Consider the following 568,929-nt stretch of genomic DNA (forward strand, 5'->3'; position numbering starts at 1 on the left):
AGCGCGAAATTTGATCGGACTTAAACCAAATATTACGTAAAATTTAGCCCAAACGTAGGTACTTAACTTTTGTTTGTTGACAAATGCAAAATTAAGCGCATACAGTTTCTTGATTAATGTTTTGTTATTGTTAGACAGTTTTATGTAGTTGCGAACAATTTTTTTAATTGGGTAAATTTTGCCGCCCCCTAAAAGCTGCCGCCCGGGGAATTTGCCCCCTGCCCCCACGCTACGCCACTGTTAAGAAACTTGGGTAAGTTTTTCAGCGCAATGTAGTCTGTGTATTCAAGCCTGAATCATATGAAGTTTGCTGCCTCATGAAATAGTACCCTTTTATTCATACTAGGTGGTGTATGCAGTATTTTCTAGAACTAATACCTGCTAAGAATCACAAAGTTTCATAGAAAAGGACACATCAACATATGCATATTATAGCCTTATAGGTTTTATGTCACCATATTTTTATACCCATATAGATAGTTATATGTGCATTTTGTTTTATGATGTAATTTTTCATAAACAAACTAAACTAAGAGATATTAATGACTTACGCGTCACAGATATCAATTTCTCTCAATTGCTAAGACAGTTGATATTTATTCGTCATATCAATGTTAATTACTACAAAGTTTTTTTCTGAGAATTCCATGAATTAGTCATTTATTAGGATTACATGCATTTAGAACCTCGACGTAATGTATCCATTAGTAAAAATATTACATTGTTAAATAAGTAAATAATAATTAAATAACCAGCAAAATGGCCACAGTTTAGAGCGATTACTGTAAAAAATAAGCATTAAAACATCATTTATTACATAAAAGAAGCTGAACAATGCTTTGCGCATCTTTGCGCAAAATGCGCAAAGCAAATCAAAAATATTAGGTAGATACCTATACATTTTGAGTTTAGTATTGATATTCAGAAAGAGTCTATTGTATATTTTGACTTAAATATTATAGTCGTATATTATAGTAACGTCATATTTTAATTTACAAATTCAAAACGTCAAGCTTGTAATTTATACGATATACATATGTCACATGTTAAGAATTTAGAACAATAAATAACAATTGATGTCATGTGAGGACAATCATGTCTTAACCAAATGTTACAGATCTGTTACCTACCACATATTGGTTACTTACTACCTTCTAACAGCGGTTTCACCCTCGTCTTGTGGGAACTACTTCTCGCACATGGGTAAAAATAGCTTGTAGCTTTCCTCGATAATTGAGGTATCTGACTGTGAATTATATTTTTCAAATTATAATTTTTATATTGGTCCTGTAGTTCCAGAGATGCGCAATCAAAGAAACTCTTCTAGGTACTTTGTAATATCAATAAAGTGTTTTTAGTTTTTATTGTGATTATAGCGATTGTAAGATCAGAAAAATACTTTGAAATCAGTAACTTATTTATTATTTTGGTAAAAACATGCTGGCTATCTTTGCCTTGAAATTCGCAAAATCTAGACCATAATATTATTATTTGTCTAATATTATCAGTCCTTCACCTAAATACTGCAATAAAACAAGCGTTTTATCAAGTGTTTATTTACTTTCAATGCTAGAATTTGCGATATCTATATACTTTTAAAATATATTGTTTATAGGAAGCTACACTATTACCGGATAATATTGGCTATATTTTATTCGGTAACGAGTAGTAGTTTCCACTGGACCGAGTGGAACCGAGGAGCATAGCAAGTCTATAGTACTAACATACTAAAGAGGATTATGTTGGTTTGTTTGTAAAGGCTTCGAAACCAATGGGTTGCGAGAAGTAGCTACCTATGGACGCGGTTGGTACCGCGAAAACAGCAATTTTTGTTTGTAGGTAAAGACTCCGAAACCAATCGATTTGAGAACATCTTTCACTGCTAGGAAGCCAATGGGTTGTGATAAGAAGTTACCTACCGCGGAAAACAGCATTTAAAAGACTCGGAAACCAATCGATTTGAAAACATCTTTCACTGCTGGAAAGCTACACAATACATATACGCAATAATTTATCTAAATATAGGAAGTAGTTTCCTCAATACTAAACAATAAACTACATAATGAAATTCGCCTTCAAACAAACGAGCTGAAGTTATGTGACCTCTGTCAATAGATATCTGTGCCTAGGAACCTAGATATAATATAGGAAGCTAGGCCACGACCTAAGCTAAGTGGTAGTCATTGGAATAATATAGCTTTAATATAGGAAGTTGTCTTCACTATTATTATGAAAAGAGATTTGTATGTCCATCCGTAATGAATAGATAAACAAAGATTCTACTGATTTATCTATATACTAGCCAGCGGTTTCACCCGCATCCCGTGGGAACTACTTCCCGTACCGGGATAAAAGTAGCCTATAGCCTTCCTCGATAAATGGGCTATCTAACACTGAAAGAAATTTTCAAATCGGACCAGTAGTTCCTGAGATTAGCGCGTTCAAACAAACAAACAAACTCTTCAGCTTTATAATATTAGTATATGTAGATAGATGTATATTTGAAGTATCTTTCGGTGTTAGCCTATTTATCGCAGAAGATCATATAGGCGTCTTTTTAGAAAAGTGTGCGAAATACTTAGTTTCCTCAGGTAGTACATAATAAGTATTTAGAACTTAATGGCTAACCAGCCGTTTTCCTGCGGTTTCACCCGCATCCTGTAGGTAAGAACTACAAGTCTGATACCATACAGCATATTATTTTAGCTACTCGGGAAAAGAGTAGCTTTAGCTTTACATCTGTGAAATAATCATTCAAATCAGTTCAGTTCGGGTTTACAGAACGCGAGTGAAACCACTAGCAGAACATACCCTAGTGAGTTTTTAAAAGATCATGTTTCAAATATTTCGTTGAATTTACTTTATGGCAACAAATCATAATTTAGCCATTTAGTAAACCCATCAATTATAATTCGTATGGTTCCATTTAAATGAGGTGTTTCAGGCACTAATGGTGTTTTACTAATTTATTAATTTAAATGTTACGTCACATACACACCTAAATTGGGTTTGATTTAAAAATATGAGAGGAAAACACCCGTAAATTCATCATTTATTTCATTTAAGTTAAAATTATTGTGCACACCCACGAAATAAATATCACTTTTCGATATTAAAATTATTTAAAACGAAATAATAGTGTTGGGACACATAACAAAAAACCGTACATTACCGTAAAAAGTTATCGACATGACATTACAACATCACTAGTGTGTACGTGCACTATAAAAATAGCCCATCAACTCAGTCCCTTTGGCCGCTAATTGAATGCTAGCCCTATTACGTGTAATTAGTATGCTTGGTTCAATGGCGGACAATTGCCTCCCTACTCATTATATTTACACGTACCGAGCTGAGTACCGAGAGAGCCGAGTTGTGTAAAATATGAACTAAAGTTGAACTAGTCATTTAGGTCAGTAACTACTGTATGTGTTGGTAAATGAAATGACCTAAAGTTAAATAATGTGTATTTGTTTGTAAATATCTATTTGGTTATTACAAAGTATATAACAAAGTATTATTTTTAAGTCACCTAATGTTACAGTGTTCGGCCTTAAAAATCGAAAGATCTTAGGGGCTCCATTATTTATTGAGAAGTATTGACTCAGGGAACAGAAAGTGTAGAAGCGAGATGGTTGCTTTGCTCAGCTGTGGGATATGTCATATGATATGCTAATAGTAATAAGTAAATAAATAATTGACCTTTTTAAAAATAAACTTTTGATTTATCTTGTTGATGACAAATGAAAACCTTATCAAAACTAGATGCGCTGATCTGAAAACCTAGCTTGGTGGATCTATTGCGTGATTGTCATAGCGATTCGCATGGCGTAAGCAGCGTGTAATTAGAGAGGGTTTGAATACTGTTTTTATCTTGTTGCGTTACGTAATTACTGTTTGTAGCACGCGATTTTGAATGGTGAAAAGTTATTCTTTTAAAACAAGGAGTTTTTTGTACTTACATTGTTCGTACTTATGATGATGTGTCGTACTTATGAATACACAATACTTGAAAAGTATGTCTGCATAAATGGCTTTTAGAGTGTCTTTGACTTTAAATCCGTGTCTGGTAATAACAGCTTAGTTAGACGTCACGGTAATCTAAATTTCTCTATATTTTAATTTTATATCCTATTTCAATATACATCTTTGCTTTATCCATACGTAGCACTTCCTTTCAAAAATCATGCGACCAACTAAAAATACATCCTCACTACAAAGGTCAGTGCCTGACCACAAAAGCGCCATCAAAAGCCTATTCATCATCATATTATTACACAACCTGGCATCCATTCATACACGACCACGGAGCAAAGAAGGACTAGCGGAGATGCTATAATGCAGGTCCGTCAAACGCCTTCTTCTAGGTCCAATACCTACAATGGGCATTACCAAACGATCACTTACTGGTAAATTGACGAGGTGTTCGGGTTCTTTGAGTCATCTGTCAACGATTTTTGATATTACAAGAAATGAGCAGGTTCCAATGAACGTTCCTTAATCCCCGAACAGTCGCATTCTGGCGTCGCGACGCTACTTTCTTAGACAATTTCCGTTATGGCACCTCCGCTTCTCATTTTGTACTCCATGTACAAGACGTACCAAGTCATTCGACCCCATTACTGTAAATTGTACTCAACTATATTTAGAACGGATCTATATGCTCCGAGAGAACTCGTTGTAACCGGATTAGAAGAGGATGTGATGGTAATGTAAGCTGAAGCTGTTTGTGACCTGTCAAGTGGCTAACCTTTGACTTTGAATTTTGTACGTTGTAGGCGGTTGCAGTTGTAGATTTTATACATGAGAAAAGTTCGCTAAATCAACTTTTTATGATGGGATTTTCATGTTTTCCACAATAGCCAAATACGACTTTGAGGACACCTAAAATAAGACCTTTTATTTATAAAAATAGACAATCTGGTTTATAAAATCTTAGTTAATATTATAGTAGGAAGTTGTCTTTGAGTTATCAGCTCATCATGCTATCAGAAAAACATATAACTGATAATTCCTTATAAGATTGCTAGGCAGTGGAATATTTGTAAGATTTTTCCTGAATCTTTACTTACATATTCAAAGCAATGAATAAAGACGATCTGTTACCATCCCATTTTAGTTTTTCAACATTTTGTGTTGACCTGCGAAAAGAAGTCTTCTTTGCAGTTCGCTTGTCCTCTGGTTTGCTTAATCGTTATTTCTGTAGTCATTTATTTCAAACAAGTTGTTCCCTATAAAATGTTAAAACTTTATGAAAGTTCGTTGACTTTTGAACCTTTGCTCTGAAACCATCAAGCGTCAACACAAACATTTCATTATGCAATACGATTCTAAAACCGCATCGCTAATCCGGTGCTATTTCTGTCCTGTTCTTGCGTTTAGTGTACTCTGTAGTAACCTATAGAGGCACGGTTCGTGATTCGCTACGTATAAAGTCCACCATTTTGCTACAAAATGTCAAAGTGTGTTATGCAGCCTGTTAAGCAGTACATACATGGCCTTCTAGGCTGAACTGGGTGATGATATACCAAAAAGAAAAATGTAATATTATAAGAGGAAACATTTCTTTGTTTGCAGCCTAAACGCTCCGAAACTACTGAACTGATTTGAAAATTCTTTTACTGTTGCAAAGTTACATTATCCCCAAGTAACTTATGCAATATATTATGCCGGTAAGGGCAGTAGTTCCCACCGAAACGGCTAGTAGATAACCTATATATGTGTATAGAATACAGGGTCTAGTCAGGTCGTTGACTTTCATGGTTAGCTGCTTATGCAATACCTGTGTTCTAGTTACGTGCAAAGTTAGTGCTGAGTACATTTTCATGCGATTATGAAGTCACTTCGAGGTACGTTTAGATGTTAAGACACTGGGACTTCAGGACCCTTACATATTTGAGAAAAGGCTAGGCAAAGAACAAGTAATGTTGGACCCGTACCTAATGTGCTCCAAAACTACAGAACCGATTTGAAAAATATAACTGTTGGGAAACTAGACTATGCCCGAGTAGCAAACGAATTGGTCCGGTTACGGGAAATAGTTCCCACGGGACGGAAGAACAGTTAGTCGATAGCGAGCCGATTACATGGTTTTCACCCGGAAAAATTCAGTTCCCTAATAATACAAGTAAAATTCCAACCAAAATCTAGAAACACAAAGTCAGATATATCAAACTGATAGACGTATAATAGCCACACCAGTTTTGGGAGTTTAAACTGCAAATGGCTGACGAAAAATCAGCTCAAATCCAGTTTACAAATATCAAATGCAATTTGCCGCTTGCATGCAGTTCGGACGCCTATCCACTAAGGATTGCTAACAAGACAGTTGAAGATTACGATTTATTGCTTCGAAACCAGACTTGTTAGTCCAGTGCTCATTCAAATGCAGATGGTTCCTAAGTGTGTTCAGGAATTCTTTCATACTGTTGATTAACGCAATTTACTATTTGAATCTTAAAATAGGAGATTTAGATATCACTAGCTTCTGCCAGCGGTTTCACCCGCATCCCGTGGGAACTACTTCCCGTACAGTGATAAAAAGCCTATAGCCTATAGCCTTCCTCGATAAATGGGCTATCTAACACTGAAAGAAATTTTCAAATCGGACCAGTAGTTCCTGAGATTAGCGCGTTCAAACAAACAACAAACTCTTCAGCTTTATAATATTAGTATAGATAATAACTTAATACGTCTTATACGTCTTGGCTTACTTTATTTGAACTCAAAATTACTTTTCTACTCAGTTTTCAGAATGTGGTTAAACTATTAAAAGCGTGACGTACTTACGAGTACTTTCTATATTTTAATGGGCAGTCGTAAGAAATGCCGTAATTGAGTCATAATCCCAAACTTCAAGCACGAATATTTAAATGCTTACTCTTATAAACAAAAGCAAAGAAAACAAATTGTATCAGAATGTTGTTTTCACAAACAATGCAATAACAAAGTGCTGTAACAGTTGACTGAGATCAGATCCTCCGTTATATCTTGGAATTCCGCCAGCTCATTGCAGATTGTTGAAAAACTTGTTTTTCTTTTTGTTATGTTGTTTATTTTTCTTTGAAGCGAGATATTGTTGTCGGCATTTGTTGGCTTTGAACTTTACACCGTTAGACGTTGTTTACGGTTTTTTCTGAAGTAATTTTTACTACAATCGAAAAAGTATTTTTGTTTTGATGTTTGCGGGCGCAGTAAAAGATTGCAGTAAATTTCCAATTCAAAATGAGCGAAAACTCCTTTACATAATTAATCAATTATATAGGTATTTTATTGTGGATCCATGTAACATTGTAAAACTGTATTTAAATCATGTTAGTTTTAAGACTTTCTTAAAAAGGGCTCATAAATAAAATTTTCAGAATAAGATATGATAAATACCAAACCATCACCGACATCAATAACATCATAAGCCTCAAGTACTAATACTAATTACCCTCACATCGTCAGTAACAGCGCATAACCAATTAGTTTTCGCCACAAAGTCGCGTGAAGGTTGCGGTAACCAGAATAAACCACCAGCCAGTGGTTACAGGCACCCTCGCTTCGCTAATTTATTGACACGACCGCGTTACGTGTCGCTAGTAATTATTGTTTTACTGCTAACTTAGATATAAAACAGTGTCATAAAACTCAGCCATTATTAAGTACGTATTTTTAATAGCTCCTGAGTATAATAATTTAGATTGAAATTCGATACGATATTTAGCTCAATATAATTTCTCGATAAAATATTGCTATCATTGAATTGATTTGAATTACTTACATTTTAGACGTAGATTGAGACTTGGTTTTAGTTTTAGTCAAGTTAGGTTTTACCTTTGGAAATGACATCAAACCGAAAGACACTGATAAATACCAAAATGTGAATTCGTATCTAAGTTCATAAATCTGGAGATTTATATGTGTATAACTAGATAATTCCTAAAATTGACAATAATCCAAAAATAAAACAACATGCCATTTAAAACAATTTTTCAGCTGCTGAAAGTTAATCCGCTTAACACTATTAAAATTCCAGTTACCACTTAGAAACGTCAGCAACAAACAAGAAATATGTGAAACTATTTTCAGTGATTTATCTACGTTAACTGCCGTATCATCACTCTGACGGAAGATATTACTGATCTCACGTTGTCTTAGGTCCGGTAGACATTGTATTATCTTTGTAATAGTGTTGTTGTTTATATCTATTTTAGATTCATTGATCGGTTCATTTAGATTGTAGAATTTAGAGCCTTTTTCTCAACTATGTTGGGGTCGGCTTCCAGTCTAACTGGATGTAGCTGATTTAGAAATCAGTGCCCTTTTGTGTTATTGTTATTTATATCTATTTTAGTTTCACTCATCGTTTCACTAACATTTTAGAAATCTGTGCCCTTAGATCTTGATACATATTATGATAGATAAGTCTTATATTGTAGGCTAAAGATCTCTGGAAACCATTCCAAAGATAGCCCATTTATTGAGGAAATCTATACTTAGATCATATCCAGATGCGCGGAGTAATTTCGCGGGACATTCGCAGAGGCTAGTACGATAATATAATATGAACAAGGCTCTTGATAACACGGTCAAATTTGATAAATCTATAATATCTAATAGATCACTATTGGTCGTTCCCAATAATCTATCGTTTTGTTGATTTGCTTAGATATAATTGGACAATACATATTTATATGGAGCTAATATCGAAATTAAGTATCTTAAGTAAGAAAATCAACAGATAGCATAATAAAACAGCACTAAAGTGAGTTATCCAATGACAGGTATAAATACTGTCGCAATCGATGACTCGTCAATAGGAAAGTTTTGTTTGTTTGTATGTCAACACGATGACATAAAACGGCTTATCTCATTGATACGATTTCGTTAGTTCGTCATTCTATTGATGCGTAGAAAGTCTATTTGAACGTTTATTTAGTCAACGCTCTGACGAGTGGTATTTGTATGGTTTCACCCGCATCCTGAGGGAATTGCTTTAACTAGATTAAAAGTGCCCTATGTACTTGCCTTCAATCAATCTTTATAGGTATATATAATGTTCATCGCATTACATATTTATTATTTATTTAATTTCTTAAGGAATAAAATGCAAATAAGTGTAATTTTTCTAAGAAAAATTCATTGTAATATGAATATGAAATTGTTTCCGTAGCCATAATAACACTGTTTCTAACTTCTTCATGTCGTCATAATAAATTATGCAGTCATTAACCTCTATGTATAGTAAACACATTTATGAAATGCACACAGACATCATCATCGTCAGCATTTTCATTGTCCCACTGCAGGATACAGGCCTCTTCTCATACAGAGGAAGAATGAGCGCTAAAACTATATTTTGTATCCGTTGCCACGTCACGTCTCTAATGCTTTTCAATTATCATTAAATTTTATTAAATAACTAATTAATCTTCTTCTAATCAGCAATATCGCAAGTAATTGATTTTGTTTGTGAAACTAAAAATTTCAAATGTGCTAATATGCTAGTTCTAAAATCTATGAATTTATTTACTAAGTCCCAGTTTCACCATTTGGCTAACCAAACCAGCTGATTTGACAACTGAAAATGGTTCGTTTATCGTCAAAACAACTTACCGTAATCAGTTAGTTCCTATCTTTCCAATTATCAGATTTTAGACAGATTCCATAATCAGTCTATGCGTTGTTTTGCAATTAAAATTGAATTTTGACATTAGCTTCATATAAATTATGTCAAATATCAATCTGTTATCGAAAACATTAGATAGATCGGTTATAGAAATTGAATTAGTTATGAAGTATCATATCATCGTCAGATCGCAACGATATGTAAACAAAATACTCAACAGTTAATCTATTTTTAGCTCATTCATTGTGTTGTTATGGCCACGACCAATCATCTTATTACTGACACATTTTTAAATTAAGCTATTGAATAATATTAAATTCTTCAAGTTGGTATATCATGCTAATTTTATCCATACTTCTTGGAAATAACCTATAGAATCGGGTTGCACAAACTGGATTGCATGAGCTCGCAATAAATTGACACTCAATTGGGCGAAACCGAATAAAGCTAATATTATATCCGGTTTTATGCCGATCTGTCTAAGTTTTAAACTAATAGCACTTAACTATAGCGCAGGCAATTAAAAACTTCCTCTGCACAAATCATTCCCGTAGTAGTTGAACAAATCTGTATAAATGAAAAATTAAGTTATATAAATAAATATAGTTAGCGATAAATTCCGATTCAAACGAAACTAAAAGGAAAACCGATTCGATACGACATAAACATACGTGTCACAGCACTACGATGCACCGACCCGAGCCGGCCGCAGCCTCTGCGAACCGATTCCAACCGGTTTTGATCCAATCGAGGTGCGCGCCTCACTCACGACCAATCAGCGGCCATTACGCCCAGTCGTTCGCGCTCCGTCGCCTGTCACGTACTCCTTTGTTTCTCTACGACACAATTATTTTCCGCTGCTAAATCGTTGATTATTTCACTGCAAATACTCGTACCGGTGTTATCCTGTGTGTTATAACGCATCGCTGATTGTAAAAGACGTAATTCGCGATCGAAATTGCAATTTCTGCGGGCAGTTCGCTGACCAAATATGTTGGACAAGTAAAAAGGTGCTGCGAACGGTATAAGGACTTACAGCCTTGTGTTGTGGTGTACATAGTGCGAATATAATCGTGACAAATGGTTGTTGAAGCGAGCTGGGGGCCAGCTATGGTGGTTGCACGCGGGCGGGCGTACCGTGTCGGATCTGGTGCATTCATCTTCTTCAACCTGACGAGGCAGGACTATAGCTGACGAGTAAGATGCTCGTGCTCGAGCAGAGACTAAGTGCGCGGCACCTGGGCCGTGGGGTTGTGCTCAGTGCTCGCTTTTTGCACGGCGTGGAGGCCCGAGGCTGGCGAATGAAGTTTTCCTCCTTAAAGCCGAGGTTGAGATCGAAGCTGACCCGGCGACGTATAGGGAACTAGCAAGGAGGCTGAATGCGGCTAATGTTCACGTCAGACCCGCTCGACGACCGAGATTGCTGTAAATATACACTTTTTCCTTGTATTTCGTGTTAGAAACATCTGGGTCGTTTCTATGCTTGTTTTATCGTATTTTTAGGTTGTTTTTCTTGTTAGAACGTCATAAATATGTCAAATCTTGTTACCCAAAGTAATGTTTGTTTTGGTTTCCTTCCATACAGTTACATTGGCCTGATGTCTTGTAAATCTGCCTAAAACTAGATATTTGACAACATAGAAACTGGTTTGGCACTTAGAACCAGATTTAGCATGTCAGGTTTCAGAAATCTGTGTACATATCACAATATCAATGGATAGATATTATGTGTAGGTAGTATACCAGTTTTACCAAGGAGTATTAGGTTGCCTGGGTAACTGGGTTGAGGAGGTCAGATAGGCAGTTGTTCTAGGTGTTACTCAGCTGCATCCAGTTAGACTGGAAGTGACCCCAACATTGTTATATTAAACCAATAGGTATTATAAACAGTAAAGTTTGTCTATAGAAGGTAACCTCTGAAACTATAGTCATTATAATAGACCAAACTAGATATTACCACAATCCTTGAAAAGAGAAAGTACTAAAATCATAGTATTTATGATGAAACTTCTGTACCATTATTGTTAAAACTTCTAAAAGCAATACAATAACTTTAATATTAATTATCATTAGCCTTTTATAGTCACACTCGTCTCATACAGAGAAGGATTTAGCATTAATCACCATACATCCAAAAAGGTCTGTGGTTTCAGATTTTTACACACCAGTTTTAGGTTTTCTTTCAAAATTTTAGTCATTGATAGGCAAGATGTAATTATAACGTACTTTTTACTTCAAAAAGCTACATTAGTACTTACTTGACCTGGAATAGAACCCACAAACTTACTTTTAACCACAAGGCCACCACAACTTCTAAAATAATATAGATAACTATAGAGAATATAGGTAATACTACCTACTAAAAATTCATTGTAATTGTTTGAATGCATTGTTATTTTTGCATAGATTAACAATTACAAAGATTACCATAAAAATATTAAAGTTCAAAATTTTATTCATAATTAAAATCCATGCTTCTTTAGGCTGCTATAGTTATCTTAATAATACTGACATTTTTAACCCCAACTGAACTTCTGTTAGTGGCACTATAGCTCTTAAACGGATTAACTGATTCAGATGCAGTTTTTTATAGTTTACAGTCAGTTTACCCCTTGGATATGTTTCATCTAAATCAGTCCTGCCTATTCCAAGTTATTGTCCGTTTTTCATAAGACATCGTATAAAACCCTTAAACATAATATACATATAGTATGTTAGTATAGCCACTTTGTCTATGTGACCTGCATCATTTGATTTGACCCTGAAGTCAATCAATTTGACCTGCATTCGCTCTGGTATTTTTGGTTCATTAAAGTATACTGTACATGTATATACTCCTACTGCTGTTGAAGGAAGGCATTGGGCGTATTATAATTTTCTAACCATATCTCTTCATGTTCCACCAGCAGCTTCATTGTACATCCCATGGGGATTACTCTGTGTATCTGTATAAAAAGTAGCCTATAACTATCTATACTAATATTATAAAGCTGAAGAGTTTGTTTGTTTGTTTGAATGCTTAATCTCAGGAACTACTGGTCTGATTTGAACAATTCTTTCAGTTGATCCAAAATGATTTATAATAGTTTCAGCCGTTTTTAGTATGAAAGCATAACAAACAAACCTACATTTGCAATTATATTATTACTTTACACTTAAGTAGATATGTTATAAGCCTCTTTCATAACCATGTTCATAGTTTTATTCATATCCTTATCAGAAAGTAGATTATATACTATTATTATCTCTTATTTATTTCCTGAATTACAATATCTATATACTATACTAGCTTTTGCCCGCAACTTCGTTCGCGTGGAATAGTGACTACCAGCAGATTTTTGATTTGACCAATAGATGGCGCTATATGTCCGGAATAATTTTTTTTTGTAATAAAAACTATCCTATGTCCTTTCTCAAGTTTCAAACTATGTCTGTACCAAATTTCACACAAATCGGTTCAGTAGTTTAGGCGTGAAGAAAAACAGACAGACAGACAGACAGACAGAGTTACTTTCGCATTTATAATATTAGTTTGGATCTACTTACTACAATACACTTAACTAAAGGTGATAGGACTTTTACACAAATTTTAATACATATTAAATGAAAAAAAACAATTGCTTTAAATAATGTTTTAATGTAATAAGTAAATCATTATTTATTGTATTTGTATCCATTTTAGCCACATTTTATTTTTAAACTGTGTTTAAACATTCATATCAAGCATGATTGCTTATCTTTACCTTAGTGCCTACTCAAAAGGATTATAAAGTTATTTAATCTACAAAAACAATGTTTATTATAATTGAGGACAATAATTACATTTAGAAATTGCGTAATTTGATAACTGACCTACCTTAATTTTTACTTTGCTGTAATTAACTTTCGCCTGCGGTTTCACCAGTGTCCCATGGGAACTTCCTCCCGGACCGGGATAAAATATAGCCTATGCTACTCGGGAAGAGTGTAGCTTTCCAACAGTGAAAGAATTTTTCTAATCGGTTGAGAAGTTTCGGAGCTTATTATATATTACAATAGCTTTTGCCAGCGGTTTCAACCGCATCCCGAAATAACTGATAATAGACCGTCCCGTAGCCAAATGGTGACAAAATCGTATGACCTCCCTGGTCTAAGCTACCTCCCTCTAATGTTCAGCTTAATCGTCCCACCCGTTCTCGCGTGATGGCGTGACCAAGGGATATAGGGATTCAGTTTTGTATAATAGGTATAAATTAGTATGATGATGATTTAATATTATTAAATAACATATTTTTGTTTGTTGCAGTGTGGCCCCAAGGCTGTAGCAAGCCCAATAGTGGTCAACAAACCAGTTCTACCACACAACGGTAAGTCTTATAATTTCATCTTACTTCTAAAAGATCATCATTTCAGTGAGAAACTACTTACCTCATGAGCCTGGATTTAAAGTATTTCTTATGTATGTATAAGCTTATACTAATGAAAGATTTCATCAAAATCTGCCCAGTAGTTTTGACGGTGACGAAAGTAACTTTTCACTTTTAAAATATATATTGATACGAAATCAGGCATTTCTATGTATAGTCTAGTCAGGGTCCTTTTACTTGTCCCGGCTCATGGACTATCTTTAGGTAGAAATTGTATGTGTCAGACTAGGCTTTCATTTGCGTAATCCTGGGTACCCTTCACAAAATTGGGATAAGGGCAGGAGGATATTGATGTTGTTCAATACCAGAAAACTAATTATTTATTTTGTTACAGCAATTCTTGCCGCCAACAATCAAATGAAGCCGTCTTATTGCCAAGAGTAAGTGTTCTTAAATTATTTACTAGCTTATTTACTAGGTTTCACCTGCATCCCTAAAGAAAAGTCTCTTCCCGTACATAGACAAAAGTAGCCTATATATTATAACGATATAATATAAGCTATATTACTGCCAAGATTCATCAAAATCCATTCACCCATTTTGCGTAAAAGAATAACAAACACACGCAAACTTCTTTTATAGTATTAGTGTGGTGTTTCAAACTCCCATCTAAATCTTAGTACTCAAGTATAACGTTTCAAGGAAAACCAGTTTTTTCAAGATACACATACAAATAAAAGATACTGTTTATACCGGGCTGTGCTTGAAGGCCGCAAACATAAATAAATATAGATTTTGGCAGCCTCTCTTTCTGTGCAGTGTTTGTATTGTTCGGGAATCGAAAGTGGAGAGATTTTGAGGAAATTTGTGTTAGACTAGCTTCTGTCTGCGGTATTAATAGTAAATAAATAAATAAGTATTATACTTGCGTCCCGTGGAATTACTCCATGCAGCAAATCCGACAAATTACTCCGGATAAGCTGATAGTCTTCCTAGATAAATGGGCTTTTATCATATACTGAAAGAAGTTTTCAAATCGGTCTTGTAGTTCCTGAGATAAGTGTGCTGTATGCTGCCTCGCGGTTTCAACCGCGTCCCGTGGGAGCTACTTTCCGTACCAGGATTATCTTATGTCATTCGGCGGTAATCTAGCTTCCCAACAGTGAAAGAATTTATTAAATATTTTCTATAGTTTCGGAGCTTTCAAGGTTCAAGCAAAGTCTTTACCAAACCATTAGAGAAGCATAGATTTTTATTACTTTATTAAAATTTATAAACAAACAATAAGATGTTTCCTCTTTTATTATAATTAGTAAAGAAGATTAATTAATGTAAATAACTTTTGTTTATAGTAACGACGTGAAAGTGAACTCGCCTCCGTGCCACTCGCCCGGAGCCATATTGCCTGACCTACCGCAACCCGCTGAGGACCCGGAGAAGGTGAGAAAACTTTATATTTAGTTACAAAGTTTATTCCTTAACTACCTACAATAATTTCGATACCGTAAAAAGGCATAATCTATTTAATTATGAATTATCTTGTTCCCAGCGGTTTTACCCGCGTCTGTGTAACTAATTGCATTAAAATTGGTTCAGTTTATGAGTTTGTCATTTATAACAATAGCAAGGATTTATGTAAGGGAAAAGTAAACGAAAGAAATAAATCTGTGTATTTATTATAACAGGTTTGTTTTTTATGTTATGTTTTCATTTGCACTCAATTCGCACACTAAAAACACCCTCATAACTAGTAAGCGGTGATGAACAAAGTTCTAGCTTCTGCACGCGTCCCTGATGGTGACAAAACTCATTTGTCCAAAATCCTATGTCCTTCTCCCCGGTCTAAGCTTCTGCCCTCTAATTTTCCTTGAGTTATAAACTGTGTAACTAACACGACTTTTTATGTACGTATAGATTACATAGAAAATTTCCTACTTCTAATATCAGTATATGTTGTCACAGAGCTCCGGCCTATCAAAGGAAGCCACCTCGTCTGAGACGCAGGCGTGGCTCGCGCGTCACCGCTTCGCGCATCACGCCGCCACATTCACCAACTTCTCCGGAGCTGATCTGCTAAGGTAATGCCTGAAAATAATGTTATTTTTGTTGATAAATAAATGTATTGGATTTATTGTCCTTGCGGTATGTTTAATGTCAGTGACTATATACCCCCTCGTATCTAATTCCTCATTTTCAATACCGTTGCTCGGTCATTCCAAAAATCTTCGCTCTTCTCACAATCTTCTTCTTCACTGTCCTTCTCATACTTCTGACACTATCCACTCTTCTTTTCACATTCAAACTATCCTTCTGTGGAATGCGCTGCCCTCAGAAACCAGGAAGTCACCCAGCAAACAATCTTTCAAGAGTGCTGTGCGGAAGTACTTGCTTAAGAAATCGTTGGCAGAATCATCATCATAATAATTTATTCGTATATTATATGTATATATATGTATGTATGTATGTATTTATTGTTATTTGTATTAATATTGTTGTATTTAATTAGTATTTAGTGTTTTATTCTTCATTAAGTTTTCGTTTTATTTTCTAATGCACCTACCATGTTTTTCTCTGCATCACCCTAAGGTTGACTGGAAAGAATGCCTATGGCATTAAGTCCGCCTATGTAATATCTTTGTTGCATAAAGCTTAAATAAATATATCAACAGACAACAAAATGCATTAATAAAAAAACTCAAGAAAAATAGAAATTATAATTCTATTAAAACATTTCATAAGGATAATACTGTTGTAATTTTTATATACTGAAAGAATCAGTTCACAACTTTGGTCCTAACAAATAAAATAAGCATATTTACTAGGCGTTCAAAATCAAAAGCGTTTATTGAAAATAGACTAATTGAATTAGCTCTCTTATTCACGTCAACTATTGCAATAGACAGTACCCTCAATAACGCCCTTCACCATATCCTATTGCTATTTTAATTTTATAAAAATTTGCTCCTATTTAACTATATTAACATTTATGTACAGGTTGTCCCGTGATGATATAATACAAATCTGCGGTTTGGCAGACGGTATTCGTCTATTCAACGCTCTGCATGCCAAGTAAGTTTTATCTACTTATTATTAATTAACTATAATTATATGTATAGCCTTTTCTCAACTATGTTAGGGTCGGCTTTCAGTCTTTCTAGAGCAGCTGAGTACCAGTGCTTTACAAGGAGTGACTGTCAATCTGACCTCCCCATCCCTTAGCACGGGTTGTTAGACCTACGACTGTTGACTACCCGTAGCGTCGATTGAATGCCTTCCGAAACACGAAGAAACTTTGCCTTGGACGGTCACCCATCCAGTGATCTAGCGCGTCGATAGTTGCTTAACCTTATAATCGAAATCAGTTCATAAATAGAGAAGAAACAGGTTGTCATACATAAAACAATCAACATAGATTCTTGTTTATTCTGATAAAAATACTTTTAAAATAAAATGGCTAAATAGATTTGGATAAAGAAACAAATAGTGTATTCTATTTGAGTGACAAGCCACTAGCCAATTTGGTACACTTTCAAACTCACAGAAATAGATTTCGTTACTAGATTATTTATAACAGTCTAAATCTAGACTGTGTTCATTGTGGTGCCAAAATATATTCGCGTTACAATTGTAATTAATTTTATTGTGAATGTTAAGACAGGTCATGTTTGGGGTCACTTATACTAAACTTACTCGGGTCTCGCGGGAAAAATAATAAGGCCCTATAGATAGTCTCACTCGATAATGGGCTATCTAACACTGAAAGATTTATTAAATGGCGTCCACTTAAAAAATATTTCAGTGTTATATGATATAATATTTAGTGTGTTAAAAATGTTTCCCGCAAATAAGTATACAAACGAACTTTTTAGCTTTGTAATCTAATATTCTTTATATAATGATTGATTCTCATGTTGACAGAACCAAGTCGAATATTTTTTAATGATTGGAATGGGATTTTCATGTACAGTACCTATAGTAAAGATAATGTGTAATAATGTCATACATAACAAATGGGTTGCCAAAATATGATGCTTTATTCGCATTTTTCTCAAAATCCATATGAATTTTCATTTACTTATTAACCATTTTGTACACAATTTTGTAATAAAGGAAGAAGACAAGAAATAAAGAATTTACAAGGTAATGCTAATTTCTAAAGAAATCTCTTCCAGCATACCTGCGAAAGGAAAATGAGAATAAAATAAATGTAGACAGTGTGTAAACAGCAATGGAAACAGAAATCCTTCAATAATTTATAATTGTTACAGACGCATAGAACCTCGCCTGACAGTATACGTATGTGCTGCCGGTAGCAACATCTACAGCGCACTATATCTTCACGCGTGTCGAGCCCAGGAGCTACTGCACAAGCTCAACTCGCTGCTGCATGCTTCCAAGGTAATTATACCATCTGGCTTCCGCTTCCCAAGTGTAGAGAGAGGCAACAGGTCCAATTGGGTGCGGTGAAAACCAGTGTGTCGCAAGGAGTGAGAGTCTGTCTGGTCTACTCAACCCAAATACTTGGGCAACCCCTGGGTAAGACTGGTTGTCAGACTTACTGGCTCTGACTTCTGACTACCCGTAACCACTGCCAAGGATGTTCAAATGACAGCCGGGACCTACAGTTTAACGTGTCATCCGAAAGTATATACATACTTAGGGTACTTGTCTGACCTGAAATCGACCCCACGCACTCATACTTGAGAGGTTGGTTCTTTACCCACTAGGCCACCACGACTTTTAAACTTCTTGTATCATTAAAAATTAAAACTTGTAAAGAAAAATTTGTAGGACGTCCACCAACACGGTGGACAGACGATCTTATAATGGTCGCCGGAAGACGCTGGATGCAGGTCGCCTCCAACAGGTCTCTGGTCTCTGTGGAGATCTAAGGGGAGGCCTATGTTCAGCAGTGGACGTCCTATGCCTGTGATGATGATGAAAGAAAAATTATACATGAATAAAAATTACTTAATACACAATTTCTTCCACAGGAATGCGAGTCAGTCCTGGTATCAGGCCCGAACGGCGCTCGCGTCCGTCTGACGGACGAGCTCGTCCGTCACATGCCTGACAACTCGACATACCGTCTGGAGCGGCTGGACGACTGCGGCGCGTTGCTGCTCTGTGCTACTAATAATAATTAAACTAAATATATGTATATAAAGTGGTAAACTACTCGTCAAGTACTGGTAAATATAGGATTTAAAATTTTCACTAAAATTTTGGTACAGGTAGTACTTCGTTCTTAGGTATCACTAAAATACACATGTATAATTATAAAAATTAATGTCACTTTTCGTTGTGATTGTATTACTCAAGAATGGGCTCACCTATACAAACTAAAGGCTTTGGACCGACTATTTAGTAGATGGTTTATTTATGTTACGGGTAGTCAGAAGCCAGTAAGTCTGACACCAGTCTAACCAAGGGGTATGGGGTTGCCCGGGTAACTGGGTTGAGGGGTTAGATAGGGCAGTCGCTCCTTGTAAAGCACTGGTACTCAGCTACATCCAGTTAGACTGGAAGCCGACCCCAACGTAGTTTGGGAAAAAGGCTCGGAGGATGAGGATGAGGTTTATTTATGTATATATATTTATCACCTTTTTTGCAACAAAATGGTGGACTTTATACGTAGTGAAGCGTACCGCTGGCCACTATTTTGATAAATATTTAAAAACTATGTACCAACTAATATGAATTTGTCTTGACGAGTAGTTTAATCAGCCCTACAGTATTCAACCGGCAAAACCAAAAGTCTTACAAAGCTGTTGAGACAAGATTATTTACCAAATAAGTTTTCCTATTTAGGAATTTAAACTTGGACTTGAAATGTGAACAAAATGTGTGTTCAAAAGCATTGTTATATGCTACTGTGTATATAAGTATTTTTACCATAAAATGGTCAATTTTTGTGTATGCCAATGCAAGGCCTTGCAGTGCCGATAAGCATTTAATGTCGGACTCGACATAATATTAAACCCTGAATTGTGGGTTTTCTATGAACTGAGTTTTCTTTTGAAAATTAAACGTGTTGTAAAAACACAAGATTGGACTGTGACTATATATTTAAAAATATGTTGGATATAATATTATCCAATTATAATGAAACAAGCTATTTTTTCAACCATATAGACGTCTATTTACTACAACTTTTATAAGTTAAATGAATAGACATTTATAAAGTAGTTATACTACTCTTTACCCGACTACGGCGAAGCCTAAAGGGTACTGTTTTCAAGGATTTGACAATTCAAAATCATTTGTGTTATCAAGTTTGTAGTCTAGAAATTGGAATGTGAACGAAAGTTTTTTCGAAAAACAGGGGCCATGAAGTATTCTTGTCATTAAAATCACCTCATTCATTAATTTTACTCAAAATATTTTAGTTTTAAATTTCTATATAACTGTATGCTTATATGTGTAGATTGTAAGAGATTTTTGTGCAGTTTTCAAATAAACTGTTTAGTTCTTTAATTGCTATGGTTTAAGTTAATGTATTTTTTTATAATAATGTAAACTAATACTTGAAATTTTTAACAGGCTTTCATATTGTTTTTGTTCTGTAATTCTGTAAAATAGTATTTTATAGTTTCAAATGAAACCTAGTGTGACAAGCAAGAGGTATTGGGTTGTCCGGGTAACTGGGTTGAGGAGGCCAGATAGGGCTCGGGCTCTAGTCGCTCTTTGTAAAACACTGGTACACCGCTGTATCTGGTTAGACTGGAAGCCGACCCCAACATAGTTGGGAAAAGGCTAGGCCTTTTCTTGGCAATAATATGCGTGACTAAATAAATACAATAATATTTTGAATACAATACCCAAGTACAAATGTGACTAAAAATCAATTAGTTTACATTATTATGAAGTTAATTATATATAAAATGGTTAAGTTTTATTCCGTATTATTAAATAATCGTGAAGAATTGATTGTTTTAGAATATCGAAGATAGCCATGGGTTATGTGTTAAAGTTAATAATTGTTTGTTTAGAATGAGCGAGACCTTTGATAAATGAAACATTTTCAAAAATATATCCGAAAGAAGTGATTTGTGATATATTAAAAATGCTATTGACAGCTTATTGTTTTTAATTTGTTCCAAATTATTCAGTTTATTTGGATTATTATTCAATATATTGAAAAAAGGTCTCGCAAAAATATGGATGTCGTGAATATAAAGGCAGCTACACACCATCACTAAGTTAGTTAGCTTTAATTCGGTTGTTATGTAATCACAGATTATAATTGTTATCTAAGATTATTTTACGCCTTGTGGCTTGCATGTTATATTATAAATAAATGATATTTTATTTTCTAAATAAGTTTCAAGTTTTTATATCAAGTAGCGGCAAAAATTACCCTGAAAATGGGTAATTTCTCAATAAAGTGTTTTACCCTGAAATGGGTCTACGATATTTCAATAGTAAAGATACACTATAAATGTTTTATGTACAGTATAAATAGTTATTCACATTGTTAATTGGTGAAAAAACTTTTACCCAACTGCTGAGAAGGGTATATTTTTCTTTACAAAGGTGCCTTAAATAGTGCCTACACGACCTCTGAGGTCCGCGCTGTTGTTTACGGAGTATTATCGATAAATATTTTATAAGATTTTATTACAATATTAATTGATTAGATAATACGTTGCATGATTTAGTTGTAGTCAAATGTATGAAGTATATAGTCAATAAATGTATAAAGACGATTATTGAATTTTTATTTTATGTATACCTAAAACCTGACATTAACCCAAAATTTTGAATGATCGCTGCGTATGCTTTTTGTATGTATGAATTAAAATACGGCTGGGTTATACACAAATTGTGTAAGATGGGCCGATAGGCTGTCTGTGTCGTACGGGCCATCGTGCGGGTTAGACAAGGGGTATAACGTCACCAAGCTGTTTGTTAATGTAAAGGACATTAACGATCTGATTGTTGAGCTTAGCAGCAAAACATTGGGTGTCGCATTGATGACGTTAGCGTCAATAACATTAGTTATGCTCATGGGCGTAGCCACACTGGCAAGCTGGGGCACTTGCCCCACCCGGGGCCCTCAAACAATTTTTTACTAACAACATCAACAATCATATTATCTGTAAGTTATTGCACAAAAAATTGTCGACTGAAAAGAGCGCGATCGAAACAAACAGGACGCTCGAGTCCCCGAACGTGCGCGGTGCGCGCGTCGTTTGAAAGCGAGCCGTATTCCTAAAAGAATAGGTGCTATGGGGCGTAGCGAGGCAAGCCGTCCAGCACCGCGCGGTCGCTCATCCCCGCTCGTGCCCCGCGAAGCGCAGACCAAAACCTCTATGGCTCGTGGGCGATTTGTATTGTTTGTTTGTTTTGTTTTAATTTTAATTTTCATTAAGTATTCATAAATAAAACTATAAAATCTGTCCTGTGAGTGATTTTTATTTTCTGTACCTGATAATATAAACCTCTCAAATTAAGAGATTAATAAGTTTGAGATTAACGGCTCAAGATACAAAAATCGGAGGGCCCCGCCCTCCCCGGGGATAGGTTGACTGCTGCCCCACCCTGATCCCAAAGCTGGCTACGCCCATGTTTATGCTGACGATATGGTGCTGCTGAGCCCAACAGTTAGGGCGCTGAGAGAGCTGCGGAGTTGCTCTGAGCGCTATGCTCAGGAACATGGGCTCACTTATAATGCCAAGAAGAGCCAATTCTTGGTCTTTAAGCCTGTCGGTGGTAAATTTCTGACTGTGCCCCTTCCCATAAAACTTAATGGGAAAGCTTTAGTGCGAGTGGCTAAATTTAAATACTTGGGGCATTACGTCACTGAGGATCTTAATGACCAAGAAAACATTGAGAGGCAACGTAGGGCGCTGGCAGTACGATGTAATATGTTGGCTCGCAGGTTTGCACGGTGTAGGAAACTAGCTAAAATAACTCTTTTAAAGCTTATTGTCAAGTGTTTTACACGTGCAGTCTGTGGACCAACTATACTCAGCTGACTATCAGCGCCTTGCGGGTTCAATATAATAATGGGTTTAGGATGTTGACGGGGCTGCCCCGTTTCTGCAGTGCATCAGGTATGTTCGCCGAGGCACGCGTTGATGGCTTCCACGCCATTGTTAGACAGAAATCTGCCTCTTTGCTCTGGGCCCCGATTCTCCTAAGTTAATAAAGTTAAATGTCAAAATCGAATAGAAATCGAATGATGATGATGATCGCAATAGCAGTTTTAACCATATCGGGCATTCTGCTACTAATAAAAGACCAATCGTATTCGATTGACATTTGATTGGTTTGCGATTGGTCTGCTATTTTGATGATTTTGGTCTATAGGGTAATTTGCTGTACAATCATTTTGCAATCGTAAATCATTTCCAGACAAAATGATTCATTATTGAATGACAGAAAAGGATAAAAACGTTTATTTCAAAGAAAAATAGCGGAATGCCACATACGCTTCAATCGTAATCGAGTCAGGATTGGATCTCAGTCGAATCGAGTCGAACGTCAATCGAATGGCGCTTAAGTAAAATTAGGAGAATCGGGCCCCTGCAGAGTGCGGGCTAGCTCCAACTCCATCCTGAAGACCATAGCGACCATAGCGTGTCGACGTGTTTCCTTCACCTCGTGTTGGACTAGAACTTCTGGCCACAGGACGTGGTGTTCCGTCGCTTCCGCGGACAAGTGCCACAGAACCGCACTGAGTGACATAGTGCGTAGTGATGTGTTACTAACATAGATTTAAGTTTTTATGTACTAACAATGTTTTGTATAGTATAATATGTATGTTATTCTTTAAGGTATATGCAGCCTGAAAATAAAGAGATTTGATTTGATAGCGGAGAGGTACGATTCTCCTCTGATAGGTGATGTTGTTCACAGATGCATCGTGAACAACCACCTTGTATCGAAATAATTTTAAATAGATAGATATTAGGTTTTACTAACATAGGTGATGAGGCGTGTAAATAGCCTCATCGGGGAAAAATAATAAAAAAGTTAATGGATTTAATTGACACAAATTTAAAAGGTTGAATGAAGAAAGCAAAGAGAAATGCGGGATGCGGGAGCGGTGATTTCAAATCTTGAAAATCGAATGCGGGAAAACAATATGGCGGTGAAACCCAAATCGTATTTCAATTAAATCCCTGCTGATGATATTCCTTTAGACACCAATACCCACTACAACTATTTGCAGCAATAAAGCCCACGTACCTTGTGAATCCAGGGACCTCACTTAGAACCAGCGAGATGTGAAGATGCCTCGTTCCAGGGCGCGTGGTCGCGGTAAGGGCTGCCGGCCGGCGAGCTAAATCTAGGTTCATCCACCGGTGGACTGGTTAAAACTCGTGAAATCAGCACTGCACTATAAGTCCACAATGTCTTCTAGCAGCAGGTTCAATTATTACACGAGAATCTTCAGGAAATCACATATAGGGAAATAATGACGCGGAGCGGTGTGTATTCGACACAATGCGAATGGCGGCGGGAGAAGTACTACGTCCGTCCTTGGCGGTGGCCAGACGCAACACTGCTAGCTTGTTGCGGGTATCTTCTAGACATCTTCTAGAACACTCGATACGAACCAATGGGCGCTGCGGTAGCTAGTATTGTCGTTCGGATATCATCACCAGAGACTCAATTGGGTTATTATTAATATGAAAATGATCGAAATAAATTTTTAAGTTGCGGGAAAAATAACTTATGTATTTAATTTATTATTGAATAAATATTTGCATTGAAAAAAAAAAGACATTGACGCTTCACCAATAGGTTTCAGTGTTCTTTGTTGACTAACCCATATGGATGTCACTTATCCGAAATAATGTTTTTTTTTTATACCCACGGATTTCCGTAAATAAGAAAAAATACCTACCCATTTTATTGTTGATTTGGGTCGAGAATCTTCAGCATAATTACGTCCTTGAATTTGACATGAATGCAAATCAACATCTTGTATCATCTTTAGCTTAGGTACGATTTTAATAAAACCAAAGAATAGCTTATAAAATTTATTAAATATTACAAAAGGCACTGTAACTTAATACTGGTCCTATATAATATATAGCGTTTGTGATGGTTAAGATATAACAGTAAGTTTAACAATCAAGTTATTGCTATTAACAGATTAAAAACTGAAGCCATATAAGAAAAATATACAGTTTATGATAAAATAAAGGTTATTTTTACCCAAAAGGGTACGTTTTACCCTTAGTATCCATGCTAAGACCCCAATTGGAATGAAGATATGACCCATAAAGGCTACTCTGACCCAAGTTACGATTAAAATTTACCCCATGAAAGGTATAAAAGTACCCCAGCTAAAACTTTACCCCAGACTCAAAATAATTCAATTGGTAATACCTACAATTCAAATAAACAGAAATGATTGAAAACTATTGTTTTTGTAAGATTTCTTCTCTAACATACAAAAATATACAATTCTGTTTTTGAATTCATGGCAACCCCATGACATTTTATTGATAATGCATTGACTTTAAAAAAATCAAGAATACTTAATCTATTAAAACTGCCACTAAATTATTGTCACAATATGGAATGTTTATACATAAGAGTCTTGTATAAATATGACAGTGCCTAATATTATGCAGTAACCTTTACATTTTGATATCAGTTGTATATTTAGTGTACCAATTTAACCACCTGCGGAAAATAGAATTTGCAAAAACATAGTTTCATTAATATTTATACTCCATTTGAGCATGCACTAATAAACAACCTTGATATTTCATGCATTTTATTTAAAAGATCCAAAAATAAAATATGTGATTACGATATTAATAGTTGCTCAATCTATTAAAATAATAATTGTAAGTGGTAGTTCATTTTTTCAATATAAGAGTATTTGAGTAAAAGTTCTAACAAGAATATTTACTTCTCAAATGTGTTACATATAAAACTTCCCAAATGGAATAATTATTTTTAAGACATCCAGATGTTTCCAATTATGTCAATATACATCCTACTAATATTATAAACGCGAAAGTTTGTATGTATGGATGTTTGTTACTCTTTCACGCAAAACCTACAGAATGGATTTTAATGAAACTTTACAATAATATAGCTTATTCATCAGAATAACACATAGGCTACAATTTGTAAACATATTGTTCGAAATACTAAACCTGCGCAGACGAAGTCGCGGGCACCAGCTAGTAAGTGATATATTCAAACTACTATTTATAGGTAATTCATAATCTCATCATCATCAACTAAGCCATAAGACTGTTGAACTTATGTACAACCTTAAAACTGCAAGTGATTATATTGGTACCTTATATACTTACGATAAGTTGCACCATTTAACTATAACGATAACCGAACCATTTTCAGTTATCAAATCGCCGATGTGACCAATGGGCGGCAAGTATACGGCTGGTTATGGTTTGGTTATCGTTATAGTTAAATGGTGCATCTCACCCTATTGAATAAACTTGTATTAATATATTGTTATTCTAACACGTCTATTTACAAGCTTTTGACCTGAACCAGGTACTTTTAATGTTAATATTACTTAGTTAAAGTATAACAATATTTCATATTTTGTTAGTTTTTCATAAGATATTTTATCAATGTGTGACTCATGTTTCTATCTCTGTTTTACAGTTGCATTGACATAAATTATGAATTTTAAACGCTTAAAAGGTCATAAGAATACGCTTAAATGTAAAATACCAATGACCATATTAAACACTGTAGAGAAAAAAAATATAACTTAAAAAGTGGAATGAATATTAAATGCTTAAATAAACAGAATTTGTTCGCTTAAATAACTTTGTATATGAGTTCAGACTATGTATAAAAAAGTATATATCGTGAGTTCTAAATACGAGAAAAGTATTTAAATATATCTGGAATATGTTTTCAAAGAATGTGTTAAGTAGTTTAGGTTTTTTATACATTTAATTCTTACATTTATAGAAAATTAAGGCCATGATACAGTTTATAGAAATCCAGCCTTTTTACATTATTTTTATTTAAAATTCAGTCATAAGAATCCGACTTACATATGCATGCGTATCAAATATAAGCTTTTTAATATACTGAAAACTAGTGTAATTTAAAATATTTTTATATATTTGTGGCACCTCTCAAAAATAAGTTTTGAGTATGATTTTGAATTATTGTAAGAACTTTTTAAAAGAGGTAACAAAAATATATATTTTAAAATCTTAATATTATAAATAAATTTCATGAAAAGTTATATTTTATATTCTTAATATTTATACATAAAAATCTACAAAATGTAACGTTAGTGGCAATTACATAAAAAGCTACGAATTTATCGATTTTCGTGAAAATTTTATCCAAAAGTTGATATTATCAAAATTGGTCCAGCCATTGCTTATGATTTTATTTGCTGTCGAATATAATAGTAAATGTAAAATCTACATTTGTAGAAGATAAAATTTGTATACATTTAAAATGCGCGTTTGAAGAGTGCCAAAAGTGCATTTTCAAATTACTAAAAGTTACACATAGCAGTCAAATTCATGACATTCATTGAAAATTTTATTTAAAAACTATGAAATCACTTTATATGGAGAACGGCTCAACCAGTCAGAAACTGGTTAACCTTTTGTAGCATTGGTTGCCAAGCTATCGAACTTACGATGATTGAAAAATCACCGCCAAAAATGTATTGGTTGACCAACCTACCAAAATCAGTAAAACAACCTCTAACTTCCACTATTGAAGCACAACCTAATGCTACTTAAAATAGCATAAAAATACACATAAAAATAATAAATAGACGTACCACTACTTAATTTCAGTAATAACATATTTTTTATCCCATTTGGTTGTCGGCAACCAAACGCTGTCACCTGGCATGCAGCAACCAAGCGCTTCGGGGTCACCTGGCATGCAGCAACCAAGTGCTTCGGTTGTGAGGTCAGTGACCCGGTCAGTTGTCGTAGTGTTGTGGGACGGCGTTAGAGGGCGCTAGTTCGACGTAGTTAGCCGGGAGCATGCCGGTGCGGCCCGTGCGTAGTACCTGTCCGGTCATCCAGCCGGAATCGATCGATGTTACGTTGGAAATTAAGTCGCCTTCGCGGAATGATACCTGAAATGTTATAGTGAGCATTTAAATAAGATGTGTAAGTTAACTTGCTGTTTAAGACCGAAAGAAGTGGAAAAGCCTTCTGCGAGCGCCATGTCCCTGTGAGGGATAATAGGATGTCATCATCATCAATAATGAGAGAGCATTTTCGTTTAATTCCCAAACACGCCATTTCACCGAAGACCTGCCAGAAATATATGATAGGAAAAGAAATATTACAAAAGGCATATAAGGCAAAGGCATACAAAAGCCAGCCAAAGTAATGATAGTTATGTTTTAGTCATAAATTAAATTAATTAACATGGCTTTGTTGGTTTAATTTACCTCATCACTGTCGCTCGCCTCGTAGTCGTACATAGCGATGTATACTCGCTGTAAATAGAAAACATAACATTTAAAATAACTGATAATAATCATTAATACAGTTTTTCTTCGAAAATCAACTTATTATTTTAAATTACTATAGAACATTTTGTCGACGTTAACCACAAATTAACACATTCCTTTTTCATCTTTTCTTCTGAAAATTCATGGGACTGTTCAAGGTTCATATTTTACAAGTTCTTGAAGTAGTGTATTTACAAAGCTTTTGACTGGCTGCGTCAGGAACAAACATCCAACGCAAAAATTCGAACTCATTCAACCCTTATTGTACGTTGGGCAAACTAAAAATAACTTCATAATTCACTTTTATGATATTAAAAATCTACAATTATTTTACTTTGAATATGGTAACATGGAAATATGGTAGGAATTGCGACGAAATTAATCATTCTACATTTTGTGACGGCGGCAATATTAGTGCAAATAATTCATCAAATAAAATTAGTCCCCTTTCTCCTATTGAAATACTAACCTGGTTGTGATGGTTGGCGGGCTGTCTAGGCAGTTCATTGGCCAGCGGGTCGAGGTCGGTCACGCGCCCAATGTGACGGCTTTGTTGCTGTTGTTGCTGCTGCACTTGCTGGTGGGAACCTGATGATTATATTAGTTCACTGATGATAACCTGATATTAGTTCACTGATAATTGAGGAATATTAAGTTTTAAAAAGAAAGAGATTATTGTAAGTAAAATAAGTTTAAATAATCTTTTACAACCAAAGTCAGTTTTACAAATGTCGCACTTTCAAGGCAAAATACAGAACCCATTTAAATGAAATTTTGTACTAGTCTTGCTAGAGCCTAAAAACACATAGGCTGCTTTTAATCCAGATGCTGGAAATAGTTTATTTGGGACGTATGTGGAACTGCGGGGATCAATAGTTTCGAGGTAAAATACAGACATAATTATAAAAGATAAATATGCGTATAAGATACATATTGAAAATACTGGAATTTAAGAATCAGAAAGTTAATTCATATTGCATACACTTCATCAGCTATAAATAAGTTCTATAAATACATATTTTAAATAAGAAACTTACGCTTTTATAAGAAACAAATATGTAATTCTTGTCAAAGAAGATTTTAAATGAACACTAAATAGTAAAATCAAAACTGCTTGAACAACAAAACCCAACACCAACAAAACATGTAAATAACACAAAAATAAATGAAGTACATAAAATGAATGAAAAATTGGACCCACAACATAAAAAGCAAATAAATAAAACTCGAGCAAAAATCCAGGTCAGCTTTTTTACAAAATATGATTTTATTTCGATTGAAAGATGAAAATGGTTTTCATTCTGAACTGACCTGAATTATTGCTAATATACCAAATTAGAAATTTTTCACAAAAACGCAAACATAACAAACCTCGTTTCCCATCACTAGTGCTATTATAAATAAGCGTAGCCGACGCCCTTTGAGTATTCGGCGGCGCTCTAGGCCCGTCACTGATCGGATCATAATCCTGAATCCTGCCAATCTTCTGTTGCTGACTTTGTTGTTGCTGTTGCACCGGATAATTCTGATATTGCTGATAATATTGCCCTGATATTCTTGGTACTGGGGATAGTATTCCTCTTTAGGCTTATAGTACTGTTCTTGGTACTGTCTATTGTGCCCTGAAGGTTGGTGAGCAACCTGTTGCTGCATTGGTTGCTGCACTGGCGGCGGGTGGTACGTGGTTGCTGGGGTCTGATAGTGGTTCTTCGGGGGCAGATTTGGGGGCGGTATGTTTGGGGCAGCATTTCTGTTGCGTAGTTGTCGATTTGTTGGTGATAGTTGTCCGATGGCACTTCTAAAGGGGAGGTTGATTAGAAACATATGTATGGGTGTCGGAAAATAACATTAATTGTTCTACTATGTAAAACTATAGATACTGTTAACTTTTTTCTGCATTAATAGTATTAAGTTTGTATGATAAGCGAACTCTTTGGCACTGATTTAAGAAATTCTTTTGTATCCTGATATTATTTTAAAGGACGCCCTAAAAGGATTTTAACTACTTATAAAATTAACCAAGAACATTACAGTAATTCATTAAAACTATAATATTATAGCATGCATATGAATTTTTGAACTTTGTTATCGCTTTTCCCTTAACCCGAATACATTGCTATATCTACCCGTAATTTTTACCATAAGTAAATATAAACTGGTATTTTTATGGGCTCCAATTATACATTTTCTAACTCTTCTTACTAAAAATCCCTTCATGCATTTTGGTCAAACCGACTTCAAAATGAAGGTCGTATATTCTACCCGTATTATTGAAATATGTCATAGTGAACAATGATTGTTATTCAAAACTCTAAACTTCACACAAATCATATGAAAAATATACCATAACTTGAATTAACACAATATTACCATATAGTAGGTAATTTTAAGGATGGCAACAATTTTAGAAGACAGTTACAAAATCACGGGAAACAAATAAAATGAACATAAAATGCTTTAAAACACAAATAAAAACCAAGTTCTGTCTAGATACAGGAAAATAGTTTCATTTTCAGTCAATATTGAGCAGGAAAATTGCCAACTGAACTATAATTAAATTAATGATAGTAGTTGAGGTAAAACCATATTTTTAGACGTGATTTCACTAGTCATGCATTTTCAGGTACATATTTTGAACTTATCAACAGCCTAGGTGCAAAATGGAGTACTGTTGGCTTATATGACTCCTGTCTCTCTGATCTACTTAATCGGGTGAAATAATACATATATTTATTTACGCCTTAGTTAAGTCCACCTTTGTACATTTATTTATTTTTATTTTATTTATTTATTTATTCATCTCAAAGTCACTATGCCTTTACAGACTTAAATCTAATGCGACATAGTACTTACTTACAATTAATATTTCCTAACTATATCTTAACTATATAACACAGTACAAAACAACAACTAATCCTTAGAAACTACACAGTAAGTGGCCCTTGTGAACTCGCTCAGTGTACAGTTAAATATGTCGATGTGCTCAGCCACCGTGTTGAGAGTGCGCAGCGCGCGGGTGAGCGGTGCGCGCTGCAGCAAGTTAGTGCGCGCGCGTGGCACCACCAGCAGCCGCGGCCGGCGCCGCCGCCCCACGTACTCGTCCGGTACACAAAAACCTATCTCTGTTAGAAGACCCGAATTTTTTATGTCACCTCTCAGAACTCTTAACAGGTAAGTCGCCAAAGCCACTTCACGTCTGACTTCCAATCTGTAGTAACCTACCATACCGAGGCAGAATAAGGTGGGGTACAGTAATGGATATCCCGGATATATCTTATACATTTTCATATACATAAAACGTATATATTTGTTATGTATACGCTCAATCATTTTTTTGTACTTTATTTCACTTGGACTCCAGATGGCCGCATTGTATTCCAGATGACTCTTCACAAGAGCCTCGTACAAAGCCCTTAATGCACTGATGTTCGTGAAGTCATTTGCCTGACGCAGCATAAATCCCAGATTCCTGTACGCCTTCTTACAAATATTCACCACGTGTTTGCGAAACTGTAAGTCGCTGGTGAAGTGGATGCCTAGGTCTTTCACCTCCGTGACACGCTGCAGCAGCTCCCCGTTCATGGTGTACTGGTGGTGGTGTTGGTTTCGTGCGCGGGTGAACGAAAGTACCGCGCACTTTGAGACATTGAAGTGCAGCTTATTGCTGCGACTCCATTCAGTGACACTATCCAAGTCGCGCTGCAGCATGTCACGATCCGCAGTACCTTTAATCACTGCTGACAGCTTAAGGTCATCAGCAAACAGTAAAGATGTTGACCTGACTACCGACGCTATATCATTTACCATGATAATAAATAATAAGGGTCCTAGATTACTACCCTGACTGACTCCCGATCTTGTGTAGTAGGGCTCCGAGAAGTGTCCGCCACAGTCGACATACTGACGCCTATCTCGAAGATAACTGGCGAAGAACTTTACAGTATGTAATGTGCAGCCCATACCCGCCAGCTTCGACAAGAGTATGTCGTGGTCGACTGTGTCGAACGCCTTCTTGAAGTCAAGGTAAGCTACGTCAACCTGAAGCCCGGCGTCAACAGCAGGAACCAACTGCGTCATCAGGTGAAGTAAGTTTCCCGCTGTACTGCGTCCAGGACGGAAGCCATGCTGCGCATCAGACAAATGAGCCCCGATCTGTGCATAAAGGATATTGTGAACAGCCATCTCGAATACTTTGGCCGGTGCGCTGAGCACCGCAATAGGTCTGAAGTCACTGACATCCGTGCCACCTCGACCTTTAGGTATAGGTACAACCCTACTCAATTTCCAACGAGTCGGAAAGTGTGCTACCGATAAGCAAATATTGAATATGTGCAGCAAAGGTCCCGTTAATACTATGCGGCAGTCTCTTAAAATGAAAGGCGGTATCCCATCAGGGCCCACTGAGCGCTTAGGCGGCAGACAGGTGAGCGCACGGCGGACGGCCGTGCGCTCGATGCCGGCGAGGTGCGCATACGCGCTGCTCGGCGCTGCGTCCCTGCACGCCGCCTCCGCGCTCAGTTTTAATATGTTTGCATAAAGTACTATAAATAAATAGAAATATATGTATATGTACTCATCATCAGCCTTTTATTATCCTCTACTGGGCACACGCCTCCTCTCACACGGAGAAGGATTGTGCATTAATGACCACGCTTGCTCAATGCGGGTTGGCAATTTCAGACTTTTAATGTCAACAAGAAGTTTTGTCAGATTTGAAGATGACCTGCTGCGAATCGAACAGGCACAGTCATGCATGCAGTAAGACTTCGTGCCACTTTTTCTGTCAATTATTTTGTAATAACTAAAACTTCTACTTTATGTGCATCCATCTAACAGTGGGTAGGAACGATTGACCACCATGAAGTTTGACTAGTAGTGACTTTGGAAAATCATCATCTGACTAGCCTTTTCCCAACTATGTTCAGAAGATGTGACAAAAGAAACCCATATTGTTTCTTTGCAATTTTAACAAGTTTATATGTGTGTCTGGCAACCAATACCCCGTTATTGCGAAATATGTATAAGGTCCCTACAAAAATTAAAATATTAATGCAGTATTCCCTTATTCGTTTTCTATGACAATGTTATTTTTCCGATTAAATGGTCGATATGAGAGTTAGCAACAAATGTTGGTAAACCATCAATGATTTGGGACATGGGACCACATAAAATGGACCATGAGCGATGACAAAATGTACCTTTTGATATGAATAAGACCGCCAAAACAAGTTTTTCAAAATAGTTTAGTTTAATAAGCTGGTAATATATTAACTACAAAATGCAATTGAGGTATCTATACCAGTTAGGGTCCGTTTTACTGGTTACCTATAAAGTGTCAGTTAGTTAGCTGATAATTCATTCTATCTGTCAGATAAAGGCTATTATGATATCTGCCAAATATTGCAGTAAAATATACTTTTTCAAACTTAGATTCACTTCAAAGTTGTAATAATGAATTTACATATGAAATATGCTCAGACGGTCTTATTATTGATCAATGTGAATTGATTTTTAATGCGTGGACTGTATTTTGATAATTATTTATTAATGATCATGAATATTTAATTGCTATGATTCGAATTATCTTACGGATGTAAGTTATCGAATAGTTTTGATTATCCAGCGTTTTTGTAATGAATTTTGCATAGTTTTTGCGTAATTTTATTTCCGCTTTTAATAAAAAATATCCTCTTTAGTATATATGTACTTGATAATTTAGGTAGAATCTCAAATTAAATTAAACGTTATAAAACAATAAATGCAAACTACATTATTATTAATCCCTAATAAGTAATTATTTTTCCAATCAAAATTCAGTCCACCACACAGAACCAACATAACCAAACACACAACATTAACCAACCAGCCAACATTGTGACAAACTTACCAACAATTTCTCCATTCTCATTGATCTGGCGTTGCTTCTCCATCTGAGCCTTCTTCTCCAGTTCTCCATGGTACGCTACGTTGCTGATTATCTTCGTGTTAGCTTTGATTCTTAAGGTTTCTGGGTCGTCGGCAACCTGTAAATAAGATTTGTACTGAATTGAAGTTTAGAGCTGTTTCTTTGCGATTGTGATAGATAGATAAAAGGTTGCAATGGACTGATTTGAGCCACGGCGGCTGTCCTCTAAGGAGATCAGTCAGCTGCCCAGGACATATTATAGTGTACACTCATTTGTGCAGACACTGGAGCACTCTCTGTTCCTTCACTCTCATAGCCCGATGGGACGGCAATCCGACAGAACAGGTGCATGGGTGTATTGATCATCAACGTACAGATTACAGAATGCTTTGTAAAAGTTTCTTAGATCATCATCGTCACCATCATCAGCCCTCCTATTGTCCAAATCAGGGCACAAATGTCTTCTTATACAGAGAAGGAATGAGCGTTTGTCACCACCAAGACAGATTGGCGATTATCAAATACTCAGGTCGACGAGTTCCTAAAAGTCCTAATTAAAGGCATCGATTGATGTTTTATCTCACAAAAGTGGTTCATTCATCTTGTGCATAAATACCTACAGAAGCGTTTAGTAGTGGCAGTGTATGTACATTTACGTACACAAGTATAACTCACTAGCTTTCGTGTAAAATAACATCTGTATTCCTTAATACATACCTGTGTGAATTTCCCTTGCTCTTCTCGAAGTCAGCGTGGTACTTGACGTTGCTCTGTATCTTAGTGTTTTCAGCTATTCTCTTCAGTTCAGGAGTTTCAGCCATCGTCGTGTGCTTCGCTTTCGGGACATGTCTGTAAATACACGGATTTTTATTTTAATACTTAAACTTGCGGATATAGTGAAAGACGATCAAAGAAACGGTGGATGGATTGTGTGAAAGTAGATATGGTTAGAAAGAATGTTACTTATGAGATGACGGCAGATAAAGAATATGAGAGAAGAAAGCCGGCTACGCAGATCGCAAATAAAATTGGGAAAAGACCAGGAGGATGACAGCTGCATTGAGTCAGTGACGACCTCGTGGCTAAGATCATAAGTCGGTCGGTCCGAGGATTTATGTCATGAAGAGTTCCTCCGTTTTCGAAAGGCATATTAAGTGATTGGTGGGTTCCAGCTGCCATTTGAAGATCTAGTAATCAGGGCATTCAGGAACCAGAGATTTTGACAACTGGTTTGAGGAGGTCAGACAAGCTGTCGTTCCATGTAATTTAATGAGCAGTTTTGGAACGTCAACGAAAGGATAGGAGGAAGTTTCTAGCCGCGGAAAGTACGGACAACAGCTGGTAATACATATTTAAGCAAACGCATACTAAAATTCCTTTCTAGATGGACATTTTCTGTTTTTTAGTCCGATCAGTAACACTAATGTGTCCAATTACTAAAGAATTTGCCGTCAAGCGTAAAATTTGCAGTTTTTAGCAAAAACAGTAGTTTCCGCGAAGTAGTAAGTAAAAGTGTGAATAATCGCGACAATCAAACTTTCATTTATTGTGACAGCACGCACTTTGAAGATTTTGTTGATTGATGGTACTTTTTTAACCAAGGGGTATTGAGTTGTCCGGGTAACTGGGTTGAGGAGGTCAGATAGAGCAGTCGCTTCTTGTAAAGCACTGGTACTCAGCTACATCCAGTTAGACTGGAAGCCGACCCCACATAGTTGGGAAAAAGGCTCGGAGGATGATGATGGTACTTTTTACTAGTCCGTGATGGAAATTGTTTTGAGACGACTTCTGAAATAGCTACCGTTTGATCACCTAATTATTTTTTACTTCCACCCGCGGATTGGGTCCCGTGAGAGACTACTTCTATACCTGGATAAGATATAGCCTATGTGACCCTGACAAAGTGTAGCTTCCCAACGTGTAAGAATTATTTTAAATCGGTCCAGTAGTTTCAGTTTAATTTATTTATTGTACTTTTTGCACACATGTTACAAAAACAATGTACAAAGGCGGACTTAACGCTTTAGGTGTTCTTTAGCAGTCAACGTTTAGGATTTATTTTGTATATGCCTACAAGTATTTTCTTAAATCCTCTTTATATTATAAATAATTGGTGACATTTTGCCAACATTAATTAAGCAAAATTCCTACATTTATGGGTGTAACGCTTATAATAGTTGCGTGCAGTAAATGCTATGTGAACGAGGTCAGGCTATGAAATACTTAGTCAACTATATCTTAGTTATTGATGACAAACGCGTTTTGTTAAGTAAAGCAAGCATTATTAATGCAAAATTGTTGACCTTATAACTTGGGTGGGGAAGTGTCAATGTAAGACTTATCGATATTAGCTAGTTGTGTTTAGAAGAAAAAGATTTTATTTTGTAAAAGAATTTGTCAGCTTCAGAGTATCTGTATACCAAATTCCATTTTAATTGATTCAGAAGTTTTGGCGTGCAAACAAAACAGACAGGGCAGGAATTACTTTCGGATATAGAGTAATTTGGGAAATCCAACTTATAGGCTAGTTCTTAATAACTGTTCAAAGATTTAGTAGCTTTAAGAACTACCACTATTTTATAGGTACAAACAGTGCAAAAGCAATATATTTTTATTCGGGTCATAAAATCAAAGTATGTTACTAAATTTCACGGAAATCAATTTAACAGTTAAAGGAAACACAAATCAAACTACATATTACAAAACTATCGATAATCAAACTAATTAGATTCCGCATAAAATCCGAAGTAGGATAAAATCTGCATTGCATAATAAACCTGGTCAGCAGTCAACCAGTCCGTCATTTACATTGAAATCGGTGCAGCCGTTTTGACGTAACATACGTAATAAACGTGTTTGTTTATATGTTACGTCGTTCGAGTTTCGATGTCGATGAAAATGTGGTCACTTCCTTTCGTTTTATAAAAGTAGAATTTTTATCGATATTTATGATTTTTAAATGGTTACAGCTCAACTCTTTCTGGTTCATCAAATAATACTATATTATTATTCGTTTTATTTTGGTTAACGGTTTCATCCGCATCCCGTAGCCACTATTCTACGCACCTGGATAAAAGATTCAAATAGCCTACCTGGATAAATGGGCTAACTAGCCACTCAAAGAATTTTCCAAATCGGACCAGTAGGTCTTGGAATTAATGAGTTAAAACAACTCTTCCGCTTTGCAATACAATTCTTGCGGTTTAACTCAAATTTTAGCAGATTACCGAAGGAAAGGTACAAAATTCCATTCCACTTGCATTACAAAAATCTCGATTTGTTCAGCCGTTTTACCGTGAAAGCGTAACAAACAAACACATTTACGAGTAAAAATGGATTTTAGTAAACATTTTCTTGTACATACGATGATGAATGTCTAGTTCTCATGTAAGGAGATTAGCCAGCTGCGCAGGACATATTATAGTGCACAAGCATTTGCTTGGACACAGGCGCACTCACTATTCCTTCACTCGCATAGCCCGATGGGGCGGCAATCCGACACGACTGGAGAGATCAGGCGCCGGACCGACATTTACGTGCTCTACGATGCACGGGTGTATCAATCACCAACTTCCAGGCTCTGGGCTGCATTGTGACAGTTTCTTAAACCGATTTCGGCCCGGGAATCGAACCCGAGACCTCGTGCTCAGCAGCCGCGCTTGACAGCTAGACCAACGAGGCATTTAGTCCAGTGGCGGCGTAGCATCGGGTGGCACCCGGGCGGACTACCTATTGAGCACTCCCAAATACGACAAAAATAATCACGTAGTAACTAGAATTTTTGGGTTTTAGGACACAATTGAACCCAAACATGCCTTTGTTATTTAAGCCGCGAGCGTAGCGAGCGCGAAATTTTGAGTTTTGACCACAACAGTACTCAAACATGTCTGAAAAAATTACTGCAAAGTGAAGAAGCTGCGAGCGTAGCGAGCGAAATTTTCAGTTTTGAACCCTAGGTACTCAAACAAGTTTGAAAAAAAAGCACTGTAGAGTGAACAAGCTGCGAGCGTAGCGAGCGCAAAAATTTTTTAGTTTTGGGGCACAAAAGTCCTCCGCAGCTTATAAATAGCACCTAAACTGCTTAGAAATATCCACCGTAAAGAGAATTTTCTAATTGTTGGTTTGGGAACTCTCTTTAACTCAGAATTAAGCACATATAAAGAAACCGTGACCGAAGCGAGCGTCAGTTGTTTTGCTACTTCGGGGCTTTAGCTTTTGTTAGATCGAGGACTCAAAAGTAAGCGCAGAAGAAATCAGAAATTAATAAAAACCGCGAGCGAAGCGAGATTTTTTCTAACTTTGAGAAATTAATGTAAGTAATCAGGTAAAAGAAAAAATACAAGAGAGGGGTGACAGTCGGATTGAGAAGGGTGACACCCCTGTCAGTACTGTTGTAGTTTTGTTTAAAATTTGTATAACGCGCAGTAAATGGTAGCGAATCTAGGCTTGACTAGTCCCTTCTGCCAGCACCATCCTGGTCATGCAGATATGTGCCGACCAAGATGGCACCCCGAGACGTGGCACCCGGGCGGACCGCCCCTCCGCCCCCTTACGCCGCTACTGATTTAGTCTACATGCTACTAACATAGCAATAAAAATTCATTGTTTATGATCTTAAAAGTCTTCATATGACATGCGCGTGATTCATACATAGCGCGGTGTAGCAGAACGGCGGTAGTGAGTAATTCAGTAATTGCTATGAGTAACTACATAAATAAACAAACACGGCTTTAAACCGTCAAACTTTGATCATTCAGCCAACCGGAGTATGAGAGGGCTGCGGGATTGTTCGAAAGAGCTACCGCGGCCCTGGTACATAAAGGGCTTAAGATGGAACATGACGGGTTTGAGTCAGTAAGAGTCTGACACTCCCTCACGCTGCTAACCCATAGCAGGTCGTTTGATGATTTCCCATAAAAAGTATCAATCTCTATCGGCGGATTTCAATTACCTATCTATCTGTGTAGCAACGCAACAAATTGCGATAGCTGTCTCATACATTTTCGTTCACATTGTTACGCACACACTATTAAGCGTCAAAGGTGTTTACGCGCACGGTTCTCACTAAGAAGAACAGGCAAGAAACTCCATAGACATTCTTTGTACAGACGCTAGCACATCAAGCTACCACAATCCTTTAGTCTAATAGATCTCAGGGACGGCAATTCGAAACCAACTTGGTCTCTCTCTTCCTTAAATACTTAGAAGTCACAATAACCACAAATAATAGGATAGGTCATCCAAATTCCTATGACGAGCTCCTCAAAATGCGGCAAAGCCAAAAGCCAACTATTCCATAAATAAAACTATTAAAACGTATCCAACCTTGACCTACGCAGTGCGTGCTTTGCATATGCCGATAGGCGGGTATTAACATTTGTATTAGGTAACGGCTAGTTTACATAATTATTGTTGCAACGAAAGTGAAAATGAATGGACACTGTTTTATCGTTTGAATTGATTGTGTATTTTAATGGTTGTCTGGCTGTATGTTCGTCGTGTTATGAATCAGGATCATGTGGGGAAGGGAACACCTTTGGCAGTCGTTAGGGTAATCATTCATAAGCGAGAAAGTCAGACAACCAGCGTTTCTAAGAGGTATCGGGTTACCCGGGTAACTGGTTTGAGTAGGTCAGATAGACAGTCGCTCCTTGTAAAGACTGGTACTCAACTGCATCCGGGTAATAAACTGGAAGCCGACCCAACATAGTTAAGAAAAGGCTAGGCAGATGATGATTGTCTGTATGTCCGTCAGCCACTTCAAATTAACGGGAAGGAGTTGAGCATGAATGTGGATGGATATAGTGGAGGAGGACGACAAAAGAAACGATGATAAGAATGTTACTTATGAGATGATGTTAGTCACAAGAGTAAGAAATAGAAAGAAAGAGCAGGGATGAGAAGTCATGCTAGATTTAATATATAAGGATACTTACGCTTCGCAGTATGGTAGTTTCCGTATCCTTTGTATGTCCTCATGTTGAGAGTCATGCCACATTCCTGGCATTTGAAACAGCCTTTGTGCCATACCTGAAATCAAAACATTGATCGTTGTAACATTTTCAATACACTGTTAATTAAACACCCTTTTATTTGAATTTTAAAGCCTTCGTTTTGCATAAATCCTGTTTCGTACGGTTACACCTGTGTCTCGAGAGAACTACTACTCGCACCAGGATCAAAAGTAGTCTATATCCTTTCTCATGCTCTACTAATTAGGACTAGGTGTGTATATTCCAAAATATAATTTAAATCGGTTCAGTAGTTTTAGCAACTCTGACACCAGGGCCTGCTAGGTGCTTAAAACCTGTGGCCCACTCGATAAGAAGAAGAGTAGTTTTGGCCCGAAAGACGGCCTGTTTTCGGGCTTAAGTTACTTTGCATTTATAATATGTCCATTTCTGCCTGTCTGTGGGAAAACCGTCTCTAAAACCGCGGTGATCAGCTAGTATGAAAATAATTATTACGTCTGTATGTCTAAACGCAATTGTTACACGTTTTTCCTTAACGATATCGTAATTAAGTGAATTGCAAAACATCACGTGTGACATGTAGCATTGAATTATCATAGTAAGCAGTTGGTCAATCACCTAGGATGTAACTGTTGCTACGTATGCAATATCTACTTCTTCTGAGGGAAATTCTTCTTTTAATATGGTTCTCGTCAAACTTTTGTCGTTACGGAACATTGGGAGTGCGAAGAAACCATTATCATGTCTTTGCGGGTCCGAGGTTGCAGGATTATTCGCGCGAGTTACTGCAGCCCTGCTACATAAAGGACTTAAGAAGGAACAAGGTGGGTTTTAGTCAGTAAGAGTCTGACACTCCCTTACACGGCACCCATAGCGGGAGGGTCATTTGATGATTTCCCTCTAAAAAGTCTAGGTGGGTGGTAAGTTTTGGGATAGTTCTGTCTATCTATGGCGCTTTCATGCCAAAACCACAGAACAGATTTAAATGAAATTTTGTACACAGAAAGCCTAAGAGCCTGATAAAGGACATCGGTTACTTTTCACCCGGTTGCGGAAAGTCATTCTCCGGAACCTGGCTAAAATTAGGACCAGCTACTTCCAAACAAATTCCGTGTATTTTTTGGAAACAATACCCACTATCAAATCATTCACATCTAAAATATTGAGCCACAGTCCATCGGGCGTTGCACAAGCATTTTCGCAAACGCTGGCCCACTTCACAGCATATAATACAACAATTAGGTAACAATACATGGTATTTGTAGCCGTCGATTACTTGGATGCAACCGGGAGTTATATTGTTGTGAAGTCAGTTTTTGCTGGGTATTCATGGATTTTTCTCATGTAAGTATCGTAGGAACTTGTACAAAGGGCTGGACAGTTTTGTTTGGTTACTTTAACCTTTCTTTTGTGTACCTAGTAAGCTTACTTTCAAAGGATGATGGGTAAAATTGGCCGGTATATCCAATGAAAACCATTCGCATATCAAATGATAGCTTATACCCTAAGCTTCATTTTTTGTTATGGGCACAACCTTGTAAACCACCGGAGAACGAAGATATAACACCTGATAGCATAGGATAGCCCATGGACTTGAACCACCTCAGTGCGTATGGGAGGGATGTTTAAGTGCATTATTATTGTCAATAATTGTCAGAACGAGTCACAGAAGGTATCTGTGCCCATATTTTCCAAGTTTATTGAAAAAAAGATTATTTAGCAGGTAGTATTTACAACGTATGATGTACGTATTCCGCCGTTCTGGTGAGTCTAACCGGTAAATCCAATAAAAACCAATCGCATATCAAATGATAGCTTATACCCTAAGCTTCATTTTTTGTTATGGGCACAACCTTGTAAACCACCGGAGAACGAAGATATAACACCTGATAGCATAGGATAGCCCATGGACTTGAACCACCTCAGTGCGTATGGGAGGGATGTTTAAGTGCATTATTATTGTCAATAATTGTCAGAACGAGTCACAGAAGGTATCCGTGCCCATATTTTCCAAGTTTATTGAAAAAAAGATTATTTAGCAGGTAGTATTTACAACGTATGGTGTACGTATTCCGCCGTTCTGGTGAGTCTAACCGGTAAATCCAATAAAAACCAATCGCATATCAAATGATAGCTTATACCCTAAGCTTCATTTTTGTTATAGCCAAAACCTTGTAAACCACCGGAGAACGAAGATATGACACTTGATAGCATAGGACAGCCTATGGAGTTGAACCACTTCATTTTGTATGGGAGCGATGTTTAAGTGCATTATTATTGTCAATAATTGTCAGAACGAGTCACAGAAGGTATCTGTGCCCATATTTTCCAAGTTGATTGAAAAAAAAGATTATTTAGCAGGTAGTATTTACAACGTATGATGTACGTATTCCGCCGTTCTGGTGAGTAACCGGTAAATCCAATAAAACCAATCGCATATCAAATGATAGCTTATACCCTAAGCTTCATTTTTGTTATGGGCACAACCTTGTAAACCACCGGAGAACGAAGATATAACACCTGATAGCATAGGATAGCCCATGGACTTGAACCACCTCAGTGCGTATGGGAGGGATGTTTAAGTGCATTATTATTGTCAATAATTGTCAGAACGAGTCACAGAAGGTATCCGTGCCCATATTTTCCAAGTTTATTAAAAAAAGATTATTTAGCAGGTAGTATTTACAACGTATGATGTACGTATTCCGCCGTTCTGGTGAGTCTAACCGGTATATCCAATAAAACCATTCGCATATCAAATAATAGCTTATACCTAAGCTTCATTTTTTGTTATGACCAAAACCTTGTAAACCACCGGAGAACGAAGATATAACACTTGATAGCATAGGACAGCCTATGGACTTGAACCACTTCATTTTGTATGGGAGCGATGTTTAAGTGCATTATATTATTGTCCATATTAGTCAGAACATATCACACGAGGAAATGCTATCTCCAATAATGGAAATACGGTGGTAGAAGTAAAAGTTTTTATGTTTTGTTTTGCTATTAAAACAATTATGCCTAGTTAAGACCGATTTTAATTGATAATCTACCCTAGGCTTATTTAAATAAGTGATAAGTTGACGAAAATACATCATGCAATGGATTTTTCTACTATGGATATTATTTTAACAAAAAAATGGTGCTAAAAGTATAACTCTTTTGTGCCCGACTGTACTTATTTCCGGTCGATTCTTGACATGAACTGTATTATTTCAGTAACTGTAGGGTATAAGCAATAATCTAATTCACATTAGAACTTTATTGGTTATCAGGCCAGGGTTCATACAAAATTGCCCATCATCCTTTAATAGTTGTAAGGAATTAAATAACAAACTGGTAGCTATTGTAGGAAAAGCTGTTCCCTGCGTTTTAACCTGTGTTCCAAGGTAACTACTTACCGCATCTGGGTAAAAGTAACATATGTCCTTTTCAGACTCGGTTTAGTAGTTTTAACGTGAAAGCTTAACAGACAAACAGACAGTGGCATTTATAATACGTATTACGAGGGATTTGTATGTGTTAACCGACCGAGACAGCGGAGATTTGGAAATTATCTTTATCATGTTTAGCACGAAGAATGAGGGTATTATGGAAAGCATTTCATCCATAAGTTGTTATGAAGCATACAATTTAATTGACAAGTCTTCAAAAGACTTAAACAATTTGTCATTCTGATATTTCTCAGTCAAGGTTAGTTCTCGTCTAAAATTCTAGTGTCAGCGTTTTTACCTTTGTTAGTAAGTGCGGCATATTTTGACCCACATTATAGACCAGACAATAGGCTATAACATAATAGAACGGGCGGGATATGCGCGAACGCATGACTCACGGTTCACAATTAGATTTAGTTTATGTTTGGTGTTACGAGCAGTTTTTACAAGAGTACAGAAAGTGTTACTTTTGACGTTAGATAGAGAAATATGGATGATTGCCCTAATAAAAAAATTAGCTTCTTTTCTTCTTACGCACTCTATCTGCATCTCTTTCTATTCTAACTCTCTCATAACGGGCCAGCTGGAAGAGATTTCTAATGAAATAAGCTGTGCCTTTGTACTATCTGTTCTATTTTTCTTCTCTGTATTCTGTGTGTGTGCATAAATTGTTAAATAAATAAATAAATAAAATTAAGATAAGGATAGTGTGCATATTGTGAGAACGGGCTCCCATGCTGCTATAGGTACCTAATTGGAGGAACTAAGATGATGTTACCTGTAAATATCCATCCTCCGAGCCTTTTCTCAACTATGTTGGGGTCGGCTTCCAGTCTAATCTGATGTAGCTGGGTACCAGTGTTTTACAAGGAGCGACTGTCCTATCTGACAACCTCAACCCAATTACCCGGCAACCCAGTAAATAATAGGATACTTTTACCTCGAAAACCTAATTTCTTAATTTTATATTATTATATGGTTTTATGTTTTGTACATAGTATTTTATATAGTATTTTTATTTAGTAAAGTAGTTTGAGTTTGTAAATATAGATTTCCTAAGTATTTGAGTGAGGAATTCCAACAAAATTGTTCAAACGAAAAATGTGTACGCATCGGCACGAGTCCACTGCTATCATTGTGTTTGCGAACAAAGGTTACAATTTCGCGGACATTTTAGAAATGTTTGCACACAATTTGTTATTGTTTGCTAGAGCGTACACCAGAAGAAATGTTTGTATGCTTCACAGTGCTACATTGGTAGAATCTCACTCTTATGATTCCACATAAAAGCTTAGCATAAGACGCTTCTCGTGACCAAAAGGCTGGCTATTACCTCGGATAAAGGATCAGCAAGGCCATCCAACGAGGCAATGCTGTCAGCCTCTTGGGTACACTGCCGTGTGACAGCGATGAGGATCAATTTTTTCGACGCCCTTTATTAGTTTTAAGTTTTTTTATGTATACTTATATAGATTTAGTTTATTTTAAAATATAATGTACAGATTTTGAGGTAAATAAAAATTATAAAATAAGATGTTTTACTCAGATCGGCAAAGGTGTCAATTCGACAAAACCTATTGCTTAACCTTTCGAAATAATAGCCAATTTACAGTTGTTACGTGTACCAAACGAAACAGTTTGTAAAGCAGTTAAAATAATAGCAGAGAAATAAATGGCCCGCTTTGTATAATGAGTGAGTATTTGCAAATAACTCGTAACGCAAACATTGGTGTTTCCGTTACAGGATTTTGTTTGACTAGCTTCGGTGTGTGGTTTTGCTTGTGTTATGCAAAAACCTACCAAATTATAGCAGAATGGAAGCGCTGTAAAACCTAGTGTTCTTGTAAGAAAGTTACTCCTTATGTCATTGGATTTTGTCAGTGAAAGTCTTGTCAAGACTGGGCCATTACCACGATCCGCCGGATTATTTAGATGAACGATTTTTTAACAACTTTGGTGCACTCGAATCAAAAGCAGCCTATACATATAAGCTTCCTTAATAAGTAGGATAACTAACACGCAAAGATTTTTCAAATCGGACCTCTAGCTCCTGAGACGTAAACGTTAAAACAAACTCCTCAGCATTATAATATTAGTATAGCAAGATATTGACTGCCTTATGCAACATAGTCAACGTTTATTTTGACGATGTGAACTGAATTTTAAATAGAAACGCTATTATGTCGTCCATTCCTTATGGCAGACAGATTTCCTGTCGCTGATTGGTTTCTGTTATTTTTGGGCAGATTGGCAAATCTGTTACAGCATGGCGATGTTTTTATTAGACGCTTTCTTCTTCCTGATCCGTTCCTAGTTTTATTTGGGGCAAGCAATAATTTTCTGCTTCCATTTATATGTATAGACCTATTACAGGTTCTTACGAAACGTCAATAGCTAGGTGCACGTTTCCAAGGAGTCTTTGAGATTCGTTTCTGTCAGTCATACTTTACTCACTCCTTAATTTCTCTACCGTGCACACTGGACTAGAATCCCGGATATTTAGAAGGCGAAAATGTAGCCAAAGCCAACATGCTGAAGCCCTTTTGAGGAAAACAATGGTGAATTATTATTTATGTCCTCACTCAGGCAAACCATCTTTCCTTTGGCCTTCCTCTCCCTCTTCACCCATACTTATCGTCAATTCATCATCTACTTTCATGCTTAACACAATCATTATGGCGAATTTAGAAGATGCCATAGCTTAGTCAGCTTATTCTTTGCAAACATTGCAAATAAAAGTTTTATATTTCTATCTTCATTGTATTACTGACAGTTGCAATGCTCATTCCTTCTCTGTATGAGAAGAGGCTTGTGCCCTGCAGTAGGACAATAAAATGACTCATGGTATTATGAACATAACCGAAGATTCTGCAGTAAGTACCTGACCCGCACCAGATTTCTTTGGCCCAGTTAACTCGCCCTACATTTAGGACTAACTAAACACACTTTCCATTTTCCTAGGCTCGTTGTTTATTTTTTAATTATCATGTTTAATGAGGAAGTAGTTATGTAGCTTGGATGTTAGTGGTACATTGATGAATATAAAAAAAAGAATTTACAAAAGTTAAACATAGACAGATACTGACTGTTCAGCTCAGTTTCACCAATATCCCGGGAGTACCCTACCTTATACGAGATAAAAAGAAGCCTATAGCCTTCCTCAATAAAATGGCTTTCTGAAACTGAAGTATTTGGCAAAACCAGTAGGTCCTGAGATTAGAGCATTATACAAAACTATTTAGCTGTGTATAATATTTTATAGTATAGATATGTAATTTCTACCTATGTTAGAACAGCGTACTTTTTATATCAATCTACATAAGCCCTAGATCCCACAAGTTTCTAGTCTATTGTAGTTTTAAACATACGAGAGTCGCGTGCATCTTATCTTAGTAATAAAATCTGACAGGAACTGGTAAATAATTAGTGTTTTTACAGTTTGTATATAAGTAAATAACTTTTCATCGATGTTCTATTCTAAAGGTTTATTAGCATGCAGACCTAGGTTCTTCTAAAGGGCTGAAAAGTTAGCCAGCGGTTGCAACCGCGTCTCTTGGGACTACTCCGCACAGCCGGGTAAAAATAACCTATAGCGTAGCCTTCCTCGATAAATGAGCTATGGAACAATGAAACTATTTTGTCTAAAATCAGTCCAGTAGTCCCAAAGATTAGCAAGTTCCTATAAGCAAACTCTTCATCTTCGAAATATTTCTTTTTTACCATTATACATTAACTAGCTTCCGCCCGCGGCTTCGCCCGCATATAGTTCGGTTATATCGGGTTTCCAAGTGTTTCCAACTCTATCTCTGTACCAAATTTTATTAAAATTAGTTCAGTGGTTTAGACGTGAAAGCGTAACAGACAGACAGACAGAGTTACTTTCGCATTTATGATATTAGTAGGGATATTATTTAAAACCCTATTTTAGCCAACACCAAGAAAGGTAATAAACTAGCCTGAGCTAACAATAGTGCCACTAATAGGTACGGTCAAGTACAGCAGAATTGACCCAGTTTGAACACAATTGTGCAGGATGGTACTCGTTTAGAGATCGTGGATATACTGTATTAGTGTGGTTTAGTGTAATGCTGAGTACTTTTGTAAAAAAGGCTGACTAATATAAAACTGTTTGAGTCGTTCAGATTTGTAATTAGGTAAATAAAAAACGCCTTCAGAAAACACAGATTGGGAATAAATAAAACTCTAGAGCCTAGAGATTTTGATAACGTCAAGTAAATTTCTGTCTGCCGTGCTTTCACTCAAAACTACTCAACTATTCGGTACATAGATGATAAAGCCTAAGAAAAGACAGCATTTTATTTGGATGCTGGAGGTAGATCTTACTGGACGCGGCTTGAACCGAGAGGAACAGCTAGTAATAGAATCAAGAGATCTCACACAGAAATCTATGCTACAATTTTGAAAAAAGAAAAGTTGAGAGCCTCCTCCTTTTAAAGATTTCAGGTAAAAGGAGTACTCTGAAACCCGAAAAATAAGACACAAAGACATTAAAACTAAATAACACAGACATCAAAACTAATTCTCAAATAACAGCACAGCAATAAATAAAATAACTTATTTGACCCAATTTGTGCGCAAGCGTTCAATCGCACAGTTTACTTAGATGTCGAGATACAACTGTCTAACTGTACTGTTGAACGCACCGTATAAGGTTAAGTTAAACTCGGGTTAAGGTGAACCGCTGTTATGATTTCTGCTAGAAGCCCATTTGATTGAAGACTATCTTATTTAATAGTTATCATCAATCTTAGAAACCTATCGAGTTTCCCATTCATTCAGAAGTTAAATCCCTTTTATGTGACATTATCTTCCACCATTAGTTTCACCCATCATCCTCCATTTTCCCAACTATGATGGGGTCGGCTTCCAGTAGTTTCAACCGTGGACTCTATTTCGCGCAATGGCATAAACTAGCCTACATTTCCTCAATAAATGGGCTCGCTGACACTTAAACAATTTCTCAAATCAGACCAGTAGTTCTTGGAATCACAGCTTTATCATTATTTTCCGAGCCTTTTCCCAACTATGTTGGGGTCGGCTACCAGCTTTATAACATCAGTTAAGACGATGGCGCTTCGACCACAAGACATATTGGTCTGAATTGAATTATTAAATCAATAAACACTAAAAATCAATAAAATAACTTATTTGACCCAATTTGTGCGCAAGCGTTCAATCGCACAGTTTACTTAGATGTCAAGATACAACTGTCTAACTGTACTGTTGAACGCACCGTATAAGGTTAACGTAAACTTGGGTTAAGGTGAACTGCTGTTATGATTTCTGTTATAGAAATTGTGTATGGTTTATTTATAAAACTTAGGTCATATGTGGTCTCATAAGATATAAAAAGTAAACTGATTTATTGACTGTCTTTATGTTGGTACTATCGGGTGTTATTAAAAAACTTTCAACATGAATAATTTGCTTATTTATTTGTGCAAATGATATGAAAAACGGTCCAGTATTTTTTGAGTATTTTGAATTTATCGGAAACAAGGATGAGGCGAAATACTTTGTTACCAGTGTATGACGCCGCGTGGGAACTACTTAGTGCACATGGATAAAGAGCCTTTCTAGATAAATGGTTATCAAACACCGAAAAGTTATCGAAATCGGACCAATATTTCCAATAATCAAGTTGATGAAAATATTTTAACCGACTTCCCAAAAGGAGGAAGATCTCAATGTAGATGTTTGTTTATTTTCTCAAATAATTTAAATAAGTAATTCTGTAACTTCAAACACAAAATACACAATTCAAACATTAAAATTACAATCGTCCATTGAATAAGACGTGACCCAAAGAAAGCAATATGGCGGACAAGACAATGCGTACAAACCGCTTGAACGAACTACAGCTGATACTTGACTCTTTTATTTTTAAAGAGAATACAAACTAAATGAACATGTGTGGTTTAACATACTTTGAAAGTTAATCAAGTAATTGGAAGATTTCTTTTTTGATTATGGAGTTTTATGTCGGTTTTATCCGTGGGATCCACTTTTGGAACTGTAGCTGTATATAGCTGTATGTAGCTTTGACTGTGAACAGTATTTTGAAACAAGGTTTTCCCCAAGGAGTTATGTTATTTGCCTACTAATTTTACTATGAATGTCATCATATTCGGTTCAACCTTAAAAACCTCTTCCTTATGTATAAGATTCTGTAAGGGTATTTCATTGCAAAAAAACATATTTTCTCTAATGCACAGCAGATTATTTTTAATTTTGATTGCAAAATGCTATAGGCTGGTTAGAAGCTCATGTCATGCATGAATAGTATTTGGGCATCTGAAGCACCATAGACAGTAGATGCACAGTTACACCATCCCCACACTTTTGTACCCTAAAGCGTAACAATAAATGCGTAATTGAGTGTCAAACTGACGTCTAACAAAAATTATTAGCGTTGTGCAACCGACTCGTAACCTTAAGTTAACAGGTCAGTCATGGTTAACTTGCTACTTTCTATATTGTGACCATCTGGTGTATTTTATTATTAGTAGTTATATATTACTAGCTTCATCTAGCGGTTTCACCCGCGTCCCTAAGGAAGCACCGTCTGCGTAGCCTTTTCTTAACTATGTTGGGGTCGGCTTCCAGTCTAAATGGATGCAGCTGAGCACCAGTCTGCCACATTGTGAGGCTGCCTATCTGAACTCCTCAACCCAGTTACCCGGGAAACCCGATACTCCTTGGTAAGACCGGTTGTCGAAGAAAGTACAGGATAAAAGTGGCATTTATGTATTGTTCTGATATTGTGCAATAATATTACTGCCAAGTTTCATCAAAATTCATTCGGTAGTTTGGAAGAGGAACAAACATCCATATAGAAAAACTTTCACGATTACAATATTAGTAGGATGCTTATATTATAATGCCCAAATTGCAGTACAAAACAATCGTTTGGAAATCCAAAAGGATGGAACGATCAAATGAATCAATCAACCGGATAGGTCCATCTTTTGTATTAGACATCCTGCAATATAATGGAACTATTGTTTAATGTATCAATCATAAATATTGTTTAAAATAAGGAAATATGGACTTAAAGGCGAAATTCCCCACAAGCAATTGTGACGCACATAAATGTATCTTTTGGTCTACTCGCTCGAGCAGTAACAATTTATGTGCGAATATTTCTAAAATGTCCGCGAAATTGCAACCCTTGTGTGCGAACAATTTTGTGGAATCCCGCCATAATAAATAATGACGGTCAAAACCTGTGAGATTGTTTGAAAGAGTTGCCACGGCCCTATAATGAGCTCAAGAAGGAACATGGTGGGTTTTAGTCAGTAATGACACTCCCTCATGCAGCACCCACAGCGGGAGGGTCATATGAAGATTGCACATTAAAACAATATTAGCGACAACCGTTTACTATTGGATAGCTAGTAGACAATCCGTTTGATACCTGGTTAGACAATTCAATATTTAAAAACGGTGGTTGTAACAAAACTGACGTTTATGTCGTCTGTGAACTTTGCCCACTTTGTCGGTGAGCTAGGCGCCACGCGACCCGCTCTGTCTCGCTGTTATGCTTTACTTGCTACTTTCTATATTGTAGTAAACAGCTGTATGCTCGCAAGTCTACTCTTATAAAAGGAATAAGTAAGGTTCAAAATAACTTTTGTTTCTTTAAAACTATGAAAATGTTAGCTACTTTTATTCAGGTGCAGTGGTTGACTACAGTGACTACCCAGCCACTGGCGGATGCTTGTATAAGTCTTCTCTAGTTAATAGCTACCAATCTAAGAAAACTAACGAGTTTACCATTCATTCGGAAGTTGAACCCTCCTTTTAAATCCACTTTCCAAAGAGAAGAAATTCTCAATTCAGACGTTTTTATCAGACCCTAGCTTCCACCAGCCGTTTTACCAGCACCCTGTGGACACTATTTCCGCACTTGGGTAAGTAGCCTAACATAGCTAAGCTTTCATCAATAAATGTACTATCTACCAATGAAAGAACTCCTTAATTCAGACCAGTAGTTCCTAAGATCCAGCTTCATAACATCAGTAAAGAAGATGGCGCATTGACCGCAAGACATACTGCTCTGAATTGAATTATTAAATCAATGAATAGTTTCTGTAGGCGCGTCCGATGCCTGATGACATAGGGGACCACGTTAGTCACACTTGGAAGACACGTCACGCAAATTCCAAAGGGAATTCTAATTAACACGTAGTTGGGAATTTTGTATAATAATAAAATTGTTTACATTATGCCTATGTATGAGTGTGTGTCAGTAAAGTTAGCTATTTGATGCGTAATAATTAGTGATGACACTTTAGGAAATTCGGTAAATAATTAAACTATTTGTGAGTAACAAATTCTAATTAAAGAAGATGTCTTTATTAATGAACTTCTAAACAATTTTATATTCAAGTCAAAAGTTTAGGCATATCAAATGTTAACGAGTTGCGCCACAAAAGTAAGAACAGATCAGTGGCTGTGCCTTTATATTTTGAGGAGTAGTGAATAATAAGAGTAATTTGTAATTAATTTTGGACCGCCAAAAGTGGCGAACCTAGAAGGAGACCTTTGTCCAACAGTGGACTTCTCTCGGCTGAAACGACAACGTCAGGAGCAATTTGAAAAGCATTCCCTTAACTTTTAACTACCGTTTTCTGGGTCAATGTCACAAAACGGCAATACCAAATCAAACCTAGCGCTGATGGGAACAGAATACTCAGTAGGCCTATAGATGTCACCGTAAGATTACAAACATCGTTAGATTACAATCTATCTCGAGAGATTGTAAACTGTCGAATTATTGTGAACCGTAACATCTGATTGCAATTTAACGCATTATTTTTCGCTATATTATAATCTATCGATGAGAAATTGTCAAATTGTCAACTGTCGAAAGCTGTCCCTGATTGGTCAGTCTTTCGTAAGATCGACCAATCACGACCAGCCGTTGTATAGACCAGAGAACAAAGTAACCGTTTTTATATTTTTCATTTTCATTTGAATTGCAGGATAAAATGTTTATTATTTTAAAGTTTTTTATAATTGTCCAATTTAAATTGTTTGAGGACAATATTAAGTACCCTTTTATTTAAGAGGCTTTTTTTAAATATTTGTTTGTGTTTGAAGACAAACTACCTAATTGTTTTGTTTTTTTTTTATAAAAGTTTCTTATAATTTTCCAACTTCAATTTGTGTTTGAAGAATAAATATTTCGTAACAATTTGTTCCCTCCATATGTCAGGAATATTAATTACATAGTCGTACCAGTGGCGAGGCGTCCTTATAAGCCGATTCCCATCGGCTTCCCTTTAGAATTTCAAGAAAGAAGCATAGGTATAAGTTATAATATAGGTATAGGTATAATTAATATAATCATTTAAACCACACAATTTAAATATGTAGGCAACAAAACGCCTACCACCGTAAAAAAATTGTCTATAAATTACTTGAAACATTTTGCTCCTACTAAACAAGCCGCGGCTTCCTCCTCCATACAAAACTACGCTTGCGTGACGTCATCCACGCCGCGCCGCGCGATGTTCGCAAAATAAGGGCGAGCGGTAACCCGGCTCACGGAGCGGCTTCCACCAATCAAAACTCGCGAGTGAACGAGAAAGAACGCGTCAAGAGTAGAGTAGCTATATCTGTCTACGCGCGAGTGACAGCGCTTAGAACTCTCAAATATGTAAACAAACAAATCAGACAAATTCACTCTCATTGTTCTTATTTTGTTTTAGATAATACCATTAACAATTTGTTCTTTGTATTACTTAATTGAATTTATTAGTGTGTGTATCATTTGGAAATAACATACCTAGTTCGTGTGTGTACAATATTTTATGTTAAAGTGTTTTAGTTACATTATGTCAACATAGATAGCGTTGTGCATTTTTATGCAAATCCTGAATCGCGGTGTTAAGATTCTCCGCGATTTAATGACCCTAGTTGGGAATTCATAATTTTCGTATTCACCGAGTATATAAATTTGATTAAGTAGTTGAAGTATCAATACTCCTACTAATCCCGCGATCGCACTGTGACCTGGAACTCAGTACAAGTACAGTGCGTGCGTGTAGTGATAATAGAGAGACCTACGTTGAAATGAGTTATTTTGATACCTAGACAGTTTGCATCAGGTTTCTTTATTAGTGTACATACTTTTAAAACTTAACTAGGATAGCATTAATCGCATTAGACTGTTTTCCACAGATTACTATTTACTTTAGACGTGTTATAAAACTCGGGCACGCCGCTCGGGTGAATTACCTACCAATATTACGTCAATATTAAAATTACTAACGTCCTGACGGATTTATGAAACATATACCTACGATAAATATCAATGGCTAACAGGCCGTTGTAAATTAAATACTTAAAATGTATTGTTTCTAGTGCCAACTTTTCTCAGATTCTAGTAGTTAATATACCTAACTCAAGATAATAAAGTTTTATAGATATTAATAATCTGCCGAATTCCTCGAGAAAACATGTTCAAACTATCAGTCTCTCAGTCAGTGCTAAAAGGTGGACTGAGAAATTACCTCCATTACCTCTCCCCATCCCTGAGTACTCCCCATTTTTTTTGCTGCGGCTTCCTATTTCATTAAACCACCCTTCGCCACTGAGTCGTACTTAATAATAAATACTAGAAGAATTTTTAAAGAGCATTTATTTTATTTAACTGACACCTCTATTTCATTCCTAACTCTACGGGAACTCCATGGGAACAGAACGGCTGGTCATGATTGGTCGATCTTAAAAAGACTGACCAATCAGGGAGAGCTTTCGGACAGTTGACAATTTGACAATTTCTCATCGATAGATTATAATATAGCGAAAAATAATGCGTTAAATTGTAATCAGATGTTACGGTTCACAATAATTCGACAGTTTACAATCTCTCGAGATAGATTGTAATCTAACGATGTTTGTAATCTTACGGTGACATAGATACCGAAGTACCATAATTTCGTCACGGCTATGAGCGTGAGCACAATGACTCTTGACGCTTCAACGCACACAATGTTGACATATGTCCAGTTCCTATAAATAGTCTAGCAGTTCCTGAGATTAGCGTGTTTGAGCTAACAGACTCTTTGGGCCTTACACAAAACTTTAAACCCTGTTTTACACTTGTCTAATAAAATTTTGGCTGCAAAATGAACCATATGTCAACGTCATAATTTGACATTTTTTAGACAAGGCATAAACTGACGTTTAAAAGTTTTTGTGGTAAGACGGTTTAGGCTTTACAAATTTCAGACAGGATTTCCTTGTGAAGGTATTTTATATTTGTAAGGCTTTCCAATTTTGGAAAACGTAAAAGGATTTGCCTGGCCTAAGGCAGTTAAGCCAAGCCACTCTTATATATTTTCTCTAACATGCATGTTTTATCAAGTGCATTTATCGTTCTGCGAAATCTCAATTTAAATATGGACTATAGTTTTCTTAACTACGGGAAAAGACTAGCCTAGATGATAATAAGTTTTCTTAACCATTCTATCCTTTGGACATTTAACATCAACTGTAGCAGTTATAGCGCATATTACCTAATATTTACTAGTTATAGTTCTGGAAAGCTAACCAAAATTGTAACATTTTGTTAATATCTAAGAATAGACGATATCGCTCCCTTAGATAAAGATTAATGGGCATCACTCCTCGCGATTGCAACTGTCCATTGTCATTTATTTGGGGTAGGGGAGTGAGAATTTTGGATATAGAAATGATATATTGGATTGGAAAGAATAAGTTTCTATGGTATATGTAATAATAATATAATAATCGCGTCCGAGGCCGATTTCGGCCACGGATGCTGTTCTCATATAAGGAGATCAGCCAGCTGCGCAGGATATAATTACAGTGCACAAGCATTTGCGCGGACACAGGTGCACTCTCTATTCCTCCACTCTTATAGCCAGTAACAACGGCAACCCGACACCACCGGAGAGAGTTCACAAGCAGGACCGACATTTACGTGCTCTCCGATATACGGGTCCCGGCTTTATTTTATTCGAGTACGGATAGTAGTTTCCACGTTACTTTGGTGAAACAAAGGGAAAGATTAATAGTTGGTGAGTCTCTATCAGTCTGCATAAAGTTTCCTACACTTCGCAAACAAAAATTGAGGACAAAAATGACTCTTGAACGGATTCTTATCAAGAGCACCACACCATGGGAAGGTGCCCCATAACATGTTATCATACACATAAAACTTATCATTCGACCTTGTTAGCTAAGTCCACAGATGTAAGTAAACAATATTTATTTACGAAAGTCACATAGACACGATATTTCATGAATGTTACATTTTCTGCTCTATTAAGTTTGTTGAATTTCTTGTTTATGCGTGTGATATTGAAATATTGCTTTTGTTTTGTGTTGGATTGCTGTTTCGTTGTGAGAAAATCACCTGGTAAGTATTTTCGTGTATGAAATACAGTTTCCTTAGCCGTCTGGATCTGCGGGATTGTTCGAGCGAGTTACCGCGGCCTTGGTATACTAATGGCTCCTGAAGGAACATGGTGGGTTTTAGTCTGTAAGAGTCTGAAACTCCCTCCCGAGAGAGTTCGTCTGATGATTTCTCACTCCAAAAGAACCCTAGGTATAAGTATTTAAGGAACTTTTCCATAAGGGACAAGCTTGTTGTGTTCAACCACGAATAGGTGATACTTTTCCATAAAGTATGTAATAGGGAGAAACCACGAATTGAGTCTATCTGTCTAATCAGCGAGAATTTCTTAACACAGCCACTAATGAATTGAAATGGCTGAACGAATTCTAACGACTTTTTATTTTTATTTACTACAACTAACTATTACGACAGACTCTTAAATAGCAGGCTGTATCAAATGTCAGGCTTTACTAATTTTTAAATACGTTGCTGAATTTTAGAACATTTCTAACGAACGTCTGTGTTGAAGCCTGTCTAACGTAGTTTTAGACTTCGTCGTGTTAGGCAACGAAAAGAAACGAGATGTGTGAATCTATGAATACTCCCTCAAATTACATAATGGCGCTGTAATTTGAGGGAGTATTCATAGATTCATTCTGAAATGCAGTCTATTGATTTTTAGTCCTTCTTGGCAAGTATACGAGGCCCAAGTTCACCGACTACATAAACGTCAGTAAAACACTGTTTACTTTCATGTTCAATTTACAAAGCTGTTTAATTAAAAAATACGTTTACGTTTTCGGTGAATTTGGGTCTTGAAATTGCAACATTTTTGAGCTAACAGCGCTAATCTAAACTTGGTGGGACTATAAAAACTTTCGCGCCCCATTAAAACTGTTACGTCAAAGTCATAACTGTCAAAATGGCGGCTAATTACCGCCATTTGTACCGACACAACGTGCTTGTGTCTATGGTTTGTTAAGGTACGTTTTGGAAGCGAGCTGCAGACTGCATCCACCTGCATGACATGAGGGACAACTGCGAACTAGAAGCGCTCGTGGCTAATTGTGGATTTGCAAAATAACAGATAGATGAGGGTATTGAAACCCGCAGTAAGTCAAAGCTGTGCAGATCGATCGAAGGCACAATACATTTTTGGGTCATTTTACATCTTTACATCTTTTGCAGTCGTAACGAGTAGAGTTTTACGAATGGATATCGGGTTGCCCGTGTAACTAACTGGGTTCAGTGCAGATAGGCAGTCGCTCCATCTGCCACACAGGTACTTGGTTGCATCAGTTTAAACTGGTAGCAAACCCCAACGTAGTTGAAAAAGACTTATCAGATGATGATAAACTGAGGGCGATTGCCTGTGCTGCCGCATTTCATACAGTCTGCAGTTACCTGCAGTCGGCAGTTAGCTTCTAAAACGTACCTTAAAGCTACACTTTCACGCTACATTTGTTTGCAATGTTGCGATAAACGTTTCGTTATCTGGTTACCTAATACCTAGGTATTATTCATTGATACCTTATTATATTATATTGTGAGTTCAGTCGACTGCGTTAACGAGCTATTGATAGGAAATATGATATTTATTTCGTTTGTGTTTCAACAGGGAATTTAGTTGTGCAGATGAAGAAAATTGACACTAACAAAGGATTTTTGGCTTCTAACTAGGTACCCAAAACGACTGATAAAGATATTCAAATGGCAGCCAGGACTCAAATTAACGTACCTTCTGAGAAGAGAGTCTGACAAATACCTGGGATAATAGCGCATAAACATAGGTACATACATACAGGTCAAACAGATAAACTCTTTTTAGTCCGTTAAAAAGAAAGAACATTATGTATAGGAAAGTCACATTGTATAGGTATATAGCTTATTTCAAAGACATCTCTTCTAGCAACCCAGCAATAGGAATTAGGAATTCTCTTGATCATTATTACATAATTGCATTTATAGTAATTATCTGAACAAAACAATTGATTTCGTCAAAAACAGTGTACTAAGTGTAGTGCTAAGTAATACAGAGCAATATTTAGCATAGAATCGATAGATAACCATTTTGGCACTGCAATGATAAATAAGCAATCACGATGTTTGACGCAATCGCGATTTCAAATGATATTAACTAAGGTCTATCTTAGTATATTAATATTAAGATATTTTAAATAGGTAGATAGGTAGGTAAAATATGTAATCGTCATGACTTAGACAAAATTTCAAAATCAAAAGGTAGGGTGTTTTGACTAAGAAAGCAAAAAACTTTCTTTTTTACTTTCTTCCACTTCCATGCCCGTACATAACTTTATCTAGAACTAAGACACATTTGAACCGTATTAAAAAATATCTCTTAGACAAATTTTTTATAACAGGTATTTTTATACATAAAATTTTTCGCGAACATAGACAAAGCCGCGAGTAAGACATAGTCTTATTGAACTGTAATTAAAATACCCGCACTTTCTTATCAAGGAAAGCATTTGAATATTACAACACAACATTGCATGGTACAAAGTCATGAATGGTTACATATTTGCATGTACAATGATACCTTGTTCATGTCCAATTTTGTACTGTGACGTAACAGCATGTAAAAACGAAAGTGAGCGTGCTATGTGAATACGAATTTGGAGCGCATACTCAACTGGTTCCGTGGTGTAGTGGTTATCACATCTGCTTTACACGCAGAAGGCCGCCAGTTCGATCCTGGCCGGAATCAATTTTTTGGGTTTGTTTTCTTAATTTTGTAACAATTATGAGTTTTCTTTTGTTATGTACAATAAAGTTTATGTACATAAAAGTATGCAGATAACTTTTGTTGTAGTATTTTTTCCTTGATAATGAAAGTAATCCAATCAAAATGTGATTTTTATCAGCAAATGGTTTACTTAATACTGCAAATAAGATAAACTGATAAAACCCATTTATATTTTGATCGAAAATATATGTTCATGTGGTTATCATTCTGAAGCACATCATACAGGCTAAGCTACATCATACACTACCGTGAAACTAGGGTGACTTTTACGAAACTAGGGTATTTAAAATAAGATAAAAAAATATTTTGTTTTTATTTCCTCTTTTGTAATTCACAATCTACTAGCTAGGGACTCATTACCAGTGTACATCTCTGGCTAAGAATATGTGTAAAAGGATATATTACACCTTTAACAACTAATTTACCATTAATAATAAACTCTATGACCTAACTATGATGCTATGGTGACTTAACACAATGACTAATTGATTTTAATAAGGAAAATGAATGAAAATACTGCAATGAAACTACAATTAAGGTAAACGTGAAGTGAATCACACGGTTTATGGTGAAAACCAAATTGCCAAATGTTTTTATGAATTAGGTAAGATACTATTAGTACTGTAAAACACTGGTACTTGTAAAGCACTGGTACTCAGCTACATCCGCTTAGACTGGAAGCCGACATCAACATAGTTTGGGAAAAAGGCTCGGAGGATGATGACTATTAGTACTGTAAAAGGTTTACTGCCTGTTTTCACCCATGTTCCACCCTGTCTCATAGATGAAAAGTATATAAGATAATAAGCTCTGTTATTTCTAACTTACAAAACCTATTCAGTTGTTTGCAGGTCAAGAAGTAACAAACATACGTTAACTTTTTCCTTTACAAATCATGATGAATGAGGCTATTGTTTTGTAAATAGGTAATTTTAAAACCACACCCATAACACACTAAAAACAATACTTTTGGAAAGTTGGTTGACAAGTGGACAAAGTAGGAATTTGTTCATCATTGTGATAATTAAATATTACTTTTTAACTTTTGACCAACAGTAGGACAAAACATTGTTTTATGAACTGGATTAAAGAGAAGGTATAATCATCGGCAAGGATATTGAGGCCTGACCTTCACCTGCGCAGAAGTGATCTATTGGTTTATTGCCATAAGTGTACGGTGCGCAAAGCAATCCCCACTCTTCTGCCAAGAGCTCATTATACGTGCTGATAACTATAACAGTCGGAGATGATTATTTAAATAACTACCCGTTCTGGATTATGACATTCTAATAAAAAAAATCTTCAAACTAGATCAATAGTCTAAGAATTTTCTATCAAGGTCCAATACCTACAGTTCAGGCAAGAAATATTTTATTTTAAAACAGAATGAAATTAGCATAATTTAGCTCACAAAACACCTACTTATTTACATTGATGGAACTTGTATGTTAATAAAATTTTGGCAAAAACTCATTTCATTGACTAGTTATGTCAAAACCTGCCTATTCAAATATTTCTGAATTTGAATATCATGAATAATTTTGATCTGTTAAAATACAAAATTAGGATGCTCTATTGAACGCCATCTGCCTTGCTTTATCACAACTATGTTGGGGTCGGCTTCAGATCTAACCAGATGCAGCTGAGTACCAGTGCTTTACAAGGAGCAACTGCCTCTCTGACCTACTCAACCCAGTTATCCAGGCAAACCATGCTCCTAGGTGAGGCTGGTTGTCAATCTTACTAGCTCCCTGTAGTGACTGCCAGAGATGTTCAAATGACTGATAGGACCTACAGTTTATTGTGCCATCCTAAACATGGAAAAACTCATTATGACCAGATGGTTATCAGTCCACAGAACAACCGTGACAGGTGTTGCTTAACCTCGGTTAACCCGGTTTTGAATGGGCCAAAGTTACAAGGTATTTTACCAACATTTTTAAAATTTATAGTATATATGCTTTCATACTATGGTGGACTCTGAAAAATATTAACTTTGTCACATAAATAATGTGCATACATAATTGTACATTATTATAAATGAAGATGTCATATTTATGTAAGTAATTTGACCTAAGGAAATTGTACAAAACGCCAAGTGTTATAAAAGTACAGGTGCATCAAAACAGGTTGTTAAAACCTTAATAAATGTTTTAGTACACACATTTGTTTGTTTCTTGTCTATGTTTGGTAAAAATACCATTTGTGGAATGCCAGCCAGTTACTACAACATGTAAGTACATACTTTTGAACAAAATATGTTAACTTGCTTTGGACTACTTTAGAGTCACCAGGACTTGGATACTGACTTTCTGTGCTCATTTTCAGGGGAACCATTGGTCCTTGGTAGAAAGTTTCCTGATGATTGGTCATTCTATGTGATAGAACTCAAAACTGACCAGTATGTGTAAGAATTTTTATTTTTAGGCTCTGAACTTTGTGCTGTTTTAATCTGCAAAAATACGTTTCACGACATTCAAAACTATCTTTATCTATACAGCAGTACAGTGCACATAATTTCAGTCCTTATCTTTAAAGATAAAGTATTAGGCAAGTGATATCAAAAGATAAAGTTAATGGCAGTCAGTGTAAACAATTCGCGGGAAATTTTATCTCATCACTGAACTAATTGGCAAAGGTATTAGGTCCATTCTTCCAAGAGTTTTCATTTGAATACAATCGATGCAATAATGTGACACAAGGTCATGTATTGCCTAAGACGACTCTAATTAGTTAAAAGGTCGATGCAAGTACAGATGCGGTATTATAAACAGCTCACAATGATATCAGCAGCAATTTATATAATTTAATGAGTCACGCGTCCGGCTGAAATGATGTGCCCGGCACACGACAATAGTTACGAAAAAGTTAAGTCGGTTGATGAAATTTAGAACATTGGAAATTGCATTCTATAGCAGTGTTAAATAGACATTCCTATCGCAATTCTCATAAAAATACAATCAAAACCGTTAACCGGTTTGCAATAGTCTTTAAAAGGAATTCAAGTGAAAATTACCTTGTCCAAACATTTCAATTCCTCAGTCGGATAAACTGTTTTCACACCTTGCGCAAGTTTTATTCATGATGAATGTTTTAACACAAAACACAACAAATATATATACGCACTGGTATTTCACAGAGAAACACGGGTTTTCACGATTCACAAACAAAGTTCAAAACTCGGTATTGTAAGAAAACACTCAAGAGCACGATTTTCGTAGCATCCCCGTACGCGCATGCCAAAAATGACAAATGGCGGCGGTTATGGGTAGCCAACATCACGACAAATTTCTATCAGAAAAAACTGGTAAAATGTTGCTAGCATCAGAAAAGTGACGAATTTAAAATGTTGAATCTTAAATCATTAAGGGTCTACACACCAAAGCCGCTGACCCGGGCACAGCCCGGCGGCACGACTGCCGCGGCATGTGGTGTTCTAGTAATTGTCAAATACTCTATGAAAGCCGGCGGCATGATTGTACAAAATACGGCCGGCGGGTTGGGCCGTTGGCTGTGCCGCCGGCATCAGCGGCTTTGGTGTGTAGACACCTTTACGGATTCACGTGGCTCATTTTACACTATCGTTGCATTTAAATCGCATTTAATGAGGGTTTTCTAAAATGGCGTCCACGAGGTGGCAGCACCGAGTCGTCAGGTCCAGATAACTGTCAAAGTGCTTATCTTTACTATGAATAGTGAACGATTGTAGTGTTTTTATTATTTTATAATTAAAGCACTGCATTATTGTTTTACTATTGCGGTTGAGTAAATAAAAAACTAAATCATATTGTGTTAACAAATTTTTCAACAAGCTTTTCCTTAGTACCAGTGACTTTCGCACCCTCTCTTAGCTCAATTTTAGTTCGGAAACCTTATTCTGACCGTAGTCCATAATAAAATCAATAACACTTCCAATATAACAGAATTTCAATAAACAATAAGTTCGGACCCTACAATTCCATACTATTTGACAGCTGTTTGGACCAGACGCATACGTGGCGCCACCCTGTGGCAGAAAAATTGAGAAGACCCTCATTAAATCCTATGCTATCAGATGTGGAAGCTGGGTCCAAAGTTTGTATTTTACATGCATGGAACAACTTAAAACTAGTAGGATGCCTAATTTGGATTTTGGATACTCTACAATACATAGACCTAATTTCAGGTTCTGTGCACAAATTAAATACATATTTCATCCAAAACTAATGTTATTAACGAAAATAAAAATATAATATACAACGTATAAATAATTAGGAACACAAGCACTTCTCTCTTTGTAACACCATGAGTGCTTCATTGAATAACTGTTTCGACGTCTGTATCATTTCCGTCAAATGATTGTAATCATATTGTTTTTCTTCTTCAATCATTTTAGTTTATCCTCTAGAATTTTCAGTTTTTCTTCTGTTAACTCTAGTTTGAACTTTAAGTCTTCTCTATCAAGGGTTTCTTCCCCTGTTTGGGAATCGGTACCTGTAGGACTGTCACTAGGTTTATCAGGCATCCCGGTCACTGAAGACATCTTCTTTACTAATGTTGAAGACCCATTATTGAAGTCAAAATGCTCCTTTATCATAGATGATTTTGAAATTCTCGAACCTCTTCTAGAGTCCCTGAGACACCTAATTTCTTCCTCCATGCTGGCAACTTTTCGTTCTAAACGTTTCTTCTTTTCTTTCGTTTTCCTGTGTGTAAGTTCTAGCTCTTCCCATTTGTGCCTTTCTTCATCAAGCCTCGTGTTTAGTGTGACAACTAATTCTGATAGCTTTTTATCTCGTTGTCCGTTGCAGTTTTCATAGGAGTAAAGAATATGCTCTGTAGAGAACACTCCTCGTATCTTAGAAGTTGTGCTCTCAATTCTTCAATTTTTGTAGCCTTCTCTGTGGCTTGTTTTCGTAAAGCATCTATTTTGGCGTCAGTATTCTTTATCAGTTTCTGATATTCAACGATTTCTGTGTTCATCTTGTTCATTTTGCAGTGTTTTCTTTTAGGATTTCTTGGTAGTATAGTTCTGAACTTTTGATTTGATTCTGAAAGAAAAGTAAATGTAATGTTATTTTCGCAAGCCTTGCCTATTAATTAATGTCGTCTTTGGGTATAGGTGCAGTCACTTCAAGAAAGAATAATAAGAGATAGAGTGATTCATATAAACTGGAGGACTAATATTCAATGGATAGATTTTAAATTATAGTGATTCTCAATGTCTAACTTTCATGCAAGTCATCTCTATAACAAACAATCAACTTACTCTCTGCTCATTGATCAGCATGTCATCATGACTGCTCTTCTCAACGAAAGTCTGCATCTTCTGTCTAATAGTCGTGGCATCGCATTCCAGATTCCTAATCCTGCATCTAGCACCTTCCAGCCTACGTTTTAGTTCTTGATTCTCTTCTCTAAGGGTTTCCATCTCTTTCATGGCTTGATCGACCTCCTTCTTTCGTTTTGTTCAAGATCTCGAATAAGCTGTGAGGAAAAACGGTGCAGTTTTAGAGTGTCATTCGTTTCTCGTAGCAGAATTTTGGTTTTACCAATGAATGTGCCTATATGTCACCATGTCTTAAAAAAAAGATCTCGGGCGTTTTAAACGTGGACATTCAAATTAGGAGCGACCTCATTAGACTCGCGACAAGAGAAAGACCTAGAACAATATAAATCATCTACTTTCAACATTTACTTTCCTTGGTTCTGAAACTGCTATTGTATGTACTTAGAATCTTAAATGTTCCACCTACCTGAGCCTGATCCTTCTTCTTATTCTCCGAATGTACGTCTGACTTAGATTTTATATTCAACTTGTCCTCTAGCTCGCTAATTTTAGCCTGAAGCAGTACTATCTGTTGAGCCCTTCCCTTCCAGCCAGCCACATCATTCTGCAACTCCTTAATACTCGTGAATTTATCTCCTAACTCCTGCTGAAGTATTCTCGTCGCCATTAAAATATCGTTCTTCAGTTCTAAATTCCTATTCTTGCTTTCATATAGCTTTTATTGACGGAATTTAATTTGTTGTTTAATTCTTTAAGTTCATCCGGGTTTGGGTCTATGTGGTCGTCTTTGCAAACGCATATGTCAAGCTTTTCGTGCTCTTTATTTATGATATCTAGTTGCATTACTTTTCTTTCTAGGGCTGCGTTTTTGTTTTGTAGCTTTCTATTTCGGAGACTAGATGTCGATTTTGTTTGCAGAGATCAGTAATCTTTGCGCTGATAATGCCGGCTGATTTTGATGATATAGCTGGGCCTGTGCCTGAGATTATGTCTCGTATTCTCTGGTTGAGGTCAGCTATAGTTTTGTTCAGCTCTTTTATGTTCTCGTCTTTTAGAAACACGCATTTCCGAAGTTCGTTGTTATCGGCTGTCATTACCTGGAATGATTAGTAATTTTACCTTATTTCTCAAAAGAAATTTAAAGGGGAAACCCCGTGCCATTAAATTGTGTCTTGTGGGTTGCTATCCTGATTTAAAGACTTTGTAAAGTTCTCGAAGTCGTAATCAAAAAGTAATGGATATATTTAAACTTTTACTAAACTACTAAGTACCGTGTAATTTGTGGGGCTAGATAGGTACTCTACCATTGCTCTAAAGTTCATTTAAAAATAAATAAATACATTATGCTTTCGTATATCTCTTGATGAACCTGTGGAATGCATGAAAGAGTTATTTATTCCTATAATTAAAGTAAGATTTATTAAGTCTTACTGTAAGTTGTTCAAGTAAATGGGAATTCAGCTCCGGTGGTACAGACTATCCTCGGGTTCAGCTTTTTCAAGAGAACTAAACATTTTAAGTTTCATCTCATCAATGACGTCAATTTTACTAGATAAATCAGCAGGACTATCTTTTTCTCTTCTTTCATATTCGCTTTTGATCGGTCCTTTGGTTTTGCTTTTTCCGCCATTATTTTATATATTTTGTTCAATTTAAAATGTAAATAAAATATCACCATTGCTTTCACACATGAAAACTGTCATTTTATAAGTTCGACTTTTAAAATACGATGTATTCTACAAATCAACCTTTTTGGTTCTTTTCACCTATTTTGTTTAGAAACTTGCTATATCCGAACGATTGTATTTTGAGTATTAAAGAAGCTTTGCATTAAAATCGTTACTTTATTAGTGCACTTAATCAAAATGAAATGAAATGAAGATTTCGAAGAGCAAAGGAAATCCGCACTGGATGCGAAGCGTGATGCTCTTAAGGCTAAAACACCAGTAGCCATTCATTATAACTACGTGGACGGTATCCTAACGTGCAGCCAATGCTCGCGCACGTTCACACATAAAATAGGGTACTGCAGCCATCAAAGGGCGCATAGAAGAGCTGATCATCCTAGTTCTTCTCTCAATGATAACTGAAAGCAGTCACCATAGCCGAAATCGGCAGGAAGTATATATAATCAAAATGAAACTTGGCAAAACAAAAATAATTTCCTAACAGGGTTGCCCGGTTGGTTATGTACTCAAGGCAGTTATTTATTTCGTGGAACGTATCAAACGCGGTGAGGATGATGCCAACATAATCGTTCTAACTGTCAACGTCATAGAAATCACATCAGCTGTCAAAAACTGACAGCAAAGTCGATTGATTTTGTCGCAGTATTACTGTTTTATTATAATTAAAATTATAAGTGCATTTCAGTGCAAGTTTTGGTAGCTCCCATGGACGTTTAGCGGTGCGGGAGCTGTTGAAACCTTTTATCGGTCCCTAATAGTACTAAGCAGGTAATAAATTGATTTGTCCTTGGTATCTTGCAGACGATACCAGAGAATCCTGTCTTATCATATTATTATGCTAACAAAACATCTTCACGGTACATTTGTGTACTGTTTCAGGTATTACCTAACGCACTTCTATAATACATGTGTTGTCACATGATTTTGTCCAATGAGACACTTCTATGGCTGTGAAATTGTATGCAATTAATATTTTTGTTTTTCTTTTCTACCAGTAGTTTAATATTCTAATTAGTATCTAATATACAACAAAACAGGTCGCGATACACCAAAAGTCGTTAACTGAAATTGATATTGTTGAAACTGACTATTATGAATTTATTTTTTCAATATAATTGATTCTAAAATGTCTTGAGCATACTCCCCTAATTTTTAATATGCATTGTCGTATATCTTAATTATTTTCAAATGAAGATATATCGTTAATTACTATTTTCATTATTTGACCTGGATTCCAAAGGAAGCAATTCAAATTCATTTTATATCCAAACAATATTACTAAAACAATACAATATGGATTATCATATAAACTTAAAAGAGTCAACTAATAAATGAGAATAGGAAGTGCATAGAAATATTACATCATAATGGTTTTACTTTCCTTAAATCCTTTCTAAAGTATACATTCCCAATTTTCTAAATCATATTCAAAATAATGACATTGTTTAATACTAAAATCTACCTTAAGTGCCTGCCATAATTACAAAAACATAGTAACCGGATAGCAGAGAATTACAAATGGTTTTTAGTGCTTTAGGCTTTTGTTTCAAAATGTGCAAAGCAAAGTGTGTTCTTTTCTTTTACACACTCTATCTGCATCTCTTCTTTCTTTCTTTTAACTAACTTCTATTCTAACTCTCCCATAAGGGGCCAGCTGGAAGAGATTTCTTATGAAAATGGCTGTGCCTATGTACTATGTGTTTTATTTTTCTTCTTGTCTGAATTCTGTGTGGATATGTTGATATGAACTATTAAATAAATAAAGCATTACATCATCAATAAAAAGGAAATAAAAGGTGCTACTAACTAAAAGTAACACTGACAATTGACAAATGTTTAAAAAATATTAATTGGAAAAGTCAAACTTCTTCATAATAACATGGGTAATTTTTCTCATCCCACAGCCATGCCGGGCACAAACCTCATAGTGCCCGTAGTACTATGGGGAAAGCACGCCCAACGCACTGCGTGTCCTCAGTCTACCTATCCCGGGACCAGAAGACCCTTGTCACCGGGTGCTATGACGGACAGATATGTATATGGCAAGTTGACCCGATAACTTGAAGATGACGGTGTCTGTTAGTTGGGCATACGGCGCCGGTCACTTGTTTGTCTAGGGCTTCTATTATACAGGTGAGTTTTAATGAGGAATGGTGGTTTTCTATATGGCATCTGAGATTTGAGTTTGAATTTCATTAGCTTATTAGAAATTGTGTACAATTTCAATCTCTAATGTCAAAATTATGAATAGATGGCTAAGAAATCCACTGGATGGTTATCACTTGATTATTCCTATGATATAATTCTGAGGAATTTACGTCCTGCATCAGGATGATAATGTAGCCTCAATGCATCTTAAGTTATGTTACCAAGTTTCATCTCACTCAAACAAATGGGTCTTGGTGTAGTTTTTAGTGAGGATTAGATCATGAATACTGCAAATATTTGTACAGTTTTGAAATAATACCGGGTTTCAATGAAAAGGTTAGGATATCTTTTGGATTAAACCTGTTATCTTAATAGATAGTAGTAGATTTCCTTTATTCTTTTCAAACTTTGATATCAAGATATCAAGAAAAATATGTAACAGTCTCAAAATACTTAATTTTTAATAGTAATATATGAAGAAAAATAAAACAAAAAAGTCTTCTTATTTGTAATAACTAAAGGCAAGCTCTTAGAGGGAATGTATAGATATTTATAATGTAAATATTTTAAAATTATACCTATTTATAAACATTTACAGGACAATAACTTCATAGTATCATCATCGGAGGCTGGTGAGATGTGCACTTGGGATCTAGTTGATGGCAAATGCAGGAGAGTGTTAAACTGTCACAGATTCACACCAATATACAGGTCAGTTATTAATTTTATATAAACCTCAGTTCGCTGTGGTTCTACCAGCTTAAAATGAATATCTAGATAAAATGTAGCCAATATTTTATTTTGATCTGTAACGTGTAGTATTGCCAAGTTTCATCAAAATCCTTTCAGCACAAACACACACTCACAAACTTACGCTTTTAGGATCTACTTACCCTAGACAGCAGGATTAGCAGGAAGTATAATATCCCTGTCGAACAATTGTATTCAGCTGCATCAAATCGGGCTGGAAGCCGACTCCAAAATAGTATATAATACCCCCTACCGACCCCAAAATGTGAAATACATGTTTGGATAATAATATGTAGACTTGTTTTTTACACATGGGCATCCAGTTAGATTCTAAGTCGACCCCAATATAACAAGGAAAAGGCTGGGCAATACATTTTTATTCAACCATGTTACATATTAAGACGACCTTATAAAGGTCGCCGGAAGACGCTGGATGCAGGTCGCCTCCAACAGGTGTCTGTGGAGATCAAAGGGGAGGCCTAAGTTCAGCAGTGGACGTCCTATGGCTGAGATGATGATGATGATGATGTTACATATTTCCCAAAATAAAAGCTTCCGACAACTTCAGAACCTCCTCTTCTTTTTCAAGTTGGTTAAAATATATATTTTTTCATAATTTCAGGCATACCACATGTGCAACAGTGAAGATTTGCGTCTGTTCTGTAACGGGTATTACGCAGAGATTCTGATCATGGACCCGTTCTCTCTAGAGATACTGTTCTCTCTGAGCTCTAAGATGAACCCTGATTGGATATCCGCTTTGCATGTGAGTATAGTTTTTGCAAGAATTAATGAAAGAAGAAAGTTAGAAAGAAAGAAATAATTTATTTTTGATACCTGTGAAAAAGTACGTAGAAAAGACAAAAGTAAATAGTGAAAAAAATACGACATAAAATACACCACTTAATATTCTTCCTCGGATATTTTCTCTATCGTACACTGGTACTCAGCTACATCCGGTTAGACTGGAAGCCGACCCCAACATAGTTGGGAAAGGGCTCGGAAGATTATATTTTCTCTATTGTCCAAAAAACACATGCAAATGCGTCTTTTTTATTATTATTTATATAACAAAAGTTAAAAAAAAAACATTTTTTTTACATTTCAGGTCCTCCGTCCATCTTCAAGAAAAGATGATGTTGTTCTAGCCATATCAATTACTGGGACTGTTAAAGTAAGTATAACTTATAAGTTAAGTATAAAATATTAACTGCCTGAATGCCGCAAATTAAAGAACATAGAAAATCAATTGTGTCTCGCGTGGATCCGTGCACCAGCATACAAGGGGTTAAACTAGATCCTTCCCGCGATTTCATTGCGTGGGCACTTCTTCCCATGCCTGGATACAAAGTTTATTATTTTTCATTTATTTATTCTGAACATATTAATTACATTTTAAATAGTCAATATAAAAATAAAAACATTTAAAAATATAAAAATAGGTTGCCACCGATATCGGGCACAGGGTCCAAGGTACCGGTGGTTAGGGTCCCAGAGACAGAAACCTCCTCACAATACGTGCCGTATCAAGGAGTACTGCCATCTGAATCAGTACACATACATCCCTTGATCCAGCCGCCTAACGAAAGCCATTTTATTATTTAGCCTCCTTAGAGAAGTAGGCTGTAAAAACTGTAAAAATTCTTTAAATTGGGCTCGTATGTATAGTTCCCGAGATAATCGCGTTTTAGCAAAATGTCAAGCAAGTTAAATGTCTGTTTCATTTATAATGACTGAGCGTTTACAGTGACACTCATAAAATTGTTATTGAACATAAATCTCTACAGAAGTACAATAGCTAATAAATATTCAAAGTGATTAAAATATCTTTTGTTATTATATAAATAAGTGTAATAAAAACGTATACTTCTATATACAAGACATATACAACATGTAACTTAATTAACGCACATCCTGAAACTAGTTTGTTCAGAATCGTTTACTGAATCGATTTATATCATTTTTAATATAGGTAATTTTTATCCCAAAATAATTAAAACTACGGAAATTATTGTCATATTAACCCTGTACAGTCAAAACAAATTCAAATAGACCGTAACTCAAAGTAATAAGACTTCGTGTATTGTCGGCTTTTTCCGTAGTTTCGTTATGTTGTGTCGAGTCGAGGCGCGCGGCGCGATATTTGCGTGCGTAGTAGTATGACCAAAAGTTTTCCAAGAATTGGTATAACTAATTTAGTAAATAACAATGCACATACATGTTAAATTAAAAATTCAGTGTGTGTATTATGATTATAACATAATATTCTAATTGGGGTGTTTGAGGGTGTGCGTTAATTACGTTACATGTTGTATAAAATAGCCGTTTTCTCGCAGTTTCACTCGCGTCCCGTGGGGACTACTGCTCGTACCGGAATAAAATATAGCCTATCTTACTCGGGAATAGCCTAGCTATCCAACAGTGAAAGAATTTTTCTAATCGGTTCAGTACTTTCGAGTCTTTCTGAGTACAAAAACATTGTTTCCTCTTTATTATATTAGTATACATAAAACTTAAAGTAAAATCTGGTATTAAACCCGGATAACTAAGTATGTACTTTAGGGGCCGGTGCTTTAACCACTAGGCCAGCAAGACTTTCTTCATAATATTAATCAAAATGTATTTTTTCAGGTATGGTCTCTCCTAGGCCACGAAAACAAGCAATCAGAACCTATCTACGAGAACGAATCGAAACAGATTCGCTGTCTCAACGCTTTGTCACTCAACTGCTGTGCTTACAACCAGAGGACTGTGCTCATCGTCTGCGCCAAGTATTGCCAGATATATGATGCTGGTGAGTTTATTTTATTTATTATTATATGTATACAATATATATACTGTAATTAATAGAGTCAGTCCCCGTGTCTCAACTGCTGTGCTTACTACCAGAGGACTGTGCTTATAGTCTGCGCTAAGTATTGTCAGATATATGATGCTGGTAAGTTTATTATATGCATATTTCTTCCTATATTTCTCTAAAGTATAGAGTATTAGATACTATGTATTTTACTGTAAGCTTGTGAGGTAAAGAGTCAGTCTCCTGTGTCTCAACTGTTGTGCTTACAACCAGAGGACTGTGCTTATAGTCTGCGCTAAGTATTGCCAGATATATGATGCTGGTAAGTATATTTTATTTATTAATATTTAACTGTAAGCTTGTGAGGTAAAGAGTCAGTCTCCTGTCACTCAACTGCTGTGCTTACAACCAGAGGACTGTGCTTATCGTCTGCGCTAAGTATTGCCAGATATATGATGCTGGTGAGTTTTTTCTATTTATTATTGTGTATACATGATTCGGAGGGCACGTTAAACTGTAGGTCCCGGCTGTGACCGAATTTAACATCCTTGGCAGTCGTTACGGGTAGTCAGAAGCCAGTAAGTCTGACACCAGTCTAACCAAGGGGTATCGTGTTGCCCGGTTAACTGGGTTGAGGAGGTCAGATAGGCAGTCGCTCCTTGTAAAATACTGGTACTCAGCTGTATCCGGTTAGACAGGAAACCGACCCCATAGTTGAGAAAAGGGTGGGTATAGAGTCAGTCCCCTGTCACTCAACTGCTGTGCTTACAACCATAGGACTGTGCTCATTGTCTGCGCTAAGTATTGTCAGATCTATGATGCTGGTAAGTTTATTGTACGTATATTACTACTGGCTTCCGCCAGCGATTTCTTCAGCTTTCTGAGGGAAGCACTTCCTCATCCTGATAAGAAGAAGTCCGTATTTTATTCTGTTATGCTAAAACTATAGTACGGCCTAATTTTAATAAAATCTTTACAGCAGTTTGTTCGTGAAACAGTCACGAACTTACCCATCCTCACAAAGTTACAAACTTCAGTCAGTCAGTCCCCTGTGTTTCAACTTTACAACCAGTGAACTGATCAATTTTTTTTATTCGAGTATCGTGTCACCCGGATAAAGTTTATTCATTCAATAGGTAGTCATTTCTTCCATACCTATTCACCAACATTTAACATTCCCGCATATAGAAATTCAAATCTTTATTTCCAGGTGATTTCTCAGTCCTGTGCTCAATACAAGCGCCGTCTGGCGAGCGTTGGATGTCGGGCGACTTCCTCGCGCCGGACAGGGTGCTCGTATGTTCTACTGAAGGCAAAGGATATTTGTATAGGTTGCCTGCCAAGTAAGTTTTGTTTTATGTTGGGGACTTGTGTTGTGAAGGTTTTGTAAGGTCTGCTTGGAGGAAGCTGCGTGTAGAGAGATGGAGAAATATTAACTGACTGGCTTCCGCTGGCTTGGATACGTCAGGCCCCTGGGTAAAAAGTAATTTAAAACCTTTCTAACTATCTTCTGCTAACAGTGTCACCGGTATTCCGTGGGAATTATTTCGTGTACTTTGGTAAAAGTAGTCTATAGTTTTCCGCGATACAGGGCTATCTAGCACTGTAAGAATTTTTCTAATCGGACCAGTAGTTCCTGAGATTTGTGTTTAAACAAACTCTTCCGCTTTTAATATCAGTATAGATAGATTTGTATGCAATGTTATTGGTTAATATTTCTCTGTTTAACTGCAGCTTCGCTCCGCTTCAATGGATAGGAGTATTAAGCTAGGTTAATAGAATAGCCAGGATTAAGTTAATACAAGAAAAAAATTGAATTCATATAATTCTTTTCTATGTCTAAGATCGTGTATCGTATCGTACCTATAGACAACTTGATTTCAGTTTATTTTAAAGCTAACAATTACTTCAATGGACTAGAAAAATATATGGCAATCTTACAGTTAAAGATACGCTAATTAAGCTAGTGTGTGCTATCAGAAGCGATAAAAACTATCTACAATTTTGATTTTAAGTCGATTTTACACGGAGAAGTTTAAGTATCATTTGATAGTCAAGAAAATAATTATCAAAATTTTTGGTAAGGTCTATGACTAGAATAAGCTTGAACAGGGTATTTGTATAATAGATTATGACTTTAATGTGTAGTATTAAATGGCTTGTGAAAATTGATGGTAGCACTGTTGGGATTTAATGTGTGAATGTAAATCAATCGATATTGTATTTATTGTGTCTCGCGGTGCCAGGACCCGGATAGAATATAGCCTATTTACACGTGGATAGTATAGCTTTTAACAGTGAAAGAATTTTTCAAATCGGTTCAGTAGTATTCTAGGTCTATAAAGGTACAAGCGAAACAATGTTTCCTCCTCATAATTCTCTAAACTGATGTGAATTTAAAATGTTACTAAGTTGTCTCACAATAAATTCCGTCATCGTGAAAGGACTAGTTTTCTTTTAAATAATGAAATTCAATATTCAAAACAAATATCTCGTTCAAGCGTATATTCGAAAATGGACCTTATTGTCTAAACGGTTTAGTTTGAATTGGCATGTCATTCGTTCAAGTATCATCATTAGATTCTCATTGGAGCACTATACGCCTATGTTATAGATGTTTATTTGGATTTTAAATGGGTTGTTTATAAAGTTTGTTTTTGGAAAATATTTTTCAAGATTCCATATTAATTTATTTTAAGAAAGACTGACTAGTTTGTGTTTTCATACAAGTACACACGTTGATAAAAATAGCTGATGTCTTTTCTTAGGCACTAGACTATGTGTGTACCCAATTTCATTTTAATTGGTTCAGTGGTTTTGGCGTGAAAGCCGGACAGAGAGACGGTTGGTTTCTCATTTATAATATGAGTAAGGATATGAGCGACAAACGATAAACTCAGAAGTATTTTAGAACCTTAACAATTCTATTGAGTAGTATTGTTAGGAACATTTTGAAAATTCGTTTTCACCAAAGTAAATTGGTAATTTATTTAAGTACCGTGAATTTTAAAGAATATATCCATTATTAAAATTTTCTATGAATATAGTTAATATCAAAATACGAAGTTTATAAACAACCCAAAAAACTTCCGTCCACTTAAAACTGAAAAGTATAACTTTTAAAGCTTTAACCCTAAGCTACACTTAAAGCTATACCATGCGATAATATACCAAGATAAAAATATTTCTTTTATAGCAAACTACGAGGACGGGCTATCAGTAGGTCAGCACATTTGTCTGTTTATACGTATTTTGTATGTAGATAGAGTTATTTTGCTAGCACTTATGTCCGCTTTATTTTGGTTTTGTTTAGTTTTTCTTACTTTTTAGGTTTGATAGAAGTTGAAATGGTTACTGAAGGCTATATCTAATTTCAATAGCATGTATATAGCGCAATAACTATAAAGCATACTTACTTGCTGTTACAACTTAAAACAGCCGTATAAAAGTACTGTATTTCACCCGCTTCCTGTGAAAACTACTTCACGTACTCAGATAAAATGTAGCTTATGTCACCCGGAGGTAGTTGAGCTTCCCAATAAAGATGTTTTAAAAATCTGTTTCTGAGTTCAGGTGCCTTATGGTACAAATAATAATCTTCATAATATTAGTATAGAACCATAGGAGATGTTTTGCTCTTAACAGTATGTCCTAAAATCTATAGCTTCTTATATTTATAGCCTTCAGAACAACAATACCTTAGCGAGTCTTTGAAATATTTTAAGTTTTTTAGATATAACTGAAAAAATAATGTTGTACATAATTAGAGCGTATTATATTAATTTGCCTTTGCACTATCATATATATCCATCGTTTTTGGTTTAGTTTTTATTATTTTTATTTGAATGTATTTTCAAAGAAATTAGGTGCGTAGTACCCGCCACCGCCTTTTAATGAAAAAATATGTAAAACAATTGAATATTATTATTTGTGAGTAAAATACATAGTAATTATGTATCTAAGCTTTTAGCTTAGAAAATTCTGAAATTATTGGCGTTTGTATATAAACCAAAGTATTATTTGTTAATGAAAGTATTGCGTTTTTTATTGATAAATTGATTGTATTTGGTTTTATTTCCATTTTTGTGTCTGGTAAAGAATGAACCCTTTTCAAATCCTTTTTGATACTAGGTACTATGTGATAATTTTAAAATACTTTGTAAGATTCAGAAAATTTTATTATGACTGTTTCACATAATTTAAACCGCCTCCTGAGAGAACAACTTCCAGCACCCGGTTAAAAAGTAACCTAAGATACTCTAAAACAATATAGCTTTCTATTGGTAAAGCAATTTTCAAAAGACCAAACACTTTATATCCCGTTAAAATATCACTTATTAAAATAAGTATAGACATAAAAAATAAGAAAAGCTCATCTTCCCTTTACTTATCTATACAAATATATGGTATACGCATAATTGAGGGTTACATAAAAGAAAAACAAAATGATAAGTCTAGTTCTACTCACTGAAAATTGTACATATATTCTCATGGTATCTAATATCACTACTTCCACCAATTTCAAATATTTTTCCCCGTTTACTCAAAACACCACTAAATACTTAAACTTTATCTTATAATATTAACTAAATAATAAAATCGATGTGTTATAGCTCGGTCCCCGATCACAAAGGATTTCACGGCCCAACCGTGGATCATGACAGTCCAGTACTGTTTGGCATTCTTGCTCATCCGGATAATAAGGTGAGTTAAGATTTTATAGGAAAATATCGTTTAAATTTCCCATCCAAGCATAGTTTATATCTGACCAGTTAATATGCAGATAGACATGTGTTGCTGGGGAGTTTGTTGCGCCATTTCTTCTTCCCAGCGACAACACAGACAAGTGTTGAAGGGTGGGCATTTACTTCCCTCTTTGTAAATTTTGATGTTCGGAAAGTCCTGTTTTGTTGCCAAAATTAAATGAATACAATATTTATACAGATTTTGAATTTAATGGCTCATTTAAGCTGAAATGATGCGGCCCAAAACCTCCTTCACGCATTCAAAATACACAGAAAAATTACCTTGTTATTGGTCATTCTTCAGTTCAGTCGTTTTGATTTGACTCAGACGCAGCACGTGTTCTCAGGAAACCTTTCGAAGGTGTCCTTCAACCGGACAAAACGAAGCCCATATTTTCAAGCTCTATCCAAATAACATTTAAATCGGTGCAGTAGTCTTTACCCGACGGACAGACGAAGTTATTTTCACATATTTTTCCCATTAACAGTATTAGTAATAACTGAATAAATGTATTTCTATCCACAGCTGCTATCCTGTCCCCCGCCATGCGTTTCGTGATAACATCAGTGGGCGGCAAGCAGCGTCGGCTGCTGCTCCGCGGCGACTCCGCCGGCGTGGTCTCCGCCTGGAGTGTAGATGATGCCGCCATGCCCACTCCTCATCATACTCCTTGTGAGTATATAGCTCTAGGCTAGTATATAGTGATAACATCAGTGGGCGGCAAGCAGCGTCGGCTGCTGCTCGCGGCGACTCCGCCGGCGTGGTCTCCGCCTGGAGTGTAGATGATGCCGCCATGCCCACTCCTCATCATACTCCTTGTGAGTATATAGCTCTAGGCTAGTATATAGTGATAACATCAGTGGGCGGCAAGCAGCGTCGGCTGCTGCTCCGCGGCGACTCCGCCGGCGTGGTCTCCGCCTGGAGTGTAGATGATGCCGCCATGCCCACTCCTCATCATACCCTTGTGAGTATATAGCTCTAGGCTAGTATATAGTGATAACATCAGTGGGCGGCAAGCAGCGTCGGCTGCTGCTCGCGGCGACTCCGCCGGCGTGGTCTCCGCCTGGAGTGTAGATGATGCCGCCATGCCCACTCATCATATACTCCTTGTGAGTATATAGCTCTAGGCTAGTATATAGTGATAACATCAGTGGGCGGCAAGCAGCGTCGGCTGCTGCTCCGCGGCGACTCCGCCGGCGTGGTCTCCGCCTGGAGTGTAGATGATGCCGCCATGCCCACTCCTCATCATACTCCTTGTGAGTATATAGCTACTGCATTTAGTCCATTAAGCCGTCAATTGAACAGTCAAATGGGAAGTCAAGGAAGAAAGTGCTCGCCGCGTCGCTGCCGACCGCGGTCGTTCCGGTGTGACTTGGGCCTTAGTGTGTCTCGTCAAACTTAATGGCTGCTCGTTACTTACTTCTGAGCTCATGTATGGGCCTATATATACCCTATTCGTACTGCCACCCGTTTATACCCAAAAGTGGTTTATCAGTGTGTAGACAGTCATTTAACATTATTTGGCAGTCGTAACGGGTAGTCAGAAGCCAGAAAATCTAACACCAGTCTTACCATTGCGTAAAGGGTTCCTCAGGTAACTGGGTTGAGCAGGTCAGATAGGCAGTCACTCCATGTACCAAACTGGTACTCAGTGGCACCCGCTCTGACTGGAAGCCGACCCCAACATAGTTGGGAAAAGTCTAGGCAGATGTAGAGATATAGTCAGTCCCCTGTGTCTCAATTGCTCTGCTTACAACCAGGGATTGTTTTGACTGTTTGCGCTAAGTATTGCTAGATTTATAAAGAATTAAGATTTATGAAAGATCCGACCCCAATTTTTTTTTTAACGACTTCAAAATGTCATCAAATGACCCTCCGCTGTGGGTTAGCAGCGGTGAGGAGTGTCAGACTCGTACTGACTAAACACCGTCGTGTTCCGTCGTAGGCCTTTTATGTACCAGGGCCGCGGTAACTCGTGCGAACAATCCCGCAGCCCCGAGCCGACCCCACCTTATTTGGGAAAAGGATCGGGAGATGATGAGACTCCTGGTCTATTTTCAAGTGAATGATTTTAATGTTGTTTTGTTCTTTTCAGCACATGCTCCTATCGTGATGACGAGTCTGGACATAGCGTGGGAAGATATGAATCCCAGTCCCGTTGGAATACTGGACCAGTTGAATCATCCTGAAGAACAAGGTATGTATATTTTGTTTTGTACCAGTAAGTCTGACACCAGTCTAACCAAGGGGTATTGGGTTGCCCGGGTAACTGGGTTGAGGGGTCAGATAGGCAGCCGCTCCTTGTAAAGCACTGGTACTCTGCTACATCCGGTTACACTCCAAGCCGAGCCCAACATAGTTGAGAAAAGTCTAGGGCCCTGGCAGATGTATAGAGTCAGTCCCCTGTGTTTCAATAGCTCTGCTTACAACCAGAGGACTGTTTTGACTGTCTGCCCTAAATATTGCCAGATTGCATTGGTACCCAGCTACATCCGGTTAGACTGGAAGCCGACCCCAACATAGTTGGGAAAAAGGCTCGGAGAATGATAAAATATATTTTGTATGTTTATTTACAGAAATAAAACTAACAGCCTCCATATACCTTCTGGCTGCGAATCGTCTGGTGGTGGGCAGAGAAGACGGCTCTATAGTCATAGTGAACGCGACACATACGGTGCAGTTGCAACTATTGCATGGAAATCATCAGCAGCTCGATGGTAAGTTGGTACATATAGTGTTTATAACTTCTTCGCTGGTCTAGCTATCGCAAGGCACGAGGTCTCGGGTTCGATTCCCGGGTCCTGCTAAAATCGCTTTGTGGATTTTAGAAACTTGTATCAGCCCGGAGCCTGGAAGTTGGTGATTGATACACCCGTGCATCGGAGAGCACGTAAATGTCGGTCCTGCGCCTGATCTCACTCCGGTGTCGGATTGCCGTCACATCGCGCTATGAGAGTGAAGGAATAGTGAGTGCACCTGTGTCTGCGCAAATGCTCGTGCACTATAATATGTCCTGCGCAGTTGGCTGATCTCCTTACATGAGAACAGCCGCCGTAGCCGACAATCGGCTAGGAGGACATCATAATAATTTGTAAGTAACTTCTACCTCTATACATATATCTTCTGGGCTAATCGTCTAGTGGTGGGCAGAGAAGACGGGTCTATAGTCATAGTGAACGCGACACATACGGTGCAGTTGCAATTGTTGCATGGAAATCATCAGCAACTTGATGGTAAGTTTGTATTTATACCGTCTTACCACAAAAACTTTTAAACGTCAGTTTATGCCTTGTCTAAAAATGACAAATTATGACGTTGACATATGGTTCATTTTGCAGCCAAAATTTTATTAGACAAGTGTAAAACAGGGTTTAAAGTTTTTGTAGTAAGGCCAATAGTGTTTATAACTGCTTTGTTGGTCTAGCTATCGCAAGGCACGAGGTCTCGGGTTCGATTCCCGGGACCTGCCGAAATCGCTTTGTGGATTTTAAAACTTGTATCAGCCCGGAGTCTGGAAGTTGGTGATTAATACACCCGAGCATCGGAGAGCACGTTAATGTCGGTCCTGCGCCTGATCTGTCTCCGGTGGTGTCGGATTGCCGTCCCATCGCGCTATGAGAGTGAAGGAATAGGAGTGCATCTGTCTGTGCAAATGCTTGTGCACTATAATATGTCCTGCGCAGCTGGCTGATCTCCTTAATGAGAACAGCCGCCGTAGCCGACAATCGGCTAGGAGGACATCATATTGTTTGTAAGGAACTTCTACCTCTATACATATACCTGCTGGCTGCGAATCGTCTGGTGGTGGGCAGAGAAGACGGATCCATTGTGATAGTGAACGCGACACATACGGTGCAGTTGCAACTGTTGCATGGCAATCATCAGCAGCTCGATGGTGAGTTTGTATTTATAGTGTTTCTAACTGCTTCGCAAGGCACGAGGTCTCGGGTTCGATTCCCGGGTCCTGCCGAAATCGCTTTGTGGATTTTAGAAACTTGTGTCAGCCCGGAGTCTGGAAGTTGGTGAATAATGCACCCGTGTATCGGAGAGCACGTAAATGTCGGTCCTGCGCCTGATCTCTCTCGGTCGTGTCGGATTGTCGTCCCATCGGGTTATGAGAGTGAAGGAATAGTGAGTGCACCAGTGTCCAAGCAAATGCTCGTGCACTATAATATGTCCTGCGCAGCTGGCTGATCTCCTTAATGAGAACAGCCGCCGTAGCCGACAATCGGCTAGGAGGACATCATATTGTTTGTAAGTAACTTCTAACTCTATATACCTTCTGGCTGCGAATCGTCTGGTGGTGGGCAGAGAAGACGGCTCTATAGTCATAGTGAACGCGACACATACGGTGCAGTTGCAATTGTTGCATGGCAATCATCAGCAGCTAGATGGTGAGTGATTTTGCTTAGAACAACATGACGTGTTTATTTTTATTTTTTTAATAACTAGTGACGCCGTGGTGTCCTAGGAGGTAAAACCAACATTTAAAGTTTGCGTGTGGGTTCACTTATGTGGCTTTTCTTGAGGAAACTTCGCAGGCCGCAGCCCAGCAGTGGGGCGATAAAAGGCTGATGATAAAATAATATGGATAAGACTTCTAGTTTAATTAGGACGTTCAAAAATAACGTAATTAAACGTAATTTGACGTAGCTAAAACAATTTTAATACAATTACTTAGAAAATTGAATCATTATTTTAAGCAGTAATTTATTTGTTTAAGAATAATCAGTTGTATAAAACACCAATTATCAAGATTGTTTACCTTTAGTTAAAGAAAAAGTTTTTACAACAATTATGATCTGACATAGCAGAAATGCACGATTTAAGCATCGGATTTTTGTGTACAAGCTTCAAAAGAGTAGTTTATTATTATTTTTGTAATTTTCTACATAAATTGCACTTCTATATATATAGGCTTAATACTTTGTTGTTACCTATCGACTTTCTACATAATAATAATTATATAAAACTATGTTTATGATATTATGATTGTTTTAGACTGGCCTCCTCACCAGTTGTTGCTCGGTCACATTGGACGAGTCAACTGCTTGCTGTATCCACATCATGTGCACCAAAGGTTTGTCAATTTTGATATCTATTGTCATAGTAATAAGGCTTAAAATCGACTACAAGAACTTCTTTAAACATTTAGTAAATAGGTAGCCATTTCTGAAGTTGGCCATTTGACTCTTCGTGAATTTGTTCATCCAAATCTTGTCAAGAATCTTTGTTTATTCGAAGTTAAATAATATTTCTAGATTATTTGTGTACAAATTAAACCTGTTGGAATAAATGTGCATGGGTTATACACAATATAGCGAATAAAAAATGTTTTATATTTTTCTTTCTTTTATTTAGGAATCAAACGGTCAGATACAAAAACTTAAATTAAACAGGCCCTGTATGTCAAGAAGTAGATAATGACAGAACCTGTGTCATTATCTACTTCTTCATACTTTTCTGTGTCTTGAGCTTAAAACTGTTGAAATTCACGTCTTCTTTAATTTATTTCCGGTTATTGTATTAGTAGAGTTTTGGTGTAAAAGATATTTCATTCACATTTATAATATTAGTTACAATATAAAAGTGATACATACTTAGATGAAAAATTATGTTTGTAAATAATATATTTTTAAATAGTGTTTAGTTCTTAGCTGTCTTATTAAGATAAGTCCTGTAAAGATAGTTCAAAGTGTTCTAAATAAATAAATTATTTTCCCACAGATACGACAAATCCCACCTGGTATCAGGCGGCATAGACTTCGCAGTGTGTCTGTGGGATCTATTCAGCGGTGCGCTGTTACATAGGTTCTGCGTGCACGCGGGAGAGATTACACAGTTGATTGTGCCGCCTCATAATTGTAGTGTGAGTATAATTTATTAACTTTATTTCAGGCATACTAGAGGCCATAGAAAATACAAATACACATGGATCATGCACTAGCCATTTTCTCGCGGGTTCACCCACGTTTCCAGGCAACTACTGCCGCGGTATTGGTGTCCCGTTGATACTACTGCCCGTACCGGTATAAAATATAGCCTACTAGCGACCCGCTCCGACTTCGCACGGGATGACAGTATTTCCCCACTATTTACTGTATGTTATTAGACATATAAACCTTCCTCTTTAATCACTCCATCTATTAAAATAAATTACATGAAAATCCGTTGCGTCGTTTTGAAGAATTAAGCGTAGATACAATGGGACATAGGGACAGAAGACGCGACTTTGTTTTATACTATGTAGTGATGTTACTCGGGAATAGTGTAGCTTTTCAACAGTGAAAGAATGTTTCAAATTCGTTCAGCAGTTTCCCAGCCTTCAGGGTACAAAGAAACAAATGTTTCCTCTATATATTATATTAGTATAGATTAGCTGTTTTCGGTTTCACCCTTGTCCCGTGAGGACTGTTTCCCCACCTGGTATCAGGCGGCATAGACTTCGCAGTGTGTCTGTGGGATCTGTTCAGCGGGCGCTGTTACATAGATTCTGTGTGCACGCGGGGAGATCACACAGTTGATTGTGCCGCCTCATAATTGTAGTGTGAGTATATTTTATTTAGATTTAGATCTTTATTTCAAGCAACAAGGCAAGGTTATTTTTGCAACTAGGGCCCATAAAATACACATAGATAATACACTAGCCGTTTTCCCGCGGTTTCACCCGTGTTTCCGAGGCAACTAGGTACTGCCCGTGCCGGAATAAAATATAGCCTTACTAGCTTCCGCCCGCGACTCCGCCCGCGTCGTTTATATCGCATTTCCAAGAAAACTCTTCAAAAGTCCGGGATAAAACTATCCTATGTTCTTTCTCAAGGTCAACTCTGTCTCTGTACCTAATTTTATTAAAATCAGTTCATTGGTTCAGACGCGAAAGCGTAACAGACAAACAGATAGACAATATTAGTAGGGATGTTACTCGGGAAAAGTAGCTTTTCAAGTTCAGTAGTTTCCCAGCCTTTAGGGTACAAAGAAACAAATGTTTTCCTTTTATTATATTAGTATAGAGTACCTGTTTTCGGTTTCACCCTTGTCCCGTGAGAACTGTTTCCCCTGGTATCAGGCGGCATAGACTTCGCAGTGTGTCTGTGGGATCTATTCAGCGGAGCGCTGTTACATAGATTCTGTGTGCACGCGGGGAGATCACACAGTTGATAGTACCGCCTCATAATTGTAGTGTGAGTACTATTTATTTAGATCTTTATTTTAGGCAACACTGGTAACTGGGTTGAGGAGGTCAGATACGCAGTCGCTCTTTGTAAAATACTGTACTCAGCTGAATCCGGATAGACTGGAAGACGAACCCAACATAGTTGAGAAAAGGCTCGGGAGATGATGATGATTTTAGGCAACACGGCCCAGAGAAAATATAAATACACATGGATAATACACTAGCCATTTTCCCGCGGATACACCCGCGTTCCGTGGCAACTACTGCCCCTACCGGGATAAAATACAGCCTATATTACTCGGGAAGAGTGTAGCTTTTCAACAGTGAAAGAATTTTTAACCACTTCACTTGTCCACGATGTAGACACAATAGTTAAACAATCGGTGTGTACATATGACTCATGGGACAGAGAAGTTATTAAAATCGGTTCAGCAGCTTTAGGATACAAAGAAACAAATGTTTCCTCTTCAATATATTAGTATAGACAAGCCATGAGCCAGCTACATCCGGTTAGACTGGAAGCCGGCCCTGGCACATAAAAGTCCTATGACGGAACACGACGGTTTTAGTCAGTAAGAGTCTGACACTCTGTTACTAGGCCGACCCGTTAGTCTTTTTTAAAAAAGAAAAGACTATCTTCTGCATAAAACCACTTTTATTGTCCACAACACACACACAGGTTTTGTACACAATTTGTCCGTTAAAATGTCCCTCTTACGGCCAGTTTCTTCATCAAAAGTTAAAGTAATATCTAAAGTAAAAGTAACGGTCAAATTCGTTAAATTTGGTAACGCGACAGCGGCGCGGTGGCGTCAGAGTCTAACTGACTAATGTAGATATTATATTCCGTGCTTCATAAAAGTGCAGCCTCAGCATATGGCGAAATGCAATGAATGCGTTGTATGAGGGTGAAGCTGACTTAGGCTTTATCGCCTTGTAATAAAGGTTATAACAGCTCCCCTCTTAAACGAAGCTTTATCTCATCAAGATGAAGCGAAGTTTGTAAATCGAAGATGTGACCGTTAAGGGAGACATTTCAGTCTTAAAAATATTAAGTAATAGTAAAAGTACAATTCTAAATGAAAAAAGACATTCGAAAAGAGACATTTGAGTCTTAAGAATATTAAGTAATAGTAAAAGTACAATTCTAAATGAAAATCAACAAAATAGTAAATTTATAGTTAGCTAACATTATCTTAGAAGTTAAGGTTCCTATTTGACGGAAATCTAACTTTATTAACTTTACAAGTGGGTTTATAATTTATGTGTTGAATAGGCAAAGACTGAATAGACTTATTGTCTTCTTCAGAGGTTGAAGATACTTCCGTCATCTCAATACTATTTGAAATATTAGATTTACGTTTAGATTTTTGATTATAACATTGATTGAAAATTTGAACACAGCATCCAACATTGGAAGATTGTTTGTTCTTAAAATATTTATATAGTTTATAAGCTACGTATAAGAATAAACACATGATTAAAATATAAGTAAAAGTGGAGTAGTAAGGACCATATTTAATAAAATGAGATTCCTTTTCCAAATTATTCAGTTCCTGCTCTAAGTTATCCATCTGATGCGTTGCATATTTGAGAGAATCTAAGTTGATTTTACTCAAAGAGATTGGCGACAAAAGCGGTAAGCTTTTATTAAATATGTCCTTCTTACAACAATCATCTGCTGTTATATCAAACCTTATATCTAAAGGAGACTTAGTAAATAAAGAATAAGAGCTAGTAGGTATTAACTGAACAGTTTTGAATATCCGATACAATTGGGTGATAATTTTACAATTCCTGTACCGGTGATTGAATGATCATCAATATTTTCATCACACTTAATGGTCAATTTATTTGGATTTGATTGAACATATATCCATTTGTTATTTCTTAATTTTGCCAAATATCAATCTGACCATACAATATTTTAGCATTGCATTCTGTAGGTAATGACAATGTTATTTCAGTTAAGATTTTGGATTCACAATTAGGGTTACTTATACAAGAGTATATAGTATTCAATTCACAGATAGAAAGATTGCTACTTATTATTTTACATTTATCAAGAGTGTCCAACATAGCATAATGCATTCTGTCATCACTTAATGCAATGTAAGAGTTAGAAGGTTGAATTAAAGCAAATGTATTATGTGAGTCATCATGAGGTGTAGGTAATGGTATGTTTTATAGGCCATGAACCTATCGGGAGTGATTAAAGGTATTTGTAGTATGAAGATAACCTTGTTATTATAGTAATAAGAACTAAATTCAGAAACATCAATTATAGAATGAATATTTTGGATCGTTAAGGGAACCGGGAAATCTAACCTTTTGCTTATTTGACTACTATGCTTAGTCAATTCTAAATAAAGATTCAAAGGGCTTATAACACTAGGATGTAGTACATTAACCTTAGAAAATAAAATAGAGTTTAGAGTAGTATCTAGTAGATTAGAAATAGCCAGTAAAGAACCCTCTATAATATTAAGAAGGTTGTTTAACTTAGAGGTGTATAATAATAGATTATCGGTCTTCGTAATTTGAGAGAATATTTCATTCATCTGACTAATTTGGGTATTTAATTTCATCTCGTTTTGATTAAGTTTGTAAATAGTAGTGTTAAAATTATTTACAGTGGACTTGATAATATGAATATTATCTCTCATTAAATGAAATAGTTCTGTTTCGCTCTTTTGCATGACTCTATTGCAGCGTCATATTTTCGAGCATCATCTGCATCTAATGTGCCGAAAAGAACTTTAAGATTTCGCCTCCAAATTCCAAAGATCGCTTAACTTTGTTTACTGATTGGTTTGAAATTATATGCGACAATGATTGTAGTTTGATGAAATCGGACTGAATTAAAACTTCGATAGGGCTAGACATATCTTTGCACGTACTTTCTTCTTTGGTAAAATTTTGTCGCACAAATTTAAAGTATCATGTAACAGAGATTCGATTTTATTAAGATAAGGTTCTAAGGAAACTAAATCTACGTGGGTAATTACTTTCCAATGATCAGTGTAGAAGTTAATATTCGTTGTAGGTTCAAAATAAATCCCGGGGCTATGATAGATCGGGATGATGCTTGATTCGGTGCGGCCGAGGCATGAAGTGCCGTGGCAGCATATTATTCTGAATAAATAATAATATAGGAAATAGGTTAGGTTGTGGCAGGTTTAATTTCGTTGGTATGGTATTTAACAGCCCTGCGGCTTACTTGTAGAGTTACATTATGTTTATTATGTACTTTTATTATTTTGTAAGGGCCTTTCCATATAGGGGATAAGGCCTTACGTAACCTATGGTGGTGTTTAAGATAAACCATATCTCCTATTTTATAAGTAATATCGCGAGAGTTGGCATCATAATATTGCTTCGATTTTTCCTTACTATTTAAAATATTTTGAATGGCTTTTCACGACTATAGCGCATTCTGTATTGTAAAGCTCGGATATATTCATTGTATGTGTTACCGGTACTTTCATATAAGGATGTAGGAATAGATGGCTTGTGACCATACAATAACTCGAAGGGAGTAAAGTTAGTGGTACTGTGTGGTGTAGTATTATAAGCTAAGATTGCGGTGAATAGATAACAGTGCCAATCATTCTGGTTTTCGTTGACAAAAGACTTTAGGTATTCTTTCAGAGTGGCATGTGAACGCTCCAGAGCTCCATTAGTTTGGGGATGATACGGAGTGGTGAAAAGGGCCTTGACCTTAAGTATTGTGGTCAGTTGTTTAAATAATTCAGATGTAAAACAAGTACCTAAGTCTGTTAGGATGGTTTTAGGGAAGCCGAAAAGAGACATGAAATGAACAAGGTTCCTAGCTATTTCTTCACTAGTGGCTGTGACCATTGGGAAAGCGCTAGTGAATTTGGTTAAATCATCTTGTAATGTTAAGATGAATTTAAAATTCTGGGAACCTGCATCGGGTAAAGGACCTACGACATCGAGTGCCAACCTTTCGAAGGGTCTGGTAGATGTTGAAGTTATCTCCATCGGGGCTTTATTCGATTTCCTCAAAGGTTTATTAATTTGGCAAAGTTTGCACTTCTTAACGTATTGTTCAATGTCGGACCGCATGCTCTTCCAATAATACGCAGCTTTAATACGCGAATACATTCGTTGTGACCCTGGGTGACCGGCTATCACAGAGTCGTGGTTTTCTTTTAATATTTTAGGAACTTCTACTGGAGTAGGATAGATTAGTTGGTTTTGTATATGTGGATCTTAATATTCGTATTGTGAAAAATATAGGAAATCATGTTATAGATTTTAGTATATGTGAGTTTTGAAAATGGATCTGTAAAATCTGGTAATGCAAGGCTAGTAATATTTTGACTATCGATAAGTAAGTTTCTAAGTTTAATTAGTAAGTTATAAACATCTCTATAATTAGTTTCTTCATAGTGATTAACTTTTGTATATAGAAAATAGTAGGTTTTATTTTTATTGTTAATGCATTTTATTGTTAATGGTTCACGTTCGAATTTAATAAGTCAGCGGAATTATCGAGCTGCGATAGTATTTCCTCAAAATGAGGCATAGAGTAGTCAAAATCTAAAGAGACTGGACAAGCGATTATATTTAACTTGGATGAGTGTAATCCTTGGATACATTCCTCTACGATGGTATTTGAGACTGGAAGTTGGTTCGTGAATTGAGCTTTAAAGTATTGTTCATATGAAAGATTATTTAAATTATTTATGTCAATAGTATTGACAGGGCAACGGGATAGCGCATCGGCGTTGGAATTGAGACGACCTTGTTTGTAAACAATTTCGTAATCATATTCCTCAAGTTTGAGGCGCCAGCGAATGAGTCTGCTACCCGGATCTTTTACGTTAAATAGCCACACGAGGGTCTATGATCGGTGATTATTTTAAATTTATTACCATATAAATACGGCCTGAATGTTTTCACGGCGAATATTATAGCTAGTAACTCCTTTTCCGTGGTTGAGTAATTGCCTTCAGGCTTATTTAGGGTGCGTGACGCGTAAGCGATCGGCTTATCTTTGCCGACGGGACCTTGAGACAATACTGCGCCAACTGCATAATTGCTTGCGTCTGTAGTTACATTGAATGGTTGCGAAAAGTCGGGGTACTGCAGAAGAGGTGCAGTAATTAGTTTTTCTTTTAGAATTTCGAATGCATGTTGTTGTTCTGTATTCCAGTGAAATACAGCATCCTTTTTAATAGAGACGTAAGTGGTTTGGTTAACTTAGAAAAGTTTTCAATAAATCTGCGATAGTAGCCTATAAGGCCCAAGAAAGACTTGATGTTTTGGGGTTTTAGGTACTGGAAATTACGATACAGCGCTGACCTTTTCAGGGTTAGGAGAGACACCCTTATCGGTAATGATATGGCCAAGGTAAGTTACTTCATGCCTTAGGAACTCACATTTGTCCGGCTGGAGTTTTAAGTTGTATTCACGAAATTTTCGAATACTAGTTGTAGTTTCTGTATATGATCTTGTAGGTTCTGACTGTAGACGATACAGTCATCAAGATACACATAGCAATGTAAACCTTGTAGACCCGATAGTACAGTATTCATAAGGCGTTGGAATGTGGCAGGGGCATTTTTCAGCCCGAAAGGCATTCTGGTGAATTCATAGTGGCCGGACATATCAGAATTAGTGCTAATTGTGAAACCTGTTTTGGGCATGTCCTTGGGACAGGTCTTCAATTGATGGAAGCCACTGGCGAGGTCCAGGGTGCTAAAATATTTGGAATGACCTAGTTGGTCTAAAATATCCGTGATGAGAGGCAGTGGATAAGTCTCAGAAACGGTGACGTCATTAAGGCGCCGATAATCAATAACTATCCTCCACTTTTGTTTGCCAGAAGCGTCCATTTTTCGGAACTACCCACACTGGAGCGCTCCAAGGCGAAGTTGAAGGTTGAATAATTTTTGGTCCAGCATTTTACGAATTTGGGAATCGACTTCTTGCTTGTGACATTCCGGGAAGCGATATGATTTGACATTAATAGGGGTGCATCGCCTGTATTAATAGTATGCTCAATAGCATTAGTATATGTTAGGGTTCACCTTCAACGTGGAAAATATCTGTATAGTGGGAGCAACATTCTAAAAGAGCCTCTTTTTCCTCATCATTAAGATGAGAGCAGCGGATGAGATTCAGTACCTTACTTACACGATCACTTTTGAACAAGAGGTAGCATTGATATTATACGAGCTTATAGTTGAATAATCAAGTTCAAGGGCGTTGCCGTCACGTGATAATTTCTTAATTCAATGTCACAGTCTGTAGTATTTAAAATAGTCACATTCGTTTTACCATTAGGTTTAATTGATACCATGCAATTAGCGACATAAACGCCTTCACGTATAATATGATCTAGTACGAGAGCTTCGTTGTTATGATAAAGTTCAGGAGAGTAATTTGATACAGTGCACTCGACAACTACTTCAGATCGAGCTGGAATGTTATATGAAGGTTGAGTATAAATAATAGGAATAGAATGATTATATATAGAAATTGATTTTGAAGAATAATCGATGTTTGTTCTAAAATAACTGCAAAAGTCGCTACCAATTATACCATCATAATTGGGAAGATTTATGTCGTCTTTAGTGACATGAAACTTATATTTATGTATATTTCCAGATAAGTTGAACTCCATTTGAAAGGTACCTAAAGTTTCGACTGGATTTTCTGAACTGTTAATGCCTTTTAATTTTACAGTTTCAGTAGATAAGCTTGGATGGTTTTGTAAACAAGATTCTTTGACAATGCTTATAGTTGATCCCGTATCAATGAGAAAACATAATTTTCCTTGAGCATGATTGGTACATAGGTAAGTATGAGGTAAGGCTACCTTTTGCAAAAGTCATTAATTTCATATATAGGTTTAGGGTTATCACTAGACGTAATAGAACTTAGTTTAATCGACTGAGACGTAGATTTTTGGAACTCATCTCCTTTGGATGAGATGCGGAATCAGAAATCATCTCTTCTGGATGACATGCAGAATTAGAAGAACTCATCTCTTTCGGATGAGGTGTAAAATTAGAAGAACTCATCTCTTTCGGATGAGGTGTAAAATTAGAAGAACTCATCTCTTTCGGATGAGGTGTAAAATTAGAAGAACTCATCTCTTTCGGATGAGGTGTAAAATTAGAAGAACTCATCTCTTTCGGATGAGGTGTAAAATTAGAAGAACTCATCTCTTTCGGATGAGGTGTAAAATTAGAAGAACTCATCTCTTTCGGATGAGGTGTAAAATTAGAAGAACTCATCTCTTTCGGATGAGGTGTAAAATTAGAAGAACTCATCTCTTTCGGATGAGATGTAAAATTAGAAGAACTCATCTCTTTCGGATGAGATGTAAAATTAGAAGGTCTCATCTCCTTTGGATGAGATTTGAAGTTAGCAGAACGAAAGTTAGCGAATTTAGTAGAATTAGTAGGTGTCGTGTCGTTTATAACTTTGTTTGATTTTGGCAGACACGGTACCAAAATCTTACTTAGTTTAAATTATCATCATCATTAATTATAGCATCGCATGTGTGTAAGTGCGTCATTAGAGTTTGCGGGTGCCGAGTTACGGTCACGTTGTGCATTGTCAGCGGCTTGCCGTTGCTTCATATTATATTGAAGCTTGCGACACTCTTTAATTGTATGTCCAATATTTTACAATAATTACAAGTTTTAGGATAATTATTGAAATTAGTACTGGTACTAGAAGACGGTGAATTACTATAAATTTTAGAATCTCGGTCACGCCTTTTATTCTTAAAGCATTCAGATGAACTATGACCCGGTTTATTACAGGTGGAACACTGTTTAGAGGTTTTAGCATTAGATTTGGATAAATTGTATAGTTTTCTTCGTCGATAGCATATTGTATTGCTTCGTTTAGGTGAGACGGGTTTTGCAGCGGACAATAGTCGATATGGAAGGGTTTAACCCTAACATAAAGGTGTTTAAGGCAAGGTCCTCCATGGCTGCTATTCTGCCAGGCAGTTCCTTGTCATTTTACAACTATAGTGTATATCGGACTGTATACGAGTCAATATTGACTCCACCCTTAAAGAAAATTTTGTAACATCCTCATCTAATGATTGCTTACAATGTTGCAGGTCTGATAATAAATGTGTGGCGTGCTTTTCTCCCCGAAAGTGGCCTTTAGAAAGCTCTTAAACTCTGGCCACGATGTAAACGACTTGAGACTACAGGCTACTTGTGCTTTGCCTTCTAACTGTGAAATTATAAATTTACAAAGCACAGTTTGTTGTTCCGGAGTAGCTAATGACATGGCATTCTCGCAGTTTGTGAGAAATGCAGGTAGTGTTCCTGTCACCATTATAGGGTTTTATAAATTTGGTTAAAACGGACAAAGTAATTTTGTCGGACATTTCTTTGGTTTAGGTTTCGACTCTTCTTTGGCGGCCATGAAAGATTATGATATGTTGGGCAAAATTTAGCTTATAGTTAAATATATTAGAATATTATTATTTAGAAATAATGTTAGGATAGATAAAACGATTAAATTCAGTGAAAGTAGAAAAGCGATGTAGTAAGTTATTTAGAATAATAGTATGAAATCCAGAGACACGAATTCAGAGACACTTTGAGTTAGTAAAATGGTATTTCACAATAAACACTCACAGTAACACGATAGTTGCCGCTGGCACCTGCATCATCTGGTGCGCAGTAGGAACTCGGAGTCCGGAGTCTCGTTGCGATTTGGCGTATCAAGGTTGGGCAGTCACTCGATTGATCGACTGCGGAATTTCTCGGGTTTGATGGTTGGTGAGTTAGACCTGGAGCTTATGGTTGTTGCTGATGCCGTCTGCAGCAGACTCTCACTACACAGTGGAGGCTGTCAGTCGTCCCAGTGTCGATGTGGCTGGAGCGGGCTCAAGCTAGAGAGTTGAGGCTGACCGTCGTCCAAGTATCGATGTGGCTGGAGCGGGCTCAGGCTAAAGAGCTGAGGCTGACCGTCGTCCAAGCAGCAACGCAGGCTTGACCTTGGGTCAAGACTTACTGTCGGTCAAATTAACGGGGGCTGTAGGTTAAGGATGCCAGCGTCTGTTTGACTCAACGTCGTAAGACTTCGTCTCTGGCATCCCACTTCTGACACCAATTTGTTACTAGGCCGACCCCGTTAGTCTTTTTAAAAAAGAAAAGACTATCTTCTGCATAAAACCACTTTTATTGTCCACAACACACACACAGGTTTTTGTACACAATTTGTCCGTTAAAATGTCCCTCTTACGGCCAGTTTCTTCATCAAAAGTTAAAGTAATGTCTAAAGTAAAGTAACGGTCAAATTCGTTAAATTTGGTAACGCGACAGCGGCGCGGTGGCGTCCAGAGTCTAACTGACTAATGTAGATATTATATTCCGTGCTTCATAAAAGTGCAGCCTCAGCATATGGCGAAATGCAATGAATGCGTTGTATGAGGGTGAAGCTGACTTAGGCTTTATCGCCTTGTAATAAAGGTTATAACAACTCCTCACCGCTGCTAACCCACAGCGGGAGGGGTCAATTGATGATTTTGACGTCGTTAAAAAAACTAATTTAACCATCTTGCAAGGATCGCAGCGTCATGAAAATTGACAGCTTTATGTATTTCTAGTTCTGTTGACATTACAATATATATGCTAACTTTCGAATTCTCAGATGTCAACTGGCCTCAGTTGTCATCGGAACTTTGATGTCAACCGATAAGTTCAAAACATTGGTATTCTGTATCGCATGAAGTGGATATCGGTGGATATCGTTACACGGTTGCTGACGCCAAAACTACGATGACAATTTGACAGCTCCATTATCCATTATGTCCACTGGGCTTACGGAATCGCAATATAACGTTTATCGATACAGAAACAGCTGTCAAAATGAGTCATGGTGGATATCAGCCTGATGACGTCATCCCATTTGGTAACTGGCGTTAGCGAATAAGAAAATAGCTGTTTGACAATTTACTAATGTACACTTTACCAATTGATGATATCTGCGAGCTGTCAGTGGAGTTAGCGAATAAGGCTACTGATCACCACAATCAGATCCTGATGACCTGATGAATATGGGACCACATGGGAAGTATACCCTACCAACCAATAACATTTTTGCAAATTGGCCCACGTGCCTTTGAGGAATACTTTAAATAATCCGGGATCCTTTTATTATGAAGGTTCCCGACAAATTGAGAACATTTTCCTTTAGGAAAGTCGGTTACAAATTTATTCCTTTTACATTATTTTTGTCAAAACTATCTATGCAACTTTAATTAATATTTATTTTGTTGTTACAGCCCCGAATACAGAAGTGCATCTGCTCAGTCGCATCAGATCACAGTGTTACGTTACTCAGTAAGTTTTACTTATTAAACTTTCTTTGTAATGAAAGCTTGTTATATGCCGACGTGTTATGAAAACTCTGTTGTTCCTTTCTCTCCCACTAGATTTATTAATGGCACTGTTTTGTAAATGTCATGAAAGATATTAAGTGTTAATTCCGCGAGATAATAAATCGAGGCTTATATGCAGGATGTAGTCTATTCTTATGCATATGCAGCAAAGGTTTTATACATATGCATAAAGAGAGTTGGAATGCAACAAAACCAAGGTATACTCGACACGGTGTTTCGCCCGCGGAGCATCCTCAGAAGATGTTGACCCTTCGACCACTCGGGCGCGAATGAGCATATTATGTTTGGTTGCATGGTAACTCTTATATGCATGCCCATGATCACCTTCGCCAGACTACATCTTGCATCCAAGTCTCGATTTGTTATCTCGTGGAATAACCACTTAGATTTGGTTCCTATCATTTAATGTCATTGATTTTTGTAAAGTAACTCCTGAGTCCATAATTTATCATCATGACTGTTTTTCTCTCACCAGGTTTAACAGAACGCAAATGCGTAACCTTAGCCTCCCGTCACCTGTTCCCCGTGGTAGCCATCAAATGGAGACCAGCAGACGACTTCATGGTGGTCGGGTGTAGTGACGGCACGGTGTTCGTGTGGCAGATGGAGACGGGGCACGTGGATAGAGTGCTGCATGGTAAGTGGCAGGTGACACTGGTAGACTCGTGGTGCTACATCAAGTGGAGTGGAGCAGACGACTTCATGGTGGTCGGGTGTAGTGACGGCACGGTGTTCGTGTGGCAGATGGAGACGGGGCACGTGGATAGAGTGCTGCATGGTAAGTGGCAGGTGACACTGGTAGACTCGTGGTGCTACATCAAGTGGAGTGGAGCAGACGACTTCATGGTGGTCGGGTGTAGTGACGGCACGGTGTTCGTGTGGCAGATGGAGACGGGGCACGTGGATAGAGTGCTGCATGGTAAGTGGCAGGTGACACTGGTAGACTCGTGGTGCTACATCAAGTGGAGTGGAGCAGACGACTTCATGGTGGTCGGGTGTAGTGACGGCACGGTGTTCGTGTGGCAGATGGAGACGGGGCACGTGGATAGAGTGCTGCATGGTAAGTGGCAGGTGACACTGGTAGACTCGTGGTGCTACATCAAGTGGAGTGGAGCAGACGACTTCATGGTGGTCGGGTGTAGTGACGGCACGGTGTTCGTGTGGCAGATGGAGACGGGGCACGTGGATAGAGTGCTGCATGGTAAGTGGCAGGTGACACTGGTAGACTCGTGGTGCTACATCAAGTGGAGACCAGTAAACGACTTCAGAGAGAAAATAACAAAGCGAAAATTTAAAAGAAAAAGCAACTTGTTTCACGAATGCCGGCCCCATCGGATATCTTTGCCCAGTGACGAATAAAAACTATTATGACCTTTCTGAACATCCTATCTCTCGGACTTCTCCCAACTATGTTGGGTTGTTGTTAAACGGATGTAGCTGAGTATCAGTGTGCCACAAGGAGAGACTGCCCTATCTGACCTCCTCAACCCAGTTACCCGGGCAACCCGATACCCCTTTTTAACGAGATCAAAATGATCAGATGAGGGGATCAAAGGGAGTGTCAGATTCTTACTGACTAAAACCGTCGTGTTCCGTCGTAGGCCTTTTATGTACCAGAGCCGCGGTAACTCTTTCTAACAACCCGCAGCCCCGGCAGACCTTGGCCCTGCTGGCCCCGCTGGCTGGCCGCTGGGTTAGAATTATTACATTTTTAATCTATTATGACCTTTTGAACAGTAATCAATATTCTTTCATTGTGTTCTGTTCAGGTATGATAGCCGAGGAGGTGCTATCAGCGTGTGATGAGGCGTTAGCTGATGACCTCGGCGGCGGCTCACTGGCGGGGGCTCCAGTGACGGCCTCGCCAACCCTGCTGTGCACTTCTTCAGGTAATACTAGCTGTGACGAGGGTGCTACTTTACGCGGATGGGTAAAAGTAGCCTATATAGTAGCTTATACGATATTTGGATATATAAGCTATATTGCTGTCAAGTTTAATCTCTTACTGTGACTGATCGAATACTGTGCATATGGGTAAAAGTAGCTCACTTATATGGTATTTAGTATATAAGCTGTAATTGCTGTCAAGATTTGTTAAAATCTATTCAGGAACTTTGAGAAAAGAGTAACAAACTTATATATAAGTACTTAGTTTTACTTTATATTATTTTAGTAGGATATTTTTGCCTATTAGACTGGACATTTTCAACCCAATTATAATGCAAGTTTCGTATCTTAGAAAGCAATATTTCGGTAGCTTAGATATGCTTGAAAATATTTCTTCTTTTCTAATATCAATATAATTTTGTTAACAGAGGTCTTCGCCACCGCAACCTGACAGCCATGCGAGCAGCCACACAACGGGGCCTCGCAGCCCTCCAACACAGCGGCCCCGCCGGCAACGCGGGCCCCTAGCCGAGCCTGCCCGCGCCAGGAGGGCCCAGCTCACCGTCCAGGGCTTCCCGCAGCAACCCTGCTGGTGAGTTCCCTCAGGGTGCAACACAACGCGGGCCCCTAGCCGAGCCTGCCCGCGCCAGGAGGGCCCAGCTCACCGTCCAGGGCTTCCGCAGCAACCCTGCTGGTGAGTTCCCTCAGGGTGCAACACAACGCGGGCCCCTAGCCGAGCCTGCCCGCGCCAGGAGGGCCCAGCTCACCGTCCAGGGCTTCCGCAGCAACCCTGCTGGTGAGTTCCCTCAGGGTGCAACACAACGCGGGCCCCTAGCCGAGCCTGCCCGCGCCAGGAGGGCCCAGCTCACCGTCCAGGGCTTCCGCAGCAACCCTGCTGGTGAGTTCCCTCAGGGTGCAACACAACGCGGGCCCCTAGCCGAGCCTGCCCGCGCCAGGAGGGCCCAGCTCACCGTCCAGGGCTTCCGCAGCAACCCTGCTGGTGAGTTCCCTCAGGGTGCAACACAACGCGGGCCCCTAGCCGAGCCTGCCCGCGCCAGGAGGGCCCAGCTCACCGTCCAGGGCTTCCGCAGCAACCCTGCTGGTGAGTTCCCTCAGGGTGCAACACAACGCGGGCCCCTAGCCGAGCCTGCCCGCGCCAGGAGGGCCCAGCTCACCGTCCAGGGCTTCCGCAGCAACCCTGCTGGTGAGTTCCCTCAGGGTGCAACACAACGCGGGCCCCTAGCCGAGCCTGCCCGCGCCAGGAGGGCCCAGCTCACCGTCCAGGGCTTCCGCAGCAACCCTGCTGGTGAGTTCCCTCAGGGTGCAACACAACGCGGGCCCCTAGCCGAGCCTGCCCGCGCCAGGAGGGCCCAGCTCACCGTCCAGGGCTTCCGCAGCAACCCTGCTGGTGAGTTCCCTCAGGGTGCAACACAACGCGGGCCCCTAGCCGAGCCTGCCCGCGCCAGGAGGGCCCAGCTCACCGTCCAGGGCTTCCGCAGCAACCCTGCTGGTGAGTTCCCTCAGGGTGCAACACAACGCGGGCCCCTAGCCGAGCCAGGGCCCAGGAGGGACTCAAAACTGCTGAAAAGACTTTTATACGGTTTTCACCAATAGTGAAAGTAGATTTTCAGTGTTTTAGAATACTATTGGTCAATTTCACCGGTGACTGATAATTTATTTTCGGGCTGCATATGCCCATAAATAAATGCCTTAAAATTAACATACATATTATTTTTATACCAACATTTTTAGTATATAAAAACTTAAATCTGTGTGATAAAGACTCCGATCTCAGGAACTTACCTGACAGTTAAACTATAATCTTTGGTTCCATATCATAGCAATATATAACATAAATTATAATCAGCTTTTCTTTGACAGATAACATTAACTATCGGATAAGTAACTGACATTTTATCAGTCACCAGTAAAACCGGGTCTTGAAGACTTTTATTTATTTATTTATTTATACTACTCTCTCTATAAGTTGATATAGAAATAATTGTCATCTTTTATCTCTTAGATCCGAGAGCCACATCTTATTCTTCGACATTGAGGGTCTGATCGTGGAACTCCTCAGTGAGGAGTATTCCGCCATGAGTCCTGCTAGTTTGGAGGTAAATACATTTTCATTTACAGCTAACTTAGAGCTTGTTTCTAAGTAACATAATATGGGCGATTGACACTAAGGTTGTTTCTGTCTATTCGTGGATGGGTAACCATCTTGTCATAATGAGTTCCTCAGTCTTTCGGAAAGTTCTATAAATTGGAGGGTCCCTGCTGTCATTTGACCATCTTTGACAGTCGTTGCGGGTATTCAGAAGCCAGTAAGTCTGACAAACAGACTTACCAAGGGTATTGGGTTGCCCGGATAACTGGGTTGAGGAGATAGGCAGTCGCTCCTTGTAAAGCACTGGTACTCATCCGGTTAGATTGGAAGCCGACCCCAACATGGTTGGTAAAAGGCAGATGATATTATAGAGAAGAGGTAACAAATAATATAATGCCTTACTCTTGTTACAATTTGCTACAGTTGGCAATGTTTTTCTTAGATTATTTACTTTATAATTTTTCTACATCTTATGTAATATTTCCCATAGGCTGCCGGTTTAATAACGAGCGAGTACATGAAGGTAGCAGCTTTGACGCAGTCGGCCAGCCCTGACGCCACCAAACGAATATCAGGTGATTATAAATATCTACTTTATTTACTAGGTGTTAAGGTTTATTTTGTATGAGACAGTATACTTCTTTCGAATATATAAATGGCAACTTTATTTACTCGGTGTTAAAAGTCATTTTTGATTGGGGTATTTTGTGGAGATCAGTATAAAGTATCTTGGAGTGTAAGACACAAATATCTATTTTATTTCCTTTGTGTTAGGGGTCATTTTGGCATATGATGTAGATGCTTTGTTTAGTGTTATATACAAACATAAACTCTATGTACATGGGGTTAAAGTTCAATTTTGTATAGGATAGTTTATGGAACTGGGAGGGTATTTAATTAATGTTTCGTGGAGATAAATTCATGTCAATATATAAATATCTACCTTATACACTAAAGCTTTGGGGTCATTTTTGCAAAGCCTAATTCGTTCAATACGATTTTCTATGTAAAATCATGCAAATTGGGGTTTTAAAGAGTGATAGGGTTACATTATTTGGGTCTATATTTGAAATACGATGTCAAATATATCACTTAAAGAATTGTCTGCAATAATTATGATTATTAAAAACTAAAATGTACCTACAACATTTTAATATAAAATATTTGTCACCCATGCTTACAAACGGATAGATTTCTTTGGCCGTGTCAAAGATAAGGCTGGAGATATGGAAAGGATATTAAAAGAAAAAGATAAACATGGTGGGTATATAGTAAACATAGATATAATTGTATCAATAGAAGCTGCAGTTGGTACTTCACTTTGTCATTTTGAAAATAATTATAATGGCGTCTAAAATGATTGTCGGCCAAGACGACTGTTCTCGGAAGAGATCAGCCAGCTGCGCAGGACATATTATAGTGCACGAGCATTTGCGCAAGCACTTTAATATGTGTGTGTAGGTGCACTCACTATTCCTTCACTCTCATGGTCCGATGAGACGTATTGGTTTTCTAAGAAATGCAATCTTAGAAGTATCGGTGCACACTAACTTTGTATTTTTTAAATTAAACTTTTACTCCGAAATACTGAAACGTTATTTAACTTTTAGTCTTACTTAGAAGTTTTTCTATTGCAGCAGTTTGTGTAAGCCTGAGAGTAGTATCACTACACATTGAGTGACGTTTCAGTATTCGGCCCTTAATTTCATAACGTAAATTTTGTAGTAAGTATACAATATTCTAACATAAATGTATTTTCCAACAGGTATACTGGCTAAAATGAAGGAGGGTGCTGAAAACATGCAGACTAAGTTACAGGCGAAGGCAGAACAGTTGAAAGGTCATCTTGAGGCTAAAGGTAGGTGCTACGCAGGTGAAGATATAGGTGCAACAATGGTGCTGACATAGGTGAAGAATAGGTGCTACATAGATGCAGAGGTGCTCCACATGGACTAAATAGGTGCAAAAATGGAGCTGATGTAGGTGCGAAAATAGGTGCTACATAAATATAAAGGTGCCCCAAATGAGCTAATTAGATGCGGAGGTGTCAGAATCTTCAACGTGACGTGGTAAGTAAAGAATTTGTTGATTTCATGTAATTTTAAATTCGTATACTATATAAAATTTTAGGACTTTCATTGATTTCCCATCATATTTTGCCATAAAATGATTACTGAAATGTAAATTGATGACTGATATTTACGTAAGACTGTTCAAATATTCATTTCAGGATATTTTTACGGTGGTTTAAAGCGCAAACACATTTTTTTTATAAACTTCAAGTTATGGCATAAATAAAACTGCTACTTTAACTAAAAAGATTCATTGAGAGAGATCAACGTTCGCGACTCATGCCTCGCAAAGTCTGTATACGTTACGCCCTAATAATGTCTGCTTGGAGCGAATTCCTTACCTCAATTTAATCTATCTTATTACGAGAATAAATTAGTCGGCTTTATCTGAACCCTTTAGTTAATTGACGCATAAATTCTATGGCATTTAATATAAACTAAATGATATGAAACGGAATTGATAGGCGGTTTAGATTCTAGCTGTATGGTCGTTGGTAAAGTCAACTCCAAAATAAAAATCATTTAAGTAAACTTGGCTGAAATTCAGCACTTTTGTGCGTCAAAAGAATATAAAACGCCCATCCTTCACCACTTCCTATGTGTAATTGCTGGGAAGAAGTGGCGCAACAAACTCCCCACCAACACATGTCTGTCTGTTAGGTTAGAGGAACCATTAATGATACGATATAATATTCTATGTACAATATGTACTAACGGAATTTTAAAGTTGAGCTTTATTTGAAGTTTTGGGATAGGGAATAAGTAGGTTTATGGGAGTTGAACAAATAGATAAAATAACTTTGAGGTCTATTACTGCCGCAAATGGTAACATCACACCACATATCTACACGTAAAAACCACTTTATTTTGAATTGAGCACCTTATCACACGATATAATGTTGAAAATTGAACAGGAAAATTCATAGTAATTTGTTTTGAGAATACTGTCCTTTGTGTTGTCGGTGAAATAGGGCCTATGCCTTTGGTCCTGCTTCTGATCTCTGTGATGATAACAAATACTGTTTTTCATACGAATCAACGACGCGCAATGCCCTGGGTACAAGCTTTAATATTCTTGTATATTTCATACGTCTTAACAACATTCTTACCACAAAATAGACCTAGGACAATATGTTTCAATCAAACCTACACAAGTTACCTAGGAAACCTACCTATAGTATACTCCTAGGTATGCCTAGGGCTGCCATCTGTCCGGGTTTCCCCGGATTTGTCCTCGTTTGGAGGCCGTCCGGGAGATGACTCCCGGCCACCGTAGGCGTGGGTCTGTGGGCGGTGAGTTCGGGTGGCTCATCGTCCCTCTGTCTTCCTAGACGACAGACCCGTGTCGACGGCGCGCGTTGTTCCACGCGCTCCTCAAAGACGTCAGCAACCCCAGCGGGGCCCAGCAGGGCAAGGCCTGCCGGGGCTGCGGGTTGTTCGAAAGAGATACCGCGGCCCTGGTACATAAAAGGCCTATGACGGAACACGACGATTTTAGTCAGTAAAGTCTGACTCCCTCACCGCTGCTAACCCACAGCGGGAGGGTCATTGATGATTTTACGTCGATAAAAAAGGCCGTCCGGGGAAAACCCGGACACTTTTCATGTAAGGAAGCACCTCATTGAATTTAAGTATATGTTAATAGTAAATGGATTACAAATAAGGTATTATTTTGTTTAAAAAATCGTAGTCGTTCGGGGAAAAATGCGATTTACGCCAAATGTCCGGTTTTAAAATGTTTGTCCGGGTTTGGCGAAATTCGAGATGGCAGCCCTACTCCTAGGCAACCTAGGTATTATAATGCCTAGGCGAGACTCGTCTAGGCGTGGTTACAGCCTTGTATATTGTTAAGACTGGTTCGCCTACGTTAATATGTTGCGGTGCAAGTGGGAACGGAAAGTGGGTGGTTTGGAAAATGACTGTTGGTTTTTGTGATGATTGATTGTATGTATGTGTGCTTGGAGTTGATAAGGTTTTCTTTTGGAGATAATTACTTACTAACAATTGTATTATACTGAAGATTTTATAGATAACTAGCGACCCGCCCCGGCTTCGCACGGGTGCGTGGGCCGTGTCGGATTTAATTAATGTACACATATTCACCTTCTTCTTCAATCACTTTATCTATTGAAAAACTGCATCAACATCCGTTGCGTAGTTTTAAAGATTTAAGCATACATAGCGACAGAGAAAGCGAATTTGTATATTATTTAGTGATGCAAACCGCGTTCGTTTACCTCTGTAAAATGAAAAAGGATCTAAGCACTCAAAACTTTTAGTTTTTTTTTACTTTATTACGTAGTAGTTATTATAAAAGATGCGTCTTACATATACATATATTTATTTATTTTTCAATGTAAAATAAAACATTGAATAAGCCAAAAGAAAATTGAAGTAGATATTCAGTTTAACTTCCACTATGTAAAACACCACGATATTACAACTTTAACCGTAACATGAATTATCACAACTGCAATTTAGCAACTCAATTTTGATTTAAAGGTGTCGGTCAGCTATCTATATGATCATGGAATTATTAGGACATGACTGTACATGTAAATTACTTATCATATTGTAATGCTTATAATATTGCCTATATCACGCCCTTATTTCGAAAATAACTAGGAGGTGTACCCTTATTTCATTACCTGCTTATTTTTTGAAAAGTGTGTCTATGGAGTTTCTTGCCGGTTTTTCTCCATAAGACCCGCTACTTAATTGGAACCGTGCACCTAGTTGACGTTTCATAAGCACCTGTAATAGGTCTTTATGAAATAGAAACTTCTGACTTGAGCTGTTTTCCCCGTAAATTCACTGTCGTCCCGTGCAAACTATTTCCTGTATTCGGATTAATTACAGTCTAAGTTACTCGGAGATGATGTAGTTTCGCAAAAGTGAAGAATTTTTCAAAATGGTTCCGTAAGTAACCCGATACCTATCGGTAAGGCTGGCTGTAAAATTTTATATCTTTTGACTACTCGCAACGACTGCCAAAGACGTTCAAATGACAGCCGGGACCCAACAATTTATTGTGCCTTCTGAAACACAAAAATTGGAGTTTCAATAATATAACAGGCCAAAATAATAATAATAGGTATATAAAGTAATGGCTTCAAATTGTCCACTGCAGTTTTTGCCACTACCATGTCTTGACTCAACTTGCAAGCCAATTTATACAGGCTGCGATATATTTACAGAGGAAGTGCAAATATATACAATATGCTAATTATATATGCGTAATGAGGTCTTGTTTATTCATTCTGCACGGTCGTCAAGGTGATCTACATTCATAAATTATTTCGTCCAAATGATATGGCGGGACACACTGTCGGGTAGAGCGGCGAGCTTGCCAACTTGTTGGGTGTTGGGAGTACTCAATACATATTCAATTTTAATTAGCGTTCCATATGTTATATAGGTGACACATTTAATAAGATGGACAAAATGGACAAAATCTGCACGGTTTCTAAAATTATATTATGTCGGACATACTTTTATAAAACAATTTATCATAATAATATATATTTTTTAATATGTGCGTGAGATATCTGGTTGTTATTCATGGTTTTGAGATTGGTCCAATCAAATTGCACTGTGTATGATAAGCCTGAGTTAATACGTTAGTATTAATAAAACAATCTAGAGATATAAAACATTTTTGCCCATAATACAAATACTGTATTTTTGAGTTCAAAGAGTATATGTGTTGACGCCAGTCAGTATAGTTAGAAGCTTCGAGGAACATTATACATGAATTTCATACTTACAACACTTTTAATAATTACCACATATTTTTGGCTCTACCTTTTCTTGGCTTTATAAGTACCTGTACAGTACATATAAAGTAAATACTTACAATTCCTCGCAACATCAAGCTTATCACCCAACAAGTTCACCAACCATCCCACCCCTACATCACGACCGACAAAAGGCTACGCCCTCACCAAGGCAGTCTAGATATCAAGTAACCAGTTCGCCCTACACCTACAGACGTTATTAACTCTTATTACCTTCCATTAAAGGTCATATTGCCCTGTCAACACCGTCAGGGCTTGGCAAGTTATCCAGAATTCCTTTGTTCGTCGCTCTGGTATTTTGAACGATATATTTAAAGTTCAGGAAGTCGTTTTATGGGGATTAAGTGGTTTTATTGCTTCTGTGTAGTGGAATTAAATTTTTTGGTTGCTACGTTGAGATATCTGGTTAAAGATTGGCAGGAGTTGAATGCTGTAGGCCTTTTGTGTGCTTGGGCTGCGGTAACTCTTAGATAAATCCCGCAGCCCTAGCAAACTTCAGCCCTAAAGGGCCCTGTTGGGGAATGATTTAGGCCTTTAGGCCAAAGATTACTTTGTAAAGCTAATGTCCTATATTATTTATATATTCTTCTTCATTGGGATCGGCTTCCAATCTAACTCAGCTGAATAGCTGAGTACCAGTTTCAACTACGTTGGGATCGGCTTTCAGTCTGATAAGATGCAGCTGAGTGCCAGTGTGCCACATGGAGTGAACATTTATATGAACTTCTCAGCCCAGTTACCTGGGCAACCTGATACCCTATGTAACACAGGTTGTCAGATTTTCTGGCGTCTGTGGACATGTAACGTCTGTTAAAGATATTCAAATGACAGCCGGGATCCTCTTATTTAACATGCCTTAAAAACACGGAGTAATAATCATGACAAAATGGTCACCCATCCACGGTTAACCCTAACATCGTTATACCCATGCAACTGTTATACTTAGTCACCAACTCTTTGCTAGTAATTTATAACAGACAACTTATAATTTATCCACATTAATATACATTATATCTGTCAGATTATGTGTGGAACGTAATTAGTTTCAATAGATTCGTTTAGATTATAATAAACCGGTTTTGGAATAATTATACTTTATACTTAGATACTTGCACAGTTTAATAACGTTCCAATAAAGGAATAGGTGGGAGTATTTAAGTATAATGAACGTACGAGTTTCTGTCCTGGATTCACCCAGATCCTGAAAAGTATTTCCAGCATCTAGATAAAAAGTATACTATATGTGATTCTGAGGTTCCGTAAGAATCCGATATGTAGTTTTTAATAGTATATTATGTAGTTTTGCGTGAAAGAAAAATTTGTACATTCCTGTGTCTATATATTTATGTTTCTAATATCTATTAGTGCGATAGTAAGACTAGGTTTACGTTGCAGTTTTGTCTGCTTCTTGAGATACATACTTACTTCAGATACCCAGATTACCATGTCTTTCCAAATGTTTTACTTAACCTATATCTTTAGCACAAATACCATGTAATTTCTGTAGTTGTTTTGTCTGGTTAGCATGACAGATAGACAGAGAGATAAATTAATAATTTTGCTTTTCGTGTAGCTATATTAACTATTCGTACTTAGTAAGGATTAGTTTCAACAATTTGTAATTTATTTGTATTTGGGATTGAAATATCATGCATACTTTGTTTTGTAAAATTGTGTGAAGAATGACTGGATAGGTGGAGAGTGAGATAAAAGAAAAGATGCATTTATTTTTGAATGATGAGACGAATAAGAAGGGAGTAGATGTTAGTACAGAGAACTGACAGGGAGTTATATATCTGTTTTAATTTATTTAACTTATTTTTTTTACTCTTAGAAGTTAGTCTCTATTTCTAGTTGTAATTTTTCTGTCTTGTTTCAATTATCCCTTAAATTGGTTCTGTAGGGTATATTTTCTTATGTGAATATATGTATGTATTTTTCTTCTATTAAATGTTTTGTAAGGTCAGGGTGAAAAGGAGTCGTAAATCAAAGCACATAAAGTTTGTTTTGTAAAACGTGTTTATTTACACTTTGGCAGTGATGGCATGTTTTATTTACTTGTATTTACAAAGAGAGTTACTATATGAGACCTTAGTTCGTTTGAGCATGTTTTTCCATTGAGCGGTGGTGTTGCAAACCCTTGCCAATTACCTGGCAACACTGACAGTGTAAACACCACCAGTGTTACCAGATACAACCGACAAAGGGTTACCAAAACAGCTGTCAGAAAAATTACCAAATTTTTAGAGTAATTTTAAAACAACGGTTTTGGCGCCGATTATCGATTTACCAGCCGTGGATGCTAAGGCCGTGAGCAGCGTAGGGTGCAGCAATGCCGTAGGGAGCAGCGATGCCGTATGGAGCGGCAGCAATGCCATAGGGAGCGGCAATGCCATAAGGCGCAGCCAAACCAGCACGAGCAGCAACGACACCGCTCACAGCGGCAGCGTGAGACTGGGCGGCAGCGACAGCATTCTGGTTAGCGGCCAAAGAACCCCAGTAGGCGTTCTCTTGTAAATCTCTGTTGGCTTCGGCGACTTGACGGACTGCCTCAGTGTTGAATTGGACGGCGGCTTCCGCAGCCCGAGCCTGGCTTTCGCCGACGGCACGGGCGTGGTCCTGGGCGGCTACCGTGGCGTCGATGGCTGCTGCCTGGGCGTCGCCGGCGTTCACCCGTAGACTAGGGGCTGATGACGCTGGCGGAGGCATAGCCGAGGATGGCGACAAAGGCGATCTGTTGAAAGAAGTATGGATGTGTTGAGATCTTGGTTGGTCTGTGTGTTTTGGATGTGTGAGTGTGTGTAGATGGGAAGGAAGAAAGAAAAGAGTAAAGACATCTTGCTAATATTATTCGTGAAAGGTTTATGGATAGATTATGATGAAACTCATGGCAGTGATATATGTAGCTTATGTGAGAATGACATGTAGGCTTCTTTCAATTTGTATGCGTGAAGTAATTTGTAGTTCCTTATAATTTTCTTTCTTTTTGGGTGGTATTATATACAAGTTTTCCATTTATATTTAGTTACATATCCTGCACACTCTTCTCTATAAGAGACGACTTTTAAAATAGACGTCTAAATTCAATCCTTTTATATTCTTTTCTTTCGCTTTTGCACTTATCATTACTTGTATCAGTCTATCAGATAGCAAAGTTTACATCAATACCGATTTCAATCGATATATTATCCAATAAAAACATAACCGATGAAACAACATCTAATCGAGCAATTTAAAACAAAAATTGTTAATTCCGCTATCAACTGATTACAAGATAGTTAATAATTAGTGCTCAAAACCCGTGAAATATTAGCCTCAAATATCTACACTTACATAGCTTTGTTGCGTTACTATTGAATATGTATGCGGATTAGGAAATAGATTATAGTTATAATAACTCTATATGTACTTCCGTTTTGCGTTATACGTTCAAATAACTGTATAATGTTTTAATAACTGCCTATATTTTTGGTTATAATTGAAAAGGATTATTCTCAAACAAAGTTGGTTAACAACCCCAGCTACGCAGGACATATTATAGTGCACGAGCATTTGCGCAGACACAGGTGCACTTACTATTCCTTCACTCTCATAGCCCGATGGGACGGCAATCCGACACCACCGGAGAGAGATCGGACGCGAGACTGACATACCTCGACATAGTTGGGAAAAGGCTAGGCAGATAGTTATGTTGGATAGCTTATTATTATTTTCAACTTAGTTTTAGTAGTTGTATGTTTAACTTAATTGTTATACAGGGGCTTCTAAATTATTCAGCGTTGCAAACTGACTTCCCGTTTTTGTTAGAACGAATGCCGACGTACTTAAGTTACTTCTTTTCATTACCATATGTGTAATTAAAAACTTAATTGGTATTAGCGAGCAACGTTTGCCCGAAAAATGGTATGACAAAATTCTATTAGCATTGGAGTTGTAGGCGGGCGACTTTTATGAGTGTGGCGTGCGAGTCTAGCGAGATTTTTGTATTTGTAGGAGATATAACAAAAGATCCGTTTAAGGATAAGGAAGTAATTTTAATATACACCTCACAATCTCAGAAAGTACTAGACCGATTGAAATAAAATCTTGCAGAATTAGATAGTTTATTGATCAAGGAACTACTTCTACTTCCCAAGGGATGCGGATGAAATCGCTTGTATAAGAAAGAAAAATTAATAGAAAATATTTGTGAAACAGAGTGAGAGATACTAAATGATCTGAATCTAATAAAATAGGAGAAGATTCTCTGAGATGTTATTATTTAATGAATCTAGGCTAGAACAATATAAAACTAGACTTACAATTTATCAAATCTACATTGGAATGTTGAACAAGCCATTAATAAAACAGTAGGCAACAGTTGTATGTACAAAACGTGTATTTCAATTAGGTACCTGTCAAACGGTTGCAACTAAAATAATTAATAGTTTGAAGTTCGCGAAAATTAGTCAAATAGGCTTTTTGTGATATTTACATTAGTGTCAGTTCCAATGATCATAAAAGGTAGCAACTTTTTGTAACTTTTGTTGCCAGTCTGTAATGTTCCGTTCTGCGCAGCATTATGTTTTGTAACAAACACTTGATGTTAATTCTGAATAATCGTTTCACAGGATCTACGCAACGGTACTTTGGCATTGTGTAAAATTGTTGTTTATTTGGTTATCGAACGTTCCATTTTACGCATGCAAGTGATGTTTCTACGAAGCGCTTTGAATTTTAAACAGTTTCTTGTTTAACTGTAACTGGGTTAAGTAAATCTTGAGTTTTTGTAATAGGAAATGTAGAACATTATTGGCTGAACTGATTTGGAAGGAACTTGGTAGAACTTGAACTTTGGGAACGGACATAGGCTGATGCGTCCATCATCTTCCTAATTTTTTTTCTTTAAAAATTTCTCTGAAATTATACTTAAGTTATTGATTTGAAAAACTTGTCAGGAAGCTACATTATCTCCAATTAATATAAGCAATATTTTATCTGTGTATGGGAAGTAGTTGCACTCCGAACGCGGGTGAACTAGAAACAGCTAGTTCAAAAATATCTTAAACAATTATGTATTTCCTCTATCATTGAACAAGACAACTTACAAAACAGGTTCAAAACCAAACCCTAATTTATTGACTACAGCCTAAAACCTCAATTTACAATTATAATATTGCAACAAACCCTATGCATTTGGAACACGGCTACGCCTTAAATATTTTAGTGAAATGTTTCACAATCCGCCATGTTGGAGTACAATGACAGTGACAGCCGTGACAGCTTTGGATTTTGACATTGTTTTGGCGGGATTTTACGGTTTTGAGTTTGGAAGATGTTGAAAGAAATCTTTGAATATATTTGTTTTGTTTTTTTGAGCAAGCGTGGTGAATAATGCTTTTGGCTTTTCTGTATGAGAAGAAGCCTTTGCCTAGTAGGGACAGTAAATATATTCATTATAAAAATCAAATGAGCCCAGTGCCTGGTTTCCGAGTTTTCTTAAATCCTTCTGAGGGCTCTGACGTGGAATGAACTGATTATTTTAAGTAACTATTTATAAAGCTAATAATGTAGGTGGTTTGTCTGTACATACATATGTTTTGTTTATAATATAACTATCAGAGTATATAGCTATTTGTAAGGCGTGCCTAGTTAAATCGCGGAACCAATTTAGATGTCAAATACTAGACAATAGATTTCCTGGTACTAGAAGTAATTTCCTTAGGATGTTAGGAAATTCGCGTGAAATAGCAACTTTATTATAATTAGTAGAATCTATGCCCCGTTGGTCTAAAATCACGACTGTTTGGCTCTCGGGTTCGATGTCCGGGTCGGGAAAAGTTCTGGGGTTGGTGATTGATACACCCGTGCATCGGAGAGCACGTAAACGTCGGTCTAGCCCTGATCTCTCCCTGGTCGTGTCGGATTGCCGTCCAATCGGGATATGAGAGTGAAGCGATCCTTAGTAGATTGCAATTTATTTTCCTTTGGCTTCAACCTGTCCGAATCTGTCAAATTCTACCAATCGAACATTAACCTTCCACTATTGAGATAAGATTAAAAATCTATTGCAAAATTTTGACAGATTGAGTGCAGTTGTCAGTACATACTAATATATTAACAAGACAATGCATACTGACACCTTTTTCATAACATTCACAATAGTCTTCTTTGCATAGCAATGAGCGACCTTGACACTACGTTTAGTTATGGCACGTGCGTAATGCTGTACTTAAATGGACGTGTTCAAAGCGTTTTGTTATTGCGTAAGCGTTGCAGTTTTAGGTCGCGAAATATGGTTTAGTTTTTTGTAAAATTTCTTCAGGTAGAAGGATAGAAGGTGTGTTTAAGATCAGATGCAATCACTGTAAGAGTGAATTAAAACTCTAAAGGACATGTGAAAGTTTTCGTCTTCTATACGATAGAAAAAGACTCTTTTGGTTTTGGGTTTCTGTATGCAGAAGTGTTACTTCTGCATTTCTTTTATGAGAGGCATGCCCAAGTCTAAGATATGACATTGGCCACATTTTTCCGGGTGCGGGAAGTTGTCTTTCACTATAGTTTCTTATGGAACGGCAGGGAAGTATTAGGAAGCTTGAGAGTACATCTATAAAATTAAGATGAAGTTCATACATCAATCAAAATACCAATTGACATAAAACCTTGTACAAAATCACACCTTGTATTCAAACCACGAATTAATTACAGCCGTATTAGCGACACGTAGCAAAAACAGAACGTAGCACATGAAAATAATTACATGTCGTCTATGGTTCGAAGTTTTTGCCGGCCTTGGTAATGACATTGCGTGGAACGGAATGTGATTGATTTTTTGTTATTACGCGCGTTATTTTAATTTATTATGTTGGGTAAAAATGGAGCATATTTTTCTATTTAAGTATTTATATCTAGTTACTTTTAAGGTGCTCGAGGCTAAGTTAACAGCCGTAAGGGATGATCGATCATAAGGTTAAGCAACGCTTGGCGTGGTCTGTGTATGAGTGACCATCTTGTCATGACGAGTTCCTCCATGTTTTGGCTGTCATTTGAACATCTTTGGCAGTTGTTACGTGAAACCAGAAAGTTTGACAACCTATACCAAGAGGTATGGTGTAGCCCAGGTAACTGGGTTGAGAAGGTCGGATAAGCAGTCGCTCCTTGTAACACACTGGTACTCAGCTGCATTTCGTTATATTGAAACCGACCCCAACATAGTTGGAAAATTAATAGGTAGAAAATACGGGCGGAACTAGTAGACTATATAAAAAGTCAAGTTCGAACTACTAATCAATACAATACTAATGTGTTCACGTGCTTTTGTTCAATAAAAACAATGAAATTGTAGTTTTACACGCAAAGCAATGTCTGTACGTCATATATATTTTTCCCACATCAATCATTGTATTGTGAGACCGATGTATCGATTTGAAGAAATAATCGCGTTTTGATTTAATCGATTTATTTTTTGTGCAATTAATTTAATTATTGTTATGATAGATTACTTGTTACTAGAGGTAAGTGGCAATAATGATATTTTATTTGTTGTGGCAATACGGTCAATTGTCAAAATAATATTTTTATTTAAAAATGCGTCTATCCTATAAGACTTCTGTCAATTTTGAATGGGACATAAATTTCAATTTAAGATCTAGCAGCTCCTGTCTATGGTTTCAACCAATTTTGGGTTTCAAAATAGTCTCTTTATTATTTTTGTATTATACTTAGTTTTAATATTTCCTTTTTATTTGTAAAATGTAGATTTAATGTGCAATGTAAATATATTGTCTAATGTAAATATCTTTGTTAATAAAATCAAAGTATCTGGCCAATTATTACAATCATAACTATGCTTATCTTAAATCACATTTAAATGAAAACATTAAACTATTAACCATTGTCGCGTAACTTAATTCCCGCCATAAAACCAGATGATTGACATTTTATACGCGCCACAGATAAACAGTACTTAGTCATAGACAAGTATTGAGATAATGTGAATGAATGATTATTGTTTTGCAATATAATTGTAATGGTTGGACATTATTTTGAATAGCTTGTTTGTAGTGGCAATGTGGAGGTATTTTGAAATTAGGGCTCAATAAAGGTATGTATATTAAGGTGGAGTGAAGGGTGTGACTAAATAGTACCTAGGTTTGAGTGACAAGCTAAAATATGTAGTGCGTTATCTTTAGTGAGAAAAGTATAGGAATAGGAAGGAAGAAGATTGAGTTATTGAAAAACAATAATGTGAAAATCAAGGTATGAAATTATTTTTCAAAACTATCTGATAACATTTGCCCAACAGTGTGACAGCACAGGCTATTTAAAATAAAGAAAACTAAATAGTATAACAACCATCGTTAAATCCTTCTTTGTGAGAGGAGGCCTGTGCCCATCAGTGGGACGATAAAAGGGACTGATGATGATGAGTGAGTATATTTTACAAATATGACTAAGAAATCAAGAAGAATGTGCAAAAATAGCACACAAGTAGTGACAATTAAGTAATTATTTACTTGTACTCCATACCACAACAAACAAGTTTAAAGGTGTGATATGTAACTGAATATATTCGATATACAACCTTGTCATACAAATTGAAGTAGCTTATTTTATTTTTAATTTATACAAAGTCTTAATAAACACCATATAAAGAATATAGCCACCGTAAGTATGGTTAATTACAAAGATAAATAGCTTGGTTAAGTAATAAATTTAAATTCTAAGCTTTTTCTATTTATATGATAGGCTTTATATAGTTAAATGGATAAGATATGTAAATAGTGACAACTGAACGCATTTTTAAATACTCCTTTGGCAAAATGGATTCGGCGGAAAATTGACAGATGACAATTTTAAGCGCCATTTTTTAATAAAGAATTTTTTAGCATTATTTTGTTAAAATAAATGAAAGGATTATCTTTAGATTATAATTAATAAAAATTGGAAGAATAATTTAAGATAAAAATAAATAAAAATATTATTTTGATTTTCTAAGATGGACTTTTTCCCAAAACGTTCTGTTATCATTATCACTGTTATTCAAAAGAAAAAATGGTAAATAAAAATGAAATTATTACCAGAAATCTCATCGTGCACTTCTTGTTGACTGCAGGATAGCTACTGAATACTGTTGTGGTGTTACACCGGTCTTTTATAGCGAGTACAACCGCGGTATAGTGATATTGAAAGTTTATACAAGTAGTACCTGTTTACTACGAAGGATTAGACTAGGCGGACCAGTGATGCGGGCAAGGTCTCAAAAAATTAAATAAAAAAGCAAGTGACATTTCTGTTGGTGATGACAGTCCTTTTGAATGAGAAGGGTTGATGGATGACGTTTGATTGTTTTGGCGCCATTTATTTTGTCGTTAGGGTTTGTAATTCAGTAGTATAAAGATGCAATTCTTTTTTCTTTTAAGTGAGTTTTCCCTGCTGTCACTTGTGTGTTTCGGGTGGCGCGTTTTATGGTTACTGTCATTTGAACTTCTTTGACAGTCGTTACGGGTGGTCGGAAGCCAAAACATCTCACAATCAGTCTTATTTAGGGTTATCGGGTTGCCCGAGAAACTGGAGTAAGGAGGTTTAAAATAGGTAGTCGCCCTGTTAGTATATTAATATTTAGTGTCACCCGGTTAGACGGTAGCCTATCCCATTATAGTTAAAAAATTGACGTAGTATGCTGATAGGATAAGATTTCCTCTTAATATGATAAAAGGCGAGTGTCATGTAAGACCTAAGAGCAGGCCAATGACGATGTCTTTTTAGGCTTTATATGAAAAACGTCCTATTTCTTACAGTTGCTCCCGCGTATCAAGAAAGTACTTCTATTAGTAGTGTAGTAAATGCGGGGCTACGGGATTATTCGTCGAGTTACCGCATCCCTCGCACGGGTTTCAGTCAGTAAGAGCCTGACACTCTCACGTTGTGCCCACAAACGGATCGTTGGCATATTTGCATAGGGCTGTGTAGGCAAAATATCTTAATGTATCCGAACCGAACCTTATTTATTATTGAAAATAATGCAATTGATGCAATATACTTCATGGACGGAAAGAATTTATTTATAAATGTAGCATAAACTATAAATAAACGGCCAGTGTGCCCTTCATAATGTCTAGATAGGGCTTAATTTTTAACGATTTTTTTCATTTTTAATTGGATTTTTAATGGTTTCTGCATTGCTCGTATGCACTATTTACATTGGTATATACCAATAAAACTTGGTTAAGTGAGAAACCTCCATACCTAGAAGTCATGTTGGAGTCCCGACTCTTTGCACTGATCTCAATCTCAAAATCATTCAAGATTTATTCGAGTAAAAAATCTGAATTACCTTTTGTGCGGATTTCTAAAATTCTATTCTAAATCATTCTATTTGCTGATTTGCTAAGTATTACATATAGAATTTTGACATTAGCCCCGTAAAATAATGTCAAATTCCTTTCTCTAATGAGAAAATTGGCAGATGGATAGGTTTAATCAAACTCTAACAACCTCTGTTAAATGGGACAGAACAGACATGGAGTGGATCTATGTAACTGCTTTTAGTTCCTTCGATCTTATTTATTTATTTATTCAGAGTTACCGACATTTGATTACACCATTACATCACAATAAAAATACGTACAAAAGGGCATACCGTCATATTATTATTTTTAACAGATTAATTTTTCATTACTCCTTACTAGGACAGAGTTCCTTATGGAAAAAATATATAATATTAGTAATAAAATGCGGATTCAGAAAAAATAAAAATAAATGCGATCCTCACGCCTGTCAAAACTGCAGTTATGAAACTTCTGTCCTTGAAAACGCTAACCAATTCCATTAGTCATACTTATCGCAGTGTTCTATATTACTAACTTTGGACATTCCAAATAGTAATTAGTATTCTGCGCACATGGTAAAAATTGGGCGTTGTACCTACAATGTCGTGTCATGATGCAAATGTTGGTGATTTTAAACGATACTCGTAGCAGTTGCAGATTATTTGTTGGTCAGTTTTATTCTAATAGATTTTTACTGATTTTTATCCTTAAAACTATTATAATTGCTGAAGAGTGTATTAATGAATGTTTCTCCCTCTTATGCAAAATTACTGTGTGGATTTTGGCGTTAATGTGGGTTATACATCAGAATAATATGTAAGCTTATTTTTATTAATCTCTGGGAAGTAGTTATTACTTCGAGACGCATGAGAAACCGCGCATGGAAGCAAATTTCTCATAAGTCATCCACACCTGCCATGTTATTTTACAATACAATCTTGTAATTATAAAAAGATATGAAAATCCAAATAAAATTTACTTTTGACATGGCTTTAAAAGCCCGTGTCTCGAGATTACTTCTACTTATTTTGATTCTGCCAATACAATATTATAAAAACTGTCCCTTCTACAAATCAATAAGTCTACATGCCCAGCTGATCGCCTGGGTGGAGTAGGAAGCTTTAATATACCAAATGAGAATAAATACTGTCACTATATGTACTGACATTTGCGCTCAGACAAATAAGAGAGGCGGCTGTTACACCGAAATGTAGCATTTGGAAAATTTTCTGAATTGGTTTGTAGGGTAAAGGGCTGCATAAATTATGTGCCACGTACTTCAATCCGTACGTATCTTAAATCGTTTCTGTAGCCTCTCGAGTACGAGGGCGTCGGTTCGATTCCAGGTAAGGCAAGTTACCAATGCAACTTTTCTAAGTTTGTATGTACTTTCTAAGTATATCTTGGACACCGATGGCTGATTAAAAGGTGAAGGAAAACATCTTGAGGAAACCTGGACTATAAAGTCTGAAATCACCAACCCGCATTTAGGAAGCGAGGTGGTTAATGATCAATCTTTCTCCGTGTGAGAGGAGGCCGCAGCCTAGCAGTGGGACGATAAAACGGCTGCAACAGTAACATAGGTGAGAGACTGCCAATTAGCAAAATTCAAGAGCACTATCTAAACATAAGGAAGCAATTACACCAAAACTATTCAATGTATTAAATAGTAGTCGGTGTACCGATCAATGCCACACGTTACATGTCGGTGTGACATAAGGAAATTCACGCAATTAGTTTTAAGGGCAGCGGTAACACAGCATTTTAAATTGTTACTGCTTCATATTAATGTTAAAACTTGATAGGTATATCATGCTTATATTGATGGAGAAGGAACTTATATCCTTGTTGTAACTGGATTGCGGACTCCCATATAGTCCGTTTGAATCAAGACAAAAATTGTGATATGACTTATTATTTACAAATCTATTAACCGTTAAGGAGTTTCCTAAAGTGCATTTTGTCTTTGTTGTCAAGCTTGATATGTCAATATAACATATTCCGGTGTAAAGATATCGGGTGTAAAGATATCGTCAATACTTCGTGACTTGTGTAGACTTACTTGATACTTATACGTACGATTTGAAATTTTATCCGTTGCGTACTTTAAATCTTCCTCGATTTCTCAGGGTTCCCATCAATAAATCCTGACCTGATGAAAGTGAGACCAAACTGCAAACATACCATTTCATATAGAGAAAGAATTTTTAAGTTCGTGCCGGCGTTTTCGAGAAATGGAGTAGATAAGGTCAAACAAACTAATAAAACGCTCTGATTAAGAAACTCCCTTTTGTTTTGGGAAGTCGGTTGAAAACTGATATCTTTTGTGTAAGACAAAATAGTAACCACCTAAAATCACAAAGAAAAATATCAAAACCAGTTACCCTAATGTCCGCCAATGCTTTATACCTTACCTCGGAAGGTCGGATAGAAAGGCTGATGAAATAGTCAACACCGATTGCGGGAAGTGGGCGCGTACCGGGGCTAAGCGCCGTAGGTAGCTTTGTGCGAGTCGGGCACAAATTCCAACAGTTTGGGATATATTTCATCAGATTGATAACTGAGGTATAGGACATAGAAGTCAGTTTATACAAACCCAAAACCTCTGAAATAAAACTAAAGAATGTGTTTGACTATTCAACCAATTCGAAAAATCCTTCAGAGTTAGATAGCTCATTTATCGAGGAAGGATATAGGCTACTTTTCACCCGGGTGCGAGACATACACGCTAAGTCGAATCTTGCCAAAAGAAGTATATAAGAACTTTAACAAAGAAAGACCAATACATAGGTGGACAATCAGTTTAAATATAGCACTTAAACCAGTATGAGTCTAAATTAAGTTCACTAAACGACCTCAAGGAAGGTACCAAATACAGATTGAACAACTTTCTTCATATAAGCCCAGGTATTTAAAGGTTAAAACATCATATGAAATAACTTAATATTGTAGAGCTGAAGGGTTGATCTGTTTGGTTGCTCGGTAATCTCAGGAACTCCTGGTCCTATCTGAATAATCTATACTAATAAAGAGAAAGCATTCGTTTGTGTCTTTGTTTGTACTCTAAAGCCCCAGAAACTGAACCGATTTGTAAAAATATTTCACTGTCAGAAAGCTAAATTGTCTACATTTTATCCCTTATTATTATTATTTATCCCGGTATGGGCTGTAGTTTCCACAGGACGCGGCTAAAACCGACGACGAAAGCCAGTGAAACGACGACTTTGGTAAAATTATCTCAAGAATTCGACCTTCAAACGTCCTTAATTATCATTACAATGCTTATGCCACATATCCGGCAAGCCAGTGGCATTAAACTCTTTAATAATGTTTACAATATAAAGTCGTCAGCAAAAATGTAATGTAGTACCTATCTAATTTATTCGTTTTCAATCACGCCTTTGTTATCCTAGAACATGAGTGACAAGAGGCAGTTTGAGTGCTATTGGTAAATGCTAAATAACTTGACATCTACCTATACTAATATAACAGGTATATTACAGGCTCCGAAACTACTGAACCGTTTTGGAAAATTCCTTCAATTTTGGGAAAATACACTATCCCCGATTAACATAGGTTTTATTTTATCCAGGTACGAAAATACAGTAAATATAACATAGAAACGAAAGGGATAGCGATTTTTTAGTATATATAGTTATCTATACAATTCTTCTTTCGCGTTTTGTATAACATCCCCATCTAAATGAATGCAGTTGCGTACCAATGAGCCACATAGAGCGACACCCTGATAAGACTAGTTGTCAGACTGATTGACCTCTGACTACTCATAACAACTGCCAAAAATCTACAACAAATGACAGTCGGAACTATGTGCTCTATGAAACACGGATGAACCAATGATGGTCATCCATCTTTGAACCGACCGCAACAAGCTTTACTTTAACTAGTGAATGAGCGAACCACGCGGCTTCTCTTACCTAAATTACCATAATATAATTCAAATCACATACGAACTTACATAAGAGTAGCCCAGTCACCTATTTCTTATTTTTCGTGTAGAGAATAAACAATATATGAGTCAAAGTATCGCTCTAAGTATAACACTTTCATTGTTGACCAATGTTGCAGGCAGGTTAGAAATCAGACGTTCTGTGAAACGTCTGGATATGTATGTATGTACTTATGTAAAATTTTTAAAGTTGATTTTTCTTGGATTATTTCTTCTTTATTATTTATTTACTAGCCGTTTTCCCGCGGTTTTACCCGCGTCCCGTGGTAACTACTGCCCGTATCGGGATAAAATATAGCTTATGTTAGTCGTGGATAATGTACCTTTCGAATGGTGAAAGAATTTTAAAAACGGTCCAGTAGTTTTGAGCCTATTCATTACAACCAAACAAACAAACAAAGTTTTCCTCTTTATAATATTAGTATAGATTATTACTAAGCCATACAAAACCGTTGTAATGGATTGACTGTGGGGCCAATGAGTCTCTAAATAAAATATGTATCTTACTGCAACAGTTGAAAAGATGAATAAATAAATAGAAGAATTTCCTTAATTCTGCAAGGGAGCTTAGTTTTATACTTTTTGGCCCTAAAAATTTAGACAGCCGAATCGAAAAGTATTTTTTGGTGTTGGTTAAAAATTGCATGTGATACTTTAATCCTAGCGAAGAGAAAAAACATACAAAATAAATAAATATGCACACATGTTTTTAACTTTATTAGTGCAGACAGGAAGTTAAACAAAGGCGTTGTCTGAAGCAAAAACTGGTCATAAGTTATGGAATATGACATTTTCTTTGTTATTAATACTGGGCTTTTATTACTAAATTGAAATATTAAATTTTGCGTTATCTGGACTCGTAATTATTAAGATTGAGATCGTAAAAGGGTTTAAATTATGTAGCTATAGTCTTTGTAGAGCAAAACCATGTTATTCCTCAGAATGACTTCTTTATGATGAAAAGTTTTTTTTAATTTCTATTAGTTACGTTTACTAACTTGCATGCCCAGCGCAGTGAGTATGGGCATTCGCCCATCCTTTCAACTAGGGAGACCTTTTTCCAGCAATGGACGTTAAAATCGTTTATTTGTTAGAAATACTTTTTATAAAGGTAGGATCTTAAAAGCTAAGAATTCTATCTGTGTTCAGTTGAGACGTGGTAAAATATCCTATTCATCAAGACTGCATACCAAGGTAACTTTTATCATACTCTCTGGACTATTTACCATCTAGGTTGAGATAGTTCTCAAATGACTCACTTAATATTTGCATATGTGAATAAATAATCAAGTAACAAGGTAACTGGGTTCTGATTGATTGACTTTACAAAGGTGATGGAAAGGCTTTGTCGTCTATTGAGATATAATGATTCTATTTGATAGTTGCTGATATTAGAAATGTGAAGGATATCTTTTACGGTATGGTTATGGCTTGCAATTGTTATGGAGATAGTTACCGTTCTAAAATTTTATGTGGGTACTGGAGTTGTTTCACGGGTAACAGAGAAATTGCCCGAAAAGTATGGAAGACATAATTTTACAAGGAGAGTAGAAGTCTGTTTGAACCCAGGTGGGTCTCTCCTATTAAAATTCATCATCAATTGACCATAGATGATTGTCGTGACTATTATTAGTATCGCTTGCATTTGCAGTTCTGATTGGTCCAATAGAAATAGTAAAAGTAAGAGTTAGATATTGAACTTCAAACTTAGGCTTTCAATATCTGGAGACTGCGAACTTAGTTAAATAACACTTAAAACACTGCATTCTCAACTCTTCAAAAACATAATAACACTACATTTTTCAACCAGCTTAACTATAGCGTTAACAGTTACATAATAAGCAGTTACCATAACCGCCGGAACCTGACGACCTGCCTCAACAAGATTCTTGCTCTTGACATACTCTCATTTGTAGTAGCTATCATATTTAATAAGTGTTATTGGATTCCATGAGACACTTAGGTCGAAGAGTGATGGTATGCTGCACTAGGTATTCCTACAGTCGATCCCAATATTCTATCTATCTCTGGTTTTATCTATGTATATTAGGAATGATCGTTAGACGATCAGAAATTATAATTGGCGAAAGGCACGTTTAATTGGTTGGTCCCGACTGCCAATGCCAATTGAACATCTTTGGCTTACGGGCTGACTTTTCTCAACTGGGTTAACTTTCAGTCTAATCGGGAGTAGGTGAGTACCTGCCAGTGTGCCAAATGGAACGATTGCCTAGCTGACCTCAACCTAACCATTGAAGTTACCATTATACCTTTACCATTATTATTGATTGTTTCGGAAGGCACGTTAAATTGGGTGGGCAGAAAGTCTATCAGCCAGTCTTGCCAAGGGCTATCTTGTTACCTAACTGCTGTAACTGGGTTTAGGGATCAGATAGGGAGTCGCTTCATATGACACACTGGAACTCAGCCGCATCTGGTTAAACTGGGCAAATGCTTGTCAGGCTTCAGACTGCGCGTAACTATTGCCAAAGATGACAAAAATCCTTGATATATTAATATTTATCTTTGATATACTGGGACTAGATTACAACTTAGTAGATAAACAGACTAAGTAAAGATGTATCTGTCAGCTGTAGACAGGTGAACTCGATCGTGCATGAACGCTGCGCGTGAGTTGTTTTGTGCGATTTTATTTGTAAGTTTATAGACCTGACGCCCTTTAGGTTTGTGTAGCGACTTTGAATTATATTAATAAAGTGGAATACATTAAATAGAGTATGGTGATAGATTGGAACACAATAAATGATATAAAATTGGTCCAAAACTCAAGTGCAGTCCAACTTAAATACAGCCTTGTACTTAGTTTGGTTTTATTGTTCCACTAACTTCCACCGTCGTTTCACCCGCTTTCAGATGGTTGCTTCCCGCGCCCGCATTAAAAGCAACCTACAGTTATTTTGTCGTTAAGCTTGTGTGATTCAAGAATTTTGAAACTCCATTCAGGTCTTTGCTCATGAAGAAGCAATAAAACACACACTCAAAACTTTTCCCTAAGTAATATCATATCAGTGTACAATGTCGCCTTTTCCTGACTGTATCAAAATACAATTTCTTTTCTCTTTATAATATGTATTAGTATAGATATATAAACTGACAAATAAATAAAGCTGGATTAAATTAATCTATCTCTTGTACCGAGCTTTCAACTCGGATTTATTGATAGTTTACTTGGAAATAATTGCGCTCGCACCGGTTGTACACAATGGAATACCAGTTTAATAGGGCGTGGACTGGGTTTGTTATCGTTCTAGAAGTTTTGTGGTCAGTGGTTATAAAAGCCTTTTGCTGTGAGGAATTTTATACTTGCCTCCACCCGCTTTTACACTCTCGTCCTAAAGAAACTTCTTCGCACATAAAAGTAACCCTTATGTTATTCTTATGTGTAACATGCATTATCTCCAACCTTCCTCAAAATCTATTTAGTATTTTTCGTGAAATTTTAATGCACACAAAAATACAATGTATAGAAATAATGTAATGGCAGACTTTTAGCTTATTTGCAGAAAGTTTTCAAGTTCAACTGTTTGGAATGATTGCCACAAAACATTTAAATGGTTACAAATGACAGCCGGCACTAACAACTTAATATTTTTAGCATGATAATTAATATTTAGTTATGAAAGTTTAAATAGACAAGGTCAAAAATTTGCATTAGCCAATTTCTAGCCAAATAAAACATATACTTAGTTTAACAGTCTGAAAAAAACTAATTACAATAATCACAACATATTTATTTTAATTAGCATTCTTAAACTTGTCTTTCACACTTTATGAACGCATTTATAATTCTTTAGAAAGATTTCGAAGTTTTATCCTTGACTTAGTAAGTTTGTATTTTGTCCTAATTATTGTAGTGACCGTGACATTTTTGTTTGTAATAGCAAGGATTTGAATTGAAATCCTTGCTATTACCTTTGATAATGAAAAATCCTGAAACCTAGGAAGAAGGACGATTCTAATAAATAGATTTTCTTGTAGTGAATTTTTTATAGTCATATAACTCTTAGAACATCTTTGGCAGTCGTGACGGGTAGTCAGAAGTCAGTAAGTCACCCACCAGTCTCGCCTAGGGGTATTGGGTTGCCCGGGTAACTGGGCTGAGGAAGACAGATAGGCAGTCGCTCCTTGCAAAACACTGGTACTCAGCTGCATGCGGTTAGACTGGAAGCCGACCCCAAGTTGGGGAAAAACTTAACAGATGACACACAGATGATGTCTTGTGGAGAAAAAAGATAAACAAAATAGCATCAGCCTGTACTGAGGCGTGTTTTTCATTACAGATTCAAGTATTTATCGTAATAGATACATGTTTTACATAATAATTGTAATTTATTGACAAATGATGTGGGCTGGGCATAAGGAAATGTTTGCGGACAGTTAACTTACGTCCCCACTCATAGACATTTAATGATTACTTAAGTCACTCCTAAGTGACGGAATGTCATACAAATCCTTCACTAAGGAATGGCTAGTAGTAAGTAACCATTAAATGTCTCTGAGTGGGGAGGTTAAGTTAAGCTTGGCAATTAACTTTAATGGTAACTACGTGTAAAATTCCCTCTAGTTTTTGTAGAGCGTAATGCGGAACTAGATTTTACTGCGGCTTAACCAGCGTCCTGAAAGATCTATTTTGCTGCAGAATAACAACCCAACAAACATTCAAATGTATTAAAATATGTAGCTATTGTTAAAATATAAAATACTAGCGGTATTCCCGCGGTTTCACCAGCGTCCCGTGGTTATTACTGCCCGTACCGGGATAAAATATAGCCTATGTTACTCGTGGATAATGTAGCTGGTGAAAGAATTTAAAAAACGGTCCAGTAGTTTTGAGCCTATTCATTACAACCAAACAAACAAACAAAGTTTTCCTCTTTATAATATTAGTATAGATTTAGCTTTATGAAAAGAAAAAATAAAATTCATTTATTCCAGGTAAGAAACCCATAATAACAAAATACTACATAAAACAATTCAGACTTACATTATTAAATTATATGACATTAAATAGTTATACATATATCACAAAAATAATTAAATTATAATATGAGTATAAATAATAATCTGCCTGCCTCTCTGTCTGACTTTCCCAGCTTTAAGATTTTTTGAGAATCTAGTAAAATATTACTTTGATGTGATAGATGACAATTTCATTGTTACATTTATCCTCAGAAAAAATATAACAGTTGTTTTTCCTATACTTATTAATATTTCTAGATCCATATAGAGATTATTGCATGAACATGTCTTATTCCATTATGTATTAAGATATACAGTTTTAATGATTAATGGCTTCCATATTCGTTTTGTTAGTGATACCTTTTGTTTTTGCCTTTGTTTAAACCTTGTATGTTAGTTTATTACGTGGAGATCGAAATCACTAGCGGAGATGCCAAAACTAAAATTATTTTTTTTTTCAAATAGGCCTATGAAAGCTCTTTCGAAACGACAAACTAGTTGCACATTTCCAAAGATTTGGGGTCATGGAACTCTGGTCTCAAGACATAACGGAAAATCTCCAAAGAAAGTAGCATCGCCAAAATGTATGTGTTCGGGGACGCAGAACGTTACTGTCTTCGCCCTTATACGTTTTATTTGGAATCCTCGATTTTTTGTAAAATCTAAAATAGCCAACGACGGATGTCTCAAGAAGCCTGAACGCCTTGTAAGTTCAGACATAACTCAGCGTTTTGGTCACCCTCCACCGTACGTATTTGACCTAGAAGAAGGCGCCTGACCTACCTGCCTTATAGCATCTCCGCTCATCATTCCTTACTCTGTGGTTTATTAGAAAACTATATCGATGAAATATGGATGTTGTTGTCTTGTTCTTATGAGTTGATTGATCTGCAAGGTTAGTAGGTTTTCTGGGTTACAGTTTAATAATAACAAAGCCTTAACACATTACACATACCCAATTATATACTTCAAAGGCCACTATACATAACACATGCCTCACATGCATCACACGAAAATTTCTAAAATCCTCCACGTTATCATCTAACTTTTCCATCTAAACATCCCTTGCATGCTTGGCTCCGGCCCATGTAAGGTTTAATACTCTCTTAGGAGAGGTTTTATATTTTGTATTCAGTATTTAAAATGTAGAAAAGTATGTTGTAAAACACATCAAAGATATAATAAAATGGCGTCCAGACCGATTGTCAGCCACGGCGGATGTTTTCGAAGGAGATCAGCCAGCTGCGCAGGATATACTTATTTATTTATACTTTTGCACATTGTAAAACGGCAGACTTAACGCCTTAGGCGTTCTCTACCAGTCTACCTTAAGGTAGTACATACTATAGTGCATAAGCATTTGCGCAGACACAGGTATCGTTAAATGTTTCCTAAAATAGATTTTTTATGTCATAATTAAGGAAGCTGTCATATTTATGGTAATATTAATTACATTTAATAAAAACTAAATGTAGGTACATTTTTATATGAAATAAGTTTATATAAAAAGAAAAAGTAAGTCGGGGACAGCAGCTATAAAACACACTTGTTTTCATACCATTCATTCTCATAAAACTGTCAAAAATATATTGTATTGCAGATTAAATTGAAAAACAAGAAAATCTTAAATAAAACACGCTGTATATAAAGATATATAAAGATTATTACTTACCGCATACCGGTAAAGGTCAGCAAGTATTACAATGTGTTAAACGATGGATCTGTAGCATTCTGCATCAGGTATGTCGCGGTGCAAGTTTGAATATATGACATTTTAGGAAATGACCGGGTTTATAAATAGTTTTTTTAAACTGTGGTAAGTATGACGGGAAATCATGAATTTATTAATAGTAGGTAATAAATTTTAATGTGTAATTGAATCGTTTTTAATGGGACACAGCTGCACCAATTATTGTGTGAGATCCTAGAGCCGCCAGATATTACTTAGATATAAATACCACCTGTCATTAAATATGTTGTATGAGTTGTATCTTTTTGAGCGATGAAAAGATATTTCGGTTTTGTTTTTATGGAGGTCGCTTTTTATTAGTTATCTTGGATTTATCTTATTAACGCCTGAAAAACACTTAATTCGGTTTAATAGGTACACCGTTATTACGTGAATAGAAATAATACATATTGACTTGATAGTAAGATATTCAAAACACCCTGTATAGTAGTGATCATGGGAAAACAATATCAATAAACTACATACTACAACGTTGTAGAGTCTAGAGCGCCTACCCTTTCTTGAACAAAATATTGTCGTCGTGCAGTGATATATTTACCGTTGCAATATTATATCAGGCGTTCCTACAAATAAATTGCCTTTGTAGTTTAAGTTCGAATATATTGCATTTTACAAACTTTCCTAATTTCAATGTCAATTTTATGTTTTGTTTGACTGGAGCTGCCTGGAGCTGTCTGCTAACTTTACGAACTACGTGGCTGTCTATTCATAAAAGAATATTTAAGATCGGTTCAGTAGATCTCCATAACCCTAGAGATGGAGTTTCTAATTGTCAACATTTCAAGTACATGATTTTGTATATCACAGACTTACTGAAGGAGATTATTGTGATTCTTATAACTACCAGGATTATAATATCGTTTGATTCTTTGCCTGAATTCAATGCCTTGTGTAAGCGTAGTGCACAATTCTCTTGCATTTTTGTAGGAGCAAAGCATTTTACTAAACTATGTGACAATGATTAGGCCAATGATGATTGTGGTACTATATTAATACTATAAGTTCCCCGTGGTTTCACCTGCATCCCGTTAGAACTGGTCCGCAAAGTCGGATAAGTATTTGTAGACTTCTTTGATACATGGGCTATCTAACACTGAAGAGATTTTCAAATAAAATATTTTTATGATATTTATTAGTATAGAGAATTACGAATTGATAAATAACACTATTTGTTGTCATGATGACACCTGCAGTATTTTTAGCTGATTATTATCTAACAGATAATCATAATTAATTCGTCAAAGGTTGTAGGCAGACAATACTAAGAACCAAAATAAAACAAGGAAGCTAGTCGTTCGAATTATCATGTTTAATTAATCCACCTCCACTCTTACCAGGCCTTGACAAACGTGGGAGCCAGGACTGGTTGCACGGCAGCATACTTGAGGATCGGTTGTCCAACCACGTGACCAACTGCTGGGATAGCTACGTCATATCTGTATACGTTAGGAGTCCGATTTGAGCAACCAATGGCTGAGCAATTAATGCAGGTTTCTCGTTTAAGTTTACAGCGGCTTTGACTGCTGGGGATTCGGTTGCTTCGGCCTTTTCTGCCTCCTTGGCACCTGATGCTGGTTCGGCTTCCTTCGCTGGTTCGGAAGTCTTGACAGCAGCTTCTTGTTCCTTGTTTTCTTCTTTAATCTCAGTTTTGATTTCTTGCCCAGTTACCAGAGTTTGGGTAGAGTAGCTGGTAGCACCTACGTAGGAGAATAGACTACTGGTGGGATCGGAGCCACGATAGGTGCAACGGCACCTACGGCGGCTACATAAGGATAGACGCCATTAACAGCGGATTTAGCAATCAGATTAGCATTGCTAGCAACCGCACCATCGATCTGAGCCTCAGCAGTCTTCAAAGCATCAACTGCCTGCCATTTCTTGTCTTCAGCAGACCAGAAAGCTTCCAAATTCTGCTCATTAGCTACAGTAGAGTCTGTGATCGCTTTCTCGTTGATGTTCTCAGTAGCTTGTTCAGCTAACTCTCTGGCTTTGTCAGCGGCGGCTTGGGCCTGATCCTGGGCTTGTACTTGGGCATCGATGGCCGCTGCCTGGATGTCTCCGGGTGAGATGGTGGGGATGGCTGCCGGTACTGCAACGGTTCTGACGGCTGGGACGATGACTGGTGCGTAGAGGCCTGAGGGCGCGGCCGCTGCGACGGCGAAGAAGGCGGATACAATCTGAAAGAGATGTGGTGGATTTTAGTGGGAGTTGTCATCTGTGTTTTGGCTGCTAAAAGAGGGGTGTTATAAGTTTAGCCGATATGTGTCGTTTTATGTCTCTCTCTGTAGGACCAAATCTCTAATACGGACGAACCGATTGGTATGCAATTTGTGGATGCGTTTAGTGAAGCTTCTCTAGTGGTGGGTTTTAGACATCTTTCTTCAAAATTGTTTCTAAGATCCTTGAAAACATAATATCTCCTTCTGAACTTGATAATTGAAATAATATCGTAAATAAGTAGTTGAAAAAAAAACACTTATTCCGTTCAGCCAGTTAACCATGAAAGTGACAGATTTATAAGACTTTCGCATTTATAATAAGTATTAGTACTAGACTTCTAGTCTAAGCTAGTTCTAGATAAAGCTCTTACAGTTTTACATTATTTATCTCACATGACATTGAAGGTGAACTTTAGTAATTGCATATATCTTGACTTGTTCAATTTAGGCCCACGTTCACCGATAACATAAACGCCAGTTTTTTAAACAAAGGTTTATTATGATTTATTTAAATAAATGATATTCTATTCTATGAATTTTCGGGTTAGGTGACATCTCGACCACATCAAATCTGGTCTGGGACAAGATATTCCCTTTGGTCAGATGTTGGGGCTGGATTCGCCCGAAAAAATTCATGACTGAGCCTGTTGTTCCCAAGGAAAACTACTTGGAATCAAGTGACCCATTGAAGTAGACTTACGGATTTTAATTTTCAAAGTGAACTGTCGATTTAAGAAAAACGGACGTTTATGTTGTCAATGAACTTGGGCCTGGATAATGTATGTATCATGAATATCGAGTTACTCGGAATAGGAACGTTTAAAGCTCGTGCGCACTTAGTATTAGCGCAATGCGAAGACGGTGCTTTACTAGGCGAGTAATATGACTGAACTGAGACAGAAATGTTTTGGTATACATATAAAATAAAATTACAACGTGCCGCGGGATAAAAGCACATTCTTAGGTCTATAAAATCCATAAGATTTGTTATTTATCATTATTTTTAATAAGATTATTTAAGATTAGGCACTTGCGCTGCACTGTATGATAAACTTACAATATTGTTACTATGAAAGCACACATTGTTAAATTTTTTTGCAAATATCACAGAAAATAGATTTATTTGCGTTAATTGAAAATAATCGACTTTTAAAATACTATTTTACTGTTTTTTTTCAAAGTAAACAATTGAAAATATATTCCCAAAAACACTATAATTTTCACTTCACAAAAAATGAAAAGAAAAAACTAACCAGAACTCTCATCTTGTCTATGATAACTTAAGATGGCTACTGATAATCAATGCATTCAAAACATTGCTATTTATATGCACTAAATACATAGCTGCAGTACAAATGACATTTAAATCTAATGTATGAAAAAACCTATGCACATGTAAAGAGAAGGTTCCGTATATTTTTATCTATTTGCGTTTCATTATTTATATGAGTACGTAATGCTTGCAGTACTTAACTTTGTTATCATTAATTACAAAGTTAATTAGCTATGTAGCTGTTCAAAATGTAATCGTATTAATTTTATGAGATATGTATATATGTAATCGTATTAGAAAGAGATTATTCTGTAATGAGAATTTAATGTATTCATTGTACTAATACAAATCACAAGCGACCTATATTTGTCTCAAAAAAACTTGTAGTATGTAGTTACCTATGTACCTATATCACAAAGAGTTACAAAAATCCTAACATTAGGATAAACAAAAGTTATACTTATCAATGATCCTTTAAAAATCACTTTCAAACACCAAACCAAAACCACTTCACAGTAATCCTACTATGTTTTCAACCAAAAAGGTATTTAATAAGCCAAATTACTTTGGCAACACTGACCAGAACTCTCATCTTGACCCTGGGAGCTGCAGATGGCTACTGATGACCAGATCGTCCGTCCATCGGTATTTATACCATACAATATAGATCAGACGGGATACTCGGACACTTAATGTAGGTAAATAAGTAAAAACAGCAATAACCTGTAGTGTATTTTTCGTTAAAACTTGCTCGGGTTCTGTAGACGAAAAAATATTTTTTCGACTATTTTTCTCCTGTGGTTTTACCCGCGTATCTTATAAACCACTTCTTGGATTTAGATAAAATTATCCTATAGCCTTCGTCGATAAATGGGCTATCTAACACTGTAAGAATTTTTCAAATCGGTCCAGTAGTTTCTAAGATAATCGCGTTAAAACAAACTGTTCTTTTCATAATATTAGTATAGTTTTTTTTGTGGTAAATGTCGAAGTCCATCAATATTGATGATTTAAATTTATGTATTTCTAGTCACGGTTTTTATAGGGCATAGTTGTTTGTCCTTAGAAAACATCTTAGTTGCATCTGTTTTGCATATTGGTGCAAGTGGGTGCAATGTCGTTTTGTTGTCATTCAGGTGCTGTGAATGGTAATTTAAACTGTAGTGTACACTTCACTTGGATGCTTTTACTTATTTATTATAATGGTTGAGCCCTGTAGTTGGTCACTTTGTTTGCGGCATCCTAAGAGGTTTTCTTACTGGGTGAGTAAATTTTAAAGTAAGGTTTGAAGTGAAGGAACCATGGGCAATTTTACAGCATAGAGAAACCTAGAAATATTTGTTATTTGATATTAACACTTAAGTAAAAATTCGATACAAGTTCTATTGTCAATTTGAAGAATTATTTGCAAACTTTTTCAGATATAGTTATCGGCACGAATCTGGAGCGCTGACCTTCATCTGCGCAGAAGTGATTTATTAGCAAAGAACCAATCCCGAGTGACGGCTATAACGCCATGCGCTGCGGGCCAATCACCGCTTTAGCCCGCCCCGCGCCTCACTTCATACCAGAAAAGGGACCCAATAAATTACTTCTGCGCAGGTGAAGGTCAGCGCTCAAGATTCGTGCCGATGATTATACAAAGCATCGCATCAGTCTGACAGAGAATCTTAGGTAGGTACTTCAAATACACAAAGTACGCAAATAAATATTATCCTGATTCTGGATACACGCACGAGCACATGTATTAATGAAATTGAGTATTTTGCATGATTATTACCAACCCTAAAAATGTTATTTCAAGCTAAATCATTATTGGGTTATCTTACATGAAACTACATAATATGTGTGGCACAAAACCCAAGTAAAGCCTTTACTTAATTTCGACGGAACCCCAAACCGCTCTGTGAAGCGAGGGCGCTAAGAATGCAGGAAGCTACGATTGACAAGCGGGCGCCATCTTGCTTTTAACTTAATCATTTTCGTGGCTCGTTGCGTCATTATCATTTAGACTATGTACTGGCTCTGTGATTGGGTTTGGTTGAGGTGATTGGGTTTTGGTTGAGTTCAAAGTTTTTTGACTAGAGGCTGTCATTTGAACATCTTTGGCAGTCGTTACGAGTAGTCAGAGGCCAGTAAGTCTGACAGGAGGACAGATAGGCAGATCCATGTGGCACACTGATACTGAACTGCATCAGGTTATACTGGAAGCCGACCCCAACATATATATAGGCTAGGCAGATGATGATGGTAAACTCTGGAAACTGGGTTGAGGTGGTCAGATAGTCAGTTAGCTCCTTGTAAAACACTGGTACTCAGCTACATCCGACAAGACCAGAAGCTAGAACAAGATTAGTTGGGAAAATCTTCGCTGAGAAGTTATCAAATGACCCCTTCTGCTGTGGGTGCAGCGTGAGGAGTGTCAGACTCTTAATACTGACTAAACCCCATCATATTCCTTCTGGAGCCGTTTATGTGCCGGGACGCGGTAACTCCTTCGAACAATCCCGCAGCCCCAGCGTATGTCATTCAATTATAATTATCAAGAAGACTTTTGTGACAAAATAATTGCAGACAGTAATCTCAAACATTTAATTGGTTTAAACTGTTTTTACAGCAACAAAATAAACAATCTGAAATTAAATTAAATCGAATTCCAATGAATCCTGTAGGCGGATTTTAATTAGAGTTCTCTTGTAATTTTTAACTTGCCATTACTATGTATCCTTTGGTCCTATTTAAAGTCTCCAAGAAGACCGGTTTTACGACCATTGGTTCAAAGAATATGCTTTTTTATAGAAAAAGTGAAACAAAACTTGTTTGTTTCAATTTTTCATGGAATTGGAGACGGGTGTTGAATGACTTTTTAAGTCATGAGCAAATTACACTCTTTGCAAAAACGGGCACCAATGCGAAATCTTAGTTTTAAGGACTTTACGTGTATTTCAAAGGGTTTTAATGATTGTAGCATGTTTCTAGCATCAAAGAATTAGCCGAGGATGCGTGAGAGTGTATTCTAAATTTGAATTTTGTACAATTGCTAAGAAATTGGTTAAACCTTGTTTTGGACTAATTGTTAGCAGAAAGTTCGTCGGTGTTTTAAAAATTTTTGAAGTGATTTTCAGAAAAATGATTATGCAGTTTTAATTAATGATTAATGTACTTTTTGTTAGATCAAAACATTTTTGAAAAACTATGCGTATTTGATAAAATTGTCACCTGCTCTAAACGGGCTATACTGATGATTGATGACAATGTTAAGAGTTTCGGTATTTTAGTGTAAAGCGTTGTATTGTTTAGATATTGTACCCACGTGTTTTAAAATATCGCTTTTCATAAATAAACACTATTTAGAAGAGTATCAGTACCTTTGGCGCTACAAAACCAATTTAAAGTAAGCAGTGCCAATCACAACTCGTCTCCTATCGCACTTTGACATTAAAAATACCAAATTTTGTGATAAATGTTAAAATTAACCACGTGAAAAATGATGAGGAGGGTTAAAGCTATCTAAAAGTCAAATTATTGCCGCGTTGAAGCTCTCGATAACTCCATAGGTATCGGGTTACTAAACGATGATTTAGCTGAAAGGGAGTCAAGAATTCAAAATTATTGGCCAAACGTATGGTTCTTAAGAAATGAGCAGATAGCCAATAATTGTTATGATTTAAGCAAGAAAGTGCTGTAGATGCCAGAAAATCTCATTGTAGGCAAGTTTATTTAATAAAATGTCCGTGGGATGAAAACACGCTATTTGAACGCTCAGACTCATAGATCTTCAGAGGTCTACGGAGTTTCCCAAGAGACGAGGTTGTTTAAAATCAGTGATTACGAGACTTTAAGACCTCGTGCTCACAGTCTATGTGCTATTTTCTATATTTTGTAGAATTTCAAGACTTTTAAAATGTCAAAGTCTGATAGGAGACGAGTTGTGATTGGCACTGCTTACTTTAAATTGGTTTTGTCGCAGCTCAAAGTACTGATACTCTTCTAAATAGTGTTTATTTATGAAAAGCGATATTTTAAAACACGTGGGTACAATATCTAAACAATACAACGCTTTACACTAAAATACCGAAACTCTTAACATTGCCATCAACCATCAGTATATCCCATTTAGAGCAGGTGAAAATTTTATCAAATACGCATAGTTTTCAAAAATGTTTTGATCCAACAAAAGTACATTAATCATTAATTAAAACTGCATAATCATTTTTCTGAAAATCACTTGAAAACATTTTAAAACACCGACGAACTTTCTGCTAACAATTAGTCCAAAACAAGGTTTAACCAATTTCTTAGCAATTGTACAAAATTCAAATTTAGAATACACTCTCACGCATCCTCGGCTAACTCTTTTGATGCTAGAAACATACTACAATCATTAAAACCCTTTGAAATACACGTAAAGTCCTTAAAACTAAGATTTCGCATAGGTGCCCGCTTTTTGCAAAAGAGTTTATTTTAAAGTCATGGTTAAGCCCCAGTAACTGGTCAGTCAATTTAGCAAATAGGCTCCATTTTGCTGTTCAATAAGCAGGTAGCTCCCCGAACCTTTGAGACCTGCTGATCATAAACATCGTAATGATGATGACAGATTGATGTAGCAATCACCTGAGTTTTTTGCTATTAGGTTGTTTAAAGGATTTTCTTAAAGAGGAGCATAAAATTAAGTCACGCTTGGCGATGTCGTCGGTGGTCGGTCCACCGTCTTACCATGACAAGTTCCTCCGTGTTTCAGAGGGCACAATAGATTGGTGGCTCTCAATAGACTGTCATTAAAGGCAGTTAGAATCCAGAAAGTCTGACACGACTTACTAGACTTGTATTTTACCAAACTAAAGTTTTCACCAAACAATATCTATCTATCATAGTTTTAACCAGCGTACTTTTCACTCGAAAAAATTGTCGATTGGGATCCTTCCCTTTTACATCGTATTATTGCTTTTAATCCAGTGTTATTTTAATTCAATATTTTCACACAAGCTGTCTTGTTTGTGTACAGACAGACAGATAAAGCTTTGTTTTCTTTATGTACCGACTCATTACCTGCTCTATCTAGTCCGAGTTTAAATGTCAACGGTGCAAAATTGTGGGGTTCCTTCTGCAGAGTATAAATCCATTTTATAGGGTCCACAATTTTTATTGAATGTTATAGTTTATTTTGGTCAAGCTAGCAGATATACCGTCAGTTGTACAAAGCTCCATTAAAGTTAAAGCTTCTTTAAATCTATTGCTGACTTTTTCTTTGTCAACAAGATAAACAGTGTTAGCAATAGGTCAAATTCACGAAAAATATTTTTATCGGTACAGAACCCGCAGCGGAAACACATACAATGTTTGTTTTCAAGACTAATATAGATTGAAAATAAAAATCCAAAGAAATAAAATGTCCCACGCTTGGAAACAAGAGATCTTTCAGCCAGCAGCCAGGTATCGAGTTGTCGTTGACATTCCGATAATTATTAACCTCAATAAAAGTATTGAAAATAATAATTGTAGGTACCTGCAAGTTTCCGTCCTCGTCTTCACCTGCGTCTCGTAAGATCTCCTTCCTATAGTCCTGTCTTATTAGTACCTGTGCGTTGTAGAATTTTTTATGTTTTGATGGTCGATGGGTACTCGTCGTCGGACTTTAATGGTATACTATCAAATTAACCCCTCTGGAGCTAGGTGTGCGTGTGTATGTAAGCTACATTTCTGCCAAGTTTTATCAAAACCAAGAGGGTATCCAGTTGGCCGTGCAACTGGGTTGAAGAGGTCGGATAGGCAATCGCTCCATATGGCACATCGGTACTCAGCTGCATATGGTTAGCCTGGACGCAGACCCCAACATAGTTGGGAAAAAGCTAGGCAAATGATAAGGACAAAAAGAAGAAAGAAATATATTTCAATAACAGCCGCAAAAAATCTGATTCCTACAGAACCCTTTGAAATAAAACCAGGAATGTAATTTTAATGCCTTATGCAAATGATTCAGACTAATTTCTGCCCGAAAAACCGCCGAACAAATACCAAAGGTGTAGTTTTAAGGTCATTTCTAATATTCTACTTATCCGTCCATAAGCTTACTGGAGATAGAATTCTCTACATTAGCTCCATACGAGTAATGTCAAGTTCCTATCTCTAATAAGGATAACCTCGGATAGATAGAATATTGGGACGGCTGCAAGTCGTAAATAATTTAATTGATATTACTCTCAAATACTGTAATTACCTCGTAATGTCAGCTTCCGTGAAGTTTTGTATAATTTTCACATTTACCTAAATGCGTTGTCATTGCATGCGTAGGTGTTTTTAGTTTTAAACACATGGCAAGCTTTGATTGATTTCTTGAAGCTAAGCAGCTTGAAGTTTATTCAGTCGATTTGTGATATTTTTACCTGTTTTCAGCCTTTCTATCCCAGGTTAAATATTTCTAACCCAGCAGGATTTGTATCCTTACTATACTCATAGAAATTTAGTAGTTGTGCTTTAGGTTTTATAATAATACAACATCGTCAACTAAGGAATCTATTGAGCAGTTTTAAGCTTTTCACGATCAAACAGACAGCAAACGTAATCGATCACTTTAATTATTAAGTATTATGTTTCTTGTGCCATTAGCTACATATATGCCTAGTAAAGTGGTTTGATTATGCAAAATAAAAAAATGTACCCTAAAAATGTTCAATCCATATCTTTCTCAAAAACTGCCGACTACCGCAATCCTATAAAGAAAACAATAATGTACCAGTTCACATTTCACTTTTATAAAGCGGAAGGTTTTAAACTGCAAACCAGCCCATCATGTACGCTCACTTTCTGCTGACCTTGACCTTCAGAACGGGTGGTGACCTTTGACCTTCGAGTTTTTGTCAGTGAATCATCTTCATCTTGAATTTGATAGGCAGAAGCTAGTTTGTAGTTCATTTGGACTAGTTAAAAGTGTGGTTATTCTAGAATTCCTTTTGTTTTCTGTAGACAGTATAAAATATCTTTCAGTATAAGATGGCGCCTTTATAAAGAAAGCTATTCAGCTACAGTTTATTTGACTGAGTGGAGTAGGTAAAAATTTTGGTGACAATTATTTTGTTTGAATTTCTTAATGCATCGATGTAATTTATACTACTCCAGATTAACGTAGGAGGGTAAATTATACTTTACTTCTCTTGTAGGAGTGTACTAATGAGTGCTTGATATAAATTGACTCTCATTTTATAAAAAGCCTGAAAAGCTTTGATTTTTGTAAAATAAAACAAAACTATCCTTGAGACTGAAAGTTGGTGGTGTTACACCCCGAGCCTGTTACGTAAAGCCGGCGTCCCCAAAATGCTACTCAGTAGCAGTCGTTGTTACAATTCCACGTCAGAGATGCGTCAGGCAAAATAACAAAAAAGAAGATTAAAAATATAAACACGATGACTTCATCATAAATACAGCTATGTTAGATAATATTATTATTTATACAAAGGTTTTACTCTCGTTTGACCTTGAACTCGGAAGATGCGCGGTTACCGACCTCTAAGAACGAGATGTTCTTGTGACGTTGACTGTATGAATAAATGGTGTTGAAGTGTGTGTTTGTTTGTAAGGCTTTTAATTCTACTAATTTTATAAACGGGAATGTTTATTTACGAATTTTTATACATACCTATAATAAAGAAACACGACAGCAAAGAAAGAATTCACAAAGGTAAAGCTTATATCAAAAGAAATCTCTTCCAGCATACCTGCGAAAGGAAAATGAGAATAAAGAGATGTAGACAGTGTTGTTTCTCTTTCAAGCAATCAATACCTAATGAATTTGATGTTACTTGGCACTGATATAGGCTTTATGTGTCAGGATAACATATAGGATACATTTAATCCGGGATCGATAAGAAGTTCCCCGGAAAGACCGCTAAAATAAATAAGTAGGTATTATTATTAATCTGAAAGTAGGTTGATGACACTTTTCACAAATATAGCTTACACGTCAGAATAACCTAGGTTACTTTTTTGAGACTGCAGGATTTAGTTCCCTCGGGATCCATTTGAAAGCTAGACCTGAAATAAATGTTTTTACAAATTCACTCTTACACTTCGCTTTGTATCACTAATAAATGATTTGATTTACATTATTTTTCTGTACGAGCAACGCTGCGGCATACAGCTAGTGCATACATACACAAGTGATGCTCCAATTTATTTGTGTGTGTGTGATGAGTCAAGATGTAAGCGTGTGTGGGTTATATGTGATTGATGAGCGTAAAGCTGTGATGTAATAATCTTGTACGTCAGTTGATGATGATGTTTGCTTATGCAATAATGTGGTTAGGATTGTTTTGATATAGTATGTTATGAATGGTAACTTGTAGAGCTTGGTAGGTAAATACTAAAATATGATTATAAAAGACAATGAGTTATGCTATAGTAAATGCTGCATGGACAATGGACATCATACCTGTTCATTTAATCCTGCATAGCTATTGCAACATTATCTTATAATTATTTAAATCTGCGCTTGCCATCTTTATTCATTGTATAAAACGGCTATCTTCTTTTAATATTTGCATAGTTGTCTTACAACCCTCAATAATGAGTCCGTTTTGCAATCGTATTTTCCCGTTTCTGAACAACCTGCGCCTGACGATTTTAGCACAGCATGGCACTTTGTATTCTGTTTGCAGAAAATATAAAGTAAGGCGTTTGTAACTTATTAAATTTCTTGTATCATTGCAGTGACAGTGTCGTAGGCGTTTAGACTTTATAACAATACTTGTTGTTTTAATTTAATTTAGCAGGACATATTTTCTTTCTTGTAATTGAATAATGTGGGCTTATGGAATCGTAGATTATTGCGGCCCTATGGAAACATGTATATCCACATTATCTTCTATACTTGATGGATTTTCATGTTCTTGGAATTGGATTGGACTCAGAAGAAATATAAATTCCTGACGTCACATTAAATTAATAAGTTTCGGCTGTCATCTCAACAATTTTGGCAGTCGTTACAGGTAAACAGTAGCCAGAAAGTCTTACCAAGTATAATCGGGATGTCAATGGATTGAGGAGGTCAGATAGGCACTCGGAAAAGAGTTTATGCAATGAGAGTAAAAGTGCATTACCTTGCAGATTATCAAGTAGGTTACTTACGCGTTAAGATACATACAGCATCCTAATGACGAGAACTGGTTTCTTTGTAACCTCATTCAGAGAAAGTTAAGATAGTCTGGTCACAATTGAACTGTAGGTACTAAGTTTGGATTAGATAAAGGTGTTGCAGAAACTTGTCGTGGTGGCCTAATGGCGAAGGCACCAGCTTTTCAAATATGAGTGTGTGTGTTCGACTCCTGGACAGGCAAGTATCAATGTAACTTTTATTTGGAGCGTATGTTGTAGATCAATGACAAACATGACAAACAAGTGAACGAAAACATTTCAAGTAAACCTGAATTGCCAAACCACGTAAGCGTGGTGATTAATGCCCATTCCATTTCTGTATGAGAAGAGACTTGAGGCCTGCAATGGTACATAAAAGGCTTATGATGATGTTTCTCTACTAATATTTATCGTTTGTAAAAATATATAATATGTTAACTAATGATATCCTGTCCCGCTTCTTTCGTCCAAGATTCAGAATTCCAGCTCATAACTCTTTCGAATAATCCTACAACTTAGAGTTAAATGGCCCTTCATTCAAACTAAGGTTTGACATTTAGCTTACCGACCAACAAATGTCAACTAGACCAGTCCTGCCAATTCTAACTAAACCAAATCACCCCAGGGAGAATTGCCCCATAGGAGCAAAACAAGACCACTCAGAAACACATAGCAAATGGTATCTAATGGTGGGTCCACACTATACCAACTTCACACAGATCATCATCATCTCCCGAGCGTTTTCCCAACTATGTTGGGGTCGGCTTCCAGTCTAACTGGAGGCAGCTGAGTACCAGTGTTTTACAAGGAGCGACTGCCTATCTGACTTCCTCAAACCATTTACTTGGACAACCCAATACCCCGGTAAAACTGGTTGTCGGACTTACTGACTTCTGACTACCCGTAACGACTCCCGAAGATGTTGAATGCCAGGACCTACAGTTGTAAAGTGCCCTCCGAAACACAGTCATTGGTGTCCAAGACATACTTTGAAAGTACATACAGACTTAGAAATATTGCATTGGCACTTGCCTGACCTGGAATCGAACCGGCGCCCTCATACTTGAGAGTTTGGTTATTTACCCACTAGGCCACCACTTCACAGAGACTTTCATAGAATTTTGTCTGCGCAACACAACGTACATACAAAACTTGGAGCCAATGATAAGTCTGCACAAATGTCTTGTCATCATATGTCAACTTTTTCTCAAGCTTTAAGTTCATACAGATATTTGTACAAACTTAAATTCATCGTGTGGACCTACCATAATTCCAGTTTGATTGTTGGCGTAACAATTCAAAATGGCGGCTACAATAATATCTAGAATATAGTGAGGTAGACTCGTAGACTAGACTAGAATGTTAGGTAAAGACGTGATCAGATTGTGTTAGAACCTATTTGGGTGGGACCTTTTGTTTTGTGTTCTTAAAGTTGTTTTTACTGTTGCGATGTGGCAACAAGACATATCTAAACTTGGAACTATTGGGTCGATAGCAAAAAATCTTTTCGCGTTAGATAGCAGATTTATCGAGAAAGGCTATTTGAAATGATCCCGAGTGCGTGGAGTAGGTAGGTCCTCGGGACGCGGGTGAAACCACCGACAGAGCTTCCATCAGTGGTGTATAAATGTGACAAATATATATAATTATGACTAGCTACGGCATTTATATTTCGAGCTATTACGCAAACTACTCTTACAACGAGGGTCAGAACCGTGAGCAATACTAGTCTAGTTACTGATATTATAAAGAGGTATAAGCATGTGAAGTTTTAGGAGGTAATATCTGTATCTATTGAACTGACTTTAAAAATATATATTCTCGTTAAAAGCTGCCTTTAAGCAAAAACTTGTGTCATTAAAGTGTCGTTAAAGCTCCTTAGAAGGGAGTGTCATACTCTATATTTTATCGGGAACGCGGGTGGAACCGCGGAGCACAGTTAGTTCAACAATAAAATCTAAGCTTCAATTACACAAGTTATCTACTCTGCACACGTCTCAAGCGACCAGCATTTGCCATTTAGTTTAATTTATAACTATTTAGTTGGCTCACTCGGGTTTCATAACTCAGTAATTGTTGTGAGAAGGAACTCATTTTGTGTTGACTCATTTCTCACTTGTTCGCTATTATTTGTAATGTTTCGGACGGTAAAATGGTGGCTCGTGGCTAATTAACAGCCAGACAGGTAAATCGATCATAAGGTTAAGTATGGATGGGTGACCATTTTGCCATGTAGGTACATTTGGAAGCCACGTTAAATTGGTGGGTCCCGGCTGTCATTTGAATATCTTTGGCAGTCGTTATGGGTAGTCAGAAGCCAGAAAGTCTGACAACCAGATTTATTATGGGGTATCGGGTTGCCCGGGTAACTGGGTTGAGGAGGTCAGATAGTAATTTACTGTATGATACTTTAATACTGGTTTTCTATGTCAATTAAGTTTTATAGTGTAAGTAAACTAATTATTTTACTGAAGCACATTTACACATGTATTCTCAAAGCCTTTCAAATATTCTATTGTTCTAGTAATATTTAACAAAGACCGCATTGCTTATTCACATTGTGTCATTACAAACTAGATACCTACCTAATATAAAGTTGACCTAGAATTCAGAAATTTTTAAGCTTGCATTATGAATGTTTTGACCTTGAGTTTATACGAGTTACATTAGAAATATTGACCTTCGAGTATCCTTTGTCCTTACTCCATTTTTTCTAATAAAAACTAAATTCTTTAGAACGTAAATAATTAATTTAACACGCCAAAATATAGAAGCGGAAGTCCAAAATATCTGAGTAAATAACCTTGAGTGATTCTAGATGAATAAGTTATAGTAAAAACTTGTTACGATTTTAAATTAAGGCGTGGTAACTATAAAAGTATCGAATAGTTATTATTGACTTTAGCTGTCAGGAAGTCATTGTCTTTCATGTTTTATTACAAAGGTATTTTATTACATATACTTCAATTTATTAGTGTTGTGCCAAACTATGTCAAGCTATCGATATTATGCATTAAAAACACGAATAAATCGAGACATTGAGCTTTATCGTGCTAAGGCCGACGATTTAAAATCTGAACTTGACATTTCGAAACGAATAATAGCAGCGATTATCGATTATTTGTTTTAAATAATTGATGTAACTACCGATTCGTGTTCAACGATTTTATTGTTCGAAACCATTCGTGTGTTGTAAATTGTGTTGTTGAGATATAGGAAGCAATTATTATGTAAAGGAAACAAAATATTAAAATTACTATTTCATTTATTCACACATCCTCGCCTCTGTTTAGCCTGTATACTTTTTTTATATATAATTTATTTACAAATTCCAAAACATTGAGTATTATTTTTGGTATCTAAAGTTTATCACAGTTTACCATGCGTGTCCGTGGAGTCCATGAGCGTAGGCGACGGGGGCGGCGTGGGCGACCGCGAGGGGGGCGGCGTGGGCGACGGCCAGGGGCGCGTGCACCACGGGGCGGGGTGGGTCTGGGACAGCGAGGAGCTGGACACAGAGTGGCTACCACCGTACGCGACAGCGGGGCAATACCAACACCGTGGCCGGCGTAACCGTGAGCGCCGTAGGCAACGGGGGCAGCGGCAACCAGACCAGCGTGTCCATGACCAGCCAACTGCTTAGCCAGCACGGGGCGACGCCAGCGGCGGCACCGTCCAACTGAGCCTCAGCGGTCTTCACGGCATCAACGGCTTGCCAAGAGTGGTCCTCAGCGGCGTTGATGGCCTGGCCATGGAGCTCGGAAGCCTGGTCGTGGTATTCGCGGGCGGCGTCGGCGGCGGCGCGGACGTGGTCGGAGGCTTCAACGTGAGCGTCGATGGCAGCACCGGCGATGTCTCCGGGGGAGATGGTGGGGAGAGCGGGGCCGTGGGCGACGGCTACCGGGGCGTGGGCCACGGCCAACGGGGCGGCGTGAGCCACCGCGTAGGGAGCCGCGTGGGCCACTGCGAGCGCGTGGCCCACTGCGAGCCCAGCGTGGCCGACGAGGCCATGGCCGTAGGGTGCTGCCAGCAGGCCGGAGGGCGCGGCTGCGGCGCAGGCGAGGACGGCGGCGACAATCTGCCAAAACAAAACCGATTAAAACATCGATAACACGATCACATCACTAATCACAGACACTGAACCACAGCACTAATGAATTAATATTAAAAGCACCAAAGAGTTTGTAAGTTGGACCCACCAGAACTCTCATCGTGCACTTCTGTATTAGACTGCTCGAAGGCTACTGACTGCTCTGAATTGGTCGCGGCACGTTTTTATACCATTACCAGTTGCTTGAGCTGTGTACGTAAAAAAAGTAAGTGGTCGGTATTCAAGGGCGGGTAGGGTGTATAGGAAGCGCTATACATTTTTGACTGATAGATTCGTACCGAGGAAATGGCCGACAACTTTTTAAAATTGGAACGACATGACTTTGACAGTGCATTCGAATTAATTTGAATATTTTAGTATTCGAATTCCTAGTTTAATAATAGACAAATGTTTAACTTTTTTATATATGAGCTTGATATTATATTTCATTTTATTTTCAGTCTACCTACATTATATTACGTTGTAATATTTAGAACCATATTTGCAATAGAATGTAGGTGAACTTTTAGACGACATTTGATATTGAAGTATAATTTGTTAATATTAATTATAATTTCCATACATATATAAATATCATTATGATAGATTGCTCTTGTAGATTGCACTTGTGATCAGACACGCAATTTACAAATTAATTTAGAATTGCAACGTACCTATCTATAATACATGTTAATTAAACAAAAACTTCTTAATCTTGGATAGATTTTTCTGGAATTTCTCCAAAAGTGTTAAGATATTCTCAAATTAAAAAATGCTTTTCCTCGGTTTCACTCGCGTCCATAAGGCACTACTTCTCACACCCAGATAAAAGTAGCTAATGTTTTTGATGTTTACAGTTTATGGTACTGAAAAGTTTCATAAAGATCCGTTCAGTAACTTATGCGTTTAAGTGATACATCCAATCTTTTTATGACAAACTTTCCCGTTTATAATAATCGTGTGATGAGACTCAAGTATATATAAGCATAATTTACGCTCTTCGTGTGTATGTCTTCAACTAACTAAGTATGCATCTATTCTTTCATAAGTTGCCATGAACATTAATTAACATCATTTTCTCTTAAAATTGGGTCGTTATGTAGAAATATAGCATACAAAGAACTACTCTAAAACTGCTTAGGTATGTCAATATGTACTTAAATGGGTTTATTCACATTTTTTACTTATGAATGGTAAGTACTTAGAACTTAGTAACATAACATATAGATAAAAAGTTAATTATTTGAATGGCAGAAAGTATTAAAGCGAAAACGATAACTCTATTAACCTAGTAATTTCCCATCTACTGACGGGGTTGACTTTGAGTCTAATCAGATGCGGCTGAATACCAGTACTACCAGTGTTTTACAAGGAGCGACTGTCTATCTGATCTCCTCAACCCAGTTACCCGTGCAACCCAATACCCCTTAGTAAGACTGGTTGCCATACTTACTGGGTTCTGACTAAACTTCTACTGGTAATAATGTATTTTTACTTTTCTGCATAAACTTATTTGTTATTAACATTGATTTTAGCTGCATTTTATTTTCAAACTGAATTTTGATCAGCAAGTCACATCACGACCTTATAAAGGTCGCTAGAAGACGCTGGATGCAGGTCGCCTCCAACAGGTATTTGTGGAGATCTAAGGGGAGGCCTATGTTCAGCAGTGGACGTCCTATGGCTGAGATGATGATGATGAAGTCACATCAAGATTGTTGATCTTTAGTCAAATACTTACTCAAAAGTAGTAAAGGTATAATAAGTAGGTACATACATACATCAGTAAATACATATCTAAGGTAAAGTTCACGGAACCACAGTTTCCTCTCTCTCGGTTGGCTAATATCCTGTAATGCTAGGCTAAAACCGGTTGTTTTAATGTATTTAACTATGTACCTTTATTTACCAATGCTTTGGTTTCGCGTAGTTTTGGTCCTTTGACTCGGGTTGGGTAAAAGGACCAAGTAGCGTGTTCTGCTAATATTATAAGTGCGAAAGTTTGTAAGAAGGTTTGTTACTCTTTTACTGCAAAAAGTATTGAATGGATTTTGATGTAACTTGGCAGTAATGTAATTTATATCAGAATAACATATAGGTTTACGTTTACGTTTTATTCATGTAGAAGTAGTAGAAGAGTATTTCCCTGGGGACGCCTTTATATATCGATACCACAGGCGGAAAACGTTATATTGCAATTTCTTTGTCTTTCAAATGAAAGCTTATTAGCACTCAGGAATAGTACATTTCAAATGAAAAAATAACAGATTCAAACGAGATTTTACTACCTTTACAATTTTGGTTTTAATCAATAGACTGTATTGATTTCACCCTAATCCTACAGGATTTACCAAAGCTAAAATATAACTTTTCTCATTAAATGATCTATTTAACTCACAGATTCTTCAAACCAAACCACCATGAGACAAGCAATCTTCAAACTAACGCTTAATAAGTACCATACCTATATCTTCTTCATAACACGGTGTTTACTTCCTTATAGTAAGAAATAACAGTATCATTTGTACGCATCACAGATGAGCGTCACAGCCAGCCAATAAAATATGCTAATCATATGATCTCATACATAGAGATAATACGGATTGTAATAAGCGAACCATCCCTTGTTTGCGATTGGAGATTAAATTTTGACATAAGCTTCAAATATAAATTAGTAGGTAGCTGTTTCCTCGCGTCCCGAGAAAACTACTACCTGGGACCGGGGATAAAATAACCTAGGTTACTCGGGAAGGGTGTAGCTTTCCAACAGTGGAAGAATTTTCAAATTGGTCCAGTAGTATGAGAGTACAAACAAACAAGGAAACAAAAAAATTTCTCTTTATTATAGTACCATGAATTTAGATCATTTCATACAATCAAATCAAACCAGTCCTGAGGTTAGCGAATTCAAACGACCAAACTCAACTTTATACTTTCGCGTTTACAAATAAGTAGGTAATATATCTTTTTATAATATACAAGTTTCATTCTTGTATGCAAAACATTCATGAAAATTTAAAATAGTCTGATTTAACTTCCTGGCTACAGATTAATAGAACAACATTCGCGAAGGAAATAGATATTTCGTAAAACTCAACACCGTTTACTAAAACCTGGATTATATTATACTAGCCGTTTTCCCGCGGTTTCACCCGCGTCCCGTGGTAACTACTGCCCGTACCGGGATAAAATATAGCCTATGTTACTCGTGGATAATGTAGCTTTCGAATGGTGAAAGAATTTTAAAACTGTCCAAAGTTTTGAGCCTATCCATCACAACCAAACAAACAAACAAAGTTTTCCTCTTCCTTTATAATATTAGTATAGATTAAGTTTTTGACTAATCTCTGGGTGTGCAGAACCTTTAAACAACCAATTTTTTACAAATAAAAATTTTCATCCTAAGCGAAGACCGGGAACTGGGTCAAAGTTACAAGTGAAGCTAATAAAAGCGTGTCAAACCCCGCATTATTTTGTGAGTATCGTCATAGGCTACATTTTATCTTGCTACAGACAGTAGGTACCTCAAACCGGGTGAAACCGCATAAAACACCTAGCGACCACTTAAAGTGACTCATCGACAGACATTTTGCATTCATACTATCCATAGAGAACACGTGATATGTTTTAATGTAAGCTGGTCAAGGCAATTCGTACATACGGCCTACATATTTTTTGCGTTCTACAAAATTTTGGAATAATTACTTTCGTCTTGATGTTATATAAATAAGTAATTTGAAGAGTTTAATCTTTGTTATATTGTTTAAAAGTTTTTTTGTTAATTTACCTATACTTTTAGTAATTGTTGAGTAAGTTTTCTGTAGCCATTAAGTCTAACAACTAGTCTTACCTAGGGTGTTGGGTTGCCAGGTAACTGGGTTGAGGATCAGATAGGGCAGTTGCTCCTTATAAAGCGCTGGTACTCAGCTGCATCCGGTTAGACTGAAGCCGACCCCAACGTAGTTGGGAAAATTACCTACTATATTTTTAGGGTTACTTGACAAAGTAACTCTATCCATCTGTCGGGAAGAAGTTCCTAGGGATCCGGGTGGAACGCGGGGCACAGCTAGTACAGTATATAATCGTATAGATTATTTTCTTGAGAAATAGAGCCTCTTTTCAAGCCATAATTTATTAATTTAGTTTTATAAATTACGGAGAATGTTAATATGGAATTTCGTAATATTTTTACTCTTTCTTCTTCTTAATAGGCTCAAAAATAGACAAGAATTAGCTTTCAAAACTATTATGCCTTTCGAATCTCGAGTTAAATCTAGAGTAATGATATAAGTAGCTGTCATGTTATAATAAAATTAATATTCGAATACTTAATCTAAAAAGAAAGTGAGCTCAGCAAAATATGGAAGGGTTCCGTACATATATTATTGTTACTATGACTTTACTGAATAAGAGTTTTAATTTTGCAAATAAATGATGTCTATATCTAATAATAATGTCTTTATTTATAACATTGCCAACCTCAAATAAAATTGGGATAAGGGTAGGTATATGAATGATTGTTTTTGCAAAGAACTTATTAGGTTCATATTTTAGCATATATTTTAGTTTTGCGCGAATTACCGCGGCCCTGGTACTGTAGGCTCAAGAAGGAGCATGGTGGGTTTTAGTCAGCAAGAGTCTGACACTCCCTCACCCACACCCACAGCCAGGACTAGGTCATCTGATGAATTCCCATCTCAAAAAGAAAAGAATTGATATATCTGCAACAAAGGGTTGGTTCTATTAGGGTCCTACGTGGACAAAAAGCTTTGTAATTTGACTACAGAACTCCAATAAGTGCAATACCGATCTATCGATCAAATCATAATTGAATACTTTTAATTTACTATTTTTCTTCCATTTGCAGCCGGTGCGAACTTTCAAAATGTTAAATAAGAAAAAAACTTAATAGATTATAATTACTGAAAGGTCCAGCTTTCAGCGGTTTTATCTGTGTCCCAATTTAAATACATCACACACTCGGATACAAAATAGCCTGTAGCCTCCCCTTTGTTTGAATTAAAACATACATATTTTTTATTATAAGTTCGATATTTAACACCGAAATAATACTTCAAATAGGGCCAGTAGTTCATGAGATTAGGACATTCAAACAAGCTCTTCAACTTTATGATATTATTAGCAAGTAGATATATAAAGTCAAATAATAATGTTATTACGATACTATTTGACTTTATAGTGAAACAAGAAATACCATGACTAACACAAATTGTATGAACTGTAGTATATAGCCCGTAGCTAGCTAAGTAGGTAATATGAGTTCTATTCTTACCATACAATGTATGACAGAAGTCCCAAATATGTCCTTGCTATATCTTAAATGATTTGTGCTGTCCAGACTAAATAGTCAATAATCTAGTTTTAAGTTAAATTGCTGCGCCCTAACAGGGTAATGTATACCTAGGATAAGAATGCATATCTGTTGCACCACTTCTTCTTCCCAGCAAAACCACATAGGAAGCGGTGACGGGCGGGCGTTTTGGGGGCTGTCTTTATAAGACTTTCAAAAGTGCTGATTTTCAGCCTACTTTGAATAAATGACTTTGATTAACAGTATACATTTTGCAATAAATAAATACAATCGGTGGCGCCGAAATTACAGCAGGCGGCCCGGGGACCGCGGCTTGGCAGTCCTGAAGTAGGACATTGCCCTACTTGTAGATGAGTGAAAAGTTTCCAAATCGTAGGGAACTTTTTCCCGTAACAGGATATAGCCTATGTCATCTGGAGATAGTGTGATTTTTTTATTACCTTTCTTCATGTTATCTGTGGAAAAGGTTTTTTTCACAAAATATTAAAAAGTTAAAAAATATATTTATGAAGACACAATTCTTTTAGTTTTCTTTTAAACCTTCTGAATATAGTCTGTGTTGTACCATACAAGTATCTAGTTGGTCCTAGTTGTGAAGTCGAAGGAAACGTGTCATTATCGGTAGCTAGATGTTGTACCTGTCTCACATTATAGGCTCAGTTGTATGCCTGGATTTGGAGCTAGATAGATAGATAGATATTCTTTAATAGGTACATCAATTTTACAATTTTGATCTTAAACTATTTAAAGTAGGTGACATAATGGGCGGTCTTATCGCCAAGAGTGATCTCTTCCAGACAACCTTAGGATGGATTGAGAGCTAGCAATGCTAGCATAGTGTGTAGAAATATCGTAGAAATAATGTTATAGTTATTCATAACTAGTCTTTTCACCCGCGTCTCATAGGAACTACAATATAGCTTACGTTACTCGGGAAGAGTGTAGCTTTCGAACAGTGAAAGAATTTTTCAAATTGCTTCAGTATGTTTTCGGAGCCTTCAGGGTCCAAACATACAAAGAAATGTTTTCTCTTTATTATATTAGTATAGGCACAGATATTAATGGTTAGGTTAATTTTACAACAAAAATTAAGAGTCGGCTATGTTATCTATGTGCGACTAAAAGCTACTGCATTTTATAACATTCTTTCGCGTAGTTTTTCCAACAAAAATGCCGTGACATTGTAACTTAAACTATCAGTTCAGGGTGACTGGGTTTATTCATAGTAAAGTAAATAATCTTTACAGTACACAGATATTTTAAGCCTGAGAAAGCAGACAGTCATGTGTTGCTGGGAGTTTGTTGCGCCACTTCTTCTTCCCAGCAATAACACATAGGAAGTGGTAAAGGGTGGGCGCTTTGGGGCTGTCTTTTGTTTTGACGTTCGAAAGTGTCGGTTTATTAGCCTAATTTAAATAAACGTTTTTGAGCTTGAGTTTATAATTTTATCCTGGTGAGCATTCTCGTGGATGATCATGATTTTTGATAAATTCGCAGTATGCTATGACAAACCGTACTCATGAATCAATCTTTGGGTAAAGACAGCATCAATCAAATCAAAGAAATAGAAAGACTCGTTTATGGACTTTGTTTCATTCGGTACGAACTAGGTACTTATATAATAGATATGCATTGGTTTCAACCGTTTCCCAAAGGTTAGTTCCCGCACCAGAGAAAAATATAACCTATCCCTTCTCAGTCTACGCTAGACTATCTTCGTACTTTTGAATCAGTCCAGAAGTTTTGGCTTAAAAAGCACGAAACAGACAGACAGAGTAAACTTCCCATTTATAAAATTAGTAAGGATTGTTACGCAGAAATTATTTAGACTTCAAAATGGGTTTAACTCAATGCGGAAGCTAAAGAACCGGGTTTGGTGCCCGGTTGGGAAAGGCCCGTGATTCATAGGCGTTTACAGTGTTGCTACATTTTATTTATAAGGTTGGCTACACGGAACTTCCATTATAATAAATGAAACGAGAATAGCTTTATTGACAGTCAGTCCAAAATGTACGTCAATTGGTAATTTACGTAGTCTTTATTAATATTATAATAAGTTATTTATTTTTTCGTATTACGATTTTAAAATCTATTAGTGTTAGGTAGCCTATTTTTTATGAGAAATCTTCAGATGACCTCTCCCGCTGTGGGTGCAGCGTGAGGGAGTGTCAGACTCTTACTGGCTAAAACCCATCATGTTCCTTCTGTAACCCTTTATGTACCAGGGCCGCGGTAACTCGCGCGAACAATCCCACAGCCTAGCCCATTTATCAAGGCAGGCTATAGGTTACTTTTATCGGGATGCAGGCAGTAGTTAGCTCAACAAACGGGTAAAACTACTGACTGGAACTAGAAATAAGTTACGACTAAAATGAAATAAACTTGCGCAGTCTATTATTACAGAAAACGGTTAGGAGAAGTAAATTAAATAAAATAAAATGTATAAAATTACAATAGCCATTTCATTAGCAGTATTTCGTCATTGAAATTAAAACCTAGAAAATATTTTATCCACAAAACTAGTATTTCATAAAATAGGTAGGATTTTAAACACTTTCATATCTGTGTAGATTTTAACGTACCAAAGAGGCTATTGTCTGTTAATTTAAATATTTTATCAACTATCTAGAATCTAGACTAATGCTAGGTTCTATTTCAACAATTCTTTTTAATGTTCTTTATCAAAAACTATGAAAAAATCTCATCTAAACTGCTTCAAAAACACAAACAATATAATTTCGCAAATGCATTAAAAAATAGCAATTCAAAAAAGAACGCACTCAATAAAGAGGTCGAATACTCATGACCATAGATAAGATGACCATAGATAAAGTTAAAACGTAATCCGACCTTCTTACACTTAACCATGAAATTATGAAGGTATGTAATAATTCATTGTGCTTTGTTTAATTATGTGGAATCGTGTAAAATGTCAACTTTTATCTGCTTTAAATTGTAATAGTGTTGGGGCGTGCGAAACTTCGGCGTGGCTCGTGATTCTTGGGGTAGGGCGACCATAAGTATGGTTATTTGTGAAATTATCCTCTGCCACAAAGAATTATATTGCAAAAAAGGAAAATATATTTTAGATTTTTGTTTGTACTCGACACTACTGGGCCCATTTGAAAAATTCTTTCACTGTTGAAGCTGCATTATCACCGGGTGACATCTGCTATATTTTATCTGGATCAGTTACGCGGGTGATATATATCAGAATCTAGCAAAACATTATTATACAACTGTAGCCTTCTTCGATGAATATACCAACAACTGTAAATGGGCTAACTAAATCTGTACGATTTTTCACATTTCTCTAACAGTTCCTGAGATTATAGCTTTCACACTCTTCAGCTTCATAAAATAGCTAAAATAGACACTTCCATTCTTCTTTGATTTCGTCTATCATTCACTCCCTTGTAATTTTAAGTCATATTTCAACCAATCCGTTCATCTCTTCTGTATTTAGCTACATCAAATCTTAATCTCTCAAATACTTCTATCCTGACTTTTCTGCCACAAATTAAAGTCACCCCAACAGTCGGACGAACAAGCTTTGTATATATCAACTATCTTACGACTCTCGCAATCATTACTACTGACCCACTCACAAATAACAATGAAATATATACCTTAATACCATGTTCTTAAAGTCCATTTCTCTCTGTTAGAACATAGAGCGATCTTAACAAAGGAATTTGTACTTTAAATTCAAGTCAACAAGGTAGGTTTTGATTGTCGTGTGTAGGTGCATGTGTGTAGCTCTTAGCGTCAATTCTGTTGGGTTAATATCAGGCTATGCGCTTGAGAAGTCATAGTTTGAGAAAGATACATATACTAATAACTGTACATAATCTTGTAATTTTTATGTGAAGAATTCCTACGGTATTCTGATCGGCTGAACTCTAACTTTCCTGAAATAAATGTTAGTAAACTAAATCATCTATCTATCATCTGTCTAACCTTACAGCTTGATGCAGCTGAGTATGAGTGTGCCAATATGAAGCGACTGCCCATCTAACCCAGTAACCCGAGCAACCGAGCTATAAGCCTTGAGACTGATTTATAGACTTCCTGGCTTCTGACTATCAGTAACGACCGCCAAAGATGTTCAAACGACACCTGGTACCCACTTCTTTAACGTGCCTTCCGAAACACTCAGGAACACTCTAAATGGTCACCCATCCGCGAAAGCGTTGCTTAACTTTAACATCTAAGGCTATCTAATCGTGAGGCTGAAACATACCCACGACCACCAAATAGCAGCAAAACTTAACCTCTAACATGATAACAAGTCCTTGCACACACAAAGTTATAATCAAAGCGTAATTACTTACGAAATATCCACCATGGTCTCTTACAATGTACAGTCAACTTCAGGTCAGTGGTAACAGTTTTATAGGAAAATCGTACTTATTACTATTGAGTTAAGGTGCATGACAGTTACCACTGATGTGCAGTCCACCGTACTATCAACCAATGAAATGTATGTATAACCTGATGCAATATTAAAATGGCCTATGTTTGCCTGAACAATAGTCAAAAGACTGAACAAAGACTTATTTTTGAGCCTGTAATTTGTACAAAGCCTTCATGAGCCTTTTAATTTGTTCTAATTCAAGACACATGCCTCTTCTCAAACAGAGAAGGAATGAGCGTTAATCACCACGTACGCTCAAGGGTTCAGACAGGATTTCAGACTTTAAAGTCCAGGTTTTCTCAACATGTTTTTCTTCCCTTTACTCAGCCATTACAAATTCGTATAACGTACAGTTCAGTCTTCGTAGCTCAGAAAAATTGCGGGGTACTTGCCTGACCTGGAGTCGAATCACACTCATTCTGAGGAGGCTAGTGGTTTAACCACTACGCCGCCACCCACCACGACACATAGGTAGTCCTTTTACAATCAGGTTAACAAATAAACATTCTGACAGACAGTCTGGAACTAGTCATCATCTGCGTAGCCTTTTCCCAACAATGTTAGGGTCGGCTGCCACTCTAACCTAAGTCTAACAAAAGATATTCAAATAACAGTCGGGAGTCTCTAATTTATCGTGTCTTCCGAAACACGAAAGAATTCGTCATGGCAAGAAGGTCTCCCATCCACAGACCAACCTCGCCTAGAGTTGCTTAACCTCAGAATCGATCGAGCTGCGTGGCTTTGGCAAAGCCATGGCTAAGTTGCAAGCTCATTGTTACTGAAAGCACAAGAACTTAATAAGCATAAATAAAACAATTGAATTCCAATGCAATCAACAATAAGTATTAACTGTATCATTCAATTCGACAATGATAAACTATAGCAGAGTTACAAACTATTTTGTAATAGATTAATCAATCTCTATACATGTAACAATTTAAAATAATGGAATTGAAAGTCTTGTTAGATCGTTTGATTGTCTGTGGTTTTGATAACCATAGATGGCTTGAACCAATTTCGATCAGACCCCATGCTATTTTGAATTGACTATAGAAGACAAAAGGGTTCTTTTTATTATTTGTAGGTCAATGTCATGTAATTTAAAGCACACTGCAATCTTTCAGATGCCTCACGCAGGCCAAGAAGTTGATTCATTTGTCAATTTTTACCAGCTTGAACTAACTTCAGAGTGGAACTTATATTTGACGAAAACTGTGTCAAGTAAAACCAGAGTTGATGATCTTAAAGAAGGGATTCCACAGCTGTTTCTTCTGCTTTACTCGCTATAGCAAACTTCAACTAACTGCGAAAATTCTTAAATACCCACAAAACTGCAACCTTTGTTCGCGAACACTTGCTAGCAGTGGACTTGCTCAAACGCACACACATTCTTTTAGTTGGAACACCTTTTGGTGAAATCGCGCACTACCCAGGAAAGTTCTAGACCTAAAATCCCAAATGATCGAAGGTCTATGAAATAAGAACGAGTTTAAATAACGAAATTTAATCCACTTATAGGTCTCAACTCTCGGTACGTAACACTATACTTAAACCTAAAACCAGTAGGTTTACGTAACCTTTGTTAAGCTGTTAGTTCTAGTTCTGTTATATAGGGTGTTAAAATAAGGTTTAGCTATAAACTTTATGATCATATTCTTATAAAGAGAGCTACAGTTTAATCAGCCCTGTATTAGAGTTTTCTCAAATCCGCCTGACGGCCTCTGACGTGGAATTGTAACAACGACTGCTACTGAGTAGCATTCGGGGACGCCTTACGTGCTCTCCTCGGCACGAGGGTAACACCGATGACTTCCAAACTCCAGGTTGCTCTTTTAAAGTTTCTAAAACCCACAAATCAATTTGCTCCTCCCAAGAATGAACACGGGACCCTTGCACAGCAGTCATGCTTGCGGAGATTGTGATTAAAGGTGCAACTTTATCTGATTAAAAGTATGACGTTATTCAAAAACTTAACGATTAAAGATTAAAATTTACATAACCAAAATGAAACATCCTATATACAAGTGAGCGTGAGTCTCTCGTGAACTTAGAGATAAATACGAGGCGGCCTCAGATGTTAGCAATGAGTCTTAAATACACACTTTATGCAGCTCCCGTAAGAATTTGGAAAATTAAGGCATTTTAATGAATAATTAATCCACAAAAGTCGTGGTGGTGGGTAAAGAACCAACCTCTCAGGTATGAGCGGGTTCGATTCCAGGTCAGGCAAGTACCATGAAACTTTTCTGAGTTTGTATGTACTTTCAATGTATATCTTGGACACCAATGTTTCGGAGGGCAAGTTAAATTGTAGGTACCGATTGTTATTGAACATCTTTAGCAGTCGTCACGAGCAGTCAGAAGCCAGTCTGACAACCAGTCTCACCAAGGAGTATTGGATTTTCCGGGTAACTGGGTTGAGGAAGTCAGATAGGCAGTCGCTTCAAATGGCACATTGTTACTCGGCTGCATCCGATTAGACTGGAAGCCGACCCCAACATAGGTAAGGCTAGACAGACGATGATCACTTAGAAACAATCTTGCTACATTGCCTTAATAGTGAAAAGTTTTATACCTGAAAGCCTAGTAGCAGCAAAAGTTTTAAGCAACGAAGTTTTACTTAAATCAATCAAGATTACAGCTTGAAGTTAGTATGTGGTCATAATTAGTGCGGTGTTGCATGTTGTCTCATCATCTAAATATCGAGCTAAAGTTGTAAATAACTTGTCGAGAGATCTAGAGTCGGTAAAGTTGACTTATAATGGCGTCTAGACCGATTGTCAGCCACGGCGGCTGTTCTCTCTAAAGAGATCAGTCAGCTGTGCAGGACTTATTATAGTGCACGAGCATTTGCGCAGACACAGGTGCACTTACTATTCATTCACTCTCATAGCCCGATAGGATGGCAATCCGACACCACTGGAGAGATATCACAATTCACAAGCATACATGTTCTCCGACGCAAGGTTGTATCAAACACCGACTTGTTGCCGTTTTAAAATCTAGAATAACATACATCATAATTTAGGGTCTCCCATTCAGTACCTAAACATTATTTTTAATGGGACGGAACCCTTCGTCCTTGAGGTCGACTAGCACTTAGCTTTTGATTTATTTGTCTTATATTTTGTCCTAGACTAATTAAATATTGCTAATTAGGCAATCATGTACCTACTGCAAGGTAACAAACACATAAAGTGACTTTTGCACAACCCAGACATCGAACTCACTACTTCAATAGCTGACACACGATTATTTCACCAGCATATAATTATTATTTCTAAAAGACAGTCAACATGACATACAAAAGATATAATTACTTTGAAATTAATTAGGTAGAATGATCTAGATAAAATGTCGTGTATAATTACGATGCTAGTTTTAGACGGCGACTTCGCTCAGTTTTGTTAAAAGCTAGTTCGGGTTATTGACTCAGTTTGAAATTACTTACTCGCGGCGTATTTCTGTAACTAATCTGTATGTTACTAGAGATAGTTTGATATAACTTGTGTGGCATTTATGACAAAGGATTCGTGATGACAAATATGATGACCCATCCTCATGTACACCACGTCAAACGATCGACCCGTGTGGCTATAGCACATCCCCAAAAATTATTGTCCATACTTATTGCAAATCAAAACGAACAATTACCTGTTTAGAGTTCATTATACGATGTTTTTATAACCTAACTTTATATACCTACTATACTACTGGACTTTATATAACCTAAAGGCTCTGACATTATTGAACTAATTTGAAAATTCTTTCGCCGTTAGGAAGCTACACTACCTTTGACTTTTAACTATATTTTATCTGACATAAAGTATATTTTATCCTGTTACGAGAAATACTTAGTTTCCACGAAACGCTAGTAAATAAAAACATCAAAGCAAAATGTATTAAACCAGCTATCACTTTGCTAATATCTTAACATCCCAATTAACCGTTCTTCAGATAACACTTGGATATTGTTCTCAGTTTCACATCTCAGGTTATAAAACTAGTTAACAAATTACATTATGAAGTCTAGCATCTATTGTTTGTGACTGGGTCAGGTTAAACGGAAAAAGTTCAAAAGTACCATGAAAAAAATGTTTGTAACCTTAAGACTCCGAAACTACTGAAACCGATTTGAAAAATTCTTTCACTATTGGGAAGCTATAGAGAGCTTTATATATAGGGACTCTTCCCGCGTAAGAATGGTTGTATTTTATTTCGAAACGGAAGAAATTCCCCGGCACGCGGATAAAACCAACAGTCACAAATACTTACTATGTATTTAAAGCAAACGCTACTGTAAGAATTTTGATGGAGCTTGACAGTAATACAGCTTCTGACTAGATATACTAGATTCTAGTATAGTAGTAGTAACTAGAAGATAAGTATTTGTGTGGAATTTCGCGTTTATACATCAGAGTAATATCCTATTTACTTTTATCAGTTTGCGGGAAATACTTCCTTCGGGGCGCGGGTAAAACCTAGGAAACAGCTTGTAATAGTTTATTGTGGTAATTATAATTTTTGAAGAGGTCATAATATTATAGTCTCAATGACAGTATCAAATGATACTTCTTTGTTCACTCAGATGATTGGTTGTGCTATGTTAGGCCATTTGCTTGCTCTATTACGGGTGAGGACACCGTTCATAAGCGATAGCGAGTAGCGTTTTACGTATATTTGCATCAGAAATATGTGCATTTTGTAAATAGTTATGGATAAGATAATATAAACTTTTTCTTCCTAGGAGTTACCAATAGGCTTATTTTTATAATGGTAGATTTATTTTCTTAGTTGTACCCCGCGGTGATACCCACTTCCCGGAGAGCCATTTCCCGCAACCGGGTAAAGGTAGCCTGTTCCTTTTCTAGTTAAACTATCTATGTTCCTTTTGGCGTTAAAGCGACAAACAGACAGCCATACAGAGCTATTTTTAGCAAGGATCATACATCATATAATTTCTTTACTATTTAAAGCTCCGAACTAGATATCCTACCAAATAGCACACATAAAACTAAAACCTATGATTTACAAACAGAACAGATCAATCTCAATAAGCTTCCGCCTGATATTATCTTTACATTTCCTCCCTCCCACCCCAGCATGAGCTCGCCTTTCACCCCGCATTCCTCTATCCATGGTCGGCACAGCCGGACCCAATATACTATCTGACCTTGCAGAGGGACACTGCCTTCTAGAAAACCACTTTAAAACCACCACTGTTAGTACAATCCCATTGAAAAATCAACCTTATGTCTTAGCCTGTAAGGTCTACTGCAAACATTGTGAAAGGCAAAATTAAGTTTGTAATGTCCAGTGTAAAACAAAAGAATGATGCAGTTCTATTCAAATTTTGTTCTGCGATTTTCAACCTTATTTCTTAGTAGTAAGAGTGAAGAGGCAGTTTTAGGGATGTATAGTTAAGTTGGTAGTAATATGGCCAGTTCCAAGTAATGATATATAAGGAAGTAGGGCATACAATGATTGATATAAGATCCGGTGCGCGTACGCATGTTTTGTGCACGTCAGCGGATTAATATGTGCGAAAAGTGAAAGGTTTTTGAAATATAATAGGGGTTTATAAGCTAAGGTGGCTCTTGGCTAAGTAATAGCCTCCCAGGTTGACCGATGACAGGTTAAGCAACGCTTGGCACGGTTGGTCCATGGATGGGGAGAGCATTTTGTTATAATGACAATAGCTCCTTTTTGCAATGGGAAATCATCTGATGACCCCTCCCGCTGTGGGTGCAGCGTGAGGGAGTATCAGACTCTTACTGACTAAAACCCACCATGTTCCTTCTGGAGCCCTTTATGTACCAGGGCCGCGGTAACTCGCGCGAACAATCCCGCAGCCCCGACATGATAATTTGCTCCTAAAATTACGCCTATGCGTAACCTTGTCTTTATTTTGTAGTCGGTTAATTATAGATTTTATTCTAGACAGCAAATCGAAGTTTGATCATATCTTTTCTATGACTACCTACCATTACGTCGATCTAATGAGATCGAACTTTTAAAACTAAATTACTGTACGTAATGTCCTAGTTAAGTATTGCAAATTATCTTTAAATATCATCAATATTTGACATTTGAGTAACCACCTATGGAAGACTAGCTTTTAGGCTTTTACCCACATTTTGGGAGAGCCTGGAAGAAAACTCCTTAAAACCATAGTAACTATTTAGTCATCTGTGTCAACTCACAAAAGTGATTATGGCCCGAGCCGGGAATCGAACCCAAGACCTCGTGCTGAGCAGTCCAAACTCAATTAAAGGAATTGATTTAATGAAAATGAGTATTTTGATGAATACCAAACATTTTAAAATATGAAAATATTTCAAAGGATCTTTGCCAAGAATTTTCAGACCACCATATCATACTTTATACTTAGTCACGCTCAATCTCTTCATATATTTCGAAAAAAAATAACTACATTGCAAAGAAACAGTTCTCATTGCCATATAAAGATATTAATGCGTGCTCACAAAGACAATGACGATATAAAGGCTATCAGAAACATTCAGAACTCACCAAGTGGGTTGTCCATTGCGTCATAGAAGGCAGTAGTCTGTATGTATAGGGCTGGCACGGCACATTAATATTTACTGGTAAATAAAAATAGTTCCTTCATAGTTTTTACAACCGACTTACATTTCTGCCAATTGAATATTGACTTTTACATCCCAGCTTTCATTTTGTAGTCGACACGGCTAGAAAGAACGCTACTTGTGAGATAAAGTCGGACAGAAGAGTATCGAAGAAGAAAAGTTGGTGCGCTGTCCCCAATAAAAATTGGGATAAGGGCAAGAGGGTGAGGTCCCATCTGTCATTTGAACATATTTGGCAGTAGGGTGGTTGAGAGCCAGAAAGTTTTATAACCAATCCTATTAAGGAGTATCGGGTTGCCTATGTAACTAACTGGGTTGAGGAGGTTAGATATTCAGTCGTTCCTTATAGAACAATGGAACTCAGCTGGCACCAGTTAGACTGGAAGCGAACCTCAACATAGTTGGGAAAAGGCTAGACGAAGCTTAAGAATCTTGAGGAAACCTGATCTTTCAAGTCTGCAATCGCGAATCCTCCTTTAACCAAGCATGGTAAACCTGAAAGCTACACAAATTGACGCTTTCGCAAATTCTCTTAAATAAAACAGGTTTTTTTCTAACAACGGGTCACACACACCATAGAAGTACAACTTTTAATGTTAGTATTACAAAACACCCCATTGTAAGAAGTCTGGTCCTACGACAAACAAGATTTGCTTAACCGTTTAGGTACACATCATCAGGTCACGTTTTTGACCGACTTCGCCCCTTAACCGGTATTTTAGAATATCACCATTTTGCAACTAAAGATCACATGGCTAATTTGATGGTTTGTACTAAAATAATATGTCCAAATAGTGCAAATTATAGTTTGTTTCCCGGTGAAACGGTGTGACCAGTATTGATGACGAAATTATTTCAGTCTGTTATGTGGTAAAACGGCCTGAACAATATTGATGAAAAATCGGGAAATAACATTTTTTAAATCATGTGTTCCTCTCAGAACTCTTTCGTCAATATATAAAAGTAACCTCTAGCCTACCTCTACATATAAACTGACTATATAACACTGAAACATATCTATGAAAGATAGACCATTTATTCAGATCTGAAATTAGCGTTTTCAAACAAATAAACTTTTAGCTATGAAATAATGTAATTTATTCAAAGGCCAATTTTAGAAAAGACATCCCCAAAACCTTCACCACTTCCTATATGTTTTTGCTGAGATGAAGAACGGTTATAACAAACTCCCAAAATAACAATTTTTTCAATCGTGGCAACTGGCAACCCTACACCGCCTTCAAATCAAGTGCAAGTTCGCATGATGCAAGAGCGGTGCGCAAGCGCTCCTTATTAACTACTTCTCGTCTAGTCGCTCTGGAACTGTGACGAAACTACCGCCTTTTATTTAGTAGGTACTTTTAATATAATAGATAGGTACTTACTTTGTGCTATTTTTGTTTATGAAAGTACCTAGTGTTATAATTTATTTTATTTCAGTAGTGTTGTATATTTGAAAGTACCTAATGCAATAAAATGTTGTTACTTTAGTTTTCTGTATTTGTTGTTATAGTGACAACGTAAATCTATCGTCTGTGAAAATTTAAACTATCTAGATTGTATATTTCGGTTCATGAAATAGAGTGTGGTTAAACATTTGAAATATAGTTACGGGTAGTCTGGCCAGTAACTCTGACACCAGTCTAACCAAAGGGTATTGGGTTGCCCGGGTAACTGGGTTGGGGGTTCAGATAGGGCAGTCGCTCCTTTAAAGCACTGGTACTCAGCTACATCCGTTTAAACTGGAAGCCGACCCCAACATAGTTGAGGAAAAGGCTCGGAGGATGGATGATGTAGTTTAGTTTTACCCTTTGGTTAAAGAACTCACACAAAAGCTTGTATGTAATAAATAATATATTCAAGTAAACGTTGACATTTAATACCATACTTAGGGACAGTGGCATTCACGTGTATGTAGTTCAAGACATATGATATTTATGAGAACGCAATTATCTCAAAGTGCATGGTTAAACTGGCGGTCAAAAATACCCACTCAAAATGGACTTGGGTTACACTAGGAAGTGACAAACCGGTTTATTATGAAATATCAACGTTAACAACGATTTTGAGATATTAAATCTAAATTTTTGTTCAATGCTTATATAAAATTAATTATTTAATACCTATATAGTATTCTTTTCCTTATCAAGTGAGCTGCAGGTTTAATCACCTGACAAGCCCTAGTGTCAGAGTGTTCTCAAATCCGCCTGACGGCCTCTGACGTGGAATTGTAACAACGACTGCTATTCAGTAGCAGTCCGGGATCGCTGGCTTTACGTGCCCTCTCAAGCACGGAGTGTAACGCCGACAACTTCCAGACTACGGGTTTCTTTGTGAAAGTCTTTGTCTCACAAAGCCATTTCGGCTTGACCCCAGGAATCGAAACCCGATGTACAAAGAAAAAATAGATCCATACAAAATATTAAAACAAACAATTCAAATACCTTAAATAATTACATCAATTTTAAAATTTTCAACGCTCCATCGCTAGTGATGCACCGATGTATCGATATACAAAGGTTATCTATCTGTCGTAATCGATTCGCGTCGAGATAATCGAGACCTACGTAATTGCATGGGAACTAGTCTTACAAGGCTCTTTAATACTAAAATTACTAGATTTTGAAAGGAATAATCGCTGGCTGTATCGATTATTGTATAACTTCTGAAGTATGAATGAGACTGTAGTGAATCGAATGATGACAAACTATTCGAGTTACGATTATGAAATGAGTATTTATTCTTAGGAGTTCATGTTTTAGGATTATTTTATAGAAACTTCCGACCGCATTTGCACCCGCCTCCTGAAAGAACTACTTCTAAAGGTAGCCTATATCTTCTTCCTGTACTATTCCCAATTTTATTTGTTGTGAGCGCAATATGTCTTTCGCTTCCATTTTCCCCTGTCACTCGTCATACTGACACTCATTCCCTTCTTATTCATGTCATCTTTAAGGCATATGTAAAGGGTTGTCTTGATATTATAAGCTTTATTACTGACATCTTATATCAAAATCCATCCAGTAGTTTTAGACTTATAGATATATTCCGTTTTTGTAGTGATTTTGCAATGAATGTGATATGAAATTTGACTAGCCACTGCCACATTTTCTCAAATTAAACATAAACGTGTGATATTCCCAAAATTAAACCACAATGCAAGGCTGTGTAAAGGCGTAGATCCACCAGTGTGCAGCACTATGACGCAAACAAATGTGCCTTCTGGTCTACTCGCTCGCAAAAAATTGCATGTGACCATTTCTAAAACATGCTAGCTGTGGATAACGGGTAGTCAGGAGCCAGTCTAACCAAGGGTACCGGGTTGCCCGGGTAACTGGGTTGAGGAGGTCAGATGACAGTCGCTTCTTGTAAAGCACTAGTACTCAGCTGAATCCGGTTAGACTGGGAGCCGACCCCAACATGGTTGGGAAAAGGCTCGGAGGAAGAATCTAGCTGTGGACAACATTTTCGCGCACATTTGTTCGTGAACAATTTTAGTAGAATCTCCCATTGTTTACAAATACTTTCCTGATGTGAACAAGATTGCTAAAGTTGATTATTATTTTAATTTTTACCTAGCTGAAATAGTCTTAATAGTCTCTTTGTATGTGAAGTGGGACGGGGTATTCTCATGACTTATAGAGGTAATATGTAATCAATGATGTCCACACATGTGATTTAATGGGTTTCATCATTTGGTTAGCCTTTATAAAGAAAGAAAGAAGAAATATTTATTGACACAACACAAGACGTACATACACATAGAATAGAAAGTAAAAATTTACAATAGGATATGCTAAATACATAGATCCAGTTCAGCAATATGCCAGACAGCTAGTGCCTGACGCTGGTTTTCAACCAGACCTATGAGAAGTTGCGGGTGTCAATCGTGTGTGGTGTGTTGATCTTAACTAGGAATAAGTAACTCTTGGCTTATTAATAGCCCAACGCGGCAAGTCTTGCTTAAATTTATGATCATATGGTAAAGTATCCCTTGGCGCGGTCAGTCCGTGGATGGGGTGCTTCTATGTTGTAACGATTTTCTCCGAGTTTCTGAAAGAATTTAATTTTTAATTCCTGACTGTCTATATATTTTGGGAGACGTTACGGTTAGTCAGTGCATGTATAAGAGAGTCTGACAACCAGTCTAATCAAGGTTGCCCGTGTGACTCGGTTGAGAAGGACAGATAAGCAGTCGCTCCATGTGGTAGCATTACTCAGCTGCATCAGATTAGACTGGAAGCCGGCTCCAACATGTTAGAAATGGCAAAGCAAGCAAATAAAATACTTGAAAATTCTTCTCACGTTCATTATTTTCAAATAGCCATGTCAAGACGATAAGAGATTGCAATCATTCTTTTAGTGTAAACTTATGTCGCTAATACGGTAGGCGGTTGAGAAATAAAACTGTTATCTGAATAATGTTTAAAAACTGTACATTTAAACATGGTAGAGGTTCAGTTCGCGTCAATTAAATATGCACGTTGCATTTCTGATCTTAACCTTTTCGCGCAAGCTTGGGATATTATACATCACTAGCCGTTTTCTCTTGGTTTAACTCGCGTCCCGTGGGAACTGCTGCTCGTACCGGGATAAAATATAGATAGATAGATTATTCTTTATTGTACACCAAGAAAATTAACAACACAGGACATCACAACATACAAAAACAGTACAATCGGCGGTCTTATCGCTAAATAGCGATTTCTCAATAGCCTATATTACTCGGGAATAGTATAGCTTTCCTACAGTGAAAGAAATTGAAATCTGGTCAGTAGTCCCAGAGCCTTTAGGGTACCAACTAAGAAACGAAACCAATTCATTGGGTAGGGTAAACTTTGAAAATTTAGGAATTGATTTTTGATTTTAGGAAATGTTACCCTTTTACTTTGCATCAAAATTGATGATAGGCTATTTTTCCAGCCAAGCGAAGTAACAGGCAGAAATCACGTCATATTATTATATACTCTATTTATGGAAGGTGGTATTTAATTAAAGTAATAATGGAGTACAATGTCACCTGCAGTGATTCGAGTGGGTGACTCGTAGGTGTCGACTACTTTCTTAAAGTGCAAGGTCCGGCAATTGGTTGTAGGGATGCAAAAGTTATATCGATACATTTACCATTTTTATTTATTATATGGGTGAATATCGATGTTGCTAATTTCTTTGTGCGTTTATCAATGATATTTTCAATTTAATGAAATAATTATAACTATTGCTTTTCATTGATGGTTGAATGGATATATCAGAAAATCATTACACTAAATATACTTCAGTGGGATTGCAACTTATTTCTTTGCTCTTCTCTTTGAACGATTCATATTAGCTTTCATAATACTTTATTTGATTTTTTTACATATTTTCCTTGTTAGTAGCTAAAAGTTACGAAAATCCTAAACTATTTCCTCAATACCACAAAACCTCTACAGCTGCACGTTATATTCCTAGAAATAACTATCGATATCTTACCCTATCGACAGTGACCCATCACTAATCACCGCCCTGCGATCAGGTGACAACTAGTCATATCACCTGGCTAGTCGCCAGTCGAGTAAACTGGCATGGTCACTCGCCTGCTTTACTATACCTACTTGGAAATTGTAGTATATACTTGTTTTAATATATTATAAATATATTAATAAAAATAAATAAATATTATATCATGTAAACCCCGGTGAGAGAGATAAATACTACTACTATTTCGGGCACCCGGATAAAAGTAGCCTTCCTTGATAAAGAGAGGGTATAACGCTGAAAGGCTTCCAGATAGTTTTCAATATTTCTTTGCATATGAGTAAGGAACCACGGAAGACTTCCCGTACTCGGATAAAAGTAGCTTATCTCCTGACTCTATATGTCAAAAGATTATCTCTGTAGTCGGTTCAACCAATGGAGAGATAACCGCGCATAAACATACATACAAAACATACATACAGATCAAATTGGGAACCGCCATTTTTTCGAAGTCGGTTCAAAAGCGGCAGATAAACAGACAAATGGGCAAAGTTAGTTTCACATTTATATTATTAGTGAATTTTGGACACATATTTGTTAACAATTTCCTCCATTTTCCTCAACTAAGTAAAATATTCAGCACAACATGACAGCCAGTCAGCTGTTCTTATGACGCATGCGCACGCGTAACGTACATGCGTGAAACCTGTTGCGTACGTTAAATGTCAAGGTGTATTACATTGTTAGTACGTTATATTGTGTTATGTACGTTATGGGGACCGTTGTAACACTTGTGACGTAGGGTTGACGTGACGTGTGTACATTTTCTCGGATGGTCTGACCGTTTATTGGTGTAGTTGACAGCTGTCAGTTTTCAAGGGAAAATAGCGCTGTTCGTTTGTACTGACCACGGAGTAAGGAAATTTTGTTCTCCTTGATAGAATAGAGTTGAATTGATGAAGTAGATTAATTGACGAGAAGTCTAATCTTTCGCATTGGTGGTGTCATCTTTGGTAGTTTTTTGGTTTTATTAGTTAAAAATTTACTCTTTTTCCCCAACTAAGTAAAATATCCAGCACCAGCAACATACTTAAACGTGACAGCAGTCAGCTGTTCGTATGACGCACGCGCACGCGTAACGTACATGCGTGAAACCTGTTGCGTACGTTAAATGTCAAGGTGTATTACATATTGTTAGTACGTTATATTGTGTTATGTACGTTATGTACATTATGGGGCTGTTGTGACACTTGTGACGTAGGGTTGACGTGACGTGGGTACATTTTCTCGGATGGTCTGACTGTTTTTGGTACAGTTGACAGCTGTCAGTTTTAAGGAAATTTTGTTCTCCATGGTAGAATAGAGTTCAGAATAGAGTTGAATTGATAAAGTAGATTAATTGACATGAAGTCTAAACTTTCGCATTGGTGGTGTCATCTGTGGTCGTTTTTGGTTTTTGGTTTGTTAAAATTTCCTCCTTTTTCCTCTAAATAAAATATTCAACCCCAGTATCATACAAACGTCACAGCAGTCAGCTGTTCTTATGACGCATGCGCACGCGTAACAGACATACGTGAAAACCTGTTGCGTACGTTAAATGTCAAGATGTATTACATTGTTAGTACGTTATATTGTGTTATGTACGTTGTGGGGCTGTTGTTACGTAGGGTTTGACGTGACGTGATTAAGAGTTCTTGTAATCGGGTTAACTTTCGACGTAACTTCTTTCAGAGGAAGAAATATGGGTAGCAGTTTGACATATTTTCTACACAAAAGCTGTCAAAACGTCAAACATATTCTTCAGATAAAAGTTATCTAGCAATTAAAAATCAGCCCTTAGTCAAATGTGATTCTAGAAAAATTAGTTTTCAGTATTTGGTATTATAATAGCGCCAACAATAATAACTACATCATTTGTGATAACTCCAATTTTCTAACTATCAGTGAAGTCTGTAATAGGATCCCATTTTACCCTTTGGATACAGAACCCTAAAATATGCCCAAATTGTACCGAAAAAGACATTTTTCTTAAAACAACTTTTCACTTTGAAAATTGAACCTGAAAATTCATAGAAAACAGTTGTTTTACGAAAACTGACTTTTATAAGATTGCAGGTCAAAAAAGCCAAAAACTTTTATAGTAATAGTAACTGTCACTACTGTAATTCTTTTCGAAAAATGTTTATTTATTTCTTTTGAAATTAAAAATATGTTAAAATCTGATGCAATAAATGTAATTGCGTAGTTCTAGTCTGCATACCAATTTTTTTGGACTTTGCTCATTCATTGCTCATAGTTATAATTAAATTAAATAATTATATTCGCATTAAACTATTGCGAATATAATGCGTTTAGCTTTGTATTACAATGCCAAATTAAATACTTTCAAAATTATTTGTGACCTCAAAATGTCGAAAGTAGTTTTTTTTCTAATTACATACATACCTACTTATATTCTAGTTTCGTTGTAACAAATGAATGTTTAGTCTCTCTCAAAACGGAAACAGACGTAAAATTTGTTCCAGAATTTTCTATTTTCCTTAAAAAATAAAATTGTTGCATGTCTCTTTTTCATAAACAAATTAATTAAAATTAATTAAGGAAGCTTCTATCAACAGTTTCACCCGCATTCTAAAGGACTACTTAGCGCGCCTGGATAAAAATTTGCCTAGGCTATCATCTAACACTGTAAGAATTTTCCAATTCGTTCCAGTAGTTTCTGGTATTACCCCGTTCAAATCAATCACAGTACCTATCTTATTAGTATAGATGATTTTAAGACGTATCTAACTGCCATACACTAACTTAAAATGTAACTTCAACTCTACCTTTTATACCATATTTATCCAGATGTCTTAGGTACGGTAGACTGCACATCAGTGGTAACTGTCATGCACCTTAACTCAATAGTAATAAGTACGATTTTCCTATAAAACTGTTACCACTGACCTGAAGTTGCCTGTACCATCGGCCATGAAACGAAGCCTAGATATTTCTCAATCATCAACATCCATAATAATGGATTTAGCTCTATTGAGTTAAATATACGCCGTGACATAACGACTATGTAGGCAGACCGCAGAGCTAGACAGGCTAGATTGTATTTAGACAAAACACAGGTTTTTCGACGAAGGCCCAAAACCCATAAAATTTCGTTATTCAAACATTAGTATCCCTGAGCGAAGACATTCTATATTTTTTTGTATATAAGAGCTCCAAAACTACTGAACGTTTAGTGCACAGGTAGTCTAAAGCACTTTTGTGGGAAATCATCACATGAACTTCCGTTGTGGCTACAGAAGGAGATGGGGTCTGACCGTCACTGACTAAAACCCACCATGTTCTTTTTGTAACCCTTTTGTACCAGGATCTCGCTGCTCAGTCAGTCTAAAGACTGACAAAAGACACAGGCTACTTTACTCCGTTGCTGGAAGTTCTCCCGTGGCGCTGATGGAACCTCAGGGAGTAGCTTAATAGACTATATTTTACTAGAACTAGTTCCTGGATTGCACGGGACGTGGTTGAAACCGCGAGGAACAGTTGGTTATAATCATACGTAGACTAGTAGGTATTACTGCTATTTCTTTACTAAAGTGACCGCGCCTAGGGCTAGCCTTCAATGCGCCTTACATCTATCTATTGTTGTGATCAATAGTATATCGAAAGGCGTTGAATCACGACTTTTGAACTAAGCTAATGAACAGCAGACAGATAAGTATTTCATTGTTAAGATTTCGTTACTAATGTAATAAAACAAAAATATAATAAAATAAAACAACTTATGGATTTCGACGAAACTTGGCAGTAATATAACAATTAAAACTGGAATCTTATCATCAAACTTACAATATCAAAACATTTGGTGTTAGATAGCACTTATCGAGGAAGTCTAAGTATAGGCATTTTTATCCGGTTGCGCGAAGTTGTTCCAACGAGATGCGTGTGAAACCGCTAGCGGAAGCTAATATGTCATTGATAGGTACTTTTGGCATTTTTTAACAACTTCCCAAAAGGAGGAGATGCTCAATTCGGATGTTATTTTTTTAGAACCACGTTTTATGTGACCTTCAAATACTCATCTTACACCATAAATTAAAAATAACCCATCGAATTATAACTAAAATTAATATTCTACGGAAGCCCTACTTCCGTATTTATTTATGTTTTGTGCGTGATAATTAAATTAAGGTAAAGTCCATATTATTGAAATGAGTTGTTCCGCACTTAACTAATTTATTCTGACTGTACCTTCCGCAGTTTAATTAGATAAACTAGTGATTGATAACTGATAAGGTTTACGACCTCTTAATTAAAATTCATCAATTATTTTAACCGTCTATGTATGAGCTTCCGCCCTTGGTTTCGCCAAGTTGCGGCGAACTAAGAAATACTCCCTTAAATTCCTATGAGTAATCTGTGTCTATATTCTGGTTGGTTTATTCGCTTGTTTGCGCTAATCTCAGCAACTACTGAGACGGTATAAAAATATATTTCATACATACATACATACACACACATACATACATACATATACATAGCCTATTTATTGAAAAAGGGTACAGGCTATACCTGCTTAAGCTACTTTTATCGGTGTGCATGGAGCAGTTCTTACAGAACCCGATTGAAACAACTGTCGTCAGCATCAATATTTTCTCAAGATTTATGATCTAAACAAACTCAACACTTCTCTATACAATAAAATACAACACGAGTAATACACTATATCCACATAGCCTCCATTAGACATTGCGCCATAGGAATCACGGAGTACCACTTCGAGTCCGAGTTGTGACACTCTAGTCATGTCGACTTATTGCGGAAATGTATAGTACATGTAGATTTTACTTGATATTATATTGTGTATCTAAAATGCCCGTGGTTCACGCCTGTAGTTCGAGATCTATTTGTACTTCTCTTGCAGTTATGTTAAAAATTACTAAAGCGTTTTTAATGGAATTTGGTTCAGAGGTAGACTAGTAGGGCCTGAGAAAAGACATGGCAACTTTTATCCGATTAGCGGCCAAAGCCAAGGCAAAGGCGGGAAGCAGTTCCCCAGGATGCGAGTAGAAATTAGTTACCTGAAAATAAAACGATGAAACCAATGTAACTGTATTAGTTATATGTACAATAAATACTAGCCGTCTTCCCGCGGTTTCACTCGCGTCCCGTGGGAACCACTGCCCTTACCGGGATAAAATAGAGAGCCTATGTTACTCAGGAAGAGTGTAGCTTTCCAACAGTGAAAGAATTTTTAAAATCGATCCAGAAGTTTTATGTTTATCCATTACAAACAAACAAAATATTTTTTCCCCTTTATCATATTGGTATAGCTTAAATATTTTCTAAGCGTGTCTTGAACTCCAATGATTGCTATGAGGGTGAAATTGTGACTGCGTAATAAATCCATCGTTTGGTTGCCATAGTCTTTAAATAATTTATATCAATCCAATTAATCAATTTTCCTCATTTCTCGAATGCATACTATAACAAGGTCGGTATCCGATAGCTCTATTAAACGCTATTAAATTAAATTACTTACATTCTTTAGAGATTACAGCATTGCATATAATATTGCATTGGTATGACCCGCGGTTTCTACGGATATTAGCCTTATCTACCAAATACATCCAGACAAAAATTCCATACTACGTTAAAAACAAAAAGTAAATAACCTGGTCATCTTCTATTTATATGCCTAATCCGTCTTCTAAGTCTGCCATGTGATATGCTGAAAACTGCATCAAAATCGGTCCGGCCAAGCGTGAGATAACTGCGCACTTATTAACACATTTACACACATAGAGGTCAAAGTGAGAGCCTCCTGTTGAAGTCGGTTAAAAAATATTTTATCTTAAGGCAGGATTTATAAAAATCTGTTTGCTCGTTTAAATTAATACGTATAGACACACTAATTACTGAACCTACGTTTAATTTGACACCGTTCTATGGGGCGTGACGGTTAGTATTTAGTTACTTTACCTTTATTGGTAATGTATAATTAATATGCATGTTGCATGTCTAAAAATATAACCTATGCCGATTCAATGAAACTCATTCATCTAGTTTAGGTATTCCCAAGTACTTCTTCAATACTAACTAGATGCAGCTGAACTCTTCAACCTCTGGTAAGACTACTATTTAGACTTTCAGGTTTCTGAAGACCCATAACGACTGTCAACCTCTTTTCTCTAAATAGATCACCCAGCTGCGCAGGACTTCACTCTATTCCTTCACTCTCACAGCCCGATGGGACGGCAATGCGACACCACCGGAGAGAGATCAGGCGCAGGACCGATAATAAAGTGCTCTCCGATGCACGGGTGTATCAAACACCAACTTCCATACTCTGGGCTGCTTTATAAGTTATTAACCAGCATAAGCGTAGGTTGAAGTGGCAACGGGCAGGCCATATTGCTCGCAGAGCAGATGGCCGATGGGGTCGAAAAGTGCTGGAGTGGAGACCACGGTCTAGCAAGCGCAGCGTGGGACGTCCACCAACAAGGTGGACAGACGACGGTTATAAAGGTCGCAGGAAGACGCTGGATGCAGGTCGCCTCCAACAGGTATCTGTGGAGATCTTAAGGGAGGCCTATGTTCAGCAGTGGACGTCCTATGGCTGAGATGATGATGATGAACCAGCATAATGAAGGTTCCAGAAAATTCCAACTAATCGTCGTCTTTCCTTGTTTCAGATGAAGCCACTCAAGCCAAACGCCAGAGACCAAGGGACATGTCGCTGGCAGAGCCACCGCATACCATGGAGATAGCTCAGATCCTGATATCATTGCTGCACGCGTGGGGCTTAGACCCTGACCTTGATAGGGTCTGTGAGTCCAAGCTGGGGTTGTTGAGGCCTATGGTGAGTTGTAATTCAGTTAAGCTGTTATGATACCTCGGGATTAGGCTGTCTGCAGAAGCGGAGAGACTGTGGTACGGAGGAACTGGGAAATATTAACCAACCAGCTTCTGCTACTGAGAAATATTAACAAACTTTCCACTCCCGGATAAAATGGAGCTTATACATACATGTTATTCTGATATATAAGCTACATTACTGCCAAGTTGCATAAAAATTGATCCAGCAGTTTTGACGTAAAAGATTAACAAGCATCCATACCTATATACACACAATCACAACCCTTCGCCTTTATAATATTACTGTGTTATATTAATAGGATTGACTTTATGAGATTGTTTCAGATTTTATACTTTACTATTGGTTTATATTTCTCGTTTCTTAAAAAAACTAGGCTAGAAACTTTCTCAGAATTCTTCGCCAGAAGACACCAAAGATTCATTCCTATTTTCATAATAACATCCCTTATTTAATTAATGAACCATTCCTTGCTGATTAGGGCTGAGCTGTATTATATTTTAAAACTTATGTATACCTATATTTGCAAAACAACATTAAATTCCGTTCGATTCTATTCTTGCTAAAAATCCAATTTTACCATTTCTTCCACAGGTCCCAGTATGCTTCGGCGTGGTATCCCGTCACGGCCACATGGCGGTCCAGCTCCCACATGGCTCGGCAGCTGGTCAGCGGCCTGCGCGTCCGCTCCTGATGACCCTCTGCTCATCACTTCTGATCTACCACCTGAGCTGGTCAGGCAGGAGAAGTTGACTAGGTAAGTGGATGATGATAGATTTGCTTGAAACACTGCAAAGATTTCAGAACAAAAACACTATTATCGAAGTCATATATAAATGTAAAGTCAATATTTTATCTAAAGATAGACAATATCTTCAGAAGCAGAGTTAAACCCAACTTTATGGATTCTCGGAAGATTGCGGGAGTATTTGCGTAGAAATCATGTTAAGGTACCAACGGGTGACGGAAAAGCTTGAGCGGGTAACGATTGCGGGACAAGTACCATTCATCTGCCTAGCCTTTGCCCAACTAAATTAGGATTGGGTAGTCTAACCGTATGCAGCTCAGTACCAATGTTAAATGAACGACTACCGATTCGATCCCTTCAGCCCAGTTACCGAGGCAACAGTATTTTTTGCTTGTTTAATTGACCCATCAATTTTACGTGACTTTGGGAACACGGGGAACTCGTCATGACGAGATGGTCACCTATCCACAGACCAACAGTACTAAGCATTGCTTAACCTGCCATTCTGCATCTTCCAGACTGTACTCCTCAAAACTCCACTGGCAGCTCAGCACAACTCTAACGACCAACCATCTCCTCTCCATCGTGGCTCTCGCCAACACGCTGATGTCCATAATACTTTAGCAATATCATACGATCTAATACCATCTGTCATTTAACATCTTTAGCAATCGTTACGGGTAGTCAGAAGCCAGTAAGTCTGACGCCAGTCTAACCAAGGGGTATCGGGTTGCCCGGGTAACTGGGTTGAGCAGGTCAGATAGGCAGTCGCTCCTTGCAAAGCTCTGGTACTCAGCTGAATCCGGTTAGACTGGAAGCCGACCCCAACATGGTTGGGAGAACGGCTCAGAGGATGATGACCATACAATACAAGTTCTCTGTATTTCAGGCTGTTCTCTTCGAAGCTTCACTGGGAGCTCAGCACTACTCTGACTACCAACCATCTGCTCTCCATCGTGGCGCTCGCCAACACGCTGATGTCTATGAGTAACGCCAGCTTCGTGCCTGAACAGGAGGTCATCAGGAGGCTGCACAGGTGATGATGATTCATTCATACATTAATTTTCTTATTGACTTCAAAGTAGGAGGTTCTGAAACTGCCTCGTTGGTCTAGCAGTCGCAAGTGCGACTGCTGTGCACCAGATCTCGGGTTCGAGTCCCGTGACAGGAGGAAATCACTTGTGTTTTAAACAACTCTCTAAAAGCAGCTCCTATCCTGGAGGTTGGTGATCGAAACACCCGTACATCGGAGAGCACGTATGTAAACTCTCTCCGGTTGTGTCGGATTAAGAGTATAAGAGTGAAGGAATAAGGAATGTACCTATATCTGCGCAAATGCTTGGACACTCCTGTCAGCTGCCTTTCTTCTAAAGAGCACAGTCCCCGTGGCCTACCATGTGTCCATCTGGATACCATTATTAGTTACCAATATTTCGATGTTCCTATCTTCGTTTTTATAAAAAGTTTAGATTATATCAATCTTTTACCACCACACCTATAATCTACCCACCCGGGACGCTCACTCCTCTTGTCCCCAGACCGTCAACCAGGAGTTCCTCATCATGGGCTGCTGATGAGGAGAGGGAGGAGCAACTGGCCGCCCAGCAAGCTCACATCAAGCAGGGCTGGTCACTCCTGGCTACCTTGCACTGTGTTCTACTGCCGGACAAGGTCGTTGCCGCTGGTAAGTTCACAAAACCCTTAATAATTTTGTTAGATGACAGCAGATAAAAGAGTATGGAAGAAGAAAACATGCTACACCACAAATAAAATTGGGATCAGGGTAGACGATGATGAGGTGAACTAGCAAAGCTTTCTGAGTGTCCGGAGTAGCATCTTAGGTATGTAGATGACCTGCCAGAGTTACGCGATTTTTCTGTTACTACGATCCTGGTACATCAAGGGCTCCAGAAGGAACATGGTGGGTTTAAGTCAGTATGAGTCTGACACTCCGTCCCACTGCATCCACAGCTGCTTCAATGACTTGCCACAACAAAATAAGATGGAGGGCAAAATTGCACAAAATAGACAAGTCGATAATAATGTGGGGTTAGTGCCATGAATGCTTGTTAACAATGATGAGGAGAGAGAGGAGCAACTGGCCGCCCAGCAAGCTCACATCAAGCAGGGCTGATCACTCCTGCCTACCTTGCACTGTGTTCTACTGCCAGTCAAGGTGGTTGCCGCTGGTAAGTTTATAAACCCTTACGAAAATTAAGAATTAGATAGGTGAAATAGCAATGATTACTTGCGAGATGACGACAGATAGAAGAGTATGATAATGGATGAAGAAAACATGCTCACAAATAAAATTGGCATTAGGGCAGGAAGATGATGTGGTGAAATAGTAATGCTTTCTGAGTATCTGAATTTGTATCTTAAGTATGTAAGCGACTTGCCGATTCCGTGGGATTTTTCGAAAGAGTTACCTCGGGTCTGGTACATAAAGGGCTCCAGAAGGAACATGGTGGGTTTAAGTCAGTAAAATATATCTCTTAAACCTTACGTAATATAACACAAATTTTACCAGAGCGTTATGCTGAAATATACACACCTATGTATTTAATTTCCGGTGTCCCAACTAACTCCAATATTTTTTGTCTAGGCGCCAAGAGCTTCAAGCGTCCTCAAGTGGAGATGCTCGCTCGTCGCTGGCAGCACCACTGCTTGAAGTCAGAGAGGCGTCGCAGGCGCTTCTACTTGCCGAATTAGGACGGTAAGCTGTATTTAGAATTAGGTGCCATCTTTTGACCTTAAATAACGGATATTTTTCCTATGTTATTAAGTTAATCCAGCCTTTGCCCAACTATGTGAGGGTCGGCTTCAGATCTTAATTGGATGCAGCTGACTACCAGTGTGTCACATAGAGCGACCGCCTACCTGACCTCCTGAATCCATTTCCCGGCCAACCCGTTTATAAGACTGGTTGTCGGACTTCCTAGATTCTGACTACCCAAAACAACTGCCAAAGCTTCTGACTACCCAAAATGTTCAAATGGTAGATACCCGGGACCCAATTTTACGTGCCTTCCGAAACACGAATTCTTATCTGATGGCCACTCCATAAACTTTTTCTAAATAATAAAAATATGATAATATTATAAAGAGAATTCATTTTTGTTTGAAATAAAGGCTTCAAAACTTACTGAACCCATTTGAAAAATGATATCATAATTGGAAAGCTACACTCTTCCCGAGTAACATAGGCTATAATTTATCGCGGTGCGGATAGTAGTTCCCAGGGGACGCGAGTAAAGCCGCTGGAAAACTGCTATTAATTATAAAGTAATTTACCATTATTTAAAACTTTTAGTGTTACTAATTGTTTTCTACAATTTCCCCACAGCCTAGGTCCGAAAGGGCGTAAGACCCTAGTAGACAACTGGGCGCAATTCCTGCCTCTATACACACACACAGAGAGTATAAACCCGCATGCAGCACACAAGGAACCCGCTGAGAAGGTGCAACAAGTTGTAAGTATTATATATTTAAATATTTATATACAGAAGACTAGTAGAATCAACATCAACAGGTAAAGTATCAATATAATGCTTAGTAACCAATATAAAATCAAAATATACTGACTCAAACGCAAAGTCTCAAAACTCACTCTTTTCAAATAGATCCTATAAGACTTCTTCCAAAACTTCAAGTTAGCTGCTAAGATAAACTTTCAAACATTAATAGATTTTGTAAAATTCATAATCATAATTGGGAAACAATTACAATATCATGAAATAGCATTACATAACTCTCAGATGGCTTGTTTTGTGTTCTCCAGAAATCAGAGATATTATTATTATTGTAGTAAGTAATAGAGTATTGAAACCTTGTTTCTAACTTGTCTAAGATGAAATGCTAACTTAAAATCATTCTACCTACAACCCTATTATCTCTCTAACAGCAAGAAGAAGAATTTGAAGAAGAAGAAGAAGAGATTATCCGCAAGCCGTCATCATTAGCTGAACTCAAGCGCAAACAGACTACCGCTGTTGTCCTGCTGGGAGTCATAGGCGCAGAGTTTGGACAGGATATTACTAGCGAAGGTAATTATGACTAGCGAAGTTATCTATATCGGGTGTGTCGTTCATAATCACATTAAATTCTATCACATGTACTTCATGATATTGTATAGCGAATTGTAAAAAATATAACATAATTCATTCAGTGGTTTAGCCACAGGACTCTTTTGTCGTTTTCATAATTTACAACATCATGTGTAAAGCAGAGATAAAGTTAGGAGTATCGAATGTTTTGATCAGTTGACAGCTGTCAGTTATCAAGGGAGAATTTCAGCTGTTTGTAATGACTGACTTCTATATGGTGTTCTAATTTTCGCACATTTTATTCTATTTACTTTGTTTGAAAAATGCATTTTTATATTTACGTATTTTTATTTTTCTTTGTGTTAATCGACATATATTAACCAGTATATTAACGCATTTCATTTAATGTGATTATGAACGACACACCCGATATAAATAAAATAGTACTATAATAATAATGAAGTTTGTATGCTTGAATCTTCTTGAAAAATCTTAGAAAATAATGGTTCTATTTGAAAAGATATTTCGGTGGGGAAGGATATTAGTTCCTACGGGGCCCGGGTGAAACCGCAGGCGAAAAGATAGGTCTTATTATACCTCGTATGTTTGCTAAGCCATTGGAGGGCTCGTGGCTCGTGATTTACGAGGGCTGCCACCATTTACCGAGGGTACCGAAACATATTTTTGTCTTTTCAAGATAATTGCCATTTTTAGCCCCTTTCCTAATTATTATTTTAAAATTCATATCATCGTCACCAGATGTACTATAACGACATCACATTACTACAAAAAATCTAAATATAATTCGATTCTATATATGTTTTGTTCCAGGCGCGGCCGGCAATAAGAGACGGAAAGACGGCGATAGTCGCAAGAGCTCAGTGGTTGAAGGTAACGTTTGTTATACACTTCTTACTGTACATAAAATAGGTTTTAATTTAATATGATTGGATAGTTTTATTACAAACTCTTAATTTCGCATCTGAAAAGAAATGTTTAGAAAACTGACCGAACAACCCACTAGTGTAGAAGCGCCCTTATAGAGTGGAAAATTGTCCCCTATACTTTATGATTCTTATAATATTTGTAAATTTATTGCTAAAAAATATACAAACCTTCATGGCTGATCCTCATTATATTTTTTATCCACTACATTATTTAAAAATCTCTCAGGTTTCACCCTAAGCTCGTCGAACAACTTAGCCCGGCTCACAGCGCTAGCTCTGACCCACTACTCCTCTCCCCGCGTGTCCGCGCCTGCCACACGCCGCTGCGTCGGGCGGCTGTGGACCTGCTGGGTAGGGGTTCACTGTCTGGGAACCGTATTTGGATGTGTCTCATGTATTGCTTGGTAAGTTTTCATAGCCTTTTGTAGGATATAAGTGTTTAAGCTACCTAGCTAGCCTAATTTATAATTATGGTATAACTTGGTAAGTTTTTCATAAGTCTAGATCAGGGTGGAGTCAACCCTCAAAAAAGGTGTGGGTTGAAAATTCAGAAAATAGCTAAAATTCACACTCAATAAATTCAGTTACATAGCAGTAGTATATAAGGTGATTTCATAAGAAAGTTTAAAAGGAGAGTACTTAGGGTATACATACATAAGTATATTTATGCATGCTTATCATCGGAGTGCATTAGTAAGTGTGCATATGAGGTTTGAGATCACAAGTAAATAAGGATTTCACTATTTTAATGCCAGTGTTTTACCAACAGTAATATCTAAAACATTGATAGTACCAGTGTTCCACATAGTCACGATCACTGGATGATGGTTAAATTATTTAGACTCTATTACATAGATAGATAGTGACATACCTATACATTATTTTCTCTCTAGGTCTCCTAGAAATGTGTTGCGATGCTGATAAACTGGTGCCTTCAATGACATACGGCTTGCCGCTCACTCCGCAAGCCGACTCGTGCCGCACCGCCAGGCATGCGCTCACCCTTATCGCTACTGCCAGGTATTATTGGAATTTTATAATATGTTTTGAAGAATCTAGAAATATCTATAATTGTAGATTAGAATGCATGAAAAAATAAAATCAATTATGTTTTTTATATCATTTTTTTAGTTTATTTTAAGCTTCATTTGTTTATGTTAAAAATAAAACATTCAACATAACTTTCACTCAATCAATCAGATATTCGTTCGTATATATCCCATTCCCACATCTATATAAAAAATGTTGAATAACCACAAAAGGAGGTATTATTTGAATTCTTTTTACCTATACTTTATGTACAAAAGTACATATATTGGCGGACTTAATGCCACAGAATTTTGTTTTCAAGTTTTTGTGTGTTGTTATTATTTTGCCACTTTAACCATTTTTTCAAATATTTGAAGTATTCCTTGCATATTGGCGAAGTAACTATTAATGTTATCTGTGATATTGGTAATAAAAAATGCATTTGGATGATTCAAAAAATATGGATTCGCATTCAGCATTTTTTGATCTCTTTTGTTTTCCATACAGACATTTTTGTAATTTTTTATCCACATTCTCTTCCCACTCGATACAAATTAAAAACAATACTTTTATCTACACAGGCCAGCAGCATTCATAACAACAATGGCCCGCGAGGTAGCTCGTTGCGCCGCCGCCGCGCAGTCGGGGCAGCCCTCGCCCGCATACCTCGCGCTGCAGAAGGGACGAGCCGAAGTGCTGAGAGGCATCGAACTGCTCATAGATAGGATGCATAATGAGGTCGCTGAGTTACTTGTAGAGGTACGTATAGAAATTACATAAAAACTGCAAAAATAATATAGTCATCTCCCAAGCCTTTCCCCAACTATATTGGGGTCGGCTTCCAGCCTGACCGGATGCAGCTGAGTACCAGTGTGCCACAAGGATAGTTGCCAGGGTAACCCAATACTTCTTGGTTGGATTGGTGTCAGACTTGACTAAAAATATAAAGCAGTAGTACTTTATTTCACATTTTGGACAGGCCTCCTCTCACACGGAGAAGGACTGAGCGTTAATCACCACGCTTGCTCAATGCGGGTTGGTGATTTCAGACTTTAAAGTCCAGGTTTCCACCTTGAGTCAGTCATTTAGTGTCCAAGGTACCTATACTTAGAAAGTAGTAGTAAGATGTATAAGAAGATCAGCCAGCAGTCGGGGCAGCCCTCCCCGCATACCTCGCGCTGCAGAAGGGACGAGCCGAAGTGCTGAGAGGCATCGAACTGCTCATAGATAGAATGCACAATGAGGTCGCTGAGTTACTTGTAGAGGTACGTACAGGAATTATGTAAAACTGCTAAAAATATATAGTACTAGTAATTTATTTCACATTGTGGACAGGCCTCCTCTCACACTGAGAAAGATTGAACGTTAATCACCACGCTTGCTCAATGTGGGTTGGTGATTTCAAACTTGAAGGTCCAGGTTTCCACCTTGATCAGTCATTGGTCTTGATGTGCAAGGTATACTTAGAAAGTAGTAGTAAGGTATATAAGATCAGCCAGCAGTCGGGTCAGCCCTCCCCGCATACCTCGCGCTGCAGAAGGGACGAGCCGAAGTGCTGAGAGGCATCGAACTGCTCATAGATAGGATGCATAATGAGGTCGCTGAGTTACTTGTAGAGGTACGTACAGAAATAATATAAAAACTGCAAAAATATATAGTATAGTAGCTAATTCCATATTTTAGAACAAAGCTGGGGGTGTCTTTGGGTATATTTAGAAGTTTATACAGAGAGACAGAGAGAGGTTATAGAGAAAGAGAGATATGTTTTACTATTAGAGGTACGTATATTTTTAGCCTTTTATCGTCCCACTGCTGGGCTGCGGCCTCCTCTCACACGAAGAAAGATTGAGCGTTAATCACCACGCTTGCTCAATGCGGGTTGGTGATTTCAGACTTTATAGTCCAGGTTTCCACCTTTAATCAGTCATTTAGTGTCCAAGGTATACTTAGAAAGTAGTAGTAAGGTATATAAGATCAGCCAGCAGTCGGGGCAGCCCTCCCTGCATACCTCGCGCTGCAGAAGGGACGAGCCGAAGTGCTGAGAGGCATCGAACTGCTCATAGATAGGATGCACAATGAGGTTGCTGAGTTACTTGTAGAGGTACGTACAGAAATATGTTGTAGGAGTAGTTTATTTTGGAATATTTTAGCACAAGGCTGGGGGTGTCTTTGAGTATGTTTCTATGGCTCTAGACAGACGGACTGCATTTCAACTGCAATCCAACTGCAAATTTGCGGTTCAACGGCAGTTTGAAGACAGTTGACACGACTGCAATAGAACTGCAAGTTTTAAGTGTCTTTTATTTAAATATAACTGTACATAGTAGATTTTAAAGCAACAATACTTTATTTACTCAAAGAAATGTTATATAATTAACACAAATTGTCTTAAACATAATCCTGTTACAGCCTTTTATCGTCCCCACTGCTGGGCACAGGCCTCCTCTCACACGGATAAGAATCATATAAAATATATTCTCTAGTTTTCTTTTTATGGTAATTTGAACCCTATTCCTTCACAGGTAATGGACATAATCCTGCACTGCGTGGACCAATCTCATTTGAAGAATAAAGGCTTGAACGAAGTATTTCCCGCCATCTGTAGATACAACCAGGTGTCTCATTGTCCCGCTACCAGGAGGATTGCAGGTATACCTTCATATATATGACGAGCCGTTTTCCCGCGATTTCACCCGCGTCCCGTGGGAACGACTGCCCGTTCCTGGATAAAATATAGCCTATGGCACTCGGGAACATTATAGCTAACAATCAGTGAAAGAATTTTGGAAATCCGACCAGCGGTTCCAAAGATTACCCCTATATACAAACTTACAAATTTTACCTCTTTAAAATATTAGGATAGATTGTTATTATCTGCCTAGCCGCTTCGTAAGTATGTTGGGGTCGGCTCCTAACCAGATGCAGCTGAGTACCAGTGTGCCACATGGAGCGACTACCTGTCTGACCTCCTCAATCCAGTTACTTACTGGCTTCTGACTACTCGTAACGACTGCCAAGGATGTTCAATGACAGCCGCGACCTACAGTTTAACGTACCATCCGAAACACAGTCATTGCTGTCTAAGATATACTTAGAAAGTACATGCGAATTTAGAAAAGTTGCATTGGTACGTGCCTGGAATCGAACCCACGCACTCATACTTGAGAGGTTGGTTCTTTACCCACTAGGCCACCACGGCTTTTATAAAAACTAGCTTCTGCCAGCGGTTTCACCCGCATCCCGTGGGAACTTCTGCACGAACCCGGATAAAGCCTATAGCCTTCCTTGATAAATGGGCTATCTAACACTGAAAGAATTTTTCAAATCGGACCAATAGTTCCTGAGATTAGCGCGTTCAAACAAACAAACTCTTCAGCTTTATAATATTAGTATAGATACCTTGTTAAAATCTACGTTTTATCCCACAGTGGGCAGCCACACAGGCCAGCTAGCGATGTACGAGCTCCGAGCCGGACGCTGCCAGTCTCTCGCCGCCCACGCCGGCCCAGTCACCGCCTGCGCCTTCAGCCCTGACGGACGCTACCTCGTGTCGTACGCCACGGCTGATAATCGGCTTTCTTTCTGGCAGAGTACTGCTGGTAAGTGCTTAGTAGTGTAGTTCAGGTCATAATTGTGTAGTCCAGGCCATAATTGTGTAGTCCACTTCATTATCATGTAGTCCACTTTATTATCGTGTAGTCCACTTCATTATCGTGTAGTCCACTTTATTATCGTGTAGTCCACTTCATTATTGTGTAGTCCAATTCATTATTGTTTAGTCCACTTCATTATCGTGTAGTCCACTTCATTATTGTGTAGTCCACTTCATTATCGTGTAGTCCTCTTTATAATTATGTAGTTATCTTTGTCAACTTGTACTTCTCCTCATCATGTATTCCTATTATTATGTGTAGTTTACTTCACTTCATCTTCTGGTTCACATTATCATCCTGTATTCCACCTCAACATTATATAGTCTACCTCATCATTTAGTACTCTTTATCATCGAGTAGTCTTTTTATCATTATGTAGTTCATCTTATGATTGTGTAGACCACCTCAGCATTATATAGTATATTAAAGTCTATTTCATCATTTAGTACTCTTTATTTTGTCTAGTAGTCGTTTTTAATATTTTATAGTCTACCTCATCATCTTGTAGGCCACCTTATAAGCATGTAGTCCACCTTATCACCATGTAGTCTACCTTATACTCATGTAGTCCACCTCATCATCATGTAGTCCTCTCCATAATCCTGTATTACAAATTCTGACCACACATCTCAATTCCAGGTATGTTCGGCCTAGGCGCAGCACAAACTCGTTGTGTGAAATGCTACAGCACGGCTCCAATGGCGGACGTGGCTCGTTTGAACCCGCTCGACTAGCGAGGCTCGTTTGGACTAACTCCAGGACAGTCACTCTCATGCTAGCAGATGGGTCAGAAACGAGATTTAACGTGTAAATATATTTTCATGTCAATTGTATGAAGTTAGAATGTTAACTGTTAGAAGAAGATATAATTGTTGGTTTTTGCTAGTTACTTGTTTCGCATAATATATTGTGTATTGTAAACAATTTAAATTTACTGTTTTTTGTAATTCCGCTAAAAATATGTTTGATTTATATTCTGGTAGTATATACTTCACGCACAATATAACCATTAACTTTTGCAGAATAATAATTATATTTTCATATGAGTTATGCTATCATCATCTTTAAAGAAATACCGTCGTACCACAAAACTTTTAAACGTCAGTTAAACACTTGTCTAAAAATGTCAGATTATGACGTTGAAATAAGGTCCATTTTGCAGCCACACTTTTTTAGACAAGTGTTCGACACATGTTTAAGTTTTGTAGTAAGACCAATATACTCTAAGTTTGTATTTCATAGCCTTACTGTGGGTTGCACCATTTAGCTATAACGATAACCGAACCATTTTCAGTTGGCAAATCGCCGATGTGACCAATGGGCGGCAAGTATACGGCTGGTTATGGTTTGGTTATCGTTATAGTTGAATGGTGCAGATCAATCTTATACTACTGAACTGATTCCAGAAATTATATCACTATTAAAATCCCCATTTAGCCTGAATGCTCGTCTAAAACTAGTTATTAAATTAATGCAATATGTAAGTATTGTTTATCGAAATATCTTTATTAATATAAAAATTAAACTATGTTTAAAACGTATAAAATGTATGTTGTCTAATATAAATATTGTTACCATCCAAAATGTATATTAATGAATAACTTATTTATATTAATGCTTAATATTTTAGTCATAAGCTGGGATTGTAAATGGAGCTTAAATACACTTATCATACATTTGTTTGGACCCTGAAGGCTCCGAAACTACGGAACCGATTTGAAAATTCTTTCACTGTTGAAAGCTACACTCTTCCCGAGTAAAATAAGCTATATTTTACCCCGGTAAGGGCAGTAGTTCCCACGGGACGTGAGTAAAACCGCGGGAAAACGGCCAATATATTAAATCCTCCATAAAAAAACTTTCCGCTTAGAAATGTTCTTGCGATAAATTAATGTTTCATAAATGAGTTCAGAACAATAATATTAAAGCGTAGCTTTCTTAATAAGCTCAGCCTTGTCTATAATTCTGTAATATATTACAATTAATGTATGAATGCTTATTTGTTAATTACTATTATTATATCTAGTTGTCGCAAGCGCGGCTGCTGTGCACGAGGTCTCGGGTTCGATTCCCGCGTCAGGAAAAATCGCTAAGAGGATTAAAGTTGGTGATTGATACACTCGTGCATCGGAGAGCACGTAAATGTCGGTCCTGCGCCTGATCTCTCCGGTGGTGTCGGATTGTCGTCCCATCGGGCTATGAGAGTTAAGGAATAGTGAGTGCGCCTGTGTCTGCGCAAATGCTCGTGCACTATAATATGTCCTGCGCAGTTGGCTGATCTCCTTAAATGAGAACAGCCGCCGTAGCCGAAGTCGGCCTTGGACGTATTGCTATTATTCTTGTGGAACTCGCCCGAGTACCTAAGTGTTGCCAGCACACAGTCATACTTAATGTAAAAAGGTACAATAATGACTTTAAAAGTTATCATATTATTCCAGCGACGAGATAGATAACATACATTTCGTCACTATTAATAAAATTAATATAATTGTGTAACTGTAAATTATTAATTAATGTGTGTAAATGTTAATTAAATAAATTAATGATTAACTACTATAACCCCACGCTGTATTAAAATGTTATAATAAACTGTGTATTTATTCCAAAGTTATGAGAAAAAAATTGTTTGTTCTGCAAAATAAAAGAATGCATTTTTCTTTTTGTTGTAAAATGTGACGTTTGGATATTGTAATGAAGTATTATTTAAATTGATGTTGTTATTTTGTATATTGTAAGGCACTGTAATCAATGTTATATAATAAATAAATATGTTACATTTACTGTTTGTTATTATTGCTGAGCCCATAATCATTAAGCTTAATTAAGTTACGCTGTAACGCGCGCCTTCTTTTCCGTGGTCGAGTCCATGGCCATATAAGGCAATCGCATGATCACCGAGCCGACCAATACGTGGCCGGCCGGCAGAGGGGTGGAGCGAGGGCCTACTCTCACGAGCGGGGACGCTCGCTAAGTCGCCAGTCCGGCGCACGACGCCATGTATTTCGCACGCTGTGTTAGCTCTCGCTACCGTGATTGTGAACTGTCTGACGTGTGATTGTGAACTACCTATGTAACGCTTTTTAATATTACTTTCGGGAAAAATTCAATTAACGCCTAATGTCCGGGTTTTTAACTTTGTCCGGTTTTGGCGAAATTCGAGATGGCAGCCCTAACTAAAGGTAACCAATCTTGATATGAATTTTACATTAATACAGGTCAGAACAAAATAGGTACAGCTTCCAATTGTCACGACGCTACGATCCTTGGAAAATCTAAATTAACCTTAGTGGAGACCACGGACTAGCAAGCGCAGCGTAGGACTACCAAGATGGACAGACGATCTTATAAAGGTCGCCGTCGACGCTGGATGCAGGTCGCCTCCAACAGGTATCTGTGGAGATCTAAGGGGAGGCCTATGTTCAGCAGTGGACGTCCTATGGCTGAGATGATGATGTTGAGCTACCTTAGATGTAATAAAGGCATGTTAAAATGGGTAAAATTAGGTAACTAATCCGGTAAATTCTAAAGAAATACATTAGAAGAACAAACTCCTAATTGTTATTTTATGCTTACGTTTCGAGAGTTTTTTTAATATACGACTAACCATTTTCCCACGGTTTCACCCGTGTGTGTCCCTTGGAAACTACTGCCCGAATCAAGATAAAATATAGCCAATGTTACTCAGCAAGCAAGAGTGTAGCTTTCCAACAGTCAAATAATTTTTCAGATTGGTTCAATCGTTTTGAACTCTTTAGTGTATAAAAAAATGTTTATTCTTTATTACATAAGGTAATGTTAATAAAAACAACATACAAGTTTTTTATTAATAGGAGAATAAACTTTATTATTTATATTTACAATACATATAAAAACTATTCTAGTAAAGCAAAACACCAGCCAAGTGCGAGTCGGACTCGCGCACGAAGGGTTCCGTACCCTTCGTGCGCAAGTCCGACTCGCACTTGGCCGGTTTTTAATTGTTGTGAACAAAAAAACGATTCGTTATACGATCTAAAAATTCGATGACGTTCCGTACCTTGCTTTTGGAGACTTAAAAAAGAAAATCTCAAGTGAATTTTCGGTAAAAGTCGATTTTCCTTACCTGTATCTTAGTTTCTTCCCTCCATACTCACAGCACTAGCGAGTGAGTGAGTGAACTATTCACTATAGTCAGCCAATCAGAGGCGCTCACTCAACGAATTATTCTTATTTTTACTTCAATTGACTTCAATCAAAACAAATTATTCGCAGAATCGTCAGTGAAAACTTACAAATACTTACAATAACTTCATGGTTTTGCAGTTTACTTTACAAAAGTATTCGTATTGGCACGCTAACGAATTTACGGAGTCAAAAGTAAGAGTTCATTATAAACTGACCCACGCTCGTGCCAAGGTTCGAAGAACGTTTTCTCTGGACTAGATACCGAGTGGGGCTTATTTTATATGTTCTGTGATACTTTAGTAGGTACCCACATTACCCAAGATATATATCAAAATCTCTGGTGGATTCCTTTGCAAATATATTAAAGGAATCTAGCTTTTGATACCTACTGTAATTCTGATACCTACTTGACTGCCTTTACCGCTAAAACCGTCGTGTATTAAAACCAGAATAATATTGGTACGTTGGTGCCTCTCTGAAGTGTAAACATGTGTCCTTTCCTCCGTTCTAAAGCGGATGAGGAAGAAATAGAAGGTGATGGGTCAATGGACCTTACGGGCGCTGAGCTGCAAGCTGATGAACAAGATTTTGACATGGACTCTGTCGAAGAAGAAGAAATTGAGGTCTGGACTGATTCTAAACAAAAGAAAATAGATGCTGCACTTCTTACGTTTATAATCAGTTCGTTACAAAACGTTTCAGTAGTAGTAAGCTTACGTGGATTATTAGCAACTCATGAAAATTACGTTATACCAGAATGTGAAGATATAGTCGAAAGAATCCTACCACATATGCACAATGCTTGTTTTAATGAGCTGAAAGCAAGTATACAAGAAGCAAGTTCAGTTTGTCTTTCTATTGAACAATGGAAAAATATCGAAAGGGAAAATATTATATCCATCACTGCCCACTACGTAAACTCTGAATTTGAACTAAAATCTATTTTACTCAAATGCTGTGAATTTTATTTTATGATGCTGAAGAAAGCATAACATTTTTCAAGGAAACGTGTAATGAATGGGACATTTTGGGCAAAATAAATGGTTGTCTCTATAACAGAAATTCAAAATACTCTACTAATATCAAGGAAGCTTTAAATTTGTTGGGCTGGGATGACTATGTCTGTGCCGCTCACAAACTAAACGTAATCCTGAAGAAGTCACTTGAATTATTCAAACCAATTTTGGTAAAAGTGAAGAAAGTAGCCGACCACTTCGTAAATGACTCCACGAGCATGTCGAAGTTGAATTTTATCATCAAACAGACGAGGATGAACCACAAGAAATAATGGATGCTCTCACCCGTGAGGATATAACCTACGAAATGATTGAAACATTTCTAGAACTAGAAGATACCATCGCTGCAGTATTACATGAAAACGAGTTACCTCTGTTTACTGACGAAGATTGGAGTATACTTAACCAATTATTCAGGTTATATGAACCTTTATCGGAAGCAATAAAACAATTAGGTGCAGGAAACAAATATGTGTGCAGTTCAATTATTATACCTACTATCAACGTTTTAAAAATTCATTGCAAGCGATGGATGACAGCCTAAACTTTGAAGATGTACATGAAGAAATAAAATGTTTAATGGAAATATTAAATAAGCAATTTGAAGATATTGAGTCTGACCCCAACTTGGCTATGTGTACTTTATTGGACCCTAGGTACAAAATGTCTAAGTTTAAAGACAGGAATGCTGCTGATGCGGCCAAAACAAATTTGGTGGCTGAGGTAAAAAATCTTGTGAACCTCAACAGTATTTCTGATTCGGGGAAGACAGAATCTGGCGAAGATAATGAAGGAAATGTAATTCCAGAAAAAGGTTTAATCAATGATTCAGAAGACATTTTAGTGGTCGCTCAAACAGAAACAGACCAGTACATCCAAGCTGATTTAACCGATTTAGAGCCAAGCGTATGGTGGCAAAATAATCAGGAAAAATATCCCCACATTGCACAGCTATTTAAGACTAAATGCAGTATTGTGGCTACCTCACTTCTTAGTGAATATTTGTTTTCAGAGAAAAATGGTTTTTAGTCCACAATAGGAAATTATTATCACCGGACATAGCTAAGTATCTGGTATTTTTAAAAGAAAATGTAAAGGATGACAGTGATTATTTTAAATTTATGCCTTAAAGCTGTTTTTGTAACTTAACATTTGTAGCTACTTTTAAGTGCCTTAAGCCTTAAAAAATGTCATACCTACTTGTTAAATTATTCCCTTATTTTTGTTATAAGTACTACTGTTAGTGTGTTAATTAATATTATAATATAAAAAAACTACTAACAGACCTGCCAAAACTCTAATGAATACTATGTTAAAACCGCATCAAAATCGGTCCTGTAGTGTATGGAGCCTGAATTTGATTCCAATTTCTACTCATCATGTGATTGTTATTACCTTAATGTTTTATTTATCTATAAGAATAAAAACTGTAAAGGTACGTTTTGAATGCCAGCTGCCTACTGCACTCGCAGCGATAGTAGAATTTTTTAACGATGTCAAAATCATCAAATGACCCTCCCGCTGTGGGTTAGCAGCGGTGAGGGTGTCAGACTCTTACTGACTAAAACCGTCGTGTTCCGACGTAGGCCTTTATGTACCAGGGCCGCGGTAACTCTTTCGAATAATCCCGCAGCTCAGTAGGAACTCAAAGCTGCCAACTAGTTCACCTGCGGTCGGCAGCTTGCTTTCAAAACGACCCATTATATTTTCTTTAAGTTAAAACGAAATCTATATTCGTTGTCTTTTTGATTTTTTATTCTGTCTTTGTTACTAAGAAGTAAGAACTAAAGTGTATCTAATTTAAAATTAGAATTTGACACAATAAATACTTCCTCTTGTTCTATAAATAAACTTTTATTATTTAAAACATCATACTTCCCAACTATGTTCAGTTCCAGTTTAAGCGCCTGCAGCTTTGTACTATTGTGCCACATGGCGCGACTGCCCATCTGACCTCCACAACCGAGTTGCACGGGCAAACCGATATCCTTTGGTAAGACTGGTTGTCAGACTTTCTGACAAACTCGATAACGACTGCCAAAGATGTTCATATGGCAGCCGGGAAAAATTATCGTACTTTCCGAATCACGGAAGAATTATTGGGTTATTCCCGCTCGGTAACACCCTGTCGTCAACACTGTTGACGATCGGGAAAGTTTCGTTCGTTCACAGTGTTGACGAACGCTGGTTTTATTTTAAAATATGGAAAGACTTGTCATGGATTTTTAAAATGTTTTAATAGATTATGTTAGATCTTTTGAAACACAATTAACTAGAAAATAAAAGTGGCCTTATCATGTGCATAATAACCATTTTACACTAAAATAATAAGTAGCGTTCGTCAACACTGTGAACGAACGAAACTTTTCCCGATCCCACAAAGCGATTTCGGCCCGACCCGGAGTCGAACCCGAGACCTCGAGCACAGCAGCCGCGGTTGCGACCACTAGACCAACGAGGCAAGTGATGATGATTATTACTATATAGACGCCAGCAGGTCGACCAGGGGCCCGATTCTCCTAATTTTACTTAAGCGACATACAATTCACGTTCGACTCGATTCAACTGAGATCTAATCCCGACTCGATTACGATTGAAGCGTATGTGGCATTCCGCTATTTTTCTTTGAAATAAACGTCTTTATCCTTTTCTGTCATTCAATAATGAATCATTTTGTCTGCATATGATTTACGATTGCAAAATCATTGTACAGCAAACTACCGTATAGACCAAAATCACCAAAATAGCAGACCAATCAAATGTCAATCAAATACGATTGGTCTTTTATTAGTAGCAGAATGCCCGATATGGTTAAAACTGCTATTGCGATCATAATGCATATTCGATTTCTATTCGATTTTGACATTATTAACTTAGGAGAATCGCCCCTGCCCGAATCTGTATAATTTTACCAAACGAACATTAGGTAATCTTCTATTGTGATAAGGTTGAAAATCTATTGAAGAAAGACAGATGAAGGTAAGTTGACGTGCTGTCGTCTATACCAGGAAAATAAGAAAGTTGGAATTAAAACCACATTAATCATACAATGAAAAAAAAAAAAATATTTTTCAAGATTTTTATTTGATGATTAAGTACAAAACTTACAATTAGGTTAGGAAAAAATGCTTTTATCTATGAAATCAATTGCATGAAAACTCAGAAATATGCAAAGGTCATGATATTTAAGCTTAACTTACATTTATTTATTACAATATTTTTCTGTTTTCAACAAAAATTGAAATATAAATTTTAACAAAAAAAGAAAATAAAAAAAGAGAACAGACCATTCTCGCTTAACGTCTGGTGTGGTAGTGATTAACATCTTACCTATGAACAATTAAAATTAACAACATTAATTGACAAAGAAAACTAATTTCAAAAAATGCTGACAATATTTTTATACACATAGGTACATACATACATGCCCACAGACTCTTTCGAGAAATCAGTAAGCGATTAGTGGAGTCCACTCGTGACCAAAGGGCTGGCCTATACTTCGGTCAAAGGATATGCATTGCCATCCAGCGTGGCAATGCAGCCAGCCTTTGGGCACGATCCCAGCTGACAGCGATGCGGATGAATATTTTGATACTTAGTTTTAATATTTCCCTATCATAAATTGTATTCTTATTATTTTAATTAAATAAATTTAGTTACATACATACAGGTCGAAACTGATATTTTTTGAAGTCGGTTAAAACAGCTGTTTTGTTTGAGTACAGTTTGATGGCAAAGTAAAAATGGAAATAATCATAGTTTCATCATCCCCGAGCCTTTTCCCAAATATGTTGGGGTCGGCTTCCAGTCTAACCGGATTCAGCTGAGTACCAGTGATTTCAGTGAAGATAATCGTAGTATATTATTATGTAAGAAATAAGTAGGATCTAATTATTCTTTAAATTTTATTATTTTAATTATTATTTAAAATATGATATGATATATTTATCAGTTTAAGTTATATAATATAAAAGCACTTATTGGCTATTGAGATATTTATGAAAATAATATGAGCTTTCTGAATGATGATGATGCATGAAAACAATATTTATTTGTTGTATTTGTACCTAAGTGGCAATTCCATGTGGTATTCAAACCAGTAAAGTTGTCAACCTAGAATTATAATATCATTTCCATCATCTCCCGAGCCTTTTCCCAACTATGTTGGGGTCGGCTTCCATTACAAAATCGGTGGGATTATAAAATCTAATAGTGACCAAATAATTAATATTTTTCGATCATTCGAATAGGAACGGTCCTCAAACAAGACAAGAAAAGAAAAAAGGAAAAGGCCGCGAAAATTACAATAAGAGGGCAAAGGGGACAGGAGCGGCTGAAGGGTGGTGAAGACGCCAACTCAGATCACTTGCCCAGCATCACTGACCCACTCGCCGCTTAGGTTGTCCGATTTTTGTAGGACAGATAATAATCGGGCCGATTTTTGTAGGGCTGTCTGACAAGGTCCTCTTTACGGATTTTATCGCGTTAATATTAATTTCATAAAATAAAATAATTTTGCATGTAATTCTGACATTTATGGTGTAAGCAGTATGTAGCTAAAAACTAAGTAACCAAGTAAACTTTTTATATGGGTTATGGACCTGAATTAAATCATTTTTTATTTTATTTTATATTAATATAATTGAATCCCGACTGTCTTTTTTTCTCCAACTCTCCCATAAAGGGCTTGCTGAAAGAGATTTCATTGTTCTGTTTTGCTTCTTGTCTCATAAACTGTTAAATAAATAAATAAGGATTTTCTGACCAAGTTATTGCAGGAAGTGTGCGTTGCTTTTCCGCCATCTCTTTTCTCCTACAAAAATCGGTCACCGATTGTCGGACGTGAGCGGACAGGCCTACCACGAAGCATTCCTCCTAGCAGAGCTACTAACCCTGCTCTAGCGGCTCCACTCTGGACGGCCAATGAAGGCAAGCCAGAGGCGGGAGACCAGTCCCTCGTCATCGAGGTGCCGACCGGAGGTGAGGAAAGGTATCCTCTCCCTGGAGCACTTGGTATAGCATCAAATGAACCCCACTGTGGGTGCAGCGTTCTTCAATCGTTAGAAAATTGGGGAAATAACTATTTAGTTTATTTAGTAAGGAAATAAATAATTAGTTATATTTTTGACATTCATAAGTGCTTGTAAAGGCCTAAATGAAATAAATGATTTGACTTTGATTTATAGAAATTAAAGTAATATAAAACTCACGAGGCTCTTTTTGGCCTAATTAGTGAAGGGACTGATTCAGAAGGCGGTACTCCTTGAAACAGAGCGAATTGTGAGGAGGTTTCTGTCTCTGGGGCCCTAACCATAGACCTTGGACTCTGTGCCCGATATAGGTCCATTTATTTTTAATATTTAAAATATATGGATATGTGTAATATATGTATTTGGACTTTGTGCAAAGAGAGGAAGAAATAATAATTACCAGCTAATCTAATTATCTAAATCTATGCGTACCTAGCCTATTACTGCTTAACATAAAAAAAAAAATTAATTTAAACGCTACCAAAATAACTAATACTTACGTATTAAAAAATATATTATTTAAAGACTAAAAGTGGCGCTGATAAGCACGGTTTGTTAATATCAATCATTGCCAATCAATAAGGTCGAACAATCTGAACATCTATCTATTTGCATCAACAGCCAAATAAAGCGTAGCCAACGCGCCGCGAGCCGCAAAATAGTCCTTATAGCATGACTAGCTTCCGCCCGCGGCTTCGCCCGCATAGAGTTCGGTTATATAGCGTTTCCAAGAGAATTCTTCAAAGTCCGGTATAAAAACTATCCTATGTTCTTTCTCAAAGTCAAATCTATCTCTGTACCAAATTTTATTAAAATCAGCACAGCAGTGGTTTAGACGTTTACTGATTGCATTTTTGGCATTAGTATCAATCACTAATCACCCCTGATAGATTTATTGGAAATATATTTAATGTACAGAATTGACCTCTCTACAGATTTATTATAAGTATAGATATGTATCACATAATGGCTTCCAGAACGATTGTCGGTCACGGCGACTGTTCTTCATAAGATTAGCCAGCTCCATATATCAGTTACGACCGGAGAGATCAGGCGCAGGACCGACATTAACGTGCTCTCCGATGCACGGTCGTATCAATCACCAACTTCCAAACTACGGGCTGTCGGTCCTGCGCCTGATCTCTTCCGGTCGTGTCGGATTGCCGTCCCGTCGGGCTATGAGAGTGAAGGAATAGTGAGTGCACTTGTCTGCGCAAATGCTCGTGCACTATATGAGAACAGCCGATGTGGCCGAAATCGGCCGTGGACGCCATTATTATATATTTAGGGTGTCCACACAAAACTTGCGATGGGATGCTATTTTGTTCGGCAGCCTTTTGGTACGGTAACCATATTTTCAAGTGTATTTGACGTGTTTTTAGGATTTGTAAGATGGATCACAAAACATTATTGCACTGCTTTAATGTTAAATACATATAAAAGAACAAAACCGGCCAAGTGCGAGTCGGACTCGCGCACGAGGGTTCCGTAGTAAATACATCATCTGTGAAAATTTCAGCTCTCTGACTATCACGGTTCATGATATACAGCCTGGTGACAGACGGACCGACGGGCGGACGGACAGAGGAACGAAAACAATAGGGTTCCGTTTTACCCTTTGGGTACGGTTTGCCGGACAAAATCGCATCGCAAAAATTCATATGGAGCATGAATGCATCGCATCGCAGTTTTGTGTGAGAGCCCTTAACAGTATAAGATATAGCAAAGCTTAAATTATATTACATAAATGCTATATATATTTAAGACTAGGTCTAAAAGGAACTTTTAGGAATAATTCGGTTAAAAGTTGCATTGAAATAACAATATTGTTCTTATTTGCCTAAATTAAAAAAAACAAAAATAAATGCAACAATATTTTTGTAAACCTATGTATTCTCTAAATGAGTATTTAAAATGTACCATATACATATTTTGATAGCCTTTCAAGTGGATACCGGATACCGGAGCAACCCGATTTATTCTATATATACTAGAATACTAGATTAAACATAAGAGAGATAATTATAAAATTAAAATTACTTTCTCATCATGCAATTTCATTGCCATATCACAATTTACTTACAGTTAAAGTAAAAATATAAAATTAAAAATATATACAAAAGTCATGAAAGCTTGTGTTTATTTTTCACGGTTAGTCGTTTTCCAGGTTTTTCACCAGCGTCCTGAGAAAACTGCTGCCCTTACCGGGATGAAAAATAGCCTATGTTTGTACCCTAAATGCTCCGAAACTACTGAACCGACGTCAAAAATTCTTTCACTGTTAGAAAGCTACACTCTTCCCGAGTAACATAGGCTATATTTTATTCCGGTACGGGCAGTAGTTCCGGACGTGGGTGAAACACAGGACAACTAATCGTCATCATCCTCCGACCCTTCTTCCCAACTATGTTGGAGTCGGCTTCCAGTCTAACCGGATGCAGCTGAGTACCAGTGCTTTTCAAGAAGCGACTGCCCTATACTACCTCCTCAACCCAGTTACCCGGGCAATCCATACCCCTTGGTTAGACTGGTGTCAGACTTACTGGGTTTTACTACCCGTAACGACTGACAAAGATGTTCAATGACAGCCGGGACCTACAGTTTAACGTGCCATCCGAAACACAGTCATTGGTGTCTAAGATATATTTAGAAAGTACATACAAACTTAGAAATACTTATACAAGATAGGTTGGTTCTTTGCGTACTAGGCCACCACGACTCCCTCGGTTAATAAGAAAATGTAATATCATCCTCTAAATTATCATCGCTGTCACTATCAATCTGTTCAGGCAACATTTTTTTCTGTCATCCAAAATAACAGATTCTTCATCAGAAGTAACTTCTATGTTCTCTATGTCATAAGCTATCCATTTTTTACAGCAACATCGCTAGTTAAAGACAGCCAGTTACTTGCTAATACTTTCCATAGCTTAACTAGTATATATTGACCTTTATTTGAGTGAAAAGATTTATTCAAATTCACAACTCCATACAACTCAAAATCGAAACCGTATTTTGTATCATTTGCTTCAGCTGAAAACTTTATATATCTCTTTAATAACAAGGTCGTATTCATCAACTATTATTTTGATTTTTATTGTAACCGTATTATTGTTTTGACACCAAAGCAATTTGGGTTTGCTAAGTTCGTCAGTCTTAATATTTTCTGCTTGTAAAATAGGATTATTGTCTAATTTAATTTCTGTTCTGTCTTTCGTTCGTTCTTTCTGTGTCTCTTCTATAGGGGCAGCTAAAGTATTATCATTCCATTCCGTTTCGGGAAGTTCTGTTATGCCTACAACTTCGGCTAAAGGGATAGAAGATAGTTTCCCTTTATCATCAGAAACCAGTTCAAATTCATCGGAATCATCGTCCGATCCTACTAATGGAACTGATCTTATAATATTGTTTGAGGGTTTCATTGAATTATGTTTGTTATTTTCTTCTGAAGTTATTACTGACCTTATTGGAGGTAAAGCCACATTGTTCTGCTCATATTTACTATTAGATGTTATTACTGGTCTTATTGGAGGTAAAGCCACATTTTTCTGCTCCGGTGCGTCATCAATGTCAGAATCAGAATCAGACGATTCTTCTGACTTTCTTTCAAAACCTAAATTGTGTAGCAGCTCAAATTCTTCGTTTTCCTCAGCCAAATTTTTATCAACCATCATCTGGTTTATAATAACATCTTCTGTGGAATACGTGTCTATTAGGACAACGCCATATTTGTGACCTTCAGTAAATTCTGCTTTTCTTTAGTGAAATATTTAGTGTACAATTGTTTGTGTTTATCGAGTGAATCGAAACACGAATCTACAAAGAAGTTGGTGCTAAAGTCCGTCCAACTATCACCGAATGGTTGAATACCTATTAACTTACATTCTATAGCTTGGAATGGTAATCGCGTAATGAGTCTTTCAGTGATCGGCAGTATTTTGTTAACAGAAACCTCACTTGATTCAGCTTGATCAACAAAGAAACATTTGACTTTACCATTTTAACTTCACTGTCTATCCTGGCTCTTTCATAGGTAGCATCACCAGGCAGTTCAGCTATAACGATGTCTCCAACATTCACGTTTTCTACAGGCTCGGGATTTTCATTAACATACTGCTTAATATCATTTACCAAAGTGTTTAAACACGAGTCAAATTTAACTGGCCTCACAAAGAATTTCCATGGGCTCTCAGCATCAACAAAGAACACTGAAGAAAATTGTCCGCTCTCCAAATGTGCCCATCTTGGTTTAGGCAGTATTTTAATAGAACTTGGCACTTCAATGCGAATGGGTTCTTTAATCTCCTCACAAACATAATCACATATTTTACGCAAGTTTTAATATGATCAGGATTTTGCATAGCATGATTATCCAAGAGTTCCTTTCGAAAATCAGAATAGACTACCACTTCTTCTAAGGACGACAAATTCTGACACGCTTCCAGTGTATCTACTAAAATTACGTTACCAACGACCATTGTTATTTGACCCCTCATATAAAGGTCTTCTTTTTCCTCAGTAACTCTTTTAACTGGTACTCAGCTAGCTTGGAGAAAGTTACATCTTTATCCTGAGGTATCAGATTAGCCAGTATAACAGTAACAACGTGGGTTTCTATACCTTTTAATTCATCTGGCAAACAGTAGAGCCAGGTGTCGCGAGCTATTTCGTACCTTTCTTCGTCGATAAGTTTAACTAGTAAAAGAGTAGGTCTGTTGTTTGTGGTTTTAATACTTTAGCGATCTGACAGCGAGCAAACAGATTCTGTTTTAAGGTAACTGCGCAAATGTCTCCGACTTTAGGAACGCCGTACAGCCTCCTGTTCTCTTCTTTACTGAAATACATCCCCATTTTGAACGACAACAAGCTATAAGTTTGTGCGTATTTTACGGTGTTCGTTTTAGTGATACAAGATGTTATTCTAGCAGAATAATATATAGCTGAGTGATAGTGCAGTATTTGGAAGATAATTGTACCTTTTTCGGCATCCAAGCCTTAGGTGTATCGTAATCTTTAAATATAGCATGTCTTTCCATACAGTTCCAAAAATCTGGACATTTACCTAATGACAAAAGTTTTTGCAAATTGGCACAAAGTTTTGAGCTTTCTTCAGATTCTTTTCGGATAAAACAGTTGAGCTAATCTCATTTAATACTGGTGATACATTATTTGTACATCTTTTGATAAAATGAAGAATCTTTGGCAATTGTTCTATATTAGTATCGTCAAGCAATATTTTAATTTTTATCTTGGTATCTTCGTCTTTAAATACGGAAGGATAATTATCAATTAATACAGCAAATCTTTTGCAGAACATAGAATATAGACTGGGCAATGAATAATGAATCAAATAAACCGCGTTCGTTACGTTCAAATGGGTCAAATTCCCGTCAAGGCACACCAAAACAGGGCCAGAAACGGGCTCTTCATAATCTTTCAAGGCTTTATCTAAATTATACAAATCTTGCACCGTCATTGTGCTGTCACAGGAGAACACAACATACTTCAATTTCGTCAAAGTATTTACGAGTAATTTCACTTCGTCGTCAGTTCTACAAACTATCACAGACATCTTCGACCTATCAATGTCCTTCAAAAGTTGATAACTGCCTCTACTTTATTCTCTTGTTTCACAAATTCAACTGAAGTAGGTACTTTAGTATAAGGGACACACTCTTCGAATGCGCTGATGCATATCACGGAATCTGGTGCTTTCCTAGCAAGAGTTGTCATAAAATCACACCATACCCTCGAAACGATTACATACTGAACTTTCCACTCTTTATTAGCTCGACTTTTAACAATATCCATAACCTTAAGAAGGCAAAACTTAAGCTCCTTTGTGTAAACCTTGGATACACGTTCACAATCGTCTACGACAAAAGTGGATAGGTTATGAAGATCGAGACTAAAATCTTCCTGTATCAGACGGACTAGCATAGTAGGAGTGCAGATGAGAATATCGCATCCATTTAGAAGTGAGGTGGTAATATCAAGGTCACTCATGCCAGCGAAGCAAGCGAGAATCTTCGCTCTGTGTAAGAACATTTTGCAAACAGTTTCCACGTTTGTCACAGAGTGAGAGGTCGCGCAAACTATGATGCAGCTCAGACCGAAATTGTTGGGCATGTTCTTGAAATCACTGACTAAGCGGCACACAGCTGGTAAGTAGCCCATAGTACTACCACTGTTATAAGGACCGATAAGGAAGAAACTGTGCCCACGCATTATGGTAGGCCAGGAAACTGTTTGAGGTCTCATAGGCTTCTCGATACCCATATTCTTAAGTACCATATGAATATCGTCGCCAAAGGAATATCCCTCATATTACTAACTGGTTGTATGCGGTTATTTTTCTTAGTATGTACCATTAACACAGGACTGACTAACTTGTCAACGAATATTGAGATACTACCGTCTAAGTTTCTAAACGGGTTAACATTCCATTTATTTACTTCTACATCAAAATTTACTGGTTCCGGTTCAGGATTAACAACTTTTTGATCTATTACGACTGAATTCCTCTTCTAGTGCAGTTAAACTTTCAGCGTCCGACTCTAAATCACATTTGGAACTATCCCTATCAGAAATCGAAGATAGACTGTCATTCATTTTAGCTTTTTTTCTTCGAGATATTTAATTTTACGTCTCAAAGCAGTCAATCCACTATTTGGACTAGCAGTTTTACTGTCACATTTATCATCATTAGGCAAAACATTTTGTGCTTTAATTTTCTTTAAAATATCCAAATTAGTTATTTTCAAGTTTACCTCAGAGTCTGTGTGTGCATACACGTCTGGATTTTTCTTCTTCTGCTTCAATTTCTGGTTTTCTTTCTTCTGCCTTCTTATTGACAGAAGCTTGTAAATCTTCTTCTTTTGAGGTTTTAACATACGTGAAAACTTTTTAAAGGAAGGCCTGCTGGACCAATGGCTATGAGATTGTCTTCTGTAGGTTGCCACCGCTGTTTTTGCCTGATGACGCTGGAACAGATTACAAAGTATTGAAATTCATTTTGAGTCTTTGCCGTTCGCCTGCCGGGGCTGCGGGTTGTTCGAAAGAGATACCGCGGCCCTGGTACATAAAAGGCCTATGACGGAACACGACAGTTTTAGTCAATAAGAGTCTGGCACTCCTCACCGCTGCTAACCCACAGCGGGAGGGTTTGATGGTTCTGCCGATTCTTACTAATAATATGATTGCAATTTTAACCCCGTTCAGACAGAACGGCTCGGAAGGAGAGCAAATTCTTAAGACGTTGTCACGCAAACGTTTGGCTCCGATTGCATCTCACGCAGCCGATCGGAGCCGACTCCGGTCTGTGTGAAAAGAAAGATACGCGCCGATGCTCTCCGAGCCGGTCTGATATAACGGACCCTTAGTCGGGCTCTCACGCCATAGCTGCTAAACCGATTTAAACAATGTATGACGTGTATCACAAATGACTTATGGAACACAGAAGTTATGAATTAAAAGGTTGTATAGAGCTTGAGAAAGGACTTAAAACTAGCGTAATTTTTACCCAGGAAGACAAAAATATTGAAGCATTCTAGATACTGTATGGTGGACTGCACATCAGTGGTAACTGTTATGCACCTTAACTTAATAGTAATAAGTACGATTTTCCTATAAAACTGTTACCACTGACCTGAAGTTGACTGTACCTATTCTGGAATTTTACTGAAATTCAATTTGCAAATAAAGTTATTCTTTTTCTAGCTCACTTTGTAACTCCTTGTAGATGAACAAAATACTCTAGAAAACAGCCTTTTAGATACTTACCAAGCTTGGTCTCATGATTATTGTTGCCATCTTCAAATAAAACCTTGTTTGCAGGTTTTGGATTATCAACTTGGTCATCAAAATCACTTTTGTCCTTGGTACTGTCATCTACCGTCTGTACTTTTCGGTTTTCAATTTTCTGAGATCGCAACCAGTCCAACTTCTTTTCATAGCTACACTAACTACACTAGATGGTCTAGAACTCCTAAAGGTGCTGGCTATTCCAACGGAATCCTCGTCCACATCTTTGCAAAGCTTCAAAGCATTCAGCTTGTTTTTAAGAACAGTTTCCACATTACGGCCATCAGTTATATGAAGTTTTCTAGAAGCTAGACTGGTTTCTATCATCTTAGCTTCCTGTAGTACAAATGTTTGGCTTTTAAGACTTCTAGCCATATATCCTTTGGTACTTTTCGAGATTTATAGCCCTCTTCTAATTGCTTAATTACTTCATGTACGGTTAGGTAATCGAGTCTCGTTATCAAGTTGATTGTCCCGTAATTCCTTGTGGAAAAGACACTCGTCTTCGAATCCAAAGCCAGTGTCGACAATTTCATTGAGTATGTTGACCTCTTTACCGTCTTTAAGAATAACTATCAGCTCTCCATACTTGTGAATATTGTCTTCGAAAATGGATGTTCTGTAACAACAGATTTTAGAAATTATATGTATATAATTTGGCCAGTCCTAGTGGACAAAAACCAATCTCTCGAGTATGAGGGCGCAGGTTCAAGTACCAACGAAACTTTTCTAAGTTTGTATGTACTTTCTAAGTATATCTTAGACACCAATGACTGTGTTTTGGGTGGCACGTTAAACTGTAGGTCCCGCTGTCATTGAACATCCTTGGCAGTCGTTAAGGGTAGTCAGAAGCCAATATAAGTCTAGACACCAGTCTAACCAAGGGGTATTGGATTGCCGGGTAACTGGGCTGAGGGGTCAGATAGGGCAGTCGCTCCTTGTAAAGCATTGGTACTCAGCTGCATCCGGTTGGACTGGAAGCTGACCCTAACATAGTTGGGAAAAAGGCTCGGAGGATGATGATATAACTTGGCCAGTGAACTAATGGCCAAGAGCCCCAACCTACACCTTAAGAGGCTCTCTTTCTTGAAGTTGTGGGCCCTAACAACCTACCTTAGAAGATTCAAATTGGAAAATTGTAATAGGCCACTACATGGATTTCCATTAAGACTACTAAGACGACCCACTGACCCTAGAATCCATTCAGTAGGCACTCAATTACAGATACTTTACTTTTACACAGAAACATGTTAAAAATAAACCATTTCTTTTGCCGCCGATTTTAATTTTACATGAAAAAAATATCAAGACTTTACCTTTAGTTAGTACCTACTGAAAGGGAGTTTACCTACATGTATGGGTGTTATTTTAATTTTCTTTTTCATAGAAAGGATTCATAATATATTTTCAACCGACAAAGTAAGGTACAAAAGAAATAAGTATCAAAACATACTTTTTGTCGATATAGGTTGGAGAAAACCAAACCTCGGCGGCTTCTCGCAATGCTTTCTTCATTGGAATAACTGCTGCTGGCATCCACGTAGAACAAGACTCAGTTTTCACCACGCAATCATCTCCAATAGTTACATTTTGAGGCATAATCCCATAGATTCCGATTTGTTCGAAGAAAAACTTATCTTCCTCCCCTTCTTTGTGAACTACCACCCATATTAAGTAGGGATTAATGTAGTGAAGCACATCCACTTTATACTGATCAAGCCCCATTTTCAATAAAAAGTGTACTTAGCAATAATTTTGAGTCTACTTGAAACTTAACTCTAACTAGTCGGCAAAATATTTCAAAAACATGGTCGGTCGACTTCCGAGAACCGGCGAATGAAATGAAACCAAATTGAATGAACTAAATAATAGTGATGTCTTTAATCGGTGTAAAGCCGGTATTTTACACAGTGACCAACCAGTAACCAGGCAGAGCCGGCTCTAGCAATTTCGAATGTTATCTTGATTCTCCCCTTTCATTAATATTTTTCAGACATTTTACAGAAGTAATTCACAGTTATACGTGTAGAAATCAGTCAGTAATATTTTATATATGGATAACTGCTACTACAAAGGGGAGGCCTATGGTCAGCAGTGGACATCCTATGACTGAGATGATGATGATGATGATGAACTGCTACTACTGCGTAGAATATATCCTGAAATTCTTGTGTAGGCCCGTCGACATACAATGGTTGATGAGGATTATTTTTGTACAATTCATTGAACTCAAAAGACTTGTATCTTAAAAATAAGTAACTTATCAATGAACGCGTTCAATGGTTCAATGCTCTTTCGTTTTCAAAATGTCATCGTCGTACATACAAATGTCAAATATTTGACAAATCGGCAATGATTTCGTGGCTGAAAACAAATCGCGGCCTAAAATATTAATTAAATTGCTGTATTAATGTTAAATTTAGACTAGAATCTGCGAATATAACAGGTAAGAATTGTTATAATATAAAGCATAGCGGCTTGAAAGTACTAATTGTAGATAAAACGAAGAAAGATTGCGTGTATACCATAGTCATTGAAAGACTTAAAAATAATTGGTGATATCTCTGTTTATTATGATGTTTGTTAGTTTCATTGTATATATAATATAAATATCGGAAACTAAAAATCAATTTATATATTTGCGCACATGTGTATGTTGTCGAATGCGTGTTAAAGTCCTATTGGGAGTTCTTTCTGTGAGATCAATTTATTACTTCGTTGGTGGCTGTGTTACAATGAAATAGATTGACTAATTTGTTGTGAAACACTTAAATTTTGTCCGACTGCGCCACGCAAGTAAGAAAGTTTATCTATACGGGTCAACATCACTGCTCAATTGGTAACTTTTATGTTTTCAAGTTAACAAATACAAAGTTCACTAATATAGGTCTATTTAAAACTATGTTGGGGTCAGCTTCCAGTCTCACTGGATGCAGCTGTGTACCAGTGTTCTACAAGGACCGACTGCCTATCTGACCTCCTCAACCTAGTTACCGGGCAACCAGGCCTGGTTAAGTCTAGTCAGACTTACTGGTTATCTACTATAGTATGTATATCTATCTTAGCAATGAAATCATTTATCAGGCACCTACTTTAACACGTTCGCGTAAGCAACGTCTTACAACGTCGTATTGATATAAGTATGAAAAGGCCCAACGTCGTACGACGCCTCTAGATTGTCATATTTATTTTGACGGACCATGTCAGACCTATGTGGTGGCGACAACGTTTATAGACGTCGGACGTGAAATAACGTTGCGCCACATAACACAGATTATAAGACTACGTATAACGGCGGGGCGTTTTAAGACTTGGTTTAATTTTGTATGCGAAAAGGTGCGCCACAGTACCAACATTTAAAAATGAGATTGCTCACGCGAACGTGTTAATACTCAATTGCTACAATTGGCTATGTTTCAAGTAGGTGTTTAATACATAAAACTACTGATAGTATTATTGATTATTTCAAACCAAGTAGGTTTCATTGAATTTTCTAGATTTATTATCCTCTACCTGATTTAACCCTCTACCCTTCTCTGTAACACGCATTGAGCAAGCATGGTGATTAATGCTCAATCCTTCTCCGTGTGAGAGAAGGCCTGTGCCCAGCAGTGGGACGATAAAAGGCTGTAACATGCCTTCTCTGTGTGAGAGGCCTGTGCCCAGCAGTGGGACGAAAATAGATTGATGATGGATATAATGTATAACAATGAAATTTTAAAGACTTTGAAATATATCTAGAACTCATACTAGCAGGATTGAGTTCACTGAATTAGTGGTGGACTCGTCACATCCAAGTGATCAGAGTTTTACATGATTTTTAACCTTTTCAGCTTAAAAGGCCAAGAGGCTAAATATCAATTGCCGTGCCCTGGCGCGCGGCTAAAAATCGACTTACTACTTACTTATTATTGTTTTAAGTTTTAGGGTTCTATACTCAAAGGGTAAAACGGGACCCTATTGTTTTCGCTCCTCTCTCTGCCCGTCCCGTCACAGAATATGGAATGTATTGTATTATAATTATGGAATGTTTCATAAATAATGGTACGGAACCCTTCATGCGCGAGACCGACTTGCACTTGGCCGGTTTTTGTAAATAACTTAATTACTATTAAAGCTTTTATATGAAACTTTTCAGATAAAGATGGGTGTAGCAATAAGCAGATATTCGGAGCTGTCTTCCAATGAGCTACTGACAAGGTTCTGTTCGTCCGAGGTCATCTGCCCTAATGATCCGTTCTGGAACCAGTTGCTCGCCTTTAATATAAATCCACCGAGTAGTGCGTGAGTATTATAAAATTTTTGTTATATGAAATCTATGTAAATCATGTCGTCCAAGCCGTATCCGGCGACGGCGACTCCTAAATGTCTAACCCGGGTCGTTGTTATAATAGGCTCTTATGTGGCTAGCAAAACCGAACTTCGATCTAAAAGTCCGGCTACATGGCGCCCAAAATAACTGACCATCTAGACACACGGCAGTGTGTCCGCCAAGTTCGAGCAAAAAAGCGACACACCGGCCGTGGGTTATATTACACGAACCATTTCGGGCCAAATTCGACCCTATAACTCAAAATCTATTTTATTTACGCTTATCAAATTTCGATTATCTGTCGAGACCCCTCACTTATGTAAAATACAAAATTTCATTAATATACCTATTATAGGTTTTGAGATATTGACGTCAGAAAATCGCTATTTTACTATACACCCACTGACTGACTCACTCATCAAAACCTAGACCACTTCCAATGGTCGTATTGACTTGAAATTTGGCATGGAGGTAGGTCTTTATGTCAAGGTAAAGGAAAAAATCTGAAAATGGCCAAGTGTGAGTCGGTTTCAAAATAATGAAGGTGATACCCGTTTTAAATTTATACCCTAAGGAACTAAAACGAACTAAATTTATCTATATTTATATAATATATCTTCGAATGGTCGTACCGATCTGAAATTCGTTACAAAGGTTTGTATTTAGTCAAAGTAAAGTAAAAATCTGAAAACGGAAAAGCGTGAGTCACTTTCGAAAATAACGAATGTGTAACTTTAATCCACGAACATAATATATGATAACATGTCATGTCAGTCAGTTGGTAAATCTAGTCCATTTAGTTAATCTAGTTCATTTCTTTGTAAGAAGCATAGTGCATATTCAAAAATCTGAAAGATAGTATAAATGAGACATTTCCTTAACTAACTTAATCATAAGAAAAAATAAAATAAACAACCTTACAAAAATAAATGAAATCCCACCCAAAACAAAAATGTGAAAGACTGCCAAGTTCGATAATATGGGAATGCTTCGCCTATAAAAGAAGTGAGATCTGAATAAGTACCAAGTTCCATATACATACCTCAGTTAAAATAGTTACTTTTTAATGATGTTGCCAGCAAGTTTTAAGGCTCGAGCAGACCGGATGCGTATGCGTAACCACGCGCGTAGTCACGCGCGTAGTTACAACGTAACCATGAGTTGTAATGTATGGAAATGTATGAGACAGGCCACACCGCTTGCGTAACGTAGACACGCGCGTCGTTACGCAAGCGGTGTTGTATACCCATACATTACACCATGGTTACGTGAACTACGCGCGTATTACGCAATCCGTCTGCTCGAGCCTAATAGAAAATTAAATACTTGATTCATTACGTTTAGTAGGTTTATAACAAAGTGTGTGAAAACTTGCCGAGTAACATCATTAAAAGTAACTATTTTTAACTGAGGTATGTATATGGAACTTGGTACTTATTCAGATCTCACTTCTTTTATAGGCGAAGCATTCCCATATTATCGAACTTGGCAGTCTTTCACATTTTTGTTTTGGGTGGGTCAGATTTAATTTAACTGTGTAGTTGTAGGAGGGCTTTGGTCGGGTCTTCCGTATTTGGCGCTTGGCGTCTAGATCTTGTAAACGCATGTTCTCGTACAAATCCACATTTTTGTGAACAGTATGACGCCATTCCGGTCTAACGCGAGCGCGCTCCTCCCACCTATCTGGTGGAATGTCATCTATGTAAAACCAGGGGCTCGATTCTCCTAATTTTACTTAAGCGCCATTCGATTCACAATCGACTGAGATCCAATCACGACTCGATTACGATTGAAGCGTATGTGGCATTCCGTTATTTTTCGTTGAAATAAACTTTTATCCTTTTATGACATTCAATAATGAATCATTTTGTCTGCAAATGATTTACGATTGCAATATGATTGAAGAGCAAACTTCGGTATAGACCAAAATCACCAAAATAGCAGACCAATCGCAAACCAATCTTATATTAGTAGCGGACTGCCCGATATGGTTAAAACTGCTATTGCGATGATATTGCGATTCAATTTCTATTCGATTTTGACATTATTAACTTAGGAGAATCGGGCCCCAGCTGTTTACTTATTATAGAATAGTAGGAAGTAAAATTTGTAACAATACAATACTATGTGCTGATGATAATACAAGGAAAAACATATTCGTTTGCAAAACAAACCAATTTATATATATGTGAAATAAATAACTACCATTAACTAAATCTTATCAGATTTCACATCAATCATTAGAACAACGAAAAAATTAAAATTTAACTGCAATCACTAAATGATAAGAATCAGTAACATTGTTTTATTTAAGTGCTGTTAAAATAACTGTTGATATAGAACTTCAAAATAATTGACAAAATGTTATGGGCTTCCAAATTACCTACATTTTAAACCAACATCCCAAAAGGGGTACTCAGTTCATGTATTTTTTAACACTAGGTATCTTTCTCTAAAAGTCTGATGTTTTCATTGATTTCATTATGTATACTGTTATAGTTATCGGCACGAATCTTGAGCTCTGACCTACATCTGCGCAGAAGTGCTTTATTGGCTCCCTTTTGTGGTATGAAGTGAGGCGCGGGGGCGGGCTAAAGCGGTGATTGGCCCGCAGTGCATCGCGTCATATGATTTTTAGTGCGTGCTTAAAGCGAGTTTTTAGGGTTCCGTACCCAAAGGGCAAAACGGGACCCTATTTTCCGTCCGTCTCATGAACCGTTATAGTTAGAGAGTTGAAATTTTCACAGATGATGTATTTTTGTTGCCGCTGTGACAACAAAATTTGTTAATAATAATTTTATTTTATTTTGGGTGGCTCCCATACAACAAACGTGTTTTTTGTCTGTTTTATAAATAATAGTACGGAACCCTTCGTGCATGATTCCGACTCACACTTGGCTGTATTTTTTAAATTCTTGTCTATTAAATAAAACCTTCTTTCCTCAATTCCAGCGATGAACAGTTAATGTTCGATGGCAGCACGGAGGCTTTACTTCAGAAGTTCCTGCAGAACAACCCTCAGACCGGCAACCTTGGATCCCTGGTGCAGGTGTTCATCACCAGGGCTACTGAACTGCTGGCAGCTCCCAATAGTGACAAGTAAGTGGATAGTTTTATAATTAACTAGCTTTCGCCCGCGGTTTTACCCGCTTCCCGTAGCCGGATGGTTACAAAACTATCCTAAAACCTTCTCCCGGGTCTAAGTTACTTCCCTCTAATTTACAGTCAAATCGGTCAAGCCGTTTTCATGTTATGTCGTGACAACGGAAAGCGGGTTTCATTTTTATATATTTAGATGAAAGGAATATTTTTAACCGACTTCAAAAGAAGAAGATTCTCAGTTTGAACTGTATGTGTGTTGTGTATGTTTATGTGCAACCATCCCACTTTTGGGTTAACCGATTTTGATGCGGTTTTCAGTATAGTTGTCGACTTGGAGAAGGTTTTAGGTCGATATTTATAAATTATTGAAGTCGGTCTTATTTCTTTGCAAAATGTTTTTTATCGTGTCCTCTCTTATACGAGAAATCTTATTTAAATTCCTTTCTTTAATGAACTGGTAGGTATATAATAAGAAGTTATATAATAATATTTTATATGTAAATTGTACACTTATTTACTAATTTTGCGAAAACTTACACCCATCTTTTTATGAGAAACCATGTAACTACCCTCCCGCTGTGGGTGCAGCGAGGGAGTGTCAGACTCTTACTGACTTAAACCCACCATTTTCCTTCAAAACTCTAAACTTATTTATTTTTTGAATATGGGTACATGTGGATCTTGTATTATTTAACAAGAGGAGCGTTGACCATATCCTACCATAAGGTTTGCAAAATTAAACTATTAAATGTAAAAGTAGATTTATAAATATACAAAGCAATTTTGATAAAATTACTGTATGCTAAAAATAACAATTTTATAAAATTGCTGTATGATAAAATAACTGAAATTCACGTTTTCTGAGTACCTACTAAATACACTACAAACTAGACTATATAACAAAGTCTTTTCGCATATAATGTAGTAGGTTTTTTCAATAGTAATTTTCGTAACATTTTAGTCCCTTTATGCACCGGGGTCGCGGCAACTCGTATAAGAACTACTCTTTAAAACCTTGGACCTAGCTATTGACGTTACATTTGTATTTTTGAACTGCAGTTTGACGCAAAGAAAAAGAACAAACAAGCATGAATTTGTATAAATGCGAATTTATTCACAGTTAATTGCGCAGTCGCTTAACTAAAATCTTCAATTAACAGCCGTTCCCAATTTTCCTGAACCTGAACCTTTTTGTGCACTGCTTAAAAACTATTCTATCAGACAGAACTTCTAACCAGTCAACCATTTTTATTAAAATATCTTGCAACTTTGGAAAGGATATAATGCCTGAGGCAGGTGCTGCACTACCTGAAAAATATTAAAGATATATTATATACTCCAATATAGACTGAACACCCACGTCTCCGATATCGGTGACCGATTTTTGTAGGAGAAAATAGAACACACACGTCCTACAAAAAGTGTGTGCTAAGTATGAATGTAGAATCTGGATGGAGAGGAAGAGGAAGACCTAAGAAAAGATAGATGGATTGCCTGAAAGATGACATGAATAGGAAGGGAGTGAGTGTCAGTATGACGAGTGACAGGGGAAAATGGAAGAGGATGACATATTGCGCCGACCTTAAATAGAATTGGGAACAGGGCAGGAGAAAGAAGAATGTCCTACAAAATATCGGTCCGATTGTCTGTCCTACACAAAGTTTGACGTGAGCATGAAGCCGGTACGGGCAGTTCCCACGGGACTCGGGTGAAACCGCTTAAAGTCGGCTAGTGGTTAACAAATGTGTAAATATTGTAGAAGTACATATTATGGGTTGTGTTTCGGATGGCACGTTAAACTGTAGGTCCCGGCTGTCATTGAACATCCTTGACAGTCGTTACGGGTAGTCAGAAACCTGCAAGTCTGACGCCAGTCTAACCAAGGGGTGTCAGGTCGCCCGGGAAACTGGGTTGAGGAGGTCATATAGGCAGTCGCTTCTTGTAAAGCACTGGTACTCAGCTGAATCCGGTTAGAATGGAAGCCGACTCCAACATAGTTGGGAAAAGGCTCGGGAGGTGATACATCTTATGGGATGATGATCAATCAAGGAGCATTGCAATATTGCTGTAAAGCACTAATTACAATACCAATAGATTTTACGTTATACTAAAACATTTTCTTTAAAATATTCTTCTATATTCTCACAAAAGTCTATAGAACATGAGTCTTACCAACATTAATTTGTTCTTGGACCTGGTGTCTATTCGGAAAAGTGTCATTCTGCTGCATCGGATATCCTGAAAAGCGAACCAATTATTATCATTTATTTATTTATTACATATTAAGATAATCACATAATTATGCCATAATTATAATAAGTTATGCCATTTTATATACCTAGGTCAAGTTTGCGCTCCCAATTATAGGCAATCACATCATAAACATGTAATCGTTACTTGGACAATTGGACTATTTACTAACTTATACCCTTTCTGACGAAAAAGCAATGTTCAAATTGGATGCCAAACGACGGAGTTATGCGCGAACAAATATATATTTTTTAAATATCCCAATTGAGTGCCTCCCCTTTTGGGAAGTCAGTAAAAGTTCGTAATTTTTATGCCTAGTGACCACTTAATTTAAAATATAACATCAATTCTTACAACACAGAAACAAGAACATAGAAGGAAAACATCTTGAGGAAACCTGGACTATATAGTCTGAAATCACCAACCCGCATTGAGCAAGCGTGGTGATTAATGCTCAATCCTTCTCCGTGTGAGAGGAGGCCGCAGCCCAGCAGTGGGACAACAAAAGGCTGTAACAAAACATCAATTCTTACCATAGATTATTGGCTCTCTATCCGGAATACTGTAATTCTGCACAGGGATATCTGAAAGCAAATCCAATTTTAGTCAGACCGATTTTATATTTAAAAGTTAAGCTCATGCAAGTAGCTTACGTAATTAAGTTACGATAAAGAGAATGCCCAAAAGCCGTCTACTAATGTATCACGTTACAGAACCAAAACAATATAAAAATTTATCATCTTCCGAGCCTTTTCCCAACGATGTTGAGGAGGTCAGATAGGCAGTCGCTCCTTGTAAAGCACTGGTACTCAGCTGCATCCGGTTAGACTGGAAGCCAACCCCAACATAGTTGGGAAAAGGCTCGGAGATGAGATGAGTGAATTTCGCTCTTACCATAGTTTTGTGGTATCCAAGTTTCAGGTGGTGGTGGTGTAGCATTCAATTGTGTAAGCATTTCTGAAAGCAAAACAAATTATGTTAGGAAAAGGTTACATATTAATATTATGAAACAACTATAATCCATTGGAATATAATAGGTAAACGGTTTCTGTGATTCAATAATGCAAACTACTGTATACTATAGACCAATCGCAAACCAATGGAATGTCATTGGTATACGATTGGTCTTATATTAGTAGCAGAATGCTCGCTAAAACTGCTATTGCGATTCAATTTATATTCAATGTTGACATTATTAACTTAGCAGAATCGGGCCCCTGTTCAGTAGTTCCAACTCGCAAGCCAAACAGACAGGTATTAAGAAATAAATGAATTTTGGAAACTAAATATACGTAAGTCTTACCATAGTTTTGTGGTGTCGTTTCTTCGAGTGGTGTAGTGGCATTCAGTTCTGTAAGGATTTCTGAAAGAAAAACACATTTGGCCTTACTACTAAAACTTCAACATCTGTTTACACTTGTCTAAAAAATTCAAATTATGACGTTGAAATAAGGTCCATTTTGGAACCAAATTTTTTTAGACAAGTATTTGACACATGGTTAAGTTTTTGTAGTAAGACCAATTAGAAAAAGGTTTAGAAAAAGGTTACACATAATATGTATGTATATAGCAAAATTATGTTACATATTTTAGCCAGTTAAACGACTTATATGGTAGTATTGTTTCCTGCGGCGATAAAACGTACGCCTATGTCCATTTCAAGCTCTTAACTATCCCTGTACCATATATTGAAATCTGTTCTGTACCCAGTTTTGATGATGAAACCAAATAGACAGACAGATTGGGATTATAAAATAAATGAATATAATATATATAATGAATATAATAAATTGTAACTAAATACTACTAAATAGTTAGGAGTATTGGCTTGCCGGGTAACTGGATTGAGGAGGTCAGATATGGCAGTCGCTCCTTGTAAAGCACCGGTACTCAGCTGAATCCGGTTAGACTGGAAGCCGACACCAACCTAGTTGGGAAAAAGGCTCGGTGGATGCAGTTACTACGTAAGTCTTACCATCGTTTTGTGGTGTTGTATCTTCTTGTGGTGTAGTAACATTCAATTGTATAAGGATTTCTGAAAGCACAACCAATTATGGTTAGAAAAAGGTTACATATTATAATGATACACGTTAAAATTTAGGTCCCGGCTATCATTGAACATCCTTGGCAGTCGTTACGGGTAGTCAGAAGCTAGCAAGTCTGACACCAGTCTAACCAAGGGGTATCGGGTTGCTCGGGTAACTGGGTTGAGGAGGTCAGATGGCAGTCACTTCTTGTAAAGCACTGGTACTCAGCTGACCCCAACATAGTTGTTAGTAGTAACAACATAATTTGTTTAGTGGTCATAGCCGATAAACTAAACAAACAGGGATTATAGAATAAATGAATAAAGAATGGTACCTAAATAGGAACTAACGTAACTAGACTTCTAACGTAAGTCTTACCATAATTTTGTGGCGTTGTCTCTTCAAGTGGAATAGTAGTATTCAATGTTATTGGGATTTCTGGAAGCAAAACCAATGTATTGAGTTTTGACAAAGACAAAGAGATGAATCTAGAATTTTTAAACTTACATAATTTTATGTAACATAATACATTAATAAGATTTATATGTAATATAATTGTATGTATTTTATGTATGTGATTTTGGTTTAGGGCCAAAATGCTCCGTGCCGTTGCTCATGACTTTTATTGTATTTTTAGATTCATACTTATTCATGCAAAAGTTATTTTAAGAAAACTGACGTTTATATTGTCGTTGAATTTGAGCCTAATTCTATAAGAAATACAGTTACTTACCATTTATCCTAGTATCAGCACTCACTAATATAAAACACCAAAATAATATGAAGAAATGCTTCATTTTACCCAACTACGCAACTCAAAATGCGATTTATTTTAGTTGCTACGTAGATATTGTAAGAAATTCAACAACGTTGTGAGCTAAGGTCCAGCCAGAGCAAGTATTTAATACCTACTATATTGGTTGGGGTCTAAAAATATATAAAACGGGAATACGAGTTTTATTTGATACAGGTTTAACAAGATGCCCTTGGTATAGCAGGGTTAATTAGGGTTCCGTACCCAAAGGGTAAAACTGGACTCTATTGTATAATTTCTTATGATATAACATTTGGTAAGGCATATTAAAATAATGTCACTTTAAAAAAAAGTCGTGGTGGCCCAGTGGGTAAAGGACCAACCTCTCAAGTATGAGGGCGCGGGTTCGATCCCAGGTCAGGCAAGTACCAATGCAACTTTTCTAAGTTTCTATGTACTTTCTAAGCATATCTTAGACACCATTGACTGTGTTTCGGATGGCACGTTAAACTGTAGGTCCCGGCTGTCATTGAACATCCTTGGCAGTCGTTACGGGTAGTCAGAAGCCAGTAAGTCTGACACCAGTCTAACCAAGGGGTATCGGGTTGCCCTCGTAACTGGGTTGAGGAAGTCAGATAGGCAGTCGCTTCTTGTAAAGCACTGGTACTCAGCTGAATCCGGTTAGACTGGAAGCCGACCCCAACATGATTGGGAAAAGGCTCGGAGGATGATTAAAATAATGCCACTTTCATTTACTGTTTTGGAATAAGGGCAGGAGGATGATTTCATTTATTGTTTCGATGGAAAAAAGCATTTAAAGCAAAATAAATAAACATCAAGCTTGAAGTGATAAATGTGACGTCACAGTTTATATTTCACACAAATTGCATAAAAATGATATTTTTTGTCAATACAATAAATGTATTAAATTTGACCAGTCGTCAACTGCTATTTCGTCAATTACATATTATCAACATTGCGGTTTTAAAATCTCCAATTATTTCCAGTTTCACCATTTTGATATCCGGACCGTTTTCAGTTGTCAAACCGCTGAGAGTATTTGTGGATATATGAAAGGTGGCGCTTTATTTGTACCTGAAATTACAAAATTAATTAGCAATATCTAGTAGTATTATACATCCCTACTAGTAGTATTATAAATGCGAAAGTAACTCTGTATGTCTGTCTGTCTGTTACGCTTTCACGTCTAAACCACTGAACCGATTTTAATAAAGGACAATGCTCATGAAGTATGAGAAAAACCCAGGCCCGGCGCAAATGAAATGTAACTCAAAATATAGGTAAAATAAGTAATTAAATATTACATAGGGGCATTATCGAAATCAGTGGCTATATGTGTGAAATTGCTATTCGAATTTTAACATCTGCGGTACATTGCTACTCAAGATTTTAGTGGTAACATAATGTATTAGTAAAAGGAACAGCAAACAGATACAGTTGTGGTTTAAGAGTGTACATAATGACATGTTTATAGCAACTTCTCCACTATTCTACCTACTTTTACAAGATAATAGGATGATAGAACTAAAACAGGATATGAATGTACTTTTCATTTTAATAATAACGCTTAAAAGTCATCGATTCTTTATTTCTAACACGACGAGATCCAAAATGTTGCGGGATGCGCGAACTGTTCCTCATGTCCAGCCCACCCTAAGTAATGTAAAACGCTCATGACGCGATGACGTGGGCGCTGCAGCCTGTACTTCGGTATTGATTTATCTTTTTGGAGAAGCTTATTACTTGCCATATTACTTGTTTGTTGTTTCAGATAGCACTTTAATTAAACTATAAGCCCCAGCTGCTCATGTTACTCCTTTAAAAATCAAATAGCAATTTCATACATTTAGCCATTGATTTCGATGATGCCTCCTATGCAGTATTTAATTACTTATTATTACTTATAATTTGAGTTACTTTTCGTTTGCGCCGGGCTTGGGTTTTGAGCATTGTCCTTTGGTACAGAGATAGAGTTGACCTTGAGAAAGAACATAGGATAGTTTTATCCCGTACTTTTGAAGAGTTCTCTTGGAAACGTGATCTAACCGAACTCTACGCGGGCGAAGCCGCGGGAGGAAGCTAGTTTATATATAAACAAATGTAGTGCGAGTCCTTAAGACGCAAAATGATTTTACAGGCAGGTTTTCTTTTTGCTGTTGTGAAGAAGAAAGAAGAAATTCTTACTGTTATTATTTTTCTTCTTAAACGGGCTAATCAGGGCTTTGGTTTTCCTCTGGCTTGTTCGTAAATATGTTCCAATTGCCTCGGCGGTAGAATATTGTTGTGAACTATGAATGGCGGCCTTTTGTACCTGAAATTATAAAAGGTTCCTGAAATCTATTGAAAAAAAATTTTTTGAACTTCTAGCTTCCGGCCGCGGCTTCGCCCGCGTGGTGTGTTGATAAATATGTACTTATGTATGTTTTAATTTAGAGTACCACCTAGCTACAGACCAAATCTCAACCAAATCGGCCCATCAGTTTTGCGTGAAAGAATAACAAACATACATCCATACATTCTCACAAACTTTCACATGTACATATAATATTAGTAGGATAGTAGGATGATTTCAACTGCAAAAATACTGTTTTATTTATTGATATAATCCTATATTACGTTTGGACACAAGATGGTGAACCATCCGCGGACCGACCGCACGGAATGTTGCTAGACCTTGTGATAGGTTGGATCATCAAAATAATTACTAATGTAACTTATGGACACACTCAGACACGCCCAGTTTCTTCATCAAAAGTAAAAGTCAAAGTAATGTCTAAAGTAAAAGTAACGTCAAATTCGTTTTTCAAGGCTAAAGTGACAGCAAAACTAATAGAAAAATTAATTTGACCGTTACTTTTACTTTAGACATTACTGACTTTACTAACTTTACTTTGATGAAGAAACTGGCTGTTAATGGTTACTTAAGCCGTTCCTTAGTGCAGAATGCCTATGAGAGTCTGTCACTAAGGAGTGACTTGAGTAATCATTAAATGTCTCTGAGTGCGGGGATAGAATCTAAAATTAAAATTAAAGAAACTAAGAATTTTGGACATCAATAACTTATTTGTGAAGGATATTTTGATGAAACTTAGAATCATGTGTCTCAAAGTTATATCCACTACATAATTAAAGAAATATGCACTAACCTTTGTTCCTCTTATCAGCAGCGACCAGTAGAAAACACAAGAACAATATATATAAAAGCTTCATTTTTACTAAGTAAGTTAATATCGTATGGAGTGCAACAACTTTGTGGTTAAAGACGAAGTCAGAACAACCATTTAATACTGAGTATACCTAATGATATGCGCTCAATAAAGTAGAACACAGAAGTACAACTTATCCTGCCGGGGCTGCGGGTTGTTCGAAAGAGATACCGCGGCCCTGGTTCATAAAAGGCCTACGACGGAACACGACGGTTTTAGTCAGTAAGAGTCTGACACTCCCTCACCGCTGCTAACCCACAGCGGGAGGGTCATTGATGATTTTAAGGTCGTTAAAAAAAAGAAGTACAACTTATACAGGAATTAATTTTATTCAGTGCGCAAATTTTGACAACTTATAGTTAAATAAGTTTTATAGATACGTATATTTTTATTTTGTTGTGTTTTAGTACCTACAAAAAGAATAGTTATCGATAGCTAAAGATGTTTATTTTGTAACCGATTGTACGGTCACAGTCCTCATGGTAGTTACGGCGGCAACGCGCGTGAGAATAGTTATAGCAGTGGTTCCCAAACTTATTTTGTCTAATGCCCACTTTGAGAATAAATATTTTTAGCGCCCCCATTTTTAGGGTTCCGTACCCAAAGGGTAAAACAGGACCCTATTGTTTTCGCTCCTCTGTCCGTCCGTCCGTCCGTCTGTCACCAGGCGGTATCTCATGAACCGTGATAGTTGAGAGAGTTGAAATTTTCACAGATGATGTATTCAGTGCCGATTTTAACTCTACCAGCGCCTTGGGCAAGATTTCTATGGCGCCCTCCAACTGCAATTCAAACCCATACAAAAACAGAGACATATGTAGTTACCGATTGCGCGAGCGAAGCGAGCGATTTTATAGTTAACAAGTCAATGCAAAATTACGTTAAATGTAGCCCAATCGTACATAAGTTATTGCTGGTTGGTGAATGCAAAACATGGGAACATACCTTCTGATTGCGCGAGCGAAGCGAGCGTCAGAATGTTATATTTTAGAACTCAAAGAAAAATTAATTAAAATGTGGCCCAAACGTACATAACTCTTTGTTGGTGTTGGCACCTATGTATTAAAATTTTGGGACTTAAAGTCATCATCCTCCTCCGAGCCTTTTCCCAATCATGTTGGGGTCGGCTTCCAGTCTAACCGGATTCAGCTGAGTACCAGTGCTTTACAAGAAGCGACTGCCTATCTGACCTCCTCAACCCAGTTACCCGGGCAACCCGATACCCCTTGGTTAGACTGGTGTCAGACTTACTGGCTTCTGACTACCCGTAACGACTGCCAAGGATGTTCAATGACAGCCAGGACCTACAGTTTAACGTGCCATCCGAAACACAGTCAATGGTATCTAAGATATACTTAGAAACACTTAAACTTAAACTTAAAGTAGTACCGTAAATAAGAAAGTTCATATGGAAAATAGAAGTTACTTTCTTATTAATAAAAGGACTTAAAAACGACGCTACCTTTTGCTAGGGTAGACTAAAAAATTTTAAAATAAAAAACTGTAAAGTGAAGCAAACCCGAAAATTTTCGAGTTTTGTATCACTAAAGTCCTAAACATATAAAATAAAAGGCAACTGTGAAGTGATGAAGCCGCGAGCGAAAAGTTTTGAGTAGGACATAAAAGTAGTGTTTGTTCGAGAATTTCTCGAATTTAACGCGGAATTAAATACAAATTAAAAGAAACCGTGACTGGATCGTCAGTCAGCTGTATGTTTGTTTCTTCCGTGCTCCAACTTTGAGCAATCTTTTAATTCATATTAGTTGATGTTCCCAAGTTGTTGTTGAGAGTAAAGAAAATTACAAATGACCCCCAGGCCGCTACACAACGCCCCATTTTCTTTCTGGGTCTCTTACCGCCCCTTGAGACCTGCAGCGCCCACAGGGGGCGTTATCATACTTTGGGAAACACTGAGTTATAGTATCCATATTTTGCTGATTTTAGGGCGGATAAAAAATTAAAATATTTTTTTACTGATGATGCAGATATAAACTACATTTAAATTACAATAGGGTATTACATGCATTTTTGAAATATATCTTAAATAAATTCTTTAGTCTTAATATATCTCTAAAAAATTAAAAATAATTTTTTTTCTCACGTTATGTACGAATATAAATTAATTGTTTTATCATAATTTCAAATTTCGCGCGTATTTCGCGAAAACGCGGCACACAACGGACGCCATGATTGTTTTGGTCATGACGTCATTACGTTAGTGTTAATGTATTGAAAATTTTAATAATGAGTAATTATGCTCCGCATCGTTGGTGTGTTGTTTCTGAATGTGAGAACACTAGTGTAAAACACCAGACAAATTATGGATTCAAGTACCAGTGGATATAAATATGAGAAACACTTGGTTAAAAGTTGTTTACTACCGTAATGATGTCATTAGCATGGCGGCGACATTTCGTAGTGTTCAAAGACAGATAAAAACCTAAAACTTTAAACTACAATAAAAATTATATTTATGTACCTTACGAAGTGAAACTAACATTTCCCGATTTCATCTAGACTAAAATACCCTATTATAATATTAAATATAAAAACATTTAATTTGTATAGATTATTATTAAACTGATCTGGCTGAAAACTGGCTATTCTTAGAACCAGGAACCTAAAGTAGTTCTCTTCTGAATTTTTCAAAATTGGACTAGTACTTCCTGAGATTTCATCCATAGTGAAACCTAAGTTTTCTCAAGTTATTTATCCTCAATACATACTCGCCTTGAATGACAATCATATAAAATAAGCAGCATAACTTCTGATATTATTCTGTTTTATACACTATGGATAATTCCTATAAGTTTTCCTTAATACGGGATTTGTCATCACTCATTCAAAGGGGCGCGAGCCAATTCAACTGTTTAGTCCTTTGTTTGAATATAATTTGTCTCATCGCTATCAAAATTGTTTTGATTCAGATTCGCGGTGGAAAAAGTCCCTTTTAGGTATCCGTACCCAAAGGGTAAAACGGGACCCTATTGTTTTCGCTCCTCTGTCCGTCCGTCTGTCACCAGGCTGTATCTCATGAACCGTGATAGTTAGAGAGTTGAAATTTTCACAGATGATGTATTTCTGTTGCCGCTATAACAACAACAAACAAATACTGAAAACTAGAATAAAATACATATTTTGGGGGCTCCCATACAACAAACGTGATTTTTTGCTCATTTTCTAAATAATGGTACGGAACCCTTCGTGCGCGAGTCCGACTCGCACTTCGCCGGTTATTTTACCGACCGCGTCAGGATCGGTTAAGTTTTGGGATGTGTATTGTGTATGTATTTCTGCTGACATCATATAGAGTTTTTAAGGACATGTATGTAACATGGGGTAGGATTGCCCGCTAAATATCTTGGTTAAGGAGGTCCTATAGGCAGTCGCTTTATGTATGCGGCGATCTGTTAATCAGATACCTTCGGTCTAGGCTAGACAAATGATGTATCATTTAATTCTTAGTAAGTACCTACTCTTAATTGTGAGTGATACCTGGATACCTTTTCCCAACAGGGGCCCGATTCTCCTAAGTTAATAATGTCAAAATCGAATAGAAATCGAATCGCAATATGATCGCAATAGCAGTTTTAACCATATCGGGCATTCTGCTACTAATAAAAGACCAATCGTATTCGATTGACATTTGATTGGTGTGCGATTGGTCTGCTATTTTGGTGATTTTGGTCTAAGTATACGGTAGTTTGCTGTACAATGATTTTGCAATCGTAAATCATTTGCAGACAAAATGATTCATTATTGAATGACAGAAAAGGATAAAACGTTAATTTCAAAGAAAAAATAGCGGAATCCCACATACGCTTCAATCGTAATCGAGTCGGGATTGGATCTCAGTCGAACCGAGTCGAACGTGAATCGTATGTCGCTTAAGTAAAATTAAGAGAATCGGGCCCCTGTGTTGGGGTTGGCTTCCAGTCTAACAGGATGCAGCTGAGTACCAAAGCGACTGCCCACCTGGTCACCTCAGCCCAGTTACTCTACTAGTGTTAGTTTGAACAAAGGATATATTCAAACCCACAATAGTTATATTTTTCAAAAGTCTCGCAACATGGCACGCACGCTATAATAATTTTCGTAGAATATATGCAAGGGTCAATGACATTCAGGTATACTCCCTTTTCCTTTGGTAAGGACTTTGCTGTTTACAAATTCAGTTCTAGCGCGATTCCGTTGAACAATTGGATCACAATTCATACAAAATTGCCCCACGTACTCTAACAAAGTGATGTATTTAAAAAAAGATAAAAATGTTTAAAAAATATGGCATACTCTTTAATTTAATTTTTTTACACCTTCATACGAAAAATGTTCAGGCGCTAGCATAGTTGTCACTATCCGCCTTAATGGAAAGTTCTCATCAATACGAATAATGTAAGACCAAATACGAGGTACTTTACATATTCAGTTGTCGAGTTCCCTCGACCTTCTTTTAAAATTATTTAGTCCTTGTAATAGATGGTGGTTTTATTCGTTAGAAATCCTCGAATTAAACAAACACGAATTAAAATACAATTTGTTTTCAGTTGGGTAGTTGACTAGGACTTGACGGACTGAATAATATTATAAATTATATATTTTTATGATATAACATTTAGTAAGGTATCTTAAAATAATGTCCCTTTCATGCATATCTTGGGATAAGGGCAGGAGGATGCAATAAATAAAATATACATTAGGCTTGAAGTTACAAATGCGACGTCACAATTTATATTTCACACAAATTGCATAAATATTGATATTTTTGTCAGTCCAATAAATGTATTGAATTTGACCAGTCGTCAACTGCAGTTTCACGGATAATGAGCTCTCGGCGGAAGAGTGGGGATCGCTTTGCGCACCGTACACTTATGGCAATGAACCAATAAATCACTTCTGCGCAGGTGAAGGTTCAGGGCTCAATATCCTTGCCGATGATAATATACCTATGCTGTAAAATCATTTTTACTCGTTTTTCTTCTTTCCTTTTTTCTTATAAACTTGCTTTCATTATTAATTTTCTCGTAAACTGATTGATCAAGGTTCCACTGGCTTGTTTGTAAAGATGTTCCATTTGACTCCGCGGCTGAGTATTTGTGTGAACTATGAATGGTGGCGCTTTATTTGTACCTGAAATTACAAAATTAATTAGCAATATCTACTTATCGATTATCGGCCACGGCGCGGCGGCTGTTCACATGTAAGGAGATCAGCCAACTGCGCAGGACATATTATAGTGCACAAGCATTTGCGCAGACACAGGTGCACTCACTATTCCTTCACTCTCATAGCGCAATGGGAAGGCAATCCGACACGACCGGCTGTTATTGAACATCCTTGGCAGTCGCTACGGGTAGTCAGAAGCCAGTAAGTCTGACACCAGTCTAGCCAAGGGGTATTGGGTTGCCGGGAAACTGGGTTGAGGAGGTCAGATGGGCAGTCGCTCCTTGTAAACCACTGGTACTCAGCTGAATGCGGTTAGACTGGAAGCCGGCCCCAACATAAGGAAAAGGCTCGGAGGATGATGAAAAGTAGTGCGAGTCCTTAGGGCCGGCGCCCACTGACGGCGTGACACGGCATGGCACGGCAGGTCGTGGCATCCAGCTGAAAGCCCAGCTACTCTGGCATTCATGACCACCGAAATGCTGTACAAGTTTCAACCTTATTTCAACTAGCTAGCAATCATAATTCCTCGACCCTAAGTGTCCCATACGTCTCGAGGCATGCAGTGGCATCTTGGATACAAATAAAGTATCATAGATTCTAAACTCATTGAAATAAGATTCATAATAACTTAATTAGCATTAAAATCCTTTGCAGGCAGGTTATCTTTTTTGCTGTTGTAAAGAAAAAAAAAAAATACTGTTATTACTTTTCTTCTTAAACCCATTAATCAAGGCTCGATTGGCTGTGTTGTCCCTTTTTGTTATCATTGTAAATCTTTATCATTTTACTCGCCGGTAGAAGTCTATCGAGAATCATGAAAGGCGGCTGTTCCGTTCCTGAAATTATAAAGGGTTTCTGTAATCTATTGGAGAAAATTGCCGGCTTTTCACTATGGGATATTGTATATATTAAAGCTCCCCAATACTTAAAGGTTATAAGAGACACTTAAACTTTGGTGAACACGAAATTCGTATTAAGTGTTACCTAAATGCTATAAGGAGATCCCTAAAGTTAGGTATTTGTTGGTGAAAATGGGCATAAGAATCTTGGAAATCAATAACTTATTTGTGAACGTAAATATAATTTGATGGAACTTAGAATCATATGTCTCAAAAAATATCTCTAAGTTGGCTTGTGGCTAATCCACACAATTATATTAAAAATATTCACTTACCATCATTCTCAATATCAGCGGCAATGCCGACAATCAGTAGAAAACACAAAAACAATAAATATAAGAGCTTCATTTTTAAGTAAGGTTTTAAGTATTGTGTGAAGTTCAAAACGATTTGGTTAAAACGCAGTCGCAGCAAGCATTTTATTTACTTACAACTTCTATTGTTATGAACTTAAGAAAGTAGAAAACAGAAGTACAACTTAGATTTTTATACTAATGGCGTCCACGGCCGATTTCGGCCACGGCGGCTGTTCTCATTTAAGGAGATCAGCCAGCTGCGCAGGACATATTATAGTGCACGAGCATTTGCGCAGACACAGGTGCACTCACTATTCCTTCACTCTCATAGCACGATGGGACGGCAATCCGACGCGACCGGAGAGATCAGGCTTCTATACTAATATAATGAAGATGACACATTATTATTCTAACCTGGGTATATGGGTGAAAGAGGTTAGATAGGCAGTCGCTCCTTGGAGAGCACTGGTACTCAGCTGGATCCGGTTTGACTGGAAACCGACCACAACATAGTTGGGAAAAGGCTCGGCGGGAGATGATGATGATTCTTGTTCTTTATTATACCTATAGTCCAGTCCAGTGAATGAAATTTTTGAATCGTTATATCTCCGAAACAGTGGCTCGTAGGAAAAAAGTAAGACAAAAATATATTAGTTCATAGATAAATTTATAATCTACAATTTTACCGAAGATATTATTATGATAAAACTTACTGTTTTGCTTTCTTTTAAAAAATCTAGGTGACTTGACTTCTGATTTTATTCTGTTTTATACACTATGTATAATTTTTATATTTTTTCTTAAATAGCGATTAATAGGATTTCGCATCCGTCATTCAAAATGAGCAGGAGCCAATTAAACTGTTTAATCATTTGTCATAGAACATTTGTTTCAAATAGGCGGTGCAAAGCCCGTGCGTCGTTTTCTTCTTAGTACCTACTCTTGATTGTGAGAGTGATACTGGATACCTTTTCTAACTGTGTACCAGAGTGTTTGAGTACCAGAGCGGTTGTCCACCTGACCTTGTTCATGAGATACAGCCTGGTGACAGACGGACAGACGGACGGACGGACAGAGGAGCGAAAACAATAGGGTCCCGTTTTAGCCTCTGGGTACGGAACCCTACCAAAAACGGTAGCTCATTAAATCACAAATTAATGTCATGGTATTTATACAGAGCGTGTAAAACCTAATCACATTAAATTAAATACGCTAATATACTGGTTAATATTATGTAGATTGGCATAAAGAAAAAATAAAATAGTTACGAAAAAAAAAAAAGATTTTTCAAACAAAGTAAATAGAATAAAAATGTGTGAGAATTAGAACCCCATATAAGAGTCAAAACATTCGATACTCCTAACTTTGTGCAGTCATTGAAGCGAAAAATACGGTCTAACCTCCGAATTTTTTACTGTGAACCGATTTGCACGAAATTTTGGAATTAGGTTCATCTTACCCTTAACTTCAAAAGTGAATATGATTTGAACTCCGCCACCCTGGGTGGTTGCCCTGCTCTTTGGGGTGAATATTTTTGCAAAATAGCCTCGGATATCGATAGAAAACCTAATTTTAAGCAAAAGTTGTCTTTAAAGTTTAATAACGTATAGTTTAATAATGTATCCTCTTAAAAGGCTCCAAAATATTTGAACCGATTTCTGAAATTCTTTTAGGGTACGAACAAACAAAAATTTCCTCTTTAATATATTGATGTACCTAGGTAAGGGGTATTGGGTTGCCTGCGTAACTGGGTTGAGGAGGTCAGATGGGCAGTCGCTCCTTGTAAAGCACTGGTACTCAGCTACATCTGGTTAGACTGGAAGCCGACCCCAACATAGTTGGGAAAAGGGCTCAGGGCAAAGGAGGATGATCTAGATTATTTGCTTATTTTTGTAATTTCACTTTTATAAAGATCAAGTTTCTGTCGTTAATAAAATATGTTTCATTTTGCTCTTTAAATAAAACAGCTTTAATTTTTTGTATTTTAATGCTATTCATTTTATTTGTGTATTTTCTGATGTTTTGATCAAAACTTGTCTGAATTAAGATTCTCAAATGTTCACTTTTAAGCGTTTTTCTTCGCTTCAGTTGATGCTTTATTCATGTCATATTGGTTTTGTATTTGAGTGTAACTCGCTAAATATGGAGCGGGTACTTGCTGGCCTGAAAATAAATAGATTATATTAATATACAAGATTATAGAAGAACACTTTTGAACGTCAAAATTGACCAAAGACAGCCCCCAAAACGCCCGCACTTCACCACTTCCTATGTGTTTTGCTGGGAAGAAGAAGTGGCGCAACAAACTCCCCAGCAACACATGTCTATCTGTTAGGTTAGGTTAGAAGTACCTTTCAATATACATATATGTATAGAGATATTTGGCTTACCTGGTAAATTAGCATTCGGCTTCCCATTGATTTTGTTTATCATATATTCAACAGGAATTATTGGGCCGCGTGGCACAGCAGCAGCTGAAAAACATAGAATATTATGCCTTTACTCACAAAACCTTTACATAAATTGTATTATTCAAAACTAGCTGTTTCACCCATGTTTCACCCGAGGGTCATATTCTCTGAGCTCGGTATCTCATACTTATATTGTAGAGCTTGCCTCCGATTGTGCGACTATTCCGGAGGTCCGATAAAAATAAAGTCAAAGTCGGCTATTTTAGGCTACGTATATCCGGTTGTGGAAAAGGTTGAACGCCTAAATTCAAAGAAACTTCTGGTCCGATTTGAAAATATCTTGCAGTGCAAAAAAACATTTTTGCGTAGAAGTTTTTATTAGCCTATGCTGTCCCACTGCTGGGCAAAGGCCTTCCCCATAGCCTTCCATTTTTCTCTGTCGATCGCTGTTTGTGGCCAGTCCGAGAGGAAGCTGTCCAAATCTTCTCTCCAGCGTTCCCTTGGTCTCCTTCTCGGTCGCCTTCCATCCTCAGGGATCCACTTTGTGGTGATGTTGGCCCATTTAGAAGTTTAATAGAATATAAATAAAAAACTTACTGCCATCTGCAATCTCTTGCCCATAAGTGCAGCCGAACACAAAGAAAATCAACAAAATATATAAAACTTCATGGTTAACACGACTATATGTGAAGACCACTTGTTCAGGTGTGGCTAAAATATATTAATGCTAGGAATAAATATGGATACGAGTAGCCTTTCTTGCCCTTTAAGACATTTGCGCGTCAGTTGAGATTGGGATACACCGTGCGTAAAGACAGTTTATAATATGTCCTCTCACAGCCATTTGTCTAGAATTCTTGAGATTTCTCATCATCATTATCAGCCTTTTATCGTACCTCTGCAGGGCTGCGGCCTCCTCTCATACAGAGAAGGATTGAGCGTTAATCACCACGCTTGCTCAATACGGGCTGGCAATGGGGTATCTTAGACACCAATGACCGATTAAATGGTGAAGGAAAACATCTCGAGGAAACCTGGACTGTTAAGTCTGGAATCACATGATGACGAGCAAGCGTGGTGATTACCGCTCAATCCTTCTCCGTGTGTGAGGAGGCCGCAGCCCAGCAATGGGACGATAAAAGGCTGATGATGATACCGATAATATAGTAAAATAGCTCGGAATAATATTTAAGTTCATTATTTATAAATTGCAAGAACCTTGTGTGTCCCTACCTTTATACCATTTTGTCTGAGAACCGGTAACTACAGCTATATTAAGAAAAAAATGCCTAGGGCTCTTTTTCCTTTAACTATATATATCTTCGTTCCTCATCGGAATATTACGAGTTTATTTATTAAGACTTACTTTTTCCCGCGACTACACCGCGTCCTGTAGGAACTACTGCCCGTGTCGGGATAAAATATAGCCCATGTTACTCGGGGATAGTTTAGCTTTCCAATAGTGAAAGAATTTTTCAATCAGTTCAATAGTTTTGGAGTCCCATTTCAGTCTAATATTACAAAGGCGAAAATTGTTTATTTTTGTCACTTCTTCTCGTGCTAACGGCTGAACGGATTTAGTGAAAATATAGCATACTAGCTTTTGCCCGCAACTTCGTTCGCGTGGAATAGTGACTACCAGCAGATTTTTGATTTGACCAATAGATGGCGCTATATGTCCATATTTTTTGTAATAAATACTATCCTATGTCCTTTCTCAAGTTTCAAACTATGTCTGTACCAAATTTCACACAAATCGGTTCAGTAGCTTAGGCGTGAAGAAAAGACAGACAGACAGAGTTACTTTCGCATTTATAATATTAGTTTGGATTAATAACTTCCCTGTCCCATGAGTCATTGTGATACACACCGATTGTTTAACTATTGTGTCTGCTTCATGGACGGTGAAGTGGTTTAGTATGCTATATGATTCCCAAGTTGTATAGCCTAAAGTAGATCCCCTGGGGCTAGTTAGGGATAATAAATAAAAACCAAAATTGGTTACTTTACATTTAATTTTAGATTAGTATTTTATATTCTTAGGTAAACATTCAGGTTTTACAACTCTTAACTTGATGGCATCATATCGTTGACGGAAGTATTCCAGTGGTCCTGATAATACAAGCATATGAAACCCTGGTATCCGTTTACCTGAAAATTTAACAAAAATTACTGTAAAGTAGACGAAGTACTTACATGTTTATTTACATAGTTATATACATAGATATTTACAACACAACAAAAACTATCCTAGTAAAACAATTAAAAAACTATATCTAAAAGCGTCAAGAAATTCTCATCCCCATCGCTGTCAACTGGGAGAGTACCCAAGAGGCTGGCAGCATTACCTCGTTGGATGGCCTTGCTGATCCTTTGTCCGAGGTAATAGCCAGCCTTCTGGTCACGAAGCGTCAACCAGCCGCCTAGAGATCTTTAAATAGGGAGTGCGCATTCGGACCCCACGAGCCGAGGGCTTCGACCCCAAACGGTTCGAAAATATAGCTGCCGACAAGGCCACTATATTTTATAACCGCTTGAGGTTCTAGTAGACTATATTCCATTTGAGTAGGTAAATAACTAAAGGTAAACAATATTGATAAGACTACTGATTTTCAATCTCAGTTTCAAAATAAAATGCGGCTACAACTCAATGTAATTAACAATGACTTAGGGTCCGTTCAGATAGACCGGGTCGGAGAGCAGCGCAAATTCTTAACACGTTGAAAATTGAGTACTTAGTATTTGAAGTAAGTAAGGCTTACTATTATATATTAATTGTATTGTTTGTGTACCTAATGTATGGATCTCAGTTATCTGAATAAAGAAGTTTATTATTATTATTTTTGCATGTGCACTGCTTTTGTCATTAAGAATGCTCGAAGGCGCTCGGTGTGAAATTAAAGAGGAGCTGACCGGCTCCGATCGCGTACTTTTCTCGGTCTTGCAGACGTTGCTCTTTCAGTCGATCGGAGCCGATTCCGATTTGTGTGAAAAGAAATTGCGCTCCGATGCTCTCCGAGCCGGTCTGTCTGAACAGACCCTTAGGGTACGAACAAACATAGATTTTCTGTTTATTATATTTGCTAATTTTGGGAATTTTACTTTCATAAAGATCATGTTTCCATCGTAAATAAAGTTTATTTGATTTTGCTCTTTAAATAAAACTGCTACAAAATTGGTTTAAGTATTTTAATGCTGTTCATTTTATTTTTTATCTTATATCATTTTAGTTTCTGATGTTTTGATCAAAACTTGGCTGAATTAAGGTTCTCAGATTTTCACTTGTTGATCGGTTTTTCCTTTCGGCAGCTGCTTTATTCATGTCATATAAGTTTTGTATGTTAATGTAAGTCCCTAAAGATGGAAGAACTACAGGCTTGCCTGAAAAATAATTATTTGAATTATTAGAGGTCGAAATGAGGTGTTATTTATGAGATTGCACTGATTCACGAAGAGGAATAAGGAAGTATCACTAGCATCAGTATCAATATGTAAAATTTACACAATTGAAACCGCAAAATGTCTTTGCCAAACTTACACTTACACCAAAGAGATCGGATTGCAAGTTGAAAAATTCTAATGCAGACTCGCAATTTTATCACATTTATAATGTGCACAACAAAGCTAGTAATAGAAAATAAATTAATAGTTTTCCAGTAAAAACACGCTTTTATAAACATATTATTTATACATATATAAAATGAATCGCAAAATGTGTTGGTAAGCGCATAACTCAACAACGCCTGGACCAATTTGGCTAATTCTTTTTGTTGTGTTTGTTATTGTCAGGAGAAGGTTCTTATGAAAAAAAATAGGGTAAAGTAGAGAGTCAGTTGACGGGAGCGAAGCCGCGGGCAAAAGCTAGTTATTTATACATTTTGTATTACTTTATACAATAACTAAGGGCCGATTTTTCAATCATCAGTAAATTTTTATCTAAGGAATAAATATAGCGATGTGATTAATTTTCTATGCAAAAGCTGTCAGAACGACATATTCTTCAGATCAAAGTTATTTGATGATTGAAAAATCAGCCCTAATCAATCAAGACACTGTTTTAAGATGTAGTTTATTTCGTAGTCTTTTTTGTTTACCTTCAGTTAAGTGCCTACTCAAATGGAGCAGATGTAGATTTTTATACAATATTTTTTACATTACCTGCTAAATTGGCGTCCTCATTGCTATTGTTTATAATATATTCAACAGGAACTAATGGGCGGTTTGGCTCAGCAGCAGCTGGAAAAATATAGAATATTATGCCTTTAATTACCTAAAAACTACACAAAGTATATTATTCAAAATGGTTCCCCAGGTTTTCCCCATTTCCGGTTGTCCAAGTTAGTGATGTAAAATGAAAAAAACGATTTGTTTTTTCACTTCATGAAAAAACATGAAAAAACTTTGCATCGTTGTTTTTTCTAAATTTAGTTTTTCTAGCGTAAGTTTTAGTTCAATTTTCAAAATTTCCCTTTCGTTGAGTTAATATCAATGAATGTTGCCAATATTTTTATGAAATTTTGGTACTGTTTTATCGGAAAAATACCGTAGATTCAAGAATAAACCTAAGACTATCTTGTAATCTTAAGTATTAATCTTTAACGGTAAATGCCCTAATAATTTTAGGGTTATTATGCTCTTGAAAATAACCAGGCCCAGAAAAAACAGTTTTTATCAGGTTTTTTCACATTAGAAAAAACGTTTTTTGCAACACTAGTCCAAGTTCATTAATTCGGTAAGTGAGTGAGTGAGTAAGTGAATCTACTGCTCCGATTGAAAAAATATTTGAATGCTAGATAGCCTATTTTTGGTGAAGTTGAACAGAATTGAAACAAGATTGTAAAAACTTACCTCCATTCGCAATATCTTGCCCATAACTACAGCCGAACACAAAGAAAATCAACAAAATATATAAAACTTCATTGTAAAGACGACTGTGTGTTAAGACAACTTGTTCAGGTGTGGCTAAAAATATATAAATGCTAGGAATAAATATGGATGAGAGTAGCCTTTCTTGTCCTTAACGATATTTGTGCGTCATTTGAGATTGGGACACACCGTGCGAAAGCGCATCCTTAAAAACCGTTTCCTGTAATTTATAATTTACTAGCTTTCGCCCGCGGTTTCACCCGCGTCCCGCCGGATGGTGACAAAACCCTAAAACCTTCACCCAGTTCTAAGTTACCTCCCCTCTAATTTTCAGCCAAATCGGTCAAGCCGTTTTCATGTTATGTCGTGACAACGGAAAGCGGGTTTCATTTATATATATTTAGATTTAAAAGTCTGGAATCGGATAGCAAAATAACTTTCAATCCATTTGAGCCGGCACATCATCTGCCTAGCCTTTACTTCAACTATGTTGGTCAGCTTCCAGTCTTTCCAGCTGAGTACCAGTGTTTTACAAGGAGAGAATATATCTGATCTCCTCAACTAACTTGTAACTGGTTGTCAGACTTAGGGTTATGGCACATTATACCGGCACCGCAACAGCACCGCTCCACACCAGCATTTAACTTGTCATTCAATTTAGAGCATTAAATCGTGTACCTATAGTAGGTATAATATATGTATTTCATAATGTCAATATGAAAAAGCCAACGGCGAGTCAGCGCGCTTGCCGCTACTCGACTCGCAGCCCGCGTGCTGCAAGCGAGCGGACCTTATGGGTACAGCGCGCCGACGGCATGCTCATTACGCGCCGACTCCGAGTCGGCAGCGAAGCAATCAATGTTCAATCATAACTGTCTTTGAGTTTGCGGTGACAGCAAGCTTACACCTCGCGGCCGGCGCGCGGACTGCGAGCTTGCACCTTGCGGACAACGCGTAGATAGCGCGCTGGCAGCTAGCCATAGTCTAAATTCGAGGCGACGCCGTGCTGCAGCTGTGCTGTGCTGTTGCGGTGCCGGTATAATGTGCCATGACCCTTACTGGTTTCTGATCTGTAACGAATGCCAAAGATGTTCAAATGACAGCCAGGCACAACAGTTTATCGTGCCCTCTGAAACACGGTCATTAGTGTCCAAGATATACAAAATACAAACTTAGAAAAACTGCATTGTTATTACTTGTCTGGCATGGAATCAAACCCGCACCCTCATACTTGAGAGATTGGTTCTTTACCCACTAGGCCACCAGGAATTCATTTAACTTTATTATTTACGAATTGGAAGAACCTTGTGTGTTTCTACCTTTATACAATTTGTCTGAGAACCGGTAACTACAGCTATATTAAGAAAGAAAAATGCCTAGGGCTCTTTTTCCTTTACTTATATTTATATTTTCGTTCCTCATTGGAATATTAAGTACTAATTTATTTACGACTAGCCGTTTTTCGCGGTTACCTCGGGACCCAAGAGAAGTCGCGTGCGGAATTTAAGGATAATAAATAAAATAAAATTGGTTACTTTACATTTAATCTTAAATTAGTATTTTATACCCTTAGGTAGATAGTCCGTATTTCCAACTCTTGTCTGGTTTCTGATGGCATTATAACGCTTATGGAGGTATTCCGCTGTTCCTGATGCCACAATCTCATGTAACCCTGTCGTTTGCCTGAAAATTAAACAAAAATACTGTCAGAAGTTTGTCAGTAGGTGTCAAATTATACTCCATTTGTAGGCACTTTTAACTAAAGGTACACAATCTTGATAGCACTGTTTACACAAATACATATATCGGCCAGTTTCTTCATCAAAAGTTAAAGTTAAAGTAATGTCTAAAGTAAAAGTAACGGTCAAATTCGTTTTTCAAGGTTAAAGTGACAGCAAAACTAATAGAAAATTTAATTTGACCGTTACTTTAACTTTAGACATCACTTTGACTTTTACTTTGGCTTTAACCTTTGATGAAGAAACTGGCTGTAAGACAAATAAAATTATGTTTAAAATAATGATTCAATTGATTTGGTGTTATTATTGAATTTGACTGGAAGCCGACCCCAACACAGTTGGGAAAAGGCTCGGAGGAGATGAAATTGAATTTGACTTTTTGTGAAGGTAATGGACATATATTCGTCTAATTTTAAGGCATTTTAGATAGACATAAAACGCATTAAACATTTACGGCCTTACTACAAAAACTTTAACAACTGTTTTACACTTGTCTAATAAAATTTTGGCTGCAAAATGAACCATATGTCAACGTCATAATTTGACATTTTTTAGACAAGGCATAAACTGACGTTTAAAAGTTTTGTGGTAAGACGGTTAAAGTCTTCTATAAAAATAAAGAAGTTTCTTTGAATTATAGTTTTGCCTGAAATCACGATAACCCGTATTTTAGCAGTGGGAGACCCAACTTTGTGACCTCAGATTGCACGTGTTAAGATTGTATCAAAATAAATATTCTACATTAAATACCTAAGCTAGTTTTATTTTTAATTTTAAAACAAAGTCTTTATTTACATAGATATTTACAATACATATTTACAATAAAAATCAAAACTATCCTAGTAAAACAAACAACTAAAAGCGTCAAAAATTCGTCCCCATCGCTGTCAACTGGGAGCGTGCCCAAGAGGCTGGCAGCATTACCTCGTTGGATCGCCATGCTGATTCTTTGTCCGAGGTAATAGCCAGCCTTCTGGTCACGAGAAGCGTCAACCAGCCGCCTTGAGAGATCTTACTACTTTAAATACCTAGTTTAAGATCAAAATGTAACATTGGTGTACCTAATAAAGAATATCTATCTATCTATCTATCTTTAAATAGAATGTGGGCATTCGGACCCCACGACCCGAGGGTTTCAACCCCAAACGGTTCGAAAATATAGTTTCTGACAAGGCCACTATATTTCCGCCGCTTGAGGTTCTCCGCAGCCGCAGCGGCAGCAGCAGCATAGCACGCAGAACTTGGAAGGTGTGATGGCGCAAGAGTATCGACACAGGTTGCGTCCCATACTAAAGGCCTACCCATCTTCCAAGGGAATAACGACATGCCGTCTGGTCTCTTACCGTCGTCGCGTGCCAAGCCGTTTGGTTCTAATACAGCTGGTACCCCGACGGCAACAAAGAGCTCGACGTATAATGTCATTGATGTTTACATGCCGCGCAATACGGCCCGCACTACGGCTGCACGACAGGCCGTGGTGTCCGAGGCTGGTGACAGCCTCACCACAGTGGCAGCGATGAGGGAGCAGCACGGTGCTCCTATACGTATATAAATAAATATTTATATGTATGTATTATAGTGTGTCTGGTAATTAGTAACCGATACTTGAACACGTGAAAGATTGTATCAAAATAAGTTTGTATACAAGGTGTGTCGTACCTGATCACATTAAATCCTGTCGCATATACTTTGTGATATTCTATGGCGGATTGTAAAAAAATAACCTAATTCATTCAGTGGTTTGGCCACAGGAGCCATTTTCGTTTTCATAATTTACTACATCATGTGTAAAGCAGAGATAAAGTTAGGAGTATCGAATGTTTTAATCAGTTGACAGCTGTCAGTTTTCAAGGGAGAATTTCAGTTGTTCGTAATGATGACTGACTTTTATATGGTGTTCTATTTTATTGTAATTTTCGCACATTTTATTCTATTTACTTTGTTTGAATTTTTTTACGAATTTTATTTTTTCTTTTTGCTAATCGACATATATTAACCATTATATTAACGTATTTAATTTAATGTGATTAGGTGCGACACACCCGATATAGTGTGACTGGTAATTAGTAACCGATAATTGAACACGTGATTGTACTCTTGATTACAAAACTACTTTAAATATACATTTTTACGGGTAAAATCACAACAATCAGTAGCAATTAGCTCTCTGAAACTGAACTAATCGCTTTCTCTCGATGAAGCGTTAAGGTATTGTGGTTGAACATTTTATTCATTTTAGGCAATCCATCCACGTCATTATATCATCTACATAAAGGGCAATTACAATGATTTCCGCCTCTTTTATATGTAGTACCTACACATGGTTCAGACGACCACCAGTCTAACCAAGGGGTATCAGGTTGCCAGGTAACTGGGTTGAGGAGGTCAGGCAGGGCAGTCGCTACTTGTAAAGCAGTGGTACTCAGCTGCATCCGGTTAGACTGGAAGCCGACCCCAACATAGGTGGGAAAAAGGTTCGGTCGATGATGATGACATGGTTCAGACGTCATGGTATGGGCATATTGGGCATGTGATGCGGAGGAATGAGAGTCATGTTGTGAGGAAGGTGATGAGCATGAACGTGGACGGATATAGGGAAGACGACGACCGAAGAAACGATGGATGGATTGTGTGAAAGTGGATATGATTAGAAAGAATGTTACTTGTGAGATGACGGCAGATAGAAAAGTAAGGAAGTAGAAAACATGCTACGTCGACCCCAAATAAAATTGGGATAAGGGCAGGAGGATGATGACATGTTTCAGACGATATCCATATTTTCTTTGGGTATAATTTTATTCCCACTATAATTTAGTTACTTAATTTTCAAAAGGTTGTCTATAAAATCTGGTATATTAATACATACATACCTACACCGCTGTGTTGTCGAAGTCTTAACAATTTATCCTTCTTACCAAAACTGACGACAAACATAACGAAAAATAACAAAATATAAATAAACTTCATTATCAATATGTAAACACGACTATCGCTCACAGAATACATTAAGTTTATGCCTCGAATTTACACGTTTATATTATACCTACATATACAAAATAAAACTTAACTTCTGCTATTGATTCAATAAGAACAAAAACACCAAATAAATGCAATTTGGAATGACAGAACAAGTTAGCACTACAGTGTAAATAGTACAAAACACGGTCAAGATAATAAAAGTAAATAAGAGCCCAGACAGATTATTATTAGCCCATGGAGAACAAAATGACTAGCGGAGATGTCATAACGCAAAATCTCCTAAGAAAGTAGCGCGACAACAAACGCGTTGACAAGGAACTCGTTAGTTAAAGTAACTGATCACCATACGTTGCTCGACCTTACAAGCAGGCACCTGATCTTAACTGACCTATATTCCTTGTGGCATCTCCGCTATTTTTCCTTCCTCTATATATGTACTCCGTTGTAAGTATTAAATGTATTCTAAGTATAAAGCAAATAATTGGTCAAAATACCTTATAACATAATATTGTGAGATGTCATCCGCGTAGATTTTAATCGCAGAATTAGCCTAATGCTTTATTTAAATGATGATTCAATCTGTTTATGTTTCTAACCGATCAGTGTTCTCTCTCGTTACAAAATGTGCTGTATAACATTCAAAAGGATAAATGGTGATCTGTAACACAGGGGTAACCTTAAACAGACACCATTCTCTTACAAAAGCAACCTGTATTGTAATGTACTTAACACTGTAATTGAAGAGAAAATAAAGATTTATTTTTTATTTTTTTATTATTAGTGTCCTACTTTGATATACTTACTGCGAAAATAACCAAAACTTCTTGTTTTATGTATGAAGCCATACATAAAAACAAGAAGAAAACATCATTTTATAGCACGTAATTTATCTAAATAAATAAAATAAAATCTTTATTACATTACTAGCTGCTTTCCCGCGGTTTCACTCGCATCCCTGAAGAATTTATATCCATACCAGGATAAAATAGACCCTAAAATGCCTATGTTTCTCGGGAGTAGTGTAGCTTTCCAACAGTGCAATAATATTTCGAATGAGTTCAGTACTTTCGGACCCTCGTACCACAAAACTTTTAAACGTCTGTTGAACACTTTGTCTAAAAATTTACAGATTATGACGTTGAAATAAGGTCCGTTTTGCAGCCACGTTTTTAGACAAGTGTTCAACAAATGTTTAAGTTTTCGTAGTAAGGCTGAATATGTTTTGCAACTATTAAAAATTTAACAAATGAAAAAAAACGAAGGGCAGGTAACAGTTAAGAAAATAAAACCATAAGTATACATTTATTTACGAGAACATAACACATACACAACATTACGAAACAACTAAGGCCGGAGTTCACCGACAACATAAACGTCAGTTTTATTCAAACAACTGTTTACTATAATTCTTACTTTCAGTTTACAAGCTGGATCCGGTTAGACTGGAAGCCGACCTCAACATAGTTGGGAAAAGGCTCGGAGGATGAGGATGATGAGTTTACAAAGTAAACAGTTTGTTTTAGAAAAAAGACGTTTATGTTGTCGGTGAACTAGGCTTAAATTACAAAAAAGAGTATTATAAGAGGGTTGACAAAAGAGATAAGTAGAAATATGTGTCCCACCTACGTAAAACGGCTGGATAACAATGGGAATTGTGAATTACAGCCAGTTTCTTCATCAAAGTTAAAGCCAAAGTAAAAGTCAAAGTAATGTCTAAAGTAAAAGTAACGTTCAAATTCAATTTTTCTATTAGTTTTGCTGTCACTTTAGCCTTGAAAAACGAATTTGACCGTTACTTTTACTTTAGACATTACTTTAACTTTTCCTTTTGATGAAGAAACTGGCCGTTAGTCCGTCTTTTAGATTAGGTACCGTAAAATAATGGTCACGTATTTTTAATTTTCTCTCACAAACCAATGACAGCTAAGATATACCTAACACTATTAAATTTTGTGTTACGTAATTTCTGAGTCGTGGTGGCCTAGTGGGTAAAGGACCAACCTCAAGTACGAGGGCGCGGGTTCGATCCCAGGTCAGGCAAGTACCAATGCAACTTTTCTAAGTTTGTATGTACTTTCTAAGCATATCTTAGACACCATTGGCTGTGTTTCGGATGGCACGTTAAACTGTAGGTCCCGGCTGTCATTGAACATCCTTGGTAGTCGTTACGGGTAGTCAGAAGCCAGTAAGTCTGACACCAGTCTAACCAAGGGTACCGGGTTGCCGGGTTACTGGGTTGAGGAGGTCAGATAGGCAGTCGCTTCTTGTAAAGCACTGGTACTCATCTGAATCCGGTTAGACTGGAAGCCGACCCCAACATGATTGGGAAAAGGCTCGGAGGATGAGGATGTAATTTCTGAGTACAAAGACACAGACGTTTTGTCACGAGCCCACGCCCTCAATCTTTGTTGCGTTGTATCCTAATAATGTATTTAATGTTTTTTAATTATTATTAGCCCATACTGTCCCACTGCTGGGCAAAGGCCTCCACACCTCTCGATCTTTTGAGTCCTCCCACCAATCAGGGTTGTAGGCATCCAGGTCATCATCTCTTCCAGGGACTGCCCGCCTGCGATGGCCATCCTGTGTTACCCACTGGGTGACGATGTTAGCCCATCTGTCAGAATGCATTCGGCTGATGTGCCCAGCCCAGTTCTCAGCTGCTTTTAGTAAAAATACGTATCTAATATTTGTGGCCAATTAAAATCCGGGCTAATTAGAATCACTATTTTTTTACCCTGTCATCACTCCCATTGATTTGTTGATGCTGTTTAACCAGTCGTAAGATTTTTGTTACGATTGTAATAGTAAACGAGTCTGGAAGCCGGGACTTTAGTACCGATTTGGGGTATCAGTGGACGGCGTGATCCTGTAACCAAAGAATAAACAAATGGACAAAAGTATTTTATTATATTAATTATTATTTATTTATATTAATTATTAAAAAATGAATGAAAATATTTTTTAAAGTAGGCTGAAGAAAAGCACTTTTAGAACGTCAAAATTACACGAGACAGTCCCAAAACGCCCATCCTTCACCCTTCCTATGTGTCACTACGTGAACTAATGTGAAAAAATAAAACCGACTCCCAAAAACACTGGAACGCAAAAGCAACTATTTTAGGTGCATCGGCCTAGAAGTCGGTGGCGAAATAAACATACCATGTTTTTTATAATTTTTATTTTATCAATAGCCAGCCAAACGTTTTCATATTCTTTAGCATTATTTCGATTAGTGTGTATTTAAAAATAAAAACATTAACAGGAGCAGATATAAAATTAATTATATCCTTGAACATATTTTTTAGGCAGCCTATTAGCAATACCTTTGTTTGTACAAAAAATGATAAAAATCAATTCTCAATCGGTAAGCAGATCGGTGTAAGTCGTCCTTAATGGGATCCTGTATAGTTATCGGCACTAATATTGAGCCCTGACCTTCACCTGCGCAGAAGCGATTTATTGGTTTATTGCCTTATGTGTACAGTGCGCAAAGCGATCCCCACTCTTCCGCCGAGAGCTCAATATCCGTGCCGGTAACTATACTATTAGACGCCTGATACAAAAAAAAAAACAAAACAGCACATACCTTTTCTACCGGGAGCCGCTTGCGCCATTATAGTGAAAAATGCAAAATTAAACTCAAAACTAATAAAATCTTCATAGTTTTGGAGTTATTCCCAATTTGTCATTAGTACCGATTGGTCACCAACTATTTTTCCATACACCAAATCCCAATTGGTCATTCGAGCAAAATAAATAATTTAATATTTAAATTTTGAGTTCCGATTCGTCACCCGCATAAAATTTCACGTATCAGAGTACCGTCAGAAATAAAAATGTTAGAAGAAATTTTAAATGAAAACTTCGATGTAGGTAAAGGTATAGCTCTCATATAAATATAATAAAATTTACATTAAAACACAGGTGAAGACAACATGGGCATTTTATAAACCCGAAAATGTGACACAACAAAGTACCAGGGGCCCATAACTAGCAAAGAGATTGTATACATAAAAATGATGAATGATGGTGTAAATTGATATGTTTATCTACAATTAGGAAAAAACTTAAAATCCTGACACTCTTGACTGCTATACTCCTGTAAGTTATGCGGTCCTAGTACACAGTGGGCAGTTCCATGGACACTCGTTGATTGGTATATTACTCATCTGATTTATGCGATCCTGGTATTTTGGTTTTGGCCGTGCGGTGTGTGACGCCGTTGAAATCGCGATTTTATTAATAACGTCTTGCCATATTCGGAAAAACATAACCAAAATAAATAAAAACATATTGCAATATTGTAAAGCTTATCTTGTTGACAGTACTTTTACAAAATAAAGTACGGATGACCAATTGGGACTAAGCAAAATAAAATATTTTATTGAATGACCAACTGGGACACGTTTTTATGGATGCCAAATCACTAAAATGACGAATCGGGCATAACTCGTTTTGTATGCGTGTATTTCCCAAAGAATTTTCCTTAAGTCTGTCTTAGACATTGTCCTACAGTTACATTTATATTATTTGCCATATGCAAAATACTGCGTCTTTATTATAATTTTTCCTCCTTCTACATATATTTTTGTATAGCTTTCATCAGCGGTTTCACCCGCGTGTCGTGGTAGGCCTAAGAAGGAACATGGATGGAACGATGGATTTTTAGTCAGTAAAGTCTGACACTCCCTCACCGCTGCTAACCCACAGCGGGAGGGTCATTGAAGTTTTGCAATCGTGTAATCCTTTATGTACCAGGGCTGCGGTAACTCGCGCGAACTATCCCAAAGCCTATTAATGACTAGCCTACACCCGGGTTAAACCTGAAAGCTTATGCGTAGTAAAAGATGTTTAGAACATTATTTTTATTATGTAACACATTTTACTACGTTGTTGGTTTATTAATAAGATTAATTAAGTCCAGTAACGTTAAGCATGGGTTTGTACCACAGATTTTCCTATTAGTAATACCATAGATATGCAGATTTCTATGAGGAAGATGCAGTTACTTGCCTAGTAGGTACTGTTTTTAGAGCTATGGTGTGATGTTTTAAGAAAAACTGGCATTTATGTTGTCAGTGAACTACGGTCTGACTGACAGAGACTGACTGTTACAATACCGAAATTCTATTGGTCTTTTAACAACTTCTTCGCCTCGATCCACTTTGGTTTAGCCTTTTTTACTACGAAAATCGTCAAATGACCTCTCCCGCAGCGGTGAGGGAGTTTCAGACTTTACTGACTAAAACCGTTGGGCCTTTTATGTACCAGGGCCGCGGTATCTCTTTCGAACAATCCCGCAGCCCCGGCAGACTTTGGTTTAGTCTAGGCTCCAGTCAATGGTGTCTAAGATACACTTAAAATGCAACCGATACGGCGTCCTAGTAGGGAACTAACAAAAAACGATTGTAACACTTATTGAATAATTTATTATAAGTTATAAATATTCTTAAAGGCTAGTAGTTATACAGAACTTGGGTCCAAGAAGTTCATAGAAAACAGTTGATATTAGAAAACGGACGTTTACGTTGTCGATGTAAATGGGCCTTAAAGATGTGACAATTAATAGTATAGTAACATCTGCTATAAGTAGTTTATTTAAGAAATAACTATTATATGGTGAAATAGTTTGTGTACTGTACTTCTGCACGAATGTTGATATTATAAAGTACAATTTGTAGGTATGACTGCATGATATGGTTATAAACTGAATGAGCGTGAATGCGGTATGAAAATGAATTAAAATATATGAAAGAACCTGATTTTTATCTGTGTTTTGAAGTAGTGAATTTTATTTTATTCATTCATAATAATCAATATTAATCTATAATAGGGAAATATTAAAACTAGGTATCAAAATATTCATCCGCATCGCTGTCAGCTGGGATCGTGCCCAAAAGGCTGGCTGCATTGCCACGCTGGATGGCAATGCATATCCTTTGACCGAAGTATAGGCCAGCCCTTTGGTCACGAGTGGACTCCACTAATCGCTTACTAATTTCTCGAAATAGTCTGTGGGCACTTGGGCCCCATGGTCCCAGGGTTTCAACCCCAAACGGCTCAAAAATGCAATTGCCGGTGAGGTTTACATATTTGTGCCGCTTGAGGTTTTCCGCGGCCGCAGCAGCTGCACCGACACAGCTCGCCGTACTGGGAAGGTGGGAAGGTGCAAGGGTGTCGACGCAGGTTGCGTCCACACCAAAGACCTTCCCATCTTCCAAGGCATTATAGACATCCCGTCTGGTCTCTTGCCATCGTCGCGTGCCAAGCCTCTGGGTTCTAAAATGGCTGGCACTCCGGCGGTGACAAGAGCACGACGGATAATGTCATTTATGCTGGCGTGTCGTGCCATGCGACCAGCACTTTTGCTACAGGAAAGACCATGGTGCCCAAGGCGGTCCACAGATTCACCACACTGGCAGCGATGCGGAGCCGCAGTGGAGCGCCGAGGCGTAGGCATGTAATTATGTTGGTGGTTAATAAATAATACTGTTAGGTTTTGGACACTCTCGAATCTTGTGGGGTCTTACGAGAATCTGTGAAAAAAAAGATAATTATTACTTGTTTTACACCGCACTTGAAAGAAGGTCACTTGTGAAATAGGTGTGGTTCAGGCAAAAAAGTTATTTAATAATCTAATTTAAATACAACAAATTTTGTGGATTTTATCGCGGTTATATTAATATTATTTAATCCCGACGTTTCGGATCCTTTACAGCATCCATGGTACATCATGTTGTGAATGTCTAATATTCGCGTAAATGTCACAAATCAACTAATCCAGTTTTCTTAAATTAACTGTGTACTATGTATATTTACATTAAATTTTCAAGTAAACAGTTATTTCAAGAAAAACTTACTCGTACGTCTTTGAAAATGTGCTTAATTGAAAACTTACTTTGTTAATTTTAATTTTGAATCAGCTATCACGACGAGTCGGTCTTTTTCTCGTCTTTCGAAGTTTCTTCCTCAGGCGTAGGTGATGTTGGTGGCGGCGAGTCACATTTCGTTATAGCACAGTACTCTCTTATCATTGTTGTCGCCGGTTGTAAAGCATGCTTTTGTATCCCCTTCCCTTGTACTGGAAAAAGTATATAATTTGTCAATTGATTTCGCCAAAATTGTGACAAAACTGCGGTGAATAATGTGAATATGGGCATTGTAATATCGTGGTGGCCTAGTGGGTAAAGAACCAGCCTCTCGAGTATGAGTTCTAAGTATATCTTGGACACCAATGGCTGATAAAAGGTGGAGGAAAACATCTTAAGGAAACCTTCTCCGTGTGAGAGACGGCCTGTGCCCAGCAGTGGGACGATAAAAAAGGCTGTAACAGTATTAAAGAACTTCACTAGGAATTGAAATAGTAAGCTGTCCTAATCTACATATACTAATATTATAAAGCTGAAGAGTTTGTTTGTTTGTTTGAACGCGCTAATCTCAGGAACTACTGGTCCGATTTGAAAATTTCTTTCAGTGTTAGATAGCCCATTTATTGAGGAAGGCTATAGGCTACTTTTGTCCCGGTACGGGAAGAAGTTCCACGGGATGCGGGTGAAACCGCTGGCAGAAGCTTGTTTATCACAAACAGCTTTTTCCTTAATAAAACTGATATGTTATATTGTTAGTGAAAATATAAAAATACAACTCAATTGCATATTTAAACTCTGTCAATTAGCAGCCTTTTTGGCGAGTCGATTGAAAATATTTCCGCAAAAAATAAGAAAAGACTTACCACCATCAACTTGATCCATATTGAAGATTTTTCTTAAAATTGAACACTACACAAAACACACGTCTTTACTCGTAAGTATCAAGCAGTATATTAACACATTTCTGTTGCATATCTTACTTTATATAACTCATTAGGATTTCAACCATTCATATTTTTTACATCTTGTCCTGGGTATTTTATTGTTTACTATTTGTTACGGTAAATAAGGATAGTTTATTACATGGAGTTATCCTTGTATGCTTGACATTGACGTAATATGAATTAACTATGTACGTAAGCAATTAGGTAGGGGCTTTTCAGGGCTTTGTAAATAATTACAAAATATTAGGTAGGTATTAAAACAAGCCGTATAGACTGGAAGACCCCAACATAGTTGGGAAAAGGCTCGGGAGATGATATTCTAAATCTATTCATTAAAAACAAAAAAATACTTTTGGAAAGCTACACTCTTCCTGAGTAACATAAGCTATATTTTATCCCTGTACGGGCAGGAGTTCTCACTTGAACGTGATGCCACGAGAAAACAGCTAGTCTACACTAATACTAAAATGCTGGATAGTTTTTCTGTTTCATTGCACGCGCTAAAATCAACAAATACTGGTCCGATTTAAATAAATATTTCAGTGTTCCATTGAATTTTTTTTTAGGACCGTTATCGGCTGTGTTTTATCCCAGTACGCGGAGTTATTCCAGTGGGTAATGGGTGAAACCGAAACTAGTAATATCGGTATGATATGCATTTAAGCTACATTCAAAATCATTCGTTACTTTTACATAAAAGCGTAACAAGCAAACATACATAGGATGTTCCACCTTCCGCATTTATACTATTAATATATTCATGTATTTCTGATATTTTTCTATACATATTTATGCAATAAGTATAAGTTTAAAACAACTATGGGGTATTCCACTTATTCATCAATATGTTTAGAACCAATTATTACGTCACCATTGGGTTGCCCTATGTTGATAACTGGGTTGGGCTGCGGAAGAATCTGGATTTCCGCGGCCCCGCGGCCACGTGCAAGGAGGACACAAGGGGTTTTAGGCTGCCTGTCCACCGGAGCGGAGCTGAGGCTGCGGAGTGGAGAAACTGAGAAATATTAACCAATAGGATTGAGGAGCGGAGATTTTGTGCAATCCTATTGGTTAATATTTCCCAGTTTCTCCACTCCGCAGTCTAGCTCCGCTCCGGTGGACAGACAGCCTTAGTCGGTGAGAGTCCGGCACACCTTCCGCCTCTCCCAAGCGGAGGAAGTCCATGAGCATTTCTGAGGTCATGAGAAGAAAAAAATGTTGATAACTTTACTGGGTTGAGGAGGTCAGATACTGCAGTTTAACACTAATGTGACTCTATAGTAGTACTGCTTTCGTAAATAATCACAATAAATAATATTGTAATTTTATCGATATTCGGTTTTATAGACCCTAGCACTAGCATTAAAAAAAGGAAGGAAAGAGGGAAAGGTCGTGTGAGGTTCATACAATTCAAGTGTTTTTATGATATTAATAAATAATAGAAATCCGTAATTATAGGCATTTATTTATTTTTCATTTTATTTATTGACTTTAGCAATTACAATATAATACCTCCTCCTATGATATCCTCCTTTTAGGAAGTACCTAAGTTAAAAATACATTTGACAAAAAAAAAACAGTTCATGATTTTAACCCTTTTTGGTTTATTTCTGCTATACAGCTGCATCATACGCGAACTTGTTAGTACTGCATTCTTGAGCCCCGAAAGAACTGAAAAAATAAAATAATAATTAACAAAATATCATCTTAACGTGATCAGATGTTTTGAGATAATTATGGATCGAATACACACTTTTACAATATAATGCATACATAAACACTAACATTGTGAATGTAAAACTTTGCCAAAACCACTGAACGAATTTTAATGAAACTTACGTGTAGTACACAAGTACCTAATACAGCCTTAGCCCTACATACACTACACGTACATACACTCATAACTAGCTGTTTATCTGGATGGGAAAGTAGGTAGCTAAAACCGTTTCGTGTAATTATCAAAATTAAATAAAACATTAAATGTATTCGAGATCTGTTAGAGAACATCAGTCTGACAACCAGACTTACTCAGCGGTATCGGGTTGCCCGGGTAACTGGGTTGAGGAGATCACATAGGCAGTCGCTCCTTGTAAAACACTGATTAAACTAGGCAGATGTTGAGCAAATAATGTTTGGGATCTACATAGAAACGGGCTTTTAGAAAATTTTCAAACTTACCATTACGATTGAATTTAGGGCGGGCTGCTACAAGCGTCATCGCGAGTAACAAAAACGTTATTATAAACCACAACTTCATAATTAATATAGATATTAATTACCACTTTACTTCAATAAAAATATGAATCTAAAGAGTTCTGAGACACAACCTCTAAGGATGCCGATTGAAATATGAATGATCAATATAGCTATTAATAATTATAAAATAATAATGGTTGTATCATCAACACATAGGGCTTAAGGCTGCGTCCACAGTAGACAAAATGTTAGCTGGTGAGTGAGTTTGCGGCGTATTGTTGGCTTAGTACGCCCTTTCGCATATTTGAAATGGCGCAATTTTTACTGTTACGTGTGCCGACTGTCTCATATAGTGGTTTAGTTACTTCTTTTTTATTTATTTAACAATTTACGTAAATACATGAAAGAAGTAGAGGTAACATAAAATAGTACAAAGGTACTGCTTGTCTCTAATGAAATATATTCCAGCAGACCCGTAGTAGAATAAGTTAGAATATAGAGATGCAGACAGACTGTGTAAAAGGACTACTAAGGATATAGTTTTTCTGTTATTTTAACGTATAACGACTGCCAAGGATGTTCAGTGACAGCCGGGACCTGCAGTTTAACGTGCCATCCGAAACACAGTCATTGGTGTCTAAGAGATACTTAGAAAGTACATACAAACTTAGAAAAGTTGTATTGGTTCTTGCCTGAATCGAGCATACACTCATACTTGAGAGGTTGGTTCTGTACCTACCAGGCCACCAAGACATTCTCTGTCACTCAAAATTGTTTTCAAGTTTTATGGTAATGGCGTCCACGGCCGACTTCGGCAACGGCAGCTGTTCTCATGTAAGGAGATCAGCCAGCTGCGCAGGACATATTATAGTGCACAAGTATTTGCGCAAACACAGGTGCACTCACTATTCCTTCACTCTCATAGCCTGATGGGACGGCAATCCGACACCACCGGAAAGAGATCAGGCGATTATGGTATTAATAATACAAATCAGTAATACATAGAAGGCATTTATTTATTTGTCATTACATAAACTACAGGTATAACATCAAAATACAACAATCCCAATTGTTTACCTCCTCCTTTTCCCGCTTAAAGTTCAAAATAACTAATTTTATTTTGATATTTTTTCAGTACATAAATCTTCCTTTCGGTCTAGGTCTTGGTTTATTTACGTTGTATATCGAAATCATGTGATATCCTGGTAGCACTGCGTTCCCGAAACCAGTTATACCTGAAAAATCTAAATAATTGTTAAGTTCCATCCTAATGCGATCAGATAGATGTTTCAAAAACCGGCCAAGTGCAAGTCGGACTCGCGCACGAAGGGTTCCGTACCATTATTTATAAAACGGAGAAAAAATCACATTTGTTGTATGAACCCCAAAATATATATTTTTTCTAGTTTTCAGTATTTGTTGTTATTGCGGCAACAATAATACATCATCTGTGAAAGTTTCAGCTCTCTAACTATCACGGTTCATGAGATACAGCCTGGTGACAGACGGACGGACAGAGGAGCGAAAACAATAGGGTCCCGTTTTACCCTTTTGGTACGGCACCTAAAATTACGTGTTTTGTATTGTACGTACTAACAGTACCTACAATACAAAACACGTAATTATAATATGTATTGTAGGTACTAACAGTACGTACAATACAAAACACGTAATTTTGGGATATAGTATACATATATTACATCCCAAACTATAATAAATATTTTTAAAGTATATGTGGGGTATTATCTCCTGTAATTATCACAATTAAATAAAACATTTACCGTCGTACCACAAAACTTTTAAACGTCTGTTAACCACTGGTCTAAAAATATGTCAAATTATGACGTTGAAATAAGGTCTGTCCGTAATATTTTTAGACAAGTGTTCAACAGTTGTTTAAGTTTTTGTAGTAATACCATAAATGTTTTCGAGATCTTAACGGTTTTTTTAATTTTAAAGTTACAAACTTACCACTAGGATAGTATTGCCTCCGGGCGGGAACAAGCGTAAGCGCGAGTAACAAAACGTTATTATAAAAATATCTTCATGTTAATAGAGATATATTAATTAATAGTTTATTTACTAAGACACGACCTCTAAGGATGCTGATTGAAATATAAGTGAACAATATCATATATATACCTAACTATTAATAATTATTAAATAATTAAAGTTGTTTATAGTGTAACATATAACTCAAATTGTCAACAACATATAGGGCTTAGGCTGCGTTTAAACCAAACTGACTGTCAGCGTCTATGCGGCGTCCACGGCCGATTTCGGCCACGGCGGCTGTTCATATTATAGTGCACGAGCATTTGCTTGGACACAGGTGCTCTCACTATTCCATCACTCTCATAACCCGATGGGACGGCAATCCGACACGACCGGAAGAGAACAGGCGCACGACCGACATTTACGTGCTCTCCGATGCAAGGGTGAATCAATCACCAACTTCCAGACTACGGGCTGCTTTGTGAAAGTTTTGGAAAACCCACAAAGTGATTTCGGCCTGACTCGGGATCATCATCCTCCGAGCCTTTTCCCAATCATGTTGGGGTCGGCTTCCAGTCTAACCGGATTCAGCTGAGTACCAGTGCTTTACAAGAAGCGACTGCCTATCTGACCTCCTCAACCCAGTTACCCAGGCAACCCGATACCCCTTGGTTAGACTGGTGTCAGACTTACTGGCTTCTGACTACCCGTAACGACTGCCTAGGATGTTCAATGACAGCCGGGACCTACAGTTTAACGTGCCATCCGAAACACAGTCATTGGTGTCTAAGAAATGCTTAGAAAGTACATACAAACTTAGAAAAGTTGCATTGGTACTTGCCTGACCTGGGATCGAACCCGCGCCTTCATACTTGAGAGGTTGGTCCTTTATCCTAAACTGCGCAACGTTATCTCACATTCGGTGGCTGATAGTCAGTTTTATTTGAAACCAGCCAGGCAGACTTGTCTGTTGTTGATGGCGTGTCGACAGTTTGGGCTCACTTTGCACAATTTACGAGTGCCGACCGACTCACAGCAAAATAACCAAAATTAACAAGAAAATTGAGTTCGCAGCTAACTTAAATTTTAGTCCGCCACTCAGTCGGCTGTTAATACTTTTGCCTGCTGTGGACACAACCTAATTGGTAAAGGACTGTTAAAACCCCAGAAAAGTGAATCATGCTGTTATTATAGGCAATTTCCCAATGTTTGTTTCCTCTTTCCTGCAAAACTTCCGAATAGAATTTTGATGAAACTTGACAGTAATAAGCTATATTACTGTCAAGTTTAGGTAACATAATATAATTGATGGATTGATTGCCTGAAAGAGGACATGAAGCAGAAGGGAGTGGATGTAAGTATGACGTCTGACAGAGAGGAGTGGAACAAAAGACATGTTGCGTTGACCCCAAATGACTTGGAAACAGGGCAGGAAGATGATGATCTGTAATAATATATATAGGCAAATTTTTATCCGTATGTCAGAAGTAGTTCTATCAGAAAGGGTAAAACCGGTAGAGGAAGCTAATTCATTTATATCTTCATATATGTAAGTGCTGGGGTTTTACTTTGATGCAGGAAAATGCTACAGTTATATTACTATTGGCAATAAAGTAAATCGATTTAGCTATTATTGCATACCTACCTATCTTGTCATAACGAGTTCCTTTTCGATAGGCACGTTAAATGGCTGGATCCCGCCTGTCATTTGAACATCTTTGGCAGTCGTTACGGGTAGTCAGAAGCCAGAAGATTTGACAACCTCTTCTGCCAAGGGAAATATGTTGCCCAGGCAAAGGGTTGAGGAAGTCAGATAAGCAGTGGCTGCATATGGCACACTGGTACTTCGCTACACTCCGTCAGACTGAAAGCCGTCCCCAAATAGATGGGGAAAAAGCTCTACTCCATATGAATTGGCACATATACATATTAAACAAAAACTTCTGCATAAAGTAATGATTCAACTCATTTGGTTACTACCACATAATGTATTTACTTACATCGATTTTAAATGACTTGTAAATAAAAAGTCATCACTCAAATAGAGTATGGACTGATCATTACGTCAAACCTCAAATTTATTTATTTATTTGGAAGACTTAAAGCTAAAACAACTTAATAAAACTTAATCACGAATTTCTATTGTTCACAGTGTGATGCTAGCATGGCAGACCTTCAACGCTCTGTTCGTGATTCGAGCTGTCAGCAAGTACCTGGTCGAAATGGTGCCTGAGTATGAACTGTGCAGGCATTTGGACGTGCAAGCTGAACGGAGGGTCGGCAATGGACCCGTTGAGAGTAGAGAAGGAAATGATAATACGGTAAGAGCTCTTTGCTCTAGGCTACTTCATCCGTTTATAAGAATGGCGTTGTTCATATTGATTTCTGATACTTACGCGAATATTAGACATTGAAATAAAACTACTTTTACGGACACTTACCGCGATAAAATCCGTAAAAGTCGTTTTATTTCAATGGTGTTTTTCAGTGAAGGTTTAGGTGTTAGAATGAATAGCTTTAAACCGTTAAATTAAGTCACATACCAAAGTCTATTACGTTTTAAAGCTCAACATGGTAACATTTGGTGGAAGAACTTGAACTTTATTACAAAACAGTTTTTCATTCGTGACTTTTTCTCCTATCCTGTAGTATTTACTGACTTAAAACTTTTTATTCTATTTCGTCCAACTGCACAGCTGGCTCAGTGGCTATACCAGTAAATGTTAAGAAATATTTGTTAGTAACTTCCTCCATATCTAGTTTCATAATAAAAGCAGTTCAACCGTTTGCTCCTGTCAAAATAACAAGGATGACACATAGTCACAAACTTCCTCCGTTACAAATTAATTACTTGAATTAAATCATCATCATCATCTCAGCCATAGGACGTCCACTGCTGAACATAGGCCTCCCACTTAGATCTCCATAGATACCTGTTGGAGGAGACCTGCATCCAGCGTCTTCCGGAAATTAATTAAATATATAATTATAATTATTTTATAATACTATTGTTATTCCACAGCCATCACAAGAGACCTCCCCATCACCGCTGGCGACCCCACAAGTCCTGAAGCCCCGGAGCCTCCCACGTCCCCTAAATTGACTGGCTCTGAGAGCCGGGTGGAAATGCTCATTGATGCACTCATTGGGCTTATCATTGATGTTCCTGTCACGTGAGTAGCCATTTATTTAAATTACTAGTCGTTTTTCTACAGTTTCACCCGCGGTACCGTGGGTCCGTACGAGGATAAAATATAGCCTATGTTACTCGCAGATGTTGTTTTCTAATGCTTATAGAACTTTTAAAATCGGTCTAGTAGTTTTTGAGAGTATCCATTACAAACAATGTTTCAACAATATTTTTCCTCTTTATGATATTAGTGTTATTTTTGAGAACGAAGGATTCGCCGTTTTCAAAGAATAGAAAGAAAATAATGGGACTTTTCACATTCATGGTTTCACCCACATCCCGCGACAGCTTCTAACACAATATAGTCTAAATCACCCTGTGATAGTGTAGTTACCAAGAGCCTTTTAAACAAAACAAAAGTCTCATGTGAAAGGCTATTTGACTTTATTGTTAGAGTATTAATGATTTAATTCATATAGGTAAATATTTGTTTGTTTCTCAGTGACAACACATACTACCTACACTTGGAATGCATCAACACCATGCTAGTTCTCATGTCGGTGTATATGTTCGCTGGAGTCCACGGACAAACGCGTCTTGTGGACACCTCGCTGATTTACAGGTAAGTTCCCACTTATTTTGCTGTAGGTCCCGGCTGTCATTGAACATCCTTGGCAGTCGTTACGGGTAGATAGAAGCCAGTAAGTCTGACACCAGTCTAATCAAAGGCTATTGGGTTGCCCGGGTAACTGGGTTGAGGGGTCAGATAGGGCAGTCGCTCCTTGTAAAGCGCTGGTACTCAGCTGCATCCGGTTAGACTGGAAGCCGACCCCAACATAGTTGGGAAAGGCTCGGAGGATGATGATAACACATACTACTTCACTTGGAGTGCATCAACACAATGCTAGTTCTGATGTCGGTGTATATGTTCGCTGGAGTCCACGGACAAACGCGTCTTGTGGACACCTCACTCATATACAGGTGAGTTCTCCTTTATTTCACTGTAGGTCCCGGCTGTCATTGAACATCCTTGGCAGTCGTTACGGGTAGTCAGTAAGTGTGACACCAGTCTTACCAAGGGGTATTGGGTTGCCCGGGTAACTGGGTTGAGGAGGTCAGATAGGGCAGTCGCTTCTTGTAAAGCACTGGTTCACTCAGCTGCATCCGGTTAGACTGGAAGCCGACCCCAACATAGTTGGGAAAAGGCTATGCAGATAATCACTCAAGCCCAATTTTTATTGACCATGTATCTAACAAATGCCTTACTTTGAAGAAGCAAAGTTAGCTGACAATAATACTTTTATTAATATTTATTATTTTTAATGTTTATATTTCAGAACGTTATTCCAAGGCCGTTACGGGATGCACGCCCCGCTACTAGTGAAGACTTTACTGAACAATCTATCAAGCATGTTACCTGCTCCTCCGAGCATGTTTGGAGCTCATGCTGCGGGTGGCAGTCTGCTTATTAATTTGGCTTGTAAGTTTATTTACAGTACTTATTTCCCGCACCTGGGTAAAATTTTATCTGTGTTATTGTAATGTGTAAACTAAATTGCACTTAAAAGCGTGGCAGTTTTAGCGTGAAAGAGTTATAAACATTCAATCCACTATCTGGATAAGAAGTAGCTTATATGTTGTACTGATGTAAAGCTAGGATTCTTTTAAAATCCTTCGGTAGTGTAGCTTAAAATCTTTTAACTCCCATGATCTCTTTTGTTGTATGGGAATCCTTTTAAATGTGCGTTTTATTCGAGTTAATAAATACTTACCTTTTTTTAAATATCAACTGTCTTTCTTCACGGTTCATTAAATAAATCCTTGACGGATAAACAGACACAGCGAAGTCTTAGTAATAGTGTCCCGTTTACCCTTTGCGAACGGTACCCTAAAACTTAAAAAGTAAAACCGTCTTCTTTTTGAAGTTGGTTAAAAGGGCCTTTTAGTAATTTTTATATATTTGTTTTCAGCCGGCCTCTGGAACATGATAACCTTCAACACAGCCTCCCGACAAACAATCTACACGCATCCCCTCTAGACAGGCAGGAGTTACAAGAGCGAGTCAAAAGGAGCACCCTGTAGCTAACCAGTCGTGCCTCCTTCTGCTGACGTTGGCTAACCATTGTATGAACGATGATAACTTGTATAGAAATGCTCTGCTGTGCTGTGAGGATACTGCAGGTGGGTTTGATTCCCGGTTAGAGAAATTCTTGCAAGTTATGTTATTTAGAATGCTTGTTGTTTCACCCGCTTTCGGAGAGACTACTTTTCTCATCCGGATAAAAAGCAGCCTATGTTCTCAGGTTCTAAACTATCTGCTCTGTGTACCAAGTTTCATTAAAATCGGTAGGTAATCTGCATAGCAAGTTTACAGACAGAGTTATTTTACTTTTTAATATGAGGAAGGATCTTAGGAGCAAATTTTGTATGGTAAAGCTTGCTCAGTCAGACTTATGACAAAAAAATGAGAGTAAAAACACTTCTTAGTCTGACATAACTCAAAAACACATGTAACTGGTAATTTGCCAATAAATAGATAACGTATTCATGTTTTTACTGATTTTCAGAAACATCGGCCCCGACGCCGCAGCGGGAATCAAACGGTGGACCACAGCTGACTCCTCCTAGAATCGACATGGCTGCCGTGAGTATATCAGGTCTTTCTAATCTCGTAACCTATACGTATAAGCATATGACCTTTTTTAACGACGTCAAAACTCTTCAAATGACCTCTCCGCTGTGGGTTAGCAGCGGTGAGGGATCAGACTCTTACTGAATAAAACCGTCGTGTTCCGTCGTAGGCCTTTATGTACCAGGACCGCGGTAACTCGCGTGAACAATCCCGTAGTATATGACCTAACGAACACTTTTCATCATCAGCCTTTTAATGTCCCACTGCAGGGCAAAACAACTTTTCTGAGTTTGTATGTACTTTATAAGGATATCTTGGACACCAATGACTGTGTTTCGGATGGCACGTGTAACTGTAGGTTTTGGCTGTCATTGAACATCTTTGGCAGTCGTTACGGGTAGTCAGAAGCCAGAAAGTCTGACAACTAGTCTTCACAATGGGTATAGGGTTGTTCGGTTAACTGGTTTGAGGAAATCAAATAGGAGAGCAAGTCCTGAGAAAATATGTATTGATTGTCTGAGAGATAACATGAGGGCGTTGATGTTGGTATAAAAGATGACAGATAGGAATAGAAGCAAAACATATTGATTTCTGACACTTACTTACGCGAATATTAGACATTTAAATAAAACTACTTTTATTTATTCATTTATACTTTATGAACAAAATTGGTACATTGGCGGACTTACTTTTACGGATTTTATCGCGGTTATATTAATATTATTTAATCCCGACGTTTCGGATCCTTCACAGCCGATCCGTGACCATGCATGGATGCTAAAATCCGTAAAAGTAGTTTTATTTGAAAGCGAAAAACATATTGTGCCGACCACAAATAAAATTGGGAACAGGGCCAGAAGAAGATGGTAAGTAGATCTTATTTATTTATTTATTTATTTATTTATCACAAAATACAACTATCATTACAGGAGAACCTAATGCAATAGTGTATTGACAATTTTACAGATACTTAATCTAAACTACTCTACACACTTAAAAATTAAACATTAATTATATTAGAGCAGGTACAGTACACTACTCTTGTGAATTCATTCAGAGTACAATTAAATATATCAATTTGTCCCGATTCCGACATCGCATTGAGCGTGCGCAGTGCACGCGTCAGGGGCGCGCGCTGTAGGAGGTTGGTGCGCGCGCGCGGCACCGCCAGCAGCGCCGGCCGCCGCCGCCGCGCCGTGTATGCGTCCGGGACACATAACTGAATAATTTCTAAAATCCTCGGATTATGTATTTTGCCACGAAGTACTTTAAATAAATAAGTGGTGACAGCTACATCCCTCCTCACCTCAATTTTATAATACCCCACCATTCCTAATACAAAAAGAGTCGGGTACAACAGTGGATAACCTGGATAAACACCATACATTTTTGAATACAGAAATCTGATAAATTTGTTCTGTATGCGCTCGAGCATCAGTTTATATTTGAGTTCATGTGGTGACCAAACGACGGCATTACACTCTAGATGGCTCTTTACAATGGCTTCATACAGTGCTTTAAGGGCGTTTATGTTATTAAATTGGTTACCTAACCGTAATATCATCCCTAAATTTCGGTAAGCTTTTTTACAGACACTTTTGATATGAGTCCTGAAATTCACATCAGCAGTGAAGCGCACACCTAAATCCTTGACATCAGAGACCCGCTGCAGCGGCCTTCCGTCCATGCAATATTGGTGATGACTCGGGTTTCGTGCTCGGCTGAATGATAATACGGAGCATTTGGCCACATTGAAATATAATCTATTTTCTAAACTCCATTTTTCAATTTTGGTTATATCTTGCTGTAATATGTGATGATCCTCTTTCTGCTCTATTTTTAAAATTAATTTTAGGTCATCAGCAAACAATAATGGTGTGGAGTTATAAACCACATTCGGCAAGTCATTGACGGTTAATATGAATAGTAGGGGTCCTAGATTGCTGCCCTGACTTACTCCTGACCTCGTAAAGTAGGGCTCGGAAAGGCTTCCATTGCAATCAACGTACTGACAGCGGTCTCTCAAGTAACTTGCAAAGAATGTCAGAGTGTGCGTAGTGCAGCCTATGGCGGCCAACTTCGAAAGCAGGATATCATTATCTACAGTGTCGAAAGCTTTCCGAAAATCAAAGTAGGCCACGTCCACCTGTAGTCCAGCATCCACCGCTGGCACAACGTGTGTCATAAGATCTAACAAGTTCCCCGTCGTTCCCCTCCCAGGACGAAAGCCGTGCTGCGCGTCCGATAGCAATGCACTTACCTGTGGGTACAGGCTGCTGTGAATCGCTGACTCGAACACCTTAGCTGGAGTGCACAACACTGCCACAGGCCTATAGTCACAGGGTTCAGGCCCACCACTGCCCTTCGGCACCGGTACTACCCGAGTGAGTTTCCAACGATCGGGGAACGTTGCAGATCGAATAAAAACATTGTATAAATGCAATAACGGACCTATCAATATTGCACGGCAGTCTTTAAAAATAAAGGCCGGAATACCATCTGGTCCAGCGGATCGCTTAGCCGGCAAGCGCGCGAGCGCTGCCCGCACGTCGGCGCGGCTCAGCGGCGCGAGATGGGCCCGCGCCGCCCCCGCCGCGCCGGCCGCACGGCCCGCGCTCGCCGCCGCCGCACTCAGCGCGGGAGGTTCCGGGTTATACACGGACTGGAAGTAACGAGCTAATTCATTAGCGCACTCATGATCTGCTAGTACCCGTCCATCTTTAATTAATTTCCGATTATTTGAATTCACCTTTTTTGATCTAATACACTCCCAGAATGCTCTCGGTTCTTTCGCTAAATGCTGTTGTACGCGATCGCGGTACGTGTCATGCGCACGTGCAGTCTCAGTTTTGACTCTCGCCCGATACTTTGCAAACTCCGCGTAGTCCTGAGGTAATTTACTAGTTTTGTATTTTTTATGTAAATTATATTTAATTTTTATTTCATTAATCAGATCAGCTGTATACCATACTGGGTATTTATATCTACTTTTTATTCGACAATTTTTTTTCAGGGGTACACATTTATCAAAAACGTCATTTAGCTTTTCGTAAAATAAGTCCAGAACTAAGTCCCCGTCCTGTGAACAGTACAACTCACTCCAGTCTATTTTACCTAATAAATCATACAATAAACTAAAGTTAGCTTTACTAAAATTCCATCTAGGCACTTTACTATTAGGCGCCGAAAAAGCGTGCGTCGGTAACGAAGCTTGTGTAGGTGATGTAACATCGCGAGGCGTAGGAGAGCAGTGCGCGGGAGGCGCGCGGGGGGGCGTCGGCGGCGACGACGAGCGCCGCGGCCGCGCGGACGGAGCGCGCGCACCGATGTCCACACTGACGGCCAGCGGGGGATGATACGCATCCACGGGCTCCAGGCCCTCGTCCGCTGCACTCACCGACACGTACCCGCTCACACCCAATACCAAGTCCAGCTGTCTATCGTGACAATTAGGTACCGCGTTACACTGAATGAATTCACAAAAGGCTTTGAAATATTCATAATAATTACAAATGTTATTATTGCATGAGTACAGATTGAAATCTCCCAGTATAATTAAACTATTTTTATATTTTAAACATAATTGTTCCAATATGTTAAACAACAATGAATATTCGTTATCGTCTGTATTAGGTGGTATATAAACAGTACAGCAAGCAAATAAAAAACGACTTTTTAGGTACACAGTAGCACAAATGAGTTCGAATTCGAGTTATATAAGTAATTAATAATTTACTATTTGTTACAGCTACACAAGGCTCTATGCGCTACAGCGGGTTGCGAGCACTCAACGCTACTCCTATATTTAATGCTACATTCGTGCAACACGTACAAACGACATATAAGCAATGTGGCGCAGATTGATCAGTTGGTAAGTATTATTAGGTCATTATTACTGGACTAGATTTTATGACAATGCGTATTTTGTTATTTTGAAACTCTAATTCGGTTTGTTTAAATTAAAACTGATGAAATATCTTTTCATTTCGAACATAAGTATTCTTATAAATCGTTTCATTTCAATTACGTTATCCTTCACATATACAATTAAATTAAGGATGCGAAAATATCTCCTATCTGAGTGTCTGTCGCTACTGCGCTTCCACGACAAAACTGTTGAACCAATTTATATCACAGATAATGTATTCTGTCTATAATATATAGAATCTATCTGTTTGTACGTATGTATGTGTAAAATCTGCTCTAGGATTTAGAGCCTGAAAGGAGTTTGGAGCCACAGGGAATAGCAAGTTATAAATATTGTTATAATAATTAAAAGATTGTCTTTTCCACTAAAAATGTGTTCCACTAAACTTGCTGTTTATCCTAATAAAATCGCTTTTTATCCTAATAAAAATCTAACTTCACAATATTCCATATTAAACAAATACCATTTCCTATGTTACAGATAGTGCCGATCCTACAAGTACTATACAACGCGCCGGATAATAACGCTCATCATATATACATGTCGCTAATAGTGCTGCTTATATTGACTGAAGACGATGCGCTTATCAAAATGTTCATACTATTGTAAGTAGAATTTTATTATAAATTATATTTATTTTGAAAATAAGTAGGACATAACACTTTTTAGCGTGAAATACTCGTTTAAGGCGAGATGAAGTCGGTATTTCCTATCTGACTACAATAAAAGAAACACCGAAATACAGACCCAAAATGTCATCATCTTCCTAGCCTGTGTTGGGTTCGACTTCCAGTTTAAACGGATGCAGCTGAGTACCAATGTGCCACATGGAGCTACCGCCTCTCTGACCTCCTCAATCCAGTTCCCTGTTCTCAGGTCCCCTAAGAAAACGAGTAAAAAACTCGCTCAATTCACATGTTTTTATTTATTTGTTTTGGGTTCATCAACAGTTGGCAATACTGTAAAATAAATGTGATGGAACGTCTGTATAAATTATGTCAACAATTGAACAAATAAACATGAAACATAATTGACGAGGCGTGGAGATTAACGCTCAATACTTCTCTATTTGAGAAGATGACTGCGCCAACTTTGTGGGACTATAAAAGGCTGATTTTGATTATACTAATTACTGAAGTTTTGTCCACAGATGTTAAAAATCTAACCTGGTACACAGAGAGAGCAATTTCAGAGATATCTCTAGGCGGTCTGATGGTGCTAGTAATACTACGAGCGTTACAATACAACATGGTGCGAGTCAGAGACAAATATCTGCACACCAACTGCCTAGCCGCCATCGCTAACATGAGCTGTGAGTTGTATATACTGCATCTTTAACTGTTCAGCCATTCAACCTTGAATAACGTCATAGAAAGTCACTCTTGAGTCTAGAGTTTAGAGAGTAATTTTATTCTGACGCTTTTAAAGAGAAACCGCTTGACCGATTTTAGTAAAATTTGGTGTGCATATAGCTAAAACCCAGGGCATGATTTTAAGACACTTTTATCCGGGTGCGCAGAATAGTTTAGTAGTGATTTCTCGATTTCTCTCGGCTAGTAAGAGCTAGAGATATCTCTAGGCGGTCTGATGGTGCTAGTAATATTACGAGCGTTACAATACAACATGGTGCGAGTCAGAGACAAATATCTGCACACCAACTGCCTAGCCGCCATCGCTAACATGAGCTGTGAGCTGTGTATGCTGCATCTTTAACTGTTCAGCCGTTTTAGAGTACACACTTCATAGACAGTTACTCTAGAGGAGTAATTTTATTTTGACGCTTTTAAAGAGAAACGACTGGTCCGATTTGAGTAAATTTGGTACGGATATAGCTAGCACCACGGTCAAGATTTTAAGATACTTTTATCCAGGTGCGCGAAGTGGTTTATTTATATAAAGTTAAGATAAACGAGGAAGATGAAGGATGATTATAAAGGCAGGAGTATGGTAGATTATGATAAATAAATATAAAAAATAATTTTTATATACTATATATTACATATATGTGTATTATTCTCGTTTTCAGGTGAATTCAGGAATCTACATCCGTACGTGGCCCAAAGGTTAATATCGCTGTTTGAGACTTTAACTAAAAGAAGAGCGAGGCTTTGGAACGAGGTTGAAGGTAAAACAATATTTATGATGATATTCTCCAGCGGATTATCGGCCACGGCAGCTGTTCTCATATAAGGAGATCAGCCAGCGGCGCAGGACATATTATAGTGCACGAGCATTTGCGCAGACACAGGTGCACTCACTATTCCTTCACTCTCATAACCCGATGGGACGACAATCCGACACCATAAAACTCAATATCACCAATAATTCAATATTATTATTGTACCTACGCAAAAGAGGGTGTTATGTGTATTTAACTGTGGCGCATTCCCTCTTAAACAGATGAACCAATTATGATATATTTTTAGATGAACTTAGTGTTTTTAAGCAAGTGTCATCAAAACTATAACAGCTAGTAGATCATTAAATATGTTTTATTTATTTTTCAGGTGGTGATTTAAATAACGTGGACTTACCTCATCACACAGAAGAGAAGACAGAAGAAATGGTAAGTTACATAATAGTTTATCATTAATCAATCTATGTTGGGGTCAATGTCCAATGTGCCTATCTGACCTCATCAACAAAGTTAACCGGATAACGACATGCCTTGGTAAGATTGGTTGTCAGCCTTTCTGGCTCCTGACTACCCGTAACGACTGCCAAGAACACCTGTCCAAGCTACTATTACTACCAGTAACTAGTAAGCTACCCGTAACGACCCCAATAATTTAACATGCCTAGTTGGTCACCTTATGATCAGTCAACCCGACTGTTTCTTAGCTACGAGCTCTTTTTCTTTCGCCTTATTGTTAAATAAACATAGAGTGAAACTTATAAAATATCCGTTATTATTTCTGGTGTAATTTTAAGCCAGTTTTATTAACAAAGCTCCTCATTTATTTATTTTTGTTTACAGATGGACCACATATCAGTACTCGACGAAGTCCTAAGGATGCTACTAGAGATAATAAACTCTTGCGTCGCTCATCAACTGACAAATAACTGCAATGTAGTGTACGCGTTGTTACACAAGCGACATCTATTTACTCAGCACACGCATCATCCAGTTGCGCAGAATATTGATATGGTAATATGTCTTTTGTTACTAAAACACTGTTATGTTACCGTCAACCCTGTTATGTTACCATCAACACTAGGCTATGTTACCATCGACACTGTAATGTTACCATCAATACTATATTATTGTTATGTTACTAACAGCACTGTGTTACCAACAACACTAAATTAAATTACTGGCTACATTGTTGTATTTCGGTAATATTATGTTATGTTATGGTAACACTACGTTATTTTACGGTAATGATGCGATGCTACTAGAGATAATAAACTCTTGCGTCGCTCACCAGCTGACGAATAACTGCAATGTGGTCTACGCTTTACTACACAAGCGACATCTATTCACACAGCACACGCATCATCCAGTTGCGCAGAATATTGATATGGTAATATTGTGTGTTTGAAAGCTTTTATTTATTTTACTAACAATACTACGTGATATTACGGCAACATTATATTATGTAAATTTTCTAGCAACTAGGTTTATACTATGTTATGTTGATGTTACCATGAGCTCTTCTTACATTGCGTGCTGGCATTGCTGCACAAGAGATATCCCGATATCAATATAGTAACACTGTCTTTCCTATGTTACCGGCAAACACTACATAATATGTTATGTTACCAAAAATACTGTCGTATTACCAAATACACTATGTAATGTAACGGCAATAACTGCTACGTACAACTAACGTGCTGTTGCCTAATTATTTTTAAGTTTATGAATACTTTGATATACAATAATACTAACATATTTATATTTTTATATTATTGTTTTCAGGTCATAGGTTATTTTTCAACGCGTTTGCAACGCGTGCAGGAAGAGCGGGCGGTGATTTGGGCGTCACCGAGGTATTGCAGTGCATTAAGAAAGGAGCTGAGCAGTGGTCTAGCGATAGACTAAAGGTATGCGATATTTTATCAATGTAAAATTATTTAATGATGCTGATAATCAGCACTTTTGAATTAATAATGAGTGTTAACAGCCTTAGTGACTTCTTCCATGTTTCGGAAGGCACGTTAAACTGGTGGGTGCCAGCTGTCGTTTGAACATCTTTGGCAGTGGTTATGTGAAGCCTGAATATATTAATAAGCTACTATATGGCTCTCCAACTCCTTTAATCTGTGCCCTATGTGGTCCTATATTACATAATGTACCACATGTACAACAATACTTATACAGAATTGACTACTATGTTTCCCAGGACTGGTTGAAGTTAGACAAGCAGCCTATCTCAGCTGTATACGGTTAGGTTATATTGCAAGATAGTATAGAAAAGGTTATAAAATACTAAAATCTTCCACTTACCTTCCAGAAATTCCCCGACCTAAAATTCCGTTACGTCGAAGAAGAAAGACCAGAGGAATTCTTCACTCCCTACGTTTGGAGTCTCGTGAGCTCCTGTGGCGGGGTCTACTGGGCCAGTGAGGGGGCGAGGGCTCTGGGAGACCTCCTCGCCTGCTGATCGACGAACTGTGTAATATATGATGTCGTGGTCAAGACGCTTATGTGCCGATGGGGATGAACGATGAAATATATGTATTGTATTGTAAATTGGTTAATAAATTGTTACTGTAACAGTTACTTGGGTAACATTTTTGGTTAGTTGAGTAACTTACTAAATAAACGCAAAAAGTAAATTATGCTAAATAATTTTTAGTCACAATTTTTTTCTGTATTTTTGCCTATGATGAACTATGTCGACGATACCCGATAGATGTTATTTAACGCCCGCTTTTGGTGCATGGCAACACAAAATCAAAATGGCGGCGCTGTCATGAATATCTAACTAATTTAGTGGTTATACTATTTTACTTCCTTTCCGCTATTGTAATATTTATTCAAAATTTTATTTTATTTTGTTATATGTAATAGTAAAATTATGGTATAGAATTTTCTGAACTTGTAATGTGACAATATGCTAGCTGCTAGATATTTTGAAATGTTTTAGAACTCTATAGAAATTAACTATTGCTTTGTAATAAGTTTATTATCTATACATATGTATTTAATTAAAACAAATCGATGAGCTATAAATATTATACTAGTAAATTTCTACACTGTGAATTACTATTAGAGTGACTATTTATAATTTATTTTATAAATAAGAACTCAGAAATTTACTTAAAAAATACATTTTGAAAACTCACACATTTGCTTTATGGCAACCTCTATAAAATTATTTAATATAAAGCTACAAAAATATAATTAACTTTTGCAGATACTGCAAATTATTGCATTCCTTGGTACATGAAAAACTTGGCTAAAGAATATTATAAATATATTAATTGATCTCTCTCCGGTGGTGTCGGATTGCCGTCCCATCGTGCCATGAGAGTGAAGGAATAGTGAGTGCACCTGTGTCTACGCAAATGCTCGTGCACTATAATATATCCTGCGCAGCTGGCTGATCTCTTTCTACAACAGCCGACATTATTGTTGAGTTCAAAATCAATTCAATTATTTTAGTTTTTAATTACAATATGTCTGAATTCCAATGTTAATCGCGTAGTATTTATAAAATCATAGCATTTGTGTTGTTTTAATCATCTTCATATTGTATACAAATCTTTTTCATTTACATGTTTTTTAATGTATGTACCTACAAAGTTCATTTATTAGATTTTTTGTTTTAGAGTAAAACTCATTAATTTGAAATAACCTGTCTTCCTTAATACAAGATTGTGAAAATTCAAACGAATGTATTTGTATGCTTATCCTTTGTAACCTATTTAGGTTTGTATCCCACACACCCGTAACTTATACCTATGTTCTATGACTTATGTATTTTTATGTTTGCAACACAATTACCATAATAGGAAGTTAGCTAAATATATAAAAAATTAAATAAAAATTAATTTATTTCAGGTAAGAAACCCATAATAACAAAATATTAAAGAAAACGATACAAATAAATATACAGAAAAATTATAAAATGTAATGAACAGAAAAATCTTCTTTACTATATTTTTGATTTTAAACTATTTAACTTATTTAATAAATACTTATCACAAACTTCATTTATTTTAAGTACATTCTCATCAATATAGTGCCTTTAAAGAAGGAACGATTTTATGCTATCGAAAGTAATTCTTCCAATTTCAATATTATTATTCATTCGAAGCTCACAAAATTTTTAAAAGCTGTAGTTCGTAAAATAAACTTGAAAGCTCAGCTATTTTAATTACATCATTAACTGCAATCGCAATAACTGATCCATCGTTGTTTGTCGATAAGAGATTGAATGTAGAGATCGATTATTGAAATCAGCAGTAAATTGGAGACACATTCTTTTGTGGATATTTATTTTCATTATGTTAATTTGTCTTTTAGATTTGTACATAAACGATACTGTTATATTGAAGCAAGTACTGCTCTCGTCAAATATCTTTGCCGCTCTGAAGTCAGCCATTTTACCTTCGCATGTGCAATAGTGTTTTCTTCATACTTTTGACGTTTCGTAGTGTCTTGTAAAAGAAAGATAGCGGAGATGCCATAAGAAAGGTATGTCAGGCGCCTTCTTGTAGGTCAAGCAACGTACGGTATGCGTGATCAGTTACTAGAATTAACGAGACATTCGGGTTCCTTGTCAAATCAAAATCAATTTGTCAAAGACTGGTCTTGATCGGTGACTTTGTTTTGAAAATAATAGGCGGGTTCCATAGAGCGTGCAAGGGCAGAGCTAGTAACGTTCCTCATCCCCGAACACCCGCATTTTGGGGCACTACTTTCTAGGAGATTTTGCGTTATGACATCTCTGCTAGTCATTTTGTTCTCTATTGACGTTTTGTAGCCTACTTCAGGGCGGCAAACTTATATGACGAGTGCAGTGATCTTTACGGTACAATCCGTTAAATATGTTATACCGTAGATTGTATAAACGCAATATAGGTTAAAGAACAATCAATAAATAAATGATATTTAATTATTAAAGTGTTTTATTTAATAGATAGACCCATACACATATCGGGTGTGTCATACCTAATCACAATAAATCCTATCACATATAGTTTATGATATTTTATGGCGAATTGTAAAAAGCAACCTAATCCATTCAGTGGTTTGGCCACAGGTCTTTGTTTTCATAATTTTACAACAACAGCAGAGATAAAATTAGGAGTATTGAATGTTTTGACCAGTTGACCAGTTTGTAATGACTGACTCTTATATGGTGTTCTAATTCTCGCATATTTTTATTCTATTTATCTACTTTATTTGAAAAATCATGTTTTTGCGTATTTTATGTTTTCCTTTGTGCTAATCAACATAATATATATTAACCAGTATATTAAACTATTGGTTGGAGACAAATTTTAGGTGTGTAAGCGGGTGGCACTCAGAGTATTACTTAGCGGATCTAGATAAAACCTTAGCGTTCCTCTCTGGATAAATGAGCTGTCTAACACTGAAATATTTTTTCACATCGGTCCAGTAGTTCCTAAACTATTAAAGAGAGTAATAAAATCTTTTGATTCCTCCAACGTATAAGCGTTTACCTAATATAACAATAGTCATGAATCTGAATCTGTCTGATGTGAAGAATAAAGAAATATGATCAACTTACTGCATTAATAATTTTCGCTTCGCAATCGCTGTCCCACATAGATCAGCAGACTCTAACAATTTGTTTTCTTCTCCAAAGATCTAAAAGTACACGCTTTTTACAACAATTATATAAACAAATTAATTTAACACTGGAATACATAAATGATACGTCTAATGTTCAAGATTCTAAAACAAAATATTTGAATTTTGCCGCCATGCTTCCGAACGGCATAGACAATACCACTTGCTAACTACGCATGCGAAATAATTTTTCAATAATACTTTCCTTGTATTGTCCTTCAAATGACAAACCTTGAATATTTTACAGTGCCGAGATATTTTCCTAACAATTATTATATTTACGTGCAAAATGAAAACAAAAAATAAAATAAAAGTAGGTATAGACAAATCTTTACTTCCTTCCGATTTGAAATCAAATCAATCGACAATAGGAGTGGGTAATATAGCTTTTCACAATATCAAATCGAAACTATATATTGATATTTGATATCGGATTTCGAAACTATATATTTTCTGAAACTATATATTAACAGATACGCGTAATCCGTCTCATGATGTTGTATCATTCCATAAAGCGTATTGTGAGTGAGAACCACCTAGGCATGCGATATTGTAAATATCGTAATACGATGTATCTCTAAGGAGCTAAATTACAAACAACGGTTTTGTCTAGATACTTAGCTGAAGTTTAAACATCACTAATTTCACGTGATGAAAAAGCCTATTACGTAGTTAGAGAAAACATACAATCGTCATCATCAATGAACTGTCCTTCATACTTTTACCAGGCTTAGGACTGGCTGCATTATTGTCTGTTATGAAAAGTTTTATAATAAATTATACCTAAATGTAGGTGCCGAACGATAAAATAATGCAGGCGTATTTAACAGTTCATTTGATGATATATACAAACTTTTTATATTTACACTATTTACATTGTCTTTTTACATTTTCAACTATTTACGTTGTTTGTTCAGCATTTATTTAAATCTGTTTTCATCTAGATTTACGTTCAAAGATACGAGCTGGTTTACTTTTGATGTTGTCAGCCGAGTGCGACGATCATTTATAATTAGTCCCGTTTTGCTAAAGATCCTCTCGCATGGAACTGACGTCGCCATGATGTTTCCATATCTTTTTAATAGTTTCGCCAAGTATGGATATGTAAACTTATGTTTGCGCCACCATTCGAGAGGGCAGTTCCACGTAGTTCCTGTGAAAACTGGCAACAGGTCGTCATTCAAATAGCCATCTATTTCTTTAATGGCTTTTGACACCGGTGTCCCGACATTTTGCTTTTCCCACTATTTCGTTTAAAATTGTCCATGGTGAAAACTTATCAGCATTGTGGTCCTCAGATGCCGAGACGGGTGCCTCTTCTCGCGCTCTCTCCTGCGCTATAATACCACTTACTAAGTCCTGGACTCGTTTCTTAGTATTTATAATTTCATTTTCGTCAGAAAAGACAGCCAGTTTGTATCGAGGATCTAAAAATGTACATACCGAAAATGTTCCACTTCTTTCAAGATTGGAGAATCTGGTTATTAGTCCTGTCCTTAAAGTGTAAATTAGCTCTTTAGATACATCACAGAATTCTTCGTCCAGGAGTTTATCACATGATGATATTAGACACCGTGTCATGACTATGACTGAACTACCAGTCATATACTTTTCGCCGCTCATCGATTCTGTCGCGTCCTCGAACGGTTTCAATATTTTTGTGACTTCGGCAAGTAGCAACCACTCTTCGTTGGTAATAATGGGAAGGTCTTTTCTGATGACTGCAACTGTAGACCTAATGCAATGTTCCAGTTCCACGAAGCGCCGTATCATGTGAAAGCTGGAGTTCCAGCGCGTCGGAACTTCTTGAATCAAACGTTTTGGTACGCAGTTTGGCTGATCATTAGTTTGTGCTTTTAATAATTTCTCTAAGGCGGTACTGTTTTTTAAAAAGCGCACAATTTTTTACTTTATCTAATACGGACTGTAGAGTCTGCTCTCTTGTAATGGCATTCTGTAAAATCAAATTAAGCGTGTGTCCATAGCATCCATAATGCTTCCAACCGATGTTAGTAACCGCTCTTTGAATATTGGCCGCATTATCAGTTACTATAAAATTAATTTTGTTTAATGTTAATTCATATTTACTCATTACATCATTTAACACACTCTGAATGTTTTCACTCGTATGAGAATCTTCGAAATTAGAACAGTCCAGCAAGATGGTCTTTAGCTCGAACTCCTCCGTGATAAAATGACCGGTAACAGCCAAATACGATTCATTGGCTCTTGACGTCCATAAGTCAGCTGTAAGACACAAATGTTCAATGCTACCCAATGTCGTTTTAAAGTTTCTTCGTTTTATTGTACAAGGCAGGAATCATGACGTTAGAAATAGTTTTTCTAGTCGGGAGTTGATAGCCAGGGATCCAGCGCATAACTTTTTTAAAAGCTCGTTCCTCTACTAATGTAAAGGGGTGATAACTATCTATGAATAAGTCTAGTACATCATTGTCGATCTTTCTTTTCAAGTCACCTGATATTTTTTTAGTGGCGCCATATCTTTCTATACCTTGTTGTCTTACGTGACGTGGGGGTGAAACTGTTGGATTCGCTGCTGTTGAAGTTGAGGCGATTGGGTTTGCTAACGTAGTTATTGTAGCCGATGTTGACGGTGTTGCAGATGAATCTGCGGCAATAATCTGACTTGCTGAGGCAGTTTGGAAAGTCGTAATATCTTGCTGCCCGGTAGCAACTCTCGTATATGCATCTAAATGCTTTTTTAAATGTGCCTTTAGATTGCCTGTCGTACCTTTTATAACTATAACTGTCACCACAAACACGACATTTGGCTTTTTGTCCACTAAATTTGTTTTGTCAAAATAGTCCCATAAAATACTCGAATTTATACGAGACATTTTTAAAAATAGTTTTAACACGAGTCACAAAATGTTTCAATATAAGTACCTAACCTACTCTAATTTTTACACTTAAATTTTATTTACACCTTAATACCTACACACATTAATACTCAAGTTAAGAAATTAAACTATTTTAAATACTAAACTAACACAAATTAACAGAAAATCAAATCGTAAGTAAGTAATAATGAGGAACAACAATAATGCGCTCACTCAATAATTGCTAGCACGAAACTAAAAAATAGAATTTTAAAATTTCTTTGCTTTCTAGTTCAAGGCCAGAGGACAACAAGCGTCATGCGCGAAGTTAATAAATCCTTGCAAATTATGTAATGTAATATGCATCATTATTACTTTAAAAGAAAGTTGAAATTCCTTTAACAATCTTGCCAAAATACTAAAACAATTCTTCAAACAGACTTATTGCATTTGACATAAGGTTCAGAATAGTACCTACGGATTATTAAGCTACGTTCTACGTTGGTTTTATTAATCACGCGCCCCCTCTCGGCCGGCTGCTAAGTTATTTCGTCGGTGTAGAGACTAGAGATCGTGTCACATCGTGTATACTCGGTCTTTATTCGGTAAATCGGTTTAATACGATACGTACGACAAGCTCATACTCGCCCTCGGATACGTTTTGGAGCAATATAGTGTTTCGCCCGATATATAGATTCAGATTAAGCCGATATCGGATTTTAGATATTGCACCAATATATAGATTCAATATCTATATACGTTTTGTATCACCCACTCCTAATCGACAAGAATGTGGTGTTGTGAATGTGATAGAAGTGCGTAAACAATGCATTTTGTTCAATAAATAAACATTTATTCGTGAAGGTTTTATTCTGTACAGTATATAAAACTCTGTGAAACAATCTAGTGGTTTGTGTAATATTACTGCGTGCCTAAAATTTAAATTAGTGCAAAAATCGTCAATTTCAGGTAAGTGAAATAATTCCGATGTTTATCGTTTTTTTTCCATATTTTATACAAATAATATTCATATTATTTTATTTATTTCGTTACTATATTATTTTTTTTCGTATTTTATTCAAATAATATGCATTTTGTTTTCTTTTCTCGTCTCTATATTGATAAAAGTCGCATTAGATCTGATATTTAATGAAATTATTCTAATTAACTGCGTTGCGTCAATTGTTTTATTTATATTTTGAATTCTTGAGTGTTTACCTGTTATTATTTTTAATTTTTATGTAGTTCAATTTGGTAGATATTGCGTAGCTCTTGGGTACAATATATTTATCGTGTTAAAAAGCCTAGAATTGAGTAAGTAAATTCTTATTTTTATGAAATTGGTTTATATTTTTTATTTAAAATATTCTAAAATATATCTACGTATATTTTCCTACATTATCCTAGTAGACAGATATATTAAAAATAAAACAAAAGCACATAGGTAATAAAGATTTTGTTTTACAGAAACTATGATTTATTTTGAATGTGGAAGTTATGAAGTAGAAAAAAGAAAGAAAAATCATTTGGTTGGCAAAGAAGAACAAAATAATGGAATATCCCTTTGACCTAATTCATTTTGCCCAAGTACTGTTTATGTGTCCACAAAAATTATAACTAGATAAGAAAACTGTATTCGGATATTTATGTTCAGTTTATTTTTATTTCTATTAAAATAGTAAAAAACAAATTCTTCATCTCTTTTTACTAGTCCGTGCTTCAAGTTATAAAAAATCGTTGAAGATGGTGTATAATTTAAAAAATAAAACTTGCATATTTGTTTGTATATTATGAACAGTACCTACAGACATATAAAATGTGTTGCAAACTGATTATCTTTTCCTTTATTTTATATAACAGCATCATTCGGAGCATTCTAGAATATTGTAGTACAGTTTGGAGTCTTTTTACCAGATACACTCTGATAGAATAGAGCGGGTACAAAAAGACCTGTGTTATTCTCACAAAAGGTGTCATGTTTTAAATTCCTACAGTTCTAAATTAAGTTATTATAGAAAGAAATCTTTAAACGCATATTGAAAAATCTTAGATTTCCTGTGTTTGTACAAATTTATTAATGGTTCTTTAGATTCTCCTGAGCTTCTACAGAAAGCTAATTTTATTGTCCTATGTAACAGCAGCCGTTTAATCTCAATACTACATTATTTCTCCTCATACTCCCACTCGGACGGAGGTTGGATAGGCAGTTTCTCCTTGTAAAACTCGTACTCAGCTACATCCTGTTAGACTGGAAGCCGACCCCAACATAGTTGGGCAAAGGGTCGCTAGCTGATTATGAAGTACAGTCATACATAACATAGCATGAATTATGTTATAATCATTGGCGGTTCCATACGCTGCACTCAGTGCAATCAATAGGAATGTGACCCAAATACTTGATAATTAAGTTAATTAATAATTGCATGACCACGTAATTAAACAATGGGTAAAAGCTAAGTCCCAAAGGTTTGGAGGTGTGGGAATTGAATAAATAATGTATTAGATAGTAATAGAATAGAGTGTGTTCAATAGAAATTAGTTTCTACTTTTAATAGTGTAACTCACTTTAATCATGCGGGGTTGTTCTGTGCTGCCCTTGTTTATTTTCTGAATAGGTGAATGAATATTTCAAGATGCTGACTCTAGAGAGCTCTTCAAGTCCTCAGTACAAGGCATAAGCCTTTTATTGTCCTACTGCAGGGCATAGGCCTCTTTCCATAGGGAGAAGGAATAGGCATTAATGACCAAGCTTGCTCAAAGCGGATTGTTAATTTTAGACTTTAATGTCCAGGTTCTACTATTTAGATGTTTTCCTTAACTTTTACTCAGTCATTGGTGTCCCAATAATACTAAGAGAGTGCAAATAACTAATATAAAAAACCTTAACCTTCCTAGAAGAAATAGAAAATAATTTTCTATTTTAAATACCTAAAAGGATGACATCCTTGCTTCAGATTTTAGATTTCTCCTAACATTATTCAAACTGAAGTAAAAGAAGTTATTATTCGAAAAACATCTCTCAACTTGTAATTCCGGGATCAGCGACAAGCCACTTCGGAATATCGTATTGGATCATCGAAGTAGGTCAAAAGCTAACTAATCTATCAACGATAATGCAAGAATGCAATTATATCTTTGCATTCCGCCTATCTGTTTACTTACTGACTCAATTAACGAACGTAAGGCGGAGTTTACAACAACGTAAATCAAGTATTTTATAGGTATTTTAAGTACCTAAGAAAAGTTCATTTACATAGTGAAATTACAAAGTAAATACATGAGAACCTGAGAATTAAAAGTCCCTGAACACTATTTCGGGATTTTCTGCTGTCTGTACTTTTGTCGCGAAAAAATTATTATCCTGTCAAAACAAATTGCCTACTTTATAGAAAAATCCTGACGAGGTAAATAAGCCCCTAAAATTATGATCCAGCGTGCCCCTTAGCTGTTAGTCAGCGACGCCCTAAGCCGAGGCTCGTACCCCACAGGGCTGCTCTTAGCGCAATCGCTTAGTTTGTTAGCTTTTTGTCCCTGGCTGGAGACCTTAAATTCTAGGCATCCACAGGGCTCAACCGGACAAGGTTGTCAGTCAGCCGGCTCAACAGGTCAACAAGTCAACAGGCTCTTAGGCTGAACTGCGATGCCATTCACAAAAATAAGACGTTATGTAAATAAGTATAAGGACCATTATCCAAATGCTTATGATACCCTGACACGAGAGATGCTGCAGGCTACGACTTAATTCTATTTGCCATTCATATAAATATGCCTTTATTGATTGATGATACAATATAGTATTCATTACTCATTGTCGGTTAAGCGCCACACGACAAAGGTGAGTGCACATTGGTATCTAGTATATTAAATGCAAATAGACTTTTAAATTCCCGGCTAACTGGGTTGAGGAGATCAGACAGGACAAGCGCTCCTTGTAAAACACCAGTACTCAGCTGCATACGGTTAAACTGGAAGCCAACCCCATAATAGTTAAGGAAAGCCTAGGCAGATTAGCCTTTAAATTCAACTATCTATGGTATCTGTTTTACTGCGAAATATTGTCATTAAAAAGGGAATGAAAAATTGCCTGCGTGCTGGTGGTTGGGACATCAAAAAGTGTCAAAGTAACTAAGCCAAAATCTAATCCAGAAAAACAAGCAAAACTTTAATCAGTCCCTCTCGAACATACTTCAAAATTGAGTGTGTTTGAAAGTTAAAAATGCGGAATGTGGAGCCATCAACGGATGAACCTTTGTAGTACAAAGAGTATTGTTTCGCGTCATGCGTACAGCCTTGAATGTGCCCTGATGGCTGTCAGTAGGAGTCCATGGAGAGCAACATGACTAGCGGAGATGCCATAACGGAAAATCACTTAAGAATGTAGCGCGCCAAAATGCGGGTGAGTGGGACGAGGAACGTTACCGTTTTCGCCCTTAAACGCCTTCTTTGGAGCCGACTATTTTTGTAATACCAAAATCATTGACAAGTCTCAAAGAACGAGAACGCCTCGTGAGTTTAACGTAATTGCTCGTTTTGGTCATACGAATTTGACCCAGAAGAAGATGCCTGACCTACCTTTCTCATTGGCATCTCTGCTCATCTATCCTTACTCCGTGGTAGGAGTTAACGAAGGAAGTCGATAATAATCAGGGGAAGGGAATGAATGACGCCGTAGGTAATGAGTAAAACAGTTTGCTCATACATGAACACCTATCTTTGTAGGTATAGTAACTTCTACTCGCGTGGTTTTCGCTATGTTTTAAACATATTTATGAATCAGGTGTCCTTTTTAACCGACTCCAAAAACGGTTTAAGTTTTTAGTTTTATTGATTTTAGAACTAGGTATAGTCTGGTTATGTCATGTATGTGTAAAGGAATTGGGTGTAGGGTAAATATGCCAAATGTCGGCCTCCCCAAACTTCGGCCGTCTGTACATTTTCAGCTTGCATTCATTCAAAAGGTAATTAAGTGTTAGTTTTGCTCCTCGAATTGCAACCTTGGTTTATACTCTATACGTACAAATCGTTACTATCCGATTCTGTCACTTACTCTTCTCATACTGAGCGTCAGTAGCGATTGCGCCGTTGAAACATCAAATTCGCACGTAAAGTAGCTTACTCGAAGTGAATACTCACATTTTGGGGATTGATATTAGAACGATAAAACATTTATTTATTTTGTTTTAAGCTTGATTATCACTAATGGGTTATTTTACTATATTTTAAGATAGTTTTGAGTATATTTTTCAAGGAAAAATAGGAGGCCGCCATTAGGACAACAGTTTTGACTTAAACCGAGTCTCGGCCGTGGCCGACTTAAAGCAAATGCAGTCTATTTTATAAATTCCTATTGTACTAATTCCGTTGGCTTAACAAGAGAATTTGCAAAGCTTATAGGAAAATAGATCTATTTTACGTTTAATAGCCAAATAACGGCCGGGGTGATATTAGTTGAATCTCGAGAAATAAGGTACAAGAAATAGGGGCCGACATTAGAATCGTAAATAATCGTAATGTCGACCAGCCTCTATATTCAAGCGCCACTATACAGGCTGATGAAAAATACTTTTATATTTTTCATTTTCTCAAAATGAAATAATTTATTTATTAGAATTCATTATATCGTAAAGGAGTTAAGTTTAAATGTAGGAGTTGACAGTTTTGTAGGCATGTTTATGGTAGCTTTATAGTTTGGGACTTGCTATCTATTAAACCGTTCTTATTAGCTTAAAAAATATAAATGGTTGGTCGTGAAAACGACTTTTTGTTTAGGGAAACAAAAACATTTTGCTATAAATTAAACAAATACAATTACAAATGTATACTTAGTATTATATTATAATTCTGCTAAAATAAATCATGTTAATAATATTTGTCACTGCCTTAATTTAAAACAGCGTATACCCGGCCGACATTTGGAAAAAACGCGACCGACCTTGGGCCGTGAATGGCCGACTTTAGGGTTTTTCTGTTCTCGACGCATCTAAGCCTTATTACTTTTTTCTTTTCGTAGAAATATCAATCTTATGCCTATAAACATGACATAGATTAATCAAACTATCCAAAACCGCATCAGAAACTATCTTTCGTTGGAAACTGACGGTACTATAGCGAACCGCAATCAGAAAATCGCTAAGGGGCCGACATTTGGCGTATTTACCCTACCTTTGTATTTCTATGATAAGCAGGAATGCAGGTATGTATTTACCCATATATTGTTTCATTAGACTAGCTAGGCTCTTTTTATAAGTCACTGCTGAGTTTTGATTTGAAAGTTCTCATTTTCACATTTTAAATATTAGTCAGTTTTATTTAAGCACCTAGGTACTTATTTGCCAAATAAAGCTTTGCCGCAGTTTCGAAAACAAAGACGATTCTGGGTAAATCTCATTACCTTACCTATATTTAGATAAATACTTAACATTCCGACACGAGGACATTTCAAAAATCAATTAATCTTAGACATTGATGTATGAACCGCTGTGCTGTTTATTTACGACTGAGAGACAACTAAGTTGACGACTTTATTAGTGAGGAGACCGAATGAATGATTTCCTGGGACAAATGTGCTGTTGAGACAAGATTTTTTGTCTTTGCTCTTGCACTGGGCTGTTAAATTGTGGATTTATTGAAATGACTGGGCCGGAATAACCATATTTGATATTAAATAGAGAACCAGTAACCTTCTTAATTATAGGCCGAGGATTCAATCATCAGTTAACACCTATTTGAGGAATAAATACGGGGTCTAACATGTTTGACCTGGCTATTGACAACTTCGCTCCAGTTCTCCATTTTGTTGAATTTGCTCCTCAATAGGTAATTTTAGAGCTTTCAAAAATTCTTACTCTTAATTAGACATATTGTTACTTAAGTAGTCCAAAGAATTGGCATACTGTGTGTACCCATGAATAAGTGTAGTACCCATGCATGAAGGTTTTAGTCAAGAAATACTAAATAAGTACTTACCTACTAAGTTCGGTTGTTACTAAAGCACCGTCCGCCAGTGAACTGTAGGTGCCATAATCGACAATTCAATTATTTATCCATTGACCCGTTTCCGACGGCGCTTCATAAATTCTTCCGACGTCCAACCTCTTATTTGGACGAGAACACAACGTGAATCCTAATTGAAGCCATTTATCACATTACCATTTAAGTTTGTCATCGTTTCCCGCCATATTTTCGTGCAGTGAGTGGCGCGAAATGGGACACGCGAACCGTGCGTTAGAATTTTAAAAATATCGGTTTTAATTTTAGACCAAAGAGTTTTGTTAATGAAGGTTTTATTTGTGAAAGTTTATCGTACTTTTGAACTAGTTTTTGGGTAAAATGCTGTGTTGTTAATGTATTTTTGTTTAGACCGTGACAATTGATTTTGTGTGATATTGTATTGTAATTAGTTTGGAGTGACGTGACGTTTAATGTAGTGTAGGCATGTGATAGTGTTATGTTTCTGACCGATATCGGACTTAATGTTATGTTTTCTCTGTATCGGAGCTTATTTACAACCAAAGGGAATGTGTCGATATATGAAAATGTTAAAAATATTGACTCAGTCAGTGTAAAACTGCATTTCCCTATTAATAAAACATAAAACAATCTGTAGAACCTTTACCTACTACTTCTACTTTAAGCCAGGATTACAACAGTTGAATTGTCCATTGCAATCATTATTCTTCTCTTTGCCAACTTGCATACTTACATTGACTATTACCTACTCTTACTTACGGTGTCGCAAAACAAGAATGAAACAATCCCCAACAAATCATTACAACCTATAATACAAAACCGTAAACATAAAGCACACCACTAATTACTTACCTACATACATACATGTTACCATTATTTTAAAACCATTCGATCAGCTGATAGTCTGATACGTTTGTCTGTCTCCTCGCTCCGGTACAGACCTCCCGACCGTAGCTTCCTGGCATTGTGGCGCGACAAAATTATATGTTTTATTGTTTTTACGGAAACTTGCGATACATAACCTGAGGCAGTTGACATGTTTGCATTACACAGTTTTGTAGGTACCGATTTTTATATGAGCGTAGTCTAGTCTATTTTATATGCTTTCTATTATAGAGTAGATGCTTCTGAATTACCTAAAATCATCATGAACATATCAGCCAATTGCCGTCCACTGCTGAACGTAAAACTTCCCCAAAAACTAGGGCTTGTCCCGAGTATTTACTCGTCAAATCCTCATTCTAACTCTCAGTTAGAGTTTTTGAAAACCTTTGTCATATGAAAATTTATATTCTCTTCTTCTAAAGTACCCTTTTATAGCTTGCTGTTACTGGAGTAACAAATAATAGGTCTTTATAATATTTGAATATTGCATAAAAAGAAATAGGAAGGCCTCTCACATCATAAAATCACTTTAAAAGCCTATAAAAGACGAAGAAATTAACTAGATCTTGGCTCACGTATGTAGGCTATAGAATAATCAGTTACTGTGCCAATAGACTACCGGATGGTTGCCAGAAGCCTCCGAAACAGGCTTCTATTACGCAGTTTAAGCTATTCATGTAGAAATTGGAACTCTTGATACATACAACCTCTTTAGTTAGGAAGTTAATCCTCTATGAAGGCCGATTTGTCATTTTTGGTGCAGTTGACAGTTGTTGTCATATTTCCCTTAAGGCGCTGACAGCATATAATTGGCTTGTCTATACAGTTTCTGATCTGTATTTCTTATTATAAAAACGAATTCCAAGCGAGAGCAATTCCAGATCAACACAAAGCTTCCTATTCGGATGTATCACCAATACATCGATGTATTTAGACTAGGTTTTGGCATTAATCATCTGTCTAGCCTTTTCCCAACTGTGTTGGTGACTTGCAGGCTTAAGTTTTAACACATAATAATAATTATGCAGAAATCAGACTCAATTAATCGACGCACGGAAAGAATATGTTTATTTTCCTTTCCATTACCCAATATCGCCTAAATCTGCTTTCTAATTTCATTCCAAAAATACTCGTACCTAACAAAACTTCCTGTAAACAGAAAACTGCAATCATCATACATCAAGACAGATTTAAAGCTAAATATTTATAAACTTACCCACCTATTACATGTCTATCTGAAATTCTCAGACGTGAAAAAGAAATAAGAAATGAACGAAGGGGGTCGTCGCACCCGTTTTGGCGGATAGCCAGCGATGCACTGCAAACGCGAATCAACCTGCATGGTGCAAGTCTAGCCGTAGACAATAAACATCGGACGTTATTCGACGTTAGGAGCTGCTGATTCTAATTTTGAATTTTAGATTAGTCTTTTATTATTTTTGATGAAGGAAGCTTACCTATATTTTGTTCGAATTTCAAATAGGAAACGTTTCATTTTTGGTCAATATCGAATGTTTCTTCTTTCGTGTCATGACATGTAAATATTGAGACTACACTATGTCAGCCCAATATGCCCCACAGCGAGAGAACGTTTCAATGAGAATGTTTCTTATTTAATCAAGATTCCTTACAACATTTTGATAGGTCAATCATATTTTTGATAATTGGCTTAATATTAAGTCACATTACATAAAGTTCGTAAAATATTTATCATTTTATTTTAATTAATACCTCATCTAATAAAAGACCTTATAAATGTTAGTAAGTGTAATAATTTCGAATTTAACGCTCGTTTTGACATCAGTTCACAAAAGTAATATGTAGTAGAAAATAGCGCCCAAGCAGAGACGAGAAACATTTGGTCAAGTGTAAGTGTAACGTGATATCTATGTTGTATGAGACATTGAACTTACTGTTTCTTTGTAGAAAGAAGGTAACCATTTCTCGACAGTTTACTGTTTATATGAAGTAAGTATGTACTATAATTACCGGGAAGCCATCAAAGAATACATAACATTCAGACACGATTATTATGAAAAAATATACCTATATTTCATTATTTTCAGTAAGGTTCCTCCTATGAAGATTTATATACTCCCCGAAAACTACTAATATAATAAGCGTACTTTTGGATGAAACATTGATGTGTAAAGCAGATAGAGAGATCGATGTGTGAAGACTATTCTTTCGGTAAACACCGGTTTTTATCTTAAGCATTTTGGGGTGTGTTATGATGACGTATTAGATGGAATTATGTTAATTCATTTGGTGAGAGGTCTCAAAAGATCGAGAGGTGCGGAAACAAAATGTGGAGGCCTTTGCCCAGCAGTGGGACACTTCACAATGTACACACAAAAATAATTCAAAGTGTAGGCAACACCCATCCATATCAAAAATGTTTCAATCCACACTCAAGAAACCTAAATAAACAAAAGCGTCTAACTTCAAAAGTTTCTAACAATTTAAACTAATAATATTATTGCATGACGTCAAAAGGTGAGGATTACTCATTAGTTTCGTTTTCAAGCTCCAATATAATTCCCATATGTACACCTGACCTTGGACCAATTTCAACTGTATACTGTATACATATAAAAGTACGTAGGTATAGTAAAACAGTGCTCTTGGCAGTCGTTGCGGTTTAGACTGTACGATTTGTCGTTAGCTCGTCGTCACGATTTCACGTGCTTTCTTATCATGTCAACTTAATCCAGATTATTAAGAACCAAAACGCACCATTTGTGAGAATTAATAGTAAAAATTGCTAGTCGTTACTGTCGGTATTCTCTCGTTCGGAGCTTTTCGTAATTTTGAACATGTTATTGTGATAATGCCTTTGGCCATCAAAGATTTTGGTAAGTGACTGAGCAGAATTAGTTATTATGTATTTGAAAAAGCTGTTAATAAGTATGTCTAAAACTAGAATAACAATAACTGAATGGTCAAAAACAGAGTACCTATCTGTTTATTTACTTTACTTTAAAACTGAAGGATCGCGCCATCCACGAAATTTCGCGGTTTAGGAGAAAAGTGCGTTATTTCTCAAAACATACAAGATAGAAATCTGTTTACCCTTTTCTGAAATACTTGTAAAATCCGTATTTGTCTTCTCTTTTCTAAAATCTGCGTATTGTAAGTTAGCTTTGCGACTAAACAAATACAAGAAAGTCTGGCACACTAAAACGGACTGTGTACGTTTATTTAGCAGCCATTGCCAAAATCTGCGGAAAGTGGCGACGACATATTGAATTAATGCAGTATATTTAAAATTACGATCATTACCTGTTAAGACTTTTTCTCACCTAGAGATACTGGGGTCCTCGGATAACTGGGTTGAGGAGGTCAGATAGTCAGTCGCTCCTTGTAAAACACTGGTACTCAGCTGCATCTCATAAGACTGGAAGCCGATCCCAACATAAAATATGTAGCCGGGAAAAGGCTAGGCAGATGTGTGTCGTAGAACTCGGAATAATTATAGTGCTTTCTTTTCTATCACTGGAAAACCTCACAAATAACTTAACAAGTATCTTGCCTCACAAACAACAAAATCTGCCTCGTATCCACAACATGTTTTTGCGATACCCAGCAATTATTCAATCTTGAGATGCGTTAACCTTCAACACAAAATTCACTTACCAGGCAAGGTTCCTTGAAAACAATTGAACATTAGTCACTGCCACTCAGAAGCCATAAATCGGAAGTCAGAACTCTTGACGGTTGAATTTTAAATGACTGGCGGATGTTGCAGATTCTAAGGTTATTTTCTGCTATTGTTTTATAGTGTTATGGTGTATTCAGGAAATCTTGAATACATTTTGGAAACTCTGCCCTATTAAGTTCTTGGAAAATTGTTTGTTTCAAACAAGTGATTTAGCAAAAGCGAGCTTTTTCAGTATAACGTTCTTCATCTGTCAATTTACGACGAGATTGGTGAAAACTCTCTTTGAAAGTCAACTTCTCAACTCTGAATTATTAAAATCTTACCCAATATAATGAATTATGTTACTTAAATTATATGTATATAGAGCAGGCCGGGCCATGCAGTTTCCCAAGAAAGCGACTAAAACTGCAAGATACCACGCCATGCTCCTATTCACAGATCATTCCGAACATTTCTTTGACAAAACAAAGAAAAAATCCTAAAATTAACTGCCCAAACATTTTCTTCGTTATATTTGGAACTGCTTCCATAAATCAGATTTTATCCCCGAACCGCGCGCATACTGTATCAAACATTCATAGCGTACTATAATTAAACATATGACTTCCCCGAAAAGCATGTATTTTCTAACATCCCACAGGTCAGTTGCCGCTGACTTCTTGTGATCGACTGACGTTGCAGGACTCTTGCAAGTGCTCGGCCAAATTACGGTTATCTGGATTCTTAATTCAAAATTTTTACGCCGCCATATTTATAGTGCGGTGCGAGTGCTATTTTTGGCGCGGTTTACGGTTTTTTTGTAGTCTATGGTTTGTGGAAGAAGTAGTGTTTCGCAGTGTTTTGTTTATGTTGTGATTTTGGCAATGTTTATTTAGGTAGCTAGTGAAATGAGCACTAATGTGAGGTAAATCAAAATGTGCTCTTTGTCCTTGATGTTGAAACTATAAGTAGGTGTATATTCTTAGATGTGTGCAGAGATCTGTAAATAAATTACCGCTTTAAACGATAAATTAACTACAAAAATACGTAGATTTTCCAAAGCGTGTATTTTACAATATGTGATAGTTGTCCTTGTAGTTGCATTCATTTATATTTTGATTCCACAAAGTTCTCTCATACAATAAGACTTGATGTCGACATTTTGTTTGTAAACAATGAAACCTACAATTTTGCGCGAAACCTATTGGTTTCAAAATAACTTCACCTCTTAAGCTTAAGCTCAAAGCCCATTACTTTCTACAATACAGCTCTAAAACTGAATGAACGAAAAGCACAAAAATAGTAAAAGCTACTAAAAGCGTTTCAAAAGGAACGCATGTCATGTCTGCGCGCGAAATTGTGACCAAAGACTATTATACTATGACATCTTAACTCTTCAAAGATACTTGGAGTGAAGGGTCTCTAAATTGGTCGTGTATTTCTTTGACATTTACCCGGAATGGCTCCTTTCTATTTATTTAGAAGAGTACTCACTGTAGAGACTAAACAGTTGGCCGACAGTTGACCCGATGGCTTTAAACGGCTGAATGGTTAGACTGGCATCAGACTTTCTGGCTTCTGACTACCCGTAACGATTGCCAAGGATGTTCAATGACAGCCGGGACCTACAGTTTAACGTGCCATCCGAAACACAGTCATTGGTGTCCAAGATATACCTACTTAGAAAGTACATACATACAAACTTAGAAAAGTTGCATTGGTACTTGCCTGACCTGGAATACTTGAGAGGAGGCTCTTTACCCACTAGGCCACCACGATTACCATTCATCGAATGTCCGTACTACCATTCATCTTTATACGAATTTATGAGCCCGGTTAGACTGGAAGCCGACCCCAACATAGTTGGAAAAAGGCTCGGAGAATGATGATGATGAACTAAGTATCGGCCGACTAAAAGTCTGCAGTGTGGTACCTACTCTTGAGCTTATTTTAAAACCACAGTTGTTGCATGACTAAAGAAGTTAGCAACGGCCATGCTTAGCTGTGACATTAAGTTCTGTTAAGATCAAAGGACTTTGCTGTTGGTATTCTCGAAATAAATAAATAAACTTAAAGGTGCTCTAGCTAGAGAGTTACCTACCTAATAAGACATACAAAAGTCATTACGGGTATTCAGAAGCCAGTAAGTCTGACACCAATCTAACCAAGGAGTATTGGGTTGCCCGGGTAACTGGCTTGAGGGGTCAGATAAGGCAATCGCTCCTTGTAAAACACTGGTACTGAGCTACATCCGGTAAGACTGGAAGCCGACCCCAACATAATTGGGAAAAAGGCTCGGAGGGTGATGACCTAATAAGACACAACAAATGTTATATGTACTACATTTTCTACCATATTCTCTTGTTTTTAATGGATAAACTCAAAACTACCGGACAAAATTCACCAATGAATAGAATAGCCTAAAATCGTGTCAAATTAATCCAGAGGCATAGTTTCTTGACCCCTTTCTGGTAATTAGCGACGCCATTAAGAAAGCCACCAATTCCTAAAAGCATATACCCAAGTTACTTTATCGGGAATCCATTAAGTTGATTGGTCAAAGGGTAGGGTAGGGTGGTAGCCATTGAACCACCAAAAGTTTGGAGATCTCTAGCGCGCTCGTTTTACAGTCTAAGAAAATATTTTTGTCTCAAATGATAGGTTATTTAATAAGCTGCCAAATTGTGTTGAAATAAGTGGAAAACATTTGCTGTTGCCTAATTTATACATGTTTTTAAAACATGAGAAATGGTTCATAGCGTACTCCTAGGGTACACAAAGAACCGGGGTGGTACTAAATGAACCATGTGGTACACAATGAATCACGGTAATATAAAAAACATTATTATTCGTTTTAAAGAAAATAAATACACTATTTATAACTTTTATAATTATTAAGTTTCCGGTTATACATACGTATAAGAACCAACAAATCAGCCTTAAAACTTAATTTTTAACAATAATTATGAACATCTTAAAAGTTACGCACACACTCTTTCCGGGAAAAAGAAAAACATTTTGTACTTGTATATTTATATTAATTAAAATGCTCTTAGCATTATAAAGTCGACGTGTTTTATCACATTCACACTTATGTTTTTATTGTCCAAATCACAAATTGTAACAATCAATATTTCTTTATGCTGTCTTCATGTTGGGCAGTAAATTTACTTGCATCATAATGGGGCTCTAGTCTACAAGACGGATTGTTCCTGTACTTTGTTTGTGACATATCTTCGCACAAACACTTCGTCGCCGTCGGTCGCAATACTGGATAGAGAAGGTTGCAGTTTTGCTGCTTTTCGAATGCTTAATCCCGACAACTGTTTTTCTATACTTCTTTGTGAAGCTTCCGCGGTGTGATACTCTTTTACGTGCTTTCCTCCCTACCGTGTTTCGCCCCATGCTGAAATAGACGAATAATGGTAATTAATTATAGGTACTCACATTAACACTTAGAGGTTAACTGTCTATTAATACTTCCCACCTCATCATATATCATACAAAGCACTAAGATGTGGTACACAATACACAATGAACCGTGGTTCATTGCTTACCCAGGATAAATGGCTCACAGCGTACCCACCTCTTAGGAAATGTTAGGTCATGTTTTATACAAAACCGTTGAGAATTAATTCCAAAAATAGTCTCAGATAAGCCTAATGATCTACATTACACATACGATTCACACATAGTTAAGTAAGAGTTAGATTATTAAAGTAACAATAAAAGAAACTCACCTTTTTGTCGTTTTGCTTGAGTAGAAGACTAAGACGCGGCTCACAGGTGAGTATATCGCGACAGACCCACGGCGAATAGACCAAACTTCTTGACGTGGCAAGGGAGTCTCGACATATTTTTGCGCGAGCTAGCAACGTTAGGTATGGCCGGTAGGTACTATGGTTCATAGTGTACACGCGGTTCATTGGCTACCACCCTACCCTACCTTATCTTTACGGAATCCTCTATGGGTTATCGAAACTTCAGCCTTCATACTTAAGTGTTCTATCTAAATTGCTTTCTCATACGTACGTGGGTAACGTCGTTAACACGTAACTTCTGGAAAAAATGTACTTACCAAGAATCTTATGGTATGACTGGAGACCAACCAAAAATATTTAATAAATGGCGTAATACTCATAAAAGTTTAAAGCTTTATTTTAGGTACCTACTACAAATAAGTAGAGCTTTTTAGTAATAATAACTTAGAAAAAAGCGCGTGATTTAAGATAATACTACAGCAAGGCTTTTCAGCCCTCAGCCGCTCATGTCCCTATTGCCCTCTTGCAGCAATTTTAGCGAGTAAGTAGTTCTCCGAGACCCAGCGGGTAGGCTTCAGTGTTTGCAGTGTTCGGTCTTTCCAAAATCCGTGACTCTATCTACATATACCTAAGTACAGACAGTGGCTTTACTTTCACATTCACAGCTTCTTGAAACATCCTACAAAGACTAAACGACCAAAACTATCCTGCTTTAAGCAAGAAACAAAAAATAATATACATATATATTTCGCAACGCATCTGTCAAATCTGACACATTATGACACGTCCACAAGTCATGTTAGTATTAACAAATAGAAGAGTCTTTGGTATAATCCGTAGCAGCCAATGACGCTATTTCAGTCGTTTCCTCATTCTTATCGAAGAGTTGGACGGGGCCCAAGCTTCGTTGCATCATAGCGACGTAACTGTGACATTATTTTGTGTTTAAAACTGCAAATATGGTGCTTTTGACGTTTATGTTAGGCGAAAATGGAGGCCGTGACAAGAGAATTAAAAAGAGGTTTGTTTTGGGGATGTGATTAACCATACTTATCTCAAAAGTCCTTACCAAATTTCGGTGATTTTAAATATTTTGTCACAAATAAAATAGAATAAAATTAATTAATAATTGCAAAAATTTGTAACTATTACCTACAGTTCCTATCATGGAACAAGAAAAGATTCCTTATCATATTCATATACCTATTTGCAATAGTCTTTGATGCCCTTACGATTTTACATAGCTCTAGCAACATATGCTTTAACTTAAGAAATTATATATTATTAATTTTCCAACCAAATATATTTAGAAAACTCATGCAAAATGCGTCACATTTTCAGAGCATTTCTAGCGAAAATATATTTATGACCTAAAATTGTCATCTCAACTACCCAATTAACTTCAGATTTTGGCGCCAACATTTGACGTTTTCACTCAATATTGGCAAGGGTTATCCTTATTCAGCCAACGATGGCTGTGACACCAATGTCTGTTTTTCGTTACTTCCTTACTGCATCAGAGCAAACTGACAGTTGGAAGCATCCCAAAACGTTTCTATAGAGATGGAGTATTTTTTCTCTTCGTTTTTGTAAATTCGTGCTTCGCATTTCGCTGATGGAATTTTTATTTTGTTTTAAATATAATTGCTAAATGGAAGCTTAATTTTGTCATCAGTATAAAACATTAGGTATCTGAAAACTCTTATTTATTTTTCTTATGACTAAATACACTTAATTAAATAAAGGGACGCGTAGTGGTTAAATAACTCTTTAATAATTAGTTAATATACCATTGAAAACGTTTACAAAATCATACATAAACTTCAGTTTCTACAAATATCCCATTATTAACCTCAAACCTATTTCAAATCTATGATTCATATACATTTTACTAGTCCTTGGAATCATAGACAAAATACATCTTATAAAAAACTCTTTGCTGTGTGAATTCAACTCACTTATTTGCATTAGAACTATCATCAGTTCTCGACATCAAATGTTGACTCTTCCACATATAGATTCTGTGACTCAGTACTCGCTTGCAATCTAAATATAATAATATTTCAGTCGGTATTTTTGTTTTGGAGATTATTCTACAGGATACGGGTGTAGATAAGTTCAAAAGTCTAGAAGTCCTACCTTAGTTGAGTTTGAGTCGTATTGTAATCGCGACGATATGATACTTTGCTACCTAACTACTGAAATAATGTATGTGAAACTCGTCATAGGTTTTTCTTTTTGTAGAATGTTTATTCTAGTTTTGATTTTTAATAAGAATTTGCACCCACTGACAAATTATGAAAAACTTTTCAGACTACTTACTTTCGAATTACTTATTTCCCAATCAAAGTAGATATTATCTTAATTCCTACATTAATGAAATTCGTAAACAGAACATACACAAGTACTTAGTAATTTTCAAAACATCCTTAGTATCCTTATAGTATACGAGTATATCAATATCAACTGTGGACTCTTCGTGAGTCACTGAAAGGGCAACTGTCTACAGGAATCGTAATAATCTCTCCTTAAGACATGCATGTACCAAAATAAAATCAACGCTGCATTTCTCGAGATGTGCATCTATAGTTTTTTACGTCTAATTTCGTCCACGGCACGAGCCAGTATGCGCTCAGTCGAGCCAACGCGCACTTCTTAACTTTCAATTTAATTCATAGATTCACGTCCGCCATATTGGTAAATATGTTTGAATAACCGACCTTTTTGTAAATAAACGCTTATGTTATTAACTGTGTTTGGTATTAAAGTACTAATTTTAGTGGATAATCTTGTATTTTTGATTTTAAGAGCCTATTAGAGTCCTGTATCGGTCAGAAACGGTCGTCGCGATAAGTGAGACTGGTGGTCTATGCTCAGAACTTTGAGTGATATAAATACTCTTTGTAAAAGACAGTGTATAAAAGTGTTTGTGACGTATGATAATTTTAAGGAAGAATGGGGAAGAAGAAGAAGAATAGTGGAAAGAAAGGGGAATCGCTTCTTCAGGTGGATAAGAAGGTACTTACTTTATCATTGACAAAAGATCCTGTGTGACAACCTATTTCACCCTTTCTCGATAGGAATTATAACCAGATAATACAAACGCAAATATTGCTGATTATAAGTTTAAATAAACTTATCCGGAAGTGGTGAAACTGGTAATAAACGCTTGTATAACATAAATAAAGATTAAAATGAATGGTCTGTGTGTGTTTTCTTTTTAACCTCTGTGGCATCCATGTTGGCTAATTTTGGCGGTATTTTGTCGGTAATTGTGAAACTTTTGACATTTACTGAAATAATATTTTCATGTGTGTTTTTAACTAACTATTGTATATTTGGAGGAATTAATATTAAAAGCATGATGCATGTCTTCTTACGAAACTGTGAATCTATTTATACGATATATTTTGATGAAACTTAGAGTAAAGTTGATTTACTTTCTGAGTTTAAGCATTTTTAGATTTATTAAGTAGGATTAAGATGGAGTTTGACTGTAGATCGACGACGAATGAATCTACATACTTTTCACGGAAAACCCTAAAGTTCAAGTTTCTTTAAACTACGATATTTCTAAGAAAGCCGTTTTCGATACGTTTGTAAGTAAGTAGGTATTGGTAATATTTACTATTGCAACACACAGGAAAAGACGTAGCCTTATCAATAAACTGTCTGATAACAAATACAACAAACCATTGAACTTTTAAGTGATTACTGAGATAATAGAATATCGATCTATAACTATTATTTACTTACATAGCTGAAGAGTTTGTTTAAACGCGATAATCTCGGGAAAATCTACTAGATAGGTGTGAAAAGCTATAGGTATAGGCTATTTTCCAGATGCGTAAGGTTGCCTCGGGATGCGACCAAAACTGCAGAAACAAGTCTCATCTCCCGAGCCTTTTCCCAAACTATGTTGGGGTCGGCTTCCAATCTAACCAAATGACGCTGAGTAATATAAGTACACATCATCATATCCAGTATTGTCGTCCACTTCTGAACATAGGCCTCACGAAGTGAGCGCCAACCATTCTGTTCTTGGGCAACCCGTATACATTTACGACTAAAAGTACGATTAGCAGATAAGATAAACTTTGTGCGCTAATCGATAATTTTCTTCATGAAAGTTCTATGTTACAAAATATTACAGCGGATATAATGACTACGTCATATTATAATGTGAATAAATTCCTGTGTGAAAAGCTAGCTCAATCTTACTAATTAAAATAATTATAAACTTTATATGTATGTAAGTATCTTAACGTAAATAACCACGTATGGATTTTATTCCTATTTCGTAAAACTACCGAATGGATAGTAGTAGTTTCGACAGTACAATAAAAACAAAACAAACTCATCGCAACAAATAACGAACTAAGTTCAGAACAAAGCTGCGCTCATAAAACAGTTTTAAACTTTAAATTAGGTCAGACTGTCAGAAATATGGCTGCAACTAGGAAATGTGCTTTAAATTCAACCTGAACTGATTCCTCGTTGGAAGTTAGCCACGAAAAGAGCAGTTAAATGCAGCTAATGCAGTGGAAGTGACTTAAAGTATGTTATTTGCAGTAGATTTTAGGTTATGTGAAATGAGGGTTTTGATATTTTTCTGCCGCCAGGCGGCGCTTCGTATGCGTCAGGTCCAAACAGCGGTCAAATAGTATGGAATTGTAGGGTCCGAACTTATTGTTTATTGAAATTCTGTTATATTGGAAGTGTTATTGATTTTATTATGGACTACGGTCAGAATAAGGTTTCCGAACTAAAAATTGAGCTAAGAGAGAGGGTGCAAAAATCACTGGTACTAAGGAAAAGCTTGTTGAAAATTTGTTAACACAATATGATTTAGTTTTTTTATTTACTCAACCTCAATAGTAAAACAATAATGCAGTGCTTTAATTATAAAATAAAAAACACTAAAATCGTTCTCTATTCATAGTAAAGATAAGCACTTTGACAGTTATCTGGACCTGACGACTCGGTGCTGCCACCTCGTGGACGCCATTGTAGAAAACCCTCATTGTTTTCCAGTATTTTGACGTTTATGTGGACGATTTTTGGTTGAAAGGTCGAGTTGTAAATTTTGAAGTTTAGGGCTGTTGTCTTTATTTAAAGTCCAGTGTGGGTCCAGGTCAAGCAAGCTAGTACCAATCCCACTTTTCTTAGTATATCTTGGACACCCAATGCCCCAATGAGCCTTTTCCCAACTATGTTGGGGTCGGCTTCCAGTCTTAACCGAATGCAGCTGAGAACCAGTGTCTTAAAAGAAGCGACTGCCTATCTGACCTCCTCAACTTAGTTACCCGGGCAACCCGATACTGACTACCCGTAAATGACCCGTAACGACTGCCAAAGATGTTCAAGTGACAGCCAAAACCCACCAGTTTATCGTGCCTTCCGAAACACCGAAGAGCTCGTTATGACAAGATGGTCACCCATCCACGGACCGAACGCGCAAGCTGACTTCGCCACGAACTATTTGGCAAAGAACTATGTATAAATAAATACAATTACTTAACTGTACATAGCAGGAATCCGCTTATGGATTTTAAATCGCTTCCCAACAATTATGTCTGATATCTGGTCCACGTGGGCGACTGGGTTGCTTAACCAAACCAACAGATTAAACTACCTACACGAATTTAGACGCCATGTTTTGGACTTTTAAGGACGTTGTACTGTTGTTATAGTTTAAGAGAACCTCAGATTAGTCAAATTAAACTAACTGTTGTCTGCAATCTTATCCGCGTCTCGTGGGGACTCGCATATTTTGCGCGTGTTGAATTACTAAAGAAAATGTTAACTCTTGTACAAAGTTCACAAAGAGAAGTCCCTGATAGTTGGGTATTTCAATGAATTTTCCTACGAATACTATGCTAAAGAATACAAAATTTAGTTATGATTTTTGCCTATAAAACTTTCCATCAAATTCGAAGATCATGCTAAGAGATGGCCCTGTCTCAATCAATCAATCAATCAAAATCGTTTATTCAAACTTGGCTGCAAGACAGCACTTTTGAACGTCAGGAATTAACAATAGACAGCCCCCAAAACGCCCACCCTTCACCACTTCCTATGTGTTTTTGCTGGGAAGAAGAAGTGGCGCAACAAACTCCCCAGCAACACATGTCTGTCTGTAGGTTAGAAGAACCTTAAACAATGATTGATATGTACATTTGTATACAATGTAATTTGTATTCCACAATAGAGGACAATATGCAATATTGACACAAAATTACAGTAAAATTAATTATACACCACATGCTAGCTAGCACTCACCCTACATACCTTAACTAACTCAAGCATTTAATAAGTTTGATGAAAATAAAATTATAGCCTCCAATTATTTACACTTAATAGGATTTAAGGGAGTGCCCACCTACATGTGCTATTCTTTTGTAAACTAGTAAATTAGTAAATTAGACCGCTCAGCCAGAACATAAGCAAAATAAAATGAGTTTACAAAATTAAAAAAACTAATATATAGTCAGTAAGACGACCTGGCACCACAAGCAGCACCCGTTCACGAGCATAACGCGAGGATCAGCCATCGCCCCCTCGCGCATTTTGAGGGAGGGAGGCAACCCGACCGCCGACGCTACCGCAAGCAGTGCCGTCTAAGGGATTGTTCACACCAAACGTATTGTCCGCCGCTGACTGTGAGTATACTCACAGTCGGCCTCAGTGTGAACGTCGACTCAATCTGCAGTACGCGTACTCACCAAGCCGACAATAGGCTATAGCGTACGATGCGCTACATGTGTGAACAAAAGAATACGCTCGAATAGGTTCACACTAGATGCGTACGCTGAGCGGCCGACTGGCAACACTGGGCAGAGGCGCGGCGGTGCGGACGCGGCGGAGCGGCGGTGCGTACGCGGCGGAGCGGCGCTATTCGGCAACTGCGTCCACGTAGCCAATCCGCGTCCGCCGTGCTCACGACAGTCAGCTACAACAGTCAGCTACAACAGACGACGTAACAGCGTATAGTCGGTTCGGTGTGAACGACAATTTCAATATATATGGAAAACCAATAAACTGCGTAACGCGCGCTCACAGTCAGCGGCGGACAATACGTTTGGTGTGAACGATGCCTAAGGGAGCATGACGTACTCACTGCTACACAACTCAATATCAAGATCAAATTATCAGTTCTCGCGAAGTAGTGGTCCTTATTTACTAAAATCCAAAACAAAGAATTAATACAAAGAATGTATCTTGTCAATAATGTAAAACATAAAAAATAATAATAAAATAATGAATAAAAACAAAATGAATGTCATTGAGTCAAAGAGATTAAATGGGAGAAATTAAAATTATCCAAATAATATAGCTGTCTTGCGTTCATCATGGCGACCAACTATTTTTATCATTCAAATAATCATTGATGGTGTAGTATGCCTTTTATAAGAACAGCCTTAATTTGTACTTTGAATTTATTAAACGGCAGTTCTAGTAAGGGCAGAGGGAGCTTATTATAAAAACGAATACCTAAACCCAGAAATGAGTCATGCACTTTATGAAGCCGGTGATAGGGTACACACAGTTTATGCTTATTTCTAGTATTAATGCTATGGACTTCACTTTTCTTGGTATATAAATGTAGGTTCTGTCTAATATACAGAATGTTGGCAAAGATGAACTGTGATGCCACAGTGAGAATACCAATCTCTTTAAACAACTCTCTGAGGGAAGTTCTGGTACCTAACTTGTATATTGCACGAATAGCACGTTTTTGGATAATAAATATGTTCTGTATATCAGCGGCTTTGCTCCACAATAGAATACCGTAGGACATGACGCAGTGAAAATAGCTGAAATACACTAATCGCGCAGTGTCGACGTCAGTGAACTGCCTGACTTTTCTGACGGCATAGGCAGCAGAACTAAGCCTTCCCGCGAGGCTAGAAATATGTGAACCCCACTGAAGTTTTGTATCAACTGTTATACCCAGAAACACGGTAGATGCAACGGTTTGAAGAACTTCGTTGTTTAGGATAACATTAGGACCTAGGTTTTTTACATTAGGCAAAGTGAACTTAATGCATTTTGTTTTTTTAGCATTTAGTACTAAATTGTTTGTTGTAAACCAGTGCGTAACTGTTGTCTATACTCTATACTCCAATTATATTTGATCAATACTCCACGGGCACTCTGTAGGTACATAGGTACCTAGGTAAATGTAGTTTTACTACGAAAATCCTAAATTAAGTATTCCCCATAACTCTAGGCCATATTACGTATCATTCGACACTATGATCGGGCTCTAAAATTAAGATTTATCAACTGACACAAATGAGGGTTTTGAAATTTTTCTGCCACCGGGTGGCGCCACGTATGCGTCTGGTCCAAACAGCTGTCAAATAGTATGGAATTGTAGGGTCCGAACTTATTGTTTATTGAAATTCTGTTATATTGGAAGTGTTATTGATTTTATTATGGACTACGGTCAGAATAAGGTTTCCGAACTAAAACTTGAGCTAAGAGAGAGGGTAAAAAGTCACCGGTACTAAGGAAAAGCTTGTTGAAAAATTTTTAACACAATATGATTTAGTTTTTTATTTACTCAACCGCAATAGTAAAACAATAATGCAGTGCTTTAATTATAAAATAAAAACACTAAAATCGTTCACTATTCATAGTAAAGATAAGCACTTTGACAGTTATCTGGACCTGACGACTCGGTGCTGCCACCTCGTGGACGCCATTTTTCGAAACCCTCATTAGTTACGTCTTCTGTCAATCAAAATTCCGCCATCTTGCTATCAAGAAGTGTTAGTTAATCTGTGGTCTGAGTGCCAATTTGTTGTGCATATCTCACGAGTCAAATGTCACATAGCTTTGTAGACTTTAGTAATATTTCTATTAGCGCGAAACTGAGATGATTGCTTTCATTAAGACTTGAAAACTTAAATGAAGATGTTTAAACGTATGCATGAATCAAGAATTACTAGACGTTTTACCACAGTTTCACTCACTTCCCGTGGGAACTGCTGCTCGTACCGGGACAAAATGTAGCCTATGTTACTCGGAAAAGTGTTGCTTTCCAATAGTGTAAGAATTTTTCAAATCGGGTCAGTAGTTTCGGAGCTTTTAGGGTACAAAAAACGACCCAAGGATTGTATTCTTCCTCTGATAAAAAATATATAGGTAGGTCTGTGTAATTCCAAAAGTAAAATACTAAAGTTCCTAATAAACATATGTTTAGCTTAATTATTTGACCAGAACCTATGTAATATATTTTTAATTATCATAATGATTGATGCATTTATAACGCTGTTATTCGACCACGCAACCCAAGTTTTTCTATAACAAACTTATCAACGATTCACAAACGCGAACAGCGCATTAATCAAATGCAATTTTCCGACCGCTTAGTTCCGTTTAGTCGACCGTTACAATTCTGAGTTTTAACCTAGGAAGCGAAAATATGTAATAATATATTATTTAGCTAGTACTTTGTACGTTAAGGTCTAAATAAGCTGGAAATTGTAGGCCGTGATGGTTATGGGTTGATAACCTAAGCCTAGCTGTGCCGGTGTGACGATTTTCTGATTGGCAACTGGCAACTGATATTTTAAATTGAAATGTCACTTTGCGCTCAAACGGGCCTGAACGACATTAAAAATAAATTATCTAAAATAAGCAAAACCTGCGTGGTAAAAATTTCTGATTTTACTGGAATCTTAGAAATATATTTTATGATGTGCCAGCCATAAATGAGATGGAAATATTGTACCAATTTAGGATTAACTCTTGAATACTGAAACACTACTCCATTTAAAGGACTGCATAAATTGTATTAAATCTTTATCACAATTACGTATACTTCTGCGATAAAAATACATCTAAATACGTATTACAGAGCTTTAGAGCTCCTGTCACTCCCAAGTTGTTGTGGGCCGATAGTTTGTTTGGGCTTATAAATCAGTATAAAGAAGAATGGTAGTTCGTGCATCAAAAGATCTTAGTCTGTATCGGACTGACTGAAAACTTTGATTGGAGCCAAAGATTTCTTAGAAAAAAATATACAACTATTGGGTCAATTGTCGGCCGGCTGTTTAGTCTGCAGTATTTTGATTTGCTTCGTGTCGGATTGCCGTCCCATCGGGCTATGAGAGTTAAGGAATAGTGAGTGCACCTGTGTCTGCGTAAATGCTTGTGCACTATAATATGTGCGTACCAGGGCGTAGCTACCGCCGTATCTGCCGTATCAATTATACGGCCCCGGGCCACGGGGCCCCAAAAGTGTAAGGACAAAAATAAAACTTCCTAATTTATTTTATTTTACAAATGTCAAAATTCTGAAAAGCAATTCTTTTTTTTCCCGCCTTAAGCGTGCGTTCAAAAGTTAACAACACTACATCGTTATGGCGGGCTGCGGACTTCCCGTTTTACTTACTTCATCTATAACTCAGCGGGGAATCCTTCATCGATATCGCGATTTACGTGTACGTTGTTGTACTTTACATTGGATATTAAACCACGGAGTTAGTAGCAGCATAAGGAGAGGGCGGTCCGCCACTGGTACCACGTCTCGGGTGCCATCTCGGTCGACACATATCTGCACGACCAGGATGGCATGGGCAGAAGGGACAAGTCACTGAGGGTGCCATTCTAATCTGCAAAGCCTAGGTTCACTACCAGTCACTGCATGCTATTCAAATTTTAAACAAAACTACAACAGTGCATGTGCAAGACGTCGAGGTGGCACTGAGAGGGATGCCAGTCCGGCTGTCACACCTCTCAATTGACAGTGACTTTTGTAATTTCTTTAGGTATCATTGCGTCCTGAAAATCAAAATTTCGCTCGCTACGCTCGCGGCTTCCTCTCTTTGCAGTGGTTTTTTCACACCTGTTTATCTCAAAACTTAAAAATTTCACACTGATTTTTAGGGTATAGTTAGAGAGCTGATATTTTCACAGATGATGTATTTCTGCTGCCGCTATAACTTAGAAAACTAGAATTAAATGAATATTTTGGGGCTCCCATACAACAAGCATGATTTTTTGCCCGTTTTATAAATAATGGTACCTACGGAACCCTTCGTGCGCGAGTCCGACTCGCACTTGGCCGGTTTTTATAAAACATGTTTGGGATGAAAACATATCCCAAATTTCAAAAATAGCGCTTTATAAGTTTGAATGAGCCATCTCCGGTTTCTTTACGTTAAACCTAGCAAAACCACCACGAATGATTTCTACACGATTTTTAAGTAGGTACTTTTATTTACAATTTTAATCCATGATTATTGGGTGCTCAATAGTTAGTCCGCCGCGGGTGCCACCCGATGCTACGCGGCCACCGCACGGAGTGCAGTGCACTGTTTATTTACGCGCTTTAAACAATGTGTCCTGGGATAAGTGACCGCCCGAAATTTTGAATATTTGTACAAAATTAAGGATAATTTCCTTTATATTTGGGACTTACCGCCTTTGGTTTTTTAATGATTTTAGTAAATACTGTGACGTGCTGCAGTTTTTAAGATATTTCCTAAGTTTTACATCTTTTTAAATTCTTTTTCTTTATTGACTAGCCGACATCATAGTTTATCAATTAAAATTATCAAACATAACAAAATGTAATAAAACATTTATTAGAAAAAAGAAAATAAAAATTCAAAGAAAATAACGCCTTTTTTTCAGTTTTTTCAAAATAAGTCCAATAAATGCCCCCTTAATATCACTTTCTTTTAATTTATTAATAAACTACATGATATTTCCTACAATAGCTCACAACAATGTTTGCTGCTATTTCAAACAAATGCAAAAATACAGTCAGTTGAAATTTGAAAAAAAAGAGCAAAGCCTGTTATTAACAGGCCTGACAATAAAATTTTTTTAATGATTTTTTTCAAAAATATAAATGAAATTATCCTTAATTTTGTACAAATATTCAAAAAATTTCGGGCGGTCACTTATCCCCGGGACACATTGTATAAATGTGCATTAAATGAGTGAAAGGAAAATAGATTATCCCAGCGGCGCTGAGAAAGAAAAAGTTAACAGATAAAAGTGCCATATAAGGGCCTCCAAACAATTTTTATACGGGCCCCGAAAAGGCAAGCTACGCCACTGGTGCGTACATATTATAGTATATTATGTGCATAGTATAGTATGTGCGTGCTGCGTAGTTGGCTAATCTCCTTACATGAGGACAGCCGCCGTAGCCGATAATCGGCTAGGAGGACATCATCATTAGTATTTTGAGGTTAGTCTTTTAAATACCAACAAATAATCATAAACAATATAATTACAGTGAACAAGCCTACAGTCTGGCATTACGCAGACAGTATTCAAATCAATGAATTGCGTCCGACGCTGAGACAATAGTATGACATAAGGAAAATAATCGACTATTGTCATCAATGCAGTTTTGTTATTTCGTTATTAGGGCTGGCCATAATTATGTTATTCGAAAGTGGTATCACGGCCCTGGTACATGAAAGGCTTAAAGGTTAACGTCAGAATCGCTGTCACTCCTCACCGATCCTCTAGAAATACATATAGAGAGTTGCTACGTAATTGCTACCCTCGTGGATTTGAAGATATTCAGCACCTAAAGGTCACAGCCATTCTATTATCAGGATGGCTCTCACTTTCTCAGTGTAAAGTAACGGCGCAAAAGTATTGAGTTTTTTTCACCCAGAGTTGCTACCTAATTGCTACCCTCCAGAATTAAATTTTTGCCCACATCGATTTAGTGGATAAAAAGATATTATAACAATGAGTTTCTGCGGCTTGCAAGAATAAAATAAACTGTATTTAAGAATAATTTGAAGTAAATAGATTGTGTACAGTCAACTTCAGGTCAGTGGTAACAGTTTTATAGGAAAATCGTACTTATTACTATTGAGTTAAGTTGCATGACAGTTACCATTGATGTGCAGTCTACTGTACAACCCTATTTCATCATTGTTAATTAGAAGGATCGATCTGATATCGTTACGCAGCATTAGATCACGGAGAATAATAACAATTCAAATAGTTATTATTCACAATAACCTTCATGTTAAATATTTCCTCCTTTTGTACATACATATACCGAAGCTTTATTTCGGAAAACTGGTATTTGCCGGATAGAAAAAGAGGTACCTAAATATGACTTCGGATATCCTGAACCTAATTTGAACATTTTTCAACACGCAAAGCCACAGACTTCGTGATCCGAATACAGGTGTGGGTGAAACCGTGTGAAACAGCTAGCTACAGCGACAAACCGCTATAAGCGATTTTGAAAATATTTCTAGTAATAGAAAACCTGCAGAAAACAAATGAAGGGCACAGGGGAAAATCATGCAATGTCACATTTTTATTTTTGTACTGGCAATGCCATTCTATAGTACAAGTGTGGTAGAACGGAACACCAAAACATACTTTGCAATAACATGAATAGTCACGGAGTAATCTTCGTTCAAAAATATTAATACAGAGCAATAACAAGCAATGTGCAAATGTTAATTTAACAATTTCTCAGTTCATTGTTTTAGTGACATAGCATGATTTTCCCTGTGCCCTTCAAATGCGAAACAGACTTATTGATAATTGAAGTAGCAGTTACGCTATGAACCATGTTGACCTATAAAACTAATTGGCCCTTTTAAGCAGGATATGACTCATTCCTTAACAGTAGTTTTTTCTTCCGCTATAAGCTATAATAGCCAGTGTTTCATGATGATAGCATCTTCGTGTTTAGGAAGGCACACTAAATTGGTGGATCCTGGCTGTCATTTGAACATCTTTGGCAGTCGTTACGGGTAGTTAGAAGCCAGAAAGTCTTACCAAGGGGTGTCTGGTTGCTCGAATAACTGGATTTGATGAGGTCAGATAGGCAGTCGCTCCATGTAAAACAATGCTCAGCTGCATCCGGTTAGACTGAAGCTGAACCCAACATAGTTGGGAAAACGCAATGTAAATGATGAGCTAACAAAATAAAGGTCTTGAGAAATAACGAGGATAAATAATGGATATGTAGAATGAATGATTGAATTTTATATTCATAGAGGAAGTGGACGACCAAAGAAAAGATACTTAGATAGATTGTGTCAAAAACTATATAGCTGGAAAGAATGTTACTTTTGAGAGAGAAGACGTCAGGTAAAGAAGTATAGAAAAAACATGGTGTGCTGATCCCCATATAAGTAGAATGAGTAATAAATGGTGACGATAACATAAATAAAGCTACAAAACCAATTGCACTAACTCCATTCATTAATATCAAATTATCAAGTAAACTAACGGTTTCCTGTACTAATGATAGTTTCATTAAATCCAATGCTTACAAGTCATTGTTGCATTACGATCTCGTATTATTTATAAATGCGTAGTAGGTTTCTTATACTCATATGTCTGAGACCATAATATAGGCTGATTCTCATGGTTTCACTCGCGTCTTGTGGGAACCTGTGGCTATAATCCAACTCACAGACTATCTTCTTTGTATGTACTTATATTGTAAAGCTAAATATATATGTAGTTTGTTTGTGTTTTACCGACTTCCCAAAAGAAGAAGGTTCTCAATTCTGATGTTTGTATTTTAGTTGTTGTTAATGTAGGAATTATAGGTCCCAATTTGATATAATCATTATTTGTGTCAAATTACCCATTTAAAGAGGAGCTATGGGCTACTTTTAACCGGGTGTACAGAATTGTTCCCACAAAAACGTGGGTGAAACCTCTCGTAGAAGCTGGTTAAAAATATTTGCAAGAGAGATCTATTTTTAGATTTCACCGTTAAGTTGATGAAAAGGATATTAAATAGCTTAAATATTTACAACTTTTTACAGATTTTCATGACCTAAAATAAACTTATTTATATTTACAAGTAAAACAATTATAAAATGGCATTAAAAACTTAAATACATCAAAATCAGAGAAAAGAGATGTGTATGTATTACTTTAATTACTTCAAACTAAAATAAAACTGTGAGAAACAGTTAACATCGCAGACTAGCTCGTAGGTACATAATTATGTATTAGTTTGCTTAGATTTACTTAATGAATACACTTACTATGTAAATACGTTTATATATATGCTGCATATGTCTGATCTAGATTCCGCAGTGGCTGTAACTGATATTGTACTAGGTGTACTAGCCACAGAATTTATTGTAAAGGTTTGTTTATATATGTATAAATAGATAAGAAAATTTGATACAACTGATTTCAGGTGCCTATAAGTAAATAGTGAAAGTTTTCTCAAGTTTTGAAATACTGATCTGTGTTATAAGTATCAATCTGGAGCCTTAATATCTTAAACAAAAGAGTAAATAATACGCCCAAAAAATTGACATTTAAAAGTAAAAAAGTAGCTCCCAACTTCTCGTGAAGTCCAAACAAAACGATCCAAAACAAAACTGAACAAGTACTAAAATTAACACTTTAAAAACAAGTCCAGAATTCCCATACTAAAGTAGGAGATCGTAACATCTGCTTCGAGACATATACGAGGGCACGTGCCATACGAAACATAAACATAATACCGTTCTACAATCCCCCTTCCATCCTTTACTAGTTCACACCTAATTGTAACATCACACGACCACTTTCAATTCCAAACCAACCATCTCTGCGTTACTTTGTAAGAAAATTGACTCTCGATTCAAAGCAAGCGTTGGATACGTTACACCACGTTGTTACCGCCTTGCTTAACAGGTCGACCGTTCCTTGATACGTCAATTTGAATAAGCGTCATACGGTCGTACCGCCCACGGCAAACGGACGCTGCGCAAACGCAAAGAACTTCGTAAATTGAAGAGAAATTGTTAAGACTCCCCAAGGACTTAAACTAGGACCTGTATTAGTTTTTAGTACAAGTGCGAGTGTTTTGTTTTGTAAACGTTGCGTGTGAAATAATATCTCTTTGATACACTTTCTTAAGTGAAATTAGATTCCCACGGGTCTTAGTGTTGTTTCGAGTGGGAACCGAGTGTAAGAAATGATTTGATTGTCACACAAAATGAATGAAATGTGTAAGTACTAGATTATGTTTAGAGTTTTTGTGTTCCCGTCTGTAAGTCAAAAACTTTGTGAATGTTGTTACAAAGTGGATTGATCTCTGTTTTCTAGTCACTAAGGTTGCAATTAGCGTGTTTATGGTATTGATGAATCATAGGCTTCGGTCGACTTAGTGAAATTTCTTACTTTTATACCGTTCAAGGTTGTAAAGATTTATTTTTAAGGTCAAGAATGTTATTTTAATTGTTTCCATAATCTTTTGTGCTAGAATCTTTTAAGTAAATATAATCGCGATACAATGTTTTATGTTCGTAAATGTACGATTGATAGTACAAAAGTGTTAAGTTATTATCCATTGCATATTACCATATCATTATCGCAGATTTATGCATTTTATTTCCAGTGTGTTTTATAAGTACAATAATTAGTTAAAATCTCCTAAAAGACTTCACGGTTAAATAATACATATCTGATGATTTTACCTTAAATAAACAAATGGATTTTCAAACAACGTTATTTTGACTCGTCAAGATTCAAAAGTATGTAGATAGAAATGTGAAAAATTACTATTCTTTCAGCTGATTTATTCATTACTATATCAGGTAAATTATAGAGTTACATAAAAGAAACTGAAACATGACCGAAACCTTCTTACTTTAAATGAAGTGACGAAATGGATGCGATCGTAGGTATTTTGTTTTAATAATAACTGTATGCATTGAAAAGGTTCTCAAATAAAATTCAACAAACTTTGTTTCGACTTAGTCTAAGATCGATTTTATTTTGTTTATAATGGACAGATCTATATAAATGACATAAGTATGAGTCATAGGCAAATGAAATGAAATGAAATGAAATTGTTTATTTTGCAAGTTGGACATTACATCACTTTTACACGTCATTTTAAGAACGCTGAGGCCGGCATTTCCTAACTACCTGATCCCTGAGAAGAAACGCCGAAACAAACTCAAGGGTCATAGTCTCCTTTAAAGTCCAAACATGTTATAAATGAAATAATTATGTGTGAGTGTCACCATGTACGCGGTCTGGAATGGCCTTTTGAGGAAAGAGCCACATCAGGCTGGAGCTGACCAGTCCCAACAGACGGCACGCATGCATCAGTCGTCGTGTAGCTCAACCATATCTTAGGGAGCTCAACGACCTGTCACACGACGATACCAGATCTGCAGAACATTTGCGTAGGCCATTCAAAATACTCAAACCCGCCAGACAGTATTTATGTTATAAGAATATATAATGTTGCTCGCATACACGATACTCACATTTACAATAATAATAATAAATTTAAAAAATACAATTATAACATATAAATGTCTATAAAAGAATGTCATTGTCAATGGCAAGACTTGATACCTAGGCAATTGTCAAAGAAAATAGAAATATTAAAAAAAAAACGCAGTAGACATCTTAAATACCTAGGTAATTACTACAAAAGATAAATAATAAGATTAATTAAACCCATTCTTTCTCAATAAAATAACAATAATGGATGACGTCTTAGCCGATTGATGGCCACGCGGATGTTCTCATAATAAAGAAAGAGATTAGCTGCGCAGGACATATTATAGTGCACAAGCATTTGCTTGGACACAGGTGCACTCACTATTCCTTCACTCTCATAGCCCGATGGGACGGCAATCTGACACGACCGAGAGAGATCAGGCGCAGGACCGACATTAACGTGCTCTCCGATGCACGGGAGTATCTGTCACCAACCAGACTCTGGGTTTCTTATCTTTATAATATAATCTCCTTTGTGTGTTCTATTTTAGATAAACCTTTATTAATTGTGTTATTGAGATAACAATAGATGAAACTAACCTAGATCTATTTATGTCTTACCAAGTGAACTGCAGGTTTTTGAATCACCTAACAAGCCTAAAGTGGCCGAGTTTTCTGAAATCTTTGAATATCTAATACCTACTAATATTATAAATGCGAAAGTAACTCTGTCTGTCTGTTACGCTTTCACGTCGAAACCATTGAACTGATTTTAATAAAATTTGGTACAGAGATTAGTCGACCTTGAGAAAGAATATAGGATAGTTTTATCCCGGACTTTTGAAGAATTCCCATGGAAACGCGATATAACCGAACTCTACACGGGCGAAGCCGCGGGCGGAATCTAGTGTTACTGTAAGATTTTGCACCTGTTTAAAAAAGCAAGCAATTAAACAATTAAACTTTTGAGTTCCGACTTGTGCCGGTAAATCCAGTTTCTTAAATAATAAAGAACTTGTTTTTTTCGTATTATTCAATATACGGTCAGTCCTAATTCGTCCAATGCAGCTTGATATCAATCTTTTGACTGATTCGAGTTGCCTTTTTGTCTGTTTAAATTGCCTGGATTGTGGATCTCAGGTTTTATTTAATATTCGCTTAAAATTGCCTTTGCCTTCTCTTTTTGTTGTTTTTAACCCACGATGTTGGTTAACCTAGGTACGGATTTTAATTGTTTTGCGATTATAATTTTATGAAATGTCAATCTCTAATCGCAAACTGTGGATAGATCGGTTACAGAAATCCAAGCAAGTAAAAGTAAGACTTTAATCTTACCATCTATCTAGTCTTGTCTCAATTATCTTGAGTCTAACTCAAAATCTAGCATCATGAAATTTCTACTAGAGGGCCTGAGAAAAGACAGTTTGTCTGTAAACTCACAAAGTTACCCGAACTCTGGAAGTTACACACCCGTGTATCGGAGAGCACGTTAAAGTCGGTCCTGAGCCTAATCTCTCTCCGGTCGAGTCGGATTGCCGTCCCATCGGGCTATGAGAGTGAAGGAATAGTGAGTGCACCTGTGTCTGCGCAAATGCTCGTGCACTATAATATGTCCTGCGCAGTTGACAAATCTAATTTGACAGAACAACTGTCATGGCCGACAATGAGTCTGGACGCCATATTGTTATTTATCCTCATCATCAGCTTATTCAATAGCGGTCATTGTTTCATTCATTTACTCAACAGAACTGTCGTAATTTTCGTAACTTGACACAATGGAACTTACATCATAACCTGTTAGAAATACTCTTTCTAAATATTCAGCTAACCTCACATCTTAGACGGTTTTAAAACAAATGAATTTAGCTCTTAATACTGGTACGTTAGAGTTAAAACTTGTTTGAATGGTAGTGGTTAGTATTTGCAGAAGTAATTAGGTTAGGTTAGAATTGAGCAAAATATGTTTCGTTCTCATATTTGTTTAATTTTTCTTTGAAATTAACTGTGTTTGTTTTGTAATTATTATTACAAAGAACACGTTTTTTCGCCGAAAGATTGCTAGAACAATTAATTTTGTCTGATGCTGGCTGTTTCCCGTGGTTTCACTCGTATCCCGTGGAACTACAGTCCGTACCGGGATAAAATATAACCTATGTTACTCGGGAAGATTATAGCTTTTAACAGTGATAGAATTTTTCAAATCGGTAACAGTAGATTCGAGCCTTTAGGGTGCATAACAACAAAAATGTTTCCTCTTTATTATATTTGTGAAGAAGAATAGGTGTGTCTAATTCACTAATGAATTTATCTGATACGAAGTTCTTTCACAATAAACCCGGAGATTTTTATGGAAAATGAAAACGAAAAGTTAAGGAAATACAAGCATGACAAGTTAGTAACATAAAACGAGAAATAAACGTCATATATAAGTTACGTATAATGTTGCTTTCTACTTTCATTCGCTTTTCCTAAAGGTGCGGGTCTTGCCAGCTAAGTTTACAACTGTTCTTAGTCATTTTCACTTAATTTAGACATACACAAATACGACAAAATAATTACCTACCTAATGTGAAATCGTCAAATGACCCTCCCGCTGTGGGTGCAGCGTGAACTTACTGACTAAAACCCACCATGTTTTTTGTTTTGAACGGCATCAGTTCAGCCTAGGAGGCTGTTGACTGCTCAACCGGACAAATCCCTGTGGATTCCTAGAATTTAAGGCCTCAGCCAGGGCAACCCACCATTTTCCGTATTACTACTAAACCCATTTGAAAATTCTTACAGTGTAACGAGTAACGAAGCTACACTATCTCCGTAGGACTATATTTTTCGGGTGCATAGGTTATGTTTTATCCAAGCAGTAGTTTCGTTTAGTAAAACCGCGGGAAAGCAGCTCTATGGTATACTTAGATTGACATCGTAAAAAAACTCAGACCATTTTTTACATAAAACCTATCTTTAGCCTATCTACAATTTAGATTCCTATTACACTTTCCGGGACATTAAATCCAGTAGGTACTTAACCGTCATCTCGGACTATAAAAATAACTGTAACTGTTATAAAATCTGTAATTCAGTCTACTTTCAATGTCTGACTCTGATAACTGTGTTTTAAATGGAATTATGTACTTTTTACGATAGGAATGAGTAGCAAGTGCGCTGCAGGTTTTCCTACTTACTATAATCTATACTAACATATAATAAAGAGGAAACATGAGTTTGTTTGTACCCTAGAGGCTCCGAAACCACTGAACCTATTTGAAAACTTCTTTCACTATTGGAAAGCTACACTCTTCCAGCGTAACATAGGCTATATTTTATTCCGGTACGTGCAGTAGCTCCAACGGGATGCGGGTGAAACCGCGGTAAAACAGCTAGTACTAGATACTGAAGTAAAATTCAGCCTCTCAAGTATGAGTGTTTTGGTTCAATTCCAGGTCAGTCAAGACCAGTATAATGTTTTTCAACTTCTTAAGTACATCTTGGACACTGAAAGTTCCAGTTCATATCTTCCTGCTCCATCATCAGATTAGTTCGACACCATATTATTATTGTGTCATCAGAACTACATACTCGTACAACTGCCAATTTTCATAACGCTACGATCCTTGGAAGATGGTTCAATTACTTACCTTAGATTCCATTACATAGTTTCTTACACACAGGTCGACGTAATAAAAGCGTGTTAAAAAGAAACTGACCAATATTCTAATCAAAAGAAACCTTATAAGCCAGGCCTATTAATTCCTTTATCTATTCAATTTACGGAAACCCATAACAGCAGACAATTCCGGAGATTATCGCACACACACACACACACACACACACACACACACACACACACACAAATATGTCCGCGTTGACCTACAATTTGGTACTTTCGACGTGAATGGTGTTAATTTAATAAAGAGGCCAATTGTGAAACGATTAGGCCAATTGACTTCGAATTAGGAGTTTTTTTAATAAAAAGGGTACCTACTGTTGTTAAGTGATTGTCTTATGGCCGTCTCAATATTAAATCTATCTGTTGATTTCCTATCTAGAGATAGAGTTTTGCCATAGCGTTATGTCAAATTGCCATCTGTGGAGAGCAAAATATGATGTCCTCCTAGCCGATTATCGGCTACGGCGGCTGTTCTCATGTAAGGAGATTAGCCAGCTGCGCAGGACATATTGTAGTGCAAAGCATTTGCTTGTACACAGGTGCACTCACTATTCCTTCACTCTCATAGCGCGATGGGACGGCAATCCGACACGACCGGAGAGAGATAGGCGCAGGACCGATTTGTAGAGATTGTAGCTCCCAGGGTACGTGATTAAAATCAAAGAAGGAAGACAGTAACTTTATATCATAGAGGATATAGCTTTACATTTTGTCACCATTAGGTAAACCAAACAAAAATGCGCTCCTGTCTAAATCATATCTGGGATCTAGGATTTTCCCATCTGAAATCTTGTTCCATTCGTAAAATTAAATATTCGTGTACCGTTTCATAATTTGAGACCGCAAAAAGACATAACCACTATTATTTTGAAGTCATTCACCTTTCGGAACTTGAGTAAATAATGTACAGAGATATCATTTGCAAACAATACTTTTTACCAAAAAAGAGATTCTCTGTTTGACGTCTGTGTTTGTATACCTATGTATTTGTTTGTGCGCGATTAGCTCTATCCCTACTAATATTATAAATGGGAAAGTAACTCACTGTCTGTCTGTCTGTCTGTTACGCTTTCACGTCTAAACCACTGAACTGTTTTTAATGAAATTTAGTACAGAGATAGAGTTGACCTTGAGAAAGAACATAGGATAGTTTTATCCCGGACTTTTGAAGAATTCTCTATTATAGAGACTGTAGAATAACATCTAATAAAGCCTACCTAAATAATATATTTCTTACATGCTATGATTTCTTACATAAGAGTAATGTTCTAGGTGTCTTTGGACACCAATGACATGAGTAAAAGTGAAGGAAAACATCTTTGATCACTATTTAAAGTGGTAGTTTATTTACGTAACAACTATTTACGTATTTTTACTTACTTTACTATATTATTTACGTACCTTTACTTAAATTCCTAACCAAATAAAGTTTTTCTATTCTCAGTCTACTCATAAACTTGTTATATCTGTTTTCTACGTATGTAATCACGAAGTAACTTAGCAATGGGGTTATTGAACTTATGTCGTAAAACTTACATTGTTTTACGGAAACTTTAAGACGGGTTTTAAATTAGGGAAAAGATTTAATGGGAGACTGTGATTATTAGACGTTTTTTTCTCTTACGTTGAAATAGTCTTTATTTTACGCATATAATAGCTACTTCTGTAGCTTTAACTTTTAATGTAAATATAGATCTATCTAGTTTTTTAAGATAATGTTCAGGTTTGAATTTTAATTATAGGTATTTTAATATAATATGTGGTGAAGCTGAAAAAATAAACAAATAAAAAATACAAACAATATCGGGTAACATTCTTTTTTCCGGGTAAACTTCTGTAGTAATTCTGCATACGAATCTAATACAAAAATAAAACTTAATCCGCTAAAAACAAATCAGAACTATTGTATTTAAATTAAAGGAAAACTACACGGCTGCTAAATTTTATTACATTCTTGGACGTTCATAAATAAATACATGCCCATAAATACAATTAACATAAACACAATTAAAACCATGTATGAATAACATGAACAAGAAAAAGACAAACAATGAGAACAAAATAAAACAATGCTTAAAATAATTGTTTAATAACGCTTTCACAGATTGAAGAACAAGATAATATGGCTACGTAATTATCGGTATTAATCAAATTATTTATTAAAAGTCCCACGCTCGGAGAAAGACAAAATGGTTGATGTAAAATTATTTGTGTGAAATTGATTGACGTTCTCTTTCATAGACTATAGCTGAACGAACTGTCAAACTTTTGTGTGAGAATTTAGGACTATAGATGTAGAAAATGGATAGAGTTTGCCTATAATCCTGTATTATTATTGAGCCTTAGGTTGTTTTCAATATTATATATATGTACCTAGTAGTTTTATCTCGTAAGTTTATATCTTGGGCGAAAATGTAAATTGCAAACTTACTTTAACTACTTTAGTTAGGGTGCTTTCGATGCATTTATTTTGCTATGAGTCTCACAATTTTGTGCAACATTCTTTGTTCTTTGAGTTTGAAGGAACAACAAGGCGCCAAGCCTAGCTTAGTACAAGCTACGCCACTAACTTCAGCATATATTTTCTTCTGAATTTCAATGCGACTTTTCCTAACATGATGCATAAGCAAACTCGGATTTCTTTTCACAAAATCGTGTTAAACTTTCATTAAAGAACTAGAAAGTATGCAATAAAGTCTCAAATGTAACGGTCAATTGTTCTAATCGATCTATGATCGTATGCAATAAGGAATCGATAGATATCGGTCGATTGCATAACCGTTTTGTTTTAATCACTTCCTGTTGCGCGAGCGGTGAATTTGAAATTATGTAGTTTTCGGATTTTTCTTCACTGCAAAACGTCTACTAAATATGGATAAAATATTTTTAAAGGCACATAAAATGGGACATATTTCGCTATTAAAAGTTTCACTTATTCAATTAATAATTAATACTCATATTAGCTTCGCTTATATTGTATAACTTTCTCACCGATAACTTGCGTTGTAACAAAACTATTGTGAGCTTTTCTATAAAGAGTGTCTATGGAGTTTCTTGCCGGTTCTTCTCCATGAGCCCCATCTCTTGGAACCGTGCAACTAGCTTGACGTTTCGAAAGATCTTTTATACATATATGCCTACTCATTTAAAATATTTAAAAATGATTGAGTTAGCCTTAATTGTTTATCTGCTATTCTGAAGTGGAGCTTTAATTTTCGAAGTTTAGGTATTTGTATGTACCAGAAAATCTGTTTCCCCTGACTGGGTTGGGGAGGATAATTAGGTAATTGTAAAGATATCAAATACACAGTTAATGAGTAGCTTACGTAAAATACTGGAATTCAGAGTGCTGATTCCGAGTTTTTTAGTTTACGCGCTCGATACGTAATTATAAGTTGGCTGAATTATAGTCGTATACTATATCACATGATTAGAATATAGAACGTTCATTCATTTTTCCGGATAATGACATTTACTATTTCGCAAGTGAGCGCGTTTATAGTACGACCAAGTGCCGATGACAGCCTTTATGAAATAAACATGTCAAAATGAATACTTCGTAATTATGTTGTATGATAATTTACGCATCGAGAAAGTTAACTTGCAAAACTCGGAATCAGCACTCAGGTTCTTCTTAGTAGACTGAAAACGAGCCTAACATTAAAACTTCGTAGAAAGTCAGGGTATAATTAAATTATAGTTTTTTGTCGCCGCGTATTATAGTGAAAGTGATGTGACATTTTTATCGACACTCGATAATTAGATTCGTAATTAATGATCCTTATCGTCGTTAATTATAATTTCAAATCATTTAATATTCTAAGTTTTGTAATTAGATTGTGGCTTGTAAATATGTTTTTTTAGATATATGTATAGATATCACATAGAAAGCATGCAATGATGCAACCAACAGACAAAAATGGAGTGTTTAGGCCATTTAATTATATTTTTCCAATAATTACGAAATGCAACCATATTTATTACCATAGATACACTAACCATCATAGTTCCTCTCCTTACTTTATTATTTTTGCAAAAACTAGAAAGTGAAAATTTCCACCCTCGATTTTTGTATTTTAACCGCGACTGGACCCAATTCTTACCTTTACTAAACTAAGTAGAGGCAAGTGAATTCCTATAAGTTAACAGTAAACTAGCTATACCATAAACAATACAAATATAATATCGATCCTCTTTAGTCCGCTGCATATTATCACGCACAGTTCCAAATGCGTATGGAATCGTAATGTCAATGTACCGGATGAAATTGACAGTCGGTTTATATTAGATTATATTATACATCAATTAATTATATAATATCATACTTTTCTCTAAAAGATTTATCTATAGTCTTCTAATATCTGCCTAGCCTTTTTCCTACTATGTTGGGATCGACTTCCAGTCTAACAAGATGCAGCTAAGTCGCTCCATGTAGAGCACTGCTAGTTCTACATGGAACGACTGCCTATCTGATCTCCTCAGCCCATTTACCCGGGCAACCCTCTTGGTAATACTGGTTGTCTGACTTTCTGGCTTGCACCCATAGCGACCGCCAAAGATGTTCAAATAACAACCGGGACCCACGTGTCTATCGTGTGTTCGGAAACACTGAAGAACTCGTCACATCAAAATGGTCTCCCGTCCAGAGACCGGCCGCACCAAGAATACCACATAGGTTTTTATCTGGGTACGGGAAGTAGTTTCAGGTAATAGGAAAGCAAAATTATTCGATTCCCTAAGCCATTTTGACTTTTGACATACGTATATCAAATTACATTCTGTTTTTGTACCATAGAAACCTAATACTTTATTTGACACTAGTTGATTCCTGCGGTTGCACTCGCGTCCCGTGGGAACATCATCCCGTATCCGGACAAAATATAATCTATGTTACTCGGGAGACTTTATTAGAGAACTTTTTTCGAATACAATACTTAAATAAATGCCAAACGCCTCCTCCTAAGTCTGACAACTATGCCGAGAACCTCGATCCGATCCTGAGATAATCGCGCACATACATACAGGTCATACTGAGCCCTCTCATTTGAAGTTGGTTAAAAGGTTTCCTCTTCATTATATTAGTACAGACAACGATCTAACATTGATGTTATAATATTCCTTCCATGTCGGTGGTCAGCCAGCAGACAATATGGCACGGTACTAATGCGTTGGAACAAGTAACAGTATCGTCGATGAAGCGTGCTAAACGCGATCACTCGATGTGCTAGTGATGAAACGTATTGTGGAATGTATCGATATAAATGTTATGATTCGACTTTGGTAATAGATTGACAGCAACAGTCTTAGTAAGGGTATTGGGTTGCCTGGGTAACTGGGATGAGGAGGTCAGATAGGCAGTCGCTCTTTGTTAAACACTGGTACTCAGCTGCACCCGGTTAGACTGGAAGACGACCCCAACACAGTTGGGAAAAGGCTAGACAGATGATGATATTTTCTACAGTCTGTTTCGTAGTTTTCTATACCATTAAAATAAGTGATTGTACGGCCTGTAGTTATACCAATCTCGATTTATGAATAGCTACGTCACCTTGTCATACAGCTTTAAGTACCTACATATTAAAATCTTACAGCTATAACTTAATAGTAACGCAACAATAATAATTTTATCGATATTATTACGCAGAAGTTTCACAACACTAGACGTCCCGTTGGTCCGTCAGACCACAAATTGCTTTATTGCACGCAAAAGGTGATTACAGACTATCAAACGGATTGACTTATTCTCATAAGTACTTGCAGTAAATGTGCTAACTGTAACAAAAGAGTACTAAAAGCTACAATAATTACGACATAGAGAATTAACAAAATTAAGTGTCCCATTCGCTCGTAAACGCAACTCTTAAGAATAGGTTCTCGATAATCACTTATTTTTAATGCCAATAATATTACATAGGCTTTAAGAAAAGCGAAAAGATATTATTCAAACCTAGCGGTTTCACCCATACCCCGAGGGCCCTAATTATAACACCGGGAAAGAAAATAGCATATAACTTTCCGCAATAAATAGGCTGTCTAATACTCCAATATTTTTCAAATGGGACTGTACCTACTTGAGATTAGTGAATTCAAGTAAACAAACAAAAGCCTTTTCATCTTAGCAGTTTAGCAATTCCATATCAAAGGCTTTCAGGTGGATTAAAGATCTTTAAAAATAGCAGAGCGTGATCAATGTCAAGAAGTCACGGTCATATGGTACTATGATGCTAATATCATTTTAATTGCTTAAGTCTATCATCACATGTCAAGTGACATACCTATTATGATTTTGACTAGCTACGCGGTTTTAAAATGTTTATTCTATGAGGCTTATGTCAAAAGTATGCTGAAAGAATCGTTTTTGTAAAATGTAACCCTGGACCCTTGATAACTTTGTCTTAAATCTTTTAGCAGTAGGTACTGATTGGTCACAGCATGGACAGTCGGTTATTATAGGTAAACAAACTACCCATATAATTTCTTTATAACATAACCTACTTAAATGTAAACTAGAAAAACTTAACATAGACATTATAATAATGTATGTCAAGCTAAACAGCATGTCGCCTCTAATAGGGACAATGATTATCTTGTTAAGTTCCATACAGTTAGTTACAGTTACAGCCTTTTATCGTCCCACTGTTGGGCACAGGCCTTCTCACACGGAGAAGGAGTTAAGTTCCATATTAGACCTAAATAATGGACGGAAATAAGTAAATCATTAATGTATAACCTGTGTACTACTAAAAACGGTATTTGTAACATACATAGAGAAAGACACCATATTTAAAACCACATAGCTTCCTCTCTTTCTAGAAGGCTTATAGGAAATTGGTATATTTTGTTTATAGATCTATGATTTTGACGAAGCCATTTTGACATTTCATTTTCGCGCCAATTAATTTGGTGCGAATCTTGGCGAATCTACACATATATCGATGTGCGAATCTATGATCTAACGGCCATTTTCAATATTCTATCTATCTACTATCTATCTATAGTTTTACGTATTAGAAATAGAATTTTGATAGCAGCCCAATACGAATAATGCCAAATTCTTATCTCCGGTAAGAAAAAGTTGTTAAAATATTGACAACGACCCTAAGCGTCTTTTGTAGAAATAAATCGTTTTTTCTTCTTTCATTCTAAGCTAACCTCCATTCCAAATAGCTGAAATCAAAGCATGTAGGAATGGAAAATGCGTTTTAGCTTACAATTTTCCAAGAAAGGTTAGTTCCCTTTCATTTCGTGCTTTGATTGCGAAAGAATTCTAAAAAAAGTTGCGTGTTGAGACCAATAAAGGGAGTAACAGGGCGTGCCAGTCCGTACCTTATACTGGTGACACTGGTAAAAATATAATTGACATTTAAACAAAATGGCGACTCACGATTAGAGTTTACAAAAATATGTACTTTTACATATTTTTATTTATTTACTTGCTATCCTTATGGGATATACCCAATGCAATAGCAGTGACTTAAAATAACTTAAGCTAAATAAGTAATTAAACATCAGTTACAAAATTCACGAGATTTCATGAAAATGTCGTGAACTTCGTACTTTACCTTCATAAATAAATGACTGATTTTTTAATATTTCATGAAAAACCTTTTATGACTTAAAAGTACCCATTTTTTATCTACTTATATACTATGAATTCTGGCTTTAAAATTGACAGTAGGCACCACTTTATTATTTTATCGAAGATACATTTTTTTAATAATTATTTTCTAAACACGTGAGTAAAATTTTGATTTTCGATTTTTTGTGCCTTGACAAAGGTTGTGTTTTGATTTTTACTAACCAAGAAAACTAACATATTTTTTAATTTTTCAATGCCTAACAGCACGGATAATTATCATTGGCTGAAGAAAAGTCACTTGCTTATACAGTATACCCAGAATACTATTGACAGGATGACGTATGGCAATGCAAACTATTTTAAAATTCCTCTATCAACTCAAGTAAACTGGGCACTCTGTATGCTTGCAGAAACTAACAAATTGGCCTTCGCGACAAAACCATTATTATTCGTATTTTTTTTCGATACAAACCATTTTACCACTTATGCTTTTCATGACCAATGTTCCAAAATTTTGAAGTATACATTTTAATTAGTATAGATATAAACCATACCTACAAACTAGCTTCTACAAGCAGTTTCACCCGTCCTTGATATATTTTCATTGTCCATAGTCCAGAAATACTGTACAATTATAAAACAAACAGAATCCAATCATTATTAATACTATTTCAAAAGTTTTTGGAACATTTGTCTCCTCAAGCTATAGTAAAAGAACACAATATGACCCGCACTCTCTCTTTCCAGCGATCTACCGGACGAAGAGGACAAGAAATCACCAGTCCTTCTCCTAGGAGTCAACAAGATCTCTGACTCCCCATCCTTTGTCAGAAGACGGTCCGTTGAACCACACACTTCAGGATCCATAAGGTTCTTCAGACCCCTAAAGTCTAAGTACACAAGGGGTCTCCATGGAGACGAGAGGTTGGAGAAAATCAGGCAGGATCTCCTAGTCCATAAAAGCAAGCCTGATACTTACATTCCTAATGACCACGAGGTTTCCTTGGAGCCAGAAGAAAGATGCATGAGATTGAGCTGTGTAGGTAGCTGCATTTGTGACAGGAAGAAAAGCTCAACTAGAGGCTCTTTCTCCTTCCAAAGACCAGAGCCTGGCACTCAAAACTACGAGGAACCCAAAGACTTTTCTGAAAACGATATCGAGTTTAAGTATACAGAACATATACCTCATTGCCAGCCTTCTAGTAGCAAGCAAAGCTACAATGTCACGCCAAAATCGACGGAAAGGCGCCACTTTCTTCTAGCAAACCTCAATGAGAGATTCCGTAAGACTCTAAGCTTGGATTCTAGAAAGGTCGAAACTAACCGCGTGGCTGTGAATCTGGCTAAAGAAACAAGACCAAAGTCTTTGGTAAATACGAGTAACATTTGCGTGCAGTCATACAAAGCAAATGAGCCGTTTGTAGCGCCAAATTTTAGCAAAGCCTCCCAACCAAAGAAAAACGTAAATCGTTTTTCTCTCGACACGTTCTTTGATTCAAAAGTCTGATACTTCATCTATCGACGACTACTGTTCATCAAAATATAAGCGGTTTGAACTCGAAAGTGATGACTCACCTCTTTTAAGAGAGATAATGGAGAAAAGACTCCAGATTTACTCAACCTGCCTGTTATAATAGACTCTGTAAGAAAAAACAGTCAGATACAAGAAGGCAGCTAGAAAAGTTAGAAAACCATTACTATAAGAATATTCATAAAACACAGACAGTTATTGACGCGGTCCCTAAAGACGCTACTAACATTCAAGGTCCAAGTGGTCATACAAACCATTTATACTTCGACGAAGACGTGGAATATATTGAGCCAGTTCAAAGCACTTTTACAAGCCAAAGCACACTTATTTTAGACAAAACGGTGTTGAAGAACTGAAACCTGACTCCATTTTGACTATTAATACTGATGAAACTGATATAAGATTGCCAAGCTCGACTGTGTCTCCTAAATCGAATGTTGAAGACTTTGATAGTATAGGACCTTACGAAATTGAAGTTAAAGAGTCTGATTTAGTTAAAGTAGCGAAGGACTTAACTGTCAAAGTGATGGATAAATCTGTGGATTCCATAGGAAGCTGTTCCCTGGATGTCGACGCTAGCACTGATTTCTCAGGTAATTCTAATGCTGGCAAGTTTTTGGCTTTTTCTGTCGTTCGTAAATGTATTTGATTCGTACTGTTTTTGTTTAAGCATGACTGATTGTGATTATTTTTTCAGTTCATTATCATCGTAATACAATGTTTTTTTCTAATGAATTTTATTTTTAAAGTAAAATGCGAAATCTTTCAACTTTCAAACGAACACGCATTTTACTTTTAAATAAAACTCATCAAGCTACTTTCATAATTATTATTTTCATATTAATAAATGTCTTTACTATCATATTTAATCTGTGTTTTCTTTTTCCTTTTCTGTAGTATTTGTACTGTAGTTTAATTTCTATCTTATTCGTATTCATATTGTTATGGCATGCTTATTTATTAAAAGGTAAGTCAATTGAATTAATTTAAAACAGCACATCTCTTGCTATTTAAAAGCGTCTGTTTTCGCTCCTCGACGACATCTCTTACTTGCTTTCTTCAAGTTTATACGGGATTTATATTCTCTTAAATCTTCATGAAACTATTTATATCGAAAGAATCAAAAGTGTTTAATTAGTTAAAGATAGTTATTTTGTGTGAAACGAAACGCACATCAAATTGAATGAGCGCGAATGTGTGCATCATAGGTGTGCATTCAAAACTGGAAATGTCTTTTCGCTTAGCTTTATAGGTAAAGATCGACAATTTTATTCGTAAATATCTGAGAAATTGCAGTATAGAAATGAAAATATTTATTATAAAATAAAATACCATAGTTATTATTCGGTATTCATGTTCTCATTCATAACGGAAGTCGTAAATATTTAATTCATTCTCAGACCGATTGCGATCGATTAAAGGATAAACATGACTTAAACACCATAGCTGATGTTTATAAAACTCCATAATAAATCTAGGTCATGCATAGAAATCGCAAACAATGCTGATTGCAAAATGCACTCACAAACAAAAGACAATCGGATACGTACCATTGACATATAACTATAATACGTACACATGTGGATAATCTATGTATCGACCTCGTTTCTACCCACGCACGGCTCCAGCTCGGTCATTGCCGTCATATTGCTTACGAATACGCACCTAAACACACCTGAGATAAATATTTCGCAAAAATCTGACAACGCTATCTATAAACTTTCTGTGAATCAACGAAACCAAAACTTGTCGACCGTGAAACGGAACGGTGCGGACTGGCCGCAAACGGGTGTGCGTCGTCGACTCGAGTAAAAAAAAATAAAACGTTGACATTTCTTCTTTGTGAACTGATGTCATAAAATAGTTTAGCGAGTGAAAAATTATATGATGTGTTCAAAAAATATTTACTGTAAATTGGTTTCTATAACATTCTAAATATTGTGTAATTCAGTTAATGTGTGTTGAAAGCGATCGGTAAGTTTTGGAGCCGGTTTTCAATGTCAAAAAGGATTTAAAAATAATTACTTTTACCGTACTTTGTAACATTTTTATTTTATGGAAAATACTTTTTGATTATAAAACTGTGTTAGATTTGTTGGACCCTGCATGACGCAGTATCTTTTACAACCAGCCTAAGGTAGATGACTAATAAGATTATTAATAATAGTTCAGAGAAACACGATTCATCTTTCTAATTATTTTCTGGCTTAAAATCTGATAGTCATTTTACAATACGTCGCTTATATTGTAATAAAAGAAAAATACATAATATACATCATATAAGGACGAAATTAAAGTTAAATATGTATAGTTAATCTGTTCAAAAATACCACAACTTGTTTTTCAAATATTATTTGACCTTTTGCCTCTATAACCTAATTTTAATATTTATTTATACATGACAAGTATGTATTTAGCTTAATAAGTTGGAAATTCATAGATTTTTATCTTATTCTAGTATTTTAACCTAAAAAGGTTGAAATCTGTCTGTGGAAGTATGACTTTGACCTTTTACTGCATCATTGCTTATATAGACATATTATTGTGTTTATGTAGCTAGCTTCTTAAATGCAATAAGTTTCAAAATACAAGGATTTTGTTTTAAAAGATGTATTTCTTAATATGAAACAAAACTACATCATCTCCGAGCCTTTTTCCAACTGTGTTAGGGTCGGCTTCTAGTCAAACCGATGCCGCTGAGTAACAGTGTTTTACAAGGAGCAACTGCATGTCTGACCTACTCAACCCAGTTATTCGGGCAATCAACCCTGTTGCCCGACACCTAGAGAGAAATACTAACAAAATACCTATCTATACTAATATTATAAAGTTGACGAGTTGGTTGCTTTGCTTGATTGAATTGAATGAATAACCCCTGAAAGGCTTTCAGTGATAGATAGCACATTTATCAGGTGAAAATGCTATCAGGCTTTACCTATATAGAATGTAGCTATCAATATACATATAGTCACTTTATAATTAAACAGCTATAACTATCTTGATTTTTTGCTAATTGCTTATTGTTTCATTTAATTTCATTTCAGCATTCTCTTTCAAAGTCAAAGTTATTAATACGTTTTATTACTTTGACATTATTTTAAATCAAGTTTTTCACAGCACTTAATTATAAGTAGGTTATTTAAATCAAAAATATAACAAAATCTGTCGACCCTTTTCCCAACTCTGCTTCCAGTCTAACTGGATGCAACTGAGTACCAGTGTTTTACAAGGAGCGACTGCCTTTCTGACCTCAAAAAAACTAAATCAAAACTTTCTCCTTAGTACGAAAACCTCATCAAAATGAGAGATAATTAGTATGCAAACCTACATACATACAAACTGAGAACCTCCCTTTTTGAAGTTGGTTAGAAAATATTTTACTTGTTATATGCTGGCATCGCAGATATACATGACACACAATTGAATTCTATTCTCTTATTTGATGTTGCATACAAGAGTTTAAAGAATAATTTCTCAAACTGTCAAATGCAAGAGGAGCCACCTTACACAATAAGGTGTGACTTGCAAATGTTATTGCATAGCCTTAAGAAATAAACAAACACAAAGAAATAGTTGGCATACATATTGACTTGACATATGAGTCATGGGTGTAGGCGTTCGTGAACTGGTCAGTTTTCTTATTTAGTTTGAATGTGTTTTGAAATCGAGAATTTCTTTGATGCTGTGGTTTTTGTGTTTTTAATATACAATGCCCATTATATTTATATACTATACCTAGTTCTATGTTATTTATATAAACACAAGGTTATGTTTGAATTTTATTTTAAGGGAATTTCTAAATAGGCAAAAATAAAAGGTTCTGTATTGGTTTATTGTTGTTTCTTAAAAACAATAAATATACACATCAATCTTATAATATCTCACCCAGGGTTTATAATGCAGCTTATGTGGGAATAACGGAATTATCTATCTCCATACAAAATTTTACTTTAATTGGCCAATATGTTATGAAGTTGAGTTTTATCATATTTTGAAAGAAAAATGTTTATTACGATATTCTCAAATAATACTCACATAAAATTGGTATCCTGCATTTAAAAATTTTACTAAAATACATGCTCAAATTCAGAACCGCTTTCTTCTTAAAAATCTTTTAACATTTTTAATGTAAGAATAGGAGTTGGTTACTAAAATTATCAAAAACGCGGGAAACACTACAGAAGAAAAGCTAGTCAACCCAAATAATGTAGTTCAATGACAACATACGCACACATACACACATTTTATCTCACTTACATCATATATTACATTCTCACGGACATACAATCTTATATCTCATTGATAAGATAGTCAGCCATGCTGTGTGGTAATTATTTTTTATATATTAGAACTTTTTATTCTTCTAAATGATTCTAAATACAAAATGTGTGATTATTACCTCATTTTTCATGCCTGTGAGTGTTTGCAAAAGTTTTTGTGGTAGTTCCGAACCTTTTGGTGATTTTGCTGGTTTTAATCTGTGGATTATCTGTGTGGCAGTGGTTTTGGCTTTATTATTGTTGTTTGTGTGTTAATGTTATACATTATATTTTATTATTCTGGTATGTTTCTGTATTTTCATTCATGAAAACTATTTTTTTGTGTGGGTATGTTTAAGGTGCTTACTCATCTTACATCAATGAAATAATTTCAAGTCTTGTTCTCTTTGAGTTTTTATTTTTACCTACTTTTAGGGCATGATATTATATATATATTTTTTAATAGAATTGAATAGAATATTTTTAATGAAATTAGATTCTGGAATAATGTTTCTGTTATAAGTAGTGACAGCCCTAATATATTGAATAACTCGCAAGGCAGTCAGTATTTTTCTAAGAAAACAACAATCATACAGTGTATGTACTTAAAATAAACTAAAAATGGAACAGCGAGGCAAAACAGAAAGAATCAAAGGTATAAAGATTAGAAAATTAATCATGCATTTATAATAATTAATCATGCATTTATAATTTATGTTTACCTACATTAAAAGTTATCAATTGATTATTTGTACTGCCCAGAAATACCTATTACGAAATTGTTTTAATTTGCAAGGTCATGTTGACGTACTTTAAGTCACGTTGTTTTAATGTTTTAAGTGTATTGCAGTTAATGATTTTTCAACGACTCAGCATCATCCATGAAACAAAATAGGTACCTTTTACATACCAAATGATCACATAATAACGTAGTTCTTCTCATTCCAGATACCACATCAGGAAGTCTGAACCTTCTGACACCCTCTTCGACAACCAGTCGGATCCGAGACTTCACATCCCGTCTACAGGAACGGGCAGGGTCCAACCTTCAGCCTAACTACCTGGCTAGCCCCACACCCGTCGCTACCCCCGTCCGAACCCCAGAAGACACCACACCCACCCCCAGGAAGTCTGAGAATCTCCTCAAACCACCCCTGTCTATGTCGACACCTCCAGCCACAGATCTAGAGGACACCATAAAAACGGGACGAGTTACCCCATAAAACCCAGCTATCTCAACCTAGCCTGCTCTGTCAACGGATACACGAATCTAACTACATATGATTCGAAATTAAGGCAGGATATAAACAAAAGTCGAGAGGCTTCCCAATAAGGCCTATTACACACACTTACCAGTACAGAAGCGAAAATAACTCGCTCCTCGTCCCAGTTCCGGTCAGTGCGAATAAACTGCTGGTGCCAACATTCGGGCCCCATGATACGCGCGCTGATTTGACACAAAAGCGCCTACTAAGGCGCACACAGACCCTTACTTAGCCACGTCACCTTTTAATGTCTACATGGCGGCCGAAAATAAGCAGTTAAAGAACGACTTTTAGGCAATATGACGACTAGCAGCCGTCCTTACATATCGAGCGAAAGTAAGAATTTCGCTACATCAATGCTTCATAAAACCGATGAAGTGGATAATTCTAAGGAGATCACCTTCAAGTCCAGTTATTCGGAGACGAATTTCAGGAAGACTGTGACCTCTAACGGTAAAGAAACTAGATTCAGCTCTGAATCTTACACCATATCTTCTAATGGGGTCTCGAAGAGAGTAGAAATCACGAAGGAAAATGGGGAACAGTTAACAAGTCCTATGAAGAGTTTTATTCAGCAGAGGGTTGAGAGGCTTTACGGGCCTGGCGCTTTAGCTCAAGGTTTCTTCAATCAGAAGCGCCATAAACTCAAAAGCACCAGCGAAGATGACGACCCTAAGGTTTTGACGGAGAAATCTCTGAACACTCCTGAAAGGGTCCCCAGAAAACTCGAGAAGAGTCCTGAGGAGATTGAGAAGGATCTGTGCACCAGTCCTAACGGGGAGATGGATTCTAGCGTGTCCCTACCAGTTCTAAGGCATCTAAGGCCTGAATTCCGCGCTCAACTGCCAATAATTTCGCCAAAGAAGTGTGTGAAAAGTGATCTGTCTCCGCAGAAGATTGAAGACATTCCTAAGTTGGAAAAGACTGAGAAAGAACAGGATAAAAGTGCAGTGTCGGTTACAAATGGTATTTCTGTGATAAAACTCGATAGTGATGTTGCTGATGAATCGGTGATTAGTGTTAATGGTGATTCGAATGGTGTGGAAGTGGTGAAGGATGCTCATTACTTCTTGAGCTTGGAGAAGAAGGAGACAGAGAGGCTGTTGGCTCTCGCTGCTACTGCGGAAAAGGAGTTGGAAAATTTACAGGTGAGAAAAATCTACTACTAAAATTTACTATCCTACATAAGAGGTTTCAGGCCAAGGTTTATAACCACCAACGTAAAAGAAGGGGAGTTATACCGCTATGTGTGCCAATTTTGATGCGTGTTTAATATTTAGTTAACACATAGCTGGTTTTTCATCTTTCATCAAAATTACTCTACGATTTTAAAGTTATTAGTGGTTTTGTCAGCAGCAGCGATCTGAGACGTAACATACGATTTGTCGTGTTTGATTCATTCCAAATCAATAGTTTTCTAAACCCCTTAACTGCCTATGTCCATATCGGCATCATTGGCCGTCATTCACCAAATGAATTTTCCAGCCTCTTACATAAAGCCTATGCTATATTTTAAAAAGGAAATGTCAAGTTCAAATCCTAACATTTTCAAAACCTAACAAAATATCCTTTAAAAGAAATAATGACATTGAAATTAGAAATACATTGACCAAAAGATCTAAATATCTATGTCTAGAAGGAGCTCTTCTATAACAATTATAATTATTATTTAGTTTCAAAATAAAATATCCTTTAAAAGAAATTATATCATTGAGATCTGACCAAAATATCTAAGTCTAGCTTGGGGCTCTTCAATAATTATAGCTAAGACCTTGTCTGGTTAAGGCGTATCTAATTGTTATAGTTCTGTTGCCACAATTAAATTCGGTCTGCCGAACTGGTTTGTGGATTGATAGGGTTGTCTAATATTTCATTATGGATTTCTTAATTAATATTACATATGTGAATGTAACTCTGAGTTCACAAATGGTCTCATTACCCTTAGAAAGGCCAATGAGACCATTTATCGAGGAAGGCTGTACCTAGTTTTTCCGGGTGCGCGGAGTAGTTTCTACGCTAGATAATATTGGAGTATTTAATAGAAACAAACTGTGGTTTGCGTTTTACCTTAATTCTAAGGTATGAATGCTTCACATGGTTGAAATTTTGATCCTATTTTAATAGTGCCCGCATGGGTAGCAAAATTTTATGTGTAAGTACCAACCCTGACAGGCAATTTTGAATGTACCAATACAATAAATAGTTTGCAAAGGAACCTAGTCATTATATCATTTTTATGACCCATGTCTGAGTTTTTAACTACTTCTACCTGACGTATCGCCTATGTACTCTATACTAGATTCCTCCAGTGATTTTACCTGCGTCCTGTGGGAGCTACTTTGAGCACCCAGATATAAAGATATAAAAGTAGCATTCCTATAAGGTAAATGGCATGTGTAACATTGAAATAATTTTCAAATCGGTCTAGTAGTTCTTGAAATATGTACATGAGCTATCTAAAACTGAAATATTTTTTTAATTGGTCTTGTAGGTCTCGAGAATAGGGTGATAAAAAACTCTTCAGCTTTATAATATTAGTATACATTTCAATATAACTTGACATTGATCTGAAAACTCAATGACATAATATTATAATATGGCCTTACACCAGAACAAATTAGTTAATACCTCATTTGAATGTTTAAAGATGTTTTCCTATTCTCAATGTTAAGTTTCTTCAATAATATTGATGCAGGTGGAACTACTTCATGGTCGTTTGGACGGACTGAATTTAATATTGCATGCTATATGAATTTAAATGAGTATCCAAGTAATTATGCCAAGTTTTTCCAAAAGTTTCAAATAGATACTGAGGAGATCAGCCTCTGCATAGGACATATTATAGTGCACAAGCATTTGCTTGGACACAGGTGCATTCACTATTCCTCCATCCTCATAGCCGAATGGGATGCTAATCCTACATACCTGATCGAGATCAGACGCAGGACCGACATTAACTTACTCCCGACGCATATTTGTATCAAGCACCAACTTTCAGGCTGCCTTTAAAAGTTTCTTAAAACCTGCAAAGCGATTTAGACCCAATCCGGGAGTTGAATCCGAGAATCAGAGAGTACACAGTAGCTGCACTTTGTGTATTATTGGTGTACCAATCCAAAAAAAATTTACCTACTTAGGTAATATTGTACTGAAATTATTTAAGCACTCTTACTGGTATATAACCTTTATAATTAATAACAATAACCGTAAATAAATAGGTAAATAGACCAACTTACGACCAGAGACCTGTGTCCATATAAAACTAGCACTATTAAAAATGATAGAGTTTGACTAAACACATTTGTACAATGTTTTCAGAATCGCGAGGATGTGAGCGAGGAAGTGCTGGCTTCCTCCGCGCCGCGTCCGGCAAGGCGAGGCTTCTCGCTACACAGAAGATGCAGCAGTTTGAAGGTAAATATTATTATATTTTCTACTAAATTGGGATTAGATAGTATTGAGAAGATAATAGTAACTCGGTAGGTAAGGTTCACTGTCAGCATAAGCAAGCATAGCCATTTTATGAGCCCTGCACTTGGGGAAAACTTTTAGGACCTACTGAACTTTCTTGTAGTTCTATAGCTGTTTGTCGTAATCCTTATCGCATAAACATTAACAATCAGAATTAAATGCCAATGAATTTTTGGATTAACTGATACAAATGTTTCACCGGTATCGCTTCCTGATTCTTCAGGAAGCTTTCAACATTGAATTAAAAGTAGTCTAAAAGTTATTCTGATGCTTTATAAATAACGTAAGTTATAATTTTGCATGCCAGTAAGGCAGAATGTACACAGGCTAAACAAGAAATATTGTAACATAGGTAATTTATTTATTTGCATTCAATGTACATATACATTCTATGCAAATAAACAAATCGGTCTATGTATCTAAAAGATTCATCAGAATCCATTTGTATTTGAAGAAGTAAGAAACACACTCACTCACAAAAATCCTTTATTAGTGTCATAATTTATGATTTCAGAGATACATACAATTTTAGACTCTTAAGCTTCTTTCTTCTAATTTCCAGGCCTCTGCTACAACAATATAAACGAGCGACAAGACGAGCCGTTCCCCACTACAGTTGAAGATCTACAAGGGTTTTGGGACATGGTGTGTCTACAAGTCGCTAATGTCGACGCTATATACCAGCATATAGCTGAACTCAAAGCTAATAATTGGCAGGAGGTAAGAAAACTTACATTTTAGACGTTTCAGAAAGTTTGTAGAAGTTTTCTAGATCATCATCATCTCCCGAGCCTTTTCCCAACTATGTTGGGGTCGGCTTCCAGTCTAACCGGATGCAGCTGAGTACCAGTGGCCCGACCAATACAGCTTTTCTAAGTATATCTTGGACACCAATGACCCAATGACCTTTTTCTCGATTATGTTGGGGTTGGCTTCCAGTCTAACCAGATGTAGTTGAGTACCAGTGCTTTACAAGAAGCGACTGCCGGGAGCAACTGCCTATCTAACCTCCTCCACCCAGTTAGTTACCCGGCAACACAATACCCCTTGGTTAGACTGGTGTCGGACTTACTGGCTTTTGACTACCCGTAACAACTACCAAAGATGTTCAAATGACAGTGGAGGATTTACAAGGGTTTTGGGACATGTTATTACCAGCATGTAGCTTAAAAGCTAATAATTGGCAGGAGGTGAGGAAATTGAAAATAATTTTTACAACTTACACCACTATCTACACCTTGAAAGACGAACTATCCAGCATCGCTCAAGCAGTGTTCGCATGCCAAGTGAATATAAATATAGATCACCGGACTCAACAATCATCCGATCGGAGGATCCTCCCTATTCTGCGAGGAATGATGAGGTTTACTCAGCTCTCATACCATCTATTTTCACATACTACCCTTGCCGATAAAGAATGGGATTAGAAATCGCGACAGCTGTATTCAACTCTCGCTCATGTGCTAAAGTGTATGAGCACGGCACGGCCAGGTTGTAACTGCATTAATTTTAACTATAAAACTAACCAGACAATTTCTCAATATTCCAGATAGCAGTAACAGTAAAGCCCCAGCCGTCCACCCCGGTGACGTCTCCGCGCCGCGCCCGTGCTACTCCGGTCGTCAAGAACGAGAAGGCACGACTCGCTGCCGAGAAACGAGAAGCCGATAGAAAAGCTATGTTGGAGCATAGGAGGTGATTATTTGTTTCTTTAGCTTATATTATCCCACTGTTGGATATAGACTTACTCCAGTCTGTAATGTTTAACCGACTTTCCAAAAAGAGGTTTGATTGTATTATGTATTAGTCAGCGAGAAAGTGGTCTACTTGTAGATAGAGAGCCCATATATAAAGAAAGGCTACGTTTATCCCTTCTTTTTCTTCTTTAAAAGTTGCCACGAATACAAGAAAACCAAATAAAAATTACCATATATATAACATAAATTTTATACACTAAATAATAAATCTCTTCTAATATTATTTCTAATAATTTGTTTGACATACCTGAACTGGATGTATTTGGCGCAACCTATTGTTATTTTTGTATTTTTATTCTATGTGTATGTTTTGTGTTGTGCCAATAAGTAATTATTCTTTCTTTCTTTTAATTATTTGAAAAAATATATACTCAACAAAAACTAACACAAATATGTAATTTCCTCAGACGCGTGGCTCGTGAGCGTCAGCTGGCGGCGCGGGCGGCGGCGCCCGGCACCAGCCACGACCTGCACAAGGACATGGGCATCGAGGGCAGCCAGGTAACACACTACTATACTTTTATAGCATACAATATATCTGACTATTATCACTACTACTACATAATTTAAAACAAAGTAGCTTTTTCTGCCCCTATATCCCTATGTATGCTTGAATCTTTAAAACTACGCAGACGATTTTCATGCGGTTTTTATCAGATAGAGTGTTTCAAAAGGTTTATATATATAATACATGCATAAATTAATATATGTAGTGAATACTAATAATTATTGAGGTTACCGAAGCGAAGCGGGAGCGGGCCACTATTAGCCAACTGCGCAGGACATATTATAGTGCACAAGCATTTGCTTGGACACAGGTGCACTCACTATTCCTTCACTCTCATAGCGCGATGGGACGACAATCCGACACCACCGGAGAGAGATCACAAGCAGGACCTACATTAACGTGCTCTCCGATGCACGGATTAAATAAATGGTGCAAGCATAGCAAGTTGAATAGTAAATAGTGCAACTCAACATAAGAATATATGGATTTTGTTACTCTTTCATGTAACTAACTATTGGTTAAATTTTGATATAGAATTTAAAACAAAATGGCCCTTTACTAATATATTCTTTTTCTAATTACAGGAGGTAGAAATCTTCGTAGGCAAGACAGCGAAACCGTCGAAAGTGGCTCCTAAAGGTGACTGCATGAGCTCCGAGCGGTCTGAGGACTCCATGGTCGAAGAGAGCTGATCACATCACCCTGTAGATACACTCGCACGCTGCAAACTTTTAGTCGCCCCATAGTTTTTGGCTCATAAATCAGTATCATAACCAATCAACAATAATCATCATCATCTCCGAGCCTTTTCCCAACTATGTTGGGGTCGGCTTCCCGTCTAACTGTATAAAGCTGAGTACCAGTGCTTTACAAGAAGCAATAATCATAATCAGCCTATGAAAATGGATAGAGGTACACACTTAACAACGATTAGGTATTTTTCCGGTATCAGACAGACTACTAAAAACTGTATTCATCATTATTTATTTGTCGTCCCACTGCTGGGCTGCGGCCTCCTCTCACACGGAGAAGGATTGAGCATTAATCACCACGCTTGCTCAATGCGGGTTGCTGATTTCAGACTGTATAGTCCAGGTTTCCTCAAGATTCAATTAATCAGTCATTTGTGTCCAATATATAGTTGGAAAGTACATAGAAAAGTTGCATTGGTACTTGCCTAACCTGGAATTGAAACCAAACTTACTTGAGAGGTTGGTTCTTTACCCACTAGGCCACTACAACTTAATAGTTTGTTTGGGCTCATAAATCAGTATGAAGATGAATGGTAGTAGGCACATTACAAAGATCAGATATTTGGCTGGTATCAGACCTACTAAAATTTTCATAGAATTCACAGTAAAAATTTTCATTAAGCAACTATTGGTCGACTGTTTAGTTTGCAGTGTGTGTGAGAGCCTAGATTAACTATAAACACTGATAAAAATTGTCTACTAAACTTTGTCAGTAAAGGTCTAAGTTTATCAACAATATAAACATCTGTTTTTCTTAAAATTATTTACTAATATGACAATTTAGAGAAGGTAGTTGTTTTGAGAAAACTGACGTTTATGTGGTCGGTGATTGGGAATCAGGAAGGTTGCACCATTTAACTATAACGATAACCAAACCATAACCAGCCGTATACTTGCCGCCCATTGGTCACATTGGCGATTTGACAACTGAAAATGGTTTGGTTATCGTTATAGTTAAATGGTGCAATTCACTCTAATTACAAAAGATGAAAAACGCAAAGGTTTTATTAAAATGTGTTCAATGTCTGATAAATTTCTGTTGTCGTTGTAATAACACCAATTTATGTTTCTTTTAAAAGCTTTGAAATTAAATTTTTGCGGTTCACCCGTTTAAGATCTACGGTGCCACAGGCACAGGCACGTCATCCTCTGAGCCTTTTCGCAACTATGTTGGGGTCGGCTTCCAGTCTTACCGGGTCCAGCTGAGTACCAGTGTTTTACAAGGAGCGACTGCCTATCTGCCCTCAACCCAGTTACCGGGCAACCCAATACCCTTGGTTAGACTGGTGTCAGACATACAGACACATGCCAATCAAACTTATAACTTAAAATCTACATGTTTTAAAACAAAGTTTAGTAGACAATTTTGCAACAGAAAAGTCCTATGAAAACATGAAGTTTTTGTATGAAAATGTATGTAATTAAAAAAAAATGAAATTATGATACTCAACTTTTGTAGGAATATGGAATCGTATTAACATTTTTGTTTATTCACAGTAAATTATTGTTTTAATTCATTTTTTATTTTCACATTTATATTTTGTAGTTTACAATTTTAATTGATTTTATTTGTTGCAACGATTATGGATTTTTATACTTTTAACTATGAATTTTTAGTTTTCATCGAAGATGTAATAATGGTTGATTTTAATATATTTCGTAAACTTGACGGTTAAAATTGTAAATTATAAAAAGAAATCATTAAAAAAATATATTCATTCATCACTAATGATTTTTTTATGAGATCGATTAGCGCAGAAAAGCTAAAAAAATATCTTTAGTTTTATTTTTTCGTTAATTCGCCCTCATATTATTCCAACTTTACACTTATAAGTAGCTTCTGTAAAATTACGTAAGTTTTAAGAAGTTCGAAGAAATTAAGCAAGTGACTTAGAAAGGGATTTTACAATGTAAATTTATCGTAAGTTAATTACATAAGCTATTTACAAGTGTAAAGGCGGTCTTACAAAACGTACACTAAAAAATATAAAAAATACGATTTTGCACATTCCTCTTAAAATTAATAATTATTTATTTTTAATCATGTTTGTACAACATATTTTCGCATTTTCGCTAATTATTGTAAATATTGTAAACGCCTAAAATTTTAATGTACTGTTGAACAGGTATTTATGCCTCTTTTGTGATGGAAAAGTGTCAAGATTTTATAGAAATACTTTAAAATAACAAATATACACGTAGATACCGACTTATATTTTAGCCATTTTTCAGTACCTAAATATTTCAATCAAATTCGCATTTATAAATAATATTAGTTAAAATATATTTCTTGATTAAAATCAACATTTTTAGTTTGCAGCAATTTTAAAATATCTATGGATTATTTTTTTCTAAAAAGTCTTGATACTTTTCCCAATATAACAAAACATTTTACCGAATTATGAAATAAATAATATAGAAACTTTACTAAGCTATTGGCAGTTTTCTTCATATATTTTTAAATAGTTATTTTAGTTGATCTTACTAATCATTTTAATGAAGCAATTTTCATCACTCAAAAGTCCATTAATTTTTTACAGTTTTACAATCTGACTAGGCAGATTGTAAATGACTGGTTTCCTCATTGCTTTTACAATATTAATAAGGTTAATTAAAATTAACTTTATATAAATTAGTTTTATCAAACGCCTAAATACATGCTAGCTTGAATACCATAATACTAACTTAATATGTATCCAAATAAATAATACTGTTACATAAAATCTATTACTGCTCAATAATTTATAAACTTCGATATATACCCAGATGAAATAATATAAAAAGATGAAATAAAATAATCCATAATAAATAAATATTAAACGACCTAATTTAAACTATTTGAAAAGGCATAAAAATAAAATAAAGTCAGGTCTGCCTGAAAGCTAAATTCATAGATAAACGAAAATTACACAAAATTAGACCTTATATATTGCAAAAATAAAAAAGCCAGATTCTCAAAAACAGCCCAAATTATTTGCTAGACAGAGGCATAACGAGAATTTTGTAATGCTTATGTCAAAATCCGTTGACTATGACAAGGAGAGAATAATTCAAAAGCCACCAGTAGCCAACTTCAGACTAGCAAAGCTATTTGATGAAAGGTGTATTTGTAAATCATCAAGGGATGCCTGGCAAATAAATAACTTAAAATACCACTCTTTGATATGAAGTACTAGCGACCCATCTGATCATCGTGCGTGCTGAAATTGCATGAGGTAAAAACGCTGAAAAGTTCAATTTTCTAGCTATCACGGGTCTTAAGTTCTACTGCTGACAGTAGGGTACGTAACCCTAAGAGTGACGTCGTAATAATGTCACGCCAGTAACAACCTGTATAGCTATCGTCAAACTGTATGGCGATTCAAGTAGCTGCGCAGAAACTATTTTTATTTTAGGTATCAACAAATGACGGGGTAGGGGTGGGCAATGCAAGGGTTAAATGCGCATACTTGTGTTCTGAAATTAGTTACAAAACGCCATGAAGATTAGTGGGAACATCTACCTTTGATTATCCATTATTTCATAATGCCAAGCATCCCGTTACGCAAAGGTTTTATTATTATCTATAGAGTCGCTAGTGAATCATATCTTCAAATTAATTGGCATAGAGATGATTAATTATTTACAGTTCTTTTATATCCAAAATTGTTTGCGAATTTTATTAAATTCAAGAGACAGTGACGCCTGAGTTAAATAGATAAAACTACAATGGCTTGTACTTTTAAGTGGTTTTCAACGAATTGCCAAAAGGAGACATTTCTTGATTCTGATATTTCTGTATATATTTTAAACGACTCCCCAAAAGTAGGAGGTTCTCGATTCGGATGATTTTTAATTGATTTATATACATTTATTGATGAAGGACTTTATTTGTTATATGAAATGATGAAGATATTTGATGATTGCAAGATGGGAAATGAAAAGTGGAATATTGAAATAAGAAATGGATTAGATAGAAAAGCACTGAATGTGAAAATTATAAGTAATGTTAAATAATACGTTTTGTTATGTTATGTATGTTAGTGTGAAACGATTTGTTAATTTGTGAATGTTAAGATAGTTTAGTTAACTTATAAAAGTAGTTTGCGAGAGATAGGAATTTACAATAATTGTCTAAGAAAATCCTCTTCGGGAAAGTGACCAAGGCTCAGTTCTGGATGGTACCTATGCTGTAGCTCAGAATTAATAAATCTATCACTCGCAAAATATTTTTAACTCTATGCATATTACTAGTTAAGATACATTGAAAGATTAATTTGTACAAAATCTAAGGTTTTATAGTGTTAGGCATTTTTTTATATGGCGACACGCATTTATTATATGGCAATACTAAAAATTGTATGATTGTTTTTTTATTATTGGTATTGTTGCCATGCTTGAAAATATATTATGATAGTCAAAGAAATCTAACCTGCTTAACAACTGCACGGAAATTGTAGGTAGTTATGTATTATACCATCAAATACTGATCAAAATATAAAATAAATTCAATGTGAACACTATTTATAAGCGAATTTACTAAATTTTAAGTCACTATATTTATTGCACACGACAGATAAATATATATTTTCACTGTATTCAGTATAGGTTTGTACCAAATGTGTTTTACTGTAAAATTATAATGTTCAAGGCGATCTACACTTCTAGTAAGGGCGATTATGGTGAGTTACATATATCAAGCGCGCGGAAACAAAATAATTCCGGTCGTTGACCTATGTATACATGTTTTGTGACACTCACACACTCGCACTATTGCCAATGTGCACAAGTGACGTAGGTCAACGTACGATATTCTTTCGTTTCCGAGCGCATGCTAAAACAAAGTTGTCTAGGTATATGACGCAAAAGTTTACTTCAGTCTCGCCAACATTCTTCGCATTCTAAATTGGTTAATTTTTCAAGGGATAAGTAGGATAAAATCTCACACCAGATTACTAAGAATAGTAGAAGGTGAAGTTCTTTACTGATAATTTTACAGTGTAAAGCATAATTAATATCTAGTGAAAACTAACGTAGCAATCACTCGAATGGTTTTATAGAGATTAAACAGCATTATAAACACGCCTGTATTGAAATAAACGGTAAATTGTCAGCTGTATTATAATTTAAACAATAAATATCATGACATTGGTTAGCTGTTTGTTTTATTTTACGTACCATACACAGTTGCACTGCGCATCGTACCTATTATGTGCAGTGCAGGTATAACAATGATAAGTAATTGGTAGTTGGGTAGGTCAACGTACGAAATTATTCGTGCTCCGCTTTCTAAGTTCATCAGCGTAGATTAGGGGCCCGATTCCGCTAAGTTAATTATGTCAAAATCCATTAGAAATTGAATCGTAATAGCAGTTTTAAGGGCCCGATTCTCCTAAGTTAATAATGGATCGTGTACCTACTTTTGTTCACTTTCAGAAATCCGATTTGAAAAATGCTTTCAGTGTTACATAGGCCATTTATCGAGGAAGGCACAGATTACTATAATAGTTACTACGCTATAGGCTTTTATCATGATTCATGCAGAGGTTCCCACGGGATGCAGGTGAAACCGCTGGCAGAAGCTAGTTGTTTATAGTTTTGATTTCAAGAGTTTTTATATATGTATGTATGTCGGCGTCAGGCTCCGACATCGTTAAATAAAACAAAGAGGTCTTCACACATTCTAATTAACACAATATTAGTCACTGCAAATAATTTTAAAGAAATAAACGAACGTTGGTCAACGAATGACCTTATATTATTACAGTCGACTCTCGTTAATTTGAAACTCGAGGGACTCTTAAAATATTACGAATTATCGAGTTTTGAAATATTAAATAGTTCGAAATTTGTGAGAGAAAAAATTTTATTTACATAATATTTACATTAATTTTAAAATTAAAAATAAACTTATATGTACAACTTAAAACTAATACATTGCATCAAAAAATTGCTCCTCATCGCTGTCACCGGGTAATGTACCCAGAAGGCTGGCAGCATTGCCACGTTGGATGGCAATGCTCAACCTCTGTGCGAAATAAAAGCCAGCCCTTGGGTCACGAGAAGTGTCAACAAGGCGTTTAGAAATTTCCTTCGCAAGCGCGTGAGCACTCGGACCCCACGGCCCGAGTTTCAACCCCAAACGGCTCAAACATGTAATTCCCGATAAGGCTACTATATTTGCGCCGTTTGAGGTCCTCTGCTTGTGAAGCGGCGGAGCCAACACAACACGCAGTTCTAGGAAGATGGGATGGCGCAAGAGTGTCGACGCAGGTCGCGTCCCACACTAAAGTCCTACCCATCTTCCACGGAAATAGCGACATGCCGTCTGGTCTCTTGCCATCGTCGCGTGCCAAACCATTTGGTTCAAGTACGGCTGGCACGCCGACGGCAGCAAGAGCCCGACGGATCACGTCGTTGATATTCGCATGTCGTGGTATGCGGCCCGCACTCCGACTGCACGACAGGCCGTGGTGACCGAGGCTGTTGACAGCTTCCCCGCAGTGGCAGCGGTGAGGAGTGCAGCACGAAGCACCCAGACGCAGGCAGACAGCGAGTCTGAAAGTGGTGTCGTCAAACATGGTGCCTATGTTTGCCGACGGAAATGCGTGAAGCCAAAGACCTGACTCCCATTCACCCACAGCCAGTAGGCGTGCTCGCTCCGCAGAAGTAATTGACGTATCAATGAGATTTTTCCGTATTACTCTGCAGAGCGGCTCATCCCACTGTCTCTGGGAGGATGGGTTGGCGGGTAGATCGGTATTCGGGCATGTGACTTTCCAGGCATTAATAGCCTCCGCCAGGCATGGCACCTCAAAATTGATCAGTGTAATAGGTAGAATTTTCCTGATCAATTTGTCAGTGCCATGGACGGAGGAAATAAATGCCGGTAAACTAATACTGGAAATTTTGCGGACGCCAAGCCCTCCCATACGGATGGGAAGTGTAGCTTGAGACCAAGCTTTGTCGTCCAAGGCCACATTTAAAATTGATGAAAGTGTATGTCGAATTATTTTATCAATTTGATCCAAAAGGTTGATGTGCTTCCATAAATGAGAAGCACGCAAGATGTAGGTTAATTTGGGGCCAAAGCAGCAGTATCGTAGGATGGTGATGGCTGAATGTATATTAATTTTGAATAACCTTTCCGAAATATCATTGAAATTTTGAATTTTGTTCTCAATAAAATCCGAAATCTATGAGAGAAAATAAATAAAACATCGAACTATCAAGTGTTGATCAATTATTATTTGTTAACTGCTATTTTATAACAATTTCAAAAGTTTAATTTGTGTGCATACAAGTATTCATAATGCGAATTAATTAATCTTTCTAAACAGCTCCGTCATATTGCTTCAAAACAGATTGCTGCTACTCAGACTGCTCTCTGACTCTCACTTACAATCTTTCCGCCTCTTTCTCTCTGCAACTTTGAATTCTCGAGTGTTGGACGACTAAGAATTCGAATTAACGCGTCGTTTTGTTATATAGCAATGCTTTTTCGTTCGAATTACGAAGTGCATAAAATGTATTGATTTAGTTCGAAATATAAAGAGATTTTGTAGGGAACTCGTGATAACTTTGAATTAACGAGAGGTTCGAAATATCGCAGGTTTGAATGAACAAGAGTCGACGGTATATTGTAGTCTTTGGAATGACCCGAGTCGTGCGCGCGCGCGCTTTATATAAGGCGCTGCTTTATATAAGACACACAATGACGGTGGCGCCGTCATGTATTTCTTTAAGTTATGTTTTAAAATTTAGAGGGTGGGATGTTTTTATCAAAAATATTTTCATAAACAACCACCTATTATTTTACTGCAATAAAAGTTAGGTTTGGAACGAAAAAGCCCTTCCCATTTTACGGGTAACCTAACCTAACCCCAAATTATATTTTACATTTTATTTTTAACTACTGCAAGCTATATTGTACGAACTAAAACTAACACCTATCCGTAACTCAGTAACCATTGATCTGCAGGTTTTCCGTGGGATTTATATACAATTGTAGGTACAAGAAAGACCAAGTAAAAATATATATATTTAAAACAAAATACTCTTTACATTTTGAATGCGGATGCTAAATTTAATTAAGTAGCCAATCATTTAGGAGTTCTGAAGATGTGGGATACTAACACGAACGGACATCTTTATCAGAAATCAATTTATTGGTTTTCACCCTCCTTAGCAATTTTAATGTAGGCAGCAAGCAAAAATTCCTTTGCAAAAAGTAACGTGTCTATGGTTTACAATTTTCATTTCAACCAAAACATTATAGTTATTTTCACTCAATTATATAAAATAATGATCTATATAATTGTTATAACGTAAAAATAAATATACAACATTTGTTTTATATCATAAATTACAGCGTAACAATTCGTAAAATGTCCATTGCGTATAATGAAACGTAACTCATAGAGTGTCTTTGTCTATGAGTTGACAAGTAACTTCCAGCGTCATTTCTGTACTTTTTCAATTTTTACATTAAAAAACGATTTTAATATCAATATTTATATTTAAATAATATTTTTCTAATTTACTTTTAATATTTCGTGCCAAAAAAGTGAATAAATCTTCAAATAATTTTAATAGTTCAGAAAATGACGAAATTGGTCCCGCGTGTTTCCTTCCCGCGCACGTCGTACTAGGTGGAAGTTGGTCATGGTCGTCCGCCAAACGGAAAGCCGCCATGATGGCTTTCTGTAAAGTACGCTCAATATGTAAAGTTTCGTTAATGTTTTTCGTTAATTGTGACTGAGTGCGTGCAAAAATCAATCATGGGAACGAACTAGAGTGTGCAAAGTTTAGTTTTAGGTCCCTTGGGACCTCCTAGTGGAGCTATAAAGTGTTTTATAAGTGCATTTTTGTGTCGACGCTAGCGTGTTTTGTTCTGTCAACAAAATGTCGAAGCTCTCGTTTAGGGCGAGGGCCCTGGATGCGTCGAAACCAATGCCCATATATCTCGCCGAGGAGCTTCCGGATTTACCGGACTACTCGGCGATTAACCGTGCAGTACCTCAGATGCCCTCTGGAATGGAAAAAGAGGAGGAAAGCGTAAGTATTTTGCGCATTTAGATGTTAAGTCATCGGAAACTACTGTGTGTCGGCCATTACGTTATGTTTCTTATTCTCGCCGCTAGGGGCGGTAGAATTTGTCGGGAAATTGTATATTTTTGAAAATTATAAGGTATTTGGCTGCTACCTGCAAGAAAAAGAATATAATAATTCCGTTTTCAGACGTATTAATTACATGAAAACTAGTTTACCGTCTCGAGTATTTGTCGAAGTTATTGTCAAATTTTGGCGCGCTAAATGACCACATGGTGATTTTAACTTGCTGTATCTCCCTAGCACTCTATTGGGGTTTTCTGAGCTATTTGAAGGCGGATTTTGCTGGTTTTTTCGTATGTTTATGACGAAGATATGTGGGAATAGTTGTGTGGGAATGATCATCAACCGGCAGCCGGGTCATATGTTATTTGTTTACAAACAATGGACGCCGGCAAGCGCAAGTTTTAATAATTAACCACAGTTTATAATTTTAATTTAAATAAAATCAACATCCTACAATGACGAGGAAAGGTCACTTTACGTGATAATTTTATTAATTTCTTATTTTTTTAATTTTTCGTAACTTCTTCAACTTAATGATTACATTATTTACTATTGGCTTATGTTTAACTGATCACCAGAAATAGTAACAAATAGCAGACAAAAATAGTAAATGATCACCAAAATGAAACTCGCATTTTAATGTAAAATGATAACCAAAGTTTTAACACTTTGCTATCCTATTTAAGTGAAATTACTCCAAAATAAATCATGCGCAAGCCAAAAATAGTAAATGATCACCAAAATTAAACCACCATTTTAAAGTAAAATGATAACCAAAGTTTTACATTCTGCTATCCTATTTAAGCAAAATGAGTCCAAATAAATCGTTGTTATCCCAAAAGTAGTAAATGATCACCAAAGTAGTGAATGATCATCAAAATTATACCAGCGTTTTAATATAAAATGATAATCAAAGTTTTACATCTTGCTATCCTGTTTAAGTAAACTGACTCCAAAAATAAGTTCGGCCTGATACAATAAATGTAATAACATTATGGGGACCCTTTTCCTGCACTAGGGTGGAAAATTGTCTATTGCATGCCTCTAAACAGTGCGATAAGAGTGTGTTTTCGAGGGAGTGTATTGAGAAACACATTCTTCTTCTTCTTTCTCCTGCCCTGTTCCCAATTTTACTTGGGTCGGCGCAATATGTAATTTTCTTCCATTTTCCCTGTCACTCGTCATACTGACACTCACGTATGCATTGCAAGCCGGACACATAACTTAATATGGCATCATAATACTTTATTTCATAATAAGCCTACATTTTATGGCAATCACAGTGACTTATTTAGGAAAAAATAATACATTAATTTGGTCGTCAAGAGTTGGTGATCATTTACTAAATTTGGTGGTCGAATACAATTTAAAGTGAAATCGTGACTAAAATAGCTGGTACTATTACATTTTTGACTTTATTTTTCTGGTGTTCAGTAGATTTTTCTGGTTGCAAAACTAAGGGTATCAAAGCATTTTATGGTGGTCATTATATTTGTTCCCTTTACTATTATATCACAATTTTTGTGACACTACCAGATATTTTAATCGTATTTAATTGCCTTATTTAGACTTCTTCGATCATGGAACTATAAAAATTTTAAAAGAATACATCAGTTTTATAAAAACATAGAAGAAAAAAATAGAAGGTAATTTTATGATACTTTTGAACCACAAATGATCATATTTTGTTGTTAAAACATCAATGCTAAGGAATTAGTGATTTTCAAAAGCATATATGCTATGTACTCATAAGACCACTTATAATGCTACTCTGGCCAAGGAAAACGGTCTATCTCGGTGAATGAAATCTGTATAACTTTATAACGAACATATTATCATGTCTCTTTAAAACATGCATTTGTGAAGATACAAAAGAGCAGCTGCAAGATAGCTAATAGGTCATCATTGAAGTGTTCCACTGAACTACCTACACTTAAGCCCTGGAATTTTCTATAGCGAGTTTACATGGTTTGTCGGAATAACCAATTTAGCAAATGCGAATATGATTTTATTTATTACACCTTTGTATCAGAGCTTTTGTTTAAAGTACCATCTGAAGTAGAAGGGTTACCTACTACAGTTCCATAAATAGAGAAATAGAGTTAGTCTTGAAGAGAAGAATCAGGATGACACTTAAGTTGATGATAAGTTGCTCAGGTAACTGGGTTGAGGAGATCAGACAGGCAGTCGCTCCATGTGGCACACTGGTACTCAGTTGCATCTGGTTAGACTGGAAGCCGACCCCAATAAAGTTGGGAAAAGGCTAGGCAGAAGATGATAGGGCTTAATAAAGAGTAATGTAGTTTTATCAGGTTTTGCAATAGAGGCTGGACTCGTGGAATAGTTAATAGGAACAGAGTTGAAAGAGGAATGGAAGCGGAAAACATATTGCACCAACACCTAACAGATTGGAAACAGAGCGGGAAGAAAAATAACATAGAAGGATATAGAGTCAAGACTTGGAGATGGCTTCAGAATCCAAAGAGTTAGTGCTTATTTAAGTATTCTGTTGCAATTAGGTATATTGTATATTCCATGAAATTGATACTATTTTAGCTCGGAAAGTAGAACATGTATGCATACATTATTTGAATACATTTATTTTATTTATTCCTTTTAAATGGTAATTGTATTTATTTAATGGCTTCATGTTAGTATAATTAATTCAAAGTAAGGTCATAAATTAAATAAATTGCAACGTTTTTGTTCATACTTTTATATTCACAGGATTTTGATGCTAATGAATTTTACGCCAGTTTTCCCATAAGATAAAACTGTATTAATTTTTCTAAAAATATCACTTATATGAAAGAGTTATCTTGATCTAGCTTTATGATTTTACATAGGTAGTTTGTTTTTACAATAAAATTATGTATGTAGTTTATCCAAGTTCTGGGGAACTTCTTCCTGCACCTGGAAAAAAACTGCTTATGTTAGTCAGGAATAGTGTAACTACTCAATAGTGAAAGAATTGTTCTAATCGGTTTAGTAGTTTAGGCGCCTTTAGGATACAAAAAATACTTTTATTATGGAATATTATTCCATCTAAAATATCTAAAGCCACATTACAATAATTAGCAGTTTATATGTAGTATACATATAAACTGCTAATTATTTTATGATTGTCATACTTATGTGCCTATATGCTGTTTATTTTGGTAGGTGATGACCTCATGCATCCATTTAACACATCATACTATGACTACCAAAATTGCCAGTTATGTCATTGTCAAATCCATATACAGTTGGTAGTAGTTTAGTTATCAGTTGTAGTCAGTTTTACCTGATTTGGACTAGTTCAAATTGGTTGGTAGTAGCTGTGGATATTTTATAAATGTTTGAAAATAAGGTCCCATTTTGAGTAGGTTCAGATAAATCCAAAATGATCTTTTATTTTTTCTTTTTTGTGAATTTGCAAATCAGAGACACATAGAAATAGTCGCCTATCGGACTTAATATGGGTGTTTGTACTTTACTGAAACTAGTTAAAGTTGGAGATATTTTTGTAAAAACTGAGGGAGAAAATGAGGGAGTTGTATCTTATTAAATCCTTAGAGAAACTTACACGGCTTTTAAGCTACAATTTCATTATGAAATTCGCTAATTAACCAAGCAAATTACTTATCAGAATCGTAATAACGATTCGGCGAAATATTTTGTCTATCATCCGACCGGATTTCGCGGGCAACGAAGATATGCTCACAACATGATTGTAGTGGCTGAGTCATGCATTATATCTCGCTATTGTCACCATGTTTATGCGTACCGTTTCATACAAATACTGCCGATGAAACTGTTATAAAACTGACTGCTGTGGTCTTCTCATCATTATCTGTATAGCCTTCTCCTAACTATTTTGCAGTCTAACAAGAGCAGCTGTGTTTTACATTGATCAACTGCCTATCCGACCTCTTTAACCCAGTTGCCTGGGCGACCTGATACCCATGTAAGATTGTTTGTCAGACTTTCTAGCTTCTTCCGTAATGAATAGAAGACCCGAAAATTTTCTGACCAGTGGGTTAAGTCTGTGTATTTTGGTACTTTTGTTGCAAAACCGATAATTCCAGGCACATACGTGTTTTATGCTCATAAAATAAAAATTAGAGATTTACCGTTTGAAAGTCTGCATTTTTCTCATTTACCTAACTTGGATGTTTCACGCCTTAGAACTCAAACATGAATATTAAAACTTAACCATGGTAATTTATAGTATTTCTTTTAGGACCTACCATCATCAACCTACGCAAGAATTTTGAAACATCACGTCACTATTATTTTTAATCCGCACCCAGTCTTCGAAAACTATTCATACATAGATGTGTTTATTAAAGAATTAATCTACCTGCAATTTTATGATGCAACTGTTTATGTCTTAGAAAAAATAAATGTAAAGGTCGTACTCAAAGTCCGTCTTTGATAAGTAGGTACATCATTTCTTAGCCTGAGTCATATTTAAGTGGTCACTCCTTTACAAACAGCTGACATTTTCCACTGTATTACGAACTTACTTATAAGTATAGACTACATGACAATACCGAGTTATTTTGTACGGTTAAAGTTTGTCAGTAAGACCGGTAAGTTCTAGGAATTTTCCGCTTGCAATAAGCTATAAGTCATTCACTCTTATTCTGGAACTAAAGGTCTCATTACTTGGTCTACAACCTTATCCCATTGTAGGTTAAGCAATGGCTGTCTTAGGGTCATTCCCAGCATTCTATCTGTTGATTAGCTTAGTTTAGATAGAATTTTAACATTAGCCTCATGGAAGTATGTCAAATACCAACCTATCTCAAGTAAGCGAAACACCAGATGGATTATGGGAAGGGTGGTTAATCCATGGATTGGCATACTTTAATTTAACAAGTCGAGAACTTTCCACCTTCCTGGAAGGTCAGAGCTGTTTTCATCGGCATATAATTTTCCAGTCGTCTCGGGTTGCCGAATGATCGTAGGTAGTATGAACTCAAGCGCATATTTCTGAAATGCTGGTGCGCAAAATATCCTGTATGGTTGCTTTTGGTACTTGGTTGTTTTAGTGAGATTGGGTTTCGGAATTCTGTTTCGATGAGAATAACCTGAGAGTCTTTTTTCCTCATTACTTATAAGAAGAAGCAAGTATAATTAAAAGTACTAGTAATTCAGAAACCAATATGAATAGACAGGAAGGAAGGATAGCCTTCCTATTTATATATTTTATCCGGTGCGCAAAGTAGTCCCCACGGGACGCGGGTAAAACCGCGGTGGGAAGCTAATGCTGTGCTAGGCAAAATACAGTTGTTCAATACAACACAATATTTTCCAAAAGGTACTTAAATTAGTGTTGTTCACTACTTTCATATTTCGCTGGGTATAATCATAACACATGCAATAGGGACGAGTTTATTGACACCGACCGGGAACAAAATCAACCAGACTGCTACTGGGAAAATCCATGTTATATGTATGTACCTATAACCTTCAGAGCTATTCGTAAATAACAGATAGACTACAACATATTGTGTGCATAACTATGTATTGTGGAGTAGGTACCTAAATCATTCTTTATTTTAGTCCACATAGGAGGTATTAGTTATCAACCAAACCGATTCACTGGTAAAACCCCGTTTCAGTAAATGAATCAGACTAGACGAGAAAAATTAAGTCGCCAAAGTATTGTAACGTCATAAAAAGTTAGGCGTATAATTTCAGAAAGGGGTTTTGCGTTGCAGACTCATCTTGTATGCGTCATTTTAAAGTGCCATGGACCCTTAACGGCAATCCTCAATGCGTAAAAGAATGGTTAGTTACGTGTGAAATATTTTTGAATAAATTAACCTTTTGAAAACCTCTAAAAAAACTTTGCCTCTTCTTATGTGTAACTAAATATCGTATACTCTACCAAATTTTCATTTGAAATGTTAACCCCTCTTTGTCAGTACATATGATATGATCAATACTAAAGTATCATTAATATTATCACTTAACTTATATAACGTATTCGTAGAAGCTCATTAACGCTAAACCACCGTTATCATTCATTAAGGAACAGCTTAATGACGTCATTAATTTGTGATTGTTTAGCACCGCCTCTAATTAGGATTATGTTATTTATTAGTTATTTGATGCTGCTAAATATTGGTACGATTGAATCTCCTGAATACTACAAGAATATCTTGGATGCCATTGGCTGATTAAAAGGTGAAGGAAAACATCTCGAGGAAACCTGGACTATCGGGTCTAAAATCACCAACCCGCATTGAGCAAGCGTGGTGATTAAAGCGCAATTCTTCTCTGTGTGAGAGGAGGCCTGTGCCAAGTAATGGGACGATAAAAGGCTGTGACGACGACGAACCTCCTGAAATACTGATGATGTCATGATAAACACTCTTGGTTTATAGCCTGTTACACAGATGGTAGTTTTTGAAATGTTATTCTATGTAGCTTATGTAATAACCAGTTTCAACTGCTTCCAGTATCTGTACAAAATATAGCCTATGTTACTCGGCGATAGTGTAGCTTGCCAACAGTGTAAGAATTTTTCAAATCGGTTCAGTAGTTTCGGAGCCCGTTGGGTACAAATAAATTAAGAAGTGGTTCCTGTATATAATATTAGTATTTCTACAGTATACAGATCCAATTTCTAACTCTAGTTAGGTTTTACAGGACTTATGAAGCTCTAGTACCACATTAATTATAGTTCAGAGTGAAAATCGATACTTTTGAAGCATTTTTATAATTAATTAATTTGCAACGTAATAAAAGGATGAAGTACTCTCGAAAATGAGTTGAAAATTCCCTGCGGACGTCCAATTAATAAATCATTTACCTGCAAGCGAGCACAAAGACCCGTACTAAAGTAGCTTTAAAATTAAAACAACATTTTCATTCGCTGGTTTATATAAGGCTGGGTTTGGCTCCGAATACCGAAGAGTTTTTACTATGACTAGCCGTTTCGCACACTCGTACTTGAGAGGCAGATGTTTTAAACACCAAAGCCACCATGATTTCGTTCTATCATATTGCCATAGCCGTTAGGGTCAATCAAAGTAATACATATTAGGAGGAAAATTTCTGATTGATGTCATTTTTGAATACCAAATGGATCGGTAGCGATTCTACCATTAATGTTGTCCAATGCTAGATCGTAAGAAAGATAGTAGTTTTGATGGCCGTTTTATGGCCTACGGAGTACCCATGGTAACTCAAAGGAACTTAAGTATCATTCAGTAAAAATCTCCAGGTATAGATATTATATTTAAGGCTCTTACCAACCCATAATTGTTTCTTCATTCCTAATATTCTTGCAGTATATACCAGAAAGTTCATTATGAAAGTATGAACACAAAATGTCTTCTATCTGCCGTAAATACAGCAAAACTCCATTTAATCTCTATTCAGTCCATAATTCGGGATACGGTCTTCCTCATATGCCCAATTACTCAATTCACCCAACGCAAACAATATGGAAAAATAAATAGCAAGAGTGTAGATGTGGACTCATCTTTAAACATGCGCTACTGAGCTCCCATTTTTCCGTACCCAGAGCACGTTAACATAAAACAACATAAATATTTCAATTTGTATTCAGTATATTGCTTGAGTACCTGGCTGCCGGATAGAAATGCTATACGTGGATTATAATTTTATTCGTATCCGTCTCCCAGTATCTATGTTAGGACTTTGAGTGAACGTATCAACAAAAACTCTGTATTTAATTGGAATAGACTGACGTAATCGGGTTTTAAGGAATGTTCTGGATTTTTTCTAGTAGTTTCTGATAAGGTTTTCTTGGCAATTTTTCATCAAAGTGATTTACGTAAGAAAAGCTTAATAAAATACACTTCAAAAGTGATCATGATGCTTTTTGAGTCTTTGTTTATGCCCCTGTTCATAATAAAATACATAATGCATTATGTACTATTTAATAAACAAAATAACTTCAGAAATAATAAATTAAAAATCCAATCAGAGCTTGAACGGTGGCGATTAATATTTCGTTCAGGCACACAATTGACTTTTCGTCGAATTACATGAAGTGAGTATAAAATGTACACGTTTATACTCTTGCATACGAAATTAAAACGAGCAGACTGTCTCTTGATTGCAATTATTTTCGCTTTGAAATCTGCATTTTGTTATTATTTCCACTAGTAAAATAATTCTTGTTAGTATTGCCTTGTTTGTAAATTCATACCGAAAATATGTAGTCGAGTTTACCAGTAGTCAGAAATACCTTTTAGTTTTCTATGACCTCATGCGTTAACCTTACAAACATTTGAAACATTTCCATCTCTTTTAATAGCTTATTAAATCTTATAACTACATCAACACACTTAAAAATACCTATCCCTTTAATTTAGTATGATTTGAACCTCAATCTAGTTTATCGATAATTCTAGACCTGGTCTAGAATTATCGATAAACTAAGATTGAGGTTCAAATTAACGAACTTCATACAAAATTGGCTTTATACCAATCATGTATAATTTAGGATCTAAGATAAACCGCATAATACTTTTACGACCCATCTCAATATTCTATCCATCCATTATTTTCATCCATACTAGAGATAGGAATTTGAAATTACTTGAATGGTGTTAATATCAAAATTCTATCCTTACTAAGCAAAACAAAAGATGGATAGAATTTAGGAACGGCCGTTAGTCTATCAAGCCAAATCTTATCCTATTATACAATTTATAGCATTCATCGGTTCCCTGTAATGAAATGAAATGGCCTGACCGACCGGGCTGAGCGATACGCCGATGACGTAAGCAAAGAATAAAGGGCTCATAAGGGATCGTTTAGTCGAAACAATGTCTGGTAAAATCTCGTTTATACCGGATAAAGGGTAGGTGCAACTTTGTTTAACGTTGAGGTATTTTTCTCGAAAACTGACACGGGGAACAAACATTTGCTTGGGTGATTGGGGATTTGTTAAAACGACGTAGGTTTTACCAAGTTGGTAGCGGCTTATTAAATTTTAAGCAATGTGATATGCTCTTCGGGTAATATTCAAGCATAAATCGAAGCCTTATAATACGTTAGGATTAAAGTAGCCACCCTAAAATAAGCCCACCACAACGCCAGTCTCTCTTTGAACAGATCTTTTCACAAAAGCATAAGCTATGGTCTTCCAGGTAACATTGTTAGGAAACAAGGCTTACACGAAATGACAAAATTGAATTTAGGACACAGGCCAGCCGAGGCAGAAAATCTACTTCACTATTATAGGACAAAATATGAGACATCTATATTTTGTAGCTTACTAGAACTCGAAATACACTTTTCTTCTATGCTGTACGTGACTTTAGGCAATTTAAGAATCCACTAGAAGCTTGTTTACTCTAGAGTAGTCAGTTCTAAGTGTAAATTATGTTGTCAATATAAAGAAAATCTAAAGAGCAACTACTTAAAGCCCATATTTGAATAATATTATTTTGTCACAGTAGAGTCGTTTAAGTGAGCTACCTTTAGCTGAATGTGTCGACTTGGAATCTACAAAATTGAACACTGCTGTAAAATAAAAGGCCTAATAGTGAGAAACGTTCTACCGTCTTTCGGAGGGCACGATCAACTGTAGGTCCCGGCTGTCATTGAACATCTTTGGCTGTCGTTACGGGTAGTCAATAGCCAGTAAGTCTGACAACCTGTCTTACCAAGGGTATTGGGTTGTCCGGGTAGCTGGGTTGAGGAGATCAGATAGGCAGTCGCTCCTTGTAAAATACTGGTACTCTGCTGCATCAGGATAGATTGGAAGCCGACCCCAATATACTTGGGAAAAGGCTAGGCAGATGAGAGAGAAATATTTTACGGAACTCTGACCTCATATTATAGTTTTACTTTCGTTAATAAAGTTTGGCCAATGTTTGATATGGGTTAGGGTTTCGGTAATGGAATAAATATGTTGTTATTGATAAATCCTTCTTGTTTTAGAAGGATATTTCCCGGGAAACCCAACCTAGAAATATGTGTGTTGCGAAATCTGCCAAATACATTATAGTTATAAATATTAATAGATAGTCAGATGGACTATTCTTATTTGTATTCCAACAGGACTATGTTAATTTTGTCACGACCAATAAGAGGAGTTGGAAATGAGTATGCTCCTGCAAGAAAACATACTTATTTACTCAGAAAGAGATGTTATGTTGAGTAGGTATTTTACTAGTTTTTGTCATCATATAGGTTTTCGGAGATTATCAATTTTATCTAAATCAAAATCGACTTCTTTCATACCACATTTCAGCATGAAACCATCTTTTAACCTTTGTTCTTTCAATCAGACGTACGCACATACGGTTACATTATCGTCAAGTTACAGTATTCGTAACCGGCTTATAAATATCGTCGGTATAAACTTCCTGGTACATTTGATACTGCGAACAATTCTGAGAGGATTCCTCAATGATCTTGATTGATACCCGCTTTCGTTGGCAGGTGGATTGATGGTCTGAGTAACGTTATGTATATTATGTACGAAGGTGGATATTCATGATGAATAAGCTTCATAAACTTCAGCTTTACGACAAAATATGTTTGTAACCTACGCAAAATGGGTGTTGTAAGTTTGATTGCTGTGTCTGTCTATGTGGCACCGTAGTTCTTAAACTGCTGAATCAATTTGGACGCGGGTTCTTTAGATGAAAGCTGGTATTCTTTGGTGGTTCGTAGACAAGTTGTAGTTATCGTCTCATTTTGTTGCAATGAAAACCTCCTGTTCCGTATACACTGAATTCAAAAAGACTTGATGTGTAATTTTTACTCAGTGAAGACTGAAACTCTACCAATCATTTTATTATTCAAAGCGCGAGACACTGATAATGAAAAATAATCCAATAATAAATCTTCTTTCCCTTTTAATATTAAACGTGTACCCAATTCGAGTACTTACGATTTCTTCGTAACGAATCAGTTGACAGCCTTTGAGAGCGTATATGATTTACGGTATATTGGTTTCCAGCCCTTGTTATAGCTGTAAAAGGTTTTTCTACTTTGAATAACCTTCTTTCTTTTATATATTTGAATGTAGGGCACCGTTTGAATGAATGAACTCATAAGAAGTATTAAAGAAAGGTTCGTGTACTTTGTTCTTTCTTTCTTTCTTTTGGACTTTGAAGTAAGCGGTTCTTTTACCTAATGAAATCCTGATGGGATGGAAGCTTTTGTGCTCTGCTGGTGTGAGGAAATTGAGAAATATATCTTTCTCTTTATTATAAACACTTTCAGTAGAAACTCCTCTAATAATAATTCATTTTAATTTGCCACTCATGAATCCGCAATTCGAGAAACGTGTTACAAATCTATGGGTCAAGTAGTGAGCGGATTTTTTCCAACAACGATTTTGAAAAACCTTTTAAAGTTGTGAAATCGGATTACTAGACGTAGAAATTGTATTACAAATGTTTTACTTCTACCCTATGGGTTTAAAATGAATTTTCTATACGGTCCTGCGCAATGCTTTTATCTCGGCAGTCTCCAAGGGAATTCATCCCTCGTAATGTAAAACGTGACGCGATGTATTGATTTTAGGGATCATTTTAAACCTGCAGCACGTTGTTGAGTTTTTATGAGACGGATAGAATGGATGAGCCTTATTTTGTTCACGGATATTGATGACTAGGTGTTCTGCGCCGAGTACTGAGGGAACTACTTCCCGTACCCGGATAAAAAGTAGCTCATGTTTTTTCTCTGGCTGACTATCTGTGAAGCAAACTTCATTTGAATAGGTCCAGTAGTTTAGAGTTCACATTTTATAATATTATTGGATTTATTGCTACTCTGATAATTTAGAAATAAATATTAGTTCTGATCGCCTCGCCAAGCACAGATTTCCTTGAATAACATTTTACACTCATTTCTCTGTAATTCTAACATTAAAAAATGCTACAAATAATACAGTACTGAAACAAGAAAACAACCTGCCTTATAAAATGCTAATTTCATTGAGGGACGATAAAAAATAGAACCTCTTTTAAAAGCCTCCGACGTTTTATGAAGACCTTGTTGTGCCGTCAACCTTGAATGGTTAATTAAAATTGAAATTGCGGTTGACCTCAAGGAAATATTAGTTCTAGGATACAGGAAAATCTAATTTTAGGTCTAAAACAAATGTCGGAAGGTAAATTAAGCATAGGTATGGTCAACACTCTGTAATTTAAAACCAAATAATTTTTATACTGATAAAATGAAATATTTTTAACCACCTTCCCAAAAGGATAAACTTCTCTATTCGGGTATTTTCGTTTTAAATTAATAAATTAGGAACATTTTGCAAAGAACTCAAAATATACCTTTTAAAACTGCTTTATATTATAATGATCAACTCCCTTTGATCCTATATTACAGGACCTATAAATTATCCTGACAAGCGTTGATTACATTGTAAGACATAATTAATAACCTACCATGGGTGGACCCCATCTTGCAAACACGAGCCCTTAATCTGCCCTGACGCCATGGGACCGGATCCGTGACCGACAATTATAAGGGTCGAATTTGTTAACTCATGCACATGGGGTTTTAGAAACCTTTAATGTTTTGTGAAATAAAAGCGTTTTGATGGCCGGTTTCCTTTGAATATTATTTAGAAGGTATTCTGTTAAGTTTATGAAGGATAAAGCATATAAAATGAGCCTAGATTATTAGCGTGTTCGTAACTTCGTAGTGGTAGAGTTATGTATGTGGCGAAAACTTTACATAATCTTTACTTTTTGTTGAAATATCTGAAATATTAACTAGACTTGTTTGGGCATCTGTCACAACCTTTATTGCTTAATTGATATATGTATATTTTTGCCTATTAAAAACAAGATGGACCCTGTCAGTCACCTTTAGCTAGTTTTAACAGTAACATAACCTTCATAGTTAATTAGAGCATTTCAAACGTTTATTAAAGAGTTTGATAAGATTTACCAACGATTGTTCGAGTTACGGCCTATCCTAGTATGCAATTCAATAGATAGATAGCATATTGGGAATGGCCGTTAGTCACAGCACAAGTTATTCAATAAAACGCCCAGCCTATTCATTTCGAATCATACGAGTGTAGATACAATGACTTTGTATAAAATAGTGAAATGACTAATCGTGTACGTAGTGAAATCACACGTGTTACAGCGTGATAAGCAAATGACAACTCATGCTTGGAAAACTTAAAGGACGTAATAGGATTGTTCCAACTTTCCTTTATTGAGGAAAATATTGATTACTAGCTTCCGCCCGCGGCTTCGCCCGCGTTGAGTTCGGTTATATCGCGTTTCCAAGAGAATTCTTCAAAAGTCCGGAATAAAATCTATCCTATGTTCTTTCTCAAGTTCAACTCTAGCTCTGTACCAAATTTTATTAAAATCAGTTCAGTGGTTTAGACGTGAAAGCATAACAGACAGACAGACAGACTGACAGACAGACATACAGAGTTACTTTCGCATTTAAAATACATATGTACATACATACTCTTTCACACAAAAGCTACTCATGAATTTTGATGCTAAGCTAGTAATTTTGAAGTAGGTAATATAGCTTATGTCTCAAAATAGCTATGGGCTACTATTTATCCGGGTGCGGGCAGTCGTTCCCTTGGATAATCGGGTGTTCTCGAAGCTAGTTTTCCATATACCATACTATTCATTTCGAGACCTTTCCATGAAAATGTATCGGGAATCGGGATGTATTCAGATAAGTATAATTTTAGATTCCACATATATTTGTCCAGCCCTCAATTACGTAGTTAAATGTAAGTTGAGACTTGAAAGAGGGACGACTAAATAAACGATGGATGGTCTGTGTGAAAGACGATATGGCTGGAAAGAATGTTGCTTGTGAGATGACGTCAGCCTGAATCATGGAATAAGACATGCTGCGCTGACTCCAAATAAATAAAACAGGAATAGGGGATGATGGAATGTAAGTTGAGATCTTAATTAATTCAGTATTTGTAAGTTGTGTTTTCGGCCCAAAAATCATTTTAAACATAGGTTAACATAGCTAGCAAGCGTAGCGTAGGACGTCCACCAACACGGTGGACAGACGACCTATTAAGGTCGCCGGAAGACGCTGGATGCAGGTCGCCTCCAACAGGTATCTGTGGAGATCTAAGGGGAGGCCTATGTTCAGCAGTGGATGTCCTACGGCTGAGATGATGATGATGATAACATTAACTAACACTCGCAACTCTAAGGTCTAAATGAGAACCAGCATCAGACATTAATGCTGACTTTGATCTATTTGGTATACACCATGAAGGTTTTTTCCCTTATTTGTGTTAGTGTTGTGTAAATAATGTATTTTCTTTCTGAACTAGCAACTATAAATCTCCGCAGAAAATAAACCAAACTTAACGGTTTCCATCTATATTTAGAACGGCTAATTCATTACTGAAGTACTAACTACGGCGTTGTGACGTCATAGTATGACGTGGTACTTGTAATTATCTTCGCAGACTGGTGGGTTTATGAATTCGTTATTCAGGCTGTTTTAGGCACCTGTGCTTTCTATAATTTATTATGTTTAAAGGTCGTTTAGTCTTTAGTAAGAGCTTTGAAGGCCTTGTTCGGAAATAGTTCTAATGTTTTTAGTTTTACTTGTCTGCGCCAGAAGTGTTTAATGATCAAATGAATGGTTTGTTATCTGCAGGTTTCTTCATCATTATAGCCTTTTATTGGCCACTGCTGAATACATGCCTCCTCTCACGCATAGAAGGACTAAAGTGTTAATCACCACGCTTGCACAATGCGGGCAGGTTTATCTTCTAGTTTTGAACCATCAGTCTTCAACCATTGAAGTTCTCAGGGACTTTCAGAAGAATTCAGTCTTTTATAACAAAGCGTTAATTTTGTGCCATATTATATATCCCTGATAATATCATAATTAAATCTTTTTAAACCAAATTGGGAAGGAAAATTCGTCTAAAATTTGAGCATAAAACATTTCCACATCATATTTGTTTTTAAACTTGATATCTTATCGCGGTATTGTGTAATGCGTGTTTTAATGTCCTGAACTAAATTCTTGTTAAGTTCGTATATTTGTCAATGCGCAGTTTACACTTGAAGATAACTGGACTGATTAAGCTGCGTCTTTTTTTTGTTAGTAGTGTAGCTATGAATCATCATGTGCTCATAATTTTGGAAGCAATTGTAGGGTATTGGGTTTCTTTAATTAACATAAGTACTCTTACCAGGCCTTACCATTTTCCTTAGTACTACGTATGATTGTTGTATCCATTATAATTTTGCTCACTAATAAAACTGGAATCTTTTTGATTTCATTTTAATATCTTTTCACGTGTTTTGGCCACATCTTATACATATTTGTTCTTGGTTTTATATCTTACATCCCAGCTGGTTCATGTTAAAATATAGCCTGTTATAACATACATATCGTGATGTGAACAGAATTTTCAAAATTAATTTAGTATATCCAACATTATCTCTAAATAATGTCATGGTGTAGTATGAAATGTACTACGTATAGAAAATTCCTGTAACTATTGATTTACAACGCAATTTTTCCACCAATCAACTAGATTTAAACGCAATAACTACGGACAAACTTACAAACACATATTTTCAAGTAGAATAGATTGTACTTACCATGATACCTTTAGGAGTAGCATTCACGGAGAAGGGAGAGTGCGGCGGTGCATACATCCGCATCGGCTCGTCACGGTAGATGCTGTGAACATAAGCTGCCTATGTACTGTCTAGGTTTATTCCTGCTGTTGCTTTTAGGTTTCCACACTCGAAAGGAAAAAGGGGATCCTATAACGAAGAATTCGCTGTGCGTCGGTCAGCAGGTTGTCTTGTGAGCCGTGAAAATTAATAGAGATTTTCATAGATGATGTATTTATGATGATGAATGTTGCTGCTATAAGAACTAATACTGAAAATTTTACCAATACTAAACTAATACAAAAACAAGTTTGTTTTTGGGGCTTCAAAGACTTGCACATATTTTTTGAGGCTGTTAAATATAGTAAGTTTTATAGATAATGTTAATGGTACAGAACTTCTCGTGTGAGAGTCCAAACTACCACTTAGGTTGGTGGGTTTTGTCAGTGTTATGTTAAAAGCATTTAATTTTCATTTCGTAGATTGCTCATAAGCTTTGCCATTTCGTTGCTTGTATGTAGGTCTCGTCTTATGAGGAATATTATTAAATTGCATTGTACCGGCTGCATACATGTTTTGATGTTATTATTTTGTGAAAGGAAGGAATTATGGTTTCAAGTATGTTGGTCGTAACGTCTGAAATCTCCATATATTGCATAGAGCGAAAGATTTACTTTATACTAGCTTCCGCTTTGAGGAAACTACTTTCGTCAATATGAACAAAAGTAGCCTATATGTTATTCAGGTATGTATTTTGAATGACTTCCAAATCCATTTACTAGGTTTTGCGTGAACCCTTATAAACTTTCGTATTTATAGTATCAGTAGATTGCTCTCTCTTCTCTGTAGTAAACTAAGACAAACCCAAATTAAGGAGATAATAAGGCTGATGATGATAATAAAATTGTTCTGTCATCGACAGGAAAATACTGATACCATAGCCTTTTAATCTTGATATTCCACAACCACCGCACTTTGATGTCGTAAACTCTAATAAACTTATCAGACATTTCGTAAGATAAAAGATTACTTTAACAACACTAGACCGGTTTGTAAAGCAATAATTCGGCTCGTTAGAAAATGTTTTACGACCATTTTTGCGAGTACTAATGAAATTTTATTAAAATGTTTTTCATGTTGGCAGCATTAAGCTTTGACGGTGTAATCTGTAAAGCATTAATTAGGAAAATGTTAATCAACGGTTTGCTGAAAGGGAGTGTCAGAAATCTTATAGGTAAGGGTGACTACATGTATACGTAATTCTGTAAGGTATGCAATGCATAATACTATTGTAAAGTCTATGTAAAGACTAGCTTCTACCAGCGGTTTCACCGGTGTTCCATAGTTACCGCCTCCCACATCAAAGTAGCCTATATCCTGATGTTTAAGCTATATAATGTCCTTTATAATATTACTGTGTATGGCACTAATATGTAAGTATTGACTGTCTAGTAAATTGAGGTTAATAACTTCCCTGTTCCATGAGTCATATGTGATACACACCTATTGTTTAACTATTGTCTGAATCGTGGACACTGAAATGGTTAAATTACGTAAAGATTCAAAATGCCGAAGGTCGTGAAAAAGATTTAGTCTATGTAATATTTTTGGCACTAGGCACCAAAATCCGGGATGCGTCCAGTCTAGTTTGAAAAAATCAGCCTTCGAGTTACGTCTCTACTAATAATATTAAAGAAAAACGAAATTACATTTTATTTTAATGCTCTTAATTAAAAAGCTATCGTAGCGGACGCTAAGGTCGTTGTACTGTAAAATGTTTAATATTTGAATCATTATAAAATGTCGCTTAATAAATAACCTTGAGTTTAATTATATCGCGTCATTTATCTGCCTGTCTCGTGGTTGGGGACGTTGAGCTTAGTTACAGCAAAACTAATTTCCCACTACCCTGCGGTTTTCCTTCTATACCAAGTTTAGTTATTTCGTTACAATCAAGTACAATTCTACGTTAATGATATTAATAAGCATCTCTGCGAAGTTCTCTCTCTGAAATACGTCTACGTTACATAAAAAAAACTAGCATCCGTTTTCCATTTTCTACGTTTTATAATTTGGTGCGGTTGTCGGTTTCCAAAATTCGTACAGTTCCAAATTGGCCTGGTGCCCGAAAATCTTCGATAATATCAACCTCTTTACTGACGTCTATTCTGCTATAAAATCTACTTCATCATCTGCAAACATGCGCATCACGACCTCATGCATTGGTTAAAAGTACTTGCATTCACGATTTTTCTTTAATGCAAATTGTATGAAGCACTATTCGCTTTAAATCATGAAATACAAATCTTAGAGAGAAATATAGAAATCATCATCCTCCGAGCCCTTTTCCCAACTGTGTTGGGGTCGGCTTGAACTCTAACCGGATGTAGCTGAGTACCAGTGCTTTACAGAAGCGGCTGCCCTGCCTGACCTCCTCAACCCAGAGTTACCCGGCAACCCAATACCCTTGGTTAGACTGGTGTCAGTCTTACTGGCTTCTGACTACCCATAACGACTACCAAGGATGTTCAATGACAGACAGAACCTAAGAGAGAAATATAAAAGTAGGTAAAATGCACGATAGTTATATAAACTCTTTTAAAATAAAACTGCTGGTAACCGCACATCGTCGGTTTTAGCCAGCCTGGCATGCAGAAACGGCTGATATCTAGAGGGGCCTCAAATTATGTCGACCTGATTGCCAATCGTACAAATAAAATATTATCGAATCGCTAAACTTGCGGCCCCAACATGATATCACAGTTGTATGCGAATATTTCAGATCTGTCGTGAAGCAGACAGATAGACTCGTATAGTCAAGTTAAATAAATATCGGGACACCTTTTCACACATGGTCGGTTAGTCCCAAGCTATTGATTAACTTATGTTAGGTGCTTACACAACTGAAAACGTATATAGTACTAGCTGTTTTCGCGGCTTTTCTCGGGTCCCGTACCCGGATAAAATATAGCCTATGTTACTCGGGAAGAGTATAGCTTTCCAGCAGTGAAAGAATTTGTCAAATCGGTACAGTAAATTCGGAGCCCTTAAGGTACAAGAATGAGTTTCCTTTAAATATTAGTATACTATAGCCAGATAAATACATATAACACCCCAACCACAGCCAATATACATGCTCATCACAAAACCGGCCAAGTGCGAGTCGGACTCGTGCACGAAGGGTTCCGTAAATTACAGTTAAATCAACCTATCTCAAAAACTATAAGAGATACTTTGATCAAACCAAAATCGTTGAAAGAGTTAATTAGCATGCATCACCTCTATTTTTTAGAATTTTATACCCCGTAGTTATAAAAATAGAGGGGGATACTTTTACGACTTTGAGAGCTGATATCTCAAAACCGTTCACTTTAAGAAAAATGTTTTTAGAAAACTTTATATCATTTTAAAAGACCTTTCCATTGATACCCACACGGGTATGTACATCGAAAAAAAATTTCATCCCTCAGTTACATGTATGGGGCCCCACCCCAATTCTTTTTACTATTTAGTGTCATATTTTGTAGCGGTTCATACAACACATATTCCCATCAAATTTCATCACTGTAGTACTTATAGTTTCCGAGTAAATCGGCTGTGACAGACGGACAGACGGACAGACGGACATGACGAAACTATAAGGGTTCCGTTTTGCCATTTTGGCTACGGAACCCTAAAATATTGACCGTACCTAGAATCGAACCCGGGACCATCTTCTCGCATAGTAACCATTGCGCCAACGGGGTCGCCAGTTCTTAATTAATTCTATCTCTAATGATACGCGTGCAAACTATGACGTCATACTGTTATACGATGCGATAAGGTTTATCTTCTTTATCGGTCAATCTAACGCGCAAACTCGACTAACCCTTTTAATGGTATGCTGGTTATCTTTTCGTGAAATTGTATGTTCTTTTTTCCACGTTTGTTGCTGTTTAACTAAGATTATGCATTTCAAATATGGTTTTGTGACTAGATGATGGATGTATGATGGTAGGAGTATATTTTTCTCGAGAAAATGGTCCTCACAGTGTTAATTAACAGTTTAGCGGATCTAAGATATAAAACTTTTATTGACCCGTCTTTCGTCAAAGTTCATACTGTTTCATATAAAAGTTAAGTAAGACATACCATTTCTCTGTTCCATTTAGCTGTTTTCGTATCTAGATCAAATTTATCCTACGTTATTATCGGATAGTCTAGCTTTCCAATAGTGAAATAATTTTTCAAATCAGTTCGGTACTTTCGAATTTTTAGGGTATAAACAAACAAACAAAATAATATACGTTTCTTCTTTATTACAAGTATAAATTACATCTTCTGTGGCTCACAAAAATATCTTTCTACGATTTTCTTGTTTTGGATGTAGCTGTAACTTACCGATGTCTTCGAGTCGAGGTCGCTAGCCAATCACTTATGTACCTGAAATGTCAGTTGGCACAAAACTAAGCATTGTCGAGTTTCTGGGTAGAACAGTTTTAGTACTTAAACCTAATGGTTTTATTTTATATATATTTGTTAGTTCTTCTATCTTGAAACACACTAAGGTAGTATGTACTGGATTAAGATAGGTGTCCCTACGGTACCATAACATGTTTTTTTGGGATAAAAGGCTATGAAGGTCTTTTGGTTCATAAATTGTAAGTATATAGAAATCGATATTGTATGTCATTTTATATTGTTGGTGAAACAAGGACAAACCTTAACATTTTTTTATTCATTTTTCTTGTAAACGAGACTTCTGTATACTAAGTTTACTTATTTATGTCAATTTACTTTTAAGTACTTTACGTAAGTACGTATACTTAAATTTTATGACAAGAAAGTAGAACTTCGCCTTTATTAAATCTTATTACGGTTTATTTCAAATTTCTTCTTTTTCTTTTACAAATTATAACTCCTAAATGTAGCAAAATTTTCTCCATGGTGCTATTTTTGCTGTTGTTTGGCAATTTGTTACTAATTATACCATTATTTACAAGAACTCTTTCATTTATGGGTAGATACTTATTAGTAACTATTCTGAGTACCATAGATAGGAATGTAGTCCTCATTACGTCAATTATCGCAGGATTAAATCCTTTTTAGTTCAGTTGATCTTACCTACGTCTAAATAGGTAGTTCATCACTTCACATAGCGGAGGGTTTTTCCAAGACACGTCACATCATTATTTTTCTATAAAGATCCAGGCTATTTTGGGCTATGATAACGTTTTGTCATCCACTTGTCATTATACCAATTTATCACGTAGTTGTTCCATTCATATCGGCTGTCGTTTGGGAACGATCATTTTCCTTACAACGGTATCATCTATCAAAATATATATCCATCTAATATAAGCTCTAGTTTATCTTTTATCTCACAAACATTGGAACCGTTTCTCAAAATACAGAATAGAATAACCATTCCCTCAAGATAATCTTTCGAAATCTCGAAAGCCGAAAATTAACTTTGTCTGTTTCTGAAAAACGATTTATTTAACTTGCCTATCTCCGTTTGTAAATAATTCTGAGTTTTAAGTCCTTATAAATAAATTCGTTGATGCCCGCAAAACGGGCGGCTTTCCTAACGCAGGTAAATCCTTAATTAAAGAAAGGATTCCCGGGAATTACGGGCAAACCTCGGATGCGAACCGGCGGCCCGGAATATACGGTATACGGCAACTGTCACATTTGTACCACGGTACAAACTAATCAGAGGATAGAGTTTGTATGTAATTAGTTTTGGAAAGGAAGCATAGTTTAACGTACTTTGTAGAAAGAATAGTTTTAATTAATGATCAGCAATCATTAATTACAACTTTCAATGATGATACTATATAAAGTCATTAAAAGTAACGGTTTTGGAATAAGAAACTGAATTGTTCTTTAAAATAATAGCATGAATTATTAAATCACTATTAACCTGAATTATAACGTTCACATTGAAGGATCCTTTAATAATTATAAATTATGTAATACATAAGTACTAGCCATCTTCAATATGTAATCAATAAAAATGTAGCACGGTCGTAATACAGTATTTTTATATCACACTCATTTACTTGCTTTGTATATAAAAATTATACTATAACTAAAGAAAATTATACTGAAAAAAAACTGTTCAGTTTCATCTGGTTGGAAAGGAAAACCGACGCAGACATTCTTTAAAAATGCCAACATGATAAAAACGTACTCCTGTTTCTCAAAGCATTTTTCTTATGTCTTACTTACATTCTTCGTTGCTGAAAGGTATGCTCGCTGTTTCGTAAGCACGGATCTATTTTACAGCGAATTTTTATATCTGATACAGTAATATATTTTGTATCTATGGTATATAATCTTGAAAGGTTTTGTTGTCTGAGCTAGATCAGTAGCCAAAATGCGTGGTTTCGAATATGTTTATCTACTGTACTAGTCTATACTAAGTAATATTATAAAGCTGAAGCTGAGTTTGTTTGAACGCGCTTATCTCAGTAGTATCCCGATTTAAATAATTCTGTCAGTGGATAGCCCATTTGTTATTCCGGAAGGCTTTAGGCTATTTTTATTTGGGTTCGTCTTGGATGCGGGTGAAAGCTTTGGCGGAAGCTAGCCTGCAGACTGCTGTAAACTTTGATGTAAGGAAGTACGAGCCGCTTCGAACTCCCTGATATTAGTACACTTTCTTCAAGAAATTTTACTCAATCGTTTATACAAGTAAATTCTCCTTAATTACCGCACATAAAACGAACACAACACGAATTCCGTTAGATACCACAATTTAACCTATCCCGCGATAACCTCTTAAATGATAACAAAACTATCACTGAATTACAAACGGACGTAAGAGGGCTGCTAAACAGCTGACACCAGTGTTTATCTCTCAATGAACGTGAGTCAGTCAGTCACGTGGTATGCAGCGTGGAGCACCAATGATTAATAATAACCAGAACAGACAATCCGAAACAGTCGTGTACGTTATCGAGTGCCCGGAATTTGGACTCTCTCTCACTCTTTGTTAATTTGATAAATAATTAAATGCATATTTTAAGATAGGTAGAATTGATGCATCATGAAACGTTGTTGAAGTAATATCAGGTGATTGTTAGTTTTGTATACGTCATAACTGATGTTGGATAATAAGATACTTGGTGATATCAAGTGTCCTTTTCTTAACCTTATGATACGAATTCTATGAAATATTATATCTAGAGAGTAAGCGTTTTCTATGTATGATATTCCTAGTATAATTTTATCTTTTGAAGATATGTGTCTCGTTTTAAAGTACTATATTAAGTAAAGTCTAGTCTGCACAAATAATCTACAGTGTAAAGTAGTTTCCGTCGCCTCAGGCACTCACAATACTTGTTTTGTAGCGTCCCGCTGATGCGAACTGGCCGAATGTTGTGAAATACTACACAATAAGGTTCCTTTCTTTCTGAATATACCGAAAAATATTCCATTGTTAGTGCTTGTATAGATATAATAAGGCTTCTGCTTTTATTTGGTTAGTTTTCTATTGCGAGTAATACAATATAGAGCTTGATTGTTTTTATTTAATAACTTTCAAACGCCATAGTCTTTCTGCCTAAAATATATAGGTACGCAAAAACTGGTTCATGTCTGCATGGATTCTAGCCACGTTTGGAAAAGCAGTTATGTTTTTCTTTATTTTCCAATACTCTAGATCTCGGAGATCATTAAATTAATAAAAACAGTAAAATGAGGATAGGTAGTTATGAAATATTACTCCGACCATTGGAATTCTGGCTTCTAGCCAGTCTGCGCCAGCGAGAACTGGTTACGTGTAGAATGGCGAAGGCGCAGTTTTCAGACGCCAGTTATCGTTTTACGTCCACAAAGGATATTGAAAAAATGACCTATAATATGGTGGTCAGTTTTGTTTTAATCTGTTAGGTTTTTCTGACTACATGATGTCATCATCTCCCGAGTCTGTTCCCAACTATGTTGGGGTCGGCTTCCAGTCTAACCGGATGCAGCTGAGTACCAGTGTTTTACAAGGAGCAACTGCGTATCTGACCACCTCAATCCATGATATATTTGAACAAATAAATCATACAATGCATACAATCTCATAAATATCTAATAATTTAAATATTATTAACTGAAAAATAAAAGGTACGTTAAATGTGTGAAGTCAGACTAATGCTTACTTCATTGTAGTTCGTTCTTATATTTTTGATTGTCTACGTCTAATATAATAATGAATAGATCGTAATATAATAGGCTACCCGCCAAGTTTCCTTTGTAAACGTTACAATGTATCAACTATTGTAAGATATAGCAGGCAATTTTTCGTCTACCTTTCTTTATTCACGTGTAAAGTAGTTACCGGCTTTCAAATAAAATTATTTAAATTTTGGCTAATCTGGAAGTTAGCTATTGGCTGCGTAGGGCATGTGTCTGATCTCTATGAGGCGAAATAAAAGAGTTCATTAGACAAAAGACGGTTACAAGACAAAAAGTAGCAGCAAGTATCCAAAAAGATCATATGTACTTCCTATAAAGATGTTTTGACAATCTCTGTATTCAGCTGTAACCCAAAATATAGGTTAGACGCTGCAGCAAATTATAAGATGGTCAGCAATAGTAATCAAGTTGCCCATAAAATAAAACCATAATCATTAATTAACCATTAAATACTTCTAAATAAAAAACCTCCTTTGACATAAGAACCACATAATATTGCACCATATTATGTGATTTCTAAACGAGTATTTTGAAAACCATTAACCACTTATATGCATAAAACATGTGGGAATAAAGTGTGTAGTTTATATTCTCAAATAAGAAGTATCGAAACAGGTTGGTAAAAATACTTGAATCTGTGTATTATTCCTATTTTATCTTATATAAGATGTTGGCATGTTTGAAATATTTGCCGTGAACTATCTACTATATTGACCGATTCGTCTCAGTACACGAACCCATTACTTATAAGCTAGCTATTATTCGTTTATGTTGTATATAAATTCGCCTTATTATATAAGTTTTGTTTCGCACAACGAAATTGTTTAATGAACAGTTGCCTACGGTATTTTCTAACCGATATGACCTTCAAATCTTCAAGAAAAGTGCTTACTTCATCTTAAAGGACTGGCAAAGCACTTGGCGACTTTGCCGGTGATGCTGATGTCCATAGGCGGATGTAATAATTTACCATAAGGCGATCCAGATGCTCTAACCCCACTATCACACAAAACTAAAACCCATTTTGGCAGCGGCTATTTTAATTTGTGCAAATTCCACGAGATAGCAGCTCAAAATTGAGGGCCCATTTCAAAGCACCTAAATGCAATCAAAATCTTTAAATAATACAAAATGTGTGTGCTGTAGGTAGCTCTGCCTCTCCCATTTGCTGAAAAGATAGCGTTATATCACATTATGCTACATTAAACAAGCATTTTCATTTCAGCTTTAAATTGAACCCGACAAGTCTTGAAGTCTATCGATTTTATCGACGGACACGACCGAGCTATGTGGAAGCCATTAGACAAATTGTCAGACGGGAATCGATAAAATCTGTGCAGTGAACATACAGACAGATATGCGAGAATATCTATAGAAAATATCTTTTGACAGCCTTGTTAAGCACTACTATCTCTACATAAAATAAAACAAAGTCGCTTTTATGTGGCTCTGTCCCTTTGTACGCTTAACTCTTCAAAACTATGCAACCGATTTTCATGCGGTTTTTATAGATAGAGCGATTAAAGATAAAGTTTTATATGTATAATAACATACTTTAAATATGGGGAAGTACTGTTATCCCGTGCGCGTCACGTCTCATACCTAGTGAACATGTAATTTCCTAGAAAGAGTGTCCTTGGAGGGTCTTGCCGGCTCTTCTCCATGAGACCAACTTTTGGAAACGTGCAACTAGTGCGATGTTTCATAATTGCAAAGGCCTATTTGAAATAAAAGCATTTGGCTTTGGGTTTCGTACACTACATTATCTACATGTAATATAATTTATTTTATAGCAGCAATGCTGATTGTTGAGGGTGCGCCAGAAAACATTTTCGAACCTATCAGATAACATTTCGTTAGTAGGTAGGGCACATATACCATAACATAATATGAAACCAGCAAACATTATTTTGGTACTTTTCCACAGGTTAAAATATGCGAAAAGTAAACAAAACATAAAAGTACCCGCCTTGTTAAAATTTGACGGAATACCTGATTCGAATTTCGTTAATTAAATCAAGTATTTTCCCCGAAAAATAACTAGGTCCCACCGTAGTTATGTTTTGTACATTTTACTCGGAAAATGGTATCCGAGGTATGTGCCCGTTTGGGGACGTTCAAATTGTTTTCGCAAACAAAGGGAAACCGGGAGACATGACAACGTGAGCGATGTGGCCGGTGATAGGTATGACGGTTGCATTGTAATGTTTTGTGTCCTCATTCGAGTACTAAAACGTTTGCTTTGATATGTTTTAACTAACGTACCTTATTTTTTAGTTCATCTATTAAATATGTCGCATGGAACTCTGTAGGGTGTCCTGAATTGACTTGAATGCTCACTGGTGGGTTACGTCGGAAAAAGTTTAATATTTATAACACCAATAGTTTCCAAGCTAGTTTCTATCCAATCTCTTGGAGAATATTCTAAAATGTGTACCACGCTTTCTAACTTATATTTATTTCACACTACACATTCTAAACTTGAAAGAAGCCTCAGGTGTTGGATATCCTTCAGAAGTTTCCCTAGCAATAAGACACGTGTTTGAAACAATATACTATCACGAATGAACGGAAAACTTTTCGCATAATAAGGCAGTATTTGACTCCCTAATCAGTTTTGTTTGACATTGAGATAACATTGACAACTTTTTCCTGGTATCGGTGGGCCCCAAAATATTTTAATGTATGTGCGTATGCTATGTATGTGACTTTTAGACCACTCTTCTATACTGGTTGTTTTCCGCAGTTTTCTTTACATCCTTTAGAATCACAACATCATAATTCCCCTACCCTTATCACAATTTATTACTTGGACGTCGCACCATGTTTTCTTCTTCCGTAATTTCCTAGCTGACGTCATCTCACAAGTAACACTCTTTTCAGCCATATCGTCTTTCACGTAATCCATCCATCGTTTCTTTAGTCGTCCTCTTCCTCTATAACTCTACATCTATCTATATTATCATCATCATCTTCCTGCCCTGTTCTCAAGTTATTTGGGTCGGCGCAACATGTCTTTTCTTCCATTCCTCTCTTCATGCCAAACTTACATGACCCTTGAGTTTGTTTCGGCGTTTCTTCTCAGGGATCAGTCAGTTAGAAATGCCGGCCTCAGCGTTCTTAAAATGACGTGTAAAAGTGATGTAATGTCCAACTTGCAAAATAAACAATTTCATTTCATTTCACATCCTCTTCCTTCTGCTGCTTCATGTCCTCTTTAGGCAATCAATCCATATTTTCTTCGGTCTACCTCTGCCTTTCCATTAACTAAGTCTTATTTCAAAATAGTTACAGTTGCAGCCGTTTTACCAAGGCGCCATAACGTACAGTTTTGCACTAAAAATATTAGAAAAGAACTCGCAAAATTTTAAAATAAAACGTTTTAAGCGTAAGCGCATTTCAATATCGCAAGAGGAACGTGCAATATTTAAATACTTGGCAACTGTGTGCTGAGTACGTTTTGGGAGCCGTAGTACACGAGCTGTGTTTAGTTGCCAGACATCGCCTACTGACTTACCCTTTTCATCTTATTAATGACAATAACTGATGTTGCTATGCCCGGAAAAATAATCTTCATAGGAAAACGGTTTTATATGAAGGGTCTTTGTAGATAGAATATTTTCTATTCGATGGATCGATCGTCGTTTAAATTGGTTCAGCAGCTTTTCTTTATAGACTAGCTGTTCCCTTATTTTGCACCCACACCACTTCCTGCTACTGGTCACAAGGAAGTTTTGTCCTTTCTCAGGCTATTGGATATCTGTGTACCAAGAAGTCCAACAGTTTTGGCGTGAAAGTCGAACAGACGAATAATTTGATTAAGAATAAACTATGGTTATAAAATATCACTTGTAAGATGACAGCAGATAGAACAGTAGGTATGTAATCAGAAACCATGCTGCACCAACCCCATATAAAATTGGGATAAGGGCAGAAGAGATGACGAATAAACATTATAACATAACCTAACACCAAATACATACCTCTATTCTACCTAACTTCGACCTCTATTCGATACAACACCGGTCTGCCGATGACAGTATTGTAACAATTTCACTAAAGCGAACGGTGCCGACGTTTAGAAGGCTATCAAGGGCTCGATACAAAACAACTGTTACGTACTACCCAACTATTGGATCGCATCCAGGTCCGGTATTGCAGTTATTAACAGGAAGGTATGTGCATTTTGTAGATTCTGATTTGTCTGGAGTTAGTGAATTTGAAAAAAAAAAGATGGAATTTTTGATGAGCTTTTTTAAGTCGGAAGAAGTTTTTGTGGTCTTTTTTAACAGCCTTCAAAGCAGGGAGGTTCTCAGTTTGATCTGAAAACTTCAATTTGACTATTGAAGGATAAACAATGTTTGACAATATCATATAAAAAGTTGTCTTCTTATTAAAGAAAAACAACACTTTCAATTAAAAGTATGAATTGAGTTCCAAAGTTTCTTGCTAATATGAACTCTTATTCCCAGTCTCATAACTTGAACAAAAACTTAGCTTTATCAAACTTATGTCCATTAAAGCCGAACGGTATTCTCTCGCTCGTAAAATTCAACCTTGAAATATGGAAATGAATCTAGAAGACTCGTAAATTCGCCTTCCGAGCTCAGGTCTTCGCAAAAGACTGGCATATAGCCAGAAAAGCTGGTAGTAAGTAGACCAAGTTTCCTTCAAGCCAAGAAAAACTAGTCCGATGCTTGAATATACAAGTTTTGGAGCTAATAATTCCTCTATTGCCGTTCGAAGCAATATAAGCGTGGATGGAATTTATTAGTGCTACGGGCTTCCTCATCAAGTTTTCCCTAGCCGTTTGCCGATGTATTTAAATTTTGCACATATGTTGCAAAGTACGGATACTGGAATGTTAATTGAATACCAATATCCCTTTTGTTATTTATGGTAGAAACGTTTAAATATAAAAACCTTCACCATATGTATGTATTCTATTCTCAGTCTCGCCCTAAACTTGTTGTTTTACAAACTTCGGCCCGTTTTCACATACAAGATAAACGTCAGTTTTACGTAAAACAGCTATTTATTTTAAAATTGAACTTGATTTATAGGTATAACAGTAGGTATCGGTATTAACTTTACTCTCAGCTGTCACAACGTTAACGTCCAAAAGCTGGTCGTAAAATAATGTTTTATTGCTGTAATATGCAATCCGTTAAAATGTAGATTTCAAAGCCAATATCCTCATAAAAATGTTTATCTCGTAATATTTCTCACAACATTATGCATACATCCTTTTAGCCGGGTATAAGTTTCATTCGTTGATTTCCATTGGAACACATTGTGATTATATTGAAACCAATTAATTTCTCTATTGTCTCCTGTGTGTCCCTGCTTGTGAATGAGAATCGAATTAAAATAAGGTTTAGTCAGATTTCAGCCAGATTTCGCTGCTATGATTTTGACTTTTCGAAAAGCGGGTCTAAAATCCTATCCCAGTCACCGAGGGTTTAGTGTGGCTTTCCAACAGTGAAAGAGTTTTCCAAAGCGGTGGAGTAGTTTCGAAGCCCTTACAAACAAAAATTGCTCTTGTAATTTTAGTGTTGATAAAATAAATAATAAAAGAGTTTTACCCATATCAACATCTGTACAGTCTAGGACTCTAGGTCAATGCGATCAACTGTGAGAATAATAATGTAATTTGTGACGTAACGACCGGTTTGGACCCAGCGCTAGTTTCTATGTGTGGAAATATTGTTCGCGTATCACTTCGTTAGAAATTGATTTTTGCTGTGATGTGTGACTGATATATACTCTTATTTAAAAGTTAAAACATAGATTTGTATACTTCCATTATTTTTGTGGCACAGGAAGTCATAGTTGGGAAAAGGCTAGGCAGACGATGTCTGGCAACAGATCTCTTAATGCATTGTTCTGGTAGACATGTAACTACATACATAACCTATACAAAACTTTGCTTGTACTAAAAATCCATTCACAGTTTACCTGACGCAAAACACATGAATGACCAATTTTAAAGCGTTTTTCATCCCTTCAAAACTAAAACTTGAACAAAACCCCGTTTCGATCACACCGCCGAAGTTGAAGACCAGACGCTACGTAAATTGACGGCGCGACATTGCGGAGACGGCAAGCCGTGTAAAACAAGAAAAAATCAAAAAAATCGGGCATCGTTCCAATAGTTATAATGCACCGGTGACACGCATTTATATGCAGATATCCGCTTTTCTGTAGACTTTTAACGGGCCTTTGTAATTGTTTTATATATTTTTGGGTGTTTCATATTTGTACGTCATAATTTGTAGTACATCGTTCATGAAGAAAAACTAGACCATTTTTCTTCAATAACAAAGAAACTTTTAGCCACTGAAATAAAATGTTTAAGCAAAATAAAGTCTAATTAATTTGAAAACCGCTATCGTGACCCCAATTAATAAGGTTATCTTAGCAGCCGACTATTTTGTAAAAACTTTTCAAAATATAAAACTACATACACAAACATATGTACATACTACATATGTTAATAAGTACACATGATATCGTCAAAATAACAGCTGACTCACTTGTGTCTTCAGAAAGTTCCAGATTATTCCTATAAATAGTATACAAACAACTTTAAACCTTGCACAATATTTTGTAACAACGCGACGGTTTCTAAAGTACTTTTACGTAATTAAAAATTGATGCGTCATAGTTCTTACATGATATTCGCCCTTGATACCCTTGACACTTGATAATTTCTTGATGGAGAAGCACATCATCATCATCATTAGTCTTTGTCTTTATCGTCCCACTGGGCTGCGGCCTCCTCTCACATAGAGAAGGATTGCTATTAATCACCACGCTTGCTCAATGCGGGTTGGTGATTTCAGACTAATAGTCCAGGTTTCCTCGAGCTGTTTTCCTTCACCTTTAAACAGTCATTGGCGTACACGAAGTCATCAAACAGTACATATAGACTTAGAAAAGTTGCATTGGTACTTTATTGGAATTGAACACACTCACTAATAATTGCTTTACCCTCTAGGGCACGACTGCCAGTAAAAAGATTAATCTATATTTACCAATGTCGATGATTTAATGTACCGTATATATTTGAGGATTTCAGGCCATATTTATAATTATCCTTAATAATATTATAGTACGATATTTGTACGATACATTTTCCTTCATAAACTATTCACCGATATACTTAAATAATCGGGGTTGCCCGTATATGTTGCGGTTTCTCTATCGGATGCTTCACGATAGACGAAATAGTTCGGCTTATCCCAAATTACCCAGCAACAGATCTCTCTACAAACAATTCGGTGAACGTAAACAATGAGATATTTACTCGCGTTATTGATCTTATATCTTATAATATAATATCTTCTTTATTATATACGACTACATATACTTGTTGTGTTTCTGTAAATATAATAACCTGATCTGTGTAATTGTTTGAACGCGTCTGGATATACTTAACAGATTTTTGTATTTTTCTATTAGATAGAAAAGTTAATCTGAGTGAATATTGGCAAGAAAATAAATTACGTTTTATACAATACTATAACGTAACAAAACATACTTCTGCTTGAAAAAGTTAATGTCTACTTAATATAGAGATGGTTAATCCAATTCTGATGTATTTAGGCCTCTCTTTGATCTTAATATTATTTGTTAATTGTTTGTCCTTAGATGTGTCTTTGTTGTGGTAATCTTATAACCTAAATGAACATTAAGTTTGTTTTCCCGATTCCCTAATGTCACTATTCTCGCTACAGGCTACATTAATCAAGTTTTATTAGTTTCTAGAAACTGCTTTAATCCAACAAAATTCCTAGACTTCTAAACCTAATATCAAAGGAAACGTATATTTACAGAAATAGTTATAAATTATTTGTAAGTAGCAGCTGTAGCCCTTAGAGCCCCGCAGACCACAGACTTTTATCGGCCGATAGTTTGGTCGGGCTCTTAATCAGTACGCAGATGTAAGCAAGTGCGCACACTATGACGATTTGGTATCGGCCGATAAACAAGTTTGATGGGCTTCCCGATTCAATTCAAACTAAACTGTCGGCAAACTATCGACCGACCGTATAATCAGTATTGGCTCCTACCACGCGCGCACACATGACGATTTTTAGTCGGCCGACTAAGCCGATTGTTTAGTTCGGTCCGAGCTTTGACAGCGAATGGTTGGTCGCGCGTGTTTTGTAAAATGGCGTCGCCCAATTCTCAGTCACTTATTTCGGAATATTCGATCGTAACTTTGATCGAGAAAGTCGAAAAACGCCCTGCACTTTAATAATCGAGTAATTTGGAAGGCATAGTTAGTGTAAAATTTTCCATTTAATAATCTATCACTAAAGATATGATGCACCCAATACTCTCGGGCTCTTTTAATTTTCCTTCTCCGGTGTATGAGAGCAATAATAACATTTCTATGCAATGTTTTATTAAGTTTCATTGTGCGGTGCGACCACTCTTTTCACCAGTTGGTTAGAAACAGCAAATAGTCGGCAGACTGTTGGATAGTTTGCGCGCTCATCACCGACTAAACTGTTTAGTTGGCTCGGTGTGCGTACCAGCAGGCCAACCCGACTAAACTATCGGCCGATAAAAGTCTGTGGTCTGCGGGGGCTCTTAGAAGTACGTTCCCGGACTGTCTTAAATTCATTTATAACGACTTATAACCTGGTATTTATAATACATCAAAATCAAAAGCATTCATTCAAAGTAGGCTGAAAACAGCACTTTTGAACGACAAAATTATATGAGACAGTCCCCAAAACGCCTGCCCTTCAGCCACTTTCTATGTGTTTTGCTGGGAAGAAGAAGTGGCACAACAAACTCCCCAGCATCACATGCCTGTCTGTTAGATTTGAAGAATTTTAATACAAAATTATATCTTTTATAATATAGTTGATGAAATTATGTAATTCATAATATCATCGGTCGATATCTGAACTATTTCTCGTGCCCTTGCGCCGTTTGGCATGTTTTGATATTTGTGTAGTATATATTGAAGCTTTTATTGTTCGTTTGATATACGTATAATGGATGTCCAGAATATATTTCTCAGGCGTCACAATGTACTATACTTCTATAGTTTATATAGTCAAAGAGATAGCATTAGTTTGTTTGTTAGTAAAGGCTCCGAAATGACCGAACCGATTTGAAACATTCTTTCAGTTTTAAAAGCTACACTATTCTCGAGGTACTGGTAGAAGTTCCCCGGGACGCGGCTGAAAAAGCTAGTCTTTACCAAATAGATATAAAATAATTTTGCTCAGAGTATTATCATCATGCATGCATCGTGTATTTTAATAACTCTCAACTTAGTTTTCATCATCAACAGTCATTAACGCTTCACAAGCCACCAAAGTCAAACAAGAAAGGGAGTCAAACGTAATTCTCTTAAGTATCACTTACTGACTATTATTAGATCTATGTGCGACACTTAATAAGCCTGTAATCCTTCGTTAATTGGATTGCCTTGTGATGACGTACTATATACATTGTATGTTAGACTGCGCTGAACAATATTGCTCTTTGTGACTCAAGCTTTAGAGTTCATAATTCATTGTATTCAAGTGGTGTGCCGTGTGGCACATTTGAAAATGATTTTTGGGTTTGCATAATCTCTTAATGAGTCAGTCTTGTTTTCTTTAATTCCTAATTACTTGATGCTTTTGTGTCGACTGTAATTTGATTTTACAATCATGGAATGTTTTATTACTGTTTTATACTTCAAACGAATGACCCCATTTCAATCGATTGCCCTTTATAGTCGTTCTTTTGGATAGGGACTTACATGTCGGTCATTGCTATTCTGTGTAAGTATTAAAGAATAATCTCATATCTCTATGTATTGATTATAATATGTCAGTTAAAATATTCTTCTTTAATTATATTGTTTTTATCGTTGATGGTAAAGTTACATGATTATATTTAAAGTATTAAAAGAAGCTGTATAATTCATCATGTTCATGAACCAAAAGCGAGTGTGACTGTCAAATATCTTGTTTTGACCAGCTAAATAACATTTTTATTAATTTCCAACATCACTAGTTTTACACTTTCGTAATAAAAAGCAAACTGTCAATCCACTATTTATATAAAGCCGTGAGTGACGTAGTTGCGACTCTATCTCGCTAGAAACGCGTGGGTGTTCCGCGTTTATCTATCTATGCCAGCTAATGGAGCTTAATGAAAGCAAGGGAGCTTTCATTGACTAATAGGGTTATTACTTTGTTTTGCACCTTTTATTTTTCTGGATAAGTGAGTGCATTTGATTAGTTTTGTGTCTGGGAGTTTCTGTTGGTAGTTAATGGATGAGGAGTGTACGTGGGTTTTGAGTTTGTCATCTATACTTATTATTTTTGAAGCTGACGTTTGGTTTTCTTGAATGCTCTAATCTCCGAAAATATTAGTACGATTTAAAAAAGTCTTACTAGGCTATCTTTTATCCGGGTGAAACCGCTAGTTTTAAATATTAAGTCCCTGCGTCAGTAACAATAAGTTTTGCAGTGTCAGACGCATTTTCTCAATCAAAGAAACCTAATTAGGTATCTAATCTTTTCATCCGTTTATTAGATTCGAGCCCGTAAAAGACACATACACACAACTTAGCATCCCTTTCTTTACTGTTAATTATAAAATCTAGTAACTATTTAAGTACACAACTATACAAGTAGCAGCAGCTAATTGCGATGTTTAATTAAATTACGTAAAAGTATAAAACATGTTATTTTACCGTTTCATTCCGGAATAATCAATTGGTTCCAGGATAGCCGGGTTCTGCCGTGCACTGCCAAATACGTAGCCTTGCTGGTGATTAATCCAATTAAATTAATTGAATCCCTCTGTATTTTATACGTACAAAAGCTACAGTATTTATTAACGAAGTAGCAAGCGATGTTTGTAACTTGATTCCTGTTTTTGATTGGTTGTTTATTTTGAGAGTTTTGATACTGTACTTGGTTTTAATAAATTTTATGAAGGTATCATATTTTTGGATGTGGTCGTTTCTGTTTTGACCCGATTGTCGAGAAGGGTTACGATCCTGCGAAAATTGCTTTAATTACCTATTATTGTTTCTGGTTTCGTTTTCACAAATGGATCAGTAATAATAATTGGACATTGAGGAATGGAAGCGGAAAACATTCCGCTGACCCTAAATAAATTGGACAGGGCAGGGTGAAAAATATATCAGTAATAATCCAGTATTTTATTCCAATCTTTATAAGTCATTTGTAACGTGTAGTTGTCTGTTTTTCTTCTAAAACCATCAATAATCGTCTTTTCCTGTTTAACTTCGCAAATTGCTCAGCATGACCTGGTAAAACATTGTTTTTCTTGGCCCCGAGACTTGAGAACTAAGTACCTACATAGTCTCTTGCTATTTACTTGGTCGCCATCTTGAAAACTGTAACATTATGTTAAGGCTTTTTCACTTGATGTACGAAAAGGACGTTTTGCTTCCAAACTATTGACTTTATAGTTTTATGTAGGTGTTCAACGGTGGTCTATATCGTTATTTGTTACATAAATCTGTGCGTTTAAAGATGTTTAGGTCAGAGAGCATTTTTTTTCCGTGACACTAACTTTTCTCTCCTGCAAAGAGTTCTTGTCGTTATAACGTGCGATATAATTCTCTTCTGTACGCAATTCATATAAAATTAGAAAGTAAAGTTTCATTTCATTTAGTGAACAAAAACTGAAAAAAATACCAACGCTTCAGCCGCGAACACAAAAGCCGTTTTACTGTTAAAATGCCAAAAGCATTACCGCTACAGAATTGAGTGCAGAGAACTAATCGCTTTTGAAAACCTAAAGCGGGATCTATCGAATCCGCTTCATTCCTTTACAAATTAGACTTGCGAGTTTTCGATGAAAAAGCGGCTTTTCGAGCGTTCGAGCCCACGGGATTCGCATTCGAATCTGTGCCTAAAAATAAAATAATGGACCGTTCAAGTTGCTCGCATAGCCGTGAGGTGGCTTCAAACGGGAGTTTTGAAAAGATAAATTGCAGCTTAAACGGAGCTTTGTTTGTGGAGTGTGAATTTTGCAGTTGTTTTCACACTAACGGCTTCGTGTTAGACGATTCTATTCTACTGGGCATATTCACTGTATGTCTTATGTGTTAGAACTTATTGCCCAAAATCCTTAGTAATATTATAAATGCGGAAGTTAAGTAGAGAGTAACCGATTTAATGAGATGTGGTTATCTAGAGGCTGAGAAAGCATATGGCTACTTTTATTTGGGAAAGAGTATATTTCTCTGCAAAGAGAAAGAATCGGCAAAGTTTTACTTTATCACTAACATTTTGTGAAATAGCTGTGAGTGAGTCCCTCATTCGTCAATTGACGTTATTTCGAAGTCGTAATTTTTTATCCTAAAATGATTACAAACTTTAAATACCCCAGTATATGTATAACTATGAAACCTATGAAAATAATATGTTAGGCCATAAAAATACAGCTTATAGCTAAGCTAGTCCAGCAAAGGTTCCGTTGACCTCATAGCACGCACTTTGTTCTATTATTAGTGACTGTAACAGTGACGTCACTGTTGACCGGGGCTTGGAATGATCCCTTGGCGTGAGAAAAATACGTAATATAGGTACTATGGTCAATATAATAGGTTTCCAATAAAGCTTTCTAAACCAGTTTCCAGAAAAGATGGAAAGGAAGTCATGGATTGCATGATCCGTTCATGTTCCAAACTATGTTGTGGTCGGCTTCCAGTCTAACAGGATGCAGCTGAGTACCAGTGTTTTGCATGAAGCGACTGCCTATCTGACCTCCTCAACCCAGTTGCCCGGGCACTGGATACCCCTTGGCTGTCAGACTTTCTGACTTCTGTAAACCCATTTTGAAACACGAAATTAACATAATCATTTCCAAGTCAATTTTATTTACGATATAATCATCCCTGATTTACTTAAACTTAGGTTAAGTTAAGACTCTACTTAACGACTCACAGCTATATCGTTTTGTTTTTCAAGCATTTCTTAAGTATATTCTTAAGCAGAAAAGAGCCATTTTCTCTATCCCTTTGACGCACTTAAGTTTCATATTACAAGGATCGTTTAGCACGGCTCACGCGATCCGTATACAAATACAAGTAAAACGTATATTCTTTTACAGATAGAAAATGCTTAAGCGTGTCTACGTGCGTATATTAAATTCTAGACGTAAAACTGCGAATTTTAAGGCATTTCTTTTTAACAAATCGATACTTAAATGATTCGTTTTGCATCATTACTTGTTTTGTTGTAAGAATTAAAAGATAGCCAATTTCTTCGCTCGGATATAAATGATAGAATTAAACGGTCCCCATGACTATTTCTCATCATACGGGAATCCGTTCATTCGTTTTAAGCTTTTCTCGAACAGACAAACAAGGCAAAAATACTATAATAACTAACTGAATCGTTAACAGTACAATATCAAAATACACTGATTCACAACATAAAATATTATTGGGCTCTCTTTGATTCGCGTGCTACCTATACATTTGTCGGTTAGTCTGGTTACCATGGCAACGATCCCCTCGTGGGCTATGATTACCTACCTACATTCAACGTGTTCCACGAATCTCTGTGTGTTGGAAATTTGTTATTGAGTATAATAAAGTAAACGTGATCGTATTATGTCAATTTATGTAATGAGAATTGTATAAGTAAAATTGTAACTCGTAGGAAGCTGACACTTGCTTCTTGAAGCATAATTTTACCTTATTTTTGTGCAATTTAGACAGGGTATTTTCTAAGTCCATCTTGAGAAGGTATGACACATAAAACCCCACCTACTCTGTCAAAATTGCATGAAGATAGTCTTGATCGAAGATGAACTCAAAACTTCTTAAGGCATTTTCAGCTTCATACCAATATAAGCAAAGTATGTACAATGTACATAATTATGTGGTTCCATCTGACAGATAACAAACTTCCTATACATGATTGTCTAAGAACTACTAGGTACTCTATCTTCAGGTCAACCTGTTTGTCTGTTCAAAAAGACTCGACGATTTTCAGGCGGGTCACACCAAAAGGTCCAAGACGTAGTTTATAATTAATACCCGTGCGAAGCCGGGGCCAGGCGCTAGTGTAATCTAATGTAGTTGTTACAAACTGTACCCAGTTTGACCTTGTTTCTATATACGAGGATCCCTACGTAATTCTCTTTAAGACTCCGAAATTACTCAAAACGAACTCTTAATTCGAATTAATTACATTTTGTGGGCGGGTTTTCGGGAGGGTCGTCGGAAGCTGTATTAAAATTTTCTTTGACATTTCTTTATTTTGATTAAGAGCGAGTGTTTTTCTTTTCGTGAAGGAAAACAGCTTTGGAATGAAGTTTAAGTTGATTGCTTAAGTTATTTTGCTTTTAGTATTTAAATAAAAATCTGTGCTCTCAAATGTCTGGACAGCTTAGACTGCGAAATATCAAATTATATACACTTATTTTTGAGTAAGTTTGATAAGAATGTAGAAAATGTGCACACGACGAAGAACGTGGGAAAATATATGTTCTTATTGGTATTACGTTTGTACCTAGAGCTTAGATAATCTGATAGGAATAAAATAACCGATAAGTAAAGCTTAGATAACGTTTATTATACTATGATTATGATAACTGTAACTTGGATGTGTTAGATTATTTTTTAGCCGATAAAATGTAACGGTCTTGCTAATTTTGGCGAACATCTTATCAATTATGTATTATGTAATAGTAATTTTTAATGCTTTTTAATGACGTGTTACTTATGATTTATTTTCTTTGTTTTCAGGTAAGTACCGAGCTGGTTTTAGTCATCTTAGAACTTCTTCACGGTAATGTTACTTAAGGCCTTTTGTTTAAGTATAAGTTTTATTACGATTTTTGACAGGTGTCATAATTTTGCGGTTGAAGTTATTTTTATTTTAAAATGACTTACAGTTGTTAACTGTACACTCCCAGTTTTTATCTAGGTTAATATAAAAATACGTACAAACTAAAACATTCACGCTACAAAACAAATCCGCAGTGAAGTTGTTGCGAACATTTTAGAATACCACCGGCCATTGCCAGTCCGGCTGCGCTTTTGATGCAAAAATATTTTACTTAGACTTAATAGAAACACGGTCGAGTTTACCGTTCGTCCGACGTTGCCGCAACGTGCTCGCCGGAATTTAAATTGCAACGAGAATTCGCTTTGAGAATATCTTGGTTTTACGTTATGTTTATGTATGTATGTGCAATTTTTTTCTGATGAGGTTTTGTGATGCAGATGGGGTAATTGTAATTTGTATTTATCATTGTAGCTTCGCATTTGTCCACTAATTGAAGGAACACATTCTTGGCTTAATTGCCTAAAGTGACGTTCAAACTTTGGCACACTTTGACCCGTTGTGACCTGCCATTTTCGCCAAAAATTATGTCAATCTTAAAATTTTATATTAAATAACTTATCAGTTAAGTTATATCTTAAGATAAAGTAATGCTACAAAATAGTTGTCACTAAGTCCGATTTTGTAACTTAAGTATTTCATTGTTCTCATTATCTTAAGCTGCAACCTTGACTTACCTACTTATCGATAACTCTCGTAGATAATATCATAATTATGAAGAATAAACCGTATAAATAATCTATATAAAATCGATGCAAAAACGATATTAGACTATTAACAAAATTTTAAAGAATTTCCCAGTTAAGTTTTCGTGGTATTCTCTCCTGATTGTATATTTTCCTTGAAATATACGGCTAAACATATAAAATTGCAGACAATGACTCTTCGTAGGAAAACAATGATAATGCTTTTTTAACATGCCACGGGATTCCCTTCAACATGTTTTCAAAGCCATCGATCTAATGGGTCCCTTCTCCCTGTTCGCCCATGTTATAAAACAACCATATTTAGTTTATAACCCTAGTTAGTACGTACGATAAATAGTGGACGAATATAAGCATCAGATCTAACTTCGTTTTTGAGCACAATCTTTGCAGATAAGATACTTTTATTCATATTAAGAGAACTCATCTTGGATTTCTTTTTAAAGTTTCCTTTTAGATAATAAATGGAAAAATATGGAAATATTTTTCACTCAAAGGGCTTTTCAAAACAATTGTTCATAAAATCCAATACCAAGTATGATTTTCATTTTAAAAATTTCTCACCCTAAAATAATAATACTAACGTGTCTCAAAATTTAACTTAATAATATGTATTTTGTTAGCATGTCACCGAATCCTCAAAGGGTTTCAAAGTGTAAAGGGGTCGGGTTTCGAACCCGGCCGAGTTTGAAAGAGGGTTTGCCGTCACGCCGTGTAACGACCTAAAGTTATGCATATCAACATTTTTCAGCAAATTCTTAATGGTAACTTGTTTTTGAATATAAAAATGGGGTGGCTTCGTTAAAATTCTTTGTATAAAGATGCAGGGCCTTACTACAAAACTTTAAACCCTGTTTTACACTTGTCTAATAAAATTTTGGCTGCAAAATGAACCATATGTCAACGTCATAATTTGACATTTTTAGACGAGGCATAAACTGACGTTTAAAAGTTTTGTGGTAAGACAGTAAAGATCACGCATTTTTAACCGGCTTTTTAAAAGGAGTTTCTCTATAAGAATGCGGCTATTATCCGAGGAATAGGATTCATTATCAGTCAACCTTTTAATTTCTAGTTTAAACAAGGAAGACCTCGTTATGACAAGATAGTCACCCATCCACGGACCGACCACGTCAAGCTTTGCTTAACTTTGTGACTGGTCGATGCGCGTTTTACTTAGCCACCAGCTTTGGGAAATTAAGAACTAACGGAAAATAAGCTCAGTTCTTAAAAACTATAAGCCAATTTTCATTTTCAATTTAATAATAATTGATCAATACCGACAAAGAGGATTACGCCAGTATTCGGTTAAATCAACGTTTGTTTTATGCCAAACCGGACATGCGCTTAATTCGTATTTGTGCCAAATAAATCGCGTCCGTGTACGTCCGACCGTCAGACTGATTATGATGTATTTATTCGTATTATTGATTATAGATTAATCTGCACTGTGTTCCGGTTAATAAATTAATATCGGATATAGTTAGGCCGAGAGTTCTGTGTTGTGTTTCTGCAAATATTAATTTAGGTACATAGGTATTTGTGTTATAGGTAATCAAGGTATTGAAATTAGATCTAATGCTAAGGACAGTGATTTGGTGATAAAATGGTTAATATTTTTGAATGGATGGTGAGGTAAAAAAGTCTAGAAACGCAATATCAAAGAACAATAGTATAGTTTGTTTTACCCCATTTAAGGCTCGAAACTACTGAACCGATTTGAAAAATTCTTTCACTGTTGGAAATCTACACTCTTCCTGAGTAACATAGGCTATATTTTATCCCAGTTCTGGCCGAAGTCCCACGATACGTGAAACCGATAGTGTCAAACAATTACTGTGTTTATTTTCATCCAAAATAAATTAATGAACCAAGGACTGGTATAAGTTAACGCACTTACCTAAGAATGAAGCCCTTTTGATAAAGGTCTCAGTCAAAATGTAGGTGTTTGGTGTTGATGTATTTCTACGGCTTCAGCCCCGAAATTTATCGGTATCGACACCGTTTGTGTAATATCCGGTTTTGTGTGCGAACGTAAAACCGACTTTATCACTACGTCACTACATAGTAATTTTTAAAACAAAGTCTCTTTCTCTGCCCTAGGGATATAGTCCCTATGTATTTAAATCTTTTAAAGTACTTAATGGATTTTGATGCGTTTATTTAATATGTAGATAGAGTGATTGAAGAGGAAGGTTTATATGTATAATAACCTCCATCAAATAGCAGTGCTTCCGTGCGAAGCCGGCCCAGGTTACTAGTTTTAAAATATACACAGAAAATGTAAGCCTAAACCGAACATATAAAAAAATACCTATGCACTGAAAATGTGAGGCTATATGACCGTGTAAATTGGGTTTAAAACCTGATCTTTTAATAATGACTGTATATTCACAGTAAATCACTTTTCAGAACTGAATATAGTTGAAAAAATAAATGGATTTATTTCATTAGTCAGTTGCAAAATTCATACAAAATTCTTGGAAAGTTATTAACTTTTGCTGAAAATATTGAAACAATTTTAAATCTATATTGTAAAGTACCAGAGTGCGCACTGTTATAAATTTTATTTAAAACTATCCACCGTGAGTTAGATAGTTAAAGCGAAAATATTTTTGAATATCTACGTCGAATCGTGTACGGGTATTTTTTCAGATACCTGTATGCAAAATTCTTAAAAGTTCTTTTAATAATGCGTCAAAATCTATGCAGTAACGTACATATACTAAAACCAGTTTAAATACTTTATTATCAAGGCTTTTTTCGGTTTAATAGAGCTAGTTTCAGACAGCTGCAAAAGGTCAGAGAATAAAAAACTTTTGCACCGGAACTATTAATCGCTCAAAATACTGGTTTAATAAATTGATTGTAACTATGCAACATTTTAACTACATTTGTCCTATTATTCACTCTGCTAATACAACGATGTAAAGGCTGATTTTATTTTCCTGCCTGTATTTGATTAGAAGTCTACTCAAAGTTCTAATCAATAGAACTTTGAGTTCTAGTCTCGCACAGGACAATTAAAATTTTCCGGGTCTGGATATTTTATTATAAAAAGTGTTATAACCATAAGTTACGCTCGATCAAACAAAAACTTCAGCCTTTTTGTGTTACACTGGGATGCACCGTTTATACCACAAAACTAAATGATTTCGTCACCCAAAACCAACTTCACAAAGTCGCTACGAAAGTCGCCTCCATGTCGTCTCGCTCAGACGTCTCATTTCCGTGTTTTCGACGCTCCTACACATATCTACAATAATATTGTCTCCAAGTTTCTCTTCCAGTTGTTTATCAATTATTTTGAACTCTCAAGAAGGTTTATTTCAAAACTTATAACTTGGAACGTAAAGTCTTGACATAATAAAATGTTTTTACGATGAAACTGTTAAGGAATACGCTGAAGACGGTATTGATCCTTTCAGCTGAAAAATAAAAGGTCTTTAACTTTTGATAAGTTGTCTCCCGAAATATAATCCCAATCGAGAAGTAACTACTGTTTAGTTAGAACATAATAATTTAGCGTGCTAGTTTCACCAGTGACTGATAAAGAGTCTGATAGTCTATTAGGAACTTATCTAAAAGAAACAATTTTGGTTTCAAAGTTTTCGGATAGCAATATCTAGCAGAAATTTTAAGCAGCCTGTATCTGGCATTAACTATCAGATAACTCTGAAATATTATCAATAACCAGTGAAACCGGGCCACAGTCTATCGTATTTTTATCGTATTTTTCAAGTTAGAACAACTCGGATATAACGAACGATTCTAAACAACCATTTGCAATATGTTTGCCAAACGTGATCTCGAATGCACATACTCGCATAGTCGTATGTAGGTCTCCGCTGTCACGGCCAGGCCATCGATTAGGACTCGAAATTGCTGATTCATTTCCTCTACTCAAGTGTTTCCAGTGCCTATTTCATATTGCCTACAAGCCTGCGGGATTATTGGAAAGAGTTACCGCAGCCCAGTGAGGGCACCAGAAGGGTGAGTTTTAATCAGTGAAAGTCTGACACTCCCTATCGCTGCACCCATAGAGAGAGGGTCATTTGACAAATGTCTAGCAAGCAATTAAGGCAAACTTTTATATGTTTGTTTATCGGATTTTAAAAGTGTATTTCAAATTATATTCAGGTGTTTTAAAGACATCTTTATATGCCTGTGTTTTAAGACCGGAAGAAAAAGTTTTAGTAATAGCAGTTAGTTAGTGGCAACTAGTTTTGACTGGTAGACTAATGGTTTGACGGATCAAAACTGTCTGTAAATAGTCTAATGGAAAAAAATGGTTTGACTTTGATTTCTGACATTGTTTACGTCTGTTTTGTATCATTCTATTAAAAATAATTAATATCTATGGTTTTATATTTGCCCTTCTTAGTTATATAATATTTTTAAGGTCCGATCTATGTACTTATATAGGAAATAGTATTCAAAAGAACATTTAATATGAGAAGGAGCAAAGATCTCTATCCCAGACGATAGGATCGACATACCGACATTCCGAACACAAGATTCCTAGGATTTTACACTCGCAAAATTGGCTACAGACGTATACCATCGTATCTATAAGATACGATACTTTACATTCTTGCAGTACTTTGCTACATGGGGTTCGATCCCTACACACCAAGTTTTATATGCAGGATAATCTTTAATAGGATGGATACTAGCTACCCTCTTTTTGGCGAAAAGCGATAATTTGAAATACATTTTCTTGGTCTTAATATCATGGGGTTGCATTTTCTCATGAAGCGGATATTTTGTTAAAGGTTCAGTCACCTCTTAGGGATCCAAAACAGTCCAAAATTATATATTGTAAAGGTATTTAAGATTATTGAAGTCTAGTATCTTTTGCATTTTGGAGCTCATTCAAATAATTGTTTTCCTTTGCATAAGGTGTCGGCTATCTATCATCAATACATTGCATTGCAGTCTTCTCGAAATAAATCCGAATAAATATTCAAGAGAATAACTATGAACCCGTCACTCTCGAAATACTAACAATAACATTTGGCTTCCATTAAATATTTCCAAAGATTTATATTATTGGAATAACACAAACATTCCAGTTAAACCTGACTCATTCAAATTTAGCACCTAAGTTGACGCAATAAGAACGAATTTTCAGTGTCCACAAGTCGACTTAATGAAAATTGCATAAATATACTGAGTTCGGACGAGAGTATCGTAAAATATCTCTGAATATTTTCTTAATTAAAGGTCACTGGCCGATAATAAACTTTGAAGTTTATAAATATTTAAGCACTTGACGATAAAATGTTGTCAATTTTGCCTAACAACATAAACTAAGTAGGTGTATATTTTTTCTGAAAAGATCTCGCAGTTATTTTTATTAACATGATTTAGTCGGAGAGAATTTCAGACTTAAACTAAGTTAAATAAAATACGAAGCGTCTGCCAGTCCTTCTCATGCAAGCAAAACATTTTACAGCCGTTACAAAACTCTAAAACATACAAAGTATTCGTAGCATTCAAAGTAAAACGTTTTCCGTATCTCAGCCTGCATACCTACTGTTTAACAGCGATAAAACAAAGCTGTCTTCGTAGTTCGCAATAAACATAGCAAATTGTACGTAAGAGCCATTTACGACAGACGAACGTTTTACGATTACACTATACCGAGTTGATACGATTTTACATTTTATTTGACGCATTTTTTATTTAAGGAAATGAATCATCATCTGCGTAGCCTTTTCCCAAATATGTTGGGGTCGGCTTCCAGTCTAATCGGATGCAGCTGGGTACCAGTGTTTTAAAACGAGCGACTGCCTATCTGACCCCTCAACCCAGTTACTCAGGCAACCCAATACGTAAAATTACTTCACTGTCACTGTCACACATATTATAAAGTTCACCGCTGTGTCTGTCTTTTGCCATACACCCACAAACATAAGAGTGTTCAAGTCGATTAAAGTAACCACGGGCGCAGCCTTGATTGAACCACTTGTTTACTAATACAAATTCCCATTCTTCCTGTTCTTTTCGCTTCACCAAATATTCCCAAAGTTTTCATACCACAGTACGAGGTGTATTTTCCTCTATAACCCGCGAAGATACGGCACCATCCCACCCTATTGTTTTCTGCCGATATGCTCGCCTCATAAGGAAAAATATTTATTTTGTACACCTCGTCCGGTTAGGGTGAACGGCTCTGTATTTTGTTTTGTACCAATGTATAAAATAGTTTGAGGATTATCCTGTTTTAAAATTATTTTATTAAAGAACAAGCTAATTTGTATTAGTTATTCTGGGTAGGGAAAACCGTGATATTATGTAATCGATAGGTTTTAATAGTATTAATCTGAAGACTTTGTTTGTTTGCATGTTTGCACTAATCTCAGATGCTAAAATCATTTCAGTGTTAGATAGCCATTTAGAGGTATGCTATTATAGGCTACTTTGTCCTACGGAACATGGGTGAAACCACTGGCAGAAACAAGTGTAAATTACAAATATAATTTAGTTTTGATACCACTTTGTAACGTCGCTGAATTGTAAGGTCAACGAACTTTCGACAAAAGCAGGTGTTTATAATGCAACAAAGGAGAATATAAGGGGTTGTATACCCACCAGATGTTCAAGAACTATTAGCCTCTTGTAAAACATCAACTTTCTAATTTTTATCCATATTACAGGCCAAATACACAAACCTTTGAATTTTAATCCCTTTACTAAGAAAAGTTAAAATAGAAAAATAAAGAAGCAAGAGTCGTAAGTTATTGAAATGTCCAAATTAGAACGCTTTTGCAAAAATATATTATATGTATAGACTCGATTTCCCAGAATATGTTTTCATAAAACATTTCTAAGAACATTTGAATGATGTAGAGGTATTTTCGTAGAGTAAGGTAACTTGATATTTTTACTTAACATAAATTGTTGAAAAATATAACACACAATCAATTACTTACTATCAATATAGGATGATTTTTAACCTTTCTCGCTGTGGGTGCAGAAATATATAAGAAATAAGAATTATAGGTATCTTTATTTGTATGAAACACGTGAGGGAATGTCAGACTCTTACTGACTAAAACCCACCATGTTCCTTCTGGAGCGCTCTGTATACCAGGGCTGGAGTAACTCTTTCGGAAAATTCTGCAGCTCAAAATAGGATGACTGACAGCGGATAGGCTATTTAGGTATTTAATAGAAATAAATAATATAGTAGTGAGTATATCTGCAAAGCATTGCTAATTCTAAACTAAATAAAATGTTCATGGTATACGGCCGTGATTTACTATGTGTAGGTAGTACCTTGCCTTTCCAAGGTCAACCGGCCGATGGTATTACATGTTACGCTTATTTATCGTCTGAGAAAAAAATATATGTACTTATTACTCACTCAGATGTTTTCTGAACTACGGATGATGCCATTACGACAAAGAGAAATATGCAGGCTTACAATGTATGAAAGAATGACTTCCCATTCATGTTAAAACTTTAAAACACGTGAAAATCTTGTAACATTATTTTTTGTAAAGGCAGAAACTACTGAACGAATATTTGGGAAAGTTAGAACATGGTTTGCCACATGCAAACCTGTATCATCAAATTCTATCTGGATGCAAATATTATTTGATCCCAATTCTATGTATACTCCGAGGAGACGAGGTCAGTAATCAGTTGCTCTGCTTCTAAAATCATCTCTTTCTTTTGACAAAGAGTCAATAAATTGCTCATGAAATCCCACTTCGTACAAGCATGTTATAATCAATAACTTTGTTACTTTAGAAGGAGTATTTTCCCCATAAACGTGACAAAGAGAACAGCACATCGTTTATTCATGGCTCCCATTTCTAGCGAACGTAAATAAGGAATGTTTGTAAAACATTAAAGACAATCCTATTACAGCGACAACAGCTGTGTTATAGAGGAGAGAACCAAAGGATTACGTTGTTTGTAACGCTCCTATTATTTCAAAACATCTCTTTTATCGCCACATTTAGGGTTCCGTACCCAGGACAGTAAAACGGGACCCTATTCCTAAGTCTGACACCTGCTCATCTGACTTATCTCATGAACAATAATAGCTAGCTAGATAGTTAAAATTTTCACAGAAGAGTTATTTCTGTTTCCTCTATAACATTCGATACTAAAACTAGAATTAAAATATATTTTAGGTGACTCCCGTTCACCAAACTTGTTTATCCACGGAATCCTTCGCGCGAGAATCCAACTCGCACTTGGCCGGTTTTCTCTTCGATATTTTTAATTTCTTTTATATGAGAATCCAAAGGATTGGGGCTGGATTACTTCGGAATTTTGTTGTCGTTGGACATTTATTTATTGACGCGATTTTACGTATGAGTTTGTCTGAAATCTTGTGAGATTAGTCCATGTTTTAAGCTTGTTTTGTTTTAAAACCTGTTATTTTTAACTTTTCAATTTTTGAATACCAATTAGTATAAAACGGTAAAATTTAATCTTCTGTCATATTTTTTATAAATCAGGGACTTCTTTAATGCACTTTTATATTTCGATATTTCGATTTGAGTCATCGTTCAAATATTCGCTATGTATGCGAGGTTTAACGTTAATGACTAACCGTGCCTGATTGACTGTTTCATACTTATGCCTTGAAATCAATTGTTAGGAACGCATGAAATAGAGCTTGTAGAATGTAGATATAATTTCTTTCAAACATATTTTTCTCACTTGAAGTTAAAAGATGCAGTTTCCGTCATGGCTTTCAAATTCTCAAGTACGCTTCGTAAAACTCAGGATACTTAAGTTTTAAAGTCTGAGGTGCTTTCCAACTTTTTGAGCCAAGACAAGGGACATGCTAGTACTTTGGAAGTTCCAACTTCTGGATACGGTTCAACTTTCTTTTACGATAAATAAAGGAACGGCAAATAGATTGTTAAAGTGTTTTAATCAAAATAATTGATGAGTAACTATCATGGTTCATAATACCTATACAGGTCATGATAGACGGATGGCGATGTCAGTGGTAGGACCCCAGTTTTATATTTATGGTGGAGCAACATAAAATAAGGAACGTCTTTGAACGATAGTTTAAGAATTTTGTCTTGTAAATACAAAGTTTTAAAAGTAAATATCAGTTATCTAGATAGCGAGAAAATTGCGGCTTTTCTATACTTTCTAGCAAAAGAGTTTCACGGTCAAAAGCGAGTCACTCGAGCGTTTTAAAAGTAAAGTTTTGTAAGAACTACAATTTATAGGAACTTTGTCTCATTGGCTTTTATTTTTATTCAAAGCCAAAGGCGTTTATTGAAACTTGGCTGATTAAGTTTTATCAATCTTTCACATCAATGATTAAAATAAACAAATAGGACAGCTTCTCAAAAATAGTTACTGCCCCAAATTATACGTCAGTTGAGTTAGGTTTTAGTTTGGCAAGAAACTTTCTCATACATGTCTCTGTGCATTCTTTAACAAAGTCTTCTAAAGATCTGTGTAATAGTGTACCGTCATCAGCCTTTCAAAGTTTTCAAGGGCATGACAAATATGGCTTTGTGTTTTTTTTGTTTGGTATTTTTATAATAATTAGTTGTAATAACAAGGTGTCGGTTGTAATGATATAATAAGCATAATTTTGCTATTATATAATACCTTTATAAGAAAATAAATGGTTAGGAGTTAACGCAAGGTCATAAGCTAACCTGTTTTGTTGTCCTTGAAAAGGTCGGCTGTCTGCAATAATGAGATAAATCCTTGATCTTTGATATGAATAATCAGTTTTGTATAAACCCTCTAAAATAAAACTATTTCATATAAAAGTTCTTCATAAGAATTCTATTTTGGAAACTAAACTTCACACCGAAAGAATAACGCTAAAGCCAAAAATACCCAAAAAAAGTATAAGCGAATTATTTGATCACGATCCACGTTAAACTTTAGTTTGCGAGCCGCGCGGTTTGGCCGGGCCTCAGGTCAACGACCCCGAGTTACGTAACAGCCGAATTTAAGGACACAACATAGCGAGGGAAAGACGCCGTATGAATATATTTTATTGCCTATTACATAGTGATAATGTGTTTCGTAGTTTTGAGTTATTGTCCCCAGTAAGTTGATGTGGTTTTGAGAGTTTTGGCCTGAATGTGTTCTCTGTGGTTAGCTAACGGGACCGATTTTTAATTATGTAGTGCATTTACTAAGATGAGGACTTTTGTTGACGATTTATAATATTTTTTCTCTCATAAGGCTTTTATTATGCTCTTTTAGGCAATAAGAGCCAAATACATACATTTTGTAGCGTTTTTTGTGGGAAATCATGAAATGACCAAAATAAATTCAGTAGCTTATATAACTTTTTAGGTAAAGACGTAACTAAAGTCTCACTAAGTTATATGTAGTCAGAAACATATTTCAATTTAACAGTAAACAAGGCCCATATAAACCAACAAAGTTGTTGATTTAGATTTAAACGTGCAAGCGAAACAGAGCTCTCTGACCAATAGTACCGTCCCATTTTCGCACCGTAATCTGGATCAATTTGACGACAGATAATACGGCCGACTCTATAGCTGTTTTCCCACATTTACGGCTATAATTATTGTTTATTTACTAGATAGATAGATAGGCTGAAATTGATTGATTTATCGGGCTGTTGCTTTTCACAGACGATCAATGTAGCTTTTTTCTGAAGGTGTACTTTATAAAGGCCATCTTTTAAGACTTGATAAAGACACTTGAAAAAATAACCAGTATGTTATTATTCAGATCCATTGCTAAGCTTGAGATTCTGAAAATGTTTCTTAAGCCAGTAAGTGTTATTCAGGTCTTCGATCAGTCTGGGATCGTCTTTGGTCAATGATAATTGCCCAAGTCTCGTCTATTTAAGACCCCTCGCACATGGAAAACTTTTAGTTGACCTATAGTTTGATTGGGCTCATAAATATGATTCGGGGTTGAATGGTAGCGCGAATATTATAACGATCAGATAATCAGACTGACCAAAAAGTTTAATTGCAATTCTTAAAATTTAAGACTTGCGATTACCTATCACCAACCATCATCGGACTGCCTACCGGCCGACAGTTTAGTCCGCATTTCGCAAGGGCTCTAAGAGGCTTATAGAAGAAGTTAAGATCCCAAAACCCTTCGAGAATTGAGTCACGACGTTACCAATCTTATAATGAAACATTCAAGTATTCCTCACGAGGCTACAAAAGCCAAATTAAGCGGTGCAGAAATAGCTTACTCTTGAATTTTCACCCCCAACGAAAGTCGCTTCCTGATTTCGGTTCGTGAAATTAAACGTAAACAGCGTTTCTTGGGCGTTTGGAGACTAATTTCGTGTGGAGTGGCTTTCTGGCAATCAGCTTGCGTTTAAAGTAGCGCCTTGTATCTGTTACCGGCCGAACCCGATTTTAGGACAAACCAGTTTTGCCTAGGCTCAACTAGTTCTTCCTATAAGCGTTAGGATTAACTAGTATAGCCTAGTCCAAACTAATTTGTCCCAAGCTCGATAGGACGGACCAGTTTATCCTAGGCAAAACTAGTTGATCCTGATATAAGTACGCACACTCTAGGATAAACTGGTATAGCCTAGTCAAAACATATACATATCTAAAAGTCTAAATAAATAGATGAACTAAATAAATACTCCGTGTTTAGAAAAATAATCATCTTTATTAAACTATAATGATTCGTCGTTATGGATAAATTGATAATACGAACAATCATACTACATATATGTAGCAAACTAACAAATAATAGGTAAGTATTTTTAATAGAAGCAATAATCAAATCTCAAATTAAAATTGTTGTCGTTAAAAGTTATGGATAATAATTGGTAATACAAACAATCACACTATAACAAATAATACTGTTTTTTTAAGAAGCAATAATCGTACGAGTATTATGTTAATTATTAAAATTGTTATTTATTTTACACGGTTTGCTTTGGTGACAGTTAGAATTGCAGAGTATCATTGCCTTCTTGCACTGGCATCCGTTTGTGGAACAGTTCTTGTTGCAGCTGCATCTTACAAAACCTTGTCCTGATCCAACAGAATGTTTCGTAGCTGCAGTTCTCAACGATATTTCAGAGTCTTGGTTTACATTTACTACCTCTAAAAATTTTGACTACATAGGCCATACCAGTTTATCCTAGAGTGTGCGTATTGATATTAGGATCAACTAGTTTTGCCTAGCCTAAACTGGTCCGTCCTATCGGGCTTAGGATAAATTAGTTTGGACTAGGCTATACTAGTTAATCCTAACGCTTATAGGAAGAACTAGTTGAGCCTAGGCAAAACTGGTTTATCCTAAAATCGGGTTCGGCCGGTAACATATCCAAATCGCTGGTGTGAGGGTGCTTTTATACGAAGTAACATACTTAGACGGGTTTCATTGTCCGTATAGAGAAAAACCTCAAACCTATGCTAATAGGCAGCTTTTAGGACAATGACATGAGGACAAAGGTATTTTTAGGTTTTGCCTTTCATTGCTACATTTTGTCAATTTTACTTGGCTACAACAATCGTTATTACATTGTCAGAAATCGGACTGTTATTGCAGCGGCACAGGCTGTACGAGTATTTTCAGTACACAGTAGAAAAAATCAATGGTACCCCTAAAATAAATGGAAGAAATATTCAAAGCAAAGAGCGAGCTCAATTTGGAAATTCTAATTGGCATTCTAAGGGCCCCACGGTTTGTTTGACATTGCACAGCTTAACATAAAATTATTTTTGTTACGTTGCCTTGGTGTAAGGGGTGTCTTAACACGTGTTGGCTTGCCTATCTGCTAGTGATTAAGAAATGGGAATAATATATCTATAATATGATAGTATGGTTTTGGAAATAAAATCAACAAAAATATTATACACTAGCTGTGACCCACGGTTATACCGGGGAAACAAAACCTTCCCAACAGTGAAATAATTTTTCAAATCGGGTTAGTAGTTCCGGAGCCTTTGAGGAACAAAAAATGCTTCCTCCTTATTACTTTAGGTTTTTCATCTTAACCAAATGATAGTTCTTTCTACTCTGCGTTTTCCCTAATCTCTCTACTCCCTCCCTTAATTTTAAATCGTCAGCTAATGTTTAAGCTTCAATTATAGCAAGGGCATTAGAATCAATCATTTTGGCAGTCTTAAGGGAGCAGCAGTGTGATTGATTGCAGTTATTATAATTATATAGCTTCTATAGATACCCAGTGCATATCTATTGTTTCTTTAAAACATTAGCTAATATTGTAGTATCAGATGCCATTACTAAGTCTTACTAGCAGTCCTCTAATCCTTCTTCCTTTAGCCCAATTTTATTTGAGGTCTTCTCAGTATGTTCTTCTTTCATTCTCACAAGAAACATTTTTTCCACCCATATCATCGTTCACACAGTCCATTCATCTTTTCTTTGATCGTTTCCTTCCCAATGATACACTGTTTGTCTATACTAATATTATAAAGAGGAAAACTTTGTTTGTTTGTTTGGTTGTAATGGATAAACTCAAAACTACTGGACCGATTTTAAATATTCTTTCACCATTAGAAAGCTATATTATCTGCGAGTAACATAGGCTATATTTTATCCCGGTGCGGGCAGTAGCTCCAATGGGACGGGAAAACGGCTAGTTATAGATAAAAATACCCCTGCCTCAATATAAAATAGGAATCTATGTATAAAATTGGGCCAATACCCTAAAAGTATGTTAGAGCTTTGCCCTAATTCGTGTTATGTTGACTCTCATAATTCCGCAGTGATATATTGTGGGTGAAAACGATTATTCACAAAGAATAATGGCCTTACCGTCCCGGGGTAATGTTGGAGATTATAAATATGTAGATTTTGTGGTCCATATTATGCTTGTGGTTTTAAACACATTTCCGTGATCCGTAAAAAGTGTATGAAAATTGAATGGCTTTTTGTTGTATCAATATGGGATTGTTAAGTGAAATGGTGATTATAGTATTTTTATAATTCTAATAGATTAATCTGTAACTAATAAATTAATGGTTATTGAAATCACAATTATTTCCTGTCATTTGTAATGGAGATCCGGATAAATGGGGATGTTTATCTCCCCTTTTATTATCTTAAAACTGCAGTTTATTCCGTTTCCATTTTAAACAAAGAAGGGCGAGTATCTTATAAAAATTCTCGTGACTCTTTTCCAAACATTGAAAGCGTCCTAATTTGTCAGTATTCGGGCCTAACACAAAAGTCAGTGATTCGGAATAGATAATTCCAGGCTCTGCCTATATCGGACGCCATTCTTTTGTTGATTACCATCCAATACTTCAGGACGAGCGATTGTTTCGATTTGTGATTGAAAAATGGTGACTGTTTTGTTATTTCACGAGTCTATCGCGTACATTTGTTCGCGAACAGAAAATGTGTTCGCGTCAGCGCTGTGTTCGCCTACAAAATGTTGCAGCGGACATTTTCGAAAAGTTCGCTCGCAATTTGTTACTGTGTGCTAGAGCGACTAGTATAGGAGCATTTGTGTGCCTCACAGTGGCCACACATGAGTGGAATGTTACCTTTAGGAGTGATCAGAGTATTTCACTAACATGAATTTAATTTATGAGATAAACTAAATGACATGTGTTTTACGTTTAATAACATAATCGAATAATCATGTTATTAAATTGTTAGTTGTAGAATTTACTTTTATTTAATAGCAATGTTACTTTTAATATAGGTAGATAAGTTAATCATGAAAAAAATTACATGAGCTGGATTTTATAGAACTTAATAACACGATAAAAATCGTGTCTCCAAATGACCTTGTTTTGTACTAAATAATCATAGCGCACTATAAAACCAAGTTTACATTAACAATTTTATCGCTTTCCTAGCCCTTTACGGCACTCGTGATCAACCTTCTTAGATAAGAGAACATTACTATGAATAGCCTATGTTTGCATAGTTATAGAATTTGTGTTCACCGTGAATATATTTCAAGGACGGCGGCATACTCGTATGTACTCTTTACAATGAGAGATTATTGAAAACAGTCTAGTGCTATCGACGTATACTGTTAAATGATTTACGAAGGATCTTTTGATGTGCTGTTAAATTACTACAAACGATTTTGTTAGATTTTTTCGTGAGAAATATCGTATTATCAGAGCAGTTATTTAAAATAATTTGATTTCATTCTAGATTTTATAAGCGATATATATCTTTTATTTGAAGATTTTTTAGACATTTTCCGCTGTATTTTTCCGTAGAATTGACTGATGGTGGAAATATCTGTCCTTAATATATTTTCTATCTACCTTCACACAAGCCTAAGTGCTATAAAAGGCTGTGATTCATAATACAACTTCAAACAGGCCAAGCTAGCGTGGGTGTTCCCTAGCAATATAAAAAATACTTTCAAAGTAAAGTAATAATATTTAAATATAAATTCACCACCAACGCCGTATACCCAACAATGAGCCGTAATTAAAACACTTATAAGAGTTCGTCTTCATTACTTGTAATTCCTTCAGTAATTGTAGACATAATTCGGTGCTGTTTCGCCTTGAGGGGCTTATGTTACAAGCGTTGCTTAACTAGGCCTGTCTGGCCTGGAACTACTGTCTAGGTCGAAAGGACGAAGAGGACGTTCTAGAAATATTCAAGACTAGAAATATACAGGATCAGGATAGACGGACGATGTTTTTTGAAGTACATATTAATGAATTGGTTTTTTGTAGTTTGGTAAGGAGATTGATGAGACCCAAGAGGCCATACTGTTTTCAGGACATCTAGGTAGTTTAAAATAAATTGTGCCTGGAAAGCGAAATGTTTTCAGTCTGATCTTTAAAATTCCAATGACCGTGGTCTGAGTTTAGGAATATTTTCTGTTCAAAATCAAATGAGAAATTCTAAAATGTTGTTCCAATATACCTTTTATCCTTCAAGAGCACTCTTTTAAAATATAAAGAGAACATTAAATCTAACGATGTAAAGCTACAGAATTCGTTAGTTCAGTCCGTAACGTATGGAGCCATCTCCATAAAATGAAGAATTTCAAAATTGACTATTCGTTCATAAAGCGCATAACGTATCTGTCGAAATATGCGTATAAGAATTTCGATAGTTGAATTCCAAATCGTGATATCCCTTGAGCAATTTTAATTTTGAAATTGAGAGTTTTAATAATATATTATTTAAAACACAAAAGACATGGTGGGTATGAGACTGGAAGCCGACCCCAACATAGTTGGGAGAAGGCTCGATAGATGATGGTGGTGGGTATCAGTCTGTCATTCGTTTTCGTCATCATCATCACAACCATCCACCGCTGAACGTAGTCCTCCCTTTCATTGCCAAAAGGGCCAATTTGGAAATGTTAGTATTAGGTTCTCTTTACTTAAACTATGTACTAATAAAAGCCTATATACACTAGCAATTTGCCACTGTTCCTCTTTTGGTGGTATAATGCAGTTGAACCGGTGGATCCTTTGTGTTTGGTCAATGTATTAATTACACTACAAAATTGCAAAGGTTTCAAAGATCCTAGATCATACATCTAGATTTTATGAATTTGTATCTAGTATATGTATATCAACAATGAAATGTAATAAAGTATATCTACCAGTAGTCAAGAAGCAATGTATTTACCATCTTGTCTTGACTCACGCCGGCTATTTCTAGTCCTATTTGTTATTTAATCAGGATTCGTGTTGACTAAGCCATATCCTTGATCTTATGAGGCTAACTGATCTAGCCTTAAGTTCATGATAAACAAGTTATATTGTGTACTGTTCTGTATCTACTTAGATATTTCTTTACTACGTTATATATAATAAAATAGGTAAAGAGTTTTCGTAGGGAGCTAATTATGAGACACTAGCTGTTTTCGCGATAAAATATAACCTATGTTATTCGGGAATAGAGTAGCTTTTAACAATTAAAGAATTTTGCAAATCGGTTTAGTAGTTTCGAACCCTTTGGGTACAAACAAATAAACAAATGGGCCCTCTTTATTATATTAGTATGGACTTCTCTACTGTGTTAAGAAAGAGTTTGTGTATTTGTAGAAAGTTTCTCTTAAAACCAATTGCAGAATCAATAATCATCTATGAATGGAAAAAGTGAGCTAAAAAACAGTGTATTTAAATGATTCTTAACTAGATATAAAAATAAAACCTTCAATAAAACAGTTCTTCACTTCTATTTCACAACTTCCAAGTTAAAACTTAGTCCATGTGCAAAAGTTCTAGTACTCTCTATAACTGGAAGAACAGTAGCCGGGAGAGAGCTAACTTAATTCGACACCTGTACACTCTGTTACTTATTTATCTTATTACTTTTACTCTTACTCTAGAGTAAATACTGTTAGGGATACTTTTAAAGGCGAAAAATAGACTACGTACTTTACATTGCAGGAGAATAGTTGAGAACTTCTGAGGAATTATTAAAACATCAAAACTATAGAAGAAGGAAAAAGAGGAGTGATAAAATACTAGGAACTTCTTTTCACAACCGAAAATAAAAGTAGCTTTCAGCAGATATTTACTATCGAAATAGGTGCTTTAATTAATTTACCGTTTAACGTTGAATTGCATCATTTAGCTATAGCCGAACCATTTTCAGTTGTCAAGTCGCCTATTTGACCAATGGGTGGCAAGAATACGGCTGGTTATGATTTGGTTTTCAGTATAGTACCTACTACCCTTGCGTAAGAAACAGAATGTTCACGTTCATAATTTAATTTCGAGGAATCCTAGAAATATAGGCTAAAACATACAAATGAAACGAAAACAATAAATCCTCAGTCTTTCCACAAATGAAATTAAACTGGATTACACAAAGAACGACATAAACTTCCGTTATATAAGGGTACAATTTTATTTCACTTGCAGTACAATTTTCTCATATCCCGTCGAGTATAAAATTGAATTATATTTTTTGTATTTCTAACCACCGCAAGTCTACATTTCTACAAACCGCAGCTTTTTATACCTACGTTATATTGTTGGCTTGGAATGAAAATAGTTTTTTTTCAGAGTTTTGCCTTGGTTATTTAATTAAATTGTAGCATTTTTATGTTGTACAGCGTGCCCCATGAGAAGCCATAGTTTTATCTCAGCTGCCTGCCAAATATCATGATTACTGGCTCAGATGTTTAACAGAGAAGGCTTAGCCGATAGACAGAATTTCAGCTTTATTAACGAATACTTTTTGTAATTATCATCATCATTATAAGGCCTCTTTTCTATCGAGTTTATAAAGTCTGCATATCGGGTTTTGTAGGGATAAAAGCGCCGTGAACATCACGTTTTGCCGGCATAGCAAATTCGCCGTGAATTCAGAAAAACGTGCCGTGAACATGAGCTCAAAGTTCTAACATGGCTACTATCAGATCTCTGTTATACTTAATCGATCTAGCTGATTCAGACGTAGAATAAATAGCATTACTACTTACCTTTTTTAACGACGTCAAAAATCATCAAATGACCCTCCCGCTGTGGGTTAGCAGCGGTGAGGAGTGTCGACTCTTACTGACTAAAACCGTCGTGTTCCGTCATAGGCCTTTTATGTACCAGGGCCGCGGTATCTCTTTCGAACAACCCGCAGCATTACTACTTCCCTTAGATCTAATTCCCCAGCAAACGTAAATATTCAATTTAAAACGCACCCCGTCTTGCTCGAGAAAAACTAGATAGGTTGGTAGATGTAACTCGATACCACGTGGGAGACGTAGCCGAGCGTTAAGCCCCATCCTTATTCTGTGGTTTACACTCGGGTGACGTCGGCCGATGACACGACAGGACTGGCCTGGTACAGGGCTTGGCTTGATAGGTGTAAGTGCGAGTTTTGAAGAGAATTGTATTTAGAACTGTGTGTTTACATAGTACACGTAGGGTTCTATACCAGAATGAATCTATAAAACGGCTAGATCTATCACACTTGTTGTTTGGGAGCTCCCTGAAATATTTATGTATTTAGTTCTAGTGGTCAGCACCTATAATGTAGTTGTAAACAGCCAGAAAAATAATATATCATATGGTGAAAATGTTATGTGTCTGCTAACACGGTTCATGTGATACATACCTGGTGACAGACAGGTACAGTAAAGTGTTATCAATACAGACCCGTTTTTCCCTTTGGGTTCCCTAAAATTACTGAACGAGTTATCAATGTTTTCGGTTTTAACCAATATGTTTTTAAAACGAGTTGGATTCATGGGAAAAGTTAACGTATTTATTTTGTAACCATCTTACTACAAACACAATTATTGGTTTAGTTTACTACGCAAATTCGCAAAATACGTACTTTGATGCCACGATTACGATAAACCTTATCGTCTTATCGAAATTACTTTGGTAGTAAAAATACCTTTCTTATCACTATGCGTCACCGTCTGTGTTTTATTTATAAACAATTATATAAATGGTTAGTGTGATATTATACAATGTATGACCTAAAAGTAGTAAAACGTTTCAAATGCCGAAATTGAGGTTGGTTTGTCTGTGACGCCTCTAAGTCAAGACTGCTGCACCTATTTATGTATTTGAATGATTAAATGTAAAATTTTATCTACATTTATATTTCTTACTTTACTGTAAATAGCTCATTGAGTTAAAAGAACTATGACATTAATTCAGCACACAAAACTCTGCGAAAGAATTTTATTTTGCTCGTTTAAACCTTTTAACTTAATAACACAAAATGTTTTTATATAATTGCTAAAGTAAATTGAGTAATATCTTAAGAATATGAAAACTTTTCTCTTAGCTCTAAGAAAAACTAGTAAAACCAATAAAACGCAGTATTTCTACATTGCTTAGCGCAGTCCGTACAATGGCTTCATTCCTAAGAATATTCTTATTTTTCACTTTTTATTACGATTGCAACTTAGTTCTCTATTGAACTATTATAAAAATAATAAAAGCTACTGAATTTCTTCTCCTATCTTTTTATTTGCGAAGGAAGTAGCCTTTATGAAGTAAGAATTTCTTTGTATAAACGTGTCTTGTTGATTGGATTACAAATATATCGGAAATAAAAGGTTACTTGTAGTGAAAGATTTCCTAGAATTGAGTCTCTCGAAAATAGTTACAGAGAGCGTGCAGTTTCTAAAATATCCGTGAAAGCAAACTTTGTGTCCAAACACATGCTTTAGTAGTGGACTCGAGGCGTGTATGAAGCAAAACTATTTTGGTGGGATAGTGGGATCTTGCTATAAGGGTCTGTTGATCTCAAGCCGATCTGGTCTCAAGAAGCCACTACATACTTAAAATTGAATTCAACCAATCAAATTCTGCACTCAAGACAAGATATACTCAAGTTTGAAGTAACGCGGACACAAGTACGTCAAAGTATTCGCCCCTAACAAGGCTCAACTCTCATTTCCGTCCAGTAATCTTATGAGCACCTAAGGCACTGTGCAGACGAGACACCGACTAGGTGACTGTGTGGCTACAGTCCCTTTGCAATTGTCAAGGAAGTCAAGCGAGCGGTTGTCACATAAGGTATGTTGCAGATACTGAATCGCGAATGATCGCCAACGGCGGATTCCATATAAAATTTATTTACTAATATTAAAAACGGTTTGGATGTGTGGAGGTTTGTTACTCTTTAAAGCAAAACTTTTGATAATCAGACATGGCAATAAATTTTACATAAAACATCCCCGGGTTGCGACTAAACCGCGGCGGAAGCTTATTAAAATCATATTATAAACATTCCCAGCCACCCGGCAGCTCTGGTGCAGTGGCTCGTCTGCGCCGAGCCTAAACAAGACTCATTCCGTACCCCGGCCCGTATGCGTTGGACCGTAACGTCTGTCTGGTTCAATTATAGCTACGTTTGAAAGGAGACCTTTTGAGGACTTTGTCTGTCCCTGCATCTAGAAATTTTGGTTCTTGGTCGTTTTGTTGTATAAAGTGGAGGCTTCAAAAGTATTGAGTACTTTTAGATTTTATTATTTTATAGCATTTTAATCTTAAAATGGATAGGTGGCTAAATGTAATATTATTTCTCAACAGAAATATTCCGTTTTATGTTCATTCAGTTCAGTCTTACGTCCTAGCTCGTATGTTCGTAAATGTAAATATGTTAAAGTTACAATCCTCTTCGTAATATACGTAAGTATTGTTTAAAGAGCAGATTAGACGTTTTAATATTTCCATTGTTGTCAATATTTTAGTACCCATACTACAATAGCCATAATACAGAACTGTCCTGTTACCAACACATCGTCCCCTCGAGACGTTTCGAGAACCCGTTACACAGTACTTATGTTATTTATTATATTTACACTTCCTTCCCAGTAGACGGAGCGAGATTGGACATATTATTTCCACTACGAAGTTTTGTTCAAAACTATTTCGTCTCCAGTCTGCTCGCGACGGCCTATTTATATCATGGAGACCGCAAAACATTCTTCTTTACATTTGTAAGGCTTAACAAAGTTTTGATTTTCAATTTTCACTTCTAAGCTTTTTGTTAGTAATTTCTGCTTTGAATTATTCCAATCATATAAGATTGACTCTGGATGCAGGTCGCCTCCAACAGGTATCTGTGGAGATCTAAGGGGAGGCCTATGTTCAGCAGTGGACATCCTATGGCTGAGATGATGATGATGAAGATTGACTCAGGCCTGAATTGACTAAGAGAATATTTTACTGACACTTTTAGTTTATTTAAATACAATAATTGTGTCAAAGAAATCCGTTATGAGAAAGGAATATAATAAGGCTTCTAATGATAACTTTAAGCATTCTAAAACTCTTCTTCAAGTCTAGTTATAACTGAGAAATACAGAATATAATAAGGGAAGAAGTCCAACGATTAAAACGACCAGCCCAGCGTGCGATATAATTACTTAAGTCCACAAACAAACAACACTGCCTACTAATCAGTAAACAACACAAGTTTGTACGCCCTACTGATCATAATATGGAAAAACATGCTCTTCGAAACTTGCCTCATTAGTGAGAGTGTAGGAAACTAAATTAGGAATCTTTATAGGAAGGGCCGATTGTTTAATTAAATTATCAGTTAACTTCCGTCTGAGGAAGAAATATAGCGGTTTGACATATTTTATATACAAAACTTGTCAAAGATATCCGAGGATAAATATCTTATAAAGAAATTTTATTGTAGTAGGTAAATGAAACGAATGACATTGAGCATCATCTGCCTTTTCCCTAATTATGTTAAAAGTCGTCGGCTGCTATTGAGAATGCGGTATTGGAATGTCAAGTTGCTATGCTGAAAAAATACTTTTATCTAATTCTCTTACAGTTCTTAAACCTAAAGAGCTTCGAAGATTATTTCGCCAGAAATTGACTGGATTTGGTCAAAATTACAGCCATTGGCATATCTACGATACTAAATGGGTACATTATTGACTATCTAAACAATATACTTAGTGTAAAGATAAGTAATATGAATGAAGTCATATTTTATCATCCCACGTAGAGTCAATTGAGCTTAATAACGGAGAGATAAGCTTATTTATTATTATTTGAGGTACGTATATTACTTACCTCGGCCTGGTACATAAAAGGCCTACGACGGAACACGACCGTTTTAGTCAGTAAGAGTCTGAAACACCCTCACCGCTGCTAACCCACGGCGGGAGGGGTCATTTGATGATTATTGACGTCGATTTAAAAAAATGTGATCGGTTTAATTCTATAATTCACGTTTTGTTTGACCCTACCATTTTACCGTCTTCAAAATCAATATCATGATTAACAGCTCGTCCGATCATTAAAGCCTAGACTACCTACCTACAACAAAACGTAGCGAAGTAGTTTTTCAAATAAAAAACTTTTACTGGAACATTAATTTGCTTTAGATAATAACAAAACAAAGAAGTAATTAATGATAGAGGATGCGTTTGAAGCAAATGAGCGATTGCTCATTCTATCCCCGCATAAAAAGACGGAACAACGAAACAGTCTGTTTACATTATACTTACCAATTTAAAAGGGTAAGAAAGAAAGCTCTTATTCTAGTCCTTTATTCATTTATTCTAAACGCCACCCTAATAATTAATATTTTCAAGTATCGCGTGATTATCAAGAGTTTTGGTCAGTAATTCCAGTTAGAAATTGTGTGGCCTTGATTAAAGTATAGACTACGTCTGTTTCGTGAATAGATTTTAAAAATATGGAAACGAAGATTTATTTTTATAGTTTTATGCAGATTTTAGTATTAGAGAAATTGTATTTCAAATTAGTAATAGTAAGTGTGTGCTGTTACAGTTTTGCACATTCTTAAGAGTGATAGGTGTCTTAAAGTCAAACGGTTTCTATTTCATATTACAGGTGCTTTAGAAATGTCTAAGAGTAGCTAGGTGCACGGTTCCAAGTGATTCTTATGGGGAAGAACCGGCAAGAAACTCCATGGACTCTCTTAAAAAAAAGTTATTACAATATTTTATAGGTTGACTCCAAAAATCTTCTCTTAAGACATGTCTGGGGACACAGTTAGATCCAAATTAGTTCGAATTCGTCATGTTTATGTTCTGTTGAAGTTTCATCCCAAAATTTTCTGTTAATAAATCACTTAAGTTTGCCCTTCCACTATAACAAAGGAAACATTTTATAGAAACAAATGACTGTGAGTGTTTTCCCCGCTTTATTTCCATATCAGCGCTCCCCAGCTTCCTTGTAAAATATGCGGAAAAACGCCCCAGCAAGCGGTAACTAATAATGTTGATAAATGATAACATTTTATATAATTACGCGCTTACTTTGGCTTGGAAAATATGAAGAAGCAAAGTGAATTAATTTATCAGTGGTACAGACATGGATTTTGAGTAAATGGAGTGTTTGTTTAGTGAATTAGCGTATCAGCCAGGCTTTAACAGTTTCAGTATATTTCCATCTTATACGTTAATTTTGCAGTGGTATAGTCGGCGCCTGAATTCGTCGAAGAGTCTATATTTTGCTATAATGTATAAAACATACTATTTGGTAACATTGTTCTTGTACTTCTACGCGATTTTTGTCAGGACGGTTGATAGTTTAGCTTAAACGACGGCGTCGCACTCCATTTTATACAGCTCCATGACTTGCTAATTTTGCACAAAGAAATAGTAACTTCTGCTCTTACCTACATTAAACTGTTTTAATTGTTCATTGTTTTAATATTACACGTATTGTGACGTCACGACTCTAATCAATAGACAACACATACTTTTAGATACGTTATCAATAATTCCGCAGTATTGTCATACGTTTGTTTAGTGACGTAACGCTGCGGATTCGAGATGCTGAACTGTGGGAACGATTCCAATTTCTGTAGCTCGTATGCAGTATCAGAAGTCTGGGAATTGTATGGTATGCAGTCATAGTTTTGTCATATTATTGTCCCTGAGGAGGTCGTGGTTAAAATCAAAATCAAAAATCATTTATTCAAACTTGGCTGCAAGACAGCACTTTTGGACGTCAGGAATTTACAATAGGCAGCCGTCAAAACGTCCACCCTTTACCACTTCCTATATGTTTTGCTGGGAAGAAGAAGCGGCTCAACAAAATCCGCAGCAACACATGTCTGTCTGTAGGTTAGAAGAACCTAAAATGTACATTTGTATACAATGTAATTTGTATATTTGCAAAACGGGTCGGTCGATCACATTAACAGTTTAAGTAACGCTTGGCGAGTTCAAATGAGTTCTTCTGTGTTTCGGAAAGCATTGGGGCATTTAGCTGTCATTCCAGCTTCTAGTGACTGATTATCGTGGATAGGCAGACACCAGAAGCTTACGATTAAAAGGTTTTACTTATGTGCGTCACTGTTACTGCCTAGACAACAATTTTAAAGGGACGAGTATAACATATTCCCGACAATGTGTTCGTACTGGGAAATTCCCCTGGAAAATCCCAGTATGCACACTCGTAACTACTCGTAGCACGTAGTCCTAGTTCGATTCCGGGAAATGCAGTCATACAGGTATACTGTACACATAAAGTGCGTTGCTGATCGAGACGTTATGAAGCGTTTTGTAACATGTTACACGTATGTATCGAGATGCTCTTTACTCGTTGGTTTGCTTGTAACATACTACTTGCTATGAGAGTTAAGGAATAGTGAGTGCACCTGTGCGCAAATGCTCGTGCACTATAATATGTCATGCGTAGTTGGCTAATCTCCTTACATGAGAACAGCCGCCGTAGCCGATAATCGGCTAGGAGGACATCAACATACTACTTACTGATCACATGAATGCTCGCCCTGTAACATGTTAAGGCGCGTACGCACGTACGAACACGAACATAGCGAACACAAACACCAGACCCGAACATTTGGTTCGTACGTATGGACGGCATATTCGAACACGAACGCAAACATAGTTCGAGTCGAGTTCGCGAACAACAGTCGTGAACTCTATCTTAGTAGCCATGACGGCGCCGTTGGAAGTGGTCGATTGTGAAGTAGCGGAGAATTTTTGATGTTCGCAGTGATTCAAGAAATGTTGTTTCCTAAAGCGAATCCTAGATGGTGGGAAACAGTATTGTACAAACAGATCTAGGTATACGAACAGTTTTGTTGCGTAACATTTATTAAAGCTCTTCGAACACCGTCCATACAGAACACACTACAAGGATCGCCGCGAACATGTTTGACGAACAGAGTGTTCGACGTTCGATAGTGGTACGCACGCGCGAACCAAGTTGTTGCATATCATGTAACGCAACAAATTTGTTCGTACGTGCGTACGCGGCTTTACATTACACACTGTAATGTCCGTCAGTACCAACTTGATCTTTAAGTACATGGAACCTTACCCTGTATCACTGATTGCGGATAACAAAATATGCTATTCTGTTTTGAACATTCAGATGAACACTGTTTGGTTATTCAACGCTTTATGACGTAAAAGATGATGAAGGTAGTGCTGAGCGAAAACTAATGAAGTATTCTTTGAATTTACATTTTATTTAATCAACGTAGTTTTAATATCAATTTAATAAAAAACTTTTATCTCCTATTAAAATAAAGCTTCCTTTTATTACACTCTTTTATATCATAAAGGATTAATAGACCTTAAGGCATAGAAAAAATCCCTACCTACGCCATCATAATTAATTTTAATTAGATTCTCGAGTCAGTGCTATTTTGTGCTAAATTCCCGACTTTGCTCGTAATCGGCTTAATGTAAGTAGCTCATGAATAGTTTTTATCGGATTGTCGGCTAGATATGTATGTATCCTTGGATTTAACTGTTTGGCAGAGTACGCTTAGCTAGAGGCATTGTATTGCCAAGTTTTGTATTACATGCTGTTTTATTATGATGTGTCACAAACAGCCTTCTCTAAGATATAGAATACGATGATGCAACTTAATTTCTAGCCTTGGTAATTAATTCCCACTCACATTGCACTAATACGTAGCTTTTAAAGGTCTCCAGTGTTCCACATATCTCCATGCTGAAATTCGTCTCAAAAGTTAAAGCTGTTTCAGCGCAAAAGCAAAACAGACAACATACACAAACATAAATATTATAAAGAAAGACAGTGATCCAAAAGCAATAAGTTCATATCGTCTTTAAAGTTCATCATCTTCCTTTTAACAACTATTTTGGGGCTGGCCTCCATTCTTCAGTCTATAGTTATGGAACACAAAATGTTTAACCCTCTATATCTTAAAAGTCTTCTTTGACTACCCCTAGCTACTTGCTGACATGAACATTGGCTACAAACGATCAGTCTTGGCCAGCACACAGTCTACCTAACTAGGCCGTCGATCCATCTTATGTGGCTACCTATCTATCTACCCGTGTAGACGGTAATGGCTTAATGATGTTTAAAAATCTCAGCTTACTTTGTAATATCCGCGTTGCATTTTGCACTTGGTACCCGGAAAAAGGAAATGATTCGTTTTGCTTGCATTTTTGGCATTTCTGTCATGACTAAAACCAAAGGGTAAGTTCTGCCAACCCACCGACGCGAGCCAGTTACTTGATTCAGATTTTATTCTATTTTGGTTAATATTTCAATTTCTCCACACCTCGCCTAAATGAAATGGTATTCAGTGTTTCTGGTTTGATGTTTCTAAAAAAACATAGGTAGGATTTATAAATATGTATATTTTTACATAAACATTCTTCATCATAATTTTGCAGGCTATTGATACATACTCATAAATTACAACGCTTTTCCTATTCAATAAGTCAGACATTCACCATCATAGTTTAGTAGGCTATTAATACATACCACAATGATTTTCCTAGTCACCTAATTTGTATTCTTTCACAATGGTACATAGAGCGTCCAGTCACCCAATGTGCAATGGAGCCTTCTTGTCATATTAATGTTCTATTTACGTAACCCTCTATTCATTATATGATGTAATGTTAGTTTTAGGATTCCTCTATGATTTGCGAGCTAATTTTTCAATCTATGAAGTTTGCCTTTTTAAAGTGCTTCAGTTCTTCTTACTTCTGATTTCGTTAATAATTTTGACAGAATGCAGAAGTAGATAATTGTAACAATTTTTATAAGCCGCTTTCCTCTGCTAATGGTTACTTCAACAAAGCAACTTTATATCTCAAAACACATTTGCACCACAGCAATCTAACCAATAGAAGTAAAAGCGTACTTAGAACTTACTTTGCCTGATAAGTTTATCCTAGGAAAGAAGCTTTGTAACCACTCAACGAAATTACATACTTAAACATTGTAAATACTTCAGAAAATAAGTCAAAACCTCATTTTAATGCATCGTTAGAACCTTTGGCATTGAAGCGGTCCAATAAGGGATTTATTAATATTCAAAACCAGTCGTGGGAAGTATTCCAGACTTTGATATTAAAATTTTACTGCAAACGTTGGCCCGATGTTGGAATGTTTGGTGCCAATTTTTCTTTATTCTTCTTTTCTTTTATATTTGTGCTCTTTTAATTGGCATATCTAACTGTTGTTTGTGAGTTTAGATTCTTATGCGATTTCCGAAGCGAATTGACAGTTATAAGCTGCGCCGCGCCGTGTAATGCCGATCGCTCACTTAGGAAGCACCTTTAGTTTTCAACACCCCAAAATACGACAAACGACCCTATGTAGGCAGGCATAAGTTGTTGCGTCTGCAGTAAGGCGTCGGTATTGCAGCCCTCGACAAGACGCACGATTGCTCCAAAACGAAACGTGCAGAAAAACCTAGATAAGTAGTACTTAATCAAGAAGCCAAAACTTAAAAACACCACACTTTTGTAGGCATTCTTAATCATCACAGTTTACTCAGTTACGTTTCAAAATCACTTTGAAGTTGTTAACGCTCACAAAGTATACTTGTTTCTGCCAACTTGTTTATCAGTGCCCAGATGCTTTTAATCACCAGCAATGTCTTATCTGTTACTGGAAATCTGGGTGCAGCTCAACTACTTCATTTGAAGGAACCATTTGGCTTTTAGAGTATCACGTTTTGGTGCTTAAGCTTGCAGTGTGGTCTTAACATACGTTTTAGTACGTTGTTTTGAGTTTTACTGTGTCCATTGACTTTTGAAAACTTGTATAAAATTGCTGAAAATAAAATATATGGGGTTCTCTGCCACGTATGTTCGATTTAGAATAAAACACGGATTTTATTGCGGTTTTCACCAATAGATTCGGTGTGTAGTTTACTATCCGATTTCCCGGGGTTCCACCCGCATTCCGTGATAACTATTACCCGTAACGGTATAAAATATAGCTAATGTATTCGGGAAGAATGTAGCTTTTCAACAGTCAAATAATTTTTCAAATACTTTCAGCAGTTGCGGAGCCTTTAGGGTACAAACCAAAATACGTTTCCTCTTTATTATATTATTATCTAGAACCGTGCCAAGCCGGGATAAAATTCTGGACATGTGTATAAAATGCAGGCGGAATAACGTTGCAGTCTCTCTTCACTTTGCCAGCTTCATTTACAGTACTAAAAGTATATTTCGAAACGAAAACTTCACAACTAATTTGTTTAATTAATGTGAGAATTTGAGCATTGTAGCGAGAACTCATTACCTTTGTGAAATGTTTTAATTCGTTCATCATACGGATTACGAAACAACTTGAGAGCTTAGATAAAATGTAGCATTGAACTTTAATGCATTATGCAATGAGATGACCAAATATGAATAATTTGTTGGTAATATTTTGATGTATTCGGAGAGCATATTCGTCTATCTTTGACGGGTATTAACATTGAGTAGGAGTCAGATTGCAATCATTTTATTTAAAATTGTATATTCTGCTCTATGTAGATCTGACATTATGGGAACTATGTACCTTTTGCCAATGGTTTCGCTCGCGCCCGTAGGAACTACTCCGCACAACCGGATAAAGACCTAAAAGCCAGTATGGCCTTCCTCAAAAATGGGCTATCGAACACTGACAAAATTCAAAGCGATCCAGCAGTTCCTGCGAGCTTTCAAACAGAGAAACACTAGAAAACAAGACTCTAGCCTTATAATATTATAGTCTATAATGTCCCACTGCTGGGCAAAGGCCTCCCCATCTCGCTTCCACACCTTCCGATCTTTCTATCGAGTTCACCAGTCTCAACATTAGGCGTCTAACACTAACAATTATAGTCTAACATATGTTTTTCTTGTCCACAGGAACACCATCTCCAGAAGGCGATATCAGGCACTGGTCTGATAATACCAACGCCTGAGGTATGCCAGGTCAGCGACCTAGAATTCTACGAGCGATGTTACCCGCCCGATTACAAAATGCCCAAGCAGCACATACATATGCAGCGTAAGTCGAAAACCATTCCAATTTTGTCGTGTTATCTCAGTATCGTTACGGATTTTTACGTACGTGCGTACGTGATATTATGTAGACGTTTTGCAGTGTCGTTTAAGCTCAAGCCCACCAACAAAATAAACGCCAGTTTACTTAAAACAACCGTTTACTATGATTTTTTCGTACAAATTTCAAAGTAAGCGGTTGTTTTGAGAAAACCGGCCGTTAATGTTGTCGGTGAACTTGGGCCTCAGTAGATAATGTTCTTTTAATTTAAGGACTTATTATTTCATGGAAATATATCAAGGATTTGGCCGCATTTAATGATAAGTTAACCACCTGTCCTTGGGTGACATGACCATTTCATGCTCAGCTGAGTTTGACAGGATATACTTAATGGCTTTTAGTTAAGAATAGAATGAGCAGTCACGCCAATCAAAATAGAGGTTTTCAGTTGTTGAAGCCGAAAAGCTGCTCTAACAATAGGTATACTAGTGAATTTGCTTGGAGAAGCTTACTCGACTCTTGCATTATCTTTAACAAATATTTAAGCTTTTAAAATATATTTTCTTTGACATCTGCTGTTTATGTGTAATCTAATACATTTTTCCACATCAAGATACCGTGAATTATTCCTTTGAATAACGACTCAAAATTTCCGGCGTTCTTTTTATTTTATATGTAAATATTTTAAGAGTTCGTGCTTTATATATGTTAATGAACTTTTATAAAGGTACATCGGTATATTTTATGTAGAACACTATAGGTATACTTTATTTTTCTATAATGTTGCGGTGTTTCATAGTTGAATTTACGCTTAATAATATGTTGCTAGAAGTGTGTATAGTAACGTAAAATTATGGCTCTGGTCGAGAAAGAATAATAGCTTTTGTACTATCAATTCTATTTCTGCCATATTTTACTGCGAATAACCTGGATCCTTCCAATATTATAAATGCGAAAGTTACTCTATCTGTCTGGCTTTCCCATCAAAACTACTGAACTGATATTTTGGTACCCAGATAGTTTAGAGCCTAAGGACAACATAGGCTACTTTTCGTCTGGGTGATTAAAGTAGTTCTCTCAGGATGCGGGTGGAACCGTGGGGAACAGTTAGTACTTTAAATGTTTTCATGATAATTCCGCGTAAATATGTGGTTTTGTTCTGTACCATGTACCTCCCTAAATGTACTAAAATATCTAATTAATAAAACCTTGTATTTTTAGCTTATACAGTCCTCGCATTCTCTTCAAGCTTTCGCTTAATTTATTTAAATGTACTTGTAAATGTACTTTTATTTAAATGACAACGTCAAAAGCCATGAAGCGGTCATTTTCAGCTACCAACAATGTCCCTTTTCTACTAAATTAACTGTGAAAGAGTCAATGACCCATTCGGCCATTGGCCTGAGTCAAAAACGATATTGTACCTAGAAACGGGGATTGAAAAGCTTTCGGTTTTAAGGTTAGGGGATTTTCCAGTCGAAATCGTGTTTAGGCCCTAAGGCCATTAAGCCCTAGGTTTAAATGGTCGACCCTAATATGTGAAGGGTTTCTAATCCTAGGATTCTGTTTTATAGTCACGGTGGCCTTGTGGTTTAAGAAGCAGTCATTTAAGTAGGAGTATGCGGGTTCGATTGAAGGTTAGGCAAGTTCCAATGTAACTTTTAAGTTGTATGTACTTTTAAGTACATCTTGGTCACCAATGACTGAGTTTCGGAGGGCATGTTAAACCATAGGTCGCGGCTGTCATTGAACATCTTTGGCAGCCTTTACGGGTAGTCAGAAGGCATTTAGTCTAGAAGCCAGGGTTGCCCAGGTAACTAGGCAGAGGAGATCAGATAGGCAGTCGCTCCTTGTAAAACACTAGTACTCAGCTGCATCCAGTAAGCTAGTAGCCGACCCGAACTTAGTTGGGCTCATTGGCATAAAAGGCTCGGGAGATAATGATGTACTTTCTAAGTATATCAACTTTGTTCGAGAAACTCACAAATATGTACATACGTATATTCCCGCATCATCTGCATAGGCTTTGTATTCTGTGAATTGGCACCAAATCTGCTAGTACTATAGAACTAGTCCAAGGTCTTTGTTCCTGGAATCGATCGGACCTATATTTTGATCTAGGTCACACACATGCGATACAGGACAGTCGTAATTAGTAAACTACTGTTGTATTATTATGTAAGGATGTCTTTACCAAGGTTATATTAAACGTTGTCTTGTAAAATAATGCGAAAGTAACTCTGAGTCTGGCTTTCACGCCAAAACTATTGAACCGATTTACATAAAATAAGGTACACAGATAGTCTGGACAGAGCCTGAAAAAGGAATCGGATACAGGCAGAGATTCCCTTCACACGCGGGACCGCTGAAAAAAAGACAAACGGTGTATTTCACAAATGGTATCACAGTAACTAAATTAACAACTTAACAATATATCTTTAGCTAAAGAAAAGGCTAAAACTTCGACTAATATTAAAATCTCTTTCAGTGTAAGATTTAAATGAATGAATTTAACCAATATCTGAATCACGATAGCTTTATTTCAAAGCCCTTTTAAATTAGCGGATTTATCTGCTTAGTTCATATTGGCGGTGTCGTATATGGATTTAGTTAGTGCAAAAGCAGTTTAACATAACAATGTTTAGTTTTTGATATTTATTTCTGTTGGCTATATCCATATTAATTTATTTCACCTCACGTATTGTTTGCGATTTTCTATTACATTACAGTGGTAACCCTACATCAACAGAATATCATTGTCAAACAGATAATATTTGCTTTCGCGACGTTAAAGTCAATGGCGTGAAGTTCATTCCTCTATGTATACTTCTATTCTAATATAATAAAGAGGAAACTTCGTTTTGTTTGTTTAAACGCAAAGGCTCCGAAACTATTGAACCGTTTTGACAATATCTTTGACTGTAGGGCAGCTACACTATCCCCGGGTGTCATAGACTATATTTTACCCGGGTGGGGAAGCTGTTTCCAGGCCGTACTGCGGGAAACAGCTAGTCTACCATAAAATTACCAAACATTCCTCTAATGCGTTCGCTTTAGTCCTTAACACTTAGAAATAAAGTCTATAATCGTTATAGAATAGTGCATAATACTTCTAGACTCTAGACAATAGATGACATTGATTTGTGAAGCTAATTTCGAAAGGATTATGACCTTTGCTAGTTTTTTTCTGTTGAATAGAATTTGTAGGAAGCATCGTGTCTCCGTAAGGCAAGATCAATCAATCATGCTACTGTAAATCAACTTATCTGCATAGTTCATGGTTTTTTGCTTAAGTATGTAACTACTACGTGGATGTCCTTCTTCCTTTAGGTGAGGATATCACTAAGCTTTGCTGTTAGATAACCCAACTCTGGGTTAAGCTCGCCTTTGTACATAAACCTTCTGTATTAAACATGTTTATATGCGAAATAAAGAATAATATAAATCTAGACTTTAGGTTACTTCAGCGGCTCCACTCTTGTTTTGAGCGAATTTTACTACGCGCGACCGGTTAAAAGTCTAGCCTTGTAGCCTAGTAGTAGCCTATGTCCTCACTCAGCCTCTAGTATACTGTGTACTTCAACGTAATAATAAATAAAAAAATTGTAGTTTTGGCCTGAACACCCGTCAGACAAACAAAAACTCCAAAGATTTTGGTCCTGTAGGTGGAATACTCCCACACAGACATAGTGATCAAATGTAGAGAGTATTTCTTTTCCTTAATAAAATATTTTACGAGTACATTATCATAAAATAACATAACGTTATACAAATAAACATGTCAACACTTCTGCCCAGCTGTGAGCCGACAGGGGTGTTGTGTCAAATTAATGAATAATATGTCTTCTTGTCCCTCAGGATTTGTACGGACAGACAAGTGAGACAAACAACGTTATATTATTATATTATAGTGTTCAACATCGCAGCGTAGGACGTCCACCAACAAGGTAGACAGACGACCTTATAAAGGTCGCCGGAAGACGCTGGATGCAGGTCGCCTCAACAGGTATCTGTGGAGCTCTAAGGGGAGGCCTATGTTCAGCAGTGGACGTCCGCCAGCTGAGATGATGATGATGATGAGTGTTAAACATGTAGGTTATTAGTGGTTATAAGTTTATTCGAGCACTATATCGGCCAAAAGTAATCGTAACTTAAAAATATGCTTTGCTAATTAATATGCTTTGTTAATTTTTCCGCCAGCGCTAGTAGGTACATAAAATTAAAAGTAGCCTCTAGCCTTCCTCAATAAATAGGCTATATAACACGGAAATATTTTTCACATCGAACCTTTCCTGAGATTGGTGCGTGAACAAACAATTTTGCTTTATAATCCGTCTCCAGGCAAATAGACCTAGAATAGACAGAAATTTAACCTCAAAAGCATAGGTACATACGTTATACATAGCTATATATCTATGCTAGGATACAATGATTATATTTTTCGTTCTTTCTGACTAAAGGGATGTTCAAAGTGACCTTTTGACCCTGAGAAAAGTAAAAGTTATGCACCTGCTCAAATTGTTCCTCTATCCCCAACCCAGTATCAAGACTTAATGTTATTGAACTAAATAAAATAAAATATAATTTAATATATAGAAAGCTCGCAATTCTACCGGACGTTGGCGTCGCAATTGCACGCCATATGACGCGTAACATCTGTCTTGTTGTATGTACCTATCGTTACTCGGAAACGGCTGTATCGGTAAACAGAGTACGTAATTGTGTGTTGTTGCATTTTTATAATACCGACGCACCAGTACAGTTTTCCTGGTTGTTTGAAATTGATAGCAGATGAATAAATCCTGTTTTATTTTTCCTTGTGTTAAAATAGGGATACAGTTTTGGTACAAAAGTTAATTTCGAAATATTTACCACGGTTCGCTGCTTTTCACCCGCGTCCTATAATAACTACTCCCGTACTAGAATAAAATATAGTCCATGTTACTCGCAGATAATGTAGTTTTCTAGTGGTGAAAGAATTTTGTAAATCGGTCCAGTAGTTTTTGAGTTTATCCATGATAAACAAACAAACATACAATTTTTCCTCTGTATAATGTTATGTGAATTTCATGGTTTGCAAAATCAGCTATTGGGATTCAAAAATCATAACAGTCCCACTTTTCACTACGGAAACACATTTTAATTCGATTTTGGCTTTGTAACGTAAATGCAGAATAAAATATCTGTAGCTATATTTAATCCGGACGCACCCAAAGGGCAGGTCGTCAACTGTTCACGTTGAATGCTCTGGTTAAAAGCTTTTGTGCACATGACATATGTGTACGAGTATACCTATGTATAGGTATAAAACTGGGTGATTTTAATCGTTCTTTTATGTATGTTGTACATAATGCTTGTAGTTATAGAACAGATGTACAAGGCTTTTGCACGCTGCTTTCTGTTTCTTTTTGAGTCCTTAGTGTTCCATAGCTTCGGTTCTTTTCAACTAGTTAAAAGAAATTGCCTTAATGTGTACCTGAAGACATACTTTCTCGTTAGGATTACAAATAAAGAACCATTCTATATGAAATATCTAGTCTGGTCTACAATATTTTAATCTGTGTTTGGTACAGAATATTTAGTTAATTAATAGTTGGTTTTGCAAGCCATTTATCCTTCACGTAATCAATAGCGACTTTCAAGAATTGTGACAATAGCTAGTCTTCCTAATTATACCTTAATTGGTAGTAATTTTAAGTAATTATTACAACGGAAAGTTTGAACGCAATTATGCTCAATTTTGTAAGCTTTCCAAAATTATAAAATTCTAGGTTACTGGATACATTTAATTGAGAGAGATTCGTTTTGGAGAAGAAACTCGATGACGGCAAAATGTAGTGTATCGTTAAAAACATGTTTAACTACGTACATGATGCTATATCAATTCGGTTACACTCCATTGATTCTCCCTTGTCTGATCTCCTCAATAGATTAGTCATACCAGACTTGATAAGTAGTGACTAAGCATCAATACTATATACAGTAAATACAAGTCTAATGTATGTACGTACATGTACAATTTACATTAAAACCATATGCTTAATGTTTGTATACTAAGATATACTAACTAAGTCATCTGGTCGCTTCTTGTAAAGCTCTGGTACTCAGCTACATCCTGTTAGACTGGAAGCCGACCCCAACATCATCATCATCATCAGCCTATCGCACTCCACTGCTGGACATAGGCCTCTTCAAGTGCACGCCACTGAGATCGATTTGAGATCGACCCCAACATAGTTGGGAAAAAGGTTCGGAGGATGGCTGGTCTCCGTAAACAAAAGAATGTTATAAGGTGTAACTTTTGTTCTGATTCAAGGATCTACAACTTAAAAAAAATCGAAACATGCGACCACTAGAAGCTTACGATGAGTTGATACCATTCAACTATAACGATGACCGAAAATTTTCAGTTATCAAATCGCTAATTTGCTCAATGGGCAGAAGTAAACGTCTGGTTATCGTTATTATGTGGTCCAACCAGGTCTTAAACTTAAAAGCAATCATAAATCCAATAAACAAGTTTAAATGTTAACAAACTCTTAACATAAACGTACTCAATACTCATAAACGCTGGTAGGTATGAAGTTCGGAAACCAGTTGCGGAAACTTTCATACATTACCTGCTCTATAGTTTTCATTAGCACGAAGAAGTTTGTATTTAACTACTACAGTCTAGCAGTGTAGGGAAGTAGTAAAATAAAACTATTGAGCTCGTTTCGACCGTGTTTTGAAATTTGTTGAAATGGGAGGTATGGCACCTTTGGACTAGTGGTCGCATAGCGCGACTTCGGCGCACGGGTCTTTTTTAACGACGACAAAGATCCCGCTGTGCAGCGCACAGTGGTTTCATTAGAACAAGCTAGCTAGACAAAATTATTTATTGGGGTATTTTGCTTCGTATGGCTTTATTATGATATTCTAATGCGGTTTTAGCACCAAACACCCAAATAAAAAGAGGTAGGGAGGGTCACGTGCACCAAAAAAACAAAAAATGACAAAAGATATTTCGTTTATGACGGAAAATTAAAAGACAACAATAAATAAAATTAACAATAGTCATAAAATACTCAACTACTAATAGTCTAGCTACTAATTACACAATGGGACACTATTAGTACTTTTTATCAATATTTTTTAACTAATAATAAAGTTAGATAAGGTACACATTCTTATAAATTGATTAGTACAATATTATTTAGAGCTCTACTGATATTTTGATAAAAACTACTATGACTTTTTTTTTGACGTTCGAAAAGTGCTGTTTTGCAGCCAAGTTTGAATAAATGAGTTTTGATTTTGATTATGACTGGAACTTCCATAGCACCCCCATTTGCTTATAAGGGATAGTGATGAACCAGGAGTTACAGATTTTAAATATTTGGCATTTTAAAGATTTGGCATCTACGTAATATGCCAAAGCCTCTTCCTTTGACAAACATCTCGATTCTTCGCGTACACCCACACTTGCTTTCATTATTTGGCACTTTTCAGGACTTTGACTTGCATCTTTAATCACAGAAGTTCCGATGTCCAGACAATCGCACTGATAGTTCAGCAGCCACTACTAACTGGTTTACATCCCGTGTTCGAAGAAGGTCGTCCACGCGCCTCCTTTTCGTTTTTTCACTAGCTTCAGTAAAATCCACCGATGGACGCCCAGAAACCGAAGTCTTACTTGATGATGATGGTGCTGAGTAGTAGATGGATACTCTGAACGTAAAATCACCAGATAACCACTCAGAATTCTTAGTCAGAAAACGATCGCGACGCTTTCCAGAACTTTCCCCATTTCTCTACAAATTTGGATGACAATCTTCCAATTGTCATTTTAATTTCCCGCGCAGATGCTTCCGTGATATTCCCAAGATCACGTTTCATCGATAGAAAGTCATATAGTCTACTATTACGATTCTCTTTGGGATGTTTCTGCCATCCATCAAAAACTCAATTTTGAGACTGAGAACTCGTATTCTGAAACAACAGACAGAATGACAAAGTTGCACTCAAATGCGCGGATCAAAATGAGTAAAATATAAAGCTCACAGATATGGCTGTAATACATATCATTTTCAGCCCGGGTACATAAGGGTACAAGTACTTTCTAGTCCAATTAATTCAGAAAATTGACCAAAAATAACATACTCTTTAAAACTCTAGGTATTTAAAAACAGTGCGGTGAAAGTATATCTATTTTCTAACTAGAATTGAAAAGTACATACCTTTTACTTGAAGATCCATCACTAACATTTTCAAAAACTTAAACTCACTGTCATATGTTGTTACTTCGATAAGCGCAAAATGCAAGAAATAAGTAATTTTACCTCTTCTCTTTTATACTGCCCTCATTATCTTACCAGTAGTTGACATTGAAGCAAAACAATTCTTAGAATTGGGACATGCATTTATGTGGCTCTAGGCTCATGTGATAAATTCCAGGAAATTCGACAGTGACTTTTGTCTAGCTAGCTTGTTCTATTGAAAACACAGTGCAGCGGTGAGGGAGTGTCAGACTCTTACTGATTAAAACCGTCGTGTTCCGTCGAAGGCCTTTTATGTACCTGGGCCGCGGTAACTCTTTCGAACAATCCTGCAGCCCCGGCATTCCTTGGCTCTTCTGGCCCCGCTGGGTTGCTGACATCTCTGGCGCACGGGGTCTCGAGTACAGTTCCCGGGTCAGGCCGAAAGTGCTTTAGAAACTTTCACAAAGCAGCCCCGAGCCTTTAAGTTGGTGATTGATACACCCGTACATCGGAAAGCATGTTCTTGTCGGTCCTGCACCTGATCTCTCTCCGGTCATGTTGATTTGTTCAAATGTAGTCTTCTGAATATGTCTCTTAATAAACAAGCATTTCCAGGTATATTCCCAAGTTCTATACTCATATTATGCAGCCTGAATATCCACCTATGCTGGCTTGCAATCACAGTTGATTGTGCCATAGAATAATACTCCCATGGGCTATGAAATACAGATTGTTTGTATTCACAGGCAATGGTTCCAAACATAGTTCAAACTCCCTCGGGAGAATAGCAGAGCATCTAACTTTGGCTATGTGGATATTGGATAATAATATATTATCCTGTATTGTAAACTAATATGCATATTGATTACAAAGTAGTTTGTAACTCCTTCGCGGTGAATGAAATCACGTTAGCCGGAGAAATATGGAAGAAAAGACGTGTGGAGCCGATTTCAAATGAAACATTCTATTCATTGAATCGATTAAGACGTATTTTGGCATTTGAAAACTTGAAGCGAGTGGACAAAAATAAGTTAAACAGAATCCCAGGCAGGAAATACATACTACGAGGGTCAAACTGAAAGTTCTTAGAAAATCAGAATCTGGTTACATTAGCCAGTTATTCGTTTTATTATATGTTTTATTGTAGTGTTAGTACGTCGAACACAGCATTTGAGTCACCTCCGTTAAATCTTTTAATCATTTTACGGCACCAATCCACACTATGGAGTTTTTGAGCCTCAGTCAAATTATGAGGTATCCACCAGGCGCAAAGCTTCCTGACCGCTTAATGTTCGTGGAGGATTTTGTGCACTTGACTCATAACGATGCCTAAGCTTGTCCGAATCTGCTGATAGGTCACTCTTCTATCAGTCTCTATCATACGCCGCACAACACAGATGTAATCTTCAGTCGTCGCCGTAGAAGGCCGTCCCTCAGGTAAATCATCAGTGAGATTAGTGCGACCACGTTTAAACTCATTAAACCAGTTGTAAACAGTCGCACGAGATGGGGCTTCATCGTGAAAGGCCAATCGTAGTCTATCATAACTTTCTTGTTGACTTAAATGACATCGAAAGTCATAAAAAATCATTGCACGAAAATTTTCTCGTGTTAAATTCATGTTGACGTGACACAGACAATTTTCAATTTGCCGCCAAATCGTAAAACAAATGACAAATGAATTAAATATATACTCAGTAATATTGGTAAAGAGTCCTATTTTCGAATTTTAGAATTATTTTTTATTATATTGTTTATAAGTGGCCAGTTCTAAAACTTTCAGTGTGACCCTCGTATAGTTAAAAGAAGGAAGGTAATTTAACTAGCTTGACCTCTTTCACCTCAATTAGAACAGGACAGTTAACCCTGAAACAACAAAGGCCAAGGCTACATAATCGATTAACTAAATAACGTAGCCTACATCAACATCGATAAAGCATCGGACAATAGTGACCGGTTGTTAACCTCTACGTAACATTGCAATGAAGATAAAGATAGAACTGAAGACATCAAGTTTTACAACCACTAGCAGTGCTGTGGAAACCGCACGTATTTTATACGGGTGAGTTAGGGTTCTGTAGAGAAATGAGGAAGTCGCCTTTGAAAAATCGTTTTGGCTTAAAATAATTTGTATGAGATATCTGAACTTGCTGAATGTCTTATTTTTGATATCGGTAAGTCGTGGTGGCCTAGTGGGTAAAGAACCAACCTCTCGAGTATGATGGTGTGGGTTCGATTCCAGTTCCGGCAAGTACCAATGCAATTTTTAAGTTTGTATGTACTTTCTAAGTTTATCTTGGACGCCAATGGCTGATAAAAGGTGAAGGAAAACACTCTTGAGAAAACCTGGATTATATAATCCGAAATCACCAACCCGCATTGAGCCAGTGGTGATTAATGCTCAATCCTCCGTATGAGAGGAGGCCGCAGCCCAGCAGTGGGACGATAAAAGGCTGTAACAGTAACAATAAGAGATATTGGTTTCACCCGCAGTCAGGGAACTTCTTTCGTACCCGGGCAAAATATAGCCTACGTCACTCTTGGATAGTGTAGCCTCCCAACAGTTAAAGAATTTTTCAAATCGGTTCAGTAGTTCTGGAGCCTTCATGCTACAAACTTAGGTCTTATTTTCCTATGATGTTGTACTACTACGTATAAATAACAGTGCTACTTTATGTACGGAACCCGTCTTTTATACACCTGCACAAACATCACCACATTTTTTATACATTTCGCGGCTTCCATTAGTCATCAGCCAGCATTCTGCATCGTCGGAATCTCGTCGAGTATTCAGTTAACGAGCGTACCGTACATACTCGTAAATAATATACATATGTTAATTTTAAATAGCCCTTGCTCATTTATACATACAAGCCTTTTCAAAGTTCTTTTTATTTAGGTCACTTTTTCGAGGTATATAATTAGTTAAGTACATTTTTACCAACTGTGTGCTCTATATGAAAAATGAATGGTCGACAAGTTTTCTCGTGTTTTCAACCTTATTACTGAAGTGTAGGGTTGAAATCTACGTGAAAATTTATTTAGAAAATTTTCATGTTTGTAGAGTATGTTTTGAGTAGTATATGGTCTATTTATAAGCTTAAGGTTTCTCGCGGTTGCGCCCGCATTCCATTCCCGGACTGGACAAAATATGCTCAATGCTCATAGCCTTTGATACACACCCGGGGATAGTGATAAGTTCAGTAATATCAGAGTATTTATGTTATAAACGGACAATCAATTTTAAAATGTTAGGTATTATACCTATTACTTTATTTAGTTCTTAGATGAGTAAGATCATTTATTAAGTCGTGTCCTTTCTTGTTATCAGCTCAAAGTGACTAGTAAGTCCTAATTCACTTGAAGTTTTTAATATAAATCTTTGCTCGGCTATTCACAATTTCCTGACGGAAAATTGAATAGCTCTATCTGACTTGAGGATCAAGTTTTTGTCACCGAAGCAGTTTTCTTTATGTAGTTGTTTTTCCACGTTTTAATTGCTACGAGATGATAAGCTTTTTATTTCTTTACTTTTAAGTAAAGTTTCATAAAGATCAACAACTATTAATCATGTTATTTTTAGTTCAGAAGTTTTGTACTCGATAAGTATTTAAAAGGTTAATTCATATTATGGTTATGGTTTTCTTATTTATAGAATAGAAATAAAGATAATGAGAAAGTAACTTTGTCTGTCAGGTTTTTCGACAAAAATACTGATCCTATTGAACAAAAGTTTTATCCGGTTACGGGAACAGCTATTAATTACATATACTTAACTAAACAATATGGAAATTACTTCTATGTCTAACATAAAATGGTTGTCACATTAAAAGTAAAAACAATCCTATACGCCGTTCTTTGAAAACTCTTAATTAAATCATAGAGCCCTCCCCTATAAACTCCCAGCAGACTGCCTGCGGACTCCCTACAAGTTTATTTTCAATATCGAACACAAAGGGTGCCCTGTGTGTAATTAAATTCAATTTATTATATTGATATAGCCATTGTCTGGCTTTTAATAGGAAAATTGTAAGGCGTATCTTGTTTTCCAAGTCGCGTAGTGTGACCGACCACCCTTAGTTGACAGTGTTTGAAAGATAGACATGTGAATATGAAGATAGACAGGGATTCTGGTCATTTAGATGTGTTTCTTCTTAGGCCGCCCTTGCACTTGTAAGTTTTGCTACGTAATTAACTTAAGATAAACTAACTAATGAAGTGGAAGTCGCGCATCGCGCTTAAAATTTACGGAAGTTACTTACGTAATTTTTGAGGACAGAAGTGTTCAGTCGTGGTTAAATTAGGTATGAAGATAAAAACGGGATCCTGGTCATATGTATAGATGCTTGTCCTCTTGTAGTCATAGTAGTAACTTCTGCTCTTATCTAGGAACAGATTTTATAAACCCCATCTCATATACTGGTGACATATAAGAGTCGCTAGAAAATCTAAGCTTTAGCTGGTTTTTCTACCAATTTTTCCGACGAGGTTTTAGCCCGTATTAGTTATCTGTCTACACACGTACCAGGTATGTGGGTCAGTTTCTTTGAACCATTTTCTAAAAGCACCACCCATATTTGTATTTTCGGCTTTTAAGTTTTAGTTTTTGGCTACGTTTTTGTACATGGCTTGTAAATGTAGGGACATTCTGCCATATCTATACTCTTATTATAAAGCTGTAGAGTTTGTTTGCTTGAACGCACTAATCTGAGGAACGTTTGGTTCGATTTGAAAAATATTTCAGTGTTAACATAGTATTTATCAAGAAAGACTACTAGGAAGAAGATAGTTCTCTGTGTACGCAGGTAAAACCGCTTCCGGAAGCTAGTATGTAAATATAAACCTAACCATCCCTTTACACACAACTTTGTACAATACAAAATTATTTACGGGCATAAAACAAACGTTTACCCTGAAATATTGCCGGAGACACGGTATATTTATTTAGCTAACGTTCGTAAAACAAACACAGACTCTCATATAATTAATGTTTTATTTTGTCAGAGCGAATGTGTATTTTGTATACTTTTACCGAGTTCCTAGTAAATTAATATTATTTCCTAAAATTTCTCGGAAAATGGCTAAATGAAATTGTATTGGACACATTTCATAGTTTTCCTAAAAGCACTTTCATTTGTTTATTGGTAGAATATATGGAATCATATTTTCTGTTAACATATACCATATATAATATGTGAATTAGAAAAAACCGGCCAAGTGCGAGTCGGACTCGCGCAAGAAGGGTTCCGTACCATTATTTAAAATGAGCAAAAAATCACATTTGTTGTATGGGAGCCCCCAAAATATTTATTTTAGTTTTCAATTCATTTTCAGTCAATTTGTTGTTATAGCGGCAACAGAAATAATACATAATCTGTGAAAATTTCAACTCTCTAACTATCACGGTTCATGAGATACAGCCTGGTGACGGACGGACGGACGGACAGAGGAGCGAAACAATAGGGTCCCGTTTTACCCTTTGGGTACGGAACCCTGAAAAATAGGTACGATTATTATCAGGGATGCGATTTGAAACAGATCTGTCGTTATGATACCATTTACCCACGTTTGAAAAAGCGTGACGTAAACCTATTAGTAATCCTAACTACTAAATAACTATAACAAATGTTCTTAAACTAAACCGTTAGTCATAGTTGGCAGTATCAGCCAGCTTCACCAGTTAATCACGTTGGCAACCCGACTCGTGGCACCTACGTGTATTTATTGCACCTATTCATTGAAGCTACGACGATTCATATTCTAGCCACGTTTTTACTTCATACGTCAAAATATATATACCTACTGATGTTATGATTTTACATCTTACGTCAAAATATCTCTAGGTAGTAATGTTATGAAGCTGATGAGTTTGTTTGTGTCAAGGAACTAATCTTAGAATATACTGGTATGATATCTGATTCAAAAATACTTTCCGCGCTGAATGGCCCATTTATCCAGTAAGTCTAACCTCCCCACTCAGAGACATTTAATGATTACTTAAGTCACTCCTTAGTGACGGAATGTCATACAAATCATTCACTAAGGAATGGCTTATTTAACCATTAAATGTCTCTGAGTGGGGAGGTTAGTCTATGGTATAGATAGATCCACTTTTTATCTGGGTGCGCAAAGCTTAAGTTGAGGGAAATTCTGTTAGGTTTCAAAAGTATAGACTACTCCCAGTTTCCCGATTTCATCCAATATCCTTGGAAAGTATTCACCTACGTCTATCTCTGATGTCATCTGCCGTTTTATAGCAAAATTGTACTGACAAATTCTGTAACTAGTTTAATATAAAGGGTAAATTCAAATATTGAACTGACAAGTAAAAGCAACGAACCAGCATGAACAATCTGCCAGATACGCAGACGTATCGGATAGCCGAAACCGCAAAGCAATCGATATATTCCATTTCCATTAATAAATAGAAATCGCTCTTGTGGGATTTCTACTCCAAGAGCTATGAACAGAAATGTTGTATTGTGTCGTGTTCCTTTTTAAGTTCTATAAATAAAACCGTTTTCAATTGTATTTCTATGCCTATGCCGTTGTAATATTTCATACCATCTTCAGTCTGCGGTTTCACCCACGTCCTGAGGGAACTTCTTCTTGCATATGGATAAAAGTAGCCTATGTATCACTCGGATGTTATGCAATATAACGATGGTATTCTCAAAATAAATCAGTAGTTTTGTGTGAAAGTGTAACAAACATGTGCACTAAACATACATTCACGTTTATGGCATTTAAAATTGATTTGATTTCATTTGAAATTAATTTATCTCCTTCTCATCCTACAATTTATCTATCACGTCTAAAGGTCTCAATCTGTCGATAAAACAAACGATTATCTACTTTCATGGCCAATATTTTAAATTTTCTATCTCCTCTCAAACTTAATACGTAAACAGGAACAGTCAATCCCAAAACTAAACAAATACACGACTGTTTCAACGGCTTCATCGAAACTTAACAGTTCGACTATAGTAAATAGCCAAACAACTAGATATGGGTCAAGTGGGTCTTCCATTCGAGGGTTCTCCTGATAGATTTGACACCGATCTGTCTTCAAATTGCTTGCTTGCGAATTGGTGGACTGGATTAATATTTTCGAATGAGCTGGTGTTTTTAAGTTCGAAGGCTCATTTAAAATGTTTTAAATGTTGATCCCCTCATGATTACTCCGATCTCTTTAATTTTCAAGAAAGAGATCATTTAGTCGGATTGAGTAGGTGAAGCCATATGGTCATTGCTTAGGCGATACCCGTGCCCTCGACACAAGGTAATTGGTGGCAACACTGGGTGGGTTTTAGCCGGTAAGAGTCCGGCACACCCTCCACCGACCCCAGGTGGAGGGTAGTCCATGAGGATTTTCCCCTGTTAAAAAGCCATATGGTCATGTTGGTTTTGTTCTGTTATGATGTTAAACTACATATTTTCAAGACAACTGATGTTCTAAATCCAAGCAGGTATTCCTCCCTGGGTAGCTAAAGAAACATAATCAGATTTATTTCACTTAGTTAAGAAACTGCTTCAATCTCCCTAAACAACTGGACTCATTTGACGATGAGGAGCATTAGGCGAACACGGTTTTATGTAGTTTATATCGACTAGCAACTTTTCTTCTCATCATAGAATATGTAAATTGGTGAATTCCACGTCAAAGAAAGTCAAGCTTGTTAGGTTAATAAAACCTGCAGCTCACTCGATAAAAAGAAAAGAAGATGGAATAGGTCCAGATGAAACTAACCATAAATCAATCGAGATTGTAAGTCCCAATGCTTCTACACAGTACTTGATTTGACACCACTTTGACGTGCCGTTTGACATCAATTTACAGCACTCGGTTTGACGCGACAAGGTCGAATCGAATGTAATATGAAAGTTTAATTGATTGGCGTATCCATGCTGTTGTGTGGTCTATACGTATGTATGTTTAGAGGTTGAGCTAATTTATGTGTTTGTGTCTCGAATTGATTTAGCAGGAGTACATGTTCCTGGCTTTGAAACACGTATGTGACTGATTAAGGGAAGATAGGAGTTCTTAATGAGGATATGTATAGGGATAATCTCTGTAACTACAAAATCAGTGGCGTTTCATATCTCTAGAATTTCTTTCGTAGAATTTCATTTCTAAAGCTAAACATTGCTCAAATATAGGTCGCCCTGAATGACAGACTGATTTGGTACCCTCAAATGATGCTTTTAAGTTGCAAGCCTTTGCTGCCAATCCCTAAGGACGTGGGAAACAGATAAACATTATATTATGTCCATACCTATAAACGTAACTTTGAGCTATACTCCTTTAATAACCCGATATTCGGTCTTATCTCCGAATGCTTTATCGAAAACGCTATGATATGGCAATATTACGATATTATATTACGCCGTGGACCCTACCCACGCTGCCCGAGGGAAATTACGACTTCACACCACATTATTACGTTATCACATATCAGAATATATGTGCTTTATCCCGTTTTATATTAAAACGTATAATTTAGTTCACGCATTGTGTTCATGTGGTACGCTGCAGAGGCAGGCCAAAACTAACCATGTTGACTCTTTGAACGTCTTTTGTTTTCTATTGTTTTCGTGTTTCGGAAGGGCGGTTAATTGGTGGGTCCTGACTGTCATTTTACATCTTTGGCAGTCGTTACGGGTAGTCAGAAGCCAGAAAATCTGTCAACCAGTCATGAGAAAGAGTATCGGATTGTTCTGGTGACTGACTGGGTTGTGGAAGTCAGATAGGCAGACGCACCATGTAAAACACCGGTACACAGCTACAACCGGTTAGACTGGAAGCCGACTCCAACTTAGTTGGGAAATGACTAGGCAGTTGGTTCACTGACAACATCATGTATCATGTTTCTATCATAAAACTCATTACTAAAATTAGTTTCCTGATAAACATTTGTCATAATATCCACTTCTTAATAAGGAAAACAGTCCGATATAATTTGCACCCCATGCGAGCTAATATCGTCCCTCGCATCCGAATATCTCTTTGAACTCTCAAAGGGATGGGAAGGTCGTCTATTTGCAACATTTTGGGGTCAATAAACTCCACGTAGTATATTTTGTTCGTATGCGAAGGCGTTGGCTAATTCTAATGGAAAAAGGTAGCACGATTCTCCAGTTTATCTAAAGGCTCCAAAATTACTGAACTGATTTGAAAAATGATTTCATTGTTGGACGCGTACGGCTTGGGGTTCATAATTTTGGCCCAATTCCCTTTATGATGTCCATAGTAATGGTTATAGATCTCTTGTAAAAATGGTTGTCCAGATTTTCAGATTTTGTTTTGATAGGTAGCCAAAATTGACTTATATGAATTTACAGATAAACCGCGTCAGGCAGGTGTATTATTATTATTATCACAAAATGTAATATAGTCTGTACATATTGTACATAATTTGAGTACATATTCTGCTAAAGCCTTTTGAAACGGCTTTACCGAAGCCCGAAGTGCCTCTCCCAGACCAGAAGTGTTTTGTTTGCATAACGTAAACTCTATGTAGGAGTACTATTGCCTCAAATCCTTTACCATGAACGATGTACCTTCGTTTATGGAAGCCATTTCACAACACAGCCATCTGTTTTGTCTGACCACCCACTCATAATATCACGACACAATCAATAAATCAACTTAAAGTCTAACAAATAGAATTCATTTTTGAATAAATTCTTCATAGCACCCCGGATATTGAAATTGATACCTAAAACCCGATGTACAGAACCCTTTGTTAAAATTGCAGTTTTATGGTTCCGTACCCAAATGGTAAAACGGGACCCTATTGTTTTCACTCCTCTGTCCGTCCGTCCGTCTGTCACCAGGCTGTATCTCATGAACCGTGTTAGTTGAGAGCTGAAATTTTCACAGATGATGTATTTCTGTTGCCGCTTTCGGGGAAACTTTTAACAAACGTGATTTTTGCTCATTTTGCTTGATATCCATAAATATATGTATATAGAATATTAGTTTGGATGGTACGGAACCCTTCGTGCGCGAATCCGACTCGCACTTGTTTCTTTTCATTTTGGGCTATTGTTCCTGCCGATTGAGCGTTATTTATTAGTGAAGGGGTATTTCAACCCTTGTTTTGTTACCTGTTTAAAATTTATATGGGTGGTTACTCAAACCTGATGCGTATGTAAATGTTTTGATGTTTCATATGCTGGGTTTAATCGAATCTCGGGTTACAACGGGAATGGATTTATTTGCATAATTGTTTTGGCGTGTGCCGGTTTTTGGTGTTTTTGCAACTATCACACCTGATGGTTAGCAATTATTGTGCGCATACAATTCTGGTTTCCTCCTGTGGTTTCTCCTCGGGAATTACTCCAGCATTTGGGTAAAAAGTAGCCTATATGTTTTTCTGATTCTGATTCTGAAAATCCATCCAGTAGTTTCACCGTGAAGGTGGAACAAACATCCATGTATACAAACTTTCGCGTTTATAATATTAGTAGGATTATCAAATACCATCATTCTTAATAGTTTTTCCTGACGTAGGTGGTTCTTTCATAAATTAATTGCGAGCAGAGCTCGTAAGGTTTCGATTTCGATTAGTGATCTCTCTTTGTGATCTTTCACAAAGCGGATTAAAGTAAGTTCGGGAAATTATTATACTGGTATTTTTAGTACATATAATTACTATGTTTAAGCCAACGTGTCGTTAGGGTAATTAAGGCTTTTGTGTTAACCCTAGAATACCTACTTATTTGTCTCATAATTTCCTCCCATTTTCAGCCCCAAGTGGTTACTACTGATATTCTTTAAAATAAGGCTTTCCTCATCAGGTAAAATAATCATAAAACTATGAAGATTTTCTCTTGCCTCTCATATTAACCACATAGATATTATGTGGGCAGAGCAGCCATTTAAATCTCATCCCGTCCATATCGGATCGATTTTACGAGCCCATTATCATTAGTGTTACCAAGAAAATCTTCAATGACTCATTCTTGTCGTATTTTTATGACTGAACGACGTAGCAACAACGTTTATGTATCTGATTTGCATTATGTACCGTTAAAATGATGTATATAAAAATATCCTTGGCTTTTATACGATTCTGTTTGAAATTTTCTCAGTATGCAGTCCAACTCTAGGCTACTCGTCTTCAGCACAATCCATTCTCTGTTCTCTTTAGTTTAGTTTTCAAACCTGAAAAGGTGTACCAAGTATGGGAATGGTGTCTGAAGGTGTCCTCATCCATCCATCCATTTTTCCCAACTATGTTGGGGTCGGCTTCCAGTCTAACCGGATTCAGCTGAGTACCAGTGCTTTACGAGAAGCGACTGCCTATCTGACCTCCTCAACCCAGTTACCCGGGCAACCCGATACCCCTTGGTTAGACTGGAGTCTTACTGGCTTCTGACTACCCGTAGACGACTGCCAAGGATGTTCAATGACAGCCTGAAGATGTACTTTTACCAAACCCGCGTTGCTAAACGGGATCCTAATTAGCATATTCTTCTTTAAAGAGTCATCATTATTATGGGTCATAGGACTTCGCAAAATGTGACAACTGATTATAATTATAATCTACCGTCTTACAGTTACATCTACGTCATGAAGATTATTTCAGCTTACGTCATGGTTTTCCTTTGGATTGTGTCCTAGTAACAGTATCTATATGTCTAGTTTATATAAAGCGAATGTGGTCTTATATGTTTAGTACTTTATAAAAGATTGTGGAATTATCATATGACCCCTCCCGCTGTGGGTGCAGCGTGAGGGAGTGTCAGACTCTAACTGACTAAAACTCCACCATGTTCCTTCTTAAGCCCTTTGTGTACCAGGGTAACACTTTCGAACAAACCCGCAGACCCGGCAAGTAAAGGACAATTTTACCTGTACTATTGAAATCTCCAAAAACCTGTGCGTCTATTAAAGTCCAATAAATCACTTTTAGCAAAGAATCAGCGTTAACAACGACCTTACGGAATACTTGAGACTGACAAAATAGTCTTTACAATAAAAGCAATTGCTAGCGCTAGATGAATTACTGAGGAACCGAGCAAAACCGCTTTGAGTCTGTGTGTGTTGCTCTGCAAATGTGTGCGTGTAAGTAAACTATTGTATGTGTATGTCTGGGTGATAAGGATGGACGCACGCGTAGTAAATTGTCCGAAGATATTTTTGTCGTGAGATTTTTTTTTGTAATGTAATTATTTTCGTGGTAAAATTAATTTGAAATGTAAAGACTGCGTAGATTGGTCGTTAATTGAAAGTCTTTCGATGTTGCTTAAATATAATTAAAATTAAACAAAAACATGAAACATTTTCGGTCTCCGTCGAAAAACAAGGCGAAAATTAAATTATTTTGACCTATTTACTGTTTGAAGTAAAATCAACATTAGAAATGGCTCGTAAATTGAATTTTGAGTGTGCCTATAAACATAATATTTTTTATTAGAATTTATGAGTGTTTTGACTGGAATTACCTTTGATTTTCGAAATTGGGTTCAAAGTGTACCTAATATTAAAAAGTAAAAACGAAAAGGGATGAAAGTTCTAGAGCTGAAGTCCTAAAAAACTTGTTAGCAAGAGTTGTCCACTTTTATTTGAAAATGTATTTCGAAATTCTATTCCCACCTCAAATTAAAAAGTTAACAAAAAATAATTTCATTTTACCTTACAAAATGACGTTTTCCTTGTTTTGTCCCAATTTCTCTTTCTATTTGTTTTTAAACAAAACCTTGGGAAACAAGCGGAAGCTTTAGAAGTTCTGAATAAGTTGAATTTCTTTTACATTGTTATGAACGTTTTTTCTTTAAAGGGGAGCAACCTTTTGAATTCTGACACGTGAGTTTTAGTTCGTATCCGTGTTCTGGCTTCATCATGCTTGTGCATAGTCTTTTGCAGATTTGCTCTATGGATTTTCGATGTTCTCTTTTACCATAATTAGCTGTCCCCACGGATCCACCCATGGTCCAAAAGAACTATATCCCGCATCTGTATAAAAGTAACCTATGCCCTATATATTTCTGGTTCTAGACTGTCTGTGTTCAAAATGGCATTTCAATCTGTTTAGTACTTTTTGCTTAAATGCCAGACACACACACTTTCGCATTTATAATATTACATAGCAAGGATTTTGAAAAATATGTAGTTGAGTTACTACTCCCCTTTAGGCTGTACATTATAACTAATACACGTAGCTTTCCATCAACCCAATATGGGTACAGTTGATACAGGCATTTCATAGTTTGCCAAAGCCGATCTGAGTGCCCCAACCGCAGCGAATCCCTTTACGCTAGTTATTGAATAGTCTGGCTATGCCACTACTTCAGCCCTGTCTACCTGTCTGTCCTAATTACGTAGCGTTATTGCTTTCAATGGCAATTAAATGCTTTCCACTTTGATTTTTGTTTCATATAGTTTCTTGAATAAATATTAAGGGAATGTTTGATGTATGGAGGAATAAGGCCAAGTTAAACCACAACGTAAATGTTCTTAAAACGACAGTTTACTTTGAAAATTGAACGTGAAAATTCATAGTAAACAGTTGTTTTAAGACAAACAGACGTTTGTTATCGGTGAACATAGGTCTTTGTAATAAACTAGCTGGTTCCCGTGGCGTCAGTCACAGAAATTCACATTATATTTTTATAGATACCAGTAGGGTCTATTTCTATGGGGATGTCTATTTGGTAACGATTCTTTTGAATAACTTACAGAAATGTGATTATTCCTACATATACTTTAACCCAATTATATGCACAGATTACTAAATAGACTATAGGAAAGTTACATAATTTATGTTTACTACCATTTTACGTAATAAGTAGCCGAATACAAACGCTTTGTATAGTACATTAATTAGCTATTGTTGCCCTTTCCCAGCTTATGTTATCTACTATCTAGTTATTAGTTATATACATACGCGCTTGGCGAGGTTATTTGACGGCCCAGGATTAACTCTTAATTGCTCCGCGGGATTAGGGGAAATGTATAATACGGTTGTTGTTATGAAATAGTTTTATAAGCTTTAGTTTTGTACGTTGATGATTCTACATCCTTTGTCTTTTAGGCTTAACTTTTGTTAATCCCATCGATATTTTGGGACTTAATTTAGTACGGACTAAGTAAACGTCAGCTTTCTTAAACAAACTTTACTATTACACGCAATTTGCAAAGTAAATAGTTTTAAGAAAAATGGATTTATGTTGTGGTTGATCTTGGGATTTACTTGATCATTTTAAATTAAAGAGTTGCCTCCAGTGACAATTATAATTGCCTGTTTCTACATACGTTCGCAAACGTACCTAATTGTTTCGGACATTATAGACATTATTTTTCAATTTAAACCACAATTTTATTCCCTAACAAAACAAATGCCACTCGGTATCTTGAGACATAAAACCTCGTGTGTGTTTATCAAGTCTGCGCACGCGTCTGGTGATGCGATTACGTTAGCCGGCGCTGTCAGCTGTGAGCTCTCTACACTGTCGAGTGTCGGCCTTCGTAGAACCATGGCGGACGCCGAGCGGAGTTGTCGTGTAGCGGGCTGCGGGATTATGTACCAGTTTTATTGTGTGTTGGGTTAAAAACATTAATTACCGTAATATGCATAACTTCTGTATTCTTTATTAAGTTGGTATATGAGGAAAAATTATTTAAAAACTGCAAATACCCCGGTTCTCCGTTGATGCGGGCAGTAATATGTGGGATATGGGTATATTAAACCTATATACATAATATATGGGTTCAAATAACATACATAATTATGCCAAATAAAATTAGGACAATAAACGTTGAGCTCTCAAGAAATGGGCAGATAGAATTACTTCATTTTCTGAGTATAATAACGGCTTATTATCTACACCCAATATTAAATCATTAATTAATTGGAGATAATTATAAATAGCATGGCATAATAGGTATGTAATTAATTGTATCCCGTAAAATTAACAATACATACATATTCTTTAATTAAACAATAGCTCATTAACTGAAAAAGAGGGTAACTGATTTAACGGTCGCACTTTTCCAGGAAACGTGATACAAACAAGCCATACCGATTACATAACCTTTTCATTAGAAGTCGTTGTTTTATATAAGGGTTTTTCGGAATAAGGTTGGATTTTTAACTACGTTATACAATTATTTGGCAGAATATTCTAGAATCTACAATTATGTAAGGGATTTTGAGAGGTGTTTGATGTTTCTAAGGATTCGAAAGCCTGCAGTATTTTAGTTTTTAAGATCACAGACCTAGTGTTATGAGAAGTACATAATGATATAAGGTATAATTGGACGTAGTTATGCAGAAACGTTCCAACCCACTGTAAGTTGAATTTGAGATATAAGTTAAAGAAAGGCAGTTTTAAAAGGAAAAGACCAATTTAAGTAAAAGTTTACAATTTCTGTATGTATTCTATTATTCAAAACGTATTTTTATTTGTTACAGCGCTATGGGAGGAACAAGAGGCGCCGGAATACGACATCGACACGGACGACGAGCGCTGGCTGAAGCAGCAGAGGCATCCAGAGCTCACAGGTATACATAATCACCCGTATGTAAATTATTGTTATTTATTTACTAGTAGTTACCTACTAACGACTAATTTGAGGAGCGAGTGGATAAGTAACAGTAGCATTAAGTATTGGCTCATTAATGGGAGATAGAACTGGTCATAGTCGTTCTGTGGCTGAATGACCATCTATATGAGTTCAAAGTGGAAAAATACAAAAGGTCAGGAACCACTACTAACAGATAGGAAGTGGTGACAGTAGGAGATTAAAATCTCCTACTGTCACCACTTTGGGGTCCACAGCTACTCAAAGCTGAAGAAGTTTCACAAGGTGCCTATGTAGATACGCTGTTACTGTTACAGCCTTTTATCGTCCCACTGCTGGGCTGCGGCCTCCTCTCACACGGACAAGGATTGAGTATTAATCCCCACGCTTGCTCAATGCGATAGTCAAGGTTTCCTCAAGATGTTTTCCTTCACCTTTTATCAGCCATTGATGTCCAAGATATACTAAGAAAGTACATACAAACTTAGAAAAGTTGCATTGTATGATGCATGTAGCCACAATAATTTTAAAATAGTGATACTAACTGGTATGTTTGATGTAGTTTGATGACACGAGATACTTACTTGCTTGCAAGGACACATTTACAGGTCCTGCGTTTCATCTCTATCCGTAAATGTTTTCGGCCTGGAAACCATAGTCTCCAATATAATATACCTGTAAAGCTGGATTGGCACGTATAAATACATTATCATTTTCGCTCCAACATATCCAATCCTTTCTACACTTCTTGACATTTTCTTCTGTTTATTTCCAGAGCTAAAATTCGAGCAGATGATGGACAAACTGGAGAAGAGTTCAGGCCAGACGGTCGTGACCTTGAACGAGGCTAAACTGCTTCTGGAGAGGAACGATGACCTCGTCATCGCCGTGTACGATTACTGGCTCAATAAGCGCCTCAATACGGTGAGTTGCACATTTTAAAACTTACTTAAGTTATTGTTTAGTTATTTTGTGTTTGTATGTTATGTTTGAAAACGGTAACTCCTTTCTATTTTGTGTTTTATCTTTGCCATTGACAAGAAAATTGAATGGGGAAACGGTATTGGGATGCAATGGAATATAACAGTTTTAGAATCCCGACAGAATCTTTAATTAAATGAAAATACTCTGCGAAAGTTTGTAAGTAACTACTTGGATGGATTTTGGTGAAACTTGGCAATAAAATAGCTGACATATCGGTATGACATATACGCTACTATTTATCCATGATCGGGAAGTAGTTACCCGAGACAGGTGCAACCAAGAGCACAAGGATAGACTATTAGAATTGCCTTAGATTTAACAAGACTCCGACGCTCCAATATTGATTGCATGAACTGTTTTGTCCACAGCAACACCCATTGGTCCTGTCAGTGAAAACAGAGAACAGGCCGGGCCAGTCCTCTAATAACCCCTATTTGGCGTTCAGGCGGCGGACGGAAAAGATGCAGACTAGGAAAATAGGTGAGTGCCGAACACATTCAGTTTATTATAAGAATCTTTACGAAATCGTCTACCTACAGCTGACACTAGAATAGAGTACAGTTGCTTTAATTAATGGTTTTCAGATATTTGTTATGTGTCATCCAGAGCAAAGAAGAAAAGCTTACATTATTTTAAACGTGTGACTATGTGTTGATTGACATTTAAATTATACAATTGCAAAGCGTTATGGTTTCCTTTCATCTCATTTCATACAGAGAAGATATGAGCATCCAAAACTGCGCTTGCTCAAACTTTGGTCCAACTTTTTCAACAATATTTTCCTTCACCGTCAATCAGCGATGATGATTAATCTACTCCTGTCTTTGGCTTAAACCACCAACTTGCACACATTAAACAATAAATCTTAATTCTTTTACAGGAAAAACGACGAGAGCTCATACGAGAAGATGCTGAAACTCCGTCGTGATCTCGCTCGGGCACTGAATTTGCTGGAGCTGGTGGCGCGACGCGAGAGTGCCAAGCGCGAGCTCGTGCGCCTCACCGCGCTCATCGCCGAGCGCCGCTACGCCGCCGGCGACTTCGCCAACCAGCTGCTGCCCGACCCGCCGCCCAGGTATGTGTAATACGTCCCCTCATTACCCGGGATCCTGTCTGTCAAAGGTTTGCAAGCCCAACATCACATGGCAACCCTGGACAACTGCCTCGTTGGGCTAGCTAAAGCGCGGCTGCTGAGCACGAGATCTTGGGTTCGATTCCCAGGACGGGCCGAAATTCGCAGGACGGGCTTTGTGAGTTTAAAACTTTCACAAAGCAGCCCGGAGCCTGGAAGTTGGTGATTAACACACCTGTGCATCGGAGATCTCGTTAATGTCTCTCCTGATCTTTCTCCGGTCGTGTCGGCTTACCGTCCCATTGGACTATGAGAGAAGGAATAAAGAGTGCATCTGTGTCTGCGAATGCTTGCACTTGCACTATAATATGTCCGGCGCAGTTGGCTAATCTTCTAATATGAGAACTGCCGCCATGGCCAATTATATAGCTAGGAGGACATCGTACCAGAAGCCACGAGCTTCTCCGAATACCCTGAATTTCACTATAATCTTGTAATTAAAAATGTATTCTTTCCATTTCCAGGCCCGCGTACACTCCAGTCCCGCTGACGTCGTCGTCGTTCCGTCGCGAGGCGTACCCCTCCCGCACTACACCCCGCGGCCGCCCCCGCGCCCGTCGACCAGCCGCGACAGGTACCCACAGATATATCACCTCTATGTCTTAGGGTCCAAGTAGATATGGCAACACTTCTCCGAAATACGGTGATATTTGTACCTAGCATGACAAATGCATATAAGTTTGTACATAAATCGCTCGCTACGTTTGTACGAATGTATATGAATGTCAATTATATTAGTCGTCCAAAGACAAATATTGCAATGTATCGGAGATTTGTGTTGCCTTATCTATGATGGACCTTACATGTTAAGAAACAAGTTAGACATTGGAACAGTGGCAGGAATTATGTACCGAATCGTAAAGGTATATTGATTAAAAATTTGAAAAAATTACATCGATTCATTGAAATGCCACTGTGTTTAAAAAATGTGTTTGAAATCTGCACGAAAATGGGGCTTGATACTCGCAACTTAAAGACCTACCGATTAAGACCGAAAAATATTTAAGTGATTACCGGTCGACCGGTTAACAGTGAAACATCTAAAGGCACTTACTACGAAGTATTTTGATACGTCACACCCACACAAATACTAAGGCTTTCAAGTATTTATAAGCCAAAAATAAAGTTAAATGGGGAGTTTTTCCGCAACTCAAAGCGTCGAGTTAATATTCAAATTAATGTGCTGCTTTTCAGCCTAATTTGAATACATTTTTATAAAAATATATGGAAGTAGGGAACGTGTTAAACGCGCTAATAGATGTTTCACTAAATAAAAAAGCAAATTTTATATACATATATTAAAGTAAGAAAAAAGCGAGTAAGATATCATGATAGTCTGTTGCCTTCCAGCGAGAAAAGCGTCCGTACAAGAGACGGAAACACAGGCATCCCGTCGTCGGCTCCGTGCAGGGCTGCGAGGTACGTATCAGTTTATACGTGGCGCTTTCACGATGTGGCGCAAAAACATCGTGGCGCAAAATGTCATGGCGCAAATACGTTGTAGCGCTGTAATGTCGTGGCGCTAAAATGTCATGGCGCTTATACGTACTAAATAAACCTTTGAGGTGACTAGGTTTATTTATATAATGAGCTATAGTGTCGAGGGTTTTCACTATAAATCCTTCTAAGGAGCGAAATTAAAAGGTAGTATTGATCGGGTTTTACATTTTTAACTTAATAGTTGAGTAATCAATAGTCTCAGTGTTTAATTCAATGAATGAGACTTTATATTCTTCTTCATAAATATTATCTTGTAATAATATGGATAAAGATTCATACAGGTAGGCTTTGTTTTGTGATTTTAAATAAGCTATAGGATAACTGAAAAGAAAAGTAAAACTGCCGTTTAATATTAATGTGTTTCCTGCATCTAATCTCTTGTACTGGATACTGCACTCTATAATAGAAATATTAAAATTTACAACCATTCGTCCATTCAATAATTTGAAAATTAGGGTACCTACGTTTTGTCACAAGGTACAATGAACGGTAGTTCTAAACCTCTTAAAATATTTTGGTACATACAGTTTATCGAAAGTGTACAATATTTTCAATATCACTCTTTAAATTTAAATATTATTACTATTTACTTACCGCACTTTCTATAAACTGGCCATGTCAAAATATTGATTTAAGATCCTCAAACGGCCAATTACACCGATAAAGTGGTCGTAAATCATTCAAAAGAATCTTTTCTAACAATGAACTTATAGTATTTTTGGGAATCCTATCGATTTAGAAACAAAACTCCAAAAATAATAATTGTAATTTATAAAAAATATTATAAACAGCTGTTTACCTTAATCGAAGTATTCTTGGTGACTTGAGTCCTAAGAAATAAAAATAACAGTGTGGATATATTTGTAACATTACAGATTCAGGCGTGTACACTTCTTCGGAGGAAGAGGGCAGCGGCCGAGCCGACGCCGCCACGCCGCCAGACGACGGGCCCTTCGCCTTCCGACGCAAGCCCGGCTGTTATTATGAAATGGTGAGATATAATGTTACATTTATATTGGAAATAATTCAAGATCTTAGTGCCTAGATTCCATTTGTAAGATACATCACATTGGCATATGGTAGAAGTAACACAATATGGATCCTATAGCACAGATTTCTAAATATGTAGATACCTATTACCTAGAAAGTTAAGTGTGTGAAAGTTAAGTTGCCACACAAAATATTTTCTGTGACAAAGGAATCTGTGCGAGTCCGAAAGTGTCAAATCGTTCTACAAATTGACGATAGAACACCACTGCTATCTTAAATGTATAAGCAAAATAACTGTATTGCTTGATGTAAAAATCTGTGATATCATTCAGGTTTAAATGTTCATACCAATTCCGTGGAAAATTACCAAGAAAAACTTAACTTTTTTGAACTAAAAATAGAAATTATTCTCATTTGAATCGTCAGTGGCAGAATCGTCGACATCGAAAAAGTTCATCATGAAAAAAAATAGAATAGAACGAAATAGTTTTAATCGTGTTTAATATATAGCATTATATTTGCAGCCGACGTCGACTCTGTACGGCGATCCCGTGGACCCTGATGATCCTTCCAAAGACGGGATGTTTGAGCACGAGATGGATGAGAGGCATAGGTAACACATTCTTTATTATATTACTTATATTCTTTGCTAGCTGTTCCACTCGTGTCATGTGGGTGCTATTCTCGTACCCGGATAAAAAGTAATTTACGCAGTTTCACGCCTGTTATGTGATTACTATTTTCCGAACCCGGATAAAATGTAGACGATAGTATTCCTTGATAAATCGGCTATCTAACGCTGTAATCACTTTTAAATAGGACCAATAATTCCGGAGATATGCGTTTTCAAACAAACTCTTCAGCTTTGAAATATTACTAGGAATAGATTCCGTAAAATAAAATGTGTACCCAACAATGTTGGGCTCGGCTTTCAATTTATACGAGTGCAGTAGTACGGGTTAGGTAACCGTCTAACCCTCTCAAACCAGTTAGTTACCCGAGGAACTCTTTATGACTGGTTGTCTGGCTTTCTGTCACGACTGCCAAAGATCTTCAAATGACAGCCAGGACCTACCAATTCAACATGTGATTGACCTTCTTATTTGTGTTCACAGGTACACGCTGACTTCCCTCCGGTCTGGCTGCATCGGCTTCGCCCGGCGGCGCCTGTGCCGCGGCGGGCGCGTGGCGCTGGACCGCACGCGGACGCCGCTGCACGACCTGTTCACGCGCCTGCCCTTCCCGCCCCAGCCCCACCAGCCACACGTATGTATCACTACTGGCTATATACTCTGCTATGGGTGGCGCTGGACCGCACGCGGACGCCGCTGCACGACCTGTTCACGCGCCTGCCCTTCCCGCCCCAGCCCCACCAGCCACACGTATGTATCACTACTGGCTATATACTCTGCTATGGGTGGCGCTGGACCGCGCGGACGCCGCTGCACGACCTGTTCACGCGCCTGCCCTTCCCGCCCCAGCCCCACCAGCCACACGTATGTATCACTACTGGCTATATACTCTGCTATGGGTGGCGCTGGACCGCACGCGGACGCCGCTGCACGACCTGTTCACGCGCCTGCCCTTCCCGCCCCAGCCCACCAGCCACACGTATGTATCACTACTGGCTATATACTCTGCTATGGGTGGCGCTGGACCGCACGCGGACGCCGCTGCACGACCTGTTCACGCGCTGCCCTTCCCGCCCCAGCCCCACCAGCCACACGTATGTATCACTACTGGCTATATACTCTGCTATGGGTGGCGCTGGACCGCAGTATTAAAGAAGCTTTTTCTGCAAATCACGGTGTATGCTCTAAAACTCTCTCTTAACAAAACAGACGGAATAATATTTTAAATTTTAACTTAAACATACCAATCTTAATTACAGGAGGACATCGAAACGAAAGCGCAAAGAACTCCAAAGAACTATCAATGGATTACCACAGCAGCGGCAAATATCCTTGGAGACACGCCTTCCGACGCCACCTCGCCCGCAATCCCGACCTCTGGACAGCCGATACGGACATCAAGCAGGAACCAACCAAGTCGGACTTACCCGACGTCCGATCCGACCTGCCCGACATCCGATCCGACTTGCCCGACGTCATCCAAGACAGTGTTAATAGTGTTAAAAGTGATATTAGGTTTAGTGCAAGGACTTTAGATGGTGTAGTGAGAGATAATTTACAACGGGTGATGAGGAAGAGAGCTTGGGCGGGTGTTCGGATAGCAGTTATGATTCGGATGAGAGTCTGCAACCGGTTGAGAAGGAGTTTGAGCAGTTTATCAATGAAGTTAATAAGAAATGGTGAGTTTTTACTATTGTTAAGAAAAACATTGTTCCAATAATTTTCAATCATACCTCAACTAAATGAGCCATAGCCTATGTTCTTTCTTAAGGCTCCAGCAGACCGGATGCGTATGCGTAGACGTAAGCGTAGTCACGCGCGTAGTTACGGCGTAACCATGAGTTGTAATGTATGGAAATGTATGAGACAGGCCACACCCTTGCGTAACGTAGACGTGCGCGTCGTTACGCTAGCGGTGTGGCCTGTCCCATTCCATACATTACAACTCATGGTTACGCCAATACGCGTGTCTACGACGTGGTTACGCATACGCATCCGGTCTGCTCGAGCCTTTAGTCTCTAAATTACATGTATACTAAATTTTATTCAAATCAGTTCACTTTTGGCATGAAAATTTGGCAGACAAATTGCATGCATTTCTTATTTGTATTATTAAGGACACCTTGTATGCCGGTGCGTAGATCATTCAAGAGGTTAATTGTAAAGGCTATTTTATTATTGGTTTTATTTATCAATCGTCATAATCACACGAAGTTTCATCATAATCAATCCTGTCGTTGAGCAGATACACTTCAATACATTACAACGGTACAATCAATCGCTGTCGAAATTTCAATTACATTTGCGTCTCGTACCAAAATGCCAACCGTTCGGCTTATGTTTTAAAAACTAATAATACCTATTTCTTCGTTTCAGGTTACATTTCCGACCAAAACCCCCACCGTCGCCCCACGCCCAGAGAGCCACGACACCGAGTTCCCCGTGTCGCTACACGCCCATCGCTGTCGAGATCCGGTCCGACACCGTGTCCGACACTCACGACACTTTCACTACCTCAGAGTTCACTCTCGCCGATCTGTACCCGGATATAAACCCGGTGTTGGATAATAGTGGGACCGGATTAGATATTAGTTCGGACGATTTGCTTAGTGAGAATTTTACGGGTGAGTGTTTTTGTTGATTGTTTATTAGAATACATAGTTAAAATCCTATTGTGTCTAAAAGTCTTGATAGTTTAAAATTGTTCTCAGTTCCCTATGCGAAATTATTCAAAATACTAAAATTAGGAATCATAATTGACCAGCAAAAATAAGTCCACGATTGTCTGAGGTCAAAAACTAGATTTTAATCAGATCTAAGAAACAAATGAATTATCCTACTTTAAGTACAGTTGTTATTTGTTTGTTTATTATTTCTCTACTATTTCCAAGTGTGTATATGTGTCAGAGACTGTCAGCCGGATTTGAGAAAATTTTAACTTTAGGGGTTGTTAGGTGACTAAACCTCACTCATTGAAAAAATATTTAATTTATCATGTTATTCCACATGTGCACTTGGAGAGGTCATGTCCAGCAGTGGACTGCGATAGGCTGATGATGATGATGTTATTCCTGTTTCCCAGGTCTATCGTCAGCGCAGGTGGACAGCCTGGTCCCCGCGCCAGCGCCGGGCGGGCAGTTCCTGTCTGCGGCGGCGGCGGCGGGCGGGCAGTTGCCGGTGCAGGCGGAGGCGTCGTTTTATCGCACGGCCAGAGTACGGGGGCGTGCCCACTCTGGCCCGGACTACAGAAAGGTGGGTGTTTTTACTTGATTGGGTATATAGTAAGCTGTTTTCGAGGTTTCACTCGTATTACAGAGGAACGTCTTCTTGTAGTTACTACCAAGACAAAATATAGTCTTAGTGTGCTTAAAAATCAAATCGGTTTAGTAGTTTCGGAGGAGGGTAAAAATGACATGTTTGTTACACTCCTTATATGAACGGCCGAACCGATTTGTCTGAAAATGCTGTGGCGGAAATGACAGTTTAAACTCGGGGCAAGATCATAGAACTTTTGATCTCTTCAGGTTATCCAACTTCACCTGTTTATAATATTGGTGAAGACTTCATTAGTATTTAGTGAGAGTCCTGAGAAAATGGTATAAAATATAGCTTAGAAGTTCTAGCCTTGGAGCTTAGAATTATATCAAAGGTCTCTACTAGTCGAAACATTCTTGGTAATTCTTCACCGATTCTTCGACCATCAAGGACACTACTTATGACATGACATAAAAGTTACTTTAACAAACCTTTTTCTTCCCCAGGCGGACTCGTTTGGTTCGACCGTAGTGAACGTTACAAACGCGGATAAGGAGCCCATATACATCGACATGGTCAAGGCCGAACCGCCGCCTATCAAAATCGAAACGCCCAAGCCAACAGTCAAAGAGGAAAAATTGTCGACGTGCCCGCCCCAGTACCCACATCCAACATTATTATAGAAGAAGTTAACGAAGTACCACATATAAAGATCGAGAAGAAACGCAAAGAAGATACTATAGAGGAAGTCCAGTTGCCCCACGGGCAGTTGAAGACTGTCCAGACGAAACATTCGCCGCTGAAGAAGCATATAATTAGTTCGGCGGGACATCGCAGGGCGAGTGACGTCACAATCGTGACGTCGGTGCCGGATGGTCAGGCTCAGCCGCATACGTCGCAGCCGCAGATCGTTACCGTCGCTGTGTCTGATAGTTTGAAGGTATGTTACTTTTGTAACTATATAAAATGAATTATGAAAGCTGTCTCTGATAAAGCTATTGAAATGCTTATGCATAATATGTAAATACATATTTATATATTTCCTCTATAAAACCGCGTGACAGACATTTACCGCTTGAAAATTGATTGCTGAGCTCCAGTTGTATGCCGGTGACTTCAATTTTCATGTTCAAAAAGAGTAGAAGAGGTCGCTCGATGCGCGTCCGGTCATGTACACGCGCGGCCGGGTCGGTGACCTGTCTAGTGTGCGGCGGTGCGTGTAGCTCGATATGCTCATCAGCTGTTCAGGTGGCACTACGCATGCTCACGGTGCGATGCAGGCTGAAGCATCAAACGCCGCGTGATTTAAACACATGAACAAACAGTCACTGTGAAAGCGCAGGGCTCATACGAACGAGGCTGACCTTCTTAGGAATATCGTGTTACTCCAAACTTGATTAGTACCAATTTGATAACAATTGTCTGTTGTTGCAGGTGCGGCTGCAGAACCACCTGGTGTCGGGGCAGGCGGGCGTGGTGGTGGGCAACGGGCCGTTCCCGGGCGTGGTGGGCGCGCGGGCGGGGGGTCTGCGCCTGCCGGTGCACAAGCACGTGCCGCTCGTGGTGCCGCACGCGCCGCACTCCAAGCTCAAGGTGCTGCACGCGCACCCGCTGTCGCACTCCCAGCGCGCCGCGCTGCTGGCGCAGAACCGCGCGCTGCACCTGCCCGCCGTCGTGTCGCTGGCGGCGCTGGACAAGGCGGCCGGCGGCTCCGTGGCGCAGCTGTTCGAGATCAAGGCGGGGCAGCTGGGCAAGGGCCCGCACCTCGTCAACGTGGTGCGCCAGGCGGCGCCGCGGCCCGCGCTGCAGCTGGCGCGGCGCCCGCCCGCCGTCACCGTGGCGCCGCGGCCCTGGTCGCCAACCTGCTGCACAAGGCCGTGCCGCTGCCGCACAAGCTGCTGCCGCCCGCCAACGTGTCGGCCATCGCCTTCGCGGCGCCGCAGCTCAAGCGCCGGCCGCCGCGGCCCGACGCGCCGCCCGACGCCGACGCGCCGCCCAAGCCGGACCTGTCGCCCGAGGTCACGTGACAACCTCCTCTAGCTGCTAGATTGTATTGCGCCGTAGCTAGTGCCGAATAGACTAATGTTCGCGTTATTGGGGTTTCATGTAAACAAACAAAATGGTATCGAGTCGTTCGTTGCATTATTCAAAAAAAGCAGTGAGTTAGTTTTTCGTAGCAGTTGATTGGACGTAATGAGCTGTTAGGAAAAAGGGCTCGCAACAAAAAAACTCCCGGTTTAAGTATGTGTATACATATATAATTAGTAAGTATCATATACTGTATTATCATATACAAATGGCTCGGCCTCATGTTGTCGTTGGGGCCTTAGACATACGCTTAGTTGGTGACGTACCTCATAAGTTCTGAATTGTAGTTGTATGTGAATCCTTTCCTTAGCTTGTTGTTGTAAATATATTATATTGTTACTGTGCAGCAATAATACGCCATTCTGTCAAATTGACGTCTTTTATTTCTCTCCTGAATACCAACTTCATTAAGGATCTACACACCAAAGCCGCTGACCCGGCGGCACAGCCCGGCTGCCGCGGCATGTGGTGTTCTAGTAATTGTCAAATACTCTATGAAAGCCGGCGGCATGATTGTACAAAATACGGCCGGCGGGTTGGGCCGCCGGCTGTGCCGCCGGCATCAGCGGCTTTGGTGTAGACCTTTACATACTAACTGTACCTAAAAAATATTAGAAGAGTATTCTACACAGAATTTAACCTTCTATACTAATATCATATTGATTAATTTTACTCCAAGGGTCCAAACCACACAATTGCTTGGAAAAACTGTTATCACATTATTATGGACGCGGTTTGATAATGTTGATCACTAAATTACACGTGAAGAAAGAAAGAGGTAAGAGTGGTGGCCTAGCGGGTGTAAGACCGACCTCTCAAGTATGAGGGCGCGGGTTCGGCAAGTACCAATGCAACTTTAAAGTTGTATGTACTTTCTAAGTATATCTTAGACAAGAATTACTGTGTTTCGGATAGCAGTCGCTTCTTGTAAAGCACTGGTAATCAGCTGAATCCGGTTAGACTGGAAGCCGACCCCAACATAGTTGGGAAAAAGGCTCGGAGGATGATGATGAAGAAAGAAAGAGGTAAGTAAAGAAAATCGTAAGTATTAATTATCATAGAGATCAATTTCATTTAACTATAACACTTCCTTCATGGGTAGATTTAGCACCCCACTACCGTATGATAGATCGTCAATGAGTGAGAAAGAAAACGCAAATTCTAACAACAAAACCCTTGATATTAAAAAAAATATTCTACGATCAAAATGAAAAACAACAAATACCGATTTTAAAATTGAGGAAAGCAGCACATATTATGTAGAGCGCACATGAAAAAGTTACTCAACTGATGTATATGTTATGGACCATGTGATTAATTCGGGCATTATTTATAATGCCCGAGCATTATGATTAATGTCTAGCTTTATCGGGCCAAGTGATTAATAACTATCTTAACTTCATTATTTATCACATTGTACGGGCATTATTATATTGCTATATGATAGTTGGGCAATTTGATAATAAAGCTATATTTTATGCGGTGCGAGGGTGGCAGTTGTTCTAATAAATAAATCCTGTTACTTGCTACATATTTTATGATTATTGTTTTAAATTATATGTTCTATTTTAATGGAAAATTACAAGTCTAGCCACAAAATTATTAATTGGACAATTGTCATCTGATTTACTTACTCGGCCTCGTTTTTCTTGATCTCATTTTTCTTGGCTCGTTTTTTTTATGGTCGAATTTAATTTGGATTCAAAACATTGTATTAAAAATTGAACTTAGTGAAGAAAACGAATCGCTGCAAAACCGACTCCACGTAGTCTTGTCTGCCCTACCCTAGAGTGCAATTCAAAACCGCGTAGGCGCGGAGGGCGAGGCGGCCTGCGAGCTGAGGCGCAGGTAGTTGAAGCGCTCGCCGCCGCGCTGAGGCTGGCCGGCTGAGCCGGCCAGCAAGCCGAAGCTGCGGTGGTGAGCGTGAAAACCATCTGCGACGATAAGCTCGCATGGGACCGCCGGAGCCCGCAGCGCCGGAGTCGTGACAGAAGCGATGCTTGCTGCATGTTGCATGCTTACTTCCATGCTGGGTCAATTAATATGGGATGTGTTATGTTAAAAAATGAAATTAAATATGTTTGTATTACTTTGCCCAAAGGTCACGGGCAATATGTATAGTGCCCGGTCAATTTGATTATTTGAATAATTATCATCAAATTGCACTCTCATATTGGGCATTTTTCATAATGACCGGGCATTATGTATAATGCCCAATTTATCACGTGGTCCATAACATATATAATTTTTGGTTTCACTAAAAATCTTATAAATATCTGTGTTATAGATACTTACCTACAGTTTGCGCCAAATATATACTTTTGAATAATTCAAAAGTTAGCTATTTGCATCCTTGCGCATTGGTTTGTATAGACACATATTACAAAAACAAGTTAGGTTTTAAAGTGATATAGATCTTGTCGATAAATTTTGGTTGTCTAGTTATAAAAGAGAATATAAAATAACTAATGTTGTAAAACTATGGTTCAGTTTAGTTTTTCCCGCGCTTGCAAGTTGACAGACTTGTCAAGGTACCATACCAAACAGCCTATGAGAAACAATTGATACTAGTTTTTCATATGAGCAAATGTTGTTTTGTATTGTGTGAAATGAATATTACAGAAATAAATAATAAATAGGAGGATAACTTTGAAGAGCATTAAAAGTAATAATTCTTTACTGAAGTTTAAAAAGTTTTTTGTACTACGTGTTACTTTCTTTTCCCGCGTTTACGTTTTGTGGCAGTGCCTGAAGTAATTCTACAAACTGCCTTATTGAAAAATAATAAACTCAAATATAATTTAAAACTAATTTATGTTCGTAGAAGGAGAACTGGTAACAGCTAGATTTTCTAGAAAAATCCTTATATCATTTTAGTAGTCTGTTAACAACTATTTTAGTCTTACCAAATGTTGCTGAAAACCAATTACCACTGAAAACTCCATTTAAGGGTCATTAATCACAAAGCAGTTAATGTTATTTCAGTTGATGACTATATTCATCATCATTTATGTTATTATTTTTGTCCTCATACAGTTATTTACCCTATTTGATGATTTAATACACATAAGCCGATTTCCCCGGCTTGACCCGCGTCCGTCCCGTCCCGCGTACCGGGATGAATATAGCCTATGTTACTCGGGAAGAGTGTAGCTTTCCAACAGTGAAATTTTTTAATTGGTTCGGTAGTTTTGGAGCTTTTAGGTTAGGTTACAAACAAAAGTTTCAGTAAGTATGTATAAATAGATAACTTATAAATAATTCCATATTTGGCTGGACTGTTTGGTACCAACAATATATTTTCCTGTTGGATCATCACAGTCATGTAGTTAAATATGTCGCAGTAAAATTGAAAAATACCTACGTTTGATGTAATTTTGAAAATGTGTGAACCGTACAAGAACCTACCTAATGTTTACTTTTCGGTAGAATCGTATCTATTGAAGGAAATGAAACGCCAAAATTGACGAAATAAGTCCATAGGTACCTACAATATGCCTACGTACCTACACCATACACTACCAATTCAGGTAATAAAATCATTTGAAAATAGCTAGTTTAACATTCCTAACTTGTCACAACCCAGTTTCCTTATTTACCCGATTTAATTCCATTGTTATCTATATTTTCCTGTAATCCCTATATTTAGTACAACGCCTACTATATATAAATGGGCAATTGACACTTGGGAACAGTGGTACTACATAGTGTCAGCTGGGAACGCGTCTTGTGACGTCACAACCATGAAAATATTACTTGCTTTGTTCGTCCTGTGTGTGGTCACTTTGGTCAAAGGAAATGAAGAGAACTCTCCACAAGTTTCTGTTGTACATAAAGATTATGGACCGAAAGGTAAATACATACTTAATACTTATGCCACAGCCTAATATTAGTATATTAGTCTATGCTTATGCCCATTTTCACCGACAACTGTTTACTTCGAACTTGAAACGTGAAAATTCATTCTAAATAAGCAGTGGTTTAAAAACTGACTTTTAAGTTGTTGGCGAACTTAGGTTCCAAGGTTCCCACCCTATTATAGAACGTGCTCCTAAAAGTACTGGCTTTAGTTAATTTTATTTACATCATTATAGTTACTATTATTTACATTTTAAATATAAATCTATTCTAGTAAAACCAACAAAAACGTATAACCACTACAACTATAAAACTAAAACTGTCGACTGAGAGCGTGCACAAGAGGCTGGCAGCATTACCTTGTTGGATCGCTAATCCTTTGGCCGGTAATAGCCAGTCTTTTGGTCACGAGAAGCGTCAACTTAGGTTTAGTCCATTTACTTAGTATTTAAACTGGTACCGTCTTACCACAAAAACTTTTAAACGTCTATTCAATTTTTTTTTCTGGATAAGTGTAAAACAGGTGTTTAAGTTTTTGTAGTAAGGCCATTATTTTAGACCATGTCAGTAAGGTGGATCTTCCTCCTGCCCATATTCCAATTTTATACAATGTGTCCCGGGGATAAGTGACCGCCCGAAATTTTTGAATACTGTTACAGCCTTTTATCGTCCCACTGCTGGGCACAGACCTCCTCTCATACGGAGAAGGATTGAGCATCAATCACCACGCTTGCTCAATGCGGGTTGGTGATTTCAGACTTTATAGTCCAGGTTTCCTCAAGATGTTTTCCTTCACCTTTTATCAGCCATTGGTGTCTAAGTATACTTAGAAAGTACATACAAACTTAGAAAAGTTGCATTGGTACTTGCCTGACCCTGGAATCGAACCCAGACCCTCATACTCGAAAGGTTGGTTCTTTACCCACTACTCACTAGGCCACCACGACACTTTTTGAATATTTGTACAAAATTAAGGATAATTTCCTTTATATTTGGGACTTTCCGCCTTTGGTTTTTTAATGATTTTTAGTAAATACTGTGACGTGCTGCAGTTTTTAAGATATTTCATAAGTTTTACATCTTTTAAATTCCTTTTTCTTTATTGACTAGCCGACATCATAGTTTATCAATTAAAATTATCAAACATAACAAAAATGTAATAAAACATTTATTAGAAAAAAAAGAAAATAAAAATTCAAAGAAAATAACGCCTTTTTTCAGTTTTTTCAAAATAAGTCCAATAAATGCCCCCTTAATATCACTTTCTTTTAATTTATTAATTAACTACATGATATTTCCTACAATAGCTCACAACAATGTTTGTTGCTATTTCAAACAAATGCAAAAATACAGTCAGTTGAAATTTGAAAAAAAAGAGCAAAGCCTGTTATTAACAGGCCTGACAATAAATTTTTTTTAATGATTTTTTTCAAAATATAAATGAAATTATCCTTAATTTTGTACAAATATTAAAAAATTTCGGGCGGTCACTTATCCCGGGACACATTGTATAGGGACTGCACAGCATATCATGTTCATCTATACTTTTCTATCTGATATCATTATCACAAGAACTTTTGAATTGGCGTGTAGTAGACCTCTATATTTAGACCGAGAGCAGAATTTCAAACAATTTGCAATTTCATATTTAAAACAATTAACTTCAATATTCTTTCACAGCCGGCCCAGCATTAGTCACTGCGAAAAGATTTCAACGTGGCTATTATCACCCCGAGCCCCCTAGCATGGTTCGTCGTGTCAAAAGACCAATAAGACATAAAAGACCAGAGATCAGAAGACCAGGGCATAGGCGCCCAGGACATAGGCGCCCAGAAAACAGAAGATTTGAGAGGCAACGTCCTCACAAGAGACCTATCCGTCGTAGACATCATAAGAGAACGGCTTATTAAGATAATTTCATGTACCTATTTATTTTAAAACATATAAGGTACCTACATTTTTAAATATTAATAAAAAATATAAAAAAAAAAACATTTAAAAATATAAAAATAGGTTAGAGTGCAAAGTTGCTTTTAACCGCGGGCTCAATTTTGATGACCGAGCAAGCGAAGGATTCTAAAATTGAAACACGAGCGTAGCGAGTGTTTCAATAATTAGAATCCTGAGCGATAGCGAGGAATCAAAAGAGCAAGGTGAAAAATCTTGCACTCGAGTGCAACACGTAACTTTTCATCCCACCTCATCGAGGAAATTACTAAATGCAAAAACAAAATGGCGCGCACATACGAGTATCAAATTATAAAGAAGTTCCTATTAAAGTTCATGTATTTGAAAACTCAGTTTAAAAATGAAACGAGGTTGAAAATCTATGTAAAAACAAAAATAAAATTACTTAATTAATTGAATAATTAATTTAAGCAGTATTCTATTTGTTTAAAATGTATTTGTTTGAAAAGTCTTATCAAGATTGTCACAAATGGAGTATTGCACACGATGTTCTAAATTCAAATCACTTTGCCGCTCTAGAGGATAAAAACGCGTTTTGCGCTCAGATATCAAAGGGTAAAACTACTCTTTCCGAGATGGTGGGATGAAAATTATATTATTGTACGGTTCACGTACAGGCAAACCTGCTAACGTCGCGACCTACATTTCTTTATTTGTGTAGTTTTCGTTGAATATATTATTTTATACCATGTTATTTTGTAAAATATTTAATAGAATGATTTAAACACTTTTTATCGTATTAATTTAACACATTTTCATTTTAAATATTCACTATACAAATAAAAATGTAAAAATATAAAACGCTTAGTTGTTATTATTATTTTTACGCTAATATCAAATCACACTAATAATTCATCATCATCATCCTCCTGCCTTTTACACAATTTCATTTATCGTTGACGCAGCAAGTTTTCTCCTTCCATACTCTTCTATCTGCCGTCATCTCACAAGTAGCATTCTTTCTAGCCATGTCGACTTTCACACAATCCATGCATCATACTATAACGTCTAATGTTGTAAACGACAATTAGGTAGGTACTATCTTTACTAATATTACAAAGAGGAAAACTTTCTTTGTTGGTAATGGATAAACTTAAAATACCGATTTTTAAATTACATATTTCACCAATAAGAAGGCCACATTATCTGCGACTAACATAGGCTATATTTTATTCCGGTACGGTAGTTGTTCCCATAAAACGCGGATGATACTAATTTATAAGCTATTTCTCAGGAATAGGTTACATTTTATCCGGGTACGAGAGGAATGTACTTCAGGATTAATGAGGATATTGGTAATACGGTGAGTCACTAAGTATAGCGCCCTCAACCTACTTCACTAATCGTTCACGGGTTTACTCGTTTTATGAATATTTATAAATCTACCTCGTGTTAGAATCATTCATCTCGATTTAATAAATACATATTACTTACATATTCACTAGGTAAACCTATTATTTAAAATTTAAATCATTAGATACCTACTTATCATGTAATCATAATCATCTTTTATTAATTGTTCTTGCATTGAAAAAGGAAATAAATATAATTAAATTTTGACTTGTATTTTAAATTAACCATTCATCCTAAACCACCAGATCCACCATTCGAAAGTTACATTATCCACGACTAACATAGGCTATATGTTATCCCGGTACGGGCAGTAGTTACCACGGGATGCGGTTGAAACCGCAGGAAAACGGCTAGTTTAAAATAAAATATGTTGAGTTTGAGTTTTGTAGCGGAGAAGTTTTTAAGCAACCAATACTGAACTTTTATTCGATCATTTTATCTAAGCCTAGTAGATATTATATTTATTACTTACTTTTTAACACACCTAATAAAACAGGTCGACTTGTATATATGTAAAACAATGATATTAGAGATTCATAAGAGAGGACATAAGATGAGTAGGTATATAAGAGGAGTACATAAGAGAAGTACATTAGAGAGTACATAAGAGGAGTATATAAGAGGAAAGCTTATAGGGGTGTTCATACGAGAGTTCATAAGAGAAGTAGGTACATATAGAGTTATGCGTATAATAACAATCATTAAATAGTGGGGAAATACTGTTATCGAGAGGGTCGCTAGTTAAGTATATAATAGTCATTAATGTAGATATGTAAAACCTCTTAGTATTCAACCTATACTTTGCATACCATTTACCTAATATAACGCTGCATAATATATATAGCTTTGTCACCAACTTCAGTCTTGTCAGGACCTTTTATTACTTCTAAGTTGTCAGTTGTTCCTCGCGCTGTGCATGTTTGTGAAAACAATATGAAATACTTTAATTTAGTGGTTTTGCTCTTATTAGTATTTTATACTGTTGAAGCTGAAGGTGAGTTTTAATCTATATCTATACTAATATTATAAAGAGGAAAACTTTGTTTGGTTGTAATGGATAAACTCAAAACTACTGGACCGATTTTAAATATTCTTTCGACATTAGAAAGCTATATTATCTGCGAGTAACATAGGCTATATTTTACCCCGGTGCGGGCAGTAGCTCCACGGGACGCGGGCGAAACCGCGGGAAAACGGCTAGTGTAGGATTAATTAATTGTAATTTTATTTGAATAACTTGGCTCTATAAAGTAGATATAAATAAGATATAATAAGATATAATAAGATTGCCTAACTAAAAGAATTTAAGATTTTGCCCCGTTGGTTAAGTAGATGTAGATGTGTTGTGTAGTGGATGTCGGGTTCGATTCCCGGTTCAAGCTGAAATAGTCTCGGGGATATAAGCTTTCACAAAGTGCTTTGATGATGTGAAGTTTGTTGCGCCACTTCTTCTTCCCAGCAAAACACATAGGAACGTGGTGGTGGGTGGGCGTTTTGGGGGCTTTTGTGAATTCCTGACGTTCAAAAAGTGCTGTCTAGCAGCCAAGGTTGAATAAATGATTTTTAATTTTGATTTTGGTTTTGAAAGCATACCGGAGTCTGAAAGTTGGAACTACGGGAAAGTAAATATTTGTTCTGCTTGAGATCTCTGTCCTAACTTCATTATTGACGTTTTATTTTCAGTGAAAAGTTTGAGTGTACCTCAAAGGTTGTGGCATGTAATTTCTACAAGGCTAAGCTATCACAGTTGAAGTCTGCCGGTTTATCTCCCCAAGAAGCAACTAGACTCGAAGTCGAAATAAAAAGAACATTAAAATGTACTGTGAAGACCGGTAATAAACGGAAATATTGAGGTAAGTAGGTAATTAAATGTTGTATCTTTTCTAATCTACCAACTAAGTACTAATGTAAAGAGGAAACATTTCTAAGTCAACTACTGAACCGATAAAAATATGTCACTGTTGGTAAGCTACATTATCCCCGAGAACATCCTACTAATATTATACCTATCCTACTAAAATTATAAATGTGACGAATGTATGTTTGTTATTCTTTCACGCAAAAACGGCTGGACCGATTTGATTGAAATTTGGTATGTAGATAGGCGATACCCTGGATTAACACTTATGCTACTTTTATCAACACACCATCACCACGCGGGCGAAGCCGCTGGCGGAAGCTAGTTTATAATATAAGTAGGATTTATAATAGGTACATATAAGTAGGATGTAAAGCCTGATCAAACCTATTTGACCAACTTTGCGGGATTCAAAATTATACATGCAACATGCGACAAGCGACAACTCTATAGTTGCATCATTTGCATAATGCATGTTGCATAAATATGGTAACAACTAAGTAGGTACATAAGTATTGTATGTATCTAGATTAGTTTTTCCGCATTATACACATACTGAATGAATGAATAATGTCTGCACTGCAAATTAAAATAAACGCATATTATCATGTCAAAGGCGACCAAACCGATCATAATTTTGGGGATCAAAATTCTAAATGATCTGCGAAAATGTCTACTAACTGTCAAGCCCGGTTTCGCCGAAACACGTCCACTGCTGGACAGCTGCCTCCCCAAGGTTGGTCACTTTGCAAGCAAAGTCTTAGTCTTCAGCAACCCACATCCACTGCTTCCCGGCGACCTTAGCCAGAGGCCCGAATACTGCTAAGTTTATATTGTGAAAATTGAATAACAATTGAATCGCAATAGCAGCTTTAACCTAAGCGGGCATTCTGTTACTAATATAAGTAAGACCAATCCTATTCCAATGACATTTGATTGGTTTGCGATTGGTCTGCCATTTGGTCAATACGGTAGTTTGCCCTATAAGCATATTGCAATCGTAAATTAAACGTTTATTTACAAGAAAAAATAGCGGAATGCCACATACGCTTCTATCGTAATTTTGTGTCGTGATTGGATCTCAGTCGGATGTGAATTATATGTCGCTAAAGTAAAATTAGCAGAATCGAGTCCCAGATCGTCCGTCCATCTAGGCTTGCCAACGCTGCGTCTTCCGAGCGCATCCCGTTTTCCCCTTTGGGCAATGTGTGCTAAAATTCCAAACATTACAAAACGCCGATGACAAACATGGGATTATTTTACTTTGTCTTACGCATTATTCATAAGTATGAATCAGGAATTACCGACCAATGAGTACCTAGGTATTTTCCTCTATAGTTAAAAACCGGCCAAGTGCGAGTCGCAATCGCGCACGAAGGGTCCCGTACCATTATTTATAAAACGGACAAAAATCACATTGTTGTATGGGAGCCCCCAAAACATTTATTTAATTCTAGTTTTCAGTATTTGTTGTTATAGCGGCAACAAAAATACATCATCTGTAAAAATTTCAGCTCTCTAAATATCACGATTCATGAGATACATCCGTGACAGAAGGACGGACGGACGGACAGATGAGCGAAAACAAGGGTCCCGTTTTAGCCTTTGGGTACGGAACCCTAAAACCAGTTTTCTTTGCGTGTACAATGTGTAATTCAGTCATGTATAACGATTCATTTGTAAAGTATACTCGTGTGATATTTAAATTTAAAATATGATTACATTAAAGTTATTATCTGTTCTCTTAGTGTTATGTCTCATTGTGAATGTTAATGGTGAGTTAAATACTTAATACCTACAGTTCTACGTGTCCGCTACTTGGCTTTGCAGTAGATTTATTAAGGAAACTTATAATAAGAATCTACTGCGTAGTTAACTAACTGCTGATCAAAATAATTTATCTGTCGTTTTATCTGAAGTAATCAATACTAATATTAGGTATAAATGCGAAAGTAACTCTGTCTGTTTGTTACGCTTTTACGTCTAAACCACTGGACTGATTTGGTACGGAATTTTGGTAATTTGGTACGGAGATAGAGTTGACCTTGAGAAAGAACATAGAATAGTTTTATCCCAGACTTTTGAAGAATTCTCTTGGAAACGCGATATAGTAACCGAACTCTACGCGGGCGAAGCCGCGGGCGGAAGCTAGTCAGATATAATTTTGACATTAGCTCTATACAAGTAATGTCAAATTCCTATTTAGATAGAATATTGGGACAGTTACTAGGTATGTGTGGTTAACTTCAGCCTCGCCTAGATTATAACGAAACAATGTAAGAATTTGTTTATTATTTTGAGTATTTTGTTCCAGCCGAGTCCGTTTCGGTGCCCGGCTCACGCTTGCAATGCAGTTACTACAGATCGAAGTTGGCAGAAGTCAATGAAAGCTGGCCAGCTCTTCAGGCACCCAAGAAGATAAAACCAAAAACAATGCTATTACAACAACTAAAACAGTATTGTAAGCTTTAAACGAATATAGAAAGACTAAAATATATGTTTGTTACTTCGCTTCAAGATGTACTATAAAATGAAGTTATGCTACACAAAACATACGCAATATTATAATATAAATAAATACTTGAATAATATACTACATACTACCTACTATATTACATTAAACGCCTTCCTCTCTTCTAACTATTTGCTGTGCCCATCAGGGTCCATAATTGTGACTACCTCTATTATTTTATATTTTCCACCAAATGTACATTATGGAATGCAATAAATGATATGATATGATATGATGATATGTTATTTTTAAGAAATATACATGGTTTTGGTGATTTTTGTCGTTTTATTGAGTAAACCGAATCACGTTAAGACATTTTCCTAACGATTCAAGAAGAGCCGTATTCAGACTTCGCTAAAGTATTTGGGACACAAAACGCCTATCTACGCGCCAATATTGTTGGGAAAAGGCTAGGCACTACAATGATTAAAGTTGAACAACATTTCTGAACGAAACACCGACATCTGGCAACATTGCGGTCAAGTGACATGACAGAGACAGTTAATTTGTCAATTAATCAAAACGTCAAGTCTTCTCAAATTTAGGAAATAGCGTGTTTTCCTAAATTTCATTGATTTCGTTCACATTACATCTCCTCTGCCTGTTTCAAATGTAAGTATCTTACCCGTACTTTTAAATTTCTAGCCATTAATATGCGCAATAAACGTTAAACGGTATAATTCCGCTGCACTTTAGCAATGACTAGTACATAGTTGAGGTTATTAAAAATAAAAATCCTACGCTATGCCAGCGATGCTTTTAAAAAAGTATTAAGTTTGTTCTCTTTTCCCTACTTTTACTAAAATTATCATGTTTTGTTACCTAACTTAACATTCGATATAACAATATACCTCGAAGTAATTTTAATGTCTTTGTTTTACTCCTAAAGTACTTCTGTAAAAGTTTCTAAATGTAATCTGATGAACTGTTGAACGCAAAATGTAAAAATATATCGGATTGCATATGAATTGTTAACTTTCGTAGTTAAACATAGTCATCAAAAAATCTTTGAGCTATTTATATTTATTTTTTAATACATCTACTATGCAAAGAGTACATTTTAATGTCTTTTAGCACTCATTCAGAGCGATGGATCTAAAGCATAGTCCTCTCGTTTAAAGCAGGGTGCCATAGCAACATTATTTTCACGTTAATATTTCAACTTTTCATGAAAAGCTGTGGAAATAAAACAGAATAAGTTGATGACTAATCTTTTTCTATTTTTATTATAACTAGCTCTTTTACTGTGCCTATGGTTAATCTTGCTAGCACTAAAGGAATTTCAGACTAATTCATACTTAGGTTTAATATCCCTATAGTCCTACAGTCGCTTCTTGTAAAAGCACTGGTACTCAGCTGAATCGGTTAGACTGGAAGCCAACCCCAACATAGTTTGGGAAAAGGCTCGAGGATGATGATGATCCCTATAGATTATCTTTATGCCATTCCTTATCATAGAAAATATTATGTTATTTTTCAAGTCAAAGTCAGTCTCTTTAGTACCCACTTATCAACCTTGAAAAATTAACACTTTTACATAAGAATCCTTGAATGTTAAGTGTGTACTAATTTTGAGTTCATGTTTTAAAAACATTGTACTATGTGCGTGTGAAAATTTTCCTCGGTGCAAATATGGCATCCCCTTTTTAATGATTAGAGTTGTTTTTCAAAATATTCAAAAAGTGTTGAATTTCAGCCTACTTTTAATGAATGACTATTCTGATTCACAGATGTCTGGCGTGAAGGTGGCAAGAAGAAGCCCCTAAAGGCACCAAAGAAAGAGTCGAAAGATCTCGACGAGGATGACCTAGCCCACAAACAGAAGTTGAAGGAACAGCAAAAGGCCCTACAGGTATAGAGTTTATTTTAATGTTTATTCTAGGTAATAATAATATTCTGATAGGAAATACTGACACAATCTCGCTTTTAATGAAAATTTGGTGTGTAAAAGTGTTACGTTCAACCTATTTGCAAGATAAACATCATTAAGTTTTTCACCCTTTATTGACATAAAACTTCATTCGATATCTTTAAGCTTATTTGTGAACAATCGGGACTTAAACGCGATACTACGTATAGTGTTTCGTGTTTATAAAATTGCGAAAATATTTAAAATATGGTGTTGTAATTTTAACTTAGACGATTGTAGGTCAAAAATATTTTTAGTATGTTATTTTCCAAAAAAAAATATTATTTCGTGTAACAGAGCATTTTTTCTTTTTAGGAGGCGAAAGCAAAGGCTTCACAGAAAGGTCCTTTAGCGACTGGAGGTATCAAGAAATCCGGCAAAAGTGACACAACTACTTTAAACTTAACTTATAGGCTATAAATTCTAATGTAAGAATTATTAAAAGATCTTTGTTGTTTTAATTTGATTTTATATTACAGCATAAACTATGGATATTGACTATCATGTAACTTCCATGTAACTGCGTACTGCCACAATTAGGCCCAAGTAAACGTTTATAACTTACATACATACCAAACTTGTAACATGCATTTTATATAAATAAAACATTTAATATCGATTTACGTTTTGTTTTTGTTGATAAGGCTGAACGAACTTTTGACCTTTGCCTACAACATATTTCCCGCCATTTGAAGTATAAATTAATATCGGTTTTCTCTGTCTATGTTTTTTCTGTGAAAGACGAAAAGTTCAGTATTTTGATCGCAAAAATAAGTACTGCGATTAAACATAGAAGTGAATCAAGTAAAATAGTCTTAAATTGTAGAACTAAGGACAGAAAACTTTCAGGAAGGTGAGTTTAACTAACGTTCAGACAATATTACCTAATATTAATGATACCGATTCGAGTTAAGTTAGTTAGTTTAAGTGAACATAAACCTATTAAGAGGACGAATTGGAATTTTTGGCGCCAAGGATGTCAATTTTTCTCAGTAAATACAAAACGGATCAAAATACAACTTGGTTACCTGAAAGTTCATGATATAAACCTTATTTTGTTAGTTGTAGAAACATGATTAGGTAACTTTTATAACAGAGAAAAATATATCAAACATACCTCTTTTTAAAAAGAGATTCACATATTATGGGCAAACGGGACCGATTAAAGCCTCTTAACTTTTTTAGTAGTTGAGTATATACATACTCTTTAAAATGGTAGTAGGATTTTTTATCAAATTATCATTTCTAAATAATAAAATTACAAAACCATTTTGTCGCTTACGACTTTTAGTTATAAGCTAGCGCGCGTATTGTTATCCTCGCCCCGCTCAGACGCTCCGACCCCTTTTGGCGCCTTAGATGCGCGTGCCGGTTATGGAATTATTGTTGACCACTTCCTCGCCTTAATCATAATATCCAAGAAATAAACGAACGACCCTATACCTGCGCAAAGTAAGGGATGCGGGCGAAACCGCTCGGGAAACGTCTAGTAAATAATAAAGTAAGTATGAAGTTATGATTAACGGCGGGTAAATATGTAAATAGAAGTGTTAACAAAAAAACTGCAAGTGTATTTCATGCGGAAAAATTAAAAAACTTACGTACATGATAAGTTGAACTAAGTTCTTGCTTGCACCAACACTGCACTGCGCTGAATTACCTTTTGAAAAAAAAACAATATTTGTTATTTATAGGTACTTTGCTACTTAAATATTGTATTAACATTCTACTTATTCCCTGTTTAAGCGAGAAACGTCTGAACAATTATTTTCTATATTACAGTTAACAATGGACTTTTTCGAAAATTATTTCCTTCGTCAAAGAAAATATGATTTCACACACTGATAGCATACTAACAAGCAAAGATACATCTCTTAATACAAAAAATACTCACCAGACCATAATATTGACACCATTTTGAGCACAAATAATGTTGAAGATACAAAAAGATCCTTCTTTCGAAATTACTGAACACTCCGATTCTAACAATTCTTTACATTCTGTAGAAGATGTTCCATTAGAAATAAGTCCAAATGATATCAAAACTGATCAGATATTACCTGAATTTAAAGAAACTAATGATATTACACCTGAAATTACAATATTCAATGAAGATATCGAGAAAAATTGCGATGAAATACCAATCAATGCTGATACGAATGTTCTTGAACCAATTGTTATAGTAACGGATGGCTTAGTATGTAATAAAGAAGCCACAGTATTTAATGATAAGGAACTTAAAACAAATGAAGCTTGTTCTCACAACATAGAAGACGAAACTTTACAATCTCTTAAAGAATTTGAAGAAACTCTAAATAACTACGAAAGCTCAAATAACTTTAGAACCGAATACATCAATCTTGATGATTTTACGAAATTTTTAATGCATTAGACACTGTAAATAATGATAATTCGGCAAAAGATCCGATTGATAGCAAAAATAATAATGACGATGACGTAAAGGTAATAGAAGACGTTAACATTTTGAGGATATCGATGTAATTTCTATAAATTCTTCTACGAAAGACCGTGAAAGCCAAACGGAGGATGTTAAAGAAACCATATACATAAGTTCTGATGCAGACGAAGGGATACACAAAGTTCTGAATGCGACGGATACAATTCATCTGATTTTGAATTCATTTCTGAAGCTGAGGCTAAATTAGATGGATTAATAATTAATTTCAAAGGAGCAAATCGTCAGAATTCCTCTCACAATATTTCAGAATTTGAAAACGATGAAGATTTTAATATAGATGAAGTTTTTGACCCATGCGAGGGTCCTTCTGGTCAGAATAGACCAAAAACCAGTTTGAAGATAGAAGTTATAGGGACAATCATCAGATTCCCATAGGAGATGATTATTTAGCGTTGTTTCAAGGGATTTATAACCCTGTTCTGCCGATGTCAGAGATATTTTTCTTGGAGAACAAGTCGGTTAGAACATCGGCTATGAATAGTCAGTATGATGGTATTGGGTTTGTGAAGCAGTTGGCTCTGAGGAGACAGCAGCCTGATAGTTCGGAAGATGAATGTAAGTTGAGTATACAATAAAACTTTTAGGCTGATTTGCTCCATTCAAATGTAACGATAACCAAACTAGCCGTAGGTACTCGCCCCTATGGATCAAATCGCCGATTTGACGAGAGAAAATAGTTCGGTTATCGTTATGGAAAGATTTTAGATTTAACTTTTAAATACATTTATATACTGTGAGAAGTCAGTGTGTTAGAGATGTCCTTAATTAGTGTAATTGGCCTGCGGCCGTTCTAATTAAGTAAATAAATAAATATACACAAGTAATGACTCACCCTCTTTCCTGAGAATACATATCTATCTATACCAACCTCTCGAATGCCGCTAATTAGAGAACAATAGAAATTCAATTATGTCTCGCGTATATCTACGCAATAAGGGGTTAAACAGTAGGTACCTCGCTGCACTACCTACAAATATGAATTTTGAGTAGGTATATGTAGTAGGGCTAGTGCTAAGGATTTTGCTCGTTGTACTATATGCCACTGGCTTAGTATTTACTGCCGAGACCTAAGAAGCTTTGTCCCATTAATTCTACCTCAAATGTTTAATGGAACAAGTGGGAATTCCAGTGTGAAAATCTTAATTCCCACTAGTTCTACTATTTTGTTATACTTCATATAGTAGTGGGAAAAAGTTCCCATTAGTTCTACCGTAGAACTGAGCAGTAGAACTAGTGGGAACAAACCATAGATTCATCCTAAGTTTTTATATGATGATATTCTGCCGCCTCCCTTTGCAAATGTATCTTGCAGTCCGCTTTTCAAGGGCAACGTGTCGTAAAGTTTAACGAGTTTTTTGTCTCAAATTATTTCTAAATTTTTCATATGGTTTTCAGTCGCAGACGAAGCAAAAGAATGTGCAAAACAAATTTTAAAAACTTACCCCAGAGACAATAGGAAGAGAAGGCGTAGGCACTAGTCTTAACATTTTATTACACATCACACCCGTTGTGAAACTATTAACTGGTTGCTAACACTATACTTTGAAGCATGTTTTTACATTATAAATTATATAGATTTTGTACACAAAAACTGTTTTATTTCTTCGACTTTTACTGGCTGACTAATTAGGGACAATGTCCAAAATGTATGGACCCAAATCGCGGAACCGACTGAAACGACTTATGTTGGGTAAGGCAGAGCAGACATACCCTCAATCTAATACAAGTTTTCGGTAAAACAAACACCAAGTACCTACTGAAAAAATCATAACCAATTGAGTATCTTCCATCGTCTCAGAACCCGCGGGAAAACAGCCAGTGTACAAATAAAACAAAACATTCATATACGTAGGTATGTTTATTGTAAATATTTACAATGTAAATTATAGCTAACATTTATCTCTAATATACGTCTAATACGATAAAAAATGTACTTTATTAACTTTTTTATTCAGTTGTTTCCGAACATGAAATAACAAAAGTTGTAATATTTTGAAAACATCATTGCTACACGCTTTTAAACGTTCTCAATCTGTGCTGGATAAAAAACTATAATACCTATTAATTAAAATGTTCTTTTGATACTAAACTAATTTTCTTGTAATTTAAAATAGTTCCTATGAAGTTTCAGACTGTGTGAAGGGAAAACATTTGGACAACACCTGGATTTAAAGTCCGCTTTCGCGCACATGGTGATTAACGCTCATTCATCATCTTTTAAAAGTCTAGTGTAATCAGATTAATTTTTAAGAGATATTTCGGGCTACATATGCAGTTCCATAGAAAAGTAAGTATGAGAAGAAAAACTGTAATTTTCACAATATCTGAGTAATTATCCACTAAAAAGTCAAGATACAGATCTTATCTCTTGAATGGTAAACTTAGGATGAGTTTCACCATTTAACTATAACGATAACCAAACCATAACCAGCCGTATACTTGCCGCCCATTGGTCACATCGGTGATTTGACAACTGAAAATGGTTCGGTTATCGTTATAACTAAATGGTGTTACAGATTCGGAGAGATCTAGATTTTGCCATTAAAAACAATCACTGTAATTATGGATCATAACATGCAGACTTATAAGAATTTATTTTAAAAATCTTGTCAATTCTATTTTGCAATCATTCTATTTTAAAATCAAACCTTTTCTAAAATCTGTCTTGTATTTTTATAACACTATAGACATAATATTACTACTATTTAGTTGAAGTATACAATAAATTGCACAAAATTATGTATGCGTTTTACCGTTTTTCTGTGCAGTTGACAGTTGCTGAATCTGACAGCTGTCAACTACACATCAACTCAATTTTAAAACTGGGAACGAAAATCTTTCTTTATACATATAAAAAAAATGCTACATAAATTATGTACCAACGTAATGTTTAGAAGACATTTTCGTACAAATAATGCTTGTTATTCATACTTATTTATGATTATTTCGAATATTTCATAGAAACTTGTTTATAGGCTAAATTTTACATAATAATTTGCGGGTTTACCACTATTCAGTTTGTGGGTGCACTTTTTATTGTACTTTGTTTGTTTATAGCTAACTATTAAAGGTAATAATTTATCTACTAGTAAATTTAATGAAAACTAGCCTCTGTATGTTTATTTCTTATCATTTTAAGGCTCCTACGCAGCTATAAATGGGTACAGGTGAAAAATTTAACAAAACAATATGTAATTATATGAATTTTACAGATTCATCAAGAGACTACACAATTATCGAAATTTATTATTTTATATAATATTAGTTTAGATTAGATACCATTGTACATTCTTTGTACCGCAAAGGTTCCGAAACAGGACCGATTTCAAAAATGTTTTCACTGTTGATAAGCTACTGCCCCAGTAAGTCTCTCTAGATATCCCGAACAGGCTATATTTTGTCCGAGTACGGAAGAAGTTCACCCAAGACTCGGGTGAAACTACGGGAAACTATATATAAAAATGAAACCCGCTTTCCGTTGTCACGGACATAACATGAAAACGGCTTGACCGATTTGGCTGAACATTAGAGGGGAGGTAACTTAGACCCGGGAGAAGGTTTTAGGAGATATTATATTTTGTCACCATCCGGCTACGGGACGCGGGTGAAACCGCGGGCGAAAGCTAGTACAATATAAAAATGCACCCACAAACAATAACAAGACCGCACCGCGCGGCCGTATCGTACAAAAAATAAAAGTCCAATGTTTTATTTAAAACAAAAATCATTTAAAATTTTGACTTTCTCTTTGCTGGAGATCTGGGTGGCGGAGGTTCAGTCTTCTTGCTCTGTAAATTATAAATTTACTAATTACTAAATTGTTATAATTTTTGCAGGTGCCTAGATATTTTATCATTTGACTATGATATCAATTGTCTTGAAACAACTGTCCAAATTCATTAAAAACAGTTGCTTTAAGAAAACTGACATATTTGTTGTCGGTGAATTTAGGCCTTTGTCATATAGGTATCAACAACGCCCTATTAATATTATAAACAATATACTTTCGTTTTTAATTAGTTTCTTAAAATTGAAGACTATTTGTCGCAAAACATAGAAGTGTGACGAAATCTGGTTCGAATTCTAAAATTGTACATTTAAATGTTTATCTCCATGTAAAATGGAGATAACTAATTTCTATGTTAATAATTCTATTAAATTAATTATCATGCGTCTATCTAATACTTGCAGTTTAAGCGAATATATTTAGTTAGTAATTCATTCCGATATAGGGGTAAATAAATATCTATCTATGTATAATCTATAGTAATAAAAAATTGCAAGACCTCTTAATCACAGATATTTTTAAACTTAGATTCTCAAATTGTTCCCTTTAATTATTACACTTCTAAGTATTTTTCATGCTGTACGTTACATAACTAACGTTGAAGCACCAAATTTCATACAAAGGCACTTTTAAATATCATGGACGTGTTTTCATACCGATTATTATCAGCATGCTGGCAACTTTTAGATAGCACCATAAAGATGTAAATAATAATTATCAAATCAACGATTAATCTAAAACTAAATTATTATTTGTTTAATATAAAATACCTATTAGTATAAAAATTATTATTATTTCTGTGTCTACAGATTTATCAAGTCAAAATATCGATTAATCGAATCGATTTTAACACAAAAATCTGGCGACATGGTTATAGGAACATGCTTATCTACCTAAAGATTAATTATTTCTTAATTTTCTAAAGGCATTCTAAATCAAGCTTTTAATTAATTACTTTATTAAACAAAGCAGTTAAAAATTGTTAATAAAAACTAAAAAATAAAATTGTTAATAATATTTTACGATATACGCATATGCATCAAATTGGGTACTTGACTACTTTTCTGTATTATATATATACTTTCGTGCAAAAATAACTATTTTATATAGGGCTGATTTTTAAATCATCAGTTAACTTTTCTCTGAAGAATATATTTGACGTTTTGACAGCTTTTATACAAGAATGAATTTTAAGCAGTGCAAAAAGTCCAGAATCATTAACAGAACATATCTGCATCAAATTTTTTTATCTGCTCTAAAATCAGCAAAATATGGATACCACCTATTCTTACGCGCTTAGAGCATTTTTGTACTAAAACACAACAAAATAAAAATATACGTATCTATAAAACTTGTTTAACTATAAGTTGACAAAGTTTGCGCACTGAACAAAATTCATTCCTGTATAGAAAATATGTCAAACCGCCATATTTGGATTGATTGAAAAAAGAGCCCTTAAAGAATGAAAATGTCTGACCCTTTCAGCAATATGTGTACAAAACATCATCATATTACATGGATTCGCCTGTGTCTTATCTGCAAAATGAAATTCTTCGTTTACTAAGTTTGTATGTACTTTCTAAGTAAATCTTAGACATCAATGGCTGAGAAAAAGGTGAAGGAAAACATCTTGAGGAAACCTGGACTATAGTCTGAAATCACCAACCCGCATTGAGCAAGCGTGGTGATTAATGCTCAATCCTTCTCCTGTGAGAGGAGGCCGCAGCCCAGCAGTGGGACGATATAAAGGCGGTAACATTAAGTTTTAAATCAGTTTCGTATTATTAACCGACTTCAAAAAATGAGGTAAGTTTGACCTGTATGGTAAGTATGTATGTTTGTGTAAGATTATCTCACGTTTGGATAAACCGATTTTGATGCAGTTTTCAGCGTATTTGTTAGTAGAAGGTATAGTACTGAAGTCGGTTTAACTTTTTGTGGCAATTTCTTAGGAACTATAAATTTAAAATAATTTTTAACTACATTAGAAACTATAAGCGTATAATTCAGACATTTATGTTATAAAATCCATGCAAAAGTTTTAATTTAAAATAAGTGACAAAACTTGGGTAACCTTTTTTAGATTTCGATTTACAAATTAATTGCCGATTCCTAAGTATGATAAAAATATAAATATTATAAAGTTTGTATAATTGAAAACGCTAATCTCAAGAACTCCTAGACGGAATCGAAAAATTGATTTTAGTGTTAGGAAGCCAATTTATCGAGTAATTTCCATGGGACGCGGGTGAAACCCTAAAGCAATTAGTTTTAAATAAATTCGAGCCAATATCACAATTTACTAGTACTTTAAGAATTTTTGAAACATCATCTGTCTAGCCTTTTCCCAACTATGTTAGGGTCGGCTTCCAGTCTGACCGATGCAGCTGAGTACCATAAAAAACTAGTCAAGTACCCAATATAAAACTATCAAATCAAAGCACAAAACTAACCTCTCTCGATCGTTTCGCCCTAGGTTCTCCAACTTCCTCCTTTTCCTTAACCTTCTCCACTTTCTCCGCTTCATTCTCCACATTCTTCTCCGTCTCATTCTTCTCCACTTCTCCATTCTCTTCTTTAGACGGTTCTGTGTCTTCTGTTGGACTTTCACTGGGTTTCTCTGGCTCGGGGCGACTTCTGGTGTTTTTCCCGGCTTTCGTTCTGTTTCTCTGTTGTTTCTTCACTTTCTGTGGGTTTTGGTGCTAATTCTTCTTCTTCTGGTGTTGTTTCTGTTTGTGCTTCTGTCTCTGGCTCTTTGTCTTTCTCTTCTTGTTGTAGTTTTCTAGAAGATTGACGTTTGACGGGCTGTTTTGGTGTGTTGTTCGCGGTTTTCTTTGTTTTGCTGGGGAGAGATTTGGTTGTTAAAAATAATTTGATTAGGTCAACATTGGTGATGATTAATGAATCTAAATTAAGAACGGAGTAATAATGACATAGTACATTAGCGTGCCAATCGTAGGGCACAGGGTTTATAATAAAACAAGAAATTGGCTGACTAGCTGGAAAGAGGAACTCAATCTTTGCCAGTTTTCAAGGGTAGTTAGTTAGAAGCCAGAAATTCTGACTACCAGTCTTGTCAAGAGGTATCGGATTGTCTAGGTAACAGGGTTATGGAGGTCGAATAGGCAGTCTCTCCATGTGGCACTACAGGCACAATCGAACCCAACGTAGTTTGGGGTAAGACTATGTAGATGTACCATGTATTTATTAAAACCCACGACCTACACGCTTCGATGTCATGGTAATTTTTATTGGTATTTGACCAAGTAAGTTCTGAGAAAGATGTACATATTAATAAAACTAGCTGGTGCCCGCGACTTCGTCTGCGCAGGTTTAGTATTTCGAACAATATGTTTACAAATTGTAGCCTATGTGTTATTCTGATGTATAAGCTATATTATTGTAAAGTTTCATTAAAATCCATTCAGTAGTTTTGCGTGAAAGAGTAACAAACATCCATACGTACAAACTTTCGCGTTTATAATATTAGTAGGATGTACCTGGTGTAGATTTCTTCTTAGCTTTGTCATCGTTCTCTGGTTGTGTGATCTCGAGTTGTTCAGCCTCATTGGCCGCGTCAACGGCTTCTTTCATCGAATGCATTGTGGGTAGTGACATCTCTGGAAACAATATAATAGGTGAGAAATAACGCCAAACCTTTTGTCATCATGGAACACTGCTCGGGTTGTTGTTTAGAAAACCATTTTCGGTATCAAAACTGGTGGAATTTATTGTATATAGAAAGGAATAAAATAAGTTTTATTGCACGTGTAAAGACACATATACACATGGACAGTATAAAAATAAAAGAAAAAAAAAATGAAGGGGAAAATGTGCGTCTTGAAACGCGCAATACGGCCCTCGCTCAGCAACATAATGGCTTCCCAGAGAGGTTTCGTCCGATTCGTGAGAGACTACTCCAGCCAGTAGTTTTGGCGTGAAAGAGAAACAAGCAGCCATATATACAAAACCCTGGGACATCATATTAGAAACTTGAATTATACATTTAATATGAAACTAGGCTTGGAGGACATCATAATAATACGAAACTTACCTAATGGCTCATGAATCATTTCAAGCAGTTCATCGGCGCTTAAATTCGATGTAACCTTCTTGAATTTGAGAACACGGTTTGTGAAATACTCCCAGAATGATAGTCCTTCTAGGGGCATGAATAGGTCCTGAAATAAACCATATTATGTTGTTATTAGACTTTAGGTGCTTGTGGCTAAGTACAGGACAGACTAGACGATTATTTGAATCAAACAATATACAAAAAGAGTCGTTAAACCGAATAAATCGGCACTTGGAAATAAGTATTGCACAGCTTAATTGATTGTCTATGCTGCATCTAACAGCCGCACAGGTCGACCGAATTTATTTGCTAGAATATGGTATATAAGATGTTACAGTCGGATTTTTCAAAACAGTCTGAAGGAACGTGGTGTGCAAATGTAAATAAATAAATGTAAAAAAACAAATAAATAAATGTAAAAACATAATAAACATTGCTAATTATTCAAACTTCTTGTAAGTTGATAACAAGTCTTATTAGGTATTGGGTTGCCCAAGTAACTGGGATGATGAGGAGGTCAGATAGGCAGTCGCTCCTTGTAAAACACTGGTACTCAGCCGCATTACCTTCATCTTCTTATAGAGTGAGTCGGCCTGCTTGCGGATCTTATGCGCCTGCTTGGTGAAGACCAGCGCCGCGCTCTCGGACAGCTCCCACGAGGGAGTGTTGCCGACATACGCTCGCATGCGCTTGATGGTCTCCAGGCATGTCGGGTGCTTTAGCAGCATCAGGGGTTTTATGTCTAGTTCTGTTGGAAAGAAAATAATATTAAGACTAGATGTTGAAATGGTTTCTGGGAGGAAAATACTCCATTTACGTGGATAAAAAGTATGGCAAGTTTCATCAAAATCCATTTGTCTGTTTGTAACTTTGTACCAAAATATAAACCAATTTGTAAATGTGAACACCATGTAGCATTTTAATTTTGTCATTTTATTCTCATATTTTTGTCTGTCATTCTATATGATTTTCCATGTTCTTATCGTATGTATCAATACAAACTGTAATACCTATTGTTTTTAAATAAGAGTAACCATGGAGTTTCTTGCCCGTTCTTCTCCATAGAAAGCTACTTTTGGAATGGGCAACTAGAATCAAACCTATTTATAATTTTTAACGGTCATAAGTGCTTGTAAAGGCCTGAATGAAATAAATTATTTGACTTTGAGTTGGATGGTGGATTTAGTGTGAAAAGACGAAAGAGAAAGTTACGCATTTATAATATTAACTAGCTTCTGCCAGCGGTTTCACCCGCATCCCGTGAGAACTACTTCCCGTACCGGGATAAAAAGTAGCCTATAGCCTTCCTCGATAAATGGGCTATCTAACACTGAAAGATATTTTCAAATCGGACCAGTAGTTCCTGAGATTAGCGCGTTCAAACAAACAAACAAACTCTTCAGCTTTATAATATTAGTATAGATAAGGATTACTTACCAATTAACTCATCCAACAGTTTGAGGCACATATCAGTATCTGCTTTGTCTAGCGAGAGGCACGTTTTGATCTTAGCGTCCAGCTCGATCAGCTTCATTTCAGTCTTCAGGAATTGTACGCGGGACTTCTTCTCCTCTGAAATTAATTATAATATTATAAAATATATTTTAGGCGTAGATCGTCGTATCTTGATATGAATTTTTGTGTTAAAATCTAAGTACATTATCATCCTCCGAGCTTTTTTCTGAACTATGTTGAGGTCGGCTTCCAGTCTAACCGGATGTAGCTGAGTACCAGTGCTTCACAAGGAGCGACTGCCCTATCTGACCCTCTAAACCCAGTTACCCGGGCAACCCAATACCCTTGGTTAGACTGGTCTCAAACTTACTGCCACGACTGCCAAGGATGTTCAATGACAGCCGGGACCTACAGTTTAACGTGCCATCCGAAACACAGTCATTGGTGTCTAAGATATACTTAGAAAGTACATACAAACTTGCAGAAAAGTTGCATTGGTACTTGCCTGATCTGGAATCGGAATCGATCGACCCTCATACTCGAGAGGTTGGTTCTTTACCCACTAGGCCACCACAACTTGGATTAAATGCAGTACTGTTAAAGTATTTATCTATTTAGTTGTCAAAGTAAGTTGTTTGTTACCTGTTTCTCTCTCCTTATCAAGTGTAGCCTTTTCCTCGTCAGTGAGGTTCAGATCTGTCACCAGCTGAGCTAATACTGACTGAGTTGTTATGTGACCTTTTTCTGTGGACAAAATATTATTACTTTTAGAGTTGATAAATAAATAAGAATTATGTGGCTAAAAGTCAAACTAAAACTGGTGGCCAACTGTTTTTTTTCATAAATACGCTAGGTTTTTCCCGCAGCTCGACCCGTCGATAAACCTATCTATATATAAGCCTACATATATAAGAAAAAATAGCCTATCTACATAAGTCTTCAGGGTACCACTGATCTTTATACCAACATTCATCTGGATTGGTTTAGTCGTTTTGGCGTAAAAGAGTGCAACAATAAAGTAAACCATTTTTAGCTTCCACCAGCGGCAGTAGTTCATGAGACTAACGCATATGAAAGACAGTCGGGTTTTACTGAACCGATTTAGCTCAAAATTGGCGGATTAGAAAATTAGGAATAGACTTAAACCTTCTTATCACAAAAACTTTTAAACGTCAGTTTAAGACTTGTCTAAAAATGACAAATTATGACGTTGAAATAAGGTCCATTTTGGAACCACACTTTTTTAGGCAAGTGTTTGACACATGGTTAAGTTTTTGTAGGAAGACCATTCATCTCTATCTGAGTGAAGTTTTGCTGGTGAAAACGTGGGGTTGCAGAAATTAGATTAGTAACGATTAACTTACCTAATTGTAATTTGAGTGTCAACGCGTTAGAAGCGGCCTGTTTGTCCCACTGGAGTCTGGACGCTTCGTTCTTAAAGCTGTTGGGTCTAGACTGGAATAGTTTGATGCCTATGTACTGTCCCGATGGTAAGTAAGCTATTAGTATATTCTCTTTTTCTGCGTCCTCTGTGAAAAATATATTTATTCCATAAAGAAAAACAAAGAAAGTTAGAACGTCAGCCATGGCGGCTGTTTCTTCCTTAGATATACCGTCAGTTGCACAGAAGGTCCAATAAAAATAAAGCTTCATAAAATCTATTGCTATCACTTACTATCTTGTTGACAAAGTAAGAGACAGCAATAGATTTAAAAAGCTTTAACTTTAATGGACCTTTGTGCAACTGACGAATAGTATTCTATATCAAATTGTATGAAAAAATGTATGAAATTCATCAGTTGAGTAACTTTTTCATGTGCTACTTTTCTTAACTTCAAAATCTGAAATTCTGGTGTTTCGTAATTTTTATCATAAAACAGTACATCTGGACTAGGTTGGACATATTATAGTAACTACAACAAAGCACTTTAGGAATCGAACCCAGGCGCAATTCAGTCGCCTAGCCTTTTCCCATCTATGTTGGGTTCGGCGTCCAGCCTAACCGAATGCAGCTAAGTACCAGTGTGCTACAAGGAGTGACTGCCTATGTGACCTGTTAAACCCAGTTACCCGGGCAACACGATACTCCTAGGTAAGACTGGTTGTCAGACTTTCTGGCTTCTGACTACCCGTAAAACTGCTAAAGATGTTTAAATGACAACCGGACCTACCAATTTAAAGTGCCATCCGAAGAAAGACCAGCTAAGAAATCAAAGACAAAATAAATCAAGAAATATTTAATTAAAATCTACTATAATTCATAATCAACACTACTTATTTAGTTTCCTCTTCAAAATACTATTTTCTTTCGGATACATATTTATTATTTTCGTACAAGTATCAATTTCTTCCTCACTTTTCTCAAATACTTCACCATTTTGGTTTTCATATATTCCGAGTATTTTATATTAAATCCTATATCACCATACTCTATGGTCATAGGCACATGTTTAACCTTTTGCAGACATTATTTTTGAAAAGGTCTAAAAATCATTGCCCTGTGGTATTTTATAGGTATCATTAATAAAACTATTGCAGTCCAAATTCTTGTAAGTTTTACTCAAAGAGGTTACAGAGCAAAAAGATTGGTTCTGACTTTGTGAAAGATTTTTACGCTTGATTTATCTGAATTCTGGGATAGATCTGTAGGTATTATTTCTTCATTGTCTAGTATGTTTAAGGAATTTGATATTATACAGCCTAGGATACCTTCCCTCCTCTTTGGCAGCGAAACTTTTTTTGAAAAGTATTTTCATTTCAATATCTTGTGTATGTGGTATTGCATTAACATATGATACAGGATTAATATCTTCGAAAATATTATCATTGGCATATCTAATATTTCCATAGCTATTGTCTATATAATCTAAGGTATTTATATTTGAATTAAAAGTATCATTTAAGGGTTTGGGAAATACATTTTGAGTAAAATCATTTATACTAGTAGTATCTGTAAATTGTGTAAAAGGTACAAAATCATTATTTTTGAAGAATTTTCAGTCAAGCATTGTTTCGATTGCGAGTTCTGTGTCAAACTTTCATCTGAAAAGCTAGTTTTATTCGTATTTACTTCAATAATGTTATTTTTAACCGGTGGAACAAATTTCTTAGGCTTGGCAGTAGGTTTCTTGTTATCTTTTTCAAATTCTTCTGTTTGCCGAATGTAGGTATTATTTTGGTTTTGGTAACAGTCAGTTCTTTTTCTTTGCTTGAATTTGAATCTAAAATATGTATGAAACAGTAATTAATAATTATTTTAATAGTAATAAGAATAAGTCTAGATTTCGATACAATTTTGCCAGAATCACTAGAAAACCAACCACCATACAATTTCAGTTGTTTTAAGAAAACTGACGTTTATGAGGTTGTTGAACCTTTCTGTATATTTTCGAAAGAATTTACACGCTAGCTCTTTAATTAAATATTTATCTTTCTAAATATATTTTTCTAGAAAATACATGTTTATAAAAAGTCTAAATATAAAAATGGTTAAAAAATAATTACCTTCACGCATCTCATCATTCTTGGACCCAATTTTACTTTCATAACTTTTCAAACAGTCTTCAGTAACGAAATTATCGTCATATTGACTGAATATATCGTCTTTCAAGCTAAACTGACTATTTTCACCACTTATATCGTCCATTTCTCATAAAAATTCAATAAAAGTTGATATTTTTCGCAACAAAACTTTTTTCTTTGTAACTTTCGCGGCAATAATGCATTGTTTGAAAATGGAATTCACTGTGGACGAGTACTTTTCTTTTTTGGTTGCGGTATTTTACATTCAGCCTAATCAAAAGAGGTTGAACACAAAAATAATAAAGGATATTAATTTTCTTTTTAATTTACTTAAAAATATTTCATCTTTTTGTCATTAGATAAATATATTTGCATAATAAATCTGATATGTTTACTGAGCGCTTCCAATTTCTCATCGGGTACATCACGAATGAGTTCGTTGACCTCTTGGCAAATTGATGTCCTACTTATCTTGGTATCGGTCGTTCCTGAAAACGATACCTTGATTTATACTCGTATTAAATAAGTAGAAATGTGGTAAAATTATGCTATTGGAACGGTCAACTTTGCGGAAAGGTCAATGAACTTTTCGATAAACTTATTCTACTATGCCACTATACTACCTAATTCGTTTTTAATCATCGTTTCAAATTATTTTTACGGTAGTTTCCATCTTATGAAACATAGTTTATGCCACTTTTCGCAGTAAACGTGGTTTACTTAAGGATACAATATAAAATTCTTAAAACTTTGTGCCAAACTCATAGTCGTTGAAGGTTTTAGCCTTGTTCCATTTGAGTTTGGCCCAGGCTAGAATTCACCAATGCAAAGCGGAGACATTTTTAAACAACCAATAGAATTTCTCCGCTCAGAGATACTACTGACGAATTTTTCATAATGATTTTTTTAAGTTTCGGAAGGCAAGTTAAAGTGTGCATCTTTGACAGTCGCTACTTGTCGTCAGAAGCATTAAAGTCATCTTTCTTACTACAGGGTATCGTGTTGCCCTGTTAACTAGGTTGAGGTCAGATAGCTGCATATTATGGCTAGGAAAAGGCTAGGCAGATGATAAGATACTTAAAAGTTTCTTACCTGGCTTAAACGGCTCTTTTAAATCTTCTAGTTCTGACTGTAAATAAAAAACTTTCATTACACAAATATATAAAACCTAGTATAAAAGTTACTGTTTTTATATAAAACTAGCAGTTTCTCGCGGTTTAACCCCGTCGCGGGGATTTTCGTCCCCTGCTACGAACACAACCATTGTCTAGATTTTATCCCGATACGCAAAGTAGTTCCCCGGGTCACGATAAACATGTTACATAAATAATGGCTGGCTAAATATAATACATATATATAAAACCGGCCAAGTGCGAGTCGGACTCGCTCACGAAGGGTTCCGTACCAGAACAAAATGTATTCTAGTTTTCAGTATTTGTTGTTATAGCGGCAACAAAAATACATCATCTGTGAAAATTTCAGCTCTCTAACTATCACGGTTCATGAGATACAGCCTGGTAACAGACGGACGGACAGAGGAGCGAAAACAATAGGGTCCTGTTTTACCCTTTGGGTACGGAACCCTAAAAATTCTTTGACTTTGATTTTGACTTACCTGTGACACGGCATTAAACTGTTTAACATTCTTCTCTGGCTGTTTATCTTTCTGTTCAGTTTTCTCTTTCTCCTTGTCCGGGGGCGGGGAGGCGCCGCGACGCTTCTTCGGCGCTGGGGAGGGTAGCGTCATATTGTCTTCCGTTTGTTCGTCTATGTATCTGTGGGAAAATAAGATAATTTATAGGTACTTAATATTATGAAAATGTAAAGAAATTGTCACGTAGTAGGTACAATGAATTTGTATATGAGACAAATCCAGTAAATAATCCATACTAATATAATTAGCTGTTATTATTGGGGCTAAAAACCGTGTGTGAAAAAGGTGTCTCGACATTTTTATTATCATAATAAAGTAGAAACATTATTTTGTTTGTATCCAAAAGGATCTTTGAGGGATCTTTGCTTGGTCCTTTGTTTTTAACATTTTTATAAATGATATTAACATGTGCTTTCATAACTCGTCATTTTTACTTTACGCAGATGACATGAAGATCTTTAAACAAATACGCAATATTGATGATTGTTATCTTCTGCAACAAGACCTGGCAAGACTTGAGAGCTACTGTACATCAAATAATCTAGACCTCAACGTATCAAAATGTTTCCTAATTACATTCACACGTAAAACCAACATCATAGTCCAAAACTACACCTTAAACAGTCACAACTTGAAACGTGTAAACTACATACGAGACTTGGGTGTAATACATGACTCAAAACTTACGTATGAGAAGCATATCGATTACATAGCCAATAAGGCCTATAAAGCCATGGGCTTTTTAAAAAGAACCTGTTCTCAGTTCTCTAGTGTCAAAATTATTAAAATTTTATACTGTTCGTTTGTCCGTAGCTCACTCGAATACTGTTCGCAGGTTTGGAATCCTCGGTACGATATTTATAACTCAAGAATTGAATCAATTCAGAAAAATTTTACCAGATATCTCCAATATAAATGTGGCACATATGATTGCAATTACATATCCAGATGCAAAGATATCACCTTTTACCCTTAAAGAGAGGAGGATGATAGCAGATGTTACATTTCTTGTTAAATTGGCTCAATCACATATTGACTCTCCTACCCTTCTCTCGAAAATTGGATTACGCGTTCCTAAAAGGTTGCCTAGAATACCGGCTCTCTACCTTAATGTCCCACTTTGTAGAACTAATTACCGACAAAGTTCTTACTTTGTCAGAGCAGCAAAGACCTTTAATACACTCGCAGACTTTTCGGAACTTGACCTATTTACCGCTAAGCCACGGGTATTCGCAGGAACACTTGCTAAGAGCTGGTTTGATGTGGTTCGATAATTGTATGTTTTTGTTTGTATTTTGTATTGATGTCGTGTTACGTTTTTATTGTTTGGATTAAGCAGACAAGCTAGGTATTGATATGCGAAAACATGTAATTGGTTTCAAGTTATCATAAATTGTAGTTTAAGCAGGCCCGCCGTAAGCGGGCGTGCAGCGCGTGCACCGCACGCGGGCGGCACGTCCTAGGGGCGGCAAATCGAGCGATCTATCACGTAATATTAAAAAATACAATATCTTTTACCAATTATTTGATTTCAATATTTCCGAACACAGCAATAGCGCTAAGAATATAACTTACACTGCCGGCTTCAGTTACATCTGTTGATCATTTTCAAAATTAAAATTATTAAAAAGATTTAAGATCAACCATTAGCGTAGCGTGGGGAGAGAGCAAATGCCCTGGGCGGCACTATTTAGGGCGGCAAAATTAAACCATGATTACGTAATAAAAATATTTATACTAAAAATAGATGACTAGATTAGCAATAAAATTTCTGAAAAAGCCGCCCTCGCTTTGGTCGTCCCGTATCAATTTTGACGGGTTCATCCTTTGCATCCCCAAAATTCGCGCTCGCTGCGCTCGCGCCTCCATGTCAGATATCGCGGTCAGTAGCGATTTCAGGGTAGGGCGCGGTTGGGCTACGGCCCAGGGCGCCGGATATAAGGGCGCCGCAGGCGCCCCAACTAATCCTTGATCAGATGTTACTCCTATTTTGTTTTAAATTTCATCAAAGATTGCAACTTACAAGAACTGTACCCAAATGAATGGATAGCATCAGGGCCATCTTAACCAATGGTGCAGCGTGCGCGAATAACCCGGCGCCGCGGGCTCAGGGCGCCGAAGCGAATTTGTGTTTAATTCCGCGATAAATGTGAGAAATTCTCGATGAAACACTACTTTTATGTCCCAACTCAAAATTTTCCTTACTTAAACGCTTAAATTCGCGCTCCCTTCGCTCGCGGCTTCTTCACTTCACAGTCGCTTTTTATTATATATGTTTAGGACTTTTAGTGATCCAAAACTCAAACATTTTCGGGCTTGCTTCACTTTACAGTTGTTTTTATTTTTCAAGAATTTTTTAGCTACCCTAGCAAAAAGGGAGCGTCGTTTTTAAGTTCTTTTATTAAAGAAAGTAACTTCTAGTTTCTATATGAACTTTCTTATTTACGGTACTACTTTAAGTCCCAAAATTTTAATACATAGGCGCCATCATCAACAAAGAGTTATGTACGTTTGGACAAAATTTTAAGTAATTTTTGTTTTGAGTTCTAAAATATAACAAAAATTTCGCGCTCGCTTCGCTCGCGCAATCAGAAGACGTGTTCCAGTGTTTTTGCATTCATCAACCAGCAATAACTTATGTACGATTGGGCTACATTTTACGTAATTTTGCTTCGACTTCATCATCCTACGAGCCTTTTCCCAAACTATGTCGGGGTCGGCTTCCAGGCTAACCTTCTTTTTCTGTCTAATCAGTCTAATCTTTTGTTTCGACTTGTTAACTATAAAAAATATTTTACATGCGTCTCTGTTTTTCGTATGGGTTTGAATTGCAGTTGGAGGGCGCCGTAGAAATCTCGCCTAGGGCGCTGGTAGAGTAAAACCGGCACTGATCGCAATTTATCTTTGTTTAATTGTTGAGGCGTTCAATTCTGAAAAATCATTTTCGCTCACGTCCGTTATAGCTTTTTGTTCACTTTGGTTTTATTATATGTTTACTTCATGAAAACTCTAAGGAAAAATCGCGCTCGCTTCGCGCGCGGCTTCATGTACATTTGCACTTCATTTCTGTGCATATCTTACTTTTGACTTTGCTTTGTTAATTTACAGTGGTTTTATTTGTTTTGTGTCCTTAGAATAAAAATTTCGCTCGCTTCGCTCGCGCTTCCTTACATATGAATTATGTCTCATGCGTTGACTTTTTAACGGGAAACCCACCAAAACCATTAATAACATATTTTACTGAAATTAAACATTGCTATAGATATTTACGTTCATTAGTTTAAGTTACCCATAATCTGTTCTAAGCACTTTGATATACAATATGTAGGTACCTACCCATTAATCACAATCTTTCAATACATGGGGCCACTTGGGTAATGATTGCACTGCATTGATGCCCTAAGCAATTGCTTAGTCTGCTAATGTGCTAATCCAGGACTTCTTAGGTTACTCTAAGACTTAGAGCATTTCAAGTAAATAAAAGTTATGTGTAATTTATGTTATGTACCTATTGCAATGCGTTTTTGCAATCAGAGCGGTGCATGTACATATTTTTTCTGTTGGAAAAGTAAGATGGATATGAATGGGCGGGGGTCCGGACCCCTGGACCCCCTTATATATTTTTGACAAACCCAGTATAATATGTAGTCGTAGGGCGGCATAATCGGTTTTGCACGCGGGCGAACAAACAGCTAGCGGCGGGCCTGAGTTTAAGTGTCTTTTATAAAACTGTTTGTTTTCCGAATAAAATAAAAATAAAATAAAACTATAAGACCGATTTGAAAAATTCTTTAAAAGCAAACTATCCGCGAGTAATATAGACTATTTTAATTCCGATAAGGGTGGCAGTTATCACGGGACGCCGATGAAACTGCAGGCAAACAGCTAGTAATATTATTTACTCCAAATTTTGTGTGTATGTTTATTTATATCTTTTCAAGCGTAAACGGCTGAACACATTTTGATGAAACTTGGCAATAATATTGCTTATTCATAGGCATAACACATAGGCATTTTCTATCCGGTTTCAGTAGTTCCCCAGGGTCTCAAACTGCTGGCAGAAGCTAGTTAATAATTATTATTTTGTATATTTTAAAAGTGTATGTATGTGTATGTCCGTCTCAATCGCAAACGCAGTTCAAATCTCAGAAACTGAATTTCGGCACGAGACGATTTTAATCTTTGGATTCTAATTTATACAATGATTTGCTTAAATCATTGTAATAGAGGTTACAGAATCCATTCTACACTAATATTATAAAGAGGAAAAATTGAATTTTGTTATTTGTCAAAATAAAAAATCATTTATTTCGTTTAGGCCTTTACAAGCACTTATGAACGTCAAAAATTATAAATAGGTTTGATTCTAGTTGCCCATTTCAAAAGTAGCTTCCTATGAAGAACAACAGGCAAGAAACTCCATGGTAACTCTTTTAAAAATAATAGGTATTACAGTTTATATGTATAGATACATACGATAATAACATGCGAAGATCATGTAGAATAACAGACAATTTAAAATGATTTACCATTCGAAAGCTACATTATCCACGAGTAACATAGGCTATATTTTATCACGGTACGGGCAGTAGTTACCACGGGACGCGGGTGTAACCGCGGGAAAACGGTGAGTATATAAGAAATGACGTTCTCAATGGCACATGGCAATGGCAATGGCAAATGGTCACCATGCCAGACTGCGGAACCTGAACCCAAGCCACAAGGCCGTGGTCTGGGTGTTATAATATTTGTTTATAAATATGTAGTTTATCCGTTGTGTTGGCACCCATAACACAAGTTAATTAATAACTGTGGGTGAAAAGGTGTCCCGGCATGATTATTATTATATCATAATTTGTTAACTCACCTCTTTGGTCGTATCTTCCGTCCGCTTCTGCTGACAATCTCTTCGTCCTTCTTCTCGTCATCATCTTCTTTACCCGGCTCGTCCTTCTTGGCCTTGCTGCGAGGAGTCTTGGGCTCTTTAGCAGGCTTGGACGGGGTTTCTTTAGGTTTAACGTCGGTTTTGCCTTTCTTTGTTTGTTTTGCTGTGAGAAACAGGGATGATTAGAGTTATAGTTGTATTTGACTAAAAGTAAGGTGTTTTATGTATTTTAGATTATAGTTTAGATGGGAATAGTTCTTGTCAAACTTTCTGGCGTCTCAGAAAACTCCGCGCGTCACTTTGCAGATACCATTTTAGGCAGACTTGTGTAGTTGTAGGTACACAATTAATTAATTTTAGTTTTCGCAAAAGTCAATGGTTGCAATACTTTTGTGATTACTGTATTTGATTGACGTACATTTTCCCGAAGAATAGCTTTCGGCAAATAACTTTGCACCTGTGAAGTTGGCTATTTGACCTAAACTGTAAACTGCGGAAGTTGTATCGCAAATAAATAAAATTTTCAAGTTAACGTAAAGAAGGTAGGGTATTAAAAGTGAAGGACATTTGAAATAGGTAAAATATATAAAATTGCTGTACATACCTTGCCTTCATCTATGACCAAGTTTCCGGTGTCATCTGAGTCTTCAACTGCCGTGTCATTCTGAGTAGCATTGAGGGTAGTCTGGAAAAATTAAGGCTTTTAGTGTAAAGCTTGTCTAAACTGAGATGTGACGGGCCACACAAGCTGTACAAAATGAAATAAAACAGATTACTACGAGGTAAATGTATTATGTATACAATCTTGCCATAAGTAAAATATAAAAACAATATTTTCCAACGTTAATTCAAATGCTATTAACTATAAGACAGAATTAAGCTGTACTTGAAATTGTATAGTTTCAGTATTCAGCCGTAAGTTTTTAGGTTTTAATTAATTTAGTTATAATACTTACGTCATCAGCCATAGTATCGTCGGCAGCAGTGGTGTCAACCGCGGTGTCATCCATGGTGTCATTTGTAGTGGAGTCATTTGCAGAGTCGTTTGTTGAAGATTCAGCTGGTGGTACCTGCATGAAACTATATTAGTATATAAAACTAGCTATGCAGCACCATCTATACTAATATTATAAAGGTGAAGAGTTTGTTTGTTTGAACGCGCTAATCTCAGGAACTACTGGTCCGATTTGAACAATTCTTTCGGTGTTAGATAGCCCATTTATCGAGGAAGGCTATAGACTACTTTTTATCCGGGTTCGTGCAGAGGTTCCCACGGGATGCGGGTGGAACCGCTGGTTATTAATATAGAGGAAAACTATTCGTTATCTCTAAAGTTGGTTTGCTGACGATAATATTACGTGAAAACTAGCTAATGAGATCAAATATTTATTTTATTATTATGTTGTATAATAGCGGCAATAGATACAACTTTGTGACAGACGGATATAATATAGACTTCCACATGTCACATTAATATTATATTTAGAGTTGTTGGTTTTGTCCCTAGAGCTTTGGAGCCATGCAACAATTTTTTTCTTCAATCTGCAATCAGCTATAATCAGATTATTTGTTCCTTTCCACTTGATGTTTGAGATGCAACAACTTAAACTTAATTCTATGGCCCAGCATTGGCTTCGCCTCCAGTGGCATGTTCATGTAAATAGATGTAAAGACTCATATTGAGGCTAATTTAATTTACTTGTTTATTTATTTTGAATATTACAGGAACTACAGCTGCTGTGGCGAAACTGTGGTCTGGACAACATAAATTCCACTGCTTAATATTATCAATAATGACAAAACTAGTCTCTTACCTCCATAGGAACTCCTATAACTTGCTCAAGCGGCACATTATTAGCGAAGTCATGTTCTATCTGCTTCACTCCATCGTTGAAGTCTCGTGCTTCACGTTCTTAGTCAGAAACTTATCTTTGTTCTCTCGTAATCAAATATCATGGCCGGGGACAGATTTGCTCTGAAAAATAGTAGATAAAATATGTAGTTATTTTTATTTTGATATATTTTAAATTATATAAAACATAGAATGAGTAAGAGAATTAATGCAATTGCCATATTATCTCTGCATCACCCTAAGGTTGACTAGAGAGAATGCCTATGGCATTAAATCCGCTTATGTAATGAATTTTGCATAAAGTTAAATAAATAAATATTTTAATGTTTTCACAATAACTGTACAGTTTTTCATAGATAAGGATAGATATTTTTATGGTAATAATGTTGCTTTTCAAATACATTTATTTAAGATAACATGATCATCATGCATTTGAAATAAAACACATACAATACAAAAATATTCAAATTACTTGCTTAGTAAGGCCAATCTGTAGAAGATATATAGTTTAGTCTTAGTTTTATATATTTATAGTCTAATTTTCAGAATTAAATTGCTAGACATTATAAAATAAGTCACTTACGTTCTCCGTTCCATAGAAATATACAAAGTATTTCTTCCCATTTGCTTTCTGGACCTGAAATCAAAATTTTCATTTTATCACTATTTTCAGGTAGAAAAATGAAATGATGAATTTTCCCTATTTATAATGTGGTAGAGAATGTGCGTTTTCTGAACTATGATTTTATTTCCTCATAATGTAAGCAAATAACTTATTTTGTGTTATTATCAACATTTTAATTGAATAAAAAGAAAGCAGCAGAGACAGGAAAATTAACTCTACAACAAGCTTTATCAGGAAAAACTATTTTGTGTATTATTTTGTTTACTTTTTAGATCAATTAGCAAATCGTTTATCATAACATACTAAATTACATTTTCTAATAAAGGCAAAGTACAAAATATGAGATCAGAAATTAAAATGACAACACTGGATTAGATAATTTTATTATTGTAAATGTTTTATTTACCTATCATAATAAAAATACCACCAAAATAATCTGAAGATTAGATACAATAAATATTTAATTATTATTTCAATTGACACAAGTGAAAAATATTATCAAATGCTTCAAATGAGTGCTTCATACAAGTGACAATCAATTATTATAATGGTGACAAAATTTTATCTATTACATACACTATCTTTTTGTTATAAAGTACTAATTATTTGTATTAGAAGCTTAAGGAATACGAGTCAAGTACAAAAACGTAAAAACCCCAACTGAATTATAACAAATCAGTCATTAAATGATATTAAAACAATGTTATCAGTTTTCAGTGATCTGTTGCTATGTCAATATTAAAAATGTAAATTCTGTGGATAATATCGGCGCTATTTGCTTTGTGAGACCTTGGGGCTGTGCGAAGGCGTCGGGACCGCTACACAACATGTCTTCCCGCGCTCCAACCCAATTAGAACACAAAGACTCCAGCTTTTACATTTTAACACACAATGACAGCAATATAACTGATATTTCACACTCACCCGGGCTGGCCATGCTGGATATCCTTTTACTTTAGCGAAGATAAAGTCGCCAGATTTGTATTCTCTTACTTTTTTGCCCATTTTCAATGAACGCCGATGTTATGCTTAATGTATTCTTGCTATTCCCAACTGCTCACTGCGTTTTCACAGAAACTGGAAACTAAACGATATTGTACCGGTGATTTTTATTTATTTAATAAAGCATTTGTTGTGAATATTCTGTAATTATTTAGCTTATTCATAAAGACGCCAAGATAAGTAATAACCTATAAAAAAATTCTTACCGCGGCAACGAATTGACGGTAAAGAAATAAACATGGCGTTTGTTGGTGTTCCTATATGAAATTATTAAATATCTACCATTTTTACATTTTTATTTCATACGTAAATGTCAATTAAAACAATACAATTAACGATGCGGAATTATAAGCTAAGATTCAATACATTAAATCCACCATTATTGTTCATTTAAAACAGTTAAAACATATCATTTGATAGAAGCATACTAAGCTTCATCAAGAGGCCGAGCCAAAACTAGATGGAGGGATATAGTGGAAAATGATATGACAAAGTTCCATGTGTCTGAGAACAACGTCGAAAATAAAGAAAACTGAAGGGAAAAGTCAGGAAAGCCTACTCCACCACCATGCAGGATACAGCAGTAGCAGGAAGAGAAAGAATGAGAGAGGCTTGATGCCCCCAGATTATCTCTGCATTGGCAAATGCAGTATCACATAAATATGCGAAAAACATTACACCTATACAAGTATTTTTATATCAAATCTTGATTTGCTGTGTGTGCCAATAGGTGCCGATAATAACCCTATCCACCCACTTAATTCTATTGTCTATACACAAAATATTTTAATTTTTAATTTGCAACCCAGTTACTATGAGTGGTCGTGTCAGACGGATGCTTCGGGCGAGCATTTTCGCGTAAACTAATTGATTTCTTCTAATTAAATTATAGTGAATCATTGTGTTAGCGATGCAAGTGTGATGTGAGCCATGCAAATTAATATTGTGCAAACATTTAACCGAGAGACGTTAAAATAGGGGATGTAAAAGAAAAAATAAAAATGGCTTCAGGAGATTCTGATCATATAGAAGTTATGGACACTTCAGCAGCTGAAAAGTCTGATAACGCGACTGGACCTTCGGGCGCGGACGAAGATGGTAGTGCATTTCTAAATCTAATAATACAACGCATTCCATTGTTGTAATCCCATTGTAACAAGATAATAGCGTAGTCAACGGTGACGATTTTCACAAAGCTGATCGGCCCATTTTTCTTCTTTGCAGACCGAGACAAGAGTTCAATCGCCGAGAAAAATGCACCGTACGACGTAAGTGATGCATTTATTTGTTATTATAGTGACAATTTCATTCATAAACGCGTGAAAACTTGGAAATATTGTGGAGAAAGTGCTGTGGAGAGTGGCTAAATGACTACTAGTAATTAACATGCAAGATTCATTAACAATTACTTGGTGAGAAACTGCAAACTATTACAATTGTGCTTACAATATAATTATCGGAACGCGTAGACGCAAATTCTTCACATTAACGCGCGTAATTTTAATTAAAAATACCATTAGTGAGAATGAAAACACCAGTTTCTTAAAACAGTGTCATGTCGAAATTTCGATCAAAATGTGTCAAGCAGTTTTGGGTTGTGTCACCAGACATATGTTTTGATTGTAACATAATTAAGATAAGGTGTGTTACATCATAGAGGTATTTTGTTTTAATCTTTTTACCATAAACAATCACACAGATATGTATTTTTTCATATCTGGCTTCAAATATTTATTTTAGCTAGTCAGAGGCCCTTTCTACCCTTTTGAGATAAATTACTAAGAAACAGTATTCATTAGAAATAATTAGATAGACTAAAACAATACAAAATATTGGTTTAAATGTTAGAAGTAAATAACTTGGTAATATAAAATTACTGACCTACATTATGCCAAACTTTGACTCCCATAATCTACCTGTTATCTTAAAGTTGCCACTTAAAATTTTCTCATAACTATGTATTTAAAGTACTCACTTTTATATACACATTTAAATAAATAAATAAAAAAACTGTCTCCTAAAAACCATAGCTTCCTCAACTTAACAATGTTTTTATATTGACACTTGAAATATTAAACAATGGCTTGATCAATTGTTTTTCAAAGTCAAAGTCAAAATCATTTATTAAAGTAGGCTAATACCAGGCCTCCGTCACTCCATGTACTTGCGCGCTATAAGTGCCTACCGCCCAGCCGAGCGGTCTCGGTCCGCCGGCGGATCAAATTCAGTTGCGGTTTTCACAAGCGAAGCGCGCGCACGCCGTTCAATTTTTAACCGACTTCTAATAGTGCTGTTCGTTCGTACGCGCATTACGATGCCGTGTGGTGCCTTATGTGCTGTAAATATTTTTTTATTTTACCTACACACTGATGTATATAATTATGTTTTATCTAGGTTTCTTCTACAGTCAGCACCAATAGGTATATAAAACAAAACAAACTTACAAAAATAATAAAACAAACTTTAAAAAAAGAGAACCGACTTCAAAACACTAAACCGTAAGAAATAATTTATTTTTGATGTCGGTGCTTTTCGATTCGTAATTACCAGCACCGATTCGTTAGCACCAACATAATTACCAGCTGTTAGCACCAACATAAAAAACAAATTATTTCTTACGGCTTTGTGCCTTATTTGAAGTCGGTTCTCTTTTTAAGGCTTTTCATTTCTAGTGAACATATCCGAAGATCATCATCAAACTAAGAAGTATTATACTTATTTTAAAACGTTCTCCTAAATGTAACAAATCCTTTTCTGAAAATCGCATCGATATCGGTTTAGCCAAACGCGAGATTATCGCGCACAAACATACATACCTACAAACCATACAAGTCAAACTTCTCAGTTTGGCCTGTACCTATGTCTAATCACCTCCTTTTTTTTTAAGTTGGTTAAATATTTTATAAATGATAAAATTTTTAACTGCCACATAAAAGTCAGAACATATTCACAGTTCTCAATAACATAGATAAAAAGTTATGTTAATTTAATTTTACCGAAGAGGCAGCCCTGCGATTACTGTGGAATCGCGCGGTGCGAAGCAATCACTGCTGTACGCTTGAGCATTTAGGCGCATTTTAGCATACAGTGGTTGTTGACGCGAAGGAGTAGGCAATTATCGTAATAGGTATTGGAAGTTTTCTACTGAGTGAAGTATCTGTAGTAATCTGTGCTAATACGATTAGCACTTTTAACGTCAAAATTATAAAATGACAGCACCGCCAAAACGCCCCCTTTCACCACTTCCTAGTGTTATGGCTGGAAAGAAGAAGCGGTGAAGAACAAACTTCCCAGCAACACAGCTAGGAATTTAGGTTTATTTGTCTAACTCTAAAATGATGGCTTAATACATACAGAAATATTATAAGCCTTTTAGGTAAAATTACAAGTAATCAAAAAATAAAGAATGTCATAAAACAGTTTAACCATCTGTGTTTTATGCTATCAAATATTTACAATCGACAAATCGTTATCAGAAGTTTTGGCTTAAAATAACTTCCAAAGGCTAATCTTATTGAATGTTAAATAGTTATTTATAGATTGTAATCTAAATAATTTTTCACTTAATTTCTATTTTGTTCAAATCTTCTCTTTCATATCAGTTTTGTGAATGTGTATGACTGATAGATATTTTAAAGCACTACAATTTTTCCCCATTCTTCGGTAGGGCACATATTAATTCCTGTGCCATAATAAAATATAGCTAAAGACACACTGAAACAGGCTATCTATCAGTTAAATAATTTTCAAATTCAGTTCAGCAGTTCCAAACATTCTTCTTCCTCCATCCTCCTTCCCCAATTTTATTTGGGGTCGGCGCAATATGTCATTTCCTTCCATTTTCCCCTGTCACTCGTCATACTGGCACTCACTCTTCTTTCAGGCAGCAGTTCCAAACATTACTGCTTACAAAACTTACTCATAAACTTGAATAGAAGTATAAACTACAGAAAAGTAGGTTAGATTATAATAAGTGTTTCTACTCTAGTCAATAGCCATTAAAAAAAGAATTGGCAAATTAGATCAGAGATAATAATATTAATATCATGTTATCTAAACAGATTATTTCATAATTGATATGACTCAGTTTCAAGTGTGAGGAATTTTCACATCTTGATTAATCTTTATAGTAGTAATTATAAGTGATGTCATAAATAACTTTAGGTTTTGATTACCTATCTACTGTATAATTTATTGCTTTTTCTAGTATTTTTTTCTGATCTATTAGAATTTTTACTGGACTGAGTTTTACTATATTTATTACTGTACTGACCTGCTCTGGTATATTTTCTCATTTATTTATTTATTTTCATTTATATATGTATTTATTTATTTTCATTGAGGTGAAACATAATCAGATGATCAATTAGGGTGTTAGTCCCTTCTTGATTAAAGCCATTACATTCCTTGTTGCCTTTGCTCTTTGTGTTATTTAATCCATTATTTACCATCCGCCTTGTATAATTAATGAATAAATAACAAACTTAAAAACAAAGTAGTGAGTCAGAAACAAAGTAAACCATTCAGGGTACTGCAATGTACATATAGAACCAAAAATACCCAAAAATATCCATGGTTAAACAGTACATAAGTATCCAAATTGTCCATGGGTTTCAACCCATCCATTATTTTGACTTTCACTCAACATGGTAACTATCATACTGGTACTCATTAAAGGCAAGTTTCTGCATCGGTTTTGTGTGACACAATATTTTTATGTAATGATAATAAGCTGGTTGAAATACCATATGATGCAAAGTTCATATAGACATGATGTTACATTAAGTGTGGTTTGGCGGTTTTCTCTCTGCATATGTCATAACTAGCTATTCCTGAGATTTTACCCACGACCGGGAGAACTACTTCCGGCAACCGGGTAATAAGCCCGCCTTTCTCTGACTCTAGATTATCTGTGTACTAAATTGGTTAGACAGAAAGAGTTTCGCATTTTACAATATTAGTAAGGATGATGAATAGGGTTACCATATCTAAAATCGACCATCCAAGGCAAGAAACTCGAAATCCCCAGATTTGTGTCCGACTCAGATTTTTCAGTTTTTATTCAACTAGCTACGGAGGGGCGTTTTGGGGTGGCTCGCATTACTTGAAAACTTTAAAATCCGGACTTTCGGACCTTCTCAAGTGGAAATAAATCGGAAAACCCGGACATAATGATAAGGACTCCAAAATTCTTCGACTCTAAAATCCAAATGGCTAAAGAAGAAACTCGTATCGCTTTTAGTCAGTTAGTCTGACTTGTATGAGTTCCTCCCGCGTTCCAAGAAGGAGTAATATGATGTTCTATAGCATTACAAACTTAATTAAGAACACTACCGACTAATGCACCTTTCAATCAAAACAGAAATGGTTCTTTCGTTCGGGAGTTCAGGACATATGCACACATTGACACGTCAAACTTACAACACCCCGCCGTTTTGAAGGGGTTGAAAAGAATAGGAGATAATTTCCATATCGGTTCATTATTTTTGGAGTCTTTAGGGTACAAACAACCACAAAAATTTTTCCTCTTTATTATATTATATTATAGAAGAATCGATGACTTGCTATTTAGACACCAAAAAAACGGCCAAAAGCAAACACCCATAAAGGCATAATGAGACAGACCAAGGCGTCTACAAAACAGCCTAAGAAATCAGTATTCAGCCTTTAACAAACATTGTCTATGGGGAAAAAGCGATACAAAGCTGGCATGTGGCCAGTAGCATAAACTACCGTCCCATGGAGAACTAAATGACTAGCGGAGATGTCATAACAGAAAATCTCCTAAGAAAGTAGCGCGACAACATGCGGGTGTTCGGGGGTCGAGCAACGTACATTAGGTACTAGCTTTTGGACACGACCATTTTGTAATACCAGAAAATCGTTGTCAGATGTCTCAATGAATTGCTGCGAGGAGAGGGCTGCGGGATTGTTCGAAAGAGTTACCGCGGCCCTGGTACATAAAAGGCCTACGACGGAACACGACGGTTTTAGTCAGTAAGAGTCTGACTCCTTCACCGCTGCTAACCCACAGCGGGAGGGGTCATTTGATGATTATTGACGTCGTTAAAAACGAACGCTTCGTTAGTTCACTCGTAACTGACAACTTTGGTCATGCCCGCCGTAGGGATTTGACCTAGAAGAAAGCACCTGACCTACCTGCATCATGGCATATCCGCTCATTTTTCCTTACTCCGTGTACCGTCCCCATTGTTGCTGCGTGAATATATATATCTTGTGTCGTCTTCTTCTTTATGGTTTTATGTGAAACAGGTACTTGGTAAATGAGGCCGAAGTTCCCTTCCTGTGGGTTTTGTAAAGTTCTGGGGAATTAGCAGGAGTAGGTAGGTTGATATTTTGAAACATTAATAAAAAAGGCTATGTATATGTGTACTGATATTATAAAGCTGAGGCGTTTGTTTGTCTGAATGCGCTTATCCCAGGAGCTACTGGACGGATTTGAAAAAAACTTCAGTGTTGCATAGACCATTTATCAATGTAGGCTAAGGGTAGGGGTTACATTTCATCGAAATCGGCTCTGTTTTTAAAGTTATTAGCAATATTTGGTCTTTATAAAGCCCAAACAACTTTTACTATGAATTTGCAAGTTCTAGCAAAGTAAACAGTTGTTTTAATAAAACGGACGTTTATGTTGTCGATGAACTTGGGCCTAAATGACAACTTTTTGTTTTATTCGAAGTAACAGCTTACTTAACAATACAAGGACTAACAGTAAAAACCTCTTTACATGAATACCTACTTATCCTTCACTCAATGTGGGAAATGACCTTACAGCATAGACTGAGCTCCATTGTGATTTCTCAATGACTCAAACGTTATTACTACTCCTTACTTATGTTATGAATTCCTAAGTTACTGTATCTCTGTTACGCGTTTGTAGAAAAACTAGCTTCCGCCCGCGGCTTCGCCCGCGTCGTGTTCGGTTATATCGCGTCCCCAAGAGAACTCTTCAAAAGTCCGGGATAAAACTATCCTAAGTTCTTTCTCAAGGTCAACTCTATATCTGTACCAAATTTTATTAAAATCAGTATTAGTGGTTTAGACGTGAAAGCGTAACAGACAGAGCTACTTTCGCATTTATAATATTAGTAGGGATCGGCAGAAGCTATTTAGATGGCATTTGGCTCGACTTCTTATCGAGTGAGCTGCAGGTTTAATCACCTAACAAGCCCTAGTGTCAGAGTTTCCTCAAATCCGCTTGTAAGCCTCTGATATGGATTTTAATAAGACTCATTTGCTTAGTCTTTGACAAACTATGATGGGGTCTGCTTGCAGTCTTACTGGATGCAGCTGAGTACCAGTGTTTTACACGGAGCGCCTGCCTATCTGACCTACAGACTCAACCCGGGCAATCTCCCTCACCATTATGTACAGAACGTACTAATCGTACAAGCTACTGGTTCGATTTGAAAAATATTTTCAATGTTAGGTAGGTATGTCATTTATCGAGGAAGGCTATAGGCTACTTTTATCCGGGTTCGTGGAGATTTTCCCATGGGACGCCGGTAAAACCGCTGACAGAAGCTGGTAAACAATATAACTTTAACTTAAAACCTACGTATCGAAAAACAGGCCCTTATATAACAGGCAGAACCACAGGAAACAAACACTACTTAACTGTCTACGTCTAGAAATGCTGACTATCTATTGGACCAGACAGTCGTAATATCTCTTAGCCAACTCTAAGATATTATATCATTGTTGGTATACGAATTTATGGATACAGTTTTGGCAAAAGTAGGATATAGGATGTACTTACACGGAGTAAGGATAGAGCGGAGATGCTATAATGCAGGTAGGTCAGGCGCCTTCTTCTAGGTCAGAAACGTATGTTGGGCATGACCAAAATGATCAGCTACGAGTGACTAACGAGAGTTCTTTGATACATCTATCAACGATTTTGTCATTACAAAAAGGCTCGGGTCCAAAGAAGGCAACTAAGGGGAGACAGTTATGTTCCTCGTTCCCTGAACACCCGCATTTTGGCGCGCTGCTTTCTTAAACCACCGACTCGCATTGAGCAAGCGTAGTGATTAATGCTCAATCCTTCTCCGTGTGAGAGGAGGCCGCAGCACAGCAGTGGGACGATAAAAGGCTGTAACAGTAACTTTCTTAGCAGATTTTCCGTTATGGCACCTCCGCTAGTTTTCTTCTCTATGGCTAAGACCTAAAAGCTTATTCTAGTTACTATTATGACGAGGTTATTATGTAAAGTAAACCCTTTTAGGAGAGATAGGTCGTTTCCTAGACTTTCCCAAATTTTGGACCAAATATGTTACTTTGGCATATGTCTGTCAGGGTAATATAATGTGGTCCATTTGGTAAATTAATTCATTAAGATTATACTAGGTTTTGTCCGTAGTGTCTCTTGTTTATATCGAAGATTTTAGCATCAGTCCATATGATACAGTCTCAAATGAATCTCTATGAAGCGTAAGGCCGCTGCCTCGAATTTTGCGGGCAGCGGGCGGCAGCGGCGGCGGCGCGGGCGGTCACCGTTTTGTATGGAGCTCACCGCTCGTTGCCGCCCCGCGCCGCTGTATTCGAGGGCCGGTCCATTTGATTATACGCGTAAGATCCTGCCGCTGCGCCGCCGCCGCTGCCGCCCCGCTGCCCGCAAAATTCGAGGCAGCGGCCTTAGGCAGTTCTCACCTAACTCTATTCCTTCTGGGGTCCTTTGTGTACCGAGGCCGCGGTAATTCTTTCGAACAATCCCCAGTCCCAGGTACTCTCTAGCAGGCCTGCTTGCTTAGTAATAAATCTTCTAATTAACATTCTCCTCAAACGATATCCTAAACTAGATAGCACAAAATATATGAAAATGTATGAAATTGAACCGTTTGTGTCATTAGCAATACGTCTAAACCCATAATTGTTTGGGGCCGTTGACCTTACCAATTTAGGTGGTTCGGTCGTGTCACAATGGAGACAGAAATACAACTGAATATTATATGTAGTGATAAAATAAAAATAAACGAAATATTCAAGCATCGTCGCTCCTTGTAAAACAATACCTAGCAGCATCCGGTTAGACTGAAAACAGACCTTAACATGATTATGAAAAGGCTCGGGAGATGATGATTCAAGCATATTGGTTTTCTTTTCTTTCTTTCTTTCTATGTACCAAGTAGATCGTTCCTGTAGTTTTGCGTGAGCAGACGAGCCTTAAGCTAAGTAACCAGTCTTGCAAAGAGGTATCAGGTTGCCTAGGTAGGAAGGGTTGAGGAGGTTAGAAAGGTCAGATACGCAGTCGCTCCATGTGGCACACTGGTACTCAGCTGCATGCTATGAGATTGGAAGACGACCGCAAAATAGTTGGGGAAAAGCTAAACAGATGATGAGTTTTGGAGTGAAAGCCAGCCAGATATACGGAGTAACTTTCGTATTTATTTGTACAATATTAAGTAAGGATATATTTATTCTGGATCTTCTGAACGACCTCTTAATACGGTGTCGGCTAACGCGACCATTGTGGGTGTTGGCTATAAATAACTAAAAGTAGGTGAAAGAAAGGTAGGGAGACAGTCAAGATTGCCAACTTGGGTTCTGGTGCGGCTTCAGAAAACTCTTATATTATATCTGTCCCAATATTTTATCTATCTGTTATGTCGAAATTCTATCTCTACAATAATATACCTAATATATAATGTCGGGACACCTTTTCACACACGGTCGGTTAGACCCATGGTAAGTTATTAATTAACTTGTGTTATGGGTGCTAACACAACTGATAAACTACATATAGCTACATATATACATATTGTAACACCCAGACCACGACCAACAAGCATGCTCATCACACAAATGTCGTCTGAACCGGGAATCGAAACCGGGACCTCAGGTTCGGCAGTCCGGCATGGTGACCATTGCGCCATCGGGGTCGTCGAAAGCTCTAGTAAGCCAGTCCATAGATAGAATATTGGTGACTCGTAGGAAATAATTGCTTTCCGCAGTTTCAGTTATCAGAATCATGTATAAACTACGTCATGATATTGGATTGTTGTCAGATTTCGTCATATTGGTTGTGAACTTTCAGAATCATATTATTGTCCTTGAATGTTGTTGCTTTTATTATCTTACTAGGTGTTCCCCGCCGTTCAATAGGGCATCAAGGGTAGAAAGAAGCATATTAGAGCCTTCCTCGATAAATGGTCTATCTAAATATGAAGTAAGGTAGTCATGTTTTGGCAACCTTCTTACAACAATCCTGCATTCTTCAGCTTTATAAACTTCTAGATACCTACCTTTGCAAGCCATCACAGACTGTCCTACTAAAGCAATGATAAGGTCACTGACTGCCTTAAAAATAAGGGCTATTCGCAAAACCCCCAAGTCTACCAAAACCCCATTGGCAATAATATCATACTTCACACTAATTTCTTCCCGTTTATTGATCTGTCTATCTATTTTTAAATCTATAATTTTCTCAAGAGATAAGTACTTATAATTGCCACAGATTTCGTAAGAAATAGATCTATTTTTTAAACGGTTTTATTTAGCTTACCCTGTTTGTTTTATTATTTATTCTTGGGTCAAATTTAGTAATTCAAATTTAAGTACCTTGCTGTTGTCAGATTGATCTGAAATTTGGTACACACCTTTAATTCCGATGACAATACAATATACTAATATCAATAACATTGTAAATCCAAGATGGCCGCCGGTACAAAATGGCGGATTACATATTTTTCCATAACCCCTCAATATGGGTATCAAATGAAAGGGCTACTCAAGTAGAATACTGTCAGCAACCCCAGCGGGCCCAACAGGGCCAAGGCCTGCCTGGGCTGCGGGATTGTCCTGGTACATAAAAGGCCTACGACGAAACACAACGGTTTTAGTCAGTAAGAGTCTGGCATTCCCTCACCGCTGCTGACCCATATATAGAATGAGGAATATTCGGTAGGCATTTTCATTAAATACTAAAACTAGAAAATAAAAATCGGTAAAAACTTTTAAGTTAAACGGTTTTATCTTATGTGCACTGAAAACTAGAAAATAAAAAACTGTTACTTACCTATAAACCTACGTAGGTGGTCCCGGTCATATTAGACTAAAATAAAACGTGGGGCCCTCTGAAATCCTACCTATGGCAAAGCATATCTTTATACTTTGGTAGATCGTGAGCTCGGCGTTCGCTGATGAAGCCGCTACGGCTGATTATTGATTGTCAAAATCTCCAGTTACGATTATAGTAAGTAGAAATCCACACCTATTACACCTCTAGAAGAAAGCATTACAGCAATAGTTAGGTAATGGGCCCCACGTTTTTATTTTAGTCTAGTATGACCGGGACCACCTACGTAGGTTTATAGGTAAGTAACAGTTTTTTATTTTCTAGTTTTCAGTGCACATAAGATAAAACCGTTTAACTTAAAAGTTTTTTTAACTTTTCCTCCATTGAGTGTGGTTGATGAATGAAGTGGCATGAATAATTATTTATAGGATGTATTTATTGATTCATTGGGGTTTTAATTGATGATCAGCAGTTTCTTGCGATTTCTCCCGCATCCCGGAACTTCTCATACCCGGATAAAATCTAGACTATATCACGCGGGGATAGTGTAGCTTCCCAAATCGGTTTAGTAATTTCGAGCCATTACAAACATAATATGATTCCCGTATATAATATTACTTTAAATAGACATAGAGGTACATCCCTATCTCACCTGATGGTAAGCAAAACCACGAAAGCTAGAAGTGATCTTTTCACTGTTAACTTATTCCTATTTAAAGACGAAGCTATTTCCAAATAGAAAAAATTTAAACCCAAATTTCTTCTTCTTAGCGTTTATCCCATCTTCTTCCACTTCGCTCTATCCAGGACATCTTCCTCTTCGAGCTCGCAGATTTCCATGTCTTTCTTTACGACACTCAACCACCGCAGTTTTGGCCTGCCTCTGCGCCTTTGACCGGGTATATCGAGATTTAAGTGTCGCATTGCCGATTACACCCTTCCCAAATTATATCTGTTTAAAATATAAAATCACTTAAAGTCAACAAGAATTCTTCAGTTTTACTATAGATAAGATCGTCTCTTTTTATCAGAATAACAAGATGTTACGTAATGTCTAAAGGCGTTAGTCATACTTGCCGTCGTTTGTTTGTACGGATGCTACCTGACATTTATTTATGTAGCCAAGAAAACAATTCTGAACTTTGATTTCCGGGAAAATCTTGTGAAGAAATCTTCTTTCTTTACTTTTAAGTGAGATGTGTTTAGATGGGTTTTGGTAGCTTCTCGTGGCTAAGTAACAGCCGCATGGGACGACTGATTATAAAGTTAAGCAACGCTTGGCGCGTTCGATCCGTGGATGGGTGACTATCTTGTCATGCTGTTAAATTGGTGGGTCCCGGCATTCATTTTACCATATTTGACAGTCGTTAGGGGAAAAGCCAGATAGACTGATACCCAGTTTTACTAAGTTGCGGGTATCGGGTTGCCCGGGTAACTGGGTTGAGGAGGTCAGATAAGCGGTCGTTCTATGTAAAATACTCTTACTCAGCTGCATCAGGTTAGACTGGAAGGCAAGCTTCAAAAGTTAGACATATGATAATTACATACATATTGGTTTTGAAAATAAATAGTGACTGTATAGTCAGGTGCCAAAACCAACACCAAAAAAACTAGATATCTAAAAGAAACGTCGAAGATATTTAGGGGAATACCAGTTATGTAAAAACGTAGTTGATAATGAATTCAGCACCTAATTAATGTTATCAAGCCACGCAACTCTTTCTCTACTACAAAACTTGTTCATTCAAGTGATAAGACATTATTTTTACATAATTATATATATCTTTGTGCTAATGGGTTATTTAAATCCTGCACGTGGTGTATGAATTAATTTGTAGTATGTATTTTAGTAAAATTATTATCTGACTCCCACAAATCTTTAAGAAGAATCTATGTATGTACGTACTTCATTACTATATCATCACTGCATAGTATAAAACAAAGTCGCTTTCTCTGTCCCCTATGTTCTTATGTATGCTTAAATCTTTAAACCTATGACAGATTTATAGAGTGATTGAAGAGGAAGATCTAGTTAGCGACCCGCCCTGGCTTCGTACGGGTGCAATTTAGTATTAATTAGCATTGCACCCGTGCGAAGCCGGGACGGGTCGGTAGCACCCGGTATAAAACTACGTCTTCCACCGTGCCTGTGTTCACGATAAACTTGAAATCTCCTGCACAGAATCCCATTGATTTTTCAGGAATAGATCATGGTAAAAAGGTACACAATTTTTTCCAGGTTCTTTAAGCTACTTACTACAGACAAACGTTTACGATTTCTTGAAAGTCTTATTAATAATGGCGTCCACGGCCGATTTCGGCCACGGCAGCTGTTCTCATTTAAGGAGATCAGCCAGCTGCGCAGGACATATTATAGTGCACGAGCATTTGCACAGACACAGGTGCACTCCTATTCCTTCACTCTCATAACCCGATGGGACGGCAATCCGACACGACCGGAAAGAGATCAGGCGCATTAAACACATTAGTCAGCCGACAAGATGATTTTTCTCCAGTAGAACGATACACGGACAATATTCAATCGCTTCTGTTATTCACACCACACAATCGATCTAAATAATCTTCTTTATCCATGGTTTACCATTCCCATTGTCACAGAATAAATTCTTATAGTCTATATTTCCTTTCAGCCGGCCGTTGGCCCTCAGGGCTATCAGCAAGGTGCACAAATCAGACAGGAAAATCGGCCATCGACGAGTCGGCGAAGGTGGTGAGATCACCTACAAGAAAATCCAATCATCGCAGATTATGGGATCTATACAGCTTGGTAAGTCTATTATATGATTTCTGTGCAGAATAGACCGTGTCTGTGCACAATGGACCGCGTTTGTGCACAATAGGTTGTTTTATGCACAATACCGTTTGTGCATGTATCATGTTATTTAACTTTTATCGCAAATAGCTATCATTACAGGTACCTACATAATTTTCCAATGCGGTAGCGTGTGATTTGTTGAGTAACTGTTTTCTGCTACTGAAAGAATAAATAAGTAAATACCGACTGCTTATTTCGGCTCTTGTTACTTGGGAATTGTAACAATAATTAGCGAAATAGAAGTAGGCCATTAATTTCTCAAGAGTATACTTCAAATTAATAAACGGAACGTGCAAAATAGGTTATGTAAGTTTCTCCCACATTAGGCTTCTGGCACACTACGCTAAATCTATTTTTCTTTATTTATTTATTTATTTAACAATTTATGTACACACACACAGAATACAGAGAAGAAGAAAAATAGAAAAGATAGTACATGAAATGAAATGAAATGAAATGAAATGAAATGAAATGAAATGAAATGAAATGAAATGAAATGAAATTGTTTATTTTGCAAGTTGGACATTACATCACTTTTACACGTCATTTTAAGAACGCTGAGGCCGGCATTTCCTAACTGACTGATCCCTGAGAAGAAACGCCGAAACAAACTCAAGGGTCATAGTCTCCTTTAAAGTCCAAACATGTTATTAATGAAATAATTATGTGTGAGTGTCACCATGTACGCGGTCTGGAATGGCCTTTGAGGAAAGAGCCACATCAGGCTGGAGCTGACCAGTCCCAACAGACGGCACGCATGCATCAGTCGTCGTAGCTCAACCATATCTTAGGGAGCTCAACGACCTGTCACACGACGATACCAGATCTGCAGAACATTTGCGTAGGCCATTCAAAAATACTCAAACCCGCCAGACAGTATTTATGTTATAAGAATATATAATGTTGCTCGCATACACGATACTCACATTTACAATAATAATAATAAATTAAAAAAAAAATATACAATTATAACATATAAATGTCAATAAAAAGAATGTCATTAATAAAATGTTATCTGATGATAATAATATTTAAATGTCAAAAGTAACAATTCACAGGCATTTAAAAAGATATCACTCACTAAGCGAGCAGCTCATTCCCAAGCTTCTTTATCATTTAAATAATCAGATATTTTGTAATATCCTTTTTTCAAAAGTTTGGATTTTATATGATTTTTAAATTTCCTGATAGGTAAGTCACGAACCGCTTTGGGAAGTTTATTGTAAAAGCGTATACATTGACCCATGAACGAGTTGCTTACTCTGTGGAGGCGAGTAGCATGTACAGCAAGATTATGTTTATTCCTAGTATTTATGCTATGAACATCAGACATTTGAACAAAGTCAGATATGTTTTACGAACGTACATTAAATTTTCAAAAATGTATTGAGAGGCAACAGTCAGAATGTTTATTTCTTTGAATTTCTCTCTGAGAGAAACTTTTGGACCCAGATTATAAATGGCTCGAACAGCTCTTTTCTGTAAAATAAATATAGTTTCAACATCCGCACAGTTTCCCAAAGGAGAATCCCATACGTCATTGAACTATGAAAGTAACTAAAATAAACTATTCTGGCTGTGTCCACATCGGTGATAAGTCGGATCTTTTTAATAGCATAGGCGGCTGAACTAAGCCTTCCTGACAATTTAACTATATGTGGGCCCCATTGAGTTTGGAATCAACGGTCAAACCAAGAAATACCGTTGACTCAACAGGCTTCAACTCTACTCCATTTAGTTTTACATTGGTGTGTAACTGCCTTACGTTAGGCGTTGAGAATTTAATTAACTTCGTTTTAGATTCATTTAAAAGAAGATTATTGACATTAAACCAATGAACAACCTTTGAGAGTGCATTGTTAACTTCGTCAAAATTGTCGAGTTGGCGCTTGATTTTAAAACGAGTGAAGTATCATCGGCAAACAACACAATCTTGTGATTATCCCTTACGTGATAAGGAGGTCATTAATATAAATAAGAAACAAAAGGGCCTAGAATTGAACCCTGTGGAACCCCATGGTGACCGTAGATCCAGAAGACCTCTTACCATTGACATCCACCCTCTGAATTCTACTATGCAAATAAGAAGTCAGAAGGTCAAGAGCCTTGTTTTGATACCATAGTGGTGAAGTTTCCTGATGAGTATATCATGGTGCACGCAATCAAAAGCCTTGGACAAGTCGCAGAAAATACCGAGCGCATCCTGCGAATCCTCCCAGGCCTCGAATATATTTTAAGCAATTCCACGCCCGCATCCGTAGTAGAACGACCCTTGGTAAATCCGAATTGTTTTGTGTGCAACAAGTTGTTTCTATTAAAATGGCTCAACAATTGACGTAATATTAACTTCTCAAAAATTTTACTCAAAGTGGGTAAAATTGAAATAGGCCGAAAATTTGATGGATCGGTTGTACTACCAGATTTAAACAATGGAATTACTTTACTAAGTTTCATCAAGTCAGGAAAACACCTGATGCAACACAAGAGTTGAACACAGTTGCTAAATAAGGTGAAATTATTTCAATTATCGATGAGATTATCTGAACTGACAATCCCCAAAGGTCAGCAGTCTTTTTTACATCGAGATCTTTAAACGCTTGAATAATATCCTTAGAGCTGACAACCGTGAATTCAAAACCTTTGTCACATTCCGCAATACAATTTTTAATATTGTAAGAGCCGAACTGGAAGATGCCATCAGAGTTCTGGTTGTTAAAATAGGGATATTGGTGAAAAAATTTTCAAACTCAGATGCTACCTCCGAGTCTGACTTAATGTCTACATTGTTTATTTTTAAGTGAAAGTCTCGATTCCGTACAGTGGATCGGCCTATTTCTGAATTAATTATATTCCAGGTGGTTTTTATTTTATTTCCAGAAGCTTTTATTTTCTGTTTTATGTGTACTGATTTTGCGGAGGTACAGGCTCGTTTAAATATTTTTGAATAGTTTTTAACGTACTGTTTAAATGTTTCATCTTGATTGAATGATCTTTCATAGTATAATTCAAACAACTTCTGTCTACTTTTGTAAATACCCGGCGTTGCCCAATCACTAAATGTTGCCTGATCACAAACAGATATGGACTTAGTAGTAAAAACTTTTTTAAATTCACAATTAATTAAGTTGAATAAAAGGCTGTAAGCTTGATCAGGATTATCATGATAGGGCAATTCAGGCAGTTTTTCAAACAAGTTATTTTTAAATTGTTCCAAGCGATGTTTGTTTACAGGAATAAAACTTACATTTTTTCTCAGAGCTCTGTTAGTTTTCATAGGAAAAATAACTAATTGACCAGAGTGATCAGAATCCAACACATTTAAAATTTGTTTATTTAAAGGTTTTAAGTTTGTGAAAATGTTGTCTATACATGTAGCACTAGTGCTAGTTATTCTAGTTGGCTCGAGAAATGTACTGTACAAGTTGTATGATTTAAATAGAGTTATAAAATTATTAACAATAGCAGTATTTTCCAGTATATTAATATTAAAGTCTCCACAGACGACAACTGTTTTATTATTATTAGAAATTTTGAATAATACACCTTCCAGATGCTTCTCAAAATTGTATATGTTGCACATGGGGCCTGTATACACTCATTACAATGAACTGCTCAAGCTCAACGCATGATATCTCAATTACTCGCTCAACAGAAAGGTTCACAATATCCTTCCGTTCTTTGAATTTAATGGTATTGCGAAGAATTATTAGAGAACCACCACGTATTATATTTACTCTGCTGTACGAGCTGCCTACACAATGGTTCTTGAAGCTAAACATGAACTGATGCTCTTTAAGCCAATGCTCAGTTAAACATAAAATATCTATATTATTACAGTTCATGAACAACTCCAATTCCAATTCTTTACCAATCAAACCTTGAATATTTTGATGGAATATATTCAGATTGTGTTTGTTTCTAGTATTTATACTCAAAGGGTTTGATGGATCAGAAGTGACAACATTTTTTGCGGTATTTAATTGTACATTTGAAGATATAATTGTATTTATGTCACAATCCAAAATAATCGATTGACTATTGCTAGAGATTGGCTCTATTGTCTGGTGGTGGAATTTAAATCACTTGGAACTAATTCCAAGTTCTGTGAAAAATAAAACTAGACTGCTGAAAAGGAGCAGTATCGTTAGCCAAGCATTTGGCTTTGTTATAAATACAATAAAATAGCGATTTTGCTATTTGATCTTTATAAAATTACAAAGATAATAATTATCTTTTGTCATAAAATAATTATTACTAATGAGTACATTAGAGTCAATAAAATTGAATTTTTCATTATACAATGTCATAGTTTGTATTTTAAGATTGCATTTATGTCTATATTTGTTTTCTGTCTGCGACAAGCCCTTGCCATAGGGAAAAGCATACAAAACTATTTTCTCTACGTTTAATTGAGATAAACACTCAAAGTATTTAATGACTGTTTTAATAGTGGCATTTCCTCTTCTCCCAATTATTACAACCAGAGTAGTAGTTGGACAGTAACTACTGCTTAGTATTTTATCTAATATTTGTTCATAAGTAGCCTCAGGCATACAATAGTTTATTACCTGGTCACCTAAATGTTGATGTAATCTGTGACACATGTTTTGTCCAATTTCATCGCTATATATTACTATTTTTGCAATTATTTTTTCCTTTTGTATTAATTTTATTGGTTTTGTGTGTCGAAGGAAGTACTTTTTACAACTATTTAATTTAATACAATGAGAAGATTGGTGAGAACCATCTAACCCTGAACAGCCTGGCAGATCTTGTTCACAACCTGGTGTTCGATTGTTTGTTAATGAATTAAACATTTTCTCATTCTCACTACACAGATCGACCAAGCTGTTCATTGCCAGTATGTACTCACCCATTTCTTTGTGAGGCTTGATATTTGCATGTAACTGCCATCAATGATTCTTGTAAATGGAGAATCCTTGACTGCAGACGCTGCATATCAACCTCATATTCTTTTACTATTATTGAAATTTAATTGCAATTTTTACAACTGTTTAATGATTTGTAGGTTTTGGTGGTACAAAGGCACAGCTTATTTCATTTGAGAATTTTTTGAGAAATCATCAATGACTCCGCTGCAGCGTGCAGCGTGAGGGAGTGTCAGACTCTTATTAACTAAAACCCACCATTTTCCTTCTTCAGCCCTTTATGTACCAGGGCCGCGGTACCGCCAGTTCTCTTCCCAGCAAGAACACATAGGAAGTGGCGAAGGGTGGGCGTTTTGGGGGCTGTCTTATGTAAATTTTGACGTTCAAAAGCTGCTGTTTACTTTTGTTGATTTGATTCAATCCTGAGCCCAGTTATTTTAAAAATATAACTGAAGAACTGGCTCACTTATCCAAACCAAATCGTGTATGTGAAGTTTGCCCATAGGTCGAACTGTTCACCATTATGTCATTTTTTTAATTTCACCTTATACGTAGTGAAAGGGTACTGGTTTGCCCGGGTATCTGTGTTGAGGAAGTCAGATAGGCAGTCGCTTCTTGTGAAGCACTGGTACTCAGCTGCATCCGGTTAGACTGGAAGCCGACCCCAACATAGTTTGGGAAAATGGCTCGGAAGATGATGATGGTCATGACAATAATATTATACAGCTAGCTAAAGTCAAATGATAATGACAAGTGAACATCTGTCATACTCGTCTGCGTTATGTAAATGTTATTTGAATACTAATAGCAATCATTACATATAATATAACTTTGCTTTGCATAGTTTTATTGTGTAACTATTTATGTGTTGACATGGCCATTAGTATTGGACTTTGTGGCTTGGTGATAAGAATAGTTGGTTCCCATGGTTTTGTATGTATCTTGAGAGATCGTCATCATTATTCCCCTGCATTTTTTTGTGGGAAATCATCAATGACCCTCCCGCTGTGGGTGCAGCGTGAGGGAGTGTCAGACTCTTACTGACTAAAACCCATCATGTTTCTTCTTAAGCCCATTGTGTACCAAGGCTGCGGTAACTCGCGCGAACAATTCCGTAGCTCATTCCTCTGCTCTTATCCCTTATGATTTATTTATTTTGGTTGGTCTCTTCTTCCATAAATGCGAAAGTAACTCGTAATGCTAAGTTCTGTTTCCGCGTAGACTGCTGACCCGATTTGCAGAAAGTTCTTCGAAAGAACGTCTGGATGTTGAAATTAGTTTCTTTAGGCAGCATGTGTACTTGAAACGATGGCTAAAAGCTAGTTTGTTACTGTTTCATGGTAGACCATTTTAAAACTACCGTTTTATCCGGATGTTGACAGTCAGATTTGTCTTCTTTTGTTAAATTATTCCAACGGTTTTTCGCTGTACTCGAGATAAAATATTTCATTTTCACACGAGATCGTGGGATTTTACTATGTGAATTAGGTATGATTTCAATTTTTATGAAGATATTTTTGTATAGTCATTAAAAGAAAAAAAACGGAAAATAGCGTAACTGTATAATACACTTTATTTCCTTCACTGTTTTGCAGTCATCGATGTTCAAGATACACTTAGAAAGTATGTATGTACAATTTAGCAAAGTTTCTTAAATACACTTAAATCTGATCTTTTACACTCGTACTTCGAGGTCAAGGCTGTCATTGAATATCCTTGGCAGTCGTCACGGTTAGTCAGAAGCCAGTAAGTCTGACAACCAGTCTTACCTAGGGGTATTCGGTTGCCCGAATAACTGGGTTGAGGAGCTCAGACAGGCAGTCGCTCCTTGTAAAACACTGGTACTCAGCTGCATCCGGTTAGACTGGAAGCCGACCCCAACATAGTTGGGAAAAAGGCTCGGAGGATGATGAGTATGATGACACTCATACTTGAACGACAGGTCCTTCAACCAAGAGATCAAATAAGTATTCATTACTTAGTAAAACTACTTCAAATTATTTGCTCATCCAACCGGATTATCTATATTTTCACACCATATCGTAATGTTCCAGCATTTTCCATGCTTGTGTTACGAAAACAAACACACAGTTTTATGTCGATAAACAACCGTTTGATGGCATTAAACTTTATTTACTGTTGTTGTATCTAGCGTCAATCGGTTCTGATCAAGGGCAGTGCGATTAATACTGAAATATATTGCTTTGTTAATTATGGGTATGTGTAGTGATGTTTTAAAGGGAATTTTATTTAAATTGTTGGTATTGTGTAGGGTATTGTGTGTAAACTGCCTCGTTGGTCTAGTGGTCGCAAGTGCGGCTGCTGAGCACGAGGTCTCGGGTTCGATTCCCGAGTCGGGCCGAAATCGCTTTGTGGGTTTTAGAAGACTTTCACAAAGCAGCCCGGAGCCTGGAAGCTGGTGATTGATTCACCCGTGCATCGGAGAGCACGTAAATGTCGGTCCTGCGCCTGATCTCTCCGGTCGTGTCGGATTACCGTCCCATCGGACTATGAGAGTGAAGGAATAGGAGTGCACTTGTGTCTGCGCAAATGCTCGTGCACTATAATATGTCCTGCGTAGTTGGCTAATCTCCTTACATGAGAACAGCCGCCGTAGCCGATAATCGGCTAGGAGGACATCATTGTGTAGGGATTTTGAAACTGTTCTGGGCAAAACCGTTAAATTATAAAGTTCAATTAGTGTAGCAGATTCTACGTTCTGTACTGTACTTTTGTGTGTGCTATAAAAATTGTCTGGTAGTTCTATATGACTCCAAATAAATTGGAGATAAAATTAGACTAGACATATGTATGAATACCTTTAAAAGTGGGTAATCAAAGATGTCTTCTCCCGCTAAATATGGCCCGTGCAGCGTGAGGGAGTGCCAGACTTTTACTGATTAAAACCCGCCATGTTCCTTCTGGAGCCCTCAGTGTAGGAGGGCCGTTTTAACTCTTTCGAACACTCCCGCGGCTCTAAAAGGTTAGATTTTTTCACTAGCTTGACATAGTAATCAAAATCTTGAATCTTTCATATGAAATATCATCATCTGCCTAACCCTTTCCCAGCTGTGTTGGGGTCACCAGTCTAACCGGATGCAGCTGAATACCTACCAGTGTTTTATAAGGAGCGAACCTTAGACAATATACCAGGCTTAATGATAGGAAAAGTTTGATAGGATTTTATTCCAGGAGATAAATTAACAGCCTGGAAAGTTTATTCAAACCCAACCTTAACACTGGTCTGTAAATAGTTTACACACATAATTTTCCACTACCGTTACTATATATTTGTAAACAAAACCGTAGGATTGCTTGTGTAATGGTTAAATTTAGATTTTGCAGTTAGAAGATGAATGGATAAGGCATTTGGGATTGTTTTAAAACAGGCCGACAGCACATCAACGTACCCCAATCTGTTACATTTTTCAATAGATTTTGAACCTTATAACATAGTGGAAGGTTAATGTTCGATTGGCGATACAGATTAGGTAGCTGCTGGCGTGCTTTCCTAATAATGTGAAGTATATTATAAATACGGAGTATATTTTTGTGTAAAATGCTTGAAAATCCGTCTTTAGTTTTCCAGTTTTTGCTTAAAAGACAGAAGTTTACCGGTATTTCGCCTCTGACTAGATACAGAGGGCACTGATGAAGAGGTTTATGTAATTTGATACCTGTTTCCCCACAGTTTCCCCACTCACTCTCGAGTGTACTACTTCGCGCACCTGGGATGCGTGAGTCAGACTAGACATACCGGATTATCTTACTATCATGATAATATTATCTTGATAGTATTTTAAGATAATACTATGAGTAGGTACTTATAAATAATAGTACTATTCATAAGGTATCTAATCTCTTCAAGTGAGAATTTAAAATCACATCGATGACTCACTTTTAAAATAGGTTAACTTTATGTTTGCGTCTGAAATCGCCAATCCGCCTTGAGTACCTATGCTCACCGTGGTGATTAAGAGAAGGTTCATATTTGACTGAAAATGTGCCGATGGTATCGTAAATGTATGATCGACACACTAACGCATCATCGGTTAGGTGTGAATGCATCATGATCTCCCGAGCCTTTTCCCAACTATGTTGGGGTCGGCTTCCAGTCTAACCGGATGCGGCTGAGTACCAGTGCTTTACAAGGAGCGACTGCCTATCTGACCTCCTCCACCCTGTTACCTGGGCCACGCAATACCCCTTGGTTAGACTGGTGTCAGACTTACTGGCTTCTGACTGCCCATAACTCTGCCAAGGATGTTCAATGACAGCATTGGTTAGGTGTGAATGATTTAATGTTTTATCGTATATTTGTCTGTTTTTGCAACTGATATGCGATGCATGTTCCGTCAAGTACGAACCTTCGCTAATACTCATTCCTTCCCTATATGAGAAGAGGTCACGTATTGCACATGGAAAATTAACAGCCTTACTTATAAAAATCAACAAATCATCTTCTAAGCATGGTTTTATAATTACTACTTAAAGCCTTAAGTAGTGATTAAATTATTTTGACCTATAAACGTTGCTTAAGCATGTCTTAAGTAATGAACAGATAATGACATAAAACATACTAATTTCTCAACACTACCGGAATGTTGGTAGCTTAAAAATATTTGTCATCTAAACGTTGTGTAATGGCAACAATGGCATCCGTAAAATATAAAATTAAAAAGTTGAGCTGTCAATAAACCGGAAATGAAAATCAGCTGGTAAGAATCCAGCCATTTTGATAATTAGCGGGTTAAACAAGGGTGTGAGGCTACTTAATTTGACAGCTCATTTAAGACATTGCTAAGAAAATGATTTATTTCAGCCACGTTTATAAGTAAGATTTTTCTTAAACATCTCTTAAGTATAACTTATTATTTTATAAGTAAGGCTGTAAAAGTCTGATAATAATGATTATCCTTGCATGCTTTCTATGGGTAATAGAAATATGTTTATACCATGATTTTCCTCATGGCATGGTCAAGGGTCATGGGTTAATGATTTATGTAAAATGACGTGATTATATGCAATTCTTTATTATATTGTGGATTGTTATATTTTGATCTTTGTCAATAATTATATCTATAGTTATTGTATTAATTGCTTTATCTATACTTATGTATTGCCCGGAGCTACTTGAAGTACACATTAAAGAAGATCACCAAAATAGTTTATTCCGTAAAGCCACAAAAAGTTGGCGGCCCGACCCGAAAATCTCAGTGAATAAATAAAGAAATTTTTTGTTGGTTTGTTAAGACGCCAGCAGGTCAACCTACCCTAATCTGTCAAATTTTACGAATCGAACTTTTCTTTCCTGGATTCTAAATTGGCCATTGAAAATGGTAATTTTGACATCGCCAAAAACATAATAACATCAAAATTGAGAATCCTTGTTTGGAATTTAGGTTAAAAGTACATTACATGCCGTATACAGTACATTATATGCCGTATCCAGCAATATGTCAGCTCTATGTCCTTACTAACCCGAATCGTAATATTGTGTGCGGTTTGTCTGTTGCACAAGGTCGATTTAATTGTCGGATAAGCGCACTTTATACTTTAACCTGTTCGTGTCATATACAGTCAAAGTGTTGTAAAACGACACTGGTTAATTTTTCATAGAACTCAAACTCAAACTTGGGTGTAAAACAGCACTTTTGAAAGTCAAAATTTACATGAGACAGTCCCCAAAACGCCCTTGGCCACTTCCTGTATTTTGCTGGGAAGAAGTGGCGCAAGAAACTCCCAGCAATAGACAGAGACATGGGCATTTGACGGCTGAGCCAGGATAGGTAAGACTGGTTGTCAGACTTACTGGCTTCTGACCCGTATCGACTTCCGAAGATGCTCAATGACAGTCATGACCTACAGTTTATAGTGGCCTCCAAAACCCAGTCACTTGGGTCCAAGATATACTAAGAAACTACATGCAGACTTAAAGGGTGGTAGCATTGGTATATGCCTGATCTGGAATCGAACCCACATTCATACTTGAGAGAGGTTGATACTTCACCCACTAGTAAGTCATAAAATACAACAGTAATAATATAATTACCTACTAAATAATGGCCGTCGGAACCTCATTGTGTATGCCTGTCAGGCAGGCATTTATTATGCCTAGCTATATAAACTAGACACTGCCTAGGAACTACTAGGAAGTGTGCCGTATTTACATAGGTTTATTTATAGACTACGCTTTTACCTACCTCAAGAATATATTTTTGCCTGTAGTTTTTATAGTTCAAAAATTATAGGAGAGATTTTCAATTCAAAATTTGGTTTAGTCTATGCAAGGTGTTGCCGTCGACGAAAACGTCAAGAAGGACATCCATCATCATCTTCTAAAGTTACAAATATATTCTTCTTAAGTAGGTACGAGTGCAGGATCGATTCGATTTCAAGTGAGGCAAGTTCTAATGCAACTTTTCACCCACATCCCGTTGGAACTAACCTGGACATCGCGATAAAATGTAGCCAAAACCTTCGTCAATAAGTGGTCTGTCTAACACTGGAAGAATATTTTATATCCATCATCCATTAGTTCCTGAGATAAGCGCATTCACACAAACTATTCAGCTTTATGACATTACTTTAGATATAAAGTCACTTAATAATTTGTGACTACTATAGGTTCTAATTTATCCTGTTATGGGAAGTTGTTCCCGGGAGGCGTGTGCAATTTTCAAACTTTTGGAACATTGCCCGATAAATAGCAATAATCTCGTTTAATGTTGCATAGGATTTTAAAATAACTTTAATATATGGACGTACTATCAACCAATGATATATAGGGCTGCGGGATTGTTCGAAAGGGTTACTGCGGCCCTGATACATAAAAGGCCTACGACGGAACACGACGGTTTTAGTCAGTAAGAGTCTGACATTCCTCACCGCTGCTAACCCACAGCGGATAGGGTCATTTGATGATTTTTGACGTCGTTAAAAAGCCTCTTTAAACAAGTTTTCGTAGAGTCAAAGTCAAAGTCAAAGTCAAAGTCAAAGCTCTTTCTTCTGTGAACATAGGTAGGTTACAAGGTGTTAGTAATTATAATGTTTCACTATGCCCTGCTCGTAGAGCGTACAGATATACTTAGTAGGTACCTAATACTAGGTAAAATCTATATGGTTATTTACATTATCTTTATAATATGTTGAGTTAACAATAACAAATCTTACTAAAACTATAATAAATCCAACTAAACTTTTAATGACTCTACTAAACTTATAATAACTCTACTAAACTAATAATAAAACATAACAAAAAAATTAACTAAAACTATCATCTAAATATTCCGAAATTGAATAATAAGCCTTATCAATTAAAAATGCTTGCAATTTTTTCTTAAAATCATTTAAATCTAAAGTTTTCAAAATTTTTACAGGTAACTTATTATATATTCTGGTAGACATGCTAAAAAAACTTTTATCAAAAAGCGCGGTTTTATGAGGTAACGAACTAATTTTTAGCGCATTTCGCCTGGATTGCGGTTTTGCGAACATGTTATTATTAGTTTTAACAAAAATAGCTACCCCATAAATATATAAAGAAGGAAATGTCATTATTTTTAAATTTTGGAAATGAGGCTTACAAGAGTCTGGTACATATATATTTGCTATAGCACGAACACATTTTTTTTGTGCTTTGAATATATAATCTGCACTAGTGGCATTACCCCAAAATATGACACCATATTTAAGAGTAGATGCCACATAGGCATGATATGCTGTTAGTACAACAGATGGATCCACTACCCTGGCTAATTTGAATAAGGCATATGAATACTGATTTAACTTTTTACAAACTGTATCGATGTGCGTCTGCCATTTCATGTCGTTATCAATCCAAATTCCCAAAATTTGGTACTGTTCACCTCTTCAATTTGTGTCCCTTTGTATTCTATTTTTAGGGAATGTTGCACTTCTTGTGGATAAGTGACAATTTTAGTTTTGTTTAAATTAATAACTAAATTATTTTTCCTTAGCCATTCTATTAATAATTTGAGGGTAGTGTTGATAGCGGCCTCTAACGACTTTAGTTCTTTATCTGTGAAAATGACTGTACTGTCATCAGCAAAAAGAATCATTGGATGTTCAATTGATTTTGGGAAGTCGTTAATGTAGATAAGAAAAAGAAGCGGCCCTAATACGCTTCCTTGAGGTACACCAGAATGCACTTTCCTGTAATCTGAAGAGTAGTTTTTACTGTTTTGCTAATTGGACATATGCTATCTATTTCTACTCTTTGATATCTATCGGTCAAGTATGATTTTAATAATTTGTGAACATTGCCTCTAACTCCATAGTTATATAATTTGTCAAGGAGGGTTTGGTGATGGACATAATCGAAGGCTTTAGTCATGTCCATGTATAGTGTAGCAGTAGGTGTTCGATTGTCTATATTGCAATATAATGGTTTTAAAAGATCATGAATAGCCATATTGATTGATTTGTTCCTTCTGAAACCTTTTTGCTCTTGTGTAAATAGATTATGTTTTTCGAAATACGTGTTGATTGCATTATAAATAATTTTTCTATAATTTTGAAAATATTGGGAGTAAAGACACCGGTCTATAGCATGCGACGTTTTGTTTGTCATCTTTTTTAAAAAGCGGTTTGATGACAGATTTTTTAAGTTTACTAGGGAAAACGCCGTGTTCAACGCACAAGTTTATGATATGACAAAGAATTGGACTAATGATGTGCGCTACCGACTTTATTGCTGAGGTTGTAATGTTGTCATAACCAGAACTTTTGGTATTTTTAGAGATTTAATAAGCAAAAATATATCGTGTGGAATTACAGGGGTCATGAATAAAGAGTGTGATGTATTGTGTCTGCTACTACTGTCAATTTTATCATTTTGTGTTGTTTCAGAAAAAGATTTTATTTTATTGTTATCATCAACATTTACCGTGTTGATAAAAAAGTTATTAAATTCGTTAGCAATGTTACTGGGGTCAGTTATTATTTGTTCATTTACTTTAATTTGTGTAATATATTCTTTTGGGAAATTGGCTTTATTTGCATTAATTATTCTCCACGTAGCCTTTGATTTATTGTCTGCGTTTAATATATAATAATTATTCTGGCACTTTTGAGTAAGTTTTATAATCTTTTTAGGCGCGCACTGTAATTTTAAGAATTTGCTTTTACTTTCTGAAGGATTGGCTCGATAATCCCAAAGTAGATTTCTCTTATTTTTACAACATTTACCTATTCCTTTGGACAACCACCTTGTTGTCTTAACACATGTATTTTTTATTTTTATGACAGGAAAGCAAAGATCATAGAATAGCTTAAAATATTCAAAAAACTTGTCAAAGGCAAATTCTGGATCATTTGAATCAAATACCTCCTGAAACTTAAGGCTTTGTAAACATTCCTTAAATTTTGATACGTTTTCCTCACTATAATCTCTTCTTGTTGTATACCAATATCTGAGTGTACAAGTTTTTTTGACGGGACACGTCAATATCTGAGCAGTGTGGTCTGACATACCAAGATCAATTACTTCGCATTTACTACCTCTTACATTATTAAATATATTATCTATACATGTTTTACTGCTTGGGCGAGTTATTTCACGTAAACCTATTTTCATATTAAAGCTATCAATTAAATGTTCAAATCTTAAAGAAATAGGGTTTCTCTTTAACAAGTCAATATTAAAATCACCACATAAGATAATTTTTTTAGATTTCCATTTTTGTACTAAATACATTATTGCATTAAGAGTGTTAAAAAATATACCAATTTTTTCTTGGGTATACTTTGGTGTTCTATATATACAAATTATAATTAAATTATGTTCAGTCAGTTCTATAGCTGAACACTCGGTTTCATTACAAACACTTAGATTGCATATATCTTGTAATACTTTATATTTATGAATCTTCTTTATAAGTATACAGGATCCACCATTTCTATTTTCTCTGGCAAAGTATGCACCTAAATTAAAGTTTGGTAAAGTTACATGCACATAGTCTAATTTGTTCATGTTGTGCTCTGTTAAGCAAATTACATCCACATTTTTTGCACATTTATCTAGTTCTTGTAGATTTACACATAATATGTCTGACTTGCTAAGGAACCCATTAATATTTTGATGCATTACTCGTATCTTATTGTAAACGAAAAAACTCTTTGTGATTGCTAGAACTCATCTGTGTATCCAAATCAATTTTATCAAATGAATTTGATTCATTTAGCTGTAAAGTAGAATGTTTAGATTGTTCGTAACACTTATTTAAACTTGTTATGTAATTTTTAATTTATTGAAAATAATATATATACCTGTGTTGTTTATTTTATTTGAATACTTTGAAAACATATCATAAGTATATTTTAAATGTTTGTTAGTATCAAAGGTGAACGCAAATTCATATGATTGGTTACTTAGGTACAGATGGTGGTTAAACGCTTCAATTCTCTTATTAAATAAATATACATTGGTACCAAGTTTAAAATTAGGGGAACATATTATAACATTAGTATGAGTTATTTTTTCTAATTTATTTTTAATGTATTCTACTAGTTTTTTGTAGTTAAAAGACATTTCAAAGTCTTTTGTACCTAACAAAACAATACAGTAATCTTGTAAAGTATAATTGACAAGTTTTAAATCTAGATTTACAAACAGTTCGGTTATTCCTGTATTTGGAAAACAATAATGAATTATTTTAGAATGCATGAAAGTATTTTCAGCTGTTTTCAGTATGTTGTTTACATTGTTATCACTTATAATGCAAATTTTATTAAAAGTTGTACTACTGCTATGATTATACAAAGGTGTCGATGAATTCACCAAACTAGTGGTGCCATCTGGTATCGGGCTACAAAACTGCGACAAAGTATTTACTTGGTCATTATTTTTGTTGCAAAGTTGTCGTTTGCTTCTCTCCATAGATGGCGTGTTGTTGAACAAACTCGGCGTATTGGTACTGAATCCATGGTAACACGAGCATTACTTTCATTGCTTTTAGCGTTGTTTGGTTCTGTAGTTCAGAGTTTCGAGCAGCTTCAATTGTAGTATTCACCTGAGTTATTTGAGGGGAATTAGGTATAGTCGCGCCCTCTGCTGTCGTTAAGTCCTGGCCGATCGCTAATTTGTTGGGTTCGATGATAGTGTCATCATCAGTGATTGATGCATCCGAACAGCTGGAATTACCTTTGAAAAGATTGGCGATGACGTTCTAATATTTTGCCCTTTTTTCTTTTAGGTCTTTTTTAGTACTTTGTTTTTGCATGGTTAGTTTCTGGACGTAATTTCATTGATTCATTGTTATTTGTTTGTAGCATATTTTCTTTCAATTTATTAATTTCTTCATGGGCATTCGTTAATTCTTTTCTTAGTTGTAGTATTTCTTGTTTTAGGTCTTCTATGTCACATCTATAGCGAATTGACGAGTGCAGATCGAGATCTATCGCATTAGGTCTTTCTATTTCCGAAGTTGTTGATCCAAAGGAGAGATCAAGTGAGTCATTAGTAAGCGTTCTGTGACGACGAAGAGTAACGTATTCGTTAGTAGATTTCGTAGGTGTTCGTTGAAGAGGCATTTTGTCAATAAAATGCAATAAATTAACGAATAAAAAATCAAAGTTTCAACTTGACCAATTCTTTAAAGAAAACTTGTAGTAAATACATGCAATCATACAAAACCAAAAAGTAAGCAAAAGCTGCATGCGTCAGGTGGATTTGATCCAGCAGCCACTTTAACACTATTTGGCTGTGCGCCTAATCCAACGCGCCACCCTGTCACTAGCGATGTGCGAATTATCGGTACAGGTTGTAGGCGTAAAGATCGTTGAAGCGTTGAAGCGTCGTTTGATAATTTGAATTGGCTTGCAGAAAGCGTTTTTTTCACTTATTAATGTCTGTTTACTTACAGTTATTTGTTCACTGGCTTCAATTATGTTTAGTTTAACTTTATTACATACAATATTGCTGGATTTTGTACTAATTTGTCCTAGAAGTTTGTTTTATCTGAATCACTTCACTGTATGATGCTTTCGGTTAAAGTTACTTACACATGCCACTTTTGTCTACAAACACTGTCACTGTATATTTGAACACTTTCCGTCTTATTTATGTGGTTTACAACTTGTTATACAGGCTTTTACTATTTTTAATGAATTTTTTACGGAGCTTATATTTACTTGGCGAATAGCGCCATCTATTATATCTATTATATCTATATAGTCAAATAGAATAAAGTCGAAATTCAGCAAGCACTGTAAAGGAAGTCGTTATTGTTTTGGCAGTTTCAAACGGTTTTGAGATAAACTAGGTCATACATGTCATTGGTTGATAGTACATACATACATAGGTATTGAATGATTCACAACTTGTATATAAACAAATACAATGCATTAGTCATTTGTACATATGTTCGCTGATTATTTATTGACGTAACATCTATGAATATTAGCTGAGTAAATACTGTTGTTATTATTTTCGCTATAACATGTATATTCCTCGAAAACGGATTGTTAATTAAAGTGCATTTAATTTAGGTTTGGGTATACTTTTTCCTATTAATTATTAATTTTAGAATACTGTTCTTCTGTTTGTGATAGTCGAAGTTTTAATACAAATAAAGACGTTGATTTGAATTATTTTTCAAGTCAGGGATATCTATATCTATCTAGACTTTCGGGCCTGCGGGATTGTTCGCGCGAGTTACCGCGGCCCTGGTACACAAAGGGCTCCAGAAGGAAAAGTTTGCTATTAGTCAGTAAATCTGAAGCTCCCGCATATGTCATCACAGTATTTTGAAAACTAATAGCTGGTATTTTTAACACTGTTACACACGTTAATGATAACCAAACTATTAGTCTACGTCACGCTTTTGTCATGTGTGTCATAATATACGTCAATGAACCATATCTACTCTTATGGACAACGTACAGAACAGTAGACCATATCAGTTCTGTTGTTGATAACGTAAGCAAACTTAAATTGTGATAAAAGTTGCAGATAACTCCATCTCTTAATTTTATCAACATTCTTCTGTGACTTTCTCTAGCATAAAGCTCTGGGTCCATTCTGAGATCCAAAACCTACTTCCGAAAAAGACTGGAATTCTACGAAAATTGCCAAAATTTTGCAAAAAAATGCTTTATTTACTAGTAATTGGTCTAGAATTGTTTTGTCATCATTCTTGGTATTGGTTTATTTAGCTACTCATAATGTAGGAAACCAGTGAGTCTTCGTAGTTTCACAGCCTTAAAACGTCCACTGCTGGACAAAGGCCTCTCCCAAGCTGGGGAAATTTGCTTTTGTTTCAGTATGTATTTGGACATAGGCCTTCCCAAACCGTACCTACCACATTCCCCAACCTTGATATTTATAATGCGCATTACACTAATTGACACTTGTGAATGCATTTCACAAAAAGTCGATCGGGTTTTGCAAGCCATTTCACAGAAAGCGGCTACAATTTGCCAATCCTTGACGTCATATGTTTTGATGCAATGGTGCCTGGTGACCTTTCCTTATGACCAGTTAAGTAATTTGGACGTTTTAATCACCTTCTCATCTAGCTTATCATAAAGAGCTTCTCTGTTTTGGGAGGCACGTTAATTGCTGAGGTCTTGGGTGTCATTTGAACAGAAAGTTTGACAAACTGAAATGGGTATTGGATTGAGGAGATCAAATAGTCACTCCATGTGGCACACTGGTACTCAGCTGTACCCGGTTAGACTGGAAGCCAACCCCGACATAGTTGGGAAAAGGCTAGGCAAAGGATGAGAATACGCATACGCTTATTCAGTTAAATGTACTGTGAGATGATGAATTAACTTCATGTTGTGCAAAACCTCTAAGAGAAACGTCGAGGGAAATTATATACTTAGGGAATCTATGTGTCAATGTAAAATTCTGAGAATCATGACAGCCAATTGGCCCACTTACTTATATATTTATTATTTCTGTGTAAAATAGGTATCCCTTGCGTCCACGACTGACCGCAAAGCTATTGAACCTAAGAAAACTGATCCTTTTATTTTTATTATGGAGGTTATGCAGAATTCTGATATGTATGTGATTGCAACGTATCTGGCTATTGTATTGAAGATTTGGATCAGGTGAACTGTTCTCAACAGTCCTTGCTATTTAGAAGCAGGGGTTGATATACCCGTACCTCGAGAGCATTTTAATGTTGGTCCTGCTTGTTCTCTCTCCGGTGGTGTCTGATTCCCGTCCCATCGATCTCCTTATATTGGAGCAGCCACCATAGCCAAATGTCTTTCTGGACACCATTAATCTATTCAGCATGATATATCCGTGTTATTCGTCTAGCTGAAGTTCGCAGTAAACAATACCAAATCGAAAACTTTTATCCGATAATATCATACCAAAACCAGTATGGTATGACGTAAGGACCTCTGAATTTATTCTTCGTAAACGTAGTCACCATTCACGAAGTTTTTAGGGTTCCGTTCCCAAAGGATAAAAAGGGCCCTATTGTTTTCGCTTCTCTGTCCGTCCGTCTGTCACCAGGCTGTATCTCATGAACCGTGATAGTTAGAGAGTTTAAATTTTCACAGATGATGTATTTCTGTTGCCGCTATAACAACAAATACTGAAAACTAGATTAAAATAAATATTTTGGGGCCCCCATACAACAAATGTGATTTTTTGCTCCGTTTCTAAATAATGGTACGGAACTCTTCGTGCGCGATTCCGAACCGCACTTGGCCGGTTTTAGTTTTATTCTCGATGCAACCAGTGACTCAATGACTCAATAAATGTCTTTCCCGATAATACTCTGAGTCAGATTGCCACGTGATCGTTTTGGAGCCAAATTCGCGAGATGACTATCGATATTTCCGTTTCCGATTGTCATTGTGATCGATTGTGGTCATTGTTTGGAATTAAATGCTAATGTTTGCTGCATTTAGAACTATTTTATGCAGTTTTATGATTTGTCGGTTCTTCTAACCTACAGACAGACGTGTGTTGCTGGGGAGTTTGTTGCGCCACTTCTTCCCAGCAAAACACGTAGGAAGTAGTGAAGGGTGGGCGTTTTGGGGCTGTCTATTGTAAATTCCTGACGTTCAAAAAGTGCTGTCTTGCCGCCAAGGTTGGTACATTTTACTTACGTACCAAAAGGACGATTTTCTCCTCAACATGACAGTGGTATGTTATTACTTACGTACTTCTGTCAGCTTGTTCACTTTTCCTATGCAATTATTCCGTGTAACCGGATAAAAGGAACCTTTAGCTTCCTCGATAAATGGGATTTCTAACAATGTTTTTATTTCAAATTGGACAAGTGGTTTCTGAGATAAGCGCGTCAACCAATCAAACCATTTTAGCTTCAAAATAAAACATCATGCAAATAGATGAATCATGTTTTGTCATCAAAGTTAGGCAGAAATGTTATAGAGATTAGCTATATAAATACCTATATCAAACATTTACTTCATAGAGAACAAGTTGTATTTTTGTTAAAAGGAAAATCTTTATCTGTTTGTGTTATTATTAACTATCGTTTTGTTATGAGTTTTTTAATCGTGTTTCATCGGTCGGGGAAGTCCGTATGAGTCATAAAACTATTAAAGAAGTCTGGCTAAAGAAATAAGTAGGTAAGATCTGCCTGAGATTGGAGATCGAAGTCTCTTATGCAGCTGTTGCTGTATGGTTGTTTCCTTACGTCTCAATCCATCCAAAGGTTGTCTGTGAAAGATTGCGTTTAGCGATAAGACCGCCCATTGAGTCATCTCAACTTTTTAAATATTTTTTTCTTTTCTTTTTGTATTGTTGTACATAATAAAGAATATCTTTCTATCTATCTTATATATTTCTCCAAATTTGTTCGTGACCAAGAAATATACAATGTACGCGTCGGCGAAAGTCCACAGCTAGCATGTGTTCGCGCACAAAGGGTGCAGTTTCGCGAACATTTTAGAAATGTTCGCACACAACGTGTTACTGTTTGCTACAGCGAGTAGACCAGTAGAAACATGTAGTTCTGCACTGCACACCAGTAGAATCTCGCTTTTGCAGTTTTGTTTACTATTGTTTATTTATAGCCAAAATTAACTACTCAATTATTACCATGTTTATTTCAACTTCAAGGACACTAAATATAGACGATTTTAGGTACTGTAATGGCACATATTTGTTTGATAAAATAACATTGCAAAATAACCTATTGGTTATTATTTCCTTTACGCGAAATAAGGGTTGGCACAATCCATTTAATTTTGACATTAATAAAGTACGGTAACTAAGCTCTGAAGTGACCTTTTGATGCCGTGCGTATGCATAATAGTGTTTTTCTCGTAGAATAAGACAATCCTGAAGTAACTTGTAACCAAATTCACATCGGCAAAGTAATTTGACGAGAACTGTAACTGTAGATTCTTCTGTAATTTCTATACGTCACGCCGGTTTTACGATCTCGTATTTAGGGTTTACCGCAGAACAGGGCTTTTACAAGACCAAATTAATAATTAAAACCACTTTAGAATTAAAACAATTACCTATTTAACTTGACATCCCTAAATGACTAACTGTCCAAAGCCACAAAACATTGTAAATACATACAAAGCATAAAACTGATATGGACCTGTTTCCCGTCAAAACGATATTATACTCAGTCACTAACTAAACGCCATAATAGAAGGACATGAATTCCCAACTTATTATTAATTGTTTCATAAGGAAAACCAGCAAAAACTACAATTAAGGATATTATTTTAGTATAAACTCAGTTTCATACCAAGTGTGGCGTTTTAAGTGATAAAGTGGTGTTTTCAAAGTGCATATTTCATCTTCTTCTTATCGAGTGAGCTGCAGGTTTAATCACCTAACAAGTCCTAGTGTCAGAGTGTTCTCAAATCCGCCTGAAGGCCTCTGACGTGGAATTGTAACAACGACTGCTACTGAGTAGCATTCGGGAACGTTGTTGACACGTGCCCTCGAAGGCACGATTTTTATATGGATGTGTTGGTGTAGTGATCAAAATGGATTCCAAAATGCTGATGCATGATATAGTATGCGGTAAGATGATTCAAATAATCTCTAAATGGTTAAGTTTTTAATTAAATGTCGTTTGAGGCGTGCTTTTACTTACCGGGGAGTAGCGATCGACTTCGGCTTATCTTCTTCGTCTTTTGCCCTGTTTCTATATTTCTTTCCACGGGTTTAACTACTAGCTTTTGCCCTCGACTTTTTCTCAAACTTTGTCACCGGGGATGTGTCAAAATCCCTTTAGTCCCTCTTCTAATCCATCTTTGTGAAAGTAACCCCATGCATCAGAGTCTTAAGCGATTGTGATTTCTAAGGTTTTGTGATGGATGTCAGTGACCTTTCGCTATGTATAGGTATGAACTATAATTTTCCTCATAAATTCTTCTACCTACTGGTGGACACCGCTTGCAAATGACTTCAGTAGTTTTGAGGTCGGATAAAGATAAAGTCGCTTTTGAGGATTTTTATAATTTGCAGTACATTATTGCAGATAATTCTGGAAGCCGACCCCAACACATATACATTACAGGATAATAGAATAAAAATATTGAATCACGTGATCCACGAGTATTGTTGTAATTACAATAAACCAATTATTGTTTTATTATACTCATTTGAAAAATAAATGCGTAGAAACACGGTATCTGTAATTACTAATAGTATAATGCTGAAAAGTTTTTGGCTTGCTCAATTGCGCTAATCTAAGGAACTTCTGGTCTGATTTGAAAACAACTTCCAAAGTTAAGACTATTTATCGAGGATGGCTACAGATTACTTTTTATCTGGGTGCCCGAAGTAGGTCCTACGGATGCTAGTGAAGTCTCTAGCGATAGATAGTTTTATCATTTCCATTTACTGAGTAAATTGTAGTAAATGCTGAAATCATTGTTCAGTTCTATACAAAACACACGACGAATTGTAAGAAATGGAGGAAAAATACCAACGAGACTGCTTCCTCTGGTGCATAGGAAGTTGATATAATCCAAGGTCGTGATGCCGCGCTGTGACAAGGTTGCATCAGGCTATAGAAATACTGTTCTGTAGGACCTTGTCATGCTGTATTTTGCAACGTTCAGGATAGGTCTTTCAAAGTCAAAGTCAGATGTTTTTCATTTTAAAAAGGTCTTTGCGGGGTCTTATAAAACGTTCCAAAGGCAAGGCATGGTTCCAAAGTTGGTCCCATGTCTCCATGGGATGGATCTCTTTTGGGAGCGGGCAAGAAACTATTTACACACTTTCTTCAAAATATGGTATTATTTCACCCTTGTTATGTACTAGCCGTTCTCCACGTTTCCACCGGTGTTTTGAAAGAGCTTCTTATCGCACCCGGATAAAAGTAGCCTATGTTCTTTATCGGACTCTAGACTCCTGTGTACCAAATTTCATTTCGATCTGTTCTATAGTTTTGCCTTGGAAGACAGAGTTACTGTCACATTTATAAATACTAACAAGGATGCTTTAAATCGAAACCTTGGAGCACGATTACAACTAGCACCTGGTCAGTTTTTTTTCAAAATACCCAAGTTTTCCAAACATTTATTTCTTTTGTATCTGAACTTTGTTCTTCTTAGCAGTTACTTTTTGCCCTCAAAACTGGATCCTTCATCTTATTTAACCGCTTTTGTAGGTTTTCCTCATGCTGTAGGTGATAGATAAATCGTGAGGTACAGAGTAGAGAGCAATGACTGGGTATAGGGAAAACTTGTAAATAATAAAACAGCAGTACTATTAGTCATCACACTTTATAAAACTGATTGTTTGGATGTGGTATAATTGTTATTCTTTCACGCAAAACTGCCGATGGTACTCTGATGAAATTTGTCAGTATCTAATAGCTAAAATATACATCGGAATAACGCATAGACACTTCTTCGGTTAATGAGCTATCTTACACTCGAAGAAATTTCTAAATAAGTCCAGATGATTCCGAGATTAGCGCGTTCAAATAAACAAACTCTTCAGCTTCATAATATTAGCATAGATGAGTAAACTTCTTTATTTAGTACAGTTGATATGATGTCCAAAATATGATCTATAAAAGATCTTGAATTTTACGTTTTCATTCTTCGATCGGCACTTGAAAGGGACCGAGTTATTTTAACGCGGAAGTACTTGTGTGCCCTCGCGGTGTGCGTCTTAACCTGAATATTTTACATGACATCAATTTGGGTATTATCGACGTCTTGATGTTTTTTAATGGTATAAATAAATATAACAGCTGTTTCTTTGGGGTCTGTGTGCTTGATTTGAGAGGATACCCTATTGAGTCAAATAAATAAAGACATGCAGTATCATTACCATAATTATAAATGCGAATGCACATTCGCCCTACCCCATCAAATCACTCTTTCACTCTAAGGTTGGCTGTAAGAGAACCCAACACTGGGTTAAGCTCGCCGTTGTACATAATGTCTCCGTTTTCAGTGTGTCAAATGTATTTATGTGTGCAATAAAGAATAATAATAATAATAATCTAACTTTGTCTGTCTGTGTTGCTTTCACGCAGTCTTGACCCTGAGAAAGAACTTTATATTCGTCTGTAGCGAGTAATTCCCTTAGGACGCGGTTGAACCATTAATAAGGGAGGAATGATAGTTGTAGTGGAATAACAGTTGAAGCGTCAGCTTCTCAAGCATAAGTGTGCTGGTTCGATTACACTACAATGCTGCGGGTGGAGGCATATCCTAGGTTATCCCTTTACCCTCGTCTCAAGTTGTACGCCTATTGCCATGTCGACCTGTCTCTAACAGTTCTTCAAACAATAGATTTTGACTCCCCAGAGTTAAGCCAAAATGGAAAACCCAATAACACTTGGACTTGAACAAAGACATTAATCGGATCTAACATCCGCTAGAAAAACTTCTATTCAAAGAAAAACTGTTTATTCTTACTGACGTAGAGTACAAACAGCTGCAGTACATGTAATGGCTGACAATATAATTACCTTATAACGATGCTAACTCATTAGCGACTTCGGTCAAAGAGTAACGCCCAAGTTCACTGTCAGCGTAAACGTCAGTTTTTCTCAAAACAACTGTTCACTTTGAGATTTCATCATCTGCCTAACTTTTTCCCAACTATGTTGGGGTCGGCTTCCAGTGTAAACGGATGCAGCTGAGTACCAGTGTTTTACAAGGAGCGACTGCCTATCTGAAATCCTCAAGCCAGTTACCCGGGCAACCCAATACCCTCACTTACATTGAAAATTGAACCTTAAAGTTCATAGTAAACAGTTGTTTTAAGAAAACTAACGTTTATGTTGTATGTATGTGAACTCCGGCCTAAGTCTTAGAACTTAGCCTTGTATGTTTGAATGTAATTAAGATTTTATGCTCAATAGATGTTTATGTGCCTTTGAGGTCTTACAGTTGTAATTGCTCTTTTATTATAAATACGCCTTTACCATATTTTTATTCTTCTTTTCTAATATAAAACCAATCTTCTTCCACAGGAATCCAGCATGCAATCGGCGGGCTAGCTTCCAAACCTGAACGAGATCTTCTCATGCAAGACTTTATGACGGTGGAAACGACCAACTTCCCACACGAGGGCTCGAACCATACACCAGCTCATCATTACTCAGAGTTCAAGTTTAAGTCTTACGCCCCGATAGCGTTCCGATACTTTCGGGACCTGTTCGAAGTTCAGCCTGATGATTTCCTAGTAAGACCTCTGTATTGCATAGATTGGAACGCTTTTTTAGATGTTCTTGTGTGGTAGTTTTGTAGCTCTGTCTTTAATGGCATTTGTCCTGTGATCATTTGAATATGAAACGGCCAGTGTTAGACAAAAAATATAGGTACTTTTTACTGAATACTCTAAAAGGTAAATGTACAGATCACGTCAAATAAGTTTGTCCCATCTATTGGCCATTGCGTGCGCGCAGCTATCAAATTCATTGTCCATAGAATTATATTAAGACACATGCATGAGGCGTCAAATAGTGATGCCAGAGTGACAAAGTTATTTGACTTGAGAATTCTTTATTGTCACTTTTTATGGAAATTGCATTGTATACCATGATGAGATTCACAGGACATTTGTCATTTAGCAAAGACGAGGCTCCTGTAGGCTGCGGGTGCAACGCCATAGGTACAGAATTCCAAGAGAGCAAAATATTTACATGTAGCGATTGCCTATCTGACCTCTTCAAGCTTGTTACTTACTTATACTGGGCAAGTATACTGGTTGTCAGACGTTCTGGCTTCTGACTACCTTTAACGACTGCCAAAGATGTTAAAATGACAGCCGGGATCTACCAATTTATAGTGCCTTCCGAAACATGGAGGAGGCTTAAACAGAATTTCATCAAGATTATGAATAATGATTATATCTTCAGATCTGGAAGTTAATATAGACAGAATGCTTGAATTTCTCATCCCGCAACCTAAAAGTAGATATGATACCCACCCTGTTTTAGACACCCAAAATATTTTCGATAATTCCCAAAAATCACGTAGCCGTTTTTGATTTTCTAAATGTTGCATGATTGCACCTAGATTTTTATATTTCACTAAATGATAAGCTAGATAATATTTAAGATAAGCTAGATTTTTTATTTATTTAAACAAAATACAGGAATACACTACAAACACAATATTCTGTTACTCTTAGGTAGGTCATGTTCTTTTTAATACATACTTTATACATAGTATTGAATATTACCCACAGTTAAAAACATGTTTTATGAGCACATGAATATAACATTCAGGGTTATTAATAAAGTTATATAACTTCCTAACAAGATGGCCAATTTAGATTACAAAAATACTCCATTATCTACCTACATAGGTTATTAGTATAGGTATCAGGGGAATAAAGTAGCTAATCTTAACACAAAAGTCTATCACGGTCTAAAACACCAAAAATAGAACAGAACGTGTCTATAACGAAAAAATCTCAAAAGACTACTATCACACAAAGAACATCAGAACATTTAGGCGAGCTTACCAAACAATGTCTCCTCCAAAGCATATTATGTTAATGAATTTCTACCAGATGTCGATGTGTAGCGCCCCGCTGCGCGAGCTCAGCAACCCTGGCGCCTCGGGCAGCATCTTCTACCTCACCAATGATGACGAGTTCATCATCAAAACTGTACAGCATAAGGAGGGAGAGTTTCTGCAGAAACTGCTGCCTGGATACTACTTGAATCTCGATCAGGTTGGTTACATTTTACTGTAGTTCGCTCCGAACAGCCATAATGAAAGAGAATAAATTTTATTGTATTAAAATGAATCATCATATCTCTTGGTCACGATATCACGCGTGAATGGCTGGGCTGATTAAGCTGAGATTAGAGGAGACGTAGCTTAAACCCTGGCGAAGGACATAGGATAGTTTTGTCACCATCCGGCGACGGAAAGCAGTTATCTCGGGGCTGGAAGCTGCGGGTGGAAGGTAGTAAATTAATAATTTAAAATTCTAGAAAAAACATGCTTGCAAAGTTTATTACAGGTCCTTTGTAACACAGCTACACGATGTTCCATCATGAAGTCCCAGTTCATATCTTTCGCCTCCATCATCAGATCAGTTCGACATTACCATATTATTTTATATTCATCAGAACTACATACAGCTGATAATTTATTACATAAGACTTACTTTATGATATTTAAATAGTCTTTATAATGCTGGTGACAGATTTCTAATATTATGTTTTTATCTATTTCAGAACCCACGTACATTATTACCAAAATTCTTCGGTTTGTACTGCTACCAGTGCAACAGTAAGAACGTCAGACTGGTAGCCATGAACAATCTGCTACCTTCGTCCATTAAACTGCATCAGAAATACGATCTGAAAGGCTCTACGTATAAGAGGAAGGTATGTAGCTTGAAGTAGTCCTACAATACGAGGGCGGGTCAATAAGTCCGTGACTTTTGGAATAAAACACAGATTTTTTGATAAATAAATCATTTTATTTTTCAACTTAGTCCCCCTTGAGCTCTATACACTTTGTCCAACACTTCTCCAATTTTTTTATCCCTTCCAAAAAATAGGATTTGTCGAGGTCCTCAAAATCGGCCCACTGTTTAGAACACACACATTAGAACCCACTGTTTTGACTGTTGTTTGGTCTCTGGTGTGTTGTGATGGATCCATGTTTCGTCCACTGTTACAAAACAGCGCAAAAACTCCTCTATATTGCGATTAAACAACGCCAAACCTTCCTGTGAAGTTGTTACACGATTGCGTTTGTGGTCGACTGTGAGCAAACGCGGCACCCATCTTGCGAAAAGCTTTCATGCCAAGTGATCATTCAAAATTGAAACCACTGAGCCATGCGAGATCCCTATGGCTTCAACAATCTCTTGCACTTTCAATCTTCGGTCGGCCAACACCATACCGTGGATTTTTTCGGGTGAAGAGACTTCAACTGGGCGTCCAGGGCGTTCGGCATCTTCAGTGCTTGTACGGCCACAACGAAATTCAGTAAACCACTTTTTTACGATTGAAAACAATGGTGCAGAGTCCCCATAGTATTTATCAAGCTTAGCCTTGGTTTCGGTAATGGTTTTTTTTCGCAAAAAATAATGCTTAATGAGCACACGAAATTCACTTTGTTCCATTTTTTCCTCAGATTACTGGGTAGTCTGATAAAGATAGCTGTCAAACACAATCTAACTGACGCAGCAAGTTCAAATTTTGTCAGGAGTCACCTGATAGATGCCTGTTAACAGGAGTAGTGTTGCTTTTCAGTAAAGAGGTCAGAAATTCAAAAGTCACGGACTTATTGACCCGCCCTCGTAAATAATTTTAGCCATTCTAATGTTCCATTACAGGATCTTCTCGTACAGAGAAGGGATGAACGTTAAACGAGACTTTAAAGTCCAGGTTTCCTCAAGATGTTTTCCTTCACCTAAACTCAGTCAATGGTATGAAAAACGTCATACAACAAACACACGTCAGTTTATTTCATTATCTTCAAATGAATATTTGAATTATGTACTTAACACTGTAATTGAAGAGAAAATAAATTTTTATTTATTTATTTAATATCACCTGCAACATACTAGCTAGAAGGTTCCCAAATAAAACCAAAACCTATCTCTTTAATCTATGGTGTCTCACAATCACCGTGTTGGAGCTTTGCATACGTCACATATTCAACATTAGTTTTATCGAAAATACCCAACGATATATTTTGCCGTTTCTAAAATATATCAGCTAAAAATAATATAACACACATATAATATACCCGAAAACAAAACTCATCTTCGCAATCACCTAAAAATACTATACAATTCATTTTTTTTCCCAGGCGAACAAAGGAGAACGTCAAAGACATCGCCCACCTACAAGGACCTGGATTTCATGGAGCATCATCCCGAGGGTCTGTTCCTAGAAGCTGATACCTACAACGCGCTGATAAAGACCATGCAGCGAGATTGTCGGGTGCTTGAGAGTTTTAAGGTATGTACTTTACATAGGGAGCCTTTTATCCGTTTGTGGGGTATAGGTCTCTTCTTTACAGTGTAGGACTGTTCTCAAACAGAGAAGGGTCCCGGGTCGATTCTTGGTTCAGCCTGAAATTGCATTGCGCGTTTATAGATTCTTTTAACTATAATATTATAACTTTTGCATATAAAGGATATACAGTTATCGAAAATTGTTCTGTTGGTGTGCTCCTGAATCTCGGACACAGCTGTAACGATTTCACGTTACTTTCACTATCAGATAACTATACTACGAGCAACATAGGCTTCCCATATATCATTCTGGAGGAAGTTGTTCCTCGGGAGAAACCGAGAAACAAATTTCTAAAGCTGGAGAGTTAATCTCATGAACTAATCATTATGGAAAAATATTTCAGTCTCACATAACCCATTCAAGACAAAGGAAGACTAGATTCCTTTCATATGGGTGCAATTACCAGTTTTCTCAACTGAAATCGCTTCAGATATTTTACAAAATAATCTTCTAATCACGCTTCCAGATCATGGACTACTCCCTCCTAGTCGGCATCCACAATCTAGACGAGGCTCAACGCGAGAAGACGGAAGCCAGGAAACGCACAGACTCAGGACAGAGCGACGGTGATGATGCCGAGGGGAACCTAGGAAGGGTCTTAATAGGACGAGGTATGGCCTTAAAGAGTATTTATTTAATATGCTATAGATTATATAGGGTGATATGAAGACACCCGTGGGTTGAATGGGGTTAAATGATCCCTTGCACAGAGTATAAACTCTGTCAACTGTATACTGTGTCTTAATTTGTGATAAGATACTATGTACAGTTCATTTTAGTAGGCATTTAACCAAAGGTAATCAATCTTGATGACCATATACGTATAAACCAATGTCAAACGAATGAACTACTGATTAAAATAATGATTAAATTGATTACGTAATCATTATTTCTGTATTTATATTGATTTTTATCCGCATCTTATTTTTATACTATGTTTTTGAATAAATAGTCATATTAAGGTGGTTTATCTTTAGATAAGTGTCAACTTAAATGGCGTATATGCCGATGGCACATCTGTCACAGACGTTAGGGGTAAAATGGTTTATTTCACAAAAGTGGGAGAGCTATACTTGTGTGTGTAATTGCACATACATATTGTTTTTGTACGCGTAAGCTCGGGCGGATTCAATAGTGGTCATATTGCCGGATCGCACGAAAAGAATCACGCACACAAATAAAGCTCACCCGCTTTTCTCAAATAAATCTATGTTCAGAAACCAGAAAGTATGGCAATCATCAAGTATGACATCGACCAATAATTATTTTTAAGATTTTCTATGTTTTATATTTGCAAACTTATTTTCAAACAACACAAATATTTTTTAGCACTACACCAACCTTATTTGTACAAATTTTCGCACATTTTTCTTCAATATCGGTGGCGGTATTTTATTTCTTTAAAAACAATATTTCAGATCCGAAGGCAAGGAGGATTTCACCGCGCAAGTCAAGAGGACACAGTAATATTCAGTTTTATGTGTTTTTGAATGTTAATTTTTATTAATTAATTACTATTAATTTTGTAAAATATTTTTTTTATCTGTGTATTTTTGGTATTTTTATCTGTGGTGGTTGATTGTCGGTGGTTATTTTATTGATTGTTTATGGTTGGGTTTAGCGTTTTGGGTTAAGCTTGTCTTTTCTTTGTTTGAGATGCATGGGGCATGTAATTACGTTGTACTCATCCTTAAAAGTATATAGAAGTGTAATTTCCGAAAATATTACAATAATTGAAAAAAAAAAATGTTACAAATGATATTTGTCTTGTGGATGTGTACAGAAAGAACGTTAATTACATGAATAATTTCGCATACCTATATGTTTGGTGTATCCAATTTGTTGAAATAGCTATTCAATCACACATCTATACGCTGTTTAGTCGACTGATTCAAGACTGTTATGGATAATAATTACTTTTAACTTACAATCAAGTACAGCACAGAAAACATTAAAACTCTGAAAGTCCGTTGAAAATGGTTTTTTAATATCAATTTAAAACTTGAAAATGGATTTTTTGTACTAATTAAACGTTTAATCAAATAACTGTATACTGATAATCAATTGACCACGCTACGTCCCGTGATCTAATATTTAGGCATTTTAACTCGAATAACAGATGACAGAACTATCTCTCTATTTAACTGTGTATCTATTTATTGGTAATTATTATGCATGTTCTAACATGGTTTGTTGAGGTTCCATAGCGATTTAATATAGTAAAACTATAATTTATTCTAATATCATAAAGTTAAAGAAATTATTTGCTTGATGGAACTAATCTGAGAAACTACTGGAAAACTGAACCTATTTGAAAATTACCTTTTATCAAGAAAGGCTATTTCCTACTTTTTATCCGGATGCGCTAAGTAGGCGCCACGGGCCGGTGTAACGCTGGCGAAAGTAAATAATAAAATTATAAAATATATTAAAACTATGTGAGTGATTATGTATTATCTATATGTACTTTTTATTTGTCGCTATGGGTCCTCAAAAAGTGAATGTGTATGAAATTTAAAAGCATGCATATACTACATGTTACTGAATTACTGATTGCATTAATTCGTTCAATCGTTCATTCAAGGTTTGTATGGAATGTTGGAAGGCAATATTTCGGTTATGTCACAATTATATTTGCTAATTATTAATACTTATGCGTATTTTCTTTACTTGATACATCTTAACGTCCGAAATATTGTATTTCATCAATATTTAAAATCTAATTCATTAAAACAAATTTTAACATCCAAATGAACAAGTTCCTATACCTCTCCTCCCTTTCTTTCCATTTATAGTACATTGCAATCGTCCTTTTTCTGTTATGACAGTAACCCCATCTACCGGATTTGAAAACCTTTTCAAATTGCTTATTTCTTCAATAGATTGCCGATCTCTATTTTTGAACCTCAGACGCAAAGATCAATACATATAATAAGTTTGACATGTCTATGGCATCCTAAATGGATGATCCGCTTATGTGTTTGATGTCCAATCAAATATTATGGAGCATTTCTGACTTCGTAGGGGATAATCTCTGGATCTCCTGAAACAATTTTGCAAAATCCTTTTCCCAATAAAACCTACATTATTTAGGACTGTCATAGCCTACATTCTATCCAGGTATTTACTCCAATTTGTTCCCGAGACTGAAACTCACCCACCTTCCTAACCCCAACTTGTGCCAACAAACACCCACTTCACCCAGTATACCAACATAACGGTTCGTTGCAGGTCGATAAACCGACAGCGGCTGGTAGCGCACTCTACCGCGATGGAGAGCATCCAGGCCGAGAGCGAGCCTATTGATGAGGAAGAGGATGTGCCGTGAGTAGATACTGACTTGTTATAGATTATAGAAGGACTGAAGGAATAAAGGTCGCTGGATGCAGGTCGCCTCCAACAGGTATCTGTGGAGATCTAAGGGCCTAAGTTCAGCAGTGGACGTCCTATGGCTGAGATCACGATGATGATGAAGGAATGAGGGTAGTTAGAAGCCAGGAAGTCTATTAAGCCGAGAACACTGTAATCTGACCCTGAATATGTAGTTGAAGAACCGACTTTACCCTGTCGACGTATGGATCAAATGGAATATCTGAAATTGTTGAAAATTGTTTAAATTATACCCATAATTTTTTATCGAGATTCTGAAGTACACTATTTACGGTGAGCTTCATAAGTAGCCAAAATTGTATCACAAAGTAAAGGGTCATTATTTCTAAACAACACAAACGCCAAATTTTTTGCATCCTAAACTTCAAAGAAAGATATATACTTTGGTAAGCTATTAACGAGACGGGGTTTGAAATTTTCATTTGTTCAGCTTCTTTTAAGCTGACTGAACGACGCACATATGAGTATTTTGAATTTCTAGCCGGGCGACACTATAAGTCTGGTTTAAAGGCGATACTTTTGAGATGAAGAAGGATAGAAAAAAATGGTTGAAATGGGATAAAGTCAAGATGATAGGTTATGTTAAAATGTAATGGAGAAAGGACAGGAACATAACAGTACGTTGTAACTTCCAGTCCTGGCGGTATTCCGGCACGGAACGCCCGCGGCGAGCGACTCCTCCTGTTTCTTGGTATCATCGACATCCTGCAGTCGTATCGGCTGCGGAAGAAACTTGAGCATACGTGGAAGAGCATGATACATGATGGGGTAAGCACATACTTTCAGATTCCTTCTCTTTACTTTTGAGTAGGAATTTAACTAAGAAACAGCACAGGGAGTCGGTTTGTGAATGGGTGACCGTCTATGTCATGATTAGTCCTTCCGTGTCGGTGACAGGTCCCTCGAAAGACAGGAGAATTATTTGTCGGTGACAGGTCGCCTGTTATTGGGAGCGCACATTTGACCTATACTATAAAATAGCACAACTTATTGTGTGAATCTTGTGTGCAATCCTAATAAATAAATAAACATCAGAGTCAGAAGCCACAAAGACTGACAACCAGTCTTATCAAGGGCACGGTCACACTGGAAGCCGACTCCACTTCATTGGGGCTAAGGCTAGGCATATGATAATGAAATCACTTGGGATTCCCACAGATAATCAGCAATATTGCTGTGATTTAGGTAAATTTCGAATTCAAGATGGCTTCGCCGTCGCCATAATAAGTATATGGATCTAAGTATTGTTTCTAGAAATAATTGTTTCTTTAATAATTCCAGGACACAGTTTCCGTACACAGACCGAGTTTCTACGCGCAGAGATTTTAGATTTCATGGCTAAAACTGTCTTTAAGAAAATACCTTCGTGTGAGTATTACTCTATGCTTTACATTACAACCTCTTTTATAATCAAAATGTTCCTAACTCTATGGTATTTCAATGTTGCCATCTACAATTTAGGGTTACCAGTCTAAATAATTTCAAGTATTTGTCTTCTTTTAAATTCCTGCCATTAGTTAAGCTCAATTTCATGCTATTGTCTTTTAGATTTTACCGAATAGACAATCCTAATGTTTTAGATTATATGTTTTTGAGGTTTTCTTGGAGATTAGTGGGTGAAAACAATTTTATAATTAAGACAAAATATAATAACAAGATAGCTTTTGAATAGCTCACTAACTTCTTTATGATATATGAGCTATATGGATATTTTAATGAAACAATTGCAGCATAGTTTATTCCACAGAAATAAATCACAAAATATTACTTTATATAAAAACATACTGTTCGCCCACTAATCTTCAATGTAACATTTCTTATGAATAAAGGTCCTTTTAGATGCAAAGCTACGATAAAATTGGACACGAATATCTATAACATATTGTTTTTATGTACTTATCATGGGTTCGATTCCCATACTTTAAATAAGATTTTCAGCAAAAGGCTAGACAGGTGACTTTTGTTAAATACTTATTGCCCTTTCGATTTTCTATCTATAACAATAACTCGTGATACAATTTTTATAGTAGTTTTGATCCATCTATAGTTAAATGCTAACATTGTGTTTAACGTCTGTATGTTGCCTAATCCATAATATGGGGCGGTTAGAATTAACATATTTTGAGACTCCTATATTTTATGGTAGACTAATAAAAGCTTTTAAAATCATAGCTCACGAATTGTCTAGATTTATATGTCACCGGAAAATAACAAGACCGGAAAATAAGTTGATCTATTTTCTAGGTAGTTGATCAACTACAACTACATAATGTGCCAAAGACAGTGTGTACGTACAAAGACTGCTTTCGGTGGTCGGAAAGTAGTTAACACCTACACGGTTCGATCTTTATAAGGTTAAGAACGCTTGGCACGGTCGCTCCGTGAATGGGTGACCAATGACAATCTTGTTATGTCGAGTTCCTACCGTGTTTCGGAAGGCATGGTGGATTTGGGCTGTTACTTTAACATCTTTGGCAGTCGTCATAAGCTGTATAAGAAGCCAGAAAGTCTGACAACCCGGGACGGAGACTAAACGTAAAATAAAACTGCATAAAATATCTAGTCAAATAATATTACAGGTTGTGTAAAAGGAGTCTTGAAAGTATGTTAACAAAATTACTAAAATTATTACAAAGATATGTGTTTTAAAACAGAGTAAAATTAATCCCCTTTTCAAAATTCTTCTGTTTTTCTGCGACGCAGCCTTGAATTCGCTTATAGGGAGTTGGTCTTGTCTTTTAAACGTACATACATACAAACAAATTCTAATAAAGTTATGAACTTCTTGAAATACTGTGAAAATAAAATTGTGGTCTTAGTAGTACATTTCATGATAAGCCACTAGAACGACAATGATCTATAAAATTCAATATTTTATCCAGTAACACCATGGTTTGAAATTGAGACACAAGTTTATGTGATACTTGTGTTTCCAAACAAAAAATGTATAAGAGTGATATTGATAGCAGAAAATAGATCATATTCTACATATTTAATAAATTCTGATAATCAAATTAACTGACATAAAATATTTTGTCACTGTAATTTATTAACCAATGAGATAAATTACCTTTATTCCATCCATTCGGATGGTTGTATGTTTTATACAGAAATTATCAAGTTTTTCTTCGACAAAAATACACAAAAGTACATAAAACACAAGACCAAATCCCTCACTGCGTCAGTCCCTAACTAAAATAATAACATGACATTTAATATTGCTATCAGTGGACCTACCAGAGATCAAGGGGAATCACCGCAAGTTCAGAACTCTAGTCACCTCGTATATAGGTACCGTAGGGCTTACATACATATTGTGTTTACTGTATAGTGTTATACTGTGTGTTTGAATGTTACGGGGGTCGGTGTTGGTGTGATAATGGGGATTAAAGTAGTGTTAGTAGGTATGTGCAGTGCCGGATTTAAGTCGTTAAATATGGTTGCGTCAAATTATCGACATTAAATTACCTCAGTTCGGCTACTGGAGCGATCTTTAGCGAGTCTCTTTATGAGCATCTGTAGGCCTTATTAGCGGGGCCCTGTATGCTCCATTGGCGGGACCCTGAAGGCTCTACTTGCGAACTTTTGTAGGTCTTACTTGCAGAGAGCGCCCTGCAATGTATGCTCCACTAATGGGCCCCTAAAGGTCCTAATTGCGGGCTACTATAGACCCCTACTTGTGAACTCCCTTTAAATGTAAAACGGCAACTTGAGAGTCTTCAAATCAAGAGTGAATAGGGCTACTGGTAGGCATGCATGCGTCTTCGACCACATCGTCGCTTACCATCAAATGTCAAAAGGGGCCTATCATCCATCAGGCCTTTGTAGACTTATAGTACTTATAGGGTATACATACAGGGTAGTGGGGCCCCAAGTACTAGGGTCGATGTCTAGGTTTCCGAGTTGCTATTCGTGGTAAATCCGGCACTAAATATTCATAGGGAAATATAACTTAAATAGTTGTTAAATGATTGAGCTAGAACTGTATGCCAAAAATTAGGTTTAGTGTCATTAACATGATTTTCTTGCATATCAGACTTGACAAGAAAATCTAAAGAGACAGAGTCTTTTAGGCCAAAATGAGTAATACATAAATGATAGAAGTAGATTCGATGTGTGTTATTTAGATGAAAGCATGTTTTTAATAAATTGGTGACTAAAATGTGTACTAGACAACACACAAGTCTTAATTATGTAAATTGTATTTTGTATGTAGATTTTTTCATAATTATTTATCGACGTATCGAAAGCTTAAATTTTGTAGGTTTTTTTTCTTTATATAGAGATGAATTGTGGTATATAGTTATGTTTTATTAAATAGGTTGTTTTCTAGTAGTATGGGGAATAAACACCAACACCTAAACCTCTATTTAGTAGGAAATTAGCTGAATAACGTGGTTTTATTTAAAAACTAAATTATAATTTCGTTTTTATTTCGATTAATTTTCGTTCGAAGCAAATATAATCAGGCATGTATTTAGACACTTTACCCTATTATTTTAATATTATATATTTTTATTTTAAAAATATGATTGGATTGCAATAGCATGATGATTTAACGGAGATCATGCACGCCCTTGAATAATGTTGCCAGCCAAAATAATATCTGTGTTTTTTCCATTTTCTTTCCCGACAATTGTCCGTTTTCGGATTCACGCGCGGGTCCGTGGAGGTCTGAGTAAGTCCCACTTGTTTTGGGGGTCCCGAAGCATGAAGACGTGACCTTGTGACCCTGTTGACCCGTTTCCCATTTCATGACCCCTCGATATCGATGTTTTGGATTGTGTCCAGTATTTTTGAGTGTGTGGTGTTGTTGTAAATATGATTTTGGAAAAGTATTTGTAAATAGTTTTAAGAGATGACAGAATTTTATCAATGAATCCCACTGTAATTATTATTATTCCTAAATAAAAAAATAATTGAAATCGTATCTCTGCCATGACTTTAAAGTAATAGTATTTTGTCGATACTCGATGCTGAGTCGCGTAGCGTAGCGCCCTTAGCGGGGTTACTAGCCGAACTAAACTCTGCCATACAAAATACAAGTATCGATAAATATTATTCCTTTAAACTCATATTAGAGCTAAAATTTATTACCTTTATACTAATTTATCAATATATTTACGACAACTACCGCGCAAATGTGTTGTGATACCTGTACAGTAGTCCCAGGCATCGCCAGTGGCTCCCTCTACCGAGCTCACATTCATTCATAACCCCTGACTGTAGTTAGACCCTTTCCTGTGGTTTCTATCGAGTTTTTCGTCTGAAAGGCCGACGCATTGTGGTGAAGTGGAGAGCGTTTTACTGTCAAATTGTTAAAGACTTTGTGTGTATTGGGATAGAGGATAAAATCAATTGACATAACTGCAATACAGTGGTGTTCATTGATTTTAAGTAACATTTCAATGTACGGTGGATTTCTATAATATATACCCGTTGATTTGTGGTCAGAGATTTAATTTTAAATAAGCTCTATGTAAATAAATTATGTTTATGTTTTCCCGCGGTTTCATCCGCATAATCTTACTCGGATAAAAAAAATACTGCATATCCCACCCTTAATGGAAAGAATGTTTCAAATCGGACCTGTAGTTTCGGAGCCTTTAGGACAGAAGCAGAAAAACTAACAAAATATGTTTCCTCTTTATTTTATTTTTTCTGCTCCACATATAAAATAATTTTTATTTACATAGATATTTACAATACATATAAACAACTATCCTAGTAAAAAAACAAATTCCTCTTTATTGTGTTATTATGGATATATGGATGTCCAGTTTCAATCTCTAATCGGAAAACAACGTTTAGATAGCTTATAGAAATCTGCAAATATACAATGTCGATTATAGTTCGACGCTAAAATGATCTAAGATTCGCTTCGCCATATTTGTGTCAGCCATAAAGCACGTTTCTATGGTCTGTTTTTAATTTTTCTCAACTTTTTATTTTCTTGTCTTTTTGCAGTTTTTTTCTATTGTTTTGGTCTGTTTTCACGAATGATGCGAAATGGTCTCGCAATCGTTTTGTTTTGAGGTTTTCGAAAATTCTCGTTTTTTGTATATTTTGTTTTTTTCTTTTTTTGGGTTGTGACATCTATGTGGAAAAAATAGTTTTAAGCAATTTTTTTTCAAAATAAGATGATTTTTTCTTATTTGTTTTAAATATTTTTTCAGATGTTATAACTCTCTCTAACAAATTATATTTACACAAAATTCTTCACTGTATTAGAATGCTTTTGAGAACATTTTATGAATTATTTTGCGAAACTAAAGCGATCACGCTGTTGTTTATTTTATTTTTGTTTTTGATAAACAAAAGCTTTTCAATTAGTGAGCTGATGTTTTTATTTTGATTTGGAGTTTTGTAAGTTACATATTTGGAATATTATTGTGGTGTATATTTTTTCATATTTTAAACGTCCATGTATTATTACACTTCAATTGCTGGACGTATATGAATTTTGCATGGGACATTTGAGTGGTAAAATAAAATGACCAAGGCCCAATTTCACCGACATTATCAACGTCCGTTTTTCTTAAAACAACCGTTTACTAGGAATTTAAAGTAAACAATTGTTTTAAGAAAAACGGACATTTCTGTTGTTGATGAACATGGAACCTTAGAACCAAATAGAATTTAAAAATAATAGTGAATTTTACAAAATGAGAGATGATGATGATGTACATAATATTTTTTTCTGTATATTAATCACCACAATAATATTCCATATATACAATCCGCTATTTTAATAAGCCTAATGCATTTTAATGATTTCCCAGCCCTGAAACACTCGCCGTCAAAGAGAAAGAGCATCGCCAAGCCGGCTAGACCGCAGGAAGAGATTGACACGCCAGGTAAACTTGCTCACAAATTGTTTAGCCGTTCATGGTGGTATTTTTTTTTCTGGTTGAAGCGAGTTGACGTTTTTGTCAATTTTTCAAGAAGTTTGATGATTTTAATAGATAAAGGTATGGGAATAAATGTATCGTAATTTTAAATTATTTGCCGGGCAGTGGGAGAATACAGGCTATTGTTTTTTTTAAATTACATTGTTGCCCGGGTAACTGGGTTGGGGGTCAGATAGGGCAGTCGCTCCTTGTAAAGCCCTGGTATTCAGCTGCATCCAGTTAGACTGGAAGCCGACCCCAACATAGTTGGGAAAAGGCTAGATGGGTTTTCAAACGTCAACTCGCTTCATGGGAATGCTCGATTTTTTTCTGAACTAATTTTAGTTTTACTATTAACCATAGATTTTATTTTTTGAAAGTAGTTTAACCCCAACTTATCCTAACATTGAATGCGACTTATGTTGGTACCTATTATATTATTATACATTTCAGTTTATTTTTATCCCCCACCCCTTTTCCCTTCCGGTGTTTGTTATCCAAATTGTCGTTGTTTGTGAACCGTCCTTATTGCGTTTTACCTTATATTTGTAGACTATTTTTATTGAAACCGCGTTTCTACGTTGTACAGACGAAAAATTGTGATGTGTTTTTGTGCTAACGGTGTTGGTGATCGAAATGTTCAAAGCATGGTTTGCCGACGGGGACCGAAATAAACTGAAATGTACCAAAAATAGCGAAACGTCCAAGGTTAGAGATTTTCCAAAAAGCATTGACACGAAGTTTTTATCCAGGACGTATCTACATCGGCAGACCGATAAAGATTACAACCCTGACCTCTTGAGGCAGTCACGACTATCGCCAAGGTCTTCTATAAGATCGAGTATGAGCGATTTTACTGACACCACTATCTCCACGTGGAATCAGAGGCATCCTAGCATCCAACCCCCACTGAGTACCCGTCAGTCCTATCTGACAGGTTGAAAATCGACAGGGATCGACTAGGACCCTTCCCTAGACGCATAGAGTTTGATACCTCAAATTTACCCAGAGACCCGGCACTTCATACGGGAATAATGTCTACCGAACATCGATCCAAGATAGAATGGAATCACTATCCGATCAGCTGACGAAAGTATTAAGCACGGGAGCCGGTAGTTCCCATATAAATGGGAGCTTAGCTGACAGTGGTATACAAACAGATAATACGAGCACCAGTGTCCCCAAATATACGTAGAAGCTCACACTAATGCTCCAACGAAGAAAGATGCAGCCGTAGACACTAGAAATGAGAATAATCTACAAGATATACCGTTCATAGATGATGAAGATGATGACAAATGGAAGAGGCGATCGAACATTCTAGAGAAACACAAAAGCACTTCGAATATCCCAGCGAGAATTGACGAAGTTAGCTCCAAAGATGATTCGAATGAAAGACTGTCCCACAGCCTAAACAGAGCCAAATCACCGACCTTCGTAGAAAAATTCAAGAAATTCTTCGCCGATATAGGTCTAGTGAAAGCTGACAGCTCTATGAAAGCTGAAAATTCAAATACTTTACCTAAAAGCTTAAATTCTAGTTACCGAAGAAGTGCTACACCCAGCTTAGAGGCCAGAGAAACTGCTACTCTGCCGAAAGACATGAGATTTCGAAAAGTTCGGTCCACACAAACGGTTTATATAAAACCTGAATCTCCAGTCATGAAGGATAAGAACTTACAAATATCAGAACACGTTTCTGTCGTCCAACTAAACGGCGACGAACATATAAGGGATTCGAAGTCAGAACTTTTCATCAAAGAGGTAGTATATGTCAGAAGTATAGACAAAGCAGAAATATACTCTGGAAAAGACAGCGGAAGTACCATAATAGTAGTACCGCCTGCAGATTGAGCGAAATATATTTCGAATTTTCGGTTACACATAAAATCGATAGTTTTGCTGACCTGACGTCAATAATCTATTGATTCGGTTATCGATATGTCGATAAATTTTTAGTGTTTAATTTGAAAATTATCGATAGATTGACTGTCTTTAAGTTAGTTCGAGTTTTGAATCGATATTAAGAATGTTAGTCGATAATTGTAGTGAAGTGTATTGGTATCGATATTTCTGTATTGTAATAGTTCTGTTAAAAGACATATTAGCTTAGAACGTATCTAGCTTAATAATTATGCTTATATGTGACTATTATAATCCTATGAACTTGGCTTATATAACTAGAAACAAAACAATCAAAGTATCGATGAATTATATCGATAAAGAGCCTTAAAACTTGAGTAATAAATATTGACAATAACTATAGTAATAACGTCAATGTTTTAAAAATATTTAAATATGGAAAAGGCTTGTCATTGTTATATCGATAAAAATATTTATATGTCGATATGTTGAAATCCCTATTTATGCTATAATGCTTATATTAGTCCAAGTTTAAAAATATATAACTCCATTTATAGTTCTATTCCAATTATGTATTAATATGATATAGAACTTATTTCATTATATTACACTTTATCAAAGCACTGAGCTACCATTTAGACTTATATTATCGACAAATAAAATCGACTAACGGCTGTTTCCAATATTCGATCCATCGATTTTGCGAATAGAGATAGAATTTGAATATTAGCTTCATATAAATTATGTCAAATTCTATCTCTTATCTCAAAACCACGGATAGTTCGATTATATATTGAAGTAAGACTACACCAAAATAAAAGATAGTCGAATTACACCAATTTTATCGACTACATAAACGTCTGTTTTTCTTAAAACATCTGTTTTCTTTGAAACTTGACCGTGAAAACAGTATACTACGTAGTATGGTCTTTTAGCAATTGACAGTTACATTAATCAGTACATAAAATACTATTTTAATTTTAAAATTGACAGCTGTCAATTTCACAAAACATTCAGTACCAATACAAGGTGTTGATTTGCATCTGTGCAATATTGCAGGAGGTTGACATAGAATACGTAAATAGTCGATTGGGATTACGGTAGACGGGAAATATCTAATACTAGCTTCTGCCAGCGGTTTCACCCGCAACCCGTGGAAACGACTTCCTTACCGGGAAAATATAAAGATAAAGTAGCCTATAGCCTTCCTCGATAAATGGGCTATCTAACACTGAAAGAAATTTTCAAATCGGACCAGTAGTTCCTGAGATTAGCGCGTTCAAACAAACAAACTCTTCAGCTCTATAATATTAGTATAGATGCGCTGCTTTTGTCATTGTAATTTCATATTATTTCAGAATTAACCCAATTTTATAAATGAAATTTATGAATGACCGTTGCGTATGCTTTGTGTTTGCATTTGTGTGAGACCAAAGTGCAGTTTTAAGGCCAGTAACACACGCGCTGAGTTTAAATACGGCCAGGTGAAACTGACGGATTTACGAAAAATATTGTACGGATGCAAATCAACAGCTTGTATACAGTTGTTTTAAGAAAACTGACTTTTATGTTTTCAGTGAATTTGGGCCCTAGTATTCTTTGTTACCTACACTTTCCAATGTTATCGTTTAATTTAAAAGATGTAATATATTATGCAGTATTTTATTTAGAATCGATGTATGTACGTTTGGGTTCTTTTGTGAGATCAAAGCAGGTTCAGTTATCAAGTTTCTGATAGAAAGAAAAACAAGAATTTTGAATTATATGAATTTTATTAAAGACTGCACTTTTAGGGCCGATTTTCAATCATCAGTTAAGTACTATCTGAGGAATAAATATGGCGTTTTGACATATTTTCTTTCTATATAAAAGCTGTCAAATCGTCAAATTTATTTTTCAGGTAGAAGTTACCTGGTGAAAGAAAAATTGGTATCTAGTGAATATTAGTTTATTTTCTTGCGACTTATATATTTTGTTCCGAATACAATAAAATATTGAAATGTCACTGCGACTTAAATACTGTATACCAAATATTAACGGAAATATATTAATATTTTTGGTACAGTTGCAGTCAAAAATGTAAAGATGTTAGAATTTTTTTTTGGAAAATGGCTTTTCCAAGTTATGGTAATATTATTTTTTCACATAAATGTCATGATTAATTAAATGATAGAAAGAATGAAGAATCTGTGGTGCAGTGTGTCAACGAAAGTTTGTATGAATTGATTATATTATTATTATTTATTAGGAAATTATTATTTTTATTGATTTACGATAGTTTAATTGTGGTGTCTGTATTTTTATTATGTATATATTGATTGATTTGGTTTAGGATTTAAATTATTATTCAGTTTTTTTTCATTTATGCTCAGCTTTCGATTAGCGAAAAGCTATGCCAACAAATACATTTTTTCAAACTATTTCTGTTTTTTTTTTCAAGATTTTGAATTACTAATATTTATTACATGTCTTCCAATTTTTTAGAATTTAACACTTAGGAATACTCCCAATCTACTGAGTACCTTACTTACCGAACAATTAGTAGAAAAAACTATTTAAATTAGTAACATTCCTCTAAAAGTATTGATCATGTCACAAGTGTAATTTACGTTTTAAATTATATTTTTCACTGTACACAACCCATTATTTTTATTTACCATTAATTTTAATATTAAATAGCAATTTTAAAATATTCCGTAGAACTTATTTAGACACCTTTCACAATATTATTGAGATTAATTGAATGATTGTAAGATAAACTTACATGTATTAAGTTTCGTATGACAGAATAAAAATATACTACAAAAACAATGCGATAGGTTCAGAATAACAAAATTGATTTTCTATTGTTTTATAATTAGCGACATACAAGCAGTTGATGCTTAATATATGTTTATTTTATTCTTTTATACGGAACTTAAATATACACAAAACTTTTGTCATTGATTGTACTACATGTATTGTTTTGGTAAAAATTTAGAATTTTTTTTCTTTTTTTTTAAGATTCTACTCTAGGAAAAAAATGTTCTAAGTACAGTCAGCAACATAAGTTTTGTCGTCAACTTGAGCAAAACCAGTGTAAGTAAAAGTTATACTTGTGTAGTAGAGTGTAAGTGTATTTGTAATGCGCTTGAGCAGTTCGACCAAAATTGTATGTATATATTATGGTAATAAATGTGAGGTTTTGTTGGCTGGAAGTTTTCGTTTTATTTTTCTCTTAAAATCTGGAAAAAACATAAAAAATCTAATTAGATATGGGTTAATTTCATCACAGGGTGAATATTGGATTTAAAAATAATACATACTATGATATGGAAGAAAAAAAAGTTTTTAATACTAATTAATAAGGTTTTTCAATACCTATGTGAGAAAAAAAACTATATATTGAAGTTGTCATGTGTCAAAATTATTGTTTTCTATATTTTGCTCACGAATTTGACGTAATATTTTCACGCTATCGAACGGATAGGAGCTGGATCGAGTGGTGTTGCCAGCGTCAAAGCAGGTGAGACTGAATGTCGTTTTGTGTTCTGTTACGTGACAGTTTTAGAGTTCAAACTAAAAAATGAAAAAAAAAAAATTATATTTATAGAATGTGGTAAAGTTGCCATTTATAAGAAAAATATGATTAAACTATTAAACACAAAAAGTGTAGCAAGGATTACACTTTTAAAACTTACTTTAAAAATTAAACTAAAAATTTAGTTACCATTAAATGCTTAATTCGATAATTCAGTATTCATTAAATTAATCAATTGGCTAAAAGTAGTTCCAATATGTTTGTTGCTTTATCATTGGTTACAAAATTGTTTTATTCATCATCAGTCAATGTTGCTTTTGCTTTGTCAAGTGATCGATTTGAAAACACGTAAAATTCATAAAAATCTAACTTTAATTGGCACTTATGCAAATTATATTCACACACGACACAAAGATTGGTTTATTGTGAATACCCTTGCTACGCTTTTGCTTCGTAAATTATATAAAAATATATATATAAAGAAACTTATGGTCATGTTATCTCTCCTTTTTTCATGCTGCTGTGGCCTTTATTGGAACTTTTTCTTATTGGGTATACCATCAATCTTGGCTTTTATTTTTATCTCCCTAAATCTGCATGCTGTAATTTATTTTTAATATTATCTAATATAAAACTTGATGCACCAATAAAAAATACGTTATTTAAACGGTCAAGCTCCATCTAAAAAATATAAATTTAAACACGCCATTTTGGATATATAACATTACGTACAACCGTCTAACTGTAACTACGCTTCCACTGAAACACAAATCTTTTAACGTTTTTCTATTGTTATTATAATGTTATTTTTTCGAATGTGCCAAATTTTCCGTTTATACATTTTATTATTATTATTGTGTATTTTAATTGATATTGTATTTAATAAACCTATACAAAACTTTGAGCGTTTTTGTCGATCGCCAGTTTCTTTATCGGATGTGACAGCGCATATAACGCCGATATCAGTGACCTCGCCTGTGTCGACCGCCGCTAAGGTGACTACGTCGTCGGCTAAGACGACTACCGCGTCCTCGGAGCCCGACATGGCCTTCCCCGCAGTCTTGAAAGGCTCCCAAAAGCAGAGAGTCCCCGCCGGTCCCTCCGAGAGGCTCCCCAAAGCTAAGCGGGAGGCGCCACCTCTCAAGCGTCTAGCATCGACACGAAAGGTGATTATCCGAATCTAAACATCTCTGTGAGTGATATTCCTCCGCAGACACCTATCACGAGCAGCGATGATGATTTCTGCTTCTATGGGCATGACTTTAAGTTTAAAGAACCCACTGCATGTCGCATCCCACCGTCCGTATCCAACAGTTCAGTTAAGATCACGAAATTAGTTGCATCCAACTCTTTCTTAGACTTCGTAGAAGAAGCTGATAGTATCACGGAGAGATCTCATCTTGGTAAAGATTTGATTGCTCAAACTTCAATGATGGCTAAGTTTAACATCGATAAAGTTTTGATAGAACATTTGGACTCGGGAGATTATGATGACACTTCTCTTACTGAGTCGAGCAGCGAAGAACGGATCGTTATTCATGAAATTTGCGATCCCGTTGAAGAAGTTAGAGCTAAACAATCGAAAAGTCCTTCGCAGTTTGTCAAAGAAGTTGTAACAACGATTGGTGATAAATTGTCAGGAAAAACGCCAACTGACGTAGGCTCTTCATCAGAAAAAGTAAGCGTTCACAACGTTAAGTCATCTGATCTGATATTTGCGGCCCGATCTCTGAAAAAGTAGCTCCTGCAGAACAAACGAAGATGGAGCAAGTTCAGAAACCAGAAACAGAAGTAAAAGTTGAAAAGAACGGCTCAAAACAAGGAATAATATCAGGCATATCAAAGAAATTAAACTTCAATCAGTCTAAAAGAGACAAAACCGATCTCAAGATAAAAACCAAAACCGAAAGTAGAAATAAGGACATACATGCAAGGAATGACGAAAGACGAAGTCGTATGTCAGAAAAAGGCTAAAGCAAAGATCGATTTATTCCAAAAGCATATCATAGAGCTCAGACAGACTCTGATAGTTCAAGGCGAAGTTCTATATCATCGTCACAAGAAAGCAAGCAATCGGACAAACAGACAGACAAGCAAAGACTGGTTAAAGAAACCAAGAAGATATTTGAACCAATAGAATATACCCACGGAAGTTTAACATCAATTGACAAGAAGAATTTCTCATTAACCACAACTGTTGTCAACCCAGTAGTTTCAAAATCAATAAGTGGAAATGTTCACGAGAAGATAAAGCAATTTTCAGTGACACCTTTGACGAAAACTCTAATAAAATACCGAGGAAAAGAAAGGCAGTTTTAAAAGGAAATCTGATAGGAAGAAAGTGTTAATAAAATGAGGAAAGATATCGAAGAAATATTGTAGAAGATGAATTTGAGGAGGAGCGGAAAAAGAAATTGGATTCAGATGGCCAAAAGAGATTGAGAATTTCAAAATTATAGACAATAATTTCGAAAGATGGATAGATAATTAAGAAGATATTTCCTATAGGCTCAAAGCCATTAAAAATACATTTTAGTTAAGCATGTTAAATGTTTTAGATTGTGTTGTGAATCGTACTGACTGCCATTTTTCTATTAATGAGTTTCACGTTTTATGCTCGGTCGTTGGATTTTTCAAATTTTATTATATTTCCCTTCCTATCATGTTATTGGTAGTGCATCCTTTTAGACTAACACATTTTGCATATAAGTAGGTATTTAGTTGCTACATCAATCACCAGTATTTAGGTGCAGTTGGTCAAAAAGCGGTCTTGCAGTTTTGGCAAAGTTTGAAAGCCTGATACGTCAGTTAAATTTATAAAGCCCAAGTTTACCGACAGTATGAACGTCTGTTTTCTTATTGTTATTTTGAAACTGGATGTAAAAATCCATAGCATACATTTGTTTTTAAGAAAACTGGCGTTCATCTTGTCAGTGAAGTTTTCAAAGAAGCGTAAGAGTCCTGGAAAGACCACATTTTGCCTGACTGGATATTAGACGTTATGTAGATACATATTTCCCATTTAAAATATTTAGCATCTTGGAAAAGATCATTTTTGTTATTTCTGACATACTCAAGAATATAATAAAAGTTGTGTTTGCAATTGTTACCTACCGCGTTACCAAAATGTCGTCCAAATAAACTTAAGTGTTTTATTATTTAATACTTTTTAAATGTTTTCTTATATTATTATTACGTGTCGATTTTATACAGATATTTGTAGTTTTGGAATCGTATAAGCTATGCAAAGTTTTTTTGCTACGGAGGATAGCAACACTGGAAGCTGGACGAAGCTTTAAATAATATCTAGACTAAAGATATTCTCACTTTTGAAGTTTCGTTACTTGACAGAAAATACCTCAGCTTACATCAGAGCTTTTGTTCTTTTATACATGTTTTATTACACGAAAGCGGGTGACCCATACACGTGTGTGTCCATGTACATACACATTGTCTTTGTATGTGTGAGGTCAGGAGCGCTCAGTAGTGGTCGAGTCGCCGAGTCATACAAAGACATAGTGCATATACATTCACACACACTAGTGTAGCTCAGACGCTTTCGTGGAATAAAACGTCTATACCTAGTTTTTGGCTATTTTACTCATTATTAAATCCTACATTTTACCTGCTAAGATAGTTTCATTTTTTTCACATATAGCTAGAAAATGCAGTCAGATTTACTTTACAAAGACCTATACATATACCATGCTAAATAAAATATGTTCAAGTATGTATTTGCGATACTACATATACATTCTTGGTCCTTGTAAATTAAATCTAGAAATGTATAATTCGTCTAAGTTGAAATGACTCTCCGCATTATCGTATTTACGGTGTACGGCGCACTTAAAATACGGTAATGTGCGCTACATTCAATTTAGACGGTACATAATGCCAGTATCAACACTGCTTGAAAATACAACCTTTATTTGACTTTTACTTTACTATTACCATGGAAACATTAGTTGAATTCAGTTCAGTGTAATCTTGCTGCAATTCATATACATACCATAATTTCTATGCCCTTTGGTTATCCTTTTTTAAACTAACAAATGAACGGCAGGAAAATATATAATTCCTAAGATCATGTAAGCTTACAATTTGCTTTACATAGCTTTCACACTAGCAGAATTTGCGTATGTTATTCTTTTACGCGCTTCACAATCTGAACGTCAAAAGTTCTATCGGGCGGTTTCACGTGTCATCGTTTGAAACAGTAGTTGTCAATTGTTTTATGCGCGGAACCCGCCCTATAATCCTTTCAGAAAATTCGCTGGTATGAAAACGCTGTTACCATTATTTTCTGCGAATCTGAGCAATCTTCCGTTCATTTGTCATATCTCCACATTACCCACCAGCAAAACCATCAAACCCAAACAGCTCACATCCTCAGCTAGCCAAAGTAGTAACGCTAGTCAAACCTCAGGCGGTGCTCCGCTGTCGTGTTGCTCAACGCCTCCGCCCCCTTCGAAGAAGCTCCACCTCCTCGAACCAGTCGCACCAACTCTTCATCAACTACGTCTTCGAGTGCGTCCGGGAGACGTCGCGGGGCGTCTAGTGCGGCCAGTGTAATGACTACTTCGTCGGCTTCTTCGCTCGCACTGACGCCTGCTGCGTTGAGCAGCGCGCGTAGTAATGAGGCCAGGTAGGACTTTTTAATTCTTTAATTAATATATAATAAGATCAAGACATATACTCACAGATACACAGACATAGAGAAACCAACAGGCTACACAAGTCGTTGCATACATTCGTTTGCAAAAGCACTCGCACATTTAAATTCAGACTGTGGGAACAGAAGAAAGAATCCTTCCTTTTACACAGACATGCAGTGCTGAGACCAAGTAAACATTGGTTTCTATGAAATCTACAAAATGCAAATATTTTCTAAAACCAAGTTGTAGCTCAATAGTTTGTTGGTTCCGACTAATCTCTCTTCGGCTAACAGCTGTACCAATTCTGACAAGGCACTGACAGATAGTTGACGTAACAAAAGTAAAGACTCTCTCAAGACACATACAAATTACACAATAGTCTAACACAAAGTATGTTTTCCAGTGTATGCTGGACGCCGCCCGCGTCTGTGGAAGGTTCTACTCCAACTTGGACGGAGGGCACGCCTAGCTTCACTGAATCCAGTAGTAGTGAGCAAGGTAAGGAATAATATAATAAGGAAATATCTGGACACCTTTCACTCACGGTCGGTTAGGCCCATGGTGAGCTAATTATTAGCAGACTAATACGTATGTACTTAACACTGATGTTAAGGGTGCTAACACAGCTGATGAACTACATATACCTACTTACATATAATGGTTGTAAATAGATATAATAACACCCAGACCACGGTCACGGATATCGAACATGCTGAAAAGTCAATCTTTTTATCCACTTGTTGGCATCCTACAAGATCTAAGATTTTGGAAGGAATACATGGTTTAGTTAACCGAAACTTACAAAAGTGTGAAATTACCAACCAATCGTCATTGAGCAAGAGTTGTGATTACCGCTCATGCCATCTCTGTATGGGAAGAGGCGGTAGCCCTGCATCATTTGCTCTGCGTTATCCTAACTATGTTTAGGTCAGCTTCCAGTCTAACCGGATGCAAAGTACCAGTGTTTTACACGGAGCGATTGCCTACCTGATCTACTCAGCCCAATTACCCGGACAACCCTGTACCCCTTGGCAAGACTAAAGGCTGCAGAAGAAAAAAGGCCGATGATGATAATGATAATTTCCAGGCTACCCAATAACTCCAGCTCGCGGCGCGACGCCGTGCGATGGGCGGCGCTCCCCGGCCCCGCCGCCGCCCGCGCGAGCCCTCCCACCAACCACCATCAACTGTCTTACCAGCGAAGTGGTGAGTTTTATGAGCTGATTGATTCGTTATATGAGTTGATTGATTCGTTTAATGAGTTGATTGATTCGGTATATGAGTGGATTAATTCGTTATATGGGTTGATTGATTCGTTATATGGGTTGATTGATTCGTTAAATGGGTTGATTGATTCGTTATATGAGTTGATTGATTCATGTAATGGGTCGTAATTTGGGTTAATTGGTTTTATAGGAAGACGGATTGTTAAATAGAGATCTGGTACTGCTTAATTTTTCTCTTTATTTTGTCACTTTTCGCACTGAAAATCTTCCTTATACATTTTTGAATATTTTATCCGTCTTCCCCAAATTAGTAAGTAGGAGGTATTTTTGACTAATACACATTGAAAATGGTAAGTATATGTAATAATCACGTGTATGGTAAAGGAATTTACTAACTACCCACACTAACAAGCATTTTACACGCTACAGCTTTTAAAAGAAGGTTAAAATGAACGGCAGAAAATTCTGTAATTTTTATAAGCAGACTTGGCTATGCCAGATTATTCTTAGAAACTAATATTGGATTTTTACAGATGGAAGGTTATATAGATTCGTTTGGAATGATTTTTGGCCGTTCATTTTAATCGTAACATTCGATGACAGAAATTGTTGTTTGGTTTTAACTTTTAAATTGCATTATTTCTTGGATTTATATTCATTAATGACATCATATATTATTTTTATTTCCAAAAGTCTCAAGATGTAAAATGTGTCTTAAAATCTCAATATAAATAATTCCTTTTTGTACACGCAGTTTAATTTGAGTCTTAACAATTTCTGTCACACCAAGCGCATACACGCCTACATATACTACTTACTTAATATTTTCCCTTATATTATTATACAGTGCATTTAATCTCTAGTGCATACGCAATATTAATTAATGAATGCCTATTCCTCTTGGACGCTGCTAACGGTGGGTTCTAGATGCATCTAAAAGAAAGAGTAGAGAAAGATTACAAATGATCATAAAAACAATATTTATAACGCTTATAACTCTGTTTTACAACGCTAGCTTTTAGGAAAGTTTTTCGTCATGGCAATCTCTTTGAAAAGTATAGATAACAAAATTTGGGTGCTTCCATTTTGAGGAATGCGAAAATGAAAGCTTTTTTTGGAAAAATTAATGGCGCAGAAATGGCGTGACGATAGGGTTGAAATAGTGATTCTAATTAGTCCGTCTTTTAGATTATCAGAAAATATTGGACGGGTATTTTTATTTTAACTAAACATTAATGGCCTTACTACAAAACTTAAACATCTGTTTTACACTTGTCTAAAAATTGTAGCTACAAAATGAACCATATGTTAACGTCATAATCTGACATTTTTTAGACAAGTGTTAAACTGATGTTTAAAATTTTGTGGTAAGACTGTTACCGTCGTACCAAAAACCTTTAAACTTCTGTTGTTGTCAGATTATGACGTTGAAATATGGTCCTTTTGCAGCGACACTTTTTTTAGACATGTGTTCAACAGATTTTTAAGTTTTGTAGTAAGGCTGTAAAAAATACTGAGATAGAAGGTATTCAAGGTTGAGAGTGGGAGTTTGTGACGCCACGTACCAACGTGTAAAATTTGACGTTTCACAAAATTAAAACGTGTTGTATTTTCGTTCGTTTTAATCTGCGAGAAAAAATAAAAATACTTGTCCTTTATTTTAGGGTTTTAAGAGACGGACTTACAACTTTTTTCTTTCGTCATGCCTAATGTCTCATTTCTTTTGGTAATGAAATTCTTAGCAATAATAACTGTTTCGTGGTATCTGCTGGTGTAACTTTTAAAAATAAGTGTTGCAAATGTCTTGTTGATATTCATATCGTGAAATGGATCGCTAGTTGATGTATAAACGCAGTTTTTGAAAATATTTAAAATTGCCAAAGAACGGACCCATTTTTTATTAACAAAAAATGTTTTAGACTACGTAGCTATTGTAGTAAGTAATAATTTTAATTGTATTTTTGTACTTTTGGGACTTATTTATTGGTGTCTTAATAATTGATTCGTTAAATTCTCTTATATAACTCTCACAGAAATACTTAAATGTATTAAGTATTATCTGACCGTTTTTGGTGCAGTTGACAGTTCTGTCAGTTAGTACAAACAACGCCATATTTTCCTTAGACATTGACAGCTGTCAACAGCACAAAACTATCGGCACCCTATGAGTTTGACGTTTTGAGTATTTTATCTAAAAATATAACGATTTTTTGCCATATCTTGCAATAAAATCCTATAATATAAAAAGTTTTCATGACAATATTTTAACTACATTTTGTTTACTTTTACTACATAAATAGTAAACTAGTAAATAAGTCCCAAAAAAGGTCTCGACTGACTTCATCTAATCATATACAGCAATCGACTGATCTCGACACATATTAGCGAAGATAGGGACTTATATACAGGGTGTTATGATGAAAGTATGTGTGAACTTGCGTATTCGAATATCTATATGGCACAACTTCGCACACCCTGTAAAACCGGCTTGCTATCGCTCAACGTAAAAAATATTAATCGTCTGTCGTATTTGTCGTATCGAATATGACAAACGGTTAATCGTGTTAAACATCTATATAAAGCACACAAGAAATACGACATTGCAATTTAATGCTATTTCAAAGAGATAGTAATAAAATAAAAGCATACTACTCATAATAGCCGGTTTTGCCCGTAGACATTTCAAGAACAGATATCATTAATTTGTATTTTGAGTACTGCATATATTCGCGTCCAGTCGTACTTAAGGAATCATATCAAATGCGTTGTACAAAATAAAAGAAAACAGTTACAACCAGAACTTCCTTTTTAAACTGCCACGAGATCCAGTGTTGCCAACACAAGTCGACCAAAATCTACCACTATCGTATTTATTACTTCCGTTTAATGTATTGCTAATAATAAAATGAAGGTTGTCAGTTAACAGAAGCAATTCGTTGTTCGCTTTTGAAATACATATAATCCGCTTTCATGTGAGTGTAATAATATTTATGAAACTGTATGAGATCTGTAAGTATTTTTACCTATAAATCAAGTTATAAAAATATTAATGTTTAATACATTTTGACCTTACGCTTATTAGGCAAGGCTCTGGTCAGATGTATGCAATTATATTTAAAACAAATTCGCATAATAAATGTTTATTAATCGGAATTAAAAACAAGTACATAGATATAACACAGACCATTTTAATACGTAGAATAGACTTGTTCGTTATGTCGGGGCCGGACGTCTGTAACGCGTAATATGAGATTATGTAATTTTATGTCAACAGTGTTGGCGACATGATCTTAATGCGAATCGGTTATATTCAAAACTTCGCGAGCTTTCGTGTTCGCGATAAAACTGACTGTCGATGGCGCGAGCGTTACAAGTAATGCTCATAGTGTCGTCCACACGTAGATTTCGTGTTACATTCCGCGGTACAAGCGTCTGGACTCCGCTTTATATTCAGATAATTGTAAAAGTGCTTACAGATCGTTGTCTAAATTTAAACCTTTTGTAAGTGGTGACCATTCATTGGTATTCGATTATAAATAAATATTAAAATGTGTTCAACATAGGATCACTAGTACGGTACAAATTATAATATTTATTAGTGTAAAATCTCAATTTAATGTTGCATTAATTAAAATTATTAACTGTTTTAATATCATGATGATAATTTGTAGTTAAAATATGTGATATTCACATATTAGTAAGCGACTTTAATTCAAATAAACATTTGAAATCTTATTCAAAATCGATTCCAGTTCAAAGTCAGGAAAATACATTAAAAGTCTATTTTAGATTAACCATGAGAGGTATTTTTAGTGCCCATGCAAGCAGATTTAAACTGTCGTAATCTACTGAAAGTAAACATCAAGTCTAATACTACCATCAAATATAAAAGGCCACTAAACCAAAAGGCTAGGCAAATGATAAAAAGTAATGGCCACTTCTATTCGTATTAAAAAATCAAGGAATTATATGACGTTTTGGCATAGTTAATTAGTGCCATTTTAGAACTATGCCAAACAAAATAATGGAATTGAACATCACAAATTAATCCTAGCGAAATCTATTAGATTAGTAAAATTGGTAGAAAATTATTTGTGTCCACTGGTCACCCTTACAAAACGTAGTCTGGTGTGTATAAACTGTTACGTTTCTCGTCGTTGTTACTATATATCAATAATGTATATTTTGTTGTTGTTAACTATTTAAAACGACCGACATGTAGAATAAACATTTGAGAAAAATATGGATACTTATTAATATTATTTTGATCCTTTTTATGAGTTCGTTCAGTTAGTAGGTTTGTTCTGAACTTTTGTATAAAACTTCTAAGAGAAAACGGCTTTACAAAAGTTTTCCAAAATTCCCTTATTATTTCATTACACGTTAATTAGTAACTTACCTTAGGGCTAACAGACCGTGTGTGAGGTGTCCCGTGATTTATTTAATCATCCATCCACGTTCTCTTAACATAACTATACATTAATTGTTTACTTGCAAATTCTCGTATCACGGTATCAAGTGCAAAATAACTTTATCATAATAACCATAGTACTGACACCATAACAAAGTTAGATCAATAATCCCTAGAATACTCGTGTAGCAATGAAATAGTTGGTATGCATGAAATATTGACAACATTCATTATTATACTTATACTAGTATTTAGTTTGTAAGAAGTACATCATACCATTTTTCCAACTAATTTGGAAAAGGAAAGATACACCTAAAATGTGTTATTTATAGTTGCCCGTATACAAACTCACTGGTCATATGTCAGTGGTAATTAATGAGTAGATAAGCATACTGAAAATAGTGCGTACCGTAGATAATTGCCTGATTAGGAAACTAATGTCATTCATCCTATTAAAACCTACTAAATTGGTAGAAATCATGCTTAAAGCTTACCTATGGCTGGCTTAAAGCAAAGCAAATAATGATAAAGATAGTTTTTTAACGGATAACCGCTTGCAAAGGTAAGATTTTAATATTGTATCATATTATTTAATTGTGGTTAAATCGTAGGAAAATAGTAAAATCATAAATACATGCGGCTCTTTTCCCAGCAAAGCACATAGGAAGTGCCAAAGGGCAGTCGGTGTTAGGTGCTACCTCATGTAATTTTGATTTTCAAATAAGTATATTGGACGTTTAATTGAATTTCAAAGAAATAAGATTCTATTATTTTCCTACGACATGGATAATAACATTGATAGATTACTTAGATTGTATGGGATTAGATTATTTAATAATAATTAACTTCTCGATAGAATTCTTTCTCCTTTCCACCAATGTAAACACTATATTATTAAAATATTAAGATGATTAATTATTTCATTATACAATGGAACTATATTATTCTATACACACATTCAACTTAAATAAACTCCTTCACTTCTACATAAAATTTAAAAGAAAACTTCACAAACTGACCACATTTTTATTACGACAGGTGGAAATGACACACTTAAGATCTGAAACTTCAAGGATTACAATATCAAGTTATGAAATACACACCAGAGAAGATGAAGAGGAACCATGTTAGTTTTAAGTTAAGCCAAGTAATTTCGCAACTAATTTTTGTGGATTTATTGCAATATAATCGTTGAAAAGCTCAAGAGCCATCAAGACTAACTGATTTCAATAACCGATCCATCGGTAGTTTTGGATTGAATATTGAATTTTGACATAAGCTACGTATATGTAAAATTTCAATCTCTAATCGCAAATAACCATAGATTGATTAATTATTGAAATTCGCAATAATTAGCTCGCATGTTCGTAGTTTTAGAACTTTTGATAAAAAATGTTATTGATTGATAACTGCCGAATTGGAGTTTTAAAATAAACACGAGTTAAAGGGAGTTGAATAAACTGGCATATATGGAAAATAGGTCAAATTATTAGTCAGTTTTACATAATGACAGCTGTAGCATTGATAATGGCACAAAAAGTGTACTAATAAGAAATCTCAAGAACAAAGACTAAGGCCTATTCAAACGGTCAAATAAATTAGTAAAATTATACACAACTTATTAGAAAATTATACATTCTTCGATAAAAATTATATTGCAATAAATGTGTACAAATTATTATGTATCTGCTAATTATATGTAACTGTTATGAAGCTTAAATGTAAACGTTGAAATCAGTATTGTATTCGGTGCTTTACTAAAGATGGCCACTGAACATCAAAAATATTTGAAAGATTCGCTAGCGGATTGTAGAGCAGGTAAAAGATAATTGTGTCTTATATGAATCCCTTAAAGTTAATATTTCATTGACATGCCTAGAAAAACGACACAACCCTAGATTACCTACTTTTACATTAGGAGAATCAATATGCTTGTAGTTTGTAGCTATGTTTAATGTAAATAGTACATAGCTACAAATTCAAGTAAGACAAAATCAGTCATATTGTAAGGAGTGCGTTTGATGAAGAGAGGTAAAATTAATAAATAAATCAACAACAAGAAATGATATTTGATAGCGTGCTGATAGAATGGGTATATCAGTCATTTAATATAAATGCATCCAAAGAATATGAATAAAAGATTACCACATCTATTGATCCCGTTGGTGACCTTGAATGTACTTAATTCTCTTGAATCTGCTTTAATATCATATAGTTTATTTCTTTTGCTGAAACGTAGCCTGACAATCCATTTAATTTTTGTTCAGGAATTTTAATAAAGTTTCTTCAGTTCATACGAAGTACGTAATCTGTTTATTTTTAAGGAATTTACATTTGAATAGTAATGGATGTCTGAAAGCCAATAGGTACCTTAAATTATTTGTTTTCTGATTTGCCGTAAATAAGACTTATTTAAGTTTGAGTAAGGCCAAGTATATTGTTTCGAATCCCAACGTAGCCAAAACTTTTGAAGCAGCGTGTTGCCATCTTTAAAGTAATTGTATCATTAAAATTATACTACTCGATATATTTTATTAGAATAAGAATCTACCCACTGCCATTGTTGTTAATTTTAATATTATTAATTATATTTTGAATGGTACCTAATTCTTAAAATATTATACACAATGTTAATATGACAATGGATTAATACTACAGCTGATAATACGACAGTTCGTTAAATATGATGATGATATGACACTTCATTAATATTACGTATAAATTATGAAATAAAAGCAACATGATCAACAAATAAAATGTAGGTGCCATTCAAAAATATCAATTAAATACGTTAGTTAGGAATAATATCGTGGAATCTATAATTTGAAAAGGAAGGTGCAAAAAGTTCGTCTTAGTTTATTCTTTGTTTAATTATGTACTCCAAATCAGTATTTTTAATCTTATATGGGGCAACTATATTCTCTTGCCTATTATACAAATATGTGTAACATGTTAGGTAACTAGACTTCATATTTCTGAACGCCATTAAGTTAAACAAAATACTGAGACCCAGTTTTTCGACTTTTAAGACATTATTCCTAATTATGTCGGATTGTCTTCCCATCGGGCTATGAGAGTGAAGGAATAGTGAGTGCACCTGTGTCTGCGCAAATGCTTGTGCTCTATAATATGTCCTGTGCAGCTGGCTGCTCTCCTTATAAGAGAACAGTTGCCATTTACCAATGAAAACTTAAAAATCATCATTTTAATTCAACTTTCAATTTTGATTGGTTCAAGTCATAATGTATGCAGTCTAGTTATCTATATGTTATTTTAGACGTAATTACTCTTAATCGGTGTTTGTCTTCGTCTTAACGTTAAGTTATTACAATTTAAACCTTGTTACTGTTGAAATCAACTATTTTCCATTTGAGTTAATGAATAATCGAATTTTCTACTCATTTAGGCTTTATATATTAAAGAGAAAGGTTAAGTCTTTATTACTATGCTTTAATCTATACTTAATTCATTTCCTTCAAAAATGACTTAAGTATAAAATTATTTTCAAAACAATACAACAACAATACACATAATTTCATTTCCTTCTTTTTCGTAAAAGGGTAATTTAATGTTATTTATAAAACTGTATAAATAGTTAATTTCAACTAGTATTCGAATATAAAGTTTTACTTATTTTTGTCATCACTTATGTTACGTTTTAATTTTCATGTTTAGTTCTTTTGATAGACTGATTTTAACTATTTTAGATCTGATTTTATTATATGATAAACTTACAAAATTAATTTATACAAAACATTTTGTAGTTTATGATGCATAACCAGTATCATTCTTTTAATTTTTAAGTAGACCAATCTTATTTTCTATTTAGTAAAATAATCATGCTCATTTTATTTCTTTATTTCATCTTAATTATATTTTCATTTTAATTCACATAGTTAAGTTACTCAGGATATATTTTTACTAACTCAAATGTATGGTACAAAAATATTAAAGTGTTGAAAAATGTATATCGTATTTTAAGCGCTTATAGCTAAAGTTATATACAAGCAAGCGATTTAAAATTAACAAATCATCTGTCGAATTATAGAAATTAAATTAGCCTTTTTATGTTCAATAACATAAAATAAATTAATAAAATCATTCTACAAAAGATAAATTTCTTCTCACAAAAATGATTTTTCCACGTAATTTTTTTAATGAGACACATACAATATTTTCTGATACATACGCAATGTATTTTGAAGTATCTAAACATCCATAACGTTAATCTACTATGTAGTTCACAAAACATTTAATGTTAAGTTTTCGAAAATGCAACCATTAAAAGGTCCCTCTCTAATTTGCTCAAAATTATGTCAAAATTGAATTTCCTAACAATAATTTTAAATCCCTTGGGCAGTCGCTCCATGTCGCACACTGGTACTCAGCTGCATCCGACAAGACTGGAAGCCGACCCCAACATAGTTGGGAAAAGGCTCGGCAGATGATGACATTTTAGTGTCGTGCTAAATGCATATAATTTGAAATTATATAATGCGCATAGAATTTATGCACCGTCACACAATAGGCTTTCGTATCAACTTTAATGTTTTATTAACTGAATGAAAGTCCTGCTTAAATTTTATATTGTTATGTGAGTTCATGAGAATGCATAAGATAGTTTATGCAATGTGCCTAGTAACTCACGTTTATGTAACTTTCATTCTTACTTCATACAAAATGATTGGAAGTCGCAATATGCAAGATATTGCAGTTCAAAACTTAATTTCCTATTCATAAATATGAATAGATATTGTATTGCAATATGTAAAACACTGTTATCCAGATATACTTTGATAAACTGTGTGTGTTTTACAATTAAAACACATTTAACAGTTTTACTTTGAATTTCTATAGTACCTATCTATCCGTAATTTTTCGAGATTTTCACATGATATTGAGCAAATGTCAAAACTAAATCTCTGATCGAAAATCTACGGAAAGATGGTTATTAAATTTACCGTTAATTAACAATGAATCCAATTAAATCAATAAAATAATAATATTTTATTTCATTTGTTTTACATCAATTTTTTCGTAAAATTGGTTAAATATTAAATAATTTTAACGGCATACGACAGTTGATTAAATTGTATTAATTAATCGTAGTAATTGAATCAGTATTTATTTTTAAACAATTATTGGTCCATTTGAAATATTCCACCGATATGTAATCAATGTTCTGTAGTTTTAGGAAATGGGGTATCAAGTTTTAGCTTACATTAAAATTGTTTCAAATAGTTTTCATAAACACCCAAGTAGGATTTGTTAAAGTCACTATATAGACCAATTAGTACAGACAAACACCATGTTTTGCCAACATTTTTTAAATGCAAAGGAAGCCTGAAGCTTTGCATACAGAAAGACAGTGCCCAAAACGCCCACCCTTCACCACTTCCTATGTGTTATTGCTGGGAAGAAGAAGTGGCGCAACGAACTCCCCAGCAACACATGTCTGTCTGTTTGGTGCATAAGTTTAGACACATTTTACTCAAATTGTAGATGAAAATATCTAAGTTCTATGTAAGATTTTATACTAAATGTAAAAGGTGACCATTTTTTTTGTATTTTTTTTCTATTTGTTTAATAAGTTTTTATGTAAGCTAGAACTTGATATCCCAATAATTGTTGTGTAATAATAATGTAATTGTACAAAACGTTTTGTAACTTGTTGAAACTTTGCTAGTGCTGTACCCTTATATGTCGATAAATAAATGTATTTGTATCCTGTGTACTTATCTGTATATCGCGAGAAAATATTTGAATTAAATGCGTATTTCCAATGTATTTCTTTTATTTTTGACCCTAGAAATAATGTTTTCGTTTTATTTTATACCTAGAAAGAGAACACATAAATTATAAGACACACAAATTCTTATTTTAAACACTGAATTCATTTTTAACCGACTAAAAAGTCTAGGTTCATAGTTTGACCTGTATGTATGTAAGTGCACTATTGCCTCAACCGATTTGACAATGTTTTCAGACTTATCAGACTTAGGTAAAGGTTTAAGTTATGTTAGTCGGTTTACTTATAATTATTCAAATATATAGGAAAGTACATTATTTTTTGATAGAAAAAAATACTTCTTGACAATTTCTGATCTTACATCTACCTCTATCTCCTACTTTTAAAATTTCACTTACTTAGGTACAAACTATACCTACATTCTGCCTCAATCTACACATCTTCGGGAAAACACAGATTATTGGCACAAAAGTATATTTTTGATAGCTTGTAAACAGCACTTGTGTCTTTTTCGTGTTAATCACATGGTGATTGGTGATTTCAAGTAAGTACGGGTCTTATATGTTGCATGCTTATAGTGAGTTCAACATTTAACTATAACGATAACCGACAACCGGGTAACTGGGTTGAGGGGTCAGATAGGCAGTCGCTCCTTGTAAAGCACTGGTACTCGGCTACATCCGGTAAGACTGGAAGCCGACCCCAACATAGTTGGGAAAAAGGCTCGGAGGATGATGAAATAGCCGATTTGACCAATGGGCGGCAAGTATACGGCTGGTTATGGTTTGGTTATCGTTATAGTTAAATGGTGCAACTCACCTAAATGTTTTATGTGACAATCTAAAATAGATATATATTTTAGATACATGTGTATGTGCTAACTTAAATAAAAAATATATTGTAAGCTCCGAAGTTTTTGTGTTTTTTAGAATGTTTGAAATTGATTTTTTAATAAGGTGTTATTATGTTTGCTAAAATATTTAACAGATTTTACATAAATAAATAATCTACATTTTCAGACCCGGCTTTAAGAAGACTGAAGAAACAACTTTATGCCAAAGGAAATTATGATTATGAATATATTTATAAACATATTATAAATCACACGATTTTTTAAACTTCGTTTTAATATTTAACTTCCTATTAATATTTTTAGCTCAATTTAGTTTTTAACACATTATAATTGCATACCAAAAACTTATTTTATTTGTAAGCAGAATATTTACTTATTTTTGTACAGACTATGTACCCACGTAATTTAGCCCAATTTTTCTCTCTAATAAAATAAATATAAATTAAGGAAATATTATACTTTTATATAAATAAGCTATGTGGTCTAAGTTCGTAATTTTGTTCACATACAAAATAACGAAAATAAAAGTGCATAAAGAAATGCTACATGAATCGATATATTCAAGCGATATCGATTTTTTATGTGCTTTTTAAGTTGAAAATCTCAAAATGGGTTTAGTGTGACATAGACTAAAGTTGATATCAGACACTTCGCTTTAAATTCAGTTTACATGCTATTTTAAAATCTCAATGTTTTGTAAAAAGAGAAAAACTTTTAAAAATATGAGCAAATAAAACATAATTTCTTGCAGTTTAAAGGCAAGACCGCACTTACGCGGTGTCCTGCGTGAGCGACGAACGCGACGCGACGCGACGCTGCGAACGCGACGAACGCGATCAACTCAAAGGAATTCCCTACATGCGGCCTATGTGACAGTCTGCGGCGAGACGCGACGTAACGCGTACTTGTTTTGAGGGCGACCAGACGCGACACCGCGAACTATTCAGAAGCGTTGATTGTTGTGGGACAAAAAAAACATAAATATTAAAGAAATCGTTTATTAGTACAAACAAGTTGGAAGATTGTTGCTGTCTGTACTTTAAATATGAACTTTAAAGCAAAATTGTAACACAACTTCTCCATGATTTGAGAAGTAATGACCAAAATCACGTAGGACATCTGTCGCGTATAGCATCGCGTCGCATTACGTCGCGTCGTGTTGCGTCGCGTCGCGTCGCGTTCGTCGCTCACGCAGGACACCGCGTTAGCGACACTGCGCGACGCGACACGTAACGACAAAATATTCTTTGAAAGAAATTGTATGAGGTATAACGCACTATTCAGCAGCGGAACTACGCGACGCGACATCAGCGGCAAGTTGGGCAACTGACCAAAAGTGTCGCAACCTGTCGCGTCGCGTAGTTCCGCTGCTGTTAAGTGCAATATAGCAAGCGACGCGACACTTCACTTTTCAAGTTTTGGTTTAAACGAGAAGTCGTGTTTGAAATGGCTTTCGACGAAGAGAAATTAATTATGTTAGTCAGTCAGTATCCTGAGATATATGATCATCAAAATGAACATTATATGAATTCTCTTAGAAAAAAAACATTTGGAGGAAATTGGCGAGGAAATGGGAGTATCGAGTAAGTAAATTTCATACATCTTTCTGAGTTGGTACAAGATATTTATTTTCATCAACTTTTAGTAAGTAATAGTATGGGAAAGCCATTGTGATTTCTTAAATTTATGTGGGTAGGCTTAGAATAAAAAAGTGACAGACAAAATTTGCTGCAAACAGTCGCAGCACTGCAGTTCAAGTGCGGCATACCTATAATGTCGTTACGTGTCGCATCGCTCCACTGCCGCGGAGTGTCGCTTAAGTGCAGTCCTACAGTGGTAAATGGAAGAACTACAAATACTAAATAAACATTAATAAACATCATTTTATGAACAGACAATACATAATTTGTGTTTTAAACATTTCATTTCGAGTGAAAGGTGACGAATTAAAGGAGAAAATTAAAGCAAAATGGAGCGTCTGATATCAGCTTTAAAAATGTGAAAATCAGCACATTTCGTATGTAGGTAAAGATCTCAATATATTTTGCAGTTAGCAGCCTTTAGCTTATCTCATAAGTTTAAGAACGTTAAAGGTACTTAACTACATAAGGTACTTATACGGATATGTATTTTAATTTAGAAAAATGATACATCTTTTTACACGAATGTCTTGATCATTCGATTTGTAGTGATGTGTACTTTTTAATGATTTGTATGGTGTGGTGTACAATATTTTTTATTAGAATCTAATAAAAAATATTGATATAATGGAAGTTTTTTTGTTGCTACAGTTATTTATTTATTTATTTATATAAAGGAAGACTAACAGCTAGTACGTACAATATGTAAAATACATGCATTTGCAACATACAGCCAATTACAAGTCTTCACTGATACACTACACAATAAGTTAAAATAAACCGGCCAAGTGCGAGTCGGACTCGCGCACCGAGGGTTCCGTACAAATCCTGTATAGATAAAAAGTGAGTCTCGCGCCAACCGTTCAGTTTAGAACAATCATAGTTATGATTATTTTGTGAGACCAAAATAGTTAATATTTTTTATTTTATAATATAACTAAAATAGTAGGCCAGTACCTTGTAAAAGTTATTTTATTAAAGTTATTTATATACAACATTTTGTAGTCATCATTCAGAAATCTGATTGAAAATAGCTAATTAAGGTCATTGGGCATAATTATCTGACCGACCCATTTTGTAAAACTGGCGGACATGAATCAAAGTAGTTTTAAATCGTGGAGAATGGTATAACGTATCTTTGAATATAAATATTTTATCAAAATTCCATGGAGAGGAATGTCCAGGATCGTTTGAAAAATATAAAAAGACAAGCAGTTTCAGAGGATTGTACAGGTTGCAATGCTAGTTTTATTGTTAAAGACTTTTTATAAAGAAGGAGGATGTCAATTCGGATGACCAGGATCTGATGAGGATCTGGAAACCCTGAGAAATCGAGGGCAACTCTTGAATATTGTAGCCACGTGAGTCAAAACCAGACATGTGAGTGTATTTTTGAGGGTACTGGTAAACAGTGAAGGTTTTAGCTGATTTGATAATGGAGACTACAGAGAGACAGGGAACTCCTGAACGGTATGTTGCAACTACCACGTGTTTGGGCTTATTTTATTCGTATTGGCGAAGACGTTGCCCGGGTAACTGGGTTGAGGAGGTCAGATAGGCAGTCGCTTCTTGTAAAGCACTGGTACTCAGAATGAATCCGGTTAGACTGGAAGCCGACCCCAACATAGTTTGGGAAAAGGCTCGGAGGATGATTGGCGAAGACTTTCCACATAGATAAGTTTGACTGCCATTGTGGCATCGATAGCAAAGATCAGATATAGTTATGGGAACTCCTTTACAATTTATAACGTAACCTTGTGTTGGAGCTTATTTTATTTTAGGTGATGAGAATTCAGTACTAATGGGATCTTTTATTTTTGAGGATTAATCACCTAACGAGCCCCAGTTTCAGGTTTTTTCGAAACTGCCTGACGACTTGTAACTGTCGAATTGTAACAACGACTGCTAGAGTGTAGGATTCGGGCTGCTGGCTTTACGTTTCTAGAGCCTTGACAAAGTGTAATTCTGTCCTTTTCTTTGTTTTATAAAGTCGGCTTTATTTTATTTTGTAGCATTTTACAAACAAATCCAACTTCAAACATATAAAAAGCAACAAGAAAACAAAAGCAAGAAAGAAATTAAAAGATGATAGGTGCATCGGTCTAGAAATCGGTGTCTAGAGAATGCATCTATATTTATTTAACCACCGAGATCTAGACCGATGCATAGAGGTATAAACAGTTTTCTTGTTGTTTTAGAAGTTGTTTTTTTGTAAAAGTTTTATTTTTAACTTTTGTGAAAAGTTCTCGTCAATACAAATAATATAAGCCCAAACACGACGTTACTAAAACATACCGTTGAGGAGTTCTCTCGACTTTCTCACGTCTCCATCATCAGGTAAGCTCTAAACCTTCACTGTTTGATAGTATCACGAGACATACATCTGAGAATCAAGTTTTAATCCTATGCATGCCTACAATTTCTGATAGTTGCCCTCGATTTCTCAGGATTTCCATCATCAGATCCTGACCTGATGACAATGGAAATAAACGGCGAGTATACTCTTTTACTACAAAGAAATGTTTTCTCAAATCCGTCAAACTTGGTCGTTTAAATTCCCCATTGAAATGAGGAAAATATTTGATTTGATAATATTTTATGTAACTTCAAATTTATCATTTTCGCAATTTTTCCTTTATCTGTACTATATAACGGTGCTTCTTGCCGAATTTCAAGATTCTGAGTTCACGGGAAGTACCTTGTAGGTTTTGATTCCCTAGCGTGTGACGGAAATTCGTCTAAGGTGTCGGTATAACTACTGTATCTTTTGATCGCGTTAACTTAGAAGTTTGATTTTTTCACTGCCTAAAGGGACAATAGACCTAGGTATTTGGTATAAATTTCAATTTGATACCTTTATTCGTTTGTGAGAAATAAGGTAGTAAGTTTCATTTTATTAAAATATTTTTTTTTTACATTATATAACTAAAATGAGATTTTCGTAATTTTCCTATATTTGCATTATATGACAATGCTTCATGCCAAATTTCAAGACTCTGGGTTTACGGGAAGTATCCTGTAGGTTTGATTCCTTTGCGAGTGTCGAAAATTTGTTGAAAATATCGACATAATCGGCTGTATCTTTTGATTGGCTTGGCTTAGAAGTTTGATATTTTCACAGCTTAAAGGACAATAGACGTGAGTATTTCATGTGAATTTCAGCTTGATACGTCCACGCGTTCTTGAGATACAGACAGTCTTGACAGACAGACAGACAGACAGACGGACAACAAAGTGATCCTATAAGGGTTCCGTTTTTCCTTTTGAGGTACGGAACCCTAAAAATGAAAATAGCAGTACCTACCTAAAATTTAACTTCTAACTTAACGTTTAACTTCTTCTACTTCCTAATACATATAGTATAATTATATTAGAAAATCTTTAACTACCCTTATAGTCAACAAAAATCTCGGCTTAGCAACCTTCTGACTGATACTAAGTTTGCGTTAAAAATATCAATGTCGTGTGTTTGCAAACCAAATTTAAGGTCTTACTTGCTCGCCATAAGAAAGTGTTTTGACGATAATTTGACGAAACTAGTGATAAGTGAAGTGGTGCATAATGTCGCATAGCTTTGGTGGGAGTATTAAATCCAATTTTAGACAGAAGTTCGGGGCAATTTATACGGCCAGATACCTATAATTTTCAGCATAAAAATAACGTCTGCAATTTTTCGTCGATTGCATAAAGGAAGTAGGTAAGTGGAATTTAGCACATATATTTAAATAATTATTCGACTTATAATAATGACCTGTGCGGTAACAAAGATATTTAATAAATTTTCTTTGGATGTTTTCCAACCTGTTGATATATTTAATATACCTGGGATTCCAAATCTGTGACCCATATTCCTATATACTTCTAACAAACGAACAGTATAAAATCTTGAACGTCTTAGCTTCCTTGAAGCTAGAAGAAACTAGCATCACGAACCCGAGAGCTCGCGAAGCTTTCTTCACTATGTTGTCAATGTGTTCGTCAAAGAAAGCTTGGAGTCATACACAACGCCAAGGTCCCGTATTTTATTAGATTTCACGAGTGTTTGACCTTTTAATATATACTTAGAGGGAATAACACGGTTACTCCTAGAGTAAGTGACAACAAAGCATTTTGAGGGTTCAGATCTAACTTATTCCTCAGACAATAATTATCGAGACGTTCTAAATCACTCTGCAATGCTTGAACATCTGCTTGTGATGAAATAGATGCATATATTTTCATGTCATCTGCAAAGCAAAGCAACCTGGAGTGATGGAAGCATTTATCGATTTCGCTTACAAAGATCACAAAAGCAATGGACCTAAAAGGGAACCCTGAGGAACACCGCTTGGCACTGTTACCCAGCTAGATACGTAATTTCGTATAACTACTGCCTGAGATCTGTTAGAAATATATGATGAGGTCAGGGAAGAATGTGACTTCACACTCTGTTATTCATTGTTATTACCATTTTCATTAAAAACTAGCAGTTTCGCCCGCGTCCCGGCGGAAGTTATACCCCTACCCGGATCTATAATTGCTTCGATAGTCTAACTTCCCAGCTGCTAACCCACAACAGGAGGGGTCATGTGATAATGTCCTATAAATCTTAATGCGAAGATGGACTTAATAAAACAGTATCATAAAGAAACAAATACCGTATATTTATAAAACAAATAATAATAAAAAAAAAACCTAAACAGTCGACACAGATTTCCGTTAAAGACAAATAAAACCCTCTAGATTTGCTACTATCTATTAATAGCCATCATTACAATATTCCTTTTACACACAGTTTTATAAGTATTCGACGCCATCGCCTCATAATTCGTTTGAATTTCATTCTCTCTGTCGTACACGAATTTCGGTAATTTCGCTACCAATCTTTCTCCGTCATCCGAAACTGTCTTTTCGGTATAAATCTCTAAAACTGCTTTCTTAGTTTCGTAAGACTGTAGAATGTCCGAAGCATGAATTATTGAAAGCCCTTGTGGCTCTTGCGTCGTGTTCTCAGCTGCTTTATCTTTTAATCTATAACTATCATTGAACTTGGTGGAATTATCACTTACTAATACGATTTTATCTTCATCTGATATACTTAGTGTCGTGTTCCTGGTCATTTTTCTTGTAACGCATTCTTTAACATGAACCATACGACGCGACAACGTATTCCTAGAACTAAGCTGTCTGTCGTTCACATTTACAACTCCAGAATTTGATTTGACATCTTCTTTCATGGAAATGCTAGCTGTAGTGCTAGTTTTGACATTCTTGTGTGCTGACAAATCAGCATTATTCATCTTGTTTGTCAATAACTGTGACTTTTGCGTTTCCGCGTCCACATAGTCGGGTGTCATATCACATGGGCAGTAATCCGACTCCTTTTAAGATTGCAAGTAACTTCTTCGCTTTTCTTAGCTGGTGGCCTTGCACAGCAGCAACCTTCCCTTCTATTCTAGAAGCTAGTTTTAATCTAGCAGCCACTGTACAACACATGCATCCACCTTCTGGATGTTCTTCATTGTCAGATGATAATTCATCGCTGTGGTTACTGTCAGTGCAATCGCTATTTTCTATAGTTGGATAAACAACTTGTTTGTTTATTTCTTCGTCTGTTAATGCTTCATGGCTCTCTCTGTAATAATTGTTCATGCTGTCAGTATAATAATTTGGTTTTAACGCCGCATAAGCTACATCATTTGATACATCATTCGTTGGTCGGTTTGCTTCTTCGTGATCGCTGCTATCTGACGTCAGAATGACTCTCAGCATATCCCGCAGCTTCCTCATTCGGGTTTTAGTTTTGGCTGTTGTTTCTTGCGCTTTCTCAAACACCTGTTTCAACATTTCCTTCTTTTCTTCTTTAGTGTGAGGTTTAACGATGACCTCTATACTCTTCTTTTTCCTGACAATGCATTGGGTTCATCTGTATCTGTAGACATAAAATTATCGTATTTTGGTTCAACTTGTTTTTCCGTGTCAGTTTCTTCGGTGTCATATTTTATTTGTTTCTCAGTATCCGTTTCCTCTGTATATTCATATTTGTGATCAGTTAGTTTTTCTGTATCAGTTTCATCTAGGGTCTCTTGAATATCTTTAGTCGTACTATACTTTTGACTTGCTGATTTAGCTTCCATATCTTCGCTTTTCCCTTCAGACATGTCCGTGACACATCTACAAACGGATTGTTCCGAAGATCCCATAGCAGGTCCCTCCCAAGCCCTATTAACGTTTCACTCATAATTTCTTCGCTGTACGTCCTGGACTTATTATCTACTGATGACGTAAGATCGATAGTAGCTCTGTGCACTGAGAAAACGTTATCATCATGCAATTCGTCACTGTAGCCAGTTGACACGCTATGGAATTTGGCAGAGATCTTTTCAGAAAAGTCTTTACTGTAATCACCGTTCTTTGAGCTTCCGGATTTCTTTTCATTTTTAGGTTTGAAGTTCTTTATCACGATACGTATATTCAGATCGTTTTTCGGTCTGAATGGTCTGCAATTCTTTCGCCCTCGTTATTCATAACGAAAACTTCTTGGGGCATTTGTTTGATGCCTTCGCTACGCTCTATGTTGTCTTCTATTTCGTTTTCCCTGTCACCATCATTCGCTATATTGATTTCGGTGGTTTTCTCACCTTGTGTGACTTTTAATTTGAACTGAATTTCTATAAGGTTCGCAATACTGGATTCACTTTTAATTTCTGTCATTCCTTTTAAAGAATTGTTATCAGCCACAAAAGCTTGCACAGAGTTGTTAGTAGTTAGTCTTCGTACTTCTGAAGCCTTGAACATTTCACCTAGTAACGACGGCCGCTGAATAGTGCAATCGGCATGCTGTAGCCTGTAATCTTTTCTCTCAAATAAGGTCATTCCGTCTTCGTCTTGCACTTTTATATTCATACCTTCTCTAAGCTCAATTGTGCTAGGATTTTCTTTCTTTAATCTAATCGTTATTTTTTCTTCGGAATTGAGACTAATACAGCCGTCATCACCGGGTGTACTTTGCCAAGCTGGGCAATCTTTGGAACATGTTGGTTTTCTATAGGGCATCATTTTAAGAGACAGGCCACCTATTCTAGATCTGCATCTAGGATTTTCAGGTCCCAACGTGTGTGGTTTTGAAGTACTGTGGGAGCTGGTGGTGGCCTGGGCTGGGGCACTGCATTTCCGGTATAGAAGGAGGGCATAGTGATCCCTGTTTATTTGGACAGCTTTTCTTGCATTCCTGTTTAGGTGAAGGTATCGTACTACAAGACAATCTAGGCAACATTGGTGGTGATCCCGGTTTATTTGGACAGGTTTGCTGAGTGCATTCCTTTTCAGGTGAAAGTATCGTGTTGCAAGACAATCGAGGCATCATTGGGCAGTCTTTCTTACATTGCCCGTAAACTAATGTTTCTGCGGGTTCGTTCTTGGTACGAAATAGTGATGTGATTGACGACTGATTAGAAATCTGATTTTTCGTAGGCCAGGGAAAATCATCGCATTGTTGATTTTCACCGGTACGTCGTCCCGATTTAATTGAGTTGGGATTCTTATATTCGTCACGTGAACGAGATTTATTTTAGAATGTCTCTTATTGCAAGGAGATGAATCGCATGGCAGTGGTGCCTTCTTTGGTTTTCAGGTTCAATGGGACATGGATGAATAGGGGAATAAACGAATGGTGCTTCAGGTGACCTAGAGATGGAGCCAAACGAACATGACGTAGCTGAATAGTTTCTGCAAGGGATGGTACACATGTGTTGCATGGCGAATGCTGACATGTATTTTGACAGTCCTTAGTTCCTTTATGTTTGCGATGACCTGAACCTTTACTTGTCTTCCTTTTGAAGAACGGAGATATCTTTTGCCCAAACCACTTGACGTTTTTACAGGGTGCTGGTGGTTCGGGACATTGTGAGCTTACAGAAAAACATGACGGACGTGATGCTGGACAGGATGGGGACGCAAAGGGGATTTATCATCAGGACCATCGCTCGGTGGTGATGAGGATAACTGCAGTGTCGTGCACGGCGGTGTGTGGGGACAGGCCGGTGGCCGCTGACACGGCGGCGCGGACGGTGACATCGCAGGACATGGTGGGGTTTTAGTACATGGTGGGGATTTGGGCATCTTTTGGCATTTGGGACACGGTGGCGTGTTAGCTGTTGCGCATTTTGGACACGGTGGCGTGTTAGCTGTTGCGCATTTTGGACACGGTGGCGTGTTAGCTGTTGCACATTTTGGACATGGTGGCGTATGAGGACACTTTGGGCATTTCGGACATGGTGGCGTTTGGCAATATGGACACGGTGGCGTGTGGGGACACGGTGGGCATTTTGGACACGGTGGCGGGCTAGGACACGTTGGGCATTTTGGACAAGGTGGCGTTTTTGGACATGGCGGCGTGTTTGAACATATTGGGCATTTGGAGGCGGTGGTACATGGGGACAAGTTGGGCAGTTTGGACACGGTGGCGGTTGAGGACACGTTGGGCATTTCGGACATGGTGGCGAGTGGGGACACTTTGGACACGGTGGCGTGTGGGGACAAGTTGGGCATTTCTGACACGGCGGCGTGGGGGACACGGTGGAGGAGGACATGGCGGAGTTTGAGGACATGGCGGTGTTTGAGGACATGGCGGAGGTTGAGGACGTGGTGGACATTTGGGACACGGTGGCGTGCCGGGACATGGTTGGGCTTTGGACACGGTGGGGTGAGGACACAGGAGGAGCAGGATCCGGGGGGGGGTACAAGGCGGGGAGGGTAACACGGTGGAGGTTGAGGACACGGCGGGGCGTGGGGACATGGTAGTGAGTAGTCACACGGTGGCGCGAAGGGAAGGGACAACGTGGTGTGGGAATGAAGTGGGGCATGAGGACACGGTATGGAATGGTGGTGGCTGCGATGGACAGTGGGACATGGTTGAACATAGGACATGGAGTGGAGAGGACACTTCGGCGTTGAAGGAGGGCACGAGTCGAGACAGATTTGTGGACATGATGGAGGCGATCAGGGCAGTTTTGGGGAGACAGGCGGAGTGGGTGGGCATGGCGGCGGTGGTTTTATCGCGCGGAGGCGACGGACATGGTGGAGGAGAACCAGGACAGGGCGGTGGCTTCTTGCACGGAGGATCGTGGGGGCATGATGGCTTACACGGAGGAGGACTCGGGGACAAGTGGGGGCTTACACGGAGGAGGGCTCGGGGACAAGTGGGGGCTTTTACACGGAGGAGGACTTGGGGACAACTGGGAGGCACATGGAGGAGGAGGAGTTGGACATGGACATGGAGGGAGGAGTTGGACATTTTGAAGGTTTTACATGGAGGAGGAGGTGTTGGACATTTTGGTGGTTTTGCACGGAGGGAGTTGGGGTTTTGCACGGAGGGAGTTGGGGTTTGCACGGAGGGAGTTGGGGTTCTTGCATGGAGGAGGAGTTGGGGACATTTTGGAGGTTTTGCATGGGGAGGAGTTGGGCAACTTGGAGGTTTTACATGAAGGAGGGGAGTTGAACAACATGAAGGTTTCTTACATGACGAAGGAGGTGACGAACTCGCAGGTTTCTTACATAGCGGACGAGCTGATGGACAGCTTGAATTCTTCTTACACGGTGGAGGCGTTGACGGTTGGCAGGAATGCTTCTACACGGGGTAGGTGTCGAAGGGCGGCTTGTCTTCTTCAGACACGATAGTGGTGACGTACATGAATAACAAGGGGAAGGCTGGTTGTAGCCGACAGGCGGGGATTGTGGATAACCTCCTCTTGTTTTACATGGAGGGTTCGGTGGACATGATGGTTGCGGTGAATTCTGATATCTAGGGAGATTGTCGACGTTGTGGAGGTGGTGATGGACGTGGTAACGGAGTCCTCCTACGATTTGGAGGGGTTGGGGGCCGGGACGGTGGCAGCGAAGGACAAGATGGTGCCGTTGAGGGATAAGACGGCGGCGATGAGGAACGAGGTGGCTGTCTCTTGTGAGGTTTTGGGGATATGGAGGACTCTTCTTATATGTTGGAGGCGAAGAAGGAGAAGCAGGGCAAGACACTGTCGACGGACAAGATGGCGGCGTTGAGGGATAAGACTGTTGCGGTTTCTTGCAAGGTTTTGAGCATATTGGGGAGGTTCCTCATATGTTGGAGGAGAAAAAGGACAAGACATCGTCGAAGTACAAGACGGTGGCGTTAGGGGACAAGACGGTGGCGATTGTGGATAAGGTTGTGGTCGTTTGCAAGGCTTTGGGGGACAATACTGTTGCCTTGGGGGACTAGGCGGTGGCGATTCTTGGTAAGGTTGTGATTCTTCGCAAGGCTTTGGGGACAATACGGTTGCCTTGGGGACTAGGTGGTGGTGATTGGCGATAAGGTTGTGATTGTTTGCAAGGCTTTGGGGACAATACGGTTGCCTTGGGGACTAGGCGGTGGCGGTGGGGCATAAGGTTGTGATTGTTTGCAAGGCTTTGGGGACAATACGGTTGCCTTGGGGACTAGGCGGTGCCGGTGGGACATAAGGCTGTGATTGTTTGCAAGGCTTTGGGGACAATACGGTTGCCTTGGGGACTAGGCGGTGGCGGTGGGCGATAAGGTTGTGATTGTTTGCAAGGCTTTGGGGGACAATACGGTTGCCTTGGGGGATCAGGCGGTGGCGGTGGGACATAAGGTTGTGATTGTTTGCAAGGCTTTGGGGGACAATACGGTTGCCTTGGGGGATCAGGCGGTGGCGGTGGGACATAAGGTTGTGATTCTTTGCAAGGCTTTGGGGGACAATACGGTTGCCTTGGGGGACTAGGCGGTGGCGGTGGTTCATAAGGTTGTGATTCTTTGCAAGGCTTTGGGGACAATACGGTTGTCTTGGGGGACTAGGCGGTGGCTTTGGGGGACCTAGTTGGGGTTGTTGCCTACAAGGTTGAGGGGCTGGAGGGCATGGTGGGGACATCGTAAAACAAGGTGGAGGTGGCTTTGGGGGACAAGTTGTCGGTTTCCTGCAATATTTTGGGGGAGATTGGTGAGATCTGTTAAAAGGAGGAGTCGTTGGGCACGAAGAGACTTTAATGCAAAGCGGAGGGGTGGGTGGACACGACGGTGGGCGAGATGGAGGACACGACGGTGGGCGAGATGGAGGACAGGATGGTGGTCGAGATGCAGGACAGGATGGTGGACGAGATGTAGGACAGGACGGTGGGCGAGATGCAGGACAGGACGGTGGGCAAGATGCAGGACATGACGATAGGCGAGATCCAAGACACGGCGGTGAGCCAGGACACGGCGGTGAGCTGTCTCCAGGACATGGTGGTGGAAGAGATGTAGGACAAGATTTTTGCTGGGACACGGTGGCGGGCGAGATGCAGGACACGACGGTGGGCCAGCGGCAGGACACGGTGGTGTATCATCACAAGGCACGGTCGAATTTGCGCATGGAGGATTGTCCATCATCTCACAATCATCTCTGCACGGTTGTCGCGGTATCTCGCAAGGAGGGTCTAGATTCACTTTCGCATGCTTGGGACAAGGAGCCGTACCGCTTTTGAACGCTAGAATGCCTTCTGGCATCTCTGCAAGCTGCTTTGCTAACAATTCATTCATCGCATCACAGTCAGGGAGGGAAACATGCTTCTTGCATGACTTTGGTCTCGGTTTAGGCTCAGTTACCTTACAACAAGGCTTCATCAGCTTCGGGCATTCACTTAAAGTGTTCTGAGCACTTTTGCTCTCATTACTTGGCGTTGAGTACGGTAGACAGATTTCTGGACAAGGTCCAGTCCATTTGGATTTATTGCTGTTAGCATATATCTTCCTCCTTTTAAAAACTTCGACTGAGTCTTTGGGCAATACTGTTCGGATGATGTCTCTTCTACACGGTGGTAACGACTCCTCTTTTTTATTATTTTGTACGTCTCGACTTGTAACCTTTTTACTATTGTGTACGTTTTGACTAGTGACCTTTTTATTATTATTATTAGCAGATTTTTTTAACAATTTTCCGAACCATGAAAATTTATCAGGGGGCTTATCATCTCCCTCGTGATTGTGGCATTGGCTACAAGACGAAGCTCCACAAGATGAAATGATGGTAGATGTTTGAAAGTCGTCATAAATGTTAGGACAAGATTTAGTTCCTACGCCTTGGTTATTGAAGCTCGTTTTGAGCTTTCTGAGCAGCACCTCAAATGGGAGTCACTGACACACCACGAGTACAAATCCAAGCCCAGAGGAGTCCAGTTACGGTAATACTCTTGTAGGTAACTCTCGGCAAACTCGCATTTCTTCTGTTGTGGTTTGAGAACGTTATGTTCTGAATCTTCGTCGGTATAGTCATCTGCGATTTTCAAGCTGAAAAACAAATATTCATATGAATACAGAAACACACATTTATTCTGATCTACTACCTCTGGAAAACAGTAAGAAGTTGCATGCGAATTATACTTGATTCGATTCAGCCGGTTAAGCATAACAACAGACCCACATGACTAGACCCATAGGTTTAGGGAAATAAATAATGAACAGATTCTCTTACATTGGCTTGCGTATTTCTCTCATTTCCCTCTGCGTGATAATTCCTACACCAATCACGTCGCACCTCTTCGGTATATACACATTGCTGCCTTGTATCACCACGTCTCTGCTTACCGGTGGTTTATCAGGATCCAAAATCTTCAAAGCACCATCTTTACTTCCTTGCACGCTAACGGTTACTTTTATATTATTTTGTACATAATCTCCTGTGTCGAAAGAACGAGCTTTCTGCTTTTTCAAGTCACTTGCAGTTTCATATTCAACAATTTTATACACTTCCTCATCGCTAGATTGGTTAGTAGGATTTCTGTTATGTTCATCACTGCTAGAATCGACAAAGAAACCCTTAGGAATATCAATCCTTAAATAATCAGAACTTTCCGCCCTATTAAGTTTTCTAAAATTTTTCGAATGTAAAACCACTTCTATTTTATGGGAAAATGCTTTAGATTTGTCGATGAACCATTTTTGATCTGAAATTCTAACTTCCATATTATCGTTTCTATCTTCGTTTGATTTACACTTCGATTTGCCTAAAATAAGCTTTGGCTTATCAGTTACAGTTTTTGGTATCATCCAAGCTTCAATGTTTTGTTGGACAAAGTTTACATGTTGTTTTGTATAAGACTTATATGATGGCTCAGCGTTCACTTGGCTTTTGATCTAAAACGACTCCAGTGTCTTTGTAAACATTATCCATCAATTCAAAGACCGTACTACTGCTTCGGCGGTAGGTTTTGTTATTCCAACGTACTTTGACACTATTCCGTGACTCAATATTACTCGAAAGGAATTTCTTAAGCCATGCTCTTCTCGCCATTTCCTCGTAAGCTTCAGGTGCGGGTGCTGGTTCCTCTACTTTTTCTGGTTTATCCGCAGCGTCCTCTCGAACAAGATTGTTGCCTGCTATCTTAATCACCAAGCCTTCTCTTACCTCACAACGACCAGTAGTAAGGCCTTTCTTCGTTTTGAGACTTGTCTTTATTTTTCTTTTAAAGAAGAAGAACTTTCGGCCCTCTTTCTTCTCTGCCGCATTTTTTAGGGGCATCTGCTTTCATGTCGCCTTTAGATTCTTGAATCTTCTTTGTTGTTCCTGTGGGTTTCTTTGGGGTGTTAAAAGATGGTATGGAGTGCATGGTCTCTTGTAATGCTCTTCTTCCAAGTTGAATTTTTGCCCCATATTTTGAACATGCCTTTCACACCTTGGCATTCGCTGTCATCGTCATCCGGTCTTAATGACCACTGATCACTACCTCTCCTTTTTGGGGCCAGTAACTGATCTTCTATAATGTGAAGTCCTGGGATGGAAGACAGGTTTTTCTCGACTACATGATGGAGACACTGGGGTATACGTTCTCGTATTTGAATACGATCTTCCTTCTAGAGATGGTGGATCTGAATTTATTGACACATCCTTATGGCTGGCTGCACTATTTTGACTAGGCACTTTATTCACAATAATAGAATTCTTCTTAGAATCTTCCTTCTTCGTCAAACCTCGCCTCAGAGCTTCGAATCTTTGTCTTAATGTGGTTGAAGCGCTCTTAAAATCTGGAACGGGTCCCTCAGCAATTGGTTTAGTATCTCTAGACTTAGATTTGGCTGCAAATATTCTCCTGTATTCTCTCTCGAGCTTGTTCTCCATAGGGTCCTCAGTATCTACGGAGAAACGGCTCAGTTTATCATCACTTGGATTTTCAAGGTCATGTACATGTTGTTCTAAAGAATCTGAAGAATATACTTGATTTGGGGGCAATTCGTTCCTTTCCATAGGTTTGTATGAATCCACTTTTTTATTTTGCATGTCCTCTGGTTCTTCCTGAAAAATTATGGATTGTAATATATCTTCAATGTTGTTTTCAGGTTTTGTTTCAGTATCCTTTTCTATAGTTTCTTCGACTTGTGTTGTTGTGTTTGTTAGACTTTTGACGACAGTGTTGCTTCCTATTTCAATGTTCCTGTTGAATCTCGAATGTCTGGGGCTAGTGGCTCCCGATATAGTCTGCACTATAGGGGACAACTTCTCGCTCAAGACACTATTAGTCTTAAAGTCTATAAAACCGCCCACACACTTTGACGATGTTCTTTACTTTCATAATAACAATTTTGACTGCGTTGTCTATTTCTTCCTAGAAAGCAAAACATAGATATCAGATTTTACCGAATCTCGAGCATTTAAAATTGAATAGCGTAATTTTAACATGATAGAATTCATAAGTGTTTAGGTCCTTGGTACCACTTTATCTCTATTTTCATGAGTTATCTGTTATTAAGCAAAGGCACGTTTATCCACAACACTAGGCAATAGAACTTTAGGAGAACACTTACGTAACAAAACGAACAAGGTCAGAACTGCCAACACCAATGTCGTCAGTTTCAGGCAAGTAGATTTTCTTAACTTTCTTTCTTTGTAGCGCTTTCACGCTGCCCACCCTATTTCAGTATAACTCTTAGAACCTTGGTAAGCGTACGTTTGATTTGGCAATCCAAAGTATCGGACTTCTTGTCTCTTCTTAAGTAAACCAAGGTTTTGCATGTGCATATCACGTTATCCCGCTTAGAATTATATTGGCAACCAACTTCATGAGTTTTCTGTTCACATCTTGTAGACACGGGCGAAAAATCCCTGTCTTTTGCGTTGTTGTTCGCGCAAAATTTATATTCTCTATTTAATTCAAGTTTTATATCACGTTTAGTCACATAAATAGCTTTACTCTCTTTCATTTCTTCTTATTTATCATCATTTGTTTTGTCGTCTTGCATTGTTTACTTTTGATTCTTTTTGCCTTATTTTGTAGCTTGGGATTTTATCTGAAAGAAGTGTTTTGGGATTAAAGAAGTTGGCTAATCTGACAAATGATTCATTCGAAAGCTTACGTTAATGTATCAAAATTAAGTAAACATACGCACATTTTGAACTATATCCTTTTGTACACAAGTAATTTTTAACACTTTTATTTATTGCACCTTTTAAATTGGTTTGAAATAAAACTGTGAATTTAGTTTTTGCTAAGATTTTTTCGAATCTGTCAGTTATTTTACTGACAGAAGCCTTATTGTTTTCAACTTGACTGCTTTTCAAGCATCCTATGGTTCGAAAAAGAAGAACCAATCCATAGATTCTCTTTGATTCCCTTCCATTTTTACTGGACTTTTATTTTTGTTTCTGATACAGTGGGCTGCGTGTTTAGTAGTGTCAAAGTTTCTTAAGTGCTGATCCTAACGATATTCGGTAACTTATCAAATTCTAAGATCAGTTGCCATCAAAGTACAGTCCGGGACGATGGCTTAACGAACTGGTCAAGTCTGAAATACCACCAACTACCTGATTCCAAAGAAATCACTTTTAACTGGATTAATGGGGTCAAAACCTAGTCAAAGCAGATTATTTTGCCATAGAACCTTTTTAATAGAATATAGACAAGATAAAAATATTCTTCTGTCAAATTCAAATGCATTTTTGACGTTAACCCAAATACAATTTTATTTCATGCGTTTTGTATCACATTTTCTTTTGAACTTTCTTTATGGATTTATATTGAACCCTGATGAAAATATGAAAAGGGATACTTTCATTCTGATTGTCAGAGTAAGATTTATTAGTTTAAGTTAACTCTAGTGTTGTCATCATCATCATATCAGCCTATTGCCACCACTGGACTTAGGCCTTCAGTGAGCGCCAACCATCCCTGGTCTAATGGTCTTTTCAGAATTAATTATTCCAAACCTAACCTAACCTAACCTTTATTTGTATATCATCATGAAATTAGAGTCCCTATTTACAGAAAATTGTATCTATCTTGATCTGTATAACTTTTCACAGAATAGTAGTTCACCGCTTAATCAGCTTGATGGTATTACTTTAAGCTGAAGAAACAGATACAAAATATTTTGTAAAGACCCTCTTAATGTAAAGTTACAAGCCAATATTTAAATTTCAGAGCTTCATATGAGATCAGAAGCCAGCCGGAAAATCATTTGCATACATATTACTACTTACAGACCACGTTACGAAGAAATGGATGAGAAAGTCAAAAATTGTTTTAAAGGCCACAACAAATACGTTTGCTCCATATGCCTAAACAAAGGCGGAGAAAAATGGCGAATGCTGTAAGAAAGCACCCAAAACTGTCCCATTTGTCAAAAGAACCGAGAATGTACAACTAGAGATTGTTCCGCTGGCAAAAGATAAACCTACTGCTACTGAAAAGCAGGTATTTTAAAAGACCCAAATGTTAAAACTGTTCAGACTTCCGATACAAATGTCTCTCAAGGTCTGACCCTTTTGAACGAAGTTCTAACAGTATTTCAAAATAAGAAAGTTGATGGTACCAAAGAAAAGGTGAAGCCTGGTCGTTTTAAGGACGCAGCTGTGTCTACGGATGACAAAACCGATGAAAGAAGTGTAAAAGAACGAGATAGGCCGCGGTTAACCGTCAGTACTTTCCAATACTCTATCGATGAAAACAAAAAGTATGCCTACGAAAATGGACATTGTGTAATAGTGAATTGTTGCCAACCAGACTTCGTTCGAAAGCAGAACTCCATCGATTTGATCAAGCATAAGTCAAGTTCCATACCTCAAATGAAATTAGAAGAATTGAAATACTCTTTGAAAGAAAAGACCAAATCTAAAGATGCCATAGAAGAAGTAAATAGATTATTTGCAACAGTGAAAAGGCCTGGTAAAATGTCAGAAAATTCCAACAGACCAATGGTCAGAAATGGTCCAAGAGTGTTACCAGTCGTCAATAGTAATTACCACGATGTGGTTAAGAAAAAGAATTTTGGCGTTGAATGTAACGTGCACAGTTGCAAATGTTGCCATACCTGCATGTCTAGTGGAGATGCTTTCCCTAAAAATGAGTGTTGCCATGATGAGAATGAGAAATGTGAAAAGTGCGTTTATATGCTGTGTTGCCATTATGAAAGTGTACGTAAAAGGCAGAAGCAGAATGGAGTGCTGATTTGTGAACATTGCAGAGATATGCACGAAGGCCACTTTTTCAACATAACTACGTAGACGACAGTACGTAAATTTCTCCACGAAACTATGGACATTACAGTCGGTAGATTTTTTATATACTCTATCTTTTTACAGTTTATTTTTTAATAAATATAGTATGTTTTTATACTTCGTGTTTTTGCTTTTCTTTGCAATAAAAGAGTAAATACAATTAATGAATCGTTTATTATTAAAGTAACTTAAAATTGTTCACAAATTATTATAAGTAAATTAGAAGTAAAACTTTCCGATGTAAACTTCTTGTCGCTTCTGAAACAGTACAAGAAAATAAACATTAAAGTCCGATTTCTATAATTAATCCATTCTTGATTTGCGATTAGAAATAGTGACCATTTATATGGAGCTACTGCAAAACTCAATCTCTAATCTCAAATCAGTGAAGAGAGATTATAGAAATCAATACACTATACAAATTCCGTCCTAGATGAGCAAAGAAAAGAAATAGGCTTATATGACGAGTCTAGAGGAAGGGAAGGGACGACTAAAGAAAACATAGATGGAATGTTTGAAAGACGATATGGCTAGAAAGACTAACTTTTGAGATGACGTCAAATCAAGGAGTATGGAACTGTCCACAAATAAAAGAAGAAGTGATGATGATATAAGGTGTTAATCTAGTGTACCAACCTATTATTGTCACCATACTTGCTTCTGCCTCTCTCCATCTGTTCGCTGTGAGCT

General features: G+C 36.6%; 7 protein-coding genes, 5 long non-coding RNA genes, 1 other non-coding gene and 8 pseudogenes across 13 annotated transcripts; 9 read left to right on the forward strand and 12 right to left on the reverse strand.

The window, feature by feature from the left end:
• Positions 1-10,815: 10,815 nt before the first annotated feature.
• On the forward strand, positions 10,816-21,668 carry LOC135118875 (transcription factor CP2-like). The gene is made up of 8 exons (XM_064041942.1): positions 10,816-10,899; positions 13,899-13,959; positions 14,354-14,399; positions 15,312-15,399; positions 15,922-16,037; positions 16,954-17,028; positions 18,228-18,357; positions 18,954-21,668. Exons 1-8 carry the CDS (start codon positions 10,816-10,818, stop codon positions 19,104-19,106), a joined length of 753 nt encoding a protein of 250 aa, XP_063898012.1. The 3' UTR covers positions 19,107-21,668.
• A 3,272-nt stretch (positions 21,669-24,940) lies between these two features.
• LOC135118934 (LIM and SH3 domain protein Lasp-like) lies at positions 24,941-62,133 on the reverse strand (annotated as a pseudogene).
• Trnav-uac (transfer RNA valine (anticodon UAC)) lies at positions 58,775-58,847 on the forward strand. Its single transcript has one exon. It is a non-coding gene; the product is annotated as a tRNA-Val (tRNA).
• Positions 62,134-63,136: 1,003 nt separating the features above from the next.
• On the reverse strand, positions 63,137-65,786 carry LOC135118876 (coiled-coil domain-containing protein 13-like; annotated as a pseudogene).
• A 1,963-nt stretch (positions 65,787-67,749) lies between these two features.
• LOC135116674 (WD repeat-containing protein 7-like) lies at positions 67,750-183,342 on the forward strand (annotated as a pseudogene).
• On the reverse strand, positions 106,010-112,806 carry LOC135118902 (cuticle protein 1-like; annotated as a pseudogene).
• LOC135118900 (pupal cuticle protein PCP52-like) lies at positions 126,034-128,293 on the reverse strand. The gene is given in 4 exon segments (XM_064041995.1): positions 126,034-126,197; positions 126,200-126,451; positions 126,454-126,922; positions 128,218-128,293. Coding segments are annotated over 4 exon segments (855 nt in total). The 5' UTR covers positions 128,230-128,293; the 3' UTR covers positions 126,034-126,075.
• Positions 140,611-141,667, reverse strand: LOC135118901 (larval/pupal cuticle protein H1C-like; annotated as a pseudogene).
• A 9,989-nt stretch (positions 183,343-193,331) lies between the features above and the next one.
• LOC135118877 (putative ATP-dependent RNA helicase TDRD12) lies at positions 193,332-200,427 on the reverse strand (annotated as a pseudogene).
• Positions 200,428-200,874: 447 nt separating this feature from the next.
• LOC110384623 (dymeclin) lies at positions 200,875-260,203 on the forward strand. Its single transcript, XM_064042086.1, is given in 19 exon segments — positions 200,875-201,023; positions 202,716-202,861; positions 205,842-205,988; positions 246,762-246,907; positions 247,632-247,782; positions 248,242-248,361; positions 249,077-249,219; positions 249,710-249,767; positions 249,769-249,920; positions 250,307-250,383; positions 254,120-254,242; positions 254,780-254,892; positions 255,409-255,611; positions 256,326-256,424; positions 256,807-256,865; positions 257,277-257,447; positions 258,219-258,258; positions 258,261-258,343; positions 258,754-260,203. Coding segments are annotated over 18 exon segments (2,175 nt in total). The 5' UTR covers positions 200,875-201,023; positions 202,716-202,721; the 3' UTR covers positions 258,904-260,203.
• On the reverse strand, positions 207,766-209,617 carry LOC110384624 (uncharacterized). The gene is made up of 4 exons (XR_010277869.1): positions 209,545-209,617; positions 209,136-209,198; positions 208,775-208,825; positions 207,766-208,229 (listed from the first exon to the last, which is right to left on the reverse strand). It is a non-coding gene; the product is annotated as an uncharacterized LOC110384624 (long non-coding RNA).
• Positions 238,401-240,417, reverse strand: LOC135118927 (uncharacterized). The gene is made up of 3 exons (XR_010277870.1): positions 240,338-240,417; positions 239,504-239,686; positions 238,401-239,141 (listed from the first exon to the last, which is right to left on the reverse strand). It is a non-coding gene; the product is annotated as an uncharacterized LOC135118927 (long non-coding RNA).
• On the reverse strand, positions 241,868-242,857 carry LOC110384629 (uncharacterized). The gene is made up of 2 exons (XR_007511308.2): positions 242,597-242,857; positions 241,868-242,089 (listed from the first exon to the last, which is right to left on the reverse strand). It is a non-coding gene; the product is annotated as an uncharacterized LOC110384629 (long non-coding RNA).
• On the reverse strand, positions 243,610-244,842 carry LOC135118926 (uncharacterized). Its single transcript, XR_010277868.1, has 2 exons — positions 244,586-244,842; positions 243,610-243,858 (listed from the first exon to the last, which is right to left on the reverse strand). It is a non-coding gene; the product is annotated as an uncharacterized LOC135118926 (long non-coding RNA).
• Positions 260,204-277,049: 16,846 nt separating the features above from the next.
• LOC110384631 (uncharacterized) lies at positions 277,050-323,399 on the forward strand. The gene is given in 18 exon segments (XM_064042220.1): positions 277,050-277,129; positions 282,968-283,177; positions 309,352-310,098; positions 310,100-310,179; positions 310,182-310,244; positions 310,247-310,478; positions 310,547-310,728; positions 315,343-315,546; positions 315,549-315,716; positions 315,719-315,850; positions 315,853-315,948; positions 315,951-316,807; positions 318,978-319,002; positions 319,005-319,073; positions 319,693-319,850; positions 320,680-320,825; positions 321,295-321,388; positions 321,980-323,399. Coding segments are annotated over 17 exon segments (3,510 nt in total). The 5' UTR covers positions 277,050-277,129; positions 282,968-283,028; the 3' UTR covers positions 322,088-323,399.
• Positions 323,400-330,557: 7,158 nt separating this feature from the next.
• On the forward strand, positions 330,558-434,914 carry LOC110369605 (uncharacterized). The gene is given in 22 exon segments (XM_064041943.1): positions 330,558-331,183; positions 400,056-400,197; positions 423,854-423,943; positions 424,739-424,887; positions 425,316-425,424; positions 425,824-426,022; positions 426,544-426,596; positions 426,599-426,625; positions 426,628-426,653; positions 427,430-427,471; positions 428,430-428,570; positions 429,094-429,182; positions 429,685-429,839; positions 429,937-430,295; positions 430,461-430,494; positions 430,497-430,787; positions 430,790-430,880; positions 431,578-431,825; positions 432,284-432,453; positions 432,963-433,101; positions 433,104-433,396; positions 433,891-434,914. Coding segments are annotated over 22 exon segments (3,606 nt in total). The 5' UTR covers positions 330,558-331,030; the 3' UTR covers positions 434,497-434,914.
• A 12,900-nt stretch (positions 434,915-447,814) lies between these two features.
• On the forward strand, positions 447,815-448,621 carry LOC135118919 (uncharacterized). Its single transcript, XR_010277864.1, has 2 exons — positions 447,815-447,945; positions 448,318-448,621. It is a non-coding gene; the product is annotated as an uncharacterized LOC135118919 (long non-coding RNA).
• Positions 448,622-452,320: 3,699 nt separating this feature from the next.
• On the reverse strand, positions 452,321-473,538 carry LOC135118939 (PC4 and SFRS1-interacting protein-like). The gene is given in 19 exon segments (XM_064042115.1): positions 452,321-454,269; positions 456,722-456,914; positions 456,916-457,131; positions 457,819-457,888; positions 458,323-458,449; positions 458,910-459,091; positions 459,781-459,915; positions 460,441-460,542; positions 461,163-461,327; positions 464,413-464,449; positions 464,936-465,095; positions 469,842-470,022; positions 470,460-470,544; positions 470,816-470,929; positions 471,674-471,762; positions 471,765-471,800; positions 471,803-471,832; positions 472,291-472,348; positions 473,261-473,538. Coding segments are annotated over 19 exon segments (2,121 nt in total). The 5' UTR covers positions 473,342-473,538; the 3' UTR covers positions 452,321-454,209.
• A 575-nt stretch (positions 473,539-474,113) lies between these two features.
• Positions 474,114-529,879, forward strand: LOC135118968 (phosphatidylinositol 4-phosphate 5-kinase type-1 gamma-like; annotated as a pseudogene).
• Positions 529,880-530,801: 922 nt separating this feature from the next.
• Positions 530,802-534,350, forward strand: LOC126054833 (uncharacterized; annotated as a pseudogene).
• Positions 534,351-555,285: 20,935 nt separating this feature from the next.
• On the reverse strand, positions 555,286-565,946 carry LOC135118858 (uncharacterized). Its single transcript, XM_064041911.1, is given in 16 exon segments — positions 555,286-556,084; positions 556,086-556,644; positions 556,808-557,216; positions 557,219-557,841; positions 557,885-558,291; positions 558,642-559,616; positions 559,714-560,133; positions 560,588-561,094; positions 561,336-561,538; positions 561,594-562,853; positions 562,856-563,039; positions 563,224-563,885; positions 563,887-564,395; positions 564,398-564,515; positions 564,517-565,274; positions 565,823-565,946. Coding segments are annotated over 16 exon segments (8,325 nt in total). The 3' UTR covers positions 555,286-555,477.
• Positions 565,947-568,929: the final 2,983 nt, after the last annotated feature.

Source organism: Helicoverpa armigera, chromosome 27 (genome assembly GCF_030705265.1).
Source record: "Helicoverpa armigera isolate CAAS_96S chromosome 27, ASM3070526v1, whole genome shotgun sequence".
In the NCBI taxonomy this organism is placed as follows: domain Eukaryota; kingdom Metazoa; phylum Arthropoda; class Insecta; order Lepidoptera; family Noctuidae; genus Helicoverpa; species Helicoverpa armigera.

Bases quoted from the DNA above. Each gene is read 5' to 3' on its own strand.
- LOC135118875 (XM_064041942.1), top strand. From the start codon at position 10,816: ATGCTCGTGCTCGAGCAGAGACTAAGTGCGCGGCACCTGGGCCGTGGG. The intron at 10,900-13,898 runs GCCCGAGGCTGG...TGTTTGTTGCAG, and splicing joins GCTTTTTGCACGGCGTGGAG to TGTGGCCCCAAGGCTGTAGC. The intron at 16,038-16,953 runs GTAATGCCTGAA...ATTTATGTACAG, and splicing joins TCCGGAGCTGATCTGCTAAG to GTTGTCCCGTGATGATATAA.